Genomic DNA, 576,716 nt, shown 5'->3' with positions numbered 1-576,716 from the left:
ATTAATTCTACCCAAATATGCATTAGAACTCCTTGTTCTTATAATTTTTTTGCTGGCCAAGAGAACAACAGCAAAAAAGGCACTTACTGATGTGCTTATGTGAAATAGAGATTTTTTTTTTTCCGGCCATACTTTATTGGAACTTCAATCTCATTTTTCCTCTCTTGTTATGACAATAGGAAAGGGGAGCTGGCTGGCCTGATCCATACCTGGCCAGATGTGGCCCAGGCTGGTTTCATCAGAAACGCTTGCTCTCCAAACCCTCTTGAAGTATAAAAGGAAGAATTAGTCTGAACCATTTTCTCAGGGGTACTGAGGCCATATGAGGTTTTCAAGTCTTTCTCCTAAGGGTGTTTCTAGAGATGACAGAAAGGTTTATATTTTAAATTCTTCAGCTAACTCCCACTTCTCCAGGAAGTGGAAGAAACCCATTCCCCAGGCTGACAAATATCCCCAAGACAACTTTCTCAATACTTGGGTTTAAGGAGGGATTAAATCAAAAAGCCTCAAACGTCATTAGCCTTCACAACTATTTCTCCCTCCCTCCCTCCCTCCCTCCCTCCCTCCCTTCCTTCCTTCCGTTCTTTCTTTCCTTTCTTTCTTTCTTTCTTTCTTTCTTTCTTTCTTTCTTTCTTTCTTTCTTTCTTTCTTTCTTTCTTCTTTCTTCTCTTTCTTTCTCTTTCTCTCTTTCTTGTTCTCTCTTTTTCTCTCCCTCCCTTCCACTCTTTCTGTTTGTCTGTCTGTCTGTCCTTGTGTGTGTGTGTGTGTGTGTGTGTGTGTGTTTAGGGCCTTGTCTGTGGTATATGGAAGTTCCCAGGCTAGGGGTCAAACTGGAGCTGCAGCTGCCAGCCTACACCACAGCTCATGGCAACACTGGATCCTTAACCCACAGAGTGAGGCCAGGGATAAAACCCGTGTCCTCATGCATCCCAGTCAGGCTCATTACCACTGAGCCACAATGGGAACTCCTATTTCTTTCTAACTTGACCTTCCCCATGAAGATGTCTCTGAGCTTGGAGCAACTCTCCCTCCTCTGCCTCCCTTAATTCTTTCTGCCGTAGCATCTATTTGGTCAGTAATCAGCCACTGTATTTTGGCAGTACCGCCAATCATTCTTTAGATCTGGGCTATCATTTCTCCTTTGGGGGGGCTATTTCTTGGCTTTATATCTTATGCAGGTACCTCTACCTGAAACACTCTGCTCTTTCTCTCTGTGTGAACTTCAACTCACCCTCCAACACCTGTCCTAATCTTACCTCTTCCATTGAGATTTCTCCATCTTCCTCTCTGTGGGGTTAGGCTGCTCCTTATTCTAGATTGTGGAACATTTTGTTTTCACCCCTTCATCCTATGACCATATTTGCCACAACAAAAATTATAAACCCTATGGGACGAGTGCAGAAGAAGTCTGGAAATGGATGAGGGCTTGTAAATCCAGCACTCAGCAAATTGCACTGAAAGTACGTCTCATCATCTAAATGTCCATCGGCAGAGGAGTGGATAAGGAAGATGTGGTACATACACAATGGAATATGACTCAGCCATAAAAAGGAAAGAAATAACCGCATTTGCAGCAACATGGATGGACACAGAAATTATCATACTAAGCAAAGTCAGACAGTGAGACACCAATATCATATGCGATCACTTACATGTGGCATCTGAAAAAAGGACACAATGAACTTCTTTGCAGAACAGATACCGACTCACAGACTTTGAAAAATTTGTGGTTTCCAAAGGAGACAGGTTGGGGGGCGAGGGGATGCGCGGTGGGTTTGGGATGGAAATGCTATAAAATTTGGTTGGGATGATGGTTGTACAACTATACATGTAATAAAATTCACTGAGTATCTTAAAAAAAGGAAAAAAAAAGACACTTATACATGGATACTATTATTATTCCTGTTTTAAAGATGAGGAGCCTGAGATGCAGGATCTTCTCTCTTAAGTTCGGTGGAAGACTTGAAGACAGGTGAATCCAGAGGCCTCCAAAGCCTTCAGAGACCACTGTGAAACTGACAGCAGTTATGACTCGAACCCTTCCCAAACCTAGATTGGGACTTGAACCCGTGGTTTTTAAATGAGAATCACTCACCCGCATCTGGACTTACGGAGGTTCAGGTTCTTCTTACCTCAGCACAGAAGGAATTCAGCCAAAGACAAAGGAAAGGGATAGGCAAGAAATAGCTTTATTAGGATAAGATGCTGGTGAGAGATGCAAGCGGGCAGGCAAGGAAGCTCTGCCCCGAGGATCAGGTGGGGGTGAGAAACGACCACCTCTTCCTCTTTTTCCCAGTAATAGCTTCTCCTTGGTATCTATTGAGAGAGTATTTGACCCCATGAAGTCAAACTAGGAATGTTAAGGTGCTTATTCAAATCAGCAGAAGGTGGTCCTTAAACTCCTGCCCTTGGTCTGAACTTGAATGCAGGCCACCCCCCATCCCCCACCCAATGACCTGAGGCATATCTTGTGTCTCCACTAGTCAAGCAAGCCTGCCTGTTCTGACGGCTTTCTTGAGCCATTATTAACTTCCAGTGGTCTCCCAAAGTCCCCTAGGTTTCCCTCTCTCTCTATGGTCCCTTATTGGGACTTCTACACCTACTGTGCAACTATCCTATTCCACCGCTATCAACTGTGCACAGGGAAGGGTGGGTAGGCAGGTCTCTGCCCACCCTCGCCTGCCCCGGGGCTGCCAAAGCCATTCCTTGTTATCTGTCCATTCCCTGTCCCCAGTACACCTGCTAACCACACACAACTCCAGGCTCTCTTCTGGATGCAAAAATATATCCGTGGGCAAAACAAACTCCCTGCCCTCAGGGCACTGACATAATAGTAGGGAAAGGCTGTCAATAAATAGATGAAGAAATAAAATAAATCCTATCAGATGGTAACGGGCACACACTGAAGAAACAAGAAGCAGAAACAAAAGACAGGGAGGAGGGCGAGGAGGAAGAAAGGCTTGATGATAACATCAAAACAGGAAGCCCCCTCACTCTCCTGGAGAACTGTGTGTCCCCTCAGGGTGCAGGAGCAGAGGGAGCCTTGGAGCTCTCCAGGGAAGAACATTCCAGACAGAGGGAACAGGGGGTGAAGGCGACAGGAGGGGAAGGTGCAGGGGGCCGGTGGGATCTGGGATCAGAGAGACCCTCGTGGTGCAGAGTCTCTGACCCTGGAGCTCTGACCGCGGGACCTCGTACACCATTTCAATTAGTTTAAAAATGTCCGAAGGACACAGCCGTGCCAGCCCTTGTGATGGATTCTGCGGGGCACCCAGACCATAAGGGGCCTGGCCTGGAGGAGCCCAGCTTCCTCCCAGAAGCACACACGTGGGCAGCACAATGCAAGGAGGGGATCAGAACAGAGCAAACAGAGACGTGAAGGGCTGGCCGTGGGGGTTCAGAGCAGGAATCCCAGGCTGAGTGAGGCGGCGGGAAATACGGGGAAAAGTGCCTTTTTAAGGAGTTAAGACATTCCTTCCATCCCTAGCTCTTGGCCCTGATTGAGAAGCAGGGGAAGGAAACTTGAGAAGGAAGCTCAAGGGGGCTCTGAGAGCTTGGCACTTGCCAGGCCTTCAGGCAGCTGCCTGGTCTTGGGTTTTCAGTGAAATCAGAAGATGGGGCCTGAAAAGCCACCCCCAAAAGGGTCTTTTCTCCTCTGAGGCCAAGGAGCCGAGTGGAGTGCCTAAGACAGAGAAAGGGACCACACACCCCACAGAGGTGTCGCGAAAGCCGTGGGAGCTGCAACGGCAAGATTCCTAGAGCTGATGGCTTTACCTGGGCGAGGGTCATTTCTTGCTCACAAAACTCCCCAAAGAGATGCTCCTGATGTGGGCCTCTCTCCTCCAAAGCAGAGTCTGGGACCTCCTTTGTTCCCATCGTGTGACAATCAGGGTCACCGTACCCATCGGCTACTGTCGGAGGAAGAGCAAAGAGCAGGGCAGACTGCGTTGGAGACTTCTAGGTGGAAGGCCTGACTCCGGGTGTGCTCAGACTCCACTGGGCTTATCTAACTGCAGGGGAGGCTGGGAAGGGGCACACCTGTGTATCCAGAAGAAAAGGAAAGTGTTGGATGCAAAACCCTGCTCCCCGGAGAGTGGACCATCACGCCTGGAGCATATTAAAGAAAAGGAAGTTTGCTGCTTCCCTTCCTTCCCACTCCCTATTGATTTAAATAAAATAAAAGGGATCTTGGCTCTGTGGCTAGTAACAGGAAAGCTTTGTCACTGGCAAAAAGTTTTTTGGTAACTAACTTATGTCAAGAAGCTGTAATATGGGAGTTCCCATCGTGGCTCGGGGATTAACGAACCCAAATGGTATCCATGAGGTTGCAGGTTCGATCCCTGGCCTTGCTTAGTGGGCTAAGGATCCGGTGTTGTCGTGAGCTGTGGTGTAGGTGGAAGACTTGGCTTGGATCCCGCATTGCTGTGGCTGTGGTATAGGCCGGCGGCTATAGCTCTGATTGGTCTCCTAGCCGGGGAACCTCCATATGCTGTGAGTGCGGCCCTAAAAAGCCAAAAAGCCAAAAAGCTAAAAAAAAAAAAAGAAGAAGAAGAAGAAGCTGTAATCTGGAATGGGAGAGCCTTAGAAGAAGAATTTAGAAGCATCCTTTAGTGCGCACACAGGTCTGTTCCCAGCCTTCCCTGACCCCCAACTCTCCTACCCTCTCCCCACCCCCCATCTCTCCCCCTGCCTCCCCACACACACCTGCACCCTCTACCATTCTGGGAGGCTCACTGCTCTCAAACACATGAGTTTTCACGCTCCTCTCCTTTGCTCTCACTCTCTGAAATACCTCCGTCCCATCCATGTACCAGACTTTACACCAGGTCTTAGGGATATGGAAACAGAGAGCAAGAAAGGGGAGAAAAAGAGAAAGAAAGATCTGAGACCTAGTGCCTGCCCACGCCCTACATCCTGGCTGAGATTCCCCTTGTCTGTAAAGCCTGGTTCTACGTCTCCTTGCTGCCTTTTCCCTCTTCTTTGCATACAAGTTCCAATAAAAGATTCCTCTCCTACATCCTGAAAGCATAGCACACGCATCCATGGCCTGTGTGGTCTCAAAATTTTTCATCTCAGGACACTTCACATACTTAAAAATTATTTATGGGAAAATCTTCACGCCCCAGGGCTAGGCAAAGTGTTTTTAGACGTGACACCAAAAGCAAAATCTACAAGAGAAGAAAAATCAACAAATCGGGCTTCATCAACATTTAAAACCTTGGCTCTGCAAAGATCAATATTGAGGGGCTAAAAATGAGTTTCCACCATGGCTCAGCGGTTAACAAACCTGACTAGTATCCATAAGGATGTGGGTTTGATCCCTGGCCTAGCTCAGTGGTTTAAGGATCCGGCATTGCCATGAGCTGTGGTGTAGGTCACAGACGCAGCTCAGATCCCTCATTGCAGTGGCTGTGGCTTTGGCCAGCGGCTACAGCTCCAGTTGGACCCCTAGCCTGGGAACCTCCATATGCCATGGGTGTGCCCCCCCTCCCCCCAAAAAAGCTAGTCTCAAAGGGTTACGTGCTATGTGATTCCACTTACACAATGGTCTTGAAATGACAACACTGTAGTGGTAGCGAGTAGATCAACGGCTTCCAGGAATTAGGGTTGGGAGGAGGATGTGACGATGAGGGAGGAACATGAGGAAGCATCTTCGTGGTGATGGAACAGTTGTGTATGCTGGTCAAGGTTACAGTTACATGTGGGCTAATATTTCATAGAACTTTGCATACACGTACACAAACACACAAGTACATGTAAAAACTGGTAAAATACACATAAAGATTTGTAGTCAACAGTATGAAACCAACATCCCTTGGGTTTTGACAACGTGCAATATTTATGCATGATGCTGTCATTGGCTGAAGCTGGGCAAAGATGCATAGGATCCCTCAGTATTATTTTTGCCACTTCCTGACAGTCTTACATCATTTCAAAACTACTGAGGTCCCCAAGAGCTTTCGTTCATGTGCCTGATCTACCAATATTTACTATATGTTACTGATTCTGGGAATTCTTTATATATTCATTTATTAATTCCTTTAAAAATCATAGTTAGCTAGGGAGTTCCTGTCGTGGCGCAGCAGAAACGAATCCAACTAAGAACCATGAGGTTGTCGGTTCAATCCCTGACCTTGCTCAGTGGGTTGAGGATCCGGCAGATGCGGCTCGGATCTGGCATTGCTGTGGCTGCGGTGTAGGCCAGTAGCTGTAGCTCTGAATTTGACCCCTAGCCTGAGAACATCCATGTGCCATGGGTGTGGCCCTAAAAAGACAAAAGACAAAAAACAACAACAAAAAACAAATAAACAACAACAACAACAACAACAAAACATAGTAAACTAATTATACGACAGATGCAAACATTTTGGAAAACAAAACAATATGAGGAGAGTGGCATTGTATGACATGTGCACATCTCTTTAATGCCTGGCTTCATAGAAGACAGCTGGATTGTCCTATCTACTTCTGCGACCTGATGTGACTTCTCATGTCACGTTGTCTCTGGAAAACGCCACTGTTCACTCATGAGAGTATCAGGGTGAAAAAGACAAATACCACGTTCATTTCATTCTACAAAGCGTTTGGACCTCGCATACCCTCTGAAAGGGTCTTCAGAAGACCCAAGGGTCCCTCGGCGTACACTGAGAATTGGTGATCTAGGTTAAGGCGTGTCCCACAATATTTTAACGACTGGTTTTTCTATCTTTGTCCCCCGTGTGACCGAGAGCCCCAACAGGGCCAGAACTCTGTCTAATTCATTTCTCTTTCCCTGGAGGCTAACACCGTCAAGTTCTCAGCAAAAGCTTAACGCATATGGCAAAGAGAACAAAGCATAAACGAAGGAAACCATTTGTTGTTCTAGTTTTTGCTTCAGTCTTGAAAGGTCTGCATGTGATTACTGTTTTTGAAATTTGAAGAGAAAATGTGAGTCTCCAGAGATGTGCTAGCTGTAGGAAGAAGGTCAGCTGGTCCAGAGAGCGGTGGACAGTGGTGGAGAGAGTCCAAAGAGACCAGCCAAGCGGTTTGCATTCATACGGTTGCGTCTGACTTCCCCTCCCCTTGTTTCCTGCCATCTCTGATTTTTATGTTCCTTGTCAGGACACAGGAGTACATACAGGATATATAGCATATGCTGCAAGGTCCACGAGGGCTTCTCTGCTAGACCAGGCACAGCCAAGATCAATTAAGTAACAAGGAAGGTAGAAAATATAGCTGCAGCTGGAACAAATCAGTTAGTCAGGCACGCGGGTTGTAACCCATAAAAGGTCAGTGGGCAGCTGGCATGAGGAGCCACAAGTGAAGCTTTTGGCTCCATGGAGCTAGAAGGAGCCAGGGGATTGAGCATCCTCGCATCCTGATTTCTAATTGGGCGCACTGTGGTTGGCGAAGACTTTGCAAATGATGGGTCAGGTTGCGCCCCAGTTATGTTTCTCATCTGGCTTCTTCTCAGTTAATTTCTCTCCTGCCCCCCAGCCCCATGTGGGTTATTTCACCAAAGTGACACGTTCGTTTTATGGGTTGGAGGCAGTCCTTAGCTACTAAATTCCAGCGAGTGAGAGAAGCTGGACTTGTGTATGGATTAGGGGAGGAGAGGCAGAACAGCAGTGATGCCTAAAAAAAAAAAAAAGCAAAACCTCACGCCTCATCTCACTGCACACACATTATAACCAGAGGTGAAATTTCAGGTGCATTCCCAACAATGGATAACCTCTCGACAAATCAGTTAGCTATCTGCTCTTCCTTAGTTCAGTAAATAAGGGAACATTATTTCTTAGCCTGACTCAGTTGCCAACCTCATCATAATTATTCCATAGACATACATATATTTAAATGTTTCTTGTTCAGGGCAAAAGTCGAAACAGATGTGAAGGCAGGTTTTATTGAGTATCCTGAAAAAAAAATTAAGCTCACTCTTCCGTTATGAGCAGAGTTCAGAACACAATTAGGGAGACTCCAATTCAAATAAAGGATTTTAACTGAAAATGGAGAATAAACATGATCCTAACGGCCAAATGTGCTGGAAGTTCAACCTTTTTATGGAATAAATAATCATGGAACAACTGCATGGTGCTAGGCTCAGACTCTAGAAATGAATAAGCAGTTTATAGGTTAGATGGGGTCATTTCAAAGTGGCCTGCTTGGGAAATAAGATAATGCACAGTAGGACCACAGAAGAAATTTGTCACCTCTGCCAGGTGATTTCAGGGACACAGAGTTCTTAAATTCCCTCGAGTTATTACCATCTTGATTAGATTCAGAACGATTACGCCTTGTGGTTCAAGTTCAGTCAGCTAGCAAGAAGTGACGATTCAGGCCTTTCAACGGCAGGACTTTTCCTAAACTACTATTGGGATGAGAATTTAATGAGATCATATATGCAAAAGCACTTTGGAAAGTTATGTGCAAAGATCAGATATTGTCATTATTAAAGTATTTTTGGTAAAATCATTGTAGTGAAGACTGAAAAGAATATAATCCCTTGTCTTTTCCACACTTTCCAAAAACTTTATGCTTAAGTGCATTCCTTCCAATTCAGTATTTATTGAATCCATGCTTAGTGTGTCATTCTGTGGACCTTGGAGGATTTAGAAAAGAAGGCACAATAAACCATCCCCATTCCTTTGTGCTTGAGAAGGAGCAGTGCATCCTTGGTGAAAGCGAAGGACTTTGGAAAAAACCTTATAAAGAAGCAGGTAGGCAAGGAAGGGAAATAGATTTCTGAGAGCAGCTGGTTGGTTCCCTTTGGGACATGGGGGTTTGGAGGGGCTGAGGGATACTCTGGAAAGACACGCTCAGGACGTGGTGATCGAGAGGGCGTTGGCACTGGGCCAGAGGGGTCCCACTGAAAGACAGAGGAAAAGGCGTCATCCTCCAAAAGAAAGAACGATTCTCTGAATTTGAGACAGCACGGAGCATATGGAAATGTGGGTTTGTGGGGAAGGAGAAACGCAGAACGTGTTCTGGAAACACAAGTCAGTTTGCTAGGCTATGTTGTCTCCTCTCTGAATGTGATTGTGTTTGTTTGTTTGTTTTGTTTTTGCGTTTTTGCTGGAGAGAGGGGCGCATTGAAGGTGGCACGGCACTGGGGCTTTAGTCTATATTCCATTCAAGGCTTCAATGTTCGCCCAAATCGCCAGCAACCTAGAACCAAAGCAATGGCAGCTCTGAACTTGAAACGAAGGGCAGCAATACGAGAGACAGAAGGTCAAGAAGCAAGGGGAAGTCGTTCTGTTTTGCTCATGGACTGAGAATCCATGTAGTGAAAAAGTGATTCTGCTCTTCACCGGAAAAGCTTTGATGATGAAAGAAGTTGGAAACATTTTGACCTGGGATAAGGAGTCTTTTCCATCATAGTTGCTGAGAGGCATAAATAGGACCCTCCCTGGCAAAGACTCCCACCTGTCTCTAGAAAGATACTTGGTGGATTCCTATGTATGAAGCTTGGAGGAGGGGCTGAGTTTTATAATTCGATACCTGAAGTGGAAAAATGAGTGGCAACAGCCATTTTCTTGTGTGTGTGTAAAACTGGGAGCAGAAGCACCAGTGAGAAATTCTCTATTCGACCTCACCTCCCCCCTTTGCAGAGGAGGTTCAGAGATGAAAAGCTCCAATTAGCTCAGGAATGCAGAGATGGGCTGAAAAGATAGGGTGAGTCAGTGTTGAGTCATTGTTCTTGTTAAAAAAAAAAAAAAAGTTCATGCCCACCAGGAATGCAGGGAAGGGAGGAAAATCGAAGCCTGGGAAAGACAATCACTGTCTTTCTGGACCAGAGTAAGTTATCAAATGGCCTGACTGTGACCTTTGGCCACCCAAAATGACGACCAGTTGATCCAGGAAGTCCAGGGCAGTGGGACCCAAACGGTGATCATATTTGTCATCTGCAAGTGCATTAAAACTAGTTTCCACCCGAGTTCCCTTGTGGTGCAGTGGGTTGAGGATGAGGCTTGGTTGCTGCTGTGGTGTGCGTTCCATCCCTCGCCCAGGAAATTCCACATGCGGCAGATGCAGCCAAAACAAAACAAAACAAAACAAAATTAATTTCCACCTCAGACCTGCAGAAGTCTGCTCTCCCCAAGGGGATTCAGGAAGCTATTTATTTTGACAAGGTCTCCAAGAAGCTTCTATCTAACAGGAAATCAGTGATTACCCAGAAGCCCTCAGGAGCAAGGAATTGTTTTAACTCTCCTTTGAGTCTCCTAACATAGCTGGCTCTCAAAAAGTGTTTGAATGGGTGCACCGAGCAGACGAACTTGGGGGGGGCGGTGTATGTGGCAGGGATAGGTCTCAGTGAGGGGCGTGCCTGGGGCTGCAAGGGTGTCATGTTGACAGAGTCCTTCTAGAGCTGCAGAGATGTAGGAGCAATTCCCCTGGGAGGGGAAGGAGAAGAGGCTGCACACAAGGCGAGCTTCCTCTGCTCTATGTTTTTACAGGGGAAGATGCTTTCTGGAGCTGAGAAGTCAGAGAGACAGAGGAGAGGCCGTGTGGTACCAGATTCAGCTGCAATGGATCCCCAGTTGTGCTTGTCTGCCTGGCTTGGATCCTGGTTCTGCTGGTGGGGCTTGAGACATTGGGTCAATTCCACCACCCCTGCTCTCCCCTCGCCCAGGCCCCAGGGCCTTTCTCCAGGAGGTCAGACACAGGATTGACCACAGCTCCTAGAGACCCTCCTGGTTGACCACACCAGCAAGGCCACAAAAGCCCAAATCCCGTGGCGCAGAGAAACAACCCTTGGATACTGGCCATGTGGGAGGAGGAAGTGGCAGCTGGATGATGTTGAAAGAAAGGCAGTTGGATTCCACAAGTGTGAATTTTCAACTCACAGACTCGGGGTGCCTTGTAAGATGGCTATTTTAGCCATGACGGGCTGGTGGGGAGAATCTAGATACAGAGATGGAGGGGCCCTCCCTCAGAAATCCTGCAGGTGTGGTCCTGCTCTCTGGGACCGCATTAATCATCTCTCTCTCTCTTTTTTTTTAAATGATTTTTATGCTTTCCATTACAGTTGGTTTACAGCATTCTGTCAATTTTCTACTGTACAGCAAAATGACCCAGTCATTCTGAATATATATATATTCTTTTCCCCACATTATCCTCCACCCTGTTCCAACACAAGTGACTGGATATAGTTCCCTGGGCTGTACAGCAGGATCTCATGGCTTATCTACTCCCAATACAATAGTTTGCATCTATTCACCCCAGACTCCCAATCCATCCCACTCTCTCTCCCTCCCCCTCATTAATCATCTCGATATTAAGTGAAGTTTCTTTGCTCCAATCATTTTTATTTATTTATTTATTTATTTTTGGTCTTTTTGCTATTTCTTGGGCCGCTCCCGCGGCATATGGAGGGTCCCAGGCTAGGGGTCGAATCGGAGCTGTAGCCGCCAGCCTACTCCAGAGCCACAGCAACTCGGGATCCGAGCCGCGTCTGCAACCTACACCACAGCTCACGGCAACGCCAGATCGTCAACCCACTGAGTAAGGGCAGGGACCGAACCTGCAACCTCATGGTTCCTAGTCGGATTCGTTAACCACTGCGCCACGACGGGAACTCCCCAATCATTTTTAGAAAGACAGTAGAGGACAGTAGCTAAGAGCATTCAGGGAAACTACTGAACCCCAAACTTCTGAGCTCTGCTGGACCTGAATGTCCTCTGCTATAAAATGAGGGCCATCCCAGTGCCTGCCTCATAGGAGATGAGAGGTAGCAGTTAAAATATCGAAAGGGCTTAGAGTGGTGCCCGACACAGAATAAGTGCTTATAAACGTTAGCTACAACTATTAAAAATACTATTTTGTCCAAAATGATAGACAAAAAGCAGAACTAGGTATTTGGATCACAGGAAGAGGTCTTGTGATGGTGCTATAAAATCCTTCTGGAACGTTCTTTGTGCACTCTTTCTCCTCCTGTACTGCCAGGAGCGAAGGAGAACCCCTGGGCGCCCCATCAAGACAGAGAACCAGCTGGAGATCATTCTCAGCTGCTGGCCTCTCAGGGCCCGCCTCTCTGTGGGACAATTTTCAAACGGAAACGATCTCAGCTTGGGCAATTCCACCTCCTCCTTTTGCAGGTGAGGATCCCACAGTACAGGTGTACCTGACTCCAAACTCCAAGAGCTGGAATCACCAAACCCAAGCCCAGGAGCCATCCTGTCTCAGCCAGCAGGGCCAGCCAAGGGAGCACGCTAGCCTTGGCTTTCTGGCTGGCTGGGTTTCTGGACTTCAGGCCATATTCATTTTGGTACATTGTAGAAATTAATTTTGTTTCTTAAATCGGGGCGCTAAATAAGAATGACGAGGGGCTTTGGTGCTTTTTATGTGCTCGACATTTATAGCATTATTTACGGTCGAGGGTGGGGGGAGAGGGCGTCGTGAAGCAGGGGAGAGTGGATGCCATGGCAACAGAAGCCAGCGCTGACCTGCTTCCTTTGGTTTCTGAGCGCTTCATCCACCGGCCTCTCAGAAGTTAGAGGTGTGTCCTACCAGCGGGCTCTGTCTTCTCCCCGTCTTCGTCTTCCGTCTGTCCAGGGACGTCCCTCTTACCTTTGCCCATGTGCTGGTGAGCCTGGGAGCAAGCTCAAGGCTGCTGTGTTTGCATCCTCGGCTGCATGACAAAGGACCACAAATGGAGTGGCTTACATGACGGAAATATACCCCCTCACGGTTCTGGAGACCAGAAGTCAAGAGCGAGGTGCCTGTGGTAGGGCCATGCTACTTCCGAGGGCTCGTCGGAAGCCCTCTCCTCGCCTCTCCCAGCCTCTGCGGGTTGCTGGCCATCCTCGCTGTCTCTTCACCTCCACACCCTTCCTCCAATCGCTGCCTTCATCGCCCGTGCCCTTCACTGCAGGTCTCCTATGTCTTCTCCTTTTCCGATAAAGACATTGGCCATATGGGATTTAGGGCCCAGCCTAGTCCATCTTCACTGAACTAATTACATCTGTAAAGATCTTAATTCCAAATAAAGTCGCATTCTCAGGTTCTGGGTGGATGTAACTTTGGGGGTGGGTGCCACTTATTCAACCCACTACTGCTGGGGTGTCAACAAGGCCTTGGAGGCGGTTCTATAGGCAGGCATCTGGCGCCCTCTGCCCCCATCCTATCGCTCTCAAATTTGTTCTCCTGCAGGATGAGCGGGGTTTAGCCTCAAAGCCTCCCCAGGTTCAGGTCTTATCCATCACCCATAAGTTCAGGCTCTTTGTTTCTTACAGACCAAACCTTTTAAGGTCACGAGTAAAATATTTATTTATTTAATTTAATTTATTTTTTTCTTTTTTGGCCGCCCCACAGCACATGGAGTTCCTGGGCCAGGGGTCAGATCTGAGCTGCCGTGGCGACCTAAGCCAAAGGTCGCAAATTCATTAGTCACCAGAGGGAGGCCCCAGGGACAAGAACCTAGAAAAGCCTGTTTCCCCAGGCTAAGGAATCTTCCAGATTCTACACCTTGTAGGTCAGATCTCCAGGGACAGAGATCCCCACGCGATTGTTGCACTGTGGCAGAGACTGCTCCTCGACCCACAGCATCTATTTGATCCTTCCACTTTACTAAGAGAGCTCCCAACTTTGAGCTGAGCTCACCACTGCTCGGACTAAAGAGTTTATTTCCAACTTCCCAGGCAGGTGGATGGGGTTATGTGAGTGAGTTCTGGCAAAGGGATGTAAGCAGAAGTGTTATGTGCCAATTCTTGGAAGTCTCCTCAAAGGAAAGGAGTGTGCCTTCTTCTGCTCCTCCACCTTCTAGCTGCCTGGACTTCAGATATAATGGCTGAGCTCTAGCAGCCATTTTTAGGCCACGAGGAAGGAACCAGTGCTCCAGGTCATTATGGAGCTGCTGTACGTATCAGGCTTGGACTCCTTACTTCTGAGATTCATTTATGTGAAAATAAAAGCAAGTTCTCACTTACGGAGACTCTTTCTGGAGGGAGTTTTCTAACTCTCCCAGCTGAGCTAGGATGACTCAAGTCTCAGCTAGTAACAAGCCTCCTTCTCTAAGCCTTGTTCTCTCTGTGTGTCTCTCTTTGGGGCTCATGGTAGGTGATGGTGGAAGGACAGCATCTCAGAGTTAGGAATTCCACATTCCTTTGAAAAAGGAAACTTGGAGTTCCCGTCGTGGCGCAGTGGTTAATGAATCTGACTAGGAACCATGAGGTTGCCAGTTCGGTCCCTGCCCTTGCTCAGTGGGTTGCCGTGAGCTGTGGTGTAGGTTGCAGACGCGGCTTGGATCCCGCGTTGCTGTGGCTCTGGCGTTGGCCGGTGGCTGCAGCTCCTATTCGACCCCTAGCCTGGGAACCTCCATGTGCCACGGGAGTGGCCCAAGAAATAGCAAAAAAAAAAAGAAAGAAAGAAAAAAAAGAAAACTTTTCACTTACCTTTGAGTAACTCCTTGCTAGGCCCTGACTGGCTTTAACTCAGTATTTCTCAACGTATTTCTCACTATCGACTCTTTAAGGATCTTAAAATATTTTTTTTCCTAATCAACTCCTCCCATGAAATTTCTATAGCACAGGTATGTTGTATATTTATGTACTGTATATGTATTTGTGCTTTACACATAAAAAGTGTAAAATTTTTGTGTGTCCCCCAAAGCAACCAGTTTTTGTTTCCTTCTCACCCCTGTTGAGGTTACATGGCCTAACTGGTCAAGGAGCAAGATGACTTTTTAAAAAAAAAAAATTTTTTTTTGTGTTTTTGTTTTTTTTTTTTGTCTTTTTGCCATTTCTTGGGCTGCTCCTGCGGCATATGGGAGGTTCCCAGGCTAGGGGTCGAATCGGAGCTGTAGCCGCCAGCCTACGCCAGAGCCACAGCAACACGGGATCCGAGCCGCGTGTGCAACCTACACCACAGCTCACGGCAACACCGGATCGTCAACCCACTGAGCAAGGGCAGGGACCGAACCCGAAACCTCATGGTTCCTAGTCGGATTCGTTAACCACTGCGCCACGACGGGAACTCCCCTAAAAAAATTTTTTTTAAGTATAATTGATTTATAGTGTTTCTGCTATACAGCAAAGTAGTTCAGATATATGTGTGTGTATATATATTCTTTTTTATCCTTCATAGTCTATCCCAGAAAATTGGATAAAGTTTCCTGTGCTATGCAGTAGGACCTTGTTTATTTTCTCTAAATGTAATTATTTTTATCTACTAACCTCAAACTCCCCAGCTATCCCATTTCCTCCCCCATCCTCCTTGGCTACTACAGTTTATTTTCTATGTCTGTGAGTCAGTTTCTGTTTTGTAGATAAGTTCATTTGTGACATATTTTAGATTCCACATATAAGTATCGTATAGTATTTGTCATTCTCTGCCTGACTTACTTCACTTAGTATAATAACCTCTAGTTGCATCCATGTTGCTGCAAATGGCATTATTTCATTCTTTTTTACGGCTGAGTAGTATTCCATTGTGTATATGTACTACATCTTCTTAATCCATTCATCTGCCAATGGACATATAGTTTGTTTCCATGTCTTGGCTCCTGTGACTAGTGCTGCAATGAGCATAGAGATGCATGTATCTTTTTGAATTATAGTTTTGTCCAGATATATTCCCAAGAGTGGGATTGCTGGATCATATGGTAATTCTATGTTTAGTTTTCAGGGGAACCTCCTCCTTACTGTTTTCTATAGTGAGTCATCAACTTATATTCCCACCAATAGTGTGGGAGGGTTTCCTTTTCTCCACACCCTCTCCAGAATTTGTTATTTGTATACTTATTAATGATGGCCATTCTGACTGGTATGAGGTGATACCTCATTGTAGTTTTTAATTTGCATTAAGAAGACTTAAACTAACCTGTCAGGCCTATGGGCTCATTATGTTTGTCTTAGTCTCTCAGACTCCTACAGCAAAATACCACAGACTTTTGGTATTTTGGGTGGCTTAAACAGCAGAGATTTATTTGCTCTTAGTTCTGGAGGCTGGAAGTCCAAGATCAAGGTGCCAGCATAGTTGGGTTCTAATGAGGACCCTCTTCCTGCCTTGCATATAGAAGCTGTGTCCTTACATGGTGGAGAGGGAGGAAGCTCTGGTGTTGCTTTTTTTTTTTTCATTATTATAAACCTTTTATTTCAAACTTTTAATTTTGGATAATTTTGAACAGAGTAGAGAGAATAGCATATGTAAATTATTATATCATTTATTACCCACCTTTATCAAGTATCAGCTCATGGAACTATTTTTTTATTTAATTATAGTAGTTGCAGTGGTACAATGTAATGATTCAAAATATGTATATACTATAAAATGATCAGCACAATAAATCTAGTTAATCATATCTCTTAATATAAGGACACGAATCCCATTCTTAAGGATTCCACTGTCATGACCTAATCACCTCCCCTAGGACCCATCTCTAAATACTGGGGATTAAGTTTCAACATATGAATTTGGGGGAGAAGGGCACACTTAGTCTACAGCATCCTCCAGGGTTGTTCGTGCTTCCCAGCCTTTGTTTTCCTTCTGTCTGGAGCACCTTGCCCTGGATCTTTAGCTGGTTTGCTGCTTTCCATCTTTCAGGACTCAGCACACTGTCATCTTTTAGAGACCCTCTGTTCACATTCCAGAAAAAAGCCCTACCCCTTGCTCCTAAACTCTCTATCACATCACCCCACCTTACTTTTCTCTTGGTACAGTTTTCTGAAGGTCCCTTGTTTACATAATCATTTCCTCTGTTGTTGGTCTCCACCTGGTCGGATGTCAAGTTCCATGAAAGACCTTCTCTGTCTTGTTCACTAATGTATCCCAAGTACCTAAAATAGGACCTGGCCCATAGTAGGCGCTCAATAAATGTGGGATACAGGAAGAAAGAATCCACTTTCCCATCACACACTAGGCACTATGAGCAAGCACCTTGTCATTTTCTTACCTTTTTATCAAGCATCAAGGTCTTAATCCCTCCCAGGAACCTGGCACTCCACTGTTTACAAAGGACTTTCTTCTCCACCTTCTCAGTGCAGGTGCTCAGCCTTCCAGGAAGGGCAGGTGTTATTGGCTCCATTTTGTCGGGAAGATCTCCTCGGAGTCGCATATCTGGCAGGTGGGACTGACGCCTCCTGACCCAAGGCCAGCCTCCCTCCATTACGCTCCCTCCTTCAGGAGGTAAGAGCCATCCTGGTACATTACAGTCTCCACTTTCTACCCTTGGACATAAGACGATGACTCAGTGCCTCAGCCAACAAGGCTCCAGGTCAGATATTGATTCCATTGATGGCCACTAAGCCTTAAGTTGCACTTAGGAGTAACTGGAAAGATCTTATCTTGCTCCTGCCTCTTAGGTTTGCCCCAGCAGGCCCTTGGCCTGGCCCCAGCCTCCTTCTGGGCTTTGGAAACTCTTTACTTCCGTTGCTCTTGAAAGAATGGTCCTGGCAGGGATTCGGGCAGAGGGTGCTGGTCCTACAGATCCTACAGTAAGAGGTGATTCTGGTGAGAGTCCACCGCGGGACACAGGTGATGGCTGTTGTTCAATTAGTCTTCTGCAATTGTGTCATATACACGGCGTCTCTGCAAGAGCCCTTCCTTAGATGATGGAATGGGTCTTGCTCTGGGAAGTTCTCATAAGGAAACTGTCCAAAATACACAGCAATGCAGAGTTTGTTTTTAAAGAATTAGTCGGCCTCATTGTTCAACAATATGGGAATGGTTAAATAAAAGTACCACAGACTCATGGAATGTTATCCAGCATGGGATGTCACATAACCATGATGAATGTTGGGTAGAAATAGCTAGTGATCTAAACACCAAATGCAAAAAAAAAAAAAAAAAAAACCAAAGGATACCAAAGAATATCCTGACAAAAACAGGATACAAAGTTGTGCGTGTACTCTTAACAGCTACAGTATAGAGAAAAATGACAGCTAGACAAAGGCTGCAAAGAAAGTATCCAGTTATATGAAGATGAGGATGTGTGCCAGTCGTGATTATGGATGGGGTCTTTCCTTTGGTTTTTCACACTTTTCTATAATGTAAATTTATTTTTCCTTAAAAAGCTTTCAATGTTATTTTTTGATTTCATGATAATTAATCACATTTTTAAACAATAAATATAATCAAAAGGGGAAAAAAATTAAGTACTGATATTCCCATGCCTGGTAATATGTTGGGGTATAGCTTCCCTGTAATCTCTATGTGCTTATAAATCTACAATTTTTTTTTGCCTTTTGTCTTTTTTTTGTTGTTGTTGCTATTTCTTGGGCCGCTCCCTCGGCATATGGAGGTTCCCAGGCTAGGGGTCGAATCGGAGCTGTAGCCACCGGCCTACGCCAGAGCCACAGCAACGCGGGATCCGAGCCGCGTCTGCAACCTACACCACAGCTCACGGCAACGCCGGATCGTTAACCCACTGAGCAAGGGCAGGGACCAAACCCGCAACCTCATGGTTCCTAGTCGGGTTCGTTAACCACTGCGCCACGACGGGAACTCCTACAATTTTTTTATAAACAAAAGTAAAATCACACTAAGCTTATAATTTATAGTCCATATTTTACTCAATAATATTTTATGAATATCTTAGCATGTCAGTATTCTTCTACAATATTACTTTAAATTCTACTTAGTTTATATTGTATGGGTGTCTCAGTATCTAATTTATCTCCTATTTCTGGACATTTAGATGACTTCCAATTTTTTAATGTTATGAATTACAATTGTGATTGCTTTTTCTAATGAACTTGTACCACACATTCCTGATTATTTACTTACAATAAAATTTTTAGGGAGTTCCCTGGTGGCCTAGTGGTTAAAGGATCTGGTGGTGTCACTGCTATGGGGTGGGTTTGATCCCTGTTCCCAGGAAGTAGTGTATGCCGTGGGAACTGCCAAAAAATATGGTCTTTTTTTTAAGTAGAATTTTTGAGTGCTAAGGCATACACATTTTTAAGTTTTTATATATATAAAATATGTGTATATATGTATGTACATGTGCCAGTTTATATTTATGTAGGTTGTTTAGGAGAGATACTATTTCCCACACTTTTGCCAAATTTTGATTGTTACTATTCTTCCAGTTTGCTCCTAAAGTAGCCATGAAAGGATAGGTTAGTTAGGTATGTTTACATGGCTGTTTTTAAAAACCCGACTCAAACAGCTGAAGAAAAAAAGGCGGAAAATGGGAAGGGAGACATTGACAGCTCAGGCAAATACCAGAAGTCAATTTCACTTTAAGTAAAGTTTTAAGTTCCCAAACTCTGCCAGACTTCATTTCTGGACTTGGCGTCTTCTGAGCTGGTGTTTCCTGCTCTCTGTGGTGTCATCTTAACATCTATGACAGAGAAAGAGAAAGTCCGATACAAACGATGGCCTAACGAAACCTGAGAGAAACCCACAGAGAGCCAGCCAAGAGGCAGGGCCTGGACCCTGACATGTAGTCCTTCCAGAATCTTCTGGGATCTGAAGGGGTAAGGGGCAGCTTCCTCAAAGCCAAGCCAGGGTATGGCTGCCAGGAAGAAGAGGGATTGGATGTGGGCAACATGTAAAATCCAGTATAAAGGGGATTCATCATTTGAAAAGGTAACACCAAAGCCACGTCAGATCACATCTCTATGTTTTGTACAGAGAGCCAAAAGCCACATGAAAAGATGCTCAGCATCACTAATTATTCAAAAAATGCAAATCAAACTACAGCGTGGTATCATCTCACATCAATCAGAATGGCCATGTCGACAAATAAAAAATGCTCGAGAGGATGTGGAGAAAAGGGAACTCTCTTATTCTGTTGGTAGGGATGTAAATTGGCCCAGCCACTGTGGAGAACCCTATAGAGGTTCCTCAAAAAACTAAAAATAGAACTACCATGTGATCCAGCAATCCCACTCTGGGCATATATCCAGAGAAAACTATAATTCAAAAAGCTACCTTCACCCCAATGGTTTTTGCAACACAATCTACAATAGCCAAGACATGGAGGCAACCAAAATGTCCAACAATAGATGAATGGATAAAGCAGATGTCGTAAACAATGGAATGTTACTCGGCCATAAAAAAAGAATGTAATAATGCCATTTTCAGCAACATGGATAGACCTGGAGATTATCATACTAAGTGAAGTAAACCAGACAAAGACAAATATCATAGGATATCACTTATACGTGGAATCTAAAAAAAAAAGCTACAGGGGTTCCCATTGTGGCTCAGTGGTAACAAACACGACTGGTATCCATGAGGACGTGGGGTTTGATCCCTGACCCTGCTCAGTGGGTTAAGGGTCCAGTGTTGCTGTGAGCTGTGGTGTGGGTGGCAGACATAGGTCAGATCCTGAGTTGTTGTGACTGCAGATGCAGCTCTGATTCGACCCCTAGCCTGGGAACCTCCATATGCTGCAGGTGCAGCCCTTAAAAAAAAAAAAAAACCTAAATAAATAAATATAAATTTAAAAAATCATTGCAATTCTCACTTAAAATAAACAACAACAACAACAACAACAAAACCCACCATGATCTCGATATAAAGAATAAAGCTCTGGACAAGCAAAAAGTGGATTAAGCCATCTAATAAGTGCAGTTCTCATTTGTGTGAAGGATCTCAGTGATATTTGATGTTCATTTTAGAGTGGCTGATGTTCCCCAATCCCAAGTCTGAACCGTGAGAAATACTTTCTTAAGATTCTCACTAAGTGCTGACCACAGAAAAAAAGGCTGCAAAAATACATAAAGGCCCTTATATCTGTGGCCCACAAGGGCTCTACACGCTCTCACCAGCCTCCACTCATGAACTGTTCGAACTGAATTCTTCTTCCTGGTGTCCAGCTGCATCTGCCCCAGGTAGGCACCTGCCTCAGGTAAGCATCGGTCCCAGATTAGTATCTGTCCTGGGTTAGCATCTGTCCCAGGGAAGCAGGTGCTTGTGTCCTGTCTCTCTGCAGCTGACAATCTCCTTAGATCTGGGGCTGGTCCATTGCCCTGTGACCTTAGGTCTTTGACAAGAGAACATTCATGAGCTTGCAGTTGGCTCAGCTCATTTATTTAAGATCAAAAACAGGAAGTTCCCATTGTGGCTCAGGGGCAATGAGCCCGACTAGTATCCATAAGGATGCAGGTTTGATCCCTGGCCTTGATCGATGGGTTAAAGAATCCAGTGTAGCCATGAGCTGTGGTGTAGGTTGCAGACTGGCTCAGATCTGGCATTGCTGTGGCTGTAGTGTAGTGTAGTGAGCCCTAGCCTGGGAACTTCCATATGCCGCGGGAGTGGCCCTAAAAAGCCAAAAAAAAAAAAAAAATTAATTACAAATAAATATTTTTTTAAAAAAAAGATCAAGAACAACGCTTGTTCTAACATTCTCCATTCCTGAGCAGAAACTGGAAATTTTGCTCTAAGTTTTACCTTGAATCCTTGTACTGATTATAGAAGGTAGGCAATGTTTTTTTAAATGAGAGACTGGCTTAGCACTAATTTCAAGGTCCCACACAGTTGGAAAGAGTGGAGCCGGGTCTTGAACCAAAGCCTTGTAATCACTACTGCAAACTTACTTCCTAAACCTGTCTTTCAGGAGTGGCTGATCTTTAGTGTGTCTAGACTGTAGCTTAAGTGCAAGCGAGTCTGAACTGAAATGAGGGGCTACTTCATAGAAGATTTGGAATAGCAGGTGAGGGAGTGTGACCTTTAAGCTGTAGGGAGTCAAAGACTTCAGACCAAGGTGTGACTTGGCCGTTAGGATGAAGGTCATCTGTCCTTCGAAGAGAATAACCTGGCATCCATATGGAGGATGTATCAGAAAGGCTGAGATGGCAGGAACGGGGATGGTGGGGATTCAGTTTTTGAACTGTCTGGAACCGGGGAATCAACGGTACTTGATAGCATGGCAGAGGTTAGGTGTTGGAGAATCTGATTGGTGGTTTTGAGAAGAGGAACGTGACATGAAACGAATGTATTCAGAATCAGGAGGAGGACCTGGTTTGGCAGAGAAGGTGGATAATGAGCTTGGGCTTAGACTGAGCAGTCCCCTCAGTCCACGGAGGGGAGTCTGACAAGTCCCTGGGAGCAGGTGTCCAGAGCAGGGGCACTGGGTTATGAAGTTGATGGCTACTCCAGATGGGCGTCTCTAAGCTGCTGCCTCTCTCCCACGCGCCTGCATACCACTAAGCTCCAGCGTTGGGGAAGCTTAAGTAAAATCAACAACCCAAATGGGAATTTTCAGGAGTTTTAACGTAGCTTGCGTGAAAAGCAAGCAGTCCTTTCTTCCTCTCTCAGGCTGGAGCTCATCAGGCAGTGACAATTTGAAATTTACGACTCAGACGTTTAACATGTTTCAAGGAGAACATTATCATTTGAAAACCTTGTAAAAAGAAATGTGTCTGTACAAAGAAGCGACACTATCTTCCTTTTGTAGAGACCCCAGTCATTTACATTTTCACTTTTGCTTCCTGACTTGTGTTAAATAATTCTGACATTTTCTTCAAATGCAAATAATATTTCTGAAAATTTCTCAAATGCGAGGTTTTATTTTTCAAAAAAAAAAAAAATGTGGGGAGAGAGTGTTCGTTCTTTCATGTGACAGCTCTGGCCATCTCCTGGGTCTCTAATTCTCACCCAGTCTGATTTTAAAAAAAAAGAAGAAGGTACTAATTCCATTTTTTTTTTTTTCTGCCTGGCCATGCAACTTCTATCAGAAATTTGCTCCTCGTATCTTAGGTGGCTATGGAGCCTAGCTACTCGAATAAACATTCAAAGTATTCAATATCAACATATAAAACCTTAACCTTGGGGTTGGAAGGATTTTCAAGGTCACCAGATGATAGATACTCTCCTCCATCATTGAATTTCCATTAAACTTCTGCACACTTTGGGTACTCAGCCAGAGCTTACATATCCTCAAAAGTATTCTTAAGATAATCAAATTAAGCTTCAATTACTTATAAAGGGTCCCCCCCCATTGGTCGTAGTTACCACTGTAGCCCTTATTCTTGGTAAGAGTGACGGTACAGAGCAGTTGGTCATGTTGAGCTCCGCAGACATCCACACATTCGGGCTCAAATTCTTCACCTGATTCCTGAATCATATTTTGAGCAGCATCTGTATCACCTGGGAAGTTGTCAGACGTGCAGAATATTGGGCTGTATCTCAGACTTATGAATCATAATCTTTTTCTTAATAAGATCCCCTGGTGATTCCTATACATTTTAAAGTCTGAGACGTGCAGCTTGAAGAACTTAGTTAATTACCTGCATGTTCAGTTTCTTGTCTGGAAATTAAGATGGTTGGACTTAATTTTGATCATCTCAAAAATGTTCCCTTCACTTATAAAACATTAAAATAATAAATACAGAATTCATAAAAATCTATTGGCAGGGTCTTTTTAATAAGGGAAAACTGTTAACAATCTAGATATAAAACATGGAGAAATTTTAAAGTAAACTGTTATTTAGCCACAATTTAAAAATCACAACCAAATAGAAAACTCTGGAGAGAATGTCAAGAAAAAAATCGGGATATGAAATTTAATGATTCGAATGAATAAGCAGGAAAAAAAATTAGAAAAATACCAACACGCCTACCATGGTTACACATTGGTGTGTGATTAGAAACAATTATTTCCATGTCATTTAGTCTGTCTTTCTCACTCCACATTTTTTAGGTATATGTGATTTAAGAGTAAGGGAAAAAAAAAAAAAAACCCAAGCACCTTATTTTTTGATCAACAAGGATCAAATAGAAGACATGAATATTTCAAGTCTTACAGACAACCACAGAATGCATTTTATAAGGAATGTACTAAATTTATTCCTCATCCTACAGAATATATCCTTCAGCTATTGTCTTTCAAGGCCCCACTCAAGTCCCACTCCTTCCAAGGAATTTCTTATATACTTTGAGGTCAGGGATCTTGTTTGAATCAACTCTGCATCCTCTTTAGACAAAGAAACAAATTCTGATTAGGTACAAAGTAAACGGGAAAGGAAGGAAGGAAACGGGAGGGAAGGACAGCAAGGGAGGAAGGAAGAACAAAGGAATGAAAGCACACACAACCTCCACGCTGATGGAACTCCAGTCCCTCTGGAATCCTGGGGATTATTTCTGAGCCATATCTGACTATTAACAAACAGCCTTGCATTGTTCACTCTCGTGTCATGGTCTTGCTTCTCCAGTGAGATTTCAAGGACCGTGAAAAGAGGAAAACATCTGCTTTCAAAATATCTGTTTGGATTATTCTTTTCTGAAGCAATTTAGTTTGGGAGACATAGTGTGTATTCCTAGTCATGTAGGAATGGGGGGAGACCTCAGGACTGTTGACAATGTGGGGGGGGGGTGCAAGGTGGGTCCACAGGATACTCTAGAGGGCTTTTCAAACTTACAAACATACCAGAGCCTCTCGAATGTGTGTGCATAACAGCAGTGCTTCAAACACATGAGGCAAACACCAATAAACTGCAAGATGAACTAGAAAAGACCACCTACAGATCAGGGGATTTCAAAGCTCCTCTCTCAATAGTTGATAGAACTAGAAAACAAATTAAGACAGTTTGAGAAAACCTGAAAAACACTCATGGTCATTTGACCTAACTGACCTTCATAGACCACTCCACCCAATAAGAGCAGAATTAACATTCTTTTCAAGTGCAAATGCTCTATTTATTAAAACAGACTATACTCTGGGTCACAAAAAGTCTCAATAATTTGAGCTAAATTCATATAAAATATAATCTCTGAACACACAGGTTATTAGGTTAGAAACCCGTAATAGAAATAAATATATCTGAAAAAATTCCTAAATAAGTTGATACTAAGTAACACATTCAAGGGTCAGAAGAGAAACCAAAAGGGAAATTAGATTGCATTTTGAACTAAATGAAAATGAAAACACTGCCTATCAAAATTTGTGTGATGCAGCTACAGCAGTAGTTACACAACCATTTATAGCACTAAACACCTATGTTAGAAAAGAAGATAGTCTCAAACCCTCCTACCTTAAGAAACTAAAGAGAAGAGAGCAAATAAAACTCCAAGTAAAAAGAAAGCAAACAGTAAAAATTGAAGTGAAATCAATGAAATAAAAGAGAAAAAAAATCAGTGCATTCAGGAGTTCCCTGGTAGTACCACAAGTTAAGGATCTGCATTGTCACTGCTGTGGCACAGGTTTGATCCCTGGCCCAGGAACTTCCGAATGTTTCAGGTGAGGCACAAAAACAAAAACAAAACAAAACAAAAAATGCATTCAAAGCTTTTCTTTTTTTCTAGAAGAAAGTTGACTGATCACAGACAAAAAGGAAAGGAACAAATATTACCAATACTAGGAATGTGAAACATGGCATAGAAAGAGATTCTACAGATATTAAAGTGATAAGAAAGAAATATAAAAATTTTAGGCCAACTAATCCAATAGCTTCCTTGATAAATTCTTTGAAAGACATAAACCACCAAAGCTGGCTCAAGAAAAAAAAAAAGACAAGAGTTCCTGTTGTGGTGCAGCAGAAATGAATCCCGCTGGTATGCTGGTATCCATGAGGATGCAGGTTCGATCCCTGGCCTCGCTCAGTGGGTTAAGAATCTGGCATTGTTGTGAGCTGTGATATAGGATGCGTATGCGGCTGAGACCCTGTGTTGCTGTGGCTGTGGTGTAGGTCTGCAGTTGTAGCTCCCATTTGACCCCTAGTCTGGCAATTTCCATATGCCGCGGGTGGAACCCTAAAAAAAAGAAAAAAAAGAAGTAAACACATGAAAAGAGGCCCAATATCATTAGTTATCAGACAAATGGAAATGAAAGTGACAAAGAAATGCCACCACGCATAGATGAAAATGGCTAAAATTAAAAGGAATAAACATTTCAAGTTTTGGCAAGAATATGGAACAACTAGAATTCTCCTACACTGCTGGTGGGACTGTAAAAAGTACCACTTTGGAAAACACTTTACCGGTTTCTATGAAAAGCTTACACACATCTATTTTATGTCCAATCACTAACTCCTAGGAGTTTATAGAAGAACACATGTTCAGAAACTGTCAAGTAAATATTTCCGGCTTTGTAAGCCAAGATCTGCTATCTTAATGTCAAAGCAAGTTCAGACAATAAGCTAATAAATATATTCAAAAATACGGCTGAGTTTGTCGAAAGGTCCAAATAAGTCATTGTCTCCGGACCCCAGCAGATGCCCACATAAAGACCTGGATAAGCATGCTCAGAGCAGCTTTCTTTGTGACAGCCCCAAACTGGAAACTGCCCCGATTTCCACCAGCCAGATGAGTGGATAAACCGGCAGTGGTATATCCATACAATGGAATCATACTCATGAATAAAAAATAATGAATTAAATTCATGGCCCACTAGAATGACCACCAAAAAAAAAAAAAAAAAGAATTACTGGTACACAAAATATGATGACTCTCCAAATAATTATGCTCTATAAAAGCAGCCAGGCGCTCCCTTCCCCGCCCCCGAAAAGAGTATATACAGTATGAGTCTACTTGGATGTAAGATTTCAGAAATTACCAAGTAGTTTACAGGGACTAAAAGCAGATCAGCGGTGGCTGACAGAGGAAGTGAAAGGGGGACAGGAGAAAAGTATTGTCAAAAGGTTCAAGAGAGCCTTGAGTGTGAGAGTGTGCTCATTATCTCGATTGTGGTATTGGTTTCATGCATGTACACATATGTCAACCTTTGTCAGATGGGTCACTTTAAATTGGTTGTCTGTGGTGTGTTAACTAGACCTCCATAAAGGTAATATTGAAACAAAACCCACACCTGGCCTGGGGGGGGGCAGGGTGCCCCTGGCCTCGGAGAGCACTGAAGCTGAGGACCTGATGCCCTTGGACTTCTCTCTGCAGATGGGCTTTCCTCTGTGTCCGCCTTGCTCTGCTTTCTAGAATAATGCAAAACCAGCCTCGGAGGGTGGCCACGTGAGTCCTGGAAAGGACGTGGGTGGAGGAGACAGACAGACCTGAGGAACTACCCAATTTGCTACATCCTTGCTCTGGGATTCTGAAAAAGATGAAAGTCTCGGTTTTCCCATCAGGAAAATGGGGGGAATTGCTTCCTTTGCAAGGCTGTGGTTGTAAGGATTAAAGAGATGAGTGGGAAATCCTAAGTGTTTGGTGCACCCACCAAATATTAGTTCTCTTTCTAGTTTCTTCTTCACTTACCAACCGTGTTAGTCAGGGCTCTCCAGAGAAACAGAACCAATTGGGTATATTTATATGAAATTTTATTTTAAGAACCTGGCTCATGGAGGCTGGTAAGTCTGGAATCCACAGGGCAGGCCACACGCTGGAGACCCAGGTTAGATGGGTCTGATGTTGCAGCCTTGAGTCTGAAGGCCATCTGCCGACAGAATTTCCTTTTTCTTGGGAGAACTCTGTCTTTTCTCTTAAGAACTTCAATGATTGAGTCAGACCCACCCACATTATAAGGGGTGATCAGTTTAGTCTCCCAATTTCAATGATTATTACAACTAAAATATACCTCATTGTGACAGCTAGACTGATCAAATAACTGGGCACCACCTCCTAGCCAAGTTGACACATAAATCTAATGATCACACCAACATTTCAGCTACTTGAAGAGGACAGTTTTGCTGTTTGATACTCTCTTCTCGCAAATCCAAATATTATTAGATTATCTTTCCCATTCCATGGTTAATGACTTTTTTTTTTTTTTTTTGGTCTTTTAGGGCCACATTTGCAGCATATGGAAGATCCCAGGTTAGAGGCTGAATCAGAGCTGTAGCCACCAGCCTACACCACAGCCACAGCAACGCCAGATCCTCAACCCACTGATCAAGTCCAGGGATCGAACCTGGGACCTCATGGATACTAATTGGGTTCATTACCACTGAGCCAGAAGGAACTCCTAATGACTCTTCTTTTGGTCTCAGTCCTAAGCTCTCTCATGTCTTCCATTCCAGAGGTTTAGAATTTTCCACCCTACCCCCACCCCACCCAGCGATATTAGACCCAAACTCCTGCCTTTATGGACTTAATTTCCTTTGCATGTTGAAGTGGCCTCACTCTTAAAGTTCAATCAACTGCCTTGTTTAAAGAACTTGAGTTTGTAATGAAGTACCTACATTTTTTTAAGATGTGAAACTCTTTCCCTCCATTAGGGCTCGACAATTTTATGAGAGGTTGGAAAACACAGGATGAGCCCTTGGGCTTCAGCTATGGGCCATATGCCATAAGCCAGACTGCATCAGAGCAAAAGAATTTTAATTCCTTCACAATAAGGTTTAGTCTTAGCTTGTAGGGCTGTGCCTGGGCTGGAATTTGAATGTCTAAGAAGAGGCAAACAGGTTGCAATTTCATTGCTTCTAAACATGCGACTGCCTCGGGGGCTTCTGATTTATTTATTTTTTTAATGGAGTGTGAGGCCATAAACCCTTCCTGCTGGCAGGCAGGCAGGCAGGCAGGCTGTGCATTTTTAGAGGTGCACCTAGCTACAGCGAAAAGTGGTATCCGGAAGCTGACTGAGCCCACCCTCCCCCCACCCCCAAGTCCCCATAATTAAAACCATACAAGGCAAATGCTTCTGATTCCAGGGGTCACATCTGATTTCATCTAATACATTCTTTTTCGGTCCCCTCTTAACCCAATCTAGAAGAGCATTCGCATCATTACCAGAGTGGAGGGGCGGGAGGAAATGGGGGGATGGGGTGGCTGAAGGAGGAAGGTAAGTTGCACCCTGAGCGCTCAGAACCAGGTTTTGTTGGTAATTTGATTCCAACTGGACATTTGCAGTACAGCACTGGTGCGTGGTTACTGCTCTGCTGTTTCTTTATCTTGCTGAGAGGTTTTTTTTTGTTTTTTGTTTTTTCCTGGATACTTTGTAAGAGATAAGAGTCACCATGAGCTATTTAATACAGATGGTACCCCTTATCATTCAAATCTCACATCTCACTCTCATCTTTTTGTAATGGAAAACATACACTTTCATTCTTATTCACTTTAGCCAACATGCATTTCCAAATGTCAGCAGATTTTTTTTTTTTTTTTAACTTGCAGGTATCATCTGTTAAAATTGGACTTGGCCTTTACCTAAATATTGGGACGTACAGCATTTCACTTTGGATTAACGTTTTGTTCAGCATCTGAAAAGTCCATGAAGTAAATGAAATCTTTTACTGTTCAAAATGGGGAGCCTTACGTCCAAAGTGGCCTTGCGGATGTGGACCTCGCTTTCAAGATCTGGAAAGGATCCTGCCAAATATCTAATTTGATTAGAAAAAAAAAAAAAAGGATACTCAAAGCTTCTCTACAGTGGACTATATTAGCCATTTATTTTCTCTATAACATCCAGTGTTAGGTTTTCTAAGGTTTGGTACATGTTTCTGCAACCCCATTTTAGTTTAGAATAACTACTTTATCTTTTTACATTTCCACATTCATTTTATCAACAACTTAGGGAGGAGGAGAAAAGAAATTTGAAGGTCCATATCATAGTTTTTATGTACTGGGCACCTAGGGCAGAGCAGTGCCCTGACACACTAAAGACAAAATAAATACCCTTCCTCAGATTTCCTGTTGTGGCAAAGCGGAAACAAATCCCACTAGTATCCATGAGGATGCGGGTTTGATCCCTGGCCTCACTTAGTGGGTTGGGGATCTGGCGTTGTGGCCATGAGCTGTGGTGTAGTTCGCAGATACGGCTCAGATCCCACATTGCTGTGGCTGTGGTGTAGACTGGCAGCTGAGCTCTGATGGGACTCCTAGCCTGGGGACTTCCATGTGCCACAGGTGTGGCCCTAAAAAGTGTCCACTGAAAAAATGCACAACCGGAGTTCTCATCATGGCACAGTGGTAAATGAATCTGACTAGGAGCTATGAGTTTGCAGGTTGGATTCCAGGCCTTGCTCAGTGGGTTAAGAATCTGGCGTTGCTGTGAGCTGTGGTGTAGGTCACAGACACAGCTTGGATCTGGTGTTGCTGTGGCTGTGGCTGTGGCTGGTGGCTACAGCTCTGCTGAGACCCCTAGCCTGGGAACCTCCATATGCCGTGGGTGAGGCCCTAGAAAAGACAAAAAAGACAAAAAAAAAAACCCACAACCTAAAAGTTGAGAGTTAAGTTTTATTTGGGGCAAAATTAGGACTTAAGCCCAAGAGACAGCATCTCAGGCATCCCTGAGAAACAGCTCCAAGGGGGTGAGGGAGGAGCTAGGGTATATAAGAGTTTTTGCAGCAAAGGGAAGGGAGCAGGAACAAAAGCGGCCTGGGCTCACAGAAATCATTCCTTTGCTATGCACCTCCACTATGGGGCCAGGATCCTGAGTTTTTCACAGCCTGCAAGTCTCAGTGGCTCTCACCCTTGGAGGTGACGGCATTCACCAAGGACATTCTTTATCCTTAACTCCAGACCTGAAATACCGCCCTAAGAGGAAAAGGGGGGACATCAGGATATGATAAAGGTGGGGGGGGGGGTGCTTGCAGCATCCGCACCTCTTACAAAAGTTTGTTGCTAACCTCCTGAAGGGTGCTACCGGTCACAAGGAGCAGACATCACCATGAAGGATTTTAGTGTTTTTTCTAAATATGAGGAGATGCAAGAATTGGGCACGTAACTTCTTCTAAAAATATCTAACTCTCTAAAGACCTGTTCCTCCAGTTTTCCCAGAGCACAGAGCACCTCGTCCTGGTCTCCACCCTGAGCTCCACTCATGGGGTGCTGCGGGTTGGTAGCTGCAGGGGCTCATGTTTTACTTCATATAGAGGCGGATGGCAGGTGCCAAACTTCAGTTCACAAAAGGAAAAAAAAAAAAAGAAAAAAAAGAATAATACATGTTTATTCCAGTTTTTCCATTTGGAACATCAGGTCCGGCCAGTGCGGTGCTGGTACGCTGGCTCTCCAAAAGAATTGCCACGGCCATGGTGGAAAGCATCCCGCGATGAATGGCCAACTTCACTGAACAAAACGAGACAACACGGGGCTGGAAGTTGTTGTCCGTGGTCCCCCGGCAGCAGTCTGAGCCATCTCCTGGGCCCCGCTGCACTGGTCCTGCTCTCATGCTGCCTCCTCTCCAGGGCCATGTCAGAGCCTTGCCAGCTCTGTCCTCTTTCACGTCTTTTTGTGGAATAAGTGCATATTATGTAGGAAAAGAACGCCCTCCTGTTGGACATTAGCTAAAGGCTAGATGCAAACACACCCTTTGGGATAAACTCACTGGATCTCCTATACAGAGTGTAGCTGCTCCCCTCTCTTTGAATTCCAGTGCTTCGGGAGAAATGGCAGCTCCGTAGTCGTGTTCTTTGCTGGAGTGTTCCTGGCAGCCCACACACTGCCACTGGTGGAAACATGACCTGTGGCTTTAAGCCTTTCCTTGTGGTTTGCTTAAAACCTTAAACCAAGCTCTTGAAAGAGGCTACATGAAAAGTAATGATCCTCAAAAATGAATGCACTGTACTAGCAAAGAAGACATTTAATTAGCCACCATAATAGCATCATTTAGGCTTCTTTTTTCTTTTTAATTTTTTTTTGTCTTTTTACCTTTTCTAGGGCTGCTCCTGTGGCATATGGAGTTCCCAGGCTAGGGGGTCTCAGGGGAGCTGTAGCCACCGGCCTACCCCAGAGCCACAGCAATGCCAGATCCGAGCCATGTCTGTGACCTACACCACAGCTCAGGGCAACGCCGGATCCTTAACCCACTGAGCAAGGCCAGGGATCGAACCCGCAACCTCATGGTTCCTAGTCGGATTCGTTACCCACTGCGCCACAACACTGCGCCACAATGGGAACTCTTCTTTTCTTTCTTTTAAACATCAGTGCAGGGACTAGACATTGTGGGGACCACTGCCTTGGTCCCTTTAATGCAATGCCTGGGACCCAGAGTCAGGGTGTGGGTGGGGAAGCTGAGTCTATTCGCCACATTCTAATTTTACAAATAGGCTCATCTGATTTTTTAATGGTAATAATTTTTTGTAAATTGCCCCTCAGGCAGGGAGGAGAGAATGGTCAAGGCACAGTCAAGAGCATAGACCGGAGTTCCCGTCGTGGCGCAGTGGTTAACGAATCCGACTAGGAACCATGAGGTGGCGGGTTCAGTCCCTGCCCTTGCTCAGTGGGTTGACGATCCGGCGTTGCTGTGAGCTGTGGTGTAGGTTGCAGATGCGGCTTGGATCCAGCATTGCTGTGGCTCTGGCGTAGGCTGGTGGTTGCAACTCCGATTCGACCCTTAGCCTGGGAACCTCCATATGCCGCGGGAGCGGCCCAAGAAATAGCAAAAAGACAAAAAAAAAAAAAGAGCGTAGACCTACATGAGTTGGGCCCTGATAAATATCTGGGTTAACTTTGGCCAGTGTTTTAGTAGATTTGAGTCATAGTTTCCACTCTGTGTAACGGGACTGACATGGAGGGAAGGGCCAAGGATGAATCTGGTCAGTGGTGTTGGAGAATTTCTGTATTCAAAGGGCTTAGAAGGGGTGACAGAGGAATTTCCATTATGGCTCAATGGTAATGAAGGTGACTGGTATCCATGAGGGTGCAGGTTTGATCCCTGGCCTCGATCAGTATGTTAAGGATCCAGTGTTGCTGTGGCTGTGGTGTAGGCCTGCAGGTGCAGCTCTGATTCAACCCCTAGGCTGGGAACTTCCATGTGCCACAGGTGTGGCTGTAAACATCTTAAAAAAAAAAACAAAAAACAAAACAGAAAAACAACTGGTGACAGGGATGTGATATGACCAAGGCATGTGATATGACCAAGGCATGTGATATGACCAAGGGATGTGATATGACCAAGGGGTGTGATATGACCAAGGGATGTGATATGACCAAGGCATGTGATATGACCAAGGGTTTTCATTGGAGCCTGTGTGATTTAGGGTGGTTTGGGGAGGGGCTGACCGACGTGGATGGAAGTGGCTCAAATCCTCGCCACTCTCAGAAGCTGCCATTTTAATCGGCTCTCCGTCTGCAGACCCCTCAGACTACCCCGTTATGACTTCTTTTCCCCTTTGAGGCTGCCCCCTTTTTTTTGGTCTTTTGTCTTTTTAGGGCTGCACCCACGGCATATGGAGGTTCCCAGGCTAGGGGTCGAATAGGAGCTGTAGCCGCTGGCCTATGCCACAGCCACAGCAACACCAGATCGAAGCTTCATCTTCAATCTACACCATGGCTCAAGGCAACACCGGATCCTCAACCCACTGAGCGAGGCCAGGAGTCGAACCCGAAACCTCATGGTTCCTAGTTGGATTCGTTTCCACTGCGCCACGACGGAAACTCCCCAATGCTGCCCTTTAAGATCCGTCTGTGATGGGCAGTGTTGCTGGCATCTGGGAACACACGGTTATGAGAGGTTGTAACCTTGAGTAAGTTGTCTAGCCTAATTGGGACTCGGATTCCTCCTCTGTTAAGCGGCAGCAAGGCAGTCCTGACCTCAGACGTTGTTTGGACCATGAAATGAAATAAAGACTGTGCCGTGCTTAACACAGGGGAGGACTCGTGTGGATTTTCATTGAGAAATAATGAGAAAAACTGCAAGTAAAAAGTTCAGGGCAGGACACTGAAATCAGCAGGACATGGATGACCCGATTTGAAAGGTGTTTACATGAGCAGGTGTGGAGGAGAGCAGGGGGGTTGGGGAAGCACGTGAGAATGGGGAAAAGATGAGGGGGTGTCCTGTTGTGCCATGTGGTCCCCTTCAGGCTTGAAGGATTTATGCCTCCAGCTGTGGGAAGGTTGTCACCTCTCTCTGCTGTCAGCCCTCAGCAGCCAAGAGCTCCCTCACCCAAGGTGCCCCCTCTTTCCTGGGGCACCCGGGTCCATTGACTGATGCAGGGGTACAGAGAGCCTTGTCCTAGTTTGGGACAATTCTGCAGGGCCATCCCTGCCTCAGGCTCCTGGTGGGTTAGCCCAGGGCTTGTTAGCACATGTGCATGATAAGAACCATATATGTGGTCTCTGCCCTTCTTTCCTTGCTTCCTGGCACACAGCTCCTGATATCTTTGGAACTTCTGAAGTAATAACTATTCCTCTACATGCTAATGAGATGCCTGGTGGCTGAGGCTCTGGCGTCGTCTCAGGATGGGTGCTGGCAGCCAAGAGAACACAGGAGATGGCACAGTCAAGCCCCACCCCTTGACCTCCAGGGAGGGAAAAGGGACTGAGGTTGAATTAATCACCAATGGCTAGTGACTTACTCAATCATGCCTGTGTCATGCAGCTTCCATAAAAATCCTGAATGATGGGGTTTGGAGAGGCTATGGGTTGGTTAACATTCTGAGGTGCTGGGAGGGTGGTGCAGCTGGAGAGGGCATTGGAAGCTCTGCACCCCTTCCCACACACCTAGCCCTGTTATCCATTCCATCTGGCTGCTCCTGAGCTGTATCCTCTACTCATATAACAAACCAGGACTCTAATAGGTAAATTGTTTTCCTAAGTTCTGTGAACTGTTTGAGCAAATGACTGAGCTCGAAGAGGAGGTCCTGGGACCCCCCCCCCAACGTACAGCCAGTTGGTCAGAAGCACTTGGACTTCCAGTTAGCCTCTGAAGCAGCATGGGAGGAATGGTCATATAGGATGGAGCCCTCAACCTTGTAGGGACTGTGTGAACACCAGGGAGAGAAAATTGAATCAAAGTATAGGACCTCCAGCTAGCGTCAGAGCATCATTTGGTGCCAAAATCTCGCACATTTGGTGACGAGAGATGAAGACGTGTGAGTGGTGGAGTCAAAGAAAACCAGAGAAATAAGAGGTTTTCCTTTCAGCACCAACCAGTCCAAATTTCTCCTCTGCCCTTTCTACCAGGGTTCTCCCATGGGCACTTCCTGTTCACCAATCATCTTTTCAGAGCCTGCTTCCCAGGCAACCCAACCTGCAGTGATGTTTAAGTCACAGGGAAGGAGGAAACAGCCAGGCAAGGTTTCTAATGACGACTAATGATGTTTGATGGGAGGGAGAATATTGTAAGAGCCTGGCTCTCGTTGTCTGCTCTCTGTGGCCAGGGGGAAAGCTGATCATAAAAGCAAGCAGCGCCTGGTTCTCCACTGCCTCCTCTCCAGAAGCCTCAAACATGCAATGCCAAGGTTCTGCAGCTGTATTAAGAAAGGAGAACTCAACACGTGTCCTTCTTCCGTAGCCCACAGATTCCTCACAGGGTCAGCTTAACTGCATGATGTCAACCAAACCTTAGGGCAAGTTGCTGGTACACGATCCTCAGCTTTCTCTGCATCTAAAGCCTAAAGTCAGCTGCCTTTCCCTGAATGACACTCAACCAAAGCAAGTGCAGAGTCTGATGGCTCCCTGCCTCCCGGTCCAATGAAGACCACGTGACCCAAAGAGGGGCTTCTTCCCCTCCCCTCTCTGCCTTGTCTTTTGCCTATACAAACGGTTATTAAATAGATCCCAACCCAATCCTTTGTGAAGTTGTTTCTGCATGAACAGAACTAATGATTTTATTTTAAAAGACTTATTAAAGCCATATATGCAACTGAGTAAACACGTTTGAATTTAAAAAGAAAAATAATGAAAAGTCTTCCTGTTACTCCAGAAATTCCAAACTTACTCCTCAGAAATAATCACAGTGAACAGTTGTGCGTTTCTTTTCAAAAATTTTCTATGCATAGTCAAGATGCCTTCATATATAATTTTTTTAATTTTGGTTTTCTTTTTTTTTTTTTAAACACACATGGGTACTGTTACACACACTTTTTTGCTTCTTGCCTTTTTTTTTCTATTTAATTTATAGAACATGTTCCATTGCAAGTAACTAAAAAGCAAACTCATATTGTCCTGAGTAATAAACAGGATTTGCTGAGCTATATAACAAGTTCAGAGAAAAAACTTGGTTTAAGATTGATTTGGGAGTTCCCATTGTGGCTCGGCAGGTTAGGGACCTTACTGTCTCTATGAGGTTGTCAGTTTGATCCCTGGCCTCACTCAGTGGGTTAAGGATCCAGCCGCAAGCTGTGGCATAGATCACAGATGCTGTTCAGATCTGGTGTTGACATGGCTATGGCATAGGCTGGCAGCTGTAGCTCCTATTTGACCCCTAACCTGGGAACTTCCATATGTCACAGATGTGGTTGTAAAAATAAAAACTCATGTCTATATATCTAGATATATAGAAATATAGTGGCTTAATTATGTTATCAGAGGTCCAGTTTCCCTTTTTCTGCTCTGCCATTCAGGGTATGGTTGCTAAGGCTGGCTTCCCATTTTGTCTGCAATGTATCTTGCTAACATCCCCAGGATTACATGGATATATGTCCATATCTAAGCAAAGAGAGAATTTATTTCTTGAAGTTCTCTTAGAAGAGCCATAAAAACTTGATTTTATTATTTTTTCCCTTGGAGACCCAAGCCAACTTCTTTTTACATCTCATCAGCATAAACTGGATCATGTAGCTTCATCAGAAGAAATCCTTTCAGCAAGGGATGTGGGTACACGAATTAGGCCTGAGACAAGGACCCACCCCAGAGCCAGAGGTGGAGTTATTTGTTCCTAAGTATATGGGCTCTGAGTGGTAGGTGTGGCTATACTTGCACAAAATTAAAATATTTAGCAATATGACCAACATTATGTGGTATATGTCTTTCTACAACCCCATTGCTAGATCCATGTCCTTTAAACAAATTAAATTGTCATATAAGTTTCAATGGTGTGGGTACAACATCATTTATGTACTCAATTTTGTTATTGGGCATTGAGGTTCTTTTCAGCTCTTTCCTAGTGTGAAGCAATGCTTTGGTGAATGCTCTGTGTGCATTTTGCACACACAAGGATCATAGGTTTATCTATGGCTAAATGCTCAGAAGAAGAATTCAAGAATATAACCCATCTGCATTTAGTTGCGGAACATCCCATCCACTCCAGGAGGTAAAGACTCTAGTTGGAACTTTTCAGGAATAATTCTCAAAATTACACTGTGGCGCCGATCCACCAAAGGAGCTACTGCCTGATTAAGTTGCCACACAGCTCTCAATTCCAGAACCACACAACTATGGAGCCATGATTAAAGCACCAAAATCAGGAATCAGTAAGGTTCAGGAAACCACTGTGGCTGCTGCCTCAGAACTGCCGTGCACCAGTAAATGATGCTCTCTACCTTGAATCTGATACCCACAAAGCCAAAGACCCCAGACAAGGCAGGAACAAAGTGTCTGCCTCATTTTTGCCTATTGAATCTCACACCATACTTCAGACTGATGGAATCAAATTGACATTCAAAACCCTGTCTGGGAGTTTCTGTCGTGGCTCAGGGGTTAACGAACCAGACTAGTATCCATGAGGATACCGGTTTGATCCTTGGTCTTGCTCAGTGGGTTAAGGATCCAGCGTTGCCATGAGCTGTGGTATAGGTCGCAGACACAGCTCAGATCCCGGGTTGCTGTGGCTGTGGCACAGGCCAGCAGCTATAGCCCTGATTTGACCCCTAGCCTGGGAACCTCCATGTGCCCTGGGTGCAGCCCTAAAAAGACAGAAAAGGCAACAACAACAACAAAACCCTGTCTGCAAGGGAGTCTGGGAAACTCCTAGCTTTCTGGCCTTTGCTCAAGAAGGCACACAGGAAGGAGAAAGAAAACATGCCGATCTTTCACATATAAGGGAGTTTTCGTGTTTAATTATTCTACAGCCAAAATGATCCAAAGGAGAACTTCTATTTGTTGCCTGTGTAAAACCAAAATCTCTCTGGCCACAACAGTGCCTGCCCCAACTTCGCTGTGACTGCGTAGACCTAAAGCAATCCCTCAGAGCCTACGGAGGTTATGAGAGGTGAGCAGATCGACACCTGCCACCAAGAGGCCAGGTGGAGAGACACCTTATCTACCTGATTAGAAAATAATGATAGCATCTCTTCCAAAGTCACGTGGTGATGGAAGATGAGCTCTTGATCTGTGTGCCCGTTGGTGAGGGTCTCTCTGGGCCAGTTTCTCCACCTGTTAATCCTCACCTCTCCCCCATGAAGTGGACGTCGTCAGCTCTAGCAGATACGATATGTAGGTTGTACACAATGATATCCTGCGCGCCCCGCCCCCCATGGCTGACTTCTCTTTAATTTCTGGGTGCCTATACGAACCAGCTCTTACATATCTTGAATGTCACTTCTGATCACCCTCATTTTATAGATAAGAAAACTGAGCCTCTAAAACCATAGGATGTTTCCCTAAGGCCAGAACGGTAGAAACAAACCACAATGTGAGCCCAGTGGTGGAAGGCTCCCAAAGCTAGTTCTTCCACCACACCCACTGCCTTTATGCTAAATCAGACACTAGTAGAAAATGCTTATCGAGTATGGTGTCGTTTAATCAAGACTCGTCTTTTTAAACACATTGAGATAAATTTCTTAGCCTTGATGAACATATTTCCTAGGAAGAAATTAGGACACTGTGATGACTGGACCACATGGTGCCCAGATACTTGGTTAAACATTATACTGGGTTGTCTGAGAGGTGTTTCTGGAGCAGATTATCATTTGAGTCAGTAGACAGGCAATAAAGCAAATTGCCCTCCTCTGTGTGAGTAGGTCATCCAATCTTTAATAAGGAAGGTCTGGATGGAACAAAAATTCACACTCTCTCTGCTTAACTCTCTTTGAGCTGGGACATGTTCAGTCTCTTCTTGACTTTGTAATTTTTTTTTTTTTGGCCTTTTTAGGGGCCGTACCCACGGCATATGGTAGTTCCCAGTTTAGGAGTTGAATCAGAGCTGCAGTTGCCAGCCTATACCAGAGCCATAGCAACTTAGGATCTGAACTGCATCTGCGACCTACAGTACAGCTCACAGCAATCCCATATCCTTAACCCACTGAGCGAGGCCAGGGATCAAACCCACATCCTCATGGATACTAGTCAGGCTCTTTACCACTGAGCCATGACAGGAACTCCATGTGGACTATAATTTATACTATTGGCTTTTTCTGGCCTTTAGACTTGGGCTGGAACTCTACCATCCATCTCCCAGGCCTCCAGCTTGCCAGGGGCAGATCTCGGGACTTCTCAGTCTCCATCAATGTGTGAGCCAATTCCTTAAAATAAATTTCTTTATAAATATAATGTAATGTAATATAATGTGATTACATATAATGTCATACAAACATATATAATATAATTACATATATAACATAATTATGTACATAATATAATTACTTATGTAATATATAATTATATAGATTATTATAGTATTATAATATAAACCCCATGATTCTGTTTCTCTGGACAATCCATATTAATACAACCACTATTTAATAACACATGGTCTGGCAGAGATGGATTGGAAATTGACATTAAAATACAGGATAAGAGACTCTTCTTGATCTGACGCCAAGCAACCCTTCCACAGCCTCATCTCAGTTCCCAGCCCCAGGCCCCTCATGCCATGCAATTTATTGCTGGTGTTACAGGCATTTGCCCTTGCCCAGACTTCTATATAAAATATATTTTTTCCTGAAGGAGGACATACTTTGAAGCCAGCTCAAGAAGAATACTTCTTTAGGGAGGCCTTTCCTGTCATCTCAGAAATTGTGTTCTACTACTTGTAATTGTGTCTCTGTCCTAACTCTTATTTTTAATTTATTTTTTATCTTTTTTTTTTTATGGATGTTTCCAGGCTAGGAGTCAAATAGGAGCTACAGTTGCAGCCCACATCACAGCCATAGCAATGCCAGATCCTTCACCCACTGAGCGAGGCCGGGGATCGAACCTGTGTCCTCATGGATCCTAGTCAGTTTCGTTAACCACTGAGCCTCGATGGGAACTCCTGTCCTAACTCTTAAATAAAGGTATAAACTTTTGCTTTTCTTGCCCCCTTTTAAACTGATGTCTTCAAAATTATATTTTCATCATTTTAGGTATCCTTGGTGCCTGGCATATAATACACACATTTAGGGGGTATGTGTGTATGTATCTGCATGTGGTTGCTTGTTCGTTTTCCCAAATGGAAGGCTCCAGTGGTAACCTTCTCTGTTATCCGTTTCCTTCACTGTAACCAAAACCAATATATTATCAACACTTCCATAGTCATAAGTAGTTTCTTTTTCATGGAGCAGAGAAAGCAGGACAGAGTAGTGGGTTGGAGAACAGGCTTTGGAAGGAGAAACTACAGGATTTAAATCTGGCCTCTACCACTTGTTACTTTCACAACTTCCAATGCCTTAACCTCTTCCGCCCTCATTTCTTCGTTGGTAAATGGGGCTGATAAGGATGCTTATCTCGTAGGCCACCGTGCAGCACAATGAGATAGGGCACAGAAAGCTCTTAGCCCGTTGCTTGGCGTTCGGTGTCACTGGTAGTGAGACGAGAAACGGAAGAAGAGGAAAATGAATCGTAGCCACGTTTGAGCATGGCGTTTCCCCGCTTCTTCCTTAGAAAGCATTAGGATGGCCTTCAGAGTTTCAATTATCTTAAAATACCAGAATATGAGAATTTTGCTTAATGAGTGAAATGCGTTGCTCATACGTTTGGACTAATCATTAGAAATGACCTTTCCGCAGGGCACCAACCACCATCCATCTGCACGGAGGAGAGCTAAGCCAGGACACACATGGGGGCCTGTGTTTTTCCTTATCTTCGCAGCAGCCTGTTGCTAAGGAGAATTGTTCTAGGAGGTTAAGATCTTGATCGTTGGATAAAATAAAAGTATAAGTCACAAAAAAGAAAGAAAGAAAAAAAAAAAACAGGAGCACAAATGAAACCACAGCCGGGTAGGGAGCAAGGAAGGAAACTTTGAGAAGTAGAGAAATTGTGCAAAGCAGAGATTCACAAGTTTAATGGCACTATGTGGGGCCTGAACCAGGGACCTGGGCTCAGGGTGCCAGCAACCCCGCTCACCAGTGTGACACTTGAGGGAAGCCGTTTTTTCCCCTCCCAAGCCCAAGCCCATTTCCCTCATTTTTTTTTTTTTTTCATTATAAGACTACCGAGCATATGTGGAAAATTCATCATCTGGCCACTACATCTAAAGCACATATATTTGAAAAAAAGAATAAACAGATTCCGGAGTTCCCATCATGGCGCAGTGGTTAATGAATCCGACTAGGAACCATGAGGTTGTGGGTTCAATCCCTGGCCTTGCTTAGTGGGTTAAGGATCCGGCATTGCCGTGAGCTGTGGTGTAGGCCAGCAGCTACAGCTCCGATTAGACCCCTAGCCTGGGAATCTCCATGTGCCGCAGGAGCAGCCCAAGAAATGGCAAAAAGACAAAAAAAAGAATAAACAGATTCATTAAATTATGATATGATCAAATCATCAACCAAATAGAAAATTTATATAATAAAGCCAGAAAAAAAAGTTGTAAAATGTAGTTTACAATAATTATTCACATTCAAGGCTGTACATCAGTAACATACAACAACGTGGCCCGAACATGAATTCAATCCAAATAATTCATATATTAGATTTTAAATCTAGAGGCCAACAAGAGCCAGCAAATAACTTTATATAAGAATAAAAATATCAAAGTGTGTATCCTAATATCCTTGCATTATTTTGCTTCTGTACATATAATAGGCATAAAATACCTATGGTCTTGCATCTCATCGTGTAACCAAGCAGGGCCCTGTGGGGTTCCTGGGCACAAAAGCCTTTCTGTGTCCCCCATTTCTTGTTTCGGGGGAAGAAGCCTCATTCAGTCTCCATGCCCTCCCCTGAGTTTCAAGGGGCAGCTTCAGATCAGGGAAGGAAGGAGATGCAAAGACAGGGGAGGAAGAGTCAAGAAACAATAGTACAGCCTTGGGGCAGGATCCTGGTTCCCTCTCAAGGGAGACACATAATGACGTAGGCATCTTATACACATAAGAGGCAAGTTTTATTCCTTGTGCTTCTTTTTGAAATGAATACTTTAAAATTGAACAGCTTAGAGTCCTTCCTGGTCCTTCTCCCTGGCTTAATTGAACCCTAGACACAGTTACCCATAAGCTAAAGATTAGGCATCTTGAGCACAATTACCTGTGGGTTAAAGATTATTAGCACAGGATGTTTTTTAGAAACGTTCCTAGTTTGCTCTAATCTTTGATCAATATGCCCTTTTCTCAAGTACTGTTATTCTAGACAATAACCCAGAAGACCACCACACGATCATGCCAAGATCCCTTGATGCCAGCTTTGGTAAAGAAGGAAGCATGCATGTCTGCCCCAGTCCTGACTCCTGTCTGAAAACCTGGTTTTCTTTTTACCATAAACCTCCCTGCAATTCTTCCCAATGGAAGGCATGGTCTTTAAGGCATTAGGCTGCTGTGGCCTCCTTTGCCTGGCCAAGCAACAAAAGTTATCTTTTCCTCCTTCACCCCAAATTCTGTCTTAGTGTTTCTATTCAGCCCCGGTGGGCAGAGGTGGAGTTTTGGCCGTAACAGAGGCTACGGAGTACCGCTTAGCTGCCAGGAATCTGCCATTAGTGACAGTAAGGGGCCCCAACCAGCCGCTCCCTGACCTTTTCTGGAATCCTGATCTGAGTGTCACCATCCTGGAGGTAGAACCAGACTGATGGTATCTCAGCTTCCTGTCCAGGAACAAGAAGTCATTGATTGAAAAGTAAATAGAAAAACTTGTATCTTGTGTTTTCTTTAACCTCTGGACATTTAGCCTGACGTTAAAAAAAAAAAAAAAAAAAAAGGGTTTCTAAGCATTGTCCCCAAAGCTCAAGTTTAAAAATGAATATAGGAGTTCCCATCATGGCTCAGTGGTTAACGAACCCGACTAAGAACCATGAGGTTGCGGGTTCGATCCCTGGCCTTGCTCAGTGGGTTAACGATCTGGCGTTGCTGTGAGCTGTGGTGTAGGTTGCAGACTTGGCTCGGATCCTGCGTTGCTGTGGCTCTGGTGTAGGCCAGTGGGTACAGCTCTGATTTGACCCCTAGCCTGGGAACCTCCATATGCTGTGGGTGCGGCCCTAGAAAAGACAAAACAAAAACAAAAACAAAAAACACTGTGTAATAACCTATAAGAGATAATAATCTAAAAAAAAAAGAATCTATATTGCCTAATTCTAATTGAAAAGTGATTTTTGTGGGGTTTTTTGGTTTGTTTTGTTTTTGTTTTTTTAAAGCCGCACTTGTAGCATATGGGGTGGAATCAGCCAGCCTACACCGCAGCCACAGCAACACTGGATCCTTAACCCACTGATTGGGGCCAGTGATCCAACTCAAATCCTCATGGTTCTAGTTGCATTTGTAACCCACTGAGCTACAATGGGAACTCCCTGAAAGGAATTAGATCTTTACTAGTCTTCATTTTTATTCTTTATTTATTTTTCTTTTTTAAGATTTTAATTTTTTTGTTGTAGTTGCTTTACAATGTTCTGTCAACTTCTGCTGAATAGCAAATTATTCCTTTCTTTAAAGAAATTTTTTTAGTGTGTGTTTGCGTGTGTGTTGGGGTGTTCCACTGCAATTTTTTTAAGGAACAAGGAAGAGATATACTTACATATACTTGAACACTTAATTTAATCCTCACCATAAATTTATTAAATGGGACAATAGCCTTTTTAAATCTATTTTATTTTTTATTTTACTTTACTTTTTTTTCTTTTTATTTTAGGGCCACACTTGAGGCATATGGAGGTTCCCAGGCTAGGGGTCTAATTGGAGCTGCAGCTGCCAGCCACAGTCACAGCCACAGCAACGCCGGATCCTTAACCCACTTTTCGAGGCTAAGGATGGAAACTGCGTCCTCATGGATTCTAGTCAGATTCGTTTCCACTGAGCCAAGATGAGAAGTCCCCAGTAGCCTTTTTAAAAAAAAAAAAAAAAAAAAAGATGAAGTAACCAAGATTTAAAGAGTTTAAGTGAGCTGCCTGCCTCTCCAAGCCAGGATCTAAACCCAAATCTGACTCTGTGGCTCTCAAGTTCAGGAAGGGGCAGGAAATTAGCTCAGAGCAGTCTTTTCCTCCAATCTCACTGTGGCTCCAGGCTGAGCTAGGCAGGCAGACGAGCCTGAGCCTGACGGGTTTGCCCCTTGATCCTTTTAGTTGTGAAAAGAGCAGCTAGCACTGGGTCTGGTGATTGATTCAGGTAACTTTCAATTAGGAAAGGAAGTGATGGTTCAAGGCAAAGAATCCAGGAGGCGTGCCGCGACAAGAAATTCTGGAGGGTGACAAGCCTACCAGCTGCTTCCCTTTTATCTTTAGCTAAGAATCATGAACTTGAACTCCTATATTCCTTTTTTACCTGAAAACATTCTGACCCTTTAGCCCTTTAAGGATACGCAGGGCCAGCAAGGGGCACATTTGCACATCGGTCGGAGAGAAGATGGAAAAACTCTTTTACCCTTGGCTTTAATGCATGGAATCCACTCTCTTGGCCCCAAATTTGCTAATTCCTTCTTTTCCCCAAAAAACACCAGGACGTGAAGAGCCCCCTCTGCTGCAGGTGTTACTGATATTGTGCTCCGAGTCAACAAACTCTTCCCTACGTTTTTTTTTGAGATTAGAGCAGTTGTCAATATCACAGGGTTTTGTTTTTGTTTTTTATTTTTTTTATGTTTAGAAGGAAGCTTAGATTTCTGCATTTCGAGGCTGGTCACGGAAATGCAAGCTATTGTTTTTGGAGATTCCCCTCCCAAGGGGCTTCAAACTTCGTTTTGGTCTTCACCTTCTTCTCTCCCAGCCTCCTTCCCCAAATGCTCCCTTTATTCCTAGAGAGTGAGGCTCTGTTCCCTCCAACAATTGCATACAACTTCTTTTCCTTTTTGATTTTCAGTAAGGCTGGGAATTAGGCATTGGCGCGTCGAGACCTCCTAACATCATGTATTGAACACCGTTGGGGGTATTTATAGAGGATTTAGTTAACGTTGCTGTTGGAGCTGCCAAGTTTGCAGAAAAGCCTCCCCTAGTCGCTACACATCCCTTCACTAGGAAGACTGGCAGAACAGTTCCTATTTTCCCAAATAGGAGAACACGCCGTTCGATGAGGTGAAGAAGGAGAAAAACAAGTCCCTCAAGTCACTGCAAATGGCTGTGACCAGAAAGCACACTATTTCCCTTAGTGACTTTTAGACGAAACATATTCATGGGATGTTTTAAAATATTCTTTATGCCTAATCTGGAAGGGGCAACTGCACTTATACATTTTGCTTTTAAAGCAATGGAACCAAAGTATTCTTGACAGAATAAATAATTTCTTCCCGAACTGGATATGGGTGATCCTTTTAAAGCTGGCTGCTTCTAGGAGCTCCCGTTGGGACGCGGCAGAAACTAATCTGACTAGTATCCATGAGGATGCCGGTTCAATCTCTGGCCTTGCTCAGTGGGTTGAGGATCTGGTGTTGCTGTGAGCTGTGGGGTAGGTATCAGATGCGGCTTGAATCTGGAGTTGCTGTGGCAGCTCCAATTTGACCAGCATAGAGAGGCCAGCAGCTACAGCTCTGATTCCACCCCTAGGATGGAAACTTCCATATGCTGAGGGTGTGGCCTTAAAAGAAAAAAAAAACCTGGCTGCTTCCAAGCAATACCTGAAGCAGAGTCTTAATTTGGCTTTCAGACAGGGCAAAAAATCATGCAAACCTTAGCAGAGCATGCTGCAACACACTTTGCATTTTCCTAGGAACATACTCCAGACCCTGCAGCTGTTTTTATAAAGGACTTATCAACTTAGACATTTTACATTAAAAGATTTAATATGGCATTGAGAACAACTTTCTAGAATGGCCCCTGCCTTACATTGAGACCTGAGAAAGAGGGAGGGCCTCATTTAAAGATCTGCCATCAGTTGTACTCAGTCAGTCAGTCAGCAAACATCCAGCCGGGACTTGCTCCGTGAAAGGCAGGAGATGTGATTGTCTGTCTTTAGAAAGCGCAATCATAAAGGCGATTGTTAACTGCAAATTGTCCACCCCTCTCAAGTCTCTGGCTACAGGATTGAAGCCTAGAGCCTTCCAAATTCCCTAGAGGAGACTACACGCTGTGCGAGGAAGTGTTCATTAGTTGATTTGCATAAAGCGCTTTGAAGACGTGAAGAGCCAAATTGCTGGCAAGTATCACCAACCTCCTTAAACTTTCTTTGTCTCTCTTTTACAACTAAAGGCAACTGATGATACCCCAATACAGACCTTGACCCCAAATCATCAGGATCAATAAGTGGCCTATCTGAATGGGGGCATTTCTCTTTTCCTCCCTTAAGAGGCTCGTGTAGAACAGGTGCCTCCCTCTGTTGAGCGGAATGACAGCTTTATACGAAGATGCTTTAAATAAGTTAAAGCCTAGCGCACTGATAATAAATTAAATCAAAGGCTCTGCCGAATAGGTGCCCCAGTGTGTTTGGGAGGCCAGCTACCTGCAGTGTGATCTGCAGGAAGCCTGGGAAGCCTCCACAGGGGATAAAAGGATCGGAATTTACCGTCTGGGGGATGATAAGGTAACGAAGTACACTGATAACTACGACATCAATCAGGAGGTGTTCTGAGCTGTATGAGACACTCAAAGAACAGCAAGGGGCTTGGGAATGCGGACTAGCACCGTTCATGGGCTGAATCGACACGTTTCCAGAAAGGGACCCGAGACGCTCTTTGGACAGCTCCTCCCCCTGGTCTGTCTGGAGATGTTTAGAAAACGGCATCCTGTCATTTGTTCCTCTGATTTCCCCGGCACGTGAGACGCTGTTTGCCAGCTGACAGGAGGGCAGGAGCAGTAAAGGGAAGTTGGGAAGGTAACATTGCCCGGATCACAGGTCTGGAGAGCGGGTAAAGCTGGAATTCTTTGCACTGTCTCGTAAAGCGTTTCGGAGAACTCTCATCTAACCTCTCTGGATGTGTACACTAGCCTTTTCCGAAACGCCTGGCCGGCGCTCCATCCTCCCCGCACTGCTCTTCCTCATCTTTTGCTCCGCTTCATCTTTCCGACACCCAGCTCCCTCACAGATACCCTGGCTGCTCTTTAGAACGCCCTTGGCCCCTGGGTACCATCAAGTGTTTTTTCTAATCTCATTGGTTACTCTCTATGTGTGTGTGTCCCACCTATGAGATACACGTTGAGTAACTATTTTGTATTGGGAAAAGTCTTGGATTTATAACCATTTCATTTTATAAGAATGAGAATCCGTTTTTCTTGTCATAAGATGACTACTTTCAGCAGACTCAAAATACGCTCACCTGGCGTCTTCTCACTGTTCCCCTCGACCAGCTGCCAGGCAAAGCCTGCAGGATTATTTCAAGAAAACAATGTGTTGGTCTCGTCCATCCATGCGTTGTTCTCAAAGTAGCTTAGAACTTGAAAGTTAACGTTTTGGGGATTTGCCTTTGTAAACTATTTTCTGCTGAGATAAGTCTATTAGAATGTGCTGATGTATATTCTACACAACCTTATCCTTTTCTGTCTTTTTAATTTTTTTCTTTTTAGAAAAATTTTATTGGAGTCTAGTAGACATCTTTAAAAATTTTTTTTTTACTATAGTCAGCTTGCAATGTTCTGTCATTGTCTGCTGCACAGCAGATATTTTGAATAAGGTCTCTGTTCCTTTTCATTTAACTTGAGGTCCCCAAAACACACGCACGCATGGCTGGAAGGAAACCATTTCATCTCATGTCAAATGTGGATGAAAAAGTTAGGAATACAAATTTGATTAGTGATTTAGAGAATGAAACAATGCCATTTGCAGCAAGATGGAGGGACCTAGAGATTAGCATGCTTAGTGAAGTACGTCAGACAGAGAAGGACAAATATGATATGATATTGGGTATATGTGGAATCTAAAAAAAAAGATACAGATGAACTTATTTACGAAAGAGAAATAGACTCATAAACATAGAAAACATACTTATGGTTACCAAAGGGGGAAGGGGGGGAGTACATTAGGAGTTTAGATTAAAATATACACACTGATATAGATAAAATAAACAACAAGGACCTACTACAGGGAGTTCCCTTTGTGGCGCAGTGGAAACGAATTCGACTAGGAACCATGGGGTTGCGGGTTCGATCCCTGGCCTTGCTCAGTGTGTTAAGGATCCGGCATTGCCGTGAGCTGTGGTGTAGGTTGCAGATGTGGCTCGGATCCCGCGTTGCTGTGGCTCTGGCGTAGGCCGATGGCTGCAGCCCCGATTAGACCCCCTGGCCTGGGAACCTCCATATGCTGCGGGTGTGGCCCTAAAAAGACAAAAGACAAAACACAAAAAACAAAAACCAAGGACCTACTGTATAACACAGAAACTATACTCAATATCTTCTAATAACCTATAAAGGAAAATCATCTAAAAAGAATATATATACAGATGTATGTATAAACCGAATCACCTTGCTGTACACCTGAAACTAACACAACATTGTAAATCAACTAACTATATTTCAATACAAGTTTTTTTTTTAAACTGAGGGCAGGCTTCTCTTCAAAATTATTCCCAACTCCTGAGCCATCTCTCAGTGTTTTCTCTCTCCTGTTGTAGAAGCCTCAGGCTTGATCTAGAAGGGTGCTGGGAAGCAGTAAGGCGCTGGGCCGGCTGCATTATTGCGATGTTTATCACTGGGAAGAGCAAGCAGGATCTAACATTTGGGGCCTTTATTCTCCTAGGCACTGCTCTGTGTGTCCCACTCTCCATCACAGGAGCAGCGAAGAGAAGCTGTGTGAGACCCATGAAAGGAGCAAGAAGAGAAACAATCCATTTCATCACTTAAAATTAAGTTTAAAATGAACTATCATTTTGCTGCCTGAGAGTGCCATGTTATCCTTTTCATATTTCAGAGTATATTCATAAGCATCATTTTTATCATTTTTTTGGCCGCACCTACAGCATGTGGAAGTTCCCCAGCCAGAGATTCGACCCACGCTTCAGTTGTAACAGAGACACAGCAGTGACAACACAGGATCCTTAACCCACTGAGCCACCAGGGAACTCCTTTACAGGCATCATTTTTTTTTCTTTTTTGCTTTTTTTAGGGCCACTCCCATGGCATATAGACGTTCCCAGGCTAGGGGTCAAATCGGACCTGCAGGTGCCAGCCTACACCGCAGCCACAGCCACAGCAATGCAGGAGTCTAGCCACATCTGTGACCTACACCACAGCTCACGGTAGTGCCAGATACTTAACCCACTGAGCAAGGCCAGGGTTTGAACCCACGTCTTCATGAATACTGGTCAGATTCATTAACCCCTGAGCCAGGAAGGGAACTCCCATATAGGCATCATTTTGAAGTCTTATATTTCAAGAAGATTAAAATGATAAAAGGGTGGAGTTTAGAGACAAGCAGGCCTGGGTTTAGATCTAAGCTCCATCATTTACTGGTTACCGAATAGTTACGGGTCATATCACCCCTTCTGCCACAGTGTCCTCACTGGAAAAGCGGGGCCAACAGGGCTGGATGAGAATTTGATGGATCGCTTACTGCTGTGTGGGGCCACACAGCACAGTCCTTTCAGCATCTAAACTCCAAGCAACCAACATGCTCTCCTGGCCAATTAGATTCCCTGGTTCCTTCTGTTCTCAGTGGCCCAGGAGACCCCCTTGTATCTCTCATGCCGTCCCATCAAATTTACCAGTCTCCTGTCCCCTTCCTTTGGGACAAGGCCCTCCTCTCACCCCGAGCGCCAAACAAAGAGTCCTGTGCTACGGTTAACGATGGCTAACACGACTTCATGAGTCATCTGTGTGCTTATGAGACTTGTCCAAAGTCATGCAGTAACGTCATAATAAATCCAGGGCCAGAGCTCAGGACACCTCAGTTCTAAAGCCAGGATGGGTAGAGTTTTTGTTGTTGTTGCGGCTGTTTTGCTTTTTAGGGCCAAAGTCCCGGCATATGGAAGTTCCCAGGCTGGGGTCAACTCAGAGCTATAGCCACCAGCCTACCACACAGCTGCAACAATGTGGGATCTGAGCCACATCTGCAAACTTCACCACAGCTCAGGGCAATGCCAGATCCCCGGCCCACGGAATGAGGCCAGGGGTCAAACCTGCATCCTCATGGATACTAGTCAGATCCATTTCCACTGTGTCACAATAGGAACTTCCAAAAACGGGTAGTTTTGTATTCTCCTTCCCATTCCATGCAGGGCCCCAGATCACTGAATTTTGTTGGGGCGGCCGCGGTGGGACCCCTTGACACTATTTATAATTTTGAATATGCTCTGGATTTGGGTTTCAGCTCAGAGACTTCTGGGACTGGCAGTGGCTTCAGGTTTGATTTTGTTTTATTACTTTTAATTTTCCTTTTTCTTAAACCAGTAGACTGCTTTGAAAGGGACAGCATGTCAGCTGTAGCCTGGACCTCACACCTTTATTTTGCTCTTAGCTATGCTTTGAGGAATTGGAAAGAATGCCAATTTCTGCACAGCAATGCAACATATTGTGATAGATACTTCTTCTGAGATCCCATATGCTTCATATTGCCATGGAAAAAGCACTGGCATAGCAAGAATTTTTTTTTTTCTATAAATTTCCCCAGAGATTGAATTGGATTTTTTTACAACATTGTCTCAGCTAGGCTAGGAGAGGGCGGGGGTAGGGGTGGGAGAAAGAGAGAGAGAGGGAGAGAGAGGGAGGGAGAGAGAGATTGCACATTAACAAATGGAGTCGATTTGGAGTTCCCATCGTGGCTCAGCAGAAAGGAATCTGACTAGTATCCATGAGGACCAGGTTTGATCCCTGGCCTCACTTAGTAGGTTAAGGATCTGGTGTTGCTTCGAGCTGGGATTATAGGTCACAGATGTGGCTCTGATCAGGCGTTGCTGTGGCTGTGGTGTAAGCCGGCAGCTGTAGCTCCGATTCAACCCCTAGCCTGGGAAACTCCATGTGCCAAGGGTGCAGCCTTAAAAAAAAAAAAAGAAGAAGAAAAGAAAAAGACAACAAATGGAATGGATTTTAATGTACATGCCCTTTAAGACAGCAGCTTGGAGGACATGCCCCAGAATGTTCCGGGTTCTGATGTTATGAGCTAATATTCCAAGAGACTAGGCCAGAAATAATGGAGATCAGTGAATTTAAAGAGAAGGAAGCCGCAGTTGTTGAATTGGCCATTCACCAGCTCTGGATCTGGGACAAGTATATCAATTAGGTTTTGCCGAAATGGCTTAATGATTCAAACACATTTTTTTTTCTTTCTTTCATTTCTCACATTCTAGCCTGGGAGGGCTCTGATGGGGCTGGATGGTCTAAGGTGACCTCACTTATGTGTCTGGTGGTTGAAGTGATGTCAGCTGGGGTAACAGGGTGAGAGGTCTCTCGTCTCCCGCCAGGCCACCCCAACTTGTAGCCATGGCATTGCTCCTGGTTTGAGAAACCCCACTTTCTAAGCCTTCACTTTTGTCATGTCTGCTACTACCTGACTTGGACCAAGCAAGTCCCGTATTTAAGCCCAGATCCAAAGAGTGGAGAATGGACTCCCCCTCTTGATGGGAAGTGTTTCAAGGTCACACTGCAAGCAGGGAGGCACAGATAATCTACTACTGCAAGTAAATTATGCTCTGGGAGCCTGGATGTCCTCGAGGCTGAAATAGATGACCACCATGCACCTAATAGCTCAGGTTTATCATGTCAAAGATGAACTCGTGACCCGGTGTGCGCACCACCCCAAGTGCTCTCCCCAACCCTCCCCATCTTTCTGTCGTCACCGTTCACCAATCAGCTGAAAGCAGAAACCTGGAAATCATCCTATATTCTTCCTTTTCCTTCTCCCTGCTCTCCCTCACGTCTGCTGCATTCACGAGAACGATCTGTGGGCGCCACCTCTGAAAATGATCTTGAACTTGTCCATTTCTCTCTGTGGTTCTGCCCTTGCTCCCTCAGCACGTGTGCTCTTTTCATGTAAAAAATTTCCTACCGGTATTCACATGGTCCCTTCTAGTCTTGGCTCAAGGTCACATGCTGAGTGATGCCCTCCTTGACTCCTAGATGTTATGGTCAGCCCCCCTCTTTTCATAGTTCATATCCTCTTTTGCCTTATTCTTCTCCTGTATACGTATCATTTTTTTTTTAAGTTGTCTGTCTGCCCCACTAAGTTTTTAGCACCATGAAGGTAGGGGAATAGGGGAATTTCTGGTTGTTTGGTTCACCGTTGAATCCCCCGTGCCTATAACAGGGAACATGATTAGCCATCTATTTCTTGAATCAATAAAAAAGGGAGATTTTAAGGAATATGTTTTACTCTGTTGTCTAGATCCGTATTTTGACAAGCCCAACTTGAAAGAGAATGGCCTGTTTCTTGGGCAAAGCCCTGAGGCCCCGAACTCAGTCCTAAAGAGTCAGAGAAACTCACCAGAGCAGTAAGATCGAAGACCTAAAGAATAAGCAGTGGGAATTTCCATTGTGGCACAGTGGCAACAAATCCACCTAGTACCCATGAAGATGCAGGTTCAATCCCTGGCCTCGCTCGGTGGGTTGGGGATCCAGTGTTGCCCTGAGCTGTGGTATAGGTTGAAGACATGGCTTGGATCCCGCGTTGCCCTGGCTGTGCGTAGGCCAGCAACTGTGGCTCCAATTTAACTCCTAGCCTGGCAACTTCTACATGCTGCAGGTGCGGCCCTAAAAAGCCAAAAAAAAGTAATAATAAAAACAGGGTAGGTGAGAAACAGAATAAATGAGGTGAGCTCATAGATGCCCACTCAATAGGAATAGACACCCATTTTTGTTTATTCTTTGTAAGGATAAAATAAGCTTTACTCATTTGTAATACCCTGCTTAGTACTGACATACTTCGTAAGTCTTCAAATGAGAGAGGCAGCGAGGGGTGTCTGTCACTCCCACACATGGAGAAGTGTCCTGATGGGGCCGTCCAGGGCCCCCCCCCCCGCATACAGAACTTGACCAGGCCCCTCTGTTTGTTTTAACTCTACGGTGAGGGTTTCGTATGTCTTGTTGTTATCATGGTGGTTTTAACGAATTATAACTAAACTGAACATAACAAAATGGATGAGCCACTCAAAAAGATGCCTGCAAAGAAACCAACTGGTATTAAAGATCATGGTATCAAAGCCAGCGTAAAAGAGGAGCAAAAAGTCAGCAATGATAGTTCATCGCCTCTGAAAGTAAGGACAGTCCAATCGGATCAGATAAGAAGGTTGGGGGGGATGAAATTGCAATTGTTACGACAACTGGAGAAATAAATTCTCCTCTTTTTTTTTTTTTTTGTCTTTTTGCCTTTTCTAGGGCTGCTCCCGAGGCATGTGGAGGTTCCCAGGCTAGGGATCTAATCTGAGCTGTAGCTGCCGGCCTACGCCACAGCCACAGCCACAGCCACAGCAAGGTGGGATCTGAGCCGCATCTGCAACCTACGCCACAGCTCACGGCAACGCCGGATCCTTAACCCACTGAGCGAGGCCAGGGATCGAACCTGCAACCTCATGGTTCCTTGTCAGATTCGTTAACCACTGCGCCACGACGGGAACTCCTCATCAATTGTTAATAATTCTGAACAGGTTATGCTTAAGCTATTAGCAAACCAGTGGTATGAAACATCATGAAGAAGATGACATGAAATGCTGCTCATTGAAATTTTAAGCTTATTTTAGTTTCTTTTGTATTGAGATTTTATTACAGACAACAAATTGCACAGATCTTAAATACTTGGTTCACTTATTTTGAATAATTTTGTGCAATCACATAATAACCATCAAAAACAAAATATGAGATATTTTGATCAACCTGGAAAATTTCCTGATGCCCCACTTTGAGTCAATCCTCCCACCGCAACTTGATGATTTTCTAACTTCCGTCACAATAAATTAATTTTGCCTTCCAATACTTTATATAAAAATAGTCATGGGTGTGGTGGTTAGTTTTTTGTTTGATATAATGTCTATAAAGTTCCTCTGTGTTATTTCTATCAGTAGTTTGTTCATTTTGACTGCTAAGTAGTATTTTATTGTATAAGTTTATCCACAAATTTAAAATTCATTCTCCTCTTGATGGACATTTGGGTCGTTTCAAGTTTCTAGCAATTGTAAATAAGGTTGATATGATCATTCTTGTATAAGTTTTAGTGGATATTTATTTATTTATTCATTTTGGTTTTGTTTTTGGCTGTGGCCAGGTCATATAAAAATTTCCAGGCCAGGAATCAAACCCATGCCACAGTGGAGATCCTGAGCTGTTGCAGTAACAATGCCAGGTTCTTAGCCTCTGAGCCACAAGGAAACTCCTAACATTGAGTTTAAATATTTTGCCACTGAGTTTAAATATTTTGAAAGAACTCTTTTATAAGATATAAGTATGCAAATCTTGCCCTCATCTGTGTCCTGTTTTCTTAATGATATCTTCTAGGGAACAGATGATTTTAATTTTCATGAAGTATAATTTATCTTTTTTTTTTTTCTCTCTTCTTGATGATTCATGGTTTCTCTATGCCCTCAAGGAAATTTTTGCTTATTGAAATGTTATGAAAATTTTCTCTTGTGTTTTCTTCTAGAAGACCTACCTTTCTGATTTGTATGTTTAGATCCATGATCTATCTGAAATTAATTTTTGTGTATTAGTATGAGGTAAGAATGTAGGCATGTGTTTTTTTTTCCATGTGGATGTCTATTAGTTCCAGTGCCACTTGTTGAATTAACTTTCCTTTCTCTGTTGGATTGCTTTGCACCTTTGTTTTGTTTTGTTGGGGTTTTTTTTTGGTTTTGCTTTTGCTTTTTAGGGTCACTCCTGTGGCATATAGAAGTTCCCAGGCTAGGGGTCCAATTGGAGCTACAGCTGCCAGCCTATGCCACAGCCACAGCAACACAGGATCCTTAACCCACTGAACGAGGCCAAGGATCAAACCCACGTCCTCATGGACACTTGTTGAGTTTGTTACATCTGGTTCATTACCACCGAGCCACAGTGGGAACTCCTGGCACTGCATCTTTGATTAAAATCAATTGACCATATAAAAGGATCTATTTCTGGATTTCATTCTGTTCCATTGATTTGTCTGTCCTTTTTCAAATATCACCTTCTCTTGATGATTACAACAGTATGGTAGAGCTTAAATTACATAGTATAAATCTTTTAATTGTATCTTTCTTGAAGACTGATCTGTTATTTTAGGTCCATTTCCATTTCCACATAAATCTTAGCGATAGTTTGCAAATTTCTCTTTAAAAATCTGCTGGGATCATGATTTGGATTGTGTTGAATGATTGGGGAATTATTGCCAATACCTTAAGAATATTAAGTATTTTTAACTGTAAACAGGGCATATTTTCTTATTTATTTTGGTCACTTAAAAATCTCTGCAGACCTGTAATTTTGAGAAAAGAGTTCCTGTCTCTTTGATTAAATTTTTATTAGTAAACATCTGAACTATTTAGTACTTTTGTAATTGGGATTTTAAAGTTTTTTGTCTTCCAATTGTTTGCTGATGATACATAGAAAAAAAAATTAAGGTTGGTTGTTGAACTTGCTTGTATTGTAAGACCTTGTTAAACTCACTTATTAGTTGTTATGGTTTTATTGAGAGGGAGAGGAGTTGATTACTTACGATCTTCTATAAAAACAATTACTTTACTTGCAAATAAGGAAGTTTTTACTTGTTATTTTCCAATCTTTGTGCATTTTTCTTTTGATGTATTGAGTTGGCTAGGGCCTCCAGTGCAATGTTGAATGGAACTGGTGAGAATGAGTAATCTTACTTTGCTCCTGAACTTGTAAAATTCAGTATTTCACCATTATGTATAAAGTTAGTCTAGATTTTTCATAGTTGCCTTTTATATATTGAGGAATTTTCCTTCTGATTTTAATTTTTCAAGTATTATTATGTATGAATATAGAGCTTTATGATTTATTGAGTTTACCATGTAGCAACTCTTCTTTGTTCTATAAATATGGTGAATTACTTTGATTTGCAAATGTTAAACCAAACTTGCTTAAGCCCCACTTAGTCATCATATGTTATCCTTTTAAAGTATTTATATTTTTATATCATTTCTATTTTCTAGGTATGTTTGCCTCTATGTTCATGAGGGATATTGGGGTATATTTTTTTCTTGTAAAGTTTTTGTCAGGTTTTGGTATTGGAATAACGCTGTTGTAAAATAAGCGTCCCACTCTCTTCTTTTTGCTTGAATGAATTTGTGTAGAATTGCTATTATTTCATCTTTAAAAAATAGCACTTTTCTTGTTTGATAGAAATTGCCTGCCCCTAGATATTTTTGGGGAGAAAAGGTTTTTCATAACAAATTCAATTATCTTGATAAATGTAAGTCCATTCAGATTTTGTACTTTATCTTTTGTCAGTTTTAAGTAGCATATTTAAAGATATTTTATTTTATTTATGTTACTGCACTTATTGGCATTATGCTATTCAAAATGTTCTCTTATCCTTTTCATTTCTATAGGATTTTCAGAGGTATTGTCTCTTTCCTAACAGATTGGCCATTGATTAATGCCCCTAGGTGTTTATCAGTTTTATTGGCCTTTTTAAGAAATTATTTTTCTATTTTGTAAATTTTTTAAAATGTTCTCTATTCCTTATTTTTTTTCTGTTTTATTGATTTCTACTATGATCTTTCTTCTATTTTTCTTAGGGTTTAATTTCATCCTCCCTTTTTGTTTGTTTTAGCTTTTCAAGATTGAAAACTAGATAATTGATTTGTTTTCTCTTTCTTTCTTTCTTTTTATTTTTTCAATTTATTTTTATTTTTTTGCTTTTTAGGGCCGAACCTGTGACATATGGAGGTTCCCAGGCTAGAGGTCAAATCAGTGCTGTAGCTGCTGGCCTATACCACAGCCACAGCAACGCAGGATCCAAGCTGAGTCTGCGACCTACACCACAGCTCAACGGCAATGCTGGATCCTTAACCCACTGAGCAAGGCCAGGGATCGAACTTGTGTCCTCGTGAACGCTAGTCAGTTGCATTAACCATTGAGCCATGATGGGAACTCCTGTTTTCTCTTTTTTATATAAGAATTTCAGATGTAATTTCATTACAAATTGCCTTCCATAATTTTTTTTATATTCAATAAAAACACTTTCTATTTAGTCTTTGACTCATGGATCATATAGAAATATATTGTTTAATTTCCAAGTATGAGGGGGCCTTTCTCAAATGTCTTATTGGTATAAACTTCTAATTAAATACTATTGTAGTTCGAAAACATACTTTGTAGATATCAATGCCTTGAGATATATTTAACTTGTTTTATGGTGAGTTTAAAGAATATTTTGCCTAGGTTTTAAAAATTGCTATCTAAAGGAAGGCAATTCCAATCAAGTTTCTCTACCTGCATTAGGTACCTATTGCTGTGAAGAAGTCACCACACCTTAGTTTGTTAAAGCGACATACATTTATGATCTCACAGTTCCTGTGTGTCAGGAGTCTGGGCATGGTTTAGTCGGCTTCCCTGCTCAGAGTCTCACAACGTTGCAGGTGAGGTTTCGGCTGATCTACATTCCTTTCTGGAACTCAAAGTCCTCTTCCAAGCCCACATAACTGCCTGCAGAATTCAGTTCCTTGAGTTTGTCGGACTGAGGTTTCCATTTCCAGGGGCCACCAGCAGTTTCCTGACATGTGGAACTCTCCATAGGCAGGGTACGGCACGGGTGTTTGCTTCTTTAAGTCAGCAAGAGGGGCCCCTTCTCTCATGCATGCTAGGAAAACATGTGAGTGTGAATTATATATGTGCATGTATGTATTTCATATATATGCCTATACATTTCCAAACACTCCTGCATCATTTCGTTATCTCTTCTCTATTAATTCATTTTTTTTCTTCTGTTGAATATATTTGTATGGGTTTACTTCTGGGTTTTCTATTCTATTCTGGGTATTCTATTCTATTCTATTCTATTATCTGTCCACATATCCATCCTTATCGTACAATCTTGATTACTACAACTATATAATTGTTTTGAAATCAACAGACTGATTCTTTTTATTTAAATAAATTTTTTTAGCTATTCTAGTTCTTTACTTTTCCATATATATTTTAGAATAAGCTGTATCTGCAAAATATCTTGCCGATATTTTGATAGAAACTCAGTTAAAGCTGTATATAGGTTTAGGAAGAATCAACATCTTTACTATGTTGAGTCTTGCAATCCATGAACGTGGTATGTTTCTCCAACTATTTAGTTCATCTTTGACTTCTTTCATTAGCATAGAGTAATTTTTATCATGCAAATTCTGCCCTTGCTTTGTTAGATTTACATATAAGTATTTCCTTATTCTATTGTTTAAAATAAATGAGGCGTTCCTGTCGTGGCGCGGGGAAAACGAATCCGACCAGGAACCATGAGGTTGTGGGTTTGATCCCTGGCCTCGCTCAGTGGGTTAAAGATCCGGCATTGCCGTGAGCTGTGGTGTAGGTCGCAGACGCGGCTCGGATCCCACATTGCTGTGGCTATCATGTAGGCTGGCGGCTACAGCTCCAATTAGACTACTAGCCTGGGAACCTCCATATGCCATGGGTGCAGACCTGAAAAGACAAAGGGACAAAAATAAATAAATAAATAAATAAATAAATAAATAAATAAATAAAATGAAATCGTATTTTTTACTTTGACATCCATATTTCATTGGTGTTATAAAGATATACAATTGGTTTTTGTGTGTTTATTTTTTATCCTGTGACCTGGCTGAACTCACTTATTAGTTCAAGGATTTTTTTTTTTTTTGATAGATTCCTTGGGGTTTTCTATGTAGAAAATCAAGTTTTCAGATAGAAAGAGTTTTATCACTTCATATATCCTGCGTGCCTTTTAACTCATTTTTTTTTTCTTGTGACACTGGCTAAGTTCTAATATTTTGTTGAGTAAGAGTACTGAGAGCAAAGATCCTTGCTTTCCCAAAGTTAAGGGAAAATCATTCAGTCTTTTACCTTTAAGTATAATGTTAAGAGTTATTTTCTTCTAAGATGCTCTTTATCAGGTTGATAACTCTAACTCTCTGACTGTATTATCATGAAAAGATGGTGAACTTTGTTAAATACTCTTTTTGCATCACTTGATAGGACCATGTGATTTTTATTCTCTGGTTTATTAATATGATCGATTACATTGATAGATTTTCAAATGTTGAACCAGCCGTGTGTCACTGGAATAAACCCCACTTAGTCATGGTGTATAATTATTTTATATATTGCTGAATTCTCCTTGCTAATATTTTACTAAGAAATTTTGTGTTTGTACTCATGAAGAATACTGACCTGCAGTTTTCTCTTTTGTACTATCTTTGTGTGGTATTGGTAATACTAGCCTTATAAAATAAATTGAGAATTACTCCTCCTTTATATTTGAAAGAAATTGTATAGAATAATTGTTCATTCTTCTTTAAACACTTGAAGAATTTCACAGTAAAACTATCCAGGCTTGGAGATTTCTTTTTCCATAGTTTTTAAATTAAAAATTTGATTTTCTTAAAATAAATCCATGCACTTATCATCAGTTAACTCACAGAATTTGAAAACAAACTTATGGTTAAGGGGCTGGGAATGCTTCATGGAACAGGTGGCATTTGAGCTGCAAAAGTCTGTGATGATTGGTTGGCAGAAGTCTAAGAGGTAATGCTTGGCATGGACTAAGTGTCCATTAAATGTTGGCGGGCAACTCCTGCATCTTGACTCTTCTTGCCCTAAACTCCTGCCACACTTATAAGTCAATGTCACCAAAAAGATTCTGCCTCACCATACACATATTTTGACCTGTGTATTTTTGCCTGCTAAACTTGACCTTCCTTAAGTCCCCATGTTACATCCTTGTAGCTGGTGTACGCCTGGTACACATTAGGTGCTCAAAAGATCTTGATTTTCTTTAGAGGTTCATTAGCAGCATCCATAATATACTTCTAGGGGACCTCTCAATATTTAATGTAGAATTGCTTCATCCTGTTGACACATAATAAATGTTGCTGACTATGCCACTAATGGGTTGAGAAAAAGAAATCCACCTTTCTTGAAATTCTGACCCTGTGTCTCTCTGGGCTAAGGTAATTATACAGATAATTAAGACTAGAAGAAACTTGCTGTTTTCATTTGTCCTACCCTACCAGGCGTCTCAGTCTGCAGTGATCAAATTCTCTAGTCGACGATTTAACTCTCTGTCTCCCCAACTTGGACAGATGAAACTAGTGCACTGAGCTATCCTAGAGAGCCCAAGGAGCTGGAGTTAAAATAATAGATGAGCATGAGCCTTAAGAGAAAGAGAGCGAAAGAGAGTAGAAATGTCATTTTTATCTTTCGAAAAATGATCACCCTGCTTACGGCTTTTTGGTAAATGATGGGTAGGTGTCTATTAAGATAATGATCGAAAAGCTGAATGAAATTGCAGACAGAGGTCAAGAGCAGACTGGGGAAGATGGGTATTTGGTCTTTGGTGAGATGAAGGATGGAGCCCACTCCCAGCTTCCCTCCACGTTTCCCATTTATTTGGCAGGATGAGGTCTTTTCTTGTTGTCCTTGTTAGGGAACCCCTATCTCCTAGACACTTGGAGGGAAATTGAAAGCTGAGGGGCGATGATGCTGCTAGTTTTTGCCAAAGACCCACAGAAGTGTGAGGAAGAGAAAATGAGAGATGAGCCGTGATGAGGCTTCCCGGGATCCAGGCTATCCTTGGAGCGGCAGGTTGATCAAGATGGGTCCCTACAGTGGAGGCCTCCTGTTCTCTGCAGGGTCTTCTCCCACACAACCACCAAACAAGGCAGTCACTGGCCTACCCTTTCTTTTCATCATCAACTAAGGCATCTACTAAATATTTTTATAACCCATCTACACATGCATAGTTTAAGAGCATGTATCTATGTAAACACTGTCATACTAAATTTAAAATTACAGTGGGCTTTGTCAAGATTGTGTTGAAAAATGTCCAATAATTTCTATGAAAAATAAAGTTATGTAGCTCTTCCTTAATGTCACAGGTATTAAAATTAATTCTTTTACATGTTTAAAATAAGCAGCACTGCAAAACAAAACAAAACAAAAAAAGCACCCACTAGGTTAAGGATCTGGCGTTGCCATGAACTGTGGTGTAGGTCATTGCAGATGCGGCTTGGATCCTGCATTGCTCTCACTCTGGTGCGAGCTGGCAGCTACAATTCCAGTTTGACCCCTGCCCTGGGAGCCTCCGTATGCTGTGGGTGTGGCCCTAAAAAGTGGAAAAAAAAAAAAAGCATCCACCACTATTACTATTAAAGAACCCATGCATTACTATTAAAAGCTATTCGTCCTTCTCTGTCTGACTTAGTATGATAATCTCTAGGTCCATCCATGTTGCTGTTGCAAATGGCATTATTTCAGCCTTTTTTAAATTAAAAAAAGATTTTTTTTTGGTCTTTTTGTCTTTTTAGGGCCTCAACCGCAACATATAGAGGTTCCCAGGTTAGGGGTCGATTCCGGGTTACGGCTCCTTGCCTACACCACAGCCACAGCAATGCTGGATCCAAGCCACATCTGCAACCTACACCACAGCTCATGGCAACGCCAGACCCTTAACTCACTGAGCAATGCCAGGGATCGAACCCGTGTCCTCACTGATACTAGTAGGGTTCATTTCTGCTGCACCATGACAGGAACTCCTTTCAGTCTTTTTTATGGCTGGGTAATACTCCATCGTGGGTGTGGGTATGGGTGTGTGGGTGTGTGTGTGGGTATGTGTGGAGGTGTGTGTATACACATATATATATAGGTGCTGTGGTATTAAGAGTTCTGGCTGAACTTTTCTGCTAAGACCTCTGCTAAAGATGCTGCCCTTCATCTTCACCCTTGTTCCGTGGGGACAAAGGCTCCCTTCAAAGCCCCCATGTGTAAATGCAAACCTCCAGCTGAAACCTTCCTGGGGGCAGCCCTTGCTTTGGCATCTCCACCCTGGGCACTGCCACTGCCCCTCTTCTTCTTTCCCACTCACCGTGCATCTTGGCTTCTAGGAGAAATAGTGGCTGGGCTTCTAGATTCATCCAGAACCCGAGCTTCTCTGCATTTCCAGAAAAGAAGGACGTGATTCAAATCAGATCCCCAAGGCAGAAAAGTTTTATCTTTCTCCTGAGCATTAAAGCTGAAGCCAGGCCTTCTGTAACAAAGCAGATATGTTCATACCAAAAAGAGAACAGCTATAAAAATGTCTAGGGGGAATTACTGTCATGGCACAGCAGAAGCAAATCCGACTAGGAACCACAAGGTTGCAGGTTCGATCCCTGGCCTTGCTCAGTGGGTTAAGGATCCGGCATTGCCGTGAGCTGTGGTGTAGGCCGCAGACGCGTCTCGGATCCCATGTTGCTGTGGCTGTGGTGTAGGATAGTGGCTACAGCTCCGATTTGACCCTTAGCCTGGGAACCTCTATATGTCAAGGGTGTGGCCCTAAAAAGACAACTCACATCCATTTATTGAGTGCTTCCTATGTGTCAGCTATAAGCCAGCAGCCTGGCAGCCTGCCAGCCCTCCACAGTGGTTGCAGGGAAAGGTGTATCCATCCCTCCATCCCCACCTATCTGTCTGTCTGTCTATCCAATCACCCAACTAGACATATCTCATCTGCAATAATGCAAACATTAGTCATTGATTTATTCAACAAATGCAGTTTTAGCATTGCATGAATTTGCCAGGACTGCCATTACAAGGTACCGCACAGTGACAGAAATTTATTTCCTCATAGTTCTGGACACTGGTATTTCCGGACACTGGTAGTTCTGGACAAATAATAGTTCTGGACACTAATAGTTCTGGACACTAGTAGCTCTGGACACTAGTAGTTCTGGACACTAGCAGTTCTGGACATTAATAGTTCTGGACAATATTATTTCTGGACTCTAGTATTTCTGGACACTGGTAGTTCTGGACACCATTAGTTCTGGACACTGGTAGTTCTGGACACTGGTAGAGGTCAAGGTGTGGGAACGACTGCTTCCTTCTGAGGCCTCTCTCCTTGGCCTCTCTCCCCCGTCTTCTTCCTGTGTCTTTCCACGGTCTTCCCCTTGTACATTGTCTATAAGCAAATCTCCTCTTCTTTTTTTTTTTTTTGTTAATTTTATGGCCAGAGCAATGGAAGTTCCTGGGCCAGGGATGGAATCCAAGCCACAACTGCGACCTACACCACAGCTGCAGCCACACCAGATCCTCTTACCCACTGCGCTGGGCTGGGGATCGAACGAAACTGCGCCTCCCCATTGACTGAAGCTGCTGCAGTCTGAACCCATGCATCCCAGTGGAAACTCCCAATTCCCTCTTCTTACAAGGACACCAGTGGGATTGTTTAAGGGCCGATCTTGATGAGTTTATTTTTTTCCTTAATTATCTCTTTAAAGATCCTATCCCCAAATACCATCTGAGATACTGGGTATTAGGTCTTCAACCTGGGATTTGAGGGCAGGACAGGGAAAGACACAAATCAGCCCGTAACAAGCATCTCCTCTGTGCCAGACACTGTTCTAAGATGCTAAAGATACAGCAGCGAAAGAACACAAAAGGGGGAGAAATGATTATTAATAAGAATAAGAGAGAGAGAAGAAAGGTGACATTCTTGGGGCCTCCTTAACTGTGAGGAGAGGCTTTTGGCACGTCTTGTCCCTCTGAGCCATGTGATCAGTTTCCTCCTGAAGTATCTTTCTTCTTGCCCCTCCCCCATCCTCTTCATGAGCATCGTCTGTAGCCCTCTCCTCTCTGCTTCCTGATGAACTTCTATCACTGCCTTATAATTACTTTTTATATGTCTGACTCCCCCCACGCCAAGAGTTCTCTGAGAATAAAAATGTTTTCTTATTCACCGCTGGTCCCGAGCCCATCGTGGTGCCTGGCATGTAGAAGACACTCAATAAATGTTTGATGAATAAATGAATAAAACCAGAGCAGCCTCTGCTCTGCAGGCTTTGCAGTCAGGGGCCTGTGGGATCAGGCGATGGGCGAGAGAGAATTTTAATCAGCAGCAGAAAATTCAAGAACCCGAGACATCTAAAGGCGGCTGGTCTGACTTTCCTGCCATCAGCTGCAGGATTTTTGAAAGGCAAAGACGGATAAAAAATTTTGTGGGCTGGTTAAAATGAAACCTGAAGTGTGAACGTTTTATTTTAGTTTTTAATTGTGAGGCTTTCTGTGAGAACCAGGGAAAGATAGCAGGGCTCACCCCCAAATGGAAGCTGAGACTAGGATTTGTTGTTTCTTTAATCTTGAAAGTGCAAGGCAGGAGGTGTGAGGGAGGAGGTAAGACTGAGATATTAGGGGGGGATAATAAAACTGCAATTTATTGAGTTCTTACTTACATGCTTGACACATCACTCAGCTTGTTACATACATGATCCTATTGAAACCTGACATCAACAGGCAATTAAAGCTTTCATTTCAAATGAGAAAACTGCACAGAGGGGGTGAATAACCAGCTCCAGGACACACAGCCTTCAGACCCCAGAGCCAGAGCCAGGATTCATCCCAGAACCTCTTGACGCCAGTGGCCTTGCTCTTTTTTTTTTTTTTTTTTCTTAGAAACTCTTTCTCTTAAGATGCCTCAGTTGCTTTCTCCTATCCCTCGAATTCTTCCTTTACCACGTTCTGCTCCTGCACATTAGCTCATGGGCTATGCACTGAGACTTTGCATTTCAACCAAACTTCAGGGCACACAGATTCTGAGTCGAAAACAAAGCAAAACAAAACAAAACAAAACAAAAAAAACCTAACCAATCTGGAGATCCAGCGATGGAGCCAAGTGGTGATTTTCCGCTATTTGTTTGTTTTCCAGTTTTTCGCTTTGTGGAGTTTGCTACACAGCATTGAAGGAAAAATCAAGGCAATTTTCTCTCAAGAAATCATAGCATCAAATTTTGCTCTGCGAAAGATCAATGTGGGAAGCTTTTTCTGAAGGTACAGTCCCTGTCTCAGTCAGCTTGGGCTGGTCTAACAAGATGCCACGGACTAGGTGGCTTGAACACTACATGTTTATTTCACATAGCTCTGGAGTCTGGCAAGTCCAAGATCAAGGACTGGCTGACTCAGTTCCTAGGGAGAGCTCTCTTCCCAAAGGCTGCCTTTTTGCTGTGTCCTCACACGACGGATAAAGAGGGCTCTGGTCTCTCTTCTTCTTCTTACAAGGATGCTGATCCTTTTAAGGGAGCCCCATCCTCATGACCTCATCTAAACCTAATTAACCCTCAGAGGCCCTGCCTCCAAATAACATCCCCACTGGAGGTTAGAATTTCAACCTAAGAATATTGGGGAGACACAAACATCCAGTCCATATTGGTCCCCTTGGCTGATTTTGTTGTTGTTGTTGTTGTTGTTGTTGCTATTTCTTGGGCCGCTCCCGCGGCATATGGAGGTTCCCAGGCTAGGGGTCCAATCGGAGCTGTAGCCACCAGCCTACGCCAGAGCCACAGCAACGCGGGATCCGAGCCGCGTCTGCAACCTACACCACAGCTCACGGCAACGCCAGATCCCTAACCCACTGAGCAAGGCCAGGGACCGAACCCGCAACCTCATGGTTCCTAGTCGGATTCGTTAACCACTGTGCCACGACGGGAACTCTCCCTTGGCTGATTCTTCATAACGTAGACCCGATCTTTACTTATGGCAAGAACCAACCTATCCTGATCCACAGAGAGCTCATTGAGGCACTCAGAAATCCAGTCCTGTCCAGATCTGTGCTTGAGACTGAATATTTTTTGGATGGGTTTGTGATCTGATAGGACAAAATGCCCAAGACTGGGGTAGCTCCATTTCATTAGCGCTTTCATCTACAAGGTGAATGCCTGCTTCTCCCAAACAGCCTGTTCTATATTGACACCGCCTCAGAAACATCTTTTTCCTTCCACTACGCTATTTGTGTTGCAAGGTGAAAAAAAATAAATATTTGATAGAAGAGACTCATTCACCCGAGTTAGGAGGCCTAAAGTGATTTCTCTTCTTGATGTGTGTTCTGGCATCTTAGCGAATGTAATCACCTGACATGTTTATGAAGGTTAGAGCCCCTATCAATAAAAATGTGCCCAACTCTGTCATCCCAGATGCACATCCTCTCCTTGTGCAGTGTTACTAACCAAGGAAAAGCATATTTAAAATAAGACCAGGCCAGGAAGTTCTGATTTCAAAGGCAGGGCTATTTTCTGAGCAAGGGTAGAAAAAAAAAAAAGGATTTGTTCATGTGACAATTATTTTTCACTTGTCTTAAAAATTTGCGTTGTTCACAAAGGTTCTGTCCCTGGCCCCATCCTCCCCAGATTTTATATTACATCCCTTCAACAAGTCCAATCAGATGCATGTCATGAGGCAGATAATCTTAGCAGAATCGAGAGAGGAAATTGGAGGCATAGGATGGAATTGTGTTCCCTTGTAAGGTTTAAAGAGCCTTGAGTTTTGAGTTAGGTGTAGGTCCTCAGCCAAGACTCGAGGATCAGATGCGTTCCAGAATTCAGAATCACAGACTCAGGAGTTCTCATCATGGCTCAGCAGAAACGAATCTGACTGGGATCCATGAGGATGCAGGTTCGGTCCCTGGCCTCACGCAGTGAGTTAAGGATTTGGCATTGCCATGAGCTGTGATGTGGGTTGCAGATGCGGCTTGGATCTGGTGTTGCTGTGGCTGTGGTGTAGGCTGGCAGCTACAACTCAATTAGACCCCTAGCCTGGGAACATCTGTATACCGCAGTTGTGGCCCTAAAAAAAAAAAAGGAGGTAACTCAGTGTACACGTTGGGTATATTACATGATACCCACAGCAGAAGCTATGGGGAGTTACCCAGTATCCTAACCTTACTACTTCTGCAGGAAAATATACTAATGATCCCACAAGGTGGGATAAAGACCAACAGTAATGGTTAGATTTGCAGCCAAATGAATTTTGAAGAAAACATCCAACTTTCAGGGTACTCTGGATTTTACAATTTGGAAAAAGGGGCTGTGAAGCTGTGATATACAATTAAAAGAAGATAGACACTATAGTCTCACTTTTAGGCCGCCAGCTGCCTTGGAGAAAAATCCTAGAGTTGGGGGGAAATTTCTCCAAGACTTTCTCTCCTCATCACAATACTGGTCAAAGAAGCGCATTAGGAATCTGTGTAATTTAGGTGAACTCTCTGGGAAATCCCTCCCCCACCCCCCACTCCTCATCCTGCGTTTCCTCCCTCAATTTGAAATTGCAGGAATTTAGGAAAAGGAGAAGGATTTTTTGGTTTGGTTTGGTTAGTTCATTGTTCTTCTTTTTCCAAAAGCCATAGAAATCAGATACGAAAACAAAACAAATGAAAAGTATCAAGCTCCTGACCACCCAAAGAAAACGACAGCAATTTGCTATGTGTCTTTCCAGAGTTTTGTTTTTCTAAGCACTGAAATAGTTTTATTAGCAAAATGAACAAATACTACACATAATTCTTCCAGTGGAGGACATTTGGCAAAAGTTGGGATTTTACAAATGTGGGACGTGTAGTTTCAGCAGGCAGAAATTGAGAACAAAAACATCTGTAATTCCCCCATGCATATTTTCATTTGGAAGTTGGGCACTTTTTTAAACCCTACGTTTTGCGTAGGATTTGCGTTAATTTCTTGTGCCTGAGAATATACATATATAAACTCCTCCGAGAACCCCACTGCAGACCCTCGGCCTGGAGCTGCTTTCCTCAAAGCATGAGGAGGTCTTTAGCATCCTCTTTAAAATTTGATTGAAAGCCAGAGAGACAGAGAATTTCATAAACTATGGAAGGAAATGTAGAAATGAGGTTCAAGGGTCAATCCTCTCATTTCACAGACAAGACATTGGGGCTGGGGTGGGGGGGGGGTCCCTTCCAAGTCAATGGCATTGGGTCCCGATGCCTGGATTCAAGTCCCAGGTACCCCAGTGGGCAAATCATTTAACTTCTCTGAGCCTCGGTTTCCTGGGCTGAAATGGGGTCAGGACAAGTACAAACTTCATCAGGCATCCTTATGCCAACTGGAGGTTGGCACTTGCCATCCGCCTCTGCGAGGATTGAATCATGAGCCACTGCAGCTGCCGGCCCTCAACACCCCCTGAAAGGAGCTCCGGGTGGAGACCAGGAGGGAGGCGCTCTGCACTCTGGGAAAACAGGCAGAACAGGTGTTCAAACAGTTAAGACATTTTCAGGAGAAGATTTGCTGAGCCCAATTCTTGCATCTCCTTGTATCTAAAAAAGCACCGAAGTTCCCATCATGACCCAGTGATTTACAAACTTGACTAGTATCCATGAGGACTCGAGTTCGATCCCTGGCCTTGCTTAGGGGATTCCGGTGGTGCACGCTGTGGTGTAGGTCACAGAGGAGGCTCGGATCCCACGTTGCTGTGGCTGTGGTGTAGGCCAGCAGCTGCAGCTCCAATTAGACCCCTAGCCTGGGGCCTTCCACATGCCGCGGGTGTGGCTCTAAAAAGACAAAGAAGACAAAGATAAAAATAAAAAAGCAGGAAAACCTTTCATGGTGATGTCTGCTCCTTATAACTAGCAGTAACCTTCACCAGACTAGCAACGACCTTCTGTTGCAAAACGTGACTTGACTGCATGAGCCTCGCCTTTCGCCCAAATCACGTGTTTACTGACATCCCTCTACCCCTTTGGAGCAGTGTTTCAGAGCAGTGTTTCAGAGCAGTCTGAAGTGCTGCCTCCTGGGCTAGAGTCCTCATCTTGCCCCAAATCAAACTTAACTCACCACTCTTACCTTGTGCTTTTTTTTTTTTTTTTTAAAGGCGACACTAGGGACTATATGAGCTGACACGCTTGAGGGCTAAGACCTGTGCACAGTTGCTAGTGTCAGTGACAGAAGCGGGCCTGGGACTCAGGCCTCTTTATTCCTGGGGCAGGGCTCTTCTCCTGACATCATCCAGGTAGGACGGGGTGGGGGTGGGGGGGCAGCCTACAGAGCGTGGGACTTCCTGAATGGTGATGTGGTGGCAGAGGGTGGGGCCAAGGCCACCCGATTATTCTCACCCTTTCTCTTCCTTTAAAATAAGCATCACCGACTGAGCAGCTGTAGGCGCCATCTCCCTTTTGTTAGTGGAGCTTGAACTGTCTGCAGGAAGTCCCGTTCCTTGATGACACTTTCAGCAGGAGATTGAGAAGGGGCAAGGCCTTGGAGGTGGGGGAAGGGAGTAAAGATGATTCTAGAAAGGAATCATTGCGGAGGGTGGGAGACTATCCATGAAGCAGGCACTTGCCCTGAGAAAACAGTTCTCCATCTAAAAATGTGGCTAACATTTTTCTGGAATGAAGATGACATGTAAAAAGTATAGGGACCGTGCTGGGCAGTAATGTATAGATTCCTCAGTAGCCCATGAACACTGGGGTTTAATGTCAACTTGCTGCTGGAGAGATGGAGAAAACACAATAAAAGTTGGCTTAAACCTGATTCCTGAAGCGCCAGACATAGAACGTTAATAAAGATGCATCTGGCTGCAGAAAATATTAACTGTCTTTGGGTGGCTTGAAACAGCCAGGCACACCTGCACTTGAGCACATGCACAAACACATGTGCACACACAAACAATACACATATGCACACACACACATGCATATGTTTAAACACACACACACATATTATTAGCGTGTCCTCCTAAACTTCTGGTGAACCAATGGATGAGGAATCGGTGGTGGGCTCTTGAAATATGATGTGCTGACCAGATGATCCCTTTTCTTGGCTGAAAATCCCTCACTTAGAAGATTCATTGTCTCATTTCTATTATTTTTTTAAGGGACCTTCTCACAAAAAGGAAGCTGTGTTCATAACAACCAGCCCTGTCTTATCATCATATTTACTATTTAGATTTCAGGGAAGATTCGAGGTTCTCTTAATTTGGTGGATTCAAAGCACCCACACTTCCTGGAAGACCGTGATCTATAACCTTAATTTACTTACAAGAAAATTCTAATAGGGTCCAATAATTTGTGGCCTGATACAAATTTTTTATGCAACGTTGAGATGGCTATTCATTCTTTTCCCTGGGGGGGGGGGGGGGTTCTAGGGGGAAGGTACCAAGGCCCTCTAATTCACAAATGGAATTAGTTTTCAGGCGGGAATGGTATTTTTGCAAGAAAAAAAATCCCACCCCGTTTCTCTTCATTGCCTTCGTTGTTGTTCAGAAGAGGCTGCTTGGTGATCCCTGGGGAAGAGCAAAAAGAATTTAGGGTTTAAATATAGTTTGAGATCAGTAAAAAGAGGAAAAGGAATCCAAGACTCAACTCAATTCTTATTAAAGAACTGGGGAGAGGCTGAAAATAGAGGGAAAGGGGAAAGGCTATGCTTATCTATTTAAAGAAATGCCATCCCATTTAAACAATTAAATGTATCCTATACTCTTTGCAAGAATTCATCCATTACGTTCCTTAGAAATTCCCTTTTTGGTGTGTTATCTTGAAACATTTGCAGCAAGTGCTAGTGCAAACGAGAATTTATGGAAAAAACTCCAAAATGAAAAAAAAAATTTTTTTTGAGTAGCAAGAGGATCTATTTTATTTTATTTTTTGTTATGAAAAAAAATTTTTACATGCAGTATTAACAGGCCTTCAAACTTCCATGAATCAAATTTGAAAGGGATATAAGAAAACATCTTTGCTTTTTACAAGAATGACTAGACAGATAAACCCAGTTCCCCTTTGACTGGAAGGGAAGAAAGCCCATCACCACATTTCAGGTCCTTTCAAAATGGTCCCGGGAGCCAGACCCATGCCCTGGATGCTGTGGTTTTAAATGCCTCCCCCCACCCCTGTGGCTCAGTGGCTGGGTCACCGCCCGCCTTTCTGAGCCACGCAGGCAAATCTAATCCAGTGGCACGAAGCTGCCGAGCCCTTACCCCCAGGAGGCTCTGAGCGCCTGGCAGAATCTTAGCGTCTCTGAATAAGACAGAAATTTATTAGGAGGAAATTATTCTGGTGTCTTCAGAAATACAACATTCCTGATAAAAATCTTGCTCCTGACAGCAGACTAACAAGATACATTTGTTAGCGGTTTCTGTTCCCGGGAATCCTCCGTGAATGCCCTGTCTTTTGATTGCACCGTTTGAGGGAGGCGCAGGCAGTGACAGGCTTGATTCAAGTTTTCCATTTTGCAAACATTTGAGCTGAGGATGGTGGGCCTTCACTCAACCTGCCCTGTGCTCTAGGAAAGGATGGAGTCCCAAGGCATGTTCATCTGGTCCATACCGTTGGCTGAGCACCTACTCAGTGCCAGGAACTGGATTGCTCACAGGGGGTAGAGTGTGGCCTAGTGCCTACAGAGAGGTGTCATTTCCTTATCCGTGCTGGACAAGTCACGTCACCTCTTGATCTCAATTTCCACTTCTGTCCAGGGAGGAATGGAATAACTACCTTGGTGTGTGTGCGTGTGTATGCGCGTGCGCGCGCGCCCATGCAAATTAAATGTGATTTCTAAGCACTTTGCACAGTGCCTGATGCATGGTTAGGTACACGTGAAATAATTACTACTTTCGGTTTTTATTAGTGAGGTACAACTCTTGCCTTCAGAGAGCTCATAGCCTGACAGACCAACAGATGCATTCCAAGACTGCTAGTCAGCTGAGTGGACTTGGGCATAACCAACCCAAATGTTTCCAACTCAGACAGAAGCCCTTAGGCACTTTACTCACAAGAAAGCCTCTGAGAAAGCTGAGCTCCTATGTATTTCAGAAAATATTGTTACAAGCTTAGTCTTCTGATTGCCGCTTTGGTTGTACATTAGGAAGAGCAATGAAGAAAGGCTAGAGCACCTAGAAATTATCAGGCGAAGTCAAATTAGACTGTGAGACATAAACATCATATGCTGTCACTTATATGTGGAATCTAAAAAAAGGGTACAATGAACTTCTTGGCAGAACAGGAACTGATTCGCAGACTTTGAAAAACTTACGGTTACCAAAGGAGACAGGCTGGGGAGGGCGGAGAGGGATGAACTGGGGGTTTGGGGTAGAAATATTGTAAAATTGGGTTGTGATGATGGCTGTACAACTATAAATATAATAAAATTAATCGAGTTCAAATAAATAAGTAAATAAAGAAATACATAAATAATTTTAAAAAGAAAAGAAAGGTTAGAGCTTGCTAAGAGCAATATGGAAACGGCAGTATGGAAGTAGACCCAGCATCTCGAGAGCAGGAAAGAAGGCAGGATGCTTATAATGATCTGAATTTCGACATCACAGAAGTTCGGGGGGCGGGGAGGATTTGCAAGAAGGTAACAGCTCTTATTACATCTCAATACATGAAGGACATTTAAGGACCTGGGTCCTACTTTATACCATCACATTCATGACCCTCAATTACAAACAAAATGAAGATTCAATTCTGTCCAGGGTGGTGTATTGAAGAAGATTGGGAATATATGATTCTTTTAAGAGAAACAGAGTAAAACGGTAAAATATTAAACTTTGGGGACTTCAAAAGGAAATTTCAATATCTGGACAATTTGCTCATATGCTTTTTCCATTATCCACTCTGTCAGGTTAATAAGAGCTCACTGCTATTTGAGACACAGAGGTAGATCTCTGCTTTAAGCAGGGTTTAGCACAAGGCATATTTGCAAGAAAGGGAAGGAAAATGGATTATTTTCTACTAAATTGCAGTCAGTAGAACCCTCTAAATACTTCTTGCAATTATGCAAACACAGTTATTGAATTACCTTTTAGAAAGATGTATTAGTTTCCTGTTGCTGCTATAACAAATTAACACAAACGTAGTGACTTAACACAAATATGTTGCCTTACAGTTGTGGTAGTCAGAAATCTGCCTGGCAAAAGTCAAGGTGTTGGCAGGGCTGGCTCCTTCTGAAGGTTCTGAGGGGACGATCTGTTTCCTTGGTTTTTCCAGCTTCTCCTGGCTTCTGCTTTCTTTGGTTCCTGCCCTCTTCCCCTCTCCTTGAAGCCAGCAGCTCTGCATCTTCAAATATCTCTCCATCTTTCTCACTGTGTCTACTGTCATGGGGTCTTTTCTGTTCTGTGTCAAATCCCCTCCCCCTTATAAGGATACTTGTGATTACATTTAGGGAACATTTAGGATAATCTGGAGTCATCTCCCCATATGAAGATGTTTAACTTAATCATATCTGAAAAATCCTTTGGCCATAGAAGGTGATACTCACAAGTTCCCAGGGACTGAGATTTGGATCTATTTGGGAACACGTCTTCCCCACACCTGATCTTACTTCCCTATATCCCCTTGTTCTCACTCTGCCCCCTTGTTCTTTCTATCCCAGCTGAGGAGGAAAAGTGACTTAATCTGATTGGTCAGTATATGAAAGGAGAAAGAGGTGCACTTGTCTCAGCTCCTCCCAGGCAGCAGTCTTGGCCTTAAAGACTAAGTCCCAAGGATGGGGGATGAGGGAGGCTGGTACATCTGAGATGAACTTCAGAGTCATGATGCTATCATTTTGGGCCCTGTTTTCTTGACTGTTTTGTCCTATTGCACAATTAGTGTAGGACTCAGATAAGAAAGAGAGGTGCTCTTCTAGGAGAATCTCTGTAGTATCACATACTAATTATTTAAATTAAAGTGATACACTTTTCATAAAGCAGACTTCATAATTTTTCTCCTTAGGGATAATTGCTCTGAATATTCAGAAGTACATATTTGCAATGCTTATATATATTTAAACAAGTATATATACAGTATCCAAATCTTCCTTTTTTCACTTAATAATATATCCTGATTATCGCTTCATGTCAACATATATAGATCTATTTCATTCTTTTCAGTAGTGGCATCCCATCGTGTAACTCTACCTTTATTTATTAAACTACCTAATGTGTTAGGTTGTGCCCAAGTTTCTCCTATTATAAAAAAATGGTACAATAAGTTTCTGTTTATAATCCCCAAGGAACTTTATTCAATTTCTAACTTCTCTAAGAAATTTTTCCTTAACTATAAAATGGGAATAACATCAGTATCTGTCTCAAAGTTTTGTTTTTCTTTCTTTCTTTTTTTTTTTTTGTAGCTAAAACAGTTAATGAATGGAAACTGGATATCATAGTGATGATAAATAGTTCAATAAATATCAGCTACTTTTTTCCAACATTTTTTCATTATTTTCCCTATTACTACTAAGCATCATTTCATATAATCCCTACTAATTCCTTTGGATAACTTAGATGTAAGGTTACTGGATCAAAGAGTGTGCACATTTAAAATTTGATACATATTGCCAAATCCCTCTGGTATGTGAGATTGTGTTTCCATACCACACTATCACTATGGGGCAATTTTCAGTCATTGAAAATCTGATTAGATTAAAAATACATCTCATTGTTCTATTTTCCATTTAGTTGACTAATACTGAAATGACATTCTTTTTATGACCATGGCCTTTTTTATTTCTTCATTTTTGATTTTCATAATTGTTTTAAAAGAATCTTTTTTTCTTATTGATTTAGGAAGCTCTTTACATATTAAAATTTTCTTATCTTTGTAGTTCATCCACCTTATAAATATTTTCTGACAGTTTTCTTTGGTCATCAAACCTTATGTATATTGTATTTTCAACACCTCTAAGATGTCAAAAGTTTATAATGGCATACCCTTAGGAATTCTGTATTACTAGGGATATTCTGAATAATATTTTAACAACCAGTAAGTAATTCAGGTAAGTGTTCTGTTACTACACCTCCAAAAGTGAATATAGTCTTTTCCCATTCATAAAAGATAAGAAATAAGTTAACAGGTGGGGTCTCTTAATTCTTAGTTATTTTCCTTTAGCTCGCTAGCTTATTGGCTAGTGAGAACTAGCAGACAACAAAATGCATGAAGAATACAAACACATACTAAAGAGAAAATTTAGAACGAATCATGATTAATCTGTTGGTTACTCTTTTTCATGGATATATGCGCTTATTGGAGTATTTTCATTTTGGATGTTTATCTTGCAATTTATACATATAATATTTATATTCTTCGAGCTTATATCCTTTAAAATATTTATTTAGTAATTTATTCTATTGGTATTCGTTGAAGACCTATAATGAGCTAGGCTCATATTTGCAGTATGTGCTTTTCAGTGTGGGATTGAGCACTGGGCTTCCACATCTTTACAGTCACAACTAGTTTCTTTTCATCTGTTGTCTTATTGCATATTAATTTTTTTTCCTGCACCACATGATTTTATTACCTTCTGCTGTGCATCAAAGACTCACTCCGAGTACACTGAAAGCTTCTCCAGGGCAGATAAATACCCTACCCATCTAAATACCTCCACAAGGCCTAGGACAGTGATTTGCTCATGCAAAGGGTTCAGTGAAAACATTTTCATTGGGTGAACTAAAAATTTGGTGACAAGTTCTGTCATTAGCTGTGTGATTCATCCGACGTCACTTAACTGCCTCCTGTCTCAGCGTCCTCATCTGTGAATTCAATGGTTCAGTTACTGGAGAGAGGGACCAATGGTGACATTTGTCCTGCCAAAGCCAATGGTTGTGTCCTGTCTTCTTGGAGTGGAGGATGTGCCTGGGACTGGCACTGGCGTGGAGAAGCTGTCATCAATCACCGATGTCTGTGGTGGGAAGGCAAAGAGAAGGAGTGGACCGTGATTTCCCACCAGTGGCCCAGAACAGCGCTGTTTCTTTCTCGCTAGACATTTCTACAATTTCACGTGATCTGCTTATTAATCATGCTATCCCTTCACTTTCACTTGGCACATAATGAGCCTGCAGCATTATTCAAATTTTGAAGTAGCTTTTTTTTTTCCCCTCCTAACTATTCTGAAATTCCAAGGCACTTACAGCCTTTGGGAACTTGCCCATTTAAAGTCAGTGACACCAGATGGTCCCCCAACCAAATATATAATTACTTCTGACTTGAGCTAACAAACCAGGCAACAAACTTGTGAAAAAGTAGTTGTGAGACATTTGTATCTGACAATTTTGAAAACGGCTTTTATTTTTTAGTAAATAAATAACTTTGGCATTTTTATCAATAAAATAGGAATGTACTCTTATTGCAGACTTTTTAAAAGTGCATGTAATCTAAAAGAATATTTAAAAACACCTAAGAACATGCAATAAATGTCATTCTATACTTCTGTGTTGGTAAACGTGCATCTCTTAAATTGGTTTAAACTTATAGCATGATGGAGTTCTCATCGTAGTACAGCGGAAATGAATCCAGCTAGGAACCATGAGGTCACGGGTTCAATCCCTGGTCTCGCTCAGTGGGTTAAGGATCTGGCGTTGCCCTGAGGTGTGGTGTAGGTTGCAGACACAGCTCAGATCCCGCGTAGCTATGGCTGTGGGGTAGGCTGGTAGCTATAGCTCTGATTCAAGCCCTAGCCTGGGAACCTCCCTATGCCATGGGTGCAGCCCTGAAAATAAAAAATAAATAAGTAAAAAATAAACTTGTAGCATGAATTCCATGGCATCATGTTGGAGCTTTGAGAACACCTGCAAAAGCACCACCAAGTTCCTTCCTGAATGGTGAGCTATTTGAAACATATGTATCACCTAGATAACTGATGAGGCTGATATTGGACATGGCAGCTCACGGTTGAAGACTGGTAGCCCTCTTAACCCGGAACCCCAGGATAACACCGACTCTCCTCCCAGCCCCAGGCAGGGCTGGACAGGCTGTTCCTGCCCCTGTGGACGTGGAGGCCTGTGAACATCTCATTCCTAAGAGAGATCAGGGAGGGGCCCGCTAAGTCTGCCCACTTGATTCTTTCCAAACACACCATTTAGAGAAAGTACCACCCCTTGCCTATTGAAGAATGCAAAGGGGACCAAGAGGAGTAGAGATTATCCTGGTAGAGCATCTTTCGCATCAAAGGAAACATTAGAAACGGGAAGGAGGAGTTCCCGTGGTGGCGCAGTGGTTAACGAATCCGACTAGGAACCATGAGGTTGCGGGTTCGGTCCCTGCCCTTGCTCAGTGGGTTAACAATCTGGCGTTGCCATGAGCTGTGGTGTAGGTCGCAGACGCGGCTCGGATCCTGTGCTGCTGTGGCTCTCAACCCCTAGCCTGGGAACCTCCATATGCCATGGGAGCGGCCCAAAGAAATAGCAAAAAAAAAAAAAGACAAAAAAAAAAAGAAACGGGAAGGAGCTCTCCAGGGCTGGACGGGCATGTATCCACATACACATTATCTACCGTAATGTATATAAACAGCCCTTATGGGACATTTGGCTTGTTCGCAAGCATCCCATTATATAGCAAATTATTTTGTCTGGACAAATTTTTTTGTCCTCCGCAGGTACAGAAAGGGATGCTCAGTGAGTTTCCAAGTGTTTTCCAGGATGACGAGGTTAGCGTTGGACCTGTGCTTTGAACCCAAGTTCTCCAAAATCTGAGATCCCACGTGGCCAAGGCACTTCAGAGGGCTCCCCTGCACTGCTTGAGGTAGCTACGTGAAAGGCTGGGTGGCAGAGATGGGCTTTGTTGGGTGTTAACGATAGAGACCAAACAACCAGGAAATTACCCAAATACGTGATGGTTTGACCCAGCCCACCGGGTACACATGGCAGGTGAAGGCTCCCAGCCGGATGGAGTGAGGAGGCAAGATTCTGTAAAGAGGCGACTTGCTCTGTGTGCGGCCACAGGCAGCCTGTGAACAGCAATTACTGTCCTGGCAGCGTCTCTCTAAAGGACGGCCCTGCTTCTGTTCAACTGACAGTGACCACGTCCCATCTTCACTTCCTGGAAGAGGACACGAGAAATTACAGACATGTGTCTTCAGAGCCCAAGTCCCGGAGGCTTTTTATTGGAGAAATTTGTCATAAACAAAGTAGAAAAAGCAGCACCCGGATGCCAGCGATGAGACTCAGATGTCAGGGCTTGACCGGCTTCCTCATACACTGCTGGTCTGATCTGAAGATGGATGTTTCGTTGACAGCAGGCACTTCTGGTGTGTCACAGCCCACACAAACGCATCTCTCTCATTTTCTCGTTTCTGGCCTAAGGGTCTCAGGGTGAAACTTTTTTTTCTCCACTTTTTCCTGTCTCAAAGCCCTGTTCTTCGCTCTAGCTGGAGATACAGACAAAATCATGCTTTTTTGGGTCAAGTGTATGATATGATATGCTTTCTTTAGGTGGGATCTGCCAAGATGCTGGAGATAATCCTTTGTCCAAGTGCTGCTGGGCTGGATTGTTTTGTAGCAAGTCTGGATTCGCTGCTGGTGGTTGGATACAGGGAGAAAAACAAAACTACTCAGTAGAAGATGGAAGCAGATGGTTATGAAGAGGCGGGAGGGGTGGGGGCCGGGGGTGGGGGTGGGGGTGGGTGGGGGGTCTGGTTGATAAGAGACCACAGGCAGACACAAAGGAGACGTGGGCAGGGGCACAGAAGTGCAAATGCTGTGGGATTCATTCCTTCGCTTCTTTATTCCTTCTTCTAGCCTGTAGGCAATAGGTGCTTAGCATATGGGAGGCTCTGCATTAAGAACCGCTTTATATAATATGCTTGGATGATACAGAAAAGAACAAAACATATTCCTTGTTCTCAAAAGGCTTAAAAATAAGACATGTATACAGCCATAAAGTGAAACAATGTGTGATGCAGCCCGTTGAGATGTTAATTTGTATCTTGTTTCCCTTCTATTTCTCCCCCTTCCTGCTGGAGTTTCGGGAGCCTTCCATCCTCTCATGCCCCAGGGAAGGGTGCCGTTGGTTGGCCAGGTGTTGGCCGACTTGCCTTAGATCTTCTGCATCATAGGGAAGGAGATTAAACCTACTGAATTCGTTAAATAATCTGACAAAATTATTTTTAATAGTTTATTTGTCGAGCAGCACTTCAAGTATTTCATTCCCGTAAACTCATCATTAATGTCGTAATTGTTGTTAATGTTGCCCCCTTTCAAGAGATCAGTAAACTGAGGCTCAAAGTTTAAGAATCTTGTCCCCCTGATTCTTACTGCTAAGTTCTCACTGCTAAGTTAGTGGCAGAGATGGGATTGAAACCATGCCTGTCTCCATTCCAGCCACTTTCTAGAAAGATTTGGATGTTGGGACTGCAAGCAGTTCTTTGCAATCTATCAAGAAGTCGTGAAGCTATTGTTCTAAGGATGTGGACTCTATAACCTAAGGATTTTTTTAGTGCCCTTATGCAGTTGTTTTCATACTTTCGTATAGCACTTTATAATCTAAAAATGTCAAGTTGCTTTCAAATATCTGTTGTTCCCTTTCTCTGGAAAAAAACAACATTGGACAATATTAAAGACAGAAGGCTTAAATCCCTATAGTCTCATGGACTTGTGCTTTCTAAGGAGGGTGGTCTTTGCGCTGAGGACTATTCTATAAAGTATTACCGACGTATTAAGATAAGCTAGCATTACATTAATCTAGAAAGTTGGTGATCTCAACTTTACAAGCATCTAAGTTAAGCTTCTCTCATGGATATCGTTTCCAAGCTCTCAGTATACAAAGCTTGTGATTCCAAATTTCATGCTCTTTCAAATCTACTGAAACATTTCACCTCTTTGTCATCTCAAATTTTGCTTCTTAGTGTTTCCTGCTGAAGCCCTACCATCTAGAAATCCATTCTTCCCCAAATCTCAATCTCTACCCGGAGAGTTTCAGCCTACGCTGATACCTCCAGCAGCCCATCTAAAACTGAGCACATGGAGTTAACGTCGTGGCTCAGTGGTTAACGAATCCGACTAGGAACCATGAGGCTGCGGGTTTGATCCCTGGCCTTGCTCAGTGGGTTAAGGATCCGGCATTGCCATGAGCTGTGGTGTAGGTTGCAGAAGAGGCTCGCTTCCAGAGTTGCTGTGGCTACGGCGTAGGCTGGTGGCTACAGCTCCGATTAGACCCCTAGCCTGGGAACCTCCATATGCCATGGGAGCGGCCCAAGAAATGGCAAAAAGACAAAAATAAATAAAATAAAATAAAATAAAACCAAGCACAGGAGTTCCCAGTAATGAGCTTGGCCATAATGAACCCTACTAGTATCAATTAAGATACGGATTTGATCCCTGGCCTTACTCAGTGGGTTAAGGATCTGGCATTGCCATGAGCTGCGGTGTAGATCTCAGAGGCAGCTCAGATCGCACGTTGCTGTGGCTGTGGCTGTGGCTAGGCCAGCAGCTGTAGGTCTGATTCTACCCCCTAGCTGGGAACTTCCATATGCCATGGGTGTGGCCCTAAAAAGACAAAAAGCAACAAAGAAATAATAAAATATAACTGACAGATCATCTGTCGCTTGAAATTTGCTCTTGTCCCAAGTTTCCTTTTTAAGTAAGTTTCACGGCCCTTTCCCAGGATTCCCTTTTCACCCACTCTTTGCCCACCTCAGCTTTCTGAAGTATGGCTGTAATTCCTTTATACCCCTTGCTGTCCCCAGTGAGTCAATCACCTGGTAATAGCTCCCAAATTCATCGATTTGCTTCCCTGCTTTTGTGGATTGAATTTTGTCTCCCTATAAATATGTGTTTAGGAGTTCTTGTCGGGGCACAGCTGAAACGAACCTGACTAGGAACTGTGAGGTTGCCAGTTCAATCCCTGGCCTTGCTCAAGGGGTGATGGATCTGGTGTTGCTGTGGCTGTGGTATAGGCCGGCAGCAACAGCGCTGATTTAGACCCCTAGCCTGGGAACTCCACATGCTCTGGGTGTGGCCCTAAAAAGACAAAAAGAACACAAAATAAATAAATAAATATGTGTTTAGGTCCTAAGCCCCAGTACTTGTGAATGCGACCTTATTTAGAAATAGGGTCATTGCAGACATAAATCAGTTAAGATGAGGTCCTACTGAATTAGAGTGGGCCTTAATTCAATGACTGATGGCCTTATAAAGAGAGTCATTTGGAGGAGTTCCTATTGTGGATCAGTGGTAATGAACCCGACTAGTATCCGTGAGGACTTGGGTTCGATCCCTGGCCTTGCTCAGTGGGTTAAGGATGTGGCATTGCTGTGAGCTGTGGTGTAGGTCACAGATGTGGCTTGGATCCCACGTTGCTGTGGCTGTGGTGTAGCTCCAATTCGACCCATAGCCTGGGAACCTCCATGTGCCATGGGTGTGTCCTATGTCGCTGTGGAGGCAGAGATCGAGTCTATGAGCCAAGGAGGGAGAAAGGCTGGCCCATCCCTGGATTTAGGACGCCTAAGCCTCTAGAACGGTGAGAGAACCCATGTCTGTTGCTTTAAGCCACCTGGTTTGTGGTGCTTTGTCACAGCAGCTCTGGGAAAACTAGGACACTTGTCCGCCATCATTTCTCTAGTTCGGGATTCCATTAACTCTCATGTGGATAGAGAGTCACAAACGCTGCCTAGGAAATCTACCTGCTCCTGCCTTGCCTCTCTGCTTCCCGTCCCATCCATTTTTCACGAGGCCACCTGAATAATCAACACACTGAGATGTGCACAGATTGTGTTCCATTTGGGATTAGAACTCATTGGTCTCAAGATAGAGCCTCCACACTTTTAAACTTAGATTCTGGGCTCTCTGCCCCTTTCCTCCAACTCAGCTCAGCTTACAGTTCCACTCTCCTAGTTGAGGGCAGTTATCATCCTTATGGGCTTCTGGAAGACTTATTTTTTTGTTGTTGTTGTTTTTTGGGCCACACCTGGATCATATGGAAGTTCCCAGGTAAGGAATCGAATCAGAGCCACAGCTGCTGGCCTCCGTGGGATCCAAGCTGCATCTGCGACCTACACCACAGCTCATGGCAACACCGGATCCTTAACCAACTGAGCGAAGCCAGGGATCGAACCTGCATCCTCATGAATACTAGTCAGATTCATTACTGCTAAGCCACAATAGGAACCCCTGGAAGAATCTTTAGTGGACCAAATGTTTCACATTATATTGGAGTTGTCAGTTTGCTTTTCGTCACTAGATAAGAAACTCCATGAAGAGAAGCCTGGGTCCATCTTTATCACTGCCACTTCATCACTGTGCCCAAGCCCTGAGCACAGCACTGTGCTTGGCACACAGACATAGAAACGTGTTGTGTCAATGAATGCGTTATCCTCTGAGGATGGATGTGAAGACTGAGGCTCAGTGTTTGCGTGGAATTCCAGATTCCATGCTAAGGAAATCATAGCTAATCATAGCCTGAATTTATTTAATGGGATATCTTGGCAACAACTCTTTGAGAGGTGGGGTTTTTTTTCTTAGCTGTCCTTGCAAATGGAGCAACAGAGGCACAGGAGCTTTAAGGAGATTTGTTTAAGGTCATACCACAAGTTAGTGGTGGAGCCAGAGCTGAACCCAGGTAGTCTGACTTTAGACTCCACAATTTTAGCATAACTCCATTTTCCCAGGATACTTTGGATTAAATAATCAGATGTATTTCGGACCATGTGATCAGAAGATCAGATGGCTTTAATTTTGTTTTCTTTGTTGTTGTTGTTGTTTTCTCTTTTTGCCATTTCTTAGGCTGCACCCGCGGTATGTGAAGGTTCCCAGGCTAGGGCTCTAATCAGAGCTGTATCCACTGGCCTATGCCAGAGCCACAGCAATGCAGGATCCGAACCGTGTCTGCAACCTACACCACAGGTCCCTACAACGCCGGATCCTTAGCACACTGAGCGAGGCCAGGGATCGAACCTGCAACCTCATGGTTCCTAGTCGGATTCGTTAACCACTGCGCCATGACGGGAACTCCTAATTTTGTTTTCTGAGTAGATGGTCACTATGCAGTGTAAAGAAATGGGCATCATTCATATATATTCTGCACAGCACTCTACTGAATCCTAGACAATGGAGTTCAATTTTAACTTCTCTTCATTCCACATCATTTAATGAAAGCTTACTCTACACCAGGCACTGCTGAAACTGAAAACACTTCGACTTGAACCTCACCAGAACCCAGACTGGGACCTGAACCCACTTGCCGGCACTCAAACCCAGCCTAAACCCAGACTGGGGCTTGAACCCATGGTTTTTAAATTAGACTTATTGGAGGCTCAGGTTCTTTGTGCCTCTGCGCAGAAGGAATTCGGTGAGCCACAAAGGGATAGGCAAGAAATAGCTTTATTAAGGTAAGATGCTTGCGAGAGAGGCAAGCGGGCAGGCAAGGAAGCTCTGCCCCGAGGATTAGGTGGGCTACAGTTTTTTTGATCCAAGGGGAGTGGGGGGGGGGCGGTCAGAAGAGATTGCCTCTTCCTCTTTCTTGGAGTAGTAGCTCCTCCTTGGTATCTGGTAAGAGAGTATTTGACCCTATGAGGTCCAACTAGGACTGTCATGGTGCTTATTGAAATCAGCAGAAGCTAATTTACAGATGCTAAAATATGTTGGGTCATCTCAGGTTTCTGTATAATGAGGGTCTCCTACTTTGGAAAATCATCTTTCCCTTAAACTCCTGCCCTTGGTCCTAAGGGTCATTGTCTTGTTGAACTTGAAGGCAGGCCTCATTTTTTCTTTTACTTAGTGACCAGAAGCCTATCTCATGAAGCAAAACCGCTTCATTCTGATGGCTTTTTTTTCTTTTTTGGCTTTTTAGGGCTGCATCCATGGCATATGGAAGTTCTCGGGCTAGGGGTTGAATCGGAGCTACAGCTGCTGGCCTACAACACAGCCATGGCAACATGGAATTCCAGCTGCATCTGTGACCTACACCAGATCTCACGGCAAGGCCAGATCCCCAACCCACTGAGCAAGGCCAGGGATCCAACCTGCATCTTCTCTACCAGAATTTCCTAGGTTTCCCTCTGTCTGTGGTCCCCTAATGGGACTTCTACACCTGCCTGTGTAACTGTCTTACTCCATCCCTGTCCCTATGACTAATGCTGACGTACAGAGATGGTCAAAACCAAGCCTTGGTCTCAGGACCTCACATTCTGCGAGGCGAGACGGTCAAGCAAATAAAAATATTGAAGTTTGGTGTGGTGAATATGACCGTGGATTCATCTTCAAAGCAGAGAGGTAGACCTGGGAGGGCTGGACTCACTTCGTCTGGGAAAAGGGAGCCAGGAAAAAAGCTGTTGAGTTGTGAAAGATGAAAGAGCACTTACCATTGGGGAAGGGCAAGGACTTGAGAAAGAGCAGAGTGTTCTCTCTTTGGTTATTGAATTCTAAGCCGCTTGATGGTATCAAAACAAAACGAAGAGGGCAGAGGACAGGGGAGGATGCTGGGGCCAGAAAACAATGGCATATCAATATCATTCTAGGAAACTTGGATTTTGCCATGGGGATGATATAATCACTGAAGGATTTAAAGAAGAGGAGAGATATAAAGATATAAAGACTTTAAAAAGATCAGAGGGGTAGCCTCCTTACATTATAAAAAGTATATTATGTTTATATGACATACACATGTCTATTTTTGCGTGTGCATGCATTTGTCATGTGGTTATTTATATGTACCCTCAAAACATACACCTCTATTTCTCTTTAGTGGAACCGTACGATACTGCCATTTTTATAGGTCAAAAATGGTCAAATATCACAATTTCAAATGGCTTGACCTACAATTTAGAGTGTGGTAGGACAGATTTTGAAATTAAAAAACCTCAGGTTTGAAACTCATTTTCTGTGTTTGCGTTCCCTAGAACCAGACTCTGACACAAGGATTCAAGGTCAAGGAGTTTACTTGGCAGGTAAAGGATGCACTGTTACGGCAGCTGCCCAGCAGCCCCACGGCCACAGTGTATCAGCTCTAGTGACAGCCCTGTGGCTGTAGAGTATTAGCTCTAGGGACAGCTCTAACGACAGCTCTAGCGACAGCTCTGTGGCTGCAGTGTATCAGCTCTTGTACCCAGTGAGAAATCCATCGAGCACTTGGAGAGTGGGAGAACTTGGGTTCATTACGCAGGCGGGCTCAGAGGAGATGACTCTCCAGGGTCTGAGCCCGGAAGAAGGGTCTCACAAGGCTACCTCTTCCAGGTCCATGCTTGGCTGGTCAGACCGCTGTGAGGTCAGGCAAGGTAGTAGATGCAGATGCCTAAGCAAGTTTACAGAAGCAGATGCATGGGGAGGGGTGGTTAGGGCAGTTGGCTGGACTTTGCTTAGTCATCACGGCCAGGGTCTCTCCTTTCTACCTTTTTATCGGGACATTTTCTCCTACAGCACTGCTTGGGGAAGTGACACAGAGAAGGGAAGGCAGCCAAGCAAGGCATTATTACCAAGGCAGCCACGATGGAGGGCAGTGGAGCTTACTTTTATTTGGCAAATGAGAGTCATTGCAGATATCCATCACAGAGGTTTCCCACCAAAGGGTGAGGGGGCTGGGTATTTATACACCTGTTCCCATCAGTGGTCGTGAAGCCAGGCATGGCCACGAGGGGCTCCTGGGCACAAGCCTTTCTGCGTCCCCCACTTCTTGTTTTTAGGGAATAAGCTTCTGCCTCCATGACCTTCCCCCGAGTTCCAAAAGGCAGGTTCGAACAGTTGCTAATCAGGGAAGGGAGGGGATGCAGAGACCTGGGAGAAATAGACAGGAAACATTAGTGCAGCCTCGAGGCAGGGTGTTGGTTCCTCTTCAAGGAATATGCATAACAATATCTTTGAGCTCTTCTGCAGAACTAATACCCACAACAAATGGAAGACACAAGGAAGCATTTTTCACTCTGGAAAGGAGGAGGGCTGCCAGAACTAGTCCTGGAGCCACAAGTTTGCATCTACGCTAATTCTTACCTGTGGTCCTATTTTTTCCTCCCAAACTGTAAAACCACCTCCTATTCTCTCCCAAAAGGGGCACAGCCATTAGGGCATTAACCTGCTGTGGCCTCCTTGCCTGGAAAAAACAAAAAGAAGCTCTTTTTTTCTCTTTCACCCAAAACCCTGTTTCTAGTCAGCACTGGTTGACTCAGAGGCTGAGTTTGGGCAATAGTCTTATTATAGGTTGAACTGTGTCCTGCCAAATTCGTATGTTGAATTCCTAACCCTCAGTACCTGGAAATGTGACTATAGGTAGAGATAGGTCTTAAACTGCTAATTCGGTTAATCCAGTGTGGATGGCGTCCTTATGAGGAGAGGTGATCAGGACACAGAAATACACAGAGGAAAGACTACAGGAGGCTCCAGGGAGAAGACTGGCATCAATGAGCCAACGAGAAAGGCTCTAGAAGAAATCAAACCTACTAACATCTTGATTTCAGACTCCCAGCCTCCAGAATTATGAGAAAGTAAGTTTCTATTGATCAAGCCCCCCAGTTGGTGATGCCTTGTTACATCGCCCTGGCAAACTAATATATCTTGGGGTGTGTGTGGGGGGAATTAGTGCATTTTACGATACTCTAAACACGTATCAGAATATAGTATGGTTCTAGCGCATAAACCCCCGATAGAGAGCCATCTCAAGACTGAAGAAACGAGCTCACTTTTCACCCGGCCCTTCTGGTTATGGAGCTTTCAGTCCTCTTCCCAGAGAAGTCCCACGGTACACCATGTGAAGTGAGACCCTTGACTTTGATGGGATAAGCATTTAGAATTGAGAAGAAACATGTGCCTAGCCACTGTGTTCCTGGCCGTCAAATACAGCCCCTTATAATATGGCTATGTTATAGCTAATAATATTTCTGCTTCTTTATCCAAGGGGGATGTCAGTGGTGGGGTCATTGTGTGGCCCACGGAGAAAGCGTTTGCTGTTTCCATGGTGCCTCACTAAGAATTCTGGATTGTGACGCAGCGAGAGGAGCTCAGATCTCCGGGATGGCTGGCAGTTCTGCACTGACACCTAAGGAAAAGGGAACTCACATTTCTCAAGGGGAATCACAGAGTCTTCCATCACAGGGGAGCTCCTGGCAGAATGACCTGGAAGGTGTGTCCTTCCACCATGAAACCACATCTTTCTCTTTCCATTATCTGAAATTCTACTGCTAGCAACACGTTCCTTTGTGTTAGGCATTTTTTCTCTTTCTTTATTATTATTATTATTATTTTTACACAGCAAGCTCTCTGCACTTTTATTAATTTGGTTGTTAACATTTTCATTATTTTGATCTCTTTCTTTAAATTCAAATCTAATTATATAAGGTAAAACACACAGATCTTAAGTGTAGAATTTGATGAGTTTTGACAAACATATACACCATGTAACCAATAGCCCACTCAAGATAATAGAACATTCTGGAGTTTCCCGTGGGCTCAGTGGAAACGAATCTGACTAGGATCCATGAGGACACAGGTTCAATCCCTGGCCTTACTCATTGGGTTAAGGATTCAGCATTGCCGTGAACTGTGGTGTAGTTTGCAGATACAGCTCAGATCCCATGCTGCTGTGGCTGTGGCTTAAGTGGCAGCTACAGCTCTGATTCAACACCTAGCCTGGGAATTTCCATATGTCATGGGTGCAGCCCTAAAAAGACAAAAAAAAAAAAAGGTGATAGAAGATTTCTATTCCCCATAAAGTTCCCTCCTACCCTCTTTCATTCATCTTCCCCCTACAACCATTGTTTTTCCATCCCTATACCTACAGAATAATTTTGCCTGATCTCGAAATTCTTAATGAAATCATACTATATACATTCTTTTGTATCTGGTTTCTTTCATTCAACACAGTGCTTTTAGGATTAATTCATGTTGTTACCTATAATAGTAGCTTGTTCCTTTTTCAATGCTGAGTAATATTCCCTCATGTAATTGTTAGAGCAGAAAATCAAGGAAGAGGCAGGAGGCTGGAGCACCAAGTGAATTTTAATTGACCAGCAGATTGGCCTGGAGCACTGAGAGAGAACTCAGCTCCCCACCACTTAGGGAGCAGTTAGTTATTATATAGGAAAAGGGGTATTTTCTATTTTTAGCACAGGTTTGTTCTTGGGCTCAGTATTCAAGGCTTAGGGAGAGGCACTCTCCTTAGGAATGTGGGTAATAATTTGGGGTGGGGGTAGAGAGAAGTTGGAAAGGAACACCCATGACAAATGACTATCAAAGTTCAACAGCTCCAAGGCAGCTCATTGTTGGGGGAGGAATCAGTCTTCTAGATTGTAAGTCTGATGAGAATTTTGATGGCACCTAGCAATTTATGTCTGATTCTTCACGAAAGAGTAAGATGCTACTATTTCTTTATCTGTTTTCCTGTTAGTGGACACTGAGTTGTTTACTTTGCTGTATCTTATTTTATTAATTTTTTTTGCTATTGTAAATGAAGCTACCAGGAACCTTCTGGCACAAGTCCTTATTTGGGCAGACGTTTTCATTTCCTTGAGGAAAATTCCTTGGAATGTCACTTTGCAAAGGAAGACATTCAAATAAATGCCCAATAAGCGCATACAAAGATGCTCAACATCATTCGTCATAAAAGAGATGCAGATTAAAATCACTAGCAGGTACCACTACATCTTACTAGGATGTCTGCATTTTCCAAATATTCTCTTTGAACAGGTGGATGAATTGGGAAAGAACATTGTTTTAATTTTTTAATGCTATTGTTAGGAAAGTTTTGAAACACAAAAGTAGAAAGAAAAGTGTCATGAACCACCCATGTACCCATCCCACAGATTCAACCTTTATCAATATCTTTACCATCTTTACCCCAAGTCATTTCTCACCAACAACCAATTCTCCAACACCAATGGGATGTCCTACAGTTCAATTCAGTTTTGACACGAACTCCCTGGAGTTAGCACAGACCTCACAAGTCTAGGGCTCTGTCCCCTGAGACTGGCCCCACTTCAGATGTCAGCTGCAAATGGGGTCCCCCAGTTACTTGGTTACTTGAATGTCCGCCTCACTGACGGCAGATTCGAGGGTTCCCACGCTAGCGGCCATCGGGTTTGATAATTCACTGACATGAAAACAGAACTCAGGAAAGTGCCTTACCTATAATTACCATCTTATTATAATGAATACAGCCCAGCAACGGCCAAATGGAAGAGAGACGTGGGATAAACATGTGGGGACAGACACGTGGGGAGAGGGGAGGCACAGTGCTTCCCTGCCCTATCCAGGTGTGCCACCCTCCCACTCCCCAGTGTGTTCACCAATCTGGAAGCCTCCCTAAATCTTAATGTTGGGGGAGTTTACATGGGGTTTTGTTAGAGAAACACGATTGATCAAATCTTGGCTGCTGGTAATTGAACTCAATTTCCAGCCCTTTTTCCTCCCCAATGGTTGAGGGTAGGACCAAAAATTCTAACTCTCTAATCACATGGTTGGATCCTCAGAGGACCAGCCCCCATCCTGAGGTTACCCAAGGGCACCTCATTAGCATAAACTCAGGTGTAGTTGAAAGGAGCATTTGATGAAAATGAAAGTCAGTCATCACTCAGGAAGTCCCAAGAGTTTTAGGAGCTCTGTGCCAGGAAGGGTGGGCAAAGAACAAATATATATATATATTTATTATACCACACAGCTTAAGTATCCCTTATTTGTATGGCTATTAATTTTTCTATTTTTTTTATTTTGCTATAGTATTTTAAAGAAATCCTCTACATTATTCTACTTAAATAAGGACATTTCACACATAACCAAAATACAATATTCATACATAATGAATAATAATAATATCACCTAATACTCTCTCCATATTCAGATTTCCCTAATCATCTCAATAGTGTCTTAATAATAGGTTGATACATTGCATTTGGTTGTAATATATTTTTGTCACTTTTACTCTGAGTCCCCCTCCCACTATCGCCCTCCTTTCCCAGGTCATTGACTCATTAAAGAAACTAGATCAAAGAAAAATATACCTACATGTATCAATTACAGGTAGAATCTAAAAAACTGATACAAATGAACTTGTTTACAAAACAGAAATAGACTCACAGATATAGAAAATAGGGAGTTCCCATGCTGGGGCAGTGGAAACTAATCCGACTAGGAACTGTGAGGTTGCGGGTTCGATCCCTGGCCTCACTCAGCGGGGTTAAGGATCAGGCATTGCCATGAGCTGTGAAGTAGGTGGAAGACGTGGCTCGATCCCGAGTTGCTGTGTCTGTGGCTTAGGCCAGTGGCTACAGCTCCAATTAGACCCCTGGCCTGGGAACTTCCATATGCCATAGGTGCTGCCCTAAAAAGACAGAAAAAAATAAACTTATGGTTACCAAATGGGAAGTGGGTAGGGGGATAAATTATGAGTTTGGGATTAACAGATTCATACTACTATATAACAGATAAACAATAAAGATCTACTGTATAGCACAAGGAACTATATTCAATATATTGTAATAACCTGTAATGGAAAAGAATCTGGAAATAAATGTATATAACTGAATCATCATTTTGCTGTACACCTGAAAATAAGATAACTTTGTAAATCAGCTAGACTTCAAGTTAAAAAAAAACAAACAAAAAAAGGAAACAAGATCAGCTGCCCAAAGAATCCACATTATGGTTATTTCTTGAGAGCATAATTTTCCTTCTCATTCCTCCAGCCCTGTCATTTCTTTAAACAAGAAGTTAGATCTAAAAGGCTCAGGTTCATGTTCAACATTTTTAAAGCAAAAGCCCTTCATAGGTGGTATCAATTATTTTTGAAAAGCTTCTCCCCGCCCCCACCCCCCACCCCAGTATCTACCATGTTTTCAGTTCTGGGAGTTGCAAAGGTAAATACCATATGTCATAGTCTTACCATTAAAGTTCTTACAGCCTCATAGGAGAGAAAGGCCTGTAAACCAATCAATACAGCCGTCTAAGGGCCATGGAGGATTTGGGTGGGGATATAAATTCTGATAGGGGCATCAAGGCTACCCAAGGAAGTGATAAATGAGCTGGCTCTGGAGGGAAAAGTAGGGTCTACCAACCAAAGCAGAGAGAGGGGTAGGGGAAGCTGAGCTGAGCCCTGCACGTCTAGCGAGGAAGCACATAAATATAGGTTGTGTAGGGCCTCAGATGCCACATCAAGGAATTTGGACTTTATCTTTTGAGCAATGGCAAGCCTGAGAACGATTTTAATCGAGGGAGACGTTCAGCTCTGGGTATAATTTTTAGTACCTTAGTGTGAAAAGATCTGCCAGAAATTGCCCTCCCAGCCCAAAGTGGACTCCGTAAGTCCTGTTGCTATTCCTCAGCATGTGGCCTCAGACAAAAGCTTGGCATTTGGCATTTTAGATGTTCTGATGCCATGTTTACTCTGCCCTTTGCCCCATTAAGTGGCCTTCGTAACCATGGCAACAGTTTAAATGCTCAATCCAGCAGCATATAAAGAACAGAGATAGATTGTTCTGCGGACTATGCAGATAATAGTATCTTCCTTTTCCTGCTCTGCTCAGTGATGCTAATCAAGTTGTAGAGGCAGCTGACAATCTGAGAGTCTCAGTTGCCTATTTTTCTGGTCTTGTTTGCTTATTAATGGTTGCAAGACGAATTGCGGCACATGCTCAGAGGAGCAATAAACAAAGGGCAGGCCCCCAGCTCTGGAAATTTGTGAAAGTGATTGGAAGTGCTAGAGCAGAGACAAGACAATCATAGGTCACTTTGCGACAAAGCCATGGCCTCTGATTCATTCTTTTTGGCCACACACAGAGGCCAGAGGCCAGATGCCAGATGCAAGACCTTTATAAAAAAACTGCTTTCCAGCCCCTATGCACCAATTTTTCAAAATGCCCAGATGATTCTGGTGCTACTGAATTTGCAAATTTGAGAGAGAGAAATAAAACCCCAAACTTTCCTATATCATATTAGGTTCAGTGTCTGGAGTCTGTGAATTAAATTGACAAAAAACCAAAACAAAACAAAACAGATTAACAGGAGAAAAGGCTAGCAGTCGGTGTATGTGGAGACTTCAAAGAAAAGAAGTGGAAACCCCAAAGACATAGTTGGAGCCAGGGGCCTATCTACTGTTTGAACAAAAAGAGTTTAGACAAAGGAAAAGGGAGTTTGGAGCTTCTGGCGCAAGTAAGTTGTGAGAAGAAGACTAGGAGCTAGATGGCGTATGGCAAAAAAGAGTTTTCTGAAGTTTGTTTTACAGACTCAGGTCCTCCCAGGTGATAAGAGTTGTCTCCTGAGTCCGTTTCATCTTTCTGGGAAAGCAAGAACTTTATAAATGCAAATTTCTTCACAAAAGAGCATTTTATGCCCTGCCTTTAGACAGAGAACGCTAAGGCCAGAGAGTTCCCCTGTATTAGCTGTTTCTTAATTGGCCTTCAGCTCAAAATAATCCTACTGCCAAAGTGGCATCCTCTAGGATGGCATATTCTGACCCCCTTCCCAAAGGAGCAAAGAAAGCACACTACACCAATATTTATGAGCTAAAATATATATGAGCTAAAAAGAAAGCACACTACACCAATATTTATTTCTTTTTCCTTTCCTTTCCTTTCCTTCCTCTCTCTTTCTTTCTTTCCTTTTTTTTTTTTTTGGTCTTTTTGCCTTTTCTAGGGCCGCTCCTGAGGTATATGAAGGTTCCCAGGCTAGGTGTCCAATCAGAGCTGTAGCCACCAGCCTACACCAGAGCCACAGCAACGCAGGATCCGAGCCATGTCTGCAAGCTACACCACAGCTCATGGCAGTGCCGGATCCTTAACCCACTGAGCAAGGCCAGGGATTGAACCCGCAACCTCATGGTTCCTAGTTGGATTCATTATCCACTGAGCCACGGTGGGAACTCCCTCTTTCTGTCTTTCTATTTTTAAAATTCTTTTACTAAACTCTAGTTGATTTACAGTGTTGTGCCAATTTCTGCTGTACAACATAGTGACCCAGTCATACGCACACACACACACACACACACACACACACACACACATATATACCTTTTCTTATGTTATCTTCCATCATGGTCTATCCCAAGAGATTGGATATAGTTCCCTGTGCTATACAGCGGCACCTCATTGCTTACCCACTCTAAATGTAATAGTCTGAATCTACTACCCACCCCCCGCCCCAGCCAATGTTCTTTAAAGCTAGTTTCATCTAACTGGGTGCTACAAACATATTTTTTTTCCCATTCAGGGGATTTTTCTATTTAGATCCTTGGAACCTGTTTTACTTCATTTGTAAACTAACACAGGGAAAGCGCTGTGATCTGTGATTATTGGAAGAGCAATTTTAGAATTGAAAAAACAGAGTTACTTAAGGCTGTAGATTGTTACCTAAAAGCAGTGACCCAGCTTTTTTTTTGGGGGGGGTAGCACACAGAAAGAGTTTTCATATATATGTAAAATGTAATATACATAAATATGCATATGTATATGTATATTAAATGGAACCAGACCACTTGTCAGCTGTTCCAATGGAAAGGTCAAGATTTGATCTAATCCATTCTTTTTCCACTGCCCAGGCTGATGATAATCATGATTCCTGATCATTTTCTGAGTGTTATCTATGTGGCAGGCACTGTTCTAAATACTTTGTATTTTTTAATTCAAGTTTCTGGTGAGAAGGAATTTAGGTCCAGGCTGCCTCCCTCCAGGGCATAGCTTATCTATATGTTTTTATGTCCCTGAGACTGGCTTTTGTGCACAGAAAACACTATTCAGGAATTATATTTTGCCTTAAAGAATTTGTATTCAATTTATTAAAGTTATGGATTTACAAAACTTAGTGCTTCCTTAGGATTTTAGTTTCATCTTATAAACGCAGGCTTCATTTATAAATCTAACAAGCGAGTTCCTGTTGTGGCTCAACGGGTTAAGAACCTGACCAGTATCTATGAGGATGTGGCTTCAATACCTGGCCTTGTTCAGTGGGTTAAGCATCCTGCATTGCATCCGGCAGCTGCAGCTTCAATTTGACCCCTAGCCTGGAAACTTCCATATGCTGCAGGTGCGGCCCAAGAAAGACAAAATAAATAAATCTAGCAAATATTAGTAATTCCTTTATTTACTTTGATAAAGTAATTTTTGCTTTTTTATTTTTTCTTTCTTTGGAAAATTTTAAGTATATACAAAAATTCAATTTTTTTGGATAAAATTATAAATTCCCAGATATTCATTGCTCAATTCCAATGATTATCAACTAATGGCCAATTTATTTCATCTATACTTCAACCCACTTCCCCTTCTCTTACTATTATGAGCTAATCCTCACTGCTATATTATTTTATCCATAAATATATCAATATGTTAAAAAAGCAAAAACCCTTTTAAAAACATAACCCTTTTTCATAACTATACATAAAACAGCAATACATTACATCAGTATCAAGTATCCAGTTTTATTCAAATTTCCAATTATCTCATAAATGCCATCTTTAAAAACCACTTTGTCTGAATCAGAATTTAATAAGGTCCATATATTGCCATAATTTGATGTGTTTGAAGTTTATTTTAATCTGTAGGTTGCTTCTCTTTCTCTTTCCGTCTATGCATTTTGAAGAAAATGGGTCATTTGTATCATAGTCCTTTCTTCAGTTATGGTAAAATTTACAATTCACATAATTACTCAATTGCATTATTTCTCAAAGTAAATACAACAGAGTCAAAGTAACATTGCCATAAGCAATACCATCATTTTTTAAAGTTTTCATGTATTGAGGGGGCGGTTCTGTTTGTCCTTAGGCTTTATTCCACTAGTGATAAAAAATCAGAGCATACTCTCTTATGATTACTCGGATTTCTTTTTCTATTTTAGATTTGACACAAACTGAATACACAGAAGTTCATCTGTTTCATTTTACTTCCTGTTATTAGTTTTTTTTTTTTTTTCAGCTGCACCAGCAGCATATGGAAGTTCCTGGGTCAGGGATCACATCTGTGCCACAGAAGCAACCTGAGCCACAGCAGTGACGACACCTGCTGAGCCACCAGGGAACTCAAGTTATTGATATTTTTGTTTAATGGCCACACCCTGGGGGGAATATGGGAGTTCCCAGGCCAGGGACAGAATCCTAGCCGCAGCTGTGGCAATGCTGAATCCTTTAGCCCCCTGCACTGGGCTGGGGATCGAACCCGTGCCTCTGCAACAACCTGAGCTGCTGTAATCAGATTCTTAACCCACTGCACCATAGCAGGAATTCCAGTGATTGATTTTTAAAAGTTCAATTATGTTTTAAATTCAGTAAATTATTTGCAGGATTTGAGAGCCAAATCTGCAAAACCAGTCCCTTTTAGGGACCCATTTTCTTTTAATTTTATTATTTCTCCTTCTATCATTTGCTTTGTATTAAAATAAAGGGATATATACAGCTCTTCATACTCTCTTTATTTAAAAATAGCACAGTATTCCTACTTTTCTTTTTTGCATAATTTATCTTGGATATCACTCTGCAATAGTATGCAGATAGAGCTATTCTTTATTAGTCTATAAAGCTGCACATTAGTATATTGTATGATTATATCACAAAATTTGACCAATTCCCCATTGATGAACATTTGGGTTATCTTCCCATTTTTGCTATTATAACCTGGAAATTATAGTCTTGTCTTTCCTTCCTTTCTTTATTTTGACAGTCTGTCTTTGGGATACAGTCCTAGAAGTGGGATTGTTAAATCAAACTTTAAATGCACTCATTATTTTGTTAGATATTGCCAAATTCTCTTCTATAAGAAAAGCACAATTTTATAGTTTCATAAGAAATGCACAAAATGCCTATTTGCCAAAAGACGCTTTGTCTACACAATTTTTACCAAACTCCTAAGAAAGTTTGGATTTACTTCCAAATAGTGAAGAAAACGTATCTCAATCAATGTGAAGCAGATTTCTTTTATCATAAGTGAAATTGGGCAAACATTCATGAGATTGAGTCTTTTAAATGTATTTTTCTTTGAGTCATTTGTTTATTCTCTAGTTAATTTTCTATAAAACTTAAGGTATTGAAAAAAATGTAGTTCTGTGTATGTTAGCAATATTTACAAATATTAATTTGTTGTTTTATAAGAAGCTAATTTTTCCCAATTTGACTTTTTTCCCCTTTGCTTCTGTTATCTTTTTCCATGCAATTTTTTTTTCTTTTTACCATTTTGTTTTTATTTATAGATACTCCTTATTTTGCATAATAGGAACATTTTTTTCTATCTCTAAGTTCTAGCAGAATTCACTCATGTTTTTATTTGCTACTTGTGTTAATTCTTGTGTTAATTCTTTCACACTTAAATCTCTTAGTGATTTGGGAGTTCCCCTCATGGCTCAGTGGTTAGCGAACCCGACTAGCATCCATGAGGACTCGGGTTCAATCCCTGGGTCTTGCTCAATGGGTTAAGGATCTGGCGTTGCCCATGAGCCATGGTGTAGGTCACAGACACAGCTCAAATCCCGCGTTGCTGTGGCTGTGGTGTAGGCAGGCAGCTGTAGCTCTAGTTAGACCCCTAGTCTGGGAACCACACTATGCCACAGATGCAGCCCTAAAAAAAAAAAGAAAAAAAAAATCTCCTATTGATTTGGAATCTATCCTGGTGTGTGATGGAAAAAAATAGATACATTTTTATCTTTGTCATATGACTATGCAGTTATCCCAGTGTTACCTATCAAAAAGTCAATCTTTTCCCCATGGATGTGAGAAGACATCTTTATCATAAACTAAATTTGCAGTTGTAATCATGTCAATTTCTCTGTTTGCTCTTCTCATTTCATTGGTCTGCCTGTCCATTCATGCTCATATATTGTTTCAGATATACAAAATCTTGGCAGCTTGTTTCAATATCTGATAGGGTTAACATCCTTCAAGTTCTTTTCTTCCAGGGTTTTTATGGCTATTCTTGCTTATTTATACCTCCAACTGGATTTTGCAAGCCACTTGTCTAGTTTGAAAAAGAAATACCAGCAGATATTTTTATTGGAATTGTATTACCTTTGTAAATTAACTTAAGGGAAACTGGCATCTCTATCCAGGAACAGTGTGCCTTTGTTTGTTTGTTTGTTTAAGTTTACTTTGGGGTCTTGCAGAAGTTTTATTTAAAATATTAATGTATATTAATTAATTAAAATTATATTATAATAATTCATATTTATATCAATATTCTATTTTATTATGTAATTACTATGAAATTTGCATACATAACCTTAACAACAAAGTCAAAGATTTTTCTACTAAAGTTAAGGATAAGAAGAATGAAATTCATTGCTGTGTAACATTTTGTTGGATGTATTAGTCATGGCAAATGTTATATAGCAATGAGTTTCATGAACATCTTTGTATGAAGATGATGGATATCATGCTTCTTATTACTAATTTTAGTGAAAAGTCACTGGCTTTGTTATTAAGGTTATATATATATGTAATTTTTATATATGACAAGGAAATATGCAACAATTTTTATTTTTTTGTTCCCTTTATACATCAAGTGTGTAAAATTTGCAAATGGCTGTTGTCAATGCCCTTTCTGCATCTCTGGAGATAATCATGATGTACCTATTTACTGACTTATTTATTTATTGCTTTTTAGGGCTGCACCCCCGGCATGAGGAAGTTCCCTGGCCAGGGGTAAAACTGGAGCTACAGCTGCCAGCCTACGCTATAGCCACAGCAACATGATGTCCCAGCTACATCCGTGACCCACACCACAGCTCATGGCAATGATGGATCCCTGATCCATTGAGAGAGGCCAGGGATCGAACCCACATCCTCATGGATACCAGTTGGATTCATTTCTGCTATGCCACAAGAGGAATTCCCAATTTTTCTCTTTAGATGTATTAATTTGATAAACATAATTCTTAATATTGAGCCACTTTTTCATTCCTCAAAAAATGTATATTTTTTAATGGACGGTTCACTAATATTTTATTGGATATTTTTGATATGAATAGCTCATAGTTTTCTTTTTTGGTGTAATGTTATGAACTTTCAGAGTCTATGTCATACTGACTTTATAAACTATATTTAGGACTTCAATTTATTTTTTTGTATTTAATTCCTAATATCATTGGGATTGAAAAATATATATTCATTGAGAAGCACTTTTACCATTCCGATAAAACTAAGGTTGCCTACCCATTAAGGATGGCAGATAACAGTCGCAGTTGACTCTGTAAGAGGCTTTGGCTATGAATGAGGCTTAAAACTTCAGACATCTCTGTGTCACACTCTCAGAGCTACTTTTTCTCATTTCTGAAGATGGATAGACACAGTGAGTGCTCAAAATTGTTAGATATTGTGATCAGATGACCAAAGGAACGTGATCCTAACAAAAACCATGAATCTGAAATCAAAGTCAGAACACATAGTCCGGCAGTAGGGTGGAATATTTGAATCTAGGACTATCCTGGAAACTCCTGGGTGTGTAGTTATGATTAGAGACTCTCTGATGTGTAACTGACTTTAACATTTACCACATAAGAAGAGAAGGAAAAAAATAAATGAACTAACACTGGGAGTGTTTACTAAGCATGAAGCTCTGTGCTAAGGGCTTTTCTTACTTGATATTATTATTTGTTTGTTTGTTTGTTTTTTATTACTCAAATGAATTTATCACATCCGTAGTTGTATAATGATCATAACAATCTGATTTCACAGGATTTCCATCCCACAGCCCAAGCACATCCCCCCACCCCCCTAAACTGTCTCCTCTGGAGACTGTAAGTTTTTCAATGTCTGTAAGTCAGCATCTGTTCTGCAAAGAAGTTCATTCTGTCCTTTTTTCAGATTCCACATGTCAGTGAAAACATTTGATGTTGGTGTCTCATTGTATGGCTGACTTCACTTAGCATGATAGTTTCTATGTCCATCCATGTTGCTAAAAATGCCGGTATTTCGTTCTTTTTAATGGCTGAGTAATATTCCATTGTGTATATGTACCACATCTGGATCCACTCCTCTGTCGATGGACATTTAGGTTGTTGCCATGTCTTGGCTATTGTAAATAGTGCTGCAATGAACATTGGAGTACATGTGTCTTTGGGAGTCATGGTTTTCTCTGCATAGATGCCCAGGAGTGGGGTTGCTGGATCAAATGGTAATTCTATTTTTAGTTTTCTGAGGAATCTCCATACTGTTTTCCACAGTGGTTGCACCAATTTACAATCCCACCAACAGTGTACTTACTTGATATTATTGAATTCAAACCAAGAAACTATGGCGTAGTTATGACTTTTAATCACTATTTTTAGTTGAAGAAACTAAGGCTTAGAGAAGCTAAGAAACTTCTCCTTTTTTTGGCCATGGTGTGCAGTGGCTTGATGTGGGATCGCAGATCCCAGGCCAGGGATCTCCGTTCACCAGGCCACGGTAGTGAAAATGCTGAATCCTAATCACCAAGCTACCAGGGAACTCCCTGTTAAGTAACTTAAAACCTTTATAGTTCATAAGTTTAGGAAGTGACAGAGGAAGAATTGAAAAAAAAATTTGGTTATAGAACCTATTTTAACTGTTACACAAGGGATTTTTTTTCATTTCTAAGATTATTAGGATAGTCTATATTAGTAGCAGAAAATTTAGAAAACAAAAATAAGAAAAAAAGAAATAAAATAATCTGAAATTCCATCATTTATGAATATAAATTTGGGGCATATCCTTCCAGAACATTTCCTGTATAAATTAATTCATATAAATATGCATATGTAAATATGTATACATATGTATTAAAATATATATACTTTTTAGCAAAAATGGGAACATTATACACACAGCATTTTGTTAACTTTTTTTAACTTAACAATAAATGGAGAATTTTAAAGTTTTTGGGATTCTGCTTTAAAAATTTTAATAACAGAATTTTCTTTCTGGCTCATATGTGACTATGTGAAAACTGGCAAATTCAGGACAGGAAAATACAGAGATGAATGATTAACATGAAAATTACTTAATCTCAGTTGGATTTAAAGAGATGTCAATTAATATAAATACATAAGTATGCAATTACTGTACATGTGTAGTGTAAATTTTGGTAAATACTATCTGTTTTATATATCATTTTCTTTTTCTTTTTTTGTTTTGTTTTTGTTGTTTGTTTGTTTTTTGAGCTGTGCCCACAGCATGTGGATCAAACCCTTGCCACAGCTGTAACCAGAGCTACAGAAGTAACGATCCTTAACCCAATGAGCCATAAGGGAACTCCATTTTCTTTTTCTTAAAGATTTGTAAAATTAAAATATGTATATATTCAGGTTATTAATCCTTGGTTATTTATCTTGCAAATATTTTCATCAAATATTTCATTTATTGTTTACCTTGGTTTACAATGCCATACAAATATTTAATGTTTTTGTTGCCAGATTTGTCAGTCTTCTCTCTGCTGGCTTCTGAGTCTCATGCTCGACTTTGAAACATCTTTTCCAAAGATTTTTTTCCTATTGCAAAGTTATAAGAATATTCACTTTCAGATATCATCTCTATATTTCTGTACATGTAGCTCTTTATCTGGAATTTACTTTTGCATGTGGGGTAAACTCAGAATCTTGATGCTGCATCATGTAGTGGAAAGAACACCACAACGGATTAATTCTCTGCCATGGATGTTGGAGGGGAGAGTGGCAGGATTGATTCATTAATAAATGCATACCAAGCCTTTCTCTACTCTGTGCCAGGCGCTACTATAAACGCTGAGAATATAGAGCTGGAAAAAAACAAACAAACAGTCACTTGTCTTGAATGAAGCTTCCATTTAAGTTGCGAAAGAAATGACACAAAGATAAACAAGAAAATGTCAAGTTGCAACAAGTCTTGGGAAGAGCTTAATAAAATGTGGCCATATGATGAAGCAAGTGGGTTGTTATAGATTGGGTATCAGTTAGGGATGACTTCTCTGAAGAGGTTGTATCTAAGTTGAGACCTAAGCGATGAGCTGAGGTTAGATGTAAGGAGCCGCCGTCGTGGCTCAGTGGTTAACGAGCCCGACTAGCATCCATGAGGATGTGGGTTCGATCCCTGGCCTTGATCAGTGGTTTAAGGATCTAGCATTGCCGTGAGCTGTGGTGTAGGTTTCAGACGTGGCTCGGATCCTGAGTGGCTGTGGCGTAGGCTGGCAGCTGCAGCTCCAATTGAACCCCGAGCCTGGGAACCTCCATATGCTGCAGGTGCGGTCCTAAAAAAAGAAGAAGTTTGGCTTAAAGAGTCTGGGGAAGAGAACTCCAGAGAATGAGAAGCAAGCAGAACAAAGATTCTAAGGACAGTACTAGTTTGAAATAGTTGAAGTCTAAGTGAAAGCAGAAATATTGACAGGAGGAAAGAGATGAAAATGGCCATTGAGGCAAACAGGTTCCAGATAATGTTTCAATCCTATTGAGCCTGGTAAATAGCTGAGTTTTATTCTAGGTGATGGGGAGACTCAAAGAGTTAAGTGCACGGAACGGAATGAATTACAATTTACCTTGTGTACCTGCCATCCCTGAAGCTGCCACTAGAGGGAGGCAGGCAAAGCCGGGGCAGTCTTCACCGCAAGCTACACAGCTCACCGCCTTTCCCTAGAACCATCTGCTTCAACTTGGATGTGACCTGCCTCCAAGGAGGAGGAAATGTCCAGAAGGGGAACAGACTGTGTCAGATTAAGGAAAGAGGCCAGCAATGGTGTCACATATTTAAAAGATGGATTTTAATAGATAGCTTTTCGAGATTGTTTCCAGTAGTAACTGAAGAAAAGTGTGTCCTCAGGACTGGGTGGCCAGCAAACCCCACAAGGTGCCCGGGGCGGGCGGGGGGGGGGGGGTGTCTGATGACTTCTCCGGGGCTCTAGATCATAGCTCAGGAAGTCGGGGCTTTGGATGTTGTATCAGTGTTCCCAAGGCACTGGAATGAGAGAGGGTGATCTTCAGCCATCTCCGGAGAGAGGCGTCTGATGGCCGGGAGAGCCACGTACCAGCCTACAGTCCCGTCTGACAGGCAGGCTTGCCCTGGCACATCCTTCCTTCAGTAAAACAGAACTGGAAGTCAGGTCTTCGCCAGCCACATGCGTGGTGAGCAGATCATAAGCAAAAAGGAGATGAGTGAGGAAAAGAGAAAATGCTTCATACTGATTTAATTAAGATCGCTGCCAGGTCAGTGTGACTTTTGAGGGGTGGGGGGCCTCTTTGCTGACAGTTCTTGAAAGGGCACAACCAGCGTTTGTCTTAGTGACATTCTTGGCTGAAGGTGGCACTTAGCTTGCTGCTTAAGAGAGCAGAGTTGGGCATTCCTGCTGTGGCTCAGTGGTAACGAAGCTGACTAGTATCCATGAGGACATGGGTTCGATCCCTGGCCCCACTCAGTGGGTTAAGAATCCTGTGTTGCTGTGGCTGTGGTGTAGGCTGGCAGCTACAGCTCTGATTCCACCTGTAGCCTGGGAACTTCCATATGCAGTGGATGCAGCCCTAAAAAAAAAAAGAGAGAGAGAGCGAGCGAGTGAGCAAGAGAGAGCGTGAGAGCAGGGTTGGAAGAACACAGCTGTGTTCCAGCTGTGGCTCAGTCACCTACTATAACTCTATGATCTTGGGTAAGGGACTCAACCTCATTGTGTCTTATTTCCCTCATCTCTAAAAGGCAATGATGGGATAACCATTTCCAATTCCTAAAATTGCTATGGGACTGGATGTGATGACACATGCAGTGATGACACAGCACCAGCACGTGGCAAACACTCTCAAATGGGAGCTTGCAGCCTATGGCTAATGTCTTTTTTTTTTTTTTTTTTAGGGCTGCACTGGCAGCATATGGAGGTTCCCAGGCTAGGGGTCCAATTGGAGCTGCAGCTGCTGGCCACCACCCCTGCCACAGCAATGCAGGATACAAGCTGCATCTGCAACCTACACCACAGCTCACGGCAATGCCGGATCCTTAACCCACAGAGCAAGGCCAGGGATTGAACCTGCAACCTCATGGTTCCTAGTCAGATTTGTTTCCGCTGTGCCACGAAAGGAACTCCTAATGTCCCTTTTTGATCGACAGAGTCTTTCCTTCTATATGCTCAGCTACTCTGTTGGACTGTGTTTGTTGATTTTCATTATTTGATTCTATATGGGCCATCATAATCCAAATATGGGAGTGGGTGGGTCACTTCCTGTTTACTCCATACTGACCAGACCAACCCACAGGGCCATTATCCCTTCCCCTGTCCCCCTTGAATCACTATCCTCAATGGAGAAGTCCCCCGGGCCACTCTCACCACCACTTCTTCCAAATCCTACAAACTTGATTGTGGGTAATTATTCAACTTGACCATTGCCTTGAGCACAACCCCATCAATAGCAAAGGTGTTTAGGGCTAGTCGCCTTCTAAGAACCACACTGGAGAGAAAAATGTGCAATCAAATTAGGTTCCAGTAGATAACAAGCTTATTTTTAAAACTGCTGAAATGGGAGTTCTCGTTGTGGCTCAGTGGTTAACAAACCCGACTAGCATCCATGAGGATGCAGGTTTGATCCCTGGCTTCGCTCAGTGGGTTAAGGATCTGGCATTTCCATGAGCTGTGGTGTAGGTCACAGACACGGCTCAGATCCCGTGTTGCTCTGGCTCTGGCGTAGGCCGGTGGCTACAGCTTCGATTTGACCCTTAGCCTGGGAACCTCCATATGCTGCCGGTGCTGCCCTAAAAGACAAAAGACAAAAAGGCAAAAAAAAAAAAACCCAACCTGCTGAAATGGATGCATCACAATTCCCATAGAGCAAAATAATTGGGATTCTGTCTTAGATTGTAACATAGCAGAAGCTGAAACAAAGGAGTGGGTATGAAGACCTGAATGGCAAAAGAGAAATATCTTCAAGATTTTAAGATCAGAAGAATATATTCATCTCAAGGGAATGTGATCTAAGATCTGGGTCACTGGCCACGCTGACTACTGAAGCTTGACATAATGAGGAGTCTGAAGACAGCACTGCTGCCATTTATGCGGAGACTAAAAGGGATGCTGAAAATTTTAACGTGTCTTAGGAAAGCCACTGCTGGAATAAATACTCCAAAGGCAAAATTAAAATTCCTCAGAGAGGAAGAAACCCATACCCATCCTGGAAGTGGAAGGGTGACAACCCACTTTTTCTTTTTCTTTTTTTTTTGTCTTTTTTGCCTTTTCTAGGGCTGCTCCCACGGCATATGGAGGTTCCCAGGCTAGGGGTCTAATCGGAGCTGTAGCTGCCAGCCTATGCCAGAGCCACAGCAACACGGGATCTGAGCCGCATCTGCAACCTACACCACAGCTCACGGCAATGCTGGATTCTTAACCCACTGAGCAAGGTCAGGGATCGAGCCCACAACCTCATGGTTCCTAGTCGGATTCGTTAACCACAGCGCCATGACGGGAACTCCCCACTTTTTCTTTTTAAGTAAAGTAAAAAATGAGGGTCTTTCTGTGAAACATCGCGAGCAGTGGGTGGCTATACAGCCGACCCAGGCCTAGTAGACCAGGAGAAGTTGGTATTAAAACACCGCAGTCAATAGTCCAGCTATTTCCTTGTGTGCTGAAATGGATTCTACATTCTCAAGTAGAAGCTTCAAAGTTAATCAATAGAATGGGTACTAGTATTGTGAGGTAATTATAATTAGACTTGCAAATCCCCCACCTATTCGACCCTCTGGTCTCTCCCCCCAAAGACTGCGGGGAGCAAGGAGCAAATGACAAGAGAACCCACTTAGATCAAGAACACGTAGCACAAATTGATTAGTCAGGGTTCTCCAGAGAACCCATGGGCGATATAGACATAGGTATAGACATAGGTATAGATATAGGTATAAGCATAGATACAGGCATAGATATAGACATAAATATAGTTGTATATATAGGTATAGATATAGATATAGGTATAGATACAGATGTAAGATGTACATATAGGTACAGATATAGATATAAGAATAGGTAGAGATATAGAAGTAGATATAGATCTAGGTATAGACATAGGCATAGATATAGATAAGGTATAGATGCAGGTATAGATATACAGATAAGTATAGATATACATGTGGCTATAGATATACATGTAAATACAGATGTAGGCAGAGATAGATGTAGATATAGATACAGATATAGGAATAAATACAGCTATAGGTATAGATATAGATACAGATTTAGGTAAGATGTGGATATGAATATAGATATAAATGTGCATATAGATCTAGGGATAGGTATAGCTATAAGGATAGGTATACAGATGTAGAGATGTAGATATAAGTATAGGTGCAGCTATAGATACAAGGAAAGGGATAGGTGTAACTATCAATATAGATAGAGATGTTAATATAGATACATGTATAGATGTAAATATAGATACAGATGTAGGTATGAGTATAAATAGAGATGTGGATATAGACATAGCTCCATCTCAGGCAGGAAGAGATGGCATTGCAGATGTGAATCCAGAGGCAGCACTCTGCTGGAGACTTCTCTCTTCCTTGGGGGAGGCCAATCTTTTATTTGATTGAGGCCTTCAACTGATTAGATGGGGCCCACCTGCACTACAGAGGGCTGTCTGCCTCACTCAAAATCCACTAACGTAAAGGTTAATCTCATCCAAACACACCCTTACAGAAACACAAAGAACAATGTTTGATCAAATATCTGGGCATCCCATGGCCATGGCACGGTGGCATGTCTCCTTAACCATCACCACGACCTCCTCAGAGGGAGTGTCCTTGGGTAAAAACACATTCAGCCCAGGCTTCTCCACAGACCTCAGCACTGATGCTGAGAGAGACACCTTGGCTGGGGCACCACGATGAAGGTGTCGAAGAAAGATGCTTCTGTAGCTACTAAATTTAGGGATGTGGCTAGAGAGAAGAGCCAGCACAAATGGTCCTTTGGTCTGCAGCAGACATGCCTGCGTCTGCTTACTCAGAGGTGTGCAAATGATTCGGCCTCTTGGAATTTTTCTTCAACTCTAAAAGAAAAGTCAGACTATAGGACCTGTTATTCGTCTGTGGGTTTGGGCAAGATCAGATAGGGCTCGCTGTACATCTGAGAGAGCATTTCAGAAGGAGGTTCAACCACCTGGAATGAGAGGTAGTCAGGAATGAGTGCCTTCCGTTCAACGATTGCAGACAACAGTTGCCTTCACATGCAGGAGGCGGTCGAACAACTCGGAGTGAATTTCTGATGGTGAGAATAGCTTGTGCAAAAGCATGGGAACAGGGCAGCACAGTAGGGAGCAGAAGATTCAGCTTGAGGACTTTACAAAGCAGGGTCTCTAACATGGGCAAGGAAAAAGATCCACCAGGCAGGGGAGGTGATGGTTCAAATTCTAAGAGCGTATACAATTTTTAATTTTGAAAAAAAAAATTTACTTGTAGAAAAGTTGCAGAAACAGTACAGGGAGTTCTCATATTCCCTTCACCAGCTTCACCTAATGTTACTATGTGATCTGATTGCACTGATCTAAACCAGGAAATTAACACTGATACAATACCATCAATCTAAGACTTACTCTGAATTTTGTCAGTTTCTCTCCTAATATGGTTTTTCTGGCTCTGGATCCAATTCAAGATCCCACATTAATTTAGTTGTTCTGTTTCCTTAGACTCTTCCAGTCTGTAATGCTTTCCCAGTCTTTGTTTTTTATCTTTGACTCGTGAATGATAAAAGTGACTAGCGGTCACTTATTTTGTAGGATATCCCTCAGTTTGAGTTTGATGTTTTCTCGGGATTTGGCTGAGATCATATATTTTGGCAAGGACTTCACAGAAGTGACGTGTCCTTCCCAGTACATCACAGCAGGTGGTACATGAAGTCAGTGGGTCTTAATTACTGTTACTATTAACTCTGGTCGCTTGGTTAACATGGTACCTATCTGGGTATTCCCACTGTGGCTCAGCGGGTTACAAACCAAACTAGTATCCACGAGGATGTGGGTTCCATCCCTGGCCCCACGCAGTGGGTTAAGGATCCCGCGTTACCATGAGCTGTGGTGTAGGTCACAGGCGTCGCTTGGATCCCGCGTTGCTGTGGCTGTGGTGTAAGCCCACGGCTACAGCTCCGATTCTACCCCTGGCCTGAAAACGTCTATGTGCCGTAGGTACAGCTGATAAGAAACAAAAAAATAAGTTTATGATGGAGAGAGATTTTGAGACTATGCCTATGGCTGTTCTCATCCCACATTTGCCATTAAGTTAGTCTTCCACCACTGGCCCCTTCCTGCAAATGATATTTGCTGTGGCATCTGCCTAATGCCAATTTTCTAATTTTATCCACAAATGAGAAAGACCTTTAGCTTCAATAATATTGAATTGGATTTATTCTGTTGCCTTCATTGGATCTACAAATCAAGACAGATACATAGGGTTTAAAAATAATAAAACTACTGATCTCCCCAACTCCAAATTTGGCATTATCAAGAATGCTGTTTAAAATATGAACTTGTTCCCATTGTGGCTCAGCAGGTTATGAATCCGACTAGTGTCCATGAGGATATGGTTTGATCCCTGGCCTTGCTTGGTAGGTTAGGGATCTGGCATTGCTATGGGCTGTGGTGTAGGTCAAGACACGGCTCTGATCCCAAGTTGCTGTGGCTGTGGTGTAGGCCGGCAGCTGTAGCTCCGATTCAACCCCTAGCCTGAGAACTTCCATATGCTGCCCTAAAAAGCAAGATAAATAAATGGATAAATAAATAAAAAAAATATGAACTTGTATATCCATTATCAACAACCATAAAGTCTTCCCAAATGCATATTGCATGATGTATGCTTTGCCAAAGTAATTTTTCAGTCCTGACAACTGTGGTAATGAAGTATTGAAATAAATTGAACTTAAAACCTGGTTTTCAAATATGATACCTCTGTGTTAAACTATGATTCACCAAAATAGTAAAGAATAATCGAACACATAAATATTTATCTGTCATAATTTTAGAAAGATTCTCCATAATGATACTACTAGGAAGTAAATAAAATAATATTTTTTGTTTTATCTTTAAGCCTTTAAAGCTGCTATTTTGGGAATAGCGAAAGCTCAGGTATAAATTCAATGTATAAAATAACATTTTTGTAGATACTTATGAGAGCTTTTTTCCTAACAAAGACATATAAGCAAAAGATTTTGGAGTTCATTTTTTTTTTGGAATAAGTGGAATTTCAAAAATGTTTCCAAAAAGTTGCCAGTTTTTCATTTTTTCCTTAAAAAAAACCACAACAACACTGTATTATTTACCCTCACTCTAATTTACTAAAACAGAGACTGTTTCAATATGAAAAGATGGAGAGGCATAATCTTAGAATAAAGTACTAGACTTTGAATAGCTTTACTTAAAACTTAGGTTCCTGACTTTTTCCCTTACTGGTCACTGGGAGAGATTTCTCTCTCTCTCTTTCTCTTTTCTTTTTAGGGTCATACCCACTGCATATGGAGGTTCCCAGGTTCGGAGTCCAACCGGAACTGCAGCTGCCAGCCTACCCAACAGCCACAGCAACGCTAGATCTGAGCCACGTCTGTGACCTACACCACGGCTCACGGCAACGCCAGATCCTTAACCCACTGAGCCAGGTGAGGGATCCAACCCGCATCTCATGGATACTGGTTGGATTGGCTTCCACTGAGCCACAACGGGAACTTTGGAGAATTTTCTATAGAATCTCATTATTACGAGTTGAATCGTGCCTCCCCCCGCACCCCCCCCAAATAATTTGAAGTCCTATAATCCAGTATCTCAGAATGTGAAACTGTAAATATACTATTACAGATGTGATTAGTTAAATTAAGATAAGGTGGGCCTCCAACCCACCGTCACTGTCCTTATAAGAAGTCAGGGGACGTCAGAGGCACCCAGGGAGGAGGCCTGTGTGACAAAGATTACAAGCATCTTGACGCCAAGGGACACCTGGGACTACCTTGGAATGTGAGGAAGGCAGGAAACAGACCCTCCTAAAGAGCCCTCGGAGTGAGCCAGCCCTGTCTACACCTTGATTTTGGACTTCAAGTGTCCAGAACTGTGTAAAAATGAACCTCAGTTGTTTTAAGCCATGCAGTTTGGGGCACTGTGTCAAGGCAGCCCGTTTTGTTTTCTTTTAAGAGACGGTTGGTCAGGTGGGGCCACAGAGGAGAGGCTCAGGGAACAAAGTGGATTATAAAGTCCTACATCCCAGAGCCAGAAGGCAGGACACGCCACGCAGGGCCTCATGGAAAGATACCCAGGTGGTCAGGCAGAGAGGACAGCAGGGGGTGAGAACTCAGGCCACGGGGGCCTTTCTTGGGATTTCTAAGGGCAAGACAAGGTCGGGCAGGCAGTTTAGGATTGGCCAGTCTGAGTAGTTCTGGCTGCTCTAAGCTATAGGCGTGGGCTCTGGTGGCCTGGTACCCAGCCCTCAGCTGATTTAGGCAGAGGAATCTTGCTTTCTGGGATTGCACTGGTCATCAGAGGAGGTAGGACTGATGACCAGAGCAACCAGTGCAAGGGTTAGTTTGCACATCAAAGTCCTACTCCAGGCTGAGTCATTTTTCTAGCTCTAAAAACTGGCTAGTCCAGGGAGGGGCAGTCTTTCCCTAGTCTGAAATATCTCTTAATATCAAGACATCATAATATAAAATATACATGTGTTATATATATAAATAATCAATACAGGAAAATAGTACATATATTATTAGAAAAAATAAACGTAAATATTATGTCTATATCTCTATCCATCTACACACATACACACACACACCCCTAAGCACTCCTAGGAAACCAATACATCCAAATCCAATCATTAGCAATGTTTTGGGGAATCTGAGTGAGCACTAGAGTGTGGAAATTCCACATGGAGTTTTTATTTCTTTTACCCTTGGAATACTTCTGAGCAGAGACGTGCCAAGTCGGGACTGAGCTTTAGTAAGCTGTCCTGCCAATGGAGTGCAGAATAGATTATGAAACACAGCACCTAGAAGTCAAGAGCATGACTAAACGGTGAGGGCAAGGATTTTCCTAAGAGGAATCAGGATCCCAGCCATGAAGAGGGGCTCTGAGAAGGAAAAGAAGGTCCTAAAATTAGAGACATTGTGGAGATTTTTTTTTAAATTTTATTAGAGGATAGCTGATTTACACTGTTGTGTCAGTTTCTGCTGTACTGCAAAGCGACCCAGTCATACATAGATATACACGCTGAGATTTTTTTTATTAAAATTGTTTGTATTCATAATTGTCAGAATGTTTTTTCAAACCGCAAAGGACATTATTTCATTTTGAATGGATTCCTTTTTTAAAAAAATTTATTGGCATATAGTTGACTTGCAATAGTGTGTTCGTTTCTGCTGTACAGCAAAGTGATTCATGTATTCAAAGTTTACATATAGCCATTCTTTCTCAGAGTCTTTTCCCATGTAGGTTAGTACAGAATAGTGAGTGGATTTCCCTGTGCTATACAGAAGAAGGCCCTTTTTAGTTATCTATTTTATATATAGTAATGTGTGTATGTTCGTCCCAACCTCTTAATTTATTTAATGCTATCTATGTATGCAAAAGGCTAAAAATCAGGTCTGCCTTTAGAATGTAGAGGCCCATTCCTGGGACCCTCCCTCTCCCATGACGGTCATGAAAATGTGTTTCTCAGCTCTCTGAATGCCTGGAGCAGAACAGATTGACAGCCCCAGCTGCGGCACTCTGAAATCCACCACTGCTGCCCAGCTGCGGCCACCCTTGCCGTGGGCTGCTCCAGCCACTGGCTGAATGCAGGAGAGATGCTCAGGCAGGATGCTCCCGCAAAGAGATGCAGGCTGCCTCTGCTGGGCAACTTTGGCGTCAGTAAAGCCCATTGAACTTCGGGAATTTTCTTCAGCCGTTTCTCTTCAGCCTTCCTCCCGTCCCTGCTCCTCTGCAGGGGTTATGCCTGCATCTGGACGATGAAGCTCTTCCTGCCTCCCCTCACCACCCCCCAACTCATTTTCCCTCAGGCACTTCCCCTAATAAATCTCCCGCATTCTAATCCTGTCTTGTGTCTGCATCTCAGAGGACCTGGCCTAAAGGAAACAATCAGAAATAAGGCTGAAGATGTATGATGAATATTCATCTCAGTGTTATTCAAAAAGAACAAGAAAATAGAAACTTCCTAAAAATCCTGAAGTAATAAGGAAGTGTTTCAATCAATCATGGTAGCCCCATCAACTTAGAGTATTATAGGTATTTAAAATCATGTTTTTAAGATTAATGATGTAAGAAAATGGCCCCATATGTAATAAGTGAAAAATATAAAATTTCACATCTAATCTTATCACAATCAAATATAAAAATAATCTATGTGTGCATAAACAATCCTTAGGAAAAAATAATGTCAAAATGCTAGTAATTATTTCTCTGAGTGGTGGAATTACTAGTTTGCAATTTCCTCTTTATCGTCTTTTAATTTCTTTAATATTTAAAATGTTCTCTGTAAAATAGGTAAACAACAAGGACCTACTGTATAACACAGAGAACTATATTCAATATCTTGTAATAACCTAGAGTGGAAAAAATCTGAAAAAGAGTATTTTATATACCTGTACACACATACATAATTAAATCACTTTGCTGTAAACTTGAAACTAACACAACATTATAAATCATTGATACTTCAAAAAAATAAAACAGCATAACACAGAGAAGAATATACAACCTTTTAAATAAAAACAAAAAAAAAGTCTATAATGTGGGAGTTCCCATTGTGGCTCAGGGGTTAAGGATCTGAGGATTTCGTTTTCGTCTCTGGCCTCAGTGGCTTAAGGATCTGGCATTGCCATAATCACAGATGCGGTTTGCATCCAGTGTTGCCATCGCTGTGGTGTAGGCCTGCAGCTGCAGCTCTGATTCGACGCTTAGCCTGGGAAGTTCTCTATGCCGCACGCACAGCCATAAGAAGGAAAAAAAAGTCCTATAGTGATCATTATTATAATTTTAATTGGAAAACAACTGTACAACTTAAACACGAGACTGATAACTTTGGTCTTATTTAATTATATTGCATAATTAAACTTTATAATATTACATGTCTGTAATAAGATAGAAGATGTATCTATGAGATTTTTGTCTACGTTTTCAGATGATCTCTCGCTTGATTCCTTTTGCAACTCTTGACTAGGCCTTGTGCAGCTCTCTCAGGGAAAAGGACCTGGCATTTGAGTAGAAGTTAATAAGCGTGTGGTATGATGGTCCCATATGCAATGACCCACAGACTCACGCTCCCTGCTACGGGAAGACCCTCCACTGCAGGGACTGGAAGGAATTACTCTGTACTTGCAATAGGGACCCTCGGTCACTACCCTGACCATTGAGCAGTTGGCACTGTGATCACATCATAGACACACAGACTGTCTCATGAGCTTCTTGAGGGCATGCACGCTGTGTTCCTCCCAATACTTAGTGCTCAGCTCTAAGCATAGCAGGCATCTGACCATAGCCTGGATCATTGAATTGAATTTCACTTGATAAGACCAAAAATAGTATATAACTTTTTTTTTTTTTTTTTGTCTTGTTAGGGCTGGAAGTTCCCAGGCTAGAGGCTGAATCAGAGCTGCAGCTGCTGCCAGCCTACACCACAGCCACAGCAATGGGATCCAAGCCACGTCTGTGACTTACACCACAGCTCATGGCAACGCTGGATCCTTGAAGTCACTGAGTGAGGCTAGAGATCCAACCCACGTCTTCATGGATACTCAGTCGTGTTTGTTACCACTGAGCCACAACGGGAACTGCAGTATAGAATTTAAAATAATGTTATTTTCACACCGTTTCTGTTAGGTCATGCCAGAAACTGTATATGAATAATTGTGTCTCCTCTGCCTCCCTTTGTGTTGTGGTTATTTGTGGTTTTCTTTAATGTGGTTTTTCTGTTTTGTTTTGTTTTTTGTTTTTGTTTTGTTTTGTTTTGTTTTGTTTTACTTTGATCATTTTTAAGGCATTTGGAGATTCTAATTGCCTAATGCTGATTTTTTTTCTTCTCTGACTTTGCCCATGCCTTCCTCCTGAGTGTTCTGCAACATTCAGCTCCCATTTGGTGATGGAACACTGCTGGACATGCTCACCTCCAAGGATGGGGGAGTCAGACCGCATCCGGTTGATGATTGGCAGCCTTGGCCACATGGTAACTTGGTGGTTGTGGTTAAGCGTTCCGTCTCTACTATGGCCCAGAAGCAGGCCAAGAGCTGTTCCTCAAAAGGAGTCGAGTTATTCACAGAGGATGGCAGGGCGCTGCTCCCAGGTCCCAGCGGCTTGTGCTGCAGTTCACCTGGAGGAGTTTACTGAAGCCTCCACATGGGATTCCTGTCTGCTGCTGACTCTTCAAAACACCATTGAATCTGCTGGATACACGATCCAAGTGGTGGAGCTGCTTGTGCGGTGGGCTGGACCTGCTGTAGAGCCTTCTTTGACTCTGGTGTCACTCAAAGCCAGCATCTTTTTGAGTCACTTGGTACACAGGCCAGAATAACGCCCTCAAATGAGGAAGATGTTGCCTCCAAAATCCAAAGACCTCACTAGGGACTGTCTCTTTTTTGTTGTAGCAGACACAACAACTTAGACTTCGCCTTGGAAGGGAAACCTCCACATCCCCCATTCCACTGGGACCCTAGAAATCTCACTGAGATAGAAGGCCCTGAAGGTGTGTTGTCTCTATATCCCATCGTCTTACATGCAAATATCTTAAAGACAAGTTTGGATGAGTTGTGCCACCTTGTTCCCTGGAATCAATCATGACAATGTCACCGGTGTAATGGACCAGGGTCATATCTGGTAGGGAACAATGATGGAGAGCTCTGTGAACTGAATTATAACATATGGCTGGAGAGTTGCTATACCCCTATGGCAGGACAGTGAAGGTTGCACTGTTGGCCTTACCAGCTGAAAGTCAACTGGTTCCAGGGGTCTTTATGGACAGATGTAGAGAAATAAGTTTTTTGCCAGATCAATAGTGCAAACAGGTACTCGGGGATGTGTTAATTTGCTCAAGCAATGAAACTACATCTGGCACAACAGCTGCAATTGGAATCCCCACCCGATGAATCTTACAATAATTCACTGCTATTCTCCAAAATCCATCTGTCTTCTGCACAGGCCAAGTAAGCCCCTTACATGGGGATGGGTGGGAATCGCCATCCTTGCATCTTCCAGGTCCTTGATGGTGACACCAATTTCTGCAGTTCCTCCAAGAATTTGCTCTTTCTTTTGTTTTTACTCTTTTCCCAGGTAGAAGCTGTTCTAGTGACTTCCACCTGGTCTTTCCCATCATAATAGCCCTCTGTCCACAGTTTAGGGAAACAATGTGGGAATCTGGCCAGTAGCTGAGTAAGTCTATTCCAATTATGCATTCCAGATCTGAGGAAATAACCAGAGTATTGGTCCGGGGACCCCTGGCTCACTATGAGATGGACCTGAGCTAAAATTTCATGGGTCACGTGACCTCCGTAAGCCCCTCTTTTAACTCCTCTAACTCGTGGACCCCAGTGATATTTTGGGTTCCTTGAAATCAGTGTCAGTTCACCAGTCCCTGAAAGTTCTGATTATTTTCTTTTCCCTAATGCACGGTCCCCATGATAAGGAGTCATAGATGCCTTTGATGGAAGCTGGGAGAAAAATTAACCATGTAAATTTTGGCAGTGTACTGGGATCCTTCTTCAAAGGGACACAGCCACCCCTTCAATCAAGGTGTTCTGTGTCTGGGAATTGATAAAAGGGCCGTGACTCTATTTTTAAGATTCAAATAATCCTTTTCTGTGTGTGTGCATGTGGCACCTTGGCCTGTAGAAGTTCCTAGGCCAGGGATTGAACCAACACCCCAGCAGTGACCCAAGCCACAGCAACGACAGCTCTGGATACTTAACCAATTAGGCCACCAGGGAACTCCTCAAGTGATACTTTCGTGCACTTAAACTTGAACTTTTCTATTTATTCAGGTCAAGAATAATTTAGTAGTTTTCCTATCTATTTCACTTCTAGGAATTCCATGACCAACTAGCCAATGCCACCAGTCTGTGTGAGTTAGACTATTCTGATGGCTGCTTTGACTCCTCTGCCCACTATGGTAACTAGACCCACCTTGCCCTTGGCATCTTTGTGTTTCCATTTGGCCCCTACCATCCTGGGGTCCAGTTACTCCCATTGTATTTAGACTTCCCAATTCAGTGACTGAGGTCTGGTCTACATAGCAGAGGGATTGCAGAACTCTACAAAATGCTAGGACCCTCCCTCATATATTTATTTCTCACACTAATTGCAATAAGCATATCTTCGGGACCCTTCCAGGGTGGGTGGGTAGGTCTTAAATGACAAATCCACACTGACATGCCATCTCTCTAAGCCACTGAATCTCTCCATACACATTAAACCAAACTGCACTTCTAATTTGTCCACCACAGGCCACTGTTTTCATGTCCATGTTTCAGCCAATCAACCAAACAGATTCTCAGAGCCTTTTCTAACTCCCTGAGCTGCAACATTAAGATCTCTGCTTAGTGACGCTCATATCAATGAATTCGGCTCAGTCTAACTTTATGGTCCTCCCACCTTTACCCCACACCCTGAACATCCATGCCTACTTATAGCCCTCAGATTTGTGTCTTCTAGGTTAGAAAACTCTAGTAGTTGTTTTGTAGTTTAGTGCACCTCTTCCTGGGTCATACTTTGTGTATCACCTTTAGGCACAGGCTGGGCTTGAGTCTGGTTATAGGTCTAGAAACAAAGAGTGGTGGTGGTATGGGAGGTGGTGATGTTAACAGGGGTGTCCTGAAGAGAAGCAGCTTCATCCTGCATAGTAATTGCTCCAGGGAAGATGTTACTCATTCCTCAGACAAGGCCAGGTGAATCCCCTTAGCCAGGAGTGGACAGACAGCTCTCACTGAGTCGGGGGAAGAAATCTCTTTCATTGTTAAAGAAGATTCATCAGAATTTAATGGCTCAATGTCCCCAGTTTCATCGGTGTCTTCCTATATGTCCCCTCCCAACTTTCAGGATTCCATTTCTGACTCACACTCCTGGAAGACGTGTGGTCTTGCTGTAGGTCTCTGGGGTCCCAGTGCCAGCAACCTGATGGAGTGTGAAGCAGCCTGGCACGGCCCCACAAGGTGGTGCTGCCCCTCCATTCAGTTGCACGATGTTCTTGAATTAGAAGAATCAATACTGTTAAAATGTTCATACTACCCAAGGCAATCTACAGAGTCAATGTTATTAAATTACCAGTGGCCTTTTTCACAAAAACAGTAAATGTTATCCCTATCAAATTATCAGTGGCCTTTTTCACAAAAACAGTAAATGTTATCCCTATCAAATTACCAGTGGCCTTTTTCAAAAAATAGGAAAAAAAAAAAAAAACTTGTGTGGAAACACAAACGATCCCAAATAGCAAAAACAGTCTTGAGAAAGAAGGGAGCTGGAGGAATCATAGTCCCTGACTTCAGACTACACCACAAACCTGCAGTCATCAAAACAGTATGGTACTGGAAACTAAACAGATACATAGATCAATGGAACACATAGAAAGCCCAGAAATAAACTCATGTACTCATGTCAACTTATCTACAACAAAGGAGGCAAGAATATACAAAGAAGAAAAGACAGACTCTTCAATAAATAGTGGTGGAAAACTGGACAGTGACATGTCAAAGAATGAAATTAGAACATTCTCTACCACCAAGCACAAAAAATAAACTCAAAATGAGTTGAAGACCTAAATGTAAAACCAGATACTATAAAATTCCTAGAAGAAAACATAGGCAAGATATTCTTCTATAGAAATGGCTGTAATAATTTCTTGGATTTGTCTCCTAGAGTAATGGAAACAAAACTGAAAATAAACCAATCAGAACTAATTTAACTTAAAAGCTTTTGCACAGCAAAGGAAACCTAAACAAAATGAAAAGAGAACATACAGAATGGGAGAAAATATTTGTAAACCATAAGGCCAACAAAGGATTAATCTCCAAAATATAGAAAGAGCTCATGGAGTTCCCATCACAGCTCAGTGGAAACGATTTCAACTAGGAACCATGAAGTTGTGGCTTCAAACCCTGGCCTCGCTCAGTGGGTTAAGGATCTGGTATTGCCGTGAGCTGTGGTGTATGTTGCAGATGTGGCTCAGATGTGCCATTGCTGTGGTTCTGGTATAGACTGGCAGCTGTAGCTGTGATTAGACCCCTAGCCTGGGAACCTCCATATGCCATGGATGTGGCCCTAAAAAGCAAAAAAAAAAAAAAAAAAAGAAAGAAAGAAAGAAAGAAAGAAAGAAAATAAAAAAAAAAACAGCTCATATACCTCAATATTAAAAAAAAAACCAAAATGGGCAGAAGACCTAAATAGATATTCTCTAAAGAAGATATACAGATGGCCAATAGGCATATGAAAAGATGCTCAGTATCATTAATTATTAGAGAAATGCAAATCAAAACTACGATGAGGTATCACCTCACACCAGTTAGAATGGCTATCATCAAAAAGTCTACAAATACCAAATGCTAGAGAGGGTGTGCAGAAATGCAACCTTCCTACACTGTTGGTGGGTATGCAAATTGGTACAAACACTGAGGAGAATAGTATGGAGATTCCTTAGTAAAGTAAAAATAGAGTTACCATATGATCCAGCAATCCCACTCCTGGGTATATCCAGACACACACACACACACACACACACACACACACACACACACACACTGGAATATTACTCAGCCATTAAAAATGAAATGATGCCTTTCATCATTATTGATTTCAGCAATATGGATGGAGGTAAAGATTATCATACTAAATAAAGTAAGCCAGATGGAGAAAGACATATATCACATGGTATCACTTATTCATGTTATCTAAAAAATGATACAAATGAACTTATTTACAAAACAGAAATAGACTCAGAGACATAGAAAACAAACATGTGGTTACCAAAGTGGAAGGAGAGGCGAAGGATAAACTAAGAGGTTGGGATTAACAGATATAAACTACTATATATTAAACAGATAAATAACAGGTCTTACTCTGTAGCATGGGGAACTCTATTCAATATTTTGTAATAAGCTATAATGGAAAAGAATCTGAATAAGATTCTACACGTGTGTCTGAAGCACTGAATCACCTAACTGAACCACTTTGTTGTACACCTGAAAATTGTAAATCAACAATACTGCAATAAATATATATATTAAAATCTAATCCAGATTAGACAGCCGATTCCAGAAACTACAGACCCAATTCAGAAAATGCACCCTTAAACCTCTGTTTCTCTAGAACAACTTTCAGTACCCAAACCTGTCTGAGTCAGGGTTCTTCAGAGAAAAAGAACTAATAGGATGAATTCCACTCTGGTTATCTCTATCTAAAGAGATTTACCATCAGAAATTGGCTCACACGATTATGGGGCTGACAAGTTCCAAGAACCCCCAGCGTGAACTGGCAAGCTGGAGACCCAGAAGAGTCAACGTTTTAGTTCCAGTCTGACGACCGACAGGCTGGAGACCCAGGAAGAGCCAGTTCAGTTCCAGTGCGAAGTCCAGTGTGAAACTGCTCCTGCACTTATGAAAAGGTCAGCTTTTCTTTTTCTTTTCAGGCCTTCAACTGATTGGCTGAGGCCCACCCAGAGCAATCTGCTTTATTCCATCTACCAATGGAAATGTTCATCTCATCCAGAAACACCCTTCCAGACGCACCCAGAATCACGTTCACCCCCATAGCTGTGCCCCTCCTGGCCCAGGCAAGTTGACACATAAAATTCACCCTTCCCCTTCCTAGTATGTGACTAGTACGTAACGCCTTGTGATGTCAACAGCGGTGTGTTCCGACCGAACTGAACCGACAGGTCATTGTGTATTTAAAATACGGATTCATTTTGAAATCAGGGTATAACTGGTAACACGTCTCACTCTCTGCTGTATGTTTTGAAATCTTTACTGCATACCTCTCATCGGCCACTGCCTCCAGACCTAGTCTGTGATGGTGTGCCAAGGACGTGATACCGTGTGGATGCCAGTTTCTATGCTGAGGGCTGGGGGGGCCTCTTAGTCCAGTTAATGTGTCAAAGAAAAGTGGGAATATAGATTGAGGAGTTGAGGGAGGCCTTCTAAGGAATATTTATATCCAGACCTGAAGGATGAACCTCAGATATGCATTGTTCTCTTTTCTTATGACTGTGAAAAATGAGAAAAGTATCAGGGACTTGTCAGCCACAGTCCTGTATATCCACACAGTGGAAACTCACCTACCAGCCTCCGGGGGGGGCGGGGGGGGCATGGCAGCAGGGGACTGATGCACAGATGACCTCCTGGGTCCTTCTGCAGAGTGGTGCAGGCAACGGAGAAAATCAGGTACATTTCACATTTTTCTTCATATATTGGAGTATTGTGAGAATGTCTTTCTCACAGTGTGTATCGTGCTTACCAACATAAAAACGCAGTCAAAATTAGAAACTGCTGGTGAAACTATATCCATCGAATTCATTCGTAGGGCAATTTGGTTACATGTAATCCAAAGTTTATACAGCACATTGCTTTTGCCTTAAGATGTTTCAATTTTTAGAATTTTGTTGTGGATAAATGTGGGTGTACAAAAACCTTTGGGGAGTTCCCATTGTGGCTCAGAGGGTTGAGAATCTGACTAGTATCCATGAGGATGCAGGTACCATCCCTGGCTTTGCTCAGTGGGTTAAAAGATCTGGCTTTGCCCCAAGCTGCGGCCCTTAAAATAAAAGGGGTGCAGCCCTTAAAAAAAATTGGGATCACTATATCTACAGAAAGTTGGTGATAAATGTGTTAATTAGGAGTTCCCATTGTGGCTCATTGGGTTAAGAACCCGACATAGTGTTTGTGAGGGTGCAGGCTCGAAACCTGACCTCACTCAGTGGGTTAAGGATCTGGCGTGGCTGCAAGCTGTGGCATAGGCCAGGTGGACCCTTGGCCCCGGGGAACTTCTATATATCGGGTGTGACAGTAAAAAGAAAAAAAAAATGTGTTAACTTGATTGTGGGAATCATTTCACAGTATACACATGCGTCAAATCATCTCATTGTACCTCTTAAAGGCCATTGTACCTTTTAAAGAGATACGATTTTTATTTGTCAATTATACCTCACTTAAAGTGGGGGAAAAAAGATAGCAGCATTCATTCCAGGATTGTTGTCCTGGAGAAAAAGTGCAAAGTGATGCAAATATCAACTCGAGGTGGACGGGGAGATCCTTTCCCAGCCCTTAGAGATGATGTGTAGAAAACTAGGGAATAACAATTCACTTGGGAAACAAAGCAGATAAAAGCAAAAAAGTGGGCTGATAAAAGCAGCGATAAATGATACGTCCCCAGCAAAAGGCAAAGACGCTAAGTGCCGTTTGCAGGGGCACAGTGGCGTCCCCAAGTTCCCTCGGCTATTAAATACTTCAAAGGCGATGGCAAATGACAGGGGCAGACCTGGCCAGTTCTGAAAAACGTACCATTATGTACAGTTATTTTCCAAAATAAATTGTTTGATCTTGGATTAGGGCAGGGCTTTTATGAAAGAAAAACACACTCACACTTCAGATGTCAGTCCCCATAATAGAGGGACTCAGAAGTCAATTCTGAGCAAGTTTGGGCACCCGAGGTTCCTTTGTTCGAGGCTGATTCCCCAGATCTAAGATGCCGGTAGAAATTTGTCCTTGGCAGCTTTTGGGGGGTGGGGGGGGGGGTGGGCAAGCATGCTCTTCTTCGGGGTGTTTGTTGGAGGGAGTCCGAGTGTCTGTTGCAGCCAAGCTGCCGTCTCTCTGGGATGCCCAAGGGACAGAGAGAGAGGTGAGGTCTGGAGGATGGGGGTGTTGGCGGATGGGGGAGGGGAAGCGGTGGGGAGGGTGGGTGGAGAGACCGCCCGAAATGTCTGGGGAAACCGAGGGCAGCTTGACGTCGTGGATAATAACTCTGCCTATATTAGGAAAGAGCTGTTGTAACCGAGATCTAGCCTACACAGGCTGTCCTTCATGCACTGGAGAAATATATTTGTCACCCACTTTATTTGACCCAAGCATGGGTTTAGTGGCACAGGGTGGGTATGTGTGATACGGGGGAGGGTGACATAGAAAATTTAAAACCTACCCTCAGAGATCTTACCCACCATTAAGGAAGGAGGACCATATTCTGGGTATGGTGCCTGCTGTGCACCTAGAGGGACGGCATCTAATTCAGCAGGGCGCTGTGAAAAATTACATTCTATGTAAAGCATCGGCTTCTACACCGGCAGGGCAGTTAGCCGGCAATGGGTAAACGATGCTGTTGTTTTTATGATGACATTTATTAGTGCGGGAAGAGACCCCAGCAGGCAGGGTCTCCCGGACTCCCTTTCTGACTTACTGTGTAGAGCTAAGCTGGCCTCTTTGTGGTTGGACGTGGGAGGCTGGGCGCAGGGGGTTCATCTCCCTTCTTTAGCATGCGAGGGCTGCTGAAACCAAGTACCACAAACGGGGAGGCTACAACCCCAGAAATGCATTCTTTCGCCGTTCTAGAGGCTCCAAGTCCAAGATCAAGATATGGGCAGGGCCCGGCTCCCTTTAAAGGCTCTCGCAAAGAATGCTTCCTTGCCTCTTTCCAGCTTCTAGTAGTTTCTGGCTGCGCTTGGCATTCCTTGGCTTGTAGTAGCATCACGTCAGTTTGGGTGTGTGTATGTGTGTCTCTGTGTCCCTCTTTATAAGGACACAGTCATTGGATGTAGGCCCACTCTAATCCAGGAAGACCTCTTTTTAACATGACTATATCCCTCTATTTACAAATAACATTACATTCAAGGGTACTCAGAGTTAGGACTTGAATATTCATTTGGGGGGGGATATAGTTCAACCCACCACACCCACCTTCTGGTAACAACTCTGAGTTTCATCAGGTCTCTGGATTTAGAAGGGCCAGCTCCAACCCAAGCTGGAAAGGTGGACATGTGACCCAAGACCGGTCACCCTCTTGGGCATCCTGACTGGTTTGGATGTGGGTGTTATGTCTGAGCCAATGAGATTCATTGCCAGCATTTTTTTTTAAACCCCCTCCAGAGGAAACCTCTCTTTCTGCTGGTCTAAGTTGAGCCCTGCCCTGCCTGTGGTCACCACAGGGATGAGCCTGCCTGGGAATGAGGAAAGCCTGCAGAAAGCCTACAGGAGAGCCAGCGACAGAGTCAAAATCCTAATGACATAACATGGGCCCCTGGATCCTACTGTACCTGAAATCAGATACTTCTGACGTTTCCAAGAACACAAGCCAATAAATGCACTTTTTTGCTTTTTGGATTAGGACATTTAGAGTTAAGTTTTTCTTTTACTTGAGACAAGAATTCCAAATGACACATAGTATTTATTCATCTTCTCATTTATGCTTTTCTTTTTTCATGACAAAGTGTGTTGCTTGTCCATATGCTAGAAAAGGCTTCTTCTCTCTTTTCAAGCAGCTCACAGCCTGGGGTGCAGATGGACAGAGGCTGTGGATGATAGCGGTTAAGAGCTTCAACATAGAGGACCCAAATACCTGGGTTCAATTCCCATCCCACTCCTCAGCCCCTGGGTGACCTTGAACAAGTTACTCACTTCTCTGTGCACATGCTTCCTCATCTATAAAATAGGAGAAATAATAGTCTTTCTCTAGGGGATTGCTGCAAGGATTTAGTTATTTATTTATTTTTTGCTTTTTAAGGTCGCACCCGTGGCATATGGAAGTTCCCAGGCTAGGGGTCCAATCAGAGCTATAGCTGCCTGCCTGCGCCACAGCCACCGCAACATCAGATCTGAGCCCCATCTATGCTACACCATAGCTCATGGCAACACTAGATCCTTAACCCACTGAGCCAGGCCAGGGGTTGAACCTGCATCCTCACGGTTCCCAGTCGGATTCATTTCCGTTGCGCCACCACAGGAACTCCTGTTGCAAGGATTTAAATGAGTTAATATTTATGAAGTACATGGAGCAACGCCTGACACTGTGCAATAGCTACGTAAGACTTGGTTATTGTTATTGAGGAGAAAGAATTCTTCCTAAATTCCCATGACGGTCCTTTGAAATTAGTACTATTATTTCCACTTCACAAATAAGGAAACTAAAGCTGACTTTGGTGATTCAGTAATTGCATGAAATCTAGTTCACGCAATGAGGAAGCGACAAAACTGAATCTGCAGTGCAAGTGTCTTTGACATTTGGCCACGTGGTCTGGCCTGGGTCAGAGAGAGATTAGCAGCTCGGAGTTCTTTTGGGTATTGAACAGTTCATGATGACAAAGGATCTTACAGAATAATGGCTTCTGAAAATGGAATTTCTTAAGTTATCAAATTTACCCATTTTTGTTTGACCAGGACTAGCATAGGACCTGACTTGTTGCAAGTACCCCATAGATGCTTTCTGAGTGAGTAAATGAATGAATGAATGATAGCTTTTATATATCTCCATACAATAGCTTTTTTATATTGGCGATAGACTGGCCTAGAATTAGGAGATGTAAATTGTTGAGACATTTCCTGAGTTTCATTCCGATAGGTTTGACAAAAATATACTGAGCACCCACATGTGCCAGGCAGTGTGCTAAATTCTGAGTGTACATAAATAAAGCCAACACATCATCAGCATCCATGGAATATACCATATCAGAGAGAACACAAGCAACAGAAAAATCAATTTCAGGACTTCCCATTGTGGCTCAGCGGTAATGAACCTGATGAGGATCCATGAGGACTTGGGTTCCATCTCTGGCCTCACTCAGTGGGTTAAGGATCCAGCGTTGCTATGAGCTGTGGTGTAGGTCACAGAGTGGCTTGGATCTGGTGTCGGTGTGGCTGTGGTGCTGGCCAGCAGGTACAGCTCTGATTGGACCCCTAGCCTGGGAACCTCCACACGCCGAGCATGCAATCCTAAAAAGACATTAAAAAAAAAAAGGCAAAAAAGAAAAGTAATATATGTCTAAATACAGACATGATTACAGTTGATGACCAGAGACCTGCCTAGCAGAATTCAATGATAGAAAGTGATGAGGCCTGGATAGATTATTTAGATATTTGGTCATGGAGGGCCTCTCTGAAGAGGTGAGATCTTGAGACTGAAGGCTGAGGAGGAGCTAGCTGTGCCAGGGGCAAAGAGAGGAGGATTCTAGCATCTAGAGGAAAGAGCTGGGTGTGTCCTGGAGATGCAGTGGGCGGAGCATCTGGGGAGGAAGGAAAGGCACTGGGTGTGGTTGGAGGGGGTTAAAGAGGTCAGATCACGCAGCATCTGAGGGACGAGGGTCCCACACATGGTGGGCACTCAGTGAACACTTGGAAATGATTAAATGAATGTTGGGTGGTCCATGCTGTGGGCTGGATTTTACTGTTGATAACTCAAGACGTTAGCGGTCCTCGGTGGCTCCATCCTTCTTAGTCACTGCGATTACTTATTAGATTTGGTTTAGTCAAGAGAACATTAGAGGAGTTCCCACTGTGACTCAGCAGAAACGAATCTGACTAGCATCCATGAGGATGCAGGTTCAATCCCTGGCCTCACTTAGTGGAATAAGGATCCGACCTTGCTGTGAGCTGTGGTGTAGGTCACAGATGTGGCTTGGATCCCACATGGCTGTGGCTGTGGTGTAGGTGGGCAGCTGCAGCTCCGATTCGACCCCTAGCCTGAGAACCTCCACATGCTGCACGTGCTGCTCTAAAAAGACAAGAAAAAAAAAAAAAAAGAGAGAGAGAGAGAGAGAGAGAGAAAACATTAGAGAAGGAGAGTAAACACCACAAAAAAGGAAACCCGAAACGCCTCCCAAATTTCAGGGTGGAGACAGATGACCAAGCTCCTTGGGTTGGCACCATTTCTAAATGTTCAGTGCCTGCACCACAACTGGTACGAATGAGAAGATGGCCTTTACGAATTCCACCAAGTCATCCGTCATGTTCATTCCAGGTGGTAGCCAAGAGCAAGGAGAGACCTTTTTTAGCCTATGCTCCGTTTCCTATTTCATATATTCCTGAGAGAAGCTACTGAGCAACTGTGTACCAGGAATTCCTTGGACTAAAAGACTAAAATCAACTTCCCAAAGATTCTTTCAGTTCTTTTTTTTTTTTTTTTAATCCTTTTTAGGGCCACACCCTTGGCATATGAAGTTTCCAGGCTAGGGGTTGAATCGGAGCTCCAGCTGCCAGCGTACACCACAGCCACAGCAGCGCCAGATCCTTAACCCACTGAGTGAGGCCAGAGGTCAAACCCATGTCTTCATGGATACTAACCAGTCTCTTTACCGCTGAACCACAACGGGAGTTCCCTCTTTCAGTTCTTGGGTTTGTCTGGGTCCAACCCATTGTCCTCGTATCTGCAAGTTGTCTTGCTCAAACCAAGCACTTATCTTGTCATTTATGGGACCCATGCAAAAAACTGCAAAATCCTTGAAGTAGGACTTGAGGACTTCTAGAATTGGCTTCTTTTTTGTTGTTTGTTTTGTTTTTTCTGGGGCCACACCCAAGGCGTGTGGAAGTTCCCAGGCTAGGGGTCGAATCAGAGCTGTAGCCACCGGCCTATGCCAGAGCCACAGCAACGCACGATACGAGCCGCGTCTGCAACCTACACCACAGCTCAGGGCAACGCTGGATCCTTAACCCTCTGAGTGAGGCCAGGGATCGAACCCGCAACCTCATGGTTCCCAGTCGGATTCATTAACCACTGCGCCACGACGGGAACTCCTTCAATGTCTTTTGACTGTCCCTACATTTACAAAGTTTCTTGACTTTACTTCATGTCAAATGCGTTCGCTTCTGTAGTGTTCCCTCTGCTTGGCATGACCTTGCTCAGACTCTCATCTTTGTTGACAGAGGCTTTAAGGATAAACACAGATGCTAACTCCTCTGAGAAGCCTGCCTTGATTTAACTAGTTTGGGTAAATCCCTCCTTCCTTGAAGGCTCTTCGCAAATTAGCAAAATTTGCATAATATGCCTATCGTATTATGACTTAGATTTTTTTTTTTCTGCCTTATCGCCCCTGCTAATATCCTACTCCCTATCTGAGCCTGGCCTCCATGCCTCAGAGTATCACTTTACATTTATTTCTGAGACTGAGTAATTCCTGTTACCTTTTCTAATGATAAGAGTAACAACTAGGAATACTTTCTAAATGCCAAGCACCGATCTAGTCTATTTCGTGTATTAACCTATTTAGTTCTCATAAAAACCACAGGATTGTTATTAGCCCCATTTTACAGATTAGAAAAGTGAGGCACAAAGAAGTTAAGTGCCCAGGGTCACACAGCTAAATGCAGGATTCAAGATTCAAGCCAAATCAGTTACGGGCCAAAGCTCATCCTCTAAAAGATTGTAGAAGTTTGCCTCTCTACATGGTAAAGGCCCTGGAATCAGGCATTAGCTCTCTTCCTGGGACTACACTGCCAGCACCTGGCACAGTAATTAGTACTTTGTAAGAGCTCAGTATCTACATGTGAATGAAGTCAGCATATTTTTGCATACTGGTAAGTCACTTGAAAATAGAGACCATGCCTCATATGACTTTATCTTTATCCCCTGTCGCATCTCAGCTGTATCTTGTACATATAGGTTAGCTAAATGCCTCCTGAATGAAGAGTCAGAAAGAAAAACACAAAGTGTAGGGAGTTCCCACCATGGCTCAGTAGTTAACGAACCCAACTTGTACCCAAGAGGATGCGGGTTCGATCCCTGGCCTCACTCAGTGGGTTAAGGAGCCTGCATTGCTGTGAGCTATGGTGTAGGTCATAGACTCGGCTCAGATCCCAAGTTGCTGTGGCTGTGGTGTAGGCCAGCTGCTGCAGCTCCAATTCAACCCCTAGCCTGGGAACTTCCATACGCCATGGGTGTGGCCCTAAAAATACCCAAACAAACAAACAAACAAACCCCCCAAAAAACAAAAAAACAACAAAACGGTAAGGAAAGGCAGAGAGGAACAGCCAAAGAGAGGGAAGAAAACTAGCTTTCTAAAGCAAACAGAGCTTGGTGGAAAGAATTAGAGACGGTGCAATTGGATAGATTAAGGAAAGGGACAATGACCTCAACACCTGGATGGATCAGGCAGGGGAACCGGAATTAGGGACATTGGCTGATGGAGGCCCTGGAGTAATGGAGGCCCTGGTGGATGGACAGGGACCAAGAGGTCCCTCTGCACACTGCCACACAGGCAAGGATGTGGCCCAGGGTTGTCAGAGCTCAGGGTTTTTTGAGAGAAGATGAAAATGTGGATTTTATGTGAAATTCTGTATTTTTGTAAACTCTTGGCAAGTCATCTCAAGTGGAAGGAAAAAGAAACACTGCGGGTTAAACTTAGGGTGCAAATAGCGAGATGAGGTCCCAAGCTCAAAGGTCAGACCAGGTTTTAGGGCATCTAGAATGTCTGCGAGAGGGCTTTTGGACTTAATCAATATTCAGCAGGCAAATTATATGTAAATGAGTATAGTTCCGTCTTTGGCATAATAGAACTGTTGCATTGGGGTTGGGTTTGTTTACCCCTTTTATGGTATACAAACATTGCTTATTGAATTGCTTTATGCTTTCCCGAAGGAGTTGATTTGCAGGCTTAAAATGAGCACATTTCTTCCACTTCTCAGGCTCAGCTCTGAGCCAGAATAAGATGAGTCATAGCTGGTCCCTCAAGAAGCAGAACCAAGCAGGTAACATAATGGTGCAAAGGATTGAACATCTAACAGTGAAACCTGGAAGTACGTGCCGGAAGATTTGGGACAATGAGAAAAGTGGGAGTAGCTTGGCAAGGCTTCAGGAAGAATGGGTAGAAGTGGGGCCAAGGGACAACGGGTGTCTGAACTTGAACAGGCCAAAGAATAAAATCCAGGTGATAAGAGCTACTTCTTCCTCTTGACTTTTCTTCTGTTTAATTACATGCCTATGGCTTGAATATCTACTGTGGGCTCAGCACAAGGCTGGCCTCTGGGGATGGACCTGGGTTCCAAGCAGCAAAATGCTTAAGACCCAGGCAGGAGTTCCCTTCGTGGCTCAGTGGTTAATGAACCCGACTTGTATCTATAAAGACGCAGGTTTGATGCGTGGCCTCGCTCGCTCAGTGGGTTAAGGACCCTGTGTTGCCTTGGGCTGTGGTGTAGCTCTCCAGCATAGCTTGGATCCCACGTTGCTGTGGCTGTGGTGTAGGCTGGCGGCTACAGCTCTGATTTGACCCTTAGCCTGGGAAACTCCATATAGCCAGGTGCGTCCCTAAAAAAAGACAAAAAAAAAAAAAAGACCCAGGTAGACTGGTGTGAACCTTGTCCTTGTATTAATGAATTGTTTGACCTTGAAGAAATTTTTTTAAATCTCCAAGTCCTAGTCTCCATATCTGTAAAGTGGGCAAGAGCAGTTCCATCAATCGTGTAGGTTTATTGGGAGATTAACAAAGGATATTTGTGTAAACCACTCAGCACTGTGCCAGCCACAGAGTAAGGACTTAATAGCAATTACTGTGTTGACACGTAAATTCTCCAATAGAAGAATATAGAAGATACACTGTTGATCCAAAGGGAGAATTATTTTCTAGCTCTTTCTTTTAGTTGCTTCCTTCGTAGCACATATGCTTTGAAATTATGTTCCCACAGGCTTATTAGTTCCTCTATGCTCTCTGAACTCCCCCACCTACATATTGCAAGGGACTGAAAGCCAGAAAGTTTATTTTCTACCATGTCCACTTTGGCCCCACAAAATTCCCTGGCACCTAAGCATGTGTTTGATCCCTAATAATAATATTTTTTGCATATTCCTATGTGTGACTTCTAGTCCATTCCAGTGCATTATCTCATCTAATCCATGGCAGTAATCTTGCATATTTTTACTATTTTTAAATTAAAATGAGGTGACTGGGGCATGCAGAGATCAAATCCCTTGCTCAAGCTCACAGGGCATGGCCGAAATGAGCTCCAGCCAGTGCTATAGCCGGTGCCTCCATCCACTTTGAATGGAGTATGTGTGGAGTAAATGCATAAATGAATGAGTAATGAAGATTCCAGAGGGAGGGGACCATTCAATTGGATAGGAGGATGAGTAGGAGTTTGCAGGTAAACAAGGGACAAAAGTACAAATAGGTGCATTCATGAAATCAGACTGTAACCACAGGTAGAACGAGTTTAGCAAATAAACAAACAAATGTGTTTGATAGAGAGAGAAAGAGCTAGAAAGGGACAGGGAGAGAAAAAGTCTTAAGAAGTTTGAGGGGAGTTCCTGTGGTGGCTCAGCGGTAGGTAATGAACCTGACCAGTATCCATGAGGACTCAGGTTTGATCCCTGACCTCACTCAGTGGGTTAAGGATCCAGCGTTGCCAAAAGCTGTGGTGTAGGTGGCAGATGAGGCTTGGATCTGGCGTTGCTGTGGTTGTGGTGTAGGCTGGAAGCTGCAGCTCCCATTAGACCTGTAGCATGGAAACTTCCATATGCCTGAGGGTGAGGCCCTAAAAAGCAAAATAAATAAATAAATAAATAAATAAAGGAAGGAAGCAGCATGGGGCATGATCACTTTCTTTTCAAGAATCAACATTCTGATTATAATAAGGATGAATCACAGGTTAGAAGAGACTTGTGGATCTGTGAGCAGTGTCAGATATTTCTGAATGTGGAATCTAAGTTTTAAGAGAAAGAAATATTTCCAATTTTGATTTAGGACAGCCCACAAGTATTCGTGAGAGCAAAACTTAACCTTATGCAGGAAGGGATTCCTGAAGTGGATTTTTGAGCTTTCCCCATTTTTGATCAGTTTGGGGCTGCACAGGCCTGCTAGGTGTTACTTGAATTTTGCACCGAAACAGCCATGTAAACACAAACTTGGACAAACACTAGACTCTTGGAACGTCTTTAGTTTGGGAACTTAAACACAAGGAACGGTTAGGTTTTGCAGTGGCCATCATTCCAAAACATAAATCACGCCAAATTTGTTTGAAAGTCTGTCTTTAGAAGGTTGTGTGTTTTGACAAACCTTGCAGCAAATTTGGTCCAGCTTTTGGATTTGTAATGAAACCTGAAACCGAGCATGCTGGTCTGCCTTGGGGTGCTCTCGAAGGAGAGAGTTCCAAGCAGCCTTAGTGTAATGCCTGCCCTAATCTCATCCTGGCAAGAGATGTTACTGTGTTGGGCTGCTCTGGAAGTTTGGGGTGGACGCTGCAAACATTTCATGCAGTTTTGGAAAAGGACTGATCAAGAGAGCAGTGTGAGGGCATTTCTCCGCCTGGGTATTCTTAAGAGTGTAAATTGCGGAATTCGCAATACCTTATCCCCTGACGGCTAGTGACTTGGAGATACCCCAAGCCATGACTGGGGCAGAAAGTTAATTAATATGCTTATTAAAAAGGAGAAATGTCTCATTTGCATGCATTTACATTCAAGTCCTGCTTGCATCATGCTTTTTGGTGGTCTCCGCTTTCTTCCCTTAATACCACTGACCTAGCTAGGTATTAGCTCGATACATTTACATATTCTGCATCTGGGCTTTGTTGAAGGAGAAGATGTCTGATTATCATGGGTTCCACAGAATTGGATTGTCCTATAGATCATTTAATCTCTCTAGACCGCCTTTCCTCTCCCATGGGCTGTGCGGGTTTTCTTCCAGTCATCATGTACCATGACTTGGAAAAAGATTCATGTACCCGCTTGGAAAATAAGGACCTCGTCTCCATTAGAGTTGGATGTGTTACTTGGGATGAGCCATTCAATTATTTGCCATTTCCTACTCAACTTACGTTTCTGAGATCATCTTGTGCAACTTTTTTCTCTCTTGCTTTTCCGATCTTACTTGGAGGTCTGCTTTGGGAGTTGTTTTTTTTTTTTTTTCCCTCTCTCTTAGGGAAAGAAGACCATTGCACCATGGGTGTATCTTAGGCATTACACATTCCAAATGATCTTTTTTTTTTTCTTTTTTTTTTTTAAACCTGAAAATGCATCCGTGACCTGAATCCAGGCCCCCTTAAACCGGCTTGACTGAAGCTCTGGGAGGAGGAGAGGGAGGGGGCTGGGAAGAGGGGTGATTGAGGAAGGCAGCGGGTGAGGAGAGGCTGAAATGCAAAAACTCTAACAAGCTCTTGGAACAGCAGCAAGTAAAACCAAAAAACTATATAGAGAGATGAGTGCAGAGGGAAATCTTTGCATGGAGTGAATCACCAGCTCAGCTCCGACGGGGGTGGGGGAGGGGACCACGACGCCCCTGTTTCTGTGTTTTGTTGGAATCGCAGCGGTGATCCATTCCCAAGGACCAACGGTGTGGCTGTCAGGGGTGAGTGGGTCAGGCAGCGGTTAAAGCACCTATATGCTAACAAGCTCAGCAATCTGGTGGTGGAGGGTCCTGGCTGCAGGAAAAAAATTCAAACCAAACCTTAGACCTCTGTCAGACTGTAGGGAGAATTATATTTTTGAACTAGTCTCCAGTGTGGACAGGAAATGACCTCTCCACAAACTGCTTCTTTAAAAACAAGCAGTGGTGCCTAAAGCTATCCAGCTCCCCTCCCTCCCTCCCTCCCTCCCTCCCTCTCTGAAGCTCCTGCTCTCCCCTCTCCCTCCCTCCCTCTCTCCTTCCCTCCCTCCCTCCCTCCTTCCTCCCTCCCGCTCGCTCTCCGTCTCTCTAGCTATAGAGGGCTCCCACAGCAGTTCCCAGCCAGTGTGTTCAGCCTGCCTGCCTGCCTGCCTCTGTGTGTGTGTGTGTGTGTGTGTGAGTGTGTGCGCGCGCGCGCGTGTGTGCGAGCGTGTGCGTGCGTCTACTTTGTACTGGGAAGAACACAGCCCATGTGCTCTGCATGGACGTTACTGATACTCTGTTGAGCTTGATTTTCGACAAGCAGGCAAGATGTCCAGCACACCACATGACCCCTTCTATTCTTCTCCTTTCGGCCCATTTTATAGGAGACATACACCCTACATGGTCCAACCAGAGTACCGGGTCTATGAGATGAACAAGAGGCTGCAGTCGCGCACCGAGGTAAGTACTCCGACCTTGGGTGTGTGTTTGTGTAATTTTTTTTTTTTTTTTTTTTTTTGCAAACTGTGCATGAGCTCTTCTTGGGTGGCTGGCTGCATTCTGTGGGAAGTGTCCCACTAGATACTACCACGTACGTGGAAGGGAATGAGCGCCAGGAGGGATCCACTAGTTTGAACGCTGGGTTTCGAGGCACAGCAACTCTTGGAGCTGGGGACAGTTTCTGCCGGAATCTTGAAATAGACGACCCAGCACTTGATTCGCCTGCCGGGTCTCCAGAAATGCTGCTTGCCCAGAACTCTGGCGTTTGCGGGCTCTGAGCCAGTCCTGTTGGTGTTTCTTGAGATAGAATTCCGAGGGATTTGGTGATCATTTGCATCGAGGGAAATGATAAAAAAAAAAAAAAAATCCCAAAGGAAGTCTGCTTTGACCCGGCTTTGCTTTACAAAGTCATTAAAATCGAGGTGAAAAGGGCAGAAGAGTCACCCCTCGTACTTTTCAGAACTAGCCCTGGAGGGACGCATGTTTGTCTATTTCCGTGTTAAATTCAGAAACCAGTTGCTTGGGGCAAGGGGTTTTGGGCTTTCTCCCTTTGCGGATGGGAGTGTCTTCGTTCCAGCAAGCCGGCTCCGAATTCAAGTCAGCTCGGGTTTTTGCATATTTGGGACTTTGAGCCTGAGAGAGGAGCCTCACCTCCTTGCCCGGCAACTCTGGGAGCGGAGAGGAGACAGGACTTTCAGAACTTTGTAAATGCAAAACTCCAGACGGCCTCCTGCAATTTAAATATTTAATGCCAGTTGACTTTTCCTCTGTGCTAGCTCGGAAGGCTGTCCATTCGCCTGTAAGTTGAGGCTTTGTGTTGAAGTGTTCTGAGAAGGAGTTTGTTACAGGGGCAGCCAAGTCACTCCAGGAAGTAGAAATCTCTGGGAATTCTGCCTTCTCTGCAGAGTACAGATACCTGGAGGGTGGACGGCAAAGAGCTTTCAGGGAATAGCCTTGATGGAATTGCAGATAGATGACTGACTCCGTTCTGGAAAGGGACGCAGTTAAGGTTGTATGATAAAAATAAAACACAGTCGCTTGAATTGTCAACAGAGCCCTGGAGAATTCATGACGTTTAATGTATTTCATATAGCTAACGAGATGTGACCTGCTTTCTGATTGGCTAACTGCTGGACAAGGACTGATTAAAAACAACAACAACTACTGGGCTGTCTTTTCACTGCTATTTTCTTTATATGTTAACACACCATAGATGTTAAATCTACTGGATGGCACCATTGCTCTCCCCAGAAGCCAGTAGCTTTAACACAAGTATAAACTCTGTTTTGCTAAGGCTGGCGAACTCTTGACAGTAAATGATACTTGTGTGGATGTGAGTGTGTGTCTGTGTGTGCCAGCGCCTTACAGTTTGCATTCAGATCTTTGCAACTGTGTATCAGAACCGCAAACTTGCACAAACTATTGGATATCACAGCCAATCAATTAGGAGGAGAGACAATGTCTTATAGTTTAGAACACATTAATTGCAACATAGATTAGGGGTAAAAAAAAAAAAGTCTTAAAATGATTAGTTTTACAAAAGAGACCAGGGGCCTTTATGGATCAATTCTTGCACAGCAGCGGGGTTTAAAATAACCCATTTCCACCTTACGTTTTAGAAAGTTTTCGAGTTGTGGAAGAACGTTTTTCTCCCATTCTTCTTACTTAGGATAGCAGGCAGATTTCTCTGATAACTGCGTTCTCCTGTGCCCCTTAATTATCACTTGGCCAGTTCTGAGCCAGCATATTTATCTGGGAGACTTCTCTATGCTGGTCCTCATAAAAAAGCAGGATGTAATAAGGTCCCCACATTTGTTTCCCATTTGAGAGAAAACCTTTGAAAGTCTCCCGTTCGCAGTATGTTTCTTAAAAATGACATGTTATCTTTTGTGAGAGCTAGACTCAGAAATAACTAACTTTTGGATTATGGGGTATTACTTTTAAGTAGAAAACCTGCTTCATTGCACAAGAAACCGGAGCGGCAAGCTTGCTATTTCAAACCTTAAAGATTCTTTCAAACCTCTCCGAATGACCCAAAAAAGTGCTGAGAACTGTTTGCTGGTATGTTCTAGAGCCAACCTGAACATTTCTCCCCCTGATTAGATCTTTTTAATAATTATCCAAATAATTGCCCTATTTCCTTTTTTATTTTTTCCTTTACCAAGCAGTAAATGATGTCACAAACCCAAGGCCATAAGTTTGTTTTCATTTCCTATGAAAAACAATAAGAGAATCAAGCGATTGTTCCTGAAATATATAACTATTAATGTTCAATATTAGATTTGGATCAAAGTTTGTAATTGAAAGGAATATTTAGAAAAAGATAACTTTTCTTGGAAAAATTTATTGTGCTTTTACCAATGATGATGATTTATGATAAAGTTGTTCTGAGCCCTGGGAGGGATTGGTTGGAAGAAGGTAAAATAATACCCAGCAAGAGTTTTCAGTTTCTTCATACAAGAACTCAAATAGATTGTTGAGTGATTACTTTTAGAATCTAATCAATGTATCCAACCATTTTGGACAAGGAAACTCACCCCTCTTTCTTCTCTCTCTCTTCTGCTTTCCACTCCTAAATTATATGGTATTATTTCATGGACTCCTAATATTACTCTCTCTCTCTTTCTCTCTCTCTCTCACACACACACACACACACATTTGGTTATACTCTCGGACTCTCCATTTTTTTTTTTTTTTTGACCATAGACTTGCCTAGAAAGAAATTGTAGCAAATCACTTTGTCATGAATAAACTCTAGTCAAGTTTGCAGAAATTTCCTAGAAACCTCCCTCCTTCTTTATGGAAAGGAAAGAAAGGAGTAAAGAGGCATATGGGGTTCACCCACTTTCCCTCTATTCCTGACCTTCCCAGAATATTCTCCTATGGGGTGGATGCGTTTCTTCTTATTAAATCAAATCATGATTTGATGACCAAATCCATGCAGTTTTAAAGAACACTGGATTGAGAGTTAAGCCTGTTTCTAACTTGTTTCTGTCACTTACTAACTAGTTGGCAAGGATCTTGGTCCCTCATTGGCAAATGACCTGCAAGGCCCTTTTAATTTAAAAATTCAGATTCTGCAAAAGTCCTGGGTTTGGATTTCTTTAGCATGAAAAAGTGTGGTAGAGTAAACTGCACAGATAGTATTCCTTGGCTCATGATTTTTAGTTCAAAATCACAAATGGTACTGGAATGGCAGAATCTGAGTGGAGAACATATTGAAGGAAGACCCCTTTCCAGTCTTATTTAAGGGCAGTGCTTGGAGCAAGCAGTTCCTGAGATCAAGTAAGTTCTCAATAGGTATTTGTGAACTAGCCAATCAATGAATCAGTAAATGAAAGAGGCCCGAGAGTTTGAGAAGGGTGTCATTGAAACTGGCACCTTTCCTGAGAGACACAATTCTGATGCCTTTGGGGCGGGGCGGGGCGGGTCCCCAAAGCTGCTTTGGGGACGTGCTTTCCTTTCTCCTAAAAGCGCTCATCTCCACATGCTCCCCATTTATTTCATCAGGAGGCATTTTGGATTCCTGGTCTTTGAAGGAGAGCAAGTGTCTAAGAGATCATGGGACCTCATCTCTTTCTAAAGAACCCAACATAAAACAAAAACAACCAAAATATGCTTTAAATGCTGTTGGCTATTCTGGGAAAGAAACTGTCTTGGCAACATCAGAATCTCAGGGAAATTTCATAAAGCAACGCATGACTGTTTTCCCCTCTTTTTAATTGAAATTAAAAGAAACTCTTGGAGTTTTGTGTCACCGTTGGTCACTGGAATTACCAGGCAGTAGGACGGGGGCTTTGCTACCATGAATTGACCTGAGGTCTTCCAAAATTCATTTACTATTTGAATGGTTCCTGCTGTTTCAGATTTATTTTGGAAGAACGCAACTGCACAATTATATAGTTAAGCACTGCACACAGGACAGTCAGACAGGATGTAAAAATGGGTCCTAAAGATTTCAGCATTTGTTCTAGCAAAAGCTTCCATAAGAACCAAAATAGTGTTGTTGTTTTTTTTCTTTTCATTTCCTGTTCTAGGAGTTGAAAAATATGTGTAGGTAAAATGCGAGATCATCCCAGGGACCTTCATGTTTAGTTGAAAGGATTCCAAGAATGTTGGATTATGATGGCATTTAAGAAAGTTTATCCAGTGATAAAAATTTTGCTTATGGGTGATAACTTTCCTATACCTTGTTTCCTATTCAAAGGACCAAAAAAAAAAAAAATCTCCATTCCAATGAAGATATTTTTAAGAATATAGATTTTTTTTTCATGTTGGGGGTATGTTCATTTTCATACAATCCCACAAACACCAGGAAAGTGTGTATGTGTGTGTGTGTGTTTGGGGGGCGGGGGTTCCATGATGTATTTCTTCTGTTTTGAGTTCCTTTTTTTTCCCCTTTTCCTCAGCATTGCACAACCCACTCCCAAAGAGAAAACTGTGATTATAATGGGAAGCCGCCGTGCACACAAGGATTTTATTAGAATTATGGTTTTTAGTTTTACAGGATTTAATATGAACGTTGAAAATATCTGAAGACCTTGAAATTTAAATCTGCTGCTTTCACCCGCCTCAGCTCAGCCCAGCTCCCTGGGGAGGGGGTGGGAGGGGGTCCGAGGGTTCTGGTCTTTTCTTTCAGCTACATTTTTATATACTTCAGTCACAGGGTTTCTGTTGTAGCATCATGTTTATTCATGGGATAGCTTAGTATCATTGATGTTCAGATGGAGTCTAGTTAAAATGAGATTAGATATTTTGGATGGGTGGGAAAAAAAAATGAAAACTACCTTGTGATAACTTGGGGCTTTTTCTCCCCCCTGGAAATTTAGAAAGAAAAAAAAAATGGGTGTTGTTACACTGAGGCGTATGAATGATTTTCAGTGTTTAGCACAGAACTTTCCAAGTTTTTTCCAAGGGGCTTGGTGGGGAGGGGGGAGGGGGATTAGTAGTGGTAGGGAAAGCTATTTTGAAAATGTTAAATGAAACCAAAAGTGAAGTTTTAGAAAATGAGAACTTCCCAACTCTCTTATTTTTTCAAGATCTCTACATGGCTTCAGAAAACAAATTGCAGGACTCTTGTACTGATTTTATTTTCCTGAGGTCTTTTTTTTTTTCCATTTTCTTACTGTGGGAACTGTTTTTAATTAAAAATTGCTGCAAACTAACTATTCGTAAGAGGCCAAGAAGAAGAAGAAGAAAAAAAAATCTCTCAACTCACGTTCAACACAGATCCTTATCAGCCTAAAATCAATGCACATTTAAATTTCTCCCCCTTTGGTGTGCAAATTATGATATAGGATTTAAACAGTATGCATTTTTTAAGCCTTTAGCTTTTTGTTTGGGTTTTAGAAAGAAATTAATTTAAATTGTGTGGAGACAGGGCTATAAATCTCCTGTTATTAGTTTGTCCACATGAACTCATTTTCTGGAGGAACACAGAACACCTCCTTTCTGGACACGCAAGCACAACACAAAACAAACCACCCCTAATAGTGTCAAAAACAAGATTCACACACTTACGTCTTTGGATTTGATTGCTGGGTCTTAGAATATAATAGATTTGGGAAAACAATCTCTTTTGGAAAGTAGCAGAAAACAGCTTTAAAAATCTACTCAGCAGATGTAGTTATTACGTATACCTTAGCCATTTTCTGACCAAAAGATTCCCTTCCTCCCCCCCCCCCTTCCTTCCTTCCTTCTTTCCTTCCATCCTTCCTTCCTTATCAACTTGAGCTTGGTTGCTGGGTTGGTTGGGTTTTTTTTGTTGTTGTTGCTATTTCTTGGGCTGCTCTCGCGGCATATGGAGGTTCCCAGGCTAGGGGTTGAATCGGAGCTGTGGCCACCGGCCTACACCACAGCCACAGCAACGCGGGATCCGAGCCGCGTCTGCAACCTACACCACAGCTCACGGCAACGCCGGATCGTTAACCCACTGAGCAAGGGCAGGGACCGAACCCGCAACCTCATGGTTCCTAGTCGGATTCGTTAACCACTGCGTCATGACAGGAACTCCTGGGTTGGTTGGTTTTTAACATTTAAGTTCTGGCAGCCTACATCTGAACATGGACAGCTCTTGAGACCTGCGACAAACTTCAGCCATTCCTTCAAGGATTTCCATACTTCAGGCAATGACAATACCAGGGCCTAAAATACAGAGGAGATGAAGCCATTTTCTGCTTACAACTGGGTAACAGAGGGGCACAGGCAAACCAGCTCTTAGCGTGAAGTGCCCTGTGCATTTGTGACGTGCAAGAGGCCTTTCTGAGAAGTAGGCATGGTGATCATAGCTAGTACCTATGGGGTGTTCCCTCTCCGTAAGGCCAAGGTGCCGGGGCCTTCTGCAGGTCAGCTCCCGTAGCCCTCATAATCACCCCGGAGACAGGTACCCCTGACATCCACAGTCTTAATGGATGAGGAAACAACGGGTTAAGGGAATTGTTTAAGGTCCCACGGATGGTTGTTTAGTTTTAGACAACTGCTTTGCTCTAGGCCTTCTCTGAGATAAGAAAGACTAGCTAGGATGCCAGTTTCACCTGCGCAGATTTATTCGGGGAATGCCATCATTTTCTCTGTGTATCAGTTGACTTTGGAAGTGGCTAGAAAGTGGATCCCATCCACCTAACCTGGTTGGCCTATTTGCTTCTCAGTTGCCTGACTCCTTTCAGCAGGGACCACGTGAAATGCCAAAGGCTGGAGTCAGAGATGGATAGACCCTGGTTAGCGGTGGGGGGGGGGGGGGGACCAAAATCCCACTCCTTATTGAAGAATCAATATTTTCGGTATTCGTTGATGTGGCCCTATCTGAAGTCCCTGGAATTGCTGTGGAATACTATGCACCGTTATTTAAGAGCTGATTTTTTTTTTTTTTTAACTTAAAACTATTCAGATTTCCCTTCAGGGCTTGACTCTTCTTGGGGGTGCTCTGAAGAAGATGGTGGTTTAATTATTTTAAACAGTAAGGGGATGAGTAAGTAGAAAAGCTCTCCCAGTTTGGGTGGTGCCACTCCCCTCCAGATATAAGATTAGGAGAGTAAATTAGAATTTGACCTGGTGTTGGCTTTCTTTGCAAGACATTGATTAGGAATCTGGGAGAGAATAAAGGCATGGAGGGAAAAGAACTCCCAACATGCGCTGGCTTCTCATGATCCTGGCCCGGCCCTAAGAGACGGTCTGTCCACACCGTGTGTCTCTGTATTTCCTTGTGGGAGGTGATGTTTCCTTCCTAGCCTTGCAGTCTGCTTGAGCTCCCTTTGAGGCCATTGTCTTTGCAGTAAATGCCTGCTGGTGATTGGAGGTGAGATGGCTCTTTTGCAGTGAACCACCCCCAAGCCCAAGACGCACCTGTTCTGGTTCTCCTTTAACAGATAAGAAAACGGAAGCTCAGAGAGATCATGCCAAGACCATGCATGGGCCTCCCCAGGGCTGGATCTTTGGACTCCCCTGTTCTCCCCCAAAGCCTACTGGTAAAGGCTACCCACTCCCTGCTGGAGGCCCTGACAGCCACACCATGCCCCCATTTTCTGCTGCGTTTCACGGGCCTCATTTGAAGTTTTAGTCTTCCAGTTAAGAAACAGAATGCTGGAGTTCTTGTTGTGGCCCAGCAGTAACAAACCCAACTAATATCCATGAGGATGTAGGTTCGATCCCTGGCCCCGCTCCGTGGGTTAAGGATCTGGCGTTTCTGTGAGTGGTGGTGCAGGTCGCAGATGCTGCTGGGATCCCGCGTTGCTGTGGCTGTGGTTTGGACCAGCAGCTACAGTTCTGATTCCACCCCTAGCTTGGGAACTAACATATGCCACAGGTATGGCCCTCAAAAGACAAAAAATAAAAAAAAAAATAAACAAAACAGAATGCTGAACTTTGAAGATGAACGAGAACCCCTCTAAAAAAGAGGGACCACCCCTGTTCTGGGGACCTCACAAGCCCTCAGGATGCGGATGGGCTCCTAACTGTACTTGCTGCTCCCTCTTTCCACCTTAGAATCTATTTTCTCACAGGCAACCAAGGTGATATTTTTGAAGCAGAAATCAGAGCGTGTCCCTCTCCTCCTCCTCCCGCACACCAAGAATAATCTCCAAACTTCTTTCTCTGGCTTTAAGGCTCTATTGATCCGTTGCTTCCTGATGGCCCAGGCTCACCACGTGTTAAACACATGCCTGCCACCAGGGACGTCTTTGGATCTAATAACTTGCCAGGCCTGTTCAGATCCCAGTATCCTTGCCCTCAATGGTAGGATGGATGGATGTGGATTCCTCCATAACCACATTATAAGTATTAGGAAATCTAATTTGAATTAGACTTTGGCATGGCGTTGGCTTTATCTGCAGACAGTTGATGAAATGTCTCAAAGAAAATAACACCCATGCAGTATAAGTGTCCTAGCACTTAGTGGGGCCTCTACTGATCACTTTAAATGCCCCCTTCACAGAGAGGCCTTCCCGGATGACCTCAATTAAATTATATGCCCCCCCCCAAGACACACACTCAACCTCGCCCACTTTCTATCACACACTTATATATTTTCTTCATAGGAATAATAGCAAGCTGGTATTTTCTCGCTTTTCGCTGCCTTTTTTATTTTTTGCTTATTTTGGGGGGCCATGCTCGTGGCAGGCAGACGTTCCCTGATCAGGGATTGAACCCTCCTCGCTGCAGCAATAACCCTAGTCACAGTGGTGGCAATGTCAGATCCTTAAAGCTGCTGAGCCACCATGAACTCTCTTGCTTCTGGTTTCTTTCTTCAATGTCTCTTGTCCTCGATAGAATGCAAGCCTTCTGAGGACAAGCATCTTCTATGTCTCACTTACAGTTGTTGCTCAGTGCCTCACAGCCCTTGGTTGAGATGCCAAATATATCTGTTGAGGGAGTTCCTGCTGTGGCTCAGCAGTAACAAACCCAACTAATATCCATGAGGATGTGAATTCGATCCCTGGCCCCGCTCATTGGGTTAAGAATCTGGCATTGCCATGAGCTGTGGTGTAGGTCACAGACGCAGCTCGGATCCAGTGTTGCTGTGGCTGTGGTGTAGGCGGGCAGCTGCAGCTCTGACTTGACCCCTAGCCTGGGAACTTCCATATGCTGCAGGTCTGACCCTAAAAAAGCAAATGTGTGTTTGTGTGTGTGTGTGTGTGTTTGTGTGTCTGGGCAATTAAGTTGTACGAGCAATATCCAGACTGACACCGGAATTTGCTCTGAATCTTCCCAACGATCACCTCCACTTAAGTTTGGAAAAGAATCTGTGCGCCTAATAGCCCAGGGAGCGTTCACAGCAGAACTTTAGCCAGACCTGCAGGAAAAAGAAGCCTGGCAAGAAGAATTTCCTCTGCGAGGGAAGTGTTAAGCAGAGAACCTTGCCTTCTGGGTACGAATCTGTTGGGAATCTCCTGACTTCTGATTAAAAAATATTTGTACTTATCCGAGCGGGTTTTTTTTCTCATTTGATATTTCCCTCACTTCTCTCTTGGGATCTACCTGAAAGCCCCCATCATGAATTCTAGTGTGAATCATGATAACGCCTTCCATTTCCCGGACTACTTTGGATTTTGGGAAAGTACTTTCAGGGCCATTCATTAGCTTATTTGAAGGGATTTGCCTAACAGAAAATATGGGAAGTTGTATTAGTATGTGATGCTGTGATTTACCATGGTATTTGTATTTGTGAATTGTATGGTGTGTGTGCATGGGTGTGCAAGGCGTGTGTGTGTGTGTGTGTGTGTGTGTGTGTGTGTGTGTGTATGAGAGAGAGAGGTGTTCTACCCAATCCGATTGTGTTTGTGTGCGTGTGAAACTTCTGGCTGCGAAATACGCCCACCTGTTTTCCACTGGTGTTTTTTCTTTGGAATGAAAAGAGTGGAAGCTAAAGATCTGGACTGAAGTACAACTTATAATAAGTCAGATGTAGATCCGAACACTGGCTCTGCTTTCTGCTTTGTGATCTTAGGGAAGTCACTTAGCTTTTCTGAACCTCTGTTTTCTTAGCCTGAGTAGTAGACTGGGAGATGAATGGCTCATGCATGTAAAATGCCTGGTAAACAGTAAGTGCTCAATAAATGGGGAACTATGATGATGATGATGGCGATGATAATTATGCTGCCCTGATTCTCTGTCCTATCAGCAAATTAGGGAGTGTAAGTCATGCAGAACTTCGCTTGATTTCCTAGAGTTATCGTAAGTAATTAATTATTTTAGAGAAATATAGATCACAGTGTTACCTGACTTTCAGGTGTATTGCAAAGTGATTCAGTTACACAGACACACATATATATATTCTTTTTCAGATTCTTTTCCATTATAAGTTACTACAAGGGATTGAATATAGATCCCTGTGCTATATGGTAAATCCTTGTTGTTTATCTATTCTATATATGGTAGTTGTGTATCTGTTAGTCTCATACGCCTAATGTATCCCTCCCCCTTTTCTCCTTTGGTAACTATAAAAGTATTTTTAAGAATATGTTTGGGAGTTCCCATCGTGGCACAGTGGTTAACAAATCCGACTAGGAACCATGAGGTTGCAGATTCGGTCCCTGCCCTTGCTCAGTGGGTTGATGATCTGGCGTTGCCGTGAGCTGTGGTGTAGATTGCAGACGCGGCTCGGATCCCGCGTTGCTGTGGCTCTGGCGTAGGCCGGTGGCTACAGCTCCGATTCAACCCCTAGCCTGGGAACCTCCATATGCCGTGAGAGCGGCCCAAAGAAATAGCAAAAAAAAGACAAAAAAAAAAAAGAATATGTTTGGCATTAGCAGATTTCACTGTAATGAGTGGAAGCTGCAGTGACATGTAGGACCTGTGGGTTTGGGGTTCTCATACTCTGGGGTTGTACCACCAGGGTGCTCCGCCCCCATAGAGAAGTGACGAAACCACGCCTCCTTGTGACCATGATCTCCTGCAACGTCCAGGCTGTCATTATCTTAGACATACCAAGGTTAAAGTTTTGAGAACTGACCAATGTATGGGACACATACACTGGATTCTGTTGGGAAAAAATTCTGCATTCTGGGTTTGCTCTAGCTCCGAACCCAGTGGAGACAAGACACTGAAATGTTGCCCTTCCCCAGCGCCTTTGAAGGCCATCTAAACTGGGACCCCAGGGAGGGCTGGAGGGGGTCACTCCTGCAGGCCTGTGACAGGCCAGTTTGACTAAAGAGGAACTCTTCCCCAAAGCAGCCTGGCACAGACTTCTCCAGGGAGCTGTGTCAGCTCTGGGCAGAAGCATAAAGCCCCACCTGAGTGTCTGAACTGATAAGAGCCCTGCCAAACTGATCCACTGTGACACCTTGTGGCTTACTCCATAGCATAGTGAAATGTACACGGGCGGAGCCGGTGATGCGCTGAATGGCACCGTGCGGTATCTTTCTGGCCAGAGGGAGGATCCGGTTGATGGGTAGTAAAGCTGCCCACCCCTGCTGTCCTTATGGATGCAACTGGGCATTACGATGTGCTGATTTGTCCCAAGACTTTCAGTGTAGGGCCTCCCTGATTTTTCACATGGAGTTCCTTATATTACACGTGTCTTCGTACACTTCATTTCATTGATGGGGTCACCTGTGATTTTTATTTAGACTTCCATGTTAATTTCTAGTCAACTTCTCTAGAGAAATAGCTTGTGTAGCTCAAACATTAAATTGTTCCAAATTTTATTTTAATATAAATAAAATGCATATATATATTTGAGAGGGTAGTGCTTGTTAAATTTTGCTTCCTAATACGGGTCATTTCTTAGGTCTCATGAGAATTTGATCTTGAGACTGAAAAATCCATTCAGACAAGCAAAAGTTACACTATTAAACAAGGCTAACACACACACACACACACCCACACACACACACCCACACCCACCTCTTCTTATGCCTTATAACGTTAGCCATGAATACTCTGCAGTTGGCTGAAATTTCTTGCTTGAAATTGAATTTAAGTAGTTAGTGCATATCACTTGCCTTTTGAAAGGTTCTGATACAGAACTTTCGATGGAGACTATGGCTCCCCAGGTAGCTGAATCCTAGAATTCCAAGGCTGGAGTAAATGTAGATGATCAGCTAGTCCACACTTTCTGATTTTGAAAGTGCCCAAACCAGACACAGGTGGTGCTCACCTGGACCACGACATGCTTCAGATTCAGAAGTGATCTTGGGTTTTCTCACGCGAGAAAGTGGCCAAATGAAACGCTCTTACAGATCACTTATTTGAACTCAACCCTACAAAAATCTTTCCATTTCCAACTCCTTTCTCTTCTTCCAGTTTTCCAATTTGCCCTAAAATGGCATCGCTTGCTTGCCTTGCAGTGTTGATGCTGACAAACACAGCACTGAGCTTTATTGGTTTCAAATGTATGGCTGTTTTCTTGCCAATGTACGTAAAGTTGCTTAAGTGTTAAGATATATGTCTACTTTTTCTGATTTTAAAAACTTGGTACATTACCAAGAATAGGATATTTATAAAGTGCAACAATGTATAAATATGTTCAGTACAAATTCTCTTTCTTTCTACCATGCAAAATAATGTTAATGTTTTAACATATTAACTTAATGCCCACAGACATATGTATCAGCCTTTATATGCTTAGGGACATACTGAGTACTCTTGAATCCAGCTCTTTTTAACTAAAATTACGAGTATTTCATTGCATTCTTAAATCTTAAAGTATCATTTTGAGTTGCATGGATTGTTGACACGAATGTTTATGCTTTTAAAATTAATGTAGGGGTTCTTGGGTGGCTCAGCAGGTTAAGGATCTGGCAGTGTTACCGGTGTGGCTCCAGTCACTGCCCTGGCTCGAGTTCAGTCCCTGGCCCAGAAATTTCTGCATGCTGTGGCCGTGGCCAAAAAATATACATGCTATATAGATATGTTAAAAATGATCTGCACCACAATTTGAACTCAGGGAAAGAACATTCTTAATATTCCATCTTGTCCCTGGGAAGGCAGAGGGCTGCTGATGGAAGGAGTTAGCTACAGAGCCTGTTGGTATTATCACTAGCATTTAATACTAGTCAGAAATCTTGCACCCAGAACTCTCTTGCCTTTTAAGGAAGTTTTCCCCTCCCATTTGATGGGCAGATCCTTTTTCTCCCCCTTGTTTTTCTTTCTTTCTTTTTTTTTTTTTTTGTCTTTTTAGGGCCTCACTCACAGCATGTGGACGTTCGCAGGCTAGGGGTTGAATCAGAGCTATAGCTGCTGGCCTATGCCAGAGCCACAGCAACCCAGGATCCGAGCCGCGTCTGCGACCTACACCACAGCTCACGGCAACACCAGATCCTTAACCCACTGAGCAAGGCCAGGGACTGAACCTGCAAACTCATGGTTCCTAGTTGGATTCTTTTCTGCTGTGCCATGATGGGACCTCCTCCCCCTTGATTTTCTTTCTCTTGTAGTATTTCTGAGTCAAGAGGTAGCCAGCATACAACCTTGTACAATGTCTATAAATCAAAAGAGTTTTGCACAATTCCCCCTGGAAGAGGGAGGTTGCATTAATGTTAAGAGTTAGTGTTAATCTAGAACCTGTAGGGTGGGATACAGCCAGTTCATGTATGATACCATTTGAAAGATGTACCTTCAGTTCGAGGAGAACAGTGATACCTCATAAAGTGGGCTATGTCCTGTGTCGTATGCAGTGTTATTTTATTTTCCCCACTGGATCAAAGAGATCTTTGCGGTCAGGTACGACCTTATTTATGTTTTATGCATCATGGCAACTGACATACTTCGTGGCCCATAGCAGCCTTCTTTTTTTTTAAAGGCACATTTCACGAGGGCAGCTATTTTGTAATGAGGTTCTGAATTATGCCCTTTTTTTTTTTTTAAATGGGTAACATGCATTTTGTAGATAAGCCTCATACATGCCTGCTCTAGGACCGAGCAGTCACGGCGTGCCATCCGGCGACGTCCCCTACTGTAGCGTGAGCCTGGAACGGTCAACCTCTGGAAGCCAGCAGACCTGTTCCTTTCCTTCCTGTTTGTGTGACCTTGAGCGAGTTTCATCCTCCCCTCTGTGCTCATGGATCCTGTGGGGATGAGGATAGAATCCACGTCTCTGGATTTTTATGAGGATCAGGTGAGATCATTCTTAGAAAGTGATGAGCAGAGCGGCTGCACCCCCAAGTGTTCACGGCTATGACGATGCTGATTTGTTCAGTGGATAATGAACATCTGCCCGAAGTGGACTTACGGGTCTGGAGGTGACCGGGGCCGCAGGCCTGACTGAAAGGGCTTAGTGAGACCACAGGTAGGCTTTGCAGGGAAGGGGGTCTTGAAGCATGATGGGAATTTGCTAATTTGGGAATAGCCGTGGAGAAGATGCTTTTGGCGGAAGGAAAGGCCCAGGCAGAGAACATGAGTCTTGAGATGTTTGAGGAAGGGGTGCAGGGTCTAGGGTGTTTTATGAGTGTGGGTATCCATGTGTGGGAGTGGGGCTGGCGAGGGTGGTAGGAGATAAACCTGGAGAAGAAGTGAGGGCTGATTGGGAAGATTTCGTGATGCTAGTGAGGCCCTTGATGTCTGCCACCCCCCTGGCTTTTGTCATTTTAGGGCTGCACCTGTGGCATGTGGAGGTTCCCAGACCAGGAGTCAAATCAGCCAGCCTACGCCACAGCCTCGGCAACGCAAGATCGGAGCCGCATCTGCGACCTACACCACAGCTCAAGGCAACACCAGATCCTTAACCCACCGAGTGGGGCCAGGGATTGAACCTGAGTCCTCATGGATCCTAGTCAGATTCCTGCAAGAGGAACTCCCTTGGTCTCTGTCCTTTAGAGGCTCGTGGGCTTCAGTGTCACAAATATGAATAGGACCCCAGCATGATTATTTAACTTCTTTGTGCTTTGGTTTCCTCATCTGGAAGGTAATCCTAGAGCACAGCCCTCACCTCTTAGGTTGTGTTTTAGGGAATTTAATGAGATGAGGCTTTTCAGCTTTAGACCAGCTGGTCCATGCTCCTCACTCCGCACTGAGGAGTCCATCAATGTTGCCTTCTATCATCAGGTGACGGGAACTGACAAAAGTATTTTTTTGGCCCGGGCAGTGAAACCACTTGCCGTGCCTTTGAGCAGGGTCACTCTGGGCACTTGGTGGAGGGTGGGCTGGCGGTCTGTCTTAGAGCGGATTTGTCTCCCGAGAGGGATGGGGAGATGCACAAAGGAAGACGACACACACTTACTGGCTGGCTGAGCTATTTTTAGTCTAGTGTGTCTGAAGCGAAGGATGGATTTTCATGGCTTTTTTTTTTAAGATGCAGAATTACCGTAAGCCACGGTTATATAACTTGTCTGGGGACACTTTATTTGTCCACCAGTGAGGCCACTGTGTGGTCCCCAGAAGTTTTAGCAGCCCTCTGAGAAGATGGGTCCCCAAGGTCACCAACCTTGACTTTTCCTCCTGCCTTAATGGAATTGAGAGACCGGAAGTGATGGGCTGTGGCTTCTGGAAAAACCCCTTCCCCTGGTAGCCAGCCTGGCACTAGGACCCAAAGTGAGGTGGCGGTGAGTCCAGGGAAGAGGCTAGAGTGGGGACAGAGAAGAGAGTGAGGGTTGAAATTCTACCCCTGCCCCCTCAAGTCATGTGAACCTCTGAGCCTCAGTTTCCTGGGTGTGGGATGGGCAGAACAAGAGATCAGTATCAGGAACATCCTGGACACTCACTGAGACCTTGAAGGGGACCTGGTGGCATCGGGCGTGTGGCCCGACCTTTCTCCGCCTGGCACTTTGCGTCGCATGGAGGGCCAAAGACCTTTGTTCATTTCAAGAGTGTTTCTTGAGCTCTTCTCACACCTCCTTTCCTTCCTACACTTGAGCCTATGACCTTGGAGAAATCCTTTCCTTTCCTGAGCCTTTTTGACAGCTCTGGATTCCACGAGGTTCGAGCTGTAAGTTTCTTTTGTCGGCCTCAGTCTCTGTGAGTCCCATCTGTAGACTGTTGGCTTCTGTTTTGAAGCTCCTACGTTCAGCATTAAGATCCAGGTAAATTACGTGTTTCCCTCGCGCTCCACTGAGTCACCTGCCTTTTTTTCTCCCACTTCCCTCACCCAGGGGATCGTGCTGAATCACAGTAAGGTTTTTCTTGCTTTTCCGCACAAACTGGCTGGAGCTGGAGCACCGCTCCGGCCTCCCCACTCTGTGGGCACCATTGTCTGAAAAACCTGCACATGAAAAAGGCCCGGGGATTGTTTTATCTGGTCTGCCTAAAAGAATCTCAACATGCAAATGCAGGAGAGGCTAAAATTACAGAGTTCAGTGGGTACCCAGGACCATTCTTCTTCTTCTTCTTCTTCTTTTTTTTTTTTTAAGAAAGGTTAAAATTTTTCTGAACCAAGACTAGAAAATAAGCTTAAGGTGTTAGGTTATTCCAAAAAGATTGTTAATGCCTGTTGGCGGAGTGCATTAAACGGCTTGAAAATGATCACTCGTGTGTACTATTTTAAAAACTGCTTGCTAGGAGGGTGATTTAAACCTGTTTTTTTCCGGACTCAAAACTTTGCATGTGTCCATCGGGGGGAAAAAAAAAAGACTGCTTTTGAAACAAATAAACATTAAACTACCATTTATTGTATTTCCAGCCGTTTGTCTGAAAGGAAAACATGTCAAGACATTTATAGTTAGAAACTGAACACTCTGCCTTAATTCCCTCCATTGTATTTCCAAGGAACCCAGCCATATATAATATTACCAGGTCTCCGGAGGCCTCTTTGAAAGGATACCAGATACTCTTGGTATAACGGGAGATTGGGGGAGGTGGGGAGAGAATGAATGGTTGGGGCATAGTTTCCAGTCCTAATTCTATATTTCCTGTGATTTTTTTTTTTAATGGAGGCTGGGGAGAAAGAGAGAAGAAAGAACCCTGCTGTGACTTTTAGTGTGGCTTTGATTTTAAAGAGTAACACACATGGTGGTACCCTGGGGTGCCCAGGATGGGCTTGCCCTGGTGCATTCCTCCCTCAGCCACCTGTTGAGTAATCATTATGGGCACAGTGATGGAAGTGATGGAGGGTTACTAGAAAGCCCTGCCCTCAGGATGCTCCAAGCCTAGTGGGAAAGAGGGCTGGCTGAATGTGGACTTATAATGGGCCAGGCTGGGCTGGTGAGAGCAGTGAGTAAGTTACCCCAGCAGGGACAAACATATAGGGATACATGTACCCACTCACGCTCCATGTTGCTCATGTTGTGGAATAAATGGTGACCCAAATATTCATTTTTTTTTTTTCTTTTTTAGCCACCTTGTGGCATAGGGCCAGGATCAGATCAGAGAGTTGCAGGTGTGACCGACACCACAGCTGCAGCAATGCCAGACCGATGAACCCCCTGTGCGGGGCTGGGGATCGAACCTTTAGAAGATGAGTTAGAAAAAGATACTACAGTTTTGTAGGGTTTTTTTGTTTATTTTTTTTTTTAGAGCCACACCCGCGGCATATGGAGGTTCCCAGACTAGGGGGTCGAATCAGAGCTGTGGCTGTGGGCCTACTCCAGAGCCACAGCAACACCAGATCTGAGCCGCAACTGCGACCTACACCACAGCTCACAGCAACGCTGGATCCTCAACCCACTAAGCGAGGCCAGGGATTGAACCCACACCCTCATGGTTCCTGGTCGGATTCGTTTCTGCTGAGCCACCACGGGAACTCCGATATTATAGCTCTCCAGGAGACAGATGATAATGAATTGGATCAACTTGGAGCCCATAAGGGAGGGCGGCTGAGTGTGGATGAGACGGGGTTTGGCGATGGATTGGCGATGGTGGCCTTTGGATAGGAGAGGTCGCCTGCCTAATTCTAATAGAGGCTACTAGAAGAAGCGTGGGGACTCTTTGCTGATTTGTTCTCTAACCATCCTTGCCAACAGCATGTACTGAGTCCTCAAGTCCCAAATCAGTGTGCCGTTTAATGATGTTCACTCTACCTGCTGCCCAGCATCCACTTGAAACCGCTGTAACAGCATCTTCCGAGTCCATCAATTCTTAAATTCCTCCGTAGCCTTCTCCGCCTCCCCCGAGCTGTGCATTTTCTAAGCCCCTTCCCTTTGCCTACTTCTGATTAGCTTCTACGTTCACAGCATCTTCATCACTTACCAGTTTGTTCAACACTCTTTTTTTTTTTTTTTTTTAGGACGAGGATTGATTAAGAGTTTATTCCCTTTCTCATTTCTAAGTCTCATTATTTCTGTTTCTTCTTAGTTATTAGTGGTCCTGTTTTCTCTCAAGTGCCTCTTGTCTTTGAAAAGCTCTTGTGATTCTCTTAAGCCCATTTACCATTCTGCTGGCCAGTCTTCCTTTTCCCTATAAGCCTTAACTACAGCATTATAGCTTTCTTTCATCCTCCCTTTCCTTCTCCAGGTACAACTATAGACACTTCACAACTCTAAGTTTGCTGAGCAGTGTCTGACTCAATATAGAAGCTCAATAAATATTGGTTAGATTTGTTTCTTTTGTTGAATGTGCAGACTTTGATGGGGCCACTGGAAATGCTTCTGGTGCATACTCTCTTTTATATTTGTAGATGTGTGTGCATGGCTACCTGGATCCAGGGTTTCCCTGGGGAGACTCACGAAATAATGCATTCCTCTGTGACTCTGTAAAAGTGAGCTGGAGGTTCACCCATGCCTGTGGGAGCACCTCAAAAGTATTGGGTGCTCTTCATAAATGTGTCACTTCAATCAATTCTCATAGATGCATTTATTTTTAGAATTTGTTGCTGGGTGGCTTTTGAGATTTGGGGTAAGGATTATGGGTCTCCGTTTCTGTATCTGTTACAAGGAAGTAATATGGGAATGAAAAAAATTTAGGGAGGGAGTTCCTATTTTGGTTCAGTGGTAATGAACCCAACCAGTATCCCTGAGGATGCAGGTTCGATCCCTGGCCTCGCTCAGTGAGTTAAGGATCTGGCATTGCCATGAGCTGTGGTGTAGGTTGCAGATGCAGCTCAGATCTGATGTTGCTGTGGCTGTGGTGTAGGCCGGCAGCTGCAGCCCCGATTTGACCCCTGGCCTGGGAACCTATGGGTGCAGCCCTAAAAAGACAAAAAAAAATAAATAAATTCAGGGACATGGAGAGATGACGTGTGTATTCCACAGGTGGGAATGATGCTTGATTTCAAAGATGCACAGCTGGCTAGACCAGGACTAAGAAAGAAAATAGGTTGGTTTGTTGCAAAGGCTCCTTGAAGATCCAGTTGAAAGTCAAAGGGTTGTTTGCCTTGGATTGGGAGTGGTTCCTACAGTGAGATCATTTATTTCTTTAAATCACATCTCACCCGTCTCTCTCCAGGTTAATGTTAAAGGTAAAACAAGATAAATTTCACATTGGGACATTATCACGGACTCAGTGGCTAGAAGATTTATACAAGGGACGGGGCATTTAGTTTGTGAAGGGAGATTTTTGAGGATCGATGGAAATCATTATTTCTGGAAATAGCCTGTCGTTGGCTGATTACTGTTAGTTGGCATCCGGTTACTACCTTTTCCCTTAAAGTATCTAGAGATTTGTGATGGAATTATCTATGCAAATTGAATACTTAAAAAAAACCCTCCACAAACCTGTATGTTATATTTATAAACTTTACATTGTACTAAAGTCAGCAAATGTCACAGAATTAAAATCAGTAAATGCAAAAGTGAAGGTTTCCATAGCAACAGTAACTAACCCATATTGCATGTAAAATGGAATGTACATTAGGATTTACATTTAATCGTCTATTAGTAGAGAAAAATACTATATAGAGCAGGTGCAATACGGTTATTTTTGGGTGACCCTGGCAGCTCTTTATCTTTTGAACTTCAGGCTTTAGCTGCTGCGACTCTTTTGTATCTACCCAGTTTTGACTCCTTTAAGGAGAATGAGGTAGGAAAAAATTAGAGGTGATGTTAGGGCAGAGGTATGCACCCCTAGATTTAAATGTAGCAGACATCATCCTTGCATAAATTATCAATCAACTCAGTAGGTGTTTCAGAGAAAGAAATAGATTCAGAATACTAAATGTTTATAAAATTGTTGCACGAAAGCGTACTTAAGAATTTCCGTCTTCATAGTTTATTCAAACCTGCAGTGCCTGTAAAACACAGTCAGGCAAGGCGATTTTGTGGCTTCAAATCGGTTGCAGAAGGCCCCATTAGGAGGGTGACAAAGGCAAAGACGTGGGTCCTAGCCCCAGCCCACTACTTCTGGGCATCTGGCCTCCGTTGTTGAATTTTATTGTCCTCTTATAATGCATCCCTTGCATTACTACTAAGGATTCTTGACGTCTCAAATTGGAATGGGAGGCAGAGTAGACGGGGTACTGTGTAGAGCCTAGAGCTCTTTATATGGATGATGGCATTGCTACCGTATGATCTGCTTTTGTGAGGAAGCATCACCCCCAAATTAGACTCTGCCTTTGACTGTCTTCCCTGGAGACGGCCCGTCCTTGGCTGTGGGCTTACATAACAGGATGTCTCCTCACTTGCTCTGAGGCCTTCCCAGCCCTTCTGGTTGAGAGCTCTGAGTCATCACCGAGAAACAGGCCTCCTCCATATCAGACTAGATCAGGAGATGGCTCGAGATAGAGACTCTCTTATTGGACAAAATTCTCTTTTATAAAACTGGAAGAGATGTTGGTACTGACTAAGCATATGATTCACTCTAGAAGGCAGTTGATTTTTAAAAATCACTTAAGTCAAATTAATTATAATTTTTCCGGCCCCCCCTCTGCACCCCCCCACCCCCAACTTAAATAGTCTTCAGTACTCCTTGGCTTTGATCTCTAACTCTTTGCTAATTAAAAAAAATTCTTTTAAAATCAATCTGTTGATTTTGGATAGCATCAGGTGTTAGAACGAGATTGTTTGACTTCAAGATTAGAATTTTGCCACCAGCCCCAAAGCCCTGCCCCCATCCCAACCCTCTTCCTTGTATAGTATTAGTGGACTTTTTTGCTATTAACTTTCTGGGGTTTTCCCTCTCAGTTTCAGCTGCTATTTTCAAACTGGGCTGCTGCCTCCCTTTCCAGTGAATACTTGTTGGTTATTTTTGGTTCACTTATTTTCTGGGCCATCAGATGAGCCATGGCTTTCTTCTGCTTCTTCCTGCCCAGACTCTGCTGACATGTCTGTCTTGTGGCTGTTGGTGGTCTGTCCCACCTGCTTGTGTCTTGGCGTTTATGTCACTTTTTCTTATCACATAGGATTTTTTATTGTATACTTATTGAAAAAGCTCTTTCAGTCTGTGCCTTTTTTAATCCATTCTCACTCGTGTACATACATAAACAGGATTATAAATGAAATAAATTGGTTAGATATTCCTGACTGTTCATATTCAGAGTCTGACTTTTCAGAATTGTTCTTTGACTCATCACGGTCCACAATTTTCCATGTAGTATCATCTCTGGACCATCAAAAACATGGGTGGGACAGCATGCTTTAAAATGACACATTACAAGAAAGCCATTGGTGCTGGATTATGAGCAGATGCTGCATTCTAGAGTTTGCCTAATTTTGAATTCAGTGTTCAAGAATGTAGCCCATCTTGGTGGATGCACAGGCTCCCTGACTCTGACCTTGAACCCCTTGACTCTAAGAGGTTAAAGTGTGACCCATTTGTCTTTCATTTTCTCCCAAGTCATTTACCCTTAATTTGCAAATAGGGGTATTTTTCTTTTCGATATTTGCATATATGCACTTGCAGTGACAGCTTGACAGAGATGGTAAATTAAAATCTTATTGTAGGAGTTCCCGTTGTGGTGCAGCAGAAATGAATCTGACGAGTTAACATGAGGTTGGGGGTTTGATCCATGGCCTCACTGGATGGGTTAAGGATCCGGTGTTGCCATGAGCTGTGGTGTAGGTCACAGATGCGGCTCAGATCCTGCATTGCTGTGGCCGTGGCCTAGGCCTCAGATCCCAGGCCGATTCCACCCCTAGCCTGGGAACCTCCATATGCTGTGGGTGTGGCTCTAAAAAGCAAAAAAACAAAAACAAAAAACAAAACCCCAAGCCCCAAAAACAACCTTATTGTAAAACACGCATTGAGACTTCAGAGCCCAGAGCCATTGATATTGGAAAAAAATGTTCACCTTAGAATTAATGTAATTATGTAGAGATATAAATATTGGGGATTTTATGCACACATTATTTTGTAACCTACTTTTTCACCTTAAAATATATTCTAAACATTTTTTCATTAAATATGATATAAAACTGGACTTTGAGATCTGTATATTTTCCAACCTGTGCATTACCGTAATATATACAATCAGAGCAGTTTTTGTTTTGTTATCGAATTTTGTTGTAAATGTTTTTCATGAGTGTTTGGCATTGCATAACTCTGTATGGTTTATATGGGGAGTTGGAGATATTTTAAAGTCATGTGGAGGAAAGGGAACCTTCATACCTGGTTGGTAGGAATGTAAATTGGTACAACTACTGTGGAAAAGAGAAGGGAGATTTCTCAAAAGCTAAAGATAGAACTTCCAAATGGCCCAGCAATCCACTCCTGGGTATACCTCTGGGAAAAAAAAATAATTTGAAAAGTGGACCCCAATGTTCATAGCAGTATTATTTATAATTGCCAAGATATGGAAGCAATCTAAGCATCCCTCAACAGATGAACGGATAAAGAAGCTGTAATATATATATATATATATATATATATGCAAATGGAATATTACCCAGCTGTTAAAAAGAATGAATTTTTGCCCCTTGTACCCACATGGATGGACTTAGAGAATATTATGTTGAATGAAATAAGTCAAACAGAGAAGCCAAATATTGTATGCTATCACTTTAAATGTGGAATCTAGAAAATACAACACACTAGTGAATATAACAGAAAAGAAGCAGACTCACAGATACAGAGAAGAAACTAGTGTTTACCCGTGGGGAGGGAGACAGGAGGATGGGCAATATAGGAGCAGGGAAGTGGGAGCTACAAACTATGAGGTATAAGATAAGCCACCAGGATATATAGTAAAACATGGGAGAATATGGCCAATGCTTTATAATAACTATACATGGAGTATACCTTTGAAAATTACGACTTACTATATTGTTCACCTGCAATTTATATAATATTGTAGAGTAACCATACTTCAATAAAAAAAATTAAAGTAATGCTATTATTGTTCATAACAGTCAAAATGCAGAAATAACCTAAATGTCTGTTAACTGGTGAATGGATGGAGAAATTGTGGTATATCCATACAACGGAAAACTTTGAAACCATGAAAAGGAACGAACTCTAATACATGCTACAGCAAAGATGAACCTCAAAAATATCACGCTAAAGAAAAGAAGCCTGTCACAAAAGGCCATGTATTATATAATCATGTGGGTGGGATCAGGGGCCCCTGCCATGGGCTTGAGGGAAATGAACTAATATAGGTCATGGTGATGATTCTGCAACTTGGTAAAGGCACTAAAAATGAAAACATGTGCATTTTATGCCTTGTAGATTAATAAGTTCATTTAAAAAAACCTCTTCTGCCCCCACCGCTCTTTTCTCAGAATATTGTTTTACGTCTAAACATAGGGTAAATAATACAAGTGGTATTAAACTATTATTTACAAAAAATTATAACTAAAGAAATTCCTTTTATTATTATTATTATTTTTCAAGGCCTAAGGCAGAGTGTTAAAAGCAGAAGGAAAAAATTGTGTTCTGTTACCAAAATTTAAGAGACCATGAATGCCACCAATGTTAAAGACAGGCTGGATGTCACATTCTCTCTTCCATCATCTCTTGCCCATCCCTGTCTTCTGTTCTAATCTAGCACTTTCTTTTTTCTTAATTTATTTTTTATTATAGTTGATTTACAAGGTTCTGTCAAATTTTGCTATATAGCAAAGTGACCCAGTTTTATGTGTGTGTGTATAAATTTATATGTATATAAATTTATATATAAATATATATATTCTTTTTCTCACATTATCCTCCATCATGTTCCATCACAAGTATGTGTGTATATATATAAAAAATTATATATATTTATATATATATATATATAAAATCTAGCATTTTTGATTCTGAGCAACTCACCTTTTGAGGCACTCCATCCTGTTCTATGAGGGTCCAATTGTTCAAAGGAATAGGAAGAGTTTTCTAAGCTTGTACAGACCAAGTTCAGTCTGTCTTTCATAAGATAGCCTTCTGCTCTCCAAATATTGGGAGTTTCTTAGCCCATGTTGGGCCAGGTATTCCCAGGGGGCTCAGAGGTTCTGCAAGTGCCCTTTAGGCATATGTGCCAACCTCCTTACTGGAATTTTTTTTTCCTTTTTAGGGCCATGCATGCAGCATATGGAAGTTCCCAGGCTAGGGGTCAAATCAGAGCTACAGGTGCCGGCCTACACCACAGCCATGGCAACACTGGATTCGAGCCTCATTGTTGACCTACGCCACACCTTAGGCTTAATTTGGGGATTCTTAACCCACGGAGATTGACCCTGCATACTCAGCGACACTATGTTGGGTTCTTAACCTGCTGAGCTGCAACAGGAACTTCTCCTTCCTGGCTTTTTTACCAACCCACCTCTTTACTTGTTGGACTTGCCCTCAGACAGCGAGTATCTCCCTGGCCCGATGACCTTCCCTGGCCATTGGGTTGTCATGGGACTCTTAGAATGTGGCCTTAGAAGCAGGAAAGTTGTCTCACTGGGGACCTGGACAGTCTTGGTTCGAATGGGTCTTTTGCTTTCCCTGCTTTGTTTATAGAAGTCATAAGAAAAAAACTGTAGATCTTGGCATCTTCCCTGAACAATATTGAAAGTCAAGTACTAGTCAGAGGCTAGTTACACGACACTGATCAGAAGCTGTACAATCTTTTTTCTTTTTTTCTTTCCTCGTACTGATTTCTAGACGACTTGCAAATGGTCCTCTTGATTGTAATACTGTGCGAGGGGTCTGGAGTGCTGCCTGCATTTACTTATAACAAAAGGCCATGAATTTCCTTAAGAATCTGAGAAGACCTTTTGCACTCATTCAAATTTTTTTTCAAAAATATTTGTTAAGTGCCTCCTATATACCAGGCGTCTATTCTCAGTCCAGAGAAAAAGACCGTTGTATCTCCACGTGGCCGAGAGAACAGAACAACGTGTTTTGTTTTGTTTGCCGTTTACATTTTTAAAAAAATTTATTTATTTTTTGGCCGCACCTGTAGCAATGTGTAAGCTCCTGGGCCAGGGATTGAACTTGTGCCGCAGCAGTGGGTGGAGACACAGCAATGACAATGCCAGATCCTTAACCACTAGGCCACCAGGGAACTCCTTGTTTGCCATTTTTAGACTCAGTAGAGGAGCCTGATGACAAGCAAATAAACAGATATACGTATGATATAGTAGTAAGTAGTGATAAAATAATATGAAGACAAATAGGGAGTTCCCGTTGTGGCTCAGCGGAAATGAATCTGACTAGTATCCATGAGGACGCAGGCTCAATCCCTGGCCTTGCTCGGTGGGTAAAGGATCCAGCATTGCCATGAGCTGTGGTGTAGGCCCAGGTGCTGCTTGGATCCCGTGTTGCTGTGGCTGTGGTGTAGAGTGGTGGCTACAGCTACAAATTGATCCCTAGCCTGGGAACTTCCATATGCCTGTGTGTGCAGCCCTAACAAGCCTATATATGTATATGTATATATAAAATATGAATATTGGAGTTCCCGTCGTGGCGCAGTGGTTAACGAATCCGACTAGGAACCATGAGGTTGGGGGTTCAGTCCCTGCCCTTGCTCAGCGGGTTAACGATCTGGCGTTGCCGTGAGCTGTGGTGTAGGTTGCAGACGCGGCTCGGATCCCGTGTTGCTGTGCCTCTGGCGTAGGCCGGTGGCTACAGCTCCGATTGGACCCCTAGCCTGGGAACCTCCATATGCTGCGGGAGCGGCCCAAGAAATGGCAAAAAGACAAAAAAATTAAAAAAATATATATATATATATAAAATAAAGTGCAACAACAGAGAGGAGTATCTGAATTTCTTTCCTTCATCATTGGCATGAGTTATTTGTCTTCTGAATGAGAGAGTGGTTTTTAAATACTGGAAGAATATTTCCTCAAAAGTGCTCTTCACAGTGTAATGGCCATTGACAAGACACACTTTTATGCTTCAGCTGCATCATCAGTGTTTTTTTTTTTTGGCTTTTTGCTATTTCTTTGGGCCGCTCCTGTGGCATATGGAGATTCCCAGGCTAGGGGTTGAATCGGAGCTGTAGCCACCGGCCTACACCACAGCCACAGCAACGCGGGATCCGAGCCGCGTCTGCAACCTACGCCACAGCTCACGGCAACGCCGGATCGTTAACCCACTGAGCAAGGGCAGGGACCGAACCCGCAACCTCATGGTCCCTAGTTGGATTCGTTAACCACTGTGCCACGACGGGAACTCCTGCATCATCAGTGTTTTTGTCCATTACTCTGCACAGTCGACAGAAGGAAAACCTGAGCCCTGATTTGTAGCACAGGCCCATTTCTGCGGTGTAAACACTCCCACTATGGCCACCTTCCAGCCACCCACACGATGTCCCTAAACATGGCACTGGGAAGAGCTGCTGACATTGCCGATGGTCCTAGCGCGTGGGTACAATAGACGTGAGTAACCACAAGAGCACAGGTGACAGCGAAATGAAAACAAAATAATTTGTAAGTTTTGAGTATGCGTGACCTTTGTTTTAAAGAGACCATGTTTAACTGTAAATTAACGACTGTCTCACAAAATTCCTGAAAATGTAGCATTCGGAGTGCTGACCTAAGCTGGCTCTAGCACACGGCAGAGGGGGATGTGTGGACTTTTGGGGGAAGGTGGAGACCGTGGGGTGTGGGGAGACCCTCAGGCAGGAGAGCTGGGGGTCAGGGAGTGGAGGCAAGGAGGGAGGCGGGCAGCAGGCATAGTGAAGCCAGATCAGAAAGAGACTGTGCCCCTGAGGGATTATTATAAGGGGAGGGGCCTACAGAGAACCATGCCCTTCAGGTGAGGCCACCCTCCACTGGCACGCACCATTCTTAGCAGTGATGCCAAGCCCCTCTTCAGCTGTGTGACTTTGATGGAGCCAGTTATCTTCTGCCTGTCACTTTTCTTATCTGAGATTAGGAAGTTGGACTAATGTGACATTCAGGTCTCCTTCCAATTCTAACCATCTCTGAATGTGGCTAAGACCCTCAGTTCTTATGGTGAAGGCAGCAGGGCCTGCTGCCTGTTGTCTCTCTGTATGGAGACTCCTGGGCTTTCTCAGCGTGCCTGCCATAGTGATATAGGTACAGTTAGCTTTCCAAACACCAAGAACATGCTGCAGCCTCTGTATCGTCTCCTTGTCTCTGAATTTGGTAGCCTTCTCCAGCAGGTGTCTGATAAAAAACAAAACAAAACAAAAAACCAATGCCTTTTTTCCAGTTAAGCATCTGGGCACAGCAGGGAGCAGAACCCCCCCACCATTCATTTCCACTGTTGTTGCTGTCTGGCACTCCAGCTTGGGCACTGGCTCACCTCAGCCCATGTCATTGTCCCTCTGAAAGAACAAGTCCCCAAACTGATGTGCCTGGTTGAGAAAAAGCTGCTGATAGAGAAACAGACTGGGGGAACTTTCCGAGGGCTGTTCTGGAATTTCCACATTGAGATCCTAGACCGTTTCCAAATTTGGGACCATTAAGGTAGGTGTTCTTTAGATTGTTTGATGTAGGATGATTGAAGACATCCCTGGGGAAAGTGAACATCCGGGCATCAGTTATGACCAGCTCCAAACTCAAACTCATGATGCGCATGAACCGAATCCTTAGGACTTAGGAACTTCCTGCCTCGGTAATAACATATGTTTTAGAAACACCCACGGGTGGTGGTGAAGATTTCAGGCTCTAGGGCCATCTGAATTCCAATTCAGCCAGGCCTTGGTCAAGTTCTCCAACTGTCTAGGAGTCAGTTTCTTCATTTTGAAATGCAAGGGGATAGCTACCTTATCTGGCAGTTATTAGACTTAGATGACTCAGTGCTGTTACAGAGTGTTCATATAACATGGTAGTTTTAGGAGCGCCAACGTACCCATGATTTCACTTTCTCTTTAGCACAACCCCTGTCTTAGTCGGTTTGGGCTGCTGTAACAAAAATACCCCAGAGTGGGTGGCTTAAACAGCGGGTCCTTATTTCTCACGGTTCTGGAGGCTGGGCTCAGCACTGGCAGGTGGGGTGTCTGGGGAGGTGCACCTCCTGACTTGTGACGAGAGGCCCTCCCGATGCACCTTCCCGTGGCTGAGAGAGCAGCCTCCAGCTGGGTCTCTTTCTTCGGGCGAGGACACGAATCGCATCCTGAGGGCCCCACCCTCTTGACTCAATCACCTTCCTAAAGGCTCCATCTCCAAATACCATGACATTGTGCGATTAAGATTTCACCATGTGGAGTTCCCGTCGTGGCGCAGTGGTTAACGAATCCGACTGGGAACCTTGAGGTTGCGGGTTCGATCCCTGCCCTTGCTCAGTGGGTTAACGATCCGGCGTTGCTGTGAGCTGTGGTGTAGGTCACAGACGCGGCTCGGATCCCGTGTTGCTGTGGCTCTGGCGTAGGCCGGTGGCTACAGCTCTGATTCGACCCCTAGCCTGGGAACCTCCATATGCCCCGGGAGCGGCCCAAGAAATGGCAAAAAGACAAAAAAAAAAAAAAAAGATTTCACCATGTGCGTTTTGAGAGGACACACCAAGACGTCCATGAGAGCCCCTGTCTCCGAAGAAGGTCAGTTGATATCACCACTTGCATTTCAAAGCGGTCAGCAAGCACATCATGACCGACCTTTACCCAAACTGCAGTCATTGGTGAACCGAGTTTTACGATTTTGGCCATTTGTGTCCTAGACTTCCCCTCGGGAGCTGGTCTCCCTGAGTGTAATGTCCACTTTAAATCCTTTTGCTATTGATGAGTGTTTTTATTGGGGTTAATTAACCTCTCCGGGTGTCCGCTTCCTCAGCTGATAAAAGGAGCTGATGAGGTTGGTGACGATGCTGAACGATGCCCGCCTCAGTGTGCGGGGGAGAAGTAAATGCCGCAACGAGGCACTTAGCCCCAGGCCTGACCAGTGGTAGGACCAGGCGTCGTCACCACCAGCATCGTCACCTTCCTCTTCATCAGCATCATCGTTAGCATCACCACCTCGGCCATCATCACCCCATGCGGGGAAGCAGAACCTTAAAGAGGTGACGAGACTGGGCTGCAGAAAGCATCGAACTGAAGGTCCGGGATCGGCAGTGCCCCAGGTGAACAAGAAGTGCTTCGATGTTAACACTTTGCATGGTTCTGACTCCTTTGAGGGGCTTCTTCCTTGCCCCCACGATGTCTCGGATGGACTGACTGTGCAACATAATGCCGTGAAGACGGCATCTGGCCTGGAGTCCCACGTTCTGCTTTTCCCTCTGTCTCCGCATTGACTAACCTTGAGGATGACCTTGGGTAATTCACTTCCCTTTAAGGCTCACTCTCTTCTTCTGGTACATGAGGGTGTTAGACTAGATAGACGCTATAGTCTTTCTGAATGTTACAATAGTCTTTTATTTACTAGAGGTAGTTGATTTATATACTTATGTGTTTATTTATTTAAATGTACTCTCGAGGTTAAGAACGTAGTAAAAGGAATATAAGGACTTTTGAAAAGTAAAGGAGAAATATCACTTATTATGGCATGACCTAAGGTTCATATTTGTCTATTTTACCCCAGTCCTTTCTGGTGTCGTTATAAAGTGTGCTGTTTTGTAACTTACATTTTCATTAACCTTGCATCAAGTGTATTTTCCATATTGCTGCCTTTTTGTGTATTGATTGTTTTTAAATGGCACTTAGGGAGAAAAAAATTCTGCACAATCACCTTCCGTTTTCTCCAGCTCTTATCGCCCAGTCCCCTAGATATCCTGTTCGGCTAGAACAACAGTTATTATACTTCCATGTAGTGATAAGGCCTTTGAAGGGAAATAAAATGGGACAAGGGGTCGGAGAGTGACTGGAGTTGGGGGTGGCTGGCTTAGAAGGGGTGATGAGGGGCCGTCTCTCTGCGTAGAGGCCACCTGCAAGAAGCAGAGGCATGGACCATAGGAAGGGCTGGGGAAGAATGTTCTAGGCAGACTGCCGTCAGCACCAAGGTGGGAGCGAGCCTGGAGTGTTTGTGGGGCTGGTGAGGGCAGCGTGGCTGGAGCAGGAGTGGAAGAGTCCATCCTTGAGCTCTGGGAGGCATGCCCCTGCCCTTCCCTTTCCCAAGGTCAAACTGGATCGCTCCCAGGGGGACTGGAGACCGCCGCGTGGTAAAATGCCGACTTGGATCTGCTTAGTTAACTGCGCTTTTGGTGTGAGGCTGATCCGGCTGGGGGAGAAAGAGGGGAGCTGGAGATGCTTTTCCTGCATCTGAAGGGTTGGCTTGACAGGCGCGGACACAGGCACCCGATGGAAATGGCTCTTCTCTTGGAGGCTGTGGTCTCCCCGCCATCCCCAGGGGCTGGCCATGGAGGCACCCTGGATGCAGCTCCAGCAGGGCTTGTGGAGCTGAGCCAGCTGCCCAGCCCGGCCTGTCCCTCGTCCCTGAACGTCAGAAACATCAGCTGAGCCGCAGAGTTCCTTCCTCTGCTGAATGCAGAGGTTTCCTGCTTCCAGGCTTTCTGAATACTGGTCAGTGGGGCCCAAGGGGGTCTCAGGACGGCCGGGTGGACTTTAGACGTGGGCCCTTTTTAAAAGATGGGTCTGGTTCCCCAGGTCCTATCTTTGTGGCAGATTTCTTTGGATCCTTTTTTTTTTTTTTCTTCCCATGCAACAAGATCTTTCTTAACATATCAAACAGGTTCAGCTGGTACTGAAACTGGTAATTTTTAAACTTAAATTGGGCCAAATGGCTAGAGCACAGAGGGATACCACCAGTGGCCGTGATGCAAGCAGGGCTGAAGAATTAACAGCCGCCCCTTAGACGGAGGACCACGTGCAGTGTCGACTCTTTCTGAATGCTGCAATCAGAGAGTCCGGCCATCTTCCGGCTGTTTGCCTGCAAAGACGAGCCTCTGCTGGTCAGGGGAGATGCCTTCCTTATCCTGGATCTGGGCCTTCGGGTTCTCAGCGGGGTCACTGGGCTCCACCTCCAGGAGGACGGTCTTGCTGATCTGGGTCTTCACCCTGGTGCTGCATACCACCCCTCAGAGGCAGGACCGGTAGCAAGGTTGACTCTTTCTGGATAAGTTCTTTTTTTCCATGTTTTTTTGTTTTCTTTTGTTTTCTTTTGTTTTCTTTGTATTCCCCGAGAGGGGCTTTAAGACTCTGCAGACAATTACCTACCCTAGTCTTTAGTCTTCACCTTTTACCTGAGGCTAACTTCTACTGGATTAATTTGGCACTGCCATGCATAGAGGTTGAAGGCATCATCTTGGATGTGCAAAGACATTCTAAGAGACCTATTAGATTATAAGAGGTTTTTGCTCTCAAAACTGTGGGTAGGATTGGATTTTAACATGATGAACCACCCTTTGGCTTTCTTCTGGGTTTTTTTACGGGTTCTTCTGTGCTTAAAACATGGGCCCTGGATCTTTAGAATAAAGATCAGATAAAATTGCAGAATAGAAAAGAGTGGTGTAAATGCATTCCATCTAGCTATGAGGGCTTCATGAAATAAAGGTTTTTTTTTTTTTTTTGGTTTTTGTTGGTTTGGTTTTGGTTTTGGTTTTGTTTTACCCCTCTCTCACTCGTGTGACCGTCCCTAGCGGGTTCTGAGCCACTCGACCATTCTGGATCTCTTCATTGAGCCGAGGAACAGCCATGTCCCCTCCTCCACCCAGGGCATCCCCTCGTACCTCTGCCTCCAGGCAGCCAACAGCCACAGAGTGAGGATGGGGCAGGGGGTCCAGGAGGCAGTGGTGCATGTCACTTTTATCCCCTCAGCAGACAGAACTCAGTCACACGGCTCCAGCTCCATGCAAGGGGGCCAGAAGCCACTGTCAAGGAAGAGGCTCAGCTCGGGCAGGCGGTGTTCCTCAGAGTGCTTTGCTGCTGCCCTGCATCGCCATCGCTGGATGTGGCAGGTGATTAGCAAAACTAAAACTTCTCTGGCCCGAACCAAGACCTCATGAGGCAGAAATAGCCAAAGATGGGGCCCAGGGGTCTGCACGTTAATAAGCCACTCAGCCCATGCCTTCGACATCCTGATGTTTGAGATTCACTCGGCAAGCAAGGAGGGGCTGAAGTTCTTTGGAAATGAACATGATAAATGCTCCACTGGTCCTGCTTTCTCTACCTCTGGCGCCTTTTCAAAGAGAAATTAAATTAATAACTTGTTGATTTGTAACTCTTGCCCTTTAAGCATGTAAGCGCTCGGCACGCGGGATGTCAGAATCATTAGTCAGTACATCAATACTCTTAAGGAGTCTGTTCGCTTCGCAAATAAAGCAAAGGCAAGGTTGTTTTTCCCTCTGTCCTTGGCTGGTGCCCTCTGTGACTGGAAGCATGCTGGCTGCCCGGGAAGGCTGGTGATGGATGGCTCCTCCACTTAGCTGCCTGTGACCCTTGGTAGCCTCTTCCCTTTCCTCGTCCTCTTCCTTTTCCTGGTGACCAATCTCTCTCTGCAGGGCTTGGCATCCTTAGAAGTGTTACACAAAGAAGTTCGCCTGTGCTGGACGTCAGGGGTGGAGGACTCTGTGGCATTGTTCCTGTTTCTCCTGTTATCGTTTGCTTGAATAATTCCAATTTCCTTATATTCCCGTGGGAAACGGGAAGCCTTTTCTAAAAACTCCTGTCGGTGGCACACAGTGTGGGTCGCAGATAGCACTGTTTAGAGAGAACTCAGGGCCAAAGCTGGAGGCTCTTTGATTCACACAAGATAGGGCTGTTTCTATAGTTACCCTGGTATCAAACTTGTATTCCTAGCTCCAAATATTTAAGGGAAGAATCTAATATCCAATGATGGGGAAAATGGAATATTCTTCAGAAGAAGGAGACTTTAAGGTTTCTGGGTCTATGTCTATAAATGAAACGTGGGAAGAGGGTGTGGCCCAGAGAGTGAGCCCATTCTGGTCAATTTTCACAGACTGATAAGAAGCGCAAGATAAAGGAGCTTTTCATTGAGAACTTATTAGGTGGCAGCCACTTGACATCCTTTATTTCTCATAACACTCAGGTGAGGAAGACATCAATGTGCCCATCTTACAGAAGAAAAAACTGAAATCTCAGGGGATTGGGTAGCTTGAGGGAGTCCAGTGCTGGGGCAACTGAGCAAGGAGTCAATTCAATTCTGACAGTTCTTGAGGTCCAATGGTGTGTTCACAGCAGGTGAATGGGTTTTGGAGGACAAATGCATGCAGTCAGTCTCGGAAGACAGGAACAGCATTTCAGGCAGAGGGAACAGCCAGGGTAGAGGAGGAGCGGCAGGGCAGAGTGTGTCTGGGAAATGTCTGCTGCGACCGTGCGGTGGGAAGATCAGGGCTGGGACTGGAGATGATGTCTATCCGAGATTCTGCAGCCAATGAGGAGAAGACTTGGGAGTTGTAAAGTGGGGGTTCAGCATGATAATACCTGTGATTAGAAGGAGGCCTGGTCTCAGCGAGAAAGTTGGAAATCAATGGAGTCACGTGGGCCTGGGCTTGACTTCAGTCTACGAGGGAGACAAAGACTTGACTTATCACTCATCCTGTATTCTTTGAATGAGGGTGTTTTTTTTTTTTTTTTTTTTGCCACACCCTCATCATGAAGAAGTTCCCTAGGCCAGGGATCGAACCGGAGCCACAGCAGTGACAATTCCGAATCTACTAGCCCAGCAGGAAACACTACCCATCCCATATTCATTGAACCTCTATAGCTCTGGCTTTTCCTCGGGCCCCAGGGATCTGCATTTTAATAAGCCTCACAGAGAACACTTGTTACTGCCTGGAGACATTTTCAGCTGTCACAACTGGAGAGGAGGGCTGCTGACATCTACCAGGTAGGGTTCAAGGATGCTGCTAAACTTCAGTGTCGAGGATGGCCCCCCACAACAGGGAATTATTGAGCCCAGATGTCTATGGTGCCATAGTTGAGAAACCCCACCAGACAGTGATTCAGGGTAAAACTGGCTGGGCGTTGACTGAAACAGTCCCCACATTTTTTTTTCCACTGCTTTCTAGCAATTTAGTGAATCTATGCTCGTGTTTCCTTATCTGTAAAGTAGATATAAGATAATAGGAGTTTCTGATATGGCTCAGCAATTTAAGAACCCAACATAGTGTCTTTGAGAATGAGATTTGATCCCTGGCCTCGCTCAGTGGGCTAAGGATCCAGGGTTGCTGCAAACTGTAGCATAGGTCACAGATGTGACTCAGATCTGGCATTTCGGTGGCTGTGGCACAGGCCTGCAGCTGCAGCTCCAATTTGACTCCTGGCCTGGGAACCTCCATAGATGGCAATTGCAGCCATAAAAAGAAAAAAAAAATGATAATAGAAAAAAATCTGGTTGTAGGACAAACAATTTTGTGAACTGTCTGATGATTATTTTTAATTATACTTTTTTTTTTGTCTTTTTATGGCTACACAGAAGGCATATGGAGGTTCCCAGGCTGGGGGTCAAATCGGAGCTGTAACCAACAGCCACAGCCACAACCACAGCAATGCAGGATCTAATCCATGTCTGCAACCTACACCACAGCTCACAGCAACACCAGATCCTTAACCCACTGAGCAAGGCCAGGGATGGAACCGGCATCTTCGTGGATACTAGTCAGATTCATTTCCGCTGCGCCACGACGGGAATGCCCTAATACCTACCTTCTTTACAGACTTAAGGTCAAGCAAGGGGGACACCCTCCTGGCCCCAGTGGAGTAACCTGCATGGTGGGGTGGGTGGGTGGGTAGGGGTGGTTCTTCTTAGGTCACGTGCCAACTACCTTTCAGCTACAAAATCCTTGTTTCAGGACTAATGCCTGCCTTTTTGGCAAATTATTTTAGATTGATTTTTTTTTTTTTTGTAGCTGTAATTCTGCTCCTGGCATATCTAATTTTTTTCACTGGGCAGATATGGATCCTTGTGGTAGAGAACAACGGTGTTGCCAAGGTCAATATACTGCTGGATATGAAATACATTCACCAAGCGTAACTTAGTCCACACGCGTGGCTCACTGCCAATATTGCCTCAGCGTTGTTGAGGCTCTCATTGGATAAGCTGGGCATGAAACTAGTGCTCTTTGAATGAGGTCATTTTTAAACTCTGCCCAGGAACCAGAGAGCATTTGGATGCAGGGGGGACCACGGATGCTGCATGGTTCACCTGGACTTTTACAGATGAACAAACAGGGGGCCAGAGACGTTGAGACATCTGCTTGAGGTCGCACAGTTGACACTTGGCAGCCTCTAGACCTTGTGTATAAGGGTGTGGGCATTTAAAAATCACAAAACCCCTTGTGGCTAGGTTAGGGCTTAGGAGAGTTTCACGCTGTGTGTGTTTTCTCTGTATTTATAGGACAGCAAGGGCCACGTTGCCAGACAGGTCTGGGTCTCTGCATCCTGTCTCCATGACGGGCTGGCTGCTCTGAGAGATTTTTTCTCATCTGTTAAATGGGGATAATTCTAGTGCTTGTCTTCAAATTGGAGAGGAGGAATTTTTTTTTTAACTTGCATTAAGCATTTTGCATAGTGCCTGACACATTTTAAGAGCTCTCTCTATATTAGCTATGACTATTCTTTTTAGAATTGCTACTCTTATTGTCATTTCATGATGGAATGTGCCTGGCACAAAGCAGGTTTTCAACAAAGATGATTTCTCTTTGTCTTTTTGAGTAACTCCTCGGCCACTCAGCGATTGTGTGGCCCAGAAAAAGATACCCTCCCCTCTGGGGCTCTGCTTCCTATTTTCGTATTTTCCAGATAAGGAAACCCAAGCACAGATTCACTGAGGTGATTAAAAGAGATGAGAGAAAATGTGGAGATTGGTTCAGTCAACCACTCAGCCAGTTGGATCCCAAATCCCTGTCGCTCAGAGTTTCTCACCTTGGACCCTTCCCCACTCGGCACCTTCTCTGTAATGAGTCTGTGGGTCTGTTTACACCACGGTTCAAGGCTCCCATGTGACAGCAGTAGGGATAAAGGGATGTGAAAATATTGAGGATGCCAAGAACACGTCTTACGATGTCGGTTTACCTGGGAAGGCTCACCCCATAATCAAACAGAAATAATCAGCAGAGGAAAAAAGAGAAGAGGAGTGTGGCAGCTTCAGTGTTGCCATGCTGCTTATGGCCTTCGAAACGCGGTTGAATGTCTGGTTAACTAGCTGTCAGTAAGTGGTGCCCAGATGGGTCACCCACACACACTGCCCATCTGGAAACAAGAATGGGATCCTTGCTCTCTGTAGCCATGACTCACAGAACGCCTCTGATCTCAAGGTAGAGTGGTAAATAACTTACCAGGGAAAGTCATTACTCTTATAGGTGGCACAGAAATCTGTAGTCAGGCTTTCAGGGATCATAGGAACAATTTTAGTATCATCCCTTCAATTTTCTTTTTTTTCCTCTTTAAATGATTTTTACTTTTTTCATTATAGCAGGTTTACTGTGTTCTGTCAAGTTTTCTACAGTACAGCAAGGTGACCCAGTCACCCATACATATATACATTCTTTTTCTCACATTATCATGCTCCGTCATAAGTGACTAGATATAGTTCCCAGTGCTATACAGCGGGATCTCATTGCTTATCCATTCCAAGGGCAATAGTTTGTATCTCTTAACCCCAAATTCCCAGTCCATCCCACTCCCTCCCCCTCCCTCCTGGCAACCACGAATCTGTTCTCCAAGTCCATGATTTTCTTTTCTGTGGAAAGGATCATTTGTGCCCTATATTAGATTCCAGATATAAGTGATATCATACGGTATTTGTCTTTTTCTTTCTGACTTACTTCACTCAGTGTGAGAGTCTCTATTCCATCCACGTTGGTGCAAATGGCATTATTTTGTTCTTTTTTTCTGGCTGAGTAGTATTCCATTGTACATATATATACCACATTTTCTTAATCCTTTCCTCTGTCGATGGACATTTAGGTTGTTTCCATGTCTTGGCTCTTGTGAATAGTGCTGCAATGAACTCTACCCAGCAAGAATATCCTTTAAAATAGAAGAGGAAATAAAGAATTTCTCCAACAAACAAAGGCTAAAAGAGTACAGCAATACTAGCCCTATTCTCAAAGAAATACTGAAAGGGCTTCTCTAAATAAAGAAGAAGTAATAGGATGGAGGAAGTCGCAATTGGAAAGCAATCACTGAAATAAGCCAGCATACGGATCTAAAAGGGGAAAAAAAATCCATTTTCTTAGCTCAGTTTCCTCATCTGTAAAATGGGAAAAGTTCACAATTATGGGGTGTGAGAGCACTGCCATAAGACGGTGCAATGTAGGATGCCTGACACATGAGAAGAAATGCCATTTTGTTGATATTTTTAAAAATGTAGTGGTTTAGCAAAGTTCTATCTGAGGCATCTTTTTATTTAAAAAATTTATGACTTCCAGTTGGGAGGGTGGGTTGACACGGAGCAAATGAGCTAAATCTCTTAATGGATTAAAGAAAAAGAATACCCTTAGAAACTGTGGGCAATGATACAGAAAGAAATCGCCTATTGACGCAGTTTGTAGAGTTCAATAAATATTGCATCAGGTCCAGGATGGAAAAAGGATGTTGCCGAAATCATTGTGATGTGATAGTCTAAAAAAATAAACCCAACAATAGGCCAGTGTGCTGGCCAGCAGGAAGCCCCAACAATACCCCCACCTTTTTCCTGTACCTTAGCCCGAGTTCCTTCCAGGTCGGGCAGATAACCCACGGGTGATAACGTCGCCCCGGTCGGGTGCCAGCGGAGAATGGAAGAATTAGTGTCAAGCTGTTATCTGATCAAAAAACGGACTTAGCACACACCCTTCCCAAGCAGGGCTGTGGGGGCGAAAGTTCTTTTAGCACCTGAGCGGGTCCGTCTGAGTCACGGTGACGGACGCACTGAGACGCGGAACCGGAGCATCTCCATCCCCCCCGCCCCGCACTAATCGCATCCTGCAGGGAGCTCTCCTACCAGCGGGGATGTAAACAGCCATTTCCCTCCTTTGCAGAGAGCACCCCGCTTTCGGCGTGCTTGCCCCTTATTCCTTTTCGATCTAGAGGCCACACCTGGCTTTGGCTGCTACTTCGGAGACGTAGGCAGAACTAGCGGCGCACACCCTCTGAGCCTCAGTCTCCTCACCTGCAAAGTGGGGAGATGGCGATCCTTTCAATCATTTCAGTCTCATGCGGTTGTGTTTGGGGGTATGTGAGATAAGGCAGGCAGAGTGTTTAGCAGGATGCCGGGCATCGCTTGCTATATTTTAATAATGAAATTATTATTATTAACGACAGTATTGTTATGAATAACATTGTTATTATTAAGTAATAGTATCATCTTCATTTTAGAGGTGAAAAAAATGAGGTGCGTTCCATCAGTGTATTTATTAAGCCGCCTGTGTTCCAGGCACAATTTGGGGCTGAGGTGAGAGGTTATAAACAAATACAGAGAAGAACAAGACAGGTTGGGTTCTGCTAAGTGACATGAAGAAGGCAAAGCTGAGGCCGGGAAGAGAAGTGAAGGAGGTGACAGAGGTGGTCTGCTTGTTTAGGTACCGTGATCAGGGACAGTCTCTCTGATGAGGGCACATTTTAGCAGAGACCTTCAGGAAACGGAAAGATAAGGTTGCCCGCATCTCGGGGAAGAGCACCCAGGCAGAGGGAACAGCCTGTGCAAAGGCTCTGGTAGCAAGAGTGTCTTCATCTGTCAGTGAAATGACAGGGACCCTGGGTGCCCAGAGCAGAGTGAGCCAGGACCTCAGCATGGGATGAGGTCAGGTCAAATGATACCAGGCTTCGAAGGATATGGTGAAGATGGGTAAGTATCCATTGGCAAAAGCTCCTGGAAGCTTCTGAGCAGATGCTTTGCTCTGAATGAAACTTGGCATACAGCTCACCCTGGATCCCGAGGAGGGAAGGGGTTGCAGGTGGGTGAGGTGGGTGTAGGTACATCGACCTGGAGACGATTTCTGTTTAGGACAATGACTGTGGCTTGGACAAGAGTAGTAGCAATGGAGCCTCTAGAGATGGTGATGGTGACAGAGCCTAAGGAATAAAAAGGGAGCATGAGAGCCATTCACCCTGAATCCTTAAAGAACAGCTTGTTGACACCAGCATAGACGACATGGCAAGGAAATAGTGAACTCCATACACTTCAGGGGTGTTTTCTGTGGATTAAGAACAGGGATTATCATGGGCTGGCGTGGTTACCAAAAGCTTTAAAGAGAACATGGAACTTCGAATGCACATCAAAAAAATTTGAGGAGTTCCCATCGTGGCGCAGTGGTTAACGAATCCGACTAGGAACCATGAGGTTGCGGGTTCGGTCCCTGCCCTTGCTCAGTGGGTTGACGATCCGGCGTTGCTGTGAGCTGTGGTGTAGGTCGCAGACGCGGCTCGGATCCCGCGTTGCTGTGGCTCTGGCGTAGGCCGGTGGCTACAGCTCCGATTTGACCCTTAGCCTGGGAACCTCCATATGCCGCGGGAGCGGCCCAAAGAAAATAGCAAAAAGACACAAATAAATAAATAAATAAATAAAATTGAATGGCCAGGAAATAAAGGCAGAAAACCACTTAATTTGGGGAAATCTATATAAGGGCAGATACCAACCAGAACAAACATAATATTTAAAGTCTCTCAGGAGGTCCCATGGCGCTCAGCTGGTTAAGAACTGAATATACACTCCGTTTGATCCCTGGCCGCCCTCAGTGGGTTAAGGGTCTGGCGTTGCCGCAAACTGTGGCATAGGTTACAGATGTGGCTCGGATTTGGTGTGGCTGTGGCTGTGGCATAGGCTGGCAGCCGAAGCTCCAATGGACCCCTTAGCCTGGAAACTTCCATGTGCTGCAGGTGTGGCCCTAAAAAGAGAAATAAATAAATAAATGAATAAGTCTCTAAATCTTTAGGTTATGTCTAGTTTTTGCTGTGCTTAAGGACGATGCTAAAGCAGACATTCACGTATTTGTTGGGGGTCTAACCAAGCTGGTCCTCGATTTCCTCATCTGTGAAATAGAAAAAGAAAATGAACAGGACTTACCTCGTAGAACTCTTGTGAGAATTAAATGGGATAGATAACATATGGACTGTGATTAGAACAGTGACCAGCTCGTATTAAACCGTACAAAGGTGTGCGCATTTCTTCAGTATGGGTACTTAAGGGCACATAGTTTTAACTTTTAATTTTTGGCCACACCCACGGGATGTGGAAGTTGCCAGGCCAGGGACTGAACTCCTGTCACAGCAGTGACAATGCTGCATCCTTAACCCACGGAGCCACCAGAGAACTCCAAGGGCACAGTAATTGAAACATAGAGTATATACATTTTAAATATAAATAAGCCTTTAAATATAAATAAGGCTTTTCCCCTTTCTCTAGTCTTCAGAGAAAAAGTCTATCAATTGCTGTAATAGGTACAGCCTAATTGAACTTCAAAGTAACTGTACCAATTTCTGATCCCTTAAGCAATCAGAGGTTGAGAATGCTCACTTTCGGCAATCTTGCCAATGCTTAATATTCTTAATTTTGACAAATTTAGCTAAGATGATGGATCGAAAATGGTATCAAAATTTAACCTCCATTTTCTTTCTTTTTTTTTTTTCTTTTGTCTCTTTCGCGCTGCACCTGAGCACCTGCGGCATATGGAGGTTCCCAAGCTAGGGGTCAAACCTACACCACAGCCACAGCAATGCGGGATCCAAACTGTGTCTGTGACCTACACCACGGCTCACGGCAACACTGGATCCTGAACTCACTGAGCGGGGCCAGGGATTGAACCCACATCCTCATGGATACTAGTGAGATTCATTTCTGCTGAGCCATGACAGGAACTGCTAACTCCATTTTCTTGACCAGAGGATTTCAAAGTTTTTGTTCTCAGGACCCCTGACACTCTTCAAACATTTTGAGGGCCCCTAGGAACTTTTGTTTCTGTGGGTAATAGCTATCAAGATGTACCATGTGAGAAATTAAAGCTGAGGAATTCCAGAAATAATTATTATTCATTTAAAAAGGGCCAGAGGAAACCTATTACATGTTAACATAGATGACATTTTTTTTAATTAGAAAAATTATATTTTCTGAAACAAATTAGAAATTAAGTGAGCAGATTGGCATTGTTTTACAAATCTCTTTAATGTTTGCTTAATAGGAGAGAGATTCTCCCATTAGCTTCTGCATTCAGTCTTGTGATAACATTGTTTTACTTGAAGAAAATATGAAGAAAATCAATGTCACATAGATTTGTGGTTGGTAAAGGGAGGAATATTATAATAGTCTTTTGAAATAATGTTTTGTTCCTATACCAAAACTCTACAAGTGGTAGCTTCTTAAAGTTAGGTTTCATTGTGGAATCTGAAACTGTATCATTGAGCTTTTTGTGTTTTGTAATAGTCACATTCATTACATTATTTTACAATATGGAACGCTTACCCATAGAGCAAATTTGCAATCATAAATTTGCAATCATGCATTGGTTATTTGGAAAATATTGGGTTGCTGAATTTTGCAAATCCACCCAATGTGATACTTTTCATTATACAAGAGCCAAAAAAGAAAAAAAAAATCAATCACGTTTGTTAATCGCACCATCAATCTCATCAGAAAAGTCTTTTAAGTTTTGGGAAGCTGTCAAGCTCCCAGTGGCAGATAGAAGTTTACCATAATTTAATTTTTGCTCAAAAGTTCAAAGTTTGTCATTGGCAGCAAATACTATTAGTTTTCTTGGAAGTGATTGGCTCGCTTGGTTAATTTTTGGGAAAATGTCTGCAAAATGTACTTCTGAATGACTCTAGCTTTCAGTTGTTGTTGTTTTTTTCCCGACGAAAATAGTATTGCATGAAATAAGCCACCAGTTGAGCTTACAACAATCCCCCAAGTGTTTTTCCTGGAGATAGCATTCATACGTCTCGTTTTGTCACACAGGAAAATCAAAAGGCAAGCTCTCAATGGTAGAGATATAGTACAATTTCTACTTTCATTCCTTCCTCAAGAATTGGTCTGTTCTTAACTCTATGGTAGTGAAGAATACCATGACTCCCATGTAGTCTGGGACCTCCGCCTTGCTTTTGTACAGAGGCTCCCAGTTTCTTCTCCCATTGCTGCGCCCTCCCATTGCACAGGTCAATGCAAGAAAAAGGCAAATAAGGTGAAATCGGATGACAGGCGTTTTGGTTTGGGGTATTCCCCGAAATGATCTTGGGGACCCTTCCTTTCAGGATTGCTTCCCTAGATAATATTGAGGTTGAGCATATTTTGAGCTGTATTTCCTTCTGCCAATGGATGACCCATTTCCTTTGCTAGTTTGTCTACTGGGTTGCCTTTTCCTTGATTTTCAGCAGTGATATACATATATATATATATACATATATATATATATATATATATATATATATATATATGGAAGAGTGGTCTTATATGTACATTGCATGTATGTTATATACATACTATATGTTGTATATATACATATATATGGCAAATATTTCTTTAGCAATAGGGAAAAGTCTAAATAATGATGTACCCCTGTACACTGGAAAACACAACATGGCATGGAATGGTGTAGAACAGACAGAAAATCCTAAAAGATATAGTTTGTTGTAGAAAAAGGCAAATTTCAGAAAACGCAGTGCATATAACTTACAAATTACACTCTTCTATCCTAGTTTTTTAATATAAACATATATCTAATCATATAACAGTTATATATGTATATAGATTGATTATACGTAACTACTATGGGTGTAAAATGCACATATAGATGTAATGTATGTATCTCAACGTGCAGGAAGATAATATCTCAAAGGAGAAACACCCGAATTACATCACAAAATGATAATAATCATTATTTTAGATGGATGGCGAGGTTCCACCGTAGAAGTTATAGCAATTGTCACTAATGATTTATTTGGCATTTTAATTTGTTGCATGGTGAGTATATCATAAATTTATTAACAAACTTGCTAACTTTTAAAAATGATAGAAACGCGGCTTTGCAACCTTATAGCATAATAGCACATAAGGAAACTTTCCTATTCCATATGCAACACGAAGAGTAACAGTGCATGCATACTTGACAAAATAATAGTGTTTTCTGGAAGCTACAGTGCTTTCTTTTGGCTGCTCCCTACTGAGAAGCGATGCCTACCTAGCCTGTTATGGAGACGCGGGCCAACGTTTTCACTAAACTTAAAATGACCTTTCCTTTTTCCATTTTCCAAATTCTGACTAATGAATATAAATAAGCCTAATTCAATATTTATATGAAATCCAGGGTACAGTAACCACTGCTACTTAAAATATTTGGTCCCGTGTGTTGGACTTAAATATTAGCATCTGACTTGTACACTTTTGTAACTGCCTAATGTCCTTATGTTTACCATAAGAAAATAAATAAAGTTTTCTGCCCCAAAGGAACCATTTAAGGGATTTTAAAACAAATATTACTCTTGTATTGGGTTCATATAAGAAATGAGATCATAAAATCCTAAAAATAGCTCAAATTAAGAAAAGCTGGAGCAAGTCCATTTCCTAGGTATAATCTTCTGAAGTTATACCTACTTTGTAGCTTCCCCTGATTCAGACCAATAGGACATGTTATTGGTAAAGACCGCACATGCTCACGTAGCGTCTTTTGTCCCGATGACCCTCCAAGAGCTTTATGTATGGATTGGAGTCTGTGTGGCAGTACCTAGCTCAGCCCACGTGTCGGAAACTTTGCCCCTTCGCAGTGCTGTAGACGTGTGTGAGGGGGGAGGAAGGGTCCATCCTGTTTATCCCCTCGGACCCGGACCCAGGGGGATAACTGATTTACCCAGCAGAAGGAACATTGCCTTTCTCCTCTCTCATGGCTGGAGCACAGGCTACCTTCATGATTTTACTTTAAATGCCTCAGTGCCCTTGGTAAGAGATGACATGAAGAAACCAAAATGTACCTGGGGTCTACCATGTCGCAGGTACTTGGATGGGTTCTTTAAGATAACTGCATCTTCACAAAAACCCAGTGAGGTGAGGTTATCCTCTCCAAATTACAGCCTGGTCACCATGAGTTCTTTCCTGCTTGAGATGGTGACAACAGAATAGACAGAAGCGTGTTCCTGGAAAAGTGTTTCTGTCTCCAGCATCTGGTGGTGCTTCTTACCAACGAACCTGCTTCTCATCCTGTTGACATGGGTGGCTATTGTCCTCAACCATTTTTTTTGGCCGCTGCGCTCTTTCCCTCTGATGGTTCCTGCCTCTCAAGTTATGAGCAGACTCTACCTTGACTCTGCATCCCACTGTAGACATGGCTTTCTGTATTTCTCTCCTGCCCTTCCTAAGCCAGGCTTTTGAAAGGATTCTCTAAACTTGTCTCCACTTCCTTTCCATTTGTTCCCTGTTAAGGCACTGAAGCTTGACTTCCCCTCCCCTCCCTTTGCTGAATCTGTCTCTCAAGGGTATCCCTCACTGGCATGTTGGCAAAATGAATATTTTTTGTGTTTATTCACTGGACCTTTCTGCTGTGATTGCCACGATCCCTACTGAGAAACTCAAGACCCTTGAATTTCATGGTACTGCTGTCCTAGTTTCAGTTTGACTTCCCTGACCATTTTATTGCTCACTCCTTTTTATCCTTCTGCTTCCTGCCATGTGTGGTTCATGCTTGCTTGTAAAAGCCAATTGTTCATTTTTAAGGAACTTTGTGAATCTCTTAATGTCATGTTGGTAGCTTGACATTTGCTGTAGTAGAGTATTTACACCATGGAAATTGGCAACTGCTAAAAATCAGCACCCCTCCATCCCTAAGAGCATTAAACACTCACCAGCTCCCCACTGCTTCTACTTTCACATAAACGTGAGTATTTCTTAGAACAGCCATTCTCAACAAGTTTTCCCCTTACTGGATACATACTCTTTGGGAAATATCTCCCTTTCTCCAACACACACACACACACACAGAGTACATTTGTGGTTTTAACTGTCACCTGTACCATTACACCTATGGTACTTATCTTCAGACCTGAATTTGCTCTAGAATTTGAGACCTTTATATATCCAACCACTTCTGAAAATATGTATTTGGATGTTGAGCAGACACCCTAAGTTCACCAAATCCCAATCTAAGCCCACCATCTGGCTCTTTCCTATATCCCTCATTTCAGTGAATGCCTCCACCATCCTGCTTCCATCTGTTCCAGAAATTTGGTCTATCTTCTCTCTGCCTTTCAGTCATGCTGAGCCCAAGAGGACATCATGAAAAGGGCTTCTCATTCTACGATCTTGTTCTTGGAGTGGTAATGGGAGGGAAATGGTGATTTGGGATGATAGTGTGGTTTTCCTTTTGATTCTTAGACTGTTCAAATGTCTGTGGTGTGGGAAATCTGAAATTTCTGCAGTGAAAACAGCATCCTCCTCTGGGCTCAGGAAAGGTGGAAATAAGCTCATGTAAATGAAGCATCTACTAGATGCCAAGACTTTTAGAAGCTTTTCCATACATAGGTTGATTTAATCTTCTGGATATTTCTATGACATAGATATTACCATAATATTTTTGCACACAAGAGAAATTGAGCCTCCGCTAAAATAAATAGCTCGTCCTTGGAGCACAGCTAGTAGGTGGGAGAGCCATGTTTGGGACAGGCCATCTGGACTTCAAAGCTTGTGATCTTTTCATTACCCCATGGTGCCTCTGGCGAGGTGTTCTTGTGTGAGGAAACTGGTCACTGGCTGCTGAAAGGATGTGTACATTTGCCCCAGGCAGAGTTCCCAAGGCCCTCATTTGTGCTAGTGCTGCCTTCATGTTTCTTCACATGTAAAACCTTGCCCGCCCTCTCAAGGACCTACGTAGCCTAGTGGCTATTGAAAGACCCTATCCAAGTTCATTGATATTTTTTGGAGTTTTTAGGCTGAAAGAGCCCCATTTTCTTTGAGAACACAGTTAAAAGCATAATCCGCATGGTTTTTAAGCTCACTCACCAGTATGCCTGTGGCTACTTACACATTAGATGGGATCCCCTATAACAGGGACCAGACATGAGGGTAAGAGCTGGCACCTGTCTTTAGGGTGCAGACCCTCCAGTAGAAGACAGGACCTCTACCCATGAGAGAGAGAGAGAGAGAGAGAGCGGGGAAGGAAGGCAGGGGCAAGTGGTCCATGTTCTTGAGAGTTATGTTTCAACAGCTGCACTTCAAAAGATGTGTTACTTTTGATAATCAGGAAACAGTCCTGTCAAGTGTCACTTAAGACTCCATTAGTCACTGCTAAGTGGTTTCCAAAGAGTTAATACATCAGTGGGGCCAGAGGGATTTGAAAGAAGTCCTACAACTTTCTAGGAAGGCTCTCCAGTGAGTCACTCGGCAGCTCAGATGGTGTCTTTTTAGGCTCTCTGGTGGAATTTGGTCCTGGTAGAGTGTATCAAACACTTATTCCATTTGTATTAGTTAAACAACTGCTTTAGGCCAAGTATTTTGAATGAAGCAGTGGACAAGATTGAGAAGGTCCCTCTCGCATGGAGCTTGCATGGGGTGAAATCAATTAAAGAAAATATAAAATGGTGATCTAAGTAATAAGAAGAAAGGGAAGAGGGTGATAGGAGAAAATACAGCTGGGTCTACTTTGGACAGGGTGGTCAGCGAAGTCCTCCCTGAGAGCTGATGTGTTAATGAATATGTATATGCAAGAATAAGCCAGCTCTATGTACATCTAGGAACCAATGGCAAAGACAGGAGGAAAGGGAGCGAGCCAGCGAGCCAGCCAATATGGCTGAAGCAAATGGCCTGAGGTTAGACTGCAGAGATGGTGGGGGGCCAGATTTTATTGGTTCAGTTCTTATAGACTACTGAAAGGAGTTTTGATTTGGGGTTTAATTGTGATGCTTTGGGAAGTCTTTGGAAAGCTACCAGTAGAGGGATTGTATAATCTGATTTATACTGTAGATATGTCATTCTGGTGGCTGTACAGAGTGAATTTCAAGGGACGGGGAAGAGTGTGGACAATTTGGAGGCCCCTCCAGGCTCTACTGGAAACAAGATACTAGTTTGGACCAGAATGGAGGCCACGGGGTTGGGGAGAAGTGGCTGGATTTGAGATGTGTTCTGTGGATGGACCGAATGTAGTTGGTAAAGCAAAGAGAAGATTCCAATATTTGTCATCGGCCACCCTGCGGTCGTTGGTACCCTTTACTGAGACGAGTGTTACTCAGATGGAGGTGGGAGAAAGTTTGGGAAGGAAATGAATTCTCCTACATTCTAGCACATGGCTCTGTGGTCTCTGCTAAAATCCTATCCAAGTTGAGGCAGGTTAGGCTGCCCACTCCTTTGTGGGACGTCTCTAAATGTGATAAATTCTTTCACAAGCTAATCTAGACTCTGCTTTCTTGCACCTTCCATCCATGTGTCCATTTTTGTTTTTCTGGAAACGCATGGAATACATCTGCTGGGGTCTCAGAAAATTTTGCCAAATATTTGAATACCAAGATGTTTGACATTGTTTTAACAAATTAAAATTTCATATTAGCTTGAGTAAAAAAGCTATTGATTTGATCTCCATGTGTATACGTGGGCTTCTCCAAGGTCACTGTAATCTCCATGGGGAACCAGGTTATGTAGCTTTAGTTTTGAATAAAGTACTGAGCCTTTAGTGATAACTTATCACTAAGACCCTTTCCATAATCAATTCTTTTTTTCATACTTTAAATGTAGTATCTTATTATAGAGTATAAGAATGATTGAGACAGATACCTAGATTTAAAAAATAAATACCATCCAGCATCTCACCACTCAAAGACCTGACAGTTAAATATACGGCTTATGTTTTTCAGTATTTTTCTTTTACCTTTTTCACAAGGGGATGGTGCTTGTACTATACATTTATAATCTGCTTATTTCATTTGCATTATAATAAATGTTTAAAATATGACTTTTAAAGGATTTCTCAAAGAATATTTCTTACCCTTGCTGAGTATTTTTTTTCAGCCAGGAAAACGATTTAATTTATTGCTAAAGTTTTAATAATTGTTATTATTTTAATGCTACTTTGGTGAACTGCTTTGGTTAAAAGGATTATTCCATAATTTGGAGTTCCCGTTGTGGCTCAGCAGTAATGAACCCGGCTAGTATCCATGAGGACACGGATTTGATCCATGAGGATGCAGGTTCAATCTCTGGCCTTGCTCAGTGGCTTAAAGATCTGGCGTTGCCGTGAGCTGGGGTGTAGGTTGCAGATGTAGCTCTGCTCCCGAGTTGCTGTGGCTGTGGTGTAGGCCGGCAGCTGCAGCTCTGATTTGACCCCTAGCCTGGGAACTTCCATATGCTGTGGGTGAGGCCCTAAAAAAGACAAAAAAAAAAAAGAGGATTTTTCCATAATTTGGATTATATCCTTGCGTGACTAGGTCAGAGAGTGTGGCCCTTTCCGACTCGTCATACATAGTGACAACACGGAGTTTCCAATAAGGCGATGCCTTTTACCTACCTGTCACTATGGATGTTCTCGGCCATTTGACCACACCCAGGCCTCTGTTAAACATCATTAAAAGAAGCATGTGCTGATTCGATAGTCTCGTGTGCATTCTGTGACCTACCAGGGTGGATGAATTTCTTTTCTGAATGTTTGTTAATCATTAAGTTTTCCTGCTTCCGACTTGCCTATTTTTGCTTTCGCCCCCTTATCAGCTGAATTTCTGTTATTTTTAAGACACTTCCCTGCCCCCATATCATTATTGCCTCCCTTACCTTATTATAAAACCATTTTCTGACCACACCCACAGTGTAGGGAAGTTCCTTGGCCAGGCATCAAATCTGAACCGCAGCTGCAACCTTCACCACAGCTGCAGCAATGCTGGAACCTTAACCCTCTGCACCACCGCAGGAACTCCTAAAAACATTTTACAGAGATTTTTCATGAACTGGAGTCCAACTAACTAGAATGCTAACTGTTCACATTTTGGGCGAGAGGCAACTTGAAAAGCAAAAGAGATGACACAGAGTCCACCAGTAGAGAAATTTAAATAGAGTGCAGTCTTTCTCCAGCTCGCCGCATAAAACTCATCAAAGCAGAACTGTTTTATTTAGACATCTGGGAAATGTACTTTGACAAACATCCGCTTGATGACTGTCAGTGTCATAAAGAGACTTTGATATCAAGAATCCACAGAAACCGCTGAAATAAATTATATATTTTTATGACAAAGCGCTCTTTGCTGACTCATTTGCATTGTCCATGTGATGTGGCTTTAGCATCTTAATACAAAGGAGGGCTCCATTTTCATGTAAATGACATGATGGAATTAATAAAGAGCTCTGGGGAGTCTACCTACTGCAAAAATGGCATTGCCTTATACCTGTTTGAGCAATGCTTACACATGGCTGCTCTTCAGCATTTTTAACGTATACGTGTTTCCAAAATTTACGTATTCAGTGCTTATAGCTCTAGAAATACTCTCTCGAACTACCACAGAAGGCAGCAAAACATCTTTCAAAAGTCTGATTTCTATGCATGTAGGCCATAAAATATATAGAGATAGCATCTTTAACCCTACTTCCAATGAGTTAAAATGCAACCAGTTCTGTCAAGAGTTTGATCTTTTGCTTATCAACAGCACGAGGAAGATCACGCTTTGTACTTCTGTCTATGAAACCTGCCACCCCTGGATTATTCGTTGTTTGAAATTATTAAAACCTATGAGCAGTCTGGATGGGCTTACCTGTTCCAGGGGAGGCTTCTCATCTAACAACTGCTGGGCAAATTGGGTGTATTCAGCAATACGAAGAATGTCAGGAATAGGCCAAACTCTTCGGGACAGCTTATGGTGGGTACAAAAAGTCTGAGAGTTGAAATCAGAAAAACTTGACCTTGCAAGCCAGCTTTGCTCCTTAGTTAGCTCAGCTCTTTCTTGGGCCATGTTTGACTCCTCTGGCACTCAGTTGCCTCAAAAGGGGCTGCATAAGCTGGAATGAATAATACCTACCTGGCTTGAAAGCTGAGGACTGAAAGAGACCGTGTATGTAAAGCACCTAGCAGAGCACCTGGGCCCTCAGTAGGTATCCCCTAAGTACCAATACTCTGGTTATTGGTATGCTTGTTATTAACTATAGCTGTTGCTGTCATTGAATGCTGCTGAGAGAAGCAACAGTGAATGTGAGATCATAGGTAACCTTGTATTTTGCAAATCGCCTACGTGATCTTGAATATTTGCAACCATAACACATATTTATTGAGCACCTGACACATACCATTCCTTGTGCTGAAGAAGGCAAGAGAAAAGAGGGCCCCCTACTCACTGTTGTCTGGGTTCCTTTTATGGAAAAAGGTGTTCCTGAGAGGGCTGACACTCACCCAGCGATGCTCCAAGGACACAGGTGTGGCCTTAGACTCTTCACATGACAGATTTAGAAGGGACCTCAGAGGCCCCAGTAAGTTGTGGTTGTGGTTACCGAGCTGCTCTTTAAAATGGAGGCTCAATGTGTGAACTTGGGAATAAGAGAAGTGCTTGTACCCAGGTACCCCACTTCCCTCCCGTAAGACCCCTAGATCTTCAGGAGCCACAGAACCAAGGCCGCTGACCCGGGACGACCCCAACTCCTCAGTTTTTATATGGCGAAAGTGAGACCCCAAATCTGAAGAAGTCCCCTTTAAGCTGGGGCTGGGCTGAAATCCTCACTCAATGTGTCTACTCTTTAGACTTTTAATGAGCCAGAGGGAACGGGCCCCCAGTGGCCAGGAGATTCCATTACCTCTGCTTATAGATGGTTTTGACCCACCATTAGCCGAAACATGGCATGATGTAGTTTTTCTCCCTTGTACCTTTTAACCACAGACCTCATTCCGTTTGCTTTGAATGTTTCATACGGTATCAAGTCTGAATTCAAAGGACTGCAGGTGGAGAAAACACTAGGCTGCCTAGGTCAGGGAAAAGCGATGTTTTCAGGGTTTCTGGAGGCGGTGAAGAAACTCTCAGTGCAAAGTTCAGGGAAAGAGCACCTCGAACCAGTGTCTTAAGTCCTTGCCCAAAAGAGTCAAGGGGAGGAAAGGCATGAGGAGTCTCTTCGTGAATGCAAAGAGTCAATCAATTTGATTTCTTAAAAATTAAAGCCATCTGTGCCTCAAGGGCATTTTCGAATTACACCATAAAAAAGCAGAAATAGAAAAAGAATATTTACAAGAAAAGTAGAAGACAGATTCTTAATACCTTTACTGTAAAAAAAAGGGCCATGGCGGAGCCACAGGGGTTCTTGCGAAGTTTTAAAGTCCCCTTTCCTCGGAGTTCCCGTCGTGGCGCAGTGGTTAACGAATCCGACTAGGAACCATGAGGTGGCGGGTTCGGTCCCTGCCCTTGCTCAGTGGGTTAACGATCTGGCGTTGCCGTGAGCTGTGGTGTAGGTTGCAGACGCGGCTCGGATCCCGCGTTGCTGTGGCTCTGGCGTAGGCCGGTGGCTACAGCTCCAATTGGACCCCTATCCTGGGACCCTCCATATGCTGCGGGAGCAGCCCAAGAAATAGCAAAAAGACAAAATAAATAAATAAATAAAGTCCCCTTTCCGGATGTGGAACTGCAGACATGTAAGTAAAGCTTGAGAGAAAGGATGTCCTTTTAGTGAAAGGATGTCATTGGCCAAGGAGTTTGAAATGAGGCACCCCGGGAAATGGGGGTTGGAGGATTTAGTTTTAAACTCTACGTCTGTGGTTAGCTGACCGTCTATTAATTTCTCCTGATAGGAGAGGCAACCACCTTGGTTTTTGCAACAATGAAAAAAAATTTAAAGTCTTGATCAAAAGTTCGTTCCATTTGATAATGCCTTCAGTCATGTATGAAATAGGAATATCCTATTGTTTTTCACAACATTTTAATGAGGGATGTATACACTCACACTCAGTGTTTGACATTTAAGAATCTGTGAAAGTCATTCATTCATTCGTCAACTATTTCTTAAATCAGACTCTTTGCTGGTCAGTGGGGAATTAGCAATAAAGAAGAAAGATACGACTCCCGCCCTTAAGAAGTCTACACATAGGAGTTCCCTTTGTGGTGCAGTGGCAATAAGTCCCACTAGTAACCATGAGGTTGTGAGTTCGATCCCTGGCCTCACTCAGTGGGTTAAGGATCTGGTGTGGCCGTGAGCTGTGGTGTAGGTCGCAGACCTGCTGTGGCGGGCAGCTATAGCTCTGATTCGACCCCTAGCCTGGGAACATCCATACGCCTCAGGTTCGGCCCTAAAAAGCCAAAATAAAGAAAGAAAGAAAGAAAGAAAGAAGAAGAAGAAACATTCCTTCTTAAGAAATTGTCCAGTGTGTGGAAAATGCTAAATTCCAGAAGACATCTATTACAGCATTATTTTGAATGCTAAAATTGGAAACAACCTGTTTAAAAACTACGGAAATGCTTACTTACAATAAATTTGCTGGACGTAGATATTGAACATGGGGCTTGCGAGAAAAGTGTTTATGTTACATTACGTAAACCCCGCAGAGTACAGATTTGTATATACTGGATGGTTGCAACTACGCTAACAATGAGGAAAGCAAGCAAAGAAAAAAAAATCATAATGGTTGTGCAATGAGATCGTGGTGGACTGTCCCTCTTTGCCGTATTTCCTCTCTGGCAAAGGGTAAGGATAACAGTTTCCCTTTATAGTAAACGTACCCTCTAGGCTCTGTGAGCTTGATATGCATTCATTCACATAATCCTCACAATAGCTCAACCGCGAAGCCATAGGTAAGGAAACCGGGGCACGGTGCATTGAGAGCTTCGATTCCCACCCGGGAATTCCAGTTCCAGACCCTTTGCCCAGCTGTTCCTTCAAAGAGAGAAATGGTTCTGGCTTTAAAAATACAAATGCAAGCAGTGATCTCCAGAGCTCAAGTTCTATGTCTCGTTATTGAGAAGGTGATCTTCCTAATATCCGCTGCCCAAAGGCTGCTGGGGAGAGTATCAAATATGATGACGTTTGTGAACTTTTTTTTTTTTTGGTCTTTTTAGGGCCGCACCTGCGGCGTATGGAGGTTCCCAGGCTAGGGGTCGAATTGGTGATACAGCTGCCGCCCGACACCGCAGCCACAGCAACGCGGGATCTGAGCTGTGTCTGCAACCTACACCACAGCTCACAGCAACGCCGGATCCTTAACCCACTGAGTGAAGCCAGGGACCCAACCTTCAACCTCATGGTTGCTAGTCAGATTCGTTTCCGCTGCTCCACGACGGAAATTCCCTGTGAACTTTTTTTTTGTGAATTTTCAGTTTCCATTCAAAAGTCAGTTATGGTGCATATTCAAAATGTTTCTGAGTGCCTTAGTCAATGTGTATATTAAATAATTTTAAACACGTTTTTGTGGACATGTACAAATGCAAGTCAGCTAGTTTATATATTTTTCAATTACTGGTTAGAATCTAATTTTTTAACTGATGAAAAACTGTATTGGGAGTTCCTGTTGTGGCTTAGTGGTAATGAACCCAACTAGTCTCCACGAGGATGTGAGTTTGATCCCTGGCCCATCTCAGTGGGTTAAGCATCCAGCGTTGTAGGGAACTGCAGTGTAGGTCACAGATGTGGCTGGGATCTGGCGTGGCTGTGGCTGGGTCAAAGGCTGGCAGCTGCAGCTCCGATTCTACCCCTAGCCTGGGAACCTCCTCCTCATGCAGGCGGTGTGGACCTTAAAAACAAACAAACCAACAAACTGTACTGAATAAGGTGTATTTTGAAAATTAGTTTTTTCTTCTCCTGGGTCAGTTTCTTTTTTCTCATTCTCCCTTTATCTCTCTGACATTCTCAGTCCCAACCATTGTGTGATTTTCTTAACTTTTTGCTTTCATTGCATAAGCCTCTTCAAGGTCAAAAAACCACTATAATTTGCACTTTGGAGGTAGTTGGCAGCCAAAGGTTTAAATTCCCAACCAGCAAGTGGGATGCTGGGCTTTGATTGCCTTATTATGCTTTATATCTGTTGACTATGAGTAAAAAAAATCATATGTGGAGTCGAATGACAAAGGTGACTCTGAAAAAGCATGTGGAAGGATTATAACCTTAAAACATGCTCACCAAAGCCATGAAAATAGATGAGTTTCCCAAGAGGTACCCAGCCATACCCCTTTTTTGACTTCTAGAATGAGTATATGAATTCCATGTGGGCCTCGATGGGCTCGTGGAGAAAACGGGGAAGAGTTTATAGTGTTTTACGTTCCCTCATATACTGCTGACATTTAATTTGAAAGTGGTCCATGGAACGCATCATCTGGTTTTCATTTGTAGGGGCCCACTTGAAAACTGGAGGTTGGACTCTGTGACCTCCTGGTTTCCTGCCAACTCTGAAATCTGGGGGGTTGTCTGATTCTCAGGTAAAGGTAAAGTTGCTTTTCCAGCCCAGCGATCGGTACTTGTGCCAGGCTTTTGAATTGACGAAACAGTTTTCACACGTTCCATCCTGTCTTCAAGAAGGGTAAAGGAGAAGGAGAAAAAAAAAAAACCCTCCGTTAAAGCTAGGTTAGAATACACAACATACTACACGGGCTGGTATTTTTCTGGATGTCATTTGCAGTCGGAATGCGAAATAATGTTCTCGTTCAAAGGTAAGTATGTGAGAATTAGAATCTTACTCACAGGCAACGTCTTCTAAAGATTCGCCAAACACCTGTTAAGTAGGGGCACGCATGATATAGAATGCCATTGAAAAGGTAGTTTCAGCGGGTGGGAGAATTTGAATAAATCATGTCATCCTCTCACTTAAATATTTGGTTCCTCTGCTTTAGATGTTGAAGAGAAAATATCATTTTTTTTCTAGGATATAGTGAAACCATTCACATTTTCTATGTTCTAAAATAGACCTTAGGATACTGGTTGTGTTAGCTATGCTTTCCCTGGAAATTCAGGGCTGTTCAGAAATGTCAAGGCTAGCTATGGTTATGCCTGCCCTGAATTTTAAAAAATGTAATAACTGAATCTTTTTCCACGGGGGCTAAGGAAAAAAATGGTATTCTCTAATTTTCCTGAGGGACTTGGGTAGATAAGACCAGGCATATGTGGTGTGCCCCATCAAAACACAATTTCACAGGTTATGAGTTTGCATGAGATGCAGCCTATCTCGTGGAGCCCGGGTTTGAGGGTACGTGCACAGGCAGGGGACACGGCTACCACCAAACAGATACCTTTGGCTCCTCTTCACTGAGGCTGCATTACTGGCAGCTGTTCCTTCTTTGTCGGGTTGTCTAGAGGTCGGATCAGAGGGAGCTGGGAGCTGCAAATGGGCCATTGTCCCACTTGCATCAAGTAGGAGGGGTCTCTCTACTCATCCTTAAACAAGAAGAATGGACCTATGAAGGGCTCTTGTTTTCTTTCATGTGTGTTATCCTTACTGTGCCAGGTGCGCTAATCCACTGGGTAGTCTTTGTGAGCTGGGCATCTTTAAGACTGAGGTCGGAAAAGATGGTCTAACCACTGTTCTGTCTAATCGCTCACATAATCCTGAACTGCCTCCATCCGGGATCAGTAGACGTGCTAGGAAAGCCACATGGTAGACGGGTCCTTCCTTCTTTCACCCTTTCCTCTCCCCAGTGTTGACCTCTCTTATCACTTCCTGTCTTGTAGCTTCCTGGATGAATGTGCAGTGGCTGGGGAAGGTGAGATAGAAAATATTGGTGGGCATTTGTCATCAGTTTGTCATCAGGCTCATTTCTGAAAGAATGTGAGGTGTGTCTAATCTCTGTGATCATAGTACCCATCTAAATGTAGGCGACACGTGGTCACTTAAAGTCCCGTTCTGGTCAAGTTTACCACTGGAGCTGAGGATCCATTAAGTCCAGTGCCTGATTCACCATTATTGGCGGATGCATTTGGAGCAAGTTATTCAACTGCTTAAGTCCTTAACTTCTCAACTGTGAAGTGATTGTAATACATCCTTTCTGATAGACTGTAGGAAAGAGGAAAAGAGATGATGATTCTGCAAGTGCTTTGTAAACTGAGGAGGTTATAGAGACAGAAGGTATTTAAAATTTTTTTATTGAAGTATGGTTGATTTACAATGTTGTATTAATTTCTTCTATACAGTGAAGTGATTCAGATATGTATTATTATTATTTGTATTATTAATATTTAGATTAATATTCATTAGCAAATGCAAGCATAAAATATAAATAATTAATATATTTATGAATATTTTATTTATATTAATATTATTTTATATATATAAATAAATCATTTTTCATAGCCTTGTCCTTTATAGTTTATCATAGGATACTGAATATGCTGTGCTATGTAGTAGGACCTTGTATTTTATCCATCCTATATATACTAGTTTGCATCTACTAGTCCCAAACGCCCAGTCCTTCCCTTTCCCATTCCCCTTTGCTACCACACATCAAAACAGAAGGTACTTAATACACAAGGATTTAGAAGACCTTTGAAGCCCCATTCAACCCAAAGAGTTAGTGTGCTCCATGCAAATGTTGGTCATTTTAAAAAGGTGTGTGTGTCTGTGTCTGTGTCTGTGCTTGTGTGTGTATGGACCTGTTAGATTCAGAGTAATTTCCTCATCTGCAAATCAAAGATAATAACTTCTTCATAGTTTAAATGAGAAAATGGACATGAAGCTCACAGCACAGGGCGTAACACATAGGTAACTCAAAAATAGCATAAAAATAGCATCCTTTTCAGTTGAAAATCTATTAAGAACATAGGTTGGATTCATTTTGAATAACTGTCCTACCATTCATTAGCTGACCACCCCCAACTAATCATGACTAATCATGCCCAACTCCTTTTTTTTTTTTTTTTGGTCTTTTTGCCATTTCTTGGGCCACTCCCACTGCATATGGAGATTCCCAGGCTAGGGGTCCATTCGGAGCTGTAGCCACCGGCCTATACAAGAGCCACAGCAATGCGGGATCCAAGCTGCGTCTGCAACCTACACCACAGCTCAGGGCAACGCGGGATCCTTAACCCACTGAGCAAGGCCAAGGGTCGAGCCCACAACCTCATGGTTCCTAGTCGGATTCGTTAACCACTGCGCCACAACGGCAACTCCATGCCCAACACCTTTCACTTGAACAAATAAATTGTGACACACTCCTTAACTTGGGAAATTTCTTGGTCTTCTCAGCTTTTGTTTCCTCTTATGTATAATGAAGAGCATTCCCAGCACACTGAGGCATGCCTAGGCTTCCATATAAGCATGTGTAATAAGTGCCTGGAATATAAGAAGCTCAAAACCTTGTAGTTCTCTTCGTGTTCTTTCCACTCCCATTGTGGGGCCAGCATTTTTAAGTCCTGCCTGCAGGACACACTTGGAAAAGCTATTCAACTCTCTTGAGGGGCTTTCTCACTAACCATTCCAACTCCTCTCTGATCCCAGGGAAAGAGGGTCAAAACACACAGCCAAGGCATGGAAGCCACCTAAATGTCCATCAACGGAGAAATGGATAAAGAAGTTGTGGTATATATTTATACAACGGACTATTACTCAGCCACGAAAAAGAATGAAACAATGTCATTTGCAGCAACATGGATGGACCTAAAGATAATCATTCTAAGTGAAGTAGCTATACAAAAAGACAAATATCATATGGTATTGCTTATATGTCAAATCTAAAAAAAAAGATATAAATTAACTTCTTTACAAAACAGAAATACACCTGCAGACGTAGAAAACAAACTTGTGGTTACCAAAGATGGAAATATTGTGGGGCAAGATTAACTGGGAGTTTGGGATTAACATACACACACTACTATATATGAAATAGATAACCAGCAAGGACCTTCTCTGTAGCGCAGGGAACTCTACTCAATATTTTGTAATAACTTATAAGGGTAAAGAACCTGACAAGGAATATTTTATATTCTTTCTCTCCTCTCTCTTTCTGTGTGCATATGTGTATATATATATATATTTTACATAGCCATATATATGTAAAAATATATGTACAAATCTGAATCACTATGCTGTATACCTGAAACTAATAGAACATTGTAAATAACTCTACTTCTATAAACATTTAAAAAACCCCTAAAAACCCAAGTCACAAAGGCAAGTGGAGTCTTCTGAAGCCGAGTCGCTGATACCACCATGCTTGTTAGACATTTAGAGTAAGTTCTTCCGAGATCTACGAACCATGTTTTTGCTTTGCATTCATCACTCAGTGCACAGCGGAGTCATTTATTAGCATGGATGGGAAAGAGACTGCCGTCCTCACACGGGAAGCCGCCTGCTCTGCCAGGCAGGGAACCGGCTAACGTGAGTTTGTGACTTCAGCGTGTGTGTTGGGAGCTTTGCAGTAAGGTGCTGGCTCCAGTGTGTGTGCTGAAGGGGGGCAGCCCGCTCTGGGTGTCCTTCTGTAACTCCTCCCCCAGAAGTGCCCTCACATCTCGGGGGGGTGCTTCCTCAATCATGGTGCACAGCTCGGAACTGCAGGTTTCAGAGACATGTATTTTGTGTCTTTAAAGGCCAAAAGGGAGCCACAAGTGTGCTTGTGAAACCGAGTTTAGGAGTGGCTTTTCCAGATGTGAAGCCACAGAATCGTCCATACGGCTGTGGTGAAAGTCCCCTCGTGGTCACCTGCCCACAGATTGGAGGTAGGGGCCTGGGCGAAGGAGAGGCAGCTGGACTTGCTTCTCTGCATCTGTCGCTCGCTGATCTCTGTTCCTTATTTCCCGTCGCTGGGGAGGAGGTCAGCCTTCTCCAGCATAGAAGCTGGAATATGCCTTTCAATAAAAAGTTGAATTCTTAGATTTCTACGTCAGAATAAGTCCACGACGGGAGAGAAGTTACATTGCTCAGATGATGTCTAAAAATCTGGACTGTTCCATAAACGAGGTTTGAGTTTCTTTATTTTTTTTTTTAATTTTATTTATTTATTTATTTGTATTTTTAAAAATTGTAATCAATTGTTATTTCCCCAATACACTTTTTTTTTTCTACTGTGCAGCAAGGTGACCCAGTTACACATACAAGTATACATTCTTTTTTCTCCCACTATCATGCTCCATCATAAGTGACTAGACGTAGTTCCCAGGGCTGCACAGCAGGGTCTCATTGCTTATCCATTCCAAAGGCAATAGTCTGCATCTCCTAACCCCAAGCTCCCAATCCACCCCACTCCCTCCCCCTTCCCCTTGGCAACCACAAGTCTATTCTCCAAGTCCATGCTTTTCTTTTCTGTGGAGAGGTTCATTTGTGCCATATATTGGATTCCAGATATAAGTGATATCATGTGGTATTTGTCTTTCTCTTTCTGACTTCACTCAGTATGAGAGTCTCTAGATGTTCTTTAAATGCAAATGGAGTCGAGCTTCCTTTAGTGCAAAAAGCTTTATTTTGCACCTTCTCTGTGTCCAAGCTCTGTGAGATGCAAAGTACAGAGCCTCATCTCTGCCTTCAGAGATCACTCAGTCCCGCGCACAAGTTTTCTGCTTCATAGAGCTCACTGAATATGCATCACATGCCTCCACGTGTGAGCTAGACTGCTCAGTGCTGGGAGTTTGAACACGAACATCTCATTCCTGCCCTACACACCGCTCTAGAGTTTAGTGATTTGAAGCAACCACCATCTTATTTGTTCAAAGTCCTGTGCCTTGACAGTTTTGGCTGCCCTGAGCCAGGTGGTCCTCTGCTGTTCTCTCCTGGGATCGCTGATGGGATGGTAGTCTTCTGGCAGTTCCTTTGGGGCTGGATGTTTGCAGGTGGCCTCATATACATGCCTGGCATGTGGTGTTGGGTGTTGGTGGGGTCACATGTCTCCAGCAGACTAGCCCACGCTTTTTCATAGGGAGGCGACATTCCAAGGAAACAATCCCAGGATACCAGTGACTGTCTAGTCTGTACTTCCATCCTGTTTATGAATGTCTTAAGGACCAAAGCAAGTCATATAGTCAATCCAGAGTCAGTATGGGAAGAGACTATGCCAAGACATGGATCCAGGAGGCATCATTCCCTGGGGGCCACCAGTGGGGGCTCTGACCCCCTGTGTAGCTGGTATGGGGTTTGATGCTTCACATGTGCTGTTCCATTAAATCTATATGATAGTCCTTGGAGGTAGATATTATGATTGCAAGTTTTCTGAGGTTAGTAAAGTTATCTAAGTTCACACAAAGTAGAAAAGTCTAGGATTTAAACACTGAGTTGAGTCAGTCCATGGAATTAGGATTGACACTGGCTTAGAAATGATTTCAGAAACAAAAGATGGGATTTTGTCAGATAGGTAATGGTTGTGTAGCCGCTTTGTGCATAAAAGGTTGATCAGCTGCAAGGGCTAATAATTCAGGAATGTCTTTAGTGAGTTCTAGCGATTTTAATTGGAACTTCCTACAAATGGGAAGAATCAGGCTTTGGTTATAAACAGACTTAAGTTCAAAATCTGGTAATGTCACTTCAAGTGTGAGCCTTGGTCATTTTCCCTTTAAAATTTTGTTCTAAGGGTTAAATGGTTCCATGCATGTAAAATTCCGAGCACAGCCAGGGCAGCTTGCTGCAACTCAGTAAATGTTAGGCACAAATGATTTGAGTGGGGAAATGGTAGAGGAAAAGGGAGAAGGTGTTGCAGGCAAAGAGAGCAATGCTGGGAAGGGGGAGGAGAACTGAGAGCAGGGATGACCTTGGCCTCTGAGTGGTAAGATCTGCCGGTAGAGCAGAGATCAATTGAAAGTATCGATGGTTTGGTAAGATAAAGCTCAAGTTTGGAGGACCTTGATGTCCAGGCAGAGGAGATGAATTTACCAAGCTGGAAAATAGGGAGCTATGGATGGCCTTGGGACCTGGGAGTAACTAAGATACGCATGTGATTTCAAACTCAGCCAACCTGAAAACCTCGGTAGGTTCCCTACTGTACATGTTCATCCTCCCAGTCAGGCTTTTTAGTCAGTTCCAATGAGCTTTTGACTTGAAAAGCCAAAAAAAAGTGAGAATGTAGAGTTGTTAGAACACTCATATGTTATAAAATGGTACAACCACTTTGGAAAACTCTTTGGCAGTTCCTTATAAAGAGAAAGTTCAACATTTACCCCTATGACCTGGCAATTTCATTCTTAGGTATTTACCCAAGAGAAATAAAAACTTATATCCACCAAAAGACTTGTACAGAAATATTTGCAGTGGCTTTGGAAGAAAACAAACAAACAAAACAATGGACAGAAATCATGGCAGGAAGAGGAAGGAACAATTTGGGTTTGTCCATATAATAGAACACTATTCAGCAATGAAAGGAACGAACCATGATCCATGTAATGGCATCAAAGAGTCTTCAAATGTTATGTTACATGAAAGAAGCTAGAACAAGGGACTATAAAGTGATAATCCTATTTATATGAACTTTAAGGACAGGAGAGTCTTTCTATGGCAATTGACCAAAACATGGGTTGTCTTTGGGGATGGAGGTAGGATTGACTGATAAGGAGTCCAAGAAAATTTTCTGGGATGATATAAAGGTTCGTATTCTGATAAGGATGGTGGCTACATGGGTATCTATATTTTTCAAATCTCACATTGTGAACTTAAGATCTACATAGTTCATGGTAAGTGAATGTGACCTTGATTTTAAAAGTCAGGACCCACGTTCTGGAATGTAGGGGAGCCTGAAAGAACTCTTCCTCTGTGGTCTTTGTGGCCTAGGAACCAAGCCACTGGCGTCAAGGCGTAAATTCCATCTGTGCCGTATAGCATCTCTGTGATTTGGGGCAAGTTACTTAGCCTCTCTGGATTTCAGCTTCCTCTTCTGAAATATTAGGAGATGCATATTAATTTATTATTTCAGTCAGTAATCCCAGGTGCCACTTACTGTGTAGATGCTGGGACTAGGATAGTGGACAAGACACACCCTTTCCTACTCTCACAGATCCTACCCTCACTCATGTACCATTTATTTATAAAACCCAATCACTGTGAAGTTTATCCCATCTGATCTCTCATGCTGTTTCAATTTCCTTATCAGTAAAACATGATATTCAGATCAAGTGGTGGAATCTTATAGTAGGTGCTCAGTTAGATCAGTTTTCCTGAGTCCTTCGATTTACAGCATTTTTCTAACTTCTTCCAATGGACTTGCAGTTTTGCTTTCTAGGAAGGTGAGAGGTTCTCAAGTTCACACTCACCCAACTCCTATGTCATTTTTGTCCCCATTTGTCTGCAGTACTTGTGACATTTACAGGGGCCCCTCAATTCCGATCATCCTAATCTGGGCAATAGCCTTTCTCAGAGCCTTGTTAGGTAGATTGTCAAAATGCTGCTCAGAAATTCAAAAGCAGCTGCTTATTTCTATTTTAAGCTATTTCAAGACTTAGGGTATATATACTCTTGGGATAGACGATGATGGAAGACACCCTAAGAAAGGGAATGTATATATGTGCATGACTGGGTCGCTTGACAGCAGAAATGGGCCCAACCTTGTAAATCAACTGTACTTTAATACAAAAATTTAAAGAAAAGACTTAAGGTATATCATTTTGTTTCACTATGAATTTTGAAGCTACACTGTAAAAGCAGAATTAATGCCAATATGCTTAGCAAAAACCAAACTCATAAGCACTTTCTTTAAAGAATGTTATAGCTTGAAAGCTAGATTTTAGGTCTCGTTAAAGGACTGCAACCTGAATTCCTCTATATTTCGGTGTCAAATAAGATGTTGAAATCCAATGTTATCAGATAGGAATAACTAAGATACCCTCCTTTCCCTATCATTTCATCAGTATCATCCTCCTCTTTTTCCTCTATTAGTCAAATGCTGGCTTTTCTGGGTCTCTTGATTATATACTGGACAAGTGATGGTGGACAAGTTCTTTAACCTCACACTCCATCAGCTTTCTTTCTGTAAAATGGTGACAATAATAGTACTTCTGTCTTGAGCTTGTGAAGAGTGAAGGATATGATATGTGGTGTAATTTCCACATCACCTGGACAGAGCCAGCATTTAATAAACCTATTAGTAGCTGTTGTTACCTTTTATTTTCCTTTGAGTTAGTTAGGGTTAGGTCAACTGTGAGTGACAGAATAATGCCCCAGATCACAGGGTTTTAAACAAGTTGAAAATGTAGTTAATTGCTCACATGCATGGAGGCAATCCGTGGCTGGTGTAGATGCACCAGGTTGGGGGCTTCTTTCCTGAGTGCTGCCAGCCTCAACACGCGGGTCCTGCTCCATCCAGATGGCTGCTCCAGCTCTGGTCATCCTGTGCCAGGGTGCAGAAAGAAGGAAGGGGGCGCCCTTTCCTTGAAGGGCATCTCCCAATAGATGAATGCGGTACTTTAACCAACGTCCCCCATTGGCCACTTGGCCGCACTTCTTGTTGATAATACCAGAATATATAGACTAATTTCTTTGTTTGCTTTCATTTTTTTAGGGCCATACCTGTGGCATATGGAAATTCCTAGGCTAGGGATCAATCTGGAGCTACAGCTGCCGGTCTACACCACAGCCACAGCCATGTGGAATCCAAGCTGCATCTGCGACCTGCACCAGAGCTCACGGCAACGCCAGATCCTTAACCCACTGAGCGAGGCCAGGGATTGGACCTGTATCCTCATGCATGCTAGCCGGGTTTGTTACCGCTGAGCCACAAGGAGAACTTTTAGACTGATTTATTTTCCGGGCAGTCACATGCTTAGCTAAGATCAGGGGTCCAATTACTAAGTGAGAAAGGGACAACTGGTACCTTTGCTCTGGCCCATTCTTTACAGCCCAAAGCACATTCTTTTATAAAGTTGTCCTTAGCTCCTTGGAGTCTCAGCCGTTTATCTCGGAACACTCAAGAGCACACCATCCAGAGTCCGATGTTCCTTATCCCCAGCACTGCCACCGTCCCTGCCTTCAGCTACCAATGGGACTTGTGCTTCTGCTGCCACCATTTCCCCCACAAAATAACCGGAGAGTAAGCTTTGGAAAATGTAGGTCAAATCATGTCTCTTTTCTCTTCAATTCGTTCCAATGGCTTCGCATGTTGCCGAGAAGAAAATCCCACATCTTTGCCAAGCCCTCTGAGATCTACGGGCTCCCCTCTTCCTCTGATGTTTCTCCTTCTTGCCCTCGCTCTCATCATAGAGTCTCCAGCCACAGCAGCGCTGCTCCTACGCCAAAGGGAAGTATAGCTTTTCCTTCAGGTCTTTGCACTCAGAACAGAAGAACAAACTCAGAGAGGCTAAGATGCACAGGGTCATGCCACTTAGAAGTAATGGAGCCGGGATCCAAAACCAGGTCAGTCAGCCTACACGTTCTGTATTTTTTATTCAACCCCACTGCATAAATGCTTAATGACTGCTTGATTGCTCAGTAATGGAGTCCATGGAGGCGCATGGTCTGTTCTGAGAAACGACGGCTCAGCATTTCTATGAGAGCCACAGGTCCTTTTGCAGGAGAGAACGAGGTCTTCAAGGATCTCTCTCTGCCAGAACCACTAGGAGCCTCTTCTCTGGGCCCCACAGCCCTAGAAAATGATAAGCATCCTCAGGCCTGGCATAGCGCAGGCTAATTGGATCCACCATCTTCCTTTAATGGACCCAATGGAAAGATGCTCCCTGGGAATGAAGGTTGAATGTCCTCAGGTCAGGGGACTTTTTTTTTCTGTTCCTTGTGCAGAATCATTTCCATTTGGCACAGGCAATGCTAGATACAATTCTTACCCCATTGGCTGAATTGCCTTTTTGCTGAGCATTGAAGTTGATTTAAAAGAAATGAAAAGGAACATTTTTGCCCTTAAGGACATTTTCATTTAGATCAGTTATTTAACCTGGGGAGGGGGGAGGGTTGAGCTTCAGAGAGTCTGAGATTCCTTTGAAATTATGTATAAACTCATGTCTGTATAGACACATGTGTTTGTTTTTCCAGCAAGAGGATGCAGAGCTTTTATCAAGTTCTCCGAGGGGTTGAGCCCTCCGAGAATGGTGAGACCTCCTGGAAATAAAAACTTCTCTAGATGCCTGTCATTTATTTAGCACAGAACATACACTCTATGTTACACTGCTCCTCTTAATCCTCAGAACAACCTCAAAATTAGTCGATTACCATAGTAATTTGATAGATGCAAAAACTCTGATCAGAGAGACTCAGTTCTTTTTTAATATCACAAATAAATTTTCAGCATGGGAATCACATTTCAAACCCCAATCAGTTATATTCCCAAGAATGTACTCTATTTTTATCTCGAGGTATGGTTTATTAAAGCAGCCTGTAGACACATGGTTTGAAGAAATTCAATGGCGCCTTTTTTTTTACGTTTTCTTCTTTCTGTATTGTCTGTTTCCTTGGAGTTTTTCCCTCATTTTTTGGTCTTCATTTCTGTGTTTTATGTTGGAAACTTGCTTAAGTCTATGAATCCTTGCTTGCCCTTGGATATTAAACATGTGCTACCAAAAAAGCTAATTACAAGCTCTGGAGGGAGGGAAAGCTTCTCGCCTGGTGGGTCTCACCACTGGCAGCTTCGGTACCCAGCTGGCGTTTTCACTGGAGTGACCCACAGGAGTTCTAGAGTTTGATTTCTGGATTCTTTAAATTTCTCCAGACAAGAACTTTCCAACTCCTTCCTTAGGGTATTCGAGACCTGCGATTGGTAGGAGGCAGTTAGCAGTTCTGGGGAGGTTGGAGAAGGGTGAGGGAGGGGACCAGATCTTATAAGTTCTCTGTAAGCAGAACCCCTGTTTCCAGTTCTATCTGTTGCCCACCTTCTTCCGGGACACGTCCAACTTCTGAGCCTTTCTGGGGTCTGTGGGATAAACTGGCTCCCTTCTCTTCGGTATCCCGTCTAGGCTGCCATGTCCCAGATGTCTCCGTGTTTAGTGAAGATATTACTCCTTCCCAATCAATTTCCATCTCCCCAAAGCTGGTTGATCTATCTTATCTATCTCACTGCTTCCCTTTCCTTTGACTCCTGAAATGTCACTTTTTCTATTCCTTCTCTATCTCTTTAGATGGAGTTTTGTGTCGTCCTGCCACAATTCTAAAATAGAAGTTTCTATGTTTGTTCTTTCCACTACCATCATGCTACCTCTTGATATCTATCACATTCCATCCAGACTCTGAGAGAGATGCAAGAAAAACCTTCAAGGAGGGAGTTCCTGTTGTGGCTCAGCGGGTTATGGACCTTGCGAGTATCCATGAGGATGCAGGTTTGATCCCTGTCCTTGCTCAGTGGGTTGGGGATCTGATGTTGCCATGAGTTGTGGTGTAGGTCGCAGATGTTGCTCAAATCTAGTGTTGCTGCGGCTGTGGTGTAAGCTGGCAGCTGCAGCTCCGATTTGACTCCTAGCCTGGGAATATCCATATGCTGCAGGTGTGGCCCTAAAAAGCAAAAAAAAAAAAAAAAAAACCTTCAAGGGATTCTGCCCTTCTGCCCTTAAGCATCTGAAGGTGTCCCCTGATGGAACCATGACCATAGGTGATGCACCTCTGCTCAGAGCACCTGATCATACATCGTAGAGGGAGTTTACAGATCCAGGGCTGGAAGTTTAGACTTGTCCTATCCAGAGGAATCCAGAAAGGACTTTCCACGAGATAGTGAGAAGTGTATCTAAGACGAAGGGAAAATAAGAAAAAAATGCTAGAGGCAGACAGAGAAAAAACAGTAAGTCCATCAGTGCGGCGTGAGGAAAGAAAGGCATGGAAAGATGTACTAATACACCGATCTTTCTAGGTGCCGGGTAGAGGCAGGCCTTGGATGTTTGATTACAAGTTTGGATGTGATCTTGTCCTAAGATGATGGCTTGTCATCGACATCCTACAAAATGATGGTTTCTATATAAAGAGTGTCTATAAGGACAGAGGGTAGATTTCTAGAAGGGAAATGCTGGAGAGCAGAGAGGGAGAGCTGGAACCATCCTGGCAAAGAGGAGAAAATAGAACTTTGAGATAGGAAGGAAAGGAAATAGTTTGGCAGAAGTGGAGGTGGGGTGGGGCAAGATAAAGATTCCAGGAAGATACTGGAGGTCAGAAAAGAGGAGAAAAGCAGGTGTGCCTGTCGGCCTGAAGGAAGGAGCCTGTGTCACTTCAGACATGAGGCTGGAAAGTCATTGAAAGGTCTTGAGGTCTGAACTGACCAGAGCCCGTCACATGGACAGGGTTACATCCCACATGCTGATGACCTGGGCTTTTTCATGAATCGTCGTGATTTCTGCTCAGATTTCTGTCCCCTCCCCACTCCAGTTATCAAAGCAGGGACATACATGCAAAATTTTAGAATAAGAAAAACAAGGTAATGCTGGTTGATTGTGCAGTTCAGGCAAAATGTGAGTATTGAACTGTCTGCAGGCAAGAGAATTTTCATCATCTATTCACCTTCCAGATTATTATTATTATTATAATTTTTTGCCATTTTCAAAAATGAAGACTCTTCAACATTCATCTGCTTAGGAAATCCTATGAACTAAATTGAAAGCCTTGCAAACCTATGGCCAAGCCTGTGAGAACTGTGGACTTTTCTTAAGCTGTTATCCTTGTGCTCATCCCATTCTGCTTTGGTTTGTTTTGTTTTTCTTTCTTAAGTAGGGTAGGAAAATTCTGAACATGTTGAAGAGCAAAGAATGAATGCATCTTTTCCTTAGTACTTATTTTTCGTAACTCCAAATTCCCTTTGTAAACACCAGCCGGCACCCAGCCTCCCCACATTGCCCCTCATTCTGATGCTGTTTGCCAGCTGATTGGATAATGACCCCTGGTGTGGAGCTGCCTTCTCTGTTCACCATGGGGATGGGCAGTGCCTCCCAGGCGATGCCATAAAGCAGCTCTGATTTGACCCCTAACTCCAGATCTGGATTCCTGTTTCCTGGGGTGGGGGTGGGGGGCTGTTTTTATTTTAAGAGCACTCCTTTAAGTCTGGCAGGACATAAAGATGAATAGCAAATGAGAATTCTCTAAATGCCTTTTCATGGATGGGTCTATACTTTCTCTGGTCCTCCCACAGAACCTTCCTCCGGGTTCCCTCTCAGAGTCACAATTACGATTGAACCACGGCACCAGTCGAGCCTTGTTCAGTATTTAATCAATCTTGAATTACCCGCCAAGTAGTTGCAGTTCAAATGTCAGTCTGGAAGCCTCCCTAAAGTCTTTGCATTTGCGTCTAACCTACCTTTTCTGTTTTGTTTTGTTTTTGTCTTTGTTTTCTTTTTCTTTTTCTCTTTTTTCTTATTGTCCTGACTCTTCCCCAAAGGTTTAAGCTTGTTGAAAAAGGCAGATTTTCTCAAGCATTTGCAGTCAAATGAATAAGCTAATAAATCATAAATGAGCTTAGAAAAAGGATTTTCCTCTCTCAGGGCATGCATTGGTGCTCAGGTTTAGCAGTTGTTGGAGACGCTTGTTGAAGAACTCTGTCTGTCTATGGAACTGTCTGTGGGAGGAGCCCTGCTCACCAGAGGGAGGCAAAGGGAATTGCTGTACACCAGGGAGGCGATGTCTTTTGCATAACAATTTAATTCATCCCTTTGCTGGTGAATATTCATATTCTAGGGGTAGAAGTTTCATCATTTGCAAATTTGTGGACTTAGAAAATGTAAATTAGCATCAGGTAAACAGAATATTTGCTTCTTTGTTGTAAATGGCCAGGATCAGGGAAGCTGAGCTTTGTTTTTATCCTTTTGCTTTTGTTTGCACTGAAATTAAGGCCGGACGGTTGTAGATATTGAACCAGCCGTAGTAGGTATGTTCTGATGACTTTGATTTTGCAATAAATGCCATGTAAAATCAGTCTGCTCAGTTACTATCTGAGTATTATTTCTGTCTTAATACTATAGCTCTACCTATCTATCTGTCACATATTTCTCTACTAATTGATAATCTATAAATAGATGAGAGAACGTTAGAGCTGAACCACTATTACTGAGGTTAATGATTTATACACATGGTACATGTAATATGTGTAATAAATATATATGTGTGTTTCATACATGCACATATCAGTTTTATGGGTGATTAATAAGTAAACTAAGTTTGGAGGGCTTGAATTATATCAAGGCTTTCTAGAGAAAATGAAAAGAAAAGGACTATTAATCTCTGTGGGAATTTGACTATGTATCACATCTCGCAAATCATGTAATTCTCATAATAACTCCATGATGCAGATATGAGAAAACTTAAGTCAGAGAGTGAAGTCCGTTGCTCTAAATTGTCAAGCTGGGCTCTGGGTGTTTTTCTTTTCTTTTCTTTTCCTTTTTTTTGCCATGTGTTTCTGTTTTACTGGAGAGACCCATCACTGTCATCTCAAGAGGCCCCAGTTTGGCTCCTGAAAGCATTGTAACCCTGGACTCAGGGGGGAAAAAAAAAGCATAGTGATCAATTCATTCACCTCCCATGTACTGAATGCTCTAGGAACTGGGGAAATAGCAGTGAAGAAACAGATACGTTTCCTGCCCCCTGAGAACTTACATTCCAGGGGAGAGTGATGGATCAAGCAGGGACATCCACCATGGGGATGGGAAGGAGTGTTACTAGACTCAGTTTCGGCTCCTCATCACTCAAAAGCCAATAATTCGAGAAGCAAGAGTCGATAGAAAGGAAAGATGCTTTAATCAGAAAAAAGGCAATCTGAGGAGAAGGTGGACTCACGTCCCAAGCCCAACTTGAAGATTCTGCTCAGCCATGGTGGTTTCTAAAGCGAAAATGGGGGTGCGTGAGAATCTCGGGAGGCAGGAGGTTGGGTTCTGCATCATTTCTCCATGATGGGCAGACTGGCTGAGTCTCTCTTCAGATGCGATCTTGCCAGCGTCTTCTGCCTGCCAGTTTGTGAAGGAAGCTGTTGGAGGTAGAGAGCTAGTCATTCTTGAACTACTTAAATCTTCATTCTTCTTTTTATCTAGAAAAAGAAGCCACAGGGAGGCAATGTGTGGTGTGCATTCTGGAGAGCATAAGTCAGGAGTTAGTTTAAATTGCCTAGCAGTCTCATTCCTATAATTAGGTTCCTTCAAGATTAGAGGAGAACAGAAGTGGGCAAAGAGGAAGGGGACAAAAGGGCTGCTTTCAGGAGGGAGCACCTTATTTACGCATGATGAGTTGTGGTCCCTATCTCACTACATGAACAGAATTAAAGCAAAATCACGTGCCAGCCTAATCTCCTTTAAGAAGAAACGCTTTTCTTCTTTAGCTCAAGGTCTTCCATTGGATATCATGGCATCACCCTCAAGGTCTTGCACTAGTCTGGTTTTGGGTATCACATGATCACCCAAAGACCTACATGGATGATAGACTGGATGAGACCAATAGGTGTTCAAGGTACCATGCTTGCCTCAGGGATTTAAGGAAAGATCAGGGTCTTTAAGAGCTCCTCTCACTTGGGATCACTAATCTGGAAAGCCCTAGCTTCTGTCTAAGTGTTAATCATTTTCACAAATTTTTTTCTCTATGCTCAATAAATGGCCACATCCAGGATGCATATTTTAGAAAAATAACTGGAGTTGTGTACTACAAGTCCTTAAGTTTCATTATGCCAAAAGCAGGTCTTTTCTTTCTGCCTGGAGTGTCCTTCCCATATTATCTGCCTAGAAAACTAGTCATCCTCCAAGGGCTCTCTCTACAGCCACCTCCTCCAGGAAGCCTGCCTTCCCTGAACTTCCTGAGTCAGGATCTCAGCTTCCACTGCATTGCAAATACTTCTGTTACCCCACATGTATTGACTCAGCACCTACCATGTCAAGTACCATCGAGGTTCCATTAACATCTGTTACTCTGCAGTGTAATGCTTTCTTTTCTAGCTCCTGCATGTGGCTCAAAACCCGAGATGCCCACAGCCTTAATTCATTTTCAAATCCCTAACACCCGGGCTTGTACTGGGACGTGGTTGACACTCAGCAACTATATTTTGAGTTAAGGAGATCCACCCTGATTCAATCTTAAAAGCATGCTCTAGAATGCACCAGAAATTGGATGGATTAACGATGCCAAAACTTTGGCCTGTGAGGTTGTGGGAAAGGTCAAAGAAGGGAGTTAACAGACCTTGGGGTTCGAACAAAGTCAACACATTGGCTTAAGTTCATAGTCCATGTTGCGTCTTAGACAGAGAGGCACTTAATATCCCTCAAGTTTAAAAAGAGATGATGGCCATACTTCCCCATACGGTTGTTAGGTGGATTAAATAAAACAATGTGGATTAATTAAGACAGTTTCTAGGACATGGACACACCCCAAGGGCCCATGAGCCCGTGAAGCAAGTAGCTTGGTGATGACGTGTGAGTGGCTTATGGCTTCGCCAATGTTCCAACCCTCATCTTCTATTTCCAGACGCTAGTGATGGTTAACTCGCATCATTCTGCTTTGTGAGAAAGCACATGTGCTCGTGAGATGAGATTAATTCTCGTTGATCTTTCATTTGTGTCTAAAAAACCAAAAGCAGCGGTCAGTCCTCCTTCAAATGGATGTTGTCAAGGAGCAAATGACACTGTCCTACTTTTTACATGGTGAGTGGTATTTTCATCCCTAGGTCCGCCCCCCCCCCCCACCCTCCGTGGAACTCACAGCCTCCCTTCCCCGTGCCACACAGTCACTGGTGTTGTGATGCGGTGTTTAAAAATAGATGTAAATAGTTAACACTTCTTTGAAAAGGAATCAAATCCTCACTTATAGCCTTTATCCACCAGCTGGTTCTTGTAAGCATCTTCCCGATCTGTGTGCAAACATTACTTTTAAGTGATCTGCTGGCATAATTAGGTAAGATTGTACACGAGAAGCACAATTCCGTTTTCTCTTCATCTCGGCTGAAAGAAGAAACAAACATCAGGGCTGATGATATGACGGTAAGTTAGATGTGGGAGATTTTTCCAGCAGCTGCAATACCTTGCTCATCAGAGCTAGTTATTTATTTATTTGCTTTGCTTTTTTAGTTCAAAGGTGTGGCTTTGCAGAACCTCAGCCAGAGAGGTAATTACAAAGCCTGGTGTTGGGGGGGCATGGAGGCAAGCAGATAGCAGCTCAGCTGGGTCTAGGTTTCTGTGCTTCATTTTCTATCTGGATGCTTTAGTATTTAATGTTTTTTAAATTTTGTTAAAATTCTCATTGCATCATAGATTTAAATCGGATTCAGGGACAGTGAATTGAAGACCTGGCTACAGTTGGGATTGGGGGCTGGGACTTCAGAGACAAGACCTGGTTACATGGGTAGGAAGGTGTTGAGCAGGGAACCAACACAAGTCGTAGCTTGATGAAGTGGAGAGAAAGGGGTCGTGGAGGAAGGGGACCGGCTTTCTCATGTCAGCTGTGACCACTGGGCAGGTCATAAGCCTCTCTTGACCTCATTCCCTGATCTGCTCAAAACGAGGCTTTGGAAATAGTCCCCAAATGTATTGAGTGCCTGTTAGGTCGCTGTACTCTCAGCTGGTTCTCACCCAGGGAGCTCAGCTCCCCAGGAAGACAGACCAGCTGGGTGGGTGTAGGTCGGTGTGTGGAGGAGCCTGCTGGAGAGAGTGGAGGCCCGCGGGGCTAGCAGGACCCCACGGAGCCTGGACCTGGACTGGGCAGCGCCGCCGACTCACTGACATGACCAGCTTTGTGATCTTGATGTAAACACCCACATCTATGGCCCAGGGCTACTGCAAAATATGTGGAATATTGCTCGGCATGCAGTAGGTGCTCAGGAAATCTAGTTAATACGGGAACGTGGAACAGAGAACTACAATTAGGTAGAGGGTCTGAGAAGACCAGACCAGACCGATGAAACGAAATATTTGACTGAGGTGTTCCTGTCGTGGCACAGCGGAAACGAATCTGACTAGGAACCATGAGGTTGCAGGTTCCATCCTTGGCCTCGCTCAGTGGATTAAGGATCCAGCGTGACCATGAGCTGTGGTGAAGGTCGCAGATGTGGCTCGGATCTGGCATTGCGGTGGCTGTGGTGTAGGCTGGCACCTGGAGCCCCGAGTAGACCCATAATCTGGGAACCTCCATATGCTGCGGGTGTGGCCCTAAAAAGTTTAAGTTTAATGGTTCTTCTTCTTCTTCTTTTTTTTTTTTTTTAAACTGAGACCTGAAAAAAAAAATCCAATGGATGATTTTAAGATGCCTCCCACTTCACATGTTCCTGACACTGGCTGACATTCTTCCTTCCCTTTGTAAAACATAACTGTTGATGCCTAAAACTCATGGCCATGCTACCCTGGCTTTAACCAATGTTCTATTAACTACCAGGCCTTCTTACACCTCTGCTCCCACGGACTACAGCCAGTATTGTATAAGAACTTTAAATAGTGTATAACCTTTAATAACCACGAATCCCTCTGTTGTACACATGAAACTTACATAATATGGCACGCCAAGTAGATCTCAATAAAAAAAAAAATGGTAAAAGAGCACTCACTGCAAATATAATTGTTAATAGGCGTTTGTATTGTGGCTCAGTGGAAATGAATCTGACTCGCATCCATGAGGACGCAGTTTCGATCCCTGGCCTTGCTCAGTGGGTTAAGGACCTGGTGTTGCCCTGAGCTGTGGTGTAGGTCACAGAAGGCTTGGATCTGACATGGCTGTGGCTGGGGCTCAGGCCGGCAGCTCCAGCTCCAATTTGACCCCTAGCCTGGAAACCTCCACATGCCGGGGGTTTGGTCCTAAAAAGACAAAAAAAAAATTGTTAATACTCATGAGGCGGATCCTAGGCACAGAGAGCAGCTCAGGTGTACATGGGCAGGTACTCCTATATGATCTCATTGAAACTTTTTTTTAAAAAAAAAATTCTAATAAATCTTCTTTGCATGCCTGTTTGACACACGAGGCCCCAAAATGATCAGTAGGAGAGCTGCGACTTGAATCTAGGTTCCTCTGGGGCCAGAGCCACCTCATCTAAAAGCTCTTTAGAGGTTTGTTAGGTAGGAAAAAAGTGATCCAGAACATTCCAGGGAGAGAGAACAGCATGTCCAAAGCCTCAGGACAGAGATGAATTCTAGGATTGCCCTTCCAGCACTAATATTTCATTATTTAATAACAGAGGCCATGAGTTTCACTACAGAAAATGAGGTTCTGAGACGTCAGGGTATCTGCCTGGCGACTTTTTACGTATGCATTCCTTGTCACGTTTTCTTTAAGTTTTTACGTTGGAGTGGTTTCCATTCTCAGGTGCCAAAGATGCAATTCTTTCGATTATTTCATGCACAAGGGCAGTGGTTTTAAAGGCTGCGGTCTATCTTCAGCCTTTCTGAAAAGCCAAAACAAAAACAGCACTAAACGCTGCACTAAAACCCTCAGGAGAGCTAAATCAGTGCCTTTGCCAGGAATAGCCCTGGATGCTTCTTTAACTGCTTCCAATCCTTTGCTCTGTCCCACCTCACCTCCCATCACCCCCGTGAGAAGGAGAGGTGACCAAGGAGAAGCCAGGAAGGTGCCAAATGCACTAGATATTTTGGAGAAAATCAACTCCAGCCTTGCACATTCTCTGTTGACAAATAGTTTTTTTTCTTTTGAAGCTATAAAGCATTTGGTGATTAGTCAACCCATTTTAAATGATCAAATCATGATTAAGAAGTATGAAAAAAAGGAGTTCCCGTCGTGGCGCAGTGGTTAACGAATCCGACTAGGAACCATGAGGTTGCGGGTTCGGTCCCTGCCCTTGCTCAGTGGGTTAACGATCCAGCGTTGCCGTGAGCTGTGGTGTAGGTTGCAGACGCGGCTCGGATCCCGCGTTGCTGTGGCTCTGGCGTAGGCTGGTGGCTACAGCTCCGATTCGACCCCTAGCCTGGGAACCTCCATATGCCGCGGGAGCAGCCCAAGAAATAGCAACAACAACAACAACAATAACAACAACAACAAAAAGACAAAATAAATAAATAAATAAAGAAGTATGAAAAAAAAAAGGAAAAAACACAAACCTGTAAATATTTAGAACATGACCAGACCATTGCGAATGGCAACTTGGCGTTTAGAGAAATCAGGCTTAAGGGAAAGAAAAAAAAATCCCTTATACAATCAAACATTATCAGTCTAATATTTGCCTTAAGGGGACTTCAAAAATTAGATTTTAGGAGTTCCCGTCGTGGCGCAGTAGTTAATAAATCTGACTAGGAACCATGAGGTTGCCGGTTCGATCCCTGGCCTTGCTCAGTGGGTTAAGGATCCAGCGTTGCCGTGAGCTGTGGTGTAGGTTGCTGACGTGGCTCGGATCCCGAGTTGCTGTGGCTCTGGCGTAGGCCGGTGGCTACGGCTCAGATCAGACCCCTAGCTGGGAATCTCCATGTGCCGCGGGATCGGCCCTAGAAAAGGCAAAAAGACAAAAAACAGAAAAAAAAATTAGATTTTAAAAATTAGATTTTAAAACTCTCAGGCTATTTTGAGGATGGGATTGTGCAGAAAATTTTACTGTGTTTTTCCTCTCTTCTCCCTTATTTCACCCCCCTTCAAAATATGGAATAGGAGTTGGAATAGAAAGATTAAGAATAGGTTTTTACATAGAGAACAAATTTGTGATTGCCAAGGGGGAGGGAGCGGGATGGACGGGGAGTTTGGGATGCAAACTATTCCATTTAGAGTGGATAAGTTGCAAGGTCCTACTGTACAGCACAGGGAACTCTATCCAGTCTCTTGGAATAGACCTTGATGGAAGATAATGTAAAAAAGGGAATATATATTTCTCCATGGTTGGGTTACTTTACTGTACAGCAGAAATTGGCATGACATTGTGAATCAACTCTATTTTAATAAAAAAATAGGTAAATTTAAAGAAAGAGAGCATGAGATCTTTAAATGCAGTACATGGAAAGTGTTGGCTTTGTGAGATTCTTGATTCTGGGCGTCCTGGTGTCTCCTCTTTTCCCTGGAGGATTTTGTCCCGGCAACTTCACTGCCAGGAAAACTCTGCCCTCGGTTTGCAGGGGGCTGACTCCTTCCTGCCATTTGGGTCTCAGCTCAAATGCCACTTCCTGAGAGGTTCCCGTGACTGGCGCATCTGAAGTCATCACCCATTTTCACAGGCTGTTTTTCCCCCCCTTCATAACACTTATCACGATCTGCAATGATCTGATTCCTTTATTTTCTTGTCTCTTGTCATTCCGCTCCTCAAAGCTGTAAACTCCAGGGGACCTTGTCTGGTTCGCCACTGCCTAGAGCAATGCCCAGGACCAAAGCAGGCACCCAATAAATAATTTTGAATAAGTGAGTGAAAATTAGTGCTTTTTAAAAAATAAAGTACCCCATAAATATATTATTATGTGAACATTGAAATCAGAAAATGTTTAAAAATCTAAAATATTTGTCACCTCACTTCTAAATGTTTTGAGCCAACAGAAGTATATATTTTCCCTTAAAGGCCATTTTAACTTTACTCCTTGTGGACTATTTACCTGAGTGCTAATTTCTAGACAGTTAGGAAATCAATATTTTCTAAAATAAAGTGGCTTTGCATTTAGAGTAAAATATATATCTCGCTTGCTGGCTGAATACACAGGGAAGAGTTGGCATTATTTGAGATTTGAGGGGAGAAAAATGACTGGGTCCTGTATTCCAGCCAACAGAATCCAGAATCCAGCAGATCAGGGAAATGAGGTCATCCACGATTCACATGGACTCTTTTTTTTTTTTTTGTCTTTTTGCTATTTCTTTGGGCTGCTCTCATGGCATATGGAGGTTCCCAGGCTAGGGGTTGAATCGGAGCTGTAACTGCCAGCCTATGCCAGAGCCACAGCAACGCAGGATCCGAGCCGCGTCTGCAACCTACACCACAGCTCACGGCAACGCCGGATCGTTAACCCACTGAGCAAGGGCAGGGATCGAACCCGCAACCTCATGGTTCCTAGTCGGATTCGTTAACCACTGCGCCACGACGGGAACTCCTTCACGCGGACTCTTAATACTTCAGAGTATGTGCCTGTCAACATTCACAGAACGGTCGAGTCATGGGATTTCAGCCTAAAAGGAAACTTCTGGTTCCTTCACTTCATGCAGTCCCCAAATCTGACACTTGTCTCCCTGCATCACTTTAATTTTCCATATTGTATCCTCTGGATGAACTTAGCATTGATACAGTATCGCCCACACCTGGGCGTTAAAACAATCTCTGGGGGTTTCATTTCTAGACTTCATTCCATTCAATACAAATTGAATTGTGCTTGTTCCATCCCAAATTGGAAGGATGGTTCTAATGCTTTTAAATGAGTGGAATATCATTTAAAAAATACTGTTTGAAATGCATTTGGGTGTATGGGCTGGGACCCAGGAATATTTGCTATGCAGAGATTTTTATCCTGAGGGCAGGAAGTTTGTGCAGGGGAGGTTTTTTGTTTGTTTGTTTGTTTTGTTTTTTTAATACCAAAATTTAACCTGAACTAGAGAATAGTTTTTGAATTTGAATAATAACATCTGAGCTGTTAAATATGCCAAGTGCAGGGAGTTCCCGTTGTGGTGCAGTGGGTTATGAACCCCACTAGTGTCCATGAGAATGCGGGTGCGATCCCTGGCCTCACTCAAGGGGTCAAGGATCCAGTGTCGCCGTGAGCTGTGGTGTGGGTCACAGACGCAGCTTGGATCCCGAGTTGCTGTGGCTGTGGTGTAGGCCAGCGGCTACAGCTCTGATTCTCCCTCTAGCCTGGGAACTTCCATATGTTACAGATGTGGACCTATAAAGTAAAAAAAAAAAAAAAAGCCAAGCCAAGTGTATTGGAACAAATAGTCATTTTATTTGAGGTCTTGTGCAAAGCAAGTTAGATAGAGTCTCTATTTTATACAAAATTATGGTTGCAGTGATCACCCCCAGAATCCTAGCTTTTTGATCTGAAAGGAATCATAAAAGGTCAATGAGCCCAGTGGCTGTCAAACTCATCTATCGTCTACAGTAAGAAGTACGTTTTGCGGGCCTGATCCAATACACACACACACACACATACACACACACACACACACAAATACGTAACCACCTTGAAACAAAAGATTCACAAACAGTGCTCCTCATCCCTGCATGAGCTACCCTCTGGTTTCTGCTTTATAAGGTCATTTAAAAAATGTTGGCTGTGTCTTTTGTCTTTTTAAATTGAGTTCAAGAACAGAGTCGTTTGGAGAACAGTAAACTGACCCAAACAATGGTTTACAAATGGGAAGACGAAGGTGCAGAGAGGGGAAGCTGCATCCCAAGTTCACGTCAAACTCAAGCTCACATCAGACTCAAGTTCACAGCCATCTCAAGTTCTCATCAAACTCAAAGTAACCCTCTTACTAAATTATGTGTGTTCCTCAACATACTGTGTCATCTCTTTCATTCCAATCATAAAACCGTATGAAGAAGCTATGTATAGTTGAAGAGAAAGAAAACACAACATGTCTTGGGTTGTCAAGTTCTCAGTGGCAAGCTCCCTAACCTCACTGAGCCATGGTGTACTCCATCTTTATCCGGGAACTTGAACCCTCATCTTAATGAGCCAGCATTTCTCTATTGGATGCTTATTGAGACAAGGTGGATGGAAGGGCCTGATAAAACTCTTGGTTCTTATTCTTCTACCCTACTTCCCCTGCCCCCACAAAAAAAAAAAAATAATAATAATAATAATAGAACCAAAAAGAAGTTCTGGCTCAGCGGATTAAGGATCTGGCACTGTCTTTGCTGTGGCTTGGGTCACTGTTGTGGGATGTTCAAGCCCTGGTTAGGGAACATCTGTATGCCACAGGCATGGCCAAAGTCAAATAAAATAAAATAAAATAATAAAAAGTTTTTAAAAGAACAAAAATGAACAACAAACTGCACCATAATGTATTTTGGTTCAATTGCCTAAAAGTCAACTTTCCCCTACTTGCTCTGCAGACTAAGATGGCCACGCATTTGCTAATCGTTCTCCTGCCAAGAGGCAGGGTCTATTTCCCTTCTTCCTGAATTCAGGCTGGCTTGTGTCTGCCTTGGCCAGGCAGTTCCTGCAGCGGCGGTGCCAGTTCTGGACCTGGTCTTCACATAACCAACAGTACTCACCTGGGTCCCTCAAGCACTGAGCCCTTCTGGGCAAGTGTGACTACCCCGTTAAGAGACCCTATGGAGAGGCCCCAGCACTACAAGGAGAAGGAGAGGGCTCAGCAGAGATCAGACTCTCAGCTGCCCCCATCCAGGGACCAGGCAGGTGGCAGAGCCCCAAGGACCCTCCAGAACAGCCTGACACCAGCTGAATATCACCCTGTTTGAACCCCATTAATCCTTACGTGGGGCTGCGAATCACCCAGCTAAGCCACTGACCTATAAAATCATGAGATTTTATGAAATAATTGCTTTAAGCCACCACATTTTGGGGTAACTTTTTAATACAACAATGATAACCAGAATTCTTGAGTTGCTACAAATAGTTTAAGCAGTGTCCTAGAGGCCACACAGCATGATACAAATTCTGGAGCAAGACTCCCTCCATTGAATCTCTTTGTGCTAGAGATTCCCTCATTGAATCTCTAGTTTCTTCATCTGCACAATGGTGATAATAACACTGCCACCTCAAATGGTTACTTTGATGATTAAAAAAAGTTACCACCTGTATAAAAGTTCTTGGAACAGACTCTTGCACACAGAAAGTGCTATGTAAATACGTGTTATTATTCTAGAGTGATAATACACATTTGGATGCTGATTTAGATTACAACTTGGAGGATCAGGCTTTACTTTTTTTTAGATTGTGACCAGGTCTTTCTTCTGGGTCTCTTGAAAATTGATTTACAGAAATAATTTGGATTGACCATGGGACCTAGGCGAGAGAGAGGGTTGTAAACAAGGGGTAGGGAGACGTGACATTTGCTGGAGTGATGTTTAGCAACGGGTCCACTGGTCCTAACGTTGTTGTTAGCAATGTGAGCAAGAGGTTGACTAGCACATTAATCACGTCGGTGACATCAGATCATGTAGAAGACGTGAGAAAACAGGGATTGCATCTCTGTATAAGGAGAGAGTAGGAAGGTGAGCAGGGGAGAAAATGAAACACTAAGATTAAATGCAGTCAAGTTCAAGATTTGGAATTGAATCTGTCAAGGTACCAATCCTTTTCCCAAAGGATGTTTTGAAGCATTTCAGTTGAACACGTACTTACAGAAGGGGTGCCAGGCACTGTGTTCAAAAAAATGGAAACTCCTGGGCAGATAAGGTCTGTCCCTCCTTGCTTGGAGCTCACAGTCTTGCAGGAATGCAGATGGAAACCAATACAAATTATACAGAGTTATAGGTGCCAGAAAAAAATTGTATGCACATGAGGTTTCTGAAAAAACTAAATATAGAGCTACCATATGATCCAGCAATCCCACTCCTGGGCATATATCTAGAAAAATTTGAAAAGATACATACACCCCAATTTTCGTATCAGCACTATTTACAATAGCCAAGACAGGGAAGTGACATAAATGCACATCAGCTGAATGGCTAAAGAAGAGGAGAATATGTATATCTGTGTACACACACACACACACACACACACACACAGTGGAATATTACTCAGCTGTAAAAAAAAGAATGAAAAGATGTCACTTGCCGCTACATGGATGAACCTAGAGATCGTTATAAGTTAAATAAGTCATACAGAGAAATACAAACATCCTATGATATCATTTATAGGTGGAATCTAAAAAGACGCAAATAAATTTATTTACAAAACAGAAATTGACCCACAGACATAGAAACAAACTCGTAGTTACCAAAGGGAAAAGGGGGGCAATAAGTTAGGAGTATGGAACTAACAGATATACAACTACTATATATAAAATGTAGATAAAAAACAAGGAATTACTCTATAGCACAGGGAACTATATTCAATATCTTTTAATAACCTATAATGGAAAAGAATCTGAAAAAGCATCTTTTATATATATGTGCATATATCTATATTTATATGTAATTCAATCACTTTACTGTACTCCTGAAACTAACACAACATTATAAACCAGCTATTCCTCATTAAAAAAAAGAAAAAAAGGGAGTTCCCGTCGTGGCGCAGTGGTTAACGAATCCGACTAGGAACCATGAGGTTGCGGGTTCGATCCCTGGCCCTGCTCAGTGGGTTAAGGATCCGGCGTTGCCGTGAGCTGTGGTGTAGGTTGCAGACGCGGTTCGGATCCAGCGTTGCTGTGGCTCTGGCGTAGGCCGGTGGCTACAGCTCCGATTTGACCCCTAGCCTGGGAACCTCCATAGGCCGCAGGAGAGCGGCCCAAGAAATAGCAAAAAAAAAAAAAAAAAAAAAAGACAAAAAAAATGTGTGTACAGGGTGCAGATATTATAGTAAGGAAGGAATGAGTGTTTCTACTTGGGATGATGTGTATAAGAATGAATACGTAAACAAAAGATTTAAAACTAGAGAGAGAAATAGGAAATTGAGACCATGTATGTAAAGAGAAAGAAAACAGAAGCCCACAAGTGTATATTTGAGAATAAAGTTTGGCTCTGTCCTTCTTTCTGTGACGGCCATAAAAAGAAAACAGAATGAGTCACAAGTTGTCATCAGAGAGAATGAGAGTTAAAAATTAAGATACAATTAAAAAAAATTTTTTTTGAAGTTGGAAAAAAATCATTGAGTAAAGGAAAATAGACTTCAATGATGTCCAGTCACATACAGGGCATTTGCATTCTTTAGCAGTAATAAGATTTTAAGACAAATATATGAGAACTCTATGTTCATTTATCCATTTATCTGGTGAAGCTGACACAGTGGAAATAACATATAGTCACTGCTCTTCCAAAATCTACAGTCCCTTTGGGGAGAGCCATTAATCAAATAATTGTGGCAGTGTATAATCATGACTTTTTCACCTTATGAAGGAAAAGCAATGTGAACTGTGAGAGGGGCAACTGGTATCTAGTATGGATGGGCTGTGTAAAGGAAGTCTTAAAAAGATAATGCTTGACTTGAGGCTTGAAGAATGGATTGCAGAGGTAGGAAGAGAAGGGGAGAGTAAGGGTAGACAGAAACTACAGCCTGTGCAAAGGCCCTGTGGTAGGAGGATCATACAAAATAGACTTTGAGAAAACAGAGGATTTGCTGGAAGAGATATTACATTTCAATTAGTACCATATGACCTGAGATAGAAATGTTTTGGATTTGTTTTATTTAACCTTAATCAAAATTCAGGGTACTTAAGTGAAATATTTTGGATAGTGTAAACCCTTTTAATCAAGGAGAAACCTCTAAAGGAGGCTATTCTATGCCCCTTCACCTCCTAAATGTCATTAGTGTCAGGGGTAGTTAGATGTGATTTTTTAACTCTGAATCATTTGTTCTACTTAGGATGCTGACCAATATAGTATTACTGTCGCTTTCAATTGGAAACCAGGTTCTAAACCCAGCAGGATTTTATACTGTCATCCAGTGATAAATATGATGAATGCAATGAAACACACAATACTAAGCTTTGGCCTTACAATTAAAACTGTTGATTACAGTTCATGTTCTCCTGCTCTGTGATAATTTTCAGGTTTGATGTGAATAAATGCTAAATAACATATTTGAATGATCTGAATACGTAGAATCATATTTCCTGCTCTGCTTTCCCATAAATCCGTCATTGCTTTTTAGAAGGAAAAAAAGTTTGCTTTTGAATGGAGCACCATTTTTTCTTCTTCCTTGTATTAGACTCTGCATATTTGAATGGGTTGCAAATCCTGTTCATTTTTTCAGGACCCAGATGAAGCCCCTCCTTCTATAGGAAGGCTTTGTTATCTGTCTACTTAGCTTGATCTGCAGGCTTTCTCATGCCAGTCACTTTGTACCCCTGATTGGGGCACTTCATCATAGTTTAAAACTCTCTTAGGTGCTTGCATTTTTTTTTCATCCTGATTATATTCCAAACACTAATTCCAGGCACGGAAGCTGGCATTTGATAAATTTTCAATGCTTATGTCTGTTGATGGAATAGATGAGAGAAAGAGAGGGATATTAGTTCCATTAGCTCATGCATTTAAGTAGCTGAAAACAGCATGACTCCTGTGAACTTGAGCAAGATGGCAACGTATTGGAATATTACAGGGGTTGCCCAGAGGATGGGCATGAAGACTGAGGAATCAGGCTTGGGGGAGTTGGGAACCAGTGGACACCCTAGAATAGTAGCAGCAGAAACAACTTCATGGTCATAGCTGGTCGAAGTCACTGGATTGAAGCCATCCTTTCTTCCAACCTTGGGTCCTACTCTCCAAAGCCATAGGAGAGAGAATCCAACCCTCTGAATCTCCATTTCCCCACTGACATGGGGCTGCCCTGGGTCAGGAAGAGAAAGATCTGAAAGAACCACCTGCAGGACTCGCTCAGCGTCCATAGGTGGGCTGTTTATCCAACCAGGTCTATGTACACTGTGCAAAAACTAATGGTCCAGAAGAAAATCAGAGTGCTCTTAGGAAGATCAGCATGGGTAGGGGGAAAAAAGCCCACAGAGACATCCATTGTAGGTGGAATTACCACTCCAAAGGAATGAACTTGGTTTTGTATTTGCCTTGACTGCTAACTGGCTGGTGACCTTGGTGTGTCATTTATCCTCTCTGGTCCTTTGCTTTCCCACTTAGGACATGTAATAACCTTGACTTCTCTGCCTTCCTGGATGATTTTGAGGGTCAGAGAAGACAACGTATCTAAAAGTGCTTTAAATGAAAAGTGCTATGGGAATGCAGAACACTCTTTTTACTGGTTTTTGGTGTATTCTGCCCCAGCATTATTCAGTAGGTGATGGCTGAATGGAATTGAGAGGTTTATTCCTCTCTTGAATGGGCAGGCTCCAGAGGAAATGGGAAGGTAACTTTCTCTTACTTGCCTGGTGCCTTCTAATAGCAATAAAATTATCACTCACATTGACTAAGTGTTCGCTATGTGTTGGGATCTCATCTAAGCCGCTTTCTGTGTCTAACTCATTTCATCCTCACAAATGAGTAAACTGAGGCGCATCAACAGATCACAAGTAGCACCTCAACACCCCTCTCTACACTCTGTACCCGCTGGTAAAGTCTGAATGGTAATTTTGGCTTCTTCACCATCTTGCAAGATTATAAAGAAGATTAATGAAGAAATGTTGCCATAGTATTTCGTGTTCCTTGGAAGAAAGCTTCTGGTGAATATAACTATTGTGGTGCCTTTTCATAATAATGAAATATGAAATATTGTAGTATTTTTATGCTCTTCTTCTCTTTAATTAATCTTTCTAATCCTAGCTCACCATCAACTTAACTTCCGAAGCCAAAGACTTCAGAATCATTACCCTTTCTTGTTTTTTCTCCCTGATTTTATAAATATATATGTGCAATTTTTATATACACAGAATCATATATATATTATATATATAATATATATGTTGTATATAATTATGTATATATGTGTGTGTAAGGATATATGTATACTTTGGTTCCAGTCTTAAGTATTGTTTTTGCTCTCATTTTTCTCTTGAGGGTCGGAGCTGTAGGTCTCCAAGAGTTTAAACCCTAGCCAAAGAAGTGGTGTAGCTCCTCTGGTGAGCAGGTGATCAGATTTGGATTTGGGGGAACAATATAAGCAATCCTGTGTTGAAACTGTAACAGTAACTGCAACTGCAGAGTTAACCCCCAGGCTTCTTAGACTATAACGAGGAGCCCTTCCTGCATTAAGAGAAAAGGGAAAGGAGAGAGGGAGAGAATGTGATCTGGAAAAACTTCCCCTTATGTCTTGTCACTCACCCAAACGGCTGGTGATAATTGGGCATTGGAGACATCTGTAAGATCCAACTGGGTACCAGGTCCTTCAGAAGCTACGTCTCTGAGTATCAGTCACAGGGGCTCTATGTCGCACTAATGTCAATGTGCCGAACCTCAGTTATCAGAAAATATGGTGATAAATCATAAAAGATGGAACAGCAGTCTTTACCCAGGGGACAGAGTTTAAGACTCTTGGTGATAATCCAAATTTCCCTGTTAGCAAAATAAAGGTAAAGGCATGTTGGGGCAGGATTGGGGATGTAGAAGAAAAATAATTGATAAAAATAGTTGGAAAGGTTTCTATAAACCTAGAAATGAGTTCTGATAATTATGTTAACTAGAAAAAAACATCTAACAAACTTGGGGTTCACAGGTCAATCTTCCACGTTTAAAAAAGTGTCTTTACAGGTCAAGCATATATGTGCATATATAGCTTCGCTCTTTTTTTTTTTTTCGGTCTTTCTATCTTTTTAGGGCTGCACCCGCAGCATATGGAGGTTCCCAGGCTAGGGGTCCAATCGGAGCTGCAGCTGCCAGCCTATGCCAGGACCACAGCAATGTCAGATCCAAGCCGCGTCTGCAACCTACAGCACAGCTCATGGCAACGCTGGATCCTTAACCCGCTGAGTGAGGCCGGGGATTGAACCCACAACTTCATGGTTCCTAGTCTGATTCCTTTCCGCTGTGCCACAACAGGAACTCTCAGCTTTGCTCTTTTTACCTGCTCTTGGTAACTGTGTTTTTGTTGTGCTCTTTCCCAACAGAGAACAAAATGTTTTAAAGCAGACTTAGATAAATTGATAACGTGTGTCTGTATTATAATATAAAGTAAATGGTCACTTTGTTAAATTTAACTAACTTATATGTTTAAGGGAGACTAAGTGTACATTTAGGGATGGATTAACTGTAATTAAAACGTGATAGGAGTTCCTGTCAGCTGTAGCTCCAATTCAGCCCCTATCCTGGGAATCTCCATATGCTGAGAGTATGGCCCTACAAAGAAAAAAATATATATATTAAAAAAACATGATATAATTTTACAAAAATAACAGATCGGATAATCATTGTAGAAAATATGGTCTGATAAATGCCTTTTCTCTGACAATTTTTTTTCTCGAGTTTGAGGAGTGTATATAATAGAGGCTGATAATGTAGCATAAGAAAATGTAGTCAATAGTAAAATTGGAATGTTTGATTAAAAATAACATAGAGTGATTAATGGCAAGGATCCTCATCAAACTATTGAAAAACATTAAATGAGCAACTATTATAAGCAAGGGGCTCTGCTTGGTTTTCATGGTCAACCTAGGGACATAGTAATGGGTCCATACCTGACTCACGATAAGTGCTCATTAAATGTTTGCAGCAGGAAGGGGGACTTGATCTCATAAACCTTGAATGGCACTGATGGTCTTTTGGAGTAGATACCACGTGCAGAGCACATCCTGTGCATCAGCCCACTTAATCCTTGTGACAAATTGTGTTGTAACACATTGTTCTTGTGTTGGGGATGGGTAGGAGGGCAGAGAGAAAAACTTATTTGAGGCCAGACATCTGCGAGGTGAGTTTAAGTTGAAGTTTGATTGCATCTGTTTTTGAGGTTCAAGGATTCCCTAGACCTTCTATGAATTCCCAGAAAACCTTTTTTTCAAAGTTGACTGAAACCTTTTCCAGAGAGACCCCTAATAGCTTTTATCACCGTCTTAATGCAATCTATGATGAGATCCCGTATCCTCCTCCCAGATTTAAAAAGCTCATACAGAATTGAAAAACGAAGACTTAAGAGTTCCTGTTGGGGCTCAGTGGGTTAAAAACCCTACATAGTGTCTTTGAGGATGCGGGTTCAATCCCTGGCCTGGCTCAGTGGGTTAAGGATCCAGTGCTGCCACAAACTGTGGCATGAGTTGCAGATGTGACTCAGAACCAGTGTTGCCGTGGCTATGGTATAGGCTGGCAGCTGCAGCGCTGATTTGACCCCCTTATCTTGGGAGCTTCCATATGTGGCAGGCAAGGCCGTAAAAAGAAAAGAAAGGAAAACTAAGATGCAGTCATAACACAACATTTATCAACATACGTAGATAAATAGATCAAGTTCAATATAGAGAATATATGATTAATCATCCAGGAATGTCGTAGGCTTGACGGGGTAGAAACCCCTGTGCCTGGTGTGATTTGGCAGGTGTCTCCTGGAAAGAGGGGCTTGAGATGGGCCTTGAAGGATATTGTTGTGCGTGCCTCATGCAACCGGGTTCCAGCTTTGTGTGCTTCAGCCTCCCTCTCCCTCCCCTCTCCCTTTCTGGGGACATGTGACAGAAGGAAGAGTTAATTACCACACATTTCCCTCTGCCCAGAGCCGATTACCTGCAAGGCTGCTCCATGAACATGAGGCTGAGAATAGCAAGGAAAACGCCATTTGGAAATGTTCCACTCGGAGCGGATGTCCAGCTGCTCATTTAGATCATGAACTGTTTGTCAATACTGACAATTAGTGGGCTAAAGATTGCATTGACCACATGACAAGGATCAATACGTGCAATACTTGTTAGTTATTTACCGCCGAGTGTATTAAAGCCTGTAGATTTCTTATAAATCCTTCCAAGCCATCCAACTATGATCCTCTCGACACCACGCATTGTCACATCAATAAATCCTTTTGACAAGGGTGATCTGTGAAAATCAATACCAGTTTATCAGCGATTCCCATGTAGGTTTTTTTCTGACAGGCCAGCAGAGGTGTAAGATCATTTCCCAAAGCTGGAGACCCGACATGGCTTAGGTACAAGGCTGGTTGTCACTGTGCCTGTAGGCACTGACCTTGATGACTGCCCTTTGCTCAGAGACTCTTTGTAAATCCCACATGAGGGAGCGGAAGCCACACCTTGATAGCGTTTGGTGACTACAGCCACCTTCAGAAGTGGGGAGTTAAAGGTCTCAGTGCCTCATCATCTGTGGCTGTGCCTGGACAAACCTTCCTACCTCAAAGCTAGAGACCTTCCCGGCAGTCACTGACTCTTTCTTCTTTGACAGCCTTTAGCATGAGAGCTCAATAGCTGCTTGTTGAATAGGTTTGCTCTACATTTTAAAAATTACGTGGGCTGAATTGAACCTTCACGTTACATAAAACTCACCATGCAGCTTCATCTGCAAAAATAGCGTATTAGGATCAGCTTAGCTGCTATAACACACTCACCTCAAAATGTCAATTTCGGCAGTATCATATGTGGTTCCAGGTAGCTGTTTTTGGATGGTGAGTGATTTTCTTCCATGTCATGATGATTCAGGGATCCGAGCTTCTTCCGTCTGTGGCTCTGCCATCCTCTAGAATCTCAGTGATCTTAAACTTTCAGCCCAAGGAAGCACAAACAGAAGAGAGAAAGAGAAACCCATCCACTTGAAAAATAAAATCCTGATCTGGAAATGACACATTTCTTGGGCTTATAGTCCATTGGTAAGAACTTAAAACAGGGCCGCACGATGCAAAAAGGGATTTGTCAGCTTAGTCCTAATGAACCACCACCTTCTAGGGACAATCCCATCCTGCAAAGGGAGTGCAGATTTTTTGAGGGAGAGCTGGCCAGAAGCCAGCTGTGTGCTGTCGCATGAAGTGCCTGGTTGGCAGATATAGAGAGTACGCTGTTCAAATACGTCACAAAGTTGGCTAGTAATTGGGGGACACTGCCCTAAACGCACAGAATCTATGCAATTTTTCTCATCCCTAATCTCCATGGTAAAACACCATAAACACTGAAAACCTTTATTTCTCTGGGCTTCCACAAACCTCTGCTTTTGGCCTAAAAGTTGCTACATCAAAGCTGAATCTGAAGTCTCTTTGAAAGTTCTATCAGCAGCAGTTTTAAAGTATACTGAATAGATAAAGCTTTCATCATCATCTCATGTTTTCTCTCTCTTTCTCTCTGCAACTGCACTAAACTTTCAGGCTCCCAAGTGCCACTGGTCATTAATAAAATCTGTCCCCAGTTCTATTTGTCCCAGGGCTTTCTGGCTATCTGCCTTTTCTCTGCCTCTTTTAGAAGTCTTTGCTGAACAGGCATGTCTGTGTCTTGCTGAAGCTAATAAAATTATATCTATCCCTCTCTTGGGTTCTATCCAGAGTCACATTTGAGATCCAACCCGAAGAGGAGTTTCTGCTGGCATTTTGCTGTAATTAAAATTGCAGGAGTTTTCCAGAGGGGGCGTATCTGAAGAAAGCTATGTCTACTAGCTTAGGATGTTGAGGGCTTCTTTTCTTTTCTTTTTTTTTTTTCCTCTTATTTTTCTTTTTTTCCCCTTTCCTTTTTCCTTCCCTCTTTCCTTTTTTCCCTCTTTCTCCTCCTCCTCCTTCTCATCTTTCCTCTTCATTTCAAACTGACTAGGCCAACTACATTGAGGGTTTCAAGTTCTCTGTTCTCTTCTACTTTCTTTTAAGCACAGAATCTTCTTTGACATGGAATTAAAGAAGAAAAATGCTCCGGAGAAAGCCTACCTTCTCTTTTTGCAGGTTAACTTAAATACTTAAATTCTGGAGGACCATTCCCCAATTGGTACGGCATGCGTTTCCTAAGGAGTCTTTAGTTTTTTGCTGTGTCTTGACGTCTTTGGTAATTTCTCATGATCTGGGGTGACAGATAAGTAAATATTTAGAAACACACAGTAAAGCAAGCCTGGATGTGGGGGAAGAGAAAGCTGATCTTTGTGTCTTAACTTTTTAGCCATTGTTATTTTTTTCTAAATACAACATTGAAAGAGGACAGCAGTGGTGGTTGGGGGGGGGTTGTGTTTATAGCTTGGTCGGGCACGAGAATCAGAATGAAAGATCTGGTTGCTTTTCTGAACTGTAGCAAATGAAAGAGCCCATTAGCTGTAAGCAGCCAATAATCTTTCATGATTCACCAATAGCTGCAATTCCTCAGGGAAATGTATGCCAGGCAAGGCAGGAATAGCAAGAAGGTGAGAAGAAGGGAATGGATACAGGGAAAGAATGAGTGAACGCTTGCTTTCCACCATTGCAGAAGGCACAGGTCTGTTCCTGACACACGGAGAGAATTTTCACTGTTTTTCATCCTTGTATATAGGCTATTTTTAGCATCCAGCGTTATGACTTTAGGTATTACCCATGATTAATTAAGGCCATATGGCTCTTGAAATATTCTACTTATGAATACAATAATCACACCAGTAAGATCATAACAGTTTACGTTTTTCAAGGCATGACCACCATACATTTCAACCTTGTGAAGTACACAGGAATTTACTCCTGACCTACAGATGAGATGATGCAAATGATATGTACCATAAGCTTATATTTCAGGGGTGAAATATGAAAACAGGGCCACAGCCACACGCAAGAGGGACTTGTCAGTGTGGTCCCAGGATGGGACTGATTCAAGCCAAAAACCAGGTTTCTTATTCCCAGTCTGTGGCTCTTTCTACCAAGGAGATTTGAAGTAGGATAATACCAATAAAAGCTAACAGGTATGGAGCATTTTGTTAAGTGCTTTCCATATGCTAAGTCATTGAATTTTTAAGGCAATGGTATGGGATAGGTTCTGTTATTAGCACTATTTTGGAGATGACACACTGGGAGAAAAGAGAGGCTAAGTAGCTTATCCTTAATGGCACAACTGTCACTAGGGGAAGGAGCTGGGAGTACAATCCAAGCAGTTTGTCTGAGGACCTCACGTTCTTAAGTTCCGTGCTACGGCCCCTCTCAACACCAAATAGCTGTCAGTTCCAAAATTTGTGCAGGATTCTTGGTGGTGCTCCAAGTCCTTGAGGACCCAAAGTTCAGGTTCAAGACTTTTAAGTCTTCTCTCCGAGTCCTAATGAATCCTGAGTGTCCATATAACTGGAAACAAAATCGCCCATATTGTAGTCCCTCTGCCACGGTCCCCTCCCTTAAAGGCACAGGGAGCTTCGAGATGGACTGTGGCTGTTGTCCCTCTTGGTGTGCAGAACTCATACCAGTCTGATGGGCATTTAGTCACGCCTTTATCTGCCGTGTCCTGAGTGCCCATCAGGAGCGATGGAAGGCACAGCCATGTTCTCCTTGAACCAGATGTGGGAGGGACTAATTTGGGCTAAAGAAAGAGGGGGTCAAGGAAGTTAGGATTAACTGGCTGCTCGGGGACCATCATCAGATGGTTTGGGGTTCAGGTCATGGCTAGGTCAATTCGTACCTAGGAAATATTAGAAAAGGTATTTTTCTTTGCTGTGACTCCATTTCTGATCCTGCCAAATCAAGTCGATAACCCCACCTCCCTCATGGGGTTATGGAGAGGATTATAGAGAGATCTATAGAAAATCCATCCCATAATAAGCATTGGGAAAGGTACTAATAACAATAATAACCATCTCGAAAACTTTGGGGGCATTGGGACACCTCAAGATGGCATCGCAGGTGACGTGAAGCAGGTTGTCGTGGGGAAGGGAGGGCGTGTGAGCTGAGAGAGGACTATTCCCAGGCCAGAAATCAGTGCATGCGAAGCCACAGAATAATTTCTCCCCAAGGTGCAGTCCTAAGAATACTGTCTGGCACAAGGCTCCACCTGCTTTTTCTCTCGGCAGAATTTTCCTATTCTGGCTGATTCTACATAGAGTCGGAGGAATCATTGTCCGTTGCCATAATTGCTATCATAGCATCTTCCCTCCTGAGGACGAGGCAATGGTTCCCAATTGCCTCTTGAATCAGCTTGAATCAGAGTGATCACAGACTCCCAGCCGTCCCTCAGACCCATCCCTCATCTCATCTCTCACCAGAGCCTGGATTTTCTCTCCACTCCAATCAAGGAGGCTGGCTGGTCCTGAGTCTCTACAGTTTTCCCTTCCTCCCTCTCCCAGAGAGGGTGGACCCCCTGCATATGCATTTGACAGAATTGCTAAAGTAAGCGTGTGTATGAGTGTGTGTGTGTGGGGGGGGGTGGATGCACACGCGTGTGCATGCAGAATGTGAATTATGATTCTGAAGTGATATACCATGGAGAAGCTTGTTGGGTAGAATTGATCTGGTCACACACCAGTGGCTTTGAGCCAGATAGGCACTTGCGGATGATGCAAAGTGAACTTTGTTGGCCTACCCAGTGCTTAAAAAATATTCAAAAAATATTCAAATACATTGCTATACACTAAATGCTTGTGCCTCCTGGCCTTAAATGGATAAGTTGAAACCTTAAGCCCAATGGGATGATACTTGGAGATGGGACCTTGGGGAGATAGTTAGGCTTAGGTGGAGTCAAGAAGGTGGGATTGATGTTCTTTTAGAAGAGACACCAGAGAGCTCCCTTCCTCTCTCTCCACCACCTGGGGACACAATGAGAAGGTGGCCATCTACTAGCCAGGGAGAGAGCCCTCACCAGAGCTGGACCAAGCTGGCACCCTGATCTTGGACTTCCAGCCTCGAGAACTATGAGAAACTAAGTTTCTTTTTCTTTCTCTCTTTCTTTCTTCCTCTCTCTCTCTCTTCCTTCCTTCTTTCCTTTTTTTTTTTTTTTTGTCTTTTCAGGGCTACACTGGCGACATATGGAGATTCCCAGGCTAGGGGTCTCATCGGAGCTGCAGCCGCTGGCCTACACCACAGCCACAGAAACACAGAATCCAAGCCGCCTCTGAGACCTACACCACAGCTCACAGCAACGCCAGATCCTTAACCCACTGAGCAAGGCTAGGGATGGAACCTGCAACCTCATGGTTCCTAGTTGGATTCGTTTCCACTGAGCCACCCAAACTAAATTTCTATTAAGCCTCTCCCTCTATGCTGTTTGGTTACAGTGGCCCAAGCTGATGAATACATCAAGTTTTATGGCTTCTAAACAAAGACGAAAAAATAATAAAGCAAACCAAGTAAACAACAAACAAAACAGGCAAAAAGACTCAGCAAAGACCTGGCTTTCCTGCCACGTGGCAGCAAATGTCTGGAGCTGCTCAAGGCTGCCCCCCTTCCACGGGACCCCCCAGGTTACCCCAGGCTTCAGGCTTCCTAGACCCTCCGTTGCTATCCTTGCCCGGCTGTGCCCCTGCATTACCTGCAAGACAAGCAGCATTTGAGCTTTGTCCTGCTGCATCCTTTCCTCGTTGGGAACATACCTCCTTGGAGAGCAATCACTGCTTTTATTGCCTAGATGAAACCGTAAAGTCACATATGCGTATTCATAATCAACCTCAATAAATCTATGTCGACAGTGAGGGGCAGAGGGCAACTTGGGGCACTTCCGTTCTTTTGTTCTTGTTAGTCTGTATCCTCTCCAGCCCTGGGCGGGGCCTTTCCAAATATCTGTTTATCTCTGTCTCTTTCCCTTTGTTTCATCTTCTCTTTCTGTGTGTGTGTGTGTGTGTGTGTGTGTGTGTGTACATTCGCATACATATGAACATGCATATATTTATGTAAGTATACTGTACATTATACAATGCACATAAAACCGAATTGTGTAAAAACATGTATCTTCTCAATGTACGCATTTACATGGATCAGTTAAAAAAACTGCCTACTTTCTCCAACGTGCAATTTATACTTATAATCTATGTGTACTCCATCAAATGATGAAATCAATTCCGTCCGCAGGAATCTATCTGATGCTTGTAAGAACCTCAACAATTCTTAAAAGTAGAAGACCGTCAATTCTTTATTCCCAGCACGTGGTTCATTGGGAAACTACTTCAGATCTGTTTTTTAATAACAAAAAAAGAAAAATAACAACACGCATTGTTACTTAACAACCGTTACTTAAGCAAATGTCCCGTGCTCGGCAACTGCTTTAAATTCACTGCTCTCTTCATCTCATTTAGAACATGAACAGGAGTTCCCGTCATTGCTCAGTGGTTAACGAATCCGACTAGGAAACATGAGGTTGTGGGTTCAATCCCTGGCCTTGCTCAGTGGGTTAAGGATCTGGTGTTGCCGTGAGCTGTGGTGTAGGTTGCAGATGCGGCTCGGATCCTGCATTGCTGTGGCTCTGGTGTAGGCTGGTGGCTACAGACCCCATTCGACTCCTCGCCAGGGAACCTCCATATGCCGCGGAAGCGGACCTAGAAAAGGCAAAAAAAAAGAAAAAAGAAAAAAGAAAAAGAGCATGAGCAAAACTAAGTAGGATTATTTCCATTTTATAGATGAGGAGGTTGCGATGTAGATTAAGCAACAATAAGACATATGCATAGAATAATAACCCAGATTTTCTTACTTCCGCCTACGTCTTCTTCCCTTTTGCCCTGTTTTTCATGATTCTGTGCTTGAAAATTTATTGGTTGTAAGTGCCCCAAACCATAGCAGTTTGGCAGGTTCATACACCTAATCAAGTATGTGCTGCTTTGATTTAATTTTAAGATTATGATATAAATGATACATTTGTACTTTCACTCCAAAACAAATCCCCCTTTCTTAGGAAGTTAGAATTCTCATACGTTATTAAGGGCAGTGTTGCTTTTCTACCTGATTCCTGAGAGATGGATAAATTCAGTCCTGTGAGTCAGGGACGTGGTATACGCTTGGGACTCTTAAACTGAAAGAAGGATTCAAGAGAAGTAAATGAGTGAAAGGCACCAACAAACTGGGGTCAGGGATTTTATTTTTAAATTTTTAATTTTTCTGTTATAATTGTTTTACAATGTTCAATTTCTGCCGTGCAGCAAAGTGACCCATTCATATATATATACACACACATATATATACTTTTTCTCACATTATCCTCCATCATGTTCCGTCACAAGTGACTAGATGAGTTCCCAGTGCTATACAGCGGATCTTGTTGCTTATCCACTCCAAATGCAATAGTTTGCATCTACTAACCCCAAACTTCCATTCCATCAGACTCCCCCTCCCCTTGGCAACCACACATCTGTTCTCCAAGTCCATGAGTTTGTTTCTTTTCTATAGGTAGTTTCATTTGTGCCATATATTAGATTCTAGATATGTGATATCATATGGTATTTATCTCTTTCTGACTTAATTCACTAAGTGTGAGAATCTCTAATTCCACCCATGTTGCTGCAAATGGGCTTATTTTGTTCTTTTTTATGGCTGAGTAGTATTCCATTGCGTACATATACCACATCTGCTTAATCCATTCATCCGTCAATGGACATTTAGGTTGTTTCCATGTCTTGGCTATTGTGAATAGTGCTGCAATGGACATACAGGTGCATGTGTCTTTTTCAATAAAAGTTTCGTCCAGATATATGCCCAGGAATGGGATTGCTGGGTCATATGGTAGTTCTATATTTGGTTTTCTGAGGTATCTCCATACTGTTTTCCATAGAGGTTGTATCAACTTACATTCCCACCAACAGTGAAGGACGGTCAGTGATTTTGGAATCGAGACTAAGTGATATTCCTCAGTGCACAGTAACTCCTGTTATGCTGGTGTGGTCCAACAGGGAGGGTCCTTAGAGTGAATAGACCTGCTTCAAACCATCTCCTTACAATGCCAGCCCCATGCCATTTTTCCTTTAAGCAATGAGATGCAAAATGTATTTATTTTCAGAGCCAGTGGCGCAGGAGCCCAATGACTGCTCCTTCCTGTCCTATGACTCAGCTTTAATCTCAGGGATGCATGCAGTCATCAGTCCTATTTCAGGTTCCTTCAGCTCAAAGGATTTTCCCCTTAAAACCCTGGCCTGGGGATTCATGTTGCTGGTGGTTAGGAGCTAAGACCAGCACTTAGAGACTCTTGCGTGAATTCCAAAGTTCCGTCCCCACCTCCCCAACCAGGTCCCTTGCAGTTCCACAGACAGCTGGCGAGGGCAAATCTCTCTTCAAAGCTACCCCATCCTTTTTCCAGCCATGTGGGCTAGGACAAGTTCCTTCCTCCCTTCTGCCTTTTGAGGGAATCCAATACTTCAGAGCATTATCGGGAGACAAAGGAGATGGCAGAAATTAAAACCCTAGCACCGAATTGCCAAACAAACACTGCACCCTAATTGTTATGAATTTGGGTCTTGTCATTTGGTTTGGACATCTTGTCAGGAGACCTTGGGGAGGTTTCAGAACATCTTCGTGTCTTTGTCTTCATTTCTCAGATGAGGACGGAGATGGTTACTGCCTCGCAAGTCAGCCAGGGCGGAGGTAAGAGAATGCATGGAAAGAACTTAGCACAGTGCTTGGCACGAGGCAAACCCTCGATATATTTTAGCTCTTGTTCTTCTCCTTTCTTTTCCTTTCTTTTTTTTCTCTTTTCGTTTTCTTTCTTTTGAGATAATAAATGTTTATTGTTTTAAATGTTGGGGTAATTTGTCACATAGCCATAAAGAACTAATATAAGAGGCATCATCGGCTTGCCTGTAATTTAGACATACGTCTGGGATAGAATCTTCTTTTCCCCCACTGGACTTGTTTTAATTACTCAATAAATTTTATTGCATTTATAGTTGTGCAACAATCATCACAACCCAATTTTATAGCATTTCCATCCCAGTGGCCACACCTGTGGCCTATAGACGTTCCCAGGCCAGGGGTCCAATTGGAACTATAGCAGCCAACCTACACCGCAGCTTGCTGCAACGCCAGATCCTTAACCCACTGAGCGAGGCCAGGGTTCGAACCCATGTCCTCTTGGACACTAGGTTGGGTTCTTAACCTGCTGAACCACATCAGGAACTCCTCTGATTCTTTTCTAGAATTATTTTTGTATTTGAATGCGTCTCTTCAAACAGCCTTAACTTCATTTTTGAACGGCGGCTCTTCAAGTCACATGGGATGCTGCTCTTCACTGAGAGGCATCAGCTGGCCGTGCACCCAGATCCATCCTGGGCACCCACCCCTCTGCCTTGGGCCACCCCCCCCCCGTCCTGAATTCTCCCTCAAGAAGGCTCAAACCCACATCCTGACTCCAGCCTGGCCTTTGCCTATTTAGTGGGGGTGGGAGGCGGGGGTGTTAGGGGTGTCGATTTTGCCAGCAGGTTTTGTTGGTTTCTACGAGGCACAGCAAATAGTTAAAAGACCGTTGACCACTAGGCATTCAGTAGCGGCTGCCATCCCTCCGAGGCTGGCTAGAACTTGTCAGAAGAGAAGTGGATGGAATGGAGCCTGCCGCATCCGGTCTCAGCTGCCTTTCTCCACAAGGAGGAATCAGCTTGGACCCGCAGAAGACAAGCGTGGTTGGTGGTGGGGTCAATGGGAGAGAGGGAAGCGCCACCCCTAACGCTCGCTGAGATGCACATATCTCCCACCAGCACTAATTCAGCTGTGGCAGGCTGTTCAGGGAAGGGCTTTCGTAAGTGGCAACCACCGCCACCAGCGGGCACGCTTGAGGGCCGGGAATCAGGTTGTCTCTGGGGAATTGTGGGGCATGGCAGGATCCTGAAAGTCCATGGGGGCTTTTAATCGAGAAAGAGATGGAACAACACGTTAAAAAGGTCTGGGGAGTTTGCGCTTTTCCTGGAAGCGTTTTTTTCCATGTAGATTCACTTTTTTCCCAGATGGTGGCCAGTTGAGTTTCAAAAATATATTTTTTTCTTTCTTCCTCTTAGAGAACCTCTATTTTGTTTTTCAGAAAGACTGTAAAACATTGAGATTTTAGGTGTCCAATTCTATAATTCAATTTCATATGAAGAGGAATAAAAACCACTATGCTGTGATTGGGAATAAAGTAATAATTAGGTCTATGTACTTAGATGGAAGTGATCATTGGGTGAGAGTGAGTCGGTCCCTGGAGAGGCAGGTGACTTAGTGACGTGTCCCCCTAAATGCTTCTTTAAGAGTATATGGTCAGTGTGAGTCTGCTGGCCTTTGCACTCGCTGGAATTCTTATTCCTTCGGCTTCCCTCTCCTACGGGTGTTAGTGATTCTATTAGGCATCTAGTACCCTTTGTTCATTCAACAGTTTCTTTTTGTTTGAGTCCCGCTCTGAGCCAAGCCCCTCTGCGTGGCGTTGGGAACACACAAGTCAACACACCAAAACAGGTTTTGGTCCCTGCCTTCACAAAGTGCAATCGAAGGCAGGCTAGAGACAATTAAGCAGTAGTTGCCCCGCGATGAGAAAAGTGCTATGGTGGTGAAGTCCAGGGGGCTCCTGGGAGCCCGTGGGATGGGCATTCATCTAAAAAAGAATGAGAGCAGACAGGGGAGCTGGAGGGAGCCCCAAGACGGGGGTGGGGGAAGGGAAAATCCTGCAAGGAGCCCGGCCCCCAGGGTGAGGAGTTTTGATTTTATCCTCAGGGCTGTGTCTCTCAAGTCAGGAGAGGGTTTTCCACAGGCAATACCACCATCAGTTTTATGTTTAGAAAGGCGTCCTCTTCAATTCCTCTCCACGCTGTCCATGTCACCTCCCGACTTGCCAGCATCCTTACAATCTTTTAAGCGCCACCGGCATTTAGACTTCCTTCCAAGGCTCACCTTCCAGAGAAGCAGGACAAACGGCCAAGGGAAAATTTTTTATTAAAGGTGAAATAATGACTCATACATAGAAAATACGTACGTCAAATGCTAATGTCAAAAATTAATTTAACTCATTAGTTAATGAGGGAACTGGTAGAGTGTTACAACCAGGTCAAAGGAGAATTCCAAGAGTGACGTGTTTATATGCCACTGAAGAAATGCTTAAATGTTTATAAAGAGATGCTGAACCAGGTCTGTCCATAGAGCAACAATTAACCTCACATGGCTAACTCACATCTATGGGTACAAATCATTTAGATTATTTTTCATCACTTACAGAGCCGTAGAGCAACTCAAAGTGGCAGGTGACCCAAATGGATGGGACGCTCCTGAATCTTTTTCACCTATATTGAAGGTTTTTGCAGTTTCTCCTGATGGAAGTAAAGAGACGTGTTTCTTCGGATTGGAAAGTTTCCGTTCATTTCTGAGCTCTGCCACTCTAATATAAACCCTGACGGTCCGGACACTTCCCCTTCTGGACTGAGGTCTTTCCATTTTAATTTATCCATACACCAGGCATCTGTGTATGATGCTATTTGAACAAAGCAAGCCACTGAGACAATAATTTCTACTATATGTAGGGTTGCCAGATTTCAAATAAAAACAGAAGGTGCCCAGTTAAAACCAAATTTCATATGAACATCAATTACTTTTTTAGTGTATGCGTATCTCATATATTGCATGGGACATACTTTGACTAAAAAAAATTTCCCAATTGCTCTGAAATTCCAGTTTAACTCAGCATCCCATGTTTTTCTGACAACCCTACCCGTATGCCAAATGTTAAGCAGGAAGTATAGAGAATAGTATTCAGAATCCACAGGAGAAGGTGGTCCATTTAAAAAGATGTTTAAAAGCCCAAGACTCCATTTTCCAAGCTTTTTTGTTTGTTTGTTTATGCTTTTTAGAGACAGACCTGCAACAAATGGAAGTTCCCAGGCTAGGGATGGAATTGGAGGTACAGCTGCCAGCCTACCCCACAGCTACAGCAACATGGGATCCGAGCCACATCTGCAACCTACACCACAGCTCACGGCAATACCAGATCCTCAACCCACTGAGCAAGGCCAGGGATAGAACCCGCATCCTCACAGATACTAGCAGGTTCGTATCCCCCTAAGCCACAATGGGAACTCCCCATTTCCCAGGTTTTTACATTTTGTTTTGTTTCTCAAATCCTAGGTAGATGTAAGGGGAGAGAGCACGTTCAATCCAAAACTGGGGTTTAGGCAATTGCTTGGCAGGAGCCTCCGTTCCCAGAAGGAAAAAGAGGAGAACCAGTGGGGAGACCATTTACCTTCTGTTCCCTCCCTTCCACAGGGCTCTGACCAGAGAGGAAACTGGGCATGTGTGTTGGGTCACAAGCGTGGCTCTCTGCTGGCCTTAGAGAAGTACCCCATCCCCAGTTAGTACTCAGCTCCGCTATAGGACCTTAGGTTACTGTGTGTCTGCTGGAGGCAGGCAGGTGCTTCAGGGGCTGGGTCCAGGGTCTGGGGGTTCACAGAACACCATGAGTTGGGGAGACCCATGTCTGCTTCTTCCAGGCTTTTACAGGATTTAACCTTTCTCACCGGTAGCTATGCATTTTCTTTTTTCCCCTTAATTGTGGAGTTGGCGGACAGGTGCAAGCTCCAATCTTAGGATGAATAAGCACGGCAGAATTCCTGTCATTTGATTTGAAGTGACTGCAAATGGTAGAGTCCAGTTCTCCAGGGCAGAAACCGAGGAAGAAAAGTGTGCAGAAAGTTGTCCATGATTTAGGGGGACCCTGGACATTCAGGGGCAGCTTCTGTCCTTACGGAGAATGCTGGACGAGAGAAGGTTCCCTAGGCACTGGCCCTTAGGAGATCCGAGGAGAGGGAGGCTGGGATATTCATGGCTTTATCAGAAGGGGTCTGTCTACCAAGATTTCCTGGAGGATGGCAGCTCATAATCAAGAAGGTGCTCGTAAAGTTGCAGAGCAGGAGTTCCTGTAGTGGCTCAGAGGTTAACAAATCTCACTAGGAACCATGAGGTTGCCGGTTCGATCCCTGGCCTCGCTCAGTGGGTTAAGGATCCAGCATTGCCATGAGCTGTGGTGTAGGTCGCAGATGCAGCTTGGATCCCACATTGCTGTGGCCCTGGTGTAGGCCGGCGGCGGTGGCGGCTACAGCTCTGATTAGACCCCTAGCCTGGGAACCTCCAGGGAGCAGCCCAAGAAAAAGCAAAAAGCCAAAAAAAAAAAAAGAAGTTGCAGAGTAGACCGAGATTAGTTTGAGGCTGCGTCCTTGAGTTTTCAGATTCTTTTTCTTTTCTCTTGGAATTTCTTTGCCCTTCCTGGAGTCTCATTACTCAGGGTCCTAGGAATTGCTTCTTCCCACGATCCTAAGTCTTGTCTTTAGGGCTTGGGCTTCCTCCCCGATGGACCTGACTCTCCAGTTCCCTGGCTGTGACATCTGGGGCAAGTTACCCTCTGCGGAATGCTGGTCAGGGGGTAATATTTGCACTGTGGAGAAACGACCCGCGGAAAGCCCTCAGGAAGTGGGGAGGAGGTTTGGGTTGAGCTGTTTACTAGGTACTGGCCACACAGGCATCGACGTGAACACACCAAGTTCCCCGCAATCCCCGTACGAGAGGAGTAGCATAATTAATCCCAATTTACAGCCAAGGAAGCCAAGCCACCGTTACATCAACTCCCCTAAGACTGGCCAGGTTTTAGGTGCTGATGCTACTATGCGGACAGGCGGTCTGGCCCGTGGGACTACATTATTAACCGTGCCACTCAGAGCCTCTCTAAAATGTTAGTTATTATTGTTGCCACTCCTCTAACCATCACGCCTAACTATTCTAGAGAACACAAGGGACCAGAAGAGGATAACAACGATAAGTTCCCAAGTCACATTTGTTTGGGAAGATGCGTAAGGTAGCTCCATATATGAAAGGATCTGCGAAGTCAGGTACTACAGAATCCATTTAATTTTTTAAAATAGACCGTCACATTTTTTGGGAATACTTTTTGGATCTACATAAAAGTCGCAGAGAGTCTGGAGAAGTCTCACGTACCCTCTGCCCATTTCTCCAGTTATTGAGATCTGACGTTAATGCGATATTTTGTCACAACTAATAAATTGATATTAATGCATTATTGTTAGTGACACTTCCTACTTGGTTCCGATTCCTTCCGTTTTTATGTAACGTTCCTGGCTTCCGCCAAAGGTACCACGTACCAGTTAGTCCTCAGTCTCCTTAGGCTCCTCTTGGCTCAGTGTCTCAGACTTTTCTTGTTTTGATGACTGAGGGTTTTCCGGAGCACTGGCCAGGTATTTGGCAGAAGGCCCCTCACTTTGGGTAAGTTGGTTGTTTTTCTCGTGGGTAGATGCTCGCTTTGGGGAAGAAGATCACGACGGCTGGAGTGGTTCTCATCACTTTATATCGAAGGTCCCGAGTATCAATTTGGCGTCTTAGTGAAGTGGTTACGCTTGATCCCTGGGCTGAAGTGTTTGCCGTGTTTCTCCACTGTGAAATTCTGCTTCTTTTCTCTCGTTCTCTTTGGAAACAAGTCACAGGCCATGCTTAAGAGGTGGGAAGTTATACTCTACCTCTTTGCAAGAGGAGTGTCTCCATAAGGTCTTTATAATTCTTCCACCTATTAGATTTGTTTCTTCTCTTCCATTTATTTATTCAATCAGTGATTTATATCAGAGTGGATTCGTGAATATCGGCTTGGGTTATAATCCAACACTATGTTATCTAGCTCTTTCTTCAAACTGTTCCACCGTTGGCTGTCGGAAGCTCTCTCAGTTGGCTCCTGTGATCCATGCCCCATCAGTGTGTGTGTGTGTGTGTGCACACGCACGCACGCACGCACGTGTGTTTGAACACGTCCTTACTTTCTGACACTACTTGGTATTCTAGGCTCATCTTATGTAGTCACTGCCGCAGCTCTAGAATGAACCATTTTTTCAAGAAGCCCTAGTTTGTTTTATTGGAGAATTGAGTGCTGGGTGTGCTCATCGCTCTGGGTCCTCTAAGCGGAGGGAGTATGGAAATGTGTGTCTGTGTACTGACTCCCTTTAATATCTCTAAGCAAATGTTTCCCAAACTTCTTGGAAGACAGGCCTCCTCCCAAATACTCAAAACACTGCTTAATATTTCTTAGAATGTTTGATTTTTTAAATTAATTTTTTTTTAATGGGCTGCACTCTAGGCATATAGAAGTTTCCAGGCTAGGAGTCGAATCCGAGCTACAGCCATCGGCCTACACCACAGCCACAGCATCGCCAGATACCAGCTGAATCTAGGACTTACACCACTGCTCATGGCAATGCTGCATCCGTAACCTACTGAGTGGGACTAGGGATCGAACCCGCAACCTCATGGATACTCGTCGGGTTGGTTACTGCTGAACCACAGTGGGAACTGCATTATTTCTTAGAAAGTTTATATTCTGGGGAATCGACGGAACTATAGCAATCGCATTTGCGTATCTGGGTTTCAACAATAAGTATTAATAACAATAGTCATAATAGTAAGAGTTACTGCTTAAGACTAGATTCAGAATCTGGTGGAACGTGAACCAATTAAGAAACAATTAAAAACTGGTATCATAAGGGGTGTGCTGGAGAGAACGCCAGTGTGTCCTGAGGTCCCATGTGAGGGGCCCCCACTGCCTGAATAACTGCCTCCTTCCAGTTCATGAGCCAAGCTGAGCCAGCGTGAGCCAGGAAAGGGCCCCTCTCCTTTTAAAATCCCTTCAAGGGCTTCATCCTGGCCGCAGGATAAAGCCCAACAGGGAGAGGACTAGAATGAGATCTAGCAGTTACGAAGGAGCCCCCGCTCCCAGGTACGCTCCTGCGCTTCTATGACCCTGAGGCTTTTGCTCAGACTTCTTTCTGTAGGAGACTTACCAAGCGGTTTAAGATTGGGTCTCTGCTGCTTGTGCCTTCTCCCCACCACTCTCTCTCTCTCTGCAACCCACACCCAACATCCTTTTCTTCTTCGGGGCTCTCCCTTATATCCAGACTTTCACCGAAAGGTCTCAATGTTTCTGGAACAATCTTGCTTCTCTTCATCTGAGCAATCCCCTTCTGCAGGTCTTGAGTAAAAGCTTCCCTGTTCAGGATTTCCCTGCCCTCCACCTGTGTTCTCCATCAAGATCCTGTTTGTAAGCATGGCTTCCACAGTGCCCTCTGCTTGCCTTAAGAGGCACTTACTCCAGGGCCTGTCGGTACCCCGTTGACCGTCTCCTCTGGATTTCAGCTCTTTGAGGGAAGAACCACATCAGCCTTGCTCATGGTTAATTCTCAGTGCCTGGCATTTGTCCACGGTGTTCAATGCTCTGCAATTGAGGGAGTGAATGTGTGAATGTATGAGGCATCCTGGAAGGCTTCTAGGAGCAGGTGACCCTGGAGTTAAATCAAGAGAAGAAAAGATGAGGTTTCAGTAAGGCTAGGAATCTTAATAGCTAAGTTAAATGGGGGCTCCCATCGTGGCACAGCAGAAACAAATCCGACTAGGAACTGTGAGGTTGTGGGTTCAATTCCTGGCCTTGCTCAGTGGGTTAAGGATCTGGCGTTGTTGTGGCTGTGGTGTAGGCCAGCAGCAACAGCTCTGATTCCACCCCTAGCCTGGGAATCTCCATATGCCGTGGGTGTGGCCCTAAGAAGACAAAAGACATAAAAAAGAAAAAAAAAAGAGTTAAGTTAAATGGTTTATAATAGGTTGAATAGTATGAAACTAATTTCTCTAAGTGAAAAATGGTTGAATACTCACAAGGGTTTCCCTAAGAAGAGCCATTGACTATTAGTATGTTGTATGTATTAGTATTAGTATGTTGTATGTATGTTGTATGTATTAGTATGTTGTCAAGCTATTAGGTAAATACACCCCTTCTTTACATTTGACCAATGAGGCAACTGAGGCACAGAGAAGTTAAGTAACAGCCTCAACATCCCACAGCCCAGTGGGAAATCCAGGGCTCCAGGCCAGAATGTCTGCTTCAGAACCCTGAACCCTTGGCCAATATCTTAAAGGCAAGGAGGGTGGGCCCATGGGGGGTGTTAGGGAGAGTATAAGAGGATGGGATGTGCATTTTCCATAAAATGGAAAGGCTCCTGGGCAGGTCGAAGATCAGTGTCAGCTTAGAAGGAGTGGCCGTGATCTTGAGACAATCATCCCGAAATTATCAGTTTCTTTTTACCACTTTATTTACCCTTCTGGCCCCCTTTTTCTGCCAACCAAGGTGGCTTCAGCATGGACAGACTCCAGGTTGGCATTTCTAGGGGTTTAAACCCAAACCGTGCCAGCTCTGCCCAGTGTGTCCGCCCTACCCTGTCTATCCCACTGGTGGCCATGTATCTATGCCACTTGCCCTGGGCTTCAAGGTCCTTCGTGGGCTCTAGAAGGGCCCATTTCTGGCAAGAGAGAACTGCTTCTCCCTTTTGCTAATCCCATTCTCCTTGAATTTTGCCAGTGGATTTTGGATATTGTCATATTTACTGAAAGAGGCAGCTGTCTTCCTGGGCTCTGGCTGTTCTGTTCTATTCTGTTCTATTCTGGCTGAATAAAATTTAAGATTTTATTCAGAGGAAGGAAAGGAGCCTCAGGTCCCAGACAAGTGCTTTAATTGCTCTAATGATCTGTGGAACTTTTGAAGGCCTCAGTGAACTTCCCCATCTGTAAAATGGGTGCATGATTGGCCAGCTCCCTGGGTTCCAGCCCCTCTGAACCTCCAATCCACATGCTGATTCTCCTCACCCATTGGTTCAGATAGATGCTCCACACAGCCCTGCTCCAAAGCCATGTTGAGCATCCCGTCTGCCCCAGCAGAGTGCCCTGGGCTGCAGAGAGAGGCCACAAAGAGGAGTCATTACACAGCCCTTCCTGATCATTTGTGACTTCTTTTCATGAGGGATTTAAATCTATTCATGCATCTTTACTCCCATGAACCAAACTCTCTGCTTTTTGTATGTACGAAGGACCACTTACAAGACAAAAACTCCTTCAATTTTGAGTAAAAACACACCTTGGCTGAAGATCCAGGGGAATAGAAATAAGAAGCTTGACATGACAAGCTGATGGCTTCATGGCTTGGGCTCCAGATGGAATTCCACCGACCAGACTATTAAATATATTTAAGCACCAAACGCCACCTGAAGGAACACTGAGGATTTGATGTAACCCCCAGAAGCCAGAAGATTCAGGACTGAGGCTCCAGAGTCCGCAGGCTCCTCCTGCCCTGGTGAGAAGCCAGGTGGATCCTGTTCTCACCACCTCCCACCCTTTGGGGACAGGAGCAGCCTGTAATCTCCTCAACCATAAGGACCAGGGAAAGGCCGAGGGCATGCCAGTTTCCAGCTGCTTGCCTTTTGTCAGCTGAAGGGAACCTAGAGATTTCTATCGAGCACATTTAGAAATGAAGTTTCCTGATTTGGAAAGTCAGGCGCTTGAACTGTACAGAGAAAAGATCCACCTCCATCCACCCTCTACTTATATAACCTGAAATCCCGCTACAACGCACTTCGGCCAAGCGGGCACTGAAAAAGCCCAACGCCTTCCCTTTGGAGTGAGGAAGCCTTGCCAGCCAAGACCCCCTCAGTCTGGTGCTTCCCTCCCACCCAAACTATTTTCCTCCCTGGCAAATATATGAGAAAATAGGTGTTAACTCCCTTCAGATGCAGCAAAATGGGAGAGAAAGGGCGTCTTAAGTAGGCATCACCTCCTCCTGGCAAATCTATAAAATAAGAACAGTATGGAGTTCCCATTGTGGCTCAGCGTTAAGGAACCTGACTAGTATCCATGAGGACGTGGGGTCGATCCCCGGCCCTGCTCAGCGTGAGCTGTGGTGTAGTTGGTCGCATAAGTGGCTCAGACCCCGAGTTGCTGTGGTTGTGGCTGTGGTGTACGCTGGCAGCTCCTGCTTGGATTTGACCCCTAGACTGGAAACTTCCATATGCTGCAGGCACAGCCCTCAAAAAAGAAAGAAAGGAAAAAGGAAAAAAAAGAACAATACGTATACATCCCTCTTATAACTTCAAAGTGGAGAGGATCTTTTTTTTTTTTTTTTTTTTTAACCTTTACCAGTTATTTATTCTGTGGCATTTGTCCACAGTAGCAGGAAAGACAAAAATAGGTTAATATATATGGAAATATATGGAAGGAGAACGAAGTGAGGAGAGACCCAGCATCTATGAAGTGACCATGATGGACTACTATACTTACATTTATCACATCATTTAATTTTACCTCATTTTCATAAAAATCCGTGAGGTAGGTTTTCTCTAGCTGAGGTGCTAGCCCAGAGAAGTTAAGCAACTCACTCAAAGTCACACAGCAAGTATGAGACAGAACTGAGATGTAAACCCCCAAAGCCACATTTATTTCTTCCTCAGTACATGGAAAATATTCTCTTTTTTGCTCTTTAGGATCACACCCATGGCATATAGAAATTACCAGGCTAGAGGTAGAATTGGAGTCGTAGCTGCCAGCCTACACCACAGGCCCAGCAACAGCGGATCCGAGCCGCCTCTGCGACCTTCACCACAGCTCATGGCAACGCCAGATCCTTAACCCACTGAGTGAGGCCAGGGATCAAACCCGAGTCCTCATGGATACTTGTCGGATTCCTTTACCACTGAGCCATGAGGGGAACTCCTGGAAAATATTTTCAAAGTGCAGTCAGAGAATGTACCAGAACATTCTTTCTCTCTTTCCTCCTGTTAAAGCTTCTTGCAAGAGTTTTCATAAATTCTGCCTGCAAGTCACTGAGCGGAGAGAAGTGTTTAACTGCAGAGGTGGCCTCAGTAAAGGAAAAGGGACAGGGACACGATGACTGTGGAGGGGGGAGGCCAGGTTTCCACATGCATCCGCCCAGGTTGGCAGGGCAATGACTAGGGGCTCAGTGCTCTCCCCGTGATCCCGATGCATCTTTTGAAAGGAAATAAGTAATTAGATAACTGAGTCTGCGCAAGGGGGCTTGCTAGAGCAGGAGCAGTTTTCAACACCATGACGCTTTTATCTGCTGTAGAATGTGAAATAGGTCTGAAAAAGGCATCCCATGTGATGCAATAAATATTTCTTTCCTACACAGTAGAAAGAGAGAGCATCTCATAGCTGCGGCTCAAGTCAGGTCAGATTTAAACAAAGTAATAATAATAATAATAAGGGGGCAAGTCAGTACCTATCTCATAGGGCTGTTATGAGGAATAAATATTTATAAAGCACGGAGCCGGGCACATAGTAGGCATCTAAGTATTTGCTGAGCACAAGTCAATGACTGGCCCTGCTGTCCTGACTGAGATACAAGTTCCAAGCATAGTACATATTCCTATCATGCTCAAGACATTTGAGGGGGTGAAAACCCGAGGGTGACCATAAGGATCTCAAAATGTGACATTCTCAGACCCGTGCCCAGTTTGCTTCTCATTGACCCTGTGCACCTTTCTCATGGAGTGTGCGTGGCAACGTCAAGACTGAGACTGTTCAACTTCTCCCAAACTGGGAATCCATCTATTAAAATCTCTTAAAGATGAATAAGTCGCAGAGAAAAGGAGTGCCTATAAAAAATGTTTGAAGCTTCAAGTCGTGTTTTTCTCTTGGCCGCACCTGCGGCATGCGGAAGTTCTGGGGCCAGGGATCAAACCTGAGCCTCAGCAGCAACCCGAATGGCTTCAGTGACAACCCCAGATCCTTAACCTGCTGCACTGCCAGGGAACTCCTGGAGCTCCAAGTTTTCACCGGGCCAGTGGGTACCATTCCATGTGGCTCTCTGAAATGCCCAAGTTGGTTGGTGAAACGGATGTAGAGAAGTTATTACAGGGAGCGATTCCTGATACCTGAAAGGTCCATTCGTAATCTTCAATAAAGTGGCGGCTTTTCCCTACGCAGCTCCCAACCCCCTCTGCAACAGTGAGAACGAGAGAGGTGCTACAACAAATTACTTGATTAGCTATCTTTCAAAATTAAATTGGTTCTGATCTGGATGTTGTCAAAAAAAAAAAAAAAAAAAAACTAAGGCCTGGGGAAGATTACAGTGTTTATAAATCAAAAGCAGCTGCTTCTATTTGTAACAGCAGTTTGTTTAAAAAAAAAAAATCTTGATTTGACAATCCCCCTTTCAGGTTTGAGTTCACTACAAATGTGAAAAACAGGCAGGCCCTTTACTGGGGCGGTGATGTGAGATGGTGGCTTGGCCATCCATCCATCAGAGGAAGCGAACCCAGCAGCTGATAATGACAGGTAGTTATGTAAATAGATTTCAGGAGCCAGGCAGTTGGACTCCCATAGAGAATGGAAGTCCACTGAGCCAAAAGGATGCTCGGAAAAGGCTGGTGTGAAGATACACAGCTCTCATCAACGCAAGTGCTAAGTCCTGGGTTATGTCTCTGGTAGGGTGTGCCATTTAACAAGAGGCCCTTTCGTAGTTACCGTATTGCTTTGGGTTCTAGGTATTTTTCTGTTTCTCGTTCATTCCCAAAAGTAAGTCTGCGAGGGAGCTGGGACAACTGGACAGCTCAGAGTCCAACATTCCCTGACTCTGGACCGTGACTCCGGGACTTCGAACACCTGATACTTCCCTCCTGGTTATCAAGGAAAATATATATTCATTCCATCAGAGAGCTCTGTATTATGATCTGGGGAGGCCACAAGACTGCAGGCTCATGCGGACCTGACTCTGAATCCTGCCTTCACCCCTTAGTATTTTATCATGCAGGATAATTTAATCAGGCTCTTGAAATCTCAGTTTGTAGAATGCGACCAGTAAGTGCTGACCTGGAAGACCTGTGGCAAAGATTTTGTGTCTGCTATTTAGCGGGTGCTTTCATCACTGGTTGTTGTTACTCATTGTAGACCTTTGAAGAGGGCTTAAGGGGCAAGATTGCATTAGAGGTCACCTGCTGTGTGTCCTCAAGTAGGTGACCAAACCTCTCGGAGCCTCGGTTTCCTCATCTGTAAAACAGGGATAAATAAACCCATCTCTTTGGGGTCTTGTGAAGATGAAAGGAAACGTTTGGTGAATGTCTGGAATATAGTTAGCACTGAGCAAACGGATAACTGAGAGTTGTGTGATTTTTGCTACTGCTGGTGGAGGCCGCTATTATAAATAAAAGTGAAATAGTGAACTGCCCTATTCCTTTAGTCTGTTCCATTGATTTCCTAGCATCAGAACACGTTGCTTAACTCTTGCTTATTTCTTGCCTCACTTGCCTTCTAGAACATACGTTTATGAGGTCGGGGAGCCTTTAGTTGTCTGGGTCACTGCAGTTTCTTCCGCCTCCGAGGTCAATGTCTGCCTCATCATGGGCACTCAATAAATATTTGTAGTGTGAATGAATGAATGAATGAATGGAGGAGGCTGTAAGGTGGACCCCCCCCTCCCTCCATACCTTTGAGATTCCCTGGGCTTCCGTGCAGTACCTCCATCCGCCTGATGCCTAATTGATTGTTGTGTGGTGTGTGTCCTCTGAGAAGACTCTCCCCACCTCTTGGCATCTTCTCAGGCCACCACCTTCCCCTGCCTGCTGCCCCTCCCCCCAGCCAGTGTGTGTTCAGGGAACGCAAACTAATTTACCCAAAGCCAAACATAATTAGGAAAGTAAATCTGCTACTGCTGCTGCTGCTGCTGGGGCAGCGGGAAAAAAGAGAAAATCCTACCGTGCGTTCCAAAATGAAATCTGGTCTGGCGGCTTTTTGGACCCCCTGCTGTTAGTGGAATGGCTGTGCCTCTGTGAGCTGCCTCCTGTCCCACTAGCCTGGGAGGGAAAGAGTTAATTGCACAGCGCCGGGGCCCCTTTGCTGCCAGTCGTGTCAAGATCAAGTCCACCATACACAGGAAGTGCTAGTTCTTAAGGACTCCCTGTTTTTTGTTTTTAGGTCAGCAAGCCTTGATCTTATTTTATTTTTTAAACTCAATGAATTTTATTACATTTATAGTCGTACAATGATATCACAACAAATTTTAGAGCATTTCCATCCCCAATTCCCAGCCTATCCTCCCACCCCCGACCTGTCTCCTTTGGAAACCATAAGTTTTTCAAAGTCCGCGAGTCAGTATCTGTTCTGCAAAGAAGTTCATTGCGTCCTTTTTTTTTAGATTCCACATGTCAGTGATCGCAGATGACATTGGTGTCTCAAGGATTCACTGTTAAGGCCCTTGGATGCAAGGCCACGTCGGATCCCAGCTGCTTCTTTCCTTTGTTCATTTGTTCCTTAGTTGCTCTGTTCATCCATTCATTCATTCCTTCGTGTATCACTATTCATCCTCCTACCTAGACTTATCCAGCTACTGAGCCAGGCACCGGGCTGAGTGAATTACAGAGAGAGCAGAAGCGGGCCAAGAGCATGGGTGTGGGATGGGTTGGGAGCCTGCAATTTGGGGAAGACTAACCCAGGATCCAAGGTGCCCCTGGGTTTCTCCTGTTTCTGATTGGACACGTGGATAGAGCCCATTCCGTGGGTCTCCCAGGGACAGGAAGGCTTGGCATCTGAAATATTATCCTAGCAAGTAATTTCCTCTGACTTTGATTTTACATCTATTGGGCTGCTGGAGGTGAGGGAATCATATGTAGCTGACACCGAGCACCCCACTTCCATCACCACTCCCGAGTGGAGATTCTGGTCTTGAGTTAATAGAATGGTATGCAGCTCACTGTCCCTGGGAGCTCCTGCCGTAAGTGAAAGGTGGTTGAAGAACTTCCCTGAAGCCAAATATGGCACATCTGCCTGGGTCTTCATGCCAGACTCCCACCCCCATGCCCAGGCTTCGATGCTGTACAGGGACCACCAATCCAAAGCACCCCAGCAGCTGGAAAGAAGGATGATGAAACACCCACAGCCCAGCTTCGTTACATCCAAACCCAAGTGGTGGGAAGCAAATCCGGATTCTGGTCCTGCCATCATCCCCTTTTTGCACAACCGTATTTACGATGTAGTGAGTGCTTGCAGTAGGTCTGGAACTTGGCTAAGCCCTTTATTCATGAAAGTGCGCTGAACCTTTACAGCACTGCTGCCAGACGGTAAAAGGACTCCCACTTCTGAGTTATGAAGTCAAGGCTGGACAATAGGAGGTGACTGGCCCGTGCCATATGCCTTCTAAATGGCAGAACTAGGATTTGAATGAAGATTCACCCTGATTGCACGACTGTGGCATTCTGTGCTTTGTTTAGAATAAGCTTTGTCATACTCAACATTTATTATCTGTTATTCTTGTGTGTTTTCAGTTGACTGTACCTTTTTTTTTTTGCTTTTTAGGGCTGCATGTGTGGCGTATGAAAGTTCCCAGGCTAGGGGTGGAATAGGAGCCTACCCCAGAGCCACAACAAGTTGGGATTCGAGCCACATCTGCAACCTACACCACAGCTCATGGTAACACTGGATCCTTAACCTGCTGAGCGAGGCCAGGAATCAAGCCTGCATCCTCATGGATACTAATCAGATTCATTACTGATAAGCCACAGTGGGAACTCCCTGATCATATGTTCTGAGGCAGGGCCATGTTGTTAGTTTCCCTCTATGTCCTCAGCCCTTAGCATAGTCAATCCCTGACACAGCCTAACTGTTCACTATGCATTTATGGAAGAATAAGGGAAGAAATGAATCCTTGGGACTTAACACCATCCTCCACAGCAGCCTTAAAAAAAAATCAAGCTTTCTCACAGAGAAGATTTTCATTTCCGTTTTGTGACTGACTTTATTTCAATATCAACAATGGCTCCACTCCTTTTCAGGGCCCATAAGACAATTTAGTTTTTGAGGCAAGAGAGAAGAGAGAAGGAGAAGCTGCCGGGTCTACATGGCAGGTGCCAGGGATGCATCCATGAGGGATTTGGAAGTAGAGCCTGCAGGACTTGGGGTCTAGTTCCGTGTAGGGAGGAGAGGCAGGGGCCCCTGATTTCTGGTGAGGCAGGAATATTCCCCCAGGGTAGGGAGGCTTGGCCATTTGAGGAGTTCCCAGTTGTTCACCTTACATCAACACTGAGGAGGAGGAGAGGGAGCTGTTGCCTCAAGGAAACAATGCAGGCCTGAAAGCTGAGAGTTAAGTTTTATTGGGGGCAAAATTAAGAGTTCAGCTCAGGAGACAGCATCTCAGGTAGCCCTGAGAAAACAGCTCCTACGAGGCGAGGGGGAGCTAGGCTATATACGGTAAAGGTGGGGGGGTGTTTACAAAAGTTTCACGAAAGTTTGCTGCTGGTCTTCTGAAGGTTACTACTAGTGACAAAGAGCAGACATCACCATGAAGGATTTTAGTGTTTTTCCAGATACAAGTAGATACAAGAAGTGGGCTCATGAAATCTCCTAAAAAAATCTAATTGTCTGGGAGTTCCCCTTGTGGCTCAGTGGTAATGAGCCTGACCAGTATGCATGAGGATGTGGGTTTGATCCCTGGCCTGGTTCAGTGGGTTAAGGATCCGGCATTGCTGTGAGCCTCAGTGTAGGCCAGCAGCTGCAGCTCCAATTCCACCCCTAGCCTGGGAACATCCATATGTCTCAAGCCTCAAGTGCAGTCCTGAAAAGGAAAAAATAACCAAAAAAAAAAAAAAACCTAAAAAACTTTAACTATTTGAAGTCCTGTTCTTCCAGTTTTCCAAGAGCACAGAGTGCCTCACTCCTGGTTCCCACCCTGAACCTCACTCCCCATCTCAGGGGGTGCTGGGCTCCACAGCAGCAGTGGCTCATGATTAAATCCATGTAAGGGGCTGATGGCAAGTGCCAACCTCCAGTTCAAGTGCCATTAGACAATGCACATCGTCATAGCATGGCTCTTCCCCCATCCTTAGCCCTTAATGTCCCTGCCAACCATTTGGTCTTTAGAATAAGCTGCCACGATTTCTCTGTTTGTGTGTGTGTTTCTGTGAGTGTGGTCACCCAGCCAGGGAGACTAAAAATTCATTCCTGGGAGGACTTGTTTGCATTCCCAGACTCCGGTTTCTCAATACGCTGGAGGGTCATGGCGTAGGAGAGGAAAAATACCTTTTCCTCTACCCAGCTTAGGTTGTCTGGCTAAGGCCCTGCAAATAAGACTGACGTATAAGAGAAAGATTTACAAGAGAAAAGCAAACAGGAGTTTATGCATCATGTATACAAGTGCGAACCCTTAGTGATGAGTAACTCAAAGAAGTGGTTAGAACTTATGTAACATCTTATGGAGCTTCTTAATGTAAGAAAGATACATTTGTACCGAAGTAGCAAGACAACAGAAAAGGACTTGAAATTTCTAGGAGAGGCAAATGTGGGGCCGTAAATATATGGGGAACTCAGGGAAGGTAGGGCTAGTTAGTAAAGTTTGTTTATGTAGATTTCTCTAGTGCTGATAAGGGTCCGAGGTTGTCTCTGGTGATTGACTTCTATCCTTCCTGGTAAAGAGGGGAGAGGAAATCTTTACAAATTAATGTCCTGCTTTTAAGCCGATAGGGGTGAGCAGAGGGGATTCTCGTATCTGCTTCTTCTTAATTGCCTTCAGTTCTAAATAATCCTCTTGCTAAAGTGGCATGTTTTGGGGGTGGCATATTCTGGTACCCTTCAGTAGGCAGCACATATGTGCTGGGGGCCCACAAGTGCCAGGTGCTTAGCACAACAGATAAAAATTTCTCCTTTGGAGTTCCCCGATGGCTCAGTGGGTTAAGGGTCCAGCATTGTCCCTGCTGTGGCTCAGGTCACTGCTGTGGCATGGGTTCAGCCCGCGGCCTGGGAAATTCCACATGCCACTGGCACAGCAAAAAAAAAAAGTCTGCTTTCTTGAGCTCACATTCTAGATGGGGTGAGGCGGCAAATAAACAAATACACATACAGGAGAACAGATGCTCAGAACTTTTGCAGGGGATAATGATGCCGACTCCAGCATTTGCCAGCTCTGTTAATGAGTCTCCCTGGAAACTCGAGTGGTTGATAAGAGTATTAAGAACCTAGAAAAATCATACCAGTAGATCGGCTGACGGATGAGTTACAGAAGCCTGTGGATCATGATGGATGCGGGATTCTGTCAATTATATTCCGGCTGGGAAGAAATTCAATTAAAATGTATATGTTGAAACTTTCTTTTTAAGGTATTTGTTCCAGAAATCAGAGCTCTCTTTGAGTGGTTGTTAATATCAGGAAATGAATATACGATGACATTTTTTTCGAAGGCGAGTCCCTGAGCAGCAGGTGGAATCTCATCTTAGCATATCTTCTGCATAATTCATTTTGGGGAAGTCCCTTGAGTTTTGCTTTCGCAACTTGAGGAGACAAAGGAAGCTGGTTTGGGGGACACAAGTGTTTTTAACCTTTCAGGCTAAGCAAAAATACCTAATGTGATTCCAGGAAATGTGGATTTCTTGAGAAACAGTGGAGGGGCTAGGTCATTCTGTGTCTCGTCTGGGGTGGGCGTGAAGGGTGAAGTGTGGGTGGGGAGAGTTCATGCTGCAAAAAGTCAGCCAGGAAGCAGGGTCTCCATGCTGCCCTGTTGATCCATCATGCATTTCTCAGGAACCACTTTGCATGCTTGGCTGGAGCTTATTATTGTCACAGGAACATTACAAACATTGTTTTCTTTGCTTTTCCCTGGTTGCGGCAGCTGCCCTGCCATCGAAGCTACCATAGGCACAGCTTGCACGTTACATTGGCTGCTGTGTGGAGCTGGAATGGGCGCCTGCAACCCTGCATTACGGAGACGCGTGCTTCCCCAGCACACAGCCCTCTTGAGTTGCAGCAGAGCATGAGGGAGGCTCCTGAGAGCTGTCTGTCAGCTCTTCTGTTCTGGCCTGGCCTGTGGTGGAGCTAAGAGCCAGGAAGGGACTGGAAAAGTTGGTACTGGTTTCTACTTTCTTTGGTCCCGGCTCTTTCTGAGCCCTGGGGAGATGGTGGCCTGAGGTCAGTGGGACAGTTGGATGAAGCCACATGTGTCACACTAATAGACATTTTCTTGGTGTCCTCTTTAATTTAACCATGCAGAGAATCTCTTCCAGGCTGTAAAAGATGTGTTCGTACAACATTGAGGTCATTAAATACACATATACATGTGAACGTATAACTTTAGATAGTGCTTAATTCATTCGCTATTGGATTGCATGACCTTTCTATGATACCGTCAGTTGGAAAAATAACTCTTTCCCTCAATTACGAAGCAATGCCCATTGTCTAAGTTCATCTGCTACAGTTGCCCAAATGGACTAAGACAATGGGTGTGGCTTTACACCAACTATAAACAAAATACTGTAAACCGAGTGGCTTAAAAATAAGAGAAATTTCCTCTTCATGGTTCTGGAGGCTGGAAACCCAAGAACAGGGGGCCAGCATGGTTAGGTCCTGGTGAGCACTCTCTTCTAGTTGCAAAGTACTGTCTATCCATTCTTCCTGCACATGGCAGCGGGAGGAAGGGGCTAGTGAGCTCTCTATGGGGCCTCTTGTAAAAGGGCACTAATCCCATTCATGAGGGCTCCACCCTCATGACTGAAGCACCTTCCAAAGACCCCCACCTCCCAATTCCAGCCTATTGGGCATTAGGTTTGAACATAGGAATACGGGGAAGATACAAGCATTCTGATCATAGCACCCATTTATTGTAGAAATTAACATGGGGAATTGGAGGATACTAATGGGTGGCAGAGCAAAGGGCTGTGGCATTCTATCCCTGGGGAGCCAGATCTTCAATATGACTTTAGTGCTGAAGTTGAGAAAGTGTTGTAGTGGAGAAAAATGGATGTTTCTGTTGCTACTTTAGAAGGAATAAAAACAGGTGCAGGGGCACATGGGTGGGTATATAGCGGGCTGGGGATAGAGCTGTTGGGAAAAATCAGAAGGGCAGCTTCTGATGGATGGGCAACAGCAGCAGGTTGGGACAAGACCCCTGGAGGCTATGAATGGCATATGGAGGAGTTTGGACATTATTTTCTGAGTAGGGGATTTTGCTCCAGACTTTGACCCGTGGAGAGAAGGATCAGGCATGGACTTAAGGAAACGCATAGCATTCTTGCTTTGTACAACTTTGGCAACCACCTCTGCCCTTGCAGGGAATGCTCAGTCTGAGCCCTTCTTCATGACAGAAGGAAACAATCTGAGGTTGTTGGTGGAGCCCTGAAGGCAGGGACCAGCCTCTCAGGCCCTGGGACAAAACCTATAGCTCTGCAGGTCCCAAAGCAGAGGTCCGGGGAGTGGAGCCCATTAGAGAGACTGGCGGTGGTTATCAGAACACACCTCTGTGGGTGATTTGCCCATCTCTCCAAGCCTCTGTGTCTTCATCTGTAAAATGGGACCATAGAGTACCAGCCTCCCCATGCCGTTGACGGGGTGAAGTGGCAAAGAGCATGTAAAGTATTCAGCACTGGAGCTTGGCGTGTGTAACAGTAACGAGTCAGGTAACAGTAACAGTTATCACTGCGGTCACGGCCATCACGGTCACCTTGGTTGTCATTATGGGTGTAGTGGAAATAGAGTGGCAGTAGCGGTCAGTAAACCCTGCAGTCAAATGATGAGTAAACAGCAGATCTTAAATCCTCACTGCTGTGAGCACTGGCCCAGGAACAAGGCCTTAAGAATATCTCCCTGCCTGCTGCTGATCCGCCTCATTTCCGTTTTTAATCACAAGGTCTTTGAAAAAAAATAATTCAGTTTCCTACTTTTCTTTTCTTTCTTTCTTTCTTTTTTTTTTTTTTTTTGGCTTTTTAGGGCTGCACCTGTGGCACAAGGAAGTTCCCAGGTTTGGGGTCAAATCGGAGCTGGAGCTGCCAGCCACAGCCACAGCAATGCCAGATCTGAGCCTCATCGGCAACCTACACGGAAGCTCAGGGCAACACTGGGTCCCCGACCCACTGAGTGAGGCCATGGATTGAACCGGCATCCTCTTGGAGACTAGTCGAGCTCATTAGTGCTGAGCCACAACGGGAACTTCCATAATTCCGTTTCAAACCCGTGATGTGATCATGTGGGCCATGGGCATCCTGTGATTGAGTTCTTTTTTTTTTCTTTTCTTTTTTTTTTTTGGCTGAGCCCACAGCATGGGGAAGTTCCCCAGCCAGGATCAAACCTGCGCCCCAGCAGTGACAATGCCAGATCCTTAACCCCCTGAGCTCCCAGGGAACTCCCCCTCTCTCCCTGTGCTTGGTTTCTGATGAATAAGAAGTTGTTCCCACCCTGGCCCCTGCGGAATTGTAGTGGATTTAACCTACGATTTCTCTCATCCCAGGTAACATGCCTGTGGCTGTGTTTCGAGCAGAATTAGGACTGGAGTTGGGAAGAGGCTGTCCACCCAGCTCTGCCTCTGAGCAGAACGGTCCCTTCCCTTGTTCTTCCAGCTGGTCACTGGGGTGGGTAATAAAACAGAGCTTTCCCCTAGGCCAGGCCTCGGTGTCCTATATTTCTCACCACCTGGCCGTTGCAGAAGAGTAATTCCCGGTCTGTGATTTATACACACACGTGCACAGAGGCAAGACTCTCCCTTATATCCTGCTTTGATCAGTGGCGAGTAAGATGGCCAATGCTTGGCCGGGGAAGAAAGAAAATTAAGATGCTCTAACGCTGTCACAGACAGGCTCTGCTCTTACGGATAGCCACTCTTTCCTTGTGCGTTTGCATTCTCAATAAAGGTTTGGGGGGGGGAGGGTTTAAGTCATGTGAGAAGTGTTTTCAGGTCTCCACGCCATGTGTTTACAAGAGAGCTGCCGGGCAGTGTGGGGGCCACAGGGGCTCAGCTCCTTGCTCTCTTGGCTGGCGGGGGCGGGGGCACCTGCTTGGCCTCTGCTGTGCAAAAGAGGGGAGAGCCTGTCTAGCTCACATGTGCCTGCTGGACCAGTCAAAGAAGCAAGACCCCTTTATGAAGCTCAAGCAGGGAGATGCTATACAAATGATGAGACCTGGAGACCTCATCTGTTAGTGACTTTGGGATCTGAACCTGTGCTGAGAAGGAGTGAACAGACTGGGGGGTACACGGAGAGTAGAAAGACCTCTGGAGCCAGCCAGGCTTGGATCTGAGGCCTGGATATGCTTTAATGTTCTCGGCCTCAGTTTCCGTATCTGTCAAATGGGACGAGGGATCCCCGCTTTGGACATTTTGTAAGGATTAGCTACAAAGTATGCAGAGTGCTGGTACCATACGTCAGCTAGGCAGACAAGCAGCGAGGAATCCTTCAATAAATTGCATGTGTTCTTATTTCTTTCCAGAAGCCTTCAGGAGGGTAAGGTCAGTATTTCTCTCATTTTTTGCTGCATCCTCATTACTTGGAGCTGAGTTTGACACAGAGCAGAAGGCCAATGACTATTTGAAGGAAAAATAGGAACAGCTAGCTCTTGTGGAGTGCGTCTTTCCTCTCAGGCATGTTATAGACATTTTTCCATATAATTGAATCATGACAACTATCTAAGGGTAGATCTTATTGTCATCATCATCTCCATTTTACAGATAGGAAATCGAGGCCAGAGAGTCTTAGCAACTCATTCAAGGTCATACAAATAAATACACGACGAAGGTGGCCTAAGTTTTAATGACCTTGGTCCTCAAATTAGACACTTGAATTAGCTCGCGCCTGAGGGTCCTTCCAGTTCTAAAATTAGACCTAAAGAACCTGACCCCCCCAGGCTAATGCTTTTTCATTCTCATCTCATTGTCTCCCTGTAACTCAGAGGAGGGAAATTTTAGGACAAATGCTTGGTTTTCACAAAGCTCATTTTCTATCTTTCTTTGTGTTCCCCTTTTCAGGGAAACACAACAGGACGAATGAGTTAGCCTGACCATTTCACTGTGGGGGGTGATGAGCTGGAGAGGAGTTTCTTTGCAGAACTTGGCTTAGTTGGCCCAGGGATTTGAACTTGGGCCGCTGCCCGTAGGACTTCTCCCTGCTGCTCAGATGAGAGATGCTTATGCAATTTGCTTTCCCTCCCAAAGTGCACTGCGGGGTGCCTGGTCTTCTGGAAATCGCTCTCATTTAAGAATCTGTCTTTTTTGAAGCAAATGTGTCATCTGAAACCTTTTATGGCTTTATGGAAATCTACATGCACTATGGAAGCACTGATGGCCCGGGGTTTACCTGCCTAACTTTTTGCTCTGTTATCTGCATAGGAAGGCGACTGGGTGGGTGGTAGGTTAAATATGTCTTTGACTTTAGCCTCCCACCTTGGATTGTGAAAGGACGTGAAATCCCGTCCTTTGAGAAAGAGTTGAAAGACTCAGGGATGATTATTCTGGAGAAGAAGAAGGGCCATGCGGGCCAGGGCTATGTTCTCAAGTGTTTGACAGGCATTCAAAATAAAAGAGAGAGATTAATGTTTAGGCTCCTCAGGTGGTGAACCAGCCCTAAGGCTGAGTAGCCAAGGAAAAGGGGTGAATGGAGGAACAGACTCACCCCCTCTGCTTCCCTTCTGTTCATTTGACTGAACACAACAGCCAGGAATGGCCAAGTATTTTGGGCATTGGTTGAATGCTTATTCTAGACTATATGCAAGCTTCCTGCCATTTGCAACTTGCGACGATAATCCTGCTAATAGAAATTACATGTGAAATTCTTTCGATTTCTTTCATTTTCTTCTCCAAATTGCACAATCCTCTCGCATTTTTTTAAACATTAAAATGATGGAAATGTGGCAGCATCTCTATTTGCTGTTCCAGGTTTGTTTGTTTGGTTTTTTTTTTTCCCTCGTTCATTCTTTTGACAAAAGTTGCATGTGTATTGTGCTATGCCAGGCACCTGGGCTTAGAGAAAGATTAACTTAATCAGTACCCTCATGCAGGGAGAAGTCTAGAGCAGGAGGCAGACAATAAACACAGGAGCAAATAAAACAAACCAAGAAATCCTTCTTTGTGTAAGTGGTATAAGGATAGAGGAGAGATGGCGTCGCTTAGACAAAGCTGGTTTGACAAGGCCCCCCTGAGGAGGTGACATTTAGGTTACCAAAGAACAAGGAGGAGGAAAAATTGTATTTGTGTATCAATGAAAATTACAGGTATTACTTTCCCGCTCGCAACTTTCTTAGATCTTTACGGAGTATTTCCACCTTCTTAGTGCAACTCAAAAAAATTTTTATTGGGCATATCCCATGTGTCTTGACTGTGTTATATGCATTATGACTTTTCTTTTTTGTTTTTTTAGGCCCGCACCTGTGGCATATGGAGGTTCCCAGGCTAGGGGGCTCATCAGGGCTGTAGCCGCTGGCCTACACATGGCGACAGCAATGCCAGATCCAAGCCACGTCTTCGAACTACACCACAGCTCATGGCAACGCCGGATCCCTAACCCACTGAGCGAGGCCAGGGATCGAACCCGCAACCTCATGGTTCCTAGCCCAATTCGTTTCCGCTGTGCCATGACAGGCACTCCTGCATTATGACTTTTTAAATGTAATTCTATTTTAATGCTATATGGTAGGAGTTGACATCAGTGAGGCAGTGGCCACTCCGAAGGTTAAGCTCTTGGTCTCCCGCAAGATGCCTAATCAAGGTTAGAGCTCAGATTTGGACTCTGGGCTGTGAAAGTCCTGTGTCTGTCATTTCTCCACTGAGCACCCCTTTGGCGATGCTTCTGGGCACATCTGGGGTCTGGGTTGCCTGGAGGTGGCTGAGGTCCCCTCCACTGAGCGACTCAGGTGACTTTGTCTCCATCCTCCAGGCTGCTCTTTGGGCTTCAGGGACCTTGCTTTCTCTCACTGGGAGGAGCTAAGACCACGACGTGGACGGAGCATGGAACAGGAGCACGGGAGGCAAGAATAGACAGCAGAGGAGTTCCCGTCGTGGCACAGTAGTTAACAAATCCGACTAGGAACCATGAGGTTGAGGGTTCAATCCCTGGCCTTGTTCAGTGGGTTAAGGATCTGGCATTGCTGTGAGCTGTGGTATAGGTTGCAGACGTGGCTTGGATCCTGCGTTGCTGTGGCTCTGGTGTAGACCAGCGGCTATAGCTCCGATTTGAACCCTAGCCTGGGAACCTCCATATGCTGCGGGAGGGGCCCTAGAAAAGGCCAAAAAAAAAAAAAAAGGAATAGACAGCAGAGAGGCAAGGCTGGGATCTCGAGGGCCACACAGAAGGAGCTAGAATTTGCTGCGGAGGATTCTTTAGCCTCCCCGAGGGCTTCAGAATGAGTCTTCCTACAGAGTCTCCTCCAAGAGGGAGCCCTTCCCTGAGCTCCCGCATTGCCCGTTGGTGGAGCACAGAGCAGGCGCTGGGTTAGTGATAAAGCGGAGGCGGCAGCGCCCTCAGCAGGGCGCGAGGAGGCGGCGGCCAGCCCCTGACCTACTTTGCTCCCTTCCCCTCGGGGAGAGGGAGTATGTGGGTCACCCTCACACTTGGGCATCCCCCTGTGTTCAGCCGAGAGGGAAATCCTGTCATGCTACATCCATCAGACACCCAGGGCTCGTGAGAGTAAATCACGTTTTGCAGAATCGAAGACGAAGCTGTGGCCAACTGTACTGGGTTGGGGAGTGTACCCCCTCGCACCCCTCTCCCCCCAGTCCTTATTTGGAAATAGGCTCTCTGAAGATGTGCTTAGTGAAGATACACTGGGTTCGGGTGGGTTCAAGTCCAGGATCGTTATGAGAAAACTGAGACACGTGTAGGGACAAGGCCATATGGAGACGGTGACAGAGATGGGACTGAGGCAGCCATAAGCCATGGGAGGCCAAGGATGGCCAGCAACCGTCAGAATGCAGGAGGGAAGCGTGGACAGATTCTTTCTGACAGCCCTCGGAAGGAACCACATCTGCTCATATCTTGATTGAGGATTTCGAGATTCTAGTACTGCGAAAAGTATAAGTTTTCTGTAGTTTTAAGCCACCAGCGTGTGGTCCTTTGTTATAGCAGTCATGAGACATTAAAATAACCACCAGCCTAAGGACCTCTCGAATTCCATTCCTTGGGTCCGGTCACAATGGCACCTGTCAAGTGCCCACCATCCCTGGGCACCCTGACACATTCTTTGCCACACATCCTGCTGCGGGAGGCTGCTTTCCTTATTTCTCTCCCTCTCCATGCCGAATTCCTTATGGGCAAAGTCCCAGATTTAATTTCTAGCTGTATCCCCAGCTCCTGGAATGTACTTGGCACTCCACACATACTGAAAGAGGGAACAAATAAAATAGATACTTCTTGGCTAAAGCAGACGTTCCTCAAATTCAGAAACTCTGAGCAACTCACAATTTAATGTATTCATTCTCCTGCGCTTATTGCATGCAGGAACTGTGCTGGGAGTGGGGAATTAGGTCATAAACAAATAAAAGGTCAACATTTCTGCTTTCTCATGGCTTATTATCCAGAGGAAAGGTAGGGTGAGGGGGCAGGTTAAACTAGCAAATACAGATGTAGCACAGGTAGTTTGGGATGGTGATAAGTCCTCCAAAAAAAATCAAACACGATAATGGGTAGAATCACCGGAGTTCCTTCAGCTGGATGGTGCTAGGAAAGGCTACCCTCTGACCTTTGAGCTGAGACCTAAATAATTAAGATGTCAAGTCTTTGAAGATCTGGAGGACAAGCCCTATAGGCAGAGGAAAGACCAAGAGCCAAGACCCGGAAGCAGAAATTAACCCGGGGTGTTGGGAGCACAGAGAAAAAATTGGTGAGCCAAAGGGTGGGGAGGATGGCAGTGAGAGACTTGCCTCTTCTTTCATCGCCTGAAGCCAGAAGGGTTCCAAGTCCCAGGAGAGGGACTTAACGTCTGTTTCTGCAGTGAGGAAAGTTGCCTCGAATCAAAATTACGGTGGATGTTTATGGCTGGCAAAGGGGAGCCCCAAGGACCATCAAATCCTGCTAAGGAACGGGGCTAGGTTTTCCCCAACGCCAAAGACCGGAGAAGCCAGACCTCCCCTTTTCTCCTCCTGCGATCATGGGTCTAAATGGCCACCATGGAGGCTCGGTGTGGTTATGCCTGGCCTTTGTTTGGCTTAAAGCTCTGTTTTCTTTGTGTCCTAGCCAAGGCAAGGCAGACTGGACTTTGGGGGAGCCCGCCTCTGGCTGATTGGAGCTGTGTGTCACTGATACCCACTTTGCAGCCATCCTGTGTCTTGCCGTTTGGTGGCAGAGATTTGAGAAGTGGCCTCTTGGTACGAAGTTGTTTTGTTTGCCCTTGGTTTTTGCATTTTCATTAAATCATAGATGTCTTTAATTGCTTCCATGTGGCCGGAATGCTCCTTGATTGGAATTCTATGGAAAATAGAGTTTGCTTTATTAAATAGTGTTTCTTGAGGGATTTAAGTGCGCTTTGGTTTCCTCCCTCTCCCCCTCCCTCCTTTTCTCTGAGTTTTTAATTTGTTGCAATGCATAATCACTTGCCTCTGTGCTGGAATTGCTCTCCAAGCTTTGACAATCGTGTGTTACAATTCCCTTTATTACTGCAGTATCATTTTTAGCCTTCAGTTAAGATGACTGGACAAGAATCAGATTAAATGGAATTAGTATCTATTTTTCATGGTGCCTCGCTTCTGAAGCCGGCAGTCCCCCCTTGCTTGCTACCTTTTTTTTGTGTGTGTGTGTGGTGTTTTTGGAAAGAGTGAAATTAAAAATCATCAATAGCTGATCTCATATACGCGTCACAGCACGCTGGAGGACACAGCTATGAGCAACCCACATCTTACCTCCTTCGCAAGAGAGTGCGACGTGTCAAGTTCATCCATGTCAGAGTGTGTCAGAGCGCCAGAGTCAGCCAAGCTCCTGGAAATCCAAAGCCAGCTCTCAGATCCCGTCTACACTATGATTTTCTAAAATATAAGTGGGCAGGCGGGAGTGGGGGGGCAGGGAGCTGCTTCTGAAATGTTGCGACAAAGCAAATTACATCTAGCAAAATGTTTCATGAGTCCCTTGCTGCAAATGCTTGATAAGGAAGGCGTCTTCTCCACCTGGAGTAAAAGGAATTCTGTGTTTACTTAAGACAGAGAAGGGAAACATACTAGGGCTTGGGTGTCTAGCACCATATTGGTCAGGGTTCTCTGGAGAAAGAGAACCAACTCGTGCTCTGGAGATCTAGGAAGAGATTTTGTCCAAGGAATTGGCTCATGCAGTTATGGAGGCGGACGAGCTTCCAGATCTGCATGGTGCATGGGCAAGCTGGAGACCCAGGTCTGCTGATTAGGTAGCTCCAGTCCTGAGTCCAAAGGGAAGTGGGAGAGCCGACAATTTAAGTTCTAATCTGAGGGCAAGAGAACACTGAGGGTCCAGCTCGGGCAGGTAGAATTCCCTCTTAGCCTTTTTGTTCTCTGCAGGTCTTCAGTTGGTTGGAGGGGGCCCACCCAGAGGGAGGGCCATCTACTTTTCTCAGTCCCATCCAGAAACGCCTTTCCAGAAACACCCAGTTATCTGGGCACCTGGTAGCCCAGCCACATCGACACATAAAATTAACAATCACATCTGCCTAGATTTGAATTTTGCCTTTATCATTTGCTTGGTCAAACATCTTACTTTCTTCATCTGACAATTGGAAACTGTAATATCTGTCTTGTAGTGATGTTGCAAAAAGTCAATGAGATAGCTTTGTAAAGGGCTCAGTATACCGCCTGGCCCCGAGAAGATGTTCGTGACTGCTGGTTGTTTATTTTGTTACTGTGACCATGTTACTGTCCATGACAGCAAGTCCAGGAACTCACCGGCCATGTTTTCGTGTGTATATTTATGTTGCATAGTTTGCATCTAAACGTTTGAAGTTTTGGCAAAGGGCAATTTTATTCAAGAGAGAAGTCTGACCATTGAAAGCAAGAAGATTTATATATAGCTTATGACTTTGATATTCGCTTACTGGGAAACTTTGAGCAAATGGTTCACCTCCTGACCTTGGCTTGCTCATATGCAAAGCACCTGTGCTGTGAATCTCTCTCGGTCTAAGGATGACGTAAGATACGCTATGTGACATCGCGAGCATCCATCAACCCCGCCAGAGGACACTGACTGTCAGGGGTGGAGAGGGGACACTGCTCAGTGCCAGGACTTGGGCTTTGCTGGTGTTCCTGATGAAGCGGGATGGAATTCCTGCTGCTAAAGATAGTGGGGGCGGGGACTGGGGGGAGGGCAAAGAAGACTGGAATGGGAAGCTCTTGCAGGTGTTGACCGGCAGAAATTCTCTGGACCATGAATCGGGGGGAAAAGGCTTTACAGGTAGGGAAATCGTGCAGGCATCATAGGACTTCTAAGAAAGTAGTATACTGTCATTGGGTGGGTGGGTGGGGGTGTTTTGACGACCCTCCAGTGTGAAAGTTGAGTCATTGTTTTAAAACCCACTGTCAAGGCAGGACTGAGAGTTATACATTTATGAGGTCTTAACATATTTAAGGAAGAAGGAAGCCTTTTTGACATGGATTTTTCAAGTGGAAGTATTTGCCCCAGGTAAGGCCTACTGATAGAGAATACAAAGTCCTGCTGTGCAGAGAAGCTGACAAGCAGCCCACGGCAAAAGATGCAGAAACCCAGGCCCCTGGGCCGAGCAGAGGCGGGAGCTGACCTGGGGAGGGTGGTGCGGGCGGGGCAGTGGATAGGAAAGCTAAACCTGCTGTACATTTCATTGGGCGTGGGTAAGCTTCCAAGAAAAAGGAAGCAAAGAAGAGTTGACATTTGTTTAAGGAGGGTGCTCTTCATCAAGACTAAGGTCATGACCAAGAGCGCCCTCTGTTCCAGGAGCAGCTCGATGCTTTGCGCAGACTAAATCCTTGGGTAACATCTCACAACATAAACCCATGAAGCAGGTGCTATTGTTGTCCTCCTCCCTGATGTTACAGATGAGAAAACCGAGGCCCAGGGTCGCGAAGGCATTCACCACTCAGCTACGCAGGAATGGCCGTCCCTTGGTCTGTTCACAGAAAGTCCTTGGAACCTAAATGGATCCTGAGATTTGCTGCTTAAAACCTTCCTAGGAGATCTCCTTTCCTTGCAGGGCCCTCACCAGCCTCTTCTCTGGCCTCATTCCTCGGTCCCAGTACTTGGTTCAGATGCTCTCCTTTTCATTCTTTGAATGCAGCAGCATCTTTTGACCTCTAGGCTGGGGCACTTCTGTTTCCTCACCTCTACTGACCAAGCCCTCTCTTAACAAATACACTTGAGAAGATGTTCATCTGACGTCAGTTGCCTGTGACCACATTCAGTGGGAAGCCCCAGCCTTGTGCACCCCTCTGCCTTTAGTGCCTGCACACAATCCTTCTAGGTCTTTCTGTGGCTCATTCTCGCTTTCTTCAGGTTCTCACTCTAAAGCAACGGTATTGAACCTGCAGGACATCTGGCAATATCTGGAGACATTTTTGGTTGCCACAACTGAGGAAGATGCTCCGGTATCTCTTGGGTCGAGAAGAGAGAAGTTGCCTAACATCCTACAATGCACAGGCTAGCCCCCGGCCCACTCTCAACAAAGAACTCTCCAGGGCCGTGAGGTCGGTGATGCTGAGGCTGAGAGGCCCAGCTCTAAAGTGACAGGACACGCAGGGCGGTCCGTGGTCCCCCCACCTAAAATCTCACTTCTCCTTCCCACTCCCCCACACGTTCCATCCCCATTTCCTGCTTTACTGTTTTTCTCCTGTGCACCTGTCACTCTCTGATAAATGCTAAGTGTCACTCATGTATCTCCTTTATTGCTATCCTTGACTGTAATATGCTCTACAAAGACAGAGATTTATGTCCTTTTTTCTCACTGATTTCTCATTAATGCCTAGGATATTGTCGAGTCCATAGTAAGTGCTCAGTAACTATCTGTTGCATGTGGGAAGGGCTTCAAGTCCTAGGTCACGGGCAATTCATCAGAGAGGCCGCTTGGGTTAAAAGCCATTTGCCATCCCTATGAAGACTACTCTTGAACCCTAGACATCTTCCTTTTTACATTCTTTGGTGGCAGTGCTGCCTTTACTTTAACCCTGACCAAGCTCCTCCCCGAACGTGTCCTCTGACAGCAAGAGTAGGGAAGGCATGCAGGTTTCTTTGGTGAAGAGTAAACCCCTGTAGAAATGAGTGTCCAGGCAGGATGCCCTTGGAAAGATATTAGACAGATAAGGATATTTGGGACACTTAAAATTCTTTGCTGTGTACTTGGTTAAGGTCAATCAGCAAAGAAGTACCAGGATCAGAATTAGGACCCCGTTTTCTGCCTTCCATGGAGATTGAAGGGGGAAAGTGAAAAATCCCCCAGGACCAAATATGGGTGCTGGCAGGCAAGCCACAATCCTCTCAAGCTCTCTTTCGCCTCACGAGTTGTGATATCACTTGACAAGGAAGCAAATTGAATAGCTAAATGCAGAGCTTTCTGAGATGCTGAGATGCAAATTAGCCCGAACCACATGCAACTGTGGATTTGAGGCTGGCGTGCGAAACAGGGGCTTCGCTTCCTTCAGTCTGTGTTGCAAACCCACTTTGATGGATAGCATGTCCTTGCTCTTTCCCAGGCACGCACTGTGCAAGGCACAAGAGAAACCATGACAAACAAGACGTTTATCCCTCCCCTGAGTTCGCACTCTTGAGAGGAGACAGGCAGAAGAGGGCATCTTTGCTGGAATCCGCGGTCCGTAAAAATGCTGGGAGAACAAGCTCATTGGATTCCATCTTTTCCGAGGATAGAGATCTCTGCCTTGGGTGTCTTTAATGCCCCCTAACACTGGTGGCCAGAACAATAAGGACAGGTGAATAGCAAAGAGCGGTTCTCGCATGCCAGGCATTGTGCTAATAAGCACTTTACTGTATCCGCGCATTTAATCCTCCTACCGGCAGGAGCCATCGTGGTGCCCGTTTTCACCGCAAAGGCAACTGAGATCAAACAGCTCACCCAGAGTTACAGAGTAAAGAAGTGCCGGCTTTGGCATCTAGCCCCAGCTTGTCAGGTTGTAGAGGGCCTGGGCTGTTCTATAAGCTGCAACGCTGATGTATATGATTTAGCATCCACGGCAACCCTGGCCTTGGGACTTTCTCCACCACTTAGTAATAGTTTGGTAATAACGTCAGGTGTGTACTCTGTTCCGGTCACTGGTCCAGGTATTACCTCGTGTAATCTTCACAATGCAAGGCGAGGAATTATTCCATCTATTTTACCCTTGATGCAACAGAGGCACAGAGAGCTTACGTAAGTTGCCTGAGATCATGCACACCGTCAGTGGTGGAGTCTGGGTTCTGGATATTTCCTACAGAAGGAATCAGAGCGTATGTAACATTTTGTGTCTGACTTCTTAGCAGTCATGTTGTTGAGGTCCCTGTTAGAGCATGTCTCAATGTTTCAGTCTTTTCATTGCTAATAAATTTCCATTATACGGAGATACCACTTCATTCATCCAATCATCAGCTGATGGACATTTGGACGGTTTCCATGTCTGGCCGATTGTGAATAAGGAAGCAGTGATCATTGATACACAAGTCTCATATGTGACCTCTTACTACTAATATTTTCTCTCCCATGTGAGTTAAAAAGGCTGAGTTCTGGAGGCAGAACATGGTTTTGAACATGTACCAGCTATATGACGGGGAAAATTAAATAACCTTTCTCAGCTTTGGTTTTCTTTTTTTTTTTTTCACTCATGAAATGAGCAAAATGATTGTAGCTACCTGATGACACTCAAAAGCCCGAGACAGATAATGCACAGTATTTGGCTCACAATTAAACACATGATAAATGTGTGTCAGGTAAGCAGTGGGATGCAAAGACCAACCCAAAGTATGTAATATCTCTACTTGTGGAGTCCAGACTCATATGGAATGTACTAACTAGACATACTGCAAAATAAAATTAAATTAAAATATAGTACTGGGAGTTCCCGTCGTGGCGCAGTGGTTAACGAATCCGACTAGGAACCATGAGGTTGCGGGTTCGGTCCCTGCCCTTGCTCAGTGGGTTGAGGATCTGGTGTTGCCGTGAGCTGTGGTGTAGGTTGCAGACGCGGCTCGGATCCTGCGTTGCTGTGGCTCTGGCGTAGGCCGGTGGCTGCAGCTCCGATTCGACCCCTAGCCTGGGAATCTCCATATGCCGCAGGAGTGGCCCAAGAAATAGCAAAAAGACAAAAAAAATAAATAAATAAAATAAAATAAAATATAGTACTACAGGAGGAGTCAGCGTGAGGCTCATCCTAATTGAACAATTACAATACTGCTATTTCTCAGTCGAGGAGACGGAGACTTTTCTGTAGTCTGGAAGTCCTGGGAGGCTTTGGGATGGTGGCAAGACATGGGTGGAGGTCTTGAGTGAGCACAGGAGGGTTGGGAAGGAGTGGACGGATGTGGGGTAAGAAGCAGAGCACAGGTGAAGGGATGGAGGGGATAAAGGCAAAGTCTGTCATGCTGTGATGATGTCCAGAAACGTGGTAGGTGACAAGAATGGGTGTGTGTGTGGCCCACGTTGTGCCCTGGGCCCTTCAGACTGCGATGAGATGTGACCGCTGTGGGTGCGTCCCTGTTTCTTCGGCTCTCCAGCAACACGTGATGTTGCTCAATTTTTTGATTTCTTAAGAGTCACATGGATGTTCAAGGGCTTAGATTTAATTTACCTTGTCTTGACTGCACGTGGAAGAGAACATCTTTTCATTGCTTTATTGACCATTTTCTGAGAATGGTACTTTGTTTTTGTTTTTGTTTTTTTGCTCTTTTATCTTTTATTGATTTTTTGATTTGTAACACTTTGTTATATATTCTGGTTACTGGTCCTCTTCTGGCTTGTCGCTTATATTGTAGCATGTTTATAATGTCTTTTGTCACCTGAAATGTTTATATTTTGATGGAGTCAGATGGATGGCTTGTTTCTTCATGATTTGGCCTTGTGTTTATTTACACATTTTTCCCCTGTTCTGAGGTCATACAAAATAGTCTATCGTTTCTTCTAATCATTTGAAAATTTTGTTTTTCTTTACTTATAGGTTTGATCCATCTGGAATTGATATTTGGTAGTGCGAGGTAGAATCAAATTTATTTTTTTCCATGGGAAAAGCCAATCATCCCCGCACTGCTTAACCCATAGTCCATTCTCTTCCCCGCTCCCCAGCAAGAGCATCTCTGTCACAGACTCAGGTCCCACGCATGCTTCGGACTGTCTGTCACCCTCCCCTTCTGCCATACTGCTCTGTGGCTCATCTTTCTTTTTCATTTCACATTGTAGCCTAGGCCCTCGTATTATAAACCACGGGTAAACAGGACGTTTAAAGATTCCTATTTTCTTTCCAGTGGACATATCATGGTTTCTGCAATCATTCCTCCCTTGTAGGACAGCACATTGTTCCTAGTTTTTTTTTTTTTCCCTATTATGAATGTTCCTATGGTGAATATTTTTGCATAGAAAGCATTTACATATTTTTGGATTATGTCCTTTGGATGGATTCCCAGAAATAGAATTATTGAGTCAAAGGGCATGAATATTTTTAATGCTTTTAATTCAGGGCATATATTTATTTAAAAAATTAAAGGGAATCCAGATTCTGGTAAATTCCTGGTACCTTACTACGTGCCCATGGCCAGCTGGGCTGTGACAAGTCTGGGTCTAGGAGTGGTTGCTCTGTGGAAGTTTAGAGAGAGATTACTGTGATCTCTTTCATAGATTTCTTTTTTCTTTTTTCTTGTTGAACGCATTTTTTATATAGTCATTCATTCAAGCTATCATTTATTAAGCACCTCCTGGGTACCAGGGTCCACGGCAAAACAGATAGCCTAATCCTGTGCTCCCAGTGAGCTTATGTTTTCCAGTGGATGGAAGACAAACACAAATAGACCAAATCAAGTGATACGTGTTTCCCGGAGGAAACACATTGGCTGATTTGCCTTAAAGAGTCTGTTCCTATAGATTGGGTGGTATCAAGTGACACAGAACTTGAGATCTGAAGGACTGGGAAGAGAAAGCCAGGCCACATAGAAGAAAGGCAGACACTCAGGGGGAACAGTGGCTGTGCTGAGTGTGGCCCCGGGGCAGAAGGAAGGTCTCTTTGTTAAGACCCCGGAGCCCGAGCTGTAGGGAGTGAACAGAAGCCAAGGAGACAGACCAAGCACCAACCCCGCAGGGCAGTGTGCTCCACGGCCCAAAGCAGCAAGGTTGGGCCAAGGGAGGGTTTCCACTGGGAGTGACGCAATCTGGTGGGCGTGGTTCCAGGTCACGTGGGCTTCTCTGCGGCGCAGGGGTACAGGGGAACCGGGTGCCTGCGCAGAGAAGGATTAGGAAGCAATCACTTCAGGGCAGGCTGGAGGTGCCAGAGGCCCAGACCAGGGTGGTGGGTGAGGGGGAGGGACGTGGGTGGTTCCATTATAGGCGGGAAGTAGATGCATGGGGATTGCTGATGGATTGGAGGCGTGTGGTTAGGGAAAAAGAGGAATCAGGACTATGTCTTAAAAGGTTGTGCGAAGAGACTGAGAGCCTGGAATTAAATTATTGAGATGGAAATGAGTCAGGGGAATAGGCTGGGGCTGCGTGAAAATAGGGATGGGTTTAGCTTTGGCCATGTTCAGCCTGAACTGCCTCTTTGGGTAACAAGTGTGGCAGCAGAAGCCAGGAGTCCGGAGTCCCAGGGAGAAGCGGGCAGCTGTGACACACACTTGGGTGTCGCTGCTGGGCACTTAGAGGAAATCTAAGTCCCTGGTAAACAGAAGAGTAAACTGGGCAGAGCTCGAAGGCCTTCATCACCGTCAAGAGACACCTGTGCTTTTCCTCCTGCGTTTTGAGACTATGCGGGGTTCTTATGTTTATCTCTGTGAACAGACACCTTTTGCCTTTTCCCAAGTAAGAAGAAGGAAAAACACGGGTTTTCTTTTCTCGCTTCAGTTCCTGGCACAGTCCTCCGGTTTTGAGTGGTGACTCTAAGAATTATTCTTGTCATTTGATTCCGATGTGATTGGGCAGGTTGCAAAAACAAGCTTTTGCATCTTGCAAGCTTCTCTCAAAACGTTTCCTCGTTGGCTGTGTTTATGTTGGAACAGAAAAATCTCTGCCTGATTGGATGAGTGAGCTTTTCTCAAGATGTATGAGTTGCAGCCTCATCCCGTGATCCTGCCTGCAGGACCTCTCCCACCTAGAGTATGTGATGTAACATGAGGTATGGTGCTCACTGCCCGGAACTGTCACCGGCAGTGTCACCAGCCAGGCCTGTGCTTCCAGAGTAATTTGTCCCTACGTCATTTTCAGAGTGGGTTCGAGTAGGGTCCCTGCTATATTATTTTTGATGCAGCAGAGTGCACGCTTCCAGGTTGGAGTTATCAAACAAGAAACTGCATTAGGAAGAAAATACTGTTCCTCCTTCAGACCAGAAAAATATGGAGTAGAACAGGGAGTGAAGCTTTGTCCATAGAAACATTCAGGACTCACGGTGTTCGGGAATCAAATCTCAGTGTTCCTGCTTTCTTGACCTTGGATACATACATATCTTGACCTCCCAAGGTCTCCGTTTCCTCGTTTAAGTCGGAATAATGAAAATACCAGCTTGATTGGGGTACTGTGAGGGCTAGAAAGGAATTCACTGTGAAACTCTTAAGCACTTTCTTTTTTCTTTATTTGCTTTTTATAAGGGCCACACCCATGGCATATGGAAGTTCTCAGGCTAGGGGTCGAATCAGAGCGGCAGCTGCTGCCCACATCACAGCTGCAGAAACGCCAGATCTGAGCCGAGTCTGTGACCTACACCACAGCTCACGGCAACGCTGGATCCTTAAACCACTGAGCAAGGCCAGGGATCAAACCCGCAACCTCATGGTTCCTAGTCGGATTCGTTTCCCCTGCGCCACGACCGGAACTCCTCAAGCACTTTCTTGATTCGCTCATGAAATATTTGACACCCTCCCCTAACAGGCACGTGAACAGAATGGAGAGTAGACATGTCTGGTCATCATGAAAATATGATTGTTTGTTTTTCTTCAGGGTTTTGAGAATATGCTCGTTTTAGTTGAACACTTATTTATGTGTTAAAGGAATTAATTTCATCAGGTAATCGAGGACTCATTTGTTGCATGCCTGCCAGATGTTAGCAAAAGCACAGGCACTTATAAAGCTGATAGGAATCTAAACTTTAAAAAAATGATTATTTCATGAGAGTTGCAAAAAGTCCGGTGATGAAAAGCCCAATTTTTGGCAACTTCATTTGTATACATTTTAGTCATTATTTTCAGGTGATTTTAAATAGCATTTCTCTTTGGAATCCTCACAATTAATTAATGCTTTAGTAGGTCAAGGGTGGAGAGTAAAATACAGGAATTTTCCAGGTGTTCGGAGGTGGGTGGGGTGGGGTGGGGGATGGAAGGCACCGAGGTAGCTTTTGCTGCAAAGGCACATCTGCTGGGTGCCAAGTCCTGTCTCTGTCAGTTTTACTATGTGCCTCTCCCAAGGCAGCAGCACAAGAGAGGGAACTGTAGTAAGAACTTGCTAGAAGGGAAGCCTTGAACGGTGAGCAAAACCCTGAGATGTTCCATCAAGATGCATCATTTATTTTCTCAGTAACCTGCCGTTTTTGAATTGCTGTGAGAAGGAAAACTTACATTTCCTATTAAATAAAAGGAAATTTAGTTGAGAATAAACAAAGTCAGAGTTGAAAATAAGAGGGAAACAAGACAAAACAAAACTACAAACCCTGGGACCTGAGATTTTTTAAAAATTCTATAATTTTAAATAAAAACGGGGGGATTTAAAATTCTCTCTTGGCGTCCACTACACGCTCCTGCAATTACCAGCTAGTGAGAGCAACGATTCTACCTTATTACTTTTATTTCTGTGTCTCGCTACAGAATCCCATCCATGTGGTAGAAAGCCTTGTTTGGGGCTGTCTGTTCAGCCCAAAACGTTCCATGCGCTGAGCATTAGCTGGATGTTGAACCAACTAAGAAGACAGTGGAATGTTTGAAGAACATTCTTCTGGACCAAAGAACCTCATGGTAGAGTGGTTAGAGGAGACTAAACACAAGAGCCAGCGCCCCCCGTGTTCGAACTCGCTCGGCTACTTGTTCACTTTGTCATCTTCAGCAGAGGGCTGACTTCCTTGTGCCTCAGTTTGCTCATCTATAAAATGGCATGAATAATAGCACCTATCCCCTAGCGTCATGGTGAAGTGTCAGGGAACTTATATTACGCATTGAGTTCAGAACGGTGGCCGGCAGGCAGTGAATGCTGTGTACATGTGGACCATTATTATTACGTGTGGCTAATAGGCAATAAATGGGGTTTGATGCAAGACTCCTAGGTTTGGAGAAATGAAGGAAGCAAAAAGGCTTTTGAAGTTAGAGCAAATAAAGGACCTGTACCCCCTTCAGCGCACGGGGGTTGGTGGGGGGGTTTCTATGAAACGCAGAGTTATGAGTTTTGGGATTGACATGGTCCTGTCTCAGTGTATGAACGTGAGAGGCAAAGACATGTAGGGAGAGCCAGTGTGGCCAAGTGTGCACCCGCCTTGGTGGTGGAGCCGCTTCTGTTCTTTCTCGAGAGTTTTCTGAGCGAGGTTAGCTGACACGTGTCAGATGGGAGTGACCGAGATGGAAGATGCTAATGACCAGTGCGCAATCTCTGTGGGCGCGTGCACAAGCCGGTGAGGTTGCGTGCTGAGAAATTATTTTCTAGAACCGCAAGGTAACTGAAGAACGTTGGGGCCTTTCTCATCTTCCTGTTTTCAGACCCCTTCACACACTCTCTCCACTTTGACCTGTTTGAGTTTATTTTCATTTAAAGACCAAAAAACCAACACAGTTTTCAAGGAACGGATGCTTTATGTATGGTTCATTCTTTGGAGGGGGGGGGTATATGGGTGCCACGTGACCAGTGGTTGCCATGGTAATTTCTCATTATTGTTGAATTGAAAAATAATTACTCTGGCAAAAATCCCACATAACCTGTCAGTGCTTAAGTTAAAGATGCCAGGGGGCAGCCCTGGCACCAGGATCCTGTGTGTGGTGGAGGGGCACAGAGGTGGGGACGGAAGAGAATCCAGGACAGAGGCAAAATGCTTTTGTGGATTTTTAAAGATGATTAAGACACTCTTCTGCTATTTGACCCGAGTGTGTCTCTCATCCCGACGTCTGATTTGGCTGCCGGGGCTACTTGGGCTCACCTGTGAGATGGGACAAAAGGACGAAGGATTTTTTTCATCGCAGAAATGCAGAGAGGGGATAATTTAGAGTGGAGAAGCTTTCATGGTATTTTTGCCTAATTAAAGTATAGGAGAATTGTCGGTGCTGCTCCCCCTGCCTGCCTGGGTTCAGGCTGTGTTAATTTCATCTTTATTTACCTGGAGGCCCCTCGCTGCTATTGTTACTTTACAGCTTTGGGAAAAGGATCCACTTCTTACTTATTAATATTCACTAAACACTAAACACGCGCTGTTCAGATACTAGACAAGAACACAAATTGAAAGGATAAGGCAGAGTGTACGGAGTTAAATGACCCCGGAGCTGCAGCCTCTGCGGGCACACGCTGGGGTGTCTGTTCTCAATCATCTGTCTCACGGGCCATTTGTGGGGACCATGAGGCCCCTATGCTTTCCTTCCTGTGTCAAGAAATCATCCTCCTTTTGGTTAATGAAGCCTCTGGGATACACTCAGCCTTTAGGAGAATGGTTGGCAAACTGTTATTAGTAGTAGTATTCCATCATTGCATCATCTTTGGACTTTCAGATGCTCAGCCATGTCCTGGCAGAGCTGGACTCTGATTTGTAATTACGTTGATCCTGTCACTGGATTCCACTTGGAATTACATCATTTAGAAATGCTCTTTGTTTCATCTCTACCCATGCATCTTCAGACCCAGACTGTAAGTCTTCAATCTGGAAGCACAAGCATCTCTTAATGGAAGAGCCAAAATATAGACAAGTACACGCCCTGTGCCTAGGTGTGGCCACTCCTGATATATGACCCTGAGAAACTGTTAGGCATTAGCTCTAAGGGATGCTGCAAAGATATGGATCGCAGCATCGTTGTAATGGCAAAAAATTAGAAACTGTCTAGAGATCATTAGGAGAAAAATGCTTAAAATGAAATATATGATATTCATTCAGTGTACTCTGTAGCTTATATAAGGAAAGAAGAGGCCCTGATATATAGAATGGATAGGTCTCCAAAACACGCTGTTGAATGGAAAAATAAAAAGCAGGCTTAAAGAAGGAAATATAATGTATGATATTATTTAAATAAAACATTAAAAACGTAAAACAGGACTGTACAGGAGTGGAGTCACATCTATATATAGATATGAAAGATGAGCTGGGAAGAGACACATGATTATCATGAGATAGTCATTCATGGGAACCCGGAAGAAGGGAGAGAAAAATAGAGCAGGGTGTAGGGGCTCAGAATGTTTGCTTTTATTTATCATTTTTAATTCATTTTGAAAAGGAAAAAAAGATATCATTTTAATAATTGTTAATTTTGGATAATGGGCCCATGCGTCCTCACTGTATTATCCTCTATTCTCTATTTTTACAAATTAATAAAGTAAAACCCCACTTATTTAAGTTACAGTCGGTGAAGTGTATTCACTTACCCCACCTTTCCCTGAGAAGAACAAGTACCCAAAGGGGGTTCAATGGAATGGCAGTGTCAGTGGGAAAAAGTCTGGGTCAATATGCACTTGTCACATGCATGGCTGGTGCATCCACTGATGAAAAGTGCGGCCACAGGAATGTGACAGCGAGAAGGCTTTAGCTTGTACACTGTCCCAGTCTCCTGGCCACTGAGTTTAGCCTGAAGATTCCTGCATGCTTGGAGGAAGACTCTTCCTGTGTGGTACAGCTTCTCCATCTCTTTGACTCCACGTTGGGTCATTTGTAGGTGGGCGATCTGTGGAGGACAGAGGGATGCTAAATGCCCAGTCACTCTTCTTAAGCACCTCACGGTCTATTACCACGGTCAGAAGTTTAGATAAATGTATATTGCAAGGGAGTGATTCAATTAAGAGGGCTAAAGTTGTCGAGCTGTCCTAACAAAGGAAATGGGGAAAGAAAGGAATCTAGGGACTCAGACTTGATCTTTGCTGGACATGCCAGGCTAGAAGAACAACATATGCAAAGACGAGGAGGCTGGAAACGGTTAACAGGGGACCCTTGGTTTGAAAGTATCAGCATGCGGGTCCTTTGTCTTGACACAGGCCAACTCCTGATGACGCTGGTCCCCAGAGTAGTACGAATGGCTTTTTCCTGGATTAAACGTCTTGTTTGGGATATACCACCAAATGTTGTATCTCTTCTGTCTGGTAGAAATTGACATGCACAGCCACCCCACACACCCAGAACAAGACCTGAGGCTCTTGGTTTGTTTTTTGTTTTTTGTTTTTTTTGTTTGTTTGTTTGTTTTTAATTTCTTTAAATTACTCAATGAATTTATTACATTTATAGTTGTACAATGATCATCATAATCCAATTTTATAGCATTTCCATCCCACAACCCCAGCACATCCACCCACCTCCCCCCAAACTGTCTCCTTTGGAAACCATAAGTTTTTCAAAGTTTGTGAGTCAGTATCTGTTCTGCAAAGAAGTTCATTCTGTCCTTTTTTCAGATTCCACAAGTCAGTGAAAGCATTTGATGTTGGTGTCTCATTGTATGACTGACTTCACTTAGCATGATATTTTCTAGGTCCCTCCATGTTGCTAAAAATGCTGGTATTTCTTTCCTTTTAATGGCTGAGTAATATTCCATTGTGTATATGTACCACATCTTCTGGATCCACTCCTCTGTCGATGGACATTTAGGTTGTTTCCATGGCTTGGCTATTGAAAATAGTGCTGCAATGAACATTGGAGTACATAAGGGCATTTATCATAACATTTACCTCCAAGTCCTGAGAGGTTGATTGCTTGACCGACTAGTCAGTCTCAAGGCCATTCCTTCATTTGACTTGAGGATGTTATCTGCACGGAGATTGGTCCAAAGCATCCTGGCTGCCCTCCAGCCCTTTGGGGAAGGCAGACTTCGTGAGCTCCTCTTTGGAATATTTGCTTCACAAAACAGCCTTGGAAACTTTATGCACACAGCCTCCTACTGGGCAGCTTGGTGGCCCTAGCCGTGTGTGGCCACTTCCCAAGGGAACTTCCTGGTTCTTCTACTTCTCCATTGATGGAAGCGCCAAGTTTGCAATCAGGAGGCGGAAATGTTTGTTAGGACTGCATCAGAATCGGGACCATTTTCTGTTACATTTCTTGGTCTCTTTGACTTACTCATATGTGGCCAAGTAGAGCACATGTGGCTTCTTCTGCAAGGTTCAGATTATCTACGTGGCCGGCATCTAGAAGTTGAGTATTAGAGGCACAGGTTTTTGTTTTCGTTTTTGTTTTTGTTTTTGTTTTTTTTAAATCATTGTCTATGATCCATGAGGTTGTTAGCTGTGTGGCACCAGTCACGTGATCAGACCTCCCACCAGAGATTTCCTGTTTGGTTCTGCGCAGGTCTTTGTAGCTGCATTGCAGCCACTGCCTGGATTCCTGGCCTAGTTATTATGCAAATTTCTTCCATAAACTTGCCTCACTGATCTCAGGAACTAACCAGCCAGCCAAACGCAGGGAAGTGGTGTTCAAAGGGGAGGTTTGTTTTCAGAAAAAAACCACAGGAAGGTTGGGGAAAGAGGGTGAAATCTGGGAGAAGTGGAGAAGGAGATCTGTTGGGGCAGAATTTCCTCTTTCAACCTAGGGTGGAAATCACTTTTTAAGCAGAGTTATTTGAAAACAAAAGAAAAACATGGACTGGTCAGTTCATCCATTGCAACAAATCTGCTGCTCTGGTGAGGGGTACAGATGATGGGTGAAGCTATGAATGTGTGCTGCTGAGGCAGGGTGGGAACCCTGCAACTTCCTCTCAGTTTTGCTGAACCTAAACCTGCTCTCCAGAAATTAAACCTGTTTTTAAAAATAGACTAGAATTAGGCCAACTTGTATGTGACCTTCGGCTTGGCCACTTTCTAGCTGCCTGATCTTTACCGAGGCGTTTTGCTTTTTTGAATCTCGGCTTCTCTATTTATAAATATCTTAGGGTCAAAGGAGACCGTAATAAATGATCATAATAGCTGCCATTTATTGAGCACCTACTATGTGCCAGGCAGTTAGTTACAAACAGTTCAGTCCACTGAAGAGATTGTTTCCCACTCTGCAAATGAACAAACAGGTGTAGAGAAGTCAGGGGACTTGACCTAGGTCGTCCAGTGAATAAGAGGCAGAATTCATATGCTGAAGTCAGTGTAGCATAGACGTTAAGGCTTCTCTCCAAGGCTGTCTGCTCTGCCCCTTGGGAGCAGTTGCGAACATGAGATGGTTCAATGCATGGATAAAACTTGGAAAGTGTTGAGTTATGTGTCTTACTGTTGCTAGAGTTCCCCAAGTGTGTGTTCCTTCCATGACTTGCCTCCTTCAGAAAAAAGTCAAGATGGGCCTGTATTTGACCTTTAGTCGTTTTTTTCTTAACTTACTCCTTTTAATTCCCTTTTTTTTCCACCATCATAACTAAGCACCAATTCAAAAGCTTTATATATGTGTGGTGGGTCGGGGGGACGGTTGATAATTACAGCTTAAAAATATAGCCAGGAGTTCCCTGGTAGCACAGTGGGTTCAGGATCCAGTGTTGTCACTGATGTGGCTCAGGTCACTGATGTGCAGTTGTAAAGTATATCCAAAAAATTTTATGCCAGTTTAAAAATATTGGCCAACAGACAAAGTAGGGTCAACCAACTAGGTCTCACAAAAACTGGGTAGAGTGACCTTCTTGAGTTGGGTTTTTGATTGAACAAAAAGGAGCTCCATTTATTCATTCATTCAATCAGCTAAAACATATACATATATATATTCTTCTTGTACCTATTCTGCCTCTGGCATGGTGAAAGTACATATTATGTTTTTATTTGGGGAGTGTTCTTCCGACATGTGTGACCACAGCTAATTGATTTGTGTGCGCAGATGTACCCGAGTGACCTTCTCTGACAAAGCTGTTCTGACATCTGCTGAGACACTGACTCATCTCACGTTCCATTACCATTAGCTTGAAGCAAATGACCACCCCCCTCCCACGACCTCTGCCACCGCTGGCTTGTCTGGCCCCTGGACCCCGTGTAGCTGCTCACAGACCCTCCTCGCACCTCCTGTATCTTGGATCCTTTCTTTCTTTCTTTCCTTCTTTTTTTTTTTTTTTTTCCAGGGCCTCACCTATGGCATATGGAGGTTCCTAGGCTAGGGGTCTAATCAGAGCTATAGCCGCTGGCCTATGCCAGAGCCACAGCCACGCCGGATCCAAGCTGCATCTGCAACCTACACCACAGCTCATGGCAACACCGGATCCTTAACCCACTGAGCGAGGCCAGGGATTGAACCCGCAACCTCATGGTTCCTAGTCAGATTCATTTCCACTGCACCATGATGGGAACTCCAGACCCTTTCTCTTCTCCCAGTGACTTTGGCAGAGCCTGGCTTCTCCCTGGCCTTTTTACCATTGACGGGTCCATTTGCCAGCAGATGTGCTGGAAGCTAGGAGTTAGATGATAGGAACTTGGAGGACCTGATCTAGTCACTGCACCTTGGAACAATTAACAGGGCAAAGAGAGTCGATGAATTTCCAGTCGGAGTTTTCACTGTGTCTTAGACAGCTACTGGGGCCGAGGAAGGGGGTGATGAGCAGTGATTTGCAAACAGGCTTGATTTACACACATTTTTGATGTAGAGTTCTTTAGAACATGGACTGTTTCATGCCTGAGAACTGATATTAAAGATGGCAGATAAAGGCAGGAAAGGGGCCTGTATTGCTCCGCATTGTGTTCCAGGCGTTCTCCGGGGCAAGTTATACCCACTGGTTATTGAATCTTCTACTTTGCAAGAAGAGTTATTAATATAACTCTTGTTGCACCTCCTGTGCAAGAGAGTTATGTTTGTTGTTGTTATATTATGTTAATGTTTGGGGAAGGAAACAGGCTCAGGGGCTGAAAGAAGCTGTCCAAGTTCACGTAGCAGGGACGAGGCAGTGTCAGGATGCACCTGGTCTGAGGACTGCCCACAGGACATAACACCGTCTGCCTACAGCCCGATGCTGGCCACCTCCTGGGCATAAGCCCTGGTGACCTGGCAGTAAGCGGAGCAAAGAGCTGGAAGGAGAAACTAATTCGAGACAATATAGGCCCTTTTCCATGTCCCTTGCTTCTTTCTGAATCCCAGCCCTTGCCTTCCCCAAGACGCCAGAGAAAGGAGTTGGGCAGAGGCTGGGGCTGGTCTCAGATGCCCAGTGGTCCAAGTTTAAATCCCAGCCCCTTCCTTACCTGGCTGAGCACACGCAGGCAAGTTACCTTCATCGCCTGCCTAATCTATTTCTGCAGTTGTAAAGCCAAGATGATAATATGAGCAATTCTGTCCATTCACTGAATAGCTTTGCCTGAATAATACCTTGGGCTCGGAGTGTTCCTGCTGTGGCGCAGTCGGTTAAGAATCTGACTGCAGCGGCTTGGGTTACTTCGAAAGCATGAGTTTGATCCCTGGCCTGGCACAATGGGTTAAGGATCTGGTGTTGCCACAGCTGGGGTGTAGGTCATATCGCTGGCTTGGATTCAACCCTGGCCTGGGAATTTCCATATGCCATGGATGCAGCCATTAAAAAAAATATACCGCAGGCTCCATGCTGTTCTGGGGCCTAGGAAATGGAGCAGCGGGCAAAACAGAGCTCCTGTTTGAAAGAAGCATATATTAATTCCTTTCATTTTGTTTTTGTTTGTTTGTTTTTGGTCTTTTTAGGGCTGCACCCATGGCATATGGAAGTTCCTAGGCTAGGGTTGAATCCAAGCCAGCGATATGACCTACACCCCAGCTGTGGGGTGCTGCACCTGCTGGCCTACACCACAGCCACAGCCACACTAGATCCCAGCCATGTCTGCGACCCACACCACAGCTCACGGCAATGACTGATCCTCAACCCACTGAGCAAGGCCAGGGCTTGAACCCATGTTCTCATTGATACTAATCAGGTTCTTAACCCTCTGAGCCACAAAAAGAACTTCAGCAAGAAACTTATATTGTACTGAAGAGGGAAAAACAAACAAACAGACAAAACACCAGCCAAAAACTAAAAATGAAGGTGGGAGTGAAGAGCAAGTGAGAAAACGGGTATAAAATACTTAGAATAGTGCTTGGCATATGGTAAACACTCAATAAATGTTAACTATTATTCTTGTTCCATCCGTAGAGCAATTTAAAATAAAAGGAACCTGTGTATCTAGGCTTCCAAACAGGGTCTCTTTCCCCAGATGCTTCTCCACGTCCAAGCTTACGGATTTTTCTAGAAGCTTTGACAGTTTCCGCAGCACCCGGGCCCTGTGCCATGGTCTCAAGGCTGCCTGTTTGGTGCTCACTCCGCTGTTTCCTGCCAGTGGCCTTGGAGCTTTGAGGGTGGGGACCCATATCCTGCCCCATATTCAAGTGCCTGCACATAATAAGTGCTCAATAAATATTTGCTTCTGAAAAGAGAAAACGGTGGGGACTGTTTGCAAGTGGAGCCACGACGCCCCGGGGGGTTTTATATTTACTGTGTTTTACTGAGGAAAGTGTTGGCTTTTGGTACAGTGATTGGGAGGAGGCCAGAGAAGAAAAGACCAAAAATTTCATTTGGGGTTCCGTCATGGCACAACAGAAGCGAATCCCACTAGGAACCATGAGGTCGTGGGTTCGATCCCTGGCCTCGATCAGTGCGTTAAGGATCTGGCATTGCTGTGAGCCATGGTGTAGTTTGCAGATGCGGCTCGGATCCTACGCTGCTGTGGCTGTGGCGTTAGGCCAGCAGCTGTATCCCTAGCCTGGGAACTTCCATATGTCACGGGTGTGGCCCTAGAAAGCAAAAAAAAAAAAAAAAAAAAATTCCTTTGTCCAAGCTTCTCCTTTTCTGAAAAGAGGAATGGCGTCAATCTTCAGGGGCCCCTTAAGTATTCTTACCGGGACTGAACACTTGTTCCCGAGGCCTGCCAGCGACAACAATTTGCTGTTGTCATAAGCAGAATGCCTTAATGGGAAGGAGAGAAGCTGGTGAGCTCTTGGTCAGGGCCCCAGGGAGGGGGCCGTCGAGGGGGGAGCAGCAGACGGATTCCATGTCCTTCCTCCATCTGACAGCCAGCTGGGAAACGTCTCGCCCCGAGATCTGGCACGAACACACAAATCTCTGGAAAAAGGCTGCACTTAAGAATTCGGGGGGTTCTCTGGAGCGCTACGCAGAGAATGAGGCCCGGTAGGATCCCCTTTAACACTTGCTAACCCTCCTACTTCGCTGTTGGAGGAGGCCCTTCCCCCACCCTTGACGATGAGCAAGGATCCTAAGGGCCTTCAACTGGGCCAGTGTCATAGTGTTTTCTGGATTGGGTGGAAGGGAAGCATTCCACCCAAGACAAACACACAGAGTTCACGGGTATGGTTTGCCTTCTGCTGAACCGGCCTGTTTTTAATAACTTTTAATAACAAGCTGGTGATTGTGTGTAATCTTAAACCCATCCTCGAGAACAATCCACAGGCCGGTGACAGTCCCCTGTGCACACACTCATCTCCCTACGTGAATCCACGTAGCACTATCTGTATCTTTTCTAGGGATATGTGCATAGAGCGAGGTTCCAAGCCGCATGCAATGCTTGTTTGTTTTTGCATAAAATATCTTTCAATAAAGATCCCCTCAACCTGGTTGTCATACGGAAATTTCTATTTGTAAAATCGTCCTCTTAAAAGAGCGACAAAAAGAGAGAGAGCGAGAGGGAGGGAGGGAGGAGAGAGAAAGCCGACTGCATTTTATATTAACTGCAAACCCCGTTCTTAAAAAAATGTCACATTGTGTTCCAGAAGACGTTGATTAAATCTCCCCAAATATGTCCTCGGGAATTAATTTCCATTCGTTTTGCATTCCCTCGGTTCTTGCATTGGAATTGGGTCCCCATTTGAGGTAATTAATTTGAAGAGTGACCACACGCCGGCTCACGCCCCTTGGAGGACACCCACGCACCCACGCACGTATGCTAAGTCCCAAGCCTGCAGGGACTGGGTTTTTCTGCCTCGTCCCTTTTTCTTTCCCTCTCAGAGAGATTTTCTGCTCTTGCCTGTGAAATAAATGATCTGTCTCTTTGCAGGATAGCGACAACCTCTGGTGGGATGCGTTTGCCACTGAGTTTTTTGAAGATGACGCCACATTAACCCTTTCATTTTGTTTGGAAGATGGACCAAAGCGATACAGTAAGAAAGAAGTTTATTTTCTCTAATGTTCTCTCTTTCTGCGCCTGTAAGAAGACCGCAGGGGTCTTCAGTGAGAGTAGCTGAGTGTGGCTGGGCTGACCGGGATTCCTGCACTCCTGGCGCCGATCAAGCCCCTGTCACTGGGTGGCAGCCTGACTCGGCTCCTTCGCGGCTTAGAATGTTTGGGTCCTTGGCTGTTTAGAGAGGAAGACAAATCTGAACCAAGCCACCCGGTGATAAGTGGGAGCTGATTTGTGGACAGTTGCCACCCATTGCTTCCTCGAGACCCTTCTTTATTCTCGGCAGCTCACATGTCCTACCGAATGTTCCGCTCCTGAAGTTTCCTTTACAAAACAATAAATCTCACAGTCACTGTACCAGCCATAGCCTTCTAATTCCCTCTTATCAATTATCTCAGGTATTTATTGGACAAGCGTTATCTTTTCTTAGGGGTGGGGGGAGACCCCAGCTGCTGTGAACACACGATTTCGGATTAGGGTTGGCAGAATTTATAGTTCCTTGTCTTTCCCGCGACGGAGGACTCTGTAAAGATCCTCAAATTACAGCCTGTGGCTCCTTGGGGAACAGCTGATCTGTCCTGATTAGGTTCAGCCAACTCGTCAGAGATCAGGTTTGCCAGTTGTGCCGTAAGACCAAGAGGCGTAGGTACGTCAGCACAAAAGCAATTAAAGTCTGGTTAGATCAGAGGGCGGTGTGTTTCCAGAAATCAGGGTTGCCCATATGAAAGGATCTGATTGTCAGTGGAGAAAGCTTTCCAAACAGGGAGCTGATGATGGAACCAGCCACAGTGCGTTTGAGCGGGTCGGTGCAGAGCACTGGGTAGATGAGAGGAAATAGGGATCTTGATAAACACAATGGAAAGATCTGATTGTTGTTAAATGTATTTCAAAGCTCTGGAGTACAATAGGTTTTTACTCCCCCCCCCTTTAATTTTGTAGGACTTTGGACAATTTAGCAGTGTTTGGAGCTACTGCATGATGAGTTGATTAATTATGCTATTACGCATGTGGTGATTTTGCACACGTGGCAAATAGGAGAGCAGGACAGCTTGGACGTGCTGCTTAAATGAAACTCATTGCCGGGAGCGGGAGCGTCTCTAGATTTGGTAGACTGCAGGCTTTTAGAGGTGGGGACATTTCTAATAAATGTTTTGGGTGAGAGGGGCAGTTAGTATGCCAGACAAGGGACCGTTAGAATGCCTTTATTTTCAACATACTGATGCCTGCTGCCAGCACTGGCAAGCCCACTTCATCGAGTGCACTGGCTTTTCTGTGTGTGGGTGCCCCCAAGCAGCCTCACGCCCTAAAGAGTGGGAGAGAGTCGGATGCCGAGGCTGCCGTTTCAGAATTCCCCAGGAGATAAATGAACTCAGCAATCCCACAATTACTCTCTCCCCAAAAGCCTGCCTGATCAATGGTGAATAATCTCCAACCAAGCAGTCATCCATCCTCTGTGCCTTATTTTTTTCTGAGGCATAAGCTCAGATAACTTCAAGTTATCATTGTTTTATGTTCCCGCGCTGTGTGTGTGTGTGTGTGTGTGTGAATCCATCAGGGTCTGCTCAGGGAACTAGAATTACAGTTTTAAAGCCTGTACTCATAAAACAGATTCTCAATCTTCCCTCTGTTCACCCCCGACCCCAGCATCATTTGGGGATGAGTCGAGATCGGAGCTTGTTTCAGATCTGATATTCATGTACCGGAGTAAACGCCTGACTACCAGCCATTGTTGTCCAGGTTTCTTTGTTTCTCTGAGCCAAAATATTTCCTAGCGGAGAAGAGAAACAAAGATGATTGACAGTCTAGAGCCGAGTCTCATCAGCTGCTTTGCTGACAGCCTGGTGATGTGCACGCACTGCTGATGTGCGGGCAAGTGACAGCTGATTGACAGCCTAGGACCGGGAGATAGGGAAGATGAAGGATGCTTAGAACGCCTGACGCGCTCGCACGCGCGCTCCAGGCAGCACGCAGCCACCTTAACCCATTCATGGCCCAGGCACACTGTGTTGCTACAGAGAAAACATCCCTGGGCTGGGGGCTGTAACTCTTCCTCGAGACCTCGAAGGGAGCGGAGAGCTTTTTATGTCTGAGGAGGAAAGTAGGACTTGGCCATCGCATTTATGTATGTAGACCACTTACCCTAGTCACTTTCATTCTCGGTACCAAGGCATATTCCAGATGAGGTTTATTTGGCCCTTACTAGGAAAAACTCTTCATTCTACCTCCCCATCTCTGTTTTCAGAGCATCCCTCTGGCTCCAAGAGATCGTATCTCCAAGCTACCGTAAATTCTGTAATATGTGTTGGCTTGTTTATTTGTTGTCTGTCATCCCCTATTAGAATGCTGTCTCCCTGTGCACAGGGGCTTTGTTTTCTTTACTGCCGAATTCTCAGATTAATACAGAAACTTGCACAAGGTAGGTGCCCCATAAAAGTGTACTGAATGAATGATTGAACGAGTGAATGGACTTTTGGGGAAATTATCACAGAATAGGATGTTGGCAAAACAATCCCTTTACTGAGATCTCTGGACTTCTTAAAATGGGAAGAATGTGGCATTTCCACTGTGGCTCAGTGGGTTAAGAACCCGACATAGGGTCCCTGAGGATGCAGGTTCACTCCCTGGCCTCACTCAGCGGGCTAAGTATATGGCGTTGCTGCAAACTGCTGCATAGGTCACAGATGTGGCTTGGATCTGGTATTGCTGTGGCTGTGGGATGGGCTCCAGGTCCAGCTCTGATTCCACCCCTGGCTTGCAAACTTCCATATGCCACAGGTGCAGGCCTGAAAAGAGAAAAAAAAAAAAAAAGATGGAGTTCCCATCATGGCTCAGTGGAGACGAGTCTGACTAGCATCCATGAAGACACAGGTTCGATCCCTGGCCTCGCTCAGTGGGTTGGGAATCCGGTGTTGCTGTGAGCTGTGGTGTACGTGCAGATGATGCTCGATCTGGCATTGCTGTGGCTGGGGTGTAGGCTGGCAGCTACATCTCCGATTCGACCCCTAGCATGGGAACCTCCATATGCTGCAGGTGCAGCCCTAAAAAGACAACAAAGAATTAAGAAAAGAAAAAGAAAAAAAAAAGAAACAAATATGATAAAATGGGAAGCATAGGGTTCAATGTGAACATTCTTGAGTCTTAATGCATGCTTGGATTGGTAACAGAGCCTCTGTTTCTTCATCTGTAAAATGGGCATCACTGGCTCATGGTGAAAATTAAATGAGATAATATAATCAAAGACCCTTGGAGCATTTGGAGACTATGGTAGTCAGCATTGGCTATTATTACTGATGACAATGAACAGCCTTGGCATCTCTGTAGCTTCTGTGCACCGGAGAAGTTTGCCACTGGCAGGTGCTTATTGTGTGGCACTTGCTGCAGAGGCTCTCTGGGCAGCAGGGAGTCTAGAGACCCCTCTGAAGGGCAGTCCCTGCTGAAATGCAGCCTTGAAGAGGTGACGTTCTCCCAGGCTTTTCAACTGCGGAAACCCACTGTCATTGCTGGTAAGTGGTGTCCAAGAGGGTACACGCGATGGAGTAAGTGTGGGCTCTATGCGCCTGGGGGCGGGGGGGTGGGGGGGGGGGAGGACTCCAAATGTTATGCCCAGGTTGGCATTGTTTTGAAAATTAAGGGTTGGGGATGATAGAAAAACTAAAATGCTGCCTTGTTCCAGGGCACTTCTGTTGACTTATTTTTAGGGAAATGTCTGTGATTCAGGCAGGGTTCTGGATCTAATACCTAGGCTCAAACCCAGCTGTCTTTTTAGTACCTGTGTGATTTGGCTGAAGTCACTTTCTAAGCGTCAGTGGCCTCCTCTGCAAAGTGAGGGTTTGATGAGATGGCACATGTAAATTTCTTAGCAGAATTTCCAGGCACCTGGAAAATGCTCCGTAATTAGTTGTTGTTGGGAGTTCCCATTGTAGAGCAGTGGGTTAAGGATCTGGTGTTGTCTCTACAGCAGCTCGGGTCACTGCTGAGGTGCTGGTTCCATCCCTGGCCTGGCATCATGGGTTAAGGATCCCGTATTGCCATAGTCGTGGTGTAGGTTGAAGCTGCAGCTTGGATTTGATCCCTGGCCTGGGAACTTCCATATGCCATGGGTGCAGAAAAAAGGAAAAAAAAAAAAAAAAAGCTGTTGATATGCAGTTGAATTCCAAAGAGCATACCTCGGTCTCTAGATTGAGAGCCAGGACAACTCAGATACAGTTATCACGAACCCTTTAAGTTATTATCTGTAATTTGAGAGTTCATGGGTCCCAGGAATGTTCTGTCTTACAACTGTTTTTTTCCCCTTAATTTCCACATTTCTTCTAGAGGAAGGCTTTCTTGCAGGACTACACACCTTTGTAGTCACACAAGCCAAAGACTATTCTTGTTTCCTCTGTGGCTGCTGAGGGTTCATTTCACCCTCCCAAAGCAGCAGGTTTGTTCTAGGACATGCCATCACTCTCCATACCATTTTCTTCTGTTTTCCTTAGTCATCAAGTCACATTAGAAGGACCGCAAATCGGGAGTTCCTGTCATGGCTCAGTGGTTAAAGAACCTGACTAGCATCCATGAGGACACAGGTTCGATCCCTGGCCTTGCTCAGTGGGTTAAGGATCCGGTGTTGCCGTGAGCTGTGGTGTAGGTCGAAGATGTGGCTCGGATCCTAAAAAGACAAAAAGACAAAAATAAATAAATAAAAGGCCAAAAAAAAAAAAGAAAAAAAATTCCCCACCTGTTTTAGGTTAAAGCTGTCTAAGATCCATTTATAATCTCAAAAAAAGAACCACAAATCGGCCCCTCTGTGGAGCCATTTTTACAATTATGGCTTCTCTTTTACATTTTCTTTCCTAGTGCCCTTCTCTTCCTGAAAGTTCTGATAGCCCGGCAGTATTGACCAAGTTCTTCCCTTTTGTCCTTGTAACGTGTGTTTTTATGTGTTGTGTCTTTGGATGTGTCCCCTAAGGTAGAGAAATTCTACAAGGCCCAAGTTGCTCGACTATCTGGGGTGACTGGCTTTTTTTTTCCTATTTTTTATTGGTTCACCTTGTCCAGCTGTGTTTTTATTGCCCTTGCTATATAGGAATTCTGCAGGCATTTCCCCCCACTTTCTCTCTAACATTGCATTACGTGCTTAATAATATATTTCTGGGGAAATCATTCCTTGAATGTACACATAGGCAACTTGACCCCACGCTTAACAGCTACTGTGGCATGAACGTGTTTTTTTGTTTTAAAGTTACATGTAAAGAGCGTGCACTGCAGCACAGGGGAAGAAGGGACTTACAAGACTCCATCTGGGCTTGTGTCTTTCTATGAATAACCCCTCTAAGGAGTCCCCTGGAGATTGGAAAGTACAGGTTTGTTTGGCCAGTGCTTAAAGACCCTTAGCTTCCGGAGTTCCCGTTGTGGCGCAGCGGAAACGAATCTGACGAGGAACCATGAGGTTACAGGTTCAATCCCTGGCCATGCGCAGTGGGTTAAGGATCCGGCATTGCTGTGAGCTGTAGTGTAATTCTACAGACACAGCTCAAATCCTGCATTGCTGTGGCTGTGGTGTAGGCCAGTGGCTACAGCGCCAATTCCACCCCTAGCCTGGGAACCTCCGTATGCCGCAGGTGTGGCCCTAAAAGGCAAAAAGAAAAAAAAAAAAAGAAAAGAAAGAAAAAGAAAAAAGGGAAAAAAAGACCCTCAGCTTCCTCGAATCACACGCCAATTAGTCCAGGGCCTCTTTCTCTGTAAAGTAACTTGGTTCTTCTGAACATGCTTCATTTCTTTTCTTGTTTCCATTTATGGAGGCAGAGTTCAAAATCATGGACGTCAGATCATTTTGAGCCTCTGCACCACTAGCTTTATGATGTTAGGTGTGGGGTGAGAATCTAGTCGTGCTGCCCAGATTAGTGTCTTCCTATGTCACATCAAGGTGATTATAAGACCAACACCATAAGATACTTGTGAAGATTAAATAAGATTAAATGACATGTAACCTCAGCTTAGTACTGTTCGTGAAAAACACACGATATGTATTTATTGCTTGAATGAATGAATGAACGAGTATGAGAATAGTTAAACCTATGCTATGCCACTCCTCTGGAATTAAAGTAGAGGATCGTTCCCATTATTCATTCCGTCATTTAGCACAAAGCAGAGATATGTCTGGCTTTAGGCAGAGCCAGATCAGATATGTCTTCCTTTTTTGTGTGTGTACTTTTTTGGGCCACACCCATGGCGTATGGAGGTTCCCAGGCGAGGGGCCCAATCAGAGCTAGAGATACCAGCCTACGCCACAGCCGCAGCAACATCAGTTCCAAGCTGTGTCTGTGACCTACACCACAGCTCACAGCAGCGCCGCATCCTTAACCCCCTGAGCGAGGCCAGGGATCGAACCTGCAACCTCATGGTTCCTAGTCGGATTCTTTTCTGCTGCACCACAACAGGAACTCCCAGACATGTCTTCCTTAGATATAGAAACCGTTAGAACTTAATGACCAACTGAGAGAAAAGCTGATATTAATGGAAGAAAGGGATTTCAATAAACAAGTCCCAAAGCACTATAATGGTAACCCCTGTCCAAGAGAGGATGGAGTTTCTATCCCCTGTTTTGTTCAGGGAGCTAGATGCTATTAAACACCTCTTGAGTGCCAGCCACTGTGCTAGGCACCGTTGGGCTGTATGTCTTGTTTCCTGAGGACGAGATGAAAGGAAATGAACTGGGATCACATTCGAAAAATAACCCTGGAGAAAAGAATGCACCTCCTTAGAGTAATCCTCGATGGTTAGTTACCGGAGGATTGTGGCATTTTCGTTACCTAACGTCTGTCGCAGATGACTCTGGAAAATGCTTTCCTCTGCATAGAGTTGAACTAAGTGCTTTCTAGATAGCTTTAGTCTTTGAAATTGTGAGCTTAGGGAGTGACCCTTTTCAACAGAAGTCTTCATTAGGCTGGTGAGATTTGGAGTCAATTAAGTTAGGACTAAAGCAGATGTTCATTTGAGGTTCATTGATTGATTCATTCAGAACACACTGAATTCTTGCTTTTGGCCAGACATGGTCATCATGGGGCAGACGGTTCTTGAGAAGAAAGCGGTTTATCACCAACTGCTTTGTTTACTTTTCATATTATTTTATTAAAACTCTTACCTTAAATTAACATAATCAACAAAGTAGCTCAAAAAGAAAATATGCTTGTAATATTAATACAAAATCCGGGAGGAGTTATAAGACATACTTGAGAAAAAGTCCACCACTGATAGACGAACTAACAGATTTCTGAAGGGAAAAAGGAGACTGAATCTCTTCCCATTTGTGGTTTCAAATTGATCATATCAAGAGTTGCAAATTGGCCATAACAATAGATGAAGCAGACATTCCATTCTCTCCTGTACTAATAAATACCACACTAGTGAGTGGTCATGTGAGATAATGGGCAGAAAAGTGCTTTGAATACATTTAAAGTGCTATACAAGTTGAAGGTATAGTTATCATCATATTTATAGTCTATTTTTAGGATTTGGTGATTTTATTTTCCCTTTATAAGTCAAGCTATTAAGAAATCTGGGAGGGAGTTCCCATTATGTCTCAGTGGTAACAAACCCAACTAGTATCCATGAGGATGTGGGTTTGATCCCTGGCCCTGCTCAGTGGGTCAAGCATCCGGCATTGCCACGAGCTGTGGCATAGGTTTCAGATGCGGCTCAGATCCTGTGTTGCTGTGGCTGTGGTATAGGCGGGCAGCTGCAGCTCCAGTTCAAGCCCTAGCCTGGGAAGGGAGGGAGGAAGGGGAAAGGAAAGAAAGAAGGAAGGGAAAGAAAGAAAGAAATCTGGGAGGACTGTTGGATCTTTCCTCATAGGGATAAAATTCACTGTCAGATATACAGGCTTGAGCAAGTCAGACCTATGGCTGCCCTCAAGAGCTTGGTTGGAAGGTCTGAATGAGGTACCAGCCAGGGCGTGGCCATTGTGTCTCATGTTTTGAGACTCTGGCCATGATCTCAGTGGGGTCCTCACATGTACATTTCCTGACCCTGGGTTTCATGGGATATGTTCCTACTCTTAGAAGCCTCACTATGGTTCTCAAACCAAGAGGGCACTACCTCATCATGGGTAAGAGGATAAATGTGGCCAACTTTTCCTAATACCACAACCATAGATGATGCTCTTGGCATTTGTTGCCCGAGGGGTAGAGAAGATAAATATTCTGCTCAACAACAACAACAACAACAAAAAATCAGAGAAACATCTTACATGACCCTTTTTACCTCTGATTTACTCATCATCTTGAAGGTTAAGGGTTGTTTGATAAAATGTAAGTATACACACACATGCACTACCTGGGACCACTAAATTATGTGTTGTTTATCTAAAACTCAAAGGCAACAAGACTTCCTAGGTTTCTCTTTCTTCAAACTGGAATCCCTACTTGAAGGACCCCAGTTCACACTCAAATGTGAAATCTCAACAATTTGCGGAGGAGCCAAATGGCAGATGATCATGATGCATTTTTAGAAAGAGCTCTAAATGGTTCACCTGGCCTTGTTTTGCACGGGAGTCTTGTTTCTGCTTATACTCAAAAACTGTGCTCAGGAGTCCCACCTAAAGAATAAAACATCTCAGCAGAGGGTCAGAGTGGAGGTGGAAGCTAAAGCCTGCCCTAATTTCAATCCAAAGTCCATAGCGCAGTCTCTCCACACTTCACTATGCCACACTCGGGCAGGTGCTAAGCACACATGGGCGTGTAATATCTCGTGCCGTAAAGCAGCTCCCAGTTTAACAAGGGTGCTAGACATATCCAATTAACTCTGATGCAGTAGCACCCACAGTGGAAGAGGAGGGCAAATGAAGTACTGCGGGACATTAAGACGAAGGTGGGGAGTTCCCATTGTGGCTCAGCAGTAATGAACCCAACTAGGATCCAGAAGGATTCAGGTTCCATCCCTGCCCCTGCTCGGTGGGTTAAGGATCTGGCGTTGCTGTGAGCTGTGGTGTAGGTAGCAGACATGGCTTGGATCTGGTGTTGCTGTAGCTGTGGCATACAGGCTGGCAGCTACTGCTCAGATTTGACCCATAGCCCGGGAACTTTCATATGCCTCTGGTGTGGCCCTAAAAAGACAAAAAGGAAAAAAGAAAAGAAGGTGATCAAATCTGTTTCCAGTGGAAAAAGACACAGGCTGGCAAAGACTTCCTTCTAACCTTCTAAAACCTTTTGGTTCTTTAAAACTATGACAGAAAACACCCTGCTGCAATACCTTGCAAATATAAGGTTTACAATAAATATTCATTGACTGAAGGAATGATACACATTGGTAAATAGTATCAACATGACCCAAGGGAGCTGATTATTTAGCCCACAGCCACATTTTTTGCACATATGACTTTTCTCATTTTTTTCCCCCTCTTTTTAGGTCCACACATGCAATGTGGAAGTTCCTGGGCTAGGGGTCTAATTGGAGCTACAGCTGTCAGCCTACACCACAACCACAGCAACACAGGATCCAAGCTGCATCTGCAACCTATACCACAGCTTGAGGCAATGTTGGATCTTTAGCCCACTGAGTGCGGCCAGGGATCAAACCTGCATCCTCATGGATACTAGTTGGGTTCTTTAAGGAGCTAAGCCACAATGGGAGCTCCCACTTTTCTCATGTTTTAATAAGTTTCCACCATCACAATCTCCAGTAGTAGCACCTCATCTTGTATTGAAGAGTAGCAGAGATGTCACAGAGCAATTTGGAAATTTGTCGGCAAACAGAACCACAAATGTAAGACTTGAGACTCCCATTTTAAACACTAAACCAAAATCACATCTACCCAACTTACAACTCTAGGACTGATTTTTTTTTTTTTTTTAATGCTTTGGGCCATGGATTAGTAGAGTATTTTACTACAGACGCTACCAACCTTCTGGTTAAGTCCATCAAATTTCATAAAATAAGTAGTCCTCAGTAACCATACATAAATCTTCTTATTGAATGGCTCTTTTTGGACATAGTTTCAGTTAAAATGCCTATATAGGGAGTTTCCATTGTGGCTCATTGGAAATGAAACGAATCTGAGTAGTATCCATGAAGATGCGGGTTCGAGCCCTGGCCTCGCTTAGGGAGTTGGGGATCTGGCGTTGCCGTGAGCTGTGGTGTAGGTTGCAGATGTGGCTCGGATGCCACGTTGCTGTGGCTGGGGCATAGGCTGACAGCTGTAGCTCTAATTCCCGAGTCTGGGAACTTCCATATGCCGAAGATAAGGCCCTAAAAAGCAAAACAAACAAACAAACAAACAAACCCTATGCCTTTACCCTTTCTGAAGAACTTTCCGTGTGTCATCTTTCTGGGTCCCGGCGATGAAAAGATGACTAAGGGAAATCTCTTGCCTGGGAGGCTCTGCTAAAGGTCTAGTGAGCTATTTTTTCTAGGACTTGGCAGATCTTGGCCAGATCTTTTCTTATCTTTTCTTACTGATGCTCTCTGCCTCTGTTTATAAGCTGTTCTTTCTTTTCTTTTTTCTTTTTTTTGGGGGGGAGGGGCGCAGTGGTGAAAACACGGAGTCCCAACCACCGGGCTAACAGGGAACTCCCTATCTTGGCTATTTTTTGTTTGTTTTACCGAAGTATTGTTGATTTACAATGCTGTGAACATTTCTGCTGTGTAACAGAGTGATTCAGTTATACATGTACACACACCCATTCTTTTTCAGATTCTTTTCCCATGTGGATCATCACAGAACATTGGGTAGCGTTCTCTGTGCTGTACAGCAGGGCCCCACTGGTCAATCATTCCATATATCTCAGTGCGCCTGTGCCAACCCCAAACCCCCAATCTATCCCTCCATAGACTTGTTCTTCATAATGCTCACCACCCCATTTTTAGACTCCATATCCAAATGGAACCTTGATGTCTTTTTTTTTTTTGTCTTTTGCCTTTTCTAGGGCCGCTTCTGCGACGTATGGAGGTTCGCAGGCTAGGGGTCCAATCGCAGCCGTAGCCACCAGCCTATGCCAGAGCCACATTAACTCGGGATCCGAGCCACATCTGCAACCTACACCACAGCTCACGGCAACACTGGATCCTCAACCCACTGAGCAAGGCCAGGGATTGAACCCACAACCTCATGGTTCCTAATCGGATTCGTTAACCTCTGCGCCACGATGGGAACTCCTGATGTCATTTTTTAACAGGAAATATTTTAAAAAACAAGCATTACATACACTGAGATGCAGTATTTCCTTTGGACACTTCTGGTTTGTGAAGCTCTTGCTTAGCAGCGTAAGCTGATTTGAAGCGTCTCCCATACAGGCCAATATACAGTTTTATCTTCACCTTTGTGTTATGTTTTCAGCTTGTGAATGTACCTTATTTATGCAAACAGGGTAAAATAAAGCATTTGTTGAAGTCAGGTTAAATTAGCGTTCTTCTACAATTCTGTTAAACAATATTCATGTGGACTTCTTTAAAAATCTAGAGGCTCCATGACAAAATCACCCGTTAGGGTGTGTTTCATTATTTACTGTTTAATCAAGGTAGTTGTGTTGGAGTGTTTGAATTCAGGAGCTTATAGAACTTGGTGCCTTCCTGTATTTTGCTTTTAGTGTTCATTCCAAGAGAATCAGCTTCCCACAGCCAGTATCGTGTGCTTATTTATTTTTATGAAGTTGGTCCTTTCCCAATTGGTGCTACCTTTAATGTATTCTTTGTTGAGAACTTCCCCGACGAAACATTATCTTCGGCTTTTCAATAACTCGAGAGGACTTGAAATTGACAACAATCGACACTAGTCATTTTGAAGATCTGTGGAAGGCGGAAATAAGGTCACCTGGGACTGGGAAAGGGGTAGTAAAGCCACTCCCTTTTATGGCACATGTTCTCCATATTCTCTAGAGGAAACAGAGCATGACATTATTCTTACAGACTTTTCTAAAAATATATGTGTCTTATGTAGCCTTGCCTTTGAATCATCTTATTTGCAATTTGAATATCTTTTTTTTTTTTTTTTGCTTTGAAAAATGCGTCATTTGCTGTATCAGAATGGGTTAGTTAAACTGAAAACAATGAAAAGACAAGTTTTTCCAGAATCAAATTCCAAAGTAAGCCTAGGCGGTAATGTTTGGAAGGATATTTCTCCACAAACACAAATGGTATCTCCAGAAGTTCCCATCATGGCACAGTAGAAACAAATCCGAGTAAGAACCATGAGGTTTCGGGTTCGATCCCTGGCCTTGCTCAGTGGGTTGGGGATCCGGTGTTGCCGTGAGCTGTGGTGTAGGTCGCAGATGTGGCTTGAATCCCGAGTTGCTGTGGCTGTGGTATAGGCCAGCAGCTGCAGCTCCAACTGGACCCCTAGCCTGGGAACCTCCACATGCTGCGGGTGCAGCCTTAAAAAGACAAAACAAAGAAACAAACAAATGGCATATCCATATTTCTCGTATATTCCAGATTAAAAAAAAAAAATCAACCATTTAAGATGATCCTCAGTAAGAGGCTATTTGCATGTTGTTTCAGAATTAAGGCAAGCTTTGAATATATTCTAAAAATTGAAGTTAGTTACCTAAGAGATGTATTTGACCAGATAAAATTTCCCCTGGAAATGTTTGTCATGTCATATATGTGACGTAGTGCTAGCATTTGATAAAATCAACTACCCGCAATTTTCAACTGAGGCACTTAGGACCGTTCACCTTTCAACCTTAAAAAAAAAAATTAGTAATAATCGAACTTTGTCAGGGGTGCCTGCATAAAATAACTTAATGGGCCCATGCTTATGTGTTCTTCTTCAATGGAATCATAAGAGAAATGATAAATGGTGTTTGACTGATTGTGTAAATAAGCGGCTAATTAGATCCGCAATAGTTCTCCACACTTCTGGACGCTGTACCTGAATGTATTTCCTATAAAATGTTTTAGTACTTAGAGCTCTATTTTTTTTTTTGAAGATGGGCCCAAAATCAGTAATTTTGAGCGTTCTGATTCAGGTTCACAGCAGTGCAGCAGCTATTTTTCACTTGATAATTACCTTGTTAAACGAATGTCAGACCAGCACCATGCCTTATTGAAGAAAATGGTCCAGCAGCCCCATGCGAGCAGGCCCAGCTGTGAAAATATTAAAAGATTTATTCAATTCAGGCTCCTCTTCAGCATTGCCTCTTCGATATTAGTTATGGAAGTTCTAAGAAGTGGCCCTAGTATTTCTCGTCGGATGTTTGTCATGTCTTTCCCGAGGTCCCATTGCATCTCTTGACAGTTGGTGCTTCCTCCTTGTCCTCCTCATTCTTAGCTCTGGACTCTGTGGCCCACCCAGGGTCCTGTTTAATTGGCACAATCCCAATTCTGAGCCTTCAGGAAGCAAAGCAAAGCAAAGGTGACCCATCCCCAGGGAAACGAGACATGAGTAGGGGAGAGTGTATCTTCCTCCAGGCCCTGGTTTTGAACCCCATTTTTTTTTTTTTTATTCTTTCCCTTTGGAAAGGAAAAAAAAAAAAAAAAAGATTCAGAATCCTCCAGCATTAGCTGCGGTTTTGTCTAAAAAGAGATACAGTACAGATGCCAGTTTTTAGGCCAAGATAAGTAATTCTTGCTATGATATTCTAATTTACAAAAAAAAAAAAAAAGTTAGGTACTTAGTGGATGCTTGTCTTGGTGTTTTTAAAGGGAGTCCAACAGTAACTTCCTGGATGGGTTCATGAATTAAAATACAAGTGTTCTGCTAATGCTTTGCAGTTTATAAAATCCTTTCATAAATCAGGACCATCTGTAAGCTCATGGAAGGAGAGGACTGGGCCTTATTCTTCTCGGGAGCCTCGGCGCCTGCCGCTGTAAATGATGGAGCCAGGCGGGGGAGGGGGGTGGGGGGACCTCATGGTTAATATTTTCTGAAGGGGATCGAATGGCAGCATCTCCTTCCAGCCTTGCTACAAGCCCAGAAGCAGGGATCGTATTGACCATTTGTGCTGTAGAGATGAAAAAAGTAAGGCCCCCAGAGACTCAGAGCTCAACTCTACTGCCGTTGCTACCTGCATCGTGGCCCCTGTATCATCCCGTCTCCCAGCATCTTTGTTAAACAGTAGAGAATCTTTAACGGTTCCTTCTTTAGATTTAAAAAAAAAAAATCTAGGAGTTCCCTTTGTGGCTCAGTAGGTTAGGAACCTGACATAGTGTCCCTGAGGGTGTGGCTCTCTCCCTGGCCTCGCTCAGTGGGTTAAGGGTCTGGTGTTGCCACTGGCTGCGGTGTAGGTGGCAGATGCAGCTCAGAGCTGACATTGCTGTGGCTGTGGCTTAGGGGCATCCTAGCCCAGGAATTTCCATATGCCACAGGTGCGGCCCTAAAGATTAAAAAAAAAAAAAAAAAAAGTCTAAATCTCTTGCTCTGATTTCTCTCTCCTTGTCCACTCCTCCGGGAAACAGCACCGGTTAAGAAGAATTCCTTCTTAATGGCGAATGTGTATCCCCAGCATATTTTTCTCATCAGAGTTAAGCGTAGATTGCTTTAAATCCTTCCAACACTGCTGCCTCAAAGCTGACATTTATAAATTTTCTTTTTCAGTGCAGTATGGGATCCTCCATATGTCTTTCACAATCACTATCTATGTTTTCAGGGAATCTAGAGATTTATTTCCTTCCAAGCCCTCGTTGCTGGCATTTTCTCCAAGCCTCCACAAGTGCCAAGAGATGAACTTCAATTTAGAGGAACTGTTACATTTGTCATTGTGCATTTGCTAAACTTTGGATAAATTTGAAGATTTCTGCTTATTCCCAAACGGGCCCTGAGAATTGCTTTGAAGCTCAGAAAGTTCACGCTTGACTTCCTTTCCTCTGTCCTGAGTAAACACGTTCTTAAATCTGCCGTCCCCCCCGCCTGGGCTTCTGGGCTCTGCGTCTCTGTCGTTGCCGAAACGGGACACATTTGTACTGCCAGGAACTCAGGCATGACTCATTTCGGAGATGCTGGCGGCGCCTCCTGGCCTTGTGCTGTGGAAGTCACACTCTGTCTACATGCATCTCTAGAATGAGCCAATCAGAGCAGACCTTAGAGCAACCCCTCACTTTAACAGCTCAGGCCGGTGAGACGCACAACCTTCACACTACGACCTGTCCCACAGCGACCACATGACCTTGGTTATTATAGCCCATCACCCTGAGCCTCACTATTTTCCCCTTCAAAATGAACATAAAGTCTCCCTGCCCACAGTGCGAAGGTATCTGTAAATACTATCCGTACAGCCCCAGATACAGGGGAGTTTATCAATAAGTAGTAGCTATCTTAATAGCTGTATATAGTTACCTATTTATAGATAACATACCAAGAAGTTCACTTGGCTTTGACTTGCTCTAGGCAATCAGCAAGTTTGCAATAGAACCAGGATCGAATTCCTGTCTCTTGTTTCTTTAGAAAACACCAGACTCCCCTTAGTGACTAGCGAATGCTTCTCTACCTTTTTATTGGATCGAGTCTAAAAGGAACATGATTTATAGGGACCATGTATTTTTTAATTTTGCTCTTTGGATCATCTTCAAAATCTTTCAGAGCCAAGTGCCATGGGAAATGTCACTAAATGCTTTGAATTCAGTGCCATGCAAAAAATCAGAGAGACTCTATTGAAGAGGTGTTTTAGTTTTCTGCTGCAGCGTGGCAAATGATCACACACTTAGCAGCTCAAGACAACACACATTTGCTATGTCCCATTTTCTGGGGATCAGGAGTCCAGGCACTCGCTACCTGGATCCTCTGCCCAGGGTCTCACAAGGCTAAAATTGAGGTGTCAGCTGGGGCAACCATGCCTTCAGAATTCAGTTCTTTGCCGTTGTAGGACTGGAAGTTCCCATTGCTTGCTGATATCTAGAGACTGCTTACAGGTCTTAGAGGCCTCCCACTGTGGCTCAGCATGTGGTCCCCAGCATAACAAAGAAAGAAGCTTGGTGGCTCAAGACCAGCAGGAGACTCTCTCTGTTTCTCTGACATTGGGGACCCACCTGATTAGGTCAGGCCCACCCAAGCTGATCCCTCTGGCTGAACTTGATCTGCTGAAGGACTTTATTAACATCTGTACAATCCCTCTGCCATCTCATGTAACATAATCATTGAGTAACAGGGTTATTATGGTGTAATGAAGGGTGCATACACCAGGGGGAGAGAATCTGGGCGTGTGGGGGGGCAGGGGTGTCATCCTAGAATTCTGCCTACTGGGGAAATGAGACAAGTACGTGGTTATGATACGGGACTCACTGGAAAATGCCATCAAACAAGGGTCAAGTGTTGGGTGAAGTCCAGGAGGAGAGATGGCTTCCTGCAGGGGACCTTGAGAGCCATGGCAGGGACCATGAGTAGAGATGGGGTAGGCAGAGATGGAGGGAAGGGGGACAGTGAAGAAGGGCTAGACTCGAAGAAGCGAATCCCAATGTAGGCAAAGAAGGCATTTGGGGAAAGCGGTTAATGTTGGGTTTGGGGGGAAGTGGGCTCTAAGGAACTGCCCTGTGTTTTGTTTGTTTGTTTGTTTTTGTCTTTTTGCCATTTCTTGGGCCGCTTTTACGGTATATGGAGGTTCCCAGGCTAGGGGTCGAATCGGAGCTGCAGCCACCAGCCTACGCCAGAGCCACAGCAACGCGGGATCCGAGCTGCATCTGCAACCTACACCACAGCTCACGGCAACGCCGGATTGTTAACCCACTGAGCAAGGGCAGGGACCGAACCCGCAACCTCATGGTTCCTAGTCGGGTTCGTTAACCACTGTGCCACGACGGGACCTCCCTGCCCTGTGGTTTTTTAAGAGACGACTGGGTTTCTGAGCACAGGAAACCTATAGAAAATGTGATGAGCACGGTCTGCTGCCAGGAGTGGCCTTTGCCTCATAATGTACGGACGGGTCAAGCATGGAAGGTGCTGGCCTGGCCACGTGTCCTTTGGGGGACGCCGAACCCTCCCTCTGTGATGACCCTTCGGGGCCTTGAAAACTTGTGTGTCTTCTACAGGTTCCATCCTCTCAGCTATACATTAACCCAGCTGGAGCTTGCTGGAGCTGAAAGAACCCAAGACTGTTGTCGTGTAAGAATCAGCGCATTTACTCACTTAGGTGTTTGTTCAACAAATAGGTACCATGTTTCTCTGTGCCCTTCACTCCATTCTTGCTCTGGAGATGCAGGAAACGGGACAGCCTGGCCTCCGGCTCTTGTGAAATTTAGACTCTAGATGATTCTAGATAATGTAGACCTTAGGTTCTCGAAGGATAGAGCGCTAATAAAGACACACGCGTTGTGAATTAATTTCAGTTGTGATAAGCGCTATGTGCAATACAGATGGGACGCCAGGAGAGCAAACCGGGAGCTTAAACCAGTCTCGGTGGGGATGGCAGGGGAGGTGGTGCGGGCACGAGGTCGAGCAAAACCTCTCCGAGGAAGTTATAAAGGGTGAAAAAAAACCTCGGAAAATGAATGTCCTTGGGAGAAGAGACAAGTGACAGTGAACCCAGCATTGTCACGTATCTCTCGGGCCAACAGGGGAAAGAGGTTTTGGACTTGAGGTCGAATGAACCAACTTGGATGCTTTTCTTTGTCTTCCCTATCTGGGGCACCAGACTTCTTTCTTCATAGCCCATCTCTCCTACATCTCTCCGGAGAATCGATTGTTCCTTTCTCACTGTGCCTGTGGCATGTGGGGCACACATCCATTAAGCCATGGCTCTCGTAGCTCGTGGCTGTCTGTTGACCCAGGTCTTACCTGGACCCTCGTTGCAAATGTCCAGCCTCTTCATCTTCCCATCCCTCATACCAAACATTTCACCTGATGCCGCACTTGGTACAGAATGGTCTTTGTTGAATGCGTACACCAGAACTAGTTGGAAGTGATGAAAGCAACACTGTGATGGACCGTTGTGCTTTAAAAGGAAAGTCTTTCAAAAAATTCGTTTTCCAAGGCGAGGAGGTGTGCCTCAGGATGAGAGGCAGAGCTTGCCACCCCTGGAGGTGACAAAAGTCCCATAAATCTGTGTATAGGAATCAGAACTAAAATAGAATTTGAACTTGATTATAACTGCTGTCAATTATCAAATTATGTTTTTGATCCTGATTACTTGAGAATGCTGCCGCATTTTTTAAAGGGCTTGATTTCGGTCCACAAGCAGCATTTCTGATTGGGAGAGTCTTTCCCGGCCGTGTATTTCTGAGCTGTGCTGTGTCTCTGCGACTCAGTCCTGAGCATGACTTTTACGATCTGGAAGATACAGAAATTACATTAAGGAGATGGTCTAGGGAGTCATTAAGACTGAAAAGTTTGTCGAACCACGAATGAAAATATGCTTATAGGACAGACTGAAGGAATAGTTGTGTCACATTGTAAAGAAGAAAACCACAGGTCTGTATACATCTGTCATCCAGAAGACAGTTCTCCAGCGGCAGAGACAAGGCTAAGGAGTGTGTATGGCTCCAGAAGTGCCTGGGTCATTTTAGGCAAGGACCCCATGAGCATGAGACAGAAATCAAACTGATACGGAAAGCCCATGAGTTAGTACCTGGCATGCTGCTCTGAGCAGCAGGAAGGGCAAAGGAGGAGATGGCAGGACAATCAAGAGAGCAGCTCGCACTGTTGGAGGCCTGGTGGGATTGCTCTCTGGGCAAAGAACAAAAGATCTGGGATGTAACAAAGCCACCGATAGCAGAGACACCTACAAATTTCCACGGCTCACGAGTGGTCCTGTTGAGGGCAGCGTAAGCGAGAATCTAAGCAAACACAACCAGTCGAAGGAAGATTTTACACCATTGGGTGTCTGCCAGGAGAAGAAAGGCTGGAAATTGCCCTTTAGAGACTCAGAAACAAAGCTGATTTTCTTTCGAAGGGGAGATGCCCTTCGAAACCAAGAAACAGGGATTGAGGTTGCACCATGCAACCTCTGCTAGCTCTTTCCCATCTCCATTCCACATTTCCAAATTTTGATGTTTTATTTCCACCAATCCTACGTATTGGACCATGTTCTCCCATGAGTCCTTTATTTCAAGTTCAAGGATCCTCCTTCATTGAATCCGATTAATGCATGCATCCTTTTACAGGGCACATTCATTTGAATTTTTACAAGTAGAAAGATTTGAATTCGGATATAAAATGCAATCTCCTTCGTTAAAGAATGAGTTGCTTTTGTTTGACTGTTTATTGTTGTTGAAGAATAGTTGGTCCACAATATTATATTAGGCTCAGGTGTTACGACATAGTGATTCGACATTTATATGCATTACAAACTCATCACCACAGTAAGTACGGTAAACATCTATTGTCGTACAATTTATAATATGATCAATCCATATTCTTTATGCTGTAGATTATGTTCCTGTGACATTTCTTTTATAACTGGAAGTTTGTACCTCTTAACCCCCTGTACCTATTTCACCCAGCCACCCACTCCTCTCCCATATGGCGACCACCAGTTTGTCCTCTGAATCTACAAGGCTGTTTCTGTTTTATTTTGTGTATTCATCTGTTTTGTCTTTTAGATTCTCCATGAATGAAGTCAGGCAGTATTTATCTTTCTCTGCCTGACTTATTTTACTTAGCCTAATAGCCTCTGTATTCATCCATGTTGTCACAAATGGCAAGATTTCCTTTTTCGTGGCTGAGTAATGTTCCAGTTTTTTTTTTTAATCCACTCATCTGCTGATGGACACTTAGGCGGCGTCGCTGTCTTGGAAGTTGTGACTAGTGCTGTGCTTTAGTGTATTTTCAAAACATAGCAACGTACCCTTCTTTCATTTCTGCTTTGCACTTGCTGTTCACTCCTTCTCCCAAAAAACATTATCTCCAAAAGAAAATTTTAATTATTTATACCACCCAAGGAATTTCAGAAACTGATGGAGTGGTCAAAATTCAATATTCTGAAGGGAGATTATTTTGATGGGGCCTTAGATTGGTTTAGTTAAAGAGATCCCATTTGCAAGTTTCATTTGGAAAAATTGGAAGGCAAGCTCTCTGTTTCAATCTTTCTTTCTCTCTCCATTTCTGCCTCTTTCTCTCTCTTTTAAAATTAACTTTTCACGTCTTCTATCATGCAGTTTGGGGACAGCTATTCCCGAATGATAGGGATTTTCCAATTTAGAAGTGGACCCAGAATATTTAACTTATCAAACCCCCCGAAATCACTAGAACTCTGCTAGCCTGCCCTGAGAAGATTTGCATATTCTATGGGTAAACAATCCATGAGAAGAATTTATTCAATATGGGACCACAAATGTTATTTCCTCTCCTCTCGTCATCATTCCTTCTACACTTAACACTCCTAACATTTGTTCATTAATTTGCCAAATGTTCTCTGTCTCCTTGTACTTAATACATACAAACCAGATTTTCACTCTTCCCAGGACGACACCTCCGGTAGCCTTGAAAGTCTTCAGAGATGGTGTGAAAACGAAAGTGTGCCTTTCCATTTGACAGAAGTCAATGTGGATTTTGTACTGCCAAGTACAAATTAATTTTATGTCCTGTAGGAACAAACATCAAAAAGTCATAAAGGGTAGGTGAGAGCTTCTAGTCTTGGGCAATGCATCCTATGAAGGCTGAAGAAAAAGAATTTCCCGGGTTCTGAGCTCCTTGTCTGTTCTATTATTAAGCAGTATCTCCTCACCCTGCTTGCCCCCTCCTCCTCCTTCTCTTCATCCTCTTCTGCATTTTAGAAGATATAACAACACTGTCATTATTTTGGTCCCAGGGTAATAAAAGCTGCACATTCCTTTTCGAGGTAGGAGATTGGTTGAGGGGCAGTAGTTTATCCAATGACAGAGCTTGTGAAACCCCCAGACTTTGTTTTCCTGATATTCGATCTGAGTGGCAGGTCCCATTTACAGATCCCTCCCAAACTTAGTGCATCAAATATTCATACAGCCGCTGGTTGGAAAGAGAGCCTCTAAATCCTATGCTTTTGACTTTATACCTCTCACCTTAACTATTAAATGGAACTGAATGTAACCCGGAATGAAAAGAAACTCATCTAAATGACTGCAGACACTAGCAGTCTATATGTGTTATTGAATCCCCATAAGAAGTAAATTCTTATTTGAAAATTCCTTCCTTGAGCAGTGTGAATTGTAAGAAGCGAAGAAACATACCCATAAGCAGTATATGCTCACTGGAGACAATTTTTAAAAATCAGAAAAGTCTGTTGCCTTTGGAATGGATAAGCAAAGAGATCCTTCTGTGTAGCACAGGGAACTACATCCAGTCACTTCTGATGGAGCATGATAATGTGAGAAAAAAAAAAGTACACGTGTATGTGTGACTGGGTCACCATGCTGTACAGTAGAATATTGACAGAACACTGTCAACCAGCTGTGATGGAAAAAATAAAAATCATTATATAAAAAGTTTAAAAATTTTTTTTTAAAAATTGGAAAAAAGTAGAAAAAAGAAAGACAACCAGAAATTACCTAGCGCTCAGAGACAAATCATTTAATGTTTGGTTTATATACTTCCAATCTTTGTTTTCTGTGGAACCATATGGTATATACTTTTTGTAAGTTGTCCTTACCTTGGCTCATATATAATCAGCATCTTTTTAACATAAAACTTGCTTTTATGATATCTCTATTAATGCCTGTGTAATATTCTATTTTATAAATGAGTTTCATATAGTTAACTGATCACCTGTCATCAAGTATTTGGCATTTTTAATTTTTTGGACTGCTGTTCTTTGTGTCTTAATGAACATCTTGTCACTAAATCTTGTGAATAAACCTAGTTTTTTTCCTTAGAATAAATTCACACACAAAAAAGAAAAATTGCTGGAGGGAGTTCCCTGGTAGCCTCATGGTTAAGGACTTGGTGTTGTCACTGCTGTGGCTTGGGTTATGGCTGTAGCTCAGGTTCAGTCTCTGGCCCAGGACTGTATGTTGCAGGCAGGCCAATAAATAAATAAGTAGAAATAAAAGAAACCAAAAATAAAAAAAGAAAATTTGCTGGATAAAAGTAATATAGACTTTAAAATATTTTTATATTTAAAGACTCAATAAATATGGACACATTTTGATCCTTAAAATCTGTATCGATTTAAGTTCCTATCAGCAATAGATAAGGAAGTCTATCTTCTTACTCCTAACAGTATAGTTATTATTACAGAAAACACATTTTAAATTTCCATTTTCACTCACTTTATTGACACATAGAAAAATATCCATTTTGCTATTACTTACATTTTAAACTAACTCCAAGCGGAAATTGGTTAACATAAATATTTCTTTGTTATTCCAGTTTTAGGGGATTAAATAAAAATTAAGACCTCATAGAAACCCTCAACAATTCTGGTGTTTTAGGTTTTTTGTTTTGTTTTGTTTTGTTTTTGCTTTTTTAGAGCCACACCCTCAGCATATGAAAATTCCCGGGCTAGGGGCCGAATTGGAGCTACAGCTGCCAGGCTATGCTACAGCCACAGCAACACGGGATCTGAGCCATGTCTGCGACCTACACCACAGCTCACAGCAACACAGGATTCTTAACCCATTAAGCAAGCCCAGGGATCGCACCTGCATCCTCATGGATCCTAGTCGGGTTCATTAACCGCTGAGCCATGAAGGGAACTCGGTTTTGTTTGTTTGTTTGTTTATTTTTTCAATGGAAATATTTGGTGTCAGATCTTTCTGTATAGAAGTCTCTGTTGATACGAGTCTCTGCCGCATTTTATGTTACTTCCTAAAGACAAAAGGAGGCAAATTCTAGAGGGGTTTTGTTTGTGTGTTTTTTGTTTTGTTTGTTTGGTTTTTTATATAAACTGAGGACCAGACTGTCAACACTTCAGAATTTGAGCGTATTGTGTAGAAGTAATCCCCATACCTGCAGATTTGCTGTCTTGCCTTAGAGAAGATTCCATGTCTTGCCTAGGCTCCCCCATACTTAGTTGCCTGTTTCTTTTTGTTTTCTACTGAGAGTATCAACATCCCCTTCTGTTCAGTGCACTATTTATTGGATTCAAAGTGCTACAGAAATATTACATCAGGTCAAGGATGCATAAAAGAGTCAAATCAAAGCTCAGGGTGGAGAGAACCATTAAAAAAATGTAGGCAAATCAACAATGTAAAGATTGGATTGTTGCTTTTCGAAGGGACAAACTCAGGAATACTACAAGGAGACTATTAATTTTTCTATTCGGAAGGATTTCGTTTTATTGCCTTTGTTTTTGGTGGTCCTTGGAGAGGGATGGAAGGTTGAAGAACAATTCATGCAGTGAACGAGGCCAGTGAGTTGGAATCTGTGTGATGTGTGTCCAAAGGGAAGTGGACGGAGGGGACCATTCTGACCCCGAGCCCAGGGCAGGGTGCAGAGTGAGGGGGAAGCAGGAGGCTGCGGCCAGCCTCCCGCCATGGAGGCTGATGCTCTGACCACACTCGGGCTGCTGCCCGCAGGCTCTTGCATGGTGCCTGCACCTGCCTGCGTCCAGCTCCTTGGATGCCTGCTCTTCTCTTAAAAGGAGTGAAGACAGGTAAAGGAGATGAGAGGGGAGCCCAGCTGGCCACCAGGGGTGAGAGCAGCCACTTCGCCTGGAGAGTCAGTTTGCGGCTGTCTTCTTCTAGCTCCTCCAGGACCCTCCCTCCATGTCAGGGAAGCCGGGGGTGGCCTGGAGCACAAAGCATAGGAGCCTGGGTGTGAAGAGGCTTCACAGTTTAACGTCTCCCTGGGTACCTGATCAACCCCTACATTTGAGAAATGATGCTTCTTCTCATTCTTTTGTACCCAAGTTACTGGGGACAGGTTCTTCCTCATCTTTGGTGCAAAATCAGAAGACAGGACATCCCACACGTGGGCAACAGCCAGAGGGAAGACAGGGAGCAGAGGAGACACACGTGATGGCAGAGGGAGGGAAGGGGGGCGACCAGAAGGGAGCTGGATGCCGATGAACTTCTCCACGTAAGCTGAGGTGAGCGTGAGAGGCTGAACGATGTTCATTTGGGAATGTTTAAATTTTATTTATAATTTTTTTTCTTTTTTGACTTTTTAGGGTCTCACCTGAGACATATGGAGGGTCCCAGGCTAGGGGTCGAATTGGAGCTGCAGCTGCTGACCTACACCACAGCCACAGCAACCCCAGATCTGAACCGCATCTTCAACCTACACAACAGCTCAGGGCAACACCAGATGCGTTAACCCAATGAGTAAGGCCAGGGATCGAACCTGCATCCTCATGGATACGAGTCGGGTTCTTAACCCCCTGAGCTACAATGGGAACTCTGGGAGTGTTTTTAAATAAAGTTTTTTTTTCACTCCCTACCACAGATTCTGAGCACCAGACATTTCAGAGGTTCCACTTCTGAAATGTGTAGTGATCAGCCATGCTAGTATGTTCCTTCAACCACCTTTCTTTCACTCATTCATCCATTTGCTCATTCACTTAGTCAGCACGATTAAATATATGATTGTTGGGTGAATAAGTCAGTGTGTGAGTTTTAATACATCTTGCTCCAAAGAACTGATCTCTCAGCTGTTTTTATTCGCCGTCATCATCATCATTACAGCCATTGCAGGAGAACTTCTGTGCCACAAACTAGGTTAGGAGCCTCCCATAGAGAGGCTCATCTCTCCAGTCCACCCGACAACTCTAAGAAGGTCGGTACTATTATTCTCACGTATCAGATGAGAAAGCAAAGGCCAAGTCAACATTTTAGTTTCGATTGTTTGTCCTTTTCTCCCGAATCCAAATCCTACTCCCTTTTCCTTGTACCAGGCTCCCTCCCTAACATAATAAAGTGTCTTCTGCAGCCTCAAACCTCCCAAGCATCGCAATTTTATTTATCTGTTACCACTAATAACAATATTTAAAAAAATAAGCCAACATGTGATGAGAGTGTGAAGAGTAAACATGGTAATTAGGTAACATCAAAATGGAGTTAATTATTGCCTAGACGACCAGGGTGGTTTGTGTACAAGAGTTAAGGCAGCGTAGAGCATCAGAGGCGTCAGATGAGAAGGCGTACTTCTGTACCTGCTATCCCCCAACAGCGCATGCATCCTATGAGAGCGGATCCCTGGAAAATGAGCACATCCTGGCTTCACTGGCACCACGCAAACAATAACTTTTACCTGGTGCTGCATTTCTGCAGGGCTTTCTCTTCCGTTATTTCATTATGATCCCAGAGCTTCCCTTTGAGGCAGATGCACTAAACCCCGAGTTGTCAGTGTTTGGTTTTATATCTCAGAGTCATTGTCAGATCTGTCAACAGCCAGATTCCTGATTCCAAAACCAATTGCCAGACTGCAGTTCTGCAAACTATTTGTCAAAACTTCCAGAACTGCTCAAGGATCAGATGCCAAGTGTGCCTGTACAATAATCGGATATTTGTTAAAGTTCGTCTCCACCCTGATGCTCACAGCATCTTCCCCAGGTTTAAATTTGATGCCGTGCCAGTGCGCCCTGCAATCATGAGTGACGAGATGAGACCCCTTTTCATTCCTATCTTGCATTATTATTAAGTGCAGGGAAATACATACCTCAAGGCAACAAGCGGCTTTTGAATTTGGGACCATGTCTTTCCTTGCGCTGTTGTGTTGCCTGTGCACGCTCCATCTAAGAAGGGGCCTGAGCCCGATGCCTATCCTCTTTCACCATTTCATTCTTTTTGTTCTGGCGGTTTTTAAAAATGTGTGTCCTATTTCCATCAAGGCTGGTTTCCCTGACTATGATTTGTGTAACCTCAGCAGCTAACCCAGAGAATTACAAACACCCCTCCCCCCAGGACTTTCTCCCCAACCTGCAAAAGCCCCCCCAAGGCGGAGAAACAGTAGCTGGGTAAAAGTGGAAGGATTTGCATAATTTGGTTTTCTTAGTGCAAAGCCTTCACTTTGACCTTGCATTGCTTTCGCTTCGTTGCCAAACCCCTTTTCAGGGGAAGATGCATCTCACTTTTTTTTTTTTTCTCTCCATCCTGGTCTCTAACAGCTGATGCTTCCAATGCGTGTATTTGTTTATCCAAAATAGATGAGAAACCGTCCCAGCTTTCTCCTATCAAAACACAACTCTCTGTATTAGGCAGTTTCTCACATTTTCCAATTTGACTTCTGTATAGAATTGTCGCTGTAGCGGGTAATGAGTTTGCCGTAGCATTTTCAGGCTTCTGTACTATATAAATGCTCTTCTATCCATGCACGATAATTAAGGTTATTAATGAGGGACTGAATTAGTAGAAAAAACAGTATACTGAGCCACTGTGATTTGCTTGATGTAGGGTAATAATCATACATTATATAGCATTTGCAGCCTCCTTGGGTCCTGGAATAGAATCAACGACGGCAAAGAGCATTGTGATCAAATCCACATGAGTAAAGTAACATTTGGAGTCCAGCAGGGGATAAAAAGGAAGGTATTGTTGCTCGGAGTGCCACAGTAGTGTCCTTTACCATTTTAGGATGTATTGACATGCATAAGTAATAGTTGTAATTGCATGTATGAGAAAGCACCAAGCAAGCCCCAGCTCCTTTGAAAAGGCCGGGCTGGGAGGTGAAAATCATAAATCTGGGCACCTTGAAACAGCATTCTTTAGGGAAGGAGACTATGTGATCGCTGTGCAGCAGGTTCGAATCCATAATAAGATAGATCAGAATCTGAGCCACTTGAGATGGGTAGGCTCACCTGTTCATACGACATCGATTGCTTTGAAGAAACAGGTATACTTTTCAAGGCAAGGCCTCTGAATTCCTGGTGGGACCGTCTCAAAATCTCACCCACAGCTTGGAAGCCCAACTGGGTGAGTTTTGAAAAGAGAAGTTTGGATTTGCCTCCGCGAGCTTTGTGCCTTTGTATCGGTTTGCTTTCCTGAAGCTGACTGCTTTAGAACAGAAACATGCAGACCCTGATGGGCCAAAGCAAAATTCTTACAGTGCTATAAGCCAAGACAGCATAGTCCAGAACAAGGGCTTTGGAAATTGAAGCAGGCTGAGGAGATCCCCCAAAACTTTTAGAAAAGCGTGAGTATGTTAGTCAATGTGGGGTTGCCATTACAGAGCACTGTGGACTGGGTGCCTTGAACACCACAAGTGAATTTTCTCACCCTTCTGGAGGTGGGAAAGTCCAAGATCAAGGTTCTGGCTGATTTGATTCCTCGTGAGAGGTCTGTTCCTGGCAACCATGATGCCCTGTGCTCACCTGACCTCTTCTCTGAGCAGACAGAGCAGGAGAGGAGGGGCAGGCCAGCTTTCCAGTGCCTGTTCTTATTAGGGCACTAATCCTGTTAGAAGGAGCCCCATCTGCCTGACCTCTTCTAACCCTAATTATCTCCCAAAGGCCTTCAAACATCATCGAGTCGATGATGATGAAGCCCTGGTTAGGACGTTCACGTATGAACTGGGGTGAGAGGGGCAAAATTCTGTAAACCTATGTGCCAAAGAGTAAACCTTTGTGCCAGAAATTGGAATAAGCCTGTGCCAAGGGCAAAGGAGGTCATGGTTTCAGGGGTTTTAATTCCATTTCAATCCAATCTGTTTGGATTCTATTTCCACCCATTTCATTCTATTCTATTTCCACCCATTCTCTCCTACTCCATTCCATTCCACTCTAGTTCAGCAAATGGCTCCTTGAGTCCCCCCACCCCCCACGATGCCAGCATACTGTTTAATTTGACTCCCTCTTTTTTCCTTCTATCCTTTCCCTTCCTCTCTGCTTCCTTTTCCAGGCCAAGAGCAATTCCTTTTTTTGTTTTCTCCCACCTTTCCCTCCCTCTCTCCGACTCCAGCGACCTTGGAGAAGCGCTGGGAAAGCTTTGCCCAACACACAGGAGGTTAAATTAAACTCACCTTTTTGCATTCCAAAGGCTCAGAGAAGTCACTTGAACCCTAAGTTGTCTTGCTCCTGACAATCCCTGGGGATGATATCAATGAGAATGCTTCCCAGAAGGGGGTTGCTGTAAGTACTATGAGTGTGTCAGAACACGGAGCTTAGGCCCTGGTACAGGCACCACAGGGATGAACAAAACATGCCCTTCTGATCCTGAGGATTTCTGGTGTGGGAAGCAGCTACGAGAGAAGATGCGGCTGTTGGGTCCGTCCGGGGCTCTGAAGTCAGCCTGTGCAAATTTAAAGGCCGATTCTCTCCTGCGCATTCCCTTTTTCCTGTGTTCTCATTTCCGGGCACATGACAGCCCCTGCAGGTCTTCCTTGCTCATCTAAAAACATAAGACGGTATCAGTAGCCGTCTCATAAAGTTGAAGGGCGGAATATGTGAGATGAATGTATGTGAGGTGCCTGGTTTGGGATACATTCTCTGTAAATATCAGATAATATTATTACAAAAAAATCTGTGATGTGCTAAATGGTACAGTTGTGAAGTCTTTGTCACGCCCAGGTCACTAGGCTGGGCACAGAGTGTTCAAAAGATGACTACACCTCTGCTGTCGTGGAATTCAGTGTCCACAAGAAATAGGCTTTAATCAAAGATTAGACAATGTACACTTTTACCTGTGATGATAACCATGAAGCAGAGATTTCTGGGCCTATGGGGCTGTGTCCAGGGGGCCCCAAGATTTGGGGTGGGGGGGTGCTCAAACAAAGCAGAGCTACGAAAGAAATGGACATTGGGCATCCTAGGATTCCTGCCTCTCTCCCTATTATGCCGGGAATCAGGGAACAAGCCAGGGCCAAGAAAACCAAGAAAGATCTGTTTCTGAGGGTGTTTAGAATTTATTACACACAACAAAACGTGAACACAAAATGAACCCGCCTAGACCTCAGGTACCTGGATGATACCTGGCCAGCGTTGTTTGCAGCCCAAGAAGAATGTGTTTCTGCAGGGGAAAAAAAAAAAACTCCATCAGGAGAGCAAATATAAGGAGGTGATTCTGGTGATGTCCTGAGATGAAACAGTTACACCACCACTGTTCACTTTCCTCCCAAGGTGTTCAAAATCGATGCTAATGATGAAACGCTTTGTACGGCAGTGATTTTAGAAAATCTCTATTGAAAACACAGGCGCGGGGGGAGGGTGCTTGGTGCCCGAGTTGTGTGTGTGCTCCTTCCAAAGGTGACCTAGTCCCTGCAGAGAAAGGAAAGAATTGGACATGATAACCACTTTTTAAACACATCGGCTTGCTCCTGTGTTGGTGGTAGTGTATTTCTTTTTTTTTTTTTTATCAGCTTTTCAGCCAGAGCTTCATTTGATTTGTGCATGGAAGTGTATAATAGGGAGGCCAGTGAGCTGATTTTTAGAGAGTCCGTTTGTAGCTTAAACAAAGATGGGGGATTTGGAGGATAAAGGAGGCCTGAAATATAGCAGATTATGCAGCTTTATTTTTCAGAGATTTGCTAATTCCCTCCTCCCGCTCCAGCTCTCTGCCTGAACTGGTGATGTTGGATTTTTTTCTTTCAGTCACCATTCAAAGAGAAAATGGTTACGTTTTCAACTTGAATTTTGGACTGAATTCCATGCAACCCAGCTCTGTTACCTGGGCTGACCCTCTGTAAACAAATACGTGTTAGCTTTAAACAGTGGAGCCTTATAGTAAACAATACGGTGAATAAAGCTGCACTCATAAAGCCTCTTTTAACAGGAGAAACAGAATCCGCAGCAGGAGAGAGGACCAGGGGATTTGTGTTGGGGTGTTTAACTGTGAAAGATGCCGTTTGCTTTGAAATCTGAAATCTTCTGAGAGCCAATAAGAAAAGGGAAGGGCTTGAAGTTGCCGTGAGGCGAAACTTTTGCCTTTTCTGTGTCATTCGGGGGCTTTTCTGTATTTTTAGGATCTGGCTGATGGGGGCGTGGACCAGCTTTCACACATTAGCGGACCGTAGCTCCATATCCAAGTTGTCCCAATGAAAAACGAATCTCATTTGATTTTTAAATGTGGCTTTAATTTCTCGATGGGCTTTAGCACTTGAGTTGCACACAAGCTGCTGCTGCTGCAAAGAGTCCTGCTGAGCCTCGTTTGAGAATTCCTGCTCCTTTCCTTGAGTAGTTAGGGAGATCAGATTGTCACTTTCTCTCATTTAGTCGTGTAACACATATTTATTGTGCTCTCATCTTGCACGAAGCCTTTGCTGTACCTGCTGAGGGATACAGGGATGTGCTGTACCTGCTGAGGGATACAGGGATGTACAGTATCGTGTGAGGCGACCCTGCCCTCAAAAGGAACCCATTCCAGTGGTAACCCTTGGAGACCGCTGTACCAGGATATTGTCATGTTGCGTCAGCTAGGAAGTACATCAATAAAAAGGATGTATTAGTTACATTGTATTATATTAATTTCTATAACTACTGGTTATATAACCGTATATAAATACACTAGTTATTATGCTCCATGATAATGACACTTATATAGATCACTGACTATTAAGTATATAATCAATGAATACATAATTTTTTTTTTTTTTTAGGGCCGCCTCTGCACCGTATGGAGATGCCCAGGCTAGGGGTTGAATCAGAGCTGTAGCCACCGGCCTATACCACAGCCACAGCAATGGCTGGATCCTTAACCCACTGAGCAAGGCCAGGGATCGAACCTGTGTCCTCATGGATGCTAGTCAGATTCATTTCCCTCTGAACCACGACAGAACTCCAATGAATATATAATCTATGTATAGCCTCTTAGTTAGATTTATATGTATAATTGGCTACCGTGAAGATATTCATGGAAGCAAAAAAAATTTATACTTCTCCCCCTTCTTACCTTGCTAGTTTTTGAGTAAACATATTGCATGTTAATATTAAGGCTTTGCCTGATGCGGTACTGAACTGTTTAACTCTTCCTCTCTCTCTCTCCTCTTCCGTCTTAAAGTAAAATTTCCTTGAGCCTCTTGAGAGGAGTCTCCGGTTCTCACTTGCTTTCCTTCATGAACTTGCCTTGTCTCAGCCGCCGCATTTTCCCTTGCTTTTCTTTTCTTTCTTTTTTTTTTTTTTTTTTTTTGCTTTTTGAAGGCCACACCCACAGCATATGGAGGTTCCCAGACTAGGGATCAAATCAGAGCTACAGCTGCCAGCCTATACCACAGCCACAGCAATACCAGATCCAAGCCTCATTTGCAACCTACATCACAGCTCATGGCCACGCCGGATCCTTAACCCACTGAGCGAGGCCAGGGATGGAACCCGCATCCTCATGGTTCCTAGTCAGATCTGTTTCTTCTGCGCCAGGAGGGGAACTCCTTCCTTGCTTTTCTATTCAAATAAATTTGATTGTTTATCTCCCCCATACTATGCCATGCTTCTTTCTTGTCTCTGCCACCCCCTTCCCATCTCCTTATTACTTTAATTAAGCCCCCCTGATCCTCATGTGCAGAATTAAGCCACAAACACAACTTTCTGAAATCCAGAGTGCACTCAACTTCCCAGGGCGACATCTCTGCTCCAGTGACAGTGTCATCTCTCCATGGTCCATCCTTTGGCCTTGGGACTGTTTAGAAATAAACCTTCCTGAGTTCCCATTTACTTCTCTGTAAGACTTGGGCTAGGTGAGAGGCAGGGCTCCGTCTCACATTGGCTCTCTGTTATTATGTGTCCGTCCGCTTTGCTGGGTAGGTTCGGCCACCACTTTGAAAAAGCAACACAAAGAAATGGAAAAGGTAGAAATGGGAAAGTAGGGTGTTTAATGTTAGGACAGGAAGAGTGGGCTGCTAGGTAAACATCAGCTTGTGAGAGATACAAGAGACCCCAGGTATTGGTCAGGCAAAAAAACCATTTCACATGATGCTGTAAAGTCGCTCTCTCTAAAAGCAACATGTGTTTGAAGACTAATCCAGAATACAGGAGAGGAAAAAGTTGATGAGGAGTGCCTTGGATAAAGGGCTTCTGAGCCACATCTCAACTGCTTCTCCCATGCTCTTGTCTTCCCAGTTCCTGGAGTGCATGGCGGTGGCGGGGGTGTGGGCTCTGGCCCCAGGGACCAGACAACCTCTAGTCGGGCTTCTCTCGCTCTGGTACACCAGCTTTTTGGTTTGGAAATTGCCAGTTCATCTCTGCAGAGTAGAACTTCCCTGCTTCTCCTCTGGGGCACCATCTGTCCTTTTTCTTCCAATTTCTGGTGGCCTGGTATCCTGCATCATCCTCTTTGAGTCAACGTATTAGGACTCTTTGCCCCGGGGAGTACTTTACGTACTGGTTCTGTTTCTAAGTTGCCCTGAGAGAAAGCTGAGCATTCTTGCCCATCATCGAAATGCGTTTTGGTGGATTTATCAATCTGTGTGGTTACTTAGGAAATAGCTTGCCATCCGACCACCATAATTATGCCGTTTTTCTAAAGCACCCTGACCCCTATTACTGTGAAAATTGTTAAAAGATAATTATACACATACCCCTATAATGTACACATGCAATTTCTGTGTTCCAGATTTCTTACTGTTAGAAGCTATTTAAAGCTTTTGAAAGAGATCCAGTCTTTTCTGGAAAATGTGCAAAGATGGATTCAGAACTGTTTTTTCATCTGCTGCGTATTTTCCTATTTCTTTGCTTTAATTCTGACCAAGGTTCAAGAACGCCCTAAATAGCCACTGAACACATGTTATTACTAATGACCGTTTGGCTGTAAAAGACCACAGGCTGGTCCTCCCTCCCCTTAAAGCCTTCCTTGTAGGTAATAGCATGTGATTCTGCTGAGGTGCTTTGCATAGCTTTTCATGGTCAGCACTTTACTTAATGCAAATGAACAATTTCCTGGCTGTTGTGTCGTTGACCACTTGATCGAGGGTGGGCTCCAGCCACTGATGCGGATTTGAACAAACTCAAGGAACTTGATTCCCATGCTGCAGTTGTTTCTCATCCCTCTTGCCTTCTGTTATTCTGCCCTTGTGAGAATACAGGTGTACTTGCTGAGCACCTGCCTGTATCTGGTGCATCAGAAGTACCGTTGAATGTCATCTTCACCATAACTCTACTAGTTTGGAATCGCAGGTGAGGACTAAAGACTCAGAAAGTTTAGATCACTTATCCTAGGCCACACAACAGGTGAGTGGTAGGACCACGTTCAAACACAAGGGTTTTTATTCCTAAACTCGGTGTTTGTTTAACTATGCTACAGGCGCTATATGCTGATGGTATGTGACATACTTTCTGGGGGTAGCTGAATGAAAAGATTTAATTTAACAGGTATTATTTTAGTGTATTTTAGAAAATGACACGTTTCTTTCTTTCTTTCTTTCTTTCTCTTTCTTTCTTTCTTCTTTCTTTCTTCTTTCTTTCTTTCTTTCTTTCTTTCTTTCTTTCTTTCTTTCTTTCTTTCTTTCTTTCTTTCTTTTTTCAGAGCCACCTCTGCAGCATATGGAGGTTCCTAGGCAAGGGGTTGAATCAGAGCTGCAGCCTCCGGCCTATAGCACAGCCACGGCAAAGTCATAACTGAGCTGCATCTGCAACCTACACCGCAGCTCACAGTAACACGGATCCTTAACCCACTGAGCAAGGCCAGGGATCAAACCTGTGTCCTCATGGAAGCTTTTCTGAGGAGCCCTGATGGGAACTCTTCACTCTTTAAGATAGAAGTGTGAAAATTCATTTTTCAATAACAATTTTAAAATTTTCTAGAGACTATAGTTAAAGAAAAATATTGAACAAACAAGAATTCATTGGTTATGTGGGATATATATTCTTATATAAAAAATATATTTGTGTATATGTGTATGCAGATATAGATATATATATATATATTTTTTCAACCAACCAACACCTGCCAAATGAGAAAAGCAAAGATTGTGGCTTCAGAGCCTGTTCCAATAAGGGAGTTGGTCACCATCACCTGGTTTCAGCAGAGACTCAAAGGCAGGCAGAGGAGTGGGAAAGTTTTATAGTGGAAAACAGGAGGCTTCAGGTGTGTTCTTACTTCTTCTTTTTTTTTTTTTTTTGGTATTTCTTGGGCTGCTCCCACAGCATATGGAGGTTCCCAGGCTAGGAGTCGAATCGGAGCTATAGCCACCGGCCTACGCCAGAGCCACAGCAACGCGGGATCCGAGCCTCCGTCTGCAACCTACACCACAGCTCACGGCAATGCCGGATCCTTAACCCACTGAGCAAGGGCAGGGACCGAACCCGCAACCTCATGGTTCCTAGTCGGATTCGTTAACCACTGCGCCACGACAGGAACTCCCCCAGGTGTGTTCTTGACGTGTGGAAGCTGGAGATGAGCTAACTGAAAGGGGGGCTTCCCCTGTAATTGGTGAGGGCTGTGCATTTGGCTTTGTCCGGTTGGTCCTAAGTTGGCCGTGGGGACAAAACCTGATTAGTAATCAAGTAATCGGTTACTCGTCAAGTCTTGGTCAGTTTAAACCGTTTATTGCATAAGATATTGTTGAGTTTTCTGGATTTTCACTAGAGCAAGCAATCGGGCTTCCTGCAAGTCTGGCTCACTGCAGGCTGGCTTCCTGGGTTGTTAATTCTAGATAAGGATTGGGTTCCCAGGCAGATTTCTGCAGGTTGTGGGTCAAAGTTCTATTTTTATATATAGTCTGGCCCTTGTCTATTTACACCCTGTTTCTCTCTCTCCCCCACCTCTGTCTCTCTCCCTGCCCTCCTCTCTATCTATCTTCCATCCAGATAGACAGACATTTAGATATTTTATGCAGTCATTGCTTAAAATAATTAATAACTCAGGTGCATGCTGGTGAACAAGTAGGGGTAACCTTGAGTCTGCCAAAAAACTTTTTGGCTTCTCCTACATGTGGACAGGCAAAAGACGGACCAGGATAAGTCCTTATTAAAATTGGGGTTTTTGATTTCTTAGGCAGAGGAGGAAACAGAACTCAGACTTCTTTTGATCCTATCAATGACATGTGGTGTCCCCATCTGCAAATCATTATATATCTCTGGATTTCTCTTCCTATGCCACTCAAATAAAACCCCTAATATCTGTCTGTTCACTAAGTGACAAGAACAACACGTATGAGCATTGGCAGTAGCTCCTAAGTGTGGGGAAACTTGAAATAGGCCTATAGAGAAGACTGGGACTTGCATGCTGGCTTTGTTCACTCAACAAGCATAGGAAGCCCTCCTTCTGCCCGCCAGGCCCCATCATTAAAGGCTCAGATGAAGGAGACAGGGTTCTTGACATCGAGAACACAGAGAGGCAGATCTTTAGTCACATAACTACCTAGTTGCCAGCACTGAGGTGATTCCCCCTCCACCTCTATGCCCACATCCCTCTGCATCCAATGCATCCAGCTTGCTTATATCACTTGTTAGTGTTGGAGTGTAGATACCAAAGGACTTTATATATATATACACACACACACATATGCATATATCCATACATATATATACACACACTTATATATGCTTTTGTAATTAATTTTTAATTTTAAAAATTAAAAAAATTTAGTGAGATGTCGATGTACAATGTTGTGTTAGTTTCAGGTACACAGCACTGTACACCCATTTTTACCTTCTTTTTACATTCCCTTCCACTCTAGGTTATTACCTGTAGTGAGTACAGTACCCTGTGCTATACAATAGGTCCTTGAATTGGTTATCTTTTTTATGTATAGTAGTGTGTATGTTTTCATGCCAAACTCCTCATTTATCTTTCCTCTCCTTTCCCCCAAAGACAAATACCATATGATATTGCTTATACATAGGAGCTAAAGAAATGATACCAAGGAACATATTTACAAAACAGAAATAAACTCACAGATGTGGGAAGGACATTTATACAAGCCGCGGAAGACTGGCCAGAGATGGACTTTGGGTTAGTAACCGGATGTTTCACATTTAAATGTCTTGCTATCATATCAAACCCCTTAAAGAACATTTTCAAAGTTTGTATGAGGAGAAGCATTTTAGCCATTCATTTCTTTACCTACATAGTCTTCGATCGGCTACAATGTCATAGGCACCATTCTAGGCACGAGGCTATCACAGTAGATGAAGACATGAAGGATTCCAACTTCACGGCGTTGTCATTGGTTTGGAGGAAATACAGCCTATCTCAAAATATACTGGTCCCATTTCAGGTCGTAGGAAATGTCACGGGCAAGAAGAGGAAGACAGAGGGAGGGAGGGAGCTGGGCCTGACGGTGTTGCTTCTTCCTAAGCTGGTCAGTGAAGGACTCTCAGACTCCTTGGCGTTTCAGCAGAGAGAGAAAATGAGTCATGGAGACCTGGGTACAGGGCCTTCCAGGCAAGACAGCAGGAAATTCAAGGTCCGGAGGTGAGGGCCAAGAGAAGGCAGGGTGAACGTGTAGGATAAGGCAATTTCATGGGTGGCAGGGAAGGGAGGGCAGGTTATTATAATACTCTATTCTCAAATGTCTCTTCCTCCCAAATTTTGTCCCAATCAAGAAATGTCAACACCCATGCAGCCTATGTGCTGTTAAAAATGTAGTTATGATTAAACACAGTATATTGAGCTCCTATCATGTTACAGCTTCTGGAGCCACACGAAGATGAATGAGTCATGATCTTGACCTGGAAGAGTTAGCAAGTCAGTAAGAGGGGCACGTTCATGACTGTACCATGTGCTGTGATGAGGGTCAAAGCCAAGACTGAAAACACCGCTCATCTCACGGAGGATATACCTGCCATGGGCCGAGGGTGTAGGGGAGATAACATTCCATCTGGGTCTGGAAGGATAAATATTTCTTGAAATGGACATCCCTTCTGAGGCTAGCCCTTTAAAATTATTACTTAATAGATACCTTGCGATTCAGTAGAATCACAGAATATAAGAGCTAGAGGATCCTGAGAGAACATCTGATTCAACTCCCACATTTTCCAGCAGAGAGGCAACATAGCATGATTAAGAGGATGAGTTAGAATTTTCCTTGGGAAAGAAAAACAAAGGGAGGTCCCATCGTGGCTCAGTGGAAACAAATCTGACTAGTTTCCATGAGGACGCAGGTTCGATCCCTTGCCTCGCTCAGTGGGTTAAGGATCCAGCATTGTCATGAGCTGTGGTGTAAATCACAGACACAGCTCAGATGCTGTGTTGCTGTGGCTCTGACGTAGGCCAGCAGCTATAGCTGCAATTTGACACCAAGCCTGGGAACCTCCATATGCTGCGAGTGTGGCCCTAAAAAAAAAAAAAAAAAAAGAATTTTTCTTGTCCCCACTATAGGACCTTGCTTTGGGCACTTTACTTTCTATGCCTTATTTTGTCATCTGTAAAATGGGGTTGCTAATCATAGCTAGTTAATAAGGCTGTTGAGAGAATTCTGTGAGTTAAATTGCAAAAGCGTTTTTAGAAAAACAACCAAGGCTTAGCAAGAAAGATGTCAACAGATAGCAGCTGTTGCTATGATACAGAAACTGAGAGATGGCAAGTTGAGTCATTTGCCTACCATCTCATTGGTGGTTACTGAGAGACTTGGATTAGAACCTGGATCTTCTCCTTTCTGGTTCATCCTGGATGCGGCATTTTATTCTGCCTTGAATGAGTTTATGCTGTGTTAATTTTTTTATTTAAACAAAACAGAAAGGAAGTTAAGCTTTCCCCCACTTTGCTGAGACATGCTTCACAACTTGGGAAATGAATGTGATTAATTCCTACTTTAAAGAATTCCCTAAAATTCTTTGAAGCTACCTCCAAAGGTCACTGTCCTTTTGCTGTCTAGCTTTCGGCTTAAACCCTCTAGAATGGCTTAAACCTGAAGCCCAACTCTATCCAGAGAGCAAATGCAGAGTTTCAGGGACAAGATTTACAGAAAGCCATCCACTGTGGGGAGGTCTGTTGTGAGCTGACTTCGGAACGCAAAGTTTTTTTTAAATTTTTGGCCAAGCGCATGGAACACTGAAGTTCCAAATGGAAACTGCGCCACGGCTATAACAATGCTAGCTCTTTAACCTACTAGGCCACCAGAAACTCCAGATGCAAAGTCCTTTTGATTGATGACAAAGTAATGAGCTTCACAATTTAGATTTGCTAATCTACATACTACAGAAGCACTCGTGTGCAATAATTTTTGCCCTTCTCTACCCAGATTTTCATTTGGATGGTCTGAACTTTAGAGTATCCAGGAGAAAATTAAAAATATATATTGATGTTAATTTTTTTTGGGGGGGGGCTTTTAGGGCCATACCCAAGGCACATGGAGGTTCCCAGGCTAGGGGTCGAAACGGAGCTGCAGCTGCCAGCCTACGCCACAGCCACAGCAACTCGGGATCCAAGCCGTGCCTTCGACCTACGACACAGCTCATAGCAACACCAGATCCTTAACCCACTGAGCAAGGCCAGGGATCAAACCGGCATCCTCATGGATGCTAGTCGGGTTCATTAACCACTGAGCCACGACAGGAACTCCGATGCTAATTCTTATTAACAGTTTAATCAAGAATTCTAATCAATTTAATCCAGAGATTTTTGACAAATAAGGGACCCAGGGAGTTTCCATTGTGGCTCAGCAGGTTAAGAACCTGACAGTGCCCGTGAGGATGCCAGTTCAATCCCTGGCCTCACTCACTGTGTAAGGATCTGGTGGTGCTGTGGCTGTGGCATAGGCCTGCAGCTACAGCTTGGATTCAGCCCCTAGCCTAGGCACTTCCATATGCTGTGGATGCAGTCCTAAAAACAAAAGAAATAAATAAATAAGGGAACCAGAATTCTATCAAGGAAGTGAATTTTTTTCCAGCAAAAGTCACCTCTTAATCTTGGAGCCAGTAGAGGACACTATTTAAAAATTTTGACCCTTATCTGCTGTCTTGAAATATCTGTCCATTTGTTCTAGCTATCAGTGTGGATAATTGAGAACTGACTCTGATTTAACTTTCATTTTTTAAGTGCCTCTTTATAGATCTTTGTAGTCACCCTTGTGGGAGCGAGGCCACAAAAGAAAAGATAAAGTTCATTGATTTGCTTCTAATTTTGCAAAAAGTCTCAGTCTGCACGTGTATTAACGTCAATATATATTTTGAGGACAGTGTTATAAACAGTTTAAAAATGATATTATGCAGACCAAATATGCCAGTAGCCAGAGGACAGAGTTTTAGAATAAGGGAATTTAGGATTTGTCATCTTTAGTGGCAATTCAGTGCCGAATCCCCAGCCTAGCTTCCTTGCAAAATGCCTTGAATTTGGGCTTCCAGGCCTTGACCGATGGAGAGCTTCCCATCTCTTGGATCAGCCCGGGTGACCTTTAGGTTGGAATTATACTTCAGAAGTTCTTCTTTCTATCGAGAAGAATCCTACCTCTTTATAATTTATACCTGTTAAATAAGATTATAAATTCAAAAATCGTGGTCTTTTGCTGGAATGTGGTAACTCCTTAAGAAATGTTGTTATTACCATTACTGCTTTTGTCTTGCAGCTAGCACAGGAAAGGCAGCGTCACATAAATTAAAGAACATTTGTATCATTGATTCCTCGGGGGTATGGTTAGGGCTACGTAAATCAATGGGGATCTGATAAAGCCAAGATCGATCTGACCTGTATGAGTTGAGTTTTGATGGCTTCCATGATGCTAGTAGTTCTGAGCTTAACTCTGTCTCTGGACATAGAGATCTGGATTTTAATGCAGATGTTTCAACCAGAGAAATAGAACCAGTAAGCCATATACATTAGGCAGTTTTTTTTGCGAGGAATTGTCATATGATTGTGGAGACTGGCTAGGCCAATCCAGAAGTTATAGGATGGGCCCACTGGGAAGGGTAGGCTGGAACTCTCAGGTGTGAGTGGATGCTGCAGCCCACAAGTGGAGTTTCTTCTTTCTCAGGCAGTGTCAGCTCTGCTTTTCGGGCCCTTCAACTAATAGCATCAGGCCCACCCAGACTATCCAGGACAATCTCCCTACTTAAAGTCAACTGCTTATGGCCTTTGATCACATCTATGAAATCCCTTCCCAGGGCCACCTAAGTCGAATCACTGGGAGTTAGAGTCTCACCAAATTAACACAGAAAACTGACCATCATACCAGCCTTCGATATTGACTCCATTTAACCCTCTGTGCTAAATTTTTCTCGCTATACCAGTTAGAATTTAAAGAATTATGAGACGTTAGGAATTTAAACCAACTTTTGATTGCACTAAAAATAACCCCAAGGATCTGGTTGGTTTTTTGCTTCAAGTTGTTTTGTACCACTGAACTTCGGGTTCCTCATAAAAAGGGGAGAACAGTGATATCTACCCAATAGCACTGCTGTGAGGAGTGGAGAAATGGAATTTCAAAGTACTGGCAAATTATAATAACAAGGAACACTTAGAGACCTTTTTCTGTGCAGATTCTGTTACAAATGCATTACCTGTATCACCTCATTTAAGAGCTAAACATTACTCATAGTAACATTAATAATGAAAAATGTAAATACGATCATTTTCGTGGAGAAAATTTACTAAAACGTTGATGGGTTGGAAGCAAGAAGGGTGCGATTCTGAGACACTTTGGCATTTTCAAAGGGACCAGTGGGGTGGATAAGAGAGAATTACATATATATACACATATATATATACACAGACACACACACATATAGATATAGTGTATACTTTATTTTTAGACATCAGTCTATTTCCTTTTTTAAGCCACTCTACTGAGGTATGATTAACACACAAAAAACTGTGCATAATTAATGTATAAGATTTGACGAGTTTGGACGAAAGGACACGCCCATGAAATCATCACTTACAATCTATACCATTAACCTGCAAAAGCTTTCTCCCGTCCTCTTTATTTACTATTAGTATTCATTTGAGAGGATGAGAACACGTCACATAAGATCAACCTTCTTAGCAATCTCTTTAACTGGACAATTCAATGTGGTTAACTGCAGGTACCGGGCTGTATAGTAGATCTCTGGGGGTTTATTCAGGTGGCATAGCTGAAACCTAGGACCCTTGAGAATGAGGTTTCTTTTTAAGCGATTTTTTTTTTAAATTTTTTTAATGCTAAAGAAGCCTGTACCAAAGAACGAAAGGCTAAAGGGATGCTTATTCTCCGTGAGACTGAAACTGACAGCACTAACGGCCTGAACACAGAGATCGGGACTTAAACCCATGGTTTTAAATTAGGATCATTCACCCCACATCTGGATTCACTGAGGTTCAGGTTCTTTATGCCTCTGCACAGAAGGAATGGAGCAAGAGACAAGGTGATAGGCAAGAAATAGATTTGTTAGGATAGGATGCTTGTGAGAGATGCAAGTGGGCAGGCATGGAAGCTTTTAAGACCACCTCTTCCTTTCTGGGAGTAGTAGCTCCTCCTTGGTATCCGGTATGCAAATCAGCAGAAGGGTGGGTATGCAAATCAGCAGAAGGGTGGTCCTTAAACTTCTGCCCTAGGTCTGAACCTGAATGCAGGCCTCACGCCACCCCCACCCAAAAACCGGAGCCTTATCTCAAACCTCCACCTGTCAAGCAAGCCTGCCTGTTCTGATGGTCGTCTTGGGCAGTTATTAATTCACAGGGATCTCCTAAAGCCCGCTAGCTTCCCTCTCTGTCTGTGGCCCCTTATCGGGACTTACACAACTACCTGTGCCCACTCCATCCTTAGCGAGGCTAACATAACGGAAAAATATTACTTTGACTTTATTGATCTTATGAATATACTCTATCCAGCGAAGGAACACCTCCTCGTGGCTCTCTGCAGGCACTTTGTTTGTAATTGAAGCACTATGGCTCCCTTTAGTTGGCCATGTCTTCTGCCTTCTCTGAAGGAATAATTCACAACCCAAAGCTAACAAAGTGATCATGGAAGAATTACCTAAAACAGTTGACTCATGATTACGTCAAGAAAAAAGAAATAAGGAAAACCAGGCCTTATTCAGACAGGCTGTTGAGCAGCAGATTGGCCGGTCTACGGAGTGACCTCTTGCCTTTTCTTTTGCATTTACTCATAACCTTTCATTTTACAGGTTATTCCCTCTTACATACCTACTCATTTTGAGTTTCAATTGTCTTCAACATATAAACATTAGGTTCTAGAAATGTGCACAGCAGGATATAGCCGCTTAATCAACACAGGTGGGCTACAGATATTTGAAGAGCAACAGATACGTGTTTGTTGTCTGGTAATGCAGTATTTCCAAGAAAATGTTCTGGGGAGCGCTGGTTCCCTGGGATGCCAATAAAGAGGTGCCACACAAAAACTTCTTTCCATGATCAAGTAAGTTTGGGAAGGACTGGTTTTCATACATTGTACTAGGTTCTTTGATGCAATAGCTCATCTAGCTTTTCACATGTGAAGATGGGTCATGAATCTCTAAGACAGAATGTATTCAAAGATTCCCCAATTAAAATGACCATGCCTCCCTTCCCCATCCTGATTTTTTTTTCCTCAAGGGATGATGATCTCCAAGATATACTTGGAGAAGTGACAGGACAGCCATTAGGTCAATGACGACACATGTCCGCATTGGCTGCCTTGACTATGCAGGTCTCAATTTTTGACCATGTGTGTTAACATCTAAAAACAGCAGCCACAGTAAAAGTTGTCAGAATAGCATTTGGTTTAAAGCCAACCAAAACTCTTAGACTCAATCGTATCTTGAAAATTCTTTTAAAACTCTTTTCCCTTCACTGCATTAGACTCAGCTTATTAAGAGGATTCCAGAATGTACACACAGACATATATAGATGTAAAATCATATTTGGTACATCGATAGTTATATATTTAAAATTTTCCCTTATGGATTGGTAGTTCTCTGAAGCCAGGATGCCTGTCCTATGTTCCTCTATTTCTCCTGTTTCCCTGGCAACTGGGACAATCCTCAGGACTCAGAAGAAGCTGAATAATTAATTCTCCAGTGCCATTATCAATATTCCCCCTCAATAACACTCATCTTTATCTTTTTTTTTTTCCAGAAGGAACAATGCTTCTTATTTATTTGCATCTTTAAACTTACATGGCCCCCCTTCCGCGTATCACAAGATTTTTGTCTACCAAACTAAGTTTATTACATAACAATGAACTTGTTTCCCCTTTGTTTGCTGTTGAAGGATAGAGCTTCTGATTGCAGGAGATAAGCACTGTTACTGCACTGAGTTTCTAAATTCCTGCTTAAAGCAAAGAAACTTGATATTTTAGTTAATCTTGGGAGCCGTATTTTGGGGTAAATATGATGTGGTTTAGGCACATTAAGCCTTGGAGAACTCCATTACCACTTTCAGGAGTACTTAAAGGGAACAAAACATGTGGGGTGTCACTGACGTGACAGTATGGGCAAAATACCAAGTAACATAGTCATTCCATCAAAGGAGGGGTGTTTATCAAATAAAATATGTGGAGATAATAGAAGCACAACAGTAAATGAATGTAAGGTGATCACATGGATTTATTGTTCACTTGCAGGGCTGCAGGTGGCTAAATGCCCAGGCACTGAGAAATACACAAGGCTTTTTGATATGATTATTAAGATTCTTAAAGTATGAGCTTTAATCGTAGTTTGGGATCATTTTTCTTCCTTTGGGAAAACTTCCCTGCCAGTGGAAGCAAGTCAATGAATAATGACTCAATATGCAGCTATTTGCATTACCCAAGCCTTCTCCAGAATGCATCTCAAGAGCGGAAGGGGTGGGCGTGGGGGTGGTCAGGGTATGCTTTGTATTCAAGGTAACAATCCAGTTTTCTCCAGCAATACCCGATTAACCGATTAACCGGGCCTGCATTTTCTGGCTTGTGGAATAACCACAGTGATTGTTTCTTGTGCTAAGTCATCTCTGGCTCACCAATTTCTGGTGCCAGTAGAGAGGGAACTGGGAAGAGAGAGAAATGAATCCAATCATCAACATCATTACTGTTATTGTGGTTGTTTACCACCAGCTTTGGCAAAAAAATGACACAACTAAGGTTATTAACTATGGTTTGGTCTTATCTTTAGCCTTTCTTTTCTCCACACTCATCTAATGATCCATTACTTTGAATAATTGGAATAATTAAGAACTATCTAGTATGTACTTTTAGGCAAATAGGAAGCAGGCGAGAACTTCTCTTGAATCTACTTCTTCTCACTTGCTTTTTAGCTCAAAATAGTCCTTATGTGTGGGTGGCATATTTGGGGGTGGCAGATTCTGCTACCTTCAAATGTAACTCCTGAAGAACTAAAGTGACCCTGCCATTTACCCTGCCTTCCATGAACTAAGGGAGATGTGATTGGATATCATACCTGCCACTCAGTCTTCCTAGAAGAGGTTATAAAAGATCTCAAATAACCCTTATCCCATTTCCATGCACTCCTGTTCTTTGTGGCAGGCTCCTGCTTGTGGTGGAAACTTGGCTACTGCACCCATTCCCCAAAGAAAAAAGGTTGAGAGAGTCCTCCTAACATGGAGTGAAGGAGAACAAGAAGGTGGGAATAAAAGAGAGCGAGGGAAACTGCACAAGCCCACGTGATTGTATGTGAAAGCCAGATGATGTTTTTTATTTAATAAAGGGAAAAAGGGTAGGAGAATAACCCTCTATTTGGTCCCACATCTCTGACTCTTGGAGTCTTGAATTTTTGCCTTACTGCTAGTTTTCTTCCCCCGATTTCTGTAAAGTCTGATTTTATTTTTATTATTATTATTATTATTTGGAATTTTTTATAGTTGATTTACAATGTTGTGCCAATTTCTGCTGTACAGCAAAGTGACCCAGTCATATATATATTCCCTTTCTATGTTATCTTCCATCATGTTCTATTCCAAGAGATTGGATATAGTTCCCTGTGCTTTACAGTAGGATCTCATTGCCCATCCATTCTAAATGTAATAGTTTGCACCTACTAACCCCAAACTCCCAGTCGATCCTACTCCTTCCCCTGTCCTCTTTGGCAAACACAAGTCTGTTCTCTGTGTCTGTGAGTCTGTTTCTGTTTTGTAGATAGGTTCATTTGTGTCGTATTTTAAATTCCATGTATAAAGGATATCGTATGGGCTTTGTCTTTTTCTTTCTGACTTGTGTCACTTAGTGTAAGAATCTCTAGTTGTATCCCCATTGCTGCAAATGGCATTGTTTTGTCCTTTTTATGGCTGAGTAGTATTCCATTGTATAGATTATACCTCATCATCTTAATTCATCTGTCAGTGGACATTTAGGTTGTCTTGGGTATTGTGAATAGTGCTGCTGTGAACATATGGGTGCATGTATCTTTTTGAATTATAGTTTTGTCCAGATATATGCCCAGGAGTGGGATTGCTGGGTCATATAGTAGTTCTATGTATAGGTTTCTGAGGACCCTCCATACTGTTTTCCATAGTGGTCGTACCGATTTACATTCCTGCCAATAGTCTAGGAAGGCTCAGCGGGTTAAGGACCCAGTGTTGTCTCTCTGAGGATCCCTGGCACCATTCAGTGGATTAAGGATCCGGTGTTGCCGCAAGCTGCAGTGTAGTTTGCAGATGTGGCTCGGATCTGATGTTGCCATGGCTGTGGTGTAGGATGGCAGCTGCGGCTCTGTTTTGACCCCTAGCCTGGGAACGTCCATATGCTGCAGGTGTGGCCCTAAAAAGAACACAAAAGAAAAAATGTATTAAGTTTTTATCGTATAGTGTTGTTGTATGGATAAAATGTGATAATACATCTTTGACACCTAGAAACATGTAGGGGTACATAGAAAGGCTTATTAAATATTAACAATTTGCTAGCAGGTTGATTCCGTCCCCGCAAAAGATATGCCCAAGTCCTAACCCCCAGTACCCATGCATGTGACCTTATTTGGACAAAAGATCTTTGCAGATGTAGTTACGTTAAAAATCCCCAGATGGACCCCTTCTAGATGGAGGGTGGGTCCTAAATCCAGTGACTGATGTTCCCCTGAGAGAAAGAAAGGAGAGGGCGGAGCTCCTGTCCTGGCTCCACGGTTAACAAACCTGATTAGTATCCATGAGGACATGGATCCAATCCCTGGCCTCACTCAGTGGGTTAAGGATCTGCCGTTTTCCTGAGCTGTGGTGTAGGTCACAGATGCAGCTTGGATCCAGTGTTGCTGTGGCTGTGGTGTAGGCCAGCAGCTGCAGCTCCGATTCAACCCCTAGAGCCTGGGAACCTCCATATGCCACAAGTGTGGCCCTCAAAAAACCAAAAATAATTTTTTTTTTTTTGTCTATTTGCTATTTCTTGGGCTGCTTCCGCGGCGTATGGAGGTTCCCAGGCTTTGGGATCTAATCGGAGCTGTAGCCACCAGCCTACGCCAGAGCCACAGCAACGTGGGATCCAAGCCGCGTCTGCAACCTACACCACAGCTCACGGCAACGCTGGATCCTTAACCCACTGAGCAAGGGCAGGGACCGAACCCGCAACCTCATGGTTCCTAGTCAGATTCGTTAACCACTGCGCCACGATGGGAACTCCCAAAAATAAATTTAAAAAATAAGAAAGGAAGGAGAGGGCATTAGAGAAGCAGAGGGTAAGACCACGGGAGAACCACGTGAAGAGAGAGGCAATGGTTCTGGTCAGGTGTCTACAAGCCATGGAGTCCTGAGAATAGCCAGCAGCCTCCGGAAGCTGGAGAAAGGCATGGAATCGATTCTCCCTGAGTCTCCAGAAGGACCCAGTCCTGACAAAAATCGTGATTTTTGGACTTCTGGCCTCTACAGCTATGAATGAATAAATGCCTTTTGTTTCCAGCCACCCAGTTTGCAGTAACATGGTATAGTAAGTAGTCTCAGGAAACCAACACTCTATTCTAACCATCAGGGGAAGGATCATGCTTCGTGTGGTTATTTTTCTGCCTTTCACTACAGCACCTGTAGACAGACTAAAGCAGGAAAAGAACTTTCAATGTAAAAGAGATCTTGGCATCTCATTTTTTGTTTCGGAAGATGATGGCACTTGCCCAAGGACACACAGACAGGTGATCCGGTAATAGAAGGGCCCAGCATGGATCAAAGGCTGCTGGGGAGTCAGCTGGTCTCTTCTGGGTGCTGCCCACACCCTGCCACTCTCCCTAGGAGGGAGGTGCCTGGTCAGGGTAAGGGGATCCGGCTGTACGGGCTGCCCAGGTGAACAGGAGTGTAAGGCTCACTTGTTCATTCCTTGCACAAGTCAAATTCCTGCTGAAGAAACACAGCAAGCGTGTATTGATTCCTTTCCAATGTCATCTTCCAACAACACGGTACCCAGGTAGGAAGAGTGATGAAAGAAAACCCCATTTCTCAAGACACAACTTCTTACATGAAACACCTTTAAGATGGCTTTCTGTTTCCTGCCCAGTGGAAGCAGTTTTCCTGTGACTTTTCCATGGCTATTTCTGGCTGCTTGGCAGAAGGAAGCTATTAATTGCCTTTTAAATATCTCCTCACTAGTGAGTGTGCCCTAACTGCTGCTAATTTCTCTCTGGCTATTGTCCTTGACCTACCATTTGGCATTTCTGATGATCTCAGGCAGACATCATCAATCCATAAATGGGATCGGCTCACTCTGGCCAGCATCTAAGCCAGGAAGGAAGAGATGTGATTGTTCTTTGCCATGTGGGTCAAGATCGCTGCGTGGGTGTCAAGAAGCAAAGGATCCTCAAGCATTAGAAGGAATGACCAGGGTAGCCTGGGAAACCGATGCCTCTTCTCATCCTATCGGCTTCACAAATAGCTTTGCCAGAGTACCACTTACTAACTCTGTGACCTTCAGAAAATTTCTTAACCTCTCTGTGCCTCAGCAGGGTTTTCTCATATATAAAACATGGGTAGTAAAAGTCCCAACCTAATGAGGTTTCTATGAAAACCTTATAATGATTCATATGAGACACGTAACAGTGTCTGGCCCATAATGGTTATTCAACTAAGTTTAGCCATCCATCTCATTCATGCTTTTAATCCTAGAATTTCTTTTGCCACCCACTCTCCTGTGCTTTTGGTCCCCAAGTTCAATGCTGAGGAAGCTTTTTTTTTAATTGTTGGTTCACATCACATCCTTTCATTCTTTATCTGTTTTTTAAAAAATGACTTTACTGTTTATTTTACGCATATCAGAAAATTCACCCGTCTTAAGTAGACGGCTCGATATTTTAAAAATTGTGCTTATAAAGTTGTATTACCAGCACCACGATCCGGTTTTAGAACATTTCTATCCCCCAAAAAAGACCCCAAATGCTCATTTGTACACTTCCCATTGCTGCCTCTAACCCTAAGCAACCATGAATCTACTTTCTGTTCCTATAGATTTATTTATTTGTGGACATTTTCTATAAATGGAATCATATCATATGGGGTCTTTTGTGTATGGCTTCTATCACCTAAAATAATAATTTTGAGGGTCATTTATATTGTACTATATATCTGTACTTTATTCCTTTCTATTGCCAAATAGTAGTTCATGAATGACTCCACTGTATGCATAGACCACAATTTGTTTATTTGTACACAAATTATAGACATTTCGGTCATTTCTGCTTTTGTCTATTTTAAATAAGGCTTCTCTGAACATTGGTGTATAAGTCTTTACGCAGCAATATTTTTAATAGATGCCTAAGAGCAGAATTGCTGGGTTGTATGTTAATTTTATGCGTAACATTTTGAGAAACTGCCAAACTGTTTTCCATAGTGGCTGTACCATTTTATATTTCCACTAGCAAAGTATGAGGGCCCCAGTTTTTCACATTCTTTCCAATATTTGCAATTTTCTTTTTGACTGTCCTCATTCCAGGGGGTGTGATTTGTATTTCCCTAGTGACATCATGTTGAGCATTATTTTCATGTGCTCGTTGGCTCTTCACATAACTTCTTTGGAGAAGAGTGTACGCAATCTTTTGACCATTTTCAAATTGTGTTATTAGTGTTTATATTATTGAGCTATATGATAGTTATATACTCAGGATACAAATCCTTTATTGAATATACTATTTTAAAAGATTTTCTCCATGTTATATGTTGCCTTTTTTTTTTTCGTCTTTTGTCTTTTTTTTTAGGGCTGTACCTGCAGCATATGGAGGTTCTTAGGCTAGTGGTCTAATCGGAGCTGTTGCTGCCAGCCTACACCACCGCCACAGCAATGCCAGGTCTGAGCCACATCTGCGACCTACACCACAGCTCACGGCAATGCCAGATCCTTAACCCATTAATCGAGGCCAGGGATCGAACCCGAAACCTCATGGTTCCTAGTCGGATTCATTTCCGCTGCGCCACGACAGGAACTCCAGATTTTTCATTTTTTTAATGATGCCTTTTGAAGCACAAATATTTGTAATCTTGTTGAGGTGCAAATTATTGATTATTTTTTTCTTTTATGAAATGCGCTTTTGGTGTTATATCTGAAAAATCTTTGCTTAACCCAAGTCTGTGTTATCTTCTAAAAGTTTTCTTGTTTTAGCTTTTACATTTAGGTCCATGGTCATTTTGAGTTCATGGTTATATTTAGTGTCCAAATTCATTCTTTTGTGTGCGAATATCCAATTACCCCAGCACCGTTTGTTGAAAAGACTTTCTTTTCCTGTGGAATTGTCCTGACGTCTTCATTTAAAATCTATGGACAGTAAATGTAAAGATTTATTTCTGTACCTGCAATTCTAGTCCATTGACCTATATGTCTGTCCTGATGTTGGAAACATACTGCCTTTGCCACTGTAGCTTTGTAGTAAATTTTGACATCAGGTCCGTATCTGTTCTTACCTGAATTACGAGACCTTTCTGCTGACTGGTCCCTTTGCCTTTGCAGTCCATTCTCTATCCAGAATATGCAGAGGAATCTTTCCAGAACCCAGATCTAACTTATCATCTCTGTGTACAACCTTTCACTTGCCCCGCCTTTAATAAATAAAGTCACTTCTTAGGACCGTGGTGCCCCTACCTATCCATTCATCCTTGTCTCTTCCCAACCTCACTTAACCCTTGTTCATTCCAACACAACTGACTGATTCCCATGGCCCACTGAAGCCCTGTGCGTGCACCGTCTCCGAGCACCAGAGCCCAGCACACCGGCAAGCACAGTGCCTGGCAGACCCAGGTATCCATGACATAAGACGAACAAACCAGGACTACTGGTGGTCATGGCTTGGGTGCCGTTTAACCTTTCCTTTTAAACTGGTTTGGTTAACTGCTCCCCGTAGTTCTCCCTGACCAAATCCTTCCTTGTTGTCCTGTACTTTGGATGCCCTAGAACTACCTCCACCAAACCTCTTACCGTATTACATTATGTTTAATGCTTTACATGGATATACCTCCTCTTAGATTGTAAGACCTTCAGGATTGGCCTTTAGGGGGCCTGATACCCAATAACGATGCTAAATGAATGATGGGTAAGTGGGTGTTTTGAGATTTATGTTTTAGAGCTTTTCAGAAAGACCCTACTTAGCCAAGGATATGTCATAAGATTCCTAGAGTCTGAATCCATGGCTGTTTGCAGGGAAATCATTTCCCAGCCGTAGGCAATAAAGACAGAGCCAGTTCCCCTTGGCTCTTTCTTGAGCCCATCATTCCCCACCCTCAGCCTTGCGTCTTTCTCTGTTGACTCAACATATTATTATGAAATGGTTCTGGGCCAATAAACAGTGGATTAGGATCCAGAAGAAGGGGAAAAATGAAACAAGGACAACTCTTGGCATAATGATAAAGCTCAGTCTGAATATTGCTGAAGGATAAGTTGCTGAGTCTTATGTCCCAATACAAATCCAATATATCTCCTTGGAGACACATTTTTTTTCCTCTTATTTTCTTAAATAAAACCTTCAGGAAAACCTTCCCGTCAACTATCAGAGAATAGCTTTCTAAGCTTGCTTTCTACTGTTGGTATCTATTTTACGCCATCTGGATAGCTATTATTTATCTTTCGTGTCACCTTCTAGGGTTCTACCCACACATAAATGACTCCAGATTTCTCAGGAAGCCTGCATTCTCCACAGACTCTCAGTAATTTTCACATCATTGTGTTACTGACAAGGCAAACCCAGGAAGAATGATTTGACTGTCAGATGCCAGACTCTGAATGAAACCCCTCCACTCTTTAAAGGTGTCAGTTGATCTTCCTGTCAAACGAGGCATTCTTCTAGCATTTTCTAGACCATATGCAGTCCATGGACACCCCTTCTCTTCTTCACAGGCCAGCAGAGAATATGTGGAGAACAATTTAACAGACCCCATCCTGTTGTTTTCAGCTCACTTGGCTGGTTTGGGAGTATTTGAGTTTTATTTGTAAAGCCAGAAATATTTTGTGAAGTGGTTTTTCTTCCCATCCCATCACTCTGAATTTTACATCCTCTGTTAAAATATAGGCAAAGGATTTAAACAATAAATTATTAAAATGCTAAGAGCACCTGAGGGCTCCTAGTCTCAAATGATCTCTCTTGCTTCCCCCTTCATAGGCTTGTTTAGATCAGGGTCACAGAAGCAAATATCTCCAAGGGTGTGTGGATACATGAAATTCTCCAGGCGGGAATTGTGTTGAGGTGGAGAGTTCGTGCCCCATTCAAAGGACAGAGCCCCACAAAGTTAATGTCCTCCAGGCGTTATTCCCACATACGCTATTTCTAGATCTGCTACTTTGTCGCCAAGACATGAAGGTCAAGTTTAGAAACGTCAGGGGTTTCCAAATGAAAGCGCTTCAGGTTGGTCAACAACTCAAAATTTAGAAAAACAATGGGCAGATCCAACAGAACATTGTGCAGACCACTAGCTAATGATTCTTTTTTTTAATTTTTATTTTACGGTTTTTATTTTTTCCATTATACTTGATCTACAGGGTTCTGTCACTTTCTACTATACAACAAAGGGACCCAGTCTTACATGTATGTTCTCTTTCTCACATTATCCTTCATCATGTTCCATCACAAGGGACTGGATATGGTTCCCTGGGCTCTACAGCAGGATTTCATTGCTTACACACTCCAAATGCTAGAGTCTATATCTGTTAACCCCAGGCTCCCAGTCCATCCCACTCCCTCCCCTCCCTCCTGGCAACCATAAGTCTGTTCTCCAAGTCCATTTGTTTCTTTTCTGTGAAAAGTTGCATTTGTGCTGTGTATTAGATTCCAAGTATAAGCAATATCATATGGTATTTGTCTTTCTCTTTCTTGTAGAGAAATCTTTAACCTACAAAAAATGTGAGTTGGAAGTTGATTTTAGTTCATTCATTGAGTATACTCAACAAATGCTATGAGTATCTTTTTGTGTTAGTCTGTATGCTAAGTAATAAAGACTCAGTGTTGAATATGACAAAACCTGGGTGCTCACAGAACTAATGCTTTTAGACAGGTATTTGGGGCCTGAGCCCCCTTTGTGACAGTCAGTTGGTTCACAACTGAGAGATTGGAGTTTCCCCTTGGGCTTTGAAGCAGCCTGTGGTGCTTTTGAACTTCTTTATGTTATTATACAGGGCAGACTAATTTTGTTTGGTCACATCTTTCTACTCATACATCATCCACCATGTTGGAATATATCATAATTTTTGAAACCGTCCATGAACTTAGCACATATTTATGCATGTAACTAATACAAGAAATATTTACTGGGCTTCTATTATGAACGAGGCACTGAGCAGATAAATGAGAATTTGGTGCTGGATAGAACAGGCTGCTTTATGACAGAACACTGTAAATCAACTATAATAAAAAATTGTTTTTAAATAATAATAAAAAAGAATAAGCTGCTTGTATATCATGGAAAGCCTTCCATTCAAGGGCCTGAACCCTGAACGGGAAGAGCTGTCATTGAATCCCAACCGGTGGCTTGGGAGCACAGAAGGAACTGGTCAGCTCTTGCCTTGGAGGTGTTTGAGACACTAGAGCACGAAGAGGTGGCTTGTAGAGTGAGGCTCTGTAAAGGGAGGCGCTCACTGTTTGTCACCTCCACCTTCCAATGGTGGCCAAGGTCATGTCCACCTCCCTTCCCGTTCAGGAGAAGAACAGGTGTGACTGGAGAGGTAGCTTTCAGAGAGAACCCAGGAAACTTGAGGAGGAAGAAGGACCCTCCCCTGGCCTTACAGGTCTCTGTATTACCCTGAATGGAGGGTGTCCCTGGCTTTATTGTAAATGGACTCTTTCCTGTTGACGCCAGTCCTCGTGAGGCAGGGAACACTTCTACTTTGTCCAAGAACAAGTTCCCAGCACCAGGCCCAGAGTCTGGCACATAGTAGATGCCCAGTAAACGCTGTTGCGTGAGAAAGGAGAGCATTTCTCTAGGGTCACGTTTGCAGAGAAGAAATAAGGGGGGTAGTAAATGGTGGGTGAGGTCCCACAGGATGGAGGCAGTGGGGAGGAGGTGGCGGGAGGGTGCGGGGCAGGCAGAGGAAGTGTGGGCAGGGCAGTCTCCGTGCAGAGGCATCTGGGGGGGCCAGGAGGAGTGTAGTCTGGGAAGGTGGTGAGGTCGATGGGAAGTGGGTCCAGGCGTGGGCTGACCGTTCTAGACGACTTGCATTCTCAACTTGAGTGGAAGTTGTGGGCTCCTGTGTTGAGTTTCTCAGTAAAAGATGAGTTACCACCAAGAACTCCAGGTTAAAGGAACTGAGATAAGACTCACTTTGTTAAGCGCACATGGTCCCCGGAGCCATCCAAGGTCACCAGAGCCATCCAAGGTCACTGTGTGTCAGTCTGAAGACTGGAAATGGCTCGTTGGAGGCACACACTTGAATCTTTCTCACGCTGCGTTATCTGCGTTTGCATGTTGCTTTCCAGCCCTTGAGGCGCGTGGGCCTCTGTGAAGGTCAGTGTATAATGATACAACATCTTGCGTGATGACATTTTTCACAATGTATTTTTCTACCCAAGATTGCTGGAAATCAATCACTCAGTTTTTAAGCTTTTTTTTTTTTTTTTTCTTCTTTTTGAGCTGAGGCTGAGCAGCTGGATGCTGGAATTTGCCATCAAACCATTTACCCATCCCTAACCTTTAAATGTTTGGAGAGGAAAATAAAAAAAGACCGGTGTAAAATAATTTAGTAACCCACAGAATTCATTTAGTTTAATTTATGCTAATTACGGCATATTGGTGTACTGACAGATAAAAATAAAGCCGGTGGAGGAGATTGCATTGAATAAACTGAGACAATTAACCCTCGAAATTATCACGTGAAATGATTTGAGCTTGCTACTGAAAATAACAGGCCCAACCAATTGTCTTAACTAGTGATGATTAAAAAGCTCATTAAATTCCGGGATTTATTTTACATTACCCCGGCGTCCATTGGTCATTTTGTGTAATATTTTAATTATAAGGGTTTTTCCTCCCTCTAAATGGTTAGAGTACAAAATTAGAATTTTATTTTATTATTGTGCTCAGTTATTTGACAAAATGTACGTAGTAGAAAGATAGTCGCCGTGTTATATGTCACAAGTGTCAAGGTCAAAGTCTCAGTGACATAAATGACTCAAAAAATTGTTTCTTGAGTTAAGAGATAATACTCAAATGATCAGATTTTATCTCATCAGATTAATTCCTAGATTTCCATATGCAGCTTCTGTCCCCTATGCTAAATACAGTGGGATTATTATTAATTTGATTATGCAGGTCAGAAATTGGAAGTGTGACTACTTTGTCTAAAAGTGTTGCAGGTTTTGCCTCATTACTTGCCAAAGTAAAAAGATCATGATTTTCCCAGAGGATTAAGGGATATGGAAATGACAGACTCATGGCCAGTAAAGGCAGACAGAACAAACATTGCACTTAAAAAGTGAACTTTGCGGGCATAAGCTGCTTCCTAATCAAGCTATCCTTATCATCTTCTCTGCCATGATGTCTCTGAGAAGAGTTGCTGTAGAGGTTATTTTATCGTTCTCTCCCCCACCCTTCTTCTTTTTGTCTTTTTTTTTTTTTTTTTTTAGGGCCGCACCCACAGCATTTGGAGGTTCCCAGGCTAGGGGTCGAATCGGAGCTGTAGCCACAGGCCTACACCACAGCCACAGCAACGTGGGATCTGAGTTGTGTCTGCGACCTACACCACAGCTCACGGCAATGCCAGAGTCTTAACCCACTGAGTGAGGCCAAGGATCGAACTTGCATCCTCATGGATACTACTAGTCAGATTCATTTCCCCTGAGCCATGATAGGAACTCCAATTTTACGGTCTTCAATTTTATCACTATCTCTTCAGCATTTAAAATACAGCCATCTCAACCTGCTTAAAAAGTCTACCCTGATTTCTCCTAGGTCTGAGTTAAGTACTTCTTTTATGCCCCCATAGGAAGAATCCCCTTTTATCTATTCAAATACTTAACACACCGAACTTCAGAGGTCCTTGAATTGTGTTTCCCACTGATGCATAAATGACTTAAGGGCAAGAAACATGAGCTTGCTCTTCCTCTCTCAAGGACCTAGTATGGGGCTTAGCACAAAGTAAGTTCCCTAGCAAAAGGCTTGTTGCATGAACAAAGGAATACACAAATTCAGACTTGTTTTTATTGGCATTGTTGGACCATCTACTATTTAAAAGAAAGTATTTCCTCTAACAGCTTTTCAAGTGACATTTGATGTATTGACCACACAAAAAAATTGATTATAAGGAGTTCCCACTGTGAGGCAGTGGGTTAAGGACCTGGTGTTGCTGCAGCTGTAGTGTAGGTTGCAGCTGCTTCCTGGATTTGATCCCTGGCCTGGGAACTTTCATATGCTGCGGGTGTGGCCAAAAACATTTTTTATTATACAGTTACTGGGAACAGTGAAAGAAAACCCCACGTGTCTCTTGTGGCTGTCATTTCCAAAGTAGGATTGCTTATTTCTCTCAACTCACATCTGATAGGTGAGAAGGAATTAGACTAATATAAGAAGCTTGTGCAATAGACTCATAGACCACTATATGGTGTAAACTGTCCTAAAGAGTGGAGAAAAAAAGCAGTGGACCAGACAGACCCTGACACTGACTTTGCAGAGTTCCCAGTCATTCAGGAACCATGTTATATGGTAAAGGCTAATATATCACTCAGCTATTATGCAATATCATGGCATAATATCAAAGCCCAATGACTTGGGAATTCCCAACACAATATCCATGAGGATATTAAAAACCCAACATAGTATCCATGAGGATGCAGATTTGATCCCTGGCCTCACTCAGTAGGTTAAGGATCGGGTGTTGCCACAAGCTGAGCCATAGCACAACATGGAGCCCATGTTGCTGTGGCTATGGCCTAGGCCTGCAGCTGCAGCTCGAGTTCGACCCCCAGCCCGGGAACTTCCACATGCTGCAGGTGCAGCCTTCAAAAGAAAAAAAAAAAAAAGTGACCTGAAGCAACTACTTACTTTTGGTTCCATGGGTCTGTGGCAGGTTGGGGCAGCTCTCTGTCAGGCTCAGGTCGGACAAGCTTGGCTCCAGGCCATGGGCTAGTTTGAATGTGTCTCATTCTCCTTGGATCAGCAGCTTTCTTTTGATAGCAAATTGCCAGAGGGGAAGGAGAGAGCGGAAACCCCTGCTCTGCCTCCTGAGACTTCAGCCCAGTCACTTCCGCCCACGTCCCATTGGCCCAGGATGTCACACTGTCAATACCCAACCTCAAATACCCAACCCCCGCCCACTCCATCAGGAGATAGGGTAAAGTCAGGAGCCACAGGGCACGGATGTGTGATTCCAATACAGGGAAGGTATGAAGAGTGTGGATGCTGATTCAGTCTAATGTGGGGAGGCAGGAAAAATCCAAGGCTGGTTCTAGTCTTCACAACAACTTTGTAAATGATACTTGATGGTATTTCTATAAACTGTGAAAGGACCTTATATAATGACTTCATGACTAACCACAGGAGATATTTCATTCCTATTATCAAGGGGAGGAACCTGTGTAAATTAAAGATTATTGTGTAAGCAGATAAAATTCCCTCATGCACTAAAAAACCAAAAACCAAATCAACGAGATCGTAGGTAGAATCACAGAGTCAAAGACCTAGGAGAACACACAGGACCCCCCTAGGACCTCTGGAATGTTACCTGTTCATCTTTATTTTTCATCTGCCGCCCGTTGTGTTTCATTAGAGTCATTTGTGAGAGCTTTCTGCGACTTCCGTAGGTAAGAGAGGTCTGAATCTATATCTTTGTCCTCCCCAAAAAGTGCCTGGCCTAGCAAGCATCATTTTCCACTAATTTTTGAAACTATTTTTAAAAATTGAAGTATAGTTCATGTACAATGTTATGTTAGTTTCAGGTATATAGCAAAAGTTTTATATATGTATTTCAGATTCTTTTCCGTTGTAGTTCATTATAAGATATTGAATATGGTTCCCCGTGCCATACAGTAAATCCTTATTGTTTACCTATTTTATCTGTGTATATGTGTGTATTACATATAATGTGTAGCTGTTAATCCCAAATCCTAATTTACGCCCCCACTAATAGTTGATCAAAGATTTTCTTTATGTGACTTTATGGCCTTGACCTTGAAGACAGACATCAAACCAGAAGCCCAGTTTATTGTGTGCAAATTTTTCCTTGCTTTGAACTTTAGCCAGGATTTAGTCCTTAACCACAAATCATACAAACTACGTGAATAGAGAGGTAGAAAGAGCAGGTGTGGACATAAATGTGAAAGTGAGTAGAGATGTTTGCATCTTGCTTTTGATTTTATTATCTACTCCCAATTTAGGCAGAAGAGTTGTGGCCAAGTTATAGCATCAAAAACAATCATAAACAATAATAATGTTAATGAAACCCTCTTTTCTAATCATCAAAATAACGGTAACAATAATAATATAGCTGTATGGGTAGATTATAGCTTAGGGTTGCAAACAAAAGAAAACGACCCAGTTAACTTAAGCAAAAGGAAATGTATTAGAAGGAGGTTAGGAACTTCTGGAATTGGCAGGAAAAGGAGAGCAGAACTTGAAAGAGACTGGAGGAAACAAATTACCCCGACGGTCTGATTCAGGAAGACTTGCTTACTCCCCATTGCTTGATGAATGAACGCCATCTTTTTTCAGTCTTATTGACTTTGCTTGAGATTCAAATTCCAGGGAAGAAGTATCTACTTGGCTTAGCGTGGGGCGTTTGGCTGGGGAAATGAGGACACCCATTAATAGTCCCACCAAACCTATCCAGTTGGGAGAAGTCCATCCTTAAAGGAAAGAATGTTTCTAGTAGATGGGAGAAATGGTTGCTGGGCAAACACAAAACAAGAATTGTCCACGACACTAACATGGTAAATCCTTACTAAATTTTGGGCACTGTACGTGTTATATTTTATTTTCAAAAGATCTGCAAGTTGGGGAGTTCCTACTGTGGTGCAGTGGGCTAAGAATCAGACTGCAGCAGCTCCAGCCACCGCAGAAGCGCAGGTTTGATCCTCAGCCTGGCACAGTGGGTTAAAGGACCTGGCATTGCCGCAGTGGCGATTTGGGTTCAATCCCTGACCCAGGAATTTCCATATGCCACGAGTGCAGTAATTATTAAAAAAAAAAAAAAGATTTTGCAAGTTGCTGTTGTAATTCCCTCTGCACAGTGAGTAACAGCGATAAGGATAATGTGTACAATGTATTGACAGTATTCTCAATGCCAAGTTTATGTGTGTGACAAACTTTGCATGTAAGAAAAATGAGCTTCAGAAAAGTTAGCTTAATGGTTACACTTAACCATTCAGGATGAGTAGAGAGAAGGAGAGGTGGGAAGGGAGTTTTCCATTCAGAAAACCATGAAGGAAGGGAGAGAGAGCACATCAGGCATTCGAAGTCAGGGAGCAGTTCAATACAGGAAGGTGGGAGGGTTAGGACAGGAAAGGAGAGCCGTCATTAGGAACCTCCTAAGTCACAGCAAAGGATTGCTGGTATTGCTGTGATTGCTGGTATTCTTATGTGAGCGAGTGTCTGTGCAGACACTCCTGGGACTGGGCTGACCCATCAGTCCCCATCTGCAGACCCAGAAGGCACCTGGACCTCAGCAGTCACCTTTCCATCTCCTTCTGAGTGACGTAGATAAGAGGACAATGACACCAACCCACATCACAGGGCGTGCAGGGGAGAAGCACTTGGCGAGGCCGATAAAGTCCAACACAGCCTAAAATGCAATAAAAGCTTCTTTCACCTTCATTTCATCCTTATACCTCCTGAAAGCACCCTGGAAGAGAAGAGACATGCAGCGAGAGAGACAGGTGGAAACTTCCATGCTGACTTTTAAAACAATGCCTGTAGGTGTGTTTGGGTGAGTCAGAGGGCTGTGCCTGTCAGGGTGGGGGCGTGGTGGGGGCATTTTCAGTGTGGATTTTTTGGTTTCATGGATCCCTCTTAAGAAGTATGGATAACTGAGGAGAGACGTTTCCAAGTTCACGCAAAGAGTTGGCACTTGGAAGATGGCAAACCGAATGGGAATAAAATATTTGAAACTCAAAGGATTGGATATTTCAGATCTTTTCTCTTTTTGATCTTTTCCCAGCAGCTGTTCATCAGGACTTCGTTCTTTTGAAGAAACTTCGGTCTTTGTTTTTCTTTTTTCCTTCTCACTTCCGGATTTCTAGAATTTTAGGAATTACAGATCTTTTGAGCTGTAAAATCCTCCTTTAATAAGACAGAGACCGCGTGCTGAAATAGGAAGGGCATAAATAGTAATAGCAATAGCAAGAGTAATTGCAATAATAGCAAAAGAATTGTCGTAGTAGCAGTAATAGCAGCAGTAATAGTAATAATAGCAAAAGAATAGCAATAGTAATAGCTAGCTTGTGTTAATACATGTATTTTAGGCATTTTACATATATTGTCTTCTTTAATCGTAGCAGAAACTCTACTATTTCCCAACCTACAGCTGAGGTAAACAAGGCACAAAAAGGTTAAGTAATGTGCATACTATCACACAGCAAACAAAATAAGCCTTAGACCAGGACTAGCTCCCAGGCAGCATGAACACACAACCATGTAGCCCACAGGTTATAGCTGTGCCCTGGATTGAGACAGCCATGAGGCAACGCCTGGCTTTGCTTCTTATTGGAGGTGTGACTTCTGGAAGGTTTAATTTATTCCTCTGAGTCTGAATCTTCTTATCTACACAGCAGGGGAGCAATGGCATTAGGATCCCAGGTGCCATATATGCTAAGTGCCCGGCCTCCTGCCTGATGCACCGTAGGAATTCCCTCTAGGCTGGCTGTCATTTGCTCATTTTCTGATGTGATGAGGAAACTGCTACAATGGTGAGGCCCCTGACCTGTCCAAAGTGGTGTGGCAGGTCTCAGACATTCCGTCCACTCTACTCTTTTGTCCCCCATTTTGCTTTATTTCCAGAAGCATAGTGGGTAGTGAAGCCGTTCATAGACAGACCCGATGCTTGTCAGCTGAAACGGTATCTACTGAACAGTTAGGTCTTGGTCGTAGAGGTTGAAGCTTCCTGGTGTAGATTCAGGGTAATCGGAATAAGCCCTCTGGAGAGGCCATTAGATTTGCTCCACATGGCTATTGAGAACATCTTATTTTGCCTTTCCCTTGTCAGATAATCTGAGGAACAGGTGGCCTCCTAGAAAGGAAACATATTTTCCGCCTTGGTTTGATTTCCATCTTGGCCACTTCCTGGTGCCGTAAGCTTGGGTTATTATTATTATAAACTCTTCTGTGAGCTAACCTTCTCAGCAGTAAAATGGAACTACTAAGAGTTCCTCCCTCACAGGACTGTTCCAAGTAACAAATGAGTTAATATATATAAAACACACTTAACACAAAATGACAGCTATGTATATATGACTAGTGTTCGATATTGGCTCTGATTTTCTCACTCCTTTGTCCCTTTGCTTGATGCTGACGAGGACATTTATTCTTATCTATTCAGTAGGGGTTTTTGTATCCGTACTGGTCAAGGAGAAGTCGGAGTGATTGCCTTTACTTACAATCCAATGACATTTTGTTTTCACCTCAAGTCCTCTCACTTTGTGTATTTGTGAGACACTGGAAAGAGGGTTCCATGGACTTTTCACTCATAGTCTGGCTTCTGCCCAGTGTAGCTCATCTCATTCCAACTCAAGACCATCTTTGTAGGTAGGATGTGATTGAATATGAATTGTCACAGGAAACAGAACAAATACGGTGATTTTTATTTTTTTGTCTTTTTAGGGCCACACCCACGGCATATGGAAATTTCCAGACTAGGGGTCAAATCGGAGCTACAGCTGCCAGCCTCTACCACAGTCACAGCAACACTGGATTCAAGCTGAGTCTGAGACCTACACCACAGCTACTGGCAATGCCAGATCCTTAACCCACTGAGCGAGGCCAGGGACTGAACCTGCGTCCTCATGGATACTAGTTGGGTTCATTAACCACTGAGCCACGATGGGAACTCCATCGTGATCTTTTTTAAACTCACTGGAAGTTTCCGGTGGGAAAGCATGCAGTAACTGATCCTCAGGTTCATAATAGGTCTATGTATGAATGCCTGTGTGCTTAGGTTTTTTCCTAAGATGGTTTGAACTTCTCAGGACAAGGATGTCTTTTTACATGGCAACCTTCTTACATTTTAACAAACAGTGCAAAGAGTTTATATGTTTTGGGTTACCCCAAAGGCCATCTTTATGGAATGTGGAATTTCCAAAGGAAAAATAAGATGCCGACCGTCCATTAGGGTTGACAGACAGAATTCGGGTCACCTATGCAATATCTGAGATATAGTTACACTAAAAATTAGTCGTTACATGTCTGAAATTTTAATTTCACTGGTTATTCTGTGTTTTCGTTTGCTAACCTACCATCTACTTGTTCCAAGCGGATGCAGTGTCAGCCATCTTGGGAGCAGAGTGCATCATGGGAATTCTAGCCTCTCGGGGACTTCTCTTGATTTTCCTCCCAAAGAGGACAGAAGCGAGCAGTGAAAGCCTCAAGTTTTTCTTTGGAGTAGTGATCAAAGCAACAAAACGATCTTGAGCCTTTTCTTCTTTGTTCCTCTTCTCTATAGGTTTTATTTCTGAAGCTTGGAGTTATTGCCTTATTTCTCTCACAGTTCCTAGCGCAGTGTCTTTCCGTTTCCAGATGTTCTATAGACCTGTCCGTCTCAAATGTTCTCCAGGGGAACGCAGCTCTATTTGCATAATGGATGTTGATAGGAGGCCATCATATACCTAATGATATAATAAAAGTCAGTGGAAAACGGTATTGATATCCAGAACTTAATCTTACAAGGAAACTCACAGAAGTACATCCTATTCCCATGAATTGCAAAGAAATACTTATTACCTGATACTATCACCAGAGAGTGAAATCTGTACCAGGATTTGCTACATAATTAGTTAGTGATGATCCTTATCACGCAGTGTGGGTTTGAGTTTTGCAGTGTGGGTCGAAAAAATTGGCAGAATCTGTTATTTCGAATATCTTCACTTTATTACACAGTCATGAGAAAATATCAGGAGATAGTGTTTGGCTCTGTATTAGGAGGAACTAGTTCACATTAAAGATGAAGAATGTGCAGCCTCTAAAGATGCCACCATCTCCTGCCCTTGACCTCTGTGCACACTGCTTCCTTGCCTGGACCACTTTTCTTCTACCTCTCATGTGAACAAATGAATAAAAAGGTGTTTAACAATATAGAGGGTTGCCTCTTAAAATAGGAAATTTAATTCCTGTGGAGGCTGAAGGAGAAGCTAGCTGACATTCTTCCATCAGGGAGATCAAGGAGGAGATTCTGTCATTGAATGGAAAGTTTTTCTTGGTTTTCTTTAAGAGCTTCTATTGCCAAGATTCTAGGCATTCTGTCTTTTGCAAAATGACTATAGACTGAATGTTCATGTCCCTGCAAATTAAAAGCTAATCCTAAATGTCCATCCACAGATGAATAAATTAAGAAGATGTGGTACATATACACAATGAATACATCTCAGCCATAATAAAGAACAGAATAATGCCATTAGCACCAACAAGGATGCAACTAGATGGTCTCATACTAAGTGAAGTAGGTCAGAAAGAGGACAAGTACCATATGATATCACTTATACGTGGAATCTAAAATATGGCACAAATGAACCTATCTGCAAAACAGAAACAGACTCACAGACACAGAAACAGACTTGTGTTTGCCAAAGAGGACAGGGGAAGGAGTAGGATCGACTGGGAGTTTGGGGTTAGTAGATGCAAACTGTTCCATTTAGAACGGATGGGCAATGAGGTCCTACTATACAGCACGGGGAACAATATCCAGTCTCTTCAGATAGACCATGATGGAAGATAATATAAGAAAGGGAGTGTATATATGTGTAAGACTGGGTCCCTTTGCTGTACAGTAGATAGTGGCACAACACTGTAAATCAACTATACTTAAAACAAGACAAAACAATAAATCCTCTGAAAAGATTATATACCCATTGAGGGTCTAGTTCAAAGGCCAAGAGTTCTTGTGTTAAAATGTTTCAAAAAAAGAAAAAGAATGAAGTTAAAAAATAAAAAAAAAAGCTACTCCCTAGTGCCCTAGTGTGACAGTATTAAGAGGTGGAGGTTGCTGGGAGCTGATTAGGTTATGAGGATGGAGCCCTCCTGAACTGGATTAGTGCCCTTTAAAAAGAAATAAAAGGGAACTCCCTTGTCCCTTCCACCAAGTGAGGACACAGTTAGAAGATTTCTGTCCATGAATTAGGAAGTGGGCCCTCACTGAACAGTGAATCTGCTGGTGCCCTGGGCTTGGACGTCCCAGCCTCTAGAACTGGGAGAAATAAATTTCTGTTGTTTAAAGCCACCCAGTCTGTAGGTTTTGGGACATTTGTGCAGATGGACTAAGGCAATAACTTTGTTCATGATGAGAGCACTAAGATGAACAAAAGAAATAAATCATTGCCTTAGAACCATGAAAGAAAATAATAGGTCTACAATATACAAATTAAAAACTTCTCTGTATAGCAACTAAAAATAAACTAATAAATAAATATAAAATAAATAAGATAAAAATAACAAGCCAGGAAGAAATCTTCACAAAATGAATCATAAAGCAAATTTCCTTAATTTACAATGAACCCATAGAAGTGAATAAGAAAAAGAATGAACAACCCGCGAGAACAAAGGGCAAAGGATATGAAAAGACAATTTGGAAAGGAATGCAGATAGCCAATAAACTTACGAAAAGATGCTTAACTTCATTCATAATTAAAGAAATGCAAATCGAATAGAACAAGGAGAAATCTATCAGATTGACAAACTAAAAGTTTTATAATAGAACCTGTGAGGTATATGGAACACAGCCTTACTGTTATGCATTGGGAGTGTATGGACGTTCAAATAGTGACATTGTTTTGAGGCTAATTTGGCAATTTTTATCAAAATTATGTTGCTTGCATTCTTTTGACCCAACAATTTTTCCCCCAAGAATTTTCTTCACCGGTGTGGTGCCCAGTATATCAAGCTATATATTCATAATGTTCAGTGATGCTTTGAATTACGAAAAATTAAAGAAAAACAAAACAAGAAATGATCAGTTGCCAGGAAACTGGTAAATAAAAATAAATTATTTGTGCAATTCAACTGGATGAAAACAATAAATGAGAGGGTAGGTCTGCATGTGCTTATAGGAAGAACTTGTGTCCAAGATCTCTCATTAGCAGAAAAAGTAGAACATAGGACAATGTATAAATTATGATCCATCTTTTATAATCCAAAAAAGCATGTGCATACTCAAAGGGGAGTTCATCTTTAACTAAGATTTACTCGGCGCCTACAGTGTTCCAAGTTCTTTTACGGATGCTGGCAGTGCAGTGGTGAACAAATTTCTATCATATCATTTTGTTTTATTTTCTTAACATTACTTACCACTGCTTAAGTCGGTCTTAGATATTTCTTGGTTTTTGTTTGTCTACTCCTACTAGAATGTCAAATTGATGAGAATAGGAACTTTGTGTTTCTCGCCTACAGTCTCTTGGATCAGAGATGGGAATAAAAACAGTACCAACCTGGAGTTCCCATTGTGGCTCAGTGTGTTAAGAACCCAACTAGTATTCATGAGGATGTAGGTTTGATCTCTGGTCTCACTTAGTAGGTTAAAGATCTGGCATTGTCGAAAGCTGCGGCGTAGGTGGTAGATGTGGCTGGGATCCCAAGCTACAGCTGTGGTGTAGGCCGGCAGCTGCAGCTCTGATTCAACCCCTAGCCCAGGAGCTTCCATATGCAGCAGGTGCAGCCCTAAAAAGAAAAAAAAAAATAGTACCAACTCTGTCAGGATCAGGGAGTAGAGGGTTCAGCCAGAGGGAGGCCAGCATCCCTAAGTCAGGAGCACAGGGTGGTGGATTTGAGAAGAGCAGGAAAGCCAGTGAAGATGACAGAGGAGAAGCTGTGGAGACATAGGTGGCATCAGACAGGTGGGCAGAAGCCAGGTCTCCTGGGGCCTCTGAGGTTGTGGTGGGGAGTTGGCGCCATCCTTCAATTTTAATAGGGAGTCATCGGTAGGTGTTAAACAGAAGAGTGACTCAATTTGATTTATATTTGTCAGAAGTCCTTCCAGCTGCTGCGTGAGGGATGCAGGGAAGGAGGCAGGAGGGGCAGCCAAAAGCAGGGGCCCCTGCTGTGGTCCAGGTGAGAGATGATGGCAGGGCCAGGGAGGGCCTCCCAGAGCCCGCAGTAGTTGAGCTGATTTGGAAAGATAGATAGTGGTTAGTTATATGCAGAAGGAGGAAGTAATCAATCCAGGCAGAGGGAGCTGCATGTCTGTAGCCTTGAGGGGCAAAGCATCCAGGCGATGTAATTAGGAACTTCTGCTTGGCAGCGTGAGATTACGGCTGTGCAAAAAAGCACCTGTGGTGGCAGGCGGAGGCCACAGGTAGCTCTCGGTCAGGCATGCAGTTTGTGCTCGACAAATGCTTCCTGATGGTTGAACTGAAAGTGATGTTTTTTGGGGGAAAGTGAATAAATGAATACATTTGGGGAGAGTACAGATCTACTAGGGCAGACACATGGTGTGGTGCAAAGATTTTTGAAAACTTGTAATGCAGTGTTGCTAAAGACGGAAATGCAACACTTGGCAGTCCTTGAAGCTCATTCTGTGCTTGGCCACCGTGATGTCCTGGAGACTGCGAAGCTGCCACCCCGCCCCCTTCCCATCTGCCTGGTCACTGCACTAGAAAAGTGAGCTCTAAACCTGACTGATATTACAATGATCCGGGTGACTCCCCCCGCCCCCCGAATATATATCACCTGACAACACCCCAGACCTATTGCATCGGGAGCCTTCCGGGTGGCCTGCGAATCTGTATTTTCTTAAAGCTCTGCAAGTAAGTCTAATAGGGATGCCTGGGTCTGGGGGGACCACCTGATGGCAGAATGGTGGTCAGAGTCACCTAGACTTATCCTGGAATGGGCTTGATAGCCTCCCTTAAAAGAACTTGTCCACAAACACGGGTGGCGAAGAATGATACTTGCTGTGCAGAAACAGGTAATATACCTCTCCCATGAGCAAATTACATTAGGGTATAGGCCAAGGACACGTGGGGTTTACTCTCATTCTTGCGGGCTCAAATGCTTTCGGCTCCTCCCGCAGTCTCATCTCTGCCTCACCTGGAACCAGGTTCCTAAAGGGCCAAGATTCAGCTGCTGAGAGACAACCCATTCTTTTGTTTGTTTGTTTGTTTGTTAGGGCCACACCCATAACATTTGGACGTTCCCAGGCTAGGGGTGGAATCAGAGCTGCAGCTGTTGACCTACACCACAGCCACAGCAATGCCAGATCCAAGCTGCATCTGTGACCTACATTGCAGCTTGGGGCAACACCGGATCCTTACCCCACTGAGCAAGGCCAGGGATCGAACCTGCATCCTCATGAATTCTAGTTGAGTTCTTAACCTGCTGAGCCGCCACAACTCAAACTCCCGAGATAACCCATTCTGATTGTGGGAGTTGACTTTTTAAAAATTTTTCTGTCTATATTAACTCCTTCCCAAAAGAGTTTCTTAATGTAGGTGGCGATTTTGATTATTTTTGTTTAATTTTGTCAAACAGAGTAATCATTAGTTCCTTGCTGAAACATTAGCTACTTGGAGGGTTTGAGCTGCCAGGGCTAAAACCCAGGGGCGAATCTGGCCTCTAGGCTCCACACCAGCCCATGGATGGCAAAAGACTTTGTCTTCAGCCTCAGGGCCTGAAAAGGCTCAGCATCTCTGTTCTAAGGAAAAGGCCACCAAGTGCCCCTCAGCCATGCAGAAGGGCTAAGGAGTCCCTCTGCCCTCAGGCTGGTCCCACTGTCCTTTCCTTCTCTGTCTTTACTGCCCAGAGTCACTCTACAGCTGGCACATGCAGCAGGCACATCAGGGATCCTGTTGCTCTGATGCCACCATATTGATGATCCATTCCAGGGGGTGGCAAGTTTCAGCCAAAATGACACACGCCCTCTCTTTGTGAATGGCTTGCAAGCTAAGAATGGTTTTTACATTTATTTGTTTATTTAGGGCCACAGCCTCAATGCAGCACTTGAAAGTTCCCAGGCTAGGGGTTGGATAGAAGCTGCGGCTGCCAGCCTGCACCGCAGCCATAGCAATACCAGATCCTTAACCCACTGAGTGAAGCCAGGGATTGAACCCTCATCCTTATGAATACTAGTCAGGTTCATTACTGCTGAGCCACAGTGAGAACTCCTGGTTTTTACATTTTAGGTGGAAAAACCATTTTAGCTTGGGAAAAAAAAATAATCAGAAGAAGAATACTATTTCATGGGACCTGAAAGTTCAATGAAACGCAGATTTCAGGGTCCATAAATGAAGTCTTATTGGCACACAGCCATGCCCAGGCATTGCCATTTTGCCCACAGCTGCTTTCCCTTTGCAAGGGTGGACTGGAGCCGTCTTCACAGAGACCTTATGGCTGCAACGCCTGAAAGATTTTCTGTTTGGCCCTTTATAGCAAATATTTGCTGATCTCTGACTTGATTATTTCCGATTAGATGGTGCTCATGCTAAAAACCGCTCAGATATATTTTAAAGCATCATGAGTTTTGTGTATAATTTCACTTTGCAAGGTTTTCGAAGACGGTCCATTCTTTTCAAGACTTTGCTAACTTTTTTCTTGCTACATCTGCGCCCTATTGTGATGTGTCTTTAGTTGCGTGATGATCCCTGCTCACCGTGGAGAGGTTGGGGATGGACACGGGTGATGCCGAGGCTGAGGACTGCTGTCCCTGGTCTGTTCCCCTGGCACATGGGTGCAGTAGTTCCCCTGCAGACACTCTCTCTGCTGATGTGCACGTTGCCAGGCTGACACTAAACCAGGGCAGAGCACCGTTACAGGCGGTGACCTGACACACCAGCCTTTTCTCTCCCTTCCCAGTAAGCAAATTTATGGGGATAACCTTAAGCCCACTTCCGTATTTACACAAAACGAATCACTCATACATTGACGAGTGTAACTTGCCTCTTGGCCGGTCACATCACGCCACTGAGTCTGAGCAAAAGCTGAAACCCGCAGCTCTGTGGACCGCTTGTGGGGCTGCCAATCCAGCCTTGATGGGTTTTCTTTTATTCTGCCCCAAAGCTGCCAAGCTCAGCTGAATACCCACGCTTTGAGGAAGCTTCTTTAGCCAGGATTTGGTCTGCACATTTGGGATAACTTACTGGAAGGATCTTAAGGGATTCCTGCCCCTGATAGTTGCTTGTGAAAACAGCATTTCACAAACATGGTGCCGTATTTACTCACGCCTTCATGCTTTGCTTTGATTTTGAGAGGAGACTCAGAAAAAGGCATTCTCTGTATCCTCTGTCCCCTTCTCTCCAGCTTTTTTACCCTCTGTTTTCAGAACATGGACCCATCACAGCTGGATAGTGACTGAGAAAATACGCATTGCATAAAAGAGATACATCATTGCAGTTCATGTGTATTGTAGTGAAGGTTGCTTCTTGTGAAAAAAAACAAACCCTACCTTCGGCATCTGCGCTATTCCCCAATGGGGATGATCTCCCACGAGGGCTTACATACCACCTCCTGTGAGGCGTTTTCCCTCCTAGCCTTTCCAGATCTGAGCAGGGCACACCGTGGGATGTGAGTTGCAGGCCGTGGTATAAACCCAGCATGAACGCCAGTTGCATCTTATTCATCCTGGAGGTTCGAGCATCATCTGGCCTAGATGCATAGCTATATTCGCTCCATTCTACTGTTTACGCATCGCTCGTGAGTTCAAAGTACCTCCCTTCCGGAGCTGTGCAGGTTTAAGGTACTGAGGCAGCCAACACTCAGGACAATGCCAGCCTTATTTAACCAACACAAGAGAGTTATGATTATAACTCTTATTTTTTTTTAAAATTGATGCAGAAGTTCATGGCTTTTTGGTGCCAATGTGAGCGGAGGAGCAAAAACTCCTTGTGCAGGAATCTCTGTACTTATCTTTCCTGTTTATCCATCTTCTCCTTCCCAATTCTTTTATTAGTAGTAGTAGTAGTAGTAGTAGTATTTTGCAAGTTGAGGTTGGTAGTGAGCCTTGATTTTTTTTTTTTCCCCATAGATTCCTCTAAAATGGATTCATAACTTAAGATTCAAGGAACCCCAAGAGGGGCCTTCAGGGACCTGTCAGTGGCCTGAAAACATACTACATATGTTTGAATATTTGTGTGTCTGTGAATTCTTCTAAGGACAGTGACTATAGATTTTTATCAGAGTGTCAGAGGACGGCAGGCCCCCAAAGTGTAAGACTCATGCCTGCAGGGAGCAAGTACCCCGTAGTGCACAGGTGCAGCAATGCCAGAAGATTCCAGGGCCACAGCAGTCACCTGCTCCTCTCTCTAAAGATTCTTAGGTTCCCAAGTTGAGGGGAGGGAGATAAAATCATGATTCATAAATAAACAGGCCTTCGATTCTCTTTCTTGGGGACTCACCCCCTGCATGTCTCATGATATGAGGTCGTTAAGGCCAATCCCAACGCTAAGCCAACCTAAGGTCCCCAAAACTTTTTTGGCAATACCAGATCCTTAAACAGCTGTGCTGTAGTGGGAACTCCCCTTTTTAAAATTTTTATAGCTTTTTTGTTACTCAATTAAATGTATAATTGTGCAACGATCATCACAACCCAATTTTACAGCATTTCCATCCCAAACCCTCAGTGCATCCCCCACCCCACAACCTGTCTTATTTGGAAACTATACGTTTTTCAAAGTCTGTGAGTCAGTATCTGTTCTGCAAAGAAGTTCGTTGTGCCCTTTATTTAGATTCCACATGTAAGTAATAGCATTTGATGTTGGTGCCTTTTTTTTTTATTTATTTTATTTACTCACTTTCTTTGAGAATTATAGGGGGCATGGTCTGGATAATTACCTAATTCTCAGTCTCAAAATAAGCGAGGCTTGGAGGTGGGGAGAGGAAATTTGACGAGTAATGCTTTTTTTTTTTTACTTATTTCTACCCTAAGGAAGATAGAGATGAATGCAAATGCTTGCAGCAAGGAACAAATGCCCTGGGCTTCTATGGCAGACACCAGTCTCAGGCTTTCTTTGGCTATATCTGTGGCAACTATGTACAACCATAAAGAATGCAAAAGTGAATCAGGCATAATCACCAACTTAGCAAGGGTTAAGCATCAGCCTTGAGGACCCTGAAACATATCTGAAACTCACCAAGACAAGTCATCTTCTCTGCCCTGCTTTCTGGCTCTGTGTTCCTGCCAAGCTTGCCTAACTAGACTGATGGGGGCAGAGGAAAATTCCAAATAGAAGAGGTTCTTTTTTCTTTCCCCTGCAGTGCTGAGCTTTACTGGGAAGAAAAAAAAAAAAAAGAGGGAGAAGGAAAAATACTCTTTCTTTCCACCACAAAGCAGAAAAAAATTAAAGTTGTATGACTGTTATAAATATTACATGCTCAGGGCACCAGTACCTGTATATCGCCACATTCCAAGGCTAGGTTGGAAATAACCCGTTTCCTGCTGCTGTCGGATTTGAGACTTGATCTATCCCTAAGGACAAGATTGCACCTAACTTTTTATTTGTTTGTGTGTTAGTAGGAGACTTGATAAGAAGACACCAACCAGGCTTATTTTGAAGGTGTCAGCCATGAATGGAAGATTGTTTTCTGCTTTATATCCTCCAGGCCTGGGTCACGTATTTACATTTAACTTTCACCTTATCAAATTAGTATGGGTAACGACATAAGTTTGTATACGTGGGTATGTTCTGAAGTTTGGGCAGTCATAGGATGCTTCTTTTCCTACAAGATTTCTCCCTTCAAATACGTGTTTTTGACTCTCAGGATGAAGCAAAGGGTGCTATTTTCACCCAATATTTATGATACTTCCATCCTGTGAGTCTCAGGATGTCACCAAGGCCACGGTAACATCACTGGACTGTCACAGAGGAAAGGTCGGGAAGCAGCAATTTGGAACCACAGGCAGTGTTGGCGATTAGCAGGCAGAGCAAGGAGGTAAGGGAAGCTCTGGACAGGCAGAAGCTTCTCCAAGAATTATTAACTGAAGCGGAGAGGCGGGGTCCCTCACCAAAGGAATAGAAACCTGAATTGGTCAGACGCCTAAAGCCCTTTCGATGGTCACCATCATGAGAAGCAAACGGGTTTACTTCTCCCTTTCATTCTAGAATGAGAAAATGGGAGAATCGGAGTACAGGAGATGGGAACTGCCTCTATTCTCCCAAAAGGCCTGAAATCAGAGCTGCCAAAGGCAACTGGCCAAGCTGAGATGGAGCTCAGACGTGCTAGCCAGAGTTCTCATTCTTGAAATGAGCTATCTTATTGTCTCTCTGTGCAAGAAAGCATGGGGTTTGTTCTTAAAACCCTGATTCCATCTCCTTCTTTCCATCCTGTGGTTAAGAAGTTTCCTCTGCTACCTAATGGTTGGCGTGGCGTAAATGCCTGCAAGAGCACACGGGGTCCTTATTTATAGAATAGCCTGTTTCCCATCAGGGCAGAGGACTTTATAGTTACTGTGAAGAATTTGCATTTGCAAAGCGGCTCTGCATCATGTTTATTCTTGTAGGTTCAGAATTTTAGAACAGTTCCAAATACATGGTTAGCTTTCCTTAACTATTTGTTTAATGAATCAGTGAAAAAGACATACAATGAATGTCTCACAGAAGCAATATGGTATTGGTGACTGACAAAAAAAAAAAGTACAACCTAAAAGTTGAGAATTATGTTTTATTTGGCAGATTTTCTGGGGAATTAAGCCCATAAGACAGCATCTCAGATAGCTCTGAGGGCCCGATCTGAAGAGGTAGGGAGAAGCCATGATATACAGTTTTTGCAACAAAAGCTAGGTAGTTGGAATCCTGGAAAAGATGGCTGTTAATGAAAGAAAACCAGACATCTCAAGGTAACGAATTTAGTGCTTTTCTATATATGGGAAGTCGCAAAAGTTCAGGCTCATTGAAATCATCCCTTTGATATGGACCCTAACTGTCTAGGGCCAGTATCCTGCTTTTCTCCATCCTGAAACCCCTCCGGGTGCACCGTTGCAGGTGGCTGCCGTGGCTGCTGGCCTGATGGCTGCCACATCCTCTGCTTACTGAGATGGCAGGAGATAGTTTTCATCCACCCTTGGTCTCGCTGAAAGAGCAAAGTTCTTAGAGCCTTGGAGACAAGCAGCCCTAGATTACAATCATACCTCTGCTACCTGGAAGCTGTTTGATCTTGGACAACCCACCTATATTCTCTCAGCTTGGTTTTCTCATCTCTAGGAATTAGGTAATGAGGCATATCTTGCAGTTATACAACAAGACTTAGAAATGGAAAGGATGGGCCTCGTATACAATAGGTGCTTTATAAATAGCAGTGGAGGTGCTTATTTTAAAGAGGCAGGAGAGGAAATCGAACATGGCATCCTTGCAACCTGGGAGAAAATGTCGATCTGACTCAAATGTACTTCTTTCTGGTTAATTACAGGCTGATTTTTAAAAGTAAGAAAGAGAAGGACAAATATCATGTGATATCACTTCTCTGTGGAATCTAAAGTATGGCACAAAAGACTCTATCTACAAAACAGAAACAGTCTCACAGACATAAAGAGCAGACGTGTGTTTGCCAAAGAGGACGGGGAGGGAGTAGGATGGACTGGGAGTTTGGGGTTAGTAGGTGCAAACTAAATTGGATTGTTATGATCATTATATAACTACGGATGTGATAAATTCATTTGAGTAATAAAAAAAAAAAAAATGGATGGGCAATGAGGTCCTACCATACAGTGCAGGGAACTATATCCAGTCTCCTGAGATGAGAAAGGGAATGTATATATAATATGTATGTATGACTGGGCCACTTTGCTGTACAGCAAAAATGGGCACAACATTGTACATTAACTATACTTTAATCAACAAAACAAAACAAAACCCTTCTAGGAGTTCCTGTCATGGCGCAGTGGAAACGAATCTGACCGGGAACCATGAGTTTCGGGTTCGATCTCTGGCCTTGCTCAGTGGGTTAAGGATCCGGCACTGCCGTGAGCTGTGGTGTAGATCGCAAATGTGGCTTGGATCTGGCATTGCTGTGGCTGTGGTGTAGGCCTGCGGCTACAGCTCCAATTAGACCCCTAGCCTGGGAACCTCCATGTGCCGCAGGTGCAGCCCTAAAAAGCCAAAAAAAAAAAAAAAAGAACGAAAGAAAGAAAAAACCCTTCTAGAATCTGTTATTTAAAATTTTAGGAAGTTTATCCCAATATGACTGAAGCATAATTTTGTCCCTCTCCCCTCAAGTTTCTCATGTTTCAACTCTTAAGTCTAAGTTTTTCTTTCATTCTTTTTTTTTTTTTTTTTTTGCTTTTTAGGGCCATTCCTGCAGCATATGGAGGTTCCCAGGTAGGGGTCCAATTGGAGCCACAGCTGCCAGCCTACACCACAGCCACAGCAGCACCAGATCCTTAACCCACTGAGCGAGGCCAGGAATTCAAGCCAGAAACCTCATGGTTCCTTGTCAGATTCATTTCCGCTGTGCCACAACGGGAACTCCCTCACGTCTAAGTTTCTAATCAAACTGTGTGGATAGTGCTTCTGTTTGTTTGCCCTCTTTCCCTTGAGGCTGAAGTCTGTGTCTTACTTAGGAGGACAGATCCCAGCTCCCAAGAAAATCATAGCAGGTGTAAGAAAACACGGATCTTCCAAGGACGTGCTGGTACGTGCTTGGGAAGTCTTGACAGTAGCTGGTGTGGCATTGTTTATAGCATACATCCTTGTGATAGATTTCCTCATGAGTTAGAGAGTGAAGACAGCGTGTTCTCTCTTTAAAAGCATTTGGCCAATGGAGATGAGCCCAACCGTCTTTGTTTATTTGGTTGGATAAGTTGATCAAGGGCACGGAGAGGTTTCACCCATTGTGGGCCAGCCCTTTATGCAGCCTCCTTCAGAAGCTGCTTTCTGGAGTTCCCGTCGTGGCACAGCGGTTAACGAATCCGACCAGGAACCATGAGGTTGCGGGTTCGGTCCCTGCCCCTGCTCAGTGGGTTAACGATCCGGCGTTGCCGTGAGCTGTGGTGTAGGTCGCAGACGCGGCTCGGATCCCGTCTTGCTGTGGCTCTGGCGTAGGCCAGCGGCTACAGCTCCGATTTGACCCCTAGCCTGGGAACCTCCATATGCCGCGGGAGTGGCCCAAAGAAATGGCAAAAAGACAAAAAAAAAAGAAAGAAAAAAAGAAGCTGCTTTCTACTGCGATTTTCTTCGTAGAGATGGCATTAAGAGAGGTAAGCTCGCGAATAGATGTTCATCTTTACTACGTCAAGGCCTAACTGTTCTTAGAACTTTTCCAACCAGACACAGTCAGTTCCACGAGGCTGTACAGCATTCAGTGAATGGTTTAGGGAGGTGAACAAATAGAAGCCATTAGCTCTTCAAATGCATCCCAATTCATTTGCAACCCAGGCGAGACTGCAGCATCAGTCAGAAGCTCCCCATTTCCTGAGCTCAAGGGGGCTGAGCTCCTGTTTCAGTGTTTCATTCCATCCTCACAGTGGGCCGAAAGGGATGAGTTTCTTTGCCCCATATTATAGATGAGAAAAGTGAGGCACATCTAGTTATTTAATAAGAGTCAGAAATCTGATAAGGGGTCTTACCCACCTGGGTCCCTCTGCTCACCGCTTTCCAAGCCAATACCCAGAAATGTGGCTGGGAAGGAACGTTGCATTTCATCAGAATGCCGGTGATCTGGGGAGATGGTGGACTCGTGGCCCCCAAAACCACCTGTGAAAATTCTGCTCGGCCATGAAAGCTTTTAAAGGGGAAAAGGGACGTCATCTCAGTTGATCATCGAGAGGGGGGGTCAGAGTCATTGCCATCCCCCACTGCGTGCCAGGGTGTACGCCTTGTGACCCTCCTCTAGATGTCATCTTGTTGACACAGTTTGGCTGCACGGTTGGTCTCAGGCAATCACTGAAGGGTCACTGTTCATTCATTACTAAGTCTTCATTCCTACTTCTCTGGTCTATGGAAAGAACCGACAAGTTAGGCAAGGAGTTGTGTGATCAAAAGATCTGAAAGTGGAGTTCCTGATGTAGCTCAGCAGATTAAGGACCCGACAGAGTGTCCGTGAGGATGTGGGTTCAATCCCTGGCCTTGCTCAGTGGGTTAAGGATCCAGCTTTGCTGTTAGCTTCAGTGTAGGTCACAGATGTGGCTGGGATCTGGTGTTGCTGTGGCTGTGGTGTAGACCCCCGGCCTGGGAACTTCCATATGCCACAGGTGCAGCCCTAAAAAGAAAAAGAAGAAAGGAAAAAATAAAATAATAAAAGGTCTGAGGAGTTCCTGTTGTGGCTCAGTGGTTAACGAGTCCGACTAGGAACGATGAGGTTGTGGGTTCAATCCCTGGCCTTGCTCACTGGGTTAAGGATCCGGCGTTGCCGTGAGCTGTGGTATAGGTCACAGACACGGCTCGGATCCCAAGTTGCTATGGCTCTAGCCTAGGCTGGTAGCTACAGCTCTGATTCGACTCCTAGCCTGGGAACCTCCATATGCCGCGGGTGCAGCCCTAGAAAAGACAAAAAAAAAAAAAAGGTCTGAAAGGTGTGTAGGACAAGAGATGAGTGCAGCACGGGGGTGCCTGGTTTGAAAGTTCATTATAACATAGCTTTGTTAAAGAGCAAGTAAAGGGGGCTTCCCTCTGAGGGTGGTTTCCTGCAAAGCCAGGATTTGAACCCAGTTCACGCCTACTTGCATCTATTATATCTAAGATCTGGAGCAGCCACACCGACTCCTGGCTGGGGCCTACCATCCGGGCTCCCGGGCTGTTATGTGGGTGTAACTTTGATGTCTGGCCAGTGTGGATACTGTCTCCAGCAGAGGCTGACTCTCTTCCATCATTCAGCTCTTCTGGGACCACCCTGCCCTTGGTATCCCAGCTCAGGAGTGGTTCCAGCTCCACCAGCTGGTGGCCTTGGATCCTGAACTCCTGTGGTCCTCTCCAGCTTCAGGGCTCGCAGCAGTTTCCTGCTGTGGATGATGTCTAGATTGCTCTCTGTCCCCCCATTTGTGGTCTGAGCCCCTCCACCATCTGTGAAAACAATGCCTGTCTTGTATTCCTTCTGCTTGAAACACCTAAAGCAGGTTTTGTTTCCGTAACTAGACTCTGCCTAATGAGGAATCCCAAACTAGAAATCTGATACGTTGTTTTATATTTTATAAGCCATACTGAAAAGAACATAGTAAGACCTGAACATATATATTAGGAGAAAAAGAAGGAATGCAGGGGGCAGGAGAAGAAGGCAGAGACTCTGAATTTAGGCTCTAAGATCCTGTTTGTTATTGACCCTGAGCCTGCAGCTTTGGAGTGGAGAACTTAACATCGTGGGAATACCTCGTTGAAATGCAGCCCATTCTCTATTATGAACACCATCTGAATTGAAAAAGCCCCAAACTATGTCTCCTGGACAAATCAGTCAAGACGCTGAGTGAAACAAAGCTACACTCTAATTTTTAAAAACTCCTATCAGATCCCATCTTGTAATCGAATGCTGTAGCAGTAATTATAGCTACAGAGCAAAATGCCATTCTGTGTGTCTTTTTTAAGAAAATGGAATAAAGGGAAAAGCAAGAGCCTATCATTTTATATCAGTGTGCCACGTGGCCAGTGGCGACAGCTCCCGTGGCCTCTGTCACTCTCTATGCTTAGGCAGCCTGGAACTCCCACGTGGCCCTTTAAGCCCGAGCAGGTCTCCTCAGTGGCACCAGCGTCGTGGCACCTTCTCACCCTCCTGCAGGCCGTGCGGAAGCCTGTCTCCGGCCCTGCTCAGAGGGACAGGAGCACGTTGGTTTTCTTTTTTGGACTGAAAGAGGGGGGTTCTCCTTTCTTCATAGCTGCCGCAGGTGCTACTAACACATCGTCTTTGTTCTCTGCCTGCCTCCTCTTCCCCCAAGAAACAGCCACACCCCAGGCTAATCCAGACCCTGCTCCGTGCATTCACAGTGAGCAGCCTGTGCAGTCGGGAAAAGGCCCCTCGTGGCCCTCACTTGTGTCCCCATCACAAGCTCGTGGGCTGTTCACGTTTGCTTTTCCTGACCACGTAAACGTGCCCACATCTGCCAGCACATCAGTCCCAGTCCAGGCACCTCTCTTTATCAATGTCCGAATGGATCCTTCTAATATAGACCTTTATAGACACAAAAAGATAGGTAAAGAAGGGCTGGATCTCTGTCTCAGAGCAGCGTGTGTGTGTGTGTGTGTGTGTGTGTGTGTGTGTGTGTGTGTGTGAGCCGTACATAGGGAAAGCCACAATAATATTCCACCAAAGTAGCAAGTGCATCGAGTCCAATCCTTCTGACGAATGCCTGTGGTACCTCCTCTGGTTTTGTCTGGACCTTCCCTGGCACCGCTTCTTCTGTTTTCCATGGGTTCCGTTCTGCACCCTATCCCAGCTCATATTCCACAGCGAACCCTGCTCATTAAAATCACACATGTCCTTTGTGAGCATCTGGGCCGAGGTGTGAATTACATACAGTTATCGGGTTTCAGTAAGTACAGTTACTTTATGAGTGGAGAGATTAAAGATTAATAAGAGCACAGATTTCGGTAGGCGGTGAAGCCAGGCTCGAATCCTAGTTCTGCTACGAGCCAAATTGTGGCCCTTGAAAAGCAAACTCTTAAGCAATCATTTCCTCATTTCTAACAATACATTAACAATGAGGATAATAGTACCTCCCCCAAGGGGTTATGCGGGTGAAATGAAATTGCGAATGCAAAGTGCCCCGCAAAGCTCTCCATGACTGACCAGGGTAAACGCTTACTAAATGGCAGCTGCTGCTGCTTGTACTCAGTTGACAGCAAAGGCTGTGCTAACCACCCGGTTCCCCAGCTCCACCGTCCTGCAGATGCTGCAGTGATGGAGGACTTCTTAGGGCTGCAGGAAGACGCAGGCAGCTGCCGTGCACGGGGACGTGCTGCATCAGCACCCGCCTGAATTTGGTGGAATGAGGGATCTCAGAGTGGTTGCAGAAGCAGTAAGGGCTTCAGGGTCCAACAGACAGGAAGTTCAAATCCCCATTCTTGCACTTCCACACCTTATAACTTGGAATAATTCACTTAAGTCTTTAGGACTCTTTTTTTTTTTTTTTAAATCTGACTCATAAAATGGTTCTGAAGTTACAATTCAATATAAAAAATCTAGCCCAGTGCCTGACACGTATTAGATGCTAAACAAGCAAGATACTCTTTCCTAGTGGTTATATTTGCAACGTGTATTGAATTGGAGAAGCGCTCCCCCTTAACCAGTTACTGTCCACATTTTTTGTTTACGATGAAGAAGGTTCATTTCATGCCTACCTTCCCTATCCTGAAAACTAAGACAGTTCTTTAAATTACATTGTCTCAGATTTTAACTATTCCCCTGGTCTCCTTTTTGATCCAGACCTAGCATAGCAGCACCCTCCACAGAGGAAATACTGGGGGGAAAAAAGGAAATTCCTTGAAGGAATGAGTGTACATTAGTTAGTATGAGTGGATATATTTCCCAATAGAGTTTGCCATTTCTCGGTTTCTAAAGAAATCCAGACTTAGTTTATGTATTTCTTAAATCACCGTCTTCTTTCTCATTTTCATTCCCATGATTGAAAATAGGACTCTTAACACGAAGCACATGCCGTTACATTAATGAACTCAAAGGGGTGGTTTTTTTAAGTTTATAAAGTCATATGGTCAAAATGTATATAAAAACAAAAAGTCCTCTCTCTCACCCCGTATTCTACTGGAGAAAAAGAAGAAGAAAAAATAATTTATTCTGTGCCTTTCTTTCTGAAAGCATTTGGGATGATGATGAAGGAAAGTGGGGAAGAAAAATATAAGGTCAAAGAAAATAGAAAGTCAGGCTTCCAAAGGATGGAAGCTGGATGAATAAGGACAAAAAAATGTGATTTGTAGCAAGAGCTAGGACATCCACTAAAACTAAGAACAGAAAAGTCAGAATAATTATTTTATCCACGCACCAGTGCAGCACTGACAACCTAAATATAAACCAATTCTTTCTTGATTCATTCAGACTTTAGGGTTGGTAGATGCAAACTATCACATTTAGAATGGATAAGCAATGAGGTCCTGCTGTACAGCCCAGGGAACTATATTCAGTCTCTTGAGATAGACCATGATGGAAGATAATGTAAGAAAGGGAATATGTATATATACATATGTGTGCGTGTGTATGACTGGGTCACTCTGCTGTACAGCAAAAATTGGGACAACACTGTAAATCAATTATACTTTAATTTAAAAAAAAACTACCCCCCCCCAAAAAAAACATGTAGAATTTGCCTGCTGTGAGAGAGGCTCTGTTCCAAGGTCAAGAACAATCTGGTACTCCTGCCTCAAATCCTGATTGTCTTCCTACCTTCTCCATCTTCTGAGACCCCCACGGTTTGGGGGAGTGGACTCTGATTTTCAGGTTCACGGAGAAGTCCTGCTTCACTTGGTCACATCTACCGCCAAATCCTGATCTTTTGTTGAGATGGTTGCCTAAGCATGAGAGCATGATCTGTGGAATTACACTGTCCTCCCCCACATGTTTTGTTTTTGCTGTTATTTAAGCCTGTGGAGCCCCAGCCTCTGCATCAGTGAGAAGGAGAAGTGGGATGCCAACTGCCGAGCGAGGCAGGGAAGGTACAGTAAGGAGAAAGGCCCTCAGATGCCAGCAAGATGACTGGCGTGATGGAGGTAATACACGTCCACCCTAACTGGGCCTTCTGCAGCCCTCTCTTGGGATGTGGGTTCTTGGCTTTGGCTCTGATAAAGGAAGAGCCACAAGGAAGGAAGCAGTGAGACTCTAGTTCTCTGAGCATCTAGTGAAGGGTTTGGGGACTCCATGTTCATGGCCACTCCTTGGGCAGAGCATCCTGTGCCATGGGAGCTACATCCTCGAGACCTTGTGATTAGCCTTGATCTGCTACATTCCTCTTTGTGGACTTGCTTTTACTTGGCTTGGTTGATCCCTTGCTGGAGAATGCTTCCAGACTCTAAGGGGATAGGGCAGCATTGACGGTGATATTAGGATAATGGAAGTGAAGAAAGTGTCTTCAGATGAGTCATGAGATCCACATTTAGGTTCAGCTCACATCAGAACATGAGATCTGCTGTGGGCTCTGCCACTTACCTTCCCTTACTTTACGTCACTTCATCTTTTCAGATCATCTGTGTCAGGTTCTTGAACAGTGGAGGAAATCTCAGCCTCAGAGCATTGAAATAACTCGTCCAAGATGGCATCCTTAGCCAGCCGCAGGGCTGTGCCCTCCCAGACAGAGTCGAAGTTTTCTCCAGTACAGTTAGCTTTCCAGTCTAAAAAAAACTTGAGACGTGTAAAGAATATTTGAGGTAATCTCACCCAACTCCCTCATTTTAGGGAAGCAGAAACAAAGGGCTATTGCAGGTAAATGAAGCAGGCGAGATCACATCCTCCTTGCTGACACAGCCAAAATTAGAGGTTGGTCTCCTAGGCCTCAGACTTTGGTCATTAGCAGCTGGTAAATATCCTTCCCCTTCATCACCAGTTTACAATAGAAACATTGTATTACATTATATTATTATATTATATTATTTATTTTCGGCTACAGTATGCAGCAGCTAAATGTGGGGTTTTAGTTCCCAGACCAGGGATTGCACCTGGGCCACAAGGGGTGAAAGTGGTGGATCCTAACCACTTGACCACCAGGGAACTCCCTTACTTTTTAATTTTAATCTTAATTGTTGAAATATGGTTTCTGAACAATATTGCAGAAGTCACAGATGTATAGCATAGCGATCTACAATGTGTAAAGGTTACACTCCATTTATAGTTATAAAATATTGGCTATATGCCTCATGTTGTACAGTATATCCTTGTAGCTTATTTTATACAGAACAGTTTGTACCATTTAATCCCCTACCCCTATACCACCTCTCCCCACTTCCCTCTCGCCACTGGGAACCATTAGTTTTTTCTCTATATCTATGAGTCTACCTCCTTTTGTTTTTTATTCTGTTTTGTTTTTGTTTTTGTTTTGTTTTGTTTTGTTTTGTTTTGTTTTATGGCTGCACCCATGGCATATGGAAGTTCCCAGGCCAGGGATCAAATCTAAACTGCAGCTATGACCTACTCCACAGCTGTGGTAACACTGGATCCTTTAACTCGCTGCCTGTGGGCCAGGGATTGAACCCATGCCTCTGCAGTGACATAAGCTGCTATAGTCAGATTCTTAACCCACAGCACCACAGCAAGAACTCCCCATTTTATTATAGTCGCTGGTTTGTTTTATTTTTTAGATTCCACATATAAGTGATATCATACAGTATTTGTTTTTCTCTGACTTGTTTCACTTAACATAACGCTCTCCAAGTTCATCCATGTTGCTACAAATAGCAAAGTTCCATTCTTTTTTATGGCTGAGTAGTATTCCACTTCATAGATACACCACATCTTCTTTATCCATTCATCCGTTGATGGATAAATGTTACCTAGTGTATACAGGAAGTTCCAAATAAACCTAGAAGAGCTAGCTCCAAAACAGAAGAAGTGACCTGGGGTCCTCTCCCAGCCATGGGTAAGGAAGTTTTCCATTGTGGGTTTTCTTAATCTTGCCTCTAGTTTAGGGATCAGTAAACTATAGCCTATGGGTCAGATCTAGTTTGTCATCTTGTTTGTAAATAAAATTTTATTGCAACACAGCCATATCCATTTACATACATATCATCGATGGCTACTCTTTGCTTTTCTGCTATGAAGGCAAAGTTAAGGAGTTGGGACAGAAACTACATGATCCATGAAACCTCAAGTATTTCCTACTTGGCCCTTGAGAGAAAGCATTTCCTGACCTTTTTTGTAGTTAATACCTGTTGTTGGCCTAGAGGTCTGAAATTATATTTTTAATAAGTTTTTCTCAATTAGAGATGAGAGTGTGTGGCAGAGATGTTATCAAGTCCAAAACCCAAATGTCCAACCATCTCTACTGGGTGCAAACCTGCATTTACTCAATTTACACTTTTCTTTGCCTAAGAGAGCAAATTTAAAATCAAGATTCAGCTACCTTGGGTAATAACACTGCACTTTTTCAAAGGGTGGTTTTTTTTTTTCCCCCTGACAAAATAAGAAATGTAACTCTGTCAGCAGCTCAATAAGCCAAAATATGATGAATGGGCAATCAAGGAATATATACATATTTTGTAGAATATTCTTGATGAGTTGAGTTCTACCTGAATCCAGCCATTCTTCATGTGTTCATTCTTATTGCAGTTGGACAGAAATAACAGCGGTCACGTTTTCTCTTCTCACAGGCATCTGGCTTGTATTTCTGCTTGCACGTATTGAAAACAAAAAGGTACACAGAGCAAAACTTGCCCTAAATTTCAGCTGAGTTGAGCTTGATTTTAGTCATGAACGACGCTATTTTATTTGGCACACTGGTGTCACATTATGAAAACCAGATAAAGCAGAAATTAGTGGCTCGTGGGGAAGTTGCCATAGAAAATAGAAAGTTTATATCTGTGAAGAGCACATCACATTAACTCTGAAAGATGTGGCTATTGTTCTCCAAAGATTGATTCTCATTTTCCATGGAAGAGAATTATTGCTGCTAAGTGGATGCCCCGCCAGGAACTAGAATTCCTTACCTGCTTTCTTGCGCTTTCACATCTAGGCGAGGCTGTGTGCCAGTAGTGAGAGAAGTGATGTGTCTGCTTTCCAGTTGAGGGTAAGAAGCAGGTGTGCCTTCTTCACTGTGTATTGGCATTGGATGGAATTGATGGGCTAGAGACCCTGAGGGTGATGGGGCCGTAACACAAGAGTCGAGGTCCTTACGTCACTGCCCAACCTTCCTGTTGGAGTCACTGAGCAAGAAGCAAGTTTCTGCTGTGCTAAACCACCGAGATTTGGGGTTGGCAGCTAACATGAACGCACTCAGCCACGGTTCGACTCTTTTCCATCGTAGCATCTCCCTAACGTGGACATTCTCCCATGGCAGTGGTACCCACTGTCTTCTGGGGAGACCCTTCCCCATCTTTCTGATGAATTCTGCTCCTATGTGTTTTGTTAACGGGCCCTTCGGAGGACAAAATTTTTGAGCTGGAAAGAACTTTGGAGATTACAGTCCAACCAACTCCTTTCACAGGTTAGTGGATGGAAGTTTATAACTGACGTCAAGAAATTCAATCAAGGTCCCTTGTCTCATCAGGGGCAGAACTCGTTCTAGGGCTCAGGTGACCTAATGCCCCCCCCCCAAATTCAGTTTCTTCTTTTCTTTTTTGTTTTGTTTTCCACATCAGCTACCTTTTTAGTCTGTGTTAGTCATTTTTTTTTGTTTTGTTTTTTGTTTGTTTTTTTGGTCTTTTAGGGCTGCACCTGCGGCATATGGAGGTTTCCCAGGCTAGGGGTCGAATCAGAGCTGTAGCCGCCGGCCTATACCACAGCCACAGCAGTGCAGGATCTGAGCCATGTCTGCGACCTATACCACAGCTCACGGCAATGCCAGATCCTTAACCCACTGAGCAAGGCCAGGGATCGAACCCGTGACCTCATGGTTCCTAGTTGGACTCGTTTCCACTTGTGTTAGTTTATACTTGAAATCAAGTTCAGCTCTCGGGGGAAAACCCAGTATTAGGATTAAGGCAGGAAGTAGGCCTGTGAGAGATTTTCCAGCTGTACAGTTATCTCCAAGTGGAATTTTCCAAATTAGAAATATATTTGGAGAGAAATACATTGTTAGTTCTGTAATAGATTGTTTAAAGTGAAGTATTATTATCTTCTGGACCCTGTAAACATTTATTGAGGTTTACTTTTCTTTTCTCTCTGGAACTGAGCTCCCGGGTTGGGTGAGTTTGTCAGGCAGAAAAACCTGTTTAGTGTAATTGGTTAGAGAGATTTGTACATAACAAAGGACATCCACTAAGGGGCATGGCCTAGCGTCACGGGGTCTACTTTTAGGAGGCCCATCATATACCTCAAAATAAAACAGAGATGAGTTTAGTGTTGGGGGCATGTTACTAGGAGTTCAGAAGAACACTCCATTTCTGAACAAGTAGGAAATTTAAGCGTTTGAGATCAGGCTGAAGTATCACCTTTGAGATTAAAAGGCTAGTTTGGAAGACGTGACCTGAGATATGTTTTCCAGGTGGGCCCCTCATTTTGGAGCCCCAGAACTGGGTGCAGCAAGGCTGGACGTATGGAAGCTGAGTTTGCCCCTGGAAGACCAGCTGACCTATTGAAGGAGGAAAGGAGAAGATGCGTTGATCACATCCAGGGTCTTAAGTGACTTGAGCTGCTGTCAGAGGAAGGAAACATCAGGAGTGGGAAAGCACTCACCACTGGATAGTCCAGAGGGGCAGGAATGAACATTTATTGAGGACCTACCATTAGTTGTCATTATTTTCGGTGCTTCACAAAATGACATCACAGCCATCTTGTGATGAGGCTCAATGGTCACTGAGGAGGCAGAGCTCCCACTGGTCAGTGAGGGAGGCGCCAGCTGGCAGATCCGGGTCCTTCCCTTCCTTCTACAGGCATCCTTGTACTCCTTTCCCCATCTCTTATGCTCATCCTCAGAGAGATGAAATAGCCTGCTTTTCAGGGCTGGCAGAACCTAAACGGGGATCTTTTTCTTTTTGTAGTTACTTTCTGAGTTGTTTCTAAAGCTTTACTTTTGTTCTGACAGATTGAAAACATGGCAATGTGGGAACAAAAACTTTTTACTTATTTAAGACTCAAATCCCATCAACTCTCTTACACAATTGTCTTATCTCCGCCTATATAAAATAAACATGTTGATGAGCAATGTTGAAAGTGACATTAAAACTTTTTTAAAAAAGACACGTACTTGTCTGGAAAATCCATCAGTCTGCATATTCCTGTAAATCTTCATTTATAAATAGGCATCTATCTCGTCTCTGGATGATTAAACTTAATGCCGCTGAAAGTAGAAAAGATTTCCCCAGTTCTCAAGTTTGCAGAACTGGGATGCATACATTTTATTAAAATGAGAAATAGAGCGCATTTCAACAATTCACATTATCACAGTGAAATTCTTATATTCATTTTTATTGTTGTGTAACAAATTACAGGAAACAGTGGTTTAATACAACACTCATGTATTATGTCCTGGTTTTGTAAGGCAGACATCCAGATGGACTCAGCTTGGATTCTCCCAAGGCCAAGTCAGGGCATCTGCTGGGTTTGGCTCCAAGCTCCTTCAGGTTGTTAGAAGAATTCAATTTCTTGTGGTTTTAGGACCATGGTCACCATTTTCTTGCTCATTGTTGGTCAATGACAGCTCTCAACATTTTTTTTTTTGTCTTTTTAGGGCTGCATCCATAGCACATGGAGGTTCCCAAGCCAGGGGTCACATCGGAGCTACAGCTGCTGGCCTACTCCACAGTCACAGCCACAGCAATGCCAGGTCCAAACCGTAACTGAGACTTATGCCACAGCTGGCAGCAACGCCAGATCCTCAACCCCCTCAGTGAGGCCAGGGGTTGAACCTGCATCCTCGCAGACACCATTGGGTCCTTAAGCTGCTGAGCCACAATGGGAACGCCACTCTCAGCTTTTTTCTCTTCTATGACCAGCCAGAGAAAATTCTCTGCCTTTAAAGGACTCACGTGATTGGCTCAAACCCACTAGGGATGGAACCCACAACCCCATGGTTCCTACTCGGATTCGTTTCCGCTGTGCCATGATGGGAACTCCTGACTTTTCATCTGAATGGTATGTTCCCAAGTTTCATTTAATTGGATTGCGTGAGGATGTTTCTGTCCCCTTTGGGCTGTATCATGGTCAGAGACCGCTGATTCTAAAGCATAAGGTAGGAGGATGCAGATATGTTGGGTGGCAGGAGGGTCTCTGGTGTTGTTTTTATTTGCATGCGTCCTTCTTCCAATTCCGTATCCTCTGCCACTTGTTGAAACGGTGGAGAAAGGTTAAGTATTCAGCCATGGAGGAGAGCATAGCTTTTGGAGGAGAGGCCGGGATTCCAGTCCCTGCTTCTGTACTTACTTGCTGTGTGGCCCTGGCCAAGCTCCTTAGCCTTTCTGAGCCTGCTTTCCTGCCTCTGTGCTGGAGACACCGCCGTCGCGGGGGATCTTTGCAAGCAGCAAACGAGAGACGTGCTATTCCCGGCATGTCGTAGGCATCCTGTAAATGGTGGCTGTTTTCGTTGCTTCCATCATCAAGTTTTAGGAAAGCAAGTACTTATTCATTCCCAGGGGTGATGTTTAAATGCAGTTTGGTAACCCGCAAGCACAGAAAACAAACGTATGGCTATCAAGGGGGAAAAGGTGGGTGTAAATTAGGAATTTGGGATGAACACATACACAGTACAGTGTATAAAATAGATGATCAACAGGAACCTACTGTACAACCCAGGGAACTCGACGCAGTATTTTTTTTTGGTCTTTTGTCCTTTTAGGTCTGCACCTGAGGCACATGGAGGTTCCTGGGCTAGGGGTCAAATTGGAGCTGTTGCTGCCAGCCTCCGCCAGAGCCACAGCCACCATCAGATCCGAGCCACATCTGCGACCTACACCACAGCTCACGGCAACACCGGATCCTTAACCCATTGACCGAGGCCAGGGATTGAACCTGCAACCTCATGGTTCCTAGTCGGATTCGTTTGTGCTGAGCCACGATGGGAACTCCTCCATCAATATTTTTCAATAATCTCTAAGGGAAAAGAATCTGAAAAAAAATACGTGTGTGTGTATTGAATCATTTTGCGGTACACATCCGACCAATACAACATTGTAAATCGACAATAATTCAATGTTTTAGAAGAAAGAGAGATAAGCCAGGAGCAGATTGTGTTTTCCTGCTTCCCCTCCACTGAGCCTAGAGGAAGGTGAACGTTAAGATCAGCTTTGATTAAGGGACAGGGACGAGAGAGAAAAAGCAGCAAAGGGCCGGTCCGTTCCTCCCTCCCTCGCTCCCTGCACTGAGCCTCCACTCTGGTCAGGCTGGTGGGCAGGCATTCTGGGGAAGGTCTTCTGCTGCCCCCACCTCTGAGGCTTTCTTCCCATCAGCTCCTCCTTCTGGAACATTCTCAGGCCCCTCCCCCATGTCCCACTTCCTTCCCTGCCCACCCACTCTCGGTGGCTGCACGCTGTAAAGGTTAGGCGCACAGGGCTGAAGGCAGCCCGGGGACATTCACATCCTGCCCCTTGCAGGTCACGTGACAGCAGAGAGGTCGCTCAACTTCTGTTGGCCTCGTCTTGGAAAGGGACGTGAAAATACAATCGAGTTGCCCTTAACCTAGTGTCTTTGTTGTGCAGATCCGATGAGTAAGTAAAGCTGGAAGATTCGTGCTTGGTTGTAGCAAATGCTTGAGAAGCTTCAGCGCACACTGTTGTCGCAAGGCACCCTTACTGTCGCCTTTCAGCCTCAAGTTCCCCACCCCTCCTCCTCCTTCCCTTCTTCCCACCCTCTTCCCTTCCTTCCCTCGCTCTGTTATTCCCTCCCTTTACTCTCCAATGTCGTGATCTCAACAATTAAAAGGATCATTCATCCACAGTCCCTCCACTGAGATTGTTTTATTTTTGTCTTATTTCTCAGGTCTTGACCACATGGGTGAAAAGGATGGAACTCTAAGGTTAAAAAAAAATCCCCTGAGTACCAATTACTGCATTTTTGCAAGGCCTTGAAAAGATGCAGTTTTGTATTTCGTGTTTTTTTAATTTTCTGCATGGTGGGTGTGTATGTTTATCACAGCTGGGTGATAAACTCAGAGATGATGTTTTATGGTTCTTGGGTTTCTTATCACTGAGACTTGGGAAAGCCTAAACAACCACAAGCTTTAGCCCTATCGTTGTTTGAAAATAAGAGCACTCGAGCAGATAGAAATAAAAAATGTTCTTGGGGTTTGGGACTGGCATATGGACACTGAGGTAAATGGAATGATTGGCCAACGGGGACCTGCTGTAGGGCACAGGGAATGCTACCCAATGTTCTGTGATCCTCTATGTGGGAAAAGAATCTGGAAGAGAATGGATGTGCACATGTATCACTGAATCACTTTGACGTACAGTAAAACGTTCTCAAAAAGAAAAAAATATATATCTTTACAAAGAGAAAGGCTAGATTAGAAAATGGGACCTTAGGCTCATGCCTCAAAGGAGCTTTCCTCTCTGAGACCCCAGAAAAGCCACACTTTGCCGTCCCATGTGGACAGGGCGAACGTTCCTTTATCCTTGCATCCATCCCCCATGCCAGCCCTGCCCTGACAGCCATGGGGCCGGGAGGAGCAGAGCATGGGTCCTTTCTGCAGGTCTGTTCCATTAACGAGAGGATGGGGCCAGGCTGGATTTTCTCAGTGGCTCCTGCAGAATTTACCCAAGCCCTCACTCTGCATCTCCTGACACAGAGGGAGAAGGGGGCCCGAGAAATACCCAGGACCTTAAGTGATCCTCCCTCCACTTGGAAACCTAAAGCCCAGGACAAGGAGCCCCCCTGGACCCCCAAAACCCAAGAAGGGCCCAACATTAGACTTGACCCACCACCACATATTTGAGACACACGTACACTGGACACTTGAGGACCCAGTGGGAGTAAGAACACCCCCGAATCAATAACGTGTTCCGTTTGTCGTATGTCAATTACACCTCAGAACAGCTGGTAAAAAAGAAAAGAATTGACCAGCAGGCCTGGCACAAAATAATTGCTCAACAAATGTGAACTCTTGAGTTGACTTTTTCTGGGTCCCTGTGGAGAAGATCGATGCCCCAGCAATTCGTCCTTAACTGCACCCCACAGAGATTTAGAATCTATAGAATCGAGAAGCGCTCCCTGGACTCCTGTGTCATTGTGTGGCAGGCTGTGCCACCCTGCCCCGGGGACTTCCGATGTGGGACTGAGCTCCAAAATCACCATTTTGGAGGTCAGTCCCCAATCACCGCTGGCCTTGTCTGTCCACCGCTGGTCCATCATTGTTTCAGATGCTGTGGGGAATGGCTCTCTCTACCATTGAGGCATTTCCCAGACCCCTCCATGGAAATTTTACAGAGATCCCTCTTCTAATCCAGACAGTCCCAAATATATCTGCCAAACATGGTGAAAATATGTCCAGCCATGTCCCAGTGTTTCGGTAATAGGACAAACAGAATATGAAATATTATTTATTAAATTTATTTACGTGGCTCATTTGAAATTTGAGTGCATGCTCTGGTTTGACTGGACAGATCCAGTTTCTCTTCATTTTCCTGGCATGCCATCTGGTTTTGTATTTGTCAGAACAAAAAACTCTGGTTGAGCCCTGTAATTATAAGGAACAAGATATTCGATCTAAAACCAAATATGTTGTGGAGCCACGTGGAATCAGCTAGAACCTCAGGTTAGTAAGCTCGCAGATCCTTTCCAAGGAAGGGTCTTACCTAATAGGGGCCAGCACGGCCAAGCTGCTGAGTGGAAGCGCTGAACCTGGAGCACGGGGACTGCAATCCTGGTCTCTCCCCGGCGAGTGTCACTCAGCTTGGGTCACCTTTCCCGCCCACTTCAGGCATCCTTTCTTGCCATTTGTCCTCGCAGTGCTTACCCATGCTCTTCAGTGCTTTTTCCCCATTCTGTTTTGTTGGTCCTGAATCATTTTTAACTTGTTAACATCTTGTATGCACATCTGCTTACTTGCTGTGATTTAGTTAGGTGAGCTCGGGAGACCCTTCGCAGCGTGGGAAAGTTCAGCTCTGCTGCCCCACTTTAGGTCACCCCTGACCTCTGTCCATCCTGCCTCCCTTCCTCTTCCCCAACCCCCGCACCCCAGTGGCTGCCTTCCTCCCGAGTTTAGTGGTTATGCCAAGCGCTTCATAAGTATTAAAACATGCAAACCTCACCAGGACCCTATCAACATGCATTATCCTGTCCCCACTTGCAGATGAACCTGAGTCTCTGTGAGGTCATGGAACATTCTCTCTCCCTGCTAGTAAGAGAAAGGCCAAGAAACAAAGCTCAGCTTAGCAAATTCCAAGACCAAAGGCAGGTCTCTGTTCTTGCCTATCCATCTGGCACCCGGATCCCTCCACACCCTCAACGCTAAATACACACCCCTCGTCCAAGCATCCTTCCTGGCCTTGGCTCTCATGCTCCTCCGTTCTTTCTGGTTTTCTTACAGTGTTTATGGCTTAGACCTTATGCTTTTATACAATCAGGCATCACGTCATTCTTAGATCACTCTTGACATGCCTCTCACTTCTGGCTTCTTAGTTAGACTGTCTAATTCTCAAAGGTAGAACTGTTTGCCTTTCTGGTTTCTGGCACGTCGCAGTGTGCCCTGTGTGTCCACTGGTTGATGGAGTGCCCTCCTTTGTGAAGTCCCCACTGCACCGGCCCCGGTGACTTGTACAAACAGGGACACACGAGGCCACCTGCTCTGACCCAGGCTCGGTCACCAGTGGGCACTGTGACCCTGGCGTAGAGACTTTGCCTTTAGGTATGTCAGATTCTTCCCAGGAAGACGCAGCTGGATTCACTCTCCACTCTCAAGCGATGTGGAGATGGAGCAAAGCAAAAGAAAACACCCTGCCATCCTGTCTTATTCTCCCACCTCGCCATCTGCCAGGACTTTCACATAGCTCTTGGACATTGAGTTGGGGACACTCCAGGATAAGGTGGGCTGGGTTTAGCAACAAAGAAAAAATGCATTTAGATTCATTTGCAGATGAGGAGTTCCAACATGCAGACACACCTCTTGTTAAGCACACCCCTCTCTTTACGGGGAGAAGGAGTGTGTCAGGTGTGCAGACATGATGCTCTTCGGTTACAAAACACTCTTCCTCTAGCTTCATGTGGGTAGGAAACCTCCTTCTTCTTCTTCTTATTATTATTTATAAAAACTTAGCAAGCACCTGTCAATATGCCAAATAGTCCCTCCTCATCTGATAATCATCTTTGTTTAATCAAGCACAGGCAGATATACAAACGTTATCTCAGATATATTACGGAATCCTAAGCAATCTTCTAATAAAGAAATGGGGAGATCTACGTATGGATAGATCAAGTCAGGCATAGATTTATTTTTATGTTTTACCATATTGAATTAAATTGTTGCAATGGAAAAAGATACACAGACACGGTCTTGATAGATCATTAGAGCTCATATTTTAAAATCTTCAACCTGTGTTGCATGAGCGCTATTAATATATTAAGATATATATAGTGCTAAGTGTTTAGGTGACTTTGGAATCAAAGCCAATATAATAACCACCCAAATATAGAATTTTATTCCTCTTGATTGTTTTTGCAACTAAAATTGACCCTTGTTGCTCAAGAGCACAGGATTGGACTGCGTGGGTCCACCATACATAAGGGAATTTTTTCACGTTGCTGGACTACACGATTCGCAGTTGGTTGGAACCACTGGTGCAGAACTGTGTAGACAGAGGGCCGACTGTAGAGTTACATGCGAATTTTCGACCGCACTGGGGGTTGGCACCCCTAACCCCCACATTGTTCAAGGGTCAACTGCAATCGAAAGGCTGCTTTTACTTTGCCCTCCCTGGGTCCTGGAATTATCTACACCCCGCCTTTCCCACGAGACCACAAGTGCCTGAACAGCGGGAGCTGTGTTTTCTTTCTTTTCACGTCTAATAATTTTTGTCTTATGAAAGTACCTGGCACAGAAAGTATCTTCAGTGAATCACTTGAGCTACTCTACCTATGCTCGTAATAGGCTCATCCTTGTTTGGGACTTTTTGGCTTTTATTAAAGGTATACGGAGTACTTATCATACCCCCAAATACAAAAATACCCATGTGATAAAATCGTCTAAAACTGAACGCATACCTACAAATGTAGGTGCACGTGGTGAGCTCAGAAGAAGGTGGGGCTACAGCATCAATGCCCACCCAGCTCCCTGGTTGTCGTAGTTACTACAAGATAAGAATCCTGGGGAAAAAGGAGGGAAGAATGTTCGCGAATTCTCTATATAATTTTCTTACGACGGCATGTGAACCTCCAGTTATTTCAAAATGAAAAGCTTTTTAGGGAGTTCCCTTCATGGCTCAGTGGTTAACAAACCTGACTGGATCCATGAGCATGTGGGTTCGATCCCTGGCTTTGCTTAGTGGGTTAAGGATGTGGCGTTGCCGTGAGCTGTGGTGTAGGTCGCAGACGCGGCTCGGATCCCACCTTGCTGGGACTGTGGCGTAGGCCAGCGGCTGCAACTCTGATTTGACCCCTAGCCTGGGAACCTCCATAGGCCACGGATACAGTCCTAAAAAGCAAAAAATATATATATATTTTTTAAAATGAGTACATCCACAGCACAGAGGAAGGTCAGTGATGATATTTAGAATTTTAGACCCAAGTTAGTCATTTGACTATCCCATCATTTGTGGAGCTTCCATATATACATATATATATACATGAAAATCAATGAGGACTTCATTTTGGGGTTCCTAGTTAGTAAATCAAATGTTCTGCTATCGTAGTGCTGAATAAGAGCAAAAGGCATGTGCTGCTCTTTTCCATTGACAAGGCACAAGAAGTGAGTGTGTGTGTGTGTGTGTGTGTGTGTGTGTGTGTGTACCATCAATAGATGAGATTTTTATTTCTTCTTTAATTTTCTCTAGGAAAATGGCAGTAACAACAAATGCTGATTCAATACCTACTGTGTACCAAGTATCAAGGTGATCTCAACCAATGAAATCGTCTCTTACAGACGATGCGGGCATTGGTGGCAGGGCAGGAAAGGGGCTGTGGAGTCAGTGTCTGATGAGCAGCGTTCAAATCCTAGCTCACAAGTTCTTACTCGTGTGCCTGTATTGCTTTCTTGTATGAGGCTCTGGTATAACTTCTCTACTTCCTTATCCATCAGATATGAATTGGCCATCCCTTCTTGCAAAGATGTAACCCAGAAATAAAATTACATTATGTAAGAATGCACTCAAGTCCAAATCCAGCTCAAGACATGGGCACTCAACCAAAGATAGGTACTTCTCAGTTGTCACTGGGAACCTGGGTCCCCTCTCCCATCACTTCCTCCATGGTGACTGCTCTTATCTTGGGCATTTCAAAGCCAAGGGCCATCTCTGTAGGCCAGCATCCACGGCTGATGCCCACAGACACTGCCAGCAGCATCGGGATTTGGAAGCGGATGCCTGTGATGGATTATTACAATTTCCCATCATGTAATTGCTTTTCTGTTTGACCAAAGGTACTCTGTGTAATCTATTTCTAATTTGTTTTAAACCGTTAATTCTGGAAATGCGTAAAATGGGAAATATTCTCAGGACGATCTTTCCAACTTCCCTCCCCCCCGTGCAGTTGCAGTTGCGTTAACGTCTGGGGGCGCGCTTGGTAGGCAGGAAAGCCACATACAGCTGTGAGTCGTTACTGCTATTACTATTCTTGATCTTTGCTCTAGTGTTCCTACATGCGCTCGCTCTCTGTGCTCCGGGCGCAGAGAGCCCAGGTCGGCATTCAATGGGCCCTGTCAAAGTAGGGAAGTTGTGCAAAAGGGGAAGAAATGGTCTCGATTTCATATCCGTGGTTTCCCTTCTTTTCAACAAGAACCCCTTGGCCAGGTAACCCGGTTTCTCACCCTCGGCCCTCTTGGCATACTGGGGTGGATAATTTCATGGGGAGGGGGGTGAAGGGAGGGGTCCTGTGCATAGTAAGGTGTTTGGCAGCCTCCCTGGCCTCTGCCCGCTAGACACCAGTTACACCTCTCCCCCCCCATCCCCCTGCCAATCGTGGAACCATGGCCAGATATTCCCTGTAATAAGTAATTTACGCCAGGACTTATTAGAATCACAGCAAAGGGAAGTTTCCATTGTTGTGCACCAGAAACGAATCCGACTAGTATCCGTAAGGATAGGGGTTCAATCCCTGGCCTCGCTTGGAGGATAAAGGATCCGGCATTGCACTGGCTGTGGTGTAGGCCGGCAGCTGTAGCTCTGATTCAACCCCTAGCCTGGGAACTTCTATATGTCACAGGTGCAGCCCTGAAAAAGTAAAAATAAAATAAAATAACAGCAAAGACAATGAACACACCCAGCAGCATGAGGAACCCCAAACCCTCTGCAAAAGCCTGATGGTTCCAAAAAAAGCTATGGGTACCAATTTCATTTATTCTTAAACACGGGGTGTGTGCGACAAAGAGGGCCTGTTTTGAGAAGACCCAAGTTTACCTTACTTTCTTTTTCTTTGGTGTTTTTGTTTGTTTGTTTGTTTGTTTGTTTTACGGCTACACCCTCAGCATATGGAAGCTCCCAGGCCAGGGATTGAACCCGTGCCTCTGCAGCAACCCCAGCTGCTGCAGTGGGTTGCTTAACCCACTGTGGCACAGCAGGAACTCCAGCTTTTTTTATCATGACCTATTTAAAAAGTGAGACACAGCCCCAGCTCCACGATCCAGTACAGGGGCTGCTGGAACAACCTTGACTTTGGCGTTCTCCCACTTCTGACGTTCGCTTGTTTTCTCAATAAGTAAGTAGTCATGCCGTATTCCCGAGGGTTTTCACCACGGTCTCTTGTGTTGTACGCCTGCTGATGCTCAGGGGACCTGGAGACCCCTAATGGTAAGAAGTCGGCTGGGATTATTGACAGCACACATCAAATTAAAACTCGGTCTTTAGAGATTTTAAGCAAAAGTGTCACCTGTGAAACAGATCCACGCCCTTTTCCCTGAAAAGGAAAATCGTGGCAATGACCACCCTCCTTCAGAATCACAACCCCCTTGGTCATGAGTCAGAATTTTCAATGACGAGTGGGGAAAGGAAGAAAGGAAGGGAAGGAAAAAGGAAGGAAGGGAGGGAGAGAGAGGGAAAGAGAGGAGGGAGGGAGGGAGGGGAAGAAGGCAGAAGTTCTTTTTTCTTCCCCAAAGGAGACTTTCTCTCCCTGTTACCCTAGGAATGAGAACTGCTATTGTTTCCTATTTTCCTGACCCAGGGAGAGGCAGGGTGTTTAATTAGACATCCTCGGGCCTGTTGACAGGCTGATGCCAAGCCCCTCCTCTGTGGATGTTGGCTGCCTCTAGTCTGGCTCCTTTTTGCCCATAACGTATCTGTCTTTGTGCTGTAGCTGCTGCCTAAACAGATTTTCTGTGTTTAATAAGGAGCGGGAAAGTCTTGCAGCCCTTCCCAGTAGTACAGTTGAAAAAAGAAACTGGAACACAAGGAAACAAGGGTGCAGTTTCCACTCGGTTAACCCTTGCCTCTCCAGCAGTGAGCCTGGGGCGCAGTCTGCCGCCGGCTTCAGCTTGAGCTCAGCCAAGGTTACTAAATGTCCAGCAGCGCCCCCAACCTTTCCCCATCCTGTCTGTTCTTCTCCGGCTCTGACTCGGCCCCAAGAGAATGTTGGGTATTGGGGACCCCTTTATCCTGGGACTCATTAGAGTCGGGGGTTAGGATTGCAGGGTCTGAACTCAAACTGAGTTGATTTCCAGTTGAGTTCTGTCACTCGCAGGCTGTGTGATCGCAGGCCGGTTGGTTAACTTCTCTGAGCCTTGGTGTTCTCAGCTGTAAAAATGGAATGATAACAGGAACGTCCCCCTAGGGAGCTGCTCTGCGTATCAAATGAGGAAACACCTTTAAAACACCTAGGCCATGTTTGGTAAACGGTCACAGCTGCTGTTGTTGTCGCTGTCAGTGGAGTCTTGTTCTTCTCCGCGCACCTGGCCGGGGAGCAGGAGGTAGCGCTGGAAATCGCATCCCAGTGGATGCCAGGCATCATTTTTCCTGCTGAAACGAAGAAAATGATGTATCATTAAAACAAGGGCAAGCCGGCTGCAGCCCACTTTGGTCCTATGTGGAAAGCAGCTATTATCTCTTAAACCTGGCTTGTGTAATTTAATTACAGTTCCAGTCACCCCACGGCTGGTGGAGGAGCTCTCTGCAGATGGCGTATGGGATGTGGGAGCATCTTTGTGCATTGCTGGGTGCCCAGGGCCCTTGGGGGCTTCTCGGTTGTGGGGATCCCACCTGCGGGCAGGAGGGGCCGAGTTCCATGATTCTGTGCAGAGTCCTGGATGCTGGCTGTCTGAGCTCCCAGGTGTGTCTGCACAGAAGCAAAGCTCACCGCGCCCCCCCCACCCCACCCCCGCGCCCTGCACCTGTTAAGCCCAAGGTTCTAATGGTAGGTGGCTCCCTTCTCTGGGGGACTGGCCCAGCTCTAGGCTAAAGGACGCTTGTGTTTGGGCTGCCGAGGGAGTCCAGACCTGATGGGACAATGGAAGTGAGCCGAGGGTCCTGGTGGTGGCCTATCTTTTTATGGGAAATACCTCGTTTCTCTCACAACAAACCTGGGAGCCAGGCTCTTTGCAGATGAAGAAACTCGTAATGGACTGAAAGGGAAATGTAATTGTGAGGACTCGAGAATAGAGATTTGTCGGAATTTTTCTTCCCAGATCCACTTGACAGCTGATGTTCTCATGGTCGACGTGTTCTCATGGGGAGATCTATGCTTTTAATAAGCCCTCCTCCAAATATTTTTTCAGAGGATGTTCAGAAAATTGGGTTTAAACTCCCAGCTCTTTTTTTTCTGTACATGTGCTACCTTAAAATGCTTTTTTTTTTCCCCCGAGCATTTGAGTAATGATATCATCTGGTTAACGATCTATTTCCGAATATCACATAGATAACACAGACTGTGGGCTCTACACAGCTCCCCACACACCAGCTGTAACTAGCTCTTTCCTTCCCATGAGGGAGCCAGCTACAAATCAGGTAACAACTTCAGGGTTGCAAGTTCAAGACCATCCAGGCCCAGCACCTAGAACACAATTGCACAGTCCTACACTCCGTCAATAACCTAGCTAACGCATGTAGTCCTTAGGACTTGCCATGCATTCTCCTACAGAGGGACCCATCATTTTAACAAATTCAATCTCCACCAAAATATATATCTTTTTTTTTTTCAGATAAGTACCACTACAACCCCCGTTTTACAAATGAGTATAGTGTAGCATTGGGTAAAGTCATTTGCCCGGGGTTAGAAAACAGTGGCCTGGGATCGAAATTGAGGCAGGCTTGATTCAGTCGGGATCTGCCGTCTTTACCTGCTTCTATGCACTGGGTCACGTTTTACTGTGAACATGAATTGGCTCTGTGGTTTTGTGCGGTTTGGGGGGGGGGTTTTTTTGGGTTTGTTTTTTTTTTTTGGTGTTTTTATTTTATCTGTGCCCACAGTTTACAAAAAATTCTCTAGCCAGGGATTGAATTCATGCCAGAGCAGTGACAACACTGGATCCTTAACCCTCTGAGCCACCGGGGAACTCAAGCTTTTTAAATTTCATAGTCCATGAGTCCTAAGGTCCAGGATTTGAACGGTTGTTATTAGACGTGGCTGCCTCACGGATCCCTATGAGGCCACCCTGCTAGATTTCACCTTGAGAACCACCCTGCAGAGTGCCTGGCAGAGAGCACAACGGCGGAGACTTCCTGTTTGCTGTGTGAAGACAGCCTCTGAATGAGGGGTTTGCAGCCATGAGGAAAGAAGTGTGTTCCAAGGTCAAGAAGGCGTAGACATTTAGAAACACCGTTCAGGTCACTTGGCTCATGTCAGTGGACAACGGCGTATTGAAAGGACTGGCAGGGCTGCCATCTTGCTGGGACTGGCCGATAGCAGTAAATTGCATCCTGACCAGGCGAGTGTTGACTATAAGCGGCTGCCAATCGCAGGCCACTGGGGAAGGTTTCCAGTGGTGGCCAGAGAGATCAGGTCTCAGGCTGGGTTCCATCCAGCGTTTTCATCCATGAGTTACATCAGAGGCTGGCGGAACTTCTATAAAGGACCAGATGGTAAATACTTTAGACTTTGCAGACCCTTGGGTCTCTGTCTCACCCGCTCAAGTCTGGCATGATGGTATGCAAGCAGGCTTAGAAGATACTTACCTGAATGGGCATGATGATTTTCCAATAAAACTTTATGTGTAAGAACAGGTGATGTGCCAGTATGTGAGGTGGACCTCAGGCCAGAGTTTGCTGACCTCTGCTCAAGACACAGAAGGCAGAGGTAGGACCCTAGTACTGACAAAAACCTGGGAAAGAGGGCTGCCTGAAACAGGGGTGAGGAAGATGAAGATTCATAAAGCGCTCAATGGTCCAGGATGATGGCAGATATTAAATATTAGAATTTCTGTGGATAGCTGGATTGGAATTCTGGTTCTGTCACTAATTAGTCTTTCACTAATTAGGGGTGTCTACTTCAATAAATCACTCAATTTACTTAACCTTTCTGAATCGCTCATATGTCTTCCATGAAATAGGGAATATTATTAACCTTCCTCTGTGGATCCGTGTAAATTACTATATTTATCAATAGATGTAAAAATGCATTTTTAATTACAAAAGGATAAAGGTAGGCTCATCTATTTATCTTTTAGAAGATAATCAACAGGAATCTAGGCTGGAAGAATTCGATTAAAAATCAGGGTCTCGATTTTTGATGCCTGAAGGCCCAGGTGGAGCCAGCCAGGTGGGGTGGCTTCTCAAAAGGTAGCTGCAACTGTGTCTGCCTATTTGGGAGTGGGTAGCAGAGAGGAGGGGAACAGGCAGTCCGTAGGCCAGACCCACCTGGAGCTGGAGGTGAGTGCAGTCAAAGAAGCCTGATAGAAGGCAAAGCACAACAGCTGGGAATTCTGGGCTAATGTCCCAGTTTCGTCACATCCCGGCTTGAGGTCTTTGTCAAATCGCAAGGTCATGCTGACCTTCACATCCAAGAATAGCATCTTGCTTCCAGAATGGTGGACACCCCGGCAGATGGCTCTCGCCTAGGTCATTCAATGCCCATTCTCCTTTTCCTGATCCTCACTTCCTTCCACTCGGTTTGCCTCTGAGCACCACCCACCCCCAAGCTCAGTCTGGGAAGTTCCATGGAATTGACCCCATTTCCTGCTATGGGGTTGAGCCTGTGACCCAAGCAAGAGCCCTGAGAACCGTGGCCAGGACTGGAGCTGGAGCTCAGGAACGAGAAGGTCTTTCCCATTGCAGCTGGGGAGCTGGGATGTGGTTTCGAGGTGCCGAGGCACCACGTGGAAAGTCAGCCTGGGAGGGAGGGCAGCACGAGGCAAAGCAGAGAAACACGAAACAAAGGAAACAGCAATGGTGACTTCATTTGGACCCAGCTGTCCCTGAATCCCTCACGTTGTCTGTTGTATATTCCTTGCAAATATATTCTTTGCTTAAGCCATTTTGTTGCTTGCACTAGAGGGTGCAGATTAATAGGACATATAAAGAAGTTAGTACAGTGCCTGGCATACAGCAAGGACTTAGAAACGATATGGTATATGCATACACCCCATGCATGCACCCCTATCTATCTAGATAGATATAGATAGATAGATAGATAGATAGATAGATAGATAGATAGATAGATAGAAAGAATACTTATTTGTGAAAGTACTTTCCAAAAAACTGCTAAAGGGATATTTAAAACAAAAACAAAAACCAGCAGTAGTGGTCCTGGTGGTACACGAACAGGGCAGTGATGGTCTAGAAATCCCATCAGAGGAAGGGAATGTGAAGGAGGAAAAGGAGCTGAGCTTGGGAGAGAGAAGGATTTGAAAGACCTGAAGGCCTGTGATGGGGAAGGGGGCTTTGCCCTGGGCTGTGTCGCTCCAGAGCGCAGGCTCAGACCAGGCAAGGGAAGCAATTTCCTCAGGGCAAGCTCATCAGCCAGGAGTGGAACAGGCACGTTGACAGGTGTAGCTGTGCCCTTCCAGGGTCTGGGTCTTCCTGGCACCAGCACTTGGCCCACCAGTATTTTTCAAGCCATTTTGACCACGACTCACAGTCATAAATGTATTTTACATGTGACTCAGTACATGAATACACACACACACACACATCTATGTATTTCATGAAATAAATTTTCACAAAACTATCTTTTTACTGTATGAAATACACTTGGATAACTTTCTTTTGAACTCTGTTTATTTTATTTGTTCTATTCCATTTCATTTTTTAAGATGCTGGTCTTGACTTGGTAATTTGATTTCATGAACTCTAATGGATCCCAAGCTGTGTTTGAAAAACCCTGGTATGTAGACAATTCTCGTCTAGGCTGGGAGGTCGTGGTGATGCTGCTGGCTGTTGGCATTATTATTAACATTCTTATTATTCCTAACATTACATGAGCAACTCTTTAGGTGCCAGGGTCTGGTCTAAGCTCTTTACACACAGTGCGTTTCAGCGTCTTGCATCCTGTGTTATCTGTCATTTCCTTCTTTGGGCCATCTCATCATAGCTCAGCATTTGTAACCGCAAGAGAGAACCCCCCTGACTAAGCCCCCCTGACTAAACCCCCCTGCATCCTTTTGTCTGAGTCAGTTCAGGCCGCTCTGACAGAGTACCACAGCCTGGGTGGCTTATCAACAACAGGAACGTATTTCTCACAGTTGTGGAGGCTGCAAGTCTGAGAGCTGGCAGATATGGTATCCGGTGAGGACCTGATTCCACGTGGCAGATGGCCTCCTTCTGCCCAGGTCCTCACGTGGCAGAGCGAATGTTCGGGTCTCTTCTTCCTCTTGCAAGGCACTCACCCCGTTCACGAGGATGCTCCTTCATGCTCTAATTACCTCCCAAAGGGCCCGCCTCCTAAGACCATCACACTGGAGGTTGGCATGTCAGCTTATGAATCTTTTCATGGGGGGACACAAACATTCAGTTCAAAACACCTCTTATGGAGAGGGATCTTTTCTAAGGACCCAGGCTCACAAGGGACAACATACCTGCACTGACACAGAATCAGGAGAGAAGAAGGGAAAATAGTAGTAGGTGCATAGCCTGGGTCTCACGGACCCCAGAGAGCCACGAGGCCGCAAGGAAAGTGCCCCGAGCAATCCAGAGGCGCTGGAGACAGAGCTGGTGTGTGGCCTCAGTCTCAGTGCTGGCTCTCATGCTCTTGATTGCAGTGTGGCATTAAACATGTCGCCCTTTGTAAATTTCAGTGTGTCCTCCTTCATCGGACAAGACCTTCTGCTAAAACCTTGTCCAGTACTAGGGCTTCTAGCAGAGCACCGGTGACTTTAGGTGCAGAAGCAGAGTCTGCATCTCCTCATTCTTGGCAGGTGCTCAGTCTGTGGTCCTACATTGCTTTCTCTCTGCACTTTGCTTTTGACCTCGGGAAAATGATTTACCCACAGGCTCATTCCCCAGTGTCAACCTAGTTCCTGATGCCATGATTCTTGGTACTGACAACCCCTTCACTTCCACTTCCCTCAAGAAGTTCTCTTGCCGTATTAACGTGGCACAGCATGGAGACCATGAATTTGAAGAGCCGAGAGTTCCAATTCTCATTGTTCAAAAGAATCAGGCAATAACTAACACCGTGTGCTCGCTCCCTACTGTATTCTATGCGCTATATAAAATTTTGTCGCCCTCCCCATCCGCATTTCTCATTTGAGGAAACTGAGTCAGGAAGGTGAAGGAACTGGCTGAAAGTCACAGAGCAAGAAGGTAGCCAATGCAAGACCCGAACCGAGGCCTAAGCCTGGGTTCCTCCACACGACCCCCTACTCTCTCATCCACTGATTTTCTCTGCCAAACAACAGTTATGAAAACCTTTATCTGGTTTACAGAAAGCACTCAAGGAACGTTGACTGCAGATAATGCCACAGCCCTGGAATCATGACCAAGTTCAGTAAGGATTCAAGTCCGAGTGTCGAGAAAAGGAAAGAATTTGTCCAGGCCCCGTGAGGGGGTGTGCGTGGTTTGAGGCAGGGTGTACCTGGGGCTGGGATTCAGAGCCTACCCTGGACAGAGCACAGGGGTGCATGGCAGCTGCCCCGAGGGAATCCCCAGGACTTGAATCTCCCCTGTGACTTGGAGGACAGCACGGCCTCCTGCCGTATTTTTTCTAATTTGAAGGCCACAGATCCCACACAATAAGTTTGTGAGCCCTCTGGATCCAGTTTGAGAGACTTTGCCTGAAAAGTTAAGTTCTGTCAATTAGACTCTCTCTTGGAAGCGTGTGCTCTAAACCTGCAACCCACCCAGACATCAAAGCCATAACTCAGTCCTGTTATTCCCAGGTAATCCAATGACCAGAAAGGGCTTAGGTGATGATTCTAGTTGATCCTAAACACAACTACATAGCAGGGAATGGGTTCTTAATGAAAACTCAGAAAACCCAAGAACATGCTCATGCAGCCTAATTTAAGAAACCATCACCCAGTTGTTCCAAGCATTGGCTTTAGGGCCAGAGAGATGCTAATTGGGGTCCCTTCTATTTCCAGCTCTTAGGAAGGGCCTCTGGCCAGGCAGGTGAGTTCAGGTGAGCTCCCATCCTTCAGCATCTCAGTCTCCTCCTCTTTGAAATGCTCATGGAAAAAGCAAAGAGGCTCAAGAGAGTGGGTCATTCCATCGAGGTTTAACACTGAGATTGAATAAGCAAGCCAGAGAGCCAGAATTAAGTCCCGGCTCCAAGGCTGACATGGGAATGTCCTGGAACCTCATTGGACAGGACTTTCCTTTCTCCTTTAAAAAAAAAAAATCAGGGAGTTCCCGTCGTGGCGCAGTGGTTAACGAATCCGACTAGGAACCATGAGGTTGCGGGTTCGGTCCCTGCCCTTGCTCAGTGGGTTAACGATCCGGCGTTGCCGTGAGCTGTGGTGTAGGTTGCAGACACGGCTCGGATCCCGAGTTGCTGTGGCTCTGGTGTAGGCCGGTGGCTACAGCTCCGATTCAACCCCTAGCCTGGGAACCTCCATATGCCGCGGGAGCGGCCCAAGAAATAGCAACAACAATAACAACAACAACAACAACAAAAAAAGACAAAAAAAAATCATTCAACCTTTTTTGTTTGTTTGTTTTTAGGGCCACACTCATGGCATATGGGGGTTCCCAGAATGTCTAGGGATTGAATTGGAGCTACAGCAGCTGGCCTACACTATAGCCATAGCAACATGAGATCTGAGCCACATCTGTGCCCTACTCCCATAGCTCAGAGCAACACCAGATCCCGACCCACTGAGCAAGGCCAGGAATTGAACCTGCATCCTCATGGATACTAGTTGGATTCCTTTCCACTGTGCCACAATGGGAACTCCTCATTCAACCTTGAAGTCCATCGACAGATGAGTAGATAAAGATGTGGTATGTATATTCACTGAAATACTACTCAGCCATAAAAAAGGAATAATGCCATTTGTAGAAAAATGGGTGGATCTAGAGATTATCATGCTAAGTGAAGTTACTCAGACAGTGAATGACAAACATATGATATCACTTATACATGGGATCTAACAAGTGATACAAATGAACTTATTTACAACACAAACAGACTCATAGACTTCCAAAACAAACTTATAGTTACTGAAGGGGGGAGGAATAAATTAGCAGGTTAGGATTAACATATACACACTGCTGTGTATAAAGTAGATAACCTACAAGGACCTAATGTATGGCACAGAACTATACTCAATATTTTGTTATAACCTATAAGGGAAAAGAATCTGAAAAAGAATAAAAAAAAAGTTCTTCATATTACCAATAAGAATTTGAAAAAATAGAACTCTTTCGTAAGGAAACCATCTCGAACATCCCTTCCAGCCCCAACTATTCTCAGATGCTGTCCTTTTGTACATCATCTGGTTCTACTTGCTGTCTTTGTCTCTCAGCTGAGAGTGAACTTAACCTTGAAAAGCTCTAAGGTTTCTGACTGCTGGAGGTTCTAAGAAGGTCTGGAGACAGGACCAGACTAGGGAAGTGGCCCCTGCACCTGCTGGCCATGCTGTGCTCCTGTCCTCCCAAGGGACCTGTGTCAACTCCTCTTGGTGCTAAGGCCACCCCTGGTCCCTGTCCTCATCCATCAAGCCACGCAGGGTGGGTTTTAGTGAGAAGTCCGCTCCACCTTGACCTGGGCAGGAAACCCACCTTCCTGCAAAGAAGCCCATACTTAGGAAGCAGTGGGTTGCTTCAGTGACAGAGCGGCCAGTCTGCACTTCTGGATTTGAACCACGCATCACGGCTGGGCCTGGGAGATGTGTCCAGACTCCCCCTGAAGCAGATTTTCAAGCCTGTTTGTGAGCTTTTTGCCTTCTTGTCATTTGCCCTTTAGTGGCCATTTGGTTTCATTTGATATTTTACCCCCGAAAGACAATGTTCCTGATAGTGCCTCGCCTAGCATTTATGGAGCACTTACTATTGTCAGGAGTTTTCTAAGGGTTTTATTTATATTGACTCATTGCATCTTCATAACAGTCCTGTAAAGGAGGTCCTCTTATTAGATCTATCGCATAGATGAGAAAATTAGGGCCCAAGAATTGAGTAACTTAGGATGGAGGAGTCAGAATTTAGACCCAGGGTGTGTGGCTTCTGGATCCAGGCATGAGTGGCTAGAGAACCACCGCATCCCAGAGTGAAATAATCTCTGGAAAATGTTTAGGCCGGATCCTCACCTGTAGTGAGTGCTAGAAGTGTATTATCAATGTCAGCTGCAAAATGGGTGTGAAAAAACAACATCCACCCAAAATGGGTGTTAAAAAACATTATCCACCTCCCTGGTTACACAGGACTTGTGAGTCAACGAAAGTGTGACTGCACGGTTTTGGAGACAGTGCTGGGCTCCTAATAGAGGCTCGGTAAGCGGTAGCTGTTAATACCTTTCATTCACCATTCAACAAAAACGCCTTGGTCAATCTCTACCTCTATCCAGTCCTAGGTCTACAAGATGCATTTATGCAAAATCAAATGGACCAGAAGACATTTCAAAGTTCTACCTCAACTTTGTCCAGAATTTGATTTCCACCCTCAACTTGCATGCTAAAATAGCTTTTTTTCTTTTTTTTTTTTAGGGCCCTACCCACAGCATATGGAAGTTCCCAAGCTCGGGGTCAAATTGGAGCTGCAGCTGCCGGCCTACACCACAGCCATAGCAATGCCAGATCTGAGCTGCATCTGCGCCCTACGCTGCAGCTCCCAGCAACGCCGGATCCTTAACTCACTGAGTGAGGCCAGGGATGGAAGCCGCATCCTCATGGATACTAGCTGCGTTCATTACCACTGAGCCACGATGGGAACTCCTAAAATATCTCATTTGAATTAGGTAGGGAAAATATCATGATTATCACTTTAGAGATGAGAAGACGGAAGCTTCCTTAGCAAAGTGAACCATCTAGATAGAAAAGAGGCTGAAAAATCAGCAGTGTTTCTAGCTTTCATTTCCCAAGGCTTACTCTGTTCCAGACACTAAACCTGATTTATTCCGTGTAATTAGTTCAAGCCTCTGCGAGGTAGGTGGTGTTACCCCCGTTTTCCAGATACTGAAATCAAGGTTAAATAAGATTACATCTTGCAGGTCTGATCCCCAAGTCTCAGCACCAGAACCGGGTTTTCTGTGGCCTTTTCTGCTCAGCATATAGTGAATTCTCATGGGTTTCTTGATGCCAATATTTTAAACGAGTCGAATCTCTTTTGCCTGAATAGGTTATGCTTTTGCTGATATTCAGTGTGAAACTGGCCCTGTCATGAATTTCATCACCATGTTTTTGTTGTTGTGGTTGCAATTTTCAAAGCGTAGTGGATTCATCCAGACCCGTCAGGCAGATCCGTCCCCACTGAATAACATTTCTGAGCACCTACTCTGTGCTAGGCCATGCACAGGATTCTTTGCATCTGGCATTTTGCTCAGGCATCTGCAGAAGCTGATATGCATTCGTCCCCACCCCATGTACAGGTGAGGAAAGCAGAAGCTCCCAGAGGTTCTGAAACAGACGCCCAGGCTGCAGAGCTCAGCCATTTAAAAAGGACAAGATTCATCCCGAAATCCTGAGTACGAAGCTCCTCCTGCCACATCATTTACATAAACCCATATGGAGGAAGCTTGAAATAACCACACACACGACATATCATATGGTAGCATGTGATGGGTTGTCAGATGCAGGGGATAGGGCAGAGCTGTCAGAGGAGCGCGATATTGCATGGCCTTGAAAGACTTCGCAAAGCGTGAAGCCCCCTTTCACGATGAGTAAGTGGGACAGAAACAGGTACAGGAAGGCAAGGAGTCCGGGCATGAAGAGGTTCCAACAAGCTGGAAACTCTGGCACTTAGAGCCCGGGCACTGTGGCTGCCGTGACGTCTGCTTCCTGCGTGTCTGAGCAGGTGAACCTGGCATTGACCTGAATGAGTATCTTCCTCTGCCGGTTTTCTGGGCCCTCATCCCAGACGGGGCCAGACAGGGCAAAGGTCAGCAGAGGCCCACGGTGAGAAGGAAGTCACTGGCCTCCAGAGTCACACCATGACCCGCAAGGTGCTTTTGTAACATAAAAGCACGCCCAGGGAACTACATCCAATCTCTCAGGATAGAACGTAATGGAAGATAGTCTGAATAAAAGAATGTATACATGTGTATGACGGGGCCACGATGCTCTCCAGCAGAAATTGACACAACACTATAAACCAACTATACTCTAATAAAAATAAAATTAAATTTTAAAAAAAAGAAAAAGGAAAAAGCACAGGAAAAAAAAAAGGGGGAGCACAGGAGGCAGAGCCTGAGGCCACCCAGGGACAGCTGCGGGACAGCTGCGTGAGGGACAGGCCTTTGCATCCCCTCAACCCAGCCCAGGCAGAACCTGCAGATCAGTCCCAGCTCTTTCTTACTCCAGGTCCGAACTTGGCCCCTGAATCCATCTCTGCCTTGTCTCTAGACAGCTGCTTCCCAAGAAGAAACATATTTGCCATCTATGAGTCAGGTTTACGGGTGAGGAAAAGCAAGGTTCTGCGAATTACCTGAGCAGAGTCTAGCCTGAAACCCAGTTCTGCCTGACAGCACAGCCCTGGATTATTGTTCTGTCTCCCGCCCTCGCTGTGGGGCCCCAAGTGGCAGGTGTAGCAGAAAGAACACTAAATGGAGAATCGGGAGATCCCAGGTCCGCTGGACACTAGACAAATCCTTCCTCCTCAAGAGCCCTCAGCGCTCTCAGCCCTATAGTGGGAAGGACACCTGCAGGCTGCCCTGTGGGCTTGGGGGAACCCCTGCTCGGAAGAACCCCAGTAAAGCATGGAACCTAGGGCTCCCACCCTGCAGGGGCTCAAAAAAGGCTTTCCCCTCCCACCGCTGGTCAGCAACAGTTGGGAGCCCCCATGGTGTGATGGAAAGGCCTTTTTAGGTCTGTCATGTACCAGTTGAAGGTCATCCTGAGAACATGGGAGCGTTCTGGGCTGGGGCACAAGCACTCTCACTCCCTATCTCTGTGTGTCCTTTGGGAAACCACTCACCCTCTCTGTGTTTCACTTGACACCTCTATAAACAAAATTACAATGGGATTTGAGACATCGCTGACATTCCCAGGTACTACGGAGGGAAGTACCTCCGTAGACCAGCATGCAGGGGTCTAACGAACCAGCTTGTGCACAGTGCTCACCCCTGCTTCCCCCCACCCACCCGAGCCAAAGGGAAAATCCCCGAGCCCACCCCTGTGCATGGAATAAGGTCCTCTTCTTTGCCTTTACCCCCCATTTTCGAAAACACAATGAAGCTCTGTGAGGAAACAACCGCTGCCTGTTCTGTAAAAATTGAGTCAAGGGGGAGACATCGCAGCACTGCTTTTGGACCGGCACGTGTCCAATTTGCCGCTGTGTGAAAAGCCCCGGTCTTTCCATTCCTTCGATTTTGCAAAACACTGTGGATTTTCTCTCCGAGAGCCTGTCTCCATAAAACTGTCACCTAACAGTAGGGACCTGGGGGGCGGGGGCAGGCCACAGAGAGCATGAAACCCAAGCTTCAGCAGACATCTCTGCGCTGGAAATGCAAAGGCCCCCCACCCCCTCCCCCCGGAAAACCAGCAAGAGAAGTAACTCACTCTGATGGCAGGAAGCTGCCTTCTCTTGCGTTTAGTCTCCCCACAGCAGCAGCTGCCTGGTTTCTTCCAGAGCCAGAAAAAGAGCATCAGGGAGGCGTCAAGACCGAGTTGCGGGCTTGCAAAGTGGAAGACAGCTCCAGGCCCCGGAGGCCACCTTTCCATTTCAGCATCACCTCCTGGCCTTCTGATGCGGCCTTGGCCAGGCTTCTGGGGCCACAGTGGAGCTGGGTGAGGCTTTATCCCCTAATTACTGCCCCCTCATGAACCACAGCAAGGATAGTAGGAACCCCTGTAACTCGTGTAAGGCCCAGGCTTGCCATGGGGATTAGGATAAAACACCAGCTTCGTTTGTTTTCCCGTCATCTCTTCAAATGGATGTTGGATTGTGTTGGTTTCCTGCAGCTGCTGTGCCAAAGCGCTGCAAACCTGGCTGCTTCAAACAGCTGGCATTTACTCTTGCCCAGTTCTGGAGGCTGGAAGGCAAACTCAGGGTGTCTGCAGGGCTGAGTGCTGAGGGACTGTTCCATGACTCTCGCCTTGCTCCTGATGATGCCCAGCAACCCTTGGCTTGTAGACACATCACCCCATTGCTGCCTCGGAATTCACACGGACCCTTCCCCTGTATCTCTGTGTCTATTTTCCCTTCTTTCTTTCTTTCTTTTTTTTTTTTTCTTTTTAGGACCACCCCTATGAGGTATGGAAGTTCCCAGGCTAGGGGTTGAACTGGAGCTGCAGGTGCTGACCCTATGCCACAGCCACAGCAACGCCAGATCCTTTAACCCACTGAGCGAGGCCAGGGATCGAACCCACCTCCTCATGGATACTAGTCAGGTTCTTAACCCACTGAGCCACAATGGAAACTCCTATTTTCCCATCTTATCTCTCAAAAGGACATGTTGGATTTAGGACCCACCCTAATCCAAGGTGATTTTATATCCTTAACTTGATTACATCTGCAAATGCCCCTTTTTTCCATAGAAGTTCATATTTCTGGGTTCTGATGGACAGATCCTTGGGGAAGGGGGAGCTACTATTCAACCCACTATGGGGGGTTTTCTCTCTCTGTCCCTGGGGACTGTTAGCCACATCTTTTCTGCTCCTTCTTAGGTACAGCTCAGCTGTTTTGACTTTAAACATGGTCTAAAAAAAAATAAAAATAAAAAGAGTTCCCATCGTGGCTCAGTGGAAATGAATCTGACTGGCATCCATGAGGACACAGGTTTGATCCCTGGCTTTGCTTAGTGGGTTAAGGATCCAGTGTTGCCACGAGCTGTGGTGTAAATCACAGACAGAGCTCGGATCTCCTGTTGCTGTGCCTGTGGTATAGGCCAGCGTCTACAGCTCCAATTCGACCCCATATGCCGTGGGTGTGGCCCTAAAAAGACAAAAATAAATAAATAAATAAACATGGTGTCATTTAGCCACTGGAGGATCTGAGGCTGAGGCAGAGCCACAGCTTGGGCTCCAGTTAGATCTTCTGTCCCGTGCAGCTCAGATCTGGTTCAAACTGAAAGACGCAGTGGGCAAGGAAATCACTGTTCTTCTTTCTACTCTTTTCTGCTCACCCCCATCCTTCCCCTACCTGCAGCTGCTCTTTCATTCTCTTTCAGGGTCTAAGGTGGGTGAGTTAGGGGTGCTGGGTGGGCTCGTGTTCAGGGTCTGGCACATATTCAAAGAGGAGACTGACCCTGGAGGGGCCTGGACAGTGGGAAAGCAGATTGGTTTTCTCGTGGTCCCCTATCCCCTGCAGTCCCCTTGCCCAGGTGGGTGCCCCAGGTCCTAAGCCCTGGCATTCAGCCAGCACCTGCTGAAAGCCTCTCTTAGCCCAGCGCTCACTTTCCCTTGCGTATCTGGCTCACAGGACGGGCACAAAGCCCGTGCCCCCCACAGCCTCAGACTCAGGCCCACCAAGCAGCCTCTCCTGCCTGGCCCCCCAGCAGGTGTTCAGCAGCCTCCTCCCCACCCCCCACCTTCCCCTTCTCAAGGCTCACACTCCAATATCTGATCCTCTCGAACGTTCTCAGGCATGGGCCAGCCTCCAGACCGCCACATCTTCCGACTGCCAGAAATAGAAACAGATATGAGACATCTCCACATCCCTGAAGCTTCCCTCTGGAGGCCCGGGGGTTGAAGGTGGCCAGTGCCCCAAGCCCTGGAGACAGGGTGGGACTTGTGTAAAGACAACAGCTGTCTGCAAAGCAATCCCTTCCCTAGTGTTTTGTACCCAGAGTCACCGTCCCTTCCTATCTGGCTGCTCTGCTTGCTCCATCAGCCTGCCCACAGCCCCATCCTGTCTTCCACTCACAGGGCTCTGTGGTTTGCATGAGCCCCATAGTTAGTTGCACCAGAAGAGGGAGGCGCCTATGCTAGGCAGGCAAATTATTTTAGGGCATTCTTCTAATGCAGGTCTTCCCACTATTGGAAGTTGCACGACTCAAAATGCAAGGACACAGCACAGTAATTTGGAAGTCTCTATGGAAAAGCCAGTCTGAAGTTTCTGGAATCATGCAGAAGGGCCAAGCGTATTCTCCATCTATTGTTATGCCAGCCCCTGAAGTTGGGGGAGGAGGGGTGGCAGGAGAGGGGGGAGGTAGGAGAGAATTTAATACCAGTCATTGTTTGATGCCTTGCAGAAAGGACCTTCACCACAGGAATGCAAATATGAATAGTAGGGCTTTTTAAAAATTTCTTCTATGAAAGTGAGGAGGCATTGGGTGGTCTTTCTTGACAAAAACAAAACAAAACCTCATTGGTAACAGATGAAAAGGGAACTCAAGTACACATTCCTATTTCAGATCAACAAGGAAGGTCTTTGTTCCCACCCAGCCCTTCACTCCCATGTTCCTGATTCCACATATTCCCACCATTCCTGCCGTCCCCAATCTGATGTTCCACATTTTTTTCCAATTCTCATTTTTTTCTCCCACTTTTATCTAAACTTAACATCACGTTGTCCCTCAACCCCCTACCTGTCTGCCAAGACTGCTGGGAGGAAATTCTTAATAACTCACATTGATCTGTGTTAATATGGCAACTGTGGCTCAGATTGTCTCTCCCAGGGTGATAACTGTCACTCTGACTGTCACTCAGGGAAATTGTGCAGACCTTAAGGAAAGATTTTACTCCTTGGAATTGCCTGAGAATTGACTCTGGCCAGCCTGACAGTCCGGGAGGTTTAGATCGTATATCTAGACGCAATCTAGTAAATCCAACAGGCATAGCGAGTCCATTTCTTCTGGCATGACACATAGCATTCTAAAGCATCTTCAGTTCCAAATAGATTTGTATATTCCTTGGCCGCAGCTATTTACTGACCAGCTACAAAGTGCTAGCCGGGGGCACAGAAGGCTGCCTTCTTGCCTTCTAAGAGGTTGGTGGGAAGGGGTACTGTGCTTTGAAATAGACCAGCTTCAAAATCTATGTTGGTACATGTCCTGCAGGTGGTACAGAGGAGGTGGGAGCCACCACTCTCTGATACCTGTGAGAGCGATGAAGGGCTGAGGCCAGCTGGCAGCAGTTCACTACAGCCATTCGTTTCATTTATTTTTTTCCCCAGATTTTTCAAAAAAATTTGTTAATGAAAGTACACTTGTTTTGCAAGATTGTGTCAATTTCTGCTGTGCAGCAAAGTGACCCAGTCATACATAGATATACACTCCTTTTCTCATCTTCTCAATCTCATGTTCTAGCGTAAGAAATTGGATAGAGTTCCCTGTGCTGTACCATAGGACCTAGCTTATCCATTCTCAATGGAATAATTTTCTAACTACAATAGTCTACTAACCACAGCCATTTGTAAGCCTCTCTTCCCAACCTAGTTCTCCGTTACATCCAGTTCATAGCTTGAGATCTGCCATGGTGGGCATATTTATACCACCCAAATTGGTGAGCACGACAAACCAGGGCTCTCTTGTCTCCAGAGAGCCAGCTGTTCAACCTTTACCAGCATCAGGAGAGTGCTTCTTCCCCTGACTTTCATTTTGACTTTCAATTCACTCTACAGCAAACCATTTGGCATCCTTCTTCTTCAGCAAGAAGAATCCCTCGTGCTTTTAAGGGAAACGCTGAGAAGCAAGGGGCATGTACAAAAGACAGGGCCCTGGGCTCCCTAGAAGAAAAGCTTTCTCTTTCTTCGTTGACTCCAGGAATTGAAGGCTTGGAGTAGTTCAATCTCTCTTCCGGGGACCAGCAAATCGGCAGCAGATTTGGGCAGGAGGGCCTCTCTTCTCCATTTGTTAGTAGCATCTTCCAAATCATCCTCTTATTCAAGGAAAATAAAACTATGTAGCATAAAGTGTCCTTTTAAAATACTCCTCCACTGCTGCGAGCCGATGATATGATGATATATTTTCACCATGAATTAGGTGATGCAAGGCACTGTGTGGGAGATGGTGGTCTTATAAAAACCAGAAATGGGAGGGCAGGGAGTTTAGAAATTTATGGCCAGTACTTATTTTCGAGGTACTCTCCGCACTAAGCTTTGCCTGGGTTGTTTTCATCTTTCCGCAAATGATTGTTGAGCATCGCTGTGCCAGGTTGGGGGCAAAGGTGTATAAGAATCAAATTCCCAGGACAAGATGGGGGTGGGTGAAGGCCCAGAGTCAATGTGTGCTTCCTGGCTGGGCATGGTGGTGGGAAGGCACCGCCTGAGTTAGGTGGCAACCAAATGCTTCCAAAGGGAAATGGAAACAGAGAGATATTCACAAAGAGAATTTGCATAGAAAAATCCAGAGTTTTCTAGCAGTCGGTTACCTTTTCTCCTTCTTCCTCGGTCTCATTGGAAGGAGAAATAAATAATCGAGAGGAGGTAAGGGGACCAAGAATTTGTCAAGGGCTTCCTTTGGCTCAAGGTTAGAATCTGGGTGGAAACCTAAGAATGGACCTTACCTGCCCCATTAATTAAAGGTCCCAGAGAAAAAGTTTCCATGAGCTCACTGGCCAGTATCCCAGTCTTCCTTCTGGACAGGGGTCACTCTTGGCTCACGTTCCTCTCTTGACTCAGTTTCTTCTCTGTATCTCTTCTGTGGCATGTGGACTGGATTTCATTCAGTCCTTCATTTATTCTTCAATGGCTATGGAGAGCCCTCTGAGGGCCAAGTCAGTGGTTTTTTGCACTCCTGGAGCTTTGGCAAAAAGTACTGATGCCCGTGTCCTCATCCCTTGAAAGTGATGGGATGCTTTGGGGCTGGGGCCCAGGGCCTCTCATTGATGATGAGAACGATAAACAAAGTAGGAGCGTTAGGAATACCAGCCCCAGCAAACTCTTGCTGGATGCCAGGCACTGTTCTGTTTTGCATGAATTACCTCATTGAGTCCTCACCACAACCCTATGGAATGGTCATCCTATCTCCATCAAAGAGGAGGAAACTGCAGCAAACAACCTGCCCAAGTTCCACATGGGCTAAGCAGAAGCTGGCCTCTGACCCCATTCAGTCTGTTTCCTACGACTGCGCTGTGTCGCCTCCGTATTTCTGGGACGCTTCCCCAAAGGTTCTGATGTATTTCTGAAGTCGAAAACCAGTGCTCATGGTGAGAGTGCTTGGCACAACGGGGCTGTTTGTCCACAACTGTATACCTCTTTCCTTTCATGCCTTGGGTCCCTGTCTAGCAGCGGGGACAGACCCAGTAAGTACGCCAGTGCACACACATGTGACACATAGCAGCGGGGACAGACCCAGTAAGTACGCCAGTGCACACACATGTGACACATAGCAGCGGGGACAGACCCAGTAAGTACGCCAGTGCACACACATGTGACACATAGCAGCGGGGACAGACACAGTAAGTACGCCAATGCACACACATGTGGCACATAGCAGCGGGGACAGACACAGTAAGTATGCCAATGCACACACATGTGACACATAGCAGCGGGGACAGACCCAGTAAGTACGCCAGTGCACACACATGTGGCACATAGCAGCGGGGACAGACACAGTAAGTACGCCAATGCACACACATGTGGCACATAGCAGCGGGGACAGACACAGTAAGTATGCCAATGCACACACATGTGGCACATAGCAGCGGGGACAGACCCAGTAAGTACGCCAGTGCACACACATGTGACACATACCACGTGACAAGCCACGTGCAAAGCTGGGTGATGAAGACTGTGAGTGTTGGGAGGTGGAGCAGAGCAGTTCTTCCTGGGTGTTGGAAAGGATAGTGTGCAGATTGTCTTTAAAATCAGAGATCTAGGAGTTCCCGTCATGGCGCAGTGGTGAACAAATCCGACTAGGAACCATGAGGTTTCAGGTTCGATCCCTGGCCTTGCTCAGTGGGTTAAGGATCCGGCGTTGCTGTGAGCTGTCATGTAGGTCACAGATGTGACTCGGATCTGGTGTTGCTGTGGCTGTGGTATAGGCTGGCGGCTACAGCTCTGATCTGACCCCTGGCCTGGAACCTCCATACGCCGTGGGTACGGCCCTAGAAAAGGCAAAAAGACAAAATTAAAAAAAAAAAAAATCAGAAATCTATTCACAGGTCCTCGAAGGACTTAAATTTGTACCCCGGGGAGCCCTGCTCTCATGTGGAAGTATTCCCCATAATTCTGGGTAGGACAATGGCTGTCCTCCTGGTGCTCCTGGGAAAAAAGTGAGCCTGTGACTGGATTGGATTGGGCCAAAGCCCAAATAAGGTATGCAGTCAGTTTCCTAACCCAGCCCCGTACCTGTCTCTGGTCATTCCTGATCTCCCTATGTCCTTCTCTGAGAGTTTCTGGTTATTCAAGGGACTGTGGGATTAGGAATCCAGAATCATCTCTGTCATCTATCTTCATATTTGTTTCTCGTGTTCTGTCTGGCACATATAAGAAGGGAATGGAGAGTAGAGATTAATGCAGTAAAGGAATGAGGTGTTGGTGGCTTGCTCATGTCCCTGGCAGGACACCGGGCATGCAGCAGGTGCATGGTAAATGAATAAATGAATGAAAAAAAGAAAGAACAGAAAAAAAGGGAACTATGTTCCTTTCATATGGACATTTGTAATTCCCCTGGGTGGTGATGGTGATGATGGCAGTGGTGGTGACATCTGATAATGCCTGATGGGCATGACCTCACTTAATTTTCTCCGTATCCTGTGAGACCCGATAGGCAGGTACCATTGTTATCCTCAGCTCCATTTGTAAGTAGAGAAGTTGAGTTTCAGTTAGCTTAAAGGACTCACCTAAGACCACTCAGTGGCCTGTGCAAAATGTGGGTCTTATGCTTAGCCTTCCTGACTTCATGGCCTTCTGTCCAACGGTGGGAGTCACTGCCAATCTCAGACAGTGAAGTAAGATTTCTATACCAGAGAAACTGGAGAAACACGTGCCTTCTTTTTCTTTTGAGATGAAAGATGCTTCCATAATCTCTTTATCTTCAGGAAGCTCTCTGTCACACTTTCTCTGTTTTGTCGTTTGCATCTACCAACTAGATGCCAGTAGCAGCTCCCCCAAATCAGGACAACCAACTATGTCTTCAGACATCACTAACTGTCCCCTGGAGAGGAAAATCATTGCTTGCTGAGATCCACTGGTCTTAACGATTTGGTCCAAACAGTAAATTTCCAATTAGTTGAGTTCTGGTTATATCCTTTCTTTTGTTTTTACTTTTTTCTTAAATGAGAATTCTGAGCTCCATAGTGACTCAGAGTCTGATCAGGATTACAAAGCAAGAGGTTAGGAGTCAGAAGACAGAGCCAGTCCAATGTAATCACCGGAGTCACATGCTTCAAAATCACAATAAAATGATTCTATATTCTTTCCTTTTCCTTTTTTATTGTTTTACTGAACTTTAAACGTCTGTCCGCTTTCTCGCATGTTGATTGCAGCGTAGGTTGCTATATGCATGTGTGTGTACCTTCTACACAATACATACATGATTTGCTCATCATTCTCTCCCTCCTGCCTGCTTAAAATTAGAATTAGCCAAATAAGTGAATTAACAACAAACTAAAGTTAGAAAACTTTGGTCTTTGAGGCACGAGTAACATTTATTTTCTACCCAACAGATGAACATTGAAATTCAGGAAAAGTATGGAATTAAAGCCTAATAAAATGTTACATAAACTCTTAAGCCATGTTGACTTAAGTGGTGAGATCATGCCAAGAAAGTTAATGGAGCTGGCTCCGGGGACGCCCAGCCAGTGATTTATCCAGCTCTGCGCATTTCTAAGCAAAAACACATGTCTGCAAAATGAACTTTGCAAGCCGGAGAGAGAAAAGATCAAACTGCCAAGGGTATCTCAGACCTTTTCCATACCTACAGCTTTTGTATCCAAAGGCAGTTTGGGTCTTTATAAGCTTGAAAAAAAAAAAAATCCAGCAGAACCTTGACACACACAAGAATTTGTCTTTCTTTAGAGGGAATTTCCCAGGTGGTGCTCATGTTTAAGCTGTGACTCCATCCTCAAATTCAGGGGCTTTGGGTGGGCCTTTTGAGAAAGAGAATTTTTTTTTTTCTCTGTCTCTGTTGAAGAATTAGCCTGGTACCTGTAATTACAAGGCGCGCCAATGTATTGGAAAGATCAATGGCTTTGATTTTCGGCCCTGCCGCACCAACTCATTGGTGGGGTGACCTTGAGTGGATTACTTAACCCTTCTGTGCCCTCGTGTTCTCTCTGTAATGGAGCTAATGATACACCCGCCTCAGGGAGGCCAGGAGACAGAGAGAGGTGTCGGATAGAAAGGTCCGAGTGCCATGCTGGAACACGGATAGATGCTTAGCAAGTGTTTGTACCTGTGCCCTGCTCTTTATACCAAGATCACAATCTGACCACCCTTTGAGCCAAAAGTGGCCTCCTGTGTGTCCGTTTGCAAAGTACTTATAAACATTCTGAATTAATTGCAAGTGCTTAAGCATTGGAGATTTCAAGGAAATATCTAAATTGCAGGCTTTGGAAGCAACAGAAAAAGCAGAAGGTCTGCCAATGCTGGGCCCCTGCAGGCGGGGCGCATGGTCCCCAGCCTCCCGATCTCCATCACGCTCTGCTGTCTGATACCTGGCCGGCTTCGCGCACTATGTCACGTGACCGATGCCTAAGACTTGAGGGTTTAGCCACAATGCATATAAACAATTACAGAGACTCCGGGTGCACAGGAGGCCTCAAGGAAGCAGAGACCTACCACCATAAACCCTGCCTTCCAGGGATTCACAGTCTTATTAAGGGCTTATTGTAAGTGATGATTTCAATTTATTGGAATTTATTGAATTCCTACTGCAGATCTGGCACCGAGGATACAAAACTTAATAAGATATGGCCCCTGCCCAAGAGGAACCTGATCTACTGACCTCTTCCATCCCATTGATTGGACTGGAGTTTCTGTTTTCTGTTTCCAACCCAGGCTGAGATTCATAACATCATTACCTTTTTAGATTCTGCTGACGAGCCCTAGTTTTTGGTTTTGGTTTTTGGTTTTGCAATATACGGACAACATAAAACCATCGCAGTGTCTTAGCTGTAGATGAGTTTAGTCTTCCTAAAATGTGGGAAGACGGAAAACACAAACAGCAGCCATCTTCCCTTTTATTTCCCATAGAGAGAAGGTTTTTTAAAAACATCTGGCTGCTCAACTCCTAACTAGTGCCTGGCACGTTGCAGGCACCAAGTAATGTTTGTTCGTTGAAATAAATGGACGAGTGCCTGCAATGCTGAATAAATGGATGACATTTCAACATCTAACCCAGTTCACTCCTCCTCCCACACCCACTTATTTATTTAATCGGCAGTACATACAGGGCTGGGAAAGAGTGCTTCCGATAAAGGGGACAGAGGGTCCAAAGGCCTTGAGATGAGAACAAGCTGGATGCCTTCCAAGAAGCAGAAGGAAGGCTGGGATGGTTGGAGGAGGTCGGGAGAAAAGCAGCTAGAAATGACCTTGGCTACTTAAGCAGGGCCTGTAGTCTCTGTTGCAGGTCCTGTGGGTTTTCTAAGTGTAGTGGGAATGAGAAATCTGATCCCCCCCCCCCTTTTTTTTTTTTTTTTGCTTTTTAGGGCCGAACCCATGGCATATGGAGATTCTGAGGCTAGGGGTCCAATTGGAGCTGCAGTTGCCAGCCTACACCATAGCTACAGCCACAGCAACACAGGATCCAAGCCGCATCTGTGACCTACACCACAGCTCATGGCAACCCCGGATCCTTAACCCACTGAGCAAGGCCAGGGATTGAAACTGCGTCCTCATGGGTGCTAGTCAGATTCGTTAACCGCTGAGCCATGATGGGAACTCCCCCTGATTTACCTTTTTAAAAGCTCTCACTGGTCACTGTGTCAAGCTTGGGTTGCAAGGAGGAAATAGGTGGTGACCTACTTAGAGCAATGAGAGGTGATAAGTGAACTCCATAGGGTAACCATGGTGATAGGAGCAGATTTAGGATAGATTTTGAAGATGGAACATCTGTTAGCACAATGACACTGTTAAACTGGTATGTTAGGCCAATTATATACGTGATGTTAAATTTCCTGGGAAGCATCTTTTCTTTTCTCCTTTTTTTTTTTTTTTTTTTTTTGCTTTTTAGGGCCGCACTCACACCATATGGAGGTTCCCAGGCTAGGGGTATCATTGGAGCTGCAGCTTCCAGCCTACACCACAGCCACAGGAACTCAGGATCCAAGCCACGTCTGTGACCTACACTGCAGCTCACGGCAACGCCAGATCCTTAACCCTCTGATCGAGGCCAGGGATTGAACCAACGACCTCATCGTTCCTAGTCGGATTCGTTTCCGCTGCATCACAACGGGAACTCCCAGGAACCACCTTTTCTAGTAGCAACATTTGGGTTTGAGTGTTGGGGCCAAAACCTCTCCAAATCTAATGGTATTTGCTGAAAATGCGGTATCATCCACTTTTTTACTTTAATTTTTTCCTTTACACAACAAACACCTTTGCTCCGCTCTGCTGCAGTAAACTATGGTTGACATGCCTTTTGAAAATGGGCCATGCCTTCTCTCTCTTTTTCCCTTAACTTTTCTGGTTGTAGAACTGGCTTGTGATTTGCCCCCAGGTTTTGTATCCGTCTTATCCGTTTACGTTTTAAAATCTGTCTACACTTACTTGTTTTAAGTAGCCACAAATCTAATAATTTATAATTAGCGCAATTATTTTAATTTAATGGCCCATTATGCTTCCCTGTTTACTTGTGCTGTCTGCATAAAATATTTAAATCAACATATGAGAATGCTCTCGGGTGCAGATGAAAACTCATTCAAGCTGAATCAGTCTGTTGACAGGAACGAACACCCAATGCCCAACGTGTTTGTGTGCAATAGTAGACACAATGCACACACCCAACACTCTCACTACAAAAGGACAACATTCTTTTCTATGATGCAGCAGTTACATGGAAATGTGATCCTATCAACATCACAACCGTATTTGATGGAAAAGTATTTTCCACTGCTTAAGTTTTTTTTTTTTAGATTTAACTGTACATCAATTAAAATGAAAAAAAAAAAATTTAAATGCAGTTCCCCAGTCTCACCAGCCACATTGCAAGTCCTTGGTGGCCCTGTGTGGCTGGTGGCAGTCACTTGGATAGCGCAGCTCCAGGGGAATTCTAAGCTGAGTGACACTGCCGTTACCTCCGCTGACCTGCTCCCCTCTGAGCAAAGAAGGAGTTGGGGGACAGGAGCTCTAAATGCTGTATTTCATGCTTTTCTACCCTGCACTGTTCAAAACTGAAGTATCTGGGCTTGGCTTAGGGCATCCAGTTAACCAGCAAGTCAAGGCCCTATGATGCCAAGCCCTTAAGAACCAGATCACATTTTTAAACGATGTGTTACTCACAGAACAATGAACGTTTCCTTCAAGAGAAGGAAATGATCCATTGGACAGAGAAAAATGGACTCCTGCACACAAACATGATTTTTTTTTTAACCTGTTACGTTTAAAATATACATGTCCCTAAACCCAGCAGCCTTGGGTATGTCAGGACTGGCTACCAGCCAGGATGGCTGATCGCCACATCACAGCTTGGAGGAGTCGATGCCGCAAGTTGGCTGAATATGTGCATTTTTGTTAAATGCCAAATATGGGGCTGTTGGAAAGCTGTCATTCTCCATCAAACAAATAATGCCACTAAATGCCTTCGGGATGCAGTAGACTGTAACATTTCTGAAGTCTGTTGAGCAAATTATACTCATTTTAAAATTTGTGTAACTGGGGATTGACACTTATTCATGTGTTTGTGTGATAGGAGGAGTCATTGCTGGCTGTCTCTCATCATACACACACACACAGACTCACACTCATCTACATCCATGAGCACTTTTGTTCTCCAGAAGCACCAGCCTGCTTAAACTTTGATCCCACCGTAGCCCTCCTAATGGGTCTCTAGACCTGCCGTCAATGTGCTTCGTCTTTGGGAAGGTCTTTGAAGCAAGAGCAAACCCCTTAATGTCTGTGAGACTCTGGGTTTCAAGAAGGATCAACTTTGACTTCCTGCGGCTGGTACAGGACCTCCTTTGCCCCCTGTCCCCCATGGCTAGTGTCACAAATATTAATGCCATGCTTCCGCGTGCTGCGCTCAGAATGGCCCCTTTTAATTAAGATATGGATCTATTTTTTCAAATGCATGTTCATATTTCTGCATGGGGAGAAGTGCTTCTCCTGCCGAGTGCAATTTCAGATTGGGCAAAATAGGTGCAGATTTCATGCGAATCTCTTTGAAGTTTCAGAACGTCCTTAAACCCTAGGATGAATTTTTTTTTTTTTCTGCTTTTATATTCTCAATGGTTTCCTGGACATTAGGGAACAGCTTTCATGTATTCACTTCTTTGGGATTCTGAAACATTATTGGATAAATATTAAAGAGAACCAAATTGAATCAAAGTTAAAGTGAATCAAATAGGCCCCAAATAAAATTTAAAAAGCAACACTTAAAATATATTGTTATTAACCAAGACTTTGGGGGAAGTTCTAGACTAAATGTGATTCTCATACCAATGAAACAGGGTTTCTTACAGGAGAAAAAAAATACCCTCTGCTTTTACATATCCATGTGTCCACATGGAAATAAAGCTTAGCATTTATCTCTTTAGGTAGCAAAAAAGAGGTACCAGGAAAGGAACTTTCTCTGGGCTAAGTTTCTCTCTAACTTTCTGAGTGGATCACAGCTTCCTTTGGGGCCCGTAATACATTTTTGGGCTTCATTTTTGGCATTTATGTCATACTTTATTGGCATATAGATGGTATATGTGTATACATAGAGAGAGAGAGAATACACCTGCCCCTCCTACTAGATTATTAAAGTCCATGAGGACCAGCGGGATGTCGGGTGTTGATATCTCACAGAGCCTCTCCATCGCCTTTCTAGACTCTTCACCATTTTGCCCCTGGACTTACTCCAAATGTCTTGTAATTTGGATGGGGTAGGGCCGCCGACAATGACCTCTTCTGCAGATACGCAGATAAAACGGGGATTTAGAGGAAAGGGGTCATGCGGCCGATGGACTCGGTCTTCTTCTTTTCACTAAGGTAGAGTCTCAGGAGAGATTCCTGGGTTCCTGTTCCTTGTTTTATCCATGATACGCCTATATTGGTCAATGTCCTCACACTCACATGCTTCTCTGCATTAAATTTCCATGCAAGTTCTTTTCTCTAATATTCGGACCTTGGAAAGATCACTTGATTATCGACTCTTAGTCTTGCTGGCAAGAATTCATCTAGAATTCATCAACGAAGGCAGAATGTCATCACCCCAAACAGAGGCGTGCATGGGGCTGCAAGGCTTGTCTGGGGCTTTGTAGAATTTATACTGTCAAGTTCAGGAAAGAGCTCTGAATTTCATCTCTTCTTATCAACTGTGTTACCCCAATAAAATAAACCTTAGAAGCCAGATGATTGTATCTGGGCTTATTGATAAGAGTGACCAGCTCTGAGAAGGAGTCTTTGCCGTCTATTTCACAGACCCCTAAGTGGTGGTGGGCCACCTGTGTTATGGCGCTCTCTTGAGCCCACCTTTTTTTTTTTTTTCATTGTTTTAAATTTCATTGAAGTATACTTCATTTACAGGGTTGTAATAATTGCTGCTGTAGAACAAAGTGGTTCATTTATACATAACATACACACACTCTCTTTCAGATTATTCTCCCACATGGATGATCACAGAATATTGGGTAGAGTTCTCTGTGCTCTATAGCAGGTCCCCGTTAGCCAATCATTCCAATACCTCAGTGTGCCTATGCCAATCCCAAACCCCCCAGTCCATCCCTCCCCACACCAGCCTTTGGTAACCAGAAGTTTTTCAAAGTCTGTGAGTCTGTTCAGTTCTGGAATATAAATTCATTTGTATCCTTTTTAAATGTTCTTATTTTAGTTTTTGCTTTTTTTAGGGCTGCACCTGCAGCATATGGAAGTTCCCAGGCTAGGGGTCGAATCGGCGCTGCAGCTTCCAGCCTACGCCACAGCCACAGCAGCACCAGGTCCAAGCTACGTCTGCAACCTACACCACAGCTTGGCCAGATCCTTAACCCACTGAGCGAGCTAGGGATTGAACCCGCGTGCTCATGGGTGCTAGTCAGGTTATAACCCGCTGAGCCACAGCAGGAACTCTCTGCATCCTTATTTAAAATTCCACATATGAGTGCTATCACAAGATGCTTATCTTTCCCTGTCCAACTTGCACCGCCCCCACCCCCGTAACTCAGCCACTGACATGAGCCCAAGAGCCCAGAGCTCCAACGACACCATGACCCTGACTTGACTTTGTTGTGTAGTATGTTTGTTTTCTTGCCTAATCTGCACTCTGTTTGTAAAGTCTACACAATCTATTTTCTCTAAAGATCGTCCTTTTTCATTGATCCGCTGTTCAGCTGATACAGCCCTCCTGTTTTCCGGGTTTTCAGACCTTTGAGGAGCGTAGAGTCCGGTCTTTGGGAGGGGGGCGGTATTTCAAAGACTTTCCCTGGATCCCCCTTCCTTTGGCACGTTGGCACTTTACTTTGGCCACTTCGCATCCTCAGGGCTTTTAGCCACAGGATGCAATGCGCAGGTTTGTTTTGATTTTTTTCATCTGCAAACCAGTTGTGGGCACAGCATCCCTGCCCCTAAGACTCCTCGGATGGGCGTGTGCGTGTTTGGGGGTGGAGAGAGGCGACACTCAGCAATGATCAACAGAAACATGACGAAAAAGGAAACGTGAGTCAGGCAAGGAGATACAGCACCTGCTGGAGTGAGGCTTCACGAGGCACCCGCAATGCAGGCGGCTTCTGATCCGCTGCAGGGCCCGGTAACCACCAGCTCAAGCTGTGTTTCACAGCCACGCACAACCGTTAACTTCAAGCACGTTTTCACACGGTTTGGCTCAAGCTCCTGGCAGCGTTCCTAAACACTCTGAGGAAATAATTCCACAAAGTGGCATAAATTAATGTGACTAATTAACATGATGTTAATTATTTGTAAATTGTATGTTTGGATACACATTACTTGAGAGGCATATGTTACATTCAATGTTTACTGAAACAAGTGACTGCTAATAGCGCCTCCTGAGTGCTCCCTTCACAACAGTCAGCAAATGGAGGCTCCTCTAAAAATAAAAAGCGTGTCCTCGGGGGAGCTGTGTGAACGCCTGAATATAATCAAGTGCCACTGAAGTAGCCCGGTCTCTTGAAAAGGGGGAGTTCCGGAGGCTTCCCGCTCCACACCTGGTGTATTTGGGATATGGCTTCATTAAAGCTCTTTCTTCTTTCCCCGTGTCCACTGACAGCAGAGCTTTGAGGATGCTCCTGAAGTGGTACCCAAGTCCGGCTTCAGCATCTCCCTCCAGATACATGTCTGTCGGGTCAGCCCCACTCTCAGTCCCTTAGGACACAGTTGGGATGGGGGGAAAATCTACGAGCCTGGCCAGAACAACTCAGAGTTGTTCACCGTTTCTTACCCCGAAACAAAGCATTATCTTTGGGCTCAAACTGGATGTCCTTATTTTTGGTCCTGGCATAAACCAGTCTGTTTAAGAGGCTTTTAAGTTCTAAAGAGGGTATTTTGTTTCTTCAAGGTTCATTAGTTTCAGATGCTCTGGGTGTGTATGGCTAACATGCAAAATAAATTATTCTTTTTAGTTGGAAAACAAGAAAGTACAGCTGCGTAGCATTCTTTGGATTCAATGGCTAATGAAGTTTCTAAGGGGAAAAACGTATCCAAATGACATCTTCTTGACCACAGTGTGTCATCTCTTAGAGAATAAAACCAGTGGGTTAAGGATCCAGCATTTCTACAAGCTGTGGTGTAGTTTGCAGATGAGGCTGGGATCTGGTGTTGCTGTGGCTGTGGTGTAGGCTGGCAGCTGTAGCTCCGATTTGACCCCTAGCCTGGGAACATCTATATGCTGCCAGTGTGGCCATACAAAGAAAATAAGTACCCTTGATTAGCTCCACATTGGAATTGGCACCTGTCTTAGGAGCAGTCACATCTAAGGCTAATCTTCCTGTACCCATCATGATCACTCTAAGGCATGTGCCTGGCACGGAGTGGGCGCTAAAGTCATGGGAGTGAATGAATGGCTGAGGCCTGGTGGGGAAGTTGAAAAGAAAGTGTGTATCCTTCTCCGGCCTGGATGACACAGTCATTCTCAAAACTCTGTAACAACACCGAATCCTCCCAAAGTCTCCAGATAAAATGTGACTTGATTTCCATTGAGTTGACAAAATGAATTTATGATACCTGGAAGATATAGGGATATAGGACGAAAATGGGAGGAAAACTGGCAAAAGCCAATTTGCCTATGAATGTGATAACCCATAAATGCTTCTTTCCTAGAAGACTCTAGAATTTCCAGAAGGGCTTTTCCACTTTGGTTTGGGAAGTAGAGCTCTGAATTGAGAGGGCAGTGTTGTGTCTTCGAGGAGGAAGGAGAGTGAACGTTTACAGGACGATATTGTAGGCGCATACGAATTAAGATGTCAGGAGGAGCCACATTTGAGGCGGCTCTGATAACCTGAAGGTCTTTCAGTTGTCCGCTTACAAAGAGATGTCCCAACTCAATGCTACAAGTAAGATATCCACTGTTGCCGTACCTTGCAGGTTTGATGTTTTAGCACCTAGACGTACATTTGTTTACAGTCACTGAATGTGATTAAGTAGAGTCCTAGATCATATATATATATATATATTTTTTTTTTGTCTTTTTGCCTTTTCCAGGGCCACTCCCGCGGCATATGGAGGTTCCCAGGCTAGGGGTCGAATCGGAGCTGTAGCTGCCAGCCTACGCCACAGCCACAGCAACGTGGGATCCGAGCCACGACTTCGACCTACACCACAGCTCACGGCAACACCAGATCCTTTAACCCACTGAGCGAGGCCAGGGATCGAACCCACAACCTCACAGTTCCTAGTCGGATACGTTAACCACTGGGCCACAACAGGAATTCCTAGAACATATTGTTTTTAAATTGCATGAGTGACTATAGGAAAGAATTGGAAACATTTTCACCTTCCAAACATAATGAGAGAGTCCCGAATTTAGAGTCTTTGTAACCCCGGCACATAGAGTGAACCCCAGCATGGGGTTAGCCCTCAAGGAAGGTTTACAGGTGAATGAAAGAATTCCACCAAGCAGACTGACAAGACGTGGAGAAGATGTGTGACAATGACAGCGAATGTACTTTCGAGTCTCGACTAGATGCAGGCCCAGTTCCTAGTGCTGGGCGTGTATGAGCTCTGTGAGACCTCAGGTAGCTCCTATAGCATTATCTCCGTTTTACAGATGGGGAAACCGGCACAGAGAGGTCAACAGACTTGCTCAGGGTCACACAGCTTATACATAGTAGTACCAGGATTGGAAACTAGGCACGTTGGTTCCAGAGATTGTGCTGCTAACCATTCCTTTGCTTGATTACACAGAAGAAAGGCTTTCTCGAGGGCAGTGTGTTTCCTCCTCTGATAACAAGCAGTCTCAGAAAGAACCAGGATGTGGGCCACCCTGGGGGCAGAACTGAGGACAAGGGGAGACACCCCTCCCCCACACACTGGGGGCAGAACTTGGGACAAAGGGAGACACCTCTCCCCCACCAGGCACCTACAGCCTAATGGGAAAAGATAAATATTCTTTGCAACAGATTATTTTCTCTGTTACAGCCACCAGCTTTATAAACTCCTTAAAATACTATTCAAACTACCCCTCACCTCCATGGTACTTTGATAGCATGGCATTCATTATTAGTTTAATTGTCAGTGTTTTATGTCTGTCTCTAAGTTCTGGTAATAATGAGACAAAGAAAAGGTTAATACTGAGTCAACATTTTCTATATGCTAAGTGCTGTTCTAAGCCCTTTGCTTAGACTTGTACAGGAGATGCCGTTATTGGCATCCCATTTTACAGATGAGGAAACTGAGGCACAGAGGTCAAGAGTTAGTGAGTGGTAGGGCTGGGATCCAAGCAGCCTGGGTCTACAGTGGCTCCCAGGATTGCCGGGTAGGTCTTATCACACACATCATGAAGGAAGGAAGACGGAGGTACCCTTTAGACTTGCTCACCTTACCAAATGTAGAAGGTGTGTTATGATTTTCCTGCTGTTTGTTCGTTTGTTTGTTTGTGTCACCCAGTGGCCAGGGAATCACACTGGAGCCACAGCTGTGACCTATACCACAGCTGTGGCAATGCCAGATCCTTAACCCACTGTGCGGGGCCAGGGGTTGAACCTGCATCCCAGTGGTCCAGAGATGCTTGTGATGCCGCTGTGCCACAGCAGGAGCTCTGGTTTTCTTGCTCGTTGTGTAAGAGAAATCAAACACTTTCTTCTCCTCTTCTTCTTTTTTTAACCTATGCCATCCCGTCTGTGTGCTCAGAAATTCTACAAAAAATGAAAAGTTTATACCACATTCGAGTGATTAGTCTTTGGTCATATATTTTACAGGGAGCATTTTAGGCGAACTTGGACTTCATCGTGAGGAATGAAAGCATTTCATTCTCAGTATAAACCCAGCTAGATCTGTAGTTCTCACCTCAACTCACCCCGAAGGCCAAATATTAGAGTCATCTCTTGACAGCTGAGGATTCTGGGTAACATTCCCACCAGGGTTATGCCAAGGGAAGATATAAAGAAATAAAGTTTGAAGCTGAGATTTGGCTTCTTGCTGCTGCCTAGTTAACATAAGATTAATATTTTCCTTTTTTACATAAAAAAGTAGTTTTCTAAGGGATCATAAATTTTTAAACCAGAGACTGTCTGTGAGTTCTACTTTTTTTTTTTATAAATTCAAATTATTGGCTTCAGCTACCATTTTTAAACTCTGTCCTGCTTTGTACTTACTGAGAACATTCAAACTTCAGAGCCCTTCATCTGTGAATTAATCATGTGTGGAGTATATGCCATTGGAATTTAGCTATAAATATAAATGAAACGGCTCCAGCCATGGCTGGGTTCAAAAAAAAAACTGAAGCAATTTGGGGGTTTAAGTTAAAAAAAAAAATAGAGAAATTGTAAGGATGGAGAAAAGGAGGAAAATGAGGAGTGATTAAATATAATAGTCCTTTTGCATTCAAATATTGGGCTTGTGCAGTATATGCAGTGTGTACCTGCGATGCTGCAAATTGGTTTGTAAGTTCTCCTGTCAAAGTGAAAGGGATTGAGTAGAGTGTCCCCGACAACAGAGTATCTTTCTTACTTCACCTGCAGACACATGAGAGGAAGGTGCAGACATTAATCCCCATGAAGCATGACCATGTGAAGTGTTATATATAGTTTTTCCCTGGCACCAGTTGACAAGAAGGTTGGCCAAGTGGGGGAACTGAGACGGCTGAGACAGGGAGGGACCAGGAGGAATGAAGAGTGCCTGCTCACCCGAGGGTACACACCTTAGATGCTGTTTGCCTCCCAGAAAGTTCTGGAGCATAAAATAGCTAGGAAACACTTCCATCCATTATGGAGTTTCTCATCAGATTGAGCTGGAAGGGCTTCACCGTTGGACTTCCCATCATGGCTCAGTGGTAACGAACTGGACTATTATCCATGAGGATGTGGGTTCAGTCCCTGGCCTGGCTCAGTGGGTTAAAGAATCTGGTGGTGCCGTGCTGTGGTGTAGGTCTCTGATGTGGCTTGGATCCCGAGTTGCTGTGGCCATGGAGTAGGCAGGTGGCTACAGCTCTGATTCAATTGACCCCTAGCCTGGGAACTTCCATATACTGTGGGTGCAGCCCTTAAAAGACAAAAAAGAAAAAAGAAAGGTCTTCACTGCGGATGAGGGAGGGAAAGGAGCCAGAATTTAAGTGACGCGCTCTCTGAGCTGCAGTCTTGATGACTGAGGGTTACACTTGCTAGCTCTGATACCTAACCGGCAAGGTACCAAACTCCCTCGAGGCTCAGCTTCAGGTATAAAACAAGAGCATCCATCTTTTAAGGTGTCTGTGTCTCCACCGTTGAGATCAGCTGCTTTGATCACAGACCTGTATGGAATTAAATACTCTGTGGAGGGCTACGGATACCAGAAGAAACGATTTATCTCTAAGGAAGGCAGACTGGTGAGCAATAATTAGAGTGCAGTGTGAGAAACAGACGGTGGAAATGGGTTTAGAGTATAGGGTTAGCGCAGGAGAAAGCCGAGTCAGCCGGTAACGTGTCCTCACTCTGGCTGCAAATACACTGAAAACTGGACACAACTCTCTGGGAGGGACGCAACTCTCAGAAAGGAGCACAGTGTTGATTATGAAACGGGAATTCCTCGGGTGGGTGCCAGAAAGAGAGTGTGGCACGAGCAAGGACGTGAGGGCCTTGGGAATGGGATAACTGGGGGTTGCAGGGCTAAAGCCCAGAGTCTGATCAAAGGAAACTGACTGCCTTTCCGGGTGCTTGAGCCCCATCCCGAGGACCCGGAGCAGGAGAGGCTGAGAGTCAGCTTTGATGCAGGCACCAGGGCCCTCCCAGCCTGGAACCTGGGACCCACTGCTTCACAACGGTGATCACTTTCCGCAGAGAAGGAGGCTGTTCCCGTCTTACTGTGCACACTGTTCAGGAGTAATGTTCCCCGTTTCTTTCCCTTTTTCTCGTACCGCAGCTGTATGGAGCCACAACTCACATAGCGTACAATTCACCTGTTTCAAGTACACAATTCGGTGTTTATTGCTATACTCACTGAGCTGCGTAACCATCAGTCCATCTTAGGACATTTTCACCCCTCAAAAATCCTATACGCACCAGCAGTCAGGTTGCCAAGCCCTGACTTCCTTCTTTCTCCGAGCCCCTGGCAACCACTAACCTACATCCTATCTCTGTAGATTTTGGACGTTTCATACATGCAGGCATGCGACAGGTCGTCTTGTGTGACTGCCTTGCTTCACTTTGCATGTATTCAAGGTTCACCCCTGTTACAGTAAGTATCAGTCATTCATTCCTTTTTATGACCAAATATTGTTCCACTGGATGGATAAGCCACCCACATTCTATTTACACATTTCTCAATGGATGAGTATTAGAGTTGTTTTCATTTGGGGGCTGTTATGAAAAACCCTACTCCAGATACTCATGTGCAGTTCAGGTGTGGACATAGGCTTTCATCTCTCTTGTGTAGGTACCTAGTTGTGGTATTGCTGAATCATCATGTTAACTCTGTTTAAGCTTTTGAGGAACTGTCAGATTCGTTTCCAAAGTGGCTGTACCTCCCCCCACCCCTTTTTTTTCTTCATGCCTGATGTATTGTCTGTTTGTAAGTGTGTGGATTGGAGAAGAGAACCAGACCAAGGAGGTGCAGCTCAGTGCAGTCTGTTTCCATCTGATGGTCCAAGGAAGAGGTCGCTATTATTGTGATAAAGCTGCAGAGAAAGCCCAAATCTCAGTGGCTTACAATAACAAATATTTATTTCTTACTCTCAGGTCTAGAGTTCACCTATAACTCCATGGGCTCTGCTAGGGGAGGTGGGGTTTGACTCTAGTCTGTAGGTCAGGTTCATTCAGGGGCCAGTGTCTACCCAGGCCATATTCTTCCTGTTGCAGATGACAGATATACACGAGGCCACATCCAACCACTGCCGTTCTTTTGGCCAAAGCAAGTCAAACAGCTAAGCCCAAAAGTCAGTGGTGTGGGGAAGTTTGCTCTACCAATTTTTCTGGAAAGTTCTGCAGTGTCACATGGCCAAGTCTGCGTTTATATAATCTTATTATAAGAACAGGGTAAAGAGTTGGGAAACAATGAGCTAATATTCCACAGCCAATGTGGAATTTAAGTACTCTAAATCAAAATGGTAAGCAGGGAAATAGACAGAAAGGGTAGAGAGATTTCCAAATTATAGCATATTTTTTTTAAAAAAAATGAAGAGGTGAGAAAGTCCTAGTAATAATTTGGAAGGCTGTTCTTTGGAGATGCACTTTAACAAAAAGGTGAAGGGATTTATTTTGTAATTAACCTATTGATTTTACATATTCCATTTCACTGCTCATGGAGTCCTTGGATGCTTGGTTATTTCATAGAATAACAAAATTAGGGGCTGGAAAAAGCCTTCAGAGACATTTCATTCCATCTGTGGAATCACTAAGAAGTGTTGAAAGATGTAAGTCCAGGCTCCAGACTGGAGGGTGTCCCCTTCCTAAGGCAGTTGCTTCTCTTCAAGCCACCTTGGATGGTTCTCATGTTAATCACTTACATCCTACTTACTCTCAAGACAGCCCTTGAAGGAGATGCTGCAATCATCCCATTGCCCAAACAAGGAACCTGAAACACCGGAAGATCCAAAGTCACAGCTACCAAGGGGCAGGTCTGAGATTTAAGCCTGGAGCTGTCTGACTCCAAAGCCTCTGTGATCAGCTACCACCCTTGGTGTTTCTGGATAGGAAATCTTTGCTTCCATTGATTATGAGTCTGCCTCTCTCAACCAGAGTCTACTTCCTTTTAGTCATTCCTCCTAGTTTATCTTTTTAAGTAGGAAAAACACTCCCCTCTGTGGTCTTGCTTATATTTGAATCTACCCAACTGATCCTTTCTTTCTTTCTTTTTTTTTTTTTTAATCACAGCTATGATAAGAAGAAATCTTGGCTACCGTGTGAATTAGCTTAGGTTCCAAATTGGTGGAGTCTATCACTGGGGTTTAACCTACTGTCTAAACGATGCTGTACTTTATATATGAGCTTCATTTGTCTGTGCTTCTCCCTCTGGTCACAGCCTAAATTGAACACAGCTGATACATAGAGCAGAACATTGTTTTATTTCAACACTAGTAAGGATTTTTGGAGTTCCTGTTGTGGTGCAGTGGGAACGAATCCAGCTAGGAACCATGAGGTTGCAGGTTCGATCCCTGGCCTCGCTCAGTGGGTTAAAGGTCTGGCATTGCTGTGAGCTGTGACTTGGATCCTGCATTGCTGTGGCTATGGTGTAGGCTGACAGCTGTAGCTCTGATTCTACCCCTAGCCTGACAACCTCCATATGCCTCGGGGTGGACCTAAAAAGCAAAAAATTTAAAAAAGAATTTTTTTTTCTCAAGTGTTTGTACTTAGGCTTTCATAACTCATGGGCCACAGCAAGGAAGCAAATATATCGGCAGGTACTTAGAATGGTTTCAGAGTGATGATGGGACTGGAAGAAGGACAAAACAAAGGTGTCCTGAAGGTTAATTGGTCTGAATATCTGATATGGAAACTGAATGGAAAAGATAATTTATCAAGAGAGGATGACGGGGATTTAAACAGTGGAACTACGAGACAGAGAAGCCTTATCAGAAAGTATAAGACAAGGAGTTCCCATTGTGACTTAGAGGGTTAAGGACCGGACTAGTATCCACGAAGATGTGGGTTCGATCCCTGGACTCACTCAGTGGGTTCAGAATCCTGCATTGCCACAAGCTGCGATGTAGGTTGCAAATGAGGCTCAGATCCGGTATTGCTGTGGCTGTGGCATAGGCTGGCAGCTGCAGCTCAGATTCGACCCCTGGCCTGGAACTTCCATGTGCTGCAGGTGCAGTCGTAAAAAGAAAAAATAAAAAAGATAGAAAGTCAAAGACAAAAATCGGTTTGCGGAAATACTAAATGATGAGGTTCGTGGTGAAAAACAGGTACTTTGCTGGAGGCAGGCGCTAATGGCAGTAGACTCACCCTTCTTGAAGGAAACACCCGGAGCTTGGAATGAAACCCTGACGCCCAGGCTCCTCTCGTGTGTGTCTCCACACTAGCCGACATTCAGTATTCGGAGAAATTCTGTCAAAATCAGAATTTGCCAAAATGGTGGTAATAAATCTCCCAAGAGCTCTCACTCTATCGTCTTGGGCATCAACGAAACTCACTCAAACGGCGCTGCCATCGTCTCTGGCATTGCAAAGGGCTCATAGCCAGACCAGAGACAGCTGTGCTATGAGGGTGTTCATAAACTTCGCGTGAGCAATTGACAGGTTGACAAAACATTGACAGAAAACAATTACTCAAGAAGCAGCTCTTGGAAAGGTTATTGTGTTGTTTGGGAGATACCAAGGAAACAGAGGAAGAACAAGAGAAGCTACTATTTTTGCCAATGCACTAAAGTATTATTTCTCAGACTGCATCTTAAGACTACCTGGAAGGAAAAAGCCGGTAAATGAAATAATATATGATAATACAAGAAGTGAATTCCTTACATTTTATTTGTGAGATGCACTTAATTCCTAGGTAGCCTTCTTTTTTTTTTTTTTAAATCACTAATCGCTCTCCACCAAAGACCTTAATATAGAAGGTAAGATGTCTATATGCAAATATTTGAACTAGACAAAAATACTTTGAAGTGCTTAAAATAGATAACACATTTTATCAGTTTGAAATAATTAACTATATTTTTAGGCATGAGCTGCATACTCTACTTATTTTGAGAATGATTTGCTTTCTTGGGTTGGAAAATGCAAAGGAATCCGGGTACTAGCACCCTTTAACAATAAACGTGATAGAAGGTGATGCTGATGGTGATAATGATATGACGTTTAGCTCTTCTTTTGTGCCGCTTAGCCATGCTAAATGTTTTACTTGTATTTTTTCAGTGACTCCTTGATAGTTCTCTATGGAAGGGAATTTTTAGTAAGCTTTTTTATCAATAAGGAGCCTGAACCTCGAAGCCATTATCTTACTTTTCCAAGATCTCAGACTGCTAGTAATCAGCGGTATCAGGATTTGAACGTAGGTATATCTGAATCCATGCTCTAGGCGCTGCGGTTAGCGCATGTGGAGACTTCATGGGAATTAGGAAAAAGTGCCTCTCCCTCAAGATATTTTATCTCCATCTGTTAGACAATTGTTGTAATAAACTGATTGTGTAGAGACCAAGACAGCGTACTGCCATCTACCGGGGAAATTGTAATAAATCTACAAATCTATGATGTCTGCCATGACAAAGGTATCCCCCTCGAGGTGGCTCTGTCAGGCTCTTGATCGATCTTCCAGTTCCAGCAGGAGAACATGCTTATTTTCCAGGAAAATTAAACAAAAGAGAGTTTTCCTGCCCGCCCCCTTCCAGTTCTTCCCTGTTATTCAAACTTAAGCCTTAATGAAGCCCTGCGTTGATCTTGATACCCATTATCTGTTTATCCAGCATGTATCCAGTGCCCACCTTAGTGTAAAGAGTAGATCGAGAGCATGTCTCCTTTCCTGGGACTCGAAGTCTAGGTGGGGTCATAATTAAACACCTATTGTAATCTGGAACAAAGACCCCCGGGTTTCCTTGCAAGAACCCCCTCCAAGTCGTTAGGCCTGGCCCCATGGGGGGCGTCACTGGCGTCTAGGAGGAAACGACTCTGAATCTGGGTTCACGGAGAAGTCTCCAGGAATTATCATTAGTTCAGTGATATTATTTTATTCCTTAATATGTTTCATTAGAAGGTCTTTGTCTTTTTTTATTATTATTTTGCAATTACTTAACTTTTCTAATTTGGTTTTATTTTTTTATTTTTTAATTTTATTATTTTTTTATTATTTATTTCTTTGTCTTTTTAATTTTTAATTCATCTCCATCTGGCATGTTTTTCTTCTTGCTTCCGAGCTTTTCGTTTACGGAATTCATGTTTGTATCAAGTTGTTCTAATTCCTGAAGCGTTTATGGGACATTTTCTCTTTTTGATTTGTTTTGTCTTGGAAGTGGGTCTTTGTGCTGCCTTTTATCTTCTGTGTTCTCTTGTCTTTTCTCTTCTTTTTTGAACCATTCTCTTCCCGGAGTGCAGTCCCATGGTCACTACGCAGTTTGTGGTCATATTACTCTTGCTGGGAGGGTCAGACTTACCAGAGGGCCTGATAGCCTCTTTGCACGCTCCTGTGCTGAGACAGCTGTGATTTTCCCTCTAAGCGACTCTCTTTTCTGAGGCAATTTGATTTCTAAGGCTGAGACCAGCTTTGGTAAGTCGGGCTGTGTTGCAGCTCTTCATCCCACTTTATAAGAGTCTGTGTCTTTCTTTGGCCACCCGTTCTTAAATGTCCTTACACTGTGTCCCACCCCTTCACTCTTTGGTGACTCTTAGTCATTGTTTTTTGCTGCTCTTTCCTTGTTGTTAAAGGAATTTCGTACTTCAGCAGCTCCACCCCGTCCCTGGCCCCACCTCTCGGCTGTTTTTTTTCTATGCAACTGTGTGTCCTTTGTCCCTAAAGGACCTGCTTTCCCAGTGCAGTGACCCGTGACCCCGGGCTCATGCTGGAAACATCAACTTTTCTTCTTTTCTCTTTGAGCATGTTTTCTTGTGCTAGGCGTGTTTCCTGCTCCTTTCACTGATATTGAAACACACTCAGGCCTCTTTCTTCGAAAGCTCTTGGCTGTTCTAAGTACTTCTCTGATGCTCGATCCCTGTTGTTCACCTGCTGTCTCCTGAAATGAAGTCCGCTTCTCTGACAAAGCCCTTCCTTTGTATCTCTCTTGTAGTGCTGTCTGCCCTCGTCTCCACCTCCAGCCCCCTGAATCATACCCAAATTCAAAATGCTCAGCTTCCTTCTTCTCCTCCTTGTAATTTTCAACTTCCCACTGTCATTTGGCATGGTGTTCCGTCTCTCTTAAATGGGCAGTCCCAGGATAGGAAGGAACCTAAAGGCAGGTGTGTGTGTATGTACACTTATGCATGCGTGTGCATGCACACACCAATTTTAAGGCCATGGTTAGGCTGTCTGTCAATGGCCTGATATTGAGACCTAGAGTTGGACTCTGCCCGGTAGGTGAACGAACGGTGGTGAGCTATTAATTTGCTTCACTGCACTGAGAATTCTCAGTCTCAAGTGGAAATTGACTCCACTTGTTAAATGAAAACAAAAGTGCCATCTAGAAATCATGGTTGAATTTAACTAACATGGCAGTGTTAACCAATGAGAACCAGTTCCATATATGAATCTTATTTTACATATAAAATGTTAGATAAACCATAGTGAGTACATTAGAGGCCCAATAGAATAGAATCTGCCCTTTTCAGAGAGAAAAAATTGAAGCAAGACTATCTGGGTTTGAATCCTGTGTGTGTCAACTACCAGCTATAAGATCTGGACCAAGTTACTTCTTCTCTCTATTGGTCAATTTCCACATATGTAGGTTGAAGATAATAGTAATATCCACTTCATAGACTGTGTTATGAACATGAAATTAGTTAACAAATAGCAAGTGGTTTTAATAGTAGCTGGCTGGTAGTAAATGATCAAAACATAGGAGCTGTTACCATTATCTTCCTTTTTTCCTATGGATCTGGGAACAATAGGGAAGAAGAGGGGTGAGTCTGCGTTGCTGACATTGTCCTCCTGGCTTATTCCTGCCCCTTAAAGAGTCATGACCACCTCTGCACACTTCAGAGGTTTTCATTATTTCAGTTAACTATCCATAACCTATTAACCATGTAAAGAGGTTCCATAATTGCACTTGCCTGACTATATTACACTTCTCTGCTTAACTATCGCTTTCTTAACTAGTCTGTTAGCTCATCTCTTTGTTTCTTCTGCATTTTTTTTTTTTTGCCGATCCACAAGGTAGAAGAGATACTCTCATATTCCTTACAGCGTAAAGGGATAATAAATAAGTCACTAAACAAGCGATTAAACTAGTAAGTAGCATATTCCAATTGCTATAAGTACTTTAAAGGAGAAGTTTCAGGTGCTACAAAATATGTTAACTAGGATGGCACAGAGTAGATGTTTAACAAATAACTAATGAATAAGATGGATAGATAGATAGATAGATAGATAGATAGATAGATAGATAGATAGAAAAATTGGGGGGTTAACTAACTCCAACAAAGTGAGACTGCTGTAAAGTCCTTTGGAGATAGACGGATAATGGATGCTTGAGGTCATCTTTGTCTTCTGTTGATAAAGCACATCCGCTCCGTCCACTCCGGGTCTCCTGCTCTCTCTCTGGCACAGCTAAGTCTCTGGTTACTTATTCACTGAAGGAATGATCTTAAAAGGTGAGCCACATTCAGCATTTGAAAAAGATAATTCTTCAATTCCAGCCTCCTCTGTATTTTCTTTCATCCTAATATCTATCTTTTTCTCATTGAAAGATGGGTTTTGCCAGGGTTGCACTTAGAATGTCACATCTAACATTGCAAACTCCGTGTATATCTGCAAACACAAAGCCCTCCCGAGGTGCCAAGGACTGTTCCAAAGCCCTTGAGTTTTGGTTTATAGCTCTCCCTGGAGTCACACTCATGCCAAATTTCTATAGACCCCGTGTAGCACAATTAGCTTTTCAACTTTTACATTATTTTACACAGCAACGGAAATTTGGGAGGTGTGTTTTGTTGTTGTCAGTGGTAGTGGTGGTGGTTGGTTTTGCCGAACAATGTTAGAAACGCTTTGCCTAGAATCAATTCTACATGTAATTTTTCAGGAGGAAAAAAGGTGACACCAAGTAAGGATTATAATTCTGGGGCTTGTTTTTGGTTTTGTTTTTGTTTTTTTCTCTTTTGGCCACACTCATGGCATGCAGAAATTCCTGGGCCAGGGATTCAACCCAAGCCACTGCCGTGACAACACTGGATCCTTAACCTGCTGAGCCACAAGAGAACTCTCAAGGATTATAATTCTTATTTAGTTTCTTTTTCTTCTTCTACAAACTTTATCAATTTTTTTCCAAGCCCTCAAAGTCTTCTTTGAAACGTTATTCCAAAGTCGAAGAATCCAAACCTGGCCTGACTTTTGCCTTTTGCATCACACGGAAATAAGGCATTTAAACAGTATCTTATAAATTCCAAACTGGAGATTGTCTCTCTGCTCCCATAAAATTTTGCACTGGCTTCTATCACCGAGCACTTATTCCCGCCTCCTTGCAGCAATCTGTCCTTGTTCGTGGTGAGCGCCAGATGACAGGCTTCTGTGCAGGAAATGTAAGGTGCCTACCTTGCTGCTCGATCCCCAGCACAGTGCTTGGCAGGGAAAAGGACCTCACTGGACAAATGTCTGCTGAATGAATGAATAGATGAAGGAAAATGCAAACTTTCAAAGGGCAGCATGGACTGGTTGGCAAAACACAAAAGCAGTAAAAGTTCATTTGAAAATCAAGGAAAAGGCTGACACGTTGGCTATCATTGAGCTTGTTCCTATTTCCTTTTTATTTAGGAAGGAATTTCTTTTTTTCTTTTCTTCTTTTTTTTCTTTTTAGGGCCAAAGGTGCGGCATAAGGAAGTTCCTAGGCTGGGGATGGAATCAGAGCTACACCTGCCAGCCTACACCACAGCCACAGCAATGCCAGATCCAAGACATGTCTGTAACCTACACCACAGCTCAACCCTGGATCCTTAATCCACTGAGCAAGGCCAGGGATCGAATGCATGTCCCAATGGATACTAGTCAGGTTCGTTTCCACTGAGTCACAACTTGGAAGAACTTGGAAGGAACTTCTTTAAGTTTTCTTTAAAATACTTAATTCTTCCTTCTCAGAGATTCCCCATGATCTGAGCTAGCCCGCTGGCTTTGGCTGAGCTGGTTGAAGGGACTTCCTGAAACCTCTCAATGTCTTCCTTCAGCAAAGGTGTATAGAGTGTTCCCTCCAGGCCCCCTGGTGCTGCTGCACAGGGAACCTTCCTCTGCTGACATCCTTTGGCTGTAGCAACCAAGGAGGACATCATGCCCATTACACAGGGGAAGAAAATGAGCCCAAAAGACATTAAATCAAAGAGCTCTCTTTGCAGGCATGGGATGATGTATTTCTCTCCTGCAACCCTGAAACTCCTTTGAATACATTTTTTAGCAGAATCCACTGCTCCCTCCTTTGCCCTCAGATGATGCTTCATTTCAGAAGCCCTTCCTTCGGGTGGTGGTTTAATGCGTCCTCCCCAAGGTTGCAAACTCCGTATATATCTGCAAACACAAAGCCCTCCCTAGGTGCCAAGGACTGTTCCAAAGCCCTTAGGTATAGTCATTCATTTAATTCGTATAACCCCGTAACCCCAGGAGGTGAGAGCTGTGAACATTCCATTTTTAAAAAGAGCAGATGAACAGAGATTGGTGAAGTCACTTGCCCCGGCTCTCCAGCTGCTAAGGGGCAGGGTCTGGATTTGAACCCTGGCCCTTGGCCCCAGAGTCCCATATGCTCAGCCCCTTCTCCTTTGATGGACGGCCTGGCTCCTTCAACTTGTATCTCGAGCATCTGCCGTGGCTGTGACCTCTCAGCCTCTTAGAGAAGACTGGAAGATGAAAGCTCCACGGTTAAGATATGGACGAATAATTCACCCTCAGCAGAAGGAATGAGGGTCCTCCCCCTCTTCTTCGCAGACTTCCTTCCACGGCCTGTCCCGACCCCCCCCCCAGTCTTAATAAAATCCCCCCACTATTCTCTCACTGAGCACCCAGGCTTCCCTTGGTAGTTTTGATCAGAGTTTATTACTCTGCATTCATGAGCGCAATCACCTGCTTACTGTCGAGGAGATTTTAAACTCCACGAGGACGATGGGGACACCACTGGCTGAGCCTGTCACCAGCCCCACACTTGACTTAGAATAGACACTCCATAAATATTTGGGATTAGAGAACCAGACCACAAGGAACTCTATTCCACTCCCTGAGATAAACCATAATGGAAAAGACTATGAAAGAATATATATATCTGCATAAATCAGAGAAATGCACACATTGTAAGTCAATTATACGTCAATAAAATTATTTTGTAAAAAGAAAAGTAATACAAATAACAAAAAAGTAGGCATAGTTAACTTTGTAGGGTAATCACATTACATCATTTAAGCACCCTCATCTTTGCTTACGAGTGGCAGGGGCAGCCCGCTTTCAATCAAAAGCCACCCTCCCCATAACGGAAGGGGACGCTAAAAAAAAAAAAAAAAAAGGGCCCAGGAAAGGGCTTCCATGGAGCATTCAAATCTTTCTCACAGAGAATTGGGATGCCTTACTCGGGGCTGAGAAAACAACCCCAGTTTTATGCCTAAAACCTCCATCATGTAGACTCTACGAATGTAGCGTCTGTGAATATCTTACCTGGGCCTGGCGGCAAAAGTGTTTCCAAAGCCAGTGATTTACAGCAACAAGACAGAAGGAGCTTTTGTTTATCCTTGAGCAAAATGGTTTTGAGGAATCTCAGCACCTAAATTGCTTGTGATCGGTTGGGGGTTTCCGATTTCAATTAAAGCGGATCCAACCGGGCTCCTACCTGGAAAGTCTTTGTTATCAGGGAGTGCAAATGGCCGAGAAAACTTTAATGCAACACAGATAGTGCTTCTGAAAGTCTTAGGGCAATTAGATTGCTTTTTTTTTTTTTTTTTTTGCTAAATGGCTTCTCAGCTCTCCTCTGTGCAAATCCTATTTGAACCTTCTTGACGTCTATGAGCTGTAATACTCTAAGCTGCTTCGGAGCCTTTTGTTCTTCCTGTTTTGGCTGGCAGATAATTTATAAATTTAAAAAACGTGTCATCTCTCTAAAATCATTATATGGTCGCAGTTTCCCACCAATGCAAATGGCCCCTCTTGTCTGCTTCTCCCCGCACCTCCCTTGTCCAAATATAAGAGGATTTACTGTAATAAAATGATTCCTATTATTAAGCTCCAAGAATAAAGATGCGGAGTCAAAAACAAAATACATAAATAGGAGTTGTCATACAGCTGGAAGGATCTTCAGGTAAATTACAGACTCTTATTGTCTAGGGATCCACTTAGTGTCTAAATAATCAGAGCCCCGCCAGAAACACAACACTCCGTGGAGTGCCACAATTTGCTCCTGAGGGCTGGCGTCGAAGGATGTTACCGTGGGCATCTTAGCTGCCACGTATGAGCTCTGCATCTCTCCACTTGCAGTTCTGTTAGTCTGATGACTTTGGGAGAGGAAGGGCAGGTGCAAGCCAGCTGGGGCAGCAGGGAACAAATGATATAGGATTTTCCACGTTGCTGTGGCACTCCCCATGGACCCGGGCAGTCTGAGATCCTAAGCCCCCTGAGACTCAGTGTTCTCTTCTGTGAAATGGGAATTACACATCCGTGACTTTCAGGACCTGACCCTCGGTGTTTCTTGATTGCGGCTTTAGTAATCTGTGATAGCTTTGTCTGCTGCCCACGCCGCCCCCCTCCCAGAAAACAATCCTAAACCCAGAGAAAATTCTGGATGGTTAAGAATCATTAGAGTTCCCATCGTGGTGCATTGGTTATCAAATCCAGCTAGGAACCATGAGGTTGTGGGTTCGATCCCTGGCCTTGCTCAGGGAGTTAAGGATCCTGCATTGCCATAAGCTGTGGTGTAGGTCGCAGACACAGCTTGGATCCCGCGTTGCTGTGGTTCTGGCATAGTCCAGCAGCTACAGCTCCGATTAGACCCCTAGCCTGGGAAACTCCATATGCAGTTAGAGCGGCCCTAGATAAGACAAAAAGACAAAAAAGAAAAAAAGAGTCATTGTGCTTCTTCCAGTCTTTAGGAGCCATTTCTGACTGAGAGCCTCCGTTTATCTGGAACAGGTCTGAGAAACTAGCACATGATGACTGTTGAGCAGAGCTCCCCAGATAGAAATGATAAATCCCAGGCAACCACGCTCTCGTATCTGCTCCTGCTAGAGCCTGTGAGCCCTGATTCGGAATCTTACTTACACGTTTTACACATGTCCCAAAGGCTTGGTTGCCTGGTTTTCTAACCGATGGAAGATCAGAAACAACAAGTAAAAGAGAGGGGGGTGACCACCAAGGTGGACCAGAAGAGAGCAGTCAGGTGATGGTACAAGAAGGGACAGAATCTATTTCATCCCCTTTCGTCTTCCCCAACATAGGAACTGGCAAAAGTGTGGTTGATGTAAACACCCCCAGACACATGCCCTTCAGGGCATGACTGCATTCGGGGACTAACCAAGCACAGCACATACACAGTAAGCTTCCCATCGCTTTCTTAGCCTGTGTCCAAAGCAGACATCAAAAGTCAATCTTGATCCTCTCAATCAGTGCTAGTACCAGACATCCTTGTATTGGCTTCAGCATCTTTTTCTCGGTCTTCCTCAGGCACTGCCTACCAAGGCTTTGAACTTAATCCATGAACTGACATTCCTTCATGCTCTCCATGGAATGACTGTTTAAAAGGAAAGGAACACGAGCAGCTGCATTTGAGAGAGGTCTTTTCTACTGTTGGGAGAGAGGGTTAAAAAAAAGATTTGACTCACTGAAGGACGCGTAGGATTTTGTCAAGCGAGAAAGTTGAGCAGAGCCATCCCCGAAGTTATTTTTCTCTTCCTAAAATTATTAGAAAGATGGGGCATGGCAAATCGATCTGAGGCACACTCACTGGCTGTTAATTTGAGGTAGAATCAATTATTTGGGGCCAAGGCTTCCATTGTAGCTAAAGGCATGGTAAACATCCCCAGAGACTTCTGAGGCAGATGACAGCCTCCCGTGTTGCAAGGATCCTATCTGGAGCTTTTGAGGCATGAGATAAAGGAATGCCATTTGTTAAGGTTCCCTGGAATTCACATAATCCTTACAAAACAATATTTTGAAGAATTGAGTCGGAGGAATGCAACCCGTATGTTTCTGATTCATGTCGAGTTTATGAGGGTTTAGAAATTAAAGGAAGAGGTGCTAGGCAAGATGTATGGTCCAATTTCACAAAACGCAAAACATTTGAAACAGAGCCTGTTTGTCCTTTCCTGGTGTTTAACCTAAAGCTCAGGGACTTGCTGGCCTATTCATAAACCTTTCTAATCTGCTCTGGGCTTTTATAGCCCAGGCAGGGATCAGGATGTGCTTCTCTGGTGGTGTCTGCACAGTAAATAGGGGCAGGCTCCAAATTGTCAGTTGCAGCCCATGTTCATTTCTCATCAGTGGTTTGGCCCCCAGTGTCTTCAGGGGCTGAGTGATCAGGCCAGTCCTCAGCAGTCAGTTCTCCCACCCCTCAATCGAATGTGTAGTAATTCACTCAAAGGGCCAGAGCATCATGCCTCTGTGTGTAGGACATTTCAGAGGCAAAGCAAGTGGTCTTTCTACGTGGGGCTTCTCTGCCTCCCATGCTTTCCCTTCACATTTATGTATTTATTTTAAGAATGTATTTGAACCCCTTCAGGGTGCATTTGGAATCCAGAAGTGCATGCTATAGGCTATATCTCTCAATTAATAGGAAAGAGAGACAGAGAATAGATCATTATAATACAGTGGGATGCATGTTATATGAGAGGAAATGCTTGCTCTTATGGGAGAACACAGGTGGCTCCCCTGATGTAGTTTGGGATTCTGGAATGGGGACAGGTCACCAGATGTCAGTAAAGATTTCTTGCAAGAAATGGTCTGTGAACTGGGTTTTGAAGCATGTGTAGGAGTTCACCAGAAGGATAAATAATTGTAAGAGAAATAAAAGAGAGATGGGAGAGATAGCAGTCTTGGTAGGAAGTGCCACATAGGTAAAGCACTGAGGCCTAAGGAAGTGTGAGATGCTTGAAGGTACTGCTAGGCAGGCGATATTGACCAGATCATGCAGCACCTTTCATGGGCCACCTGGGGCAATGAAATGGAGACCCTTTGAGTTCCAAGTGGCTAGTGGGGCCCAATATGTGAAGGATCCTCAAAGGCTCAGAGGCTGAAGTGGGACCTAAATATAGATTCAGGGAGTTCCCATTATGGCTCAGTGGGTAAAGAACCTGACTAGTATCCATGGATGCAGGTTGGATCCCTGGCCCGCCTCAGTGGGCTAAGGATCTGGCATTGCCATGAGCTGTGATGTAGGTCACTGATGTAGCTCGGATCCCACAGTTGCTGTGGCTATGGCATAGGCTGGCAGCTGCAGCTCCAATTCAACCTATAGCCTGTGGGTGTGGCCCTAAACAAGCAAAAATAAATAAATAAGCAAGTAAGTAAATAAATAAAGATTCAGGATGTAAAGTGAAGAACTCTGCTGAAGATACAGGGGTGCCCAGATAGCTAATACCTTTTAAACCATCTGTGTCCAGCTACTGCCCCTGTGTATTCCCCAGGTCCTGGGATTGGGCTGCCTCCTCCCCTTTCCACGCTCAAACATATAGCACAACTCACCTCACACACCAAGCCAGCATACCACAGAAAGAGCCTCATGCATTTCCCTATACCCAGGATTCTCTCTGCCCCCAAAGGAAACAAGCCACGACCCTCTTTCTAGAAGACCACAGGGTTGTCATGGCTCTGGCACTGGAGGGGGAGCCTTCGGTGGTAAAAAGAAATAGTGTAAGTGGCTCTGAAAGCCAGTGGCTCTTTTCTTTTTTTTTTTTTTAATAGCAGCACCCACGGCATATGGAAGTTCCTAGGCCAGGGATCAAATCCGAGCTCCAGCTTCTCCTGTACCGTAGCTGTAGCAGTGCTAGATCCTTAACCCACTGTGCCACAGTGGGAACTCTCAGTGGCTCCCTTAATGATGGTCGTGTTCTCTCAATGGGTCTCTCCATTGATTCTCACCTATCCTATTACCAGGCTCCCCAAAAGAATACCACTTTTTAATGCTCTGGATCAATTAAAGATTTCCTTTTTTTTTTTTTGCCTTTTTTAGAGCTGCACCAGTGGCATATGGAAGTTCCCAGGCTAGGGGTCAAATCAGAGCTGTAGCTGCCAGCCTACACCACAGCCACAGCAATGTGAGATCCGAGCCATGTCTGCAACCTACACCACAGCTCATGGCAACACCAGATCCTTAACCCACTGAGCAAGGCCAGGGATCAAACCCATGTCTTCATGGATTCTAGTCAGGTTCATTACTGCTGAACCACGACAGGAACTCCAATTAAAGATTTTTAAATGCCACCACCAACAAAATAATAATCACTCTATCTTGGTTCTGGTTAGCTCATTAGCATCTCTGAGACAGCCTGGGATTTTCACAAAAACTGTACCAAGTGACAAGGAAGTACAAATGGAAAATAAAGAGAAACCCAGTTGAGTGACATGGTGCATCTTCCTGGGGCTATTATAATTGGGGCTATTCCTAAGCTTCACAAGGCCTGTCCTTGTCCACTTGTTATTAATAAGGCATAGCAATGACCACAACCACTGGAAGCCCACGTGTGAATTAGTAGGTGCCTCCTTTGGGTGGATATAGCCAGTTTTGGTTCACTCTTGCCCATTGCAGCCTGGCACCTCTGTGCAGTGCCCAAACCATACAACTCTATGTGATGCCCTGGCTGCAGTCTAGCCCCAAAGGGCCCCTGCTGTACTCACTAGAGTCATCATGCCTCAGTTCTTGACCGGTGCACAGCTTGGGCTCTTTCGAGCCCAGCAATCGTGGAGAGTGAGAACATCAATCCTTGGAATTCCTTAACCACCTTCCTTCCACTCTTTCTTCTCTCCTTCTCAGCCCCCAGCCTTGTTCCACTATGCTCCATGGTGGGTCAGCATTGGGATGAGGTCCCCAGAACACTGCCTTGCAGCGTTACAAGGTAAAGAAGAGTGTCCCAAGGACACTGTGGCATGGAGACAGAGGCCGATGCCCTGGTTATGAGGTCAACCAAACTAAGTTGGTGTGTTAGTCAAATATTGCTATGTAACACATCAGCCCTAAAAGTAGCAGTTTAAAGAGCAGAGATTTATTATCCCACCGTCTCTGTAGTTTAGGAATCTGAGTGTGTCTTTGCTGGGTACCCCTGGATCCGTGTCTCTGGCAAAGCTGTAATCAAGAGGTCAGCTGCGGCTGCATTCATCTCAACACTCAACTGCTTCTAAGCTCACTCTCATGACTGTTAGCAGATGTAGGTCCTTGGTGTCTGCAAACCAGAAACATCCTTCCATGGCAATGAGTGGTTTCCCTTAGGATGAGCAAGGGATACTGGGCGGCCATGACAGGAGCCACAGCCCTTTTGTGACCGCATCTTGGAAGTGATATTGCACCACCTCTACCACATGCTGCTGTATTGCCAGAAGCAAGTTCCTAAATCTCGCCCATGCTCCAGGGAAGAGGATTACACAAAGTATAAGTGTAAGGTATAAGACTTCCCGGAGGCAAGAATAGTTGGGGACCATCTTGGAGGCGGCTACCACACTAGGAATCCTAACCCTTTGTCCCTTGGTATCTGGGTGAACGTGAGTAAATAACCTGATCTTTCCGAGCCTTGATTTCTCCACCAATAACATGGAGAATGAATGGAAAGGACTGGATGGATCATAAATAGCAGCTAAAAATAATCATGATGATGACACTGATAATTTAGTTTTTCTTTCCTTCTTTCCAGAAGGTAGAGGAAGGGCCCCCTGAGCACCTAGTAGACTAGCCATTTGTGTGGAAGGGTGAACTGGGTGGAGGAGTCTAATGCTGTTAACATTCCCCACCCATTTTCTACCCAGCTGGAGGAGAAGAGAAGCACACTGCCCCAGGAATACGAACCACCCGGATAACTCGCACATTTATTTCTGGCTCTCTAGGTGATTATTTCCTTGTAGAAGTTTTAAAAACAAAGGAGCAAATGGAGAGTGGCATTCTCGGGAGGCGGGGGTGGCACAGAACCCTGAAGGGAATAATCCTTTAGTCACTGGCTTCCCAACATGACTCACGGAGTGCGTCTCGCTGCCAAGAAGCCCGACTGCAAACACACAGCCATCGGGGAAGGAGACCTGGAGGAGAGTGGGTATTTTTCCGCAGGGCCTCCCGCCCCAAGAGAGTTTGTGTAAAAGAGCAGCCACCTTTAACACAACTAAGAAGGCAGCTCTGTGCTCAGCCTCCCCGCCGTTCTCGCAGAATGCCGTCTGTAACCCAGGTCTCCCTTCGTGGCCCTTCAAAGAGGTCTGTTTCCTGCAATGCTTTCATCCAGGTGTTGGCATCTCTTCCGCGTGGCGAGCCGAGAGGCTCATGTGTCACATCCACGGTTTGCTGACCTTCGCAGCGTCACTTCTCTGAGGACATCGCAGGGGCCGCCTCCTCTAAGAGTCACTGCACTCGAGATGGGGACAATTATCCTTCCCATGTGATAGACGAGGAGACCAAGGCACATTGAGGAAAAGCAGCTTGCCACAGATCACACACTAATAAATGCAAAAAGCATTTGTGAGGATTTGCCAGGAGCCTTGGCCTCTGGAAGAGGGTACAGCTTGTACTTGCTTGATTTCGGCCCGAGCGTCTGGCTAGGTTCCTTCTGGACTGGGGTGTAAAGCCAGGAGGATTTTGGCATAAGGGCCTTGCAGAGTCATCAACATATGCTGGTCACTCCCGACCATTTGCATACTTTGGGCTTCATGATGACCTGTCTCCCAAGGCAGGACCTTGAGAGTGAGTTCAGTGACATCGGACACTGTGCTACTGCCAAACTGGGAGAGAAAGAATCAAATGCAGGCAAAGGAAACCTGGGGGCTTAGGTTGGTGGTGAAGGTTAGGTCTCACATTCTCTAAGGTGGCCCCGTAACCGACATGTGCTCTGATGGAAGCGCGGTGGTTTGGTGTAGCGGATTGGGATAGAACACCAGACATTGTAGCCAGTGTGTGACTTTGGACAAGGCACTTGGGATCTTTTTTTTTTTTCTTTTTTGTCTTTTCACCTTTTCTAGGGCTGCACCTGCAGCATATGGAGGTTCCTAGGCTAGGGGATCTAATCGGAGCTGTAGCCACCAGCCTACACCACAGCCACAGCCACACAGGATCTGAGCCGCGTCTGCGACCTACACCACAGCTTACAGCAACAATGCTGGATCTTTAACCCACTGAGCGAGGCCAGGAATTGAACCCACAACTTCACGGTTCCTAGTCAGATTCGTTAACCACTGCGCCACAACGGGAACTCCCCACTTAGGGTCTTTAAGCCTTACCACCCTCATTTGTACAGGGGTTAATAACAGCTTCCACCTCTTAAGGTTATGCTGTTAATTACTTACGATAATGCACACGATTTGGGTTCAGACATGCAGGGTGCTACCCACTCCCTGGTGATCTTTCAGCATTTCAGTTTCCAGCTCTCTATCAACCTATAGCAGAAAGAGGGTGTTGGGCACGGGGGTCTCCACACAGACCCTTCCTACAGGGCCATTCTGTGATACCAGGACAGAGCAGAAGGGAACGAGGGTTCCATGTAGATATTGTGGGGAGCAGGAGTGACTTGCCTTCCTAAGAAGCTTTCAGACCTTCTTCGCAGCAGAGGCTGATGCTGTCACAGGAGAACAGCACACCCAGATGATAAAGGCCATCCTGTGGCTGAGAGAAGCCACAGAAATAAGTAGGCTTCAGGACTATGGGGACGCTTCTGTGAGCTTTCAGCTTTTTCATGGGAAAACCATTCCCAAGATCCAGAAGACTGTACTGCACAAAGACTTTATCACTATTGGTTTTTCCCGGTTGAAAAGCTGAGATATTCATGAATGAGAACTCAGCGAGCCTTGGAAATCCTGGCTGCTAGGTCTAACTCGTTCATTCACCAAATGGATATGCAGTCTGCTCTGTCCCTAGAACTGTGGGGATACAGCAGTGAAATAGCTGTAGTTCCTGCCCTCAAAGAGCTTACGGTCTCGTGGGGAGCATGTAAACTGTTCAGTCCAGTGTGAGATGTGCTTTGTTACTGGAGAGCAGAGAAAAGCAGAAACACCCCTGCTAAGAGATGCTTCTTGCAAATGTCCCAGAGGTGGTTCTTAAAGAAGACATTAACCAGGGCAAGATGATGAGATTCCAAGCAGTTGGAATCTCAAGAACGAAAATGCAGAAGCAAGAGAGTGTTCGGATTTAGAGGAGCTGGAAAAAGTTCTGTTCGAGCCAAGACTGTGTGTCTTTCTGTGGCGTGGGATGGATGGTAGAGACACAAAAAGAGGTAGGAGAGGATGAGGAGAAACAGAGATGCGGAGAGGTAGGAAGAAATGACATCAAAGAGATAAGCGGGGCCCAGGTCCTGAAAGATCCTGGAAAGTCACATTAAAGAGTCTGGACTTCATCTTGAAGACAGTGGGGGGAGCCACTGAACGCTTTTGAAGACTATTGAACTTGGCCGGGTACTTTTGGCAGATGGTTGAACTAGGTGATTTTGAAGGTCTCTGTAGATGGAAACCATCCCACACAGACACTACAGTATTCTCTTTGCAATACCACCCAAGGAAATAAATTCTTCACTGTTTTAAAATCACAAATTGCACTTTTGTAGCCTTTATTCACTCCATGGCATCAATCTAGCAAAACTTTCATTATTCACCTATTACGTGGCTGATACCATGATGGGTATGTTGGGAGATTCATTTGTTTATATAGTTAAATACAAGTATGAGGAACCCATAACCGTCCTACATAAGAAAAGCCATGGCACAAGGTATATGACTGATGGATTGATTTTGGAGTCAGACATCCTAGATGCATGAGCCTGGGTCCCTTTATCTATAACATTGGGATAATAGTAGTATCTCCTGTGTAAAGGCATTGAAAGTGTTAGAGGGCATAGTACAGGTTAAAAAAAAAAAAAGAAAAAGAACTTAATCTAATGAGTGGCCCATGGTAAGAATTTAAATTTAATTAGTTATTAACATCATTCTTGATGGCAGCAGTATTGGCACCTTGGTGAAGCTAAAACTGGCAAAAAAAAAAAAGTGTGGATAACAGCAATGGAAGGCCGTTCCTATCATCACATTACCAGTTGCAATATAAGTGCTTATATTTGAACACTTCAAATTCAGAATCTTGGTAATCTGATTTAGTATGAAATTCTTTTCTCCACAGGACCCAAAACAGTTTGCTTCATAAATGAACAAAGGAAAGTCTGGTGATAGAAGAGGAATTAGAGGGTATTAAACTCTTTAAACACACACACACACACACACTCACACACATTTCACGTACTTTAAACCAATTCTAGGCACATATGCCACGTGATAATTTTAAATATGGTCTTATTGATTTATTCAAGTATCTCCAAGTATCACTTAAATTGGTAGCACTTGAGAGCCATTGATTTTAAAGAGCATGTTTAAAAGCAATAAAATGACATTTCTTTGCAGAACATTCTGTCCTTCTTCTTTATTTGGCATGTTTTCTCCCCCTTGCTTTCTTCCAGTTCCTCTCAATGAGTGTTATTTTGCTAAATTCATAGCAGTCATCGTTTATTTATTTATTCAACAAATACTTACTGAGTCCCTGCTCTGTGCCAGGAAATAGGCTGGGAGCTGGGGAGACAGGAATGAACAAAAAGACAAAGGTCCTCCTTCTTGAAATTTACAGCCTGGTCACAGGTTTGGCCTTGGGCTTGAACAATGATAATCTTTGGGAGGTGGTTGAAAGTGTCTAGAGGCAGGTATAGACAAGCACACAAGGTAAAATTGGACATTGATAGAAGGATGAGTTAATCAGAATTTAGACCGTCACATAGGATCACAGACCTGGGACACGAGCTTTTTTATGACATTGTTTTTGTAGAGATTTTGCTTGAGTCTCAAAAATCACACAAATGACTCTTTTTGCACATAGGGATTCGAAGGTTTTCCCATTAACTCACACGTGTTTTCACCCTCACACCAGATCCGTAAAATTCCATCTTAGTTCCTCAGTGGTTGGACATGAATATTAACAGAGAAAATTAAGCACTGCTGGGCTGTTACCAAGAACAGTCATAGAAATTGAAACCTGGGAAATATTTAAATCCAGATCTTCGCCAGGGCTCAAAACCCTTAGTAATTCCTGTCTGCAGAGTAAAAGCTGAACTCTAAAGCTTTCATTCACAACTGCCACGTATCTGTCAACAGCTGTTGTTCTTCTGGATATCTTGTCTTTAATCCCCAAGATCTCCTAAAGACTCAAGGGACTTTGGGTGTGGAGGGAAGAGTCTATCAAAGCTATTGCCTGTAACTCCTCTCAGTGGTTCATGAACTGTCCTTGACTGGATTTTCATGTACGTCCTTCAACCAATGTGTATCAAAGGCCTCCTGTGCCAGGCGTTTAGAGTTTTTGTTTTGCTCTTTATTTCTTCTCCTGGAAATATACGATCCAATCTGTGGTTTCTCTGAACTTAAGCACTCACTGTTGCTTCTCCAGCTGGTACCTGGCTCAGTCATTTAGAAAATCAAAGTACCCTTCCCTATCAAAAAGCAAGGATCACTGTTCCACTGATTATTTCCCGACTGACCACAAAGAAAAGACTTCTTAGGGAAAGAAGAGGCAGGAGCTCGTTGTTATCCTCCTACCTAGGAATCATCATCTTTGTTTCAAAGCATCTTTGCCTATGATGTTGAAATGTGGCTCTTTGTCTAGAAAAAATGCCCACTATAGTATTTTTGAAAACATCTTCCAAGTTGACATGATTTCTTTTGGAGGATCATTGTTAGGAGAGCTCAAACTCGCTCTGACTTGCTACTAGGATCACTTGAGGTGGAGAAGATTTTTATCTTCCTCCCAAGAAACATCTTTCCATAACCAGCAGGACTCAGCCAGCCAGCCAGCCAACCATCCCATTATGATGCTCTAGACACTGGGACCAAGTCAAAGACTAAGGCAGAATTCCTGCTTTCAAGGAGCTTATGGTACAAGATGCACTTGGGAAGTTCAGATCAACTTAAAGAGTTTTTAGGTATTTAAACCTCAGCACTGGGGCAATGGTTTTTGCCATTAAATCAGTCGTCATGACATCAGAGAGCTGTTCGTCTGTCTTGAATCTAGAACAACATTATATAGTACCAGGCCTGAAATCTTGGCTTGGCTACTGCTGTAATCACTCTGAAAGGCAACATGGGACGGTATGCATAGTAGGCATGTCAAAGCCATTTGTAAAACTGAATTGGGTTGAAATTCATTTGTTACCTGCCAACTATTTATCTGGTGGATTGAGATTCCAATCAATGATACATTTTTTTAACCGTTAAACTTCTAAACCAGTTGAGGAGTTCCCGTCATGGCTCAGTGGTTAACAAACCCGACTAGCATCCATGAGGACACAAGTTTGATCCCTGGCTTTACCCAGTGGGCTGGGGATCCGGCATTACCATGAGCTGTGGTGTAGGTTGCAGACACAGCTCAGATCCCGCATTGCTGTGGCTCTGGTGTGGGGCAGCGGCTACAGCTCTCTGATTTGACCCCTGGCCTGGGAACCTCCATATGCCATGGGTGTGGTCCTAAAAAGACAAAAAAAAAAGTTCTAAACCACTTGAGAAATAAGACAAAGGAGATGGCTTGATGTAAAACATGGATAATATCTATAATATGGTATAAACACTCTTTGGATGCCTTATATCTACAGGCAAATGCTTTCCTAATATTAAATCTAAGAAGAGGTAGACTTACCCGCCTGGTCACCAGCATTGCTTGCTCACCCTAGAGGACAGTTCTGTCCCTGGAGAAGCCAAGCAGAATACACATTCGCTGTAGAGCTTGGATTCAAGAAAAGGAAGAGGAAGCGGCTGGGCTACACATGCCCAGTTTCTCCTTCTTGACTTTAAACTTTCCGATAAGCTTTCCCACATCCCCACTCTCCCCGCTGGAGTGAATGAAGAAGCAGAGAAGTGAGGAGTATCATCTTAATGGGAATTCTTCCATAAGGAAGAAGCCTCCAGAGTCTAGAACATTCCCTGGAAGGACCAATTATCCTTTGATTGGAAAACATTCCTTCCCTATTCCCTGCCTGTGCTTTTTGCATTTGTCTTAGCCTGATACTGGTTTCCTCTTCCAATTCACCTGAGTCAGGACTTCTTTCTTTCTTACCTGACTTCTCTCACCTGCACCTTCCACATAGGCTCATCCCTTTTCCTGGAGGATATCTGCCTGATTTGGTTCCTAATTCAGGCTATCTGATCAGCTCTTACTCCCAGTCTATCTGATCTTCCAATTCTCAGAGACCCAATGTGATAAATGAATATATCAATTATTTAGCAATTCTACCCAGCACTGTTTTGGACATTCAAGATGTAGAAGAGATCAGATAGATACAGTCTCTTCCCTCATACAATTGTGAGACACCCAGGGGCTAAAAGATGCTAACAAGTACATCCCAACCCTTGTGATCCATCAGGTGGAGAAAGTGTATATGCCTGGTTCTCCTTGCACTGGCTCCAGATATTAAAATAGGCATCAAAATGCTTTAAGTGGAGTGTAAAGGGCTGGCAAAATGGTTATTCATAATGTTTTATCTGCTATCTTCACGTGTTTCTTTTTAAATTTTCTCTACTCTTAACTTCTCTGGTAAAAGAAGAGGGGAAAAAAGAATATAACTTTTCCAAAGTCTTAGGCAGTGGGAAAAAAAAAAAAATCGAAGATATCCACCAGCAGCTTGCAAAAACAAGAGGGAGTCCTGGGGGTTATAAAACATACGCTTGACAACTGATATTATCCACTAGCGAGATATTGTTCGTATCTCCACAGCCTGAAGTTGCACGAATGATCACTCTGGTTATCAATCCACACATGCTCACAATGGCCCGTTGGCTCTGGGAATTACCTTCTTGGATTACTGCAAATCCCTCATCGCCAACAAATTCATCATGCAAAGTCCCCACTCTAATGAACCTTGGGTAAAACCCAGCACTCAATTGTATTTTAACATGTTAAGTGGAGTGAGGGTAGTCTCAGAAATCTAACGGGTTGGAAAGGTTAGAAGGGGGACTTTACTTTTCAAACCTGCTTCTCAGGATTGTTTGGGCCCCTCTCCCCGCCCCCCACCACAGCCTGGGTTATTTGAAATGGAGGGATTTGTCCTCTCGATGGAAGTGTCACCAGGGGAGGCTCTTCCTGGGGGGATGGAGTTGCCTGGATCAGGGTCTGCACCCTGGCATAATCAGCAGGGTGAGCCTAGCGGAGTCCCTGGCAGGATAGACGTGGCCAGCTGTTACCTACCCAGTTGCCAGGAAGGAGAAGTTTTTGCTTTCCGAGAATCCCATGTATTCGCCTGGCCCCCATCTTGGAGGAAATCAGCGATAGCCTTGGGAGGCCAAGAGATGCTGCACCTCAGGTCTTTGTGCCATGATCATTCTGTTGAACTGAGCAGACTCTCACGTACCAAATACAACTCCAGTCATGTCCACCCAGTGACTGTGTGTGTACTTATGCACATACGCATGAATTCACATACATGCATTTATACCCAGCCATCTATATGGTTATCTACCGACTTACATATATATAGGGGGGTGGCTGTTATTGAGAGCTGAGTACTTAGATTAGTCCTACAGCTACAACTGCGAAACTAGGCAGACAGTTTCTGTTCTCATAGAACCTCATACTAAGTAAGAGGAACCAGAGACAACTCCTATACAGCAGAGTCTCTGAATATGACCTAGGGATTATCTGTACCTGGGATACTTGTTAATAACGGCCCCACCCCAGTCCTGCTGAAACAGATGCCTCAAGGGGTGAGAACTGGGATCTTTATCTCAACGTGCTCCCCAAGTCGTGGCCTGTCTAAGAACTGCTGCAATGTGACAAATCCTATGACAGGGACGTGTAGGTTGTCAGAGGAGTTCTCGGGAGGTACACCCGACCAGCTTGGCCTGGGGAAAGCAGAGAAGACACCCCAGAAAGAGTAGCTTCCAAGTTGGGAACTAAAAAAGAGGGAGAGTTATCTAGAAAAAAGCAAAGGAAGGAGGAAAGGTAAGCAAGAATGCACAGCATGGGAAGGGCAGGGAGACTAGGGGGAGATTTTTCAAGACATCCCACCCTCTGAAACTAAGGGCTCCCATGAGTAGAGGTCGCTGGGGTGCTTCCTCCATCAGTGATGCCGCCAGTTTAACAGAAGACGGGGCTGTTCTTGACACGCTGATAAGCTGTGTACATTAGCCTCACTTCCTCTTCCTGTGTTTATTTCTTCCCAATAATGACAGCATCATAGAAACCTCAGTTGATCTTTGGACATATTGCAGGAGCCAGACCTCAGATCTGGAACCTTCCACGTGGTACTCCCTGACCTCATGCCAGGCGCCATGGCCGCCATCAGCAGAATGGATGATGTCACGTGTCTGTACAGAACCAAGAATGTCCTGAGAAAGTGAAACTTCAAATATCTACACAATGAGGGTCCATTTCTCCACGGGACACTACCCACTTCTTAATTTTATGTTTGTTCAGGATCCAGCTCACAGAGGTCAATTAAAGCCAGGAAGAGGCGTCGGTGTGATTTAGTAAAATTGGATTCGTTGTCTGCCTTGGGTTTATCTCCTTGGGCTGGGCTGTCATTTGAATTTTATGTTTTTGTCCTTATTCTTCAGACCTTTTTTTTTTTTCCCCCCTCCCCGGGAAGGGTTTTTCAGTGTTACGCTCACTCTCTCTGTTTGCAAGGAAGGTGTTTGTTTCTATCAAGGGCCTGTCCCGTCTGATCTCCATCATTTTTATGGTCTTGAATTCTGTCGCTGTGGCTCACGTCGGGCTGTGGTTTGTTATGCTTTGACAGGAGTTTCTTATAAAGCTGGGGATCACGTCTCTGGCTTTGCCTTTCAAACTTTCTTCTTTACGGTAGCCATAAACCCGTGAGGCTAAAGTGTTCCCTCTGAGGGAGGGGGTGAAATTCTGATAACAAAAGCCTTGGGAGAAAGGATAAAAGAGAGAGAGGGAAAGGGAGGAGAGGGGGAGGGAGGGAAGGATAGATGGGGGAGGAAGAATTTTGTAGAGATGCTATTGAAGTAGCCAGGTGCCGACTGGCCATCATTCAAATGTAAACGGTAAAAAGAATACACAGAGTTGCCAAAGATTTGAGAAAATAATGACAGACGGGCAAGAGAACTGTACCTAGATTGCCAGGCCCTGCTGCTTTTAATCTTTGGGATCCCAGACAAGCTGGGAAGTGCAGACTAGTAAATGAAGTTAGCTCCGCATTTGCTGGAAGAGGAGAGAGCAGGGCTTGGGGACAGCCACTGAGCCCCCCAATTCTCTGAAGCAGCCATCTCACACATGCCTTTGTGAAAACGCTTAGAATCAGCCTGTTTTTCATGGAAATAGTGCAAGATTTGTGTGATCCTTGATGCGGTGGCTGCATTTCCGCCTTTGTTCTCGCCTTCAGCAAGCAGGTGTGAGTCCTTCCTGTGTGCAAGGTCCTCACTCTGCATCCCTTACTAGTGGAGTTGACTGAGCACCCTTGTGCCCTGGGAGCTGGGCTAGACATTCATTGTCCTTTTCCTATTTCCTCAAGGTCATTTGGAAAGAAAGTAATATTATCCCCATGTAACAAGCTTGTGACCCACCATTTAGCTACATAATACATGTGTATTGACATGGAGGGGGTGGGGTCGACAGAGAAAAAGAATAGTGGATGCATTCTTGTTAACTGTCTTAAACCAAGGCTGCTGGTGGCAGAGAAGTGGGCTTGGCCCTGTTCTGATTTCACAGCCCGTATCTCTTGCGCTACCCCAGGCTGATTCTTCTCTAACCACTAGTGAGGGAGAGAAAGGACAAAGGGCAGCACGAGATCACTTTACAGGAAGGGCTGGAGACCTTCTATTAAGCAGGCAGGAAGTTCCCATTGTGGCTCAGTGGTAACAAGCCTGACTAGTATCCATGAGGATGCAGGTTCGATCCCTGGCCTTTCTCAGTGGATTGAGAATCCAACATTGCTCCGAGCTGTGGCATAGGTCACAGATGTGGCTTGGATCCTTTGTTGCTGTGACTGTGGCATAGGCCAGCAGCTGTAGCTCCAATTTGACCCCTAGCCTGGGAGCTTCCATATGGGGCAGATGCAGCCCTAAAAAGAAAAAGAAGAAGAAGAAGAAAAAAAGGCAGAAGCAGAAGAAGCAGACAGCCAAGGGCTGCATTTTTTATTTCCTAGGCCTGGGAAATAGCTCAAGGGATGCCTCCAGATCCCAAATGTACCCATCCAGTCCACAGCTCCAGTGCAGCCCTAGAAACTCCCACCCGACACTGAGTACTCCCGGTGGCCTTGTCTCCCTGACCTGCAAGTTCCACTCACACGTGGGTGCTTGGCCACGGAGTTAGGTGACACTGGCCCATGTCCCTGCTGTCCTGATACTGACCGTGACTTTCCCTCCCCGCCTCCCCCATAGAAGTTGTTCGCCCTTCTCTCCTTCCTTCTATGTGTCCTCCACCTCCTTCCTTTTTTCTCTTTCTGGCTTTTATTCACTGGGTATTGATCACAGACTTAATACTCAGGCATGTTCCATGTTATTTAATCTGTATAGAAAGCTACCCCTAATAACGGTGACAAAATAATAACATACCTATTACCAATGTCCTGAGGTGCAAAGTCCAGCCATTCAATAAGTGTGTGTTAAATGCCTTCTCTACCTTGCACGCTGCTCTGGGTTCCGAGACGGATCGCCAGGAGCAAACAGACACAGCTCCTCCCTTCTTGGAGCTTGAATTCTAGTGAAGGAGCAGATAATATGCACATATAAGTGGTGATTAATATTATGAAGGAAAATTAATTAGGGTTTGATTAATAATTCATAGCCTAATTAGCAACCAGAAGGGAGAGCATCCTGTGATTGATTCTGTGTGCTGTGTACAACATCCCTACCAGGGCGGCCCTGTTCTCATCCTCACTTGACAGATGAGAACCCTGAGGTCAGAGTGATTAAGCAACCTGCCCAAGGTCACACAGTGGTGGAGCTGGGTTCCAAGTCCTGGCCATGCTCTTCATTCCATGGTCCACGCCTGGGAAGAGGTCAGGGTAGTGAGGCCTGGGAGCAGCAAGGCCGGGAGGGGCCCCTGGCCCTTTTTGTCAGTTCTTACTAGCGACAGAGGAGAAACGGGAGTGAGAGAGAACCCAGAGCCATACGAGTCAGGACACAGTGGCCCTGCTCTAGCTCCTCTAGTCTGAGACGTCTGGCATCCTCACCTCGCAATAAGATGACACCTCTCCTGCTGCAGGTGATGCAGTGCAGACAGAGGCCAGAAGTGTCGTTTCACCCTGGGGATGGAGCCACAGGCCCCTCACTGAACGGAGATGGGCAGCTTCAGGGAAGGGAGTACTGGGGAGTGGCAGAAAGTGAGGGCTGTTTTACATGCTGTTTAACCCATGAGGGAATTAGCCAGTGTGTGCAATGCCGGTAACTAAGTACCAAGGTTCCAGGAAGCCAGGCCCATTGCAGAACCCACAGAATGCCCAGAAGCTGCCTTCTCTTGCCTAAATCCTCAGGGTTTTCTGAAAATCTGCACACAGCATGTCAGACTCCAACACCTGGCACCCACATGGTTTTACCAGACTTGGGTGGGTGCAATTGGACTCCTAAGTCCTGCTTCCAGAAAGCATATGCAACATTTAATTCACTGTCAGAATCACTGTTCCTTGCCTCGTAGACACAGTCTAAGGGTCAGAAGCACAGCCCCCAGTGGACTTCTGTGGAATGCGAGGCTGACCCTCTTTTACTGCGTCTCATTTCCAAGGATTTTTACTTCCCTGTAAAATGCCCCTGGAATGCTGCCTTGGAATGCAGATGGCGTCTTGTCTGTCTGTCTTTCCTCCCTTCCTTCCTTCTTTCTTTCTCACTCTCTCCCTCTCTTTCTTCCTTCCTCTGTTTCTTTTCTCTCTTTCCTTCCCTCTCCACCCCTCCCCTTCTTAAAGAAGTGTGCTTTTGTTTATGGAGCTTGGATGTTTATGAATCGGGCCCGCAGATACATTAAGGGAGAAGCCCCTTCCAACTAAGGAGCTCAGATGGGAAGCTTTTTTACTTGTAAAACTCAAAATTAACTTTAATCCCAAGGTGAATCTTTCCAAATGACTAATCTGTAATCCTTAATTATCTGGGCTAGGATATTCAGATATGAAAATTCCAGAGAGGGGACTCTAAAACCTCATTTTCGCCTTCTTCTTGTGGATTTGGTTCTCCAGCCCTGAGCTGCAAAAGTGGCTTTACCGCAGCATCAGAGACGTGCGTGTCTGCAGAACCAATCTGGGGTTGGCAGCCTGTCTAAAAAGACGCGCCAAGTCCACCCCCATCCATTTGCCAAACATCTCTTAAGTAGCTGCTTACATCCTGAATACGTCAGATGATGGAGAAATGCTCCCTGCCTTCAGGGAACCACAGTCACTGAAGGAAAGACAATGAACTTGACGGCTTTAGCACAGCGGGCTAAGTCGCACCACCTGTGTGCACGCAGACTGTTATGGGAGTCACGACAGGCATTAAACACTTGGCGGAGTCAGGCTCAGTGCTAAGCACTTTACATGCATGATGTTATTCATTCTTGTAACTCCTCGCTGAATCCACGACCAGCCCATTCCCACTTGACAGATGAAGAAACCGGGGTGTAAAGAGCCCAAATCATGTGTTCAAGGTCACAGGGTGAGTAAATTCTTCCCGGACTTTCACTGCAGCATCCGCATACGTTGGCTGTGATGATTGTTGTACACCGATAAATGTACCAAAATGCACTGAGTAATTTAACAAAATGAAAAATGAAATCATTTTAAGAGCACAGAGGAGAGAAGTGGAAAACGCGAAGGGACAAGGGATGCTCCCACATGGGACAAGCTGCGGTAGCTGAGATTTGAGGATGCTGGAGACTTGGGATGAAACAGACGAGGGGGCCCTGGGGGCCCCAAGCAGAGGATGCTGTGTGAGCAACGGTTTGGAGGTGTGTTAAGCATGGGAATGACAAGGGAGTGAGTCCAATGGAGTGGAGTTGGAAGGCTGGTGGGCACAGCCAGTTTATTATTTTAATTCTACGAACCTTTCCTGTGACTTCGAAATCCACTTTCAAGGGTCATATTTTATTAGCTTCTATTTTAGTGACCACTTAACACCTTAGAGGGAACGTCTTGTATAATATCCAGCCCCGGGGAAGGGCCCAGCTTTACCCACGTCTGCCTCTCTCTACAAAGAGGAAATCATCTCTTTCGCCACCCTTGGCATTGCTAAAAGTTGCTGAGTCCTGGTTTTGATTAAGTTTGAAATCACACACATGTGTCTGTTTCTCAGGCAACATTTCTCTAACCCTGTTGAATTGAGCTGATATTAAAACACAAAACTGAATGACTTGTGGTGTCCCCATGGGTTTGAGTTTGAGAAGGCCCAATAAATCGTATTGAAATAGTTTCATAAGAATTCTTGATGTTTGGCACCTTTGAAAAATCAAGAAATGGAATTTTTTCACTTCTCTAGTCTGTAGTAGGTTTGGGGTTTTTGGTTTTTTTCCTTTAGTCAAGTAAAGGGGTTTTGAGTTTTTTGTTTTTTGTTTTTTTTAAAAAAAGCAAAATATGGCAAACCATCTGAAAATGTCAGATGTAGGTGATTCACTTGGAGCAATAACCCCAAGCTGAAAATCTGTAATTAATTACTTAATTTCATCATCTATGTGTAGATAAAGCTCTGTGTACTTGCAAGCTGTCCCTTTGTAAGGGACACACTTTGCGATCTCAATGGCAAAAAATGTAAAAGTTGACAACATTCAGTGCTGGCAAAGGTGTGGGTAAAACACGATCAGGGCTGGTGGGGAGTAAATCGGTCACAGCGTGGAAGGGTGATTACTGGTACTTAGTAAATAAAATATATTTTCCCTTATCCATATCAACCTGTTTGGAAAAAAGTTGAAAAACAATGTCAATATCCCTCAACAAGGGAAGGTGCCAATAACGAGTGAAAGAGCTGTACTCTGGGATACGATTCAGTGATTACAATACATGAATTCATAATCCTCAAAAATGTGTGATTGAGAGAAAAAAAGACAAGCTCCACATAGATATATTTATCAGGATAACTTTTATGTTAAACAGAACAAAACAAAAAGCACTCACACAAGATGGTATGTGTTTTCTATGGGGACATATGCCAGGAGATAGATGTATAATTTAAAAATCTAGATGGCTACAGAACAGACTGCTAACAAAGATAACCTGGGGAGGAGTGAAGGCATTCATACTGGTGTGTACGGGGTAGTCAGAGGAACTTGGGATTCTTAGTAATCGTATGAGTTAACACTAGCTGCTTCAACAAATAAACCTCGATGTCTCAGTGGCTTGATACAATAGAAATGTATTTTTTTTTTTTTTTTGCTTTGAAATCCAAATGAGTTTTCCAACAGGTAGCAATCCCCTGGTGGTATTCCAGGCTCCTCCCATATCCTGGCTACTCCATCCACAGGGGTGGGGATCCACGGACTCTCCTCCTGGTTCTTCAACATCTGGCTGTTAGAGGGGGGAAAGAACTTGCCAGTTACACATAGAATGATTATACTCATCATTTCTGAAAGCTGAATGTTCTTTCTTGATGCCTACATGGCTGCAAAAAAAGAAAAACAATGGACATGTCCATTGCACTCTGGTCACAACTCCATCACAACGCAGCACCCGAGCAAAAGGGAATTTAGGAAGCAAGGTCCATTCCACGTCTAGAAAAAGAAATCAGTTCTAGTGAACAGTGAGTGAGCCTCTGCCACAGTACTGTAGTCATTTTCTTGCATGTGTATTACTTTGACAATTTTAAAATTAATAAAAATTTGAGTTCCCATTGTGGCTAACAGCTTAAGAACCAGACATAGTGTTGGTGAGGATGCGGCTTCGATCTCTGGCCCCACTTGGTGGGTTAAGGATCCAGCATTGCCACGGCTGCAGCATAGGTCATAGATGCGTCTCAGATCCTGTGTTGCCATGGCTGTGGCATAGGCCTGCAGCAGCAGCAGCTCTCATTCGACCTCTAGCCCAGGAACTTCCCTATGCCACAGATGCAGCATCAAAAAAAAAAAAAAAGAATTAATAAAAATTAAGTTTGGGCATAGAAATAAAGATCAGTCGATTAAAAACAGTAAGCAGTCTATTGTATTTTACCCTGGCTCCCAGTAAGTACTCAGTTTTCTTCTGCGGTCATCCGATTTTTCTGCTGTAAAATGAGGGTGTGGAATATAATCATGGATCACCTTATTGCATTTATTAAATAATGGTTAGTATTTTGTATTATATTCCCCCACATATATGAAGTGTTATTCATAATCACTAATCAGGAGCTAATCAGTATCGCCAGGAGTTGTGTTCGTCCCGACTCAAATCAGAGAAACATGCTAAACATCTTCTTTTTTTTTTTTTTTTGTCTTTTTAGGGCCATGCCCATGGCATACGGAGGTTCTCAGGCTAGGGGTGGAATGGGAGCTGTAGCCGCCGGCCAACGCCAAGCCTGCGACCTACACCACAGCTCATGCACCGCCGGATCCTTAACCCCTGAGCGTGTCCTCATAGATGCTAGTCGGGTGTGTTTCCACCAAGCCATGACGGGAATTCCAATATCTTCTTTTTTTAATGGTATTTTTGAAATATGGCCCTAACTTGGGGATCTTCAGAAGGCCACTGGGATTAGAAAATGCTACTGGGAGTCACTGGACTAAACTTGAGGTCTTCTCTGTCTCTATGACTCTAATTTAGTACCTAGGCTATTGCCTCATATACAGCACTGCTTCCATGATTATTTGTTAAAGAATACAAAATCATAAGTTGAATTTACGCCAAAGTTTCTTAAAAATATATGTGCACACGAGAAAGGTTTGCACTGAGTACAAAAATTATTCAGCAACTGAAAATATGTTAATGGATAGCTTCCTAAAGGAAATTAGCCCATCAGCTCCCCAGTAAGTGGGAAGGCATTCGATCAAATTAAACATCCATCAGGGAGTTCCCGCTGTGGCTCATCGGGTTACAAACCCAACTAGTATCCAGGAGGATACAGGTTCAAACCCTGACCTCACAATGCTGCTATGAGCTGTGGTATAGGCTGACAGCAACAGCTCCGATTCGACCCCTAGCCTGGGAACTTCCATATGCCATGGGTGCACCCTAAAAAGAAAAAAAAAATCCATCAGGATTAAAAAGAAAAAAACAAAATTTTTTTTTCGCTTTTTAGGGCCATACCCACAACATATGGAAGATCCCAAGTTAGGGGTCCAATCAGCCTTGCCACAGTCACAGCAATTCAGGATCTGAGCTGCATCTGAGACCTACACCACAGCTCACGGCGATGCCGGATCCTTAGCCCACTGAGTGAGGCCAGGGATCGAACCCACGTTCTCATGGATACTAGTTGGGTTTGTAATCTGCTGAGCCACAACAGGAACTCCCACTTTTTTTTTTTTTTTTTGGCCAACCCTTTGCCATGGCCCAGAAGGCTGCACCCAATCTGCTTCTGCCTCTTTCTCTGAGCTCGTCTGTCATCTTACTCTCCTTGCCTGTGTTCCTGCCACACCGTCTTTCCTCCCATGCCGGGATACACCAAACACATTCACTTCCAACTCATTCTGTCCTAAGGCCTTTGCCCTCCCTGGACCCCGGGCGTGGGCCTGGGCCTTTCCACTCCCATATCTTCCCACGGCCTGTTCACTCAGGACCCAACTCCAGCACCACCTTCCCACTGCCTCCTTCCAGATCGGCCAGTCCAAACCAGGCTGCCTTCCTTCACGCCCACTATATTCTCCATCTTCCCACTTGTCTGCTATTCATCTCCAGCACCCAGAACAAGGTCAGGCGCATAGCAGGTGCTTAATAAACATGTAGTAAACGAAAGAATCTTTAAAATAGCAAGAAGGAGGATATGGTTAAGTTCAACCCCTGGCCTGGGGAACTTCTGCATGCCACGGGTGCAGCCAAAAAAAAAAAAATTAAATTAAAAATAAGGTAAAGTGAATTTGGCTTGCTTTTCCTTCCTTACAACAAAGGAATCTGCCTTGAGCCCATAGCACCTCTATCAAAGTTCAAGCAGATTTTTTTTTTTCAAGTAGATTTTATGTCCATTGTTTTGGCTATTTGTAGTGGTTATTTACCATAAATTTAAAAAATCAGTATTGTTTATTTCGCTATAAGGAGCATGTCCATTTACATGTGAGCATAATGCATTCACTAATTTCTGGACACAGATAAGTTTAAAGTTTAATGACTGTGTTTTATTATATTGTAGGATTTTGTGTTTATTATGAAATAGTCTCTCAGTATAGAATATCCTTTTGTATGTCTAAGGCATTGCAGCTACAGAACAGCTAGATAAAACTCAGATTTAGACAACCAGTTTACCCATGATCACATTTATAAAAAAAAGTTTAAAAATCATGACTATCCATTTTTTTTATTATAATTCACTTTACCTAATCAAAAACACAAATTGTGGTGTAGTTATGTGGTTCTGTCTCTCCAATGAGGTAGAAAATCATTAGTTAAATAATTGCCAAGGGTTAAGTGATATGAATATATCGTTAGTTATAAACATTTCTCTTATTCCCCATTTTAATTGAGGTCCTCCACCTCTTACTTTTTTTTTTTAAGTGAATTCTCTTTCAAAGATGAAATTACAGACATTTAAAATATAGGCATTGGCCCCAAATCAAAAGGTCTTAACCTTGGACAATGGTTTCTCAAAGGGCTTGGAGAATTTCAGAGCACATAAGACCTGAAGGTTAGAAATGCAATTTGGCAAGGGTATTTCCCAAGCATTGAGGGTCACACCTAATAAGCTATCAGAGAGTTCGAAATTCTGAAGATAACGGTAATTATGACACTGATTTCCCTGTAAGTATTTGAATATGCTTGTTTCACCACAGCCTCATCAGGTTTATGTTTTAATCTTAGTATTATTTTAATAGGTACTTCAATTACCAGTTTGAACATGTTCCCATATGATTATTTTCTTCTTGAAATCCTTTTATGTGAATTCCATGTAAATATCCTTAAGAGTTTAGGAAGAGCATGTCATAATTATTAATAGAGACAAAATGCTCCAAAAGGCAGGTGCACAGTAGTTTCTATCTTCTCAGGGATTAAGAGTTCCCAATGTGTATCATTTGGCTTCAAAATGGGGGCAAAAATGAGCTAATGTCTGCAAGTACCATCTACGAGAAAAGATAGACGCTAAATCCTACCAAGTCCCATGGCAAGAACTTTGGGAGATTTGGGGCTGGTCCTTGGCGACAAAACAGAACAACAATGAAAAGCTTCCCAAGGAACTGGTATTGGGAACTCAACATCCAAATTAGTTGTGGATAGGCATTCTCTTGTGTCACAGCAGGTTAAGAATTGGGCACTGTCACTGCAGGTCGCTACTCTGGCAGAGGTTTGATCCCTGGCGGCAGAACTTTCATAAGCCGCAGGCATGGCCAAAAAAAAAAAGAAAGAAATTCTGCATCTATGTACCCCAAGCTCCCACTCCCTCCCACTCCCTCCCTGTAGCACTGGGAACTCTGTCTAGTCACTTATGATGGAACATGTGATGTGAGAAAAAAGAATGTATACATGTAAGTGTAGCTGGGTCACCTTGCTGTACAGTAGAAAAAATATGTATATAAATAAATGATAAAAAAAAAGTTATGGATAAATTGTCAGCTATTCTCAACTAATCATGTTTACCTACAAGGTAGATCAGGATTTAAATATTCTTTATACACATTCCGGGCTCCTGAATAATTTAATCTATGATTTTCTTTTCTCTTTCATAAATACATGGATAAATAATATATACTGTATTCCATCACCTAATATCACAGAAAACCCTCCTGCACCATCTTGCCCGTGACACTTCCTCTTCCCAGTTTTTGAAGCTTTGACCTAAATATGTTAGAAAAATGCAATCTCTTTTATAATCTGCCAGAATCTTAATCTCTCCTCAAGTATATTTGAAAGATACAATCCCTTTCATGGAGGCACAGTGTAGATTTATGCATATCAATATTTAAATTCTTTTTAATTCCATGGATTAAAGTATAAATATAAAGCACAGGAGTAGCTTATAAATGTCATAGTGTAAAATTTGCCCAGACTCAGAACTGGTGCGGCTGGTGAGATGTAGACCCTCAAATCTAAATCTGAAACGTTCACCGATTTAAAGTCATTTCTGTTAGGCTGTGCTGTGTGGTTGCACATTTTATTAAATTCAAAGAACATTTTCATCCTCTTGGCACTTCAAAAATAATAAAATTTTACATTGCATCCGGATTTAGAAGAAAATGGCAAAGAGTTCAAGTTCACACATCTGTTTTTTACCTTTATTCGCATTGTGTCATAGAGACTGAGATATTTGTTATTAACAATGAGGTGTAAAGACAAGGTCTAAAATCTATCTTTGCATTTCTAGCACCTGCCAAGGCGCTTTACACCTACTTTGGCTTCAGTGAATATTTATACAAGAAATCAATGAATGAGCCATAGAGGAGTTTTCTCAAGCACATGCAGTTTTTTTTTTCCTGGTTGCTTGTCCCACTCACTGCATATTATCTACATGTGGCACCGTGTGTGTGTGTGTGTGTGTGTGTGTGTGTGTGTGTGTATGTGTGCGTGTGCGTGTGCGTGTGTTTGACTATGTTCCTTTGCAGAACACAAGCTCTTTGGCAAAGATAGCCTTTGTAGTAGACAGAGTAATAGCCTCCCAGAGATGTCCATTCCTAATCCTGGTACCTATGAACATGTTACCTTACACAGCAAGAGGAACTTTGCAGATTGAGTTATATTAAGGCCCTTGACATGGATGCTTATCTTGGGTCATTTGCGTGGGCCCAGTGCAATCACAGGGGTCCTTAAAATTGGAAGAGGGAGACAGAGAGGCAGTGAGAGTAAGTCCCTGAGGATTCCATCCACCACTGATAACTTTGAAGACGGAGGAAGGGGCCACAGCCAAGGAATAGAGACGGCCTCTGGATGCTAGAAAAAGCAAGACAACTGATTCTCCCCTAGAGCCTCTGGAGAGGAATACAATCCTACTGAGACCTTCATTTTGGCCCAGCAAGACCCATGTCAGATTGTCAGAACTAGAAGTTAATAAATGATAGATGATAGGTATATAAATAGATAGATAGATCAACAGATAGATTTTTAAGCCAGTAAGTTTGTAGTAATTTGTTATAGTGACGATTTTTAAAAAAGTTAGGGAGTTCCCATTGTGGCTCAGTGGGTTAAGAACCCGACTAGTATCCACGGGGTTGCACGTTCTATCTTTCCCCGGCCTCACTCAGTGGGTTAAAGCCACATCTGTGACCTACACACAGCCACGGCAACACTGGATTTGAGCCGCATCTGTGATCTCTGCTGCAGCTTGTGGCAACGCCATCTCCTTAACCCACTTCAGGGAGGCCAGGGATCAAGCTCACATCTTCATAGACACTAGGTCGGGTTCTTAACCCATTGAGCCACAATGGGAACTCCACAAGCATTTCTTTTATTTGCTCTTTAGTTTGTAATTTGGGCAAAGCCAGCTCTTTTAGGGCTCAAGGATCCACTGCCAAAATGGCCTCACTCACAGAAGCTGGTGCTGGCTGTTGGCTGGAGGTTTGGTGGGCGTTGATATCTGGAGGACGTGGTCCCCCTTCTTGTGGCTGCTCCATGCAGCTAGGTTGGGCTTCTCATGGGATGGCAGTCTTGGAGTAGTTGGACTCTGTACCTAGCAACCGATCTTTTCCCCACAAGCCCAACGTGGAAGTTTCTAGACCTTCTTAAGATTTGGCTCCAAACCTGCACAAGGTTCCCTGTGCCACATTCTATCAAGTAAAGCAGATCTGAAAAGAGAAGGCTACACACTCAAGGTTGTGAATTCGATTGTTGGGGTTTCTTGGGGCTGTCAGAGTAGCAGTCTATCACAGCGGATAATGGAGCGGTGTGAGTGATGGCCCAAGAAAGACCATGGAAAAAATGGCAGAGACAGTCCCAAAAAGGAAATACGGCAGAAAGCAAACCTCAGGTATCCATAGCAATCACTTCCTTCCGTGCTAGAAAGTGAAGCTGAATTTCCCTTTATGTCTATTGACAATAGAGTTTGTACGTTTGTACATTTTCTAGAGATGGAGAGGTAATTAAAAATTCAGATTGAAAATTAAGGAATTTGGGGAGTTCCCGATGTGACACAACTGAATCCACAGCATCTCGGGAGCCCTGGGACGCAGGTTCAGTCCCCAGGCCAGCACAGTGAGTTAAGGATCGGCGCTGCTGCAGCTTCAGCTTAGGTTATGGCTGTGGGTCAGATTTGATCCCTGGCCTGGAAACTCCATATGCCATGAAGCAGCCAAAAAAAAAAAAAATGGTGATAATAATTTAAAAATTAAAAAATAAATTTAAGCAGTTTTGGCCTTTTTTCCCATTCGACTTTCATTAAACCATGAATGAAAATAATGACAATACATAGCAAACACTACTACAAAGAAATTAAATTGTGCGGGAGTCATGAATAAATTATAATTGACTAATCCAGTGATTTTTTTGCAGTAACCTTTTCAATGTGACAAGTCCTTGGATGTTATAGGGATCTGTTTTCACCCTACGTCTATATTTCCATGATTTGTATTTATTTTCCACACCACAGATCCCAAAATGTCAAATGACTAGAGCTGACTTATGGTAATTAGTTTTAAGTTAGAATATTTGAAATGCACTTAATTAATTTTAGCAGCTTGGTGAAGTACAGTAAGGTTTTCCACATTAACAAAGTTGTCTTTATAATATAACAGCTATGCCTATGTTTAAGGATATGATGGACTCCAATTACTCTTATTTAAATTTTATATTTGGCAAATAAACATGCACTATTGGGGATTAGGCAGTATTTATGAAATGTATGTATAAGGATTATTTAGGATGAACTTGCCAAAGATCCTGGAATATTTAGCACACACTTGTTGATTGATTTTACTGCAGTAAATATGAAGCAATAACAACTATATAAATTATTCAGACACTAGTCATCCACATAGGGATTCCTTAGAGATCATTTCAGAAAACACTTTGGCAGGGCATTCTTTTTCATAGCTTTTTTTTTTTTTTTTTCCAAATCCGTGTGCAAAAGAGATATAGTTCCATATGAAATGGATTAACACTGATTCTTTTAAAATGAAATTAAACATGTTAAAACATTCGAGCGAAGATTGTGCGATCTTTCCTACTAAAGCTCTCTTTGGTAATTTATTTGTCTTAAATATTATTTTTGTCTTTCAGGGAGCCTTATAGAGGGATCGTAAGAGATTTATTAAAAACCTTGAATCACTTGAGAGTGCTTTAGTACTTTGCCTCCAAATCTGCACATAGGCAAAATTCCTGATATTATGAGTTGGGATTTTCAGTGTAAGAGGATTTAAAATCTCTGCTAAACCTAGGGCTTGTTAGCTGTTTCTAAGCGTTATATATCAGAAAGACCCAGCTACTTACCAATCGCTCAAACTGAAATGGGGCAGGACAGGACACAAGGAATAAAAAAGACCAATTTAGACCAAGTGGAAGGCATCAAGTTCTCTTAAAATGGGCCTTTTACTCTAGAAGGACATTTTATTCAACTCCAGAAGCAGACAGAAAAACAACATTTAGAAAAGTATGGATCTCTTTGTGTATGCAGGTACGGATCCCTTCTGAAAGATTTCCATTCGTGAAGGCAGCTGGAGACCACGTCAGAAAGTGTTTGGGGGTTTGCAGATTTGAAGTTAGAGACCTCGATTATCCACTTAGCAGTCTTGTGACTTTCAAACGTTCCTAATAACGTTTTCTTTCATCATAACCTTTTTTGCGTCTCAGTCCCCGACTCTCTTGGTGTTGTTCTGAAGATCCAGAGAGCGAATGCCACACTTCACACACCCCAAAGTACTGCATTATACAAATTTATATTAGTGTGACTACTACTCCTACTAAATTAAAATATGATTGGGGAACTGGTCTGCAAACCACCCATTAAAAAATCCAGGTTGTTGGGCTGCTTTTATTTTTCAAAAATAGGTTCACATAGAGAATGTATGTGAGGTCCAACGTAGTCAAAAATCTTTGTCCCTGTTACGATTAAAGGACTAACCTTTACATCATTGACTTCTGATGGACACCAAATCCGGAAAGATGGCTGTGCACCTGTTTCCTGAATGCTTGGGGATTGTCTTTTATACACTGTAACTCCAAAGGGACATGGCAGTTGATAAAGAAACCTCTGCCTCCTGGTAGAATTTGTATCCAGTTGGAGGTCTGGCATTGGTGTGGGGTGTTTGGAGAGAGAAAGAAAACTCTCCTCCTGATATCCAGTGTAACTGGTATAGATCCCTCCTCGTATAATCTGTATGCCGTTGGAGGTCTGGCCTTGGTGTGGGGTGCATGGGCCATTCGGGTATGTTTGTTAATGGTTTGTTCCTCTGTGTTTCTCTCCCAGCTATCGGCAGGACCCTCATCCCCCGTTACTTTAGCACTGTGTTTGAAGGAGGGGTGACTGACCTGTACTACATCCTCAAACACTCCAAAGAGTCCTACCACAACTCCTCCATCACGGTGGACTGCGACCAGTGTGCGATGGTCACTCAGCATGGGAAGCCCATGTTTACCAAGGTACAGGGCGGGCTCAGGAGCAAGGCTTGGTCTTCTCGGGGTGTATCGAAGGAGCGTAACTATAGTTTTCTTCTGGAACCTTCAGCTGACTTCTCATAGCTCAGACCCTTGCAGCATTGTGAGATGATCTTTCTCATTTGTAATGAGACAAGACTCTTAGGGAACCCTGTGCCAAGGTGTGTGCTTATGATACAGAACACACAAAGTCAAATGTGATAGCCTCTCTAGACTAAGAGATGAGAGGTTTGGCTGCCTCTCAAACTTAGGCTGCTAAATGAGAATTTTGGTGTGTGTGTTTTTTTTAATTGAGATATAATTCACATATAACGATGTATTTGTCTTAACGGTACAACATAATGATTTTATATATGTATATATTGTGAAATGATTACTACAATAAGTTTAGTTAACATCCATCACTACGTATAAATTACAGGTTTTTTTCTTGGGATGAATACTTTTAAGATCTACTCGTTTAGTATCTTTCAAATATACAAATACTTGAATAATACTGGATATTATTCCCTATAGTCGATGATGCTGTATATTACATAGAATTTTGGTTTTTACTCAAGGGTCTACAACTAAAAGAACATTCTCCAATTATTATGAGGTCAATACTTGTGTTTTGTTACTAAAATGAAATAATTTTTAAAGCCGAATGCAAATACCAACAAGCAAGAGAATGAAAATCTACTAACCACAACTCAACTGTCTCAAAGGAACACGAGAATGAAAATATTTAAAAGACATTAGGGAATTCAGAGTTTTAAAAGTTGTTTCCCTAGATTTTAAGAATCTCTGTGATTTTGATCAATGTATTAAGCAAGCAGTTCGGCCAAGGAGCACAGTAGAAACAGAAGTTGATTGTGAGAGAGAAGCATGGCGGGGGAGAATGGGCAGAAGAGCAGGGAACAGTTTTTGAGGCAGAATTCAAAGCACTAGGAAGCATGTGAAATGAAAAGGTAATAGAGAATCAGTCTCATCTAAATATTCCATGCCTATGATCCTTCCCATCACAAAAAAAAAAAAATTGACATATAGTGTTTCCTCTGGGCAAAGACCTTTCTGGAACACAATAAATGATTCCTTATATCCTCTCTCAAGGAGAAAAATTAGTAAGAACAAATATTTACTCAAGGAATCTGGCAACTGGAGTTTATTCTTATGAATGCTAGTTCATTGCGTTTTGACTAAGACTCAACATGAAGCTAATTTACAATACCAGTGGTAGCAGCTATCTCTTTTAGCTGAAAACACAAATGACAATCCTCTCTTTATAGTTAAGAGAAGTTGAATTATCAGGGTGAATGGCAGAAGCCCAGTTTATGAAACCGAGGATGTGTTTGTAATCTACGCACAATTTTGCTGAAGAAAATGGATAGAAAATATTGATCATGTAAAGTATTCTTTCATCGTGGGGCAGTTTAACCTTTCTGGTGCCAACGACGGAGTTAAAAACCAAAGGCAGAAGAAATGCTTGTAAAACACAAAGCAAATCATCAGAGGCCATTGGTTTTATGGGATCTTGATTTTGTCCGTAGACATTTTAACTGTGGAACAGGAGATGGGTTTTTTCCTTTCTTCCTTTTTAACAGTTGAGCAGAGAGGAAGTTGTCAATCAGGGACAGGAAGATTTCCACTGCCTACAAAAGTCCGTGCTGGGAAAAGAGTTTTGCTACATGGAAAGGAATGATCATCCAGATGGTGGTTTACTCTGTCCGTGGCTCACTTATTTCCAGAGACACAAAACAGTAACATCCCCCTGTGGATAGATACATGAGCCATTTCTAGTGTTACGAAGCCTGAGCTTGCAGAGCAAGTCTTTTCCCGTCACTCCATGATGGTTTGTGCAGACTTAGTGTTACTTGTAGGTTGTTCAGGAAAAGCACAGCAATGCCTTATGGTTTCAGGAAAAAAAAGACACCCACAATCATTAAATAAAACTTGGCCATAATGAAGGAGCTACTTCCAAAGCCTGTAGCCACTGAAAATAAAAACGGACTGGTTTTAAATCACAAAGAATCCCATTCTTCCGATGCATTGATAAAGTGCTTTTTTTTTTTTTTTCATTCAAATTAAGAAAGTAAGGTGTTTTTAGGAGTTCCCTTGTGGCTCAGCGGGTTAAGGGCCCATCGTCATCTCTGCGAGGATATGGGTTCGATCTCTGGCTTCCCTCAGTGGGTTAAGAGTCTGGCATTGCTGCAAGCTGCAGAGGAGGTAGCAGGTGTGGCTCGGATCTAGTGTTGCCATGGCTGTGGCATAGGCGGCAGCTGCAGCTCTGATTTGACACCTAGCCTGGGAACCTCCGTGTGTGGCAGGTACGGCCGTAAAAGGAAACTACCGTTTCCCTCTGTTGCATTCTCCCCCATCCTGGAGCGTCCCTCTCTCAGGTGGCATCCACCACCAAAACCTGGACGTTCATTCTCCTCATCTCAGCTCTATGGGCCTCAGCTTCAATTATTTAGATCACCCATCTGACTCTTCCATGGCACTACGTTTGCCAACTCTCGTAATGAATATTTCCATACTGTGATGAAAAATATCACTTTCTGGGAAGTGTAGCTTAGCTATGTGGACTTAGTCCAAATGCTAATTATGCACATTTATTTTTAGAAAACTCCAAAAGATTCATTTTTTCCCCTCTTTTTGCTCCTCGGTGATTATTACACTCCCCAAAGACTCTTTTGCATTTTTCTTTTGTTCTTATATTAATTAAAAATAACTCATCTTTGCGTAATAAAATAAGATGGCTATTTAGTGGAAAACAGTGGGCTAATGGCCTGTCAGTATCACAAAGAAAAATAGTTTGGAAGCTGATGCTTTGTTTTTAAAGGGGAGCCTGCTAGTAGTACATGGCATTCGCACGTTACGTGTAGGCACTCTCGCGTTGTTCTAATTTAGACCATCAGTAAACTGTAATTCTCCAAAAAGCATCTGACCCAGCGTTTCTGAGTCGCTTTTATGAAAATCTGGTCAACTGGTGAATCAAACATCAGCCGCAGTCCTAATCAACAGTAATATTTAATATTCTTCAGGATCGTAGTACCCATTCTGTAATTTCCTGGTTCTAGGAACATTATAGATTATGGATAAATATATAATTAGAGTTTTAAAATACACATTACGAAGCTTGTCTGTAGTCAATTTCAAATCAACGTGGAAACAAGGCTTAATAATCAGAAGAGCAATCACCAGGGTTTTCAGAATCAAAGACCTTTGGGTTGTATTTGAGAGGGTGTGAATTCTGACAGTTTCTACAAGATCCCCTCCCTGGGAGACACGTTGAGTTATTTGGGGGCTTCCCGAACTGGAACCATAATTACAGGCGTAACTAGACACCCTTATCACTTCTATAAACACAGGCTAATTTTTTTTTTCTGATCTCAATTATGTATTATGCGATTTTTTTTACCACCATAGAAAAGTACCAGGGAAGTAACCAACCAGTTTTTCAATATGAATCCTCATTCATGACTTTGACAATCAATCATTCTTGCCTTAGTCTGTACACCATGTTATGCTCTAGGATTTATACATTTATGCTCTTATCCTGACTCTAACCAAATTATTATAATATCAATGATCTTATTGCTCTAATAAAGGTGTAGATATGTATTTACATATTCATTTTCATATGTGGCATCTCTAGGTAAAATACAACGAGCTTTACGCAACTGTTAATCTAAAAACACTAGTCCATATATGCTGTTCCAGGCGTAAAGACCAAGAAAATTAAATGAACCCCTCCTGCCTAAAAAGTACATTTCGTTTCGTAAAAGCTACACAAGAATCATTTTATTATACAGCTACGCGGTCAATATTGCTTTACAATTAGTCAAAGAAAGAAAAGGGTTAAAAAGCGACGGGTTAGTTTGAGAAATGGTTTTTTTTTAGTCCTCTTATTCCTGGCCTAGTCTCAAGCTAGCACGTGATCCGCTGAATGCCTGCCAGCCTCTTTCTTGTTGATCCTCCGGAGACCATCTGTGCTGGGGGCATTGATTAGAGTGTGTCTGCTGGGATTACATCTTTTCTGTTGCCATGCCAACTAATCAGCTGATTTTGGTTACCACAGAAACAAAATGTCAGAGCTCACGGTACGGTAACATGAATTCTGCACAACAGAAAATGTTTTCTTAATTGGGGACCCTTTTGATTTTGGATTCCAAGTGAAAGGCATTTTTTTTTTTTAAAAAAAAAAGGCCAACTTGAGATAAATGCTACATTAATTGTATTGATTAAGAGGAATGCACAGAATTTTTCTAAAAAGAGAAAACATTAATTCCCCTTTATATGCTATGCCTGTTTTGTTTTTTTGGTTTTTTTGGTTTTTTTTTTTTACCATTTCCAAACAAGGAATATGTGTATTTTTTCTTAAGTGCCCCTATTCCACTTGCTGATTGTTGCATATAAAATAAATCACAAAGCCTTCTGTTTCCTTTAACCTCCATGATGGGGGCAGTGGGTGGAGAGGCTGCACTCGGCTGGGGAGGAGGCCATGGGTATAATTACTTGGGGAAGATCAGAGGTGACCAGATTCTCCTCCTTCATTCAAGGAAGTCAGTCATTTAGTTTTCCTTAAAGAAAACACCCAACCCAGTGAACTCGATTCAATTTTCGGGCTTCCTCTCTTGTATGCGGTGCTCTGCCCTGGATAAAGCTGATTCCTTGGTTTTGGCTGAGAAAGGGGGAGTCCAGGGCTGTTGCAACGTTCCTCCGCAGAGGCCTGCAGCAGTTTGACCTCAAGAGTCATCCTCAGCTGGTTCGCTATGTCACAGTATACAAAGAACTCAACGTAACTTGACCTCAGAGATGCTCCAGCTAAGTAATTCATCAGAAGGCATCTAGGCCTTCCCTTTATGAAATTCTCTTCCAGTTGAAGTAAACCAGAACCTCTATCTGCCTTGGGTTTGTGGTTCATAAACACAAAACAAATAAGATTAGATAATAATAATTAAAAAAAGCATGACATTTAACTGGGCTAATATTTGTTTAAACAACCAATGATCCACTCTCTTAAAAAGAAAAGGATCATAGCATCCAAATATCCCTGTCCTGTGTTGTCAAGACATTTCTGTCACCGGCTGGCTGTGGTTACCTCTCTTTCGTGAAAGCCTTCACTGCAGGTGGCTTCTGTCCTGTTAATGCCCCAGGGGGGGATTGTGTGGCTTAATCTCCATGCAACTCTTTTGAAAACCTTGGTAAATTAATTCCAACGCTGATGCTGATGAGGCTCTAGAGGCACGGGGCAGGGATGCTGAAGTCTTCCCCTACTTCCCCATGCTCCACTCTCTTGACGAAGATGCCGGAAACCAGGCTCTGAAGACCACTCCGCCAAAGAGTTTTGGGGCGAAGAGCCCAAATGCTTGAAATCACCCACAGATTCTGCTAATTGGATCTGAGTTAGAGGTCTTCACCCAGATTCTCGATAATTTTCTGACAGTGCTTCTGAGACCTTTGATAAAATGAAAATGGCAGATGTTATTAGCATCTTTCTTAAGTAGTTGCCTACCAACACTTTACGAATTCTCCTGCCCTGGTGTTTGACTTGTTTAAAGAAAATATTACCTTAAATTAGAGAGAATAGATACCACCTAAGCTGGTGCCTAGGACATAGTTGGAACTCAATACATGGTGGCTTTTTGTCTTCAATTCCCAGAGAAGGGAGTGATTATTCATAGTTCATAGAGGGCTGGTAGAAATACATTCATGGACTATAGTTTGGGAAATGATCATATTCCCTATTCAGTTGGTTGTTATTTTTTGGCTGAATTTTTTTTTTATTAAAGTGTAGTTGATTTACAATGTTGTGCCAATTTCATCTGTATAGCAAACTGATGCAGTCATATAGTCATACACATATATATGCATTCTTTTTCTTACATTACCTTCCATCATGGTCTATCCCAAGAGATACGATGTATGATGCAGTGATTTCTAAAGTTTTATGTGGTTTTTTTTTTTAATCTAAAAAATCTTGCTCCAAAAAAGCTTGATCAAAACTCCACTATTTGGGAGTTCCCATTATGGCTCAGGGATAACAAACCCAACTAGTTGAGGATGCAGGATCAATCCCTGGCCTCACTCAGTGGGTTAAGGATCCAGCATTGCCATGAGCTGTGGTGTAGGTCACAGATGTGGCTTGGATCTGGCATTGCTATGGCTCTGGCATAGGCTGGCAGCTGCAGCTCCAATTTGACCCTTAGCCTGGGAATGTCCATACGCGTCCAGCGTGGCCCTTAAAAGACACACGCACACGCACAAAAAGTCCACTATTTAAAACAGGTAAAACCAAAGCTGTTCTGGTTGATCCAGAAAGGGAGTGGGAATCTCACTGTCCTCCCAGCAGCCCTGAGACGCAGCTCATAAACCACAGGTCTCAGATAGGACATTACGACAACCACTGGCCTAAAGTTCTGTCTGCTTTGGTTGTATGTCTGATATCGTTGGAGCTGTCATTTCCTGTCATCCTACTATGTGCCACGTGCCATACTAGGCCATCTACACATACAGTTTTATTTAATATACTTTCCCAACAGCCCTACCTAAGGATATTAGTATCCTCATTTTACAGAGGAGGAAATTGAGTCATGGGGAATTTATTGGACTTTCCTGAAGTTCCAAAAGAAATGGAAAGTAGAGTCAGGATTCGAATCTAGTACTTTCTGACACCAAAGTTCCCATCCACCATGTCATCCGGCGTCTCTAAGGCAAACACGGACTGAATAATGAGTTGTAATTATTTACACCGGACCCATAAGCAGCCACCCCTGCCTATCTGTTCATTGAGACAGGATGAGTGGTATGAGGCTACCCAGCATCTTCTTCCATTTCAAAGTCATTAACAGTGAAAAGAAAGGTACATAAAATAGGAACTACCTGCCAAAATTCACGCTACCCCATCACTGATCACTCTCTCAAGGAGTTTCTGAGGCTCATTAATAGTATATATTTCATTAATAGTATATATCTCCTTAGATCAGTTTGGTTCCCCACTCCCACCCCAAAGCCTGACCCTTTGTGCAAGCAGAATTTGTCATGGCTGCTAGGATGTGATTCAAGGGATATACTCTAATCAGGCCCCTAATTTCCACATGTCAGAAACTGATACCCACAGCCTTGAGTTACGCATTGCCCTCTGGCATTTCTCTTTGGAAATGAAAACTTCCTCTGGCTGGGTAACCTTGTAGCCACTCATATGTAAGCAGGAGTGCTTTTATTAGATACTTTCACCCCGAGTAGGATTACCAATCAAACAGAGCTCGGATGCCTGTGGTAGATGCCTATGGTGGAAGGATGATGAAAATGGAGGGAAAAGGAGGTGAAAGAGCACTGATTCTGTGGAGGACACACTGTGTACCAGTTTTTGACATCAGCATCACTAGAGGATGGGCTTTGTCTGCAGACTTACCCATAGAGAAAGGAGGGCTCATGGCACTTCAGTGGTAACTAGCCATGTTACCAAAAGCACATGGCTGGTGAGCAGACCTATGCTGCCTTTTTTTTTTTTTTTTTGTCTTTTTAGGGCAACACCCGAGGCACATGGAGGTTCCCAGGCTAGAGGTCAAATCAGAGCTGCAGCTGCTGGCCTACACCACAGCCACAGCTACGCAGGATCCTTAACCACTGAGCAAGGCCAGGGATCAAACCTGAGTCCTCCTGGATACCAGTCAGGTGCATTACCACTGAGCCACAACGGGAGCTCCTATGCTGTCTTTTGACCCCACTGCTTCCAGAGCTTATACGCGCCTCGCTGCATAAGATATGACACTGTTGATGGGTACATCAACAGTGTCATATCTTTGTCAAGGTCCCAGGTCACCAGAGGGGAGTCAGGGAGGCCACGGTGAGTGGCTGCCATGTAAGTCACAAAACGTGGCTATCACACAGAATGTAACCACTGAGCTGCTGTTTGTCCCTTCCAGGTATGCACAGAAGGCAGACTGATCTTGGAGTTCACCTTTGATGATCTCATGAGAATAAAAACATGGCACTTTACCATTAGACAATACAGAGAATTAGTCCCAAGAAGCATTCTAGCCATGCATGTAAGTAACTGCATTTCTCTTTGACTTTCTGCCCTTTGCTCCCCTCATTTCACTCAAAAAGCAGAAGCTCCCGGAGTCTTCACGCTTTAGGCCGTGCGTCATTTCCAGCTTTCCCTCAACCATTTTCCTCCCCAGCCCCTTCTCCCCCTCCTGTGTCTCTGAGTTTGGTGCATTGCGAGATCTTTTCTGTCTTTTCTTTTTTATTTTTTTGATACCTTATTATTTTAAACTCCACATGGAGGTTACCTCAATAAACAGTTTGTACTTTTCTTAAAATTCCATTCTGTCATTATCAAGTACGGCTCTGCCCAGGCTAATAAACATGCTGTGTACACATGGAGAAGGGAAGAAAACCAGGAGGAAGAAAAACGCTTCGCCCTTTTGATTAGAACCACCTGACAAGCCCAGGGCTGCCTGTGCCTCAGATCCGTGGCGTCCACACCCTTCCTAACCTCGGTGTTGGAAGGGAGCGGACGATCTGGGGTTCTCTTGGCTGCCTTTGGCTGTAAATCACTTCAGATTTATTGAGCGCCAACGAGGGGCAAGGGTAGCGTCGATGCCAATCTAGAGAGATGTTTTCACCGAAGACTTGATAGGAGCGGGTCAGGTCAGCGAAAATGCTCTGGAGAAAAATCAGTGTTCGGGAGCCTGATTTTTAAGACCCTGTAGGATGAAAAGCCACAGTAGTGAGCGTTTGTTGGGTATTTGCTACCCTAGGCCTTGTGCTGAGTATTTTGTATGCATTATAGTTACTCCCTCTACGAGTTCCCTGGTGGCTCAGCAGGTTAAGGGTCTGGCATGGTTGCTGCCCTGGCACCCAATCCATCCCTGACCTGGGAACTTCTGCCTGGCATGGGAGTGGCCAAAAAAATTTTTTTAAATATTTGATCTCTATAGTAACTGCAAGAGGTGCGTTATTATCCTATGTTCAGAGTGAGGCAAAGGGGACTCAGAGGGGTTTAATAAGTTGCCCCATGTTTTCCAGCCCCAAAGGGACAATTCAAGATCTCACATCAGCTTGTTCTGACTCCACCACCCAGGCTGAGAAGCAGTGTTCCTGCTGCCCAGGGTCACCCTGTCTCCCCCCTGGCCTCTGTCCTCCGCACCCTCCTTCTCACTGGTTAACTCAGCCTCTGCCCTCTCCATCGGCCCCGTGCTCTCTGCTGTGGCTTTCCCACTCAGCCCATCCACCTGTCCACCGAGCCGAGCCCCAGGTCCTTTGCAACTTTCACGGCCCCATTCACATCCTCCGCTCTCCCTGAAGCAGTCCGGAGTAGCCCCTCTGACTAGCCTCCAAACAGCCCGAGAGGCAGCAGAGGGAGTGGTCAGGAGCCTGGGCCTGAGATGTCATGGGTTTGAGTCCCTGTTCCTGTGTGGCCTTGAGTAAGAGACATGCCATCTCTGTGCTTCTGGTCCCTCATCAGTAAAACGGGTAGAGTGATAGAGCCTGCCTCAGAGGCTGGGTTGGAGGATTAGGACTGAGTGCACATAAGCACTTAGGCCAGTGCCTGGCACATAGTAGGACCTCTGCACGTCTTGGCGATTGGCTTGAAGGAGGCAAACACGTCTTTCCAGGCAGTTATTACTGTCCTGTCTTTCACCTGCAGCGTGAGCGCCCGAGGTTGGCCACCACTGCTTGATGCCTCTCTGTAGAAGCAGCTCTTCCTAGAGCCTGGAAGAGGGTCAACACATACCAGCTTCATTTTCCATGGAGGACCCTCGTTCCCGAAATTGACGTGAAAAGTGATCAGCTTTGACTGTTTTCTCCTACGTTGTTAAAAATGTATAGACACAAAGCCAAGTGGTGGTGTGGCTGTGAGGAAAATTGAGTAGAGAAAAAGAATAAATGAAGGTGTTGGTATAACCGAGAGAGTCTCAAGAACACAGACCTGGAGACAAAGGGGTGTTTACTTAAGACTTCCTCTGTTTAGCAACAGTTTGTTTATACCAAGAAAGAAAGAAGGGAAGACAAACAGAAACAAAGAGCGTCAGTCAAGAGACTCACCTTAGAAAAGAATCCAGAAAGAATTGTCTTTTTTTTTTTTCCTCTGGTTCAACAGAACATTGGGGTGGCCGTGGACCCACCATATGCTTTTTTTAAATGGAGTTAATATTTTGGAAAATGTGATGCGTACCCTTACAGTCGTGTAAGATGAGGATTTTTTTTTCTCTCTTTAAGGCAGCATCTGTCCCCAATGGAAGTTCCCAGACTAGGGGTCGAATCAGAGCTGCAGCTGCCAGCCTACGCCAAAGCCACAGCAACACAGAATCCGAGCTTTGTCTGTGACCTACACTGCAGCTCACAGCAACGCCAGATCCTTAACCCACTGAGTGAGGCCAGAGATCGAACCCACGTCCTCATGGATACTCTTCGGGTTTGTTACCTCTGAGCCACAACGGGAACTATCAGGATGAAAATTATTGAGAATATCTGTTTCCAGCCTCCACCTAATGGGGAGGAAATTTAGAATTCTTAAATAAATGTATATGTGATGGAAGTTGCAAAGTTTCCAAATAGAGACCACCCCCCCTCACCCCCCCACCACACGGCAAGCTGTTAAAAGCAGCACTGTTATAATAAGCACCAAAGGCCAGCCCTAAAGAATGGCTCTGCCAAATCCATCGGCCCCACCTTCTGTAGGGGGGCACTAAGGACCCAGTGGGCTATCCTGGTCAGATTAAATGACCCTCCTCCTGAAGACACAGGGCCTCTCCACCCAAGAAGGAAAGATGTTTCTCCCAAGCCCTGAAAGCACGCCTGACTCAGTTCGGTTCTCCATGGCAGTGAGCCTTGCACCATTGATCCAAAAATGTCCTTAAGCATTATATGCAAGTGTCTTCCAAAGGCAAATTAAATTCTCTCCATCAGCCCGCCCCCTGCCCCTCTGAGCGAAATCAACAATGTGCGGAGTGCATTGCTCAGCAGCCGCGGCACTGTCAAGGACTTCCTTGGTGTTGTCTTGCAGGGATGAAATATACGATTTTTTTTGTTCCCTGTTTTAGGCACAAGATCCTCAGGTCCTGGATCAGCTGTCCAAAAACATCACAAGGATGGGGCTAACAAACTTCACCCTCAACTACCTCAGGGTAAGACCAATGGGTTGATTATATTTCCTGGTGAATTTGAAAAACATTTTAGAACTGTCAATGTATCTTGAACCAAGGAATGAGAATGAAGGCAAATAGCACGATATGTTTCTCTCATACCATGGCGAACGTGGCCGTGGGTGTGTGTGTGTGTGTGTGTGTGTGTGTGTGAAGGTTGAGATTCTTCTCTGTATTCGTATGACCCTTGGAAGAAATTCAGAAGCTGGCAATGCCTTGGCACTGTGTCCTTTCTGATTGCCTCAGGTTGCTAATGCGCTGTTGTTGAGTCCACGGCCTCTGCGTCTCCCTCCAGGGACCAGTCACCCCTGAGGAGGCCCCGTGTGTCCTCCAGAGAGAGTCCCCTGCGGAAATGCACCCCAGTGCTGTCACACAGACATTTATTTCTAAGGCGTCTTAGGGGCTCTCTGTGTAACATGTAACAGATTTCCTGGTTTGGCTATAAAGTCCATTTTTATTTTAGAAAACGAACTTTTCGGCAAAACTCTCTCCCCACTTTAAATCCTTAGCGCCTCCGTATTTGGTCTAACGGGGTAACACATATCACACCCGTTTGGAGTGTGGAACTGCAGGCATCACGTTACGAGTGGAGAACACGGTTTCCTCCATAAAGCACGCGTTGTCCTCCAGAATCAACAAGAAGGCAGCGGCTGCGTGCCACCTTCCTTGGCCTCTGAGTTGCTGGCTTCCTTCTTTGTCCTGATGTAGCAGGTCACCTCCCAAGGCCCCCACCCCATCATAATGTTTATGCTGTCATTTTTTTATCTTTAACTCAGGCTGGTGAATTTTGGTGTGTATTCGCAACCCCGTAAGCTCACTCACGTTTGTATATGTTGAGATGCTGAAATGCTTTAGCCGGACTTTCTTCCCTGTGCATGAGGAATGGTTTGGACAAAAGTTGCCTAAGTCATGCCCTCATTGCAATGGGCCAGGTGCTGAGCTAGACGCTGGAGAGTCAAAGCCAAAAGTCACGGTACCCGTTATCCAGAAACTCCTTCCTACGAGGGTTGGACCCCTAAAGAGGGAATGTTATGTACAAAATGGTGATTCCCATGATGGTGACTACCATGAAAGAAGTTTCCAGATGGTGGACATCAATCAGAGAAGGCTTCATGGAGGAGGCAATGCCTGAGTAGGATGTGAAAGAATAAATAGAGATAAACCAGAAAAAGGGGGGGGGTCAGGGCATTTCCCTCAGAGGGAGAAGGAAGAGGATGGAATTCTAAGCAGTTTGGTGATGCTGGACATGAAAGGAGAAGCCAGGAGAAGTGAGAGAGAGAATAAGTTGGGAGCCAGGTCTTAGAGTCACTAGCTGGCCAGGCTCCTGGGCCAGGAGCCTCTGAAAGGATTAAACATGGGAATGACAGGGTCCCCCTTCTGGGTGGAGAGAGAAGAGCCTTTTTCCATTGAGTTTAGATTGCCCAGAGCCAAATCCAGGTGAGGCAAGAGCCCACAGCCAACGTCACTCCCCACCACGTCACCCCAATACTCCCGCCATCTTGGCAGCCATAAGCCAGGTCATTCTCCGCTAACGGCCACCTAGTTCCTGCTCAGTGGGCCACCGGATCTGCCCAGGAGGGTGGGTCGAGAAGGGAGGGCTTCCAGCCAGGGGAGCTAAGGCCCTGTTCTCCCAAACCTCCAGGTTCTGCATTCAGAGCTGGCTCCCTGCGGGTGAGGGGAGGGATGGACTGGGGGTTTGGGATGGGCCTATGCACACTGAGGTATATGGAGTGATTGGCCAACAGGAACCTTCTGTAGAGCACAGGGAACTCTACCCAGTGTTCTGTGACCATCTCTGTGGGAAAAGATCTGAAAGAGAATGGATGTGGGTACATGTGTAACCGAGTCACTTTGTTGCACAGTGGAAATTATCACTATGTTGAAAACCAACTATACTTCAATAAAACCTCAAAACATGAAAAAAGGAGGGGGGTGGAGTTCCTGTTGTGGCTCAGCAGTAATGAACCTGACTAGTATCTATGAGGACGTGAGTTCGATCCCTGGCCTCGCTCAGTGGGTTAAGGATCCAACGTTGCTGTGAGCTATGGTGTAGGTCACAGATGCAGTTCAGATCCAGTGTTGCTGTGTCTGTGGTGCAGGCTGGCAGCTGCAGCTCCGATTCACCCCCTAGCATGGGAATCTCCATATACCATGGGTGCGGCCCTGAAAGAAAAAGGAAAAAAAAAAAAAAAGAACTAGCTCCCTTGTGGGGCTGCTGGCACAGTGGGGGGTGGGGAGCAAGGGCGAGTGAGAGTCTGCAGTGCTATTCTAGCCACAGGTTTTCAGACAGCTGCCTCACAATACTGCGTCTTGTCAGGGGTAGGAGAGGTTGAGTTTAAACCATCTGAAGATGCCTCTCCTTAGGCAGAAAAAGTTGCACGCATCAGACGTGTCCTCAGTTGGCCCCACACAGGAACCTGGAACTTTGCAGTCTATCCTAGACTCAGTCGCTAACTCTCTGCTGAGATCTTGCACAGATGCTTTACGCCATCTTTTAGCTGCTTTTAGCGTCAGAGTCATAAATGCTGAATTTCTTCCTCCCCTACCTCTACCCCGCCCCCAGCTCCTCTTATTGTCATCAGTAAAATGATGACCTTCTCTTTGGGGTCCACAGGCCCTCTCTGGTCCTCACATCTGCCGTTCTCTCGGACTCCAGCCCACGGGGGCTGAGGACATCGTACCTGCAGAAGGGGGACCCCACCAACCCCTCTGCGGATGCTGACACAGGAAGCCATTCGTGGCTCGGGGCAATAGAGAGTAGATGCTTAAATAGGGAGGAGACACTTAAATAGAGGATGCCGCTTAGAGGAGTGCCGGCTGCATGCTGTGCCCCCCGCACACCTGAAGCAGGAGCCTTCACAACGGCCCATGTGCACTTGCACCTTCCATAAGAGAGCTGGGCACAGAGGGTGTAAGGACGCCCCCAAATGGCAGAACCAGGACTTGAACTCCAGAATCTATGTGCTTCGTGGCAAAACTGCCGCCTTTCTAGTAAGAAAGTAGAATGATGATTTTTAAAAATTTTTCCATGGAATTATAGTTGATTTACAATGTTGTGTTAGTTTCAGCTATGCAGTAACGTGATTCAGTTATATATGTGTGTATGTGTGTGTGTGTATATACTATATACTATATATTCTTTTTCAGGTTCTTTTCCATTGTAGATAATTACAAGATACCGAATATGTAGTTCCCTGTTCTATACAGTAGGCCCTTGTTGTTTATCTATTTTACACATAATCGTACGGCTCTGTCAATCCCAAACTCCTCATCCAGCCCTCCTCCTGCCTCCCCGTTGGTAACCATAAGATTTTTTCTCCGTCCGTGAGCCTGTTTCTTCTCTTTTTTTCGTTTTTTCAAGTTCTATTGAAGGATGGTTGATTTACAATGTTGGGATCGTTCCTGCTGTACAACAAAGTGATTCAGTTACACACAGACACACATCCTTTTTTTTTTTTTTTTTCAGATTCTTTTCCCATATAGATCATCACAGAACATTGGCTAGAGTTCCCTGTGATACATAGCAGGTCCCCTCTGGCCACTCAATCCATGTAGCACAGTGGGTATATGGCATATGTATCATTTTTTTAGGTTCCACAAATAAGTGACAAATGATATTTGTCTTCGTCTGGCTTCTTTCACTTAGTATGACAATCTCTAGGTCCACCCGGGTTGCTGAAAATGGCAATATTTCATAGAACGATGATACTGATAGGAATAGGATCGAGCTTTTTCTGCCTTGATCGAGCTTTTTCTGCCTTGATGGGGGAATCGGCGTCTTTCACTGGGTCCTTAATCTACTTTGCCCCAAGAAATGCCAGTTCCCTGTAAGGTTTAATGTGAGGATTAAGCCTCAGTCCATGGAAGCGGGTTTCCTCCGTCCACCTCTCTGCCCTCCCTCGGCCTGACACCGCCTGACCTCCCCGGCTCCTCATCCAGGTTCAGAGGCTGCTTGCCTTTCTCGCCTGCACTCGTGCCATCATCCATTCATCTGTTGGTTGGTTCAGGACAGACCCGCTCTGTCTTCCCGGCACCATGCCAGGTGCTGGACCTTCATCGTGAAGACATGGCCTCCTACCTAATGTGGTGCCCATGGGTGGGTGGGTGAGGCCAGTGCAGCCAAGCGGGTTACAGCTCCAGCGAGGTGAGCTGACATGGTTGTGCCAGGCCCGTGAGAGCCCAGGGAAGGATCTCTGGGTCTCCAGAAGGCAGTCAAAGTAGAAGCCAGCCTCCCGTCCATAGCTCCTCGGAGCAGCTGTGGGCCCCTTGGCAGGTCGTGGCTGGGCAGAATCTCAAACTGGGGCCCCAAACCAGCATGCAGTGTCTTCCATGATGAGACCTGGCCTGTCCATGGTCACTGGGAATGAGAAACCGAGGTTATTTTTCTTTTCTCTTTAGGGCTGCACCAGTGGCCTGTGGAAGTTTCTAGGCTAGGTAGGGGTCGAATCGGAGTTGCAGCTGCTGGCCTGTGCCACAACCACAGCAACACAGGATCTGAGCTGTGTCTGTGACCTGCACCACAGCTCACAGCCATACCGGAGTCTTGACCCACTGAGCAGGGCCAGGGATGGAACCCTCATCCTCATGGAGACGAGCCACATTCGTGACCCACTGAGCCACAACGGGAGCTCCACAGAAGTTATTTCTTTGGTCTAGAACCAGAATCTAAGATTTCCCTAGTACGGTTATCGCCTAGTATTTAAAAGACAGCTGAGCAGTCTTCAAATGCATTCATAAAACTATTTGATGACCAGGGGTCTTCACCATCCTCTCAGGAACCAGGCCTTTGCCTCAAGCCTCAGAAAGTCGTTATGAAGCGCTATTTACACAGGGCTCCCGAGGACCTTCCGTAACCACGCCCAGTATCAGAAGAAGAGATTAGACGGTTATGTAGGCAGCTATTAATCCTGGCCTTCTAAATGGTAGAAGAATTTTAACAATCAGTGCATCCTGCTTTGGAAAAGAGGGATAGAGATCTTAAATACTCCAGACATTCAGAGTTCCCTGGTGGCTCAGTGGCTTAAGGACCTGTCATGGTCCCTGCTGGGGCTGGGGTCATGACTGTGGGGTGGGTTCAGTCCCTGACCCCAGGAATGTCCACATGCTGCAGATGCAGCCAAAAAAAAAAAAAAATACTCCAGACCTCTGAAGTTTCAATAAGCTTTGTCTTTCAAGAAACAAAATTAAGCAATACAGAAAGGAAGCAATCATAATCGCCTAGCTTTGCCAAAACAAATTCGTTTACTCCCTTGACATTCTGAATCATCCTTGGGGAGGTCTGAGGTCAGTGAAGATGTGATGCCCACCGAGGCAGCTCCCCTACCTGCAGGCGGGCGCGGGGGAGCCCTGCAGCCCAGCTCCCCAGCTTGTGGACAGTTAATGATGCTGCCCGGCACACACGCCTGCTGGCACTCTGGTGAGGACTCCGGGCGACCTGACGCTTTTGAAGTGACACCAGAACAGCTGTTGTCGTTTGATTTGAGTTGTCAGACGGCCTGCGTTCCCTCTGTTGCTTCCGAGCACAAGCTAGGAGGTGCGAGATGCTCAGGGGGCGCCATGGCTGACTTGCTGGTCCCCGAGGAGCAGAGGCAGGAGGGGACCAGCAGGGATGCACCCTGACCAGGTGTGGCATTGCTCCCTCTGGAGGTCTCCTCAGTGACCTCTGGGAGGCCAAGGCTCGCTGACTAAGTGCCCCTGTGCTAGTTATCCAGGCTGGGGCTGGGGCTGGGAGCAGGCAGATGTGTGAGTGACTGTTTGCCATCCCAGAATCTGGGTGGTGTGTTTCACAAAGCGTGCCATGGACAGGGACTCATTTCCTAATGTGGAGGTGACAGCGCCCCTCCATCAGTGCATTCTGGGGAGGGAATGAGAGACCTACAATGGAGAGGAGGTGGGATTTCAGGAACGTGTCCCTCGGCATGTTGAATGGGAATGGCGGGGGGCAGGGGTGGAGTCCAAGCCCACGTGATCTGCCTGTGCAGTCAGTTCCCACCAGGTCCCTTTGCCTGTTATTCATCGTTCATCCCACAATCATCTCTGAGACCCCTCTTGGGTGCCAGGTCTCCACCACCCTGCAGGAGATCACTGCCTAGTAGGTGAGAAAGAAAATTATAATAATGGCACAGGGAAGTGACTTCCCAAACGCACAGAGCTGATGAGTGGCAGACTAAGGATTTGAACCCACAGTCTGTCTCCAGGCGCCAGGTTGTGGGATGCTGAGTGAGGGAGGTGCAGAGTCTTCAAGGAGGAGCTGCCTTTGAATTGATTCTGAAAGATGAGCAGGTGGCCCGAGATGGACTAGACAGAGGGTCCACAGGGAGCGGTGTCAGAGAAGGATGGAGAAGGCTGGGGAGTGGGGGAACACTAGGCAGTTCTACCTAGCTGGAAGGTAAGTCATACGTTTATTTAAGATGCTTGAGTCCAGAAGGTACAAAATGTAACTGAATGGTACAGTTCTAGAGAAAGTCTTGTCCTGGAAAGAGCACGGCATCTCACCCCGGGTCCTGGGCTTGAGGGTCAGGCAGGCAAGAGGATGTCTCAGAGGACAGCTACTTGCTGGCTGTGTGACCCTGGGCAAGTTACTTGACCTCTCTGAGCCTATCTCCTTATCTGGGAAACAGGGCATAACATCTCCCTCACTGGATTCTACTGAGATAAATGCAAGTGGAGCTCCCTTCTCTTTGCCAGGTGCACTCACTCTCATGAGGGTCTCTGGTCCTTTCTCCTGAGTAGAATTGAGTCATCCACTGGAGTCCCGAGTATTCAGAGCTTAGGAGAAGAGCCGTTGTGGGTCAGCACACCCAGGAGTCTGGTCCTTCTTTAATTCTCGCCTGTCCTTTCATCAAAGCGAAAGCCCTTTCTAACTCAGGGTCTGAAATGGCCATCGTTTCAAATCACTTCTGTGCAGTTCGTGTATATAAATGTTTGCTGGGTGCAGGAACGGTTTTCTTTAAATAGCTTCAAAGAATAAGCCTTTCAGATTGAAAATGAAATGATTGATGTCTGTTTCATTTCCTCACCCATCAAGAAAATGAGGGTTGGTAATGCAGAACCCATGTCCCAAGCCTTTAAAGGAAAGCTCCCCCCAAACTTCCAGGATGGCCGTAAGTGGAATGTGCCAATTTCACTCATCACCCATCAACAATAGAGGGGGCCACTCTTTCTCCCTAGACACTGTCAAAACAGCATTGCTTTCAACCTGGAAGATTTGAGGTAGTTTGGCTTGGTTTTTGTGGCTCAAACGGTAATGAACCTGACTGGTATTCTTGAGGACTTGGGTTCAATCCCTGGCCCTGCTCAGTGGGTTAAGGATCCGGCGTTGCCATGAGCTGCAGCATAGGTCTCAGATGCAGCTCAGATCTAACATTGCTGTGGCTGTGATGTAGTCCGGCAGCCACAGCTCTGATTGGACCCCTAGCCTGGGAACTTCCATATCTCCAGGGTATGGCCCTAGAAAGACCATAAAAAAAAAAAAAAATTTAAGTCCCTCATCTAACCAAGAGAGAGTTTGGGTGGCTTTGACAATGTGCCAGGCACAAAAGGACTGGGGCGGGGCGTTTACAAGAATGGATGAGGCAGGTTCCCTTTCGTGGGGAGTTGCAGACCCGTTATAAGTAGACCTGTTTCCGGTTCACATTGTCCAGCCTCCACGGGGGACCTCAGGTCATCCAGAATGTTCCTTCTCTCCCCGCAGTCTCAGGATATGCATCCTTTCTGGTCTCAGAAGATGACTTAGACTCTGCGACAGTTTCCAGTTCCCTGGTCCATGGCTCTGCTCCCGACTTTGCACTTAAGGGCCTCCACGGTCGGGCCTCCGATACTGATCAGCCACATCCCTTCCCATCTGAAATGCCATCCTATAGTGGCACGAACCACCTGCCGTTCTCCACACTGGTCAGGCTCTCCTGTCTCCATGGCACAGTACAGACAAACCACTGGGAACACTGTTTCGACCCTCCCCTTCCCATCCAAGTTTCCCAGCGAGCTTCTCCTCATCCTTGCATCTGTCACCTCCTTCTCGTCATCCATCGCCTCCCCTGAGAAACTCTGTCTGACTCTCAGCGGGGGCAGCTGCCCACCCCCCCATGCCCCAGCACTCTGCACACGTGGTCTCCTGCCTCTTGGTAGATCCTGCATGAGAATTGTCACTCCACTCATCTGTCTCCTGTGCTAGACTCAGAGCCACCTGAGGACAGATTGATTATCTTGCATTATTTCTAGGGCCTTGCAAGGTTCAATCTCAATAAGCGCCCAGTCAATGTCTCTTGAATGGAAGGTTGTGGGTTTGGAAGGTTGGTAAAGGGAAGACGAGATTTTGAGTCACACATGTGAAGTACTAGAACTCAGACAAATTCACTTGCCCTATGGCATCTAGGAGGGAAAAAGTGTGATTCATTTTCAAAGTCCCTACCTAGAACTTTCACCCTGAAATCCAAAGAGAAGGATCTAATGCATTGAAGAAATGAAAGAAATATTGCATAGCGCCTCCAGAGGGCTCCAGTGTGCAAAATTCCCACTTTAAATAGTCAGAAATCCCCTTGTCAAATTTTTTTTCAATTTTTTAAAATTATTTTTCAATTTTTTTGTTGTTGTTTGTTTGTTTGTTTTTAGGGCCGCACTGTGGCACATGGAAGTTCCCAGGCTAGGGATGGAATCTGAGCCATAGCTGCCAGTCTACACCACAGCCACAGCAACACTGGATCTGAACTGCATATGTGACCTACACCACAGGCCACGGCAACACCAGATCTTTAACCGCCGAGGATTGAACCCGCATCCTCACGGATATGAGTCGGGTCTGTTACCACTGCGCTGCAACAGGAACTCTTTTTTTTCAATTTTTTATTCTAATACTGCTTCCTCTGCTTGCTCTGAATCAGTATTTAGTTTTTACTCTACGTGCCATTGCACGCTTCTCGTTATTTTGGAAATGTATTCTTTCAAATCTCGAGGACACATTTTTTACTGGGTGATTATTTCTGTCTATTTTCTTTAGCCAGCTTTTCCTGACACTTGGACACTCCAACTTTATTTTAGCGTTGAAAATTTTTAAGAGTCATATTTAACACAACTTTAAAGCATCGCATTATCTTACCTCCCAACCAAAAGGTATTTTCTTTGTGTTTCCTCTTGCTCTTTATCCATCTATAAGCATAATTTCTGCATAAATGTAATCAGCATACATACGATTTCTTAATGTTATTTGGTAAACATTTTTAATGTTTCTACATAGTCATCACATTAATCATTTATCATAGCTCCAGATATCCCAGGGTGGGATTCGTTTAATCATTTCTCTCTAAATGTCGAGCACTGAAGTCATGTTCAAGTTGCTGCTGTCATCAGCACCACTCCTCCGAATGCCTTTGCCGTGTCCTGCTCCCAGCAGTGTTTTCCCTGCAAGCAGAGGCTGAGCTGTGGAGGCCGGGTGGTAAGAAAAAGAAATGTGCTTTGAACTCAGAGAAACGTGGGTTCAGATCCTAAGCCTCTTCCTGCCTATAATGGCCTTGAACAAGTTGTTTCAATTCTCGGAATCCCACCCTCCGCACCTGAAAATCAAGAAGAATAATGCCTGGCAGGTTGGCACAAATTACGATTTAGAAGATTAGATGAGCTACAAATTATAAGAGCCTGGCACACAGAAGGAGCATAATAAATACTTGTCCCCTCCTGGGCTGTCGAGATCCAAGAGCCAGGATCGGGGCTCAGCTTTCACTTTGCCGCTTACCGCTTATGTGATATTGATTGAATGCCTTAATTTCTCGGACCCCAGCTTTCTCCCGTGTGTGAATGATTATGCACATTGGGAATCACAAGACCTGCATCACAGGCGGGGGTTAAAACAAAAATGCATGCGAAGAGCACATGGAACTCAAAATCACTACGCCAGGAAGCCAAGAAAGTCTCATTCCATTTATCATGTCCTGTACATTGGTCATGGCCTTGAATTCTACACTGAGATTCTAAAGCCGCGTTGAGAGATCAGAAAAAAAGAAAAGCGATTAGTGAATGCCATCTGCCAAGGAGAGGCATGTGCCATACCTTGGGAACTCCTTTTCCAACACAGATGTTGTTACAAAGGTGTAATCATTGTCATTGTGTGTTCTCGGTGCTGCTTATACCCTTTTGTTGTTGTTAGTGTTGAACAAGTCTACCCCTTCGAAAAAGCAGCCTCCTCAACTGGGCGTGAAAGTATTGAGGTTTCTCAGTCCTGGTTTTGGGTCAAGGGAAGGGAGATTTTTGTGGTTGTTATTGTTATGCTCAAAAGAGCACACACAGTGGAATATGACTCAGCCATTAAAAGGAACGAAGTGCCGGCATTTTTAGCAACATGGATGGACCTAGAAATTATCACGCTAAGTGAAGTCAGTCAGACATTGAGACACCAACTTCAAATGCTGCCACTTACATGTGGCATCTGAAAAAAGGACACAATGAACTTCTTGGCAGAACGGATACTGACTCACAGACTTTGAAAAACTTACGGTTTCCAAAGGAGAGAGATTGGGGGGTTGGGGGATGCGCTGGGGGTGTGGGAAATACTATAAAACTGGATTGTGATTATCATTGTACAACGATAAATGTTAATAACTTCACTGAGTAATAATAATAATAATAAAAAAGAACATTGGTCCCTGCGTGTAGCTTCTACCAAGAGCCAAAGAGCATCGACCAGTGCCTGGAAGAACTGGGCAATTAGCTTTGGAAAATGACCCTCAGCTTAATGACGTGAAGTGGCCTCTAGGAGAGCGACTGTGGCTGGTGTCAGCATTTGGAATCCTGCTGAGGATTTTGTTTGTTTGTTTTTTTATTGTTGTGAGGATTGACTGCCAGCCAGGATATTTTCCTTGGTTTTATGACACGAGAAAGGATTGCAACCCAACTGCCTTTTCCATCTAAATGCCAAGCCAGGCCTGAGGAGCAAACAGGATCCTTGCTCAGAGATGGCGATGAACTCAAGTTATTGGCGGTCGGGACAGTCCAGCACCTGGGCAGACCATTCACGCAGACAGACCAGCATCCCACCTTCGCCAAGCACTGAAGGGGGGGGGGCGGGGAGACACCCTCCCAGCAAATCTCCTGGGCTTCCCACAGGGCCTGCAAGGATGGGCTCTCAAAGACACACAGCCTAAAGCATTCACGTTGTGGCCCGTGGATCATTGCAGTTTGCAAACTTTTGTTACCAGTTTGTGATAAGTCCCGAAAACGAGATGGAAAACCTTGAAAACTGCTATGGCAGTTGGACGCTGCAAGCACATTCAAGTTCATCCAAAGGACTCAACCCACTGACCAGGCTCTAGAGCAGTCTGATTGTTCACCTTGCCTAGGAAGAGGCCACCGGTCAAGGTTTGGGGAGCCCATGTCACCAACAGTTGGACAAGCACTGGCTTAGAGCATCGCAGCAGGGATCTGATGCTGAGAGGGTCCAGAATCACTATGACAGTCATAACATCTTTAGTCAGCCAGAAATGCCTCTGCTTTCTCAATTAAAGGAGAAGATAGGAATTATTATCCTGTGGCCTCCAGGAACAAAGCTGGTCCAGGCAGGTGCTTCCCAGGGTTCAAGATCGGCCGTTCCCAAGCCCACTCCTCTGTTGGTGAGGCTTGGTTCCTTGGCCTGGGCCCCGCAGGAGAGCAGGTGCTTGAAGAGTAAGGGATTTGACCTCTGGAAAAAAAAGCTGTCGCACCTCATTCCAACTTTCCCACCACTCCTCCTTCTCATCTTCTTCCTGGAGAAAGACTCCATCTGAGAGGAGGTGGAGAAAGCCCTTCTGTGCCGTGGGAACCCAGCTCGTATAGAATGATTAAAACCTGAAACACCCAAAGGGCACATTGAATTGCGTTTGGAGATGGAAAAGTAGTACCCGGAACTGACTTCATGATAAGGGGATTAAAACAGTTAACCCTTATAGACATAGACTGACCACTGACATGGAGACATGCCCGTGTCTGGAAAACAGAGGTTTCCAAAGTTAAGCCAAAGGGAGCAGCCATCCGGACTTTGACAGAAAGCATCACATATGTGCGAGGTGAGAGACACACAAACAAAAACAGTGCTTTACCAGAGCAGTCCTAACTGAAAACCATTTCAGAGCCACGCAGGCTTCTAAAATTCTCGGCCTTCAAAGGACAAATAGGGCTGGGATTAAAGAAAGTAATTTCCCAGTCTCGGGCACTAGAGAAAGAGAAAGAAATTGTTGTTTAACAAGACACTGAAAATCAGGGGAGACGGCGAGGTGGGAAATTGGCAGGCTGGGAGGGAAATGGCTGAGCGATGGCAAAGTTAAGTGCAAGACGGAGCCCCCGAGTCAATCGTCCTGAGAAAGAGAGAGCCTTCCTAATCGTCTAAATGGGTAAAAAGTGTGTCAGGAAAATGTGGGGCAGGGGGCAAGGGGGGAGCTGTTTGAACTTATTTTAATTTAAGAGCACAGGCAGGGGAGTCTCCTGAAATGGGAAGAGCAGCTTTCGCTGCTGAGCTGTGAAGCTCCAAGCCTCTCTCCGGGCCCGGGCTCTGTCCTCTCTAACTTAGCATCATCCTACGGCCGACCGAAAACGCCCCCTCCTTAGAGATAGCGTTGTTATTAGATCACATGACCTGAGCATCTGTCCCTAGCAGAGTTCAAGGAGCAGAGTGGCGAGATGATAAACATGCCAAATGGATGAGGTTGAACTCCCAGGGCTGATCTCCATGATGAGCTTGGGAATGGCTGGAAATGGTACCATCATTAAGAGAAAACAAGAAGGTTCCAAAACGTCCACCACGTACCTCCCGAAGGAGAAGGGAGGGCCATGAACTAGGATTGTCGACAACCCACTGTGGGGCAAGATGCAGACTTAGTTTTATTTCACCCTCAGTTTGGGAGGTAGGGGTTAATGGCTTCGTTTTACAGAAAAAGAGACTGAGACCCATCGAGTTTCTGGGGCTCATCCAAGGTCATTCGGTGGGTAAATAGCTAGGCTGGGATGGGATCCCATGTTGGCCTGGTGCCCTCCCAAGGTCATGCTGCAGACCTGTCCCCTCTAACAAGAGCTGGGTTGAAGACCAGTCATTTCCGTTGAGATAATCAGGCTGTTTTGCCAAACTGTCAACAGACAATTGTCAACAGACGCAAGGGATGGAGAAGACTGAACCCTGAACCACAGGGAGGCCAGTGGCCTGCAAACCCTGATGGGCTCTGACCTCCCCCACTTCCTCTCATAGCAAGGCGCCAGTGCCTTGATGTGATTTTTTGCTTTTTCAACATTCTAAGTTCCTCCCCATGGCAGGGCCTCCCTCCTTGTAGTATCAGACCGTCTCTCTATCTGGAGAACCTCGGGCAATTCTCCATCCTTTCCGTGCCTCAATTTTCTCACCAATAATATGGGGATAATGATAGTCCTTTCCTTAATGAGTCATCGAAAGGGTTAAATGAAATGTATTGGTGCTTAGAATAAAGCCTGGCGCATAGTAAGTCCTCAATAAATAGGTGCAGTTTTATCATCGCCATTACCATCCTCATTATCCCCACAGCCTGGATGCTCATTGGACGCCGTGATTTTTCCATTTTCCACCACTGTTATCCGCTTCCTTTTTAACATCATAATGGCAAATGCAATAGCCATTTATTGTCTGGTGACCCCGTGCCAAACACTGCGAGTCACTTAATTAACCTCATTATCTCATTAAAAACGTCATTATTTATATTTTGAACAGATAATTTATTCATATGCTGCAAACTTCAAAACACATAAAAACTTTAAAACAAATGCCTTTCACATCCAGCTTCAACCTCTCATCCCCTCCCTAAGGAAGCCAACATTGCCAGTTTCTTGCATTTTCTTCCTGGGATATTCTGGGCATATACTTTAAGCACATATTGCTTTAAACACACACAAAGAGACGTACAGACACATGCACACAAATGGCAATAAACTATGCATATGTTTCTAAGTGTGGACCAGTGACATTCTTCACACAAACAGCAGAGATATATCCTAAGAGGTATATATCACTCTAGAGATATAAGCTGTTTCACCAGTGCATTATCCACAGACATTTACCTTGCCCCTAATCTTTTTCTATCATGAACAATGATGTGCAAATACCTTCTCATATTTGATTTTACACAGGAGCAACTAAAAGACTCAATTGTAGGAGCAATTCCTGGGAGTAAAATTCCCAGGTCCAGAGACACATGCCTTGTAATTCTGATAGGGGTCATCAAGCTGTTCCACACAGAAGTTGTCTCAAGTTTGTTTCCCCAGCAGCACATAAAATGACTACTTTCCACACTTTTCAACAACTAAAGGTTATGAGATTTTTCTATTTTCCAATATTATAGGTGAAAAATTGTATCTCATTTTCATTGTAATATGCATTTCTCTTATTGCAAGAAAGATTTATTATCTTCTCATGTACTTGAGAGTCATTCGTATTTCCTTTCTTGTGAATTATTTGTTCATATAATTTACTCATTTTTCTTCTGGCTGTTCGTTTCTTATATCTTAAAGAAGCACACATTTTGTTGTGATATAATTGAAATGACATTACAAGTTTGGGGGGTTTTGTTTAACTTTCTATAAGGTTGTTTTTTACCCTTGATTTCTTTTGTGTGTGTGTGTTTTCAATGTGTTAAATGAAGTGATATTTCCCCTATGTCTTCTGTCTTTGTGTTTTAATATTTAATTAATATTAGCCCTTTTTGAGCTAGTAATAATAAAGATATATTCTATGCTTTTTAATACCAGTTTTAAAGTTTGGTGGACTTTTTTATTTTAAATAATTAATCCACATGGGATTTGGGGGATATAAAATATGAGGAACCTATTTAATTACTCAGTTTTCCAAATACCCTTTGTTCATTAATGTATATTTTTCCCACCAATTTGGAAGATCAATTTAGCATATTCAACTTTCCTTTAACAATTTGAATCCATTCCTGGACTCCAGTTTCTGTTCTGTTAATTCGTCTTTATATTCTTTATCCAATACCACACTTTAAAAATTACTGTTGCTTTATAATATACTTTAGCATCTAGTAGAATTAAAATTGTACCATTATTCTTCTTTGTAGAATTCTTAGGTCTTTATTTTTTCATCTACACCTCAGAATTAAATTATCTAATTTAAAAATGAATTTACTGGTATTCTACTAGAATTCTATTAAGTTTAGTAATTAACATGGGAGGAATTGCTATCTTTGTGATCTTTGGTCTTTCTATCATTAATTAGATAGCCTTTTCAATATTAAGGTCCCTTTGGTGTCCCTTGGCAAGGTTTTGAAGTTTTTCCTCTGTAGGTGTGTGTTGTATGTGCATGTGTATGTGCATTTTGTATGCAGATATAGAAAAGTACATACTTCCACTTCTAGATAACTTTGTGCCTGCATCATCTGTTTTTGGTTCATTATCACACATATGGACTTTTTCCCATTTTGTAGTTTAATTGGTTTAGTTGCATTATATAAGTTATTGATTTCCATCTATTAATTTTATTCCCAGGCATCATAAAGAATCTTCTTAATAATTACAATAGCTTTTTTTTTTAGTTTTTTTTTTTTTAGTTTATCCTCTTGGGTGTTCCAGCTAAGTTTTATCATTTGTAAACAATGATGATTTTACAAAGTCTTTTCCAATATTTGTATTTTCTTTCTTTCTTTTTAAAAAAATTATAGTACTATCAGAAAAGTGTTAAATAACAGGGTAATTAACATCCTTATCTTGTTTCTGGCTTTCATGGGAATGCTCTAGATTTTTTCCATTAAGCAGGATAGATGGCTTATGATTTTGAGATAGACGTATTTCTCATGTTAAGATAATATCTATCCTTTTTTTTTTTTTTGTCTTTTTAGGACCACATCCATGGGAAATTCAGGTTCCCAGGCTAGGGGTCAAATCACAGGTGTATCTGATCGCCTAGGCCACAGCAACTCCAGATCCAAGCTGTGTCTGTGACCTACACCACAGCTCACCGCAATGCCGGATCCTTAACCCACTGAGCAAGGATCAAACCTGCATCCTCATGGATGCTAGTCAGATTCGTTAACCACTGAGCCATGATGGGAATTCCTATCTATCTATTTTTATTTTATTAAGAGCTATTAAAAAAAAACAGATATTGACTTTTTTCCAAAGTATTCACAGTGTCCAAGGAGAGGGTATTATTTTTGTCTTTTTACTGTTATCATTAGATATATTAATAAAAATAATTGGTGTTTATTGGTTGCAATTGCTGTCCAAAGCAGTATTCTAAATCTGACTGCAGTGGCTTGGGTCACTGCAGAGATATGGGTTTGATCCCTATCTCGGTGCAGTGGGTTAAAGGATTTGGCATAGCCACTTGCAGCTGCAGCATATGTCACAGCAGCTCAGAATCAATCCCTGAGACTTCCATATGCCAAGGGTGCAGTCATTTAAAAAAAAAAAAAAAGGCAGTATTCTAAGTTCATTACATATATCAGCTCATTTAACCCTTACCCAGTCTAGAATGCAATATTATTATTATTTTCACTCTAAAGTTAAGAAAACTCACATTCACAGAGGTTAATTAAGTTGAACAAGGTCAAACAACCTGTAAGTGGCAGAGCTGAGACTGGACCCAGGCAGATTATTTGTGTATAAGCACTATGCAAAGTTTCATCTTGCTAGATTTCTTAATAAAAAAAATCATCATTTCATTCTTGGAACAAATCCCACTTGTTCAATATGTGTCCTCCTTTCATTGTGTCACAGATTCCCTGTGCTCTTATTTATTTGCAATTTCTGCATCATTCTTAAAAAATTCAGCTGAAATTTTCTTTTTTATGATGTTTTTGTCAGTGCTGAGTCTTATTGGTATCCTGGCCTCATAAATGTTTTGGTAATATTTCTCTTTTTATCCTTTTTCCAGAATAATTTGAGTGGCATTGAAGTTATTTGTCTTTAAAAGTTTTATAAAAGTCCCCTATGAGGCCACCTTGGCCTAATTCCTCTGTGAAACCATCTGGGCTTAGGGCTTTTTTTTTTTTTTTTTTTTTAAGTAGGGCTTCCTGATGAATTTTTTAATTCGTTCTAAATAATTGGTCTATTTAGTTGGCCCCAACTTCAAAACAGTTTAACATATGGGATTTATACACAATGAATGAATAAAACTTATAAACACCAGAATTCCCACTGTGGCGCCACAGGATCTATAGTATCTCTGCACTGCCAGGATGCAGGTTCAGTGCCCAGCCCAGCACAGTGGATGAAAGGATTCGGCATTGCCACAGCTACGGCATAGGTCACAACTGCAGCTCCAATCTGATCTGTGGCCTGAGAACTCCAGACGCAAGGGGCAGCCAAAAAAGAAAAACAAAAAACAAAAACTTAGACGTTACAATCACAGTAAGTTCTCGAAAAGAATGGCACATGCTGCAAGGAAAAAAAGTAGAAGTCATGGAGGTTGGACATTGAAGGGAGTTGGCAGGGGATGGGCAGAAAATTCTCCCCAAGTGAATCAAAGCCCTGGGAGGGCAGGGAGCTCATGTATGTTTAAGGGATTAAAAGAAGGTGTCAATGTGACCGGAACCCAGACAATAAGATGGGGAGCATGGTTCATCCTGAGGCTGGAGACATGAGCTGGACCCCTGTAGTGTTAAAACCTTTATCCTAAAGCAGTGAGAAGCTGTTGAAAGAAAGATCACTTCGAGAAATGGGTGCACCTGAAAGATCTGAGAAAAGAAATGTGAGCACATGTTGGTGATGAGATGGGATAAGAAGTGTGATGGAGAAGAAGGTATCACCTCTCTCTCTAGTTTTCAGCTTGTAGAACAGGCTGGATGCTGGCCCCCTTCATTGAGTAGGGACTGGAAGGAAATTTTATGTAGGGTGTGTTGAGTGTGGGGAGACACTGATTTGGGTTTCTGTTCGGATCCTCGTTTTTTGGATACGTTGGGTTTGAAGGCATTTGAGACCTGTTGATTGTCAAAGGGTGAGTAGATACAAGCTGTGAGTTTTCCGAATAGCTGACTACCCGGTAATTAAAACCTTGAAGATCATTGTGAAGGATGAAGCGGGGAAGAAAGAAGGACAAGGAAAAAGAGAGACTGGGGCCCAGCCATAGCACTGCAAGAGTGTCAGCTCTTGGATAATTGCATTAATTGAGCGTTTGGTCCATTTTGTTACTCACTGGGATTCCTTGTCCGAGCTTCCATAAATTCTAAGAAGAATCTGGAGAGCTTGCAAAAGAATATTCCTGTGCTTGGGTCCTTTAGGGACTCTGTGGGTGTCTCTCCTTAAGGAGATATTTGGTGTCCAGGGTCAGATCTAAAGTAATGCAGCTGCCTTCTTATCTTTTGTTCTGCTATTTTAGAATCTCTGAACAGATGTTTTTAAATGTTTTTAATAACACTGTGCTTTGAAATTGGTACAGGCACCCAAAGAGCCTCTTGCAACATGACATGTAGGTTTTTAATACAAAAATATTCTAATGTTCAGAGCTACACATAGAAGCCAGTGCCTGGAATCCTGAGGGAGATTTGTCTGCTTATGAAAATTCTGTAAATTCTTTATGGAAAGGAAGTCTTTCCACGGTTTTAATATGACTCTCTGGAATAATCTCTGGATATGGTAATATTAACACAGAGTTACTTTTAAAAAAATCTATTTAATAAAGGTTAACTTTGGTTTTCTGGACATGGCGTTTTCTAGAAAACTCTAGACTGCCTCCCCCCAAATTTGAGTCTAAGTAATGTTCTTATATTGTTTCTTCTTTCTCAAAAATATTTGGTAGGCTGACTTTATTAAGTATAACTAACAAGTTGGTAAGGAGACCGCGCCATTTAAATAAAAGTAGTTATAGCCATGTTTGCTATAACTATATTTACATGTAGCTGCTTCAGCTTTTAACTACATATGTTCACTTAGGTTTTCTTTTATTAGAAGTCTTTCATCCCTCTGAAAACTATTATTTCCTTATTAATTTCCCAGTGGCTTTGGGCAGTTTCTAGCTATGGCAATGACTATGCGGATACATAGTCTTCATTGTCTATGGTTTTATGATAGAGAAAAATACGTTTGATACACTTAAAACGCTGATGATTAGATGAAGTCAAAGGAGAAGTCATTAACTTTGATAATACACAAAACAATCTGATTCCCACTATATTCCAAAGCCTGAGGATTATAAAAATGAAGATGTGTTGCTGCTCTCACCAAGCTTAGCAGAAATGACCAAAATATACTGAGAACTTACTGTGGCTGGGCATTCATAGACTCTTGTAGCAAATGTAATGTAGCAAACGTAAATCCTACCTTTTTCCAAGGAACATAATTTTATGAGTGAGTATAGTAAACTCATCTATCTAGGAGAGACCTCAAAGGACTTCCCTGAGAAGGTGATGCTTGGACTGAGTTCTAAGCATGTGTTGGTTTTACTTGGGGGGAGCAGAGGAAGAGCTTTATAGACTCAGGGGTCAATCCTAATCCATGGCAGGAAGAGGAAGAAGGCCAATGGGGAGTTCCTGCTCTGGCTCAGCAGGTTAAGAACCTGACTAGTATCCATGAGGATGAGGGTTCGATCCCTGGTCCCGCTCAGTGGGTTAAGGATCCGACATTGCTGCAAGCTGTGGTGTAGGTCACAGACACGACTCAGATCTGGTGTTGCTGTGCTGTGGTGTAGGTCTGCAGCTGCAGCTCCAATTCAGCCCCTGGATCGGGAACTTCCATATGCCACAGATGCACCATAAGAAGAAACAAAGAAGGCTGGTAGCTGGGGAGTGGAATGAGACAGAGTGACATGAGGTTATGTAGGGGAGGAGAGGAACAGAGAGGCAGAAAGTGGTTGGTGGCAAGTGACAGGGCCCCTGTAGGCCATGTTTCAGTAGGTCTACCATCATCTAAGCAACTGCTCATGCATCAGAGTGTTGTTGTAAAACTCTATACCAACTGTTCTGTGTATATGTTGGTGAGAGGAGAACCATATTTCTTTTAATGCCACTGAATAATCTAGTAATCGCTTGGGAATGGGGCTGTTGAAACTTCAGATCCAGGCTACCCCAAACCAGTTGAATCAGAACCTCTGTGGGTACATCCTGACATCGGTCTATTTTGAAGCTTTCCAAAGTGATTCTGATGCGGAGCCAAGCTTGAGAGCTAGTGGTTTAATGAGACTCCCTGGCTGCTCGGCTGAGATTAGAGGCCAGGAAGGAGGTCAGGGGGCTTCCGTAGTGGGGAAGGGTGAGGTCTTGAAGAAGGCAGCTCCCCGAAGTGAATGGAAAGGAAGGGGTGGGGTGCGAAGACATTCAGGCCCTTGAATGGAGCCAGTCCACGTTGGAACCTGTCCAGGGGAGTTTATGTGCTAAATAGACTTCGGAAGACCATCTCTCATGGGTGCCTTGAAAATAATTAGCTGACATGCATTTTCCATAGTTTAATTTTTTTCTTAACGCTTTTTAAAAATGCTCTGAAATGTTTGAATAAAATGAACAATTGTGCATCTGCACAACTTTAGATTTCTGGCATACTTTCTTCCAGTCTTCTTGTTTGTGAAATAACCTCATGACAGTTGAGAAGATCCCCTCCTCAACTCCATTGTGCTCTTACCAACCCCACCATCCAAACTTGATGGTTACTGCTACTTGCATAAGTGGTGCTTTATTATACATGTTTGTGTCCAGAAATAATATATGACTTTATTTTCTGCTTTTAAACTTAATATATGTGGCGTTCTATGTTTTTTGTTGTGGTTGTTATTTTTGTTTTTGTTTTTTGAGCCAGTGGCCTGGGGAAGCTCCCGGGCTAGGGATTGAACCCATGCCACACAGCAATGACAACACTGGATCCTTAACCACTAGGCCATCAGGGAACTCCTGTAAATGGTGTTCTGTGCAGTACACATTCTTTTTCAACTTTAATCTCAAAAATGTGATTTTGAGATTTATTTGTAATGACATATAATTCTAATTTATTTATTTTAGCTGCTGTAAAGAGATGCATTGTAGGAATGAGCCACTATTTATATAGTTTTATATTGTTTTGCTATTGATGAACACTTATTTAGCTTCCAATTTTATTGCTGTTACAAACTGTGCTACTGTGACTATTTTGTGCACAGTTTCACAAGGGCTTATACCCACCCAGGAGTCAAATGGTACATAAAATGCTGTGTGCATCTCAAGCCTTATTTTCCAAAAGGATTGTACCAAGTCACTCCCGTCCTTGTCAATAGTCAGTGTTGGGGTTTTTCACCAATATTATTAGTATGAAATCATTTCTCATTTTTATTTTCCCTCTCCCATGAAACCCCAGTGGTTCCTCTTCTTCCAGTTCATTGATACCATATATTGATGTATTAAAGGAAAATGTCTTGGAAATACAAAACCCTGACTAATTTTCATATAGGAAATATACCTTCCGTTATGCCTGAGAGCTCACTCAGTCATTCACTCAACAAACGTTACCAGTTTGACTGAGAATCCAAAGATCCATGAGACGTGCTCCCTGCTACCCGGGAACTCATGGTCTTGAGGAGAAGGCAGACCAAAACAAATGAGGGATGGTACACACCTTGGTAATTTGTTGGGAGTAGAGAAGGAAACTGCAGAAGAGGGGGAGATGGAGTCTGTTAGGAGCTTAAGCAGGCTTCCTGCAGAAAGTGACATCCCAGAAGAACCCAGGATAAATAGGATTGAGTGAATATGATCCTCCAAACTAATATTACCTTCCCATTTCGCAAGCAGGGAGAGTGAGGTCTAGGGAATTATCATGACTAACTTGGGTAAGTAAATTACGATGGAGCAAATTGAAGCTAGCTCTTTGGCTCTGAAGCGTGCCCATGCCGAAGGAGACCATGGTGTTTAAGAGATCCCATCACCTCCATGGGTACCAAAGTCCTAAGGATGCAGGTAAGCTCTGAAAAGAGCAAAAAGAGCATCCCTCCCACGAGATAACTCTCCCAGACATTTGGTTGGACTCATGCGTCATTTGGATTTTCCATTGGTGTCAGCCCTCCTGCCATTCATTTGTTGCTGCCTGTCAGCAAACGCTATGATTGTTCTAGAAGGGAACTACCGAGTCAGCAAGAGTCTGCCAAATTCCTGCTTCAGATGTGAGCTTAAGGGCACGGAGGGCGGGAGGAGGTAATTTTTCTCTAATGCTTTCCAGGGGCAGGGCTTCCAGGGCCTGGCAGGCCCTTGAAAGAAGGTGAGTTTTTACCCCGGCTGCCACTGCAGAGCTTCAAGAAAGGAGGGCCACGGTCTGAGTTGGTCTGAGTGGACAAATGGGCAGCTGTGTCGAGACCAGGCAGAGGCAATGAGGGTGGGGAGAGGAGACCGGTCAGGAGACCATCGCAACAAGCCAGACCAAAGATGACGAGGCTTGGACCAGTGCGGTACCAGCAGGGGTGATCTTTGGATTTATTCGAAAGGGGACATCAGCAGTGCATCCTGGTAGACAGCAGGGACTTTAAGAGAAAGAGGGGAGGCCCTTCCTGTTTTCCTGCTCATCCCCCAGAAAATTGCTGAAGGGACAGGCAGAAGTGGTCTTGTTAAGAGTAGATGCCTGGGAGTTCCCTAGTGGCCTAGCAGGTTAAGGATCTGATGTTGTCCCTGCTATGGCTCATAGCTATGGCTTCTATGGCATGGGTTTGATCCCTGGCCTAAGAACTTCCTGCAAGGAAAAAAAAAAAAAAATAGATGCCTGATACAGTTACACATGTTCTCCTGTGGGGGACACCTGCTTTGCCTCCATTGTGAATTTGTCTTCAACACAAAACCCCTGAACTCACCCAAAAGCTGTGGACGGGCATTTAGATGAGACTAGAAAATGTTTGAGGAGTTCCCATTGTTGCTCATCAGTAATGAATCCGACTAATATCCATGAGGTGATAAGCCTTGATCCCTGGCTTTGCTCAGTGGGGTGAGGATCTGGCATTGCTGCGAGCTGGGGTGTAGTTCGAAGACACGGCTCGGATCCCGTGTTGCTGTGGCTGTGGTGTAGGCCTGCAGCAGCAGCTTCGATTTGACCCCTAGTCTGGGAACGTCCATGTAACGCACCTGTGGCCCTAAAGAAGAAAAAGAAAAAGAAGAAAAAAGAAAGGAAGCAAGAAAGGAAGGAAGGAAGAGAGAGAGAGACAGACAGAAAGGAAGGAAGGAAGAAAAAAATTTTTTTGAAAAGACACTAAGGCTGGCTGTAAGATATTTTTGGGAATTGTTTTCTTTTTGGCTCCATGGTATCTAGAAACAGCTCCAAGCTGGACGGAGGATGGCGGGCAGCACGCTCCTGCCTCAGTTCTAGGTCATAACAGGATAGATTTTGTTCCAGGACACAGAAAGGCCTGCACACGCTAATATCTCTTCATCACATAGGATGCCACACTTCTGTTTTCCTCATTTGCTTCCGAGCACAGGTTTGAGGGTCTCTCTCCACACCCTTAATCTTCTAGAAATCCTATTTCTTGTTCTTAATCTCCAGGGTATCACATCTCTGCTGCTGGCGCACTTTGTGTGCTGTCTGTGAAGGGTAGGTAGCGTGTTGTGCTTTGTAGGAATCTAAACACTGAGCGACTCAACGTTTCCCAAAGGGCTTTCAGCTAATTGTTGAAACAGCATTTTAGGGCTATAATTGAGTAGCCAAGACCCTACTTTTCAAAGGTGGAAGCTGCTAAACAAATAGGAGATCAGGGAGTTCCCATCGTGGTGCAGCAGAAACCGATCCAACTAGTGTCCGTGAGGAGGCAGGTTCGATCCCTGGCCTCGCTCATTGGGTTAAGGATCCGGCATTGCCATGAGCTGTGGTGTAGGTCCCAGATGTGGCTCAGATCTGGTGTTGCTGTGGCTGTGGCATAGGCCAGCAGCTGTAGCTCCAATTGGACCCCTAGCCCGGGAACCTCTATATGCTGCAGGTACGGCCCTTAAAAAGAAAAAAAAAGAAAAAAAGAAAAAAAAAAAGAAAGAAAGAAAAAGGAGTTCCTGCATCGTGACCACACACAGATTGTGTTCCAAGTGTCCGAGGTACAGATAAGAGGAAAACACAGTTTGTGTTTTTCGGAGAAGAAGCAGAGTCGGAGCCAGATCGTTACACCTCAGCCCTCGGGATCAGTGGAGATTGTCTGAAAGGTTGTCCGTAAGCTGAGCCTGGCTCGGGGACAAAGGTGGGAAGATGGGAAAGAGCAGAGGGGAGAAGAGTTCCTTTCAGGGAAAGGAAGCAGCAGCCTGGGAACCAGCTGTTGCAAGGCGGGCTAAATCACCGTCAGACGGTAAACCGAGTTTCTGGTACCCGACCAGGTGGGCACACACCTATTCTTCAGGGCCATTCACGCCTGTCTTTTCTTCCCTGGGTGAGGAGGAGGCCCTGCTGACCTTGACTTTGGGTCGAGAACCAAAAACATTAGATGTTTGGGAAATTTGTGTTTATTTAAAAAGAAAGAAAGTTGTATCTATTTTAAATAGATACCAATTTGTCTTTAAAAGATAAGGTTGGTGCTGGACAGTCTTCCAAGCACTTTACAAATAGCAATTAATTGAATCCCCCTCATGCTCATTGGGGCGAGTATTGTTATTATTCTGTGTTACCGATGAGAAACCATAAGGAACACAGTAGAAAACTCGCCCACGTTGAAACAGTTAGAACAAAGACCCTGAACGAGGCTTCCAGCCCAAGTGTTCAGGCTCCAGAGTCCCTGTCCTTAGCTGATGCATCTTCTGCTGCCTTTATCATTAGGGTGCAGTTTGGGGGTGCAGACAATTCTTGAATTAGGATGTGAGTTCCAAGCCTCTAGCTTCAGCAACAGAATCAAGGAGAAGCCAGCAGGACCCCTCGGCTGGATGTGCATCTTAAAACAGAGATGCACGAGGTGCCGAGGTGCTGAGGGTCTGGGCTGCAGCTGTGCGATCAAGTCATTAGGTTAAAGCACCCTTTATGATCTCATCCAGGTGGATGTCTTCGTTTCCTAAGGCTGCTATAACAAATTACACCAACTTGAAGACTTAAACTGATGGAAATTTACTCTCTCAAAGTTCTAGAAGCCAAAACCATGTCATCAAAGAGTTGGCAGAGCCGTGCTCCCTGTGAAATTTCTCGGGAAGAATCCTGCCTTGTTTCTTCCAGCGTTTGGTGGCGCCAGGCATTGCTTTGCTGTGGTGGCATCACACCAGCCTCTGCCTCCGTCTGATGGCCATCCTCTCCTTGTGTGTCTCTCTGTCCCCTTCTCTTCTTGTAAGAACATGTGTCCCTGGATTGTAAGATCTAGCATAAATCCACTGTGAGATCATCTCAAGATTGTTAACTTCATTATATCAGCAAAAGGCTCCATTTCGAAATAGTTTGCTGATGCAGGTTCTAAGTTCTTTGTGGTGGGCATTATTGAACCCTCTAGAGCGGATGAGCTTGCTCTGGGAAGGTTTTGAGCAAAGAGACAAGTAGACCTGGGGCAGAAGAGTGGGGGGAGCCAGGAGAAGAGAACCCTGAGAGGAGACCCAGAAGAAGCCATCAGAGAGAGAAGAAGGCAATCAGGAGAAAGACCTAGAAACCCAAGGAGAGTGTATTACATATAAAAAAGATGGCGTGCGCAACCGTGTCAGATACCCCTGAGATGTGCAGAGCATAGACAGTGGGTTAGTAGAGGTGTTTTTGGTGACCTTGGCATGGACCATTTGGGGATTTTTCTCTTTTTTTTTTCTACTTGGTAGTAATGATGGGAGAGGAAGCAGAGTGGAGCCGGAATCCCTGGTAGCTGGAGCTGTTACACCATTTGCAAGCTGTTAAATGGTCTTCTACACTTTAGCAGCCTAGAAAAACCCAAATGAGGATAGTCTTGTATTCTAACACCCCCGCATCCCTTATGCATATTTAAGAGTGTGCTTTACGTGAATACTCTCTTAGACAATATATTGAAGTGCAAATGAATGAATGAATGACGTGGTCCATATAAGGTAATTATTTTCAGTGACAGTATTTTGACTCTCCCATTTCCCTTAAATTAGTTTTGCACGGTAGGGGGCCAACTCACACTTTAGACTTTGTTCAGAAGCTGTTTTCACAGTGGCTTTCAACATAGATACCCATGCTCCTGAAATGTCCAAGCACCACTGCATTTGTTGATAGCGGTACATGGCATTTCTTATATCCCGAATTTTGCTAGTGTGATTACACTTGTGTCCGTTGTGAAATAGCAGGGCACAGGGTCAACCCCAAGTAGAGTGTGGATGCTCCAATATTACCTTCTCTCGGTCTGCTAGTCTCAAATAAGAATGTAACTTTTCTTACCGTTACCGGAGTTCATTGCAATTAAATCTTAATGAGGAAAAAGATGTGACAAATGGGTCCATGAGCATTACCTCTCAGACCTTTTAATTTTTATAAATTCACTTGCAGAGTTAGACTTCCCTGTTACAATTATTTCATTTGGCTCTTGGAAATTTCACCCAAATTGCATACTGGGGGTGCCAGAGGCAGTCATCTGTTTCGGGCCCTAACTCCTGTGGCCACGTTATCCATCTAAATCTATAATCGGAGAAGGGGCACGTTAGAAAGGTGAAAAGTATCATTTGTCACAGCATTCTTGCGTAAAGATGGCTGGGGATTTGGGAATAAGGTGGTAGGGGCAGCTTTTCTTCTCATTAGCTGCTTTATTTGTCACTGCAGGGGCTGGCAGAAGCGTGGACTTAATAACCCTCAAGTTTGTCTGCATTAATATAAAAAGGGTTGCATGCATTTTGGCAAATCATTGTCCCCATGAGGTTATAAGAAATACTTTTGCTGATGAATACAAAACAACCCTTCTTGGGGGATCTCTCCGCTGAATTCAATATATAATTGAAATGGATTCATCTAGAGTGAGACATTTATGCTGATCGTGTACACATTTTGATGATCCCGAACCTTCATTTGGAGGGTCTTTCTAATTCTCCCCGGGTAAAAGTTGGAAGGAAAGTAGCAGCACTGCTATTATTATAATAAGAGTGCAAGGGATGCATTTTACACTTAGATAGGATTTTATCTGTTTTGTACTGAGATATCTTTATCCGCTGTGCTTTGCATGTACTGGGAGGTCTCAGGAGAAAATCTAGAGTCTTCAGTTCTGTGAAGAGGACCAGAGACTATCCTGCAGGATCTCAGACCAACTGAGGAAGAAAGGGAAGAAGGAAGGAAGGAGGGAGGGAAGGAAGGAAGAAAATGAGGGAAGGAGGGGAGGGAAGGAAGGAAATAGAATCTGGTAATCCTTTCCTTTGATATAGCTCATATTGCTTTTTGAAACCTTTCTCTCTGGATTTATGCTTTCTTGGTTCTCTTCCTCCCACACTGGCTGCCCTTTCTCAACCTCTTGCCCCAGGACTCTTGCAGAGTTTTCTCTTGTCTCTTTTTACGCCTTTTCCCTAGGAGATCTCATCTAGTCCCCATGCCTTTCAATGCAGTCTCTACCCTGACAACTCTTTAATCTCTCTTTCCTGCCCCCATTGCCATCCTGTCCTTCAACTCCCACCCCGTACATCCAGCCGCCTACTCAGCTCTTCCACTTGGAGGTCTATCGGGCTCGTCCAGTTCCTCTTGTTCAGAGATGACCTGATTCCCCCACCCTTGCTCTTTGACCCTTGTGTCTTTCCCACACACCCTCAGATCAGTATCACTGACTTTTTCTCCAACCGCCTTCATCTCACAGCCCCCACCCATCCTATTGGGAAATCCTGCTGGTTCATCTTCACACTATGTCTTGAATCTGATGTCTCTTCACCACTCCTGTGAAGCCCAATCCAATTGCTTTCTCTGTTTCTACGCAGTCTATTCTTTCCCCAGCAGCCAATTTATCTTATCATTTTAAGCTTAAATTGAATAATATTGCTTGCCGCCCCTCTGCTCAAAACTCTCCAATGTTTCCCCATCTCAGAATGAAATCCAAAGTCTTGAACTTGGCCCATGAGGTCCTACATGGTCCAGACTCCTGTCACCCCCACATCCTCCCCAACCCGTCTCCTCCCGCATCCCTCCAGCGCCACCTTCAGCATGAAGCAGGCTTCCTGCCACAGGCCTTTGAATGTACTGTCCCCTCTTTCTTGACTGCTTTTCCCCTGGATGTTCATAGGGTTCTCTTCTTTCCCATCTTTTCTCCAGTTACCCCATTAAAGAAGTCCTCCCTGGTCCCCAATCAAACACAGCCAGCATGCACCTACACACATGCATGGATCCTTCTGGTCCATTTTTCCTTCCTAAAGCTTAACGCTTCCTAACCCATTAAAAACATGTTCTTTGTTTATGTCCGTCCACTAGATTGTGAGACCCAGGAGAGCAGGAATTTAATTTGGGGGCACTCTTGTGTCTGTAAAGTCTAGCACAATAACTGTTATAAACTGGGTGCCAAGTCATGATTAGGAGAGAAAGAGAGAGAATGATTGAGAGAAAAGGGAAACAAAAATCTCTCTTGAGAATTGCCTAAATGTCAGTAATAAGGGTAGACAAAGGAAAAGGTTGCTCTTTTTAGAATTCAATCCTTGATTGTAATGTCCCAGAGGAGCCCTCCAATGGCTTCTCTTTGCAGTGACAATAAGATCTAAATGTCTCTGAGTGGATGATAAGGCTTAGCAGCATCTGGCCCCTGCCTCTCTCCCCATTTCTCATTCTGCCACAGTCACTCCAGCCTTGGTCAAATACACCAAACCCTTTCGTCCTTCCAGCTTACTTGGGAGAATCTTATCCTAAATCATAACCTGGCTGGACCTTTCTCAAATGTCATCTCCAAAAGACCTTCGGCAACCCTGTTCTTCCTTGCTCTAGCCACCTGCTGTCCCGTGACTCTCTTCTACTAGCTTCATGACGTGTATCCATATCCAAAACATCTTGTTCACTTCTTGACTCTTCTTTCTTCACCCTTTAGATTATGAGCTTTATTTGGTCGGAGGCTTTCTCTATTTTTCCTACTGTGCTATGCCAAGTGCCTGCATCTCTGCCGGGCACACCGTACATGTTCCATCATGATGAGCTTAGTGATGGAGGAAATAAGGCTGCCTACCCAGACATTCCCTGGGTCCTTCCCCCATCCCATGTCATCATAGATGATGAGCACTTATAAATTCGCAGCTCTGTGTCTGGCAGTGACCTGAAACAGAGAAGACTGCATAGCCCTTACCAGAAAGTGCTCCAGGGAGTAGGAAAGACTGAAGCGTAACATGGTTTAGAAAAGAAACACCCACGGCAAACCTGATGAGGTGAATCTTCATTCTATTGGACCAAACCTTTCAAATAGTATCCCCGTAAGCAAGGAGGCGCTACTGTACAGCACAGGGAGCTGTATCCAGTCTCTTGGGATAGACCCTGATGGAAGGTAGCATAAGAGAGGGAGTGTACATCTATGTATGACTGGATCACTTTGTTGTACAGCAGAAATTGACACAACATGGTAAATCAACAGTACTTTAATTAAAAATAAAAACAACAAGTAATATCCCCACACGATTCCTGAAGCAGCAGTTCTCACCTTGTCCGTGTGAGTGGTACCACGTGAAGTGACGAAATCCCCAAGTGTGGCCATGAGTTACCTTTTATGGTATAGATTAGCTGAGATTTAAGGTCATCCGTGTAGCATCCTTCTCTTGCGTTGCACTCTGATGTGCTCTCTTATGGAGCTGGGGGTGAAATGATAACTGGTGTGCTAGGTGTTGTAAATATGACACAGACTTTCTCGCCTGCCCTCCTGCCCTCACCCGAGATGCCAGGCAGAGGGACACACCCTTGACTCTCAGCTCTCACGTCTGTCTCCAAAAACGAAGAAAAGACTCAGACACCCCAGTCCTGGTGATTGCCTGGATTTCGCCATCTCCCTGTCCCACGCATAACTCTGCAAACACTCAGGTTCTACTGTGCAGTAAGCACGATTTTCATATTAAACAGTTCACCATCATTTTAATCAGTCCTCATGCTGCTGATTTAGTGGACATCGCTATTTTTGGTTCTGTCACTTATTCAGCCTCTCAGGTAAAGCATAGAACTCTGTTGAATGCAGGTAAAAATAATTATTTGTAAATGTTTCTGTTTTCTTAATTTTAGGTGAAGATATAACAGTTGTCCAAGACTAAAAACCGGGTCAGAAAAACATCTCCCATTAAATGACATCATTTCTAAAATCAGCTAAACTGCTCGGGAGGCTAAAATTGTCCCAAGCACAGTGGTCGTTTCTCATGGACCCATTTTTCAATGGCATTCAATTCCATGCACATTCTTTCATTTTTTTGTTCCAGTCTCTTCCTGGAAATTATTTATTTTTCCAAATGATTGCCACTGCTCTGTTTTCAAGAAAATTACAATCCCGTAGCAGAGGAGGGGGCTGTAAAAATAGTTTTTAAAGAATACACTCAGGGATTCTAAGTGGTTCACTGAGGCAGGAAAGTAAATTGGGGAGGGAATGCTGGTGGGAAATGAAATACAAAGATGAGTAGATCATTAAATATGTTATCTTCCATGATGGGTAATTCAAAGTCAGCCAGAGCGTAGAAAATCTTTGAAGACTTTTGAGCAAGAAAGAGATGATCTCAGCCCATCCTCCTATGAGATTAGCAATAGCATGTTTTCTGCAGTGTTTTCTGGAATATTTCTGTTTGTCTCTATTCTCTAAGAGGCTTGTGTCAACCTGAGATAAAGAGAGAAGGTAAGGAATAAATGTCAACATTTTGAAAACTATGGTTGGTTGGATAGGATAGGTTTTGCTCAAGTAAACATAAGACCTAAAATTGCAGTTGGCTTAACCCAGTAAAGACTTTTTGTTTCTTGCTTTGAAAGTCCAGCTTGAGTTGAGCACCATCTCCCATCTTGAAAGGATGCCATCTGGAAGACATGACGTCCAAGGTTGCTGTGTTGGGGGGGGGGCAATTAAGAGAAAGCAAGTAATTACTTTAGCCTAAAATGACACCTCACTTCCAGTCCCAGCCCATTGGCCAGAACTCGCCAGGTGATTTTGGCTCTGCTGCAAGGGGGGCTGGGAAATTCAGGGGAGCATACAGATATTTGCCCAACACCAACTCTGCCAGAGTAATGGTGAGCTTTTAGTGAATTGGACTGATTTTTGCTTTTCTTACTGGATAAGAGAAACAGCAGTAGACTTCTGGACTGCAAATCAAAACAAAAAAACAAAACATTGTTTGACCACTGCTTTTTGGGGTGGCTGAGTAAATCTGGCACAAATTCATGTAAGCAATTGGAAGTTAAACTATTTTTATGTAACAGGGGGATAAAAATACTCCCTGCCTTGCCTTCTTCACGGGATCAAATGATAAACTGTAATGTGTGTGATTGTGTTTCATAAACTGCTAGGTGTTGTGCAAATCTAATCTATTATCATCATCACCACTCTCATCACCATGGTTACCAAAGTAGAGGAGGGCAGAGACTGTGTATGTGACCAGAGAAAATAAAAGCCCCTACTTATCCTTCTAGCTTCATTTTCCTCCTCTTTCTCCTAAGTATCCCGCATTCCAACCATGCTGAACTCCTGACAGTTTCCCAAACATGCCTGACCTCTCCTATGTCTTCGCACCCCCTTCTCCCTCTGCTCGAAATGCCTCCCCCTCCCTCCCTCCCTTCCTTCGTCTAGAAAATACCCATGTGTCCTTGAAGGCTCACCTCAAAAATCCCCCTATCTCTTAAGGTTTTCTTGACCCCCGGCTCTGAGATGGGTTGGGGTTCCCCCCTAGGTCATATCTCTGTTGTGAACCTGTGCCTCCGTGTCTCCTAATCATTTTCCTGTCTGTCTCCCCCTCTGAGCTGCGAGCATCTTCAGATCAGGGACAGAGTGTTATGTCTTGGTCACCGGGGCAGGCTCAGGACTGCGGCAGCATGAATTCCAACCCCGACTCGACCACTTGCTGGTTGTGTGGCCCTGAGTGAGTTATTTCAACTGTCTTTGCCTCCATTTCCTCATCTATAACGTGAGGATACCTAAAAGGATGGCCTCAGCATTGTCATGGTAATTAAGTAAAAAAATACATGGAGAGTGCTTAGTTATAATGCCTGGAACATAATAGGTGCTCAGTAAACCTTTGGCGACTGGAGGAATAAATGAATGAATGAGCGAGTCATTAATGGACTCGATCTCATGAGCTGGTATTTCTCAGATGAGGTTTTGTGCTCAAGATCACTTGGCTGGTTTGAGCCAGCTGACTCGAGAAGCTCCTCTGATGCTGTATATGGCACCAAGCAAGTGTTCAGCAAATGGGTGGAATAACATGAGAATCCATGAACTCGGATGAGCACAGCGGGGAGGGCAAGGGCCCACTGAATGAAGCTTTGGGAGGGCACTCCCTGTCTGCTGCTCAGCCTTTCCCATGGTGACAGTTTGCTTGTTGGACTTTTCTGGTTTCCTTCCAGTGGCTAGAAAAGGGAAAGAGCCCTTGCAGCCGGATGGGAAGCTTCCAGGCACAGCGCAGGGATTTTTCAATTCTCAGGTCATGCGCAGGGCTCAGCCACCCAGCTTGCAAAGTCAGTCTTTATTCTCTTTTTTTTTAAATTGAAGTATAGTTGACTTACTGTCTTGTGTTAGTTTCAGGTGTACAGCAAGGTGATTTGCTTATATAACAAATATACATATGTGTATATATATAAGGAATATGTATATTCTTTTTCATATTCTTTATTCTCAATGCCTCCTCGATGCTGGGAGAGAGCAGAAGAGAGTTTGTTGTTTAGAAATGAGGTCCAGGCCCATCAGGGGGGATCACGCTTTCCCCTTTTGCTGCTTTAAGAAGGAAGATAAGAGGTCTCCCTTATCACACTCGGCAAGTGCAAGGTTTGGGGGTGACTCAGGGGTAGAGACCCTGGGGTCACTCCTGTGAGTAGGCACTTTCTGAGCTACCTTTACAGCTCCTCCGTCACCAGCATGCCAGATCACCCGAGTCGCTTGTCCCCAGCCCTGATGTTAAAGGGACCAAGTGACGTCTCATAAACTAAAGGGATCTTCTGCCCTCGACAGCTTGGCTCCCTTTCTTACCTTTGGAGGTGACCCCTGCAATGAGTGACTGATTCTTCTCTCCTGTAGGCAAACTAGGGGAATGGGGGCTTCAGAAACCAAGAGTGAGAGTTCCTTGCATGGCTCAGTGGAAACAAATCTGACTGGTATCTGTGAGCATACAAGTTCGATCCCTGGCCTCGCTCAGTGGGTTAAGGATCTGGCATTGCCATGAGCTATGGTGTAGGTCACAGATGCGACTCAGATCTGGCATTAGCATGGCTGTGGTGTAGGCCAGAGTCTACAGCTCCAATTTGACCCCTAGCCTGGGAACCTCCATGTGCTGCAGGTGTGGCCTTAAAAAAGACAAAGAAAAAAAGAAAGAGAGAGAGGGAGGGAGGAAGGAAGGTAGGAAGGAAGGAAGGAAGGAAAGAGAAAGAAAGAAAGAAAGAAAGAAGGAAGGAAGGAAAGAAAGAAAGAAAGAAAGAAAGAAAGAAAGAAAGAAAGAAAGAAAGAAAGAAAGAAAGAAAGAAAGAGAAAGAGAGAGAGAGAAAGGAAGGAAGGAACCAGGAGTGGCTAGGAAGAAAGAAAGAAAGAAACCAACCAACCAACCAACCAACCCGGAGTGGCCAGGGACAGACGGCAGAGGACCTAGGCCCTAGTCGCACTCCAGCCCCGACAGCTGGGGGCCAGGGCGTTGCTCGGGACATCAGCCCTTTGCTTTGCGTGCTGGAAAAGGCAGGTCCCCTCGCTGACCCTCCCCACGGCCTTGTCAGGAGGACACCAGGAAAAATTACCCTTTTCCTCGAGAGCTCTTTGCAACCGCTATGATCTGTGACCACACGAAGCCGCAGGAAAAGCCAGTGTAGACCTCACATGCTGCGTTAGGCCGAGTTCCTGACACCTTCTGACTAAGATTTCTCAGCAAAGAAGCAAAGAGCAGAAAACAGACCAGGCTGCTGTGACCTTAAAAGGGTTTTTGCTTAGAATATATTTCACACCTACATTTTTCTCCCCTGAATGAGCACTTCCCAGGAAGCAGTGTTTCTATACCTAGGTCTTCATGCAGGAGGAAGAAACTAAGGAAATCTACTCATTTCCTTCTTAAAAAAAGGGAGATCAAGGGAAACTAGTTGTCACTTAGTGAGAAGCAAGCCGTATTTCCCCTGTCAAAGTCTTCCAGAATTTTCTTGCATTGTTCCTCGGGGGGAGAAAACTGATGTTTCCAAGAATCTGAAGGGAGAAAGTCCCTCTCTTGTAAAAAAACATAGACACACAGTCTCACAAACATGATTTTTGATGTCACACGACAGTCAAAAAATAGCAACTTTTTAGAAACCTCTAGAAAAGGCAATCTATACATACGACTTTAGAAGAAAAAAAAAAAACTTGGTGTTCGCTTGGGGCACCATGGGTTAAGGCTCTGGTGTTGTCACTGCAGCTGCTGTGACATGGGTTTGATCCCTGGCCCGGGAACTTCCACATGCCACAGGCGCGGCCAAAAACAACAAAAACAAAACAGAAGGACAAAAACCTGAAGCGAGTAAGGTGACTGGTGACCAAGCGCTGGCTCCGTGCCAGCTCCGAACAGGGTCTGGTGCTTTTATCGTCTCATTTAAATTGCAGAACCATCCTGCGAAGGATGTTTATTCTGAGCACAGAGAGACTGAGTCACTGGTCGAAGGCCACACAGTGATAAAAGGGGGAGGAGGATTAACAACCAGGCAGTGCGACTTCAGATCTGTACCCCAGGCTTTCCTCCCATCCCCCGGAAACCACCCTCCCTGCCCAAGGTTCTCAGCTGCCTCTCCGCCTTCTTCCTTAGCCCTTCTCCATCCCCTGGGCCAGTGCACCACAAGGATGACCTGACCAGGATCACCCTAAGACCTCCACCCTAAGACCCCGTCCTGGTAAAGGAGACAACGTCTCCTCATTACATAGGCCTATTGGAGTTAATACAGATGCTTGTGCACCCCCCTGTCCCCACTGGCTCCTTCTCACCCAGGTAACAGGGTTTTTTTGTGTGTTCCCTGAGGCAAAAGCATCTTAAGAGGCACCAACCTCTCTGGACCATGACGGGGACCGCCTGGGCATTTGACCAGCAGCCCAGCTCACCTGAGTGCCCAGCCCGCAGCCCAGGGAGCAGCATGGCTGGGGTGGGCCACACGCAGCTTGGAAAGTCTCAGCTGTCACCTGTTGGGATAGGTCTCCCCAGTTCAGCTCTGTCACATCCAGCCAGAGGAGAAAGGGTTGATGCTGGTGATTTCTGCTTCTACACAAACAAAACACAAGCATGCCCTCCATATCGGCTGCACTTCCAGTGTCCAGGGCAGGAAACGAAGCTGGTGGCTGGAGAAACAGCCAGCCATCCTCTAGTGGCTGCCGTATTGCCCTGTGCAGCCTGGTGCCCCTTCCACTCGCCTTCTTCTCTTAGATCTTTTGGGCTGGGTCTCCAGTGGCTGTGCTCCAATCTGCCTTTGCAAACGGAGCTTCAAGGGGTCCCCGAGATCATGCTGCCAGGGGTCTTCCCCACGGCTCAGAGCTGGGCAGCGGAGAGCAGTGGGACCTATGATGACCCACTTGGCCAAGTTCAGTCCCCAGCTCTGTTTTTCCTCACCAGAACCATGACCAAGGACAGAAACTTTCTAAATATCAATGGCTCTGTTTAAACAGCAATAAGAATAAAACCTACAGCATGGAGAGATAGTTGTAAAAAATGCTCAGCATAGGACTTGGCATAACAAAGCATTTAGCTGGAGTTCCCACTGTGGCTCAAAGGGTTAAGAATCAGACTAGCAGCCATGAGGATGGGGGTTCGACCCCCGGCCTTGCTCAGTGGGTTAAGGATCCAGCGTTGCCATAAGCTGTGGTATAGGTCGCAGCTTGGATCTGGCATTGCTGTGGCTGTGGCATGGGCCGGCAGCTGCAGCAACCCCTAGCCCAGAAACTTCCATGTGCCGCAGGTAGGGTCCTAATAAGAAAAGCAACAACAACAAAGCACCTAGCAAGTGTTACTGCTGTTACTTACTATTATTGACCAACATTTACGGAATGAACAACTACCCCTCAGGTCCCAGCCCTGATGTTTTTTTCTCCCAGAAGCCTTCACCGATGCTGGCCCCACACTAGACTCTGGGTTTGAGGGCTCTTCCTTGGTACCTTCCCCAGTCTCTGTGAGGAGAGACCGCATCTGCTTTGTTTACTGCATCTGGCACCGAACCTGTCACACAGAATCTGGACCTTCAAAACATCATTGTTTGAATGAATAAACGGATGAGTGGATGGAGGACAGAATATAAGGAGACCCTGTGGTCTTTGCCATGTTCAAGAGCCCAGACACTATTAAAGGCACAGAAGATTCTGGAAAAGGAGCATGAGAGGCAGTGACACCACAGTGCTGAGAAGAGGTGGTCCAGCCCATCACTGAGTCTGCCCACCCCGAACCCCACCCTTGCCTTTTCTATTGCATCAAATTGTGGTGAGGGTCTCTCCTGCTTATGAATATCTTTGCGTCCCTTCTAAGTGGTCATCCAAGTGGTTTTCCTTTGGGTGCCAACAGTCCCTTCTGCCCTCCCCTCTCTCAACCACAGCAGCCAGCTCACCAGACCGCTTTGCCTGAGATGCCTGGAAAGGCTTGATGCAGTTACTATGGCTAGAGAAACACTTGCTTTCTTTTAATGAGACTCTTGTGTCACTTTGGGAGAGTTGAAATTGCCCCAAAGCCAACATCAGACTTGTCATACTTATTTCTCATTTTATCACATTTCTTAGTAGATTATTTGACTCTGGGCTTTAGGACAGGGTGAAACCAGCGGTTACGGCAAACTGTTAGGTCCAGTCCAATACTCTAGGGCCTGCTGCTGACTCAGTTCTCTCTCTCTTTTTTTTTTCTTTCTTTTTTTGCATATTATACTTTCAGGTACCTAGGGAGTGACCTAGAAATTATTCTGTTATTATTTGTAGGTAAGTCTTTTTGTCCTGTAGAAAAATCCATCAAATTTTGCCTGATTTGAGAAGTTTTATTAAAGAGCAGTTAATCTGGAAATAAGGACAGTATACAAGAAAAACATGCCACAAGTTTCCTCTTCACAAGGGGTTACGTTCTGGATTGAAAAAAATATTTCTATTCACATTTCACAAACTGTCTCCAAAACAGAAGGCCTTGCTCAAAAAGCTTAGTGGCAAAATGTTAGCTTGAATCAGATAAAATCACCACTATTTGACGGTCATTTATCTACAAAAATAGCAATTTTGATTTACCAAAAAAAAAAGATTCAACCTAGGAATGAATCTGGGGAATCTGGTATCAGCTGATGGCTCTGAGAAGTCCTGCAGAAAAATTGTTTTACCTTAATTCATTCAATTCCAATTCCAAACCTCTTCAACCTGGGGTCATTTTTATTCTTTGGCCTAATGCTTATTAACATCTGCAAAACATGCAGTAGGAAACATTGATAATACACATTTCATGAGCTCTCAGCTGTATTTCCTGCCAGTCCTCCCCCCGCAGTGATATCAGACCCTCCCCAAATATGCTGCTTCTACCTGATGTTTCTACGCATCCACTTGAGATTTTCTCCTCCTTCTGCCTGAAAAATTCCTTTTCTAGTTCAAAACCTGGTTCACTGGACCTTCCTCTCTGGGGACTCATTTCTGACCCAAACCCAAAAAAGAGAGTAACTCCCTTCTCTGAGCCAAAGCACACCTGCCACACCTGTCCCACGTGTTAAGAGGGGCCAGGGGGCTGTGAGTCAGGCTTCACGTGATTTCACCCAGTTAGTAAGACCCCAGCCAAGATGCAACTCTGGATCAGATCATAAAGTTACAATGGGGAGTTCCCGTCGTGGCTCAGAGGTTAACGAACCCAACTAGCATCCACAAGGATGCAGGTTTGATCCCTGGCCTTGCTCAGTGGGTGAAGGATCTGGCGTTGTCGTGAGCTGTGGTGTAGGTCACAGATGCAGCTCAGATCCCGTGTTGCTGTGGCTGTGGTGTAGGTCAGCAGCTATAGCTCGGATTCGACCCCTAGCCTGGGAACCTCCATATGCAGCTCCAATTTTACCCCTAGCCTGGGAAAGCATATGCTACAGGTGCGGCCCTAAAAAGACCAAAAAAAAAAAAAAATTAATAAAAATTAAAGTTAAAGCAGGAAGCACTGCCATCTGAACAGGCTAGTGCATTGTCAGGCAGGGTGGGTGGAACAGAATGAACGCTTTATGACTTACACAGAGATCTTACTGGTGTGTTTTTTGCGCTAAATTATAATTTCATTTTCACTTGTTCATCTTCCTCACTGGGCTCTGAGCATCTCGGGGTGGGGAAAGGGGCTTCTTTATTTCAGCCTCTCCAGAAGCTAGCCTAGTGTCTATCTCCAATCTATTAGATCCTTAAAAAACAGTCTTTTTAAAAATTATTATTGCTTTTTCATTTAAGATAACGAACATGAAAACAATGAAGTGCTAGATTCTGGTGGACTCTGAGCAGAGAGATCTCAAGGTAAAAGGCAGTGTCAGGAGGTCTTTATGAGGGAGACAGGGTTGCATGGGCGCAGGTGGGAGCCTCCTCCGAGCCTGTCCTTATCCATTCTCGGTGTAACATCCTCCTTGTCGCTGGCATCTCAGCTGAGCTGTGCTCTTCAGAAGTCACGCTGGAAAATGAAAATAACAATTTCCTACCATTTCACAGCTATCAAATTGGCAAACTAATTGTTTCAGTGGTGAGACATAGTGTTTATGAAGCTACCCCCAAACAGGTGCCCTTTGAAGCTGCGTGAGGAAGATAAATTAGCGCACATCTATTTCAATATTTTGTGTCCTTTCTCAGGACGAGCGCCGGACTTGAGCAAAACCAGTGATGATGAAACATGCGTCTCCCTTATCTGTGCGCTTTCAGGATTAGAGGCAAGAATCCTTCAGAGGGAGCCCCGAGTGCTGAAGGAGGGGGGTGGGAAAAGTGGGGCCAGGCCACTGGGGTGAGGCTCAGTTTCCAAGTCGCTAAGGGAGGCAGGCTCGGCTCATCCACGTACGAGGATCCCGTGATGTCCCGCGGGTGTAAAGATGGAATCTGAGGTAGAGAGAGCATTGCTAGGACGTGAATCATATGTTGCCAGGTACAAAATTTGGGAGCACAGCCAAATACACTCAAGCTCAGACTTGAAAACCTATGTCATCCCCAAAGATGCCGTGGACAGAGCAGTCATTGCCACTTAGCAATCACCAGAGAGATGTGAACTTTGCCCGTGGTACCCTCAGTGAAGCTGCCCCAACCGCCAGGTTTGGGATCATTTACCTTGAAAGCTAAAATTAGAACCTGGCACTCGGCTCGAAGGCTCTGTTGGTATAATTAATAATGCAGCGTCCTCGCAGGCTGCATGATAGGAATTGGGTTGCTAATTACATTGTTATGAGTGTGGTTTAGAGTATTATTAATGCAGGAAATATCAATTCTTAAAAGCTTCACTGGCAGGGAGTTTTTTGCTTCAGCAGGCATGAGCTGGCCTGTGAGCATTAAATACTCCCTTGCTTAAAGGCATTAATCTCTACTCTCTTTGAATACATTTAATTAAAAATTTTGACTTCCCAGTAATTGTTATTTTTATGTAACCCCAAATGGAATTTTAGTGGCGGGTGAGGTCTTTTATATAAGTACCATCTGTCCAGCCAGGAGATGATGAGAGAGGCCATCTCTGTTGAAGTCTTGCTTTCCTGGAAAAACCATGCACAGAGTTAGAAGGAAAGGACCGCCATCCCTTGATGAGTTCAACTGTGTCATTTGCTGTCACTTACTTAGTTTCATGTATTTACTTTTTCTTTGTAGGGCCACACCTGTGACATATGGAAGTTCCCTGGCTAGGGGTCAAACCAAAGCTGCAGCTGAGGCCTCTGCCACAGCCAGGGCCACTGCACCTCAGGATCCAAGGTGGATCTGTGACCTATGCTGAAGCTTGAAGCAACGCAGATCCTTAACCCACTGAGCAAGGCCAGGGATCGAACCTACATCCTGACAGGGACTATGTCAGGTTCTTAACCCACTGAGCCACAGTGGGAATTCCTGCTGTCCCTTTTTTAGAACCTACTATTTTTCAAATTTTTTTGAAAGTGTAGTTTATTTACAATGTTGTGTTAGTTTCAAGAAGACAGCAAAGTAATTCAGTTATACTTATATGTAGGGGTATATTATATTTCATATTGTTTTCCATTATGGTTTATTCCAGGATATTGAATATCATTCCCTGTGCTGTATGATAGGACCTTGTTGTTTATTTATTTTACCTATAGTGGTTTTTATCTGCTAATACCAAACTCCTAATTTATCCCCCTTTCCCCCACTTTCCCCTTTGCTAACCACTCATGCTCTATGAGTCTGTTTTTGGTTTGTAAATAAGTTCATCTGTATCATATTTCAGATTCCACATATAAGCCATGTCATATGGTATTTGTCTTTCTCTGTATGACTTATACTTCACTTAGTGTGATAATCTCTATGTCCATCCATGTTGCCGCAAGTAGCATTGTTTCATTCTTTTTTATGGCTGACTAATACTCCATTGCATATTTGTACCACATCTTCTGTATCCTTTTCCTCTGTGGATGAACATTTAGGTTACTTGCATGTACTGGCTATTGTAGATAGTGCTGCCGTGAACATGTGGGTGCATGAACCTCTTTGAATTAGAGTTGACTCCAGGTATATGCCCAGGAGTGGGATTGCTGGATCAGGTAGTAGCACTATTTTCAGTTTTTTAAGGAACCTCCATCCTGGTCTCCATAGGGGCTGCACCACCTTCCATTCCCACCAACAGGGTAGGAGGGTTCTCTTTTCTCCACACCCCCTCCAGCCTTTGCAGAGCCCATGGCAAACTGCTTTGGAGCCCACTGACCCGGGCTGTAATTATTGCACACGCAGATACCTTCACCCTCAAGAGTCTGCCTGGCCTCATCTGATTCGCGAGGTAGCTGTATTATTTTTATCTTTGCCAACGTGGTGGTTTTGTAACGTTAGAAATGGATGCAGCGGTGGGGATGGGGGAGGGTGTTGTCTTCCACAGCTTCAATGTCTTCTCTTATTTAAACCACATAACCTAGCACCACGCATCTCACCCCATTTTGATAACACTGAGACCTAAGACGGTTAAAGCCTCACCAGGGTCACGTGGGTGATAGGCTCCAACTGGGATTTGAACCTGGGTCAGACCCCAAAGCCCAGGCCCCCTCCTGGCTTCCTTCACTCCAGTTGGCAACTTTTCCCTCTGGGGCAACCATCCACCCCATCTTGAATGGGACTGAGCTGTTTGCTGGGATGTGAGACTTCGGGTTTTAAAATCGGAGGCGGTCCCAGACGAAGAGGTCAATCACCACAATTCCATCCCATAATTCCTCATTGTCACACATCTTCCCAATGACTTGACATCATCAGTTTATCCCAGAGAAGGGGTTGGAGACTCCCGACCAGCTCCCTCCCTGGGAAGTTGTTGACCTCCAGGGAAGGTCAAAGTGACCCACGGAGGAGGCAGCAGATGCCACAGTGAGGGAAGGAACTTCCTTGAAACAAACATGGCCCAGGAAGTCACACTAAGTGGCCATGGGTCAGTTGCCACCAGATGGTGATCCCGCCATGGGAAAAGATCGCCTCTAGGGTTGGGTTTGGGAAAATGTTCACGGTATTTCTCAATGCCGGCTGTCAGGGAGACAGATAAACAGGCCTGGTCTATCAGGTGATGGGAAAAAGCAATGTTTATCAAATGCTCACCTCTCCATATAATTTGCAGTGGATTTAAGAAGGCTTCCAGGAACACACCCACGAGGACCAGGCTGTGAGACTTTACTAATAAAGTTGAAAATATGCTAGTATGTATAGCTGGCACTAAAGAATCGGAAATAAATGCCTGGAAGTTTGTCAGCTTATTAATCATTCCTTTGTAAGCAGTGTTCATACTTTCATTGCTGCAACATCTAACCACCATTCATTGGCTAAAGGCCAAGCTAGCTTTTGCGTTGGCATATTACCATGTGCTAGGGTTCTGTGCTTCTGGTCCATTTATTAATCTGCAGACTTCCTATAGCTTAGCCTAAAAATAGCATCAGTTCTGTGAAAAACACTGCATTTGTGCTTTAACTGTGGACAAGAAAAATGAAAGAATGTGTGTAGGTAAGTAAGTGTGTGTGTGTGTACCTGGAGCAAATATTATGATGCCCAAAATTCATAATTTGTTATGCTCCTGGAAACCTTTCTTTTTGGCAAATTAAAAGGGAAAGTGGGGAAAAGATGATGAAACAGGAGGCTGATTTTTCCCCCAGAACCCTAGCTACATACAATCTATTTTTGGTACACAGAGGATCATGTGAAGCTAGAATGAAACTTTAGAAGGAGCCTTTTATTAGGGCCTTTTATTCCTAAATGAAAATTGTGCTGGGCTCGCCTTAGGCGCTCTCCTGCTTTCTTTCATCAGTTTGAACTGCAGAGGGTCCATGGAAAAACCATCGACTGGCATATTTCCCTATATGACGTCAAAACTGCTTCTCTTTGGGGTGCTTTTCAGACCAAAGATTCCTAGATAAAAATTACTCCAAAAGTCAGGTTTTCCTAAACCACATCCCTAGTTTGAATATGTCCGTCTGTCTACCTGGCCGCACCACATCTGGATGACACAGCGATGATTTATTTTGGATCCCGAAGAACTTGAACAAGACAAATAGTGTTTGAGAAGCCACGTGAACCTGAGGGAGCTGCCAAGGACAAGGGGAAGAGTGATAGGGGCTGCATTTCATAGTGGAAACCCACAGCACGGGAGGAGCGATAAACTTTATTTGCCGCACAAATAGAAAAAGGGAACAGCTTGCCTATCAGGCACATCAGGTGTTAGGATTTGACGCAGAACTCCCGAATAATGTGTTGTTTGCCTTTTGGAGAAATGAAGAGGAAGGAAGTGTCTTTCTGCAACTGCACACGAGATAGTGGCGAGAGATGGGAGATTGGGAAATCGTCATTTCCCAGGCTGCTTCCGAAAGATTCCATGGGGCAGGGGGCAAGGGTTATGAAGAGGTCATAGAAGGACTGGGACACCTCAAGCTGGCCCCAGAAAAGAGCCCTTGGCAGGATGCTTTGTCATGGCCTCAATTTCAAAACTGTGTGCCAGAGGCAGAGGTGAATTTGCGGTAGCAGAGAGTCGTGGAAAGAATGCAGGCCTTGGAATAACCCATCTCCTCCACAGACGTTTACGGAGCCTCTGCTAGTGGCTGAGATCCCTGGGGGACAGAATTAAAAGGAATTCTGCTCAAATCTGGCTCTGGCACGTCCTCGTTATGGAGGGGGGCGCAGAGAACTGCAGTTCTCTGCAATCTGGTGGTAGCCTCTGAAAACGGGATCGCTAGTCCTACTCCATCACATTTTCGTGAAGATCAAACGACTTAATTTACGGATGGTGAATCACTTAAATCTCTAAGCTCATCTATAAAGTGACGATAAGGGAGTTCCCGTCATGGCACAGCGGAAACGAATCCAACAAGGAACCATGAGGTTGCGGGTTCGATCCTTGGCCTCGCTCGGTGGGTGACGGATCCGGCATTGCCGTGAGCTGTGGTGTAGGTCACAGACACGGCTCAGATCCCGCATTGCTGTGGCTCTGGCGGAGACCAGCAGCTATAGTTCTAATTAGACCCCTAGCCTGGGAACCTCCGTATGCTGCGGGTGCAGCCCTAAAAAGACAAGAGACAAAATAAATAAATAAATAAGAAAAAAATAATAAAATGAAGATAAAAATACCTAATTCCTAGGGCTGCTGTGAAATTTGGAAGGGGGAACACAGCGCCTGGTTATGGGCCAATTCCCCCAAAGAGTAGACTTGACATTTTTAGGATCCATTGTGTTGGCTCCAGTGAATAAAATTTGAGAACAAATTTCAAGGGCATCTCTGGGAGGCTAAATGGGAACTTGGTAATTTGGGGAAGGTTCTCTAGACCTTCAAACGAAACTTTTATCAAGCAGAAAATTCCAGAAGAGTGGAGGTACATGATGGTCTCATTCCATCTACCTTCCTATCAAAGGAGGGAGTGTTTTAAGCGAGGCATGGACCGGCTTCTCTTCCAGACTTGGGTCGACAGGGAGCTAGATCCCGCTCGCTGTGTGACCTTGGGGAACTTACCTTCCACTAGTAGCTAAACTGAGATTTGTCCATATCTAAGAACATGGCAGATTATTATTTATTTATTTATTTATTGGCTTACCCAACAAAAATTTACTTTCTCACAGTTCCGGAGGCTGCAAGTTTGAGACGAAGGCATCAGCAGGACTGGTTCCTTCAGAGGCCTCTGCTCGATGTGTGGATAGATGGCCATCTTCTCCCTGTATCCTCACATGCTCTTCCCTCTGTGTGTGTCATTCTGAAGGTCAGAAGTCCACACCAGTCTCACCGGGCTAAGGTCAGGGAGGGGCAGAGCTCATTCCTTCTGGAGGTTCTAGGAGAGACTCCATTTCCCTGCCCTTCCCAGCTTCTGGAGGATGCTCGTATTTTGTGGTCCATGGCCCCTTCCTCCACCCTCAAATCCAGCAATGATGTACAAGTCCTGCTCACATCGCATTGCTCCGTACTAGACGGCAAGATCCCCAGATCTGAGGAAGCCATATTTCAACTCTTCAAACACATCAGCGTCCCCTTAAAAAAGTTGCACAATCCGTGTAACGGCTACGACAGGAGTGGCCTTGCCATCATCGTACACAGATCTTCTGTCCAGGGTTCAGGGATCAAGGATGCTCACAAAGCACAGAAAACGAAAGAGAAACAATGAGATAAACACATGGGAGTTCCCGTCGTGGCGCAGTGGTTAACGAATCCGACTAGGAACCATGAGGTTGCGGGTTCCATCCCTGCCCTTGCTCAGTGGGTTAACGATCTGGCGTTGCCTGAGCTGTGGTGTAGGTTGCAGACGCGGCTCGGATCCCGCGTTGCTGTGGCTGTGGTGTAGGCCGGTGGCTACAGCTCCAATTAGACCCCTAGCCTGGGAACCTCCATATGCCGCGGGAGCGGCCCAAGAAATAGCTAAAAAAAAAAAAAAAAAAGACAAAAAAAAAACACATGGAGGGAGATGGGGAAGGGAAGCTTCTGATATGAAGCGATGTGGACACAGATGAAGGGGGAAATTACCAAAGAACTACCATCTGTAATCTCTCTGGAGACCTCTGATACTCTGGGTAGGGGCTGCGGGGGATAAACAGTGAAATGAGATGTATATTTAAGTTTTCATGGGACTCCAGAGAAAAAAACAGCAAGGGGCAGGATCCTCAGTGCCCAGCTTGATTCTGCTGAGAATGAAGGGACAAGGACTTGCCTGTCTGTTTTGACATTGACTTTTTTGCACTTGAGATTCATATTCCATCCATTCATTCATTCATGCACTCATTCAACACAAATTTGACTTTCTGCTTGCCTACTCCATGCCAATTTCTGATGACATCAAGATGGACAGCTCTCCTTACCACGGGATCCCAATTTCATCAGGGAAACAGACATATATTAAGCTCATTATAGTGCAGGGTGACAGAGATGTGTTCACACTCTGGGGTATAAAAATTAGAGAGTAACAGATCCAGTCTGGGGGCTAAATTCAAGGTGGTTGCATTTAATGGGTTCCTGAAAGCTGTGTGACCTTGGATCAGTTACTCAACCTCTCTGGTCTCCTTTTCCTCCTCTGTGTATCTGTGTAGTTAGCGGTGCTGGGAGGATGAGAAAATCCATGGAAGGCACTGAGCCCGCTCCCCGGTACCTAGTCACTACCTCGTGCTGGTCATAAGTAGAGATTCAATATCAAGCTGCTAAAAGAGTTTTGTCATCATGGTTTTTCTCCCCTCCTGCAAATTTTTAAGGAACTCCTACGTGTTTGAAGAGTTGAAATGGCTTCCTCAGATCTTCGTTCAGACTCTGCTGCTCTGAATAACTGATGTGGACAGCAGATGTGACACACTCTTCTCCCGGAGATTGAGTTCTGAGTGAAATTTGGATTTGTACAAAATGTCTTTGCCTTCCTAAGGTCCCCATGCATCTCTTCTTTCCCCTGGCACTTACAAATCACCTTACAAGCTTTCAGATTTCTTTTCACGAGCCACTTTTTTCTCCTGAAATCCTCTGGGCTCCCTCCATGCAACCCCGTACACCTTTCGGGTTCTGATGGCAGATGGTACGGCATTGAGTTGTACGGATTAGCAGGGCCTCTGCCCTCCCAGCGCGTGGGTGCTAGAATATCTACCTCTGTGCTGCATTAGACCTTGTCATCAAGTTGCTAGCAGTCTGCATCTCTTCATTCTCCGGGGACCGCAAACATCGGTACTCCTCTGCCCCAAACCCCCCAGTGTCTTCCCGTCCTGCTCAACCCAAAGGCTGCCATCTTCCTTTGATGACCGCTCTGAACCCATCTTCTCCTCATTCTTTCCCCTCCACCCATACTTCTCTCCTCGTGGTTCCTCAAAGCCTCCTTTTCCATGCTCTTCCCTCTGCCCCAAATATCTTTCTCCCAAATACCCCCCGTCCTACTTCCTCTGAGATGAGGCTCACCAGATAAAATACAAGATACCCTGTTAAATTTAAATGTCAAGTAATGAATAAGCTATTTCTTACTTTAATAGATTATAATTTACAATCTGAAATTCAAATGCACCTGAGCATCCCTTGTTTTCACTTGCTGACTATGAAAACCTTACCAGAGATCCTTACTTAGTTATCACCGTTGGGTGACTGCATCAGTTTTTTTTTTTATCGCTGCTAAAACTAATTACGACATATTTGGTGGCTTAAAACCCAACAAGTTTATTACGTTGCAGTAGGTCAGGAGCCTGACATGGCTTTCACTGTACTCAAACCAAGGTGTTGGCAGGGCAGGGTTCTGGAAGCCCTAGAGGAGAATCCATTTCTTTGCCTCTTCCAACTTCTTAGTGGCCACTCACATTCCCTGGCTCAGGGCCACCTCCCATCTTCAAAGTCCTCAATGTCAGGCCAAGCTCTTCTCATGCTACCATCTGTCTGACTCTCCTTTCTGACCCCCTCATCAATACCCTTGTAATTAATGTGGACCCACCTGGCTAATCCAGACTACTCTCTCCATCTCAAGGTCAGCTGACCAGCAACTTTAATTCCCTTTGTCATTTGTCAAGTGACCTGACACAATCACACCTTCAAGGGATTAGGCCACGGACATCACTGCAGAGCTGTGGCTCTTCTGAGCACAGACTTTAGACAGCATCTAAATTTTCAGCCCTCCCAATTCCAACACTTCCCACCTTCTTTTCTTGCTTCCTTCTCAGTCTTTAGTACGTATGTATGTCTTTTGCTTTTTTTTTATTTTTTGCTTTGGGTGGTTTTCTTTAGGGCCGCACCTGCAGCACATGGAAGCTCCGAGGCTAGGGGTTCAATCGGAGCTGCAGCTGCCGGCCTACACCAGAGCCACAGCAATGCCAGATTCGTGCTACATCTGAGACCTACACCACAGCTCACGCCAATGCCGAATCCTTAACCCACAGAGTGCGGGCAGGGCTCAAACCCCCAGCCTCAAGGATGCTAGTCAGTTTCATAACCCACTGAGCCATTGTCAGGGGGTTACGAACCTGACTATCTTTTGCTATTTTTCCTTTTTGAGAGTATCTGTCTCCTTCATGAGAATGCAGCTCTGTGAGAGGAGTCATTTTCTTTATGTCTGATTCCAGCATCCTTGGCACCTTGAACAAACATGGGCACAGAGTACAGACTCAAGAAATATGTGTTGAATGAGTGAGCGAGTGATTGAACCCCCAGTCTCTGCCAGCTGCATCTTCATGAAGCACTGCCATTGTCACCATGAACTCCGCTTTCTGCCAACCTTCCTTCCATCCCTGGGAAGGGAATGGCTGCCGATTCAAGGCTCCGCGGGCACAGTGATGGAAGCGGCCTGGAGCAGCCAGACAGCTGTGCACTCCATTATTGAGAGATCATGCCTTCCCTCTGAATCAGAGAGGAGCAGCATGGCCCTGGCCTAGCAGATGCTCCCAGGAAGGCAGGCAGGCAGGCAGACACTCCAAAGGCAGCCGAGCTGGGCGCCCAGGGCCAAGAGAGAGAAAAGTCCACATCCCCAGCTGCCCAGAGCCCAGAAATCCTCCCCAACAGCAGCCAGGGGGAATGCATCCCCAAAGCCCAGAACACGATGCTGTGTTAACAGCCGCGTGGGAACACACAGCAGGGCAGGAGAAAAGCCTAAGCAGGCAGTTAATGTTCAGGAGGGATTATAACTACACCAACAAGATAGCCATGTTCCTAGGAAACTGTCACTGACAGCTCCCGAGGACCACATCCCAATTCCCTTTCTCACCATATTGAGATGATAAGGCCCCATTCATACACACTAGTGCTTAACCATTAGCTCAGTGCCACTGCACAGTTTCTTCCTTCCCAGGGAAAAATAACCAACATGTTACAAAAACTGCCTGCTTCCAGCCAGGAACCACGTGGACCACTGTAAACACGCCCAGGGCTGAAATCAACACCGTTTGGCATGCCGGGAGGTCTCCGCTGCTTGGAGACTGAGTAGCCAGAGTTTGCCTTGGGGGATAATTGTTGCTTTTGTCTCGCCAAACACATCAAAAAGTCCACGTGGCTTTCCTCATGCTCAGGAAAGGAAACCTGGATGAGAGAACAGCACGTTTTTCCCCATTGGCTGGTCAGCCTTCAGCCCGGCGTCATTTGTAGAGGGTTCCTCACGCACAGAAGGGGTTTGCTCGCAGCAGGTGCACCTCTCAGCTCTTCCGTGGGATGGAGACTGAGGCTTTGCGTCTGGCCACTGCCTGCCTCTCTGCCCTGGCTCACACAAGTCAGCCCTAATCCCATCATTGTGGGGTTTCCGATTCTGCGCTCTCTCTTGCATTCACACATGTATTCCCTCTGCCTGAGACGTCCACCTAGATTTTGTCCTGGTTGTCTTCCCTTTCCCCTCGCTGGTCCCTATGTCATCTCTTTAGGTCTCAAGTTAAACATCAGTTCCTCCTGGCAGCCTTTCCTGATGCCGCTTTCCCCACTCCAACATCCACCCACGTGGGATTCTTGTCAATCATCTGTCTCCCATCTAGACGGTGAGCTTCACGGGAGGGAGCTGTGTCTGCTGTTTCACCCTTGCATCCCTGATACTCAAGTTATTATAATTATGAAACGGATGAAGCAAGATCAGACCCATTTTCTGAGGTCTCATCACCTCTCTGTTTTTGTTTTTCATTCGATCATATTCATGGGTTCAAGGAGTCATGCAATCCACAAACATGGCATTCATTGCTTGGTGCTGGGTACTATTTTAAAAAAAACAAAATAATAGGACACAGCCCGGGTCTCCTGTTCTTTCCAGAATAGTGGAGAGGCTGATAGTTCACTGTGTTCTAAACAACAGAAACTTGTTTTCTTGCAGTTCTGGAGGCTGGAAAGTCCAAAATCAAGGTCTAGGAGGGTTTGCTTTCTGGAGAGGGTTCTCTTCCTGGCTTGCTGTAGCTGCCCCCTTGCTATCTTCTCACATGGCCTCTCCCCAGAAAGAAAGAGATCTCTCTTGTCTCTGCCTCCTCTTATAAGGCCACCAATCTAGCACATCAGGACCCCACCCTTATGATCTCATGTAACCTTAATCACCTCCTGAGCCCTATATCCCAATATAGTCACATTAGGGGTTAGGACTTCAACAGAGGAATTCTTTTTTTTTTTTTTTTTTTCTTTCTAGGGCTGCACCCATGGCATATGGAAGTTCCCAGGCTAGGGGTTGAATTGAAACTACAGCTGCCCAGCCACAACCACAGCAACTCAGGATCTGAGCCACGTCTGCAACCTACACTACAGCTCATGGCAATGCCAGATCTTTTAACCCACTAAATGAGGCCAGGAATGGAACCCAAATCCTCAGGGATATTAGTTAGATTCGTTTCCACTTCACCACAACGGGAACTCCCCACCATAGGAATTTGAAGGTGTCACATTTCCATTCATAGCAGCTATAGTACCAGTTGTCTAATCAAAGCCTAATCTAGGTTTGTCTGCAAAGGTATTTTGTAGACGTGGTTATCCTCTAGCCCTCAGCTGACTTGAAGTAAAACAGATCACTGTTGGGTGAGCATCATCTAATCAGGTGAAGGTCTTAATAGCAAAACAGAGGTTTCCTGGAGAAGAGGGAGTTCTGTCTCAAGGCTGAAGCATCCATACTCCTGCCTGCGATTCCAGCCTATGGGACCCCCATGGATTTCAGACATGCTCCCCGCTACAATCACATGATCTAATTCCTTAAAATACATGCCTGCGTACGTACCCACCTGTTTGGTTCTGTTTCTCTAGAGAACCCTAACTAACATGGTGACAGACAATCATGTGGCTCTTAGAGTGATTCGGAACCGCTGGCCTTCGTTTTCAGTGCCTGACTCCTCGGAGGGCACCACCATTGCTCCATAAGAATTTTTTAAATGCGCCTGAGATTTGCTCATAGCCCTCTAGGTAACAGACAGCACTCCTTAGATATTTGTTAATGATGATGGGGATTTCCAGGCAGATTTTCCTTTTTCCTTGGAAACATTCCAGCTAGTGTGCCCTAGAATTTAGAGGTGCTGCTCTAAATGAATACATGAACACGTGAATAGAGTACTATGGCAATGGCTCGGTGGTCCAAACAAGGAAAGGGGTGTTGACTACACAATTTGAATAGCCATTGTATCACCAAAATCTAATTATGAAGCTGTGTGTATATCTGTGTGTATACATTGGGCAGGGAACATCCATGGAATTTTAATAGGTATATTCTGACAAGTTTCAAAATGTTTCCCATGAAGCCCCTGCCCCCCAGATGGCTTATCCCCCCCATCATAATAGACATGTATAGAACACTTTCCATATGTTAAAACTTGGTACCTATTCTAAGTGGATTTTCTTGTTTCTCCTACCAACCTAATTCTTTAAATACCATTGTTACCTTAACTTTGCTGATGGAGAAACACAAACACTAAGAGCTTGAGTAGGTCACCTAGTGACGAAGCAGCTGGAATTTGAACCCAAGCCTGGTTTACGTGCTTAAGCCCTGATGCCTCCACCCGCCTTTTACAAATAGCCTAATGTCTTACTAACGGTGCATGTCAATCAGAGTCTATCCAGGAAAACAAAACCCACACCAGGTAATTTCATAGAAGCAATGTAATCTGGCAAATTATTTATGAAAGGGTTGGAGCTGAAAAAGCCACGGGGGGGAAGATGAGGCAGCCGTAAGATTAGCCACTGCCACTTCTGGGAAGAAAGGCAGGTGCTACTGTCAGGCCGCCTGGGACTCTGGTGCCCTTGGTGACGGCTGTTGGAGAGACCCTCTGGACCACAGAGAGGACGAGAAACACCCTTATCCGTTTCTTTACCCATGGAGCAGGGTGAACAGTGATCCTCAAAGATCCATCTTTACCCACAACCTGAGGATCTGACCTTACTTGGAAACCCAACGACTAATGTCCTTGTGGGAAGAGGAGGGGACACAGACACAGGGCAGAGGCCTGGGAAGATGGAAGCAGAGGTTGGAGGGATGCAGTTACCAGGCAAGGCACGCTGAGGATGGCCAGAGCCGACAGACGAAGGGGCCAGGAAGGCCTCTTCCTTAGAGCTTTCAGACGGAACACCAGCACCGCCCTGCCAGGGCCTTGATTTCAGACTTCTGGCCTCCAGAAAGGCGAGGGAATAAGTTTCTGTTGTTTTTAAACCACCCAGTTTGGGATACTTTGTTACCGCAGCCCTAGCAAAATAACTCAATCCACTTTCCTCCAATCTCTCCTGGTGCCCCCAATGGACCAAACCTCACCCAAAGCCAGTTGGCAAAGCCAGTTGGCAAAGCCAGTTGGCAAAGCCAGTTGGGAAATAGTGCGTAGGAGGGTGTGTCCCCAGCAACACAGAACTGGGGCGAGGGGATGGGGCTAAGGGCAAGAAGGCAAATAACCAGATCACTGGGGAAGGGTGCTGGTGCCAAGTGACACAACAGAGAGGTTAAGTCCATGGGGTCTGGAAGGAGAGAGAATGAATATCAGCGGCCTTGAACTATCTATTCATGGGTCTAATTGGTCAACTTGGCTCTACAGCGCAGGAAAATAGCCAAGCCCTTCCCTGCTTAGGGTGGGTCAGAGAAGTAACCAGTGGCCTCAGTGGTTATGTATAGACATCCCAACCCACAGCCTCAAAATCGAAGTGCGCAGAAGTTCCCATTGTGGCTCAGCGGGTTATGAACCCAACTAGTATCCATGAGGATGTGAGTTCAATCCCTGGCCTTGCTCACTGGGTTAAGGATTCCTTGCTGCCGTGAGCTGCGGTGTAGGTCACAGACATGGCTCAGATCCCATGTTGCTGTGGCTGTGATGCAGGCCAGCAGCAGCAGCTGCAGCTCTGATACAACCCCTTGCTGGGAATTTCCATATGCTCTGGGTGCAGCCCTAAAAAAGTTTTAAAAAAAAAGGAGAATAAAGAAATTGAACTGCACATGCGTGACTTCTTGCTGTGGAGGAGGGTGGTCCCTCCAAGACCCCCAGTGTCCCCTGCCCACTAGGAGCTTGGAGAGAGCTGCCTGTCTCCAGGGTTGGATGAGATAACTTCCCTGAATAATCAATTTGCAAAACAATTGAGAAAAGGCCAAGGCTCCCTGGGTTGAATCTTCAGATAAAGAAAGAGGATGTTTTGAATTTGACAATCAATCTACCTTTAATCCTATCAGGAAATAAACCCAAATCATAATCTGATGTTTTGGAATTGCACAGCTTCTCAGGGAAAGCATTCCCTTCCCTCCCCCTGTCTCTCATCCTCTAAGGCGGAGTGGGTTTTACTCCTGTGGATGCCTGCTATTCATTCTTATCTCTTTCTAAGTGGGATTATCTGCTTGTTTTGTTTTGTTTTCCTTTTAGATTCCATATGCTGTATTTTTCTATTGTTTTAATAGAAGATCTCTTTTTGTGATGTGTTTCTTTTCTTTTTTTTTTTTTGGTCCTTTTTTTAGGGCTGCACCTGCAGAATATGGAGGTTCCCAGGCTAGGGGTCTAATCAGAGCTGTAAGCCACCGGCCTACAGCCTAGGCCAGAGCCACAGCAATGCCAGATCTGAGCTGCGTCTGCAACCTACACCACAGCTCACAGCAACGCCAGATCCTTAACCCACTGAGCAAGGACAGAGATAGAACCTGCTACCTCATGGTTCCTAGTCAGAATTGTTTCCACTGCACCACAATGGGAAGTCCTCATGTGTTTCTTAATTAGGAGAGATGCTTTCACCCTTAGATAAGAGTTCATTCTTAATCACCCCCTCCCCATCTTCTGATATCTTCCTAATTCAGAGTTAGCCAGAAGAGTCAGTTCGGGGGCGGGGGGGGGGGGGGGGGGAAGGAAAAGAAAAATGACGCTGGTTTGTTGATTTGAATGTTTTGTATTTATTGCTGAATTCTAAAAACAGATTATTATCAGAGACTTTAGCTACTAAAATGCCACGTGCCTTTGGCCTGATTACCATCCCTTGGGGCATTAGACCCCCTAGTCTCAAGTGACTTACTTCCCGGAGTAGCTAACGAGTCCTATCACACATTGATCTGTTGGTTCAGTGGAACTGGGCCACTGGTGCAACCAGTATTTATCGTAACATCAATTTCCATCTTTTGAGCATGGACCTTGGTGCAGGTATTGCATTAAGCCTTTACATATGTTGTTTCAAACCTTCAGAGATAAATATCAGGATCGCCATTTTACAGATGAGGAAACTGAAATTCAGAGAGGCAGAATTTCTTGGCCAAGAATCCACAGCTAGTAAATGGCAGACATGTGGGCTTGAATCTGGACGAATCTGGCTCCAAAGCCTTCAGTCTTCTGTATCACCCCCCTCTCTGTGTATAGATCAATACCATGTGCAAGGAATAATATAATAGACAGTGAGAGCCTTGGACCTTCTAGCAGAAACTTAAGGCCATTCATATTCAGAGAGGTAGACCACAGAGCAGTTAAGAGCGAAGATTTTGGCAGACTTGACTGTGAACCTCTTCTCTGCCCTTTAAATGGCTGTAGAAACCTGGGTACAATCTAAGAATCACACTTTTTAATATCACCTCTGGGTGACTTAATGGCTTTGAGTCTGAGTTTTCTCACCTGTTAAAAGTGGACCAGGAGGTGGTGAGGGTTAATGATATAATGTATGTCAGGTACATACACTAGGCACAGACATTGGTTAGCTACTCCACAGCGATTATTAGGTTATGACTCAACAAATATTTGAGCATGCCTAATACCGTGTTAAATAAAAGAGAGAGAGAAGTAAAATAGGACTCACGATAGATAAGGAGAGGAAACAACGCTACTGGAAAGGATAACTCCCAATGCAAATATAAACCCTGGGATGTATGTTGATGAGTAATAAATGTTACAGCAGCAGGCATCCCTTGTGGTTGGAAACCCATGTGAGATCTGAGCTGGACGTTGGTGCTCATACTGGTGTGATTCAAATGTGGTTTGCAGACCAGTGCCAGACTGCAAACGCTTCATGATCCACACCCAAATAAGGAGCTTTCTCTGGAATACAAATGAACTACCCCCTTGAATACACTGTTGAATTCATCAGACTTATTTTTTGACACAAGATTTTTTCCAATGAAGGAAGCAATGAACTGAATTATACTCTTCCTCAAGCTCCGTATCTGTTCCAGGAAACATAACATAGTTTTCCTTTGAGTAGCACTGGTTTGGAACAGAGGTGGCAACCTTTCTATGAATGGCCAGATAGTAAATATTTGGGGAGTTTCTAGGTCATAGAGACCCTGTCGTGACTATTCAACTCTGGCATTGGAATACAAACTCAGCCATGGACAGTACTGGCCATGTTCTCCTGCTGGCTGTGGCGTGCCAACACCCAGTTAGGATGACTGAGAAGGAGGGGAAGGTCTTTGAGGCAAGAACAACATAAGCAAAAGCCTGAGCTGCTATGGACCCTGTAACCTTGCACAAACCTACGTGCCAGAGTAGGTGGTTCAAGCTCAGAGAATGGCATGCCATCATCTGGAAAAGACTGAATTAAAATGTTAGTAGTCCCACGACCTCTGGGAACTAGCCAAATGCCAACCCCAAGGCATCAGATTTTTAAGCCAGAGCCAGCTCTGACAGGTACCACTGTTCCTGGGGTCAGGCTAGGAGATGAGCAAAAAGAACAAATGCGAGTATATAGCTAAGGAGAATCAAATTTCTCCAGAAACAAAACAAAGAAAAATAGCATGCTCTCTAAATTTGCTAGGCTCTTTGTCCCATGAAAAGGCAGGAGTCCTGGGACTAAGCCCAGATCTCCTCATCCAGCCAGATCACGTGGTAACTGGATGTATCCATATGTGTGTGTGCAAACAGAGAAGGCAATCGGTGATTTATCCAGTGGACAAATCCATCACCTCTACCCCAGAGGACAAGGCCTAATTTATCTGCCACTAGCAAATGACTCCTTGCTATACATCTGGCCAAGATGTCTGTTAATTAGTATCCGTTCACCCATCCATCCACCCATTCATTTAGTAAGCAAATCACCGCTGGTTTATAGGTTTTGGTTTCATACCAAAGGGGCTGTGCTGGGCCAGAATCCCAGAAGATGAAGTCAGAAGCACAGAAGGAGCCAGTCTCAGCCTAAAGCGCTCAGTAAGTCTGCCCGAAGGCATCCTCAGGCCTTTGCCAAGATGGTCAATGGCATTCTTTAGGATCCTAACTAGACCCGGCAGGGCCTATAGGTTTAGGGACTTCCTGTTCAAACAGAGGTCTCCAGCCTTGCTGGCTCCTTCTGCCTTGCACAGGGCCCTGGGATTCTTCCTGGTATCCTCAGGCCATCTAAATGAAGAGGTAAACTGAGGCAAGCTCAGATGACCAGAAATTGAGTTTATTCGGGAATGGCAGAGGAATAGCATTAGAGAAACACAGGCTGCAGCCAGTTCCAGCAAGTCAGTTGAGGGTTTGGATTGGGCAGTATTTACCAACGAGGAGGGCAACGAGGAGGAGGTCCAGCCAGAGTTCCAGCAGCAAGTTCACTGGCTTGAGGATGGGGACAGATTCTTGGCTGTTCATTGGTCAGGAAGTAAGTTTCCATCATTTCTAATTCAAGTACTTATGAGAAATCCCACTCTCCTTCTTAAGTGTCCTTCTTCTAAGGACGGGGCAGGAGTCTCCGTTTCCTATCCTCCAGTTCCATTTTAGATCGAAATCTTTTCACACCTCCAACACCCCCGCAGATGGAGACCAAACTCCAAGCCAGGCAGGCTGCTGCAGTGATGCAGGTGTCCTCACCATCTGAAGCCTCTCCTTTGGGGCAAAAGGATCGGTCCACTGGGAACTCTGTAGCAGAAACAACTTTGCAGATAAAATCATTCCTTAAAATCAAAGGACCCTGTGCCCAGTTCCATCAATATGCTTTTTAGGTGGGAGTCGACTGTGTGTGTGTGGGTGGGTGGGTGGCTGGTGCGCGCCTGCACGTCCAGCACAGGAACAAAGGCATCTATATTATAGCCTGGATGGTATATAATACAAACAAGGGACTCTACCTGGAGTCAATGGATAGGAGTGTATGAGGGTTCATAAACCGCCAGATATTTTGCACAAAATTTGGAAAACAGGTTGCATAGCCCTTACCTGATTCCCTATGGGGGAATCTGAGACCTCAGGGAGAGCGGGAATCCTGGCTCTAGAAAGACTTGGCGAGGGACTGCGGGAAAGTACTCCCGAAGCATCTTCCTGATCTCATTTCATAAGGCCCCAGGCTTTTGCTGTTGCCAAGATGCATTGGCTTGCTGCCTGAGAAGACAGGCTCTTGTCTGAGTTAGTTCTGCCACCTACAGCACGCAGCCCGGCAGAAGCACCCGCTCCGGTGGGAGCGCGGTGGGGGTCTCATTTGCATACATGAATAAGGGGCGGGCTGCTTCTCCAGCCTGGTAGCCCTTCACTGGAAGAAAAATGGCTTAGGGGATTCCTGATTAGTATTCAGAGATGCAAATTCCTTTGGGGTGGGTTACAGCGATGGGAAGATATTTTTACATGAAAGGGGAAGGGATAAATCCTGAGGATTAGCACCTGAAAAAAACTGTTGCCAAAACCCAAAGAGGAAAGGCACCTGAGAAAAGAAAGAGATGATGAGTTCCTGGGCTCTCACCATAAATGCAACCCCCCATTTCCTGGCATGTTCAAAGCTGATAACCCTTTCCAGGTCCAAATAGGTCTAACTTGTCGTATAATAAAAATACTCGCCGTCTAACTTGTCAGAGAATGAATATATTTGCTTCAGAAAGATGTGATTTTCTAAGCTGTTTGAAGTGTAAACACAGGGTAGTTTTCTCACAATGCTTAAATCATTTTTAAGAGGGGCTGCATGCTCAGGGCTGACATTCTCCTGGTTATGTGCCCAGCACCTAAGCAGAGTACCTGACACTCAGGAAGAAACTCAATTAGTAAATGCTTGTTGATTGCAAATAATAGAAATGTGGTTTGTTTTGCAATCTGTGCTGTGCTAAGACACAATCATGACAGCTACAGTTGGTTAAACTTATGTGTCAAGACATCTTACCTTAAATTTTCCAAACAAGGGAGTTCCTGGTGTGGCTCAGCAGGGTACGAACCAGACGAGTATCTATAAGGATGGGGGTTTCATCCCTGCCTCACTCAGTGGGTTAAGGATCTGGTGTTGCCTTGAGCTGTGGTGCAGGTCCCAGATGCGCCTCGGATCCCACATTGCTGTGGTGTAGGCTGGCAGCTGCAGCTCCAATTTGGCCCCTAGCCTGAGAGCTTCCATATGCCACAGGTGTGGCCCTCAAAAGAAAAAAAATTTCCAAACAGTATAAAAGGTGGGTGTGGTTTTACAGGTGAACATGAGACCCAGCATTATTAAGTGGCCCGCCCAAGGATATGCACCTGGTGACAGAGTCCAATCCATACCTGGACCTCCCTACTTCTGAGACCATGCTAATTTCCCTCTTCCATCCATGAATTTTATATCCATTGTAAGTCATTTTCACAGGTAAGGGAGTGGACCAAAAGGAAATGGTTTGAAAACCTTTCTAACGTTTTTTTTTTCATCAAAGAAAATATTTTTCCTGTCCTTAGAATTTCTCTGAGAGCTTTTCTTTCTATCCTCACTTAATAATAAATGCAAATGTCTTCTGACCCTAACTGAAGCTAGCAGTGGTTCTTTGATGGATAATCCATTCTTATCTCTCTATGAGGAGATGATTATGGAATCCTTCACTCTGTTTGGTGTGAGTGACAGCGGAAGCCTTGAGGTTGTCTGTAGTTTGCACAGACTTTGATTTCCAGGGATGAATTCTTAGTAGAGGAATACACACGCACAGTATTGGAATATGGAGTTAGTTGCATAGTAACCCTCCCACTTTCTCAGGTTTTTCATTATAAACATTTTAGGCTTCAAAAAGGACTCCAAAGCAAACAAGAGGATAGACAAGACTGAAGATGCGTCGTTGCTCACCCAGATCTCACTCCCTTACAGCCTGATGCGTGAGGGTCGAGTGGCTTTGTCTCTTTGGCTCGGGTTGTGCTTGTGTTGTTCAGGCTTTGCAATCTTAGTCTCTTCCTCCAGAGAAACTGCAGATAGAAGGACATTACAGTTGGCCCTTAAATGGGGTTAGTGGTTTTGGCAAAGTTTAGATCATCGGTAGGTAAAACGAGCTGGGGAATGTTTCTAGATGAAGCCACTCTTGATTATCATGTTTAGATTGAGATGAAAGGAAAAGCAAAGGAACGTGAGGAGAGAGGACATGAGAAGAGAGGTGAATTTGAGCTGGAAACCCGTGGGGATTTGCGTATGTCTTACAGCCTACCTTTATCTTTTCTAAAGCCTAGCATATGCAAGGCCATGGATCTCAAACTTTGGGGTCTTCCTCAGAAGTAGATGGGAGAATGCTTTTGTATTAAATGCAGATTCAGGACCCACCTCCAGACTCAGTGAAATAGAAAGGACAGAGCTGAGAAGTCTGCATTTTTAATAACCAGCTCATTGGTTCTGAGGGGAGTGTTCCTTAGACATCGGCATTGAAAGATCTCCAGTCTCTGAGAATCACTCCTTACATGCATCCATTCATTTGAGCCAAACCTAGGAACACAGAGATAAAACGCACAGTCTCATCATTCAAAGAGTTCAAAGTCAAGTGGACAAGAGACTTGGAAGCGGATAGTTATAAAATGTGAATAAATTCATAGAGCAGAAAGGGCTCAGTGCTATGGGAGCACTACAGAGGCATCCAGCTTGGTCCACAGGGCGACAGGTGCACAGCCAGTGGAGGAAGTCATAAGAGAGGAAGTTACTTTGTCTTCGAGGATGAGGGGCAATGGCCGGAAGAGGGGAGGGAAGAATTCCAGGTAGAGGGAACCCAATGGACAAAAAGGAGTGTGGTCCCTAGAAAAAAAAACTCAGGTGAGAAATGGCAGAAGGGAAGGGGGCAGTAAAAAAGATGGGCCAATGAAGGCGGAGATTGCACATCTGCCTTTTGTAATAAAATCATGTTTTTCCACAAGGGAAGGTGCATTGCCAATGCTCATATTGCCGTGATTGCAAGGGCAAGGGGTGCCTTGTTCCAAGGTGTGGTCCTTGAACCCTTAGAAACCGCCCTCTCAATGCAGCCGTGTTCTGATAGGCTTCCAACGGAGAAGGGATTCAGAAAAGTCCAAGGCAATCTTCAATAGATTTACTTTCTTATTTCATTCATTAATCTTTGTCGTCAAGTGTCTTGGACCAAAGTACAGCTGGGAAATCTAACCAAAGGAGGGAAGAAGGTGGCCGTGTGCAGAAGCAGGGGAAAAACTCCCACCCTGAATGAAAGTCAGCATTTGTCACTGACACTCTCATCTCTTGTCAAGTACAAATAAGTACATGAACAAAAATAAAATAGTGTTCATCGTGGCCCTCTCTAAGAATTAGGATCAGAAACCTACCTGGAGTCCTCCAAAACTTAAAAGGATGGCTTTCACTGCCATATAATCTACATAGTCTAGCATTGTAACCCACAGTGTGTGAGTATACAAACAGCAACAACAGCAGAAACCAGAGTAGAAGTCAGGGCATGCAGTGCTGCACGGAAGAGAGTTTTTTCTTTAACCAGAGAGAATCATTTGAATTGAGACTAGAACTGCATATATCCACCCGACCGTCTGCACAGAACATGTGGGTATGTTGTGTGTGTGTGTGTGTGTGTGTAAATCACATTCAGCAATAGTTATGATATTATAAAGCCTAGTAAATTAAGTGGGCATTATCAAGTGTTGGTACTATTTCTTTTCCTCTAAACTTCTATAGAGAAAATCAAAACCAGGAGGGGGAAAAAAAAAACACCTTCAAGCTTTCTAATGGATTCCAGCTGTTAACATTATTTATTGCAAATGATATGATCAAGTAGTGAAACGCGGCTGTCTTTGAACTCCCTGCAGTTGTGTGTAATACTGGAGCCAATGCAGGAACTGATGTCCAGACATAAAACTTACAACCTCAGTCCACGAGACTGCCTGAAGACCTGCTTGTTTCAGAAGTGGCAGCGGATGGTGGCACCGCCAGGTACGACCTTGTCCTTCATGCTCAGTCCCCAAGCTTCTTCTGAGGCTTCTTCAGGGGATGAAGGGATGTGAAAAGGAAGTGATCATCCATCTAGTTCGTGAAAGATTTTCTAACCATGATGTCAGACTCAGAGATACGGGATGTGTCAAGGACAAATATCCTCCCCCCAGTCACCTCAGAGACTCCACGGTCATCCCTCTATGGTCTCCCCACTCTCTAGATTAGGACCGGAAACCCTCAGAAGGAACCTGATTTATATAGTGTTACCACGAAGACATGAACAAAGCCAAAATTAGAACCAAGGTCCCCTGTCTCTCAGTCCAGGGGTTGTTCCACTGGACAAAACTGGTGGCCTCTCATGACTTGCGATGGGTTTGTTTGTTCTTTTCAGAATGACAGAAATTATAAAAAGAAAGAGAGGGAGGGCAAAAAGAAGGAAGAATAGGAGGAGGCAGAGAGAAAGAACGAAGGAGGGAGGGAGGAAGGAAATGAATCCATAAATTTGGCTGTATTTTTAAAAATGCCTAATATCAAAGGGTACGCTGATCATGAAGAGAATACGTAAAAGACTCCATTTCTCTCACTTCCCTAGAATGCAGTTTAGATACTAGAGTCTCCTGCTGGGGTTCTGAAATTACTGCTTCAAGTCATCATTAATTGTCTTTCTATCTAATACATTTTCACTCCCAGGCGTGTGTCGAGCCTCATTGATCATAAAAGCAAAACGTATCCATTCACTAAGAATTATTTTTATAAAGAGTAATTATTAACACGAGGCACATAGCTTTCTGAATCGCAAAATATAATGGTCACCTTCTGCTGGTAATTGGCCAGGTGTTTTATATAAAGTGAATAGAGCAGATGTAACCAAGTACATATTTAGAAAGCTGAGAAAAAATGGGCATTATTTTACATAGAATAGTTACCTCTCCATCTTAGGGGAATTTTAGACATTTAGAACATTATTTTTCAAATACATTAAATGTGCTTAAATTGGCCCTATTTTCTCTTTGAATATCCATAAGCCTTTATGGGAAAAAAATTCACTCGCTAAATGCTTCATACCCTTATATTTCCCAACTGATGCACATGTAATTCATGTATTATTGATTATTTCTGTCATTCATTCAACAATTATTTATTGAGCCCTTACTAGGTGCCAGGCACTGCTCTAGCCACTGTGGGTACAACACTACATGAAACAGTTACGAATTGCAGCCCTCTCAGCCCTTCCATTCTCTTATTGAATCCTCACAATAACCTTATGGGTATTTCTTGTTATTCCCGTTTTACATAATAGCCCTGAGATTTAAAGTAGTAATTTGCCAAAGTTAGCTCTAAGCTAATCAATGAGGCTTATGTCACAATAGGTTTTTATGTCTTCAATTCATGACTCTACCAATAGAGCCACCTACTGCAGTGAGAGTAATCTAGAGCATATAATTTAGGTTGATTTCCCCAAAATCCCACGAAGAAAGTACAGATTTTTTTCTTTTTTTAAATAGCAGATTTCAATTCAAGTCAAGGGAAGAAGACGCCTGTCAATGGGAAACCTGGGTATTTGCTTGACTTTCGAATGTACTGCTCAACTCTCCTCCAACCCCATGAGCTGGAACAGTTCCATTTCCTGTTTCCATAACTGTCAAAATAAGCAGCATTCATAACATCTCTATGGATAGAGGTGTTAGACCCTTTGGTGAAAATCTTTAACATTAAAATATTTATAAAAGAAAATATGGTTGATAAATAGAAACATAATCTTCTTCATCAAAAGTCAGGAATAACATGATGGCTTTAGGGCTCTGAAATGGGCCCTAAAGGAGACCACTCCTCCCCCCCCCCCCGCCCCCGTCCATCAGAAGCAGCATCAGTGTGTTAAGAAAATGCCAAAAAAAAAAAAAAAAAAAGGAGTTCCCGTCATGGCGCAGTGGTTAACGAATCCGACTAGGAACCATGAGGTTGAGGGTTCGGTCCCTGCCCTTGCTCAGTGGGTTAACGATCCGGCGTTGCCGTGAGCTGTGGTGTAGGTTGCAGACGGGGCTCGGATCCCGCGTTGCTGTGGCTCTGGCGTAGGCCGGTGGCTACAGCTCCGATTCGACCCCTAGCCTGAGAACCTCCATATGCGGCGGGAGTGGCCCAAGAAATAGCAACAACAACAACAACAACAACAACAAAAAGACAAAAGACAAAAAAAAAGAAAAAAAAAAGAAAATGCTACAAGGTCCCCCTCACTTAGTTTCAGTATGGCCCTGGCTTACCTTCTCTCCATCAGAGACGGATCTGGAATAGGATTAGCAAAAAGGATGCTCTTAACATGCCATTTCCAACTCATTGAGTAACTGCCTGGAATAGGCTTTTGAAGATTTCTCAATCTCAAAACAAAGATTATAATAGTATATAATTAATAGAGTTGCTATGAATATAAAACAATGAAATAGAAAATATTAAGAATATGAACACATTGAGTAATGCCCACAATACATAATACATAAATTCTTTTTAACCATACATTTCCTTGAGTCCTTATACTTTCAATGATGTTGCCTTCTCCTTTGGGTCCAAAATTTTTTTTTTTTCTATTTCTAAACAGACACTTCTGAAAGAGGTCTAGCTTCCCTTCATTAATATGTTGGCTGTAGCATACTAAGACACCTTCTCCCCAGGAATTTTGAAATTAGTTGTGTCCTTTAAACACCAAGGTCCAAACCATTAGTATTTCTACTGAGCTTGGGAATCCCTAAGTTGCACATTGATGGCTGATGGAATGGACCCTTCCTCTTTTTAGCATTTCAAGGTGTAGTAGAGCTGGGCTGCAATATGACATTTAACCAGTAGGTGCTGCTGTGAGTCAGTGGTTCACTAATTTAACTGCCAGCTTCTCTCACCCCTCAGAAGTTCCCTAGGAATCCCAGAGCCCTCCTTTTGCTATAAAAAGAAGATACACCAGAGAAAGAAAATTTTTTCCCAAAATTCATAACAGTAACAATGTTTTAAGTTCAAACTACGAGAGTGGTATAACTCATCCCTAAGTTATGTTCATAGGCTCCAGACATAGAGATAAAATCAGAAAGAACAATTAAACCCAAATCTTTCTATCGAGAGACCAAAGAAGAGTTTCAATCATTTTGTGCTAAAAAGAAACCATCAGCTTTCTTCTTTTATTTTTCATCAAGTTAAAAGAAATGGAAAAAATATAAATGGTCCCCTCCTTTCAGGGTGCAAAAACAGCTCCCTTGCAGGGCACCGTATCCTGGGGTCGCCCTGGAACTGATCCTTCTACCATTTTCCTTCCTGCAGCAGAACCCACAAGGCAACCAACAACTAAACGGAGAAAAAGGAAAAACTCCACCAGCAGCACGTCCAACAGCAGCGCTGGGAACAACGCCAACAGCACGGGCAGCAAGAAGAAGACGCCGGCCGCCAACCTGAGTCTGTCCAGTCAGGTACCTGTAAGTCTCGCTTTCCTCTTAGGCCTGACGTCCTGCCTTTGTCTGTCTCCCGAATCCAGGGGCCCCCAGGAAAGTCTCTTTGCGCTGCCAAGACCTGGGCGGGGTGGGGCGGGGGGAGGGGAGGGCATCCCCTGCAAACTGGGAATTAAAAATAGGAAGGAGAATGCAGAGCCTGGGCTGCCGTGGGACCTGAATTAAAAAGCCATCAGAGTCGCAGACAGGAGATATGTCACTTCAGGTTTAATTAAAATATCTCTTTAGCAGTGTGCCTGGTGGCATAAAAGGGGCTCTCAGCACCATCGCAGGGACCCTGTGCTCCACTGGCAACAAGCGCCCTGGCACTCGAGCTCCAGGTTGTCATTTGACTCTAACCCCCCACCCACCTCACGCCACCCCCACAGGACACGGGCATCCCTTTCTTATTTTAAGACTCAGGTAATGAACTCAAGGCCACGAAAAATGCAGCTCAGTGGATTTTGCTTTAGCAGGTTCATGAGCTTAGGGGGAGGGTCCGCCCGGGTTTGGTCTCAACTTTCTTGACCTCCTGACCCCTGTCTTTCATGTCTGGGTCTTGACAAAGGAAATGGGCCACTCAGAGGGAGCTTCTTTGAACTCCAAAGCTGACCGCTGAGGGGGTCCCCATAGAGTGTGAACTGTGCGAGAACTTTCTTCATCTCCTATAGTTTCTTCCCCATTTCTCTCCTTTCTGCCTAATTCCTTCCTGACCCCGACTGCCTCATCCCACTATGAGACCACTTAGGCTTTTCCATTCTCCTGCTTCCTATGAGCGTTTCTTGCCCCTTCTTCCCACCATAATGGCCTGTGGCTTCTCCTTTGCTGCTGTCCTTGTCACCTCCCCATTCCTCGGGCTTTTGACTGTCCTTCAAAGCCTGGGATTTGCGGGGTGCCTCCTAGACACCCTCTAGACACCATGTCTTCAAAAGTTGCCCTTCCCTGTGACCTCCCACAACCAAAGCTGTTCTATCTTTTCCCTCTTTCTCACTCTTCCCCCTTCTCGGTCTGTTGTCCTCATACTTCTCATTCAAACACGCCTCCCTCTCTCTCCATGTCAGAGTGGACCTTCCTTTCCAGGGGATTCTCCACTTACTTTTAAAGGTATCTTTCACGTCTGTCCCCCGCCCGCCCTCTCCCATTTTCCATTGGAAATTCCTGAGAATTTCCTGGCCTCTCCTCCCACCCTCCATAGGCAGAGGGTACGGCTGCCATTCTCACTCCATTAGAAAGAAGGACGCGTGAGAGAGTGGACAGCCGATGGGGTAGGTGCCAGTTTAGTTTTAAGGCCACTAGGAATTGCGGCTCCTTAAATAATACCAGAGTCACCTCCGTTTTTTTTGAACTGGGCTGTCACCCCTGAAGAGTCAGGGGAAAAAAAAGTCAAAGGAGGAAAAAAACAGTCTTTATTAAGGTGCTAGCAAGTGATACCTACTCCTGGTGAAGCCGGAAAATGCATAGAAGGAAGTGGTCAGGTGTAAATAAATCAACCTAAAATATGCACACAAGTAGCCCATTTATTCATCTCAGTCTGGAGTTTTAGAAACGCGCATTTGTTAGTTTTCACGAACAAAGTACATTCCAGAGAAACCTGGAACGCTGGCGTAGCTACTTAAAGAGATAGTGGCTGCAAGAATTCCCATCAGTTCACCCAGTGTTTTCTGAGCTTCTGCTATGTGTCCCCCACTATACCAGGTGTTGGTAACACCAAAACTTTAAGAAAACAAAACCAAAAAGACCCAAGCCCTGTCATCCTGTCTAACGGATGATAATCAACAGGTTTCCTCTTTCCTGCCAGCTCAGTCTCCTGGTGTCAGCTCACAGGATACAGTCTTGAGAAGATGCTGAGGCCTGGACTGGATTTGGTGGGCCATCCACTAGGGATGTCTGCCATGTGCAGATGAGCAGCCTGGTGGCCCCGTTTCTGACATACTTGGCCCCCAGTCAGAATCATTTCCTTTTTTTATAAAAAAAGAGCATCCACTCTTTTTCTACCCCAGTATGCTCTTGTCCTCCCAACCAACAACTGCATTTTGGTGGAAGAGACCTGTGTCAAGAGGCTCTTTAATGAGTTGACCCTTTGAACAAGAACTAGGCGCCCTTAGAAAGTGTGAGCAGAATGTCTGTGCTATCCCGATGCCATGCAATCAAGGATTTTTCACTAAGGAGAATTTAGAAATGGCCCAGAGAGGGAGTTCCCGCTGTGGCTCAGCAGGTGACAAACCCCACTAGTACCCATGAGGATGCAGGTTTGATCCCTGGCCTCACACTAGCAATGGTGTAGGTCGCAGATGCAGCTCAAATCCCAGGTGCAGCCTCAAGAAAAAGAAAGGAAGGAAGGGAGGAATGGCCGAGAGAAACAGGGAAGTTATCCAGGTTAGGAAAATGTGCACATTTCCGTAAGTACTCCAGCTGAATGAACGCCAAGCACAGGTGCCGGCTGGTTTGCAGAGACCACATCTTTTAACCCTGTCTCCCAAACGACCAACACCCCTCTCCTGTTTAAATAGAAATGCAATCTGGAGGCCTTGGCTGCCTCAGTCCCAAGGCTCAAAGAGATTGGGCGCGCCACCGACCACAGCTGTGGTCCGCCCAGCTGCCCCGGCGGCAGCAGCGTGTGTGACCGGCGGCGAGGGCTAGGGTTTAATCCTTGGATTCTGCTTCTCACTCCATGAGCAGGGGCTAGGAGCGATCCCGAACTGCAGCCTCAACCCTGGGAGGGATGGAGACCTGTATCATTCAACAGCAGTGACCCCTTCTGGCCAATTTAAGGAGAAGCATTGAGGGGCCCTGAAAGGAGTCACTTCCAGTCCTCCTCAGAGGTTGGTGGTCCTTGCACGGGGGATTCGTGAGAGGATGTGACACGGGTGAGAGCTGGTGGCACCTCCAGGCTTCTAGCGAGGAAGAGAGGGCTGCCACATGGGGAGTCGAGGCCATAGGGGTTCCTCTCATCGGAACCGACAGCGCCCCCAGTGGGACCCACCACGAGCGAGTGGAGACGGGGAAGGAAGGGCGACCCTCAGGGCCAGTGTTGAATGTTGAGGGGAGGGGCGGATTTTCAAAGATGTGCGGGTGTGGGGAAAGGGGTGCCAGCCTCCCCTTGTTACAGGGAGCCCCGAACGTATATCACGTGGGAGGATAACGGATCAAGCCTGCCTGAGTGGACAACCCTTAGGCCAGTTCAGAGCTTTAGAACAGCCAGGGAGAGTCGTGTGCCTAACTGTGTCGAGGCCTCCAGCATCCCCGTGTGTATTAAGTCCTTAGCACACGTTTCTTTTATAACTTGCCATCTGTTCATCGCTCACACATACTCACACGCATGTACCCACACTCGCACACGTACGTGCACGATGATGTACCCAGGTGAGGATATTTTTTATAATCAGAAAGGCAAATGTGGCATTTCTCTGAAATGTAGGATGCTCAGAAGCATCTTTGCCTGGGCCTCTTTTCCAGCTGTGTTCCTGGCGCAAGGATACACCAAGCATTTTATGAGCCCCTTTGGAAATGATTCAAATCACTCTTTTCGTAGTATTTTCTGGAATGACTATTCTTTTCTGATACCGTGAAGGCCTCTGGAGTGTTGGGAACCTCTTTCTTAATGATCACGCTTCCGTTGGCTTCTTTTTCCAAATCATGCTGACCTCCTCACGTTCTCCGGGACTCTGGCCATGACCTTGGACTCACAGTACTAACACAGACCCACCTGTCCGTTCTAACAGTCTTCTCTTGCGCCCCCCGCCCCCACACCCACCTTGTGCATGTGTTTTTTCCCAGCCCTTCAAAGCGTGCTGCACACAGGTCATGAGATGGGATTAACCTCAAGTCATCCTCTGCTCCATCTTAACCCAGTCTTCCACCTGCCTCTGTTCCTGATCATAAGTGTGGCACTTTTTTTGTAAGTGACAAAGTAGCACTTTTAAATCCTCAACACTCCAAGGGGTCAGGTGGAGGCCACGTGCCATTTAAAATTCATTCTTGCCCCTCAAGAGGCTCTGCCTGGTTTGCATCTCACGTTGCGTCCTCGCACGCCCCTCACATGTCGCTGTCACATCTGGCTCTTTGGTGCATCGTAAAGACATTCTTGGAAGCACACAACTGAATATCCTGCCAGCACCTCGCTGGCTGAGCCTTCCCAGGTCATAGTACAGGCGTTTACTTCATTTGGGGGCCTTTCTCCTTAAAAATCATTGCTCTCAGCTCCCGAGAGAGATGAGTCTGAAAACACACAGGGTGAAACCTATCCATTATCTCCCCCTCATTCCAGGGGAATCAATCAATCAAACAAACAAGGTTTTCCATCCAAAACAAATCTTGGTCACTAAGGGATTTATTCAACTCGCACCTTCAAAAGTCTAGAAGGGTCCTGGAGGGCCTGTTGGACTTTGTCCTAACCACAGGCAGAATTCTGCTGATATTCTGCCCCGGACAAGCCTCTCTTGCCCCAGTGAAAAGAATGTTTGCCCAGCTGTCAAGGCGTTTCATCAAATTAGCCTCCCCATGAGGAAATGCCCGCCATCAGCGGAGGCTGATGGCAGCCGGGCACCCTCCTGCAGACACGGCTCTCTTCAGGATCCACCCGACAAGTATCCCACCCCGTGCCCAGGTCACCCGTCAACCCTACACGGCCCCCTCTGAACAGAGAGGCTGGAGCGGTGCCCTGTGTGTGTGCTTTCTTTTCTGAGGTCCCCATGCCTCTGCCGCAGTGGCCACCACGATCCTCCTGGCCATAGGAGGTGGCTCCCTTGTCTGCACGGAAGGCCAATTTGTACTTGAAGGAGGGATTAGATGGATTCTTCTTGCATGCTTCCATTTCTGATGACTACCAGCTTCATCAATGTAATTATAATTAGCTCTCTTCATCTTCCTTTTATGGCACCAGCTGGACAGACTGGTTCTCTTTACTGCCCAGATTGGTGGCAGGGTTGCCTGTGTGGAGATAGGTGACAGGCACCATGGAATAACAGATGGTAAATTCAGGGCTTGTTGGCAATCAGCAGGTTTTTGCTAATGACTTAATTAGCTATGCAAATTGTCAAATCAGTGTGAACATTGTTTTTATCGAAAACTTTACCTAAATTAATTACCATAATTAAGTAGCAGAATGTCAAGGATATTGGCTGCATCAAAGGGCCTGGCTGAGTAGAGGCAAGAGAGATCTGTCTTCAATTAAAATGTATACCGTCCTTGGGACAGAGAAAAACGCCATTTGGAAACGGGATTTGCGAAAGCTGCAGAAAACTGCACTCTCCCCGTGTTGGCTGCTAGTTTCCAAAGCCATCCCGAGGCCCTAAGTAAAAAGCGGTGGATCTTTGGAGGTCTTGCAAAAGCGCCCAGCAGAAGGTTCCACAGCCCTCTCAAGAGTCCCCAGTGTCGGCAAGTGAAGAGCGTGGATTTTTTTAATGTTGAAAAATCCATTTTTTTATTTCTGCAGATTGCTAGCATTGCTCGTTCTCCGGTGTCAGGCTGCGCACTAAGGACATAAACTCGCGTGGTTGTTACACGTCAGGAGGCGATGTTTATTTCCCGTAGAAATCAAATATGCGTCTTGGCCCCCCGACCTTGAGACTTGACCCCGGTGTCCAGGACACGAGTGTGTCTGTCCTAGCTGCCCCAGCTCCTCCCACTAGGGTTTTAAGCTGAGCTTCTCTCTCCCAAGGTTTCCCTGTAATAATGTCAGCTGCTGTTCACAGGATGTGATGGTGGTAGGAGAGCCAACTCTGATGGGAGGTGAGTTTGGGGACGAGGACGAAAGGCTAATCACTAGATTAGAAAACACGCAGTATGATGCGGCCAACGGCATGGACGACGAAGAAGACTTCACCCATTCACCCGCCCTGGGGAACAGCAGCCCTTGGAGCAGTAAACCTCCCGCCACTCAAGAGACCAAATCAGAAAACCCCCCGCCCCAGGCTTCCCAGTAAGATTGATGGGCGCCAGAATCCGTGTCACTCGCCCCGTGGGTTACACTCACTAGTTCACATCCTTACTTAACAGGAGAAGAAGGAGGAGACTTTCAAACCGTCCCACGTCAATACCGATTTCTAAACCACAATGATCCGAGTTTCTTGCTTTGCTTTTTTTTTTTTTTTTTTTTTTTTTAATTGAAAGGATCATTCTAAATACACTTCCATGACCCCTCCCGGGAGGCCTTGACAGGTAACACAGATACTGGCACGGATCGTAATTAAAACCAGAGCGAAGGCTAGGGCTTCTCTTGGCTCGGTTTTGCCCACGTTTGTTAAATGTCCTTCCCCCGCCCCGCCCCGCCTGCATCCAGCCAAGGCCATACCGTCAATCAAGCCTCCGTGCTCAGAATCGCATTCTATGCCGAACCCAACTACAGATGACTTTTTAATATTGTAAAATATTTTCTGCTTTTTTGACTTGCATCTGAGAGTTTCTTGTTTCAGTAAAAAAAGAAAAGGAAAAAAAATCCGCTTTTGGAAAGTAATTTAAATGTACCTTTATATATTTGTTTCCTTCATCCTTTTCGTTCATTGGGGAACAGCTAAGAGGGCCCAGCAGGGTAATTTATGGCCAAGCTAATGTCAGGTGGTCCTCGAGCCCGAGGAGGTTCAACGGAGCCCGAGTGCTGAAACAAGAAATGTCTTTTTGTCATCAAAGACACCGAGGCAGACGTTTATGTAAAGAAAGGTGCTTGGCCCCTTGAGAATGTATGCGTTTGTAAAATTGCTGTTGATCCAAATATTTTCAAGCCATGTAATCCATTCATTTTGTGGGCAGTTGAATAAATCTGAAATTCTTTTTGTGGGTTTTTTTTTTTTTTTGTATTGTATCTGAGTTGACTGTTGTTTCTTTTTCATAGTATATTACCTGTATAATATTTTGTAAAGCCCTCACCTGGTTCTTTTATGGGGACTTTTCTTTGGGGGCAATTCCAGTGTATTTATGTGAAACTTTATAAAAGAACTAATTTTTCCATTTGCATATTAATATGTTCCTCCACCCTTGTAAAGACACAGTGGCTCCGTGTGTTACAAAACAGCTGTATTTTATGTATGCTTTACTGATAAGTGTGCCAATAATAAACTGTGTTAACGACCAAAGCAAGTGCGTCCGGGTGTTTGTGAGCCCAGGTGGAGAAACCGGACCACTACGATGAGAAAGACTGAGCTGGGATTTATGGCTCAAACTCCACAGAGAGGGGAAGTGGGAGAACTCTGTCATCTTTTAAAAGTGTGGTTTCTTCCCCTCCGGCTTCCTGCAGTTTCCTTGGGCAGACACAGGGATGTATCTCTGTGCCAGGTACTGTGCTGGCTGAGAGCACAGGATGGGAAAGGAAGAACTCACCAGCACCCCTGGAGCTGGCCGAACGCAAGGGCAGTAGCTTCTGCCTGCTGCATGCTTACTCTGTGCCAAATACCGCTGTTTACGGTCCACAGGTGTTATTTCAGCTAATCCTCACCACGCCGCCAAGTAGGCATTTATTTAACCCCTCCCCCTTTTAATTGCTTTTTAGAGCCACACCCGCAGCCTATGGAAGTTCCCAGGCTAAGGTCAGAGCTACAGCTGCCGGCCTGTGCTACAGCCACGGCAATATGGGATCCCAGCTGTGTCTGCGACCTATACCACAGTTCAAAGCAACACCGGATCCCTGACCCACTGAGCAAGGCCAGGGATCCAACCTGCATCCTCATGGATGCTAGTCAGATTCATTTCCCCTGGACCACAAGGGAACTCCTAATCTCCGCATTTTCAAAAATCAGTGCTTTGGTTTGCTTCTTCTTCTAAAAGATTTGCTGTACAGGGACTATGAAAAATTCACATGAGAACTTTTTGTTAAAAGAAACTTCATCATATTTTTCCACTTTGTACCCATGAGGACAAGGGAAGAGGAAATCTGTTAGTGTTAATTGAAAGTGTATGAAGTGCCAGGCCATAGGAATGTTTCATCTCAGCCAGTTCTGGAAAAGGGGAGGAGGGGGCTTGAAAAAGCGAAGCTCAGGGAGGATACTTGTCTTGGGTTGAGATTCCCAGAAGCAGAGCTGGAGACAAGGATTTGAGGCACAGATTTATTGAGCGAGTGTTATTTAGAAAAAAAAAAAAAATCCTCAAGGGAGTGGAGGGAGCAGGATAGGGATGAGGAAAGAGCCTAGGAAAGAAGCTGCAGACAGGTCCTGAGTCTGGTCCACGGTGCAGGGGAAGGCTCAGAGCACAGGTCTCACTACAGAGATTACAGAGTTACCCCTCCCGAGCTGGGCCACCAGGCCTCTGTGCACCTGTACCAGCCGGTCATTGGCTGAGCCCTTCCCCAGGGTGTGTGGCAGATGGAAACTTCAGAACAATATGGCTCCCATCAGCCAAGGGCCATTCTGCAGAGAAGAGGCCAAAACTAGAAGGCGAGAGTTCTAGCATCTTGGCATGGGTGGGAAAGGGCATCTGGGCAGGGCACAGTGTGCTTCATTAAGTGACTTGCCCCATCTCAGAGCTCATGAGTGACACAGGTGGTATTTGATTCCACACCTCCCTTGACCACAAAGCCTGGGTTCTTTCTAAGCACATCATGTTGCTCCCCTAGAACATTAGCATTTGGAGGAAACTAGGCAGCATGGTAGCCACAGAGCCTGAGGAAATAGAGGCACGTGGAGACTTTATTGCTTCCCCACTAGGTGTACTGCTAAGAGAATTGCCACTTTTTATCCCCCACCCCATTATAGGGTTTTTTTTTTTAATCAATTCTTTAAAGTCACCAGTACACAATCATTACAGATGATGCCTAGGACAATTGGTTTGTCATCTGTTCTGGTTACCTACTGCTGCATAGCAAATCAGCCCCAAACTCAGAGACTCACGAGACAATTTATTATCAGTTACCCTTCTGAGCACTCACTGGTCTCTGCCAGGTGGTCCACACTAAGGGGCACAGATGCTGGCTAGCGCTGGAGTCATCAGAGGTCAGCTGGACTCATCAGAGTTTAGGGTAGACTGGACATTCTAGATGGCACTGTCATGTGGCTGGTTATTAGGTAGAGCTTAAGGCAGGGCTGTTGACTGGCATGCCTTCATGGATCCCCTCCAGGGGGCTTTCACAGAATGATGGTTGGGGTCCAAGAACCAGCATCCTAAGAGAGGAGAACCCTAAGTCGCCAATGCCTAGAATGAAAACACCATCATGTCTCTGCTATCCATCAAGCCAGCCCAGATTCAAGACTTGGAGGGACAGGCTCCACTCCTTGATGGGTAAGTAGCTTGTGCCTATAGGGAGGGGAGGAACCAATAGCCGCCATCTTTGGAAGCAGAGCTCTATGGCAGCCAACGCAGTTCACAGCCTGGTCCTTGCTTACATTACCCTTGTATCTTTAGCCCTTTCCCACCTGCACCTGATTCACCATCCTACCCAGACTCCTCGTGATTTTCTGAAGACACCAAGTGCTTGTGTCCCATGGGTCTTCGCATATGATTTTCCCTCTTGGCCATCCCTACCTTCTTACATCACCAAAGCTCTTCTTTCTTAAAGACCCAATTTGAGTCTCAAGTTCCCCAAGACGCCCCCCAAAATCTGGTCAGGTTCAATTGTCCCCTCTGGGACCCAAGAGTGCTTGGTTCTCGCTCTGTCTTGGCTCTTCCCTTACAAGCTTTTGTTGTTGTTGTTGCTTTTGTTAAATATCCCTCGCTGTCCCATTAAACTTGTCTAGGTCTGAGTAGTTTAATCACTCCTATTTGAATCCTTCATATCAAAACTCTATCCTACATGTTGGTGAAATAGATATAGGTAAAAACTCCCAAGCAAGAAATCATGAAACTGCTGCTGACCACACTTTTTTTTTTTTTTTAGGGCCACACCCGCGGCATATGGAGGTTCCCAGGCTAGGGGTTGAATCGGAGCTATAGCTGCCAGCCTACACCACAGCCACAGCAACACAGAATCCGAGCCACCTCTGTGAGCTACACCACAGCTCATGACAACACCGATCCTTAACCCACTGAGCGAGGCCAGGGATCGAACCCGCAACCTCGTGGTTCCTAGTCAGATTCATTGCCACTGCGCCACGATGGAAACTCCCCAAACGTTTTTCTCTAGGTGACAAACAGTCTGTAAGTCTATAGCACCATGTAAAATGACATTTATCCCTGTAGGTGTATGAGGCGTTAAGAGGGAGCAGAGATGGCCGCGTCCAGGTTTCTCAGAGGCTGAATTAGCACAAAACAAACATTTTACAAAACATGGCCTAAGCCTAACTTCTACTATAGAGCCCCCAGGAGATTTGGTCAGGCCCAGACAAATCCCAAGGGCAACCATTTATAAGAACACACTATGTGACAGTCATTTGCTGGGTGCTTTGCCCGGATCTCTCAAACTGGGAAGCTGAGGGTGGTGTATGAGTTGAGTTCTGCTTTGTATAATCTACAAATCTCAGCAGCCTATGACCACAAACTTATTTTTCTCACTCGGGACTGGGGCTCATGTGGGGCAAGTCTACTTCAGGTTTGCCCCTTAAGTCCCTTTCTGGAGGGATAGTAGCTTCCCCCCTCCCCCGAAAGAGCATATTCTTCTCTGGGCCAGGGAAGAAGTGAAAGAAGATAGACCAAATCTCTCTCTCTCTCTCTCTCTCTCACACACACACACACACACACACACACACACACACACACACACACACTTTCTCACTCTGCAGCCATTGCCTAAGGCAAGTCCCAAGGACAATCCAACATCAGTGGGATGGGGAAATATACTCTCCCTCTTGTAGACTCCAAGGGTAATGGGTTCAAGTCAACTGAAAATCCAATCTCCCACCGGTGCCTGCACAAAGTCACCTGAAAAACTTCTAATGATTTGCCAACCTTTAAAAACTGCTGAATTTCCTATGAAAATTAAAATTTCTTGCATCGCTTAACAAAGCAGACCTAACAACCATAGACTCACACTTCTGAAGCCCTGGATGGTAACAGTTGGCTGGCACTGGGTCGTGGCTACTCTGTTTGAATGGTCCAGCTTGCCACCTTTGTACCTTTTCACTCGCTCACTCTACCACCTGTCAGCTACTCTGTCTGTTATACCCATGCTCTTCACACCATGGAAGTTGGCATGAGGGACCCCTTTTTACAGATATGACTGATTCTCAAGCAGGTTAATTGACACCATTTATCACACAGCTCACAAGTGGTGAGGCGCGCTGTGAACCAGGGTCCTTAGGGTCAAAAGTGTGCTCCTCTTACCAAACCAAGTTTGCTTGTTTGTTTGTTTGTTTTCAGGGCTGCACATGCGGCATATGGAAGTTCCCAGGCTAGGGGTCGAATCGGAGCTGCAGCTACTGCAGCACCAGATCTGAGCCAGGTCTGTGACCTACACCATAGCTCACGGCAACACCAGATCCTTAACCCACTGAGTGAGGCCAGGGGTTAAATCCTCATCCTCGTGGGTATTAGTTGGATACCTAACCCACTGAGCCACAGTGGGAACTCCAAAATCATGCTGTTTAAATAAGAGACACAGTAGTGTGAGTTAGCTTAAGAATGAGAAAAGCATGATCTCACTGAATCTTTGCAGTATCTCTGTGGGCGAGGTAAGGTTATTATCTCCCCTTTTGAGGATTGTGCTTAAAGCAGTCGAGCAGTTTTCCCAAGATTCCAGAGCCCAGGAATGACAACATCATGTCACTTGGCCTCTGAACCACTTTATGACTTACTGCCAGGGACACAGTCAGCAGGTTGGGTATTTGGAGGTGTTCTCTGGCCTGGAACAGAGGTCTTGGCATTCACTGTGTATTTCATGGGGCGTCAAAGAGTTTGCCAGAGATCACAACTTGCCACTTCCTTGGAACAAAGCAGAGAGTACCCCGTTTAGGGCCTTGGCATCTCAAGGGCATCCGACAAGGGATTTATAAATAAGTGGCCTAGGGAGTTCCCATCATGGCTCAGCGGTTAACGAACCTGAATAGCATCCATGAGGATGGGTTTGATCCTTGGCCTCCCTCAGTGGGTTAAGGATCCAGCGTTGACGTGAGCTGTGGTAAAGGTCACAGATGCAGCTCAGATCCCGTGTTGCTGTGGCTGTGGTGCAGGCCGACAGCTACAGCTCTGATTGGACCCCTAGCCTGGGAACCTCCATGTGCCACTCTAAACAAAACAAAACAAAACAAAAAGACAATAAATAAATGCATAAATAAATGGCCCAGTCCCTTTGGGAAATTCTTTCTCTCTCCACTTCTCTTTAAACTTGAGGTGAACATTTAAGGCCATAGGATTACAGAACCCACAGTAGTACTACATGGGGTGGGGTGCAGTGGAAACAAGGCCAACAAGATTAATTTCCCTAAAGCAGGATTGGCAGCATCCTTGGGAAAATCCTTTTATAATGAGATACCCCCCTCGTCTGCGGTAAAAAAAATCACTAGCCTTTTTTCCTCTGATTGTTAGGCAATACATGCTCATCATAGATCATTTCAACAGAGACAAGAAGAAAATTAAATCATTACCCTACCCTGATATAACCATTGCTAACATTCTGATACAAATCCTTCTAGTTTTTTCTTCTTGGCTCATATACATTACAATGTTGGTAATATACAGAATAGACATTACATATCCTGCCCTTTTTGTATGATACCACGAGCCACCTCGTTAACCATTCTTTAAAACATGATTTTAATTTCCATATAATGATCCACTAATGGAATATACCATAATGTATTAAGCCACTTATTTATGGCTGGTCAACTCTCTTTTTACATCTCAGTAGAATTCCATAATCATTAATAAGCTGGTCGAAGGTTGATAAATGTGCATTAAATTGAAATTCACTTATTGGCTCTTTACCCCGTGCCTAGCACCATGCTGGACATTATAAGGGATTCCTGTACCTGGTCCTACCTTCAAGGTGCTTCCAGTTGGGAAAGAAGACAAGCATAAAATGCTATTCAAGCATATAAGGCTGGATATACTCAGAATGTCCACAGAGCATCAGGAATGAAAGCTCTAGGCGTTCATAGGGATGGAATTCACATTCATCCTGCTCTCCATCTCATTTAATCTCCACCACAACCAGGGATGCAGGCGTTTTGTGTATGAAGCTCAGAGAGGTGGTATCACTTGCCCAAGGTCACACAACAGAAAATAGCAAGGTCATGTTTGAATCAGCACGTGATTCCAAAGTCTGTTCTTTCTCTAGCGAGTCACAGGAAATCTCGGGGGAGATACAGAAGCCATGACAGCAGTGGTGGCGGGAATGACTTTGCAACAGCGAGGGTGACGCCTTAATACACATGCACACATCTGAGGGGTTGCTTCTCTGGATTTGCTCTCAGGCTTCACCTCCTTTGAGCCATCATGACTGCCAAAAGGGGGTCTGACCATGGAAACTACTGAGGAGTTTGCATTTGCAACAAAACCTAATGCATGAACACTGTTGGTTTTATAAAAAGGTGTTTTTCACACTTGAAGCCCCTGAGCTAGAAAAGGCTCTGACAGGTTATTAAAACTATAAATTAAGGAAACTGGTGAAGCCCTTGCTATGGCCCTGGTCATCCCTGTTTTATTTTCAGTTTCTATGTATTCCAGAACTTTACCATCCTGGACAAAAAAAAAAAAAAATTCTTATTTTCCAATGACCTTCAACAAATCTCCAGAAAATATAGTCATCCATCTCTCTCTCTCTTTTTTTTTTTCAGCCTTGATGCTCTTTTTTTTTTTTTTTTATTGACGTATTGTTGATATACAGTGTCATGTTAGTTTCAGGTGGATAGCACAGTGATCCGGTTACATGTGCATATATACATGTATATACATACGCAGTTTTTCAGATTCTTTTCCCTTATAGGTTATTATAAATATATCCACCGGGTCCTGTTGGTTATCTATTTTATAATAGTGTGTATATATTCATTCCAACATCCTAATTTATTCCTCCTCCACTCTTTTCCTTCGATAACCATAAGTTTGTTTTCTCTGTCTGTGGGTCTGTTTAGCAAATAAGTTCATTTATATATGGAATCTAAAAAAAAGAAAGACAAAAGTCATCCCTCATTACCTGCAGGTGACTGGTTCCAGCACTGCCCCCCCACCTTTACTCTCCCACCCCCCTCGCTTTCAGCCCTCCCAAACCGAAATCCAGGATGCTCAAGTCCTTTCTATTAAATGGCTTAGTGCTTATATATACTTCACACATTCTCCCGTATACTTTAATCATTTCTGGGTCACTTATAACACCTAATACAATGCAAATGCCATGTCAAACAGTTGCCAGTGGGAAAATGCAAGTTTTACGTGTTGGAACTCTCTGAATTTTTTTCCCAAATATTATACACACACACACACACATATACGTATATTTATCTGTGATTAGTTGAATTTGCAAATGTGGAAACTGCAGCTGTGGAGGGTCCACGGTATTTAGGCAAATCTGCTTGGGAGGAAGTTCTTGTCTGATCTTTTCCACACCTGACATGCTGTATCTTGAGTCCTTTACCAATGTCATTCCCTCGCTTTTCATTTGCAATTTGTTGAACGTGTGTAGAAAGCGTCAATATTAAGTTTGCAAATTTTCCTGTCATGTTTTAATGAAAGTGTTAATGCTTTAAGCAAAATCTGCAAAAATTCACCAATGAATGTGAAAGTGATTTAACTCCTGAGGCCTAGCTGAAAGGAAATGTTTAAAATGAAAACTTACATACTGCAGGAAGAGGGAGTTTTGGGAAACCTGAGCACTATCTAAGGAATCAAACACAATTTGTTGATTGCAGCAACTTGGGTCCTTGTGTTGGGAAAGCTTCTGAGGAGCAGCTTACTCAGGGAAGGAAGCTGTGAATGTTGGCATCGCCTGCAATTGCAAAGGAGCAGATTCCTCGCTTTCACCATCTCTGCCCTAAATCACAAGCATTTTAAGGTCAGAGGTCTATGGAATTCATCACATTGTTTCTCCATAATAGGGTGACTAACTCCATTTTCCAGAATCTGCCCCAGTTTTAACACTGAACATCTTTCTTCCTGAGAAATTCCTCAGCCCCAGGCACACCTGCCCATACCTGTAACAAACAGACTTCTGCATAATTGTAGCAGCGACTTATTGAGCATCTTTTGCATTTCAGGCACTTTGCCTGTATTGATTCTCATCCTCACACCCACCCTGGGTGGGGAAGCGTTAATGTCACCTGTTTACAGGTAGGAGAACCGAGGCAAAGAAACAGGAAGGAAGTTTCTTTGGAAGAAGACAGGAAGGTCCCCGAGGACCTCCAGCTATTTAATAAGCAACAGAGCCGAGATCCAATCCTAGCTGTGATTGGCTGCATAGCCTGTGCTTTCTCTGCTATGCCCGTGGCTTTGAACTTTTATTCTAAATAAGACCAAGGTAAGTGCAGTATGTAAAGTTGACGAAGAGGAACAATCAAGCATCAGAGACCATGAGACCCGAGAAAGTTCCCAGGAACCCGAGTCCTGGCTGTGCAGGTCAGGGACACCCCTGCCACTCACACCATCGCTCCCTCCCACCAACTCACTTGTGCTAGTGACTGAAAAAGCCATCAGGCACCATGGAATTGGGCCAGTTAGAAAGTATTCACACAAATGACCTCAGGATCCTGCAGTGGGTCCAGTGAAAACCTCCCTTCCATGTAATGAAGCCTGTGGTTTTGCTTCAGGCAAGAGAATAGTTGGAAACATCAGCGGCTCCTTTGCCCTTCAGTCCAGTTACCTCTGCAGTGGGAGTTCGGGGAGTTTGCGTTGGCCAAGTGCATCCTGTGAGATTCTTTACAGCCAATACGAATGAACGTTGTTGTCGGGAGGAGCGGAATCTCCAGCAGAAAGCAGTGTCTCCATTAGCAAATTTAGTCTTGATTGCGGTTGAGACCAGACAGCCTCCAATCCCTTCTTTCTTTCAACTGTGTGCACAAAGTTGATCCATATTTTAAAGACGCAGAAGAATTCTTCTTTCACATTCGTAGGAAAGAGGTTCACAGATAACTCCCGATTTAAAATGATTTCCAATTTAAAATGGCTTCTAGGTGCTGCCCTTAAAACAGAAGATAAATGATGTTCTGCCGTCAGAAAAAAATATTGGGGAGTTCCTGTCATGGCTCAGTGTAACAAACCCGATTAGTATCCATGAGGATGCAGGTTCGATCCCTGGCCTCCCTCATTGGGTTCAGGATCAGGTGTTGCCGTGAGCTGTGGTGCAGATTACAGACACGGTTTGGATCCGGCGTTGCTGTGGCTGTGGTGTAGGCTGGCAGCTGTTGCTCCTATTCGATCCCTGCCCTGGGAACTTCCATATGCCAGGGGTGCAGCCCTAAAAAAGATAAATATGCATATATATATATATATATATATATATATATATATATATATATGGGGGCGGGGGGGAGGCATGGCCCAGAATTTTTTTCGAAAATGAAGAATAATGAGAGGAATTCAACCCCTAGAGACATCAAAGCAGAGTGTAACGTGGCGTAGCATTGGCCTAGAAGCAAACAAACCAGAGGGAAGATTCAGAAACCCACCAACAACTATGTCTCCACTTATGCGGTATCTCACATCTACAAGGACAAGACGAAATTAAATAATATTTAAACAGTTGGCTATACATATTGAAATGATTATCTTCCATCCTTACCTTAGCCTGCATATGAAATTATCAGATGAATTAGGGACTTCAACTAAAAAACAAAAGCACCGGAAGAAAACAGAACATATTATTGAACATTGGGAGTTAAAACCTCTCTTCTCTAAACACCAGAACTAGAAATCTTTTTTGTTTGTTTGTTTTTCTTCCTTTGATGGCTGCACCTGTGGCACAGGGAAGTTCCTGGGCTAGGAGTCAAATTGGAACCCTCGCTGCAACACCGGATCTGAGCTGCCTCTGTGACCTGCAGGGCAGCTTGCAGCAACATGGGATCCTTAACCCACTGAGCCAGGCCAGAGATGGAACCTGCGTCCTCACGGACACTATGTCAGCCTCTTAACACACTGAGCCACAACGGGAACTCCAGAAACCATTTTTATTTTAAACAGACATATTTGGGAGGGAATATGTGGTTGTGGTGAAGCATCTGACCTCTGGGGAGACAGACCTGGGTACCTACCGTGACTTTGGCCCTTACTGGCTAAGTGACCCTGGCAAGTTACTTGATTTCTCTGACTTCCTCTTGCCTTACCTGTAAAAGGAATGTGTTAACAGTTCCTACTCCAAAGGTTGTGTTGCAAATTAAGTGAAATATTATCTGTAAAACATCTGGCACATAGTAAGGAATCAATTAACAGTATGAATTATTTGAATTAATATTTTAATAGTAAAGACATAAAGCAAGAATCAAGAACATAAGAAAATTAGAAAATACCATACAATAAAAAATAAAGTCAGAGTAAGAGCTACAACAATAAACTTAAATGGGAGTTCCCGTCCTGACTCAGTGGAAACAAATCTGAGGATGCAGGTTCCCTCCCTGGCCTCGCTCAGTGGGTTAACCATCCAGCGTTGCCATGAGCTGTGGTGTAGGTCGAGGATGCGGCTTGGATCCTGCACTGCTGTGACTGTGGTGTAGGCGACTTCAGCTCCAATTGGACCCCTCGCCTGGGAACCTCCATATGCCATGGGTGTGGCTCTAAAAAGACTAAATAAATAAATAAACTTAGCTGATTTAAATTCCCCTGTAAAAAAGTAAAACACAAAAGAGACAGACACAAAAAGAATCAATATTCAGCAATTACGAAAACATGTATAAGATAAAAATGACTCAGAATTATTGCCGTTAAAAGGATGGGAAATTACCAGTCATACATAAACAAAAGGAAATCAAGATAAATGCTAATTTTAGGCAGGTTAAAATTTGTGGTAAAAATATTAAATTTTATTTTGACTAAAAGTGCCATTATGTTCCAAGAAACAAAGCATCAAAATACAAAGCAAAAGACTATTAGAATTCAAGAATTTGCCTAAAGTGCAATGGTAATATATTCTTTGCATAGATTAAACAAGAAAAAACTGAGACTTATAGAATATTAAATAACGCAATTAGACGGAAATAACAGATTCTTATTTAACTTTAGACAGATTAACAAGTATGCCACATTGTAATGTAATATATACAAAAATATTCCAAATAATAGGTCCAAAAAATGCATTTCACCAAAGCAGTTATTGTGCAAGTTGCATGCTTTAATCACAATGCAATAATATGAAAGTGTTTAACAGAATTGGAGGCCAGTGTTCTTCACCACTTAAAAATGTTAAAGTTCTCCTAAATAAATATTGGGTCAAAGAAATACATAATTTAAAAAAATAATAAAAACATTTTAAAAAGAAAAATCTAATTAATATATGTGTGCTCTTTTGAAATGAGGAAATTGAAACCATTGCTTATAAAACCAATAGATTTCTTTTCCATTCTAGTCTCTGGTTTTTGCTGTGATTTCTGTACACTGATATCTTCATTTGACAACTTTGCTAAATTTTCTCATTAATTCTAATAGTTTCTCATTCCATTCTCTTGTGTTTTTTTAAAGAATATAATCAATTTGTCTGTAAATATTGATAATATTCTCTCTTCCTTTACAACAGATATACCTTCTGTTTTGATTTCTTTGCTTAAGGCACTGAGTAAAATTTAAACTATGTTAAACAGTAAGGGTGATAACAGGCATTTCGGAATTGCTCCTGGTTTCAATGAAATTGACTTTATTGCACTTCTTCACTTAATATGACACTCTGTTCTAAAACATGTAAAAAAGATACTCTTTTGGGAGTTCCCTACATGACGCAGCAGAAACACATCTGACTAGCATCCATGAGCATGAGTTCGATCCCTGGCCTCGCTCAGTGGGTAGGGGATCATGAGCTGTGGTGTAGGTCGCAGATGTGGCTTGGATCCCGCTGTTGCTGTGGCTGTGGTGTAGGCCAGCAGCTGTAGCTCTGATTCAGCTCCTAGCCTGGGACCTTCCATATGCTGCGGGTGTGGCCCTGAAAAAAAATAAAATAATAAAACAAAATAAAATGTGTAAAGAAAACAATCTTTTAGGATTTTCTGGAGTTCCCATTATGGCTCAGTGGCAATGAATCTGATTAGTATCCATGAGAATGCAGGTTCCATCCCTGGCCTCACTCAGAGGGTTAAGGATCCACTGGCATCACTGGATCCATATGCTATGGGTGTGGCCCTAAAAAGAAAAAGAAAAAGAAATTCTATTTTTTTTTTAATTTAATCTCTGATTCAGTCAAATTTTTGCAAATGCCATTTTGTCAACTAAGGAGATTATCAAGTGTACTATGAGACCTATTTTGTTAATTTACACTTTGCTAGGTTAAATTCTATTTGGTCATGGTAAGTTATTCTCTTAATATGCTTAACATTGTATCTGTTATTGTGTCATTTTTGCTGCATGCATCTACGTTCAGAGTAGAATTGAGCTATTGTTTTCCTCCTTTGCTCTATTTTGGGCTATTAGACTATCAGAATTATATTATCTGTGCAGAATGAACTTGAAAATGTCCTGTCCCTTCTGGGTTCTGTAGTAGTTGATCTAGTTTAGGTATAACCATATGACCCCTATAGTGCTCTTGAAAACACTATTATGAGTTTTCTTCAGAGTTGTGATTTTCAAATATAAAAATTACTTGATTTCTGTTACTATTTTTATTACCTTCTATTTTGTTTTTCTTTATTTAGCTATGTTTTGGGGATTCATTGAGTTAAAGCTTGACATTTTAATTTTCATTCTTTGTTGCTTCATAATGGTATGATTTGTTTATTTATTTTTTTAATTATTATTTTTTAATAGTTATTTCCCCAATACTATTTTTTTTCTACTGTACAGCACGGTGACCCAGTTACACATACATGTGTACATTCTATTTTCTCCCATTATCATGCTCCATCTTAAGTGACTGGACATAGTTCCCAGGGCTACACAGCAGGATCTCATTGCTTATCCATTCTAAAGGCAATAGTTTGTATCTATTAACCCCGAGCTCCCCAACCACCCCACTCCCTCTGCCTCCCCCTTGGCAATCACAAGTCTATTCTCCAAGTCCATGCTTTTCTTTTCTGTGGAGAGGTTCATTGGCGCCATATATTAGATTCCAGATATAAGTGGTATCATATGGTATCTGTCTTTCTCTTTCTGACTTACTTCACTCAGTATGAGAGTCTGGTTCCATCCATGTTGCTGCAAATGGCAATTAATGGTGCAATTTGAAACTAAGAATTTCTCTCTAGTTACTGTGTTTGAGTGTCCCTAAAATTTTTATACAGATTTACACGCCCGCCATTATTGTTCCTATCATTTTTATTCGACATTTTAAAAATTTCATATATGTCAAAACGAGGATAATCACTTGAAAATTAAATGAATCAACACAAGTAAAAGAAAGTACTTGGAGGAGTTCTCTTACGGTGTAGCCAGATAAGGATCTGGCATTGTCACTGCCACAGTTCAGGTCACTGCTCTGGTGCAGGTCTAATTCCCAGCTCAGAAGCTTTCATTTGCTGTGGGCACTGCCAAAAAATAATAATAAAATAAAATACTTGAAAAGGTATCAGGTACATAATAAGAAAACCATAAATTTAGCCATTATTAAAGTTTTGGCTAATCAAACAAGGTAATACCTCAGTTCCATTGAAATGCAGCTGGATCCAATCCCAGAAGCTATTTATTAAGTGACGAGATCCAGCATTCATGAAAGCATATATTTCCATGTGTGATACATGCGATGTATATGGCTATCCATAATGAAAAGAGAATAATACTGGCACCTCACTGTCCTTGTACCTATTAGGAAAAATACAGAATTATTATTTTTTACAACAGCTCTGCTGAGATATAATTCATATAGCATAAAATTCAGGTTTTTAGTACATTCACAAAATTGTGCAATCATAATTAGATTTTAGGAGTTCCCGTCGTGGCGCAGTGGTTAACGAATCCGACTAGGAACCATGAGGTGGCGGGTTCGGTCCCTGCCCTTGCTCAGTGGGTTAACGATCTGGCATTGCCTGAGCTGTGGTGTAGGTTGCAGATGCAGCTCGGATCCCGTGTTGCTGTGGCTCTGGCGTAGGCTGGCAGCTACAGCTTCGATTAGACCCCTAGCCTGGGAACCTCCATATGCCACAGGAGTGGCCCAAGAAATAGCAAAAAAAAAAAAAGACAAAAAAATAATAATAATAATAATTAGATTTTAGAACATTCTCATCACACTCTCCAAAAATCCCATGTTCATTAATAATCAGTCACCTTTTCCCTCAAACCACCCCACTGCCGGCTATAGGCAACCACTAATCCACTTTTTAATCTCTATAAACTTTCCTATTCTGGAAATATAAATGGAATCATATATGGTTTGTGGTATTTTGAGACTGGCTTCTTTCGCAGAGTGTGTTTTCAAGGTTCATCTACAATCTAGCGTCCACCAGTGTTTCATTGCTTTTTATTGCCAACTAATATTCCATTTTACGGATGTACATATTATTAACCATCCATTAATTAATGAACAGTTGAGTTGTTTCCACTTTTGTCTATTGTGAATAATGCTGCTTTAACCATATATTTGCAATTTTTTGTGTGGATACGTTTCAATTTTTTTCACTCTGTGTTCAATCTTTAAGGAACTTCCATGATGTTTTCCAAAGTGGTCACAGCATTTTACATACCCACTAGCCATGTATCAGTGTTCCAAATTTTCCACATCCTCATCAACTCTTGTTAGTATCTATTTTTTTGATTATAGCCATCCTTGCAAGGGTAAGGTGTGATGTCACTGTGGTTTCAATTTGTATTTCTCTGGTGGCCAGTAATATTGAGCTATTCATGTGCTTGTGATCATTTGTAGAAATCATTATCTAGTCTAAGGTCACAAAGATTTATCCCTATGGCTTTTTCCCTAAGAGTTTTATAGTTCTAGCGCTTACATTTAGGTCTATGATCCATTTTAAGAGAACTTCGGGATACAGTGTGAGGCAGGGTCCACCTTCTTTCATTTGCATGTGGATATCCAGTTGTCCCAGCACCATTTGTTACAAAGACTATTCTTTCCCTCAACAAATTACCTTGGCATTCTTGTTGAAAATCAACTGGCCATAAATGTGAGAGGTGTTTGTTTTTGTCTTGTCTTGTTTTGTTTTCTGGACTCCCAATCCCACTCTATTGATCTGTATGTCTGTCTTTCTGACAGCACCACGCTGTCTTTGTAGTTTTGTAGTAAGTTTTGAAATCAGGAAATGTGAATCCTCTGAGTTTTCTTTTTACACAGCTGTTTTGACTATTCTAGGTCCTTTGCATTTCTACATGTCAATTTCTGCAGAGAAACCAGCTGGAAGTTTGATGGGGATTGTGTTGAATCTGCAGGTTAGTTTGGAGAGAATTGCCGTCTTAACAATATTATCATTTTTTTTTTTTGCTGGGGAAATACAACGCAATCAACTGACGTCATCTTCAACAGATCACTAAATGGGCCAGGTACCCTTTAAATACGAAAATTAGCATCTTTCACATATGCCTAAAAAACCACAGAGAAATAGAATGAACAAAAGTGAAAATACATATAAGATACCTAAGATAATCTCAGTTTTAAAAGGGCAAAGTCAATAGGAAAAAAAAATAATAGAACTCTCCAAAGATATAACAAAGAAACACAGAGCAACCAAAGGAATTGTTTATACACAAGGAGTAGAGAGAAGACCTACTGAGTTGAAGGCCTGACTCTGCCTCTAATCAGCTGTGATTTTTGGAAGGACATCTAATTTCTTTAGGCTTTATTTGCCCGATGAGTCCTATAACGGTACATATCCCATAGGATTAATTTGAGAATTAAATGATGTAATATATTGGAACACCAAAAGTGTTCATTAGACACCAAGTACAGGAGTTTACTAATGGTTCAGTGGGTTAAGGAGCCGCCATTGTCACTGCTGTGGCTCTGGTTACTGTTGTGGCTCATGTTTGATTCCTGGTCCAGGACCGTCCACCTGCAGTGGGTACAGCAAAAAAATTTAGAAAATAAAAACTCAACACCAAGTGCTATTGTATGTTTCTACAAAGATGTAGGTTCATTGCCAATTAACAAATATTCAATCAAAATCCCCATGTAATATCTTTGTGATAAACATCACTTTACATTTCTTTAAGAAATACCAGAGTTCCCATTGTGGCTGAGCAGAAACGAATCTCACTAGTGTCCATGATGATGCAGGTTCCATCCCTGGCCCCTCTCGGTGGGTTAAGGAGCTGGCATTGCCATGAGCTATGGTGTAGGTTGCAGACATGGCTCAGATCCTGTATAGCTGTAGCATAGGCCAGTGGCTGCAGCTCTGATCTGACCCCTTGCTTGGAAACTTCCATATGCCTCGGGCGCAGTCCTAAAAGACAGAAAAAAAAAAAAAGAAAGAAAGAAATATTGTCAGGCACAATTGCTAAGAATTTTTTAAACATCAGAGCAATTGTTAAAGAGGGATTTTTCCTTTTAAAAGCATTATAGAGCATCCATAATTCATAAAATATTATAATTATGACAATCAACAGATTGTTAAAACAGAATAGGTAGCTTAGAAACAAACTCTAGTATATTTAAGTGTTGTGTTAATGACATAAATGACATCACAATCCTACAGGCAAGGAAAAATTCCTTGATAAATGATGTTTACACAATTAGCTCATTGTGGGAGAAGGACATAATTGCATGTACTCAGCACTCGCAAGAGAAAAAATTAAATTTCCAAATGGAACAGGGGGCTAAATGTGTAAAATGAAAGCATAAAATAAGAAAAAAAAAATAGCTGCATCATCTGTCTTATCTCATACTGTAGACTGACGTTCCAAGTAGAAAAGCAACAGAGAAAATTTCATGAAGAAAATCATTTGATTTCATACTGTTAAAACATAAGACTTCGTAACATGAAAATCAAAAGGAAATCAATGTGGAGAATTATCATAAACCTACGAGGCAAATGGTCACCGTTGTTGTTCAAAATAAAAGTATTTAAGAATTAGAAAAATGATGTATAACTCTAAGAGAAAAAGAGGCAAAGAATACGATGAAGTTTATCAAACTATGACTCATTGTAAACATAAGACCAATGTTCAACCCACTAGTTATCAAAGACATACCAGGTCTAACAACAGCCATTTACCTGTGTCTTAGAAGTCAGGTACAATCAGCTAACTATACTCAAACTCCCAGAGGAATCCCAGGGCATGCCCCCCTGCACCCCAATTTCCATGCACCCCAAACCTCCCAATGTCCTGGCTCAGCACCGTCCTTCTGCACCTGCATCTGCTCTCTCGCCCTGTAACTGACTTGAATTGTCTTTTGTTCCAGTCTTAGAAACATCTACCCCCACTTTCTTCTAGCAACACAACGGAAACATCAGTAGAGCTACAAAGCAACTCTCCTGGGAACAAGAATGTGGCTTGTGATCCACACAGATCATTCAGAATATTGCACCCAGGAGTTCACGTCGTGGCTCAGTGGTTAAGGAACCCGACCAGTATCCATGAAGACACAGGTTCAATCCATGCCCTTGCTAAGTGTGTTGAGGTTCTGGCTTTGCCATGAGCTGTGGTATAGGTCCCAAATGTGGCTCAGATCCTGCATTGTTGTGGCTGTGGTGTAGACTGGCAGCTACAGCTGCATTTCGACCCTTACCCTGGGAACTCCATATGCTGTGGGTGCAGCCCTCAAAAGACAAAAAGGGAAAAAAAAAAAAGAATATGAAACCAAGTGAATGAAGCTGAGGGAGAAAGAAAATAAGGACATAATCAGAGATGGTGATGGGGGCCATGAAGAATGCGAAACAAGAGAGTGGGCTAGAACTTACCTTTGACCGACTTGGGTCCAGGGCCAAGGTCACAGTAGAACAGGCTTGGCCTGCATCACCTTTGTCATAAAAATATGAACGGCACCTTAGTTCCATTAAGTCCAGCTGGACCCAGTCCTAGGAGGAATCCGTTAAGTGACCAGTGCTCATGAAAGATGATGCTCCCTTGTCGGCTAAAGGAGTTATCTCTGGCCCCTTCCATATGTTTTACCTTCAAAGGCTCAAGAAAATATTTACAGGGGTGGCCCCTTCCCTTGCAATCCTATTGTGGAACTGGCCCTCATACTTGGCTGAAAGAATTCAGATTGTACCTAACACGGTCTGTATTTTGGTTGTATCGTTCAGAGAGAAATGAATGATCTATTTTGAGTATTAATCTTTTATTGTTTCCATGGATACCTGACTCACTTAGAAATGAAGACGGGGGGAAATAAGGGACTCAGAAGCCAGAGAACCTCTTTTTGGTTCCTCAGGGATGGCAAATCTGAGGCTCAGGGAGAGAAGCCAGAAACCTCGTTACAGTGGGCATGAGTGGGTTGAACCCTAAAGCTCCAGCTGCTGGGTTTGGGAAAGACACCAGCCAAGGTAATAGCATCTGAGTTTCCACTCAAAGAAGGGAATCCGTTTTCAGATCACAGCCCAATGAAAGGGTCACTTTTATTGGCAAAAGGAGTGGAATATAAACCCCCTGCCAACCAGACTCAAAAGGAAGAAAGGCAGCTGGAATAACCTATATGAGAAAAGAAAACAATGGACAGATGTATATGTGTAACTGAATTGCTTTGCTGTATACTTGAAATGAACACTGCATTGTAAAGCAACTCTGCTTCAATAAAATAAAAAATTAAATACAATAAAAAGGAAGAAAGGCAAATATATACACTCAGAGACTGAGTTGACCCGGGCCACGTGACTGCACAGAGCACCTCTTCCTGGGACAATGTTTTTCAGAAATATTTTCCTTGAAGTGCCTGTATTTAAAATCTTTTTTCTGAACAACAGTACAGACAAGAATACTTTAGAGGGTTAATTTAGAAAGATAGCGCTAAACTTCCCGAGGTGGGCCCCTTTCTTTTCTATACTCTGTGACCTGAACCTTCCCAGAGCTTCTAGGCACACAGGTCAGTAAGGGCCCCAAGCTATCCATTTCCCTTTTCTTGACTTTTCTACCGTGACTGTCTCTGGGTGCTCACCACACCTTCTGGTCAGGTCCACCACATAGGCCGGAGGCAGGGCAGGAAGCCTGGATCAGAGGTCAAGGTCAAGGATTTATCTCCTGAGGCCATGAGGCTCCAAACTCTGAACGGATAAGAAGGGCAAAATGCCCTAAAGACCAAGGTCATGCATGAGGGACCTTTGGCCATTGAGATTTATTGCAAGAAACTCAGGATGCCATAGAAAGTTCTGCTTCACGTGGCTAACTCACATGCATAGCTGAGCTCTTGGTTTAGACCACACTTCTTCTAAAAGCTCCCCCGACACCCCCAGACCAGTTTTGTTGTCCCTTCTCTGTGCTTTCATATCCATCCCAGAAGGTATATTCTGCTTTGGAGTTGTCTTTTTCCTGCCTCCCTCCCCGTCTGATCAGGGTATGTTCTGTGGTGATAATGACTGTTTTCACACGCTCAGTATCTAGCAAAGCAATTTACCCACCTTAGATATTTTAATGAGCACATGAGTGAAAGAATGTGTCAACTGTACAATTGAGTTCTGGCAACTTTGGCCCCAGAATCTGCAACAAAGTTAACAGAAAACCAAAGAAGAAATGCATCACTTGCAGAAGGAAATCTTGAATGAGGAGTTCCCATTGTGGCTCAGTGGGTTATGAACCCAACAGAGTATCTGTGAGGATGAAGGTTCAATCCCTGGCCTCCTTCAGTGGGTTAAGGATACCACGTTGCCACAAGCTACAGTGTAGGTTATAGATGCAGCTCAGAACCGGCATTGCCACAGCTGAGGTGTAGACCAGCAGCTGCAGCTTCTATTTGACCTCTAGCCAGAGAACTTCCATATGTGGCCATAAAAAGAAAAAAAAAAGAAAAATAAATCTTTTCTTTTTTTTTTGTCTTTTTTGCCATTTCTAGGGCCACTTCTATGGCATGTGGAGGTTTCCAGGCTAGGGGTCCAATCGGACCTGTAGCCACCGGCCTACAGCAGAGCCACAGCAATGCCAGATTCAAGCCGCGTCTGCAACCTACATCACAGCTCACGGCAATGCTGGATCCTTAACCCACTGAGCAATGCCAGGGATCGAACCCACAACCTCATGGTTCCTAATCCGATACGTTAACCACGGAGCCACGATGGGAACTCCCAAGAAAAGAAATCTTGAATGAGCTACTTTTAGAGTAGCTGACTACATTTTGACTTTGTTAGTCTTCAACCCACACCCTATCTTGGAACAGTCTCACCCTCTCCTCCTACCCCTCCCATGCACCCTGACGTGAAACCTGACACTGGTTACTTTAGCCACGATCCCCTATAACCAAATAACCCCCTCACCCTGGGGAGCTTGAGCCTTTTCTCAGTGCTCCTGGACATCTCTTGATCAATAAACCTACTTGAAGCCTCAGCGCTCCAGACTCTCTGCCTCTATTCACTTCCTCTCTAAAACCCCACAGCCCCTTTCCCACTCTAGCAGGTGCCTTCTCTTATTCCTCTTGACTTTGCATTTCTTTGAAGTTAGCAATCAGTGAGTTGACATTGCCACCTCTCAGCAGGGAGCAGCCCCGAGTCACCTTAGAGGTGGCCGGCCATCCTACAGCCAATCTTTAGGGTCAGTCACCTTTCGCTTATGTGTTAATGCAATGTCCACAGCTGGAGCTTGGGAAATAGACTTCACCTCCAAACCACAAGTCTTAGCAGCTTATTCAAAAGAGAAATGTTTAGAAACACTTTTCCCAAGCAAGGTCCAGGGAATGCAGAGCCTTTCCTGCCTGTACCATCAGCTGATCCCAACCAGACTCAAAAGCAGCCTCCAACTGGCTGCACAGACCCAGGGCACAAGCTGAAACACACCCACAGAAGCTTAAGCTTCTAGCCTTTGGGGGCTGCAGGGATTCCTAAAGCTGGAGCCTTCAGTGGGCACCAACAGAGGTGGCCGGAGTGACCATCCAGGAGGGTAGGGCTCCCGCAAGACCCGGGAACCAAAATCAGGAGTGACTCCATCCACGAGCCTATCTCTGCAACAATTTTTTTCCCCCATAAACAGTGGAATGCACACTGTTTTCCCTTAGAAGAAAAGCTTGGCCTGGACAACATTGCAATCCAGGCTGTAATTTTCGGAAGTTTTAAAATGCTAATAATGATTCTGCATTAGATTTGCATACGCGCACTTAAAGGGTCTTTCTTATTAAACTTGTAAGATTAGCATGAGCGTTTTCATCTCTGAAAGATTTATTACCTGATATTAGGACTCCCTTATCAGTCCACAAACAGGAATAGATGGACATGAAAACACTCCTGCATTTGCGATTCGCCTGTTTTGATGTGAACACCCACAGAAACCCTCCGTGGAGAAGAGCTGTGGTTTCTGAGTGGATTCACGTCGCCCCTCTTCCCTCCCCCCAGTTCCCCGTCTGAAAGTCATGACTTGGCTCTGAAGCATTCTGGGAGAAGTGGTCAATGAGTCCCTTTGTTCGAGCCCTGATCAGGAGCTCAGCGCTCCTGGTCCAGGCAAATCTTATACCCTCAGGTATAAACAATGATGGGACCAGTGTGTGTGGTCCCATGAGGTCAAGCAGATGAAAAAGCTGCAAAGAATTGACCAGGGACATTGCATGGGGGTCTTTTTACCAGAATGAAGATCCAAGGCCTCGTCCGGGTCTCCGCTCCCCCAGGAAGACGTCCTGGGCCAAAAGCCACAGTGATCTCTCTCGGGGGATTTGATGGTCTTTATTACGTGCAGTTAAATGCTCACTAAACCACAGACACTCAGAGCTGGAGAGGATCTCAGAATCCATAGATCTTGGTCCCCAGATCTTTGTCCATAGGCAATGTGACCTGCAGATGGACTTCCTTCGGATTATGACACTTGGGAAAATATTTAATCAGTCAACAGCGCTTGGCACAAGGAACATTTTTCATTACTTGCTTCTCTAGAAAAAGAAGAAGTTCTTACAATGCCAGGCATGTTGGCTATTAAACTATAGGCTCTTTGCTCCAATCCCATCCTGTCATAATCTGGTCTGTGATGCTGGCGCTGAAACTCTGCAAACTTTTCTTTTTCACCAGCAGGTTCCCTGTTAGGCTCTGCCAATAATAGGTGTTAGAGAAAGAGAGAAGGCTCTGGAAGTCTGGACAGATACCTTCCTGGGTCCTTCCTCTTCCTGTCATTGTCACCCTAGCAAGAGTTTCTTACCCTGGCAGGACAGGTGCTACCAGTCTGTGGGCTTTTTTTTCACCATGCCCCCAACCAGCATAGTCATACCCCTTACTGAGGTTCAAGGCCCAGCCAGCCCACACCCCCTCCATGGAGATCTGGGTCCAAGTTCATGGAGCCCCTGCTCCTAGCTTCTAGGTTAATGCTGTCCAACAGAAGGATAACAAGAGCTACTAATGTGAGTCATGCATGTAATTGATTGGTTGCTTGATTGATTGATTGATTTTTGTTGTGCTTTTTAGGGCCACACGAGCAGCATATGGAAATTCCCTGGCTAGGGGTCGAATCAGAGCTACAGCTGCTGGCTTATACCACAGACACAGCAACGCAGGATCCAAACTGAGTCTGTGACCTATGCCACACCTCACAGCAACACCAGATCCTTAACCCATTGAGCGAGGCCAGGGATCGAACTTACATCCTCATGGATAATAATCAGATTTGTTTCTGCTGCACCGCAAAGGGAACTCCCTCACATGGGTAATTTAAAAATTTCTAGCCACTGCTTAAACAAGGATTGAAAAGAAACAGGAGAACATGATTTGGTCATCAAATTTACTCATCTCAATTTATCCAAAATTTTATCTCAACATAGAATCAATATTAGAAACATCATTAAAGATGGAAATTTACATCCTTTTTTTAAAATATGGAGGCTTTGCAATCCAGGGTGTATTTTACACTGAGAGCATTTCACAAGGCGGACTGGCTACGTTTCAAATGCTCAAAATCCGAAAGGAGCTGTTGGCTGCATATTGGACATGGTAGCCCCAGGCTCTAAGAAGCCGTTCCTTTCCCAGCACCGCAGGGTGGCAGCCCCTGCAGTTATTAGCTCCGTGTCACCTCAGTGTGTGCCTTAGGCCTTTTCAGTCCCCTAGTCCCTGTTGAACCATTCCTTATAATTCTCCTCATTAAAACAAGTGATGTGTTTCGCTTTTCCTGGTAGATCCTGACCCATGCGGTCATTGAACCAGCAATTGCTGAGTAGCAAGGGCCCTTTGGGTGGATCCAGGATTCATCCTTTTATCCGGGGCCCTCCACTCCACCCCCCCCCCTTCTGAGGCTGAATAGCAAATGGGTTATTACGTATCTGTCCACAACTGGTAGAATTATGAAGAAAACAGTATTTCCAATATTCTCTCATCCCAAGGTAGGGGAAACAAATGAAAGAACTGACTTTATTTGCCAAGTAAAATGTGAGTGGCCTCTTTTCCCCCCAGGAGATAAAGACGATTCCTATAGGTTTGATCTTTAAACAAAAGCTGTTGTTCCTTACCAAGCACCTTCATTCAGTCACGCTGTTCCCCTGGGCCCTCGGGGCATTTCAACCTGCAGACCCCGCCCCAGACTGTTCTGGTTGTGAGCTCTCAGAGGCTGGGTTTTACTTCCTGGGGACAGCCAGGGACCTCCTGACAGATGATCAACTTGGTGACAGATCATGTCACAGGAGAGGCTGAGGATGAGTTATGGTCACTATGGTTAGACTTTTAACTTTGCCAAGTACCTTTGCACACATTATCTCATTAGCCAGGCGGGTGCCCCTTGCTTCCTGCAGCTTTGCTTCTCACTCCCCAGCCCAGCCTCTGAGACCCCTGGCCTTTGCAAATAGGCTGCCCTGTGCAGTACTCGGCAGTAAAGACTTGGAAACCAGAACACCTTGGTTGGAATTCTGGTCCACCCCTTTCTCGTGGTGGGACAAGATCCTTAACTTCCAATCTGGGCCTCAGTAGCCACATTAAAAAATCAAGGATAATAATGGCACTGACCTCATTGGGTTGGTGTGAGGATTAAGTGTGGTAAAGCATGCACACAGCGGTACCGCTGTGCCTGGCAGACAGTCAGGGCTCAGTAAGCATTTGGTGGTTGCAGCAGCAACAGCAGCACTTTCTGTCCTGACTGGACCAGTAGGTAGACATTCAGAATATGAATTTGGGAGTTCCCATCGCGGCACAGCAAAAACGAATCCGACCAGGAGCTAAGAGGTTGCAGGTTCGATCCCTGGCCCTGCTCAGTGGGTTAAGGATCTCGTGTTGCAGTGAGCTGTGGTTTAGGTTGCACATGCGGCTTGGATCCCAAGTTGCTTTGGCTCTAGCATAGGCCAGCAGTGATAGCTCGGATTAGACTCCTAGCCTGGGAACCTCCATATGCCACAAGCGTGGCCCTAAAAAGACAAAAGGCAAAAAAAAAAAGAATATGAATTTGAATTCAGGCAAGGCAGTATTCAAATCTTGGCTCCTCCACTTATCAGCTATGTTGTCTTGGGCAAATAGCTTAAGCTCTCTAAGTCTCAGTTTTCTCATCTATAAAATTGTAATATATACCTCAAAGGGTTTTACGGAGAATAAAATAAAGTAATACATGATACATAGAATTGGGTACAAGATACGGACTAAAAAAGAATACATACCATTATCATCTTAACCACCATCACCATTTTCATCATTCTCTTTCCTCGTGGTAAAACACAGGCATGGCAAAATACTTCCTGTTTAGATTCACTGTTTTCAAGATCAAGGGTACCTGCACAAATTAGTGAAATGATCCTCTTAGACCCTGAAGCATCCCTCAATTTACTTAACTTCTCTTCGGAAGTAAATTAAGAGACATGGACTAGACTCCTCAAGATTACTCTGGTTTTAAAATGTTTTATTGTCTAAGTCTATGAATATTTCCATGAATATATTTATCTGATAAATTTCAGGTGGCCAGGGAGCCTCGGGGACAGAATTACAGAAAGTAATTTTGAGATGCTTGAAAAAAGAAACAAGAAAGTATCAAAATATGGATTGATGCCTGGAAGGATGGATGGATGGATGGATGGATGGATGGATAGAGAGATAGATAAAGAGAGAGAGATAGATGATAGATAGATAGATAGATAGATAGATAGATAGATAGATAGATAGATAGGCAGACAGACAGATAGATAGATATACATACAGGTAGATAGACAAACAGATGCAGTAGGTTTAAATTTTCATCTGGTGCAGCGGAATCCTGGGAGGCAGACTCAGTAAATGGAAAGGAAAGGGGACCAAAAAGTTATTGGACACCTACTCCATAGGTCACCTTGAACTTGCTATTTTATTTTATTGTCCATGTCTTACAGCTGAATTGCAGAGATGAAGTACCAAAAGTCACAGCACTTATAAGTGGTAGACCTGGACTTGAACCAAGGACTGTTGAACTCTAAAGCCCAAGTTCTATTTCCAAAGAGTTGAGTCTGCCAGTTCCGAGTGAACCTGGCTGGAAGGGTACCTACAAACTCGAATCCATAATTAGAAAAGTAAAGGCAGAATAAGAAGTGGTGCTCTGTTAATTTCATAGGAAACCCTCTCCCCTTCCAAGTGTGGATGAAATGGACTGAAATGAAACTGTCATCTTGAAAATAAAATCTGCTCCGTGCAGCCAGCTGAGTCTATATGTAATATACTTCAAGACTGGCTCTTTGGAAATTTAAGCTAGGTCAGTCTGTGCTGACCTCCTTAACCAATTTTAAATCCAGGCAATATTTAAAACATTTCACTCTGGGGAAAAAAAAAATTCTCATAAAGCAATTAAAGGAGCTGAACAAGAAATAGAATGCCTTTTCTAGGGATAAAGGATGGAATTGCTTGTCTTGTATTTTCATTACTTATTTACCCCAAAATTTTCCCACCACAAACAGAGTTCATGCTGCACAGAATTCTCCAGCATCCAAGTTAATCAACTGCTGTGCTCTTCAGATACCTGCTCCGTTCATGCTAATCCTCTCATCAGCTGGACAAATAATATCTTCGACCTTTCTAAGGGGGGTCCAATTGGCCCTATTACTGTTACAAGCTTGTTACTTTACTTCCCCCATTGTACTCTTTAATACTCAGACTTGATATTCAGAGTCCACCCGGCTAAGGTCACGGCTTGAAGGTCAGAAAACCCTGGAGAAGGAAAGGTTTCAATGAAAATTCAAAGGGTTGGGCCCAGAACATCCAACGACATTAAAAAGCTAGGCAGAGAGTGACCAGTCGAGATTGTGGTTTATTTGATTACACGCTTGTGGAACCTGAGATGAAAGCAAGGATGTGGCTGGCCTAGACACAGGCCAGTGAGTGACAGCCTCTTAACTCATGGCTCAGTGCTCCTCCTCCATCATTTGCTTCTTTAGGCTGTTGTGTTATCTTCCATTGTTGTACCAGCCCATGTGCCTCAGCTCCTTGTTTTCCAATCTGTACCGATGCATGGTATGTAACAGAACAGCTCTAAGAAATAGGCACTGTGATGGGTTGGTGTCCTTCAAAAGGATGTGGAAGTCCTAACCCCCAGGACCCGTGAAAGTGACCTTATTAGGAAACGGGTTTTTTCAAATGATTCAGTTAAGCTGAGGTCCACAGTGAGCGCCAATCCAATATGACTGTGTCCTTATGAAAAGGAAAAATTTGGACACAGAGACAGACACATACGGAAGGAAGATCATGTGATGACACAGAGAAACCCCACCCACAAGCCAAAGAATGCCTGGGGCTATCAGGCACTGGGAGAGAGGCCTGGAACAATTTCTCCCCCACATCTCAGCAACCCTGCCAACATCTTGATCTTGGACTTGTTGCTCCCAGACTGTAAGACAATGAATTGCCATTGCATAAGCTATCCAGCTTTCTTTTCTTCTTTGTTTTTTTCTTTTCTTTTCTTTTCTTTTCTCTTTATCGGCCATGATATGCAATGTCTTGATGTGGGATCTTAGTTCCCAGACCAGGGGTTAAACCTGGGCTGCTGCAGAGACAGCTCAGAGTCCTAACCACCAGACCACCAGAGAACTCCCCAAGTCTGTTGTTTTAATATGACAGCCCCAGGAAATTAATATGGGCATCTATGGAATGTTACAGTTAAACAAGCTGAAGTCCAGATCAATTACAATTTTCCCAGGTCATGGTTAATGTAATTAGGTCTAGAATCAAAAGCATTCGGCTGCCCAGATGTGTTCCATGACAGTGAGAGAAAGGCTAACTATAGTTTCAGATGGTTAAACTAGGAACAAGCATTAGGCCCAGGACCAGGCACTAAATCCTAAAAACCCTGACATTCAGACTTTTCTACGGCATTATCTGTGGACTAAAACCTGTGCTTGTTTGCCTGCTTTGCAAAGTGCTAAGGAATGTGGCTCTTATCTGCCACCATCCCCGGCCTCTCAGCCCAGGGCTTCCTGAACTTATGCATCAATTGCACTGTGTTATCATCTAAGAGTCACTCATCTGTAATGGCTTAACTGCAGATGGAGCCAGATTAGCACAGTTGCTCAAGGAAAGCAGCAAGGACCAGCCTCCCTCCAGCTTCCAGATCTGCCCTCCTTAGCACATGCCTTTCATCCCCCTCCCCTTTTTTTTTTTTTGTCTTTTCAGGGCAGCACCTATGGCATATGGAGGTTCCCAGGCTAGCAGTCCAATCAGAGCTATAGCCACAGGCATATGCCAGAGCCACAGCAACACAGGATCCAAGCCACGTCTGTGACTTACACCACAGCTCAGAGCAATGCCGGATCCTTAACCCACTGAGCCAGGCCAGGGATCAAACCCGTGTCCTCATGGATGCTAGTTGGGTTCACTAACCACTGAGCCACGACGGGAACTCCAATGCATTTTATCCACATAGGCTCACAGTGGCTGCTACACTCCAGCCCTGAATTTATGCTTCAAAAAATAAGGGCCCAGGGTAATAGAAAGCAAAAGGTATCTACCAGCCAAATCTGTCTTTTTGCATCACAAAAACAACAGCCTCGTTGAATAAGTAGCAATGTCTCCTCTGGAGACATCATTTCCCTTGCACTGCTTTTATTTAAAAATGTGGTCTCCAAATACTATTCAACCAGAAAAAAGAACAAAATACTGCCATTTGCAGCAACATGGATGGAACTAGAGACTCTCAGACTAAGTGAAGCAAGTCAGAAAAAGAAAGACAAATACCATATGGTATCACTTATATGTGGAACCTAAAATGTGGCACAGGTGAACCTACCTACAGAGCAGACACAGACTCACAGATATGGGGAGCACACTTGTGGTTGCCAAGGGGAAGGGGGAAGGAGTAGGATGGACTGGGAGTTTGGGGTTAGTAGATGAAAAATATTACATTTAGAATGGATAAGCAATGAGGTCCTGCTGTACAGCACAGGAAATCTATCCAATCTCTCTCAAGATAATATGAGAAAGAGTATATATATCTGAGTCAATTTGCTGCTTAGCAGAAATTGATGGAACATCGTAAATAAACTATAATAACAAATTTAAATAAAAAGCTGGTCTCCAAAACTCTGAGTGTATCTCATCCAGTCAGGAACCCCTCTCTTAAATGGCCGTGTGGAGTATCCTGGCGTCTCTTTTGCTGATGCATTTAAAAGACATTAGCAAATGCTCAATTTGAAGCCCTCATTTAACTCTTCTTATCTCCTCCAGTTCTCATTTCCTCACATAAAGTTTTATTCTTCTCCTTAAATGATCTCTGGGGGATTGAAGGACTTAGAAAGCTTTTAGGAATCGTTGTTTCAGTAGTTCCATCAACCTCTTTAGGAAAATGGCTCTGAAAGAACTCAGGTGTTATTTTTAAATCTTTACTTAGTGAATTAACCCTTCAGCTGCTGTCAAAGACGGGAGCAGCACTGTCAAATGCATTGTGCTAATATTCTGCTCCAAGACCAAATATCCAGGGTAAAGTTAAACTGAATTCTTCAATGTTTTGGAAGAGTATCAATTTCAGCAGTCTTTGTTGCAACATCTTAAAATTTTTTTTATCTCAGCTGATGCTATTGATGTGGGTAGCCTTTAGCAGGAAACAAGAAAATGAGAGACAAAACAGTTTATATTCTGCGTGGTTTGTATTGATAGATTCCTGTGCTCCTCGCAAGAATCATCCAGATAAAGAAAACTGACTTTCACGTCAACTGCCCACCCATTCTCTCTCCTGTCTGTCCTCATCTTGGATCTCATCCTGGTTTTTTTGTTTATTTAGAAGGAAGGACACTTAACAATGGTAAGGGCCAGATGAGTAGGTGCTCAATAGAAAACACATAGTCTCATTCCATTTTCTCAACCACCTATTATGGACCCAAGTGAAAAGAGAGGAAGCTAAGGTCTGCAGGAGTCAAAAGGACCAGCTAATGAGCAGAAGACCTGAACTTCTATGGCAATGTTCTTTGCATTAGGCCATGTGGCCAGAAGCCCAAAAAACAGATCAACCTAAGGGACATTTGCATTTTAAAACTCATGGATGAAAATTCTTGAAAGCACAAAGAAGGGAAGCAAGAGGCTGGACCAGAAACAAGGGCTTTGCTAAGCATGTTGACCCACAGACAAGGTGAAGAAAGCTGAAAATCAGCTCTACCTGCTTTGTGAATCTCTCTCAGATACTTTTTAGATATCAGAGTATTTCACCTAGGAAAATGATTCATCCAGACTGACCCAGCCTAGAGCAACACCAACTTGAGTGCCTATTGCAGGAATACTTTTACCAGGTAAAATTTCTGATCTTGTACCATCTTGGTGCAAGGTCGGAAATTTTACCTGGTCTTCAAGCTCCAGCATAAATGGAGTATCTCCCTCAAACCTTCTTCCTGAGAAAGATAGAAGGATCTTTGAAAGTCAGGAAAGACTGGTGCTCAGTGCTCGGTGGATCCATATATCCATTCTGAATGGGTTCACAGCATCAGTCCACCCAGGGACACGGTAAAATATCCTGACGGCCACCACTTAGGGACCAGTGTGGTGCATACTAAGGGTAAGGGCTTGGGAGCTGAATCCTGCCTCTACCATCTCTATGCGTTCTTCACATCTTCAACGTCCTCATTGATTTTCTGTCTGTCTCTTCTATTGATCATTGAAAAAGAAGTATTGAGATCTCCAGCTGTGTCTGCGAATCCTCTTCACCTTTGGCAGTTCTATCCTGCTGCTTTATGTATTTTGGTGCCTCGTAATCAGTGACATAAAAGTTTCAATTGTCTTGTTCTCTTGATGAATCTACCCCTGAACCATGAGGATCCTTAGCTCCAAAATCAACTCTGTCTAATGTCGATGGAGATACTGCAGTTTTCTCTTGACTAATGTTAACTATTTGTAACTATTTTATTTTATTTTGCCACTGTGTGCAGTGGCTTGATGTGGGATCTCAGTTCCCAGACCAGGGCCTGAATGTGGGCCACAGCAGGGAAAGCATCAAGTCTTAACCACAAAACACAGGGAACTCCCTCTGTATGTTTTTCCATTCCTTTTCTTTAGATGTATTTGTGCTTTTATATTTGTAGGTGCTGATTGTCCTAAGAATATTGATGGGCCTTGCGTTTTTATGCAACCTGACAATCTCGGCTAAAATGATTCCTCACGTGACTAGGTTTAAACCTATCACCCTTCTTTTTGTTTCTATTTGCCCCTCTTTCTAATCGACTGCTCTATTTTTTCCTCTTACTTTTTGCCCATTTTAGGAGTAAGTACTCTTACTACTCCATTATATCTCCTCTTTGGCTTATAAACGACTGCTCTTCATTGTGCTGGTATAGTGGTTGCTTTAGGGATTACAGTGTACACCTGTAACTCATCACAGTCTATCCCCAAGTGAGGTTTTAACAGTTTCATGTATAGTATAAGAAACTTCCAATAATATACTCCTGTGTTTCCCCCTTCTACCTTGGTAGCAATGTTTGAAACATCTTCCTTTTACATAATGCCTCAAATCACTCATTACATTGTTACTACTTTTGTTGAAACAGTAAACGATCCTTTACTAAACTTTTTATTTGAGATAACCGTAGGTTGTAAGAAATGATACTGAAATTCCATGTACTCTTTACCCAGTTTCCTTCAGTGATGATATCCTGCAAAACCGCAGCACACTCTCACATTCACCATGTAGACATTTGTACATGCAACCAATCGCATTCACATTTCCCCAGTTTTCTTTTTACTGATATGTGTGTGTGTATGTATTTAGTTCTTACAATTTTATTACATGCGTAAGTTCATGTATCTGACACCATCATCAATGATCTTTAAACAGATTACTATGGACTGAAAGGTATCCCCCCCAGAATCCAGATGCTGGAACCCTAATCCCAATGTAATGGTATTTGAAAATGGTGGTCTTTGGGAGATAATTAGGTTTAGGAGAGGGTATGAGGGTGGGGCCCAAATGATGAGATTTGTGCCCTTATAAGAAGAGATACCAAAGAGCTGTCTTGTGCTCTTTCTCCCCCCACCCTCATCTCTTTCTAACTCTGCCCCGTGAGGACACAGCTAGAAGGCAGCAGCCATATGCGTGACGTGCTCCAGACTAAACTGTACCCCTTCCTCCTCCCACTTCCAATCCATGTGTTAAAATTCCAACCTCCAATTCCTCACAATGTGATGGTATTTGGAGATGGGGGTCTTTAAAGATGAAATTGATATAAAACGAGGTCATTAGGGTGAGCCCCATCCAAAATGACTAGTGTCCTTAAAAGAAGAGATGAGGACAGACAGACACGGAGAGAAGACCAGATGAAGGCACAGGGAGAAGAGGCGGAGAGAGGCCTCAGAAGACACTAATCCTACCGATATCTTGTCTTGTACTTCTAGCCTCCAGAATCTCCAGAAAACAACTGAGTGATGTGTAAACCAGCTAATCTATGGTGCTTTGTTATGGCGGCCCGGACAAGTTAATACAGCCACCATTAGGGAGGCTAAAATCGAGGATGCTACCCACTGCATTGTACAGTTGCTCTTTTTCACTGGCATCCGGCAAGCACCCAATTAGATATTTCCTTGGCACTATCAAATGCGTAGTTCTCCATCAAACATTCATCTAATGATTTCATGACCAATAGAAAATCTCTCCTTCAGTCATTGCTTTCAGGAAGGTTTGTAAAATGAGATCTTTCACTTCTATCGTTCTTTGCCTATTTCTTGGCTAATGTTCTCTTAAGTAGAGAGGTCTGTCATCCTCTAGGGCTATTTGGTAATAGCAAAACATAAGTTCTATTGGAAAGATTGTGTAAATGGTTAACATTATCCCTGAAACGGGCAATTTTCAGAGTAATTAGTTATTTAAAAAACTGCCTCAAATAGTTAAAAAAGGAGATTTTTCTTCATCTTTTCTTAACTCTTATTACAGGCTCATGGATTTTTATTGGTTAAGCGTATTAAGCTGTTATAATAATTCGTGTTTTTAGGTTCAAATTCTCAGAGCCTTTTATAATATGTTTTAAGCCGAGTCCTGGGTCTTTGTTACCTGTTGCTACTAAACTTTGAAAAGTTCTTTGTTTTTTGGCACAAGGTGTTTCTAGTTCATTTTGGCTCCAGACCCAGCATTTTCCATGTTTTTGAGACTCTTCAATTCTTTTTAGTGGATAATTGAATTCAAGGTCACACTCTGAAGGTCAGGGGGTGCTCATTGCTACCATTTCTATGGATAGAGCTAAAAAACCTTATGTGCAAAAATGAATGTGTGTGTTTGTGTGTGTCTGTACACACACATATATAATTATGTGTCCTTGCTGACATTTTCATGCAATAACCTTTGCTTTAACTTTATAATTGTCTCTCACACTGAAATGATGACTTCTGAGAGCATTAACAATTATCCTTTTTTCTTTTTATTTGCTTTTTAGGGCCGCACCTGTGACACAGGGAAGTTCTCAGGTTAGGGGTGCAGTCAGAGCTTCAGCTGCTGGCCATGCCACAGCCGTAACAACGTGGGACCTGAGCCATGTCTGCAACCTACACCGCAGCTCACGGCCACACCGGATCCCCCACCATGATTATTCATTTGCTCAAACCATTATAAAAACATTAGTTTCAGAGTTTGAATGCTGAAATTATGATACACAGTAAAAAGAGTTGTAGAAGTCTAAAATTTCTTTGTACCACTTTTCATCCTTAGAATATTTCCCATCAAGGATGACAATGTTCTAAAGCCCATGAAATAAATTTGTTCTCTGTGTGCCTGTGATGCCAACTTGACATACGGTTAGGTTCTTTCACTTATTTTTTATTTCAAAGTTTTTTTTTTTTTAATGGAGTGCATTTGCGTGATTTAAAGGTCAAAACTATACAGAAAATTCTATCCAGAGAAATCTTGTTTCCACCTCTTCTCCCCCCGTCCTCTCCCCTCTATCACAGCTAATCATTTTGTATTAGTTTTTTTGCTGTTACTGTTTTTAGGGCCACACTCACAGCATATGGAAGTTCCCAGGCGAGGGGTCGGAGCTGTAGCCACTGGCCTATGTCACAACCACAGCAACGCGGGATCCAAGCCACGTCTGTGATCTACACACACCACAACTCACAGCAACACTGGATCCTTAACTCACCGAGTGAGGCCAGGGATCAAACCCACATCCTCATGGATACTAATCAGGTTCATTCTCACTGAGCCACTTCAGGAACTCATGTATTAGTTTTTATCTTTTCAGTATGTTTGCTGGTTTCCATGGTGCACATATTCTTGACATGGCCAATTTCAAGCTCCTATGCGGATGTCAAGCGGCCGGCAAATTCCAGAAAATTTAACATATCAGCCTCCCAAGCTGGTACAAGCTGCCTCTGGCCCACTTTTACCTGCTTCATCCATGTCCCGTTTACAGAGGAGGGAGTAAGCTGCTCTGAGCTCTGGTTTTGGTTTTGGTTAGTCTGGGTTTGGTTTGGTTTGGTTTGATTTTCCCTACTTAATAATACTTGGTTAGGTTCCATGAAGTGGCTGTCATATAAGTTATTAGAACCTCTTCCTTCACGCCTTCATTTCATGTAACATAAACTTCCGCTTCTTTTTTCCATAAGTAAGGACTTACGGGGGAGTTTAAACTTGGTGTCCAAAAGATTTGGGTTCTCACCCTGAATGAGACCTTTAATATGTGTCATCTTTGGCAGGTTTCCTTGCCTCCTGGAACCTCAATTTTCTAATTTATAAAATGGGAACCATAATAAAAGTTTATGGCTTAATAACTTGAAATAAAATGCCCAAATATAATACTAATGATAATTTTGATAGCCAGCAATCAGTGCTCTTTTTTTTCCAGACCCCCTTCTTAGATGAATTCACTTCCTCAAATATGTGGTGTATGCTATTCACAACACCAAAATGTACATTCAAGCCATGTACCCCCAGAGACTGCCCTCTGTTTAGCTATAACCTTCCCGCAAGTGCCTGGCACAGAGTGGCCACTCAGCGGAATTAGTTTCCTCCCTTCCCTCTAGTTTTCTGACTTAATGGCAACCTTCTCGTAGTTACTTAAGGAACGCTCTTCTCCATGTGTGGGCTCCTCTCACCAACTGCCCATTTTCCTTTCCTTGTACCATCTTCCAAATCACTCCGTACCCACTCCAAGTCCATGGACACAGTCCATCTGCAGGGAAACTGAAAACACGCGGAGGAATGGCTCATCTGACAGCACCGCCCTGACCTCCTCCAAGTTCAGAGACCCTCTGAACCCCTCCTCTGTGACCCAATATGGCAGGGCGTCCATGCGGATAGACTGGTGTCTTTGTTGGACTCGTAAATATTTTGAATATTTAACAAGAAGTTTCCACTGTAGATACCCCCATTGTTTAAATGGGGAGACTGATTCCCAGAGATTAAAGCATATGCCCAAATTCCAGGGGAATCAAGCCTAAGATTCAAGCCCAAGCTAGTGGGACTACCAAATTCCTAACCTTTGGCGTTAGCACGGCAATTTTGGAAAGAGATGAAAACCATCAGTCCCAAGACAACTTGGGGGACAGGCTGGTTTTACTCAGGGAAGGCTTATCTGTCCATTTAGAAAGCTCTGCCCTCAACGCTGCCGTAAATCAGAGAGGTACGATCTCAATCGTCAGCATTTGGCTTGGGCTCAGGATCCTAGGGCTGGCAATTAGATTTCATACTTTACCACACACCCAGTGCCGATTTAACAGAGACCCTGCTGCTTTAGGAGTGGATGAAATTAGATGCTGAGGCCGTGATTCACGCCTGGTATTGTTGCAAAGATTCAATGAGATAACGTAGTCAAAGAGGCTAGCGTGACGTCTGGCATATAGCACTTAGGAAAGGTGATCGATTTTTATTATCACTGCAGGAAAAGGACGTGCGACAAGCCTGAGAAGCCAATCTGGATTTAAAAGTCAGGAGTGACACTTACTCAGCACCCGAACAACTCCTTTACATCTCTGAGTGGTCTCCTGCACCAAGGAGTAAATGAGACCATACACGTAAAGCATCCAGCACGTGGATGCTGTGAACTAAGGGGGCAAACTCAACTCTGTACTTGCCCAGCAGCAAAAGTTAAGGAAGGGATTTCACATGTGTGCAAAGAGCAAAGGTACACAGACCTGCAATCTCGTCCTGCTCTATATCTGAGAAAGGAGCCAAATTATGGCTCTTGGGTGGCCCTTTTCTGTTCTCTGTGTAATGGCTGGCTTGGCGTCCAGGATGTCCTTCCAGCTCCGAGGATCTGCTCTTTTTCAGATAATCTGTCAGTTTTTCCAACGATGCTGCGAAGTAGTCAACAGGCCTTGTGCCCATCTTACAGACGAGGACGTCAAGATTCAGGGACCCAGGACGGTACATGGATCCTTAGAGAGTGTCTTGTCCAGCCATCCTAGACTTCCTAAACTCCTCTATCTCCAACCCCTTCTCCAGGCCTTCTCCCTCTTCACTGGAAGTGGCTTGGGGGGAGGGGAGCTGTACCTCTTTGGTGACACTGGAGAAAGTCAGTGGTCAGCTGTCATGGTGGATGGTGACCCAGAAAGTGGCTGTCTGATTCTATTCATTGTGTACCCTTGACGTGATCTGCAGAACCTCTTTAAACATACGGGGCTACAAATCAAACGCCCTAATTGGTATAAGTTGCATATAAAAATTTATCTCTAAATTAATATAAAATTTGTATCCATCTTTTTTGGAAGTTCCACAAACACCCACACATTGGGTAACCTGGCCAAAAGGACTTCCAGGTCTCAGAAGCAGGTGTAGTTGTTTCTGGGCTTTATATCCATGGAAGGAGACACAGCAGGATCACACGGGGAGAACCCTTCTCCGGGGGAGTCTGGAGGAGTTCAAACACAGGCTTCCCATGTCCTCCTTCCCAAGGGATTGTCACGTAGAAAGTGCTCCTTCTGGAGTTCCCACTGTGGCTCAGCATGTTAGGAACCAGACACCGTGTCCATGAGGATGTGGGTTCCAACTCTGGCCTAACTCTGTGGGTTATTGGATCCCTAGCCTGGGAACCTCTATACGCTGCAGGTGTGATAATAATAATAATAATAATAATAATAATAATAATAATAATAATATTGTGTTAGACTTATTTGTGCCATATAACTTACATGGCTGCATTTCCAGAACAATAAATATCATTTTACATTTACCAAATATATCACACAAAACTACCCCTGGTCCTGAAGATACAGCAACATCTGCAGCCAACTTCTACTTATGGAACCAATGGGGGGATAACCCTAGGTGAGTGAATCCCTGCCGCGAGGCTTGTTAGGGGTACCATGTGCAGGCCCCCCCCCTCCTCCGCAACACCCTCCACTTCCCATTGGGGCAGTTAGCACCTCGTTATGATGTTGATGATTTACTACCCTATGTGCACAACAATACTCTCTGCTTTTTGAGGCCTGGAGCCACTGTATTCCCAGCATCTGTTAGCTAATAAGCCTTCATAAAAAAAACGTGGGAAGAATGAAAGGGATGAGGAGTTGCCTCTGATTTAAATGTTTATAAAGGAAATCTATTTCAAGTGTATTCATTGGGCACTTTAGAATGAATGGAGGACACACTGCATTTTTTTATGGCCACATCCACAGCATATGGAAGTTCCAAGGCCGGGAATCGAACCACTGTGGTGCCACAATGGGATCTCCAGGGAAAACTGATTTTCTTTTTCTTTTTCTTGGGCCACACGTGTGGCATATGGAAGTTCCCAGGCTAGGGGTCGAATCAGAGCTGCAGCTGCCGGCCACAGCCACAGCCACAGCCACAGCCACACTAGATCTGAGCTACACCTGTTACCTACACCACAGTGCACAGCAACGCCAGATCCTTAATCCACTGAGCAGGGCCAGGGATCAAACCCGCATCCTAATGGATACTAGTTGGGTTTGCTACCGTTGAGCCACATGGGAACTCTGGGGCAAACTGATTTTTAAAGCAACACCTTCGGGCTGTGTTCGGAGGTAAGAGAGTGAGTAGGATGAGGAGGAGAGAGACTGAGCCCTGAGGAAGGGGGGAGAGTCGTGGACCAGGGAGGAGCTGAATCAGAGAAGAACCCCGGAGTCACAGACAGAGCGCGTGGGCTGGACTGACGGCCAAAAGAACACTCAGCCCAACACAGAAGGTGGACCTGCCATGGCTCTTCATCAGGATCAAAAGTTCCCCAAACTGAGTAGCAGCTAAGACCCAGGAAGAGCGCATGGGAATCCAATGGTAGTTTTCAAGATGGGACACCTGCAGGTCCCTGCATCTTTTGGTCCAGCCATGGGATGTGAGACTAGGAGCTGCCTGCTGACAATTCCAGGGCTGGGAGCCATGCAAGCACAAGTAGAAAAACAAGGCAGTCAGATGCTTGATTCTTCCCTGAGGAGGCAGCTCTGGGCTAGCTCACAAAGAAGAGCAGTGCAAAGAAGGTGCCAGGCAGGGAGTGATCAAGTGCCAGCCTAGGGCACCTCGTCCAAGGGCGCAGGCTGGAGGCCTTGCAGGATTCCTGCAACGGTGGAGGCAATGGTTTTCTCCAAGATGTTCTAATCCATCCACATGTCTTTAATATCACCCCAGAGAGCCCATCTCTAATACGCATCATTCTGGCTAACAGATCAATTTCATCCATAAAAAACCACTTCAGACATTCATGGAGCTACTCAGCAAAACCTAAGTTATCGATCCAGCATGGGTAGCGGATGTGTGTGTCTGTCTCCATCAGCGGACAGGCACCTGATGAGGAAGTGAGCAGCCGGCGGGGGATAGCGTAACACACCACACACATGCATACACACACACAGAGAAAGACACACCATCACACTCTGTACACTGGTGTATGTTCAAATACATTCCAGACGTCATAATGAACGGTGGTGAAATTTCAGGTTGGTTTGCATGATTGCCTGAGACCCTGACTTTATTTCTGGATCTTTGTGAGCTGAGGCAGAAGCTCTGCAGCTGAGTGTGCCCAACGAGAAGGCAGTGGCCACTCAGAAGAGCTTTGCACCGCGTGGTCCTGGGCACCCCAGAATGATGTCCTCGGCCAGAAAAGCGCCTGGAAATATTCCTCTGGCGCTCTAGGAAGAAGTCACTAATAAGTTGGTAATTTTGCATCCAACTCCAGTGTGTGCTGCTTGAGCCAGATTTCATGTGGTTTAGAAGCAAAAAAGTCAAGCAACATTCCTGACACCTTGATTGTGATGGGGCTCAGGCATATTCGTGGCTCGCCCACTGAATTTAATTCCCAAAGCCAAACCAGGGTCCTGGGAGTTAGTCTCCCCATTCTGAAGAGGATAAAACTGAGTCTCAGAGTGGTTAAGAGATCTGCTTAAGGCCACACAGCTGATAAGCCAGGATTCACCTGTCGCGGCTTTGCTAGATTCTGACATGGGGGTGTTTTCTCTACGCCCCAGGCTGAGGTTTACGTCCAGTGGCTAACAGCTGTTTAAATGTGAGCATAGGCATATATTCAGGCCATGAAGAGTTAATAAGACATAGAAAAAAGTCAGAGGGACATATTTCCATTTTATGGCCATTTCTGTCCATTTAAACATCTCTCTCCTTTGACGTTCTAGGCTTTTGACCCCTCGCTTGACTGAAGTAATGACCGGTGAGGTGTGGTGGTTTAATTAGAAATACAGCATCATTATTCAAAGAGTTGTCATTACCTAAGCTGTGTCGGTCAGAGAATGATCCAAGTACACGGGGAAGAAATACTTGACACGTCTCTTTAATTTAATTGTATTTATCTTCACATTTCTAAAAATACCCTCTCTGCAAACAGCTTCTGGGCACAAATTCAAAACCATAAATCGGCCAAGCTGACAGCACCCTCTCCTCCTCAGCTTCCTCCTTTAGGAAATGCCCCAAAAGTCACTGGTAGCTTCTAAGCTTTTTTAAATACTAGATACAGATCGGTCTCTCCCTCCCCTCTCACCTAAGGCTTCCAGCTCTCACCTGGCCTGACCAGTATTTGAGGAGCACCGACTATGGGCCACAAGCAGAGGTGAATCTGGGATTCACAGATGCATCAGACACATCCCCGCAAAGGGCCGTATCCAGCGCTGGGCTTCCCACACTGGGAACCATCTCAGATCCATCCCCCCATTGGTGGCTCCAACTCCAGTGGTCACTTGGCCATACATACAGAAACCCTGGTCTAGACAAAGGGAGAGAATATCAAGACCACTGGCCAGAAAGTTGAAATGTTTGCAAAAATCGCAGTTCACACGTATGAAACATTTGTTCTTTGTCAGCTACTGGTCCATGGACTTAACTCCTTTCTTCTTCACAGCATTGCTATTTAACCCACTTCACAGGTGAGGATACTGAGGCACAGGGTTACTAAGGAAACAGAAAAAAGAATTCCCGGGGTGGGTATCCAGATGAGGAAAGGGCTCTGGAGAAGAGGATGCCTGAGCTGAGTCTTAAGGAAGGAGTGAGTGTTGCCAGGCAACCGGAGGAGAAGGAGGGGTGACAGGCAGCAGCAATGGACATGGAAAGGAGAAAAAGCTGCTTGCCAGGAAAGCTACAGGAAGTCCCTTTGGCTAGTCCAGAGGGGAGGGAATGAAAGCCCAGACCAGGGCAAGTGCAATAAAAAAGGAAAGGAGAGACAAAGAATATTTTAAAAGAAAAAAAAAAATCTGCTGTGTTTGACTGATTGGATACAGAAGGATAAAACCGACTGGAGTTTGAATTCCTCCTGGGGCCTGAATGGACTCCACCCCATCAAGGGAAAAGCACAGGAGGTACTTAGCAAAGGGGGAAGGATGAGGAGTTAGCTGGGGGCTAACTGAGCTGGACACGCCCATAGGACATCTTGAAAACATTCAGCAGGTGGCTGCTTATGTGGGTGGGAAGTTGGTAGAAGGTTTGATTCTGGAGACCTTAACAGGTGGACAGGTGGCAAGTAGGCGGTAGGAGCTGACATCGTAGGACACACAAGTCACCTGAGGATGTTGCTACAAATCTAGGTAACAACTTAGTGGCTCTTAAGTGAGGATGTTGCTACAAATCTAGGTAACAACTTAGTGGCTCTTAAGTGGGACCCCAAGCTGCAGCATTTCTCAGGATGATGACACAAGCTCCCAGGAGATGTTGAAGCTGCTGGTCTGCAGACCACACTTGAAGTATCAAGGTCCTGGAGTGTTTAAGGGCCCCAAGGAAGAATATTCAGAGAACAAAAACAGGTATATGACAACATATACCTGTAGGAACATCAATATTTAAAGATGCTCTTTGCCTCAGAAGCCAAGGATGTACAAAGTTTGGGCAAAAGCTATTGTCTTCACTGCCAAAAGGAGCCAAGGGGAGAAGTCAGACTCTCGCATCTGGTGGATTCTGCAACACAGAGACCCTGCTCTGCCTCTTGGTAGGTCGTCTCACCAACTGACTGAGACTGAGGCCCCAACGGCAGTCACTGGGTTTGGTCCATATAACACCCCAAGTGCTAACCCAGGGTGTGACACCTAACAGGCATAATGGGCTGAAGGGTGCCCCCCCAAACTCACAGGTTGAAGGCCTAACCTTCAACACCCCAGAAAGTGACACTATGTGGAAACAGATCCTTAAAAGAGATCATCAAGATAAAATGAAGTCTGTTTGACTGGGTTACTTGGTTGTACAGCAGCAAGTATCACAACCCTGTAAATGAACTATACTTCAATAAAACTTTAAAACAATTTACCTCTCACAATAACAACAACAACAGCAACAACAAAGATAAAATGAAGTCATTAAAGCGGGTATGACTGGTGTCCTTAGAAGAAGAGGTATTTGAACATGGCTATGCAGACACCCAGAGGAGGAATATGAGAAAGCAGCCAGAAGGCGGCCGTCTGCAAGCCCACGAAAGAGGTCTCAGAAGAAACTAATGCTACCAACACCTCCGTCTCAGACTTCTAGTTTCCAGAAGTGTGAAAAGATACACCTCTACTGTTTAAGCTCCCCGCCCCCCCGCCCCAGCCCCCCCCCCCCCCCGGGCCCCATCTATGGTATTTTGTAAGGACAGCCCAGCTCAGAGAGTGGGCGTTCAATAATGACCCACTGACACGGCGTGGAAAAGTGTGTCCTGGCGTCCTTAAAGACTTGGAGGTCCCACACCTCATTCCACTGGCCTCCTCTGGTTCTGGTGTAGCAGGAAGTCTGAGGTGTCTTGTCCACGCATGATCCCCTGTCCTGTGCTTCGGTGACACCTCCATGAAAGACCCTTGGCTGTGGCACAGGGATACGAGACACCCGAAGTTGAGTTGCAGGAGCTGCAGGAGAGGAATGGGGAAAGCACCATAGGCGGATCTGATGGGACCCCTCTTCGGATGGTGTCCCCTTCTGGGAAGCTAAGTGTCCAAGAAGTGTCAAGGCAGAGGGGATACTGGGCTTTGCCTTTCTGCCCAAGGTGATTGGCTTACTTATTTAGGACCAGTCTTTTTTGCAATGACTGTCATCTCAGTGACTAATGGGTAAATTGAGGTCAGACGGCAACTGACTCGTGTGAGGACGTCATGCCAGAGGAACTAACCAAATCCCACCCTCCAGACTCACGACCGATGGAATTTAAATACTTTAAACAGTGCATATTCCCTGCTCTGTCAATATTTCTAAGACGGACCACCAGCATTTAAACAATGCCCTCATGCAGCACTACCCCCCTAGGATTCCCCAAAATCTCAAATACTTTCATTTAAACAAATGGCATTCTTGCATATATGTGTTCAAACAAGCCCCCTCGGAATACCATTGAACATATCACTTTAAAACAATTTGCTCAAGAAGAGCGCGAATTCTGTTAAGGTGATGGTTGCGTGCTGAGAAAACATGACAAAACTTCCTCCAGGTAGGAGGGGGATAGAGCAGGAGGATTTTCCAGTCCTGCTTAGGACATCCAAGCATTTTCTTCATCTCTCAGATGCCTGGCACCTAGCAGGGCTCCCTTCTCAAAAGGCACGTCGCTAAACTCTAAAAAGAACCGTTGAAGGATTTATGTCCCATTTGGACAAGGAAGATACTCAAGCAACTAGCCCCTGGAACTATACAGAATAAGTGGAGAGGCCAAAAATTTATCTCAAGTTCTCCTGACTCCAAAGCCTGCAAGTTCTCTACTATTAGCAGCTTCTTTTTAAGGAATTCTTCTTCCCTTCAAGGTTAACCATGTGGTTCATTTTCTACTGATTTGCCTGAACACCCAGCAGTCACCCAGTTAGACCGGAAGTCTAATCCCACAGGACCAAGCTGGTAACCTCTTGAGGCCCCTTACCTGGGAACCAAAGTCACCTTTTTTCCTCCATCCAGTCCCTTGTGCTCTGTTAATCAAGAGCCCCTGATCCCCGTTCAAAGAAGACCATTGTCTGGGATCTGAATTGCTCATTCCGTAACCATTTCAAATGATCCCTCTGTTTACCTGCAGATTTCAGGAAGAGGCCAGGCTCCTTTATGAACTGTTGTCTCTGTGATCAAAGCAAATCGTTCAGCCTTGGGATCAAAGAGACGCTACTCTCGGCTGGCCTCCTTTTCCAACCTGCGCAGCTCCCACTACCGAAGCCATAATTAAAAAATGGTTCAGCTCAAGAATTCTGATTACAATGCAGAAATGACCTTGTCACCAGCAGGCTTCGAACACAGCCACAGAGCAGGCCAGTCTAAGCTTCACTGTTGTGAGCAATTAAGATGAGTAAATACTGTGATCATGCAGATCAATAGGCTTTGACTGTTTCCAACCTGCTAATTGGCCTTAGAAATCTTGGGGGCACCCAGCGCAACCCATAGAGAAAGAGGAAGAAGAGGACAAGATGGATGGGGGACCAAGGGGCTGAGAAATATGCCCCAAGCCTTCGAAATCTCCGCAGCTTCTTCTCAGCACTATTTGCCAACTGGAACGCTGAGAGCTTGTAAATAGAAGCATCACTGGGTGACATCCTGTGTCTGGGGTAGTTTAGTGAATTATGACTGCAGCTGACACAATATGCAAAACAAACCTCTCATTTCCCAGGCGGATACCATTCAGCAGCTGGAAAGATCTAGATTGCCCCCAAGGAGGAGACGTGGGAGGGAGGTCTTCTGAAATGTGACTTATTATTAAGGGTTGGAGCCGAGGGCAAGGACCCAAGACAACTAGCTGAGTTCCTCCAAAGGTGGGGAGGTCAGAAAAATAAGTCATTTTTGCAAAACATGCTAAATCATCCCAATCATAGGAAAATAATCGCTGGCCAGCCCTGGTGATCCTGATGGAGCAAGTTCCATGCAGAGGGCCCTTGTTTAAAAGCAATCAAGGCTAAGACCTCTGAAACTCAGCTCCTGCGAGGGGGGGTATCTCGGTCACTTGGGAGAAAGTGCAGCAACCTGAAGGTTTCGAGTCTTTTCTGCAGCTAGGCTACTGATGGCTGCTTGAAAAAGCCAGGTGAGAGCTCTGACTTGGAAGCGAGTGTTTAGAGGATTCCCCTGCTATTGCATTTAACAGAATGCTGCCGTTAACCATGCTCACCTCAACTTCCCCACCCAAGAGGTCGTCAGGAATCATGGCACAGGTGACCTGGCTACTGGGCTTATGCTTCTCCTATAATCTTCAACCTGGTCTAGTTCTTATCCAGCAGATGTGACGTGAGGGATAAGAGGGCTGGGCAATGGGAAGAATATGCCCAGACCTGAGGAAGAGGAAGGGAAACAGATTCTGATTATGCGAGTTAGGAAAGTATCCCACCCAGCATAGAGCCCAGACCCCCTCATCTTTGTCTCTAGATGCCCTAAGAGCATCCTAATGGCATCTGTTTACGGCTGCACATGCAGACACTGTGAAAAACTTGCCCGACACAACGGTTGTACATAGACCCAGGTAGGTCCCATTTATTGCACCTGTTTTGTGGATGAGGAAACTTGAGGCTGTTCAAGTTGGGTAACTTGTCCAAGTTCACATGCCAGGAAATAACAGGGCCAGGATGTGAACTCAAGTTTTCCTGACAGAGTCTGAGTTGGAACTTCTACTTCTGTCCCACTTAGGAACTGCTCAAGAAAATTTGCAAATTTACCTCAAATGGATAAATGAGTGCCCATATGATGACTAAATAAATGAATAATATCTTTACCTTGGAGAAGCCCCCAAGTTCTTTTACCAGACCAAATCTCCGGGTCATTAAATTCTTTCTTTATATGAGCTCAGGTCTCTGTGACAAAAATAAACAGTTGCTGCTGTTCTATTAGTAATGATTGATAAACAAACTCATTGTTAATAATTAATAAAATGAAATAGCACAATTCAACTCTATTTTTTTAAAGTTCACCGGGACCATGGAGTTTCCATGTGGCGCAGTGGAAATGAATCCGACTAGGAACCATGAGGTTGCAGGTTCGATCCCTGGCCTCGCTCTGTGGGTTAAGGATCCGGCATTGCCCTGAGCTGTGGTGAAGGTCACAGATGCGGCTCAGATCTGCCATTGCTGTGGCTGCGGTGAAGGCTGGGGGCTACAGCTCCGATTAGACCCCTAGTCTGGGAACCTCTATATGCCATGGGTGCAGCCCTAAAAAAACCAAAAAGACAAAATAAAAAAAAATAAAGTTCACCAGGACCAGGGCTAAACATGATATAATGTAAGACTGCAACAATGCTTTGCAAATAATAAGCTATTATTACCATATATTACAGCCATAGGTCAAAAGCAACAAAAAGTATATCTTTCGAATAAATGGTGTCAAGTCACTTTATAAAATTTGTGACCAATTTTTATGTTAAAATTCAAGTAGGACTATAAGAGAAGTTACTTACCATAAAAAGAAAATATATTTCACAGTAATAGTTGACAGTCCCTTAAAGGTAAAATATCAAAATCAAGCAAGCTTTTTATCATTATATATCAAATATGATAAAATATTGCTTGAGAAATTCTGACCAAAGGAAAAAAATTAAAAATCCAAAATTAGTATTGAAAAGAGAATTTTTTTTCTTTTATTAGGGCCACACATGCAGCATATGGAGTTTCCCTGGCTACGGGTCAAATCAGAGCTGCAGCAGAAGGCCTATGCCACAGCCACAGCAACACAGGATCCAAGCCGTATCTACGACCTATTCCGTGGCTTGCAGCAATGCCAGATCCTTAATGCACTGAGCAAGGCCAGGGATTAAGCCCACATCCTCATGGATAATAATCAGATTCTTAACCCAGTGAAACAGAACAGGAACTCCGAAAAGAGAGTTTTTTGTCTTTATGGCATTTATATATCTAGAAAATCCAAAAGAATGAGGTAGAAACTTTTAAAATTTAATGAAATGTAGGGGTTTGAATCCAAAATAAAAATAAGGTATAAGATACTTTTTTACATCTTATTTCTAGCAGCAACAAAAATGATATAAATAATTCTGATGGAAATGGTATGACCTATATAAAGAAAGCTACAAGCCTTGAAGGAGAGCTGAAATAGAAACCTTGCCTACAAGGAGAAAGACAGACCATGTGATGACGTTGAATGTTGCAAACGTTTAAATTCCTCTTAAATTAATGTGTGACTTACTACAGTTTTAATAAAAATCCCAACCTGACTTTGACAAAATGACTCTAACGTTAACTTATAAAAGCAAACGGGATATTCAAGAAGTTTTTAAAGGAGAGGTACACAATATTTTATAAAGCTATAAAAATTGAAGTAATGTGACACTGGTGCAAAAATAGCAGGAAGAACAATAAACCGGAAAAATGATCCTAATTTTATATCATATCCTAATATATGATAAATAATTCAACACAAGTCAATTCCCAGAAAAGTTAGGATTTTTCAATAACCAGGGCTGGGACATTCAGCTAACAATTTGGAACACAATATATTTAAATAATTACATCATTCCGCATACCAAAAGACATTTCTGATTAGAGAATATAATATATATTTAAAAATTAAAAGAAAAATTAATTCCCTTGTTTTGAAGGGAGAATGTTTTTCTATTCTCAGGAATGATAAAATAATTCACAGAGGGAAAGATGGACACACAGTATACAGGCAGCACCCAGCCTGATGGACGTGTGCTTGCAGTATATACTTGGTGTTTACATTTTTGAAAATCACTCTTGTAGACAATTACATATCAAGTGAAATTTTGGCAGGGTAAAAACAAAAAAAATAATGATACCAGAGACAAAAATATTTCAACATACATGAGAAACAAATAAGAAAAGCATGAAGACTCCCAAAGAGGAGTTCCCATTGGGGTTCAGTGGGTTAAGAACTTGACTAGTATCCATGAGGATGTGGGTCCAATCCCTGGGCTCACTCAATAGGTTAAGGATTTGGCCTTGCCATGAGCTGTGGCGTGGGTCACAGATGCGGCTCAGATCTGGCATTGCTGTGGCATAGACTGGTGGCTGCAGCTCTGATTGGACCCCTAGTCTGGGAACTTCCATAAGCCTCAGGTGTGGCCATAAAAAGAAAAAAAAAAAAAGACTCCCAAAGATTAGTTAGCAAAGTAAAGAAAGAAAATTCACCCAGAAGGAAAATGTAATCAGCAAATAAAATATGAGAAAATGCTAAACCTAAATACATATTAATAAGTACTATTTTTTGCTGATCAGCCTTTTTGTGTGTGTACTTTAAAAAAAAATAACTAATAAAGCCATATGATGGCAAGAGTAAGGTAAAACAGACACCCTCAAATTACTAATGGTGATTTAAATTGATAGTTTTGGAAAGGATCATAGCAATTTGTGGATCTTTTAAATGCTCATTTGCATTCTTTGACCCAGGAATTCCGTTTCAGGGAATCTCTCTTAAATAAATAATTCTAGATGTATAAAATCTCTATGAATGAAGATGTTAAAAGCTGTGTTAGACATAATAGTGAAAAAATAATAATATCTTCTTCAGCTTCAGAAGAATGATATAATGGGTTGAATAATATCTCCCAAAAAAGTATGTTCAAGTCCTAACCTCTACTACCTGTGAGTGGTACTTTATGTTAAAATAGGGTTTCACCTATAGTAACCATAAGACTGGTTTTGAAATCTGTGAGTTTGTTTCTGTTTTTTAAATAAGTTCTTTTTTTTAATCAATTTTTATTAGATTCCACATATAGGTGATATCCTATGATATTTATCTATGTCACTAAGAATGATAATCTAGAGATCCATCCATGTTGCTGCAAATGGCATAACGTCATTCTTTTTATGGCTGAATAATATTCCAACTATATCCTCTTTATCCTTTCTTCTGTAACATTATACACTACTATATAAAATTAACAATAAGATTAAAGAGAACCTACTGTACAGCACAGGAAAATCTACTCGATAGTTTGTAATAACCTATATGAGAAAAGTGAATGGGTATATTTACACATATGACTGATTCGAATTGCTATACACCTGAAACTAATCAACACTGTTAATTAACTATACTCTAATAAAATAACATAAAATAAAATAATAAAGTAGGGTCTTGGCAGATGTAATCAAGTTAAGATGACATCCAACTAAATTGGAGTGGGACCTAATCCAATAAGATAGGGGTTCCTATGAGAAGAGGGGATAACAGAGACACACCCGAAAAGGCCACGTGAAGACAGAGGCAGAGACTGGGGTAACACATCTACAAGCCAAGGGATGCCAAGGATTGCTGACCGCACCAGAAACCAGGAGAGAGTCACGGAACAGATTCCCTCCCCAGAGACTTCAAAGAGAGCATGGCCCTGCTGACACTTTGATCTTGAACTTTGAGCCTCTAGAACTCCAAGAGCATGCCTTTCTGTTGTTTTAAGCCACTTGATTTGTGGTGACTTATTGCTGCAGCCCTAGGAAATTGATCCAAACAATAACATGCTTTGTGTTAGTTAAGAAACAACTTCTCAAGGGAGTATGCAACTATTGAAAACAAATTAAACCTGTGTAATTATGTAGAAAAGGGGTTCCAATATATTTTAAGTAAACAGGTAAGACACAAAGTATATAAAATCATGAATGCTCTCAGCTGAAATATTTCATTGACGTATAGAAAAAAGACTGGAAGAAATTTCAACAAAATCGTCAAAGTGGCCTCATCTGCGCAGTGAATCATCAGCATGTCTTCTGCTTTTCGGGAATTTTCAGTTTTCTTTAGTGAAAATGCATCCATCATGAATTATCATGGTCGGTTGAGACTCATGAAGACACTCTAGGACTGGGGCTTCAGCTGCCTTTTATAAGATCCTGGCCCTGCCGTTGAAGAGCTGAACAAAATCAAGTTTCTTTCTTTCTTTTTTTTTTTTTTTTAATGGAAGGATTGCTTTTGTAAACTTGAAGCAAGTATATTTATTTATTTATTTATTTAGTCTTTTTGCTATTTATTTGGGCTGCTTCTGCAGCATATGGAGGTTCCCAGGCTAGGTGTCTAATCAGAGCTGTAGCCGCTGGCCTACGATAGAGCCACAGCAATGTGGGATCCGAGCCGTGTCTGCAACCTACACCACAGCTCACGGCAATGCCGGATCGTTAACTCACTGAGCAAGGGCAGGGACCGAACCCGCAACCTCATGGTTCATAGTCAGATTCGTTAACCACTGCGCCACGACGGGAACTCCCAAAATCAAGTTTCTATTAACAAAGAGAGTAGGATGTTAGGTAGGCAAAAAATGACTGCTACCATATTTGTGCTGGCCCTCCAAGCTGGATAGAAGCTGTGAAGATGGGGCTGGTAAAGGTATTATAATTAATGTGGAGAAGAAAGAGTATATTTCCTGAAGAGTCACTTGTACTACTGAAATGATGTTCTCATTCAACATTCACTGATTCTATGCAAATACTCTATTCAAACTCACCATCAGTTGAGGGCGTCTATTGACTTTTGTATTCTAACAGCTATATTTTTAAAATTTTTAAAATCCCTAATGAGGCTTGTTATCTGCTTAGTCTTCCCGCAGGGCGTCCACTGTAGGTGTATTCCTCTTCTTTATCTTGAAAATAATATTGAGTGCTTTTTTAAAAGTTTTATTCTGCCTATTCTTAACTACTTACCCTATTTCCTTATATAATCACTTTTACGGTTTTGAGGTTTCTGGTTTATTTTGTAACCTGGGCCTTACTCAGATATTTAGTGAGTCTCCCTTATGTGAGCTGGGCTGGGTGATAACATTTGGTAACAGCTATGGTGCCCTGTAGTATTATGTCTCGTTCAGCAAACATTCATTCCAGGTCACATTCCAGCCCCTGTAGAATGAATGTACTCAAACCTTTGAGGTTAGTCTCGGCCTTGTGACTGTCCTTACACAGTGAGACTATGTTCACAAGCCTAATAAGATGAGTGATCTGCTTTGATAGTTAACCTTGTTTTCTTAAATTTTTGTCATGCCCTGAACAGCCACTGATCCCAGAAGAATGACAAAATGGGAAGGAAGATCTAAACCAAGCCTGAAGCCAAGGAAATCTGAGCCTAGCTGAGATCAGCTATAGGCCAGGCAATTCCCACTCCACCACTTGAAAAAATACCACCCAGCTGACTCCTCTCAGGCTCATGAGTGAGGAATAAATATTGATATTTACTCATTGATATCATTGATATTTTTTATGGTGATTTGTTACACAGCAAGAGCTGACTGACACATCCTATCCTTTCTACTAAAAATTTTTCACAGCTCCTGGCCCACGAAGAGTTTTCTCTTATTTTCTAGTGCTAGTAGTATGCATTTATTTATTATTATATACATTGCTATTGATTTACTATCAATTTTTTAATCATTCAGAGGCCTTTGATGTGGAGGAGGGACCTTTCAAAGAATTCTCAGGCCACCATCTTGAAATTAGGAACATGAGCATAAGATTGAATCAGCTATAGGATTATTCTAAATCCTTTAACCAGAAAAGCTCTAAGAATTTGGGGGGGCACCCAGAGAATGGCACTTGGAGGCTACTTCTCATCCAGTAATAACTTTCACATTTCAGCAAAAGGATGCTCTTCGGATGACACCAGTGCTGCCATTCCTAGGCTCAGATACCATGATGGCATCCCCGATGCTGGATGGCACCACAATCACCTCTGCCCACTGGACATTCCTGTCACTGCCACCACCAGGATAGATCCTACTCAGCATCTGCCTCTCTGCTTTGCCAGCTTCCGAACTGAAATTTCACGCAGGTGTATCTGATCCAGAGCCAAAGTCACATCCCAGTAAGGAAAGCTGGGAAGGTGAGTTTCTGGCTTCATCCTGGGGAGAAGTGACCCCATAATGTGGGAAAGTCCTCAAACATAAAAAGGGATCTAAGAAGGCTGACAAGAATGCCTTACAATCCCTGCACGGTTTTGTTAGAGATGGGGAAAAAAAAAAAAGAAATAAAATAATGTATACACTTAAGAAAGTCACAGATGACAAGTTTCAAGGGCCTGTGGGGGAGGACCTATCATATGGCCGGCACTCAACAAATGCTCAATCAGTCAATCTATACATAAAGCTACACATTGCTTCTACAAAGCGAAGCATCCTCTGTTTTGGATTTTTAGTCTTATCTTTCTATATGCCAGACTGGTGACCTTGGGTACAAAGGCGAGCAATACCAATGGGGTACTGGTCCAAATCTGCTGCTCTTGAACTTGGGCCTCCAACCAGATGACTCTTACAAGATCAAAATATTTCTTTATCCAAGAAAAAAAAAATCAGTATCACTCTGATGATAAGGAAATAATCAGGAAGGAAAGAAGGTAG

General features: G+C 44.1%; 1 protein-coding gene across 10 annotated transcripts; it reads left to right on the top strand.

Annotated features, from left to right (window-relative positions):
- The first annotated feature begins 130,535 nt into the window (after positions 1–130,535).
- Positions 130,536–525,837, top strand: LDB2 (LIM domain binding 2). 10 transcript variants are annotated; one of them, XM_047798538.1, is made up of 9 exons: positions 130,536–130,919; positions 274,634–274,736; positions 443,571–443,743; positions 451,669–451,791; positions 454,795–454,878; positions 515,183–515,306; positions 518,607–518,755; positions 521,447–521,589; positions 524,202–524,261. In XM_047798538.1, the coding sequence occupies exons 1-8, from the start codon at positions 130,788–130,790 to the stop codon at positions 521,549–521,551; spliced, it is 993 nt and encodes a 330-aa protein (XP_047654494.1). In that variant the 5' UTR covers positions 130,536–130,787; the 3' UTR covers positions 521,552–521,589; positions 524,202–524,261. The 10 variants fall into 10 exon arrangements, with proteins under 10 accessions (XP_047654494.1, XP_047654493.1, XP_047654495.1 ...); XM_047798537.1 differs by lacking the exon at positions 524,202–524,261 and adding an exon at positions 524,461–524,591 and having other exon boundaries at positions 130,537–130,919; positions 518,604–518,755; XM_047798539.1 differs by having other exon boundaries at positions 130,537–130,919; positions 518,604–518,749.
- The last annotated feature ends 50,879 nt before the right edge of the window (positions 525,838–576,716 follow it).

This window comes from Phacochoerus africanus, chromosome 10 (assembly GCF_016906955.1).
Source record: "Phacochoerus africanus isolate WHEZ1 chromosome 10, ROS_Pafr_v1, whole genome shotgun sequence".
NCBI classification, from domain to species: Eukaryota; Metazoa; Chordata; class Mammalia; order Artiodactyla; family Suidae; genus Phacochoerus; species Phacochoerus africanus.
This window is presented reverse-complemented; position numbering and strand designations above follow the sequence as displayed.

Bases quoted from the DNA above. Each gene is read 5' to 3' on its own strand.
- LDB2 (XM_047798531.1), top strand. From the start codon at position 130,788: ATGTCCAGCACACCACATGACCCCTTCTATTCTTCTCCTTTCGGCCCA. The intron at 515,307-518,603 runs GTACGACCTTGT...TCCTTCCTGCAG, and splicing joins GCGGATGGTGGCACCGCCAG to CAGAACCCACAAGGCAACCA. The intron at 518,756-524,460 runs GTAAGTCTCGCT...TGCTGTTCACAG, and splicing joins GTCTGTCCAGTCAGGTACCT to GATGTGATGGTGGTAGGAGA.